Source organism: Sander vitreus, chromosome 1, assembly GCF_031162955.1.
Source record: "Sander vitreus isolate 19-12246 chromosome 1, sanVit1, whole genome shotgun sequence".
Lineage (NCBI taxonomy): Eukaryota > Metazoa > Chordata > Actinopteri > Perciformes > Percidae > Sander > Sander vitreus.
This window is the reverse complement of record NC_135855.1, coordinates 13114787-13691502: the sequence shown is the minus strand read 5'-3', so window position 1 is coordinate 13691502 and position 576716 is coordinate 13114787. Positions and strand designations below refer to the sequence as shown.

At 39.9% G+C, this 576716-nt stretch overlaps 11 protein-coding genes across 24 annotated transcripts in view; 8 read left to right on the top strand and 3 right to left on the bottom strand.

The window, feature by feature from the left end:
• Positions 1-60662, top strand: part of adamts7 (a disintegrin-like and metallopeptidase (reprolysin type) with thrombospondin type 1 motif, 7) — a 77260-nt gene extending 16598 nt beyond the window's left edge. The window contains exons 5-24 of the mRNA XM_078271998.1: positions 2476-2559; positions 4301-4425; positions 5721-5870; positions 8423-8566; positions 17868-18012; positions 25397-25489; positions 26452-26597; positions 28089-28258; positions 28376-28509; positions 30164-30284; positions 30501-30745; positions 32606-32747; positions 36145-36271; positions 38323-38536; positions 39473-40963; positions 41416-41568; positions 42983-43156; positions 43994-44140; positions 45013-45175; positions 56855-60662. Of these exons, the coding sequence (XP_078128124.1) occupies positions 2476-2559; positions 4301-4425; positions 5721-5870; positions 8423-8566; positions 17868-18012; positions 25397-25489; positions 26452-26597; positions 28089-28258; positions 28376-28509; positions 30164-30284; positions 30501-30745; positions 32606-32747; positions 36145-36271; positions 38323-38536; positions 39473-40963; positions 41416-41568; positions 42983-43156; positions 43994-44140; positions 45013-45175; positions 56855-57000 (4314 nt within the window). The 3' untranslated portion in view covers positions 57001-60662. The remainder of the gene's footprint in view (positions 1-2475; positions 2560-4300; positions 4426-5720; positions 5871-8422; positions 8567-17867; positions 18013-25396; positions 25490-26451; positions 26598-28088; positions 28259-28375; positions 28510-30163; positions 30285-30500; positions 30746-32605; positions 32748-36144; positions 36272-38322; positions 38537-39472; positions 40964-41415; positions 41569-42982; positions 43157-43993; positions 44141-45012; positions 45176-56854) is intronic.
• A 109-nt stretch (positions 60663-60771) lies between these two features.
• calml4a (calmodulin-like 4a) lies at positions 60772-66281 on the bottom strand. Its single transcript, XM_078272441.1, has 5 exons — positions 66191-66281; positions 66049-66079; positions 65556-65696; positions 64169-64357; positions 60772-61351 (listed from the first exon to the last, which is right to left on the bottom strand). The coding sequence occupies exons 1-5, from the start codon at positions 66191-66193 to the stop codon at positions 61254-61256; spliced, it is 462 nt and encodes a 153-aa protein (XP_078128567.1). The 5' UTR covers positions 66194-66281; the 3' UTR covers positions 60772-61253.
• Positions 66198-78821, bottom strand: LOC144531866 (ceroid-lipofuscinosis neuronal protein 6-like). Of its 2 annotated transcripts, none has more exons than XM_078272330.1 (8): positions 78644-78821; positions 77210-77318; positions 76983-77081; positions 75159-75347; positions 73044-73099; positions 70041-70163; positions 68625-68910; positions 66198-66283 (listed from the first exon to the last, which is right to left on the bottom strand). In XM_078272330.1, exons 1-7 carry the CDS (start codon positions 78694-78696, stop codon positions 68640-68642), a joined length of 900 nt encoding a protein of 299 aa, XP_078128456.1. In that variant the 5' UTR covers positions 78697-78821; the 3' UTR covers positions 66198-66283; positions 68625-68639. The 2 variants fall into 2 exon arrangements, with proteins under 2 accessions (XP_078128456.1, XP_078128374.1); XM_078272248.1 differs by lacking the exon at positions 66198-66283 and adding an exon at positions 66552-68519.
• Positions 78822-85950: 7129 nt separating this feature from the next.
• On the top strand, positions 85951-111801 carry LOC144522086 (neuronal acetylcholine receptor subunit alpha-7-like). Its single transcript, XM_078256894.1, has 10 exons — positions 85951-86005; positions 93251-93390; positions 93750-93794; positions 99657-99766; positions 102238-102317; positions 105595-105762; positions 105888-106082; positions 109192-109278; positions 109662-109771; positions 111127-111801. Exons 1-10 carry the CDS (start codon positions 85951-85953, stop codon positions 111667-111669), a joined length of 1533 nt encoding a protein of 510 aa, XP_078113020.1. The 3' UTR covers positions 111670-111801.
• Positions 111802-113999: 2198 nt separating this feature from the next.
• trip4 (thyroid hormone receptor interactor 4) lies at positions 114000-199554 on the top strand. Its single transcript, XM_078271891.1, has 13 exons — positions 114000-114227; positions 116048-116229; positions 117516-117646; positions 117785-118003; positions 118089-118167; positions 118271-118376; positions 118504-118719; positions 118821-118947; positions 121030-121223; positions 121409-121533; positions 121703-121794; positions 152450-152552; positions 199195-199554. Exons 1-13 carry the CDS (start codon positions 114148-114150, stop codon positions 199257-199259), a joined length of 1719 nt encoding a protein of 572 aa, XP_078128017.1. The 5' UTR covers positions 114000-114147; the 3' UTR covers positions 199260-199554.
• Positions 199555-207744: 8190 nt separating this feature from the next.
• znf609b (zinc finger protein 609b) lies at positions 207745-287582 on the top strand. The gene is given in 9 exon segments (XM_078271324.1): positions 207745-208186; positions 233065-233951; positions 263103-263325; positions 274508-274595; positions 276912-278094; positions 278096-279382; positions 279504-279873; positions 282053-282427; positions 285330-287582. Coding segments are annotated over 8 exon segments (4329 nt in total). The 5' UTR covers positions 207745-208186; positions 233065-233192; the 3' UTR covers positions 285374-287582.
• Positions 287583-290287: 2705 nt separating this feature from the next.
• On the top strand, positions 290288-327218 carry gramd2aa (GRAM domain containing 2Aa). 5 transcript variants are annotated; one of them, XM_078271445.1, is made up of 13 exons: positions 290288-290830; positions 301553-301657; positions 310096-310153; positions 310344-310376; positions 311583-311895; positions 316098-316201; positions 316856-316954; positions 319643-319714; positions 319831-319887; positions 320722-320899; positions 323257-323350; positions 325003-325107; positions 325532-327218. In XM_078271445.1, exons 1-13 carry the CDS (start codon positions 290691-290693, stop codon positions 325533-325535), a joined length of 1362 nt encoding a protein of 453 aa, XP_078127571.1. In that variant the 5' UTR covers positions 290288-290690; the 3' UTR covers positions 325536-327218. The 5 variants fall into 5 exon arrangements, with proteins under 5 accessions (XP_078127571.1, XP_078127651.1, XP_078127819.1 ...); XM_078271693.1 differs by having other exon boundaries at positions 290289-290830; positions 311823-311895; positions 325532-327216; XM_078271612.1 differs by lacking the exon at positions 290288-290830 and adding an exon at positions 293610-293875 and having other exon boundaries at positions 325532-327213.
• A 9541-nt stretch (positions 327219-336759) lies between these two features.
• Positions 336760-340108, bottom strand: senp8 (SUMO peptidase family member, NEDD8 specific). Of its 2 annotated transcripts, none has more exons than XM_078271204.1 (2): positions 340022-340108; positions 336760-338137 (listed from the first exon to the last, which is right to left on the bottom strand). In XM_078271204.1, exon 2 carries the CDS (start codon positions 338110-338112, stop codon positions 337447-337449), a length of 666 nt encoding a protein of 221 aa, XP_078127330.1. In that variant the 5' UTR covers positions 338113-338137; positions 340022-340108; the 3' UTR covers positions 336760-337446. The 2 variants fall into 2 exon arrangements, with proteins under 2 accessions (XP_078127330.1, XP_078127247.1); XM_078271121.1 differs by lacking the exon at positions 340022-340108 and adding an exon at positions 339656-339966.
• Positions 340109-340622: 514 nt separating this feature from the next.
• On the top strand, positions 340623-470074 carry myo9aa (myosin IXAa). Of its 5 annotated transcripts, none has more exons than XM_078270749.1 (43): positions 340623-340979; positions 371113-372075; positions 411221-411315; positions 411399-411461; positions 413599-413698; positions 415664-415717; positions 418937-419034; positions 419670-419796; positions 420309-420398; positions 424720-424836; positions 425038-425172; positions 431342-431463; positions 434672-434813; positions 435958-436153; positions 437601-437720; positions 439779-439854; positions 446199-446339; positions 447330-447369; positions 447462-447584; positions 449072-449152; positions 449345-449455; positions 453028-453150; positions 454153-454302; positions 454871-455181; positions 455959-457695; positions 458520-458619; positions 458857-459072; positions 459807-459904; positions 460547-460674; positions 460840-461060; positions 461286-461402; positions 461599-461787; positions 462130-462180; positions 462414-462525; positions 464880-464941; positions 465255-465447; positions 465558-465686; positions 465807-465912; positions 466013-466144; positions 466560-466683; positions 467830-468038; positions 468249-468391; positions 468506-470074. In XM_078270749.1, the coding sequence occupies exons 2-43, from the start codon at positions 371200-371202 to the stop codon at positions 469009-469011; spliced, it is 8064 nt and encodes a 2687-aa protein (XP_078126875.1). In that variant the 5' UTR covers positions 340623-340979; positions 371113-371199; the 3' UTR covers positions 469012-470074. The 5 variants fall into 5 exon arrangements, with proteins under 5 accessions (XP_078126875.1, XP_078126781.1, XP_078126958.1 ...); XM_078270655.1 differs by having other exon boundaries at positions 460837-461060; XM_078270832.1 differs by lacking the exon at positions 415664-415717 and having other exon boundaries at positions 460837-461060.
• A 3003-nt stretch (positions 470075-473077) lies between these two features.
• On the top strand, positions 473078-486208 carry scamp2l (secretory carrier membrane protein 2, like). 3 transcript variants are annotated; one of them, XM_078270559.1, is made up of 9 exons: positions 473078-473250; positions 474017-474094; positions 474200-474286; positions 475477-475606; positions 476453-476581; positions 477714-477873; positions 480520-480621; positions 481163-481280; positions 484330-486208. In XM_078270559.1, the coding sequence occupies exons 1-9, from the start codon at positions 473194-473196 to the stop codon at positions 484459-484461; spliced, it is 993 nt and encodes a 330-aa protein (XP_078126685.1). In that variant the 5' UTR covers positions 473078-473193; the 3' UTR covers positions 484462-486208. The 3 variants fall into 3 exon arrangements, with proteins under 3 accessions (XP_078126685.1, XP_078126530.1, XP_078126603.1); XM_078270404.1 differs by having other exon boundaries at positions 475459-475606; XM_078270477.1 differs by having other exon boundaries at positions 473079-473250; positions 475474-475606.
• A 99-nt stretch (positions 486209-486307) lies between these two features.
• On the top strand, positions 486308-507559 carry bbs4 (Bardet-Biedl syndrome 4). Of its 2 annotated transcripts, XM_078270204.1 has the most exons (16): positions 486308-486970; positions 488304-488346; positions 495573-495652; positions 497190-497253; positions 497495-497606; positions 498738-498810; positions 499949-500002; positions 500092-500219; positions 501454-501508; positions 501650-501718; positions 501928-502080; positions 503473-503644; positions 503920-503989; positions 504106-504250; positions 504340-504544; positions 506312-507559. In XM_078270204.1, the coding sequence occupies exons 1-16, from the start codon at positions 486911-486913 to the stop codon at positions 506464-506466; spliced, it is 1638 nt and encodes a 545-aa protein (XP_078126330.1). In that variant the 5' UTR covers positions 486308-486910; the 3' UTR covers positions 506467-507559. The 2 variants fall into 2 exon arrangements, with proteins under 2 accessions (XP_078126330.1, XP_078126405.1); XM_078270279.1 differs by lacking the exon at positions 486308-486970 and having other exon boundaries at positions 488323-488346; positions 495573-495647.
• The last annotated feature ends 69157 nt before the right edge of the window (positions 507560-576716 follow it).

Here is a 576716-nt window from a genome sequence, read left to right as displayed (position 1 = left end):
CTGAACTATTTTGCAGGACATGTTGTGTGAACACGTCTTTACATTTATCTGTTACTTATCTGTGTAGTTGTTTGCTTCAGCTCCCACTTTCAGCTTTGTTTTGAGTTACTGTGTGCGTCCTAACTTTGTTAAACAGGGTTAGGGTCAGAGGCTCTTACTGTCGGTCTTAGTACAACAATGTGTTGTGAACAAATGCTGTTGTAGTTGAATATAATCCAACATACTAAATATGTGCTCTGGAATCAAAGCAATATAGTGCTGATATCTGCAACAGCAAGTGTGATGCATGCTACCAGTACCTTATTTCCTGCAGAATATAATGAGACCGATAAGGTTTGGTGTTGCTCTATGAAGAAGCCTTTGTTGAGCCAGTTGATAATGATGCTCACGGTCTTGCATCGCATCAGTATTAGTTCCTTTCACCTCAGACCTGTGTTTTACATTTCTTACTCCTTGTTTCTTAATACATTGACCTTGAGCCACCTGTTCTCCAGTAATAAACCCCATGCTGCCTCCGGACTTTTTTAAAGCAGCGCTCCGAATTGTCACAAGTCACCTCGACTCAAGACCCCGAGTCACTGTCACAGGCTTATTTAAATGCTATCAACTTTTACACTCCATTTATAGTTTTTCCAATGACAAAACCGTCCAAGCAAACCATCTCGTTTTAAAATAAGGAATTAGGGGTGCCTAGATAGTTCAGTTGGTAGAGTGGGTGCACATATATAGAGGTTTAATCCTTGACGCAGCGGGCCTGGGTTCGACTCTGACCTGCGGCCCTTTGCTGCATGTAATCCCCCCCCCCTCCACTTTCATGTCTCCAGCTGTTCTGTCAAAGACCTAAAAATGCCCAAAAAAATCATCTTAAAATAAGGAATTAGTTTAGGGTGCCAGTTTTTACACCTTTTAATGTTAGTTGAGCACAAAGAAACTCGAAACTGCAGTGACTCGCACTAAACTGACTGAAAGGTTAATTGCCTAATGTGTTGACATTTTTGTAGTGTACTACAACATAAATGGCCATGGTTTTAAAGTGGTATAATTACAAGCTATATTTTTAGAATGTTAGCGTTACGTCTCAGAGAATTTGAGGACCCAAAAGCAGGGAGCAGGCGAGAGTGGTTTGAGCTGAAGGATTTATTACACAAAAAAACAAAGTACACACCAACAAAAGGAGTCCTGAGAGGGCAGGCAAAAATTTAATCCCAGAGAAAAGCAACAGAAGAGCAGGATAACAAAAAACGCAGGAATCCAGAAACAGAAACTACTGACCAAAAACTCGGACGAGAAGACAGGACTGAGCACGGTTGAGAAACTGACACGCTGACACAGTACAGCAACAAGCACGAACACAAACAGACAGGGCAAAAACACAAAACGATCTGACAAGAGACAAAGGGAAGACAAAGACTAAATACACAGGGTAACAAGGCAACGAGAGGCAGGTGACATAAGGGCTGGGAAACAGGTGAGAAACATCAGGCAATCACAAGGGTGGGAAAACACAGGAAGTAATACTAGACAAGACAGCACAGAAATCCAGACTATCACAATAAAACAGGAAACAGAACATAATACAAAACAAGACCATAAATTACACAATCTCAAAGAGACAAGACCCACAGTACAGAAACACAAACAACTACAACAGAAATATACACAATAGAACTATACACAACAAAATATACACAACAAGGAACAGAAATATACACAACAAAATATACCCAACCACAACAGTTAGTCCTTAATTGGTCTAGGCTTTTGGACATTTAATAATTAGTAAAAACATTTGGAATAAATGGTTTTTAAAACTTGGATGTTAAGAGGTTGGATTGTTGTTAAAAGGCCAGATGCACTGTGTCAAACCTCTGTTTGCTGTTTACATCCCCCAATAAAGGATTCCTCTGAATGACTCAGGTCTACTTGTACATTGATGCATGAAAGGAAGGAATCAAAATATCCAAGCACAGGACAAGATATTAATGAAAATGAAACATTTTCTTTCAATTTTCTTTTTGATCACATTTTTAGATGCTGTTTTTATGCATTAGCCTTGACAACAAAAGTCTTATTATTCCCAAGTCAAATAACCAGAGTTAAAGTTCTGACATGAGCTGTAATAGGACATGCTTTCATTTAAAACATAAAAAAACATTATTTCAAGATCAGATAAGTGTTTTCTTTTCATAACAGAGTTCAGTGTATCTTATTTATTTGATTCTTTTTGTGGATTTATTTTCTGATATTACAAAGTTTCGACCACATAACACTCATGGCAGCAGCCTGCTAGCCTTGGTTTATAAAGAGGCTAATTATAGCCTACAATAATAATAATAATTATTGTTATAATCAGCATATATCAACAGCCTATATATTGTATAAATTGTCTTATTAGTATTGTTTGGATCTACCCAGTGCCATGGTAGGTAGGACTCATGTGACGTCCAAATGTTTAATGCAGTGTTTTCTTTTCAGGTGGCGGGTCTGTTCCGAGATGCCAGTATTGGAAACGCAATAAACATTGTGGTTGTTCGACTCATCCTACTGGAGCGAGATGAGGTAAAAACATGTTTGTTTATGATGATGAAATGTGATTAATTTTAAAAGAAAAAAAGGCAGGAAAAAAGCTTAACTTCTCAAAGGCATAACTGAACACAATGTGCACGTGTGCAGTTAATAATTTGACGCATTAGCTGTCACTTTAAAAAAAGAAATGAAGCTCAAAACAATTATTTCAAACTACAGTAACAGGTAACTTGTTTGAATTAGTTCCAACACAACACACTAAGCCTAAACTACTGTATGGAGTAACATTGCAATTGTTTTGTTTATTTGCATTGCCTCCGCTGCTGAAAAGACTAACGTTACTTTAAGACAGAGTAAAAACAACAATTTGCAATGTTAAGGGTGATGTGTCAATGCTAAGTAACCTCCTGGAGTGTTGTCGTCGTAATCGGAGATTACAAGACCAAACCAGAACGTGTTATTGATCAAATAAACATTATATAACATGTTAATTAATGAGCTTTAGGAAGTGCTAGCATGTGGATTTCGATACATTTGGACAAAGCCAGGCTAGCTATTACCCCTTGTTTCCAGTCTTTGTGCTAAGCTAAGCTAAGCTAACCGGCTGCGGGCTGTTGCGTCATACTGTATTCACTGTACAGATGAGTGGTATTGATCTTCTCATCTAACTGTAGGCAAGAAAGCAGATTAGTGTGTTTTCCAAAATGTTGAACTATTCCTTTAACGTTTTCCTATGACAGTATAGTAGTTTGATTTTAATAGGCTACAGCACAGACACGCTTACAAGTTTGCCATTTTATACTTTTTATAAATGTATTCTTTATTAGAGACACTAAATATGACCAATAAAATACATAAACAGCTAATTTCATACTGTCTCTTTGTATTACAATACTGTTTTGTCCATTATACCTAGTGCATTATATCTGGTCCACTAGTGGCTTATCCATTAGCTGAGTTGGCAGTTTACTTATTTTGGAAAACGTAACTTAAAAAAAAAAGTAAGTCAATTGCAATTATTTTAATTTTATTTTTTATCTCAGCATTTTCATTACTTTTTGATGTTTCGGATATGGAAGTCTGTGCCATACTCATTTTAGGGTTTTATGGTGTAATTTAAAACATTGTAGATGAACATTTTCTTTGTAGATAAAAAATAATTGTCTGTGAAACTACTTCTGAAAGTCAAAGGAACCTGAATGTTAGTTCTCTATCCAGCAGGTATTTTATGAATGAAACATGTATATGTCCAGCTTTCTGCTTGCATAATAACATTCATAAGGACTCAAAGGCTACTAAGGTTACTCTAGTTCAATATATATTTCTGCTTCTACATCTTTGGCAGGAACCAATAATCAACAGAATGGTCTCCTATAGATGTGAATGAAGCAAATAAACCGAACTAAAGTGTAGCAAATGAGTAAATTGATAATACTGCAACAAATCAGGCTAAAAATAGATATGTTTATGTGCATCACTACTTATCCTGATCATCATGTGTACAAATGGAAAACACAGTAACATAAAGTATGATGCTGTTTCCTTACTTTTGTCTCAATGACTGTTATCAGGGCCCACTAAAAGGCTGCATCAAATGCTGAAAGGTGCAATTTCCCTGCACCTAAAGCAATTATTTTATAGCATTTTCTGTCAAATAGTCTGTACTTTTGTCTTTGTTGTGCACTGGTAACGATCCATCATATAAACATATGGTACTCTAGCTGCTAACTTTATGTTCTCTTCCCTTCATCGCAACGTGACATGTGGATAACAGGATGACTTAAAGATTACACACCATGCTGACAACAGCTTGAACAGCTTCTGTAAGTGGCAGAAGAAACTCAATATGAAAGGAGAGGAAGACCCGCTGCACCATGATGTAGCAGTTCTGCTCACCAGGTAAATAAAATGTCTTTCTTTCTCAACCGCACACAATCGCATCTCCCAAGAGAGTCAATTCGTAATCGTTTTATATGATTTCATCCCAAAGCAGTTATTGATTTACTAATCAAGTGGACAGAGAGAAGAATCAAAGCTGCATGCGACTGTAACACAATCATATATTGTAATCTTTTTCATTTGATATTTAACAGTCGTCACATCCCCAGCTGTAGTTACACTGCCGTTATTAAAAGTCAACAGAATAATAATTAGATCCGAAGTGCCTCAATAGATGAACTGCAATAAAAAGAAAAAAGAAATAAATTGGTACAGGTGATTAACAACAATAGTCCCAATCCACCTCTTACTGACTTACTTACTGACCTCTTAAGGATTTCTTTCTCATGCGTTCACTAAAAAAGCTGCCAGTTTGAAGGTCTCGTTTTCAAACAACCATCATTTGTACATTATCCAGCAACCCACTTGTACTCTTCAAATCATAAAAAAAAACTATCACAATGTTCCAAAGGACAAAATCTGATTTACTTCTTCCAAAGCAGCTCACCATCCTGTTTCAGTATGAGGCGGCAGCTCTAATCTGGGCACAAATAGACCTTTTTTTTCTCTGAAAAATTATAAAAAACATAATTTTCAGTAAAAAGATCACTTCTAATTTCACCTGTTTTACCTCGTTAAACACTCTTTTTTTCCCTTAAAGATACAATATCACTCTTCCCTAGCTTAAAACAACTATCTTCAAACCCATATTTACAACCCAAATCATGCAACTTTCTTAACTCGACCCCATTTGGTTGTTTATTCCATTTAAATGTTATTTTAGCATGTAAATTATTGCCCATATTGATTATCCTATTCCAAAGCCTGCCAATACAGATATTTTACTGAACCTCACAGCTCTCACCTCAGATCTCCTGTTATTGCTAAAGTTGAAACGTATCTATCAACTCAAAGGAAATATCGTTATTGATCGTAACTCCCTGATACATGATAGGGCTATTACTGTTAATTTGAAATCTGAACTACTGTTTGACTGTAGAGAAAAATGTTATAAAGCATGTATCATAAATGTTCTTTCCATAAGCGCAACAGACTGAAGCAGTTAGTATTTAAGTAAAAAAAAAAAAGTCTGCTGTTTAGATTAAATAAACCACATCTCTCCTGTAGTTTTTCACCTCCTGTTGTTTTTATCTGTTCTCCATCAAATTATAATTCAGATCTCCAATGTGTGATCTTTCATGTTGCCTTCTGAATCAACCGACATTTTACCAACACTCCACACAAACCTTTCACAGGAAGGACATCTGTGCAGCCATCAACATGCCATGCGAGACGCTGGGTCTGTCCCATGTGGCAGGGATGTGCCAGCCGCATCGCAGTTGCAGCATCAGTGAGGACACAGGCCTCCCATTGGCCTTCACTGTAGCTCACGAGCTGGGACACAAGTAAGCTTTCACTGTACACACATACAGTAAACCCACACATTATAACATTCTGCTTCATGTTCACATTGTCAAATAATCAGCAGGAAAATGTAAAAAACGTAATTTAAACATTATTATGAGTATCTAATCTTTCAATCAGATTAGTTAACCTAAATGCAATTGACTGTTTGCGCTCAAGCTTTCCATTCTTACATGCCACATATGCAGTTTACAGATAAGCCACTTGAAATTCGTAGCAAATATTTGATCAATAGCTCCTTGATTTTTAGATAGAAGTGGACAAAAGCAGGCCTCTCCTATCTAGCTGACCTTTTTCTTCTGGCTGAATTGATTGTTGCTTGTTACTAATAACTACTATAACAACTAATTAGGCTGCACTATGTGGCTCATTACTGCTATTTTTATGCAATTCTTTTAGCCTCTTAATTACCACTTTTGAATATTTTTCCTCCCTCAAATGATTCCACAACAGACTTGGTTTAATTAAAGGAAATATATAAATGGCATTTAAACAAAGAAAAACCCACAAGCTTTCTCAGAAAGGAATGAAAAACAATGCATTAAACAAAAGCAATGTTCCAGTGGTGATCTTCAAAACGGCTAGAGCAAATGTTTCAAACCTTCCCTAAGGAAATACATTTTAAATAACCTAACCTACCGATTATTTTTTTTAATTAATTTTGAAAGCATATTACGTGCACTAGTAAGGTACCATTTCTGCATGGGTTGAACCCATGGAAACCCATTATTAATATTCCATTCCATTCCAGCAACCAGTTAGCTGAGAACACTTGCAGCTACCATTTATGCAGCTATAAATGATGGTTTATGTGGGAGAACTTTGAGAAAATAGAAGAATGAAAGAGAGGCAGTTGCTGTTTTTATCTACTGTCACTGGTTGTTTGCTTGTCAAGAGGAGTAAAGGACTGAAAGAAAAGCTCAGCAGTTGAAACACTTCTTATCTGAGACAGTGGGATAACAAGTGTGGGAATATACATTCTGTCACAGTCATTAGTACAGTCAGATTACAATTTTCTTTGAGAAAAATGTTCCCCCTCATTGTTTGTTTGGATTAACAACAGATGCATATCCTGCACAGAGACTAGATGTCTTATTTAAATTGGTCACGTTTTACCACATTGTTTTGTGCCTTTGACTATTCTCAAAGCTGAAACCATGGCGACAACTGATTGCATTGTAATGTGGGGAATACCACAGCTAGGCACATACACAGGTCAAACAGACAAACCATTGACCGAGGAAATGTGCTGGGACAATTGTCTTACATCAGGCTCTGCACATAGTGCCTCCTATACTCCATCAATCAATTCACCAATTCTACATGCAGTTTGCAATTATAATCCTATTCTCTTCAAACTAATTCAGCTTGAATACCACCAATGAAAATAATGTGTTCATAGCTTCATTGTATTTGTTCATCTTGAATTTTGTGTTCCAGCTGAGCCTGAAGTACCTTTTAAAATCACTTACTTTATTCTCCACCTTATGTGTGAATGGCTGGCAGCTAGTCCTGGCTATATGGTCGGGGTGTTTTGTGTTGAATGCACAAACAAGTCCTGGATTGACAGGAGTCCATTGTGAATACCAAGCAGTCCTTGGTGAATTCACTGAAGCTCCAACAGTGGACTTATTTTTTAGCTTTCAAAAGTACAATAGTACAGATAAAGTATACATAGCTTTGTTACATTCTCATAATTAGACCCAATTCCTGATTTATGAAACACAATCTAGTATCATATAGACGCAGAAGCCAGCTAACCAGCTGCTAACAGAGCTTCAGAGAGTAAAGCAGTGTTTTTATTAGTCTGGGAAACAACCTTTTAACCGAAAAACACAACTGCAAGTTTCATATCACCAGACAAAAGCTAAGTTTCATGTTGTGGTTTTGGAATACTTTTAATTCACTATGCCTTCAGCTGATAATGTGCTAACAACCTTTGTCATTTTAGCTAACATTTCATCAAGCTAGAGTTAAGAGGTCTGATTATGTTACACTCTTCTTTGTTAAAATGCAATGTTTAGTTGCTATTTAGCCAAATGTTGACTGAAATCCATGTGAACATAATCTTAATTTTAACATTTAATTATTTTTTATTAAGAAAATTAAAATCAGACGTTCTGTGAAAATAGTGCAATAGTCATTTTTTTAAATCGGCAGTGAGACGCATTAAAGGACTGAATTTATTTTTCAACCAGTATCAAGCGGCCATTAGTACAGATGCATTTGAAGGCACCAAATCAGCTACTTAAATCTCACTGCAGATGTCATTGTTATTGCTGGGCTTCCTACCTTGGAAGAGCATCAACAGTTTTCTTTTGTCACTGCTGTGCACATACTTTTGTTGTAGTAATGCCTCTGTGGCTCCCCACTGTTGCACCCACAGGAAAATAGATACTTGTTGTAATCTAAGCATGTACAGTACATATGGGCAGACATGTATTTATTGTAGCTTATCCTTGAAGTACATGTTACGTGTTCTACCCACTCACTTTCATTTTCCCTCTCTGTGGGATGTGCTTCTATGTCACAGCTTTGGGATTCAACATGATGGCAACGGTAATGACTGTGAACCCATTGGGAAACGACCTTTCGTCATGTCTCCACAGCTCCTGTACGGCACCTCCCTGCCCAGGTGGTCACGCTGCAGTCGCCAATATATCACCCGCTTCTTAGAGTGAGTGCCACACATGTTTTATATGACTACACTGCTGTCTGACTTATGACTTTGTGTGTGTGTGTGTGTGTGTGTGTGTGTGTGTGTGTGTGTGTGTGTGTGTGTGTGTGTGTGTGTGTGTGTGTGTGTGTTAACATGCATAGTTATCTTTGCCCACAACTTTTTTTAAACTTTCATGCAAAGGTCTCAAAAGCCATTGGTAACAAATAAAAAGAAAAAATAACCCTGAGGTTCTATGAATTTGAGATGACCTCCAGATTCCTCTATCACTTTTAAATAATGGCAGCTTTCACACTGAAGTATACACACTGGCTGACTTTGTTCATACAGTATAATGACTTGTCATGCTCATGCACAAGAGGGACATAGGCCAAGGAAAATAGCTGACATAGTGTAGTATGTCCCATGCTGCACTGCTCCAAGCAGAAATCCAATACCATCTGTGTAACACTACTCACTAAGTGGAACTAATTGGGATCACTCATTGTGTTAGTGAATGTGCACTCTACTTTTCTGTGCTTATTATAATGTTGTGTACACACATTTTGAACAGTGTTTTTATTTTTTATTTTAAGGGTTCTATTCAACATCTGGTCATGGACTCTAACTCTGGCTCATTTACAGTTATTTGTTTCAGTTGATCAATGATAATTTCCCCAGTTAAATAAATAAATATATATATATATATATATATATATATATATATATATATATATATATATATATATATATATATATATACTATATATATATATATATATAGTAACATGAAGCTGTAACTTTACACTTTAAGTAGTGATGTTTATATGTGCCTCCTTTTTCTCACAAATCAAAACTGCCCTGCTGAACTATAGTGCTCCTTCATAGTTAAGGATTGTCAGTAAGAAGTTGTAGTGAAATTGAGCTTCTTTAAACATGTTATAAAAGCTATTTTGTTTATGCAGTGTTTCGAACAACTGGCCATGGAGTTTAAGTGCTACATTTGGTGATCATCCAGACTTCATAGAGCAGCAGCTTCATATGTTTTAACTCTTATTTTGTGGTATAATAGTAGCATGGTAACACAGAGCTAATTGTTGAGGTTATTCCTAATGTTGGTAATTGGAAGGTTTGTTCACTTTACAGGAGCTGGCAGTCTAAATGCCGTGTGTGCGTCCGTGCGTGCGTGCGTGTGTGCGTGTGTGAGAGAGAGAGAGAGATACAGTCAGCTGCTACTGTCAAAGACTTGCACTGTGAGTCTGGCTTCAACAGGACATGTGTTGAATGTCTGAGATATTTCACCATAGTTGCCCCAGTTTCTCAACTCCAAGCATCTGGAATTCATCTAGTGGGTGTTCAGCTACTTGACAGCATTGTAGCTTCTTGACTCCACTGGGGGAAAAAGGGCCACAGGGCAATATTTACACTTGTGGGAGGTTGCTACACAAAGGCCGCCACTGCTTTTGTGTGTTTGTGTGTGTACGTCTGGCCGATGGTAATTAAAAAGGAGACAACAGAGAGTTGTCTAAGCACTTAGAAGCACAATTTCCCACACATTTAAGTTAAACGTTTGTATCAAAAAGAATTGGCCTGACTATATTATACATCCTGATGACTTTGGTGAGTCCCTTAACTTCTCTTCTGCCCCACATGGAGGTTTACATTTGTGGTTTTAAGTAGAATATGTTGACAACTATTGGATGGATTGCCATAACATTTGGTGCAGTTACTCATGTTCTCCACAGGTGATCCCCAGACTTTACATCTAGCGCCATCATCATGTCAAAATTGTATTTATTCCAACTTACTTTGGTTTATGACTGTCACGACCTGGCTCAAAGGTATGACAAAATGTGGTGAACACACATGTTTGTTAAATTAAATTAATTTAAATAAACAAAGTTAAACGTGCTATCAGTTTATCAGTAATGTGTGTAGTGTATGGATGTGTGAAGGTGTAGCAATGTAAGAAAGCAAAAAGTAACTCAACCAAAGTCCAAACAAACCAAGAGGGAGGGAGAGAAAGAGAGATTATTATTTATAGACAGGTGAACAATCAACTCACCCAGCGGTCAAATTAGTCCTCATTAGCCAATCCCCAGATCCCAACAACCAAAGGGACTTGAAATAGGCCTTGAGGCCTAGGAGCCGTCACAATGACCAAATGGCTGAAAAGCTCTTACCTCTTAGCTGTACTGTGTCTTATAGAGCTAATTAGCAAATGTTATCATGCTAATATGCTAAACTAAAATAGTGAACGTGGTCAATATTATGCATGCTTAGTATTTTCTTTTTCAGCCTAGTAGAGCACATCCTCAGTCAGAGTCCCTAGCCTGGCTGTAGATTGTCATGATTATAAATAATAAAAGGACTAACCCAATTACTGACCGAGGGAAGATGGACATTGAAAGAAGAAGAGATTAAGCCTTCTTCCCACCCACCCACCTCCCAAGTGGCGTGACACCCGAAACCACATAATCTGCACTGATCATTTTCTTCACCCGAGGCTTGACGGCTGATATTTGTCTTCCCATCTCATTCCTCTAAATGCCAGCGTTTCTCCCCATTTTGTCTGTTTTATCTCTTTCACTGACTGCAGGACAAGGCTTCTATTGTAAATGCCTCCGTTGCCCCACAGGCCTTCACTGCTCTGCGCTGATCAGAGGTTTGGTCCGTAGGTGTTATTTTATGTGGAATGTGGACGGTCACATTGAGCTCAGTGGTTTAGATATTAGATATTATCACATAGATTAGCTACTCATAAACAGAGACACCCTTTAATGTCCAGAAGAGAATTCCTGAAAGGTCACAGAGGCCAAGTTGCAAAAAAACCTAACAACTTATTTCAAGTTCATTTAATTGCTGCATAGAGGAATGACAGAAATAAGATATCTCACACATAAGCACACAGCATATTTCATCGCAGCTCATATATTGATTGTTAATTATTTTTAACTAATTGTCATAAACATTTCCAGGAAAGATGGCTTTGACAAAGGCTGCAGTAGAACCTAATTTGCCCTGTGTGTTGCGTTTCAGTCCGGAGGCACTCATGGAGAACATTTTAATTGCTGCTGTTTTATAGTCAGTGTGAGGTCATCTCAAATTAATGATTTTGTTATTAAGCATTCAACAATCAGCCTCCATATGTTTAAATCTGATGTGCTTATCTTTTTAATAATTTGGGTAAACTCATGAGTGCAAAACATTTTCTAAAGACGTGACAGACAAAAATGTTATTTTTTATTAAGAAATGTGAAAATGTAATGACATTCATACTCTTTAATTCCTTGGACAAAATTTGAGCAAATTCTGTCATTGGTGAGACTTTGTTCACCATTTTATAGAATGTATTATTTATGCAATTCTTGCTATTTAAAGCTGCTCTTACCATATTTTCATATTAGCAATTGAATAAATTAAATTATCCCCAGACTTTTAAGTTCCACTCAGTTCTACAAAGCGTTTTAGCATCTTTCAGCTCATTGTTTTGGTTTAACAGCCCACAACCTCTTTTGGTTCACTCTCACTACTCACATCAGCGTTGTTTTCAGATGCAGCATCCAGTTATATAAATAAAAAAGCTCTAAAAACCAACTGTACACTACCTGCTCAGCACCAAACAACAAAAAGACACAGTTAGAGACTATCTATAATGGAGCATTTAGCAGTTAAAGAGACATATATTTCCATCTGGAGTTAATGATCAAACAGGGCTTACAGAGGAATGAATATTGGATTTGCTCTCATCAGGTGTCCAGAAACACAACTCCAAATCAATGCTAATGTTGCTAATGTGCCTGATGTGTAAATAGGCCATATCAACGATACAAGATGATAATATGTTAAGTCTACAGCTTATTGTGTTGCCTCCAAATGGCAAAAAAAAAAAAAAAATTACTTCAGGTTTAAGTAGTTCTTTAATGTTTTGATATCTTCCATGTGGCTTAGTTAAAATGGACAGAATCACAGTCTTCACAATATGGTGTTTTTGTGTTAAATTCCACAGATGAAAGACAATTTATTCCACTTTGATGGATCAATGAAAAATATGAGAAGGTACAGTTTACTTACATCCAATATAACACTTTTTTCGCCACCGCATATGCCCATAATGAGGTAAAACATCCTGTGCAAGTTAATTGTGTCTTGTTAGCAACCGCATAGCCCACTGATTTGATTGTAGCTTCTCACAGAAGGCGGTCAGTCATTACTTTGTAAAGTAATGCAGCAAGTTTATTCAAGAGTTACACCATCACTTAGCCAGACTTTAGATGTATAGGGGCTCTCTTGATTTTTTTTTTTTTTTTATTTTTTTTAATAAAGGTCTAACGATTATGAACATCTGTACAATCAAGTTCGTCCCTGGTATGCTTCTCTTGCACTAATTATTTCTCACAGGTGTGCAGGGCAGAAGGCCATACGTTAATGTTGGCTCTTCCAGAACATGTCAGCTTTATTCAGACTCATTCCTTCCATCATGTATTACCCTTTTCATTGTGACATTGCAGATCAGCACAGAAAGCTTGAATTGAATTGACTAAAGCAAATAAACTACAACTTGGGCATCTTCCCTTGGCAGATTTGGCAATGCCGCTTTATATCAGTTTGGCCATATAAGGTTATGAACGTAATTGAAATTCATATTCATATATTACTACAGGGTCATTACACTCAAATTAGAGCTTTCATTATGGAGATTTGAGTACTAGCTAATTTTGTAGTGACAGCCTGAAAGAATCAAATGACTCATCTTTATACATAAGAACTTGTTCTTTGTTCAAGATTTCACATTGTGAAGCATTATGTAACAAAATAATATACACATAATTGGTGCTTCAAAAGTGTATTTTTGTTTGTATTGAATCTTTATGTTATGCAGTTCCTTTTTTGTCATTCCCAGACTAGTAGATTGTAAGTATGCTATTATGTAAAGACCTGATTATCGGCCGTCTTTGCATCTTTACCTGTATAAAGTGTCCACACAGCTGTTTAGGAGGAAAATATTAGATAACAACTTACTTTTGTTATTTTTTTTTCAGTTTTGTAAAACATGCACTCTGCAAGTTATAGACAATTAATCATTAAATCATCTGGAGACTAGTCTGTACTCTGTACTCTCTGTACAATGTTTACATGCTATTTAAATCTTTGTCTTCTTAATTATGTGATCCTACGTTAAATGCATATGCAATCAGGAGAAAGGCTCATCTTGCACACACAAACGGCGACTCCAGACTACGTGTTTTCTATAGCATGCTAAGAGTGACTGTCTCTAGTTATTAACAGGAAATCTACAAGAAAGAGTTAGATCATCCATTTCAGGGCAGTTGTACACTTTATATTTCTTAAGATGATAATAGTTAATAATTAACAATCTATTATAGGGATCACAGCCATGAAAATGTAAAAACGCACTTATCCAGAGCTGACCGACCTATCAATCTAACGCTGTGATACTGGTAATTGATTTTCCTGGAAGAGTTCATTATAATTTAACATGTTCAGAATAAAGTATTCACAAAAAGCTGATTTACACTTAGGTATTTACAACATGAAACATACTGCCTCTGTGAGTATAAGGCATTAATAAAATAGTATTAAAACACAGGTATCTATTGGCTGCTGTATAATTAAAAAAATAAAATAAAAGTGCTATATAATTATATATAAATTATGACTTCCCAAAGTTTGAGATGTTGATCTATAATTAGAGTGCCAGTGTCAAGCCAGTGTAATTTATGTCAGAGCACTGTGCCAAAATACATGATTCCTGTCATGTTTGAGTTCAAATTAATTACCTCTAGTTATAGACCTGCCACTTCAATCAGTTGAATTTGTGTGGATATCTGTATGAGCTTCTTGTCAGCTGGCCTTAGAGTGTATGAGTTGTTTTGATTGCTTTGGTTCATAATTGTTTTACGTTTTTCTTAAATGTGCCTTAGGGTTTTCTTGTAAACAAAGTTTTGCTGCAAAAAATGCAAAAAAAATGCATTGTATGGATACCTAAGATCTAACAAACATTTTGAAAGCATTTCCTTCTACAGAAAACATTTGAAACCTGCATTGGTTACACTTAGAGTATGTTCACTAGCAGTCTCCTTTTTCTTTCCAAATGCTGGCACACTGGCATTTACCGCCAACTGTACATAAGTGGAATAGTGTGAAACCATTGGCAGCAGTGAGAATTGCATCGTCCATGCACTCATGCGTGTGCATACCTGTATGTATCCTCATGCAAACAGGGACACACTTGTAAAAACACTGCTCGACAGCGCTGCTAGTGGTCAAAAACCTTAACCTTTGGGAACCTTAAAGGGGTGATAGAATGCAAAACCGATTTTACCTTGTCATAGTTGAATAACGACAGTTTGGTGGGTAAATAGGACATACATAGAAGCTCAAAATCCCATTGATACCCCTATCCTCTGCAAATCTCACATTTCGAAACTGCCGCTGAAAACGGGCGAATCTCAACAAAGCTGGAAGCTGACATCAGCATCCCAACTCCTAGTCTTTGTCACGCCCCAACATTTGCATAGGCTACACCACTGACCTGAGGTGAGCTTAGTCTTCTGAATCTAGCTAGGTCATGCAGATCTCCAGAGGTCCGCTATTTAATTACTCAATTCACTTCTGAGACTTTTTTATGCGAGAAATCAACTATGTAGAGGTCAAATATGGGCCGTTTTACGAAAATTGATGGCTAATTGCAAATTTTGTCCGACTTTGTGTCGCAGTTCAGCAGGAGCTCAGCAGGCTACGTGACAGCGTCGGTGCTGCCTTGCCGCCCGGCGTGTCCTGCTTCATAGACTCCGGCTCGCTCGTCACCGGTTTTGGGTTACTGGACTACAAAATGCAGAGGCCCTGATAGAGCTCCAGGGCCTGCAGCTAGCTGCGATTCATAGGATTGAAAGGACAGTAGCAGCTAATGAAATCCCTAATGTTCACAAAAATGCATTAAATTGAAATCAAACACCATAGTTAGCTTTATAAGACCTTGGGGTAGATGTTATATAAGTGGCGTGACAAAATTCAAACTGTAAATATACTTTAATTATGCCGAAAGTGAAGCTAACTAGCCGCGATCTGTAAACATAGGCTTGAAAGGACAGTAGCAGCTAACGAAATCCCCAATGTTCACAACAATGCATTAAATTGAAATCGGACACCATAGTTAGCTTTATAAGACCTTGGGGTAGATGTTATTTAAGTGGCGTGACGAAATTCAAACTGTAAATATACTTTAATTATGCCGAAAGTGAAGCTAACTAGCCGCAAATCTGTACACATAGGATTGAAGGGACAGTAGCAGCTAACAAAATCCCTAATGTTTACAAAAATGCATTAAATTGAAATCGGACACCATTGTTAGCTTTATAAGACCTTGGGGTATATGTTCTATAAGTGGCGTGACGAAATTCAAACTAAATATACTCTAGTATGCCGGCAGCTGGCAGCCAGCCAGCTCCGCGGAGCCCCGAGTCCCAGTAGTCCAGTAGCCGAGAAACAGTGACTTTCACTGGGTATGGAGGTTGCCGTTTTCTCGTCAGACTGTGTGGAGCTCCTAAAGTCCGACACGTATTTGAGCTTTATATAGTTGATTTCTCGCATAATAAAGTGAATTTAATAACTTTGCAGTGTCTGAAATATGAGACCTGCTGTCTCGTCTTCGTTTCTGTGGGGTTCGCTCAAACCAATCAGCGCGCAGCTCATCTAAATATTCATGAGCATACCATATTTGGAAGAAAAGCTCTTGTTCCAAATAGAGCCATATTCACAGGGTAGTTAAGGGCCTAATACAATTTTCAGCCCAACCAATGTTACATACCCTATTAGGATACCTTAAGGAACAGTGTGAAATACCCTATATAATCATTCTATCACCAATTTAAAGCTCATCGCCTTTCCTGTATTTTTGTCTTAAAGGTGCAATATGTAATACTGACAGCTAGTGTTTAAAATAGTTACTGCATTACAAATTCAAAATACTTGAGAGAGTCGTTTACCCCGCCCCCTCCTCCCCAGACTCGAAGTTCACGGTGTTTGCCAGGCTGAGACCGCAGGATCCACAACAATGTTGCTAGATGCTTGTCTCACATAGGCAGACATTACTCCACAGCAGAGCGGAGTAGCTAACGTTAGATGTTGGCTATATTGACAGTCATAAAAGCCTGTGCTCACATGGAGCTCTGTAACCGACTGACAGACCAGTCGGGATCACTTTACTGGCTGTGTCTCAATTTGTTTTTGCGAGTAACCAACTCAGGTACGCTTTATAATTCAATGTGAGTACACGAATGTTGAAATGACATAAAATGGCCGTCCCTTGTTGCCATGATAAATTAGCCTGAAGATAATGCTTACCTGTTCAGGAGGAAATTGGCCAACTTGCCGTCCTTTTGGCCTCTAAGCTGTCTCCATCTTTCAAATACATCTCCAATATTTACCCGGGTTTTTTTACGTATCTGGTCATGCAACTGTCTTTTTTTTAGGTCGGGTAGAATCTATCTCCATTGATCCTGTTCGTTTGTTTGCTGCTTTCATGGCTGTACTAACGTTACAGCTGTAGCGTGCTGGGTTTATGTTTTTACAGGTATATCTGGCAACACGGCCTGGCTGTCAAACTGGGCAGTTGATAACAACAAACAGGCCAAAACACAAACGGAACGGAAATTTCAAAAGGACAAAATACTGGCATTAGCATTGTTGTCAGAAAAGATAGAATTTCAATTTAGCATGTTTCCTTAAAATATGATGACGCATTGGGGTCATTTTTGGATTTATTACGGTAAATATATTACATATTGGACCTTTAAGATCTGAGTTGATTTTTAATAATTTTGAATTAGTAAATATGCAGTACTAGAGCTAATCTTAGGGATATTTAGTTTAAGGATTACTGCACTAATTTCGTGTTCAAATCGTAGGAAAACATATGCACACCAATTTGTATGATATCCTACGAAATTAGCCGACTGCCAGCTGGTTCGAGCCGGGTACAGGGCACTGTTGGTCCTTCCAAAGGCCAAGGCAGTTGACTTTAGCCGACAAAAAGTGAGCATCATGCAGCGACGACAGTTCAGTTTATGTGGTGACTAGTGTTTTGGCTTAAAATACTCCTGGGGAAAAGTCTTGTGTTTTCCCCGGGATGCGATCTCCGCTCCCCCGAATGAAAGCCCTGTGTTTTATGAAAGTCATGCATAGTTGAAAGCCAATTGCAGAAAGAGTAGAAACATATTTTTGATACAAATGTTGTACAATTGTACTGTGTGTGTGTATATAACAAAGAGACCTTTATACACTCCTGCTACTCCCACAGTCGCGGCTGGGGCTGGTGCCTTGACAATGCCCCGGTGAAGGATAAGCTGTCCCTGACGTCGGTGCTTCCTGGGGTTCTGTACAGCGCTGCTCATCAGTGTCGGATGCAGTATGGATCTGGGTCCCTCCTCTGTGATGACATGGATGTAAGACTCTATAACAACAAATACATCACAATAAATCCATACAAAGCCATGTACAGTTGTGTGGAAAGCATGCTGGTCTCCTGTATTCTCCTTCTCATTTTCTTCTATTCTCTTGTGTACTGCACACTTTTGTCCTTGCATGCTATTTTCTATTATTTTCTTTTATATAAATTTACTATTTTATATGTCTTTTCCTACTACGTATTGCAACAACGTCTGTTTGCCTTTGATTTGACGTGACCTACTTTTGAAGCTCTCATAACAACATGTTTCTTTTTATGCACACAACCTCCTCCCCCCCTCCCCCCATCCCATTATGTCTTTAGCACAGTGTGTGCCGTTCCTTAGCATCTAATAATTGTACCAGATTATTCACAACACCAATGCTTCCTCTAGACCTCTGTATAATAATGAATGCACTAAACCTACTTGAAATCCTTTTTAGTTTCGGATAGATATTGTATTTGAATCAAGCAATATTAACCAAGAGACTTCATCACTGTCGTGCCAATAATGACGTTGAATTATACAACAACGGTTACAAACTAAATAATAGTTATAATCAAACTGGATTTATATTGTGTGGCAATTCTCAGTCATTCAGTCTTGTCCTGTTTTGTCAGTTAGCCAACTTAAGCTAAGTGTTAGCTTTTTAGAGATGGTGGATTTCCCAAAATGAATAAATATGGCACATATAAATGCAACACTGCTTTGCTAGCTCAATCTGGTTGTAACTAAGATATCTGTTATCTTTTTTTTTTTATCGACAGATAATCTTTACTACAAAGAGCCCCGTGCTTTACTGTCTTTAACTGATTAGTCTAGTCTAACATCCTTTTAGGAGCAGGTACTCTTTTTAGATTAGATTAGATTAGATTCAACTTTATTGTCATTGCACATGTCACAAGTAAAGAGCAACACAATTTTCAGGGTGCATACAGCCTCAATAACTTCAGCATATACAGTATGACCTTAGACGTGAGTATATCACCATTTTTATCAGTTCGATTCAGTTCTTCTCTCTTATGGATTATGATGGCAGGACAGTAAGCTGACAATGTTAAAAGAAAATCAACGTGAAACAATAAAAGTGAGGGGCAGGAAAAAAATAATTTGAAAACCCCATTCTCCAGTGGAAATTACATCCTTACAACAATTAACTCAACAATATACTCCTTAGTAAGTATACATGTATACTCTGTGCTATTCTGCAATTAGCAACTTATAGGAATGTTAATTCAGATGAATCTTTGGGATTCTGAACCAAAAAAGTTGATAACACAATGGCTTGAGTTGCTCGTGACCTGTACAGGGTCACACCGTTGCTTGTCACCGTAACAGCTGAGTATGTCCTGAATGTCAGATCTATCAGTAATGCTCTCATCTCACAGTCTCACCATTGAGATGTAACTTATACTGTTTTTATCATCCCTGACTAGACATAGAGGAATGGTACATAGCATTGACTTTTAGAGACAATTGTAACACTGTTTTAGGCCATATTTAGATGAGAATCATACTTAAATAATATTGTTTTAAAAGACCCCTGTGGATGCATTTTTACAGGTACCAGAAATGGAAAATGAATACCATTCAGAAAGTCCAGTTTCAGTAGGACATCACTGAGGTTATAGGCTTATCAGACATTTGACATTTGTTAGAACAGGATAATTATAAATGCTAAAATGCAGTGTAACAGTCAACACGACATCAGACTTTTTTCTTTGGCTATTCTTGGCAAATCAAAATGCATATTATAACATATTGTGTACAGCCCCATAAAGGGAACAGGTGATAGTCAGTATAATTTAAGTATGTTCTTCTGTCTTTCTAACTCAATTATTAAAAAAAGAGCACCCTTTGACAGCTAGAATTTAAAAACATTACTGAATGAAGATTACAGATTAGATTACTTTGAAATTGAGTCATCATGCGAAAAACCCTACATTTGTTCTGAAATAACTGGTTATGCTAAAAACTATTACAAGAAGATGAGATAGACTTTATTAATCCCACACTGGGTGAATTCCTGTGCTACAGCAGCTCAAAAAAAAAATAATGGACACACATCATCAGAATAACACATTCAACCCAAATACACATTAAATAGACATAGGAGAAAAAAATATACAGAAAGTATTATAAGAAATAGAAAAAATTGAATTAGTTCTAATAATAATAGTAATAATACAAACACATTTACACAATAAACACCCTTAAATAAACAGACAGTATATAAACACAGATATACAGATGAGTACAGGTGCGGATGAATAGAAATGACATATTGCACAGTTGGAGGTGACATAGAGTAATAAATAAATAAATAAGCATAGTGCAGGATATTGTCCAGTGATGGCTCATGTTGCAGAAACAGCTAGCAGTGCTACATTATGATGCTGCTGCTGCTGGAATGAAAGACCTGCGGTAGCACTGAGGGTGCAGCAGTCTGCTGCTGAAGGAGCTGCTCAGGGAACTCCCAGTCTCATGTAGGGGGTGAGAGGAGGTGTTGCCCATGATTGATGCCAGCCTGGCTAACATCCTCCTCTCCCCCACCTCCTCTATGGTGTCCAGAGGGCAGACCAAAACAGAGCTAGCCCTCTTCACCAGTCTGTTTAGCCTTTTCCTGTCCCTCTCTGTGCTCCCAGCTCCCCAGCAGGCTACTGCATAAAAGATTGCAGACATTCATTGTGTTTCACTCAGTTGTTCACATGAAAAGTGACAGAAATTGTTGCGTCCGGAATGAAAAAAGAAAGCTTAAGGAAGAAGTGGGTGTGAATGTCGCATTTGTTGGTTTCAGAGAGCAAGAAGAAATGGTCGGACACAGCCTCCCTAATCTGACGTCAGGGCTGTTGAGGGAGGGGGTTTCAGAGGCTATTAAACCATTTGACATGCAGGTCTGATGGAGCGTACAAGGGCCCCATATGTTTTTTTTAACAGCCAACTGGTTTTATTTTCTGTACTGTAACTGTAAGCACCTCGGCATGGTCTAGAAGAACTGCTATCTCTTTTTAGCACAGGAAACTCCCCTCTCTGCATTCATCAATCCTAGAATTATGACATGAGCTGGATTTAAACTCACTGCATCAGCAAAACGCTCATCTTACTGTGTAAGTAGTCGCAGTAGCATGGGTCATGCATTGCATGAGGCATTATACTGGTTGACTGGTTTGAAATTTTGGGAAGATTAACAAGCCGATGATTAACCAGGCTTGAAGCAGTCTCAGTATTCAAGCTTACTGCTGAAGAATCTCATACACTTGGTGTGTTTGAAGTATAGAAACGATACACACAGGTTTTGACACAGGATTTGCATAGATAGATTGACTCCTTTGGGGGAGTTGTTCCTGTGTGTTTGAGTAAATGTATTGCGAATTTGATTAAATCCTCTCTGCTTTCAAAGCTTTCTGCCTGTTTGGAAGACTGCTGTGTATTATGGCTGGGAACAGATCTCAATAATGTATGTACAGTATATCTGACAAGAGCAACAGGAGTGGTGAAAGATTGGAGAGATGGAGACCACACACGTGCATTTTTCCACCGGCAATGTAATTCCTCAGAGTAACAACATAGTGTCTCTATAAATATAACTTCTGTGCAATTTTTTACAAGCACCCCCCAGGATAGAAAAACAACTTTGGGATGTATACAGATTTACCACACCATTCAAGCAAATCCAGTCCAGTCACAAATGAATTCCCAGTCACCTAGCTTCTTGAGCTAAAATGTTAAGTAGTGCTTTTTTTTTTTTTTTTATAGCATGGTTACCAACCCTGAAGTTTAAATGGGACATGGTGGAGTTTTCTTGTAAACAAACATAGTTGTGTTATCATTTAGTGTGTGTTGCAATGGTGTGTACGGCCTAAGTGATGTGCTGAATGTGCCATTTATTTATTTATTTATTAGCTAGCAGTCCTCTATCTTCATTAAACCGAATCATTAAGTCATTTGATAGACACCACCTCTTTTTTACCTTCATATTTCCTGCAGTCAGCAGGAATGTGTGTCTCGTCGACCGTATGCTCCTGCACATACATACAGTAAATGTGAGTCCTCATGTGCATGCTAGTAGTGCATGAAATACAAAATGGAGACCGCCATTCGTTTTCTTTTCTCTTTGATGGCACCACGGGACATTATTAATCACATTATCACAGACATCATTGATCTGATGAGCAGATTGTTAAATAAATAGGACATCTTTAAGGTGGAAAGAATTTTCAATTGAAACAAATGTCATTACATTTAGGGTGCAGAGTATTTTACTCTGTCTACCTCACTTCATTCTAAAGTCATTAATTTGTTGTGTAAATGTTGCTTTTACACCTACTTTTATTCAATTGACGGTTGTTTTTTTTCCCAGTTTAAATCTAAAAAATAATTTGTAGCGGAATACATAGATACCAAGCTTGACTAACATCTGTTACTGATTTGATGATTGGATGATTATGTCCTGTTAATAGCTTAACGGCTCAGTCGCACAGTGCTGCTCTTCAGCCTCTGCTGCCCCAATTCCGCTGTTTCTGCTGCAGCTTGATTAAAGGTGCTCTAAGCGATGTTGGGTGACATTACTTCTTGCTGACGTTCATTCGTATTTTCAAACAAAACGGAGACTAGCTCGCTCCTCCCTCCTCCTCATCCCGTTCCCTCCCTTCTGTGCTTCAGCGCACTATCCCACCCCAACCCCCCAAATCCTTCTTGTCCGTTATTGGCTGAACGCCGGAACACGGTTTGTGTATGTTTGCATGGTCCAGGTTGGCACAGTTTGTTTTTGTTGGCGTGTGTGGAGCCTGGGCTGTCTACAGAGGCCGCATTTTTTTTACAGTGTGTTTAGGGGACCGGCATCCCGCAGATAGTGAGGAGATGTTTGCTGTATGTGACAAAAAATGTTGTAGCCTAAAAAACGCGTGACCTCACTTAGAGTACCTTTTAAATAAATGTGACTGGTTTGATGCTTTCATTGGTTCATCATAAAAGTGGCCCTAAATATTCAACAAAGGAAAAGTAGAAAGGCACATGAATGCAGAAGAAAACACCTTTGCCTTTTTAAAGAATTGTTTTATTTGTGTGCTTTCTGAACAAATAAAATGTTTACTTTTGCATTGAATTGTATTCCACTTCAACTTTGTTGCAAAAACTTGTTGACTCGTTGATTTTGTAGAGTTTGTAATTTCTTATCTCAAAAATGTTGTCTGCTTTGCTTACTCTTGAGTTTGAAATTGTAGTGCAACCATAGGGATGCAGTTACTTCTGTGGATACTGAACAGAAATGACATAGAATAACATGTGTCTCTCTATTCAGACAGCACGCACCAATTTACTGTCCAATGTCAGAGACTGTTGGTAATTCTGACCTATCGAGTACTGCTATTGTGCCATGTTTCACATAGTGCTTGAACATGAAGGGTACATTGACAATAGCCTTCTGAATGAGTAGCCATGAGTCATTGGTACATCTGGTTGTTTTGTCAAAGGGGGTTATTGAATTTGTTAATTGATTTGTTCGTTTTTGTTTGAGACGCAACCAGAGGAGGACGTCAGGATGTCCTAATAAAACCCCTCTGACATGGGTTGCTCATCTAGGCATCTGGAAGGCCAGTGAGAATCAGAACCAGGTTGTGAGCTCTACAGATCTGTTTTCTAAGAAGCTTTCAGAATTCCCGTGGAGTGTAATGACCAGTCACTGAGACCTTTCCATTTCTTTTTGGAAGTTTATTCTCTACATTGAGAATCAATACTGTATGCCTTGCCCAGCTTTTATCTTTGTTTTCAGTCACAGACATTAGTTTAAGGAGATTATTAATTGGAAAGGAAGCTAAATATTTCTCACAGATCACTGTTGATTATTGCATTCTGAACGTTCAAATGCTTAAATCTCAAAAATCATCCTAATCTGCAGTATGATGATTAAGGCCACATGCAAACACATTCATCATAAATGTCGAGCAACAGAAACTCCGGCAATTGCAGTGATCAGCCAAGGAACTCCTTTATAAACATTACATTTGACCTTTTGTTTTTAACCACTTTTGGAAAAAGCTTTTTATTGGTCTTTTGATTCATTATTGTTGCAAATAAAAGCCAGACTGTTGGCTGAAAAGGTTCCTTTTACATTCTCAATGAGCTGATGTTGCTTTTCACGGTGGCACTGAGAACTTGATGCACTGCAACCAAAGAAAGCACATGCAAACAGACAAAACACAATCTAATGAGGAAAACATCACCAATTAGACAGCCAATACATCCTCATACCTAAACAACATTATATAGGTCCATTTCCAAAGATTCCTTTGATACATACGACCGTTCTATTTACTGCTGCACGGTAGCGGTTTAGTCGTGTGACCGTAATCATGTGACCGTTCTATTTAACGTAGTGAAATATGGTTATTCACTTTCGGAACAAGCGTTAGATGAGAAGATTGATACCACTCTCATATCTGTACTGTATTGTAAATAGGAAGCTGTATGAGTTCGGAGCAAGGAGACGGTTAGCTTAGCTTAGCATAAAAACTGAACGCAGGGGGAAACAGCGAGCCTGACTCTTGAAAGATACCAAAAGGCAGACATTTTTTTTAACCTTTGGACAGAGCTGGGCTAGCTGTTCCCCCCTGTTTCTAGTCTAAACTAAAGTAATTGGCTTCTGGCTGTAGTTTCATATTTACGTATGTACAGATATGAGAGTGGTATTGATCTTCTCATGTAACTCTCAGTTTCTCTAAATGTTTAACTGCTGCTGTAAAGTGTAAATTTGAGTGTGCATTTTACACAGAAACGTTTTTAAAAATCATTACTGTTGTACTGTAGAACATGATGCACAACACTAAGAGCTACTGGATACCAGGATGAATGCTAAGAATTCTGTGCATACTGTCTAAAGCTATTATTTCACAAAGAACATCATACAGACAGCGATGGTTTTCTGGGAGATGGGCCTGTCAACAGTCTTGCTGCATAGCTCCTGTCTCTAATCTTTATCTGATCTACTGTATTTGAAGAGATGACACGTCTTATCACACAGGACAAGAACAAACAGGCTTATCAAGTGAGGGTATGCTTCATCCATCAATATTAAATACATCTTGTTGTACCTGAACTCCAGTGGAACTGCTGAATGCAGGCAATTTAGTCAGACAAATACTGTAAGTAAACCATTGGGCAAAAGCCTGTATTGACAGACAAGAAAATGAGACAAACCTGTATAGTGCAGATCTAAACTACATTTAATAAATGCCCATTTATATTCAAATGGTAAAAGGGCATTGCTTGCTTTCATACTGGATATCTGCTTGTGTCCAATAAAATAAATGAATAGTAAACAGCAGCATGTTTAAAATGCAACACGTTGTGGTAGTAAGTCAGTAATCGCGCTCTGCTTTCCTAGAATGTGTGCAGCACTCTATGGTGCACTGTGGGAACAACCTGCCACTCAAAGCTGGATGGGGCTGTAGATGGGACCAGTTGTGGAGAGGACAAGGTGAGTCTTTCATTTCATGAGCATGAAAGGAATGAGAAATGGGCATTATGATGAGAATGCTGATTTTGTTGTTGACAACCGTCAAGTGTTTGATTTCTAAAGGGATGGGCTTTAGTTCATGAGTCTTTCCTGTTTGCAGTATTTATTGTTGACTATGTAAATGGGCGTTGTTGGAGGCATTTACCGGTATTTTTGTGCATCTGGCAGTAAAGAACTTGAACTTGAATTAGATGCTTCGTGGCAGCAGTTAGGCAGAATGAAATATGCAACTACCGAAACACCATAAACTAAATTGACATTCATTTAAGCTAAGTAATGTTGCTTTAAAGCTATTCTGGATTTCCCGTAGGAAATTGTTTATTAGAGGTTCTACAGTATGTCACCCGTATCCTGACCTTACGTCTCGTGATTCATTTTATCAATGACAAAACAAAAGTTACACTCATTAAATAGTTGCCATTTGTTGTGTGTAGCAGCAACCTCCCCTCATTTTCCTAGAATTAATGTTTCATTTCATACTGTATTAAGTCATTTTTATGATGTTAACAGAGATGGATTTTGTTTCAAGTGAGATGGCCCACCTCCACTACAGAACACTGCAGGAAACCCAGCTGGTTTTAAAATGTACTGACTACATTAGTGCGATTAAAATTGCTTTTTGTTCAAAAAAGAAAGACAATAAAATGAACCTTATAAAACCTAAACAATATCTTCTCAGCTCGCATAAAAAGTGCAAAGACAAAATAAACATGTAGTGATATTTAGAGAGATGTAATGTGTCAGAATAGAGTAAAAACGGTTCTGTCTGTATAGCAGACAGCATGTTGCATGCAAACCTTAAAGTGGATGGGTCTCAGCTATAACGACAATGCTACATTCATAGGAACAAGTAAGAACAGGATGCTTACATTATGTGTTCATTTATCTAATGATGTAAACTTTGCTGGTTTTGTTTTTACAAGTGGTGTCTCAGTGGAGAGTGTGTGGCAGCTGGATTCCAGCCAGACAGTGTAAATGGTGGCTGGGCATCGTGGAGCGAGTGGTCAGGCTGTTCGAGGACGTGTGGGGCTGGAGTCCAGAGCGCCCAAAGAGACTGTGATAACCCAGTGTAAGTTTTACTTTTCAGCCAAAAATACTTTAAAATGTTATTTTTTGTTGTTTTACAATTAAATTAATATTGTAATCCTTTGTCTGGGAAAAATAAGGCTTAATTATGAGTTAATAAAATCCCTTTAATATCCACTAAACATAACATGACATCTCAGTTGTAGAGCCATGGGTAAAAGGCTTTTTAACTTTACTTAGAAGGTACATTTTCCGTCTGTAATGTGTAATGTAGTCTCTTTGTATGAACATGGAGAGATAAGCCATTTTGGGCAATACATGGACAGATAATGATTGGCATTTGGATAATGCAAGGCAATGCGCCTTTCATTAACTTAATTTATACATTTGAAATGTATTTGTCTGGTGAGAGACAGTAGCTATTATGTAATCTGCAGGGTGCACCTGTTTCAATGTTATTACTCCATAGAATAGGTGTTATTAGAGGTTATCCGTCTCATAGATATGGGTTGAAAGGGGACTGCTACACCTACTAGTAGGTTCAGAAGGCAGCTATCATCTATTTACATGGTAATGGTCACTCGTCAGGACCCACAGCGGAACTTTTGAACTCTCTGGGAGTCTCTTGACTCGAACAAAAGTAATGTTACTTGGTTAGTTTTAGGGAACGATTGTGGTTTGGGTTAAAACACTTTAAGACCCCTTCTGGCAGAAACCCCTGAAGGCTAACTTCTCCCATGTGCTCCCTACCATTGTTGCTCTTCATACTAGTCATCTTACAGCGCTGCGGTCAAGCTTTTGCTCTGACTGTTTAATATTGATGCAGATACAGTAGGTGAAAAAGCTTACCAATAGATGTTAATGGCCTACTGAGCCAACTCGGAGGTACAGTTGGGCCTTACTATGGTAGTGATAAACAACTGATAATGCATTTAATCGGCTGATAACATTCAAAGCAGGTGGTACTCACAAACAATAAGCAAAATGATATAAGTGAGAAAAAAAGAAAAGAAAAGTGAGAAAAAGTAGTTTTTGTGCTCCACACACTTAGAACATTTTACAACACACTTAAGACTTAACACACGTGTACCTATACAGTAGGTCAATTTAAAACCATGATTGCAAACTGTTTTTAACTGTGTTCTGTTGTTGTCCTGTTGTTTGTTTTCTTGTTAATTTGTGTGTGTGTGTGTGTGTGTGTGTGTGTGTGTGTGTGTGTGTGTGAGACAGTGTGCGTGCATGCGTATTTGGTTATTTTACTCTCTACATCATTAAAAATGATTCCTTAAGGTTTAAATAAAGGTTGAATTAATTAGCAAATACATCACATATCACAGAATCAGCGCATGTGTTTGCAAAACAAATGACAAGTTTTTATTTGTTGAACCAAAGGTTTTTATGCACAAAATTAAAATACATATCTAAAGCTTCTAAAGGGTCTCCTCTTTACTCCACCTTTTTCCACCGTATCACAAAGTTTTGAACATTGAAGTCCAAAAGTGGCACTGAAATAACATCTTTGATTATCTCACAGTCCTAAGCACAGAGGGAAGTACTGTTTGGGAGAGAGACGGAGGTACAAGATCTGCAACACCACACCGTGTCTTCATGACCTGCCCACCTTCAGAGACACCCAGTGTAGTCAATTCAACAACAAACCATACAAGGGAAAGTTCTACAAGTGGGAAGCAGTCGTCAACAGAGGTCAGCAGATTAAACTTAGTTCAGGCTGTGATGGTGTTTAGGCAAACTCAAACGAGAAGCACCTTTGGTTGTTACAGTATTCATCATAACTTTGTGTCTTTCCTAAACCTCTTTCAGTCAGCCCTTGTGAACTGCACTGCCGTCCACTGAATGAACATTTTTCTGATAAGATGCAGGACGCCGTCACTGATGGGACACCATGTTATGAAGGCAACAAAAGCAGAGATATGTGTGTCAATGGCATCTGTAAGGTATCAACACTGTACCTACTATGCCACATATCCTCTAACAAATATGTTTTATTGTCTCTTCTTCAGTGTTTAATCTGTTTCCTCTCTCGATTTCAAAACAACATTCATTAATAATTCCATTATTGTATTTCTCATTCATTTCCATGCTTGCTGCTCTGTTAGTTTGTTAGTGTTAGTTAGATGTCATGCAGTATATTTAGTTGACCCTTACTTTGTTTTCTCTGCAGGCCACTGTTGTACATTTGACATTTTCCGTGAAAATGAGCTTGTTGATAGAAAAAACGCTGTGGCTGTTATCTCTCTGCTCTTGCTTTTCACCCTGGGCCAAAATGCCAGTCACTGATACAGACATTGTTTGGATACTGAGTGGACAGCAATCAAAGACTCTGTGGCTCTGATTTTGTGACATTTTGTGACATTTTTGTCAGGAAGCCACATGTTTTCCCATTTACCTGGAAACCATTTTCTGTTTTGAAGGGCTGTCGTAACATTAAAGGCCAAATCAGTGTTTCTCAATAGAATGTTGCAGGGATGATGCAGGGAAGTTCCCCCTAGTTCCCTTAACAAAAAGCCAATGAAATTATTTAATTTGCTATTGGATTATTGCAGAAAATAAGCAAAAAACGTTTATGATACTTACACTTTTCTTCAGCAAGACAATCTTCGCAAACGAACACCACTTTTATGTTTTTGAAGCGTAAATGCAATCACCGAAGTAAAAAGCTAACTGTAGGCTATAAAAAAACTGAACCACGATCGCATGACTCCGTCACCACTATTAGCTTCCACTGGCTTCCAACTGGTTTTGTGTGTCCAGCATGATGATGTTTGTAGTCTCATTTAGCCACTTATTAGCAACAAAGTCTTTTTGAATACAATTACAAGCTTAGAAATTTACATGTGGGGTGTGACCGATGATTTTATGTTGTAGAATTTGAAAATCTCTTAAGCTTGTGTTAACTGCAAACGTTATTTCAGGCATCTAACCAAAAACCCCATTCAAAAAACCTATTAACTTAGAGACAAAGGAACCGGAAGTGCAAAAATGCTTACTCAATTCAGGGTTTTAGGACTCAGCATGCTATTAATCGTCCTAAAAAAATATAGGCCTACTTAAAAAAATGTTTAAGAAAACAAAAATAATGTGGTTTTAGTTGTTGTCTCGTCCTAGTTCTGTCAATCATTTTGAGAGTGCCGCATGTTCCCATCCTATGTGTCGAATTATGGTCTTGTGGGACTAGCCTTTTGTTTATTTGGATTACATATTGTGCCTTTAACTGCACAAGGTGTGAGCAGCAGCAGCACAGTGTGGGTTGACATTAATAATAAAACAGCACAGAACAATATTAAGGATTACTGGGATCTTCATCACTTGCCTTATCTGAACAAATCAAGGGCACATGAGGTGCAGTAAGCTAAGGCAGGGTTGTGTTCTGTGCTGTTTTTGTGGCTTTATAAAGTGATGTACGCATGAACAGATCTTGCTTATCAAGTCTCTATGTGGATGATGGATCAGAACATTTGGATTTGATCTAAAGAGATATTGAGTCCCTAAATTGCAGCATAATGCCTGTTGTGTAGTTTTGCTTTTGTTGTGTAATCACTGTATATCATATTCTAGAATGCATTGTGAAGTTTGTTTTGTGTGTCGCAGAATTTAGGCTGTGACTATGTGATTGACTCCACTGCTGTAGAGGATCGCTGTGGGGTTTGTCATGGCAACGGCTCCACCTGTACAACTGTGAGGAGAACCTTTGAGGAGACTGAAGGACTTGGTATGTTTCTTAAAAATTGTGGTTTAGCAATAGATCTCTTTGTGGAAGATATTTTGACATTGATGACAATTTAAAACAAACTTACTCACTCCCCTTTTCCTTTTTGTAAAAGCCTAAAGCTCTCCAAGGTTGTCTCCTCTGTCTTCTCTACTATTTGTTAGCTGTACATCAGGATATTTAAATTTCACTTACTAAAAAAAATGTAATATCCTTTAGGCTATGTAGACATTGGACTGATCCCAGAGAGAGCCTGGAACATCCGTATTGAGGAAATGGCGGAAGCCGGGAATTTCTTGGCGCTGCGAAGTGACAACCCCAACAAGTATTTTCTGAATGGTGGCTGGACGATCCAGTGGAATGGAGAGTACAAGGCAGCCGGGACAGTATTCACCTACGAGAGGACAGGACACCTGGAGAACCTGACGTCTCCTGGGCCCACCATGGAACCACTGTGGATTCAGGTCGGATTACTGTAACAGCTTAACTAATGTTTTGAGTGTATCTTGTCCCTCAGTCAATACTGAAAACTGCCTTCAAGAAATCAAGGTGAATTTCTGTCAGCATAGCACATGTGGTGGCAACACAGTTCAGAAAAGTGAACTTAAGTATTCAGTAAATTAACATAAAGTATCTCAAACTGTGACATAATTGTGACATAAATGCATTTATTCACATGAACATTAAATGGAGAAACAACAGGACAAAACCTTATGTATGTTGATGTTTACTGTGTTGCTGACATGACCGCAAGATTGCTTGAACTTTTCCAGGAATGCAGGAACTGCTTCGCGATGTTAACTTGCATTTCAATCACAAAAACGTAAAAAGTATTTTCTGATATCCCTGGAGCTGTCCGGGTGGGGTTTGCAGTGCTGAACATTGCTTACTTGTCAAACACAAGCCTCAAGACTGCATTGATTCTGACTGTAGCATGAGTAGTTACTATTAAGTAGCTCATGAAGTAGTATTAAGAGGCGGTAGTAGCTCAGTCCGTGTGGACTTGGCTTGGGAACTGGAGGGCTGCCGCTCCTAATTGCTTGGGGACGTCGGCCCTCGACAACACACATTCATTTATGTGTATTGTTCATGCTATGTATGTGCGTGTATTTTGTAACCTGACTCCGCCAGATGGATTTGCTCGGCATATCCATCTGGGAACTTTCCGTTGGAGAACTTTTGGGAAGGGGCGAAAATACTGGTTAGCTGATTGGATAAACCATCTGTCTATCACCACCTATGTTGGTGATAGACGGGCCAAATCAACCAATCAGATCAACGATATATCAAACCCTTGCCGAAACCAGTCGGGAGAAGAGCAAAAACATCTTTTCCTCCGAGAAAAGCCTCCAGTGCCGTTTTTTGCTCTTCTTTCAATAAAGGAATACTTTCTAATTTGAAAAATGTCACTGCCTAGTAAGACAGAAAAACAGGGGGCTACTGGAAGGCTACAGGAGACTCTACCTTTCTACATCAGCATGTCACCTTCCCAACATCCTTTCAAGAATTGCAGGACTATGTGTTGTTGTCCTGTTGCATGCAAGTCAAGGTCTTAAAGAGCCCCTATTATGCTCCTTTTCAGTGTCATTGTTGTACTCTTGGGATTTTCTAGAACAGGTTTACATGCTTTGATGTTCAAAAAACATCTCATACTGCCCTTCACTGCAGCGTCTCCACCTGAAACACTGTGTGAGCTCTTCCCTGAAAAGCCAAGTCTGCTCTGATTTCTGATTCTGCTGTGATTGGTCAACCAAATTCAAACAAGCTACTGGGCGGACACATTTGAAAAACTGGGCTGGCATTCTCAATCAATGACATCATTAATTCGAAATTCGGAATTCGGAATGTGGCGAACTGTTTTCAAGCAGTCAAGAGGAACAGAAAGCTCTATTAGGAATGACATTTCGGTACTTAATACATACATACAAAAAAAACTATATAACACACTAAAATACGAGGAAAATCCAAAAAAAAGCATTATAGGGGCTTTATTGACAGGACAACTGAAGAAATGAAAGGGGAGAGAAAGAGGGAATGACAAGCAACAAAGGGCTGCAGATCGGATTCGAACCCGGGCCCGGTGCGTCAAGGAGTGTACCTCTATGTATGGGTGCCCGCTCTACTAACTGAGCTATTCGGGCGCCCAGCTTTTACTTTTTAATCTTCTCTTCATGGTCTTTCAGATGTGGTGAAAACACAAAGACGAAATACGCAAAAGAGATAATTAGTTTTTAATTTAGTGAAGAAAGGCTGGAAGTTTTCTGTATATGGTCCAAAATTGTTTTTGGTATTTTGTTTATTTGATATTGTCTTGTGTGTTACAGCTTCTCTTTCAGGAGACCAATCCAGGAGTGCGGTACGAGTACACAATTAGTCGAAATGTCTCAGAGGACAACGACATGCCTGTGTCAGTTTTCTTCTGGAAATATGGTTCATGGACTGAATGCAGTGTTACTTGTGGGACAGGTAAGAGAAACAACCTAAGGTTTTGTCATTGATATTTTGGTAGGTAGACTAACCTATAGTTTGTTTGCTTTGGTCCGAATCAGTTGATGAGTTTGTAAACTTGGAGCGATTTCCCCTTGGTTCGGTTTCGTTTCACACCTGAAAAAATCCAAGCGTACCAAAATGCGTCATTGCAAATCATGCAAGAACATTCACTCCGCAATTGGTCGGATGTGTCTGGGGCCGGAACAAGAAAGCAAATACAGGAAGAATGTCATATGTGGACATGTGCATATTTCTCTCATCTCCATGGTCAAACCAGCTCATTTAATTGAAATAATCGGACATTGTTTCACAAGCGACGTTACTACGTCTGCTGTGTTCACCGAGACTTCACTCTGCTCTGCAGGCGTCTGTCTCCAACTTTAGTGTCGGCTGGTTTGACCACGGAGATGCGAGTGTTGGACGGCTAGCTTGACTGCTGTCTATTTCTGGGAGTGAAACATTGCAAGCTGCTACAGTTTGCATGTTCTGCCGCATCGCAGATTGCGAAGCACACCTGACTACAGGAGCCATTTAGCTCAAACTTGTGGAGTATATAGTTGGTGCTGTTCGAGGTCGGATCATGTTCTCACCACAAATGAACCGCTCCAGAGTTCGATCGAAAAAGCGTACCGAGACCACCTCAATAAGGAGGTCTTGGTACACTTGTTTGGTGCGCACCCGAGTGTGATTGCTGCATTCACACCTGCCCAAACGAACCGCACCAAGGAGGAAAACCAACTCTAGTGCGATTCAACCGAACTAAACAAGGCAGGTGTGAACGCGCCCTAAGAGAGAGAGAGAGAAGCTGGTAAATCTTTTGCTCCTAGTTTTGAATGCATGTCCCAGAGTCCTCAGAAACAGACTTAAATAACAGACTTTGACTGTATTCCAAGTGTGTCCTGAGTTTATATATTGATAAATAAACTTTGTTTAAACACATGGCCTTTTTTATGGCAATTGAAATATAAACACAAGCAGTAAGTGTGCCTTGACATTCATTTGGCTTACGAGCAGCTCACATGAGGGGTGCAACAAGAAAGGACTTTAATCAAAATGAGATTACTGAACATCTGATGATTAGTTTTCTATGTTAAAAAGTGATTATTACGAACCCCACACATGTCCTGTATGACTACTTTAAGCTGCTGCCAGCAGGAATGTGTTTTAGATCATCTGTATGTCAAACAATTAGAAGTTAGTTGGGTTTTATTCCAAAAGCCTTTAGACTTGTGAATAGCCACAGTACAAGAAATGGTCAGCTTACCTTCCAATAAGAAGGCACAAACCTCCCCAGTCGCCTTTCCATCAGCTCTGCCAAATTTACACTGAATTGTCTATTTTACAAATATTAGTTGTGCTTTATATGATTGACGTTGGCCGGTGATGGCATGTGGTTATGAGTCCCTTATCAGGATCTGGAAATCAGCTTGCCAGTCCCGTGCCGACTCTGCTAGCTTCCTGCTGACTCTGCTAGCCTGGGCTCGCTAGCCTTCTGGCTCAAGTTTTAAAATGTTAACATCAGAGTAGTCTCGCATTGCCAGACCTTCCTCCACAGTACTGCGGAGGAGGGTCTGGCTAATCCGCACAGCAATCTGGGATGGGAGAAAAACGTGATCTGGTTTATTGGCATTTCTTTAAACCAATCACAATCATCTTGGGCGGTGCTAAGCACCCAGCGGAGCCATGGTGGCGCTGCAAAATAGCTTCAGGAAGGAACTTGTTTTGGTGGAACGTACGTTCAAAGGTTGTTCTAGTCGTGCAACAGAAAACTCAAATTGGACAGATAGTCTAGCTTGCTGTCTGGATTTACCCTGCAGAGATCTGAGGAGCAGTTAACCATAGTCCTCATAAATCGACCGGAGATTAAAATGCCAACACATAAAGCAGAAGGTAACGGACATCCGGCCGAAAAGAGCAACATCCGGTGGAATTTCCGGCAGCACCAGCGCAATCCTAGAAGTGGAACGTCATGGATATAGACTTCCATCAAAGTGGAACACAAGGGAAAGGTGGAGAAGATGAGCTCAAGCTAGCAAGACCATCTCTGCGGCCATCTCATGACTATGAGTCGCTTATCAGGATGGGGAAATCAACTAACCAATCTCCTGACTCTTCTAACCTGACCGGTCAAAGTTTTTAAATGTAAACATCAGAGTTAACACAAAGGAAAATGGGAAGATGGCTGTTGGCCAAGACCTATGGCTATGATCCAGACTATGTGGACACAAGCAAGCATCTATCTTCATCTCTAGAGAAAGAGATGGAGATAGACATCAGAATATCTACCACAGTGTGAGATCACAGAATATTATTTGTTCAAGTGGCTGTTGAATTTAGACAAATGGGCCACTCCTCAACATGGCTTAGAGTGTTTCCCTTCCTTATTTCTTTTGTTTTCTTTCTTTCTCCATCTGGCTTTCTGGCTTCCTTTTAAGAGACACCTTTAAAGGTGTAAAATTAGGTGTGAGCAGAGGTGAGAGGTGCCTCCTGCTCTGACGGGGTGGAAATACTAAGATCAGAGGTGTCAAGTAACGAAGTACAAATACTTCGTTACCTTACTTAAGTAAAAAATGTGGGTATCTATACTTTACTGGAGTACTTATTTAACAGCAGACTTTTTACTTCTACTCCTTACATTTTCACGCAATTATCTGTACTTTCATTTTAAAAATAGCCTTGTTACTCCTATTTCAATTTGGCTTGTTCATTCCGGCTTGTCATCGTTCAAAAAAACACCAAAAAAAAACCAAACCTAGCCAGCTAAATCGCGCCCTCCGGATAGAGTGAATTTGATTGTGGTTAGATGAGAAGTATAAACATATACCATTCCGACACCCTATTGGTTTGTACGCGATCCATCGCACCTGCACATGCCACACATCACGTCACACTCCAGCAAGGAAATAGCAGACGTTTGTAGCCTAGTACTTTGATTACTAGATTAATACTTGATTAATTGAAAATTAAACCAAGTAAACCTGTTCTGGTACAACCTCAAAATACAATTATGAACCTAAAATGAGCATAATATGGGCACTTTAAATATGTGCATTAAAGTCATACTAAGTAGTAGCATCAGTAGTAGTGCATTAAATGGACTACTTCATTTTACCACTGGCAGTGTTCTTTTTAGTGCTGGTTTCATATTTATGTGTTCCAGTTGTGTGGGTCATGGGTTTTACAAAATAAAAAAATGCTATGTTCTGCATTCAGTAGTGTTATTTCTGTTTGGCTCCTACAGCATTTTGATCACTTACTGGTGGACGGCCAGGTGCCCACTATGCACAACGCTATTATTATTCTGACAAGTATGATGCTGGAAGTCATCTATGTTTTTGTATGTGTGGGCTCTCTCCTCTCACTGGTATCCCAGGTGTTCAAAGGCAGATTGTTCACTGTGTGGAAAAGACAACTGGGATAGTGGAGGAGCACTTCTGTGACCCTTTAACCCGGCCTGACGATAACCAAACCAGCTGTCACAAGGATCCCTGTCCAGCTATGTGAGTTTACCCTCCAGACGTTATTTACAAGCAGTATTTACTGACACAAACTCAGAGATAGACACTTGTTTTTCAACCCTTGCAGGAGCAAACACTTATTATCCTTGTAGTGTGCATGGAAGCATATACTGTAATCCACGCTACCAAACCCACAGTTGCTGCTGGAATCACAGCTTAGTGTTTGTGTGTGAATGATGGTTGCATTCTTAAAAATGGAAAAAAAGTGTCCACGTTATAGCTGTTTTAATAAGAAAGATTACATACTTTGCTGTTTCTTTCACTTTGTGCTTCACATGAACAGTTTAACAACTCACCGGGCACCACCTTAATTGCTTCAAATGTCAGATACATGTACCTGTACAAGCAAGGCCAGGTGCCATATCTTAAGACAGCCTTTCAAAATGTAAAAGTTTAATCTCCGAAAGGGGTTTGCTATTGCAGATTGCAGAACAAATTTAAAATTCTACAGCTGCACCTAAAAATTAGTTAACGAGGTGTTTAGTATTCAGTGATGTTTAGCAGCCTCTGTCTGGAAAGTGCAACATAAATGTACTGTGGTGAGATTTTTAAAATGCTAAATAAAATGCAGATATCCGCCAGAAGCATGCAAATAACTATAATAATACGATTCAATAGGATTAGATGATTGTAGTCTCTTAAATTGCACATTGCTCAGTGAATATTTTTGCGCTAAAACATGAAATAGCTGTTATGTTTCCAGCTGAACCTAAACCTGCTCCAAAACTTTTTGCATCCTCGAGTCATGTCTTGTTGTCTGAAAGTGTTTTTTTTTTATAACCTGCTACTGGGAGCATTTTGTACTGAACATCAATAAGAAGCGCCTGAGGACAAGGGATAATAAACAAATTATGGTAATTATGTGTAATGACATAAGGGAAGACAGAAGAGGTGACATAGCTGGCTACAAACAGCTGCAGGTTGCTTTGCTGAGAAACACTACTCTTCACACAGTTTTCATCGCACATATTTTATTGCTCCAAACCGTGGCTCGTTAACTTGTGGTACTATTAGTAGTAAAACAGTTTTTGTTCAAATGGATCGGCAACCACTTCCTTTGCTACAGATGCTGTAGGTCCACCAAAATGCACCAACCTTGAGCCATTGTTCACTCTTTCTGTGGATATTACAATTAATGGTGAAAGGACAATATTTGTGTTGTTGAAAGTTCTTTGCATGATGCCAGGCATCAACATTAATCAGTGACAAAAAGTTATTTTAAGAATGATCAATCTTTATGTTCACAGCTTCTAAATGACGTGGAAAGGGGAACTAATTCCCCTGCAGTCTGTTTTTTCCTGTGACTATTACGCTTAAGATTTTTATGTAATCTGCCAACACCACACAGAATTTGAAACAATGCATGCACACATTGCTTTGTGCCTGTCATAAGAGAACAGCGGCAGTAATCCGATGCATTCCTGCTGTTAGAAATCAGCAATTTCATGGGTAATTATTTGCTTGTTTGCCTAATATAACTGTGTGTAGAGGCACAGTTTTGCATTAAAACCAAGAACTTTATAGCTAATTATCATTCGCTACTACACTTTCAAACCAGCCGGCAGTGTTTTCCTTAAAAATAAATTTAAATATAACTTTTGATGCTAACATTAAAAATGTTTAACTTAAAAACTTTGAGCTTAGAAAACGCCAACATACACAACCTGCATTTTCACAAAGTAAGCATAGTACTTATGGTTGTTTTTTGGGCTTTTTGCTTCTAACAATGTAGTTGAAGTAGCTAAAATTGTGAGTTGGGGACGGAAAGTTTTGAGAGGCAGAAATCTTACTATTAAAATCTAGCAAAACTTGAGACATTGCTATTGACGAGCAACCCTATTTACACATTGAAGACACTATGTGGACATTGTGTGCTTGGGGTCTATAATATTGATCACACTGTACCTTTATAACACTGCCATCTGAATCTGGGAGTCATCAACATTTAAACTGCTGTAAAATATTGTCATTTTCTTTCACAAGTGTACCATTAAAACATGAAACATTTGCATGTTGTGTGTCTCTGGGTGTAGATGGTGGTTCGGGGAGTGGCAGAAATGCTCAGCAAGCTGTGGGAGCTCGGGTCTGACTAAAAGGTCAGTGCTCTGCATCCAGGCAATAAGTGCTGAGGAGCAGAAAGCCCTGCAGCCCAGTGAATGTGAACACATACCCAAACCTGAGTCACTATCCTCCTGCAATGCACACATCCCCTGCCCATCAGACTGGACCACAGGCAGCTGGTCAAAGGTGAGTCTGCGTTTGAGTATGAGGTTCTGGTTTGTCTGCAATTGTTCTGTTTGAAACGGAAATCAAAATGCAAATTGTTCTTCATTTCGCCAGAAATTCTTATAACTACTTTCACATTTTCTGAAAAGGTCTTTCTGAGAAATATGTTGAATTATGTATTAACTAATCATGGCGAAAATCATTCATGCTATTATCTTCTAGCTAAAGGTAAAGATTCGACTTTCCAATGCAGACAGACCCACATTAGTGATTGCTCAGAGCCTGCATATTGTAGCGCCTCAGATCTTCAGGTTTATGACCAGGGCCTACTACACAGAGATCACCTTCTTTGTATTTTTTGTCATATTAACAACATTCTGTTTCTTTCTTTCTTTCTTTCTTTCTTTCTTTCTTTCTTTCTTTCTTTCTTTCATTTAAAACAAAAAATGACAATAACATAAAATATAAAAACATACAATAAGTGCGTTGCAACACACCAAAAGGAAGAAAAAAAAATCTATAAAGTGTTACAAACAATATATTATGTCCGAAAAAGGAGTGGAACAAAGCCAAAACTTATTTTTCCCACCGCTCGTTCTAATTATATCATTTAATTAGTGTTAAATGTGAACATGGTAATATGCTGAGCTAAGATGATGAACTTGGTCAACATTATAACATGTTAGCATTGTCATTGTGTGCATGTTAGCATGCTGACGTTAGCGTTCGCTGTACAGCATCTACTGCTACTGTTGTTTCAGTGCTGGTTATATGACTTTGCTTGTGACCCCCAGGAGTCCCATAGTCTAGGTTAACTAAAGATGATCAGCCTTTTTCCTTCACAGCTGTTAGGATTTAGATTGACACGCTCAAGACAAACCTTTTGTATACAGTACATTTTAAAAGTATAAATTTGGCCTAATCATGATCTGAAGTTGTATCTTTTCCTCCGTGCAGTGTTCGCTGACTTGTGGAAGCGGAGTACGTCAGCGTAATGTAACCTGCTCCAGAAACACAGGCAGTGACTGTGAGCCTCAGAAGAAGCCCCTTGCTGTCACTACCTGCTACATCCAGGACTGTCCGCAAGTGGTGGATAATTTCGGGGGTGTTGACTGGTCTGGAAGTGGCTGGTCGAGCAAAGAAGTGCTCAATGAAATTAACTCCATATCTGAAGTCAAACCTCCTCCCAAATACAGCACCACCAGAGCCCAGCCAAGAAGTAATAATAATAACCGTAACAACATTGTCGAGGGAGATTTTCACTACCACAATAACATTGAAAATATTGATCAGTCTTCGGAAAACAGTGTTCAAGTTGATGATTTTTACTACGACTATAATTTTATCAACTTCCATGAAGACTTGTCGGATGAGTTTGAGAGTGATGGAAAAGATTCAGGGGACAGTCACGTATCCAATGCTTCACAGGAGGCCAAGCCAACCGGCAGTGTGAAAGAAAATGCTGACATGGAAACTACCAGAGCTCCTTCAGCTACTTTAATCATTTCTACAATCTCAAAGGCCACTGCCTACACTTTAAAAACAGAAGAGCAACAGAATATAAATGCTGCAACGAAGGAGTCCACACAAACAAATTCTGAAAACTTTGATGACTTCCTTTCTGAGGATTTTCTTCTGCCTGTGTCTACCACTCGCTCACCGCCATTGTCTACAACTCAGCATTCACAAACACTTAAAGAGGGACACGATGAGGATGTGTGGGGGCCTGAAACCACGCCAGAAACTATAACTCAGGTTAAGACTGAAGTCCAACTGGACAAAAGTGCTTCAGTAATATCTCAAACAACCAGTCAATCAACAATATTTCCAACTGCCTTCACATTGAAGGATCAGACTAATTTTTATACAGTATATGCCACTAGCAATTCATGGGATACAGACAATGACCTTAGTACAACCTCACTTCCTGCCTCTGAGACACCCACTCCATTCCCCATTCCCTTTCTGCTAATCTCAGGTAACCAAGAGGCCTCAGATGACTCCACATCATTACCTGGAACAGAAAACATACCTCCTACAAACCTGGAGGGAGCCGCTCAGCCTTCCTCAGCTGATTCCCTGCCAGCCACAGTGAAACAGATACCGACAAAACCCGCCTTCACTGAAAAAACTGGAACGGAGTCCAAATCCCGGGTCCCATCGTCTGATTCAGTTGATTTTGACTACAATGAAATAGTCGTTCCCCCGATGGTGAGAAGCAACAGTAACACTGATCCTGGCCCTTCATACCAGCTTCCAACAAACTCAACAACCACTCAACATCGCACAACACCAGTTCAGCACATGGAATCGCCAAAACCTGTTGTGCCCATTTTGCCGACACATCCACCTATTCTTTGGCCACTTCCAGTGCCGACATCTACCCCAACTTCAGCCTCCACACAGGAAAATACCGCTACCCACTGGGTCACTGGCAACTGGAGCGCTGTGAGTTCCACACAATCTGGTGTTGTACTTAAACTGTGGGACGAAGCACAGCTGTGTGTCATTAATATTTTTTTATATTATTTTTTTTATCTCTGTCTGCTTTTATTATGCAGACACAGCGTCTAGTTTTGGTCCCTGCCCACATTTTGTTTCTTTGGAGACACTATTTGACCTCAAGTTAATGCAGCTAATGTCAATTGACGTAATTAATTTTTATGGCATATTTGACGTTTGCTTCTGCTTCCTGCTGTGCTGTACATAACATTTAAAGAATTTGCATTCATTTGCATTTTAGGAAAATTCTAAAAAGCCTGACCTGCAAAAATCTCAGAATACCAGATTTGCATTGCTATCAGTGAGGTTTCTTGTGCATGCTGGAGCTGTTTGTGCATCCAACCCTGAAATCATAAAGTGTAGGTAGTGTTCTCATGTGTTACTACTTCTGTGGGCAGTGCTCCACCAGCTGTGGTCTGGGTGCCATCTGGAGGACTTTGGCCTGCAGTACTGGCTCTGACTCAGACTGCGATCCGGCCAAGAGGCCTGCGCCAGCTCAGCGATGTTATCTGCGCCCCTGCGCCGCATGGAAAGTTGAGGAATGGAGTAAGGTGAGACTTCTTGTTATATTACTGTACCAATGTATGATATGGTCATTGTTTTACTGGTGTATTTGAAATATTTCTACTAGAGATGGTCCGATACCATTTTTTGCTTCCCGATACCAATTCCAATACCTGAACTTGCCGATACCGAGTACCGATCCGATACCAGTGTGTCATATATTTTAGTATGTTTTAAGAACTGTATACTATCCCTGTATGGATGTGATATGATTTCTATCTTTGTTGTCGGTCTGGCTCAGGTTAAACTCTTTGTGAAACATGAATGCCACAGAACGTTCTTTTATTATCCAGTTTGTCAGTTATAACGGAAAAAGAACATAAATAAACTACTTTAATGTATTTTTTCTTTAGGGCTTTATTACGTGGTATCGGATCGGTGCACCGATACCAGCCTTTTAGGCAGTATCGGAGCCGATACTGGTATCGGTATCGGAACATCTCTAATTTCTACACTGAATATTTTGTGTATATGAAATGCAAAAGTTATTTTTAAAGTCCTAACATGACATTGATTTTTGAATTTATTTGCTAGCGCCGTGGTGAAAGTTTGGTTGGTCCAGACTGAAATATCTCAACAACTGTCAATGAATTGCTATTAAATTTGGCACACAAGTGTGGTCCATAGAGGATAAATCCTAGTGACTTTAGTAATCCCACTTTAGTGAAGTTTATCTAGTGCCACCATGAGGTTGACATTTGAAGTTTTGAGTAATTTGGAATCAACATTAATGTTTCCTCAGGATGAATTGTAATAACTTTAAATAAATCTTTGAAATGAAAAAAAACTTTGAATAGCGTAGTATTTCCTCTAGTGCCACTCATAGACTGTACAAAATGGGGTGCCACCATCAGGTCAGAATTCACTTTGTCCAATACCTGCAAGGATGTGTTTAGTGCTAATGAGCACATTTTAGCATGCTAGCAGGCTAAACTAAGATTGTGAACAAAGTAAACATACCTGGTAAACATTAGCATGCTAGAGTTATTATCTGATGTTAATTTAGCTCAAAGTACTGCTGAGCCTATGTGCAGCCTCACAGAAGCCCTAGCATGGGTGTAGACTCTTAGTAAATATTCAAAATAACTGAAAATGATGAGCCATAAATAAGATAAAAAGTGCTTTGAGTATAAAAGTTGTCCTGAAAGGATTTTCTAGTTATAAAGTAAGAGTTATTAGGCATTCAGGTAAGAGATTATCTTATGTAGTAAGTCAAAGGACAAAGTTTGGTCTTGAAGATATCCATCCATCACTTCAGCTGCGTTCAAATCAGTGAAGCTTTTTGGATACGTGATGAAAGCCATTAAAGCCAGTTGCCTTTTAAACTCATTACTACTGGATACTTACAAGCTCCAGCTGCCCATGCTATTTGAATAACAATCACGCCATGTCTTCTACCAGTGCTCCAAGAATTGTGAAGGCGGAATTAAATTACGAGAGGTCCAGTGTTTTGACTTGCGGGATAAAAGGCCCCTGCGACCTTTCCACTGCCGCGCCATGTTCTCCAGGCCACATACCCAAATGACCTGTAACCCTCAGTCATGTCTCGACTGGTACATCTCCTCCTGGGGACAGGTGAGTAAGATGAAGCGAATAATGAGAGGCATTGTGAGAAAGAAGAAAATGCAGGTTTTTGTTAGACTCAATTCCACTCAAAACTCTGTGTATTTTCAAGTTAAATGGGGGCAGGAGTGATAACCTTCAGAACATTTCATTTTCAGTTTATTGCCGTTATATTACTGCACAAAGCAAAGCATATGATACCGTTCAGTGCATTTCAATAGATTTCTAAATGCATTTCTTCCTTTTTTCTTCTATTCATTTGAGTGCAGAATACAAATCTACTTGCAAAGATGTGAAGGTTGTTTGAGGTGGTTAACAAGTCACTTTAAGCATTTTTTTTTTTTTTTTATTGTAATTGTTGATTATTAATAGTGTGGGTTGATACCTTCAGGGTGGGCGGGTGGGAGGTTCTGAGATTTAAGCGTGAGCAACTGAGCAGCATTACATTCACAAGCTATGTTGTTGGAAAAGTAAACCCAGACAGTCAACTGTTAAACATACTGTAGTTGTCATGAAAAGTGTAATATGAATTTGGTGATGTATTGCAGATGCTGTTAAGCAGTCTTTGATTTCGTAGCTTCTCACAAGTACTTTGACTCACCAACAAGCGGGTTTTTAACCACGCAATAATTACATAACAAAAAGGACTAAATGGTAACAATTGATGGATTATCTATTTGAAACAAGCGTCAAGTCTCTGCAACTTGTTTTTATGTTGTACTGAAATAAACAAAACAACAATGGCTTCTGTGGAAGTTCAGAAAATGCAGCAATGCTCAGCAATCAACTGAGTCAAGGCTAAGCAGCTAAATGTGTGTGTGTACGTGTGCGTGTGCGTGTGCTATTCAGTGCTCTGAGGTGTGTGGGGGAGGGGAGCAGCAGCGTATTGTCACCTGTCCAGAGGAGGATCGATGCAATGAGGATCTTCAGCCCAGCAACATCCAGTCATGCAATAGCCAGCCTTGTGCTCAGTGGCTTACTGGATCATGGGGAGAGGTACACACACACACACACACACACACACACACACACGTATGTATGACTAAATGATATCATACATCACAATAATGTCAATATATATTCATATAATGTTCATATAATATTTTTACATTTTCTAAACATCTTCTTCATTATTATTTGAAGATAGAATGTGACCTCTAAGGTCCTGGTAACTGAATGTGGGTGGGGAAAAAGAAAAAAAACGAGGAAGAGAAAAGAAGCAGGAGGAATTTCGTGGCACACTGAAAAACAATGATACAGCATCATGATGAACTTAATACTGTAGGTCACATCCTTGACATTTGACGGGGAGGCTGCTGATGACGAAGGAGATGAACAAAGACTGGTCAAAGGATTCAGGAGTGATCAAAGAAATTTTATTTGATGGGTCTAGAAGAGCCACAGATATGTGGCATAGCTGATTGGATAAAAGACAATAAAAAAAACTGTGAAGTAGACTTAGATATGCGTTAATTGATGACTCTCTAACCTGTCCACTTGTCAAAAGAGTAGCCTTGAGAAGAGTAGAGTTTTTACTGTTTTTACTAAAACTACATGTTATGGTAAATCATGACACAACAGTTATTTTTGCAGCAAGAACCAGTCCATTAAAATATGTTGTCTGGTGGCCGGGTTCGCTCAGTGGGTAGAGCAGGCGCACATATACTGAGAGGTTTATGCCTCGACACAGAGGTCGAGGGGTTGAATCCGACCTGTCACGATTTCCTGCATGTCTTCCCCCTCTCTCTCCCCTTTCTCACCTAGCTGTCCTGTCAAATTAAAGGCAGATAAAGCCCAAAAAATAATCCTAAAAAAAAGAATATGTTGTCTGTAAAACATTTTAACATTTTCCTAAACTTTCTCTGTAGTGCTCGGCTTCTTGCGGTGGCGGAGTGCAGCATCGACTCATCAAATGTGTGAACACAAAGTCTGACACACACAAAGAAGTGGATCAAGCTCAATGTGACCATGTGCTGCACCCTGAAAGCACCCAGAAATGTAACTTACAGGAATGTGAGCGCGCCCCCTCTGGTGAGTAAATCAACATGTGGAACATGGTAAACTTTATACCTGCTCAACATTAGCATGCTAGCATTGTCATTGTGAGCATGATTGTAAACTGACGTTAATATTTAGCTCAAAGCACCGCTGTGCCTATGTTCAGCCTCACAGAGCTGCCAGCATGGCTGTAGACTCTCTAATTATTTGTGGATTGTTATGGTATATTTTGACTCCCCATGCAGCCATCCATTGTATACAGGACCAGTTATATCATGTTGTGTCAAACTAGACTTTTTACTTTATTGTCCCCAAGGGGAACGTCTTTGTCACAAACAGAAGGCTATGTTATGGACATAGCACGCATACAGAGAAACAAACAAAAAGTACAAACCTATCAGAATGACATGCAGATGAATAATACAGACGGGTAACACGGACATGATGGCAGTGATTTATCTCAGTCTTTTGTTTAGGGTTAGGGTTACATAGAGTCCTTTGAGTTTACGGATTGCTGACAGTCTTTAATGGCTCCTTTTTTGAATGTCTCTTGTGTGCTGGTCGAAAGTGAGTTTGTTGTCTAGTGTGAGTCCAAGGTATTTGAAGCTGTCAACCATTTAAACTGTTTCATTGTTGATGATGATGGGCTGCTGGGGGGGAACCTGAATGTGTACAGTATGTGCATAAATGGGGATCATCTGTGGGTGGTTCATCAATAGTTTGTTTTTACATGCTGAAGAGGGGCTCTGCCCAAAACGTCTGCGCTTTGAATTACATAGACTTTATTGTACCTTGTAGTGTGCAGATCTTTCATTTCATTGTTTGTTATTACCAAACCACAGGAAATCATCTGAGAGGCAATCTTCCTCTCCTTCTTCTCTTCCATGTTCCCCTGAGACCGGCACTGAATGTTTTCTCCCCGATATCGATCATCAAAACACAACAACTCCTCGTCCTCTTTTTTCCCCCATCCATCCATCACACGGGGCATACGATTTTTTGATGCAGTCACACACTGCTTTCCCGGAGCCAGGGTTGCAGACATTCTGATTAAACTTGTAGAACGGATACCATCACTCCCGACCTCCATCAAACGTATTGTAGTCCATTGTGGAGTTAATGATACCCACTTTCATGAAAGTAAACTTACAAAACGGGATTTTAACCTTCTTATTGATGCGTTGAAGAGCACTGGAAAGTGTGTTTTTATTTCTGGTCCACTTCCGTCTGTTGGTCGCGGAGCAGGACGTTTTAGCTGACTCCTCAGCCTTAGCACTTGGCTTCAGTCTGCCTGCAGGCTCCACAACATAGGTTTTATTGACAATTTTCATTTGTTTTGGGAAAGCCGTTCTCTTTTTAGCAGAGATGGAATTCACCTCAATAAACGGGGCAGCCAAATGCTCTGCGGTAATCTTCAGCACGGGCTCCAGACTCACTCACACTTGTGACTGTTTACATCTTGCGCACACGTGCACAAGCACATGCCCCAGTCACACCCCTCTTCCTCTACAGCAGTAGAAGCATACGTTACCCTTGAGAGCTCCCCCTGCAGGCCCCCCTTGTCAGTTACGACCTACTCTCCCTTGTCACCTTCTATAAACACTCACCCCATGAGCTGCTCCGATCATCACGGAGCTTGTCTAATAGTTAGAGCATGAATAACTTAAGAACAAACCCTACATAAGTCAGGGAACTGGTCCTCAGTCCAACAGGGCAATACCTTTTTATACCCCCACCTCCATTATCATTCCCACAAGAATTACAAACATCCGAAGACCTCATCACTCCCCTGGCCGCAGAAGATGAGGAGTCAACTACGGTAATCTCCGTTGCCTTGACTGTTCTAATGATCAAATATCATGTGTATACAATCCCTATCAAATTCGCATTGTTGAATGTGCAATCACTTTCGAACAAAACATTTGTTTTAAATGACTTCTTTCTGTCACTTGATCTAGACTTTTTATTTGTCACGGAAACATGGCTGCATGTTGGTGAAACTTGGCTGCAATGCAATGTGATTGTGACTTTTTTAGTTATTAGTTAGTTTAATCTACTGGCAGGGGTGGGGGTTTATCAACAATCTATCTAGCTGCTTACCAAAAAAATCACTATGAATGCTGTCAATTGCCAGTTGATAAGTACAAGTTTGAGGTGCGAGCATTTAAGGTTGATTTGTCCTGCCCACTGATTTGTGCGCTGGTGTATAGACCAATAAGGACTTTATCAGTGAATTTTTTTAGTTTCTATCCTTGATTGTGCCCAACTCGGATAAGATTTTAATATCCATGTCTGTTGTCCATCAAAGCCTTTAGTTAGCCAGTTTCTACAACTTGTGGACTCATTCAATCTGACTCAGTCTGTAACTGGTCCCACACACAAACATGGTCATACACTGGATCTTGTTTTATCATTAGATTTTCCTGTTTTAAATATTGAGCTGGATGTTGCTAGTCTATCAGACCATAAACCTGTGATTTTAATGCATCACTTTCTAATCCATTACCTAAACCTTGCTTGCCAGATGGCTACATCCGAGCACTGAACCCGTCCACTGCCAGGCAATTTTCTGATGCTTTCATAGCTTGTCCTTTTGCTAGCCCTACAGAGATAACCTCCGCCTCTCACTTTCACAGATGTTCTTGGTATTGTTGCCCCTTTTAAACTGACCCAAAGTCAAAGCCCAACCTTGGCTTAACAAGTGAGACTTGTGCCATTAGAGGCAAATTTAAATTTTGAGAAAATGTATCAAGAAGATACCCCTAATGGTTTATGTATACAAGACATTTATTTCATTGGTATTCTATATTAAACCGTCTGGCCCCAGCCCTTTTGACCATGCATACATACATACATATAAAGCAGTGCGCTTTGCCATTCATCAACAGCAACACTGATATCACTGGGAAACCACCAGCTCTTCCTCTATTGATGCCACATCACAAGACCAGTGGAAAGGGTGACTACAGTAGCATCAAAGGTCTTCTTTGTTTACCAGGCAGTGTAAAAGGAAAAAAAAGAGAGAACAGATTTCCAACTGAAATAGAGTAGAAGACATTTGCAATTAAAGCAACTATTCACAACAGAAACATCATAGGCTGCGAGTCTTCTTTTGCTTGAAACACATCACTCATGTCTTGACATTCCTATCTTTTGCTTTTCTGTCACACTGTACCCCAATACGTTTTACCAAAGTTGATATCTGACTTTAATGTGCATGTGTCTTAAAGAGCATGTGTCTTTAAAGAAGATGACTTGAAACGGCTCCCATTTTTACACTAGAGGGGTATTCTTTGCTCCATCAGAGGTTATTTGAAGGCACATGCATGTCTGCAGAGAAGAAGCGGGTTACAGCGGCTTCTTTTGTTCAGTTTTTTCAGCAGAAATGGTCCTCACAGCTTCACCTGTTGAACATGAAACTCTTAAATGACAATAATCTCCAAAGAATATTGATTATTTTTGCAGCTCCTTTAATATTTGGCCTTCTACATCATTTGCAACTTTTTCATTCAATTTTCCAATGTCGGTCACAGCAGTTCAATGGTATTTCTGTTTCATATCGGACATGAAATGAATTTGAGGTGTATGATAACATGGCAACCAACAGCTGGCCTATTAGCACTGTGTGTGACCCTCCATCTCAGTTAATAACTGTGTTTTGCTCCAACAAGGCACTCAGTTCTTGAGTTCATGTTCTTTTTTCCCTCCCTGTTGTCAAGGACATCCTGGGAAGTTCATGTTTTTTTCATTTGAAATAGTATATTCCACATGTTAAATGTCTGACATCACATGCGTGTTCATGTACAAATTCATGTGTGCTTTAACTGGTAATAGTTTTCCACGAATCCCATTCATTAAGAAGACAAAGAAACCAACAGACTGAATCCAATGGGCTGAATTTAGTTAAACAATGACGTACATCAGAATCATAAAATTATATCTACCTGACATTGAAAGGAAAATAAAATGGATTTCAGAGAATGTAAGGTTGACTAGTGCCTCCTCGTCAGGGTTTTTGCTGCAGATCAGGTGAAAAAAAAAAAAGATATTCCCTGTTGCTTGAGACTAAAGCTTTTAACCCCTCTAGATGAAGACATATTCAGCAATCAGCAGATTGCTAAATATGAAATGGTATTTGTGCCATAGAACATCAGAATATAATAAGAGAACCTTGAATGTCTCACCTCCAACATTACAGTTTTTTACGATCGCTATGGCACTTTTTCAATACTTTTAACAACTTTCCTAAACTCTTAACACAGTTAGCACATCTACCTGTGTAGGCTATACATTTAACATATTTATTGTTGCTTTGACACAAAATGCATACAGTTAACACACATTTTAAATGCTTGAACTTCTTTTACACACAAGCTCCACCAAGACCAAAACAATGGCTTTTTACTGACCAATTTGCAAATGCTTTCACACTCTATGTCAGAACAGATAACAACATGTTCTTAACCTAACTTAAAGGCTAAAGTCAAAGTGAACAGCTGTTCATATTGTAAATTGAAACACAAATATATCCCCTGCATTTTATACATGCATTTATTGAGAAACAGCTGATTGAAGTTATGCAAATAGATCAATCACAGCTGATTCCCTTCTAGGAAACACACCACTCAGGTGTTGAGGTTCTTTCAATCGCATGATCATATGGTAGTACAGTAAAAGAGGACCTATTTTAACAATATACTGTAGATGAACACAGAAAATAAGAAAAATGCCTTCACGAGGGAGAGGAAGAGGAGTACCAGGACAATTCTGTCTCTGTCTCCTTTTTTATAGAACTGCACATTCTATAAAACTACTCTGAGATGGGTCATGTCATTCATTTTTTGAATTGAATCTCTGCAGCAAAAGAAACAAAATGGTGGCCGGGTCTGCTCAGTGGGTAGAGCAGGCGCACATATACTTTTATTATTCTTCTTCTTTGAGGTTTATGCCTCGACGCAGAGGTCCAGAGTTCAAATCCGACTTGTGACGATTTCCTCCATGTGTACCCTCTCTCTCTCTCCCCTTTCTCAACTAGCTGTCCTGTCAAATAAAGGCAGAAAAGCCCCCCCCAAAAAATGTAGAGAGGCTTCAAGAGAAACTGCAGTGTAAAACACAATCTATGATCAATACAATATACTATTGTCTAGTATTACTGTATAAGGGCAGACCTGACATATCAAATAATGTAGTTTCTGTAATTCCATCTGATGTTAGTGTTTTGTATGACATTGTTCTATGATTGACTAAATGTTCCTGTTGGGAGAGAACATGTTTTAGTGTTTTGGAAGAATTATTCGATTTTGAGACATGTTTATTGTTTTGGTGGACATAGTGTATTGTGTTAGTGAATTATTGTATTTTGAAAATCAGTGTTGGAGTTTAGTTTACAATGTGTGATTTTGAGCATGAAATTAACTGTTTTGCCAATTGTGTGTTGTAGGTGTGTTGGTGCGTTAAGAGTTTAGGAAAGTTGTTAAAAGTATTGAAAAAATTGTCATAGCGATCGTAAAAAACTGTAAGAGAGGTAAAACCTCTTCTCACAGAGGTGGTAAAGGTTTAGTTGACATGACAATTCTCAATTATCAGCTGGCTTACAATTTCTTGCATTCCCAGTTATTTAATATGATTGATTTGTTGAGTTTTGGTCAGAAAAGAGACCACATTACTGGTAAAGTAACTACTGTTACACTCATTATTCTCAAAGGAAAAGTTACTACACAACATATACTGTATGTGTTGTAGAGTCCATGATTTACTTTGCTCACTACAGTTCTGCACATTTAATCACTTTTAAATATAAAATTGAGGCATTATGTGAGTTAAATTGAATAATTTATAGAAATAAGCCATGGAAGCAATACACAATGGCATTCATTAAATTGGCAAATATAGAAAATGTCAAATAAATAAGGAATGTATTTACAAAAATGTATTCGGCTACAGAAAATACAATATTTACACTATCCAAAGTATAACGAAATTATTTATTTTGCTGCAATGTGACCCATCCTTCATCAGGATACATTACTGCCTTAAGTAAGGAATTATACCACAGTTAGCTCTGACCTTGCATTGTGTACCTCTTCCGAGAGTACTTGCTCCCTTATATGATCCTTCTCTAGTACGTTCTCAAAAACACAAAAAAGTCATTTTCAAAGGCACCTATATGTTACTTTATGCACCTGCAAGCCTTTTGGCACTTGTGAGCGTTGTTTCTGGAGGACTTCTCCTTGATATACTGTGGCTTGGATTGGACCTCACTTTGGACAAAAGTGTCTGCCAAATGAATGCATGTGTTTGGCACACATTTAAATGAGGGGCTCTTTCTTCTGATACAGCAGCATTTCTGTCGAATCTCTTTAAGTCACTCCAGATCAGAGCTTAAAAAATTCAGAGCCATTCTGATGCTGCATTGGACCAAGAGCGATCACGACTGTAATTAGACACAGATCAGAAACATCTCTGCGGAGTTACTCAGTCAGAGACGCGACATGATGGAAATATGAAGTGATGGGGCAGAAGGTCATTTTATCCATCACATATAGACCATACTTATGTGTTAACTAAACTACAATGACAATGATCAGGAAGGAAGACTTGGGCAACATTCATCCGACATTAATAAAAGCCTGGCCACGATGTGTCAATATACTGTGCACTGCTGTGATATATATTGACCAACACAATATGTTGATTCAATGGCCAAGAATATAACTGCTCAATGTCGTGTACTCATGCCTTTGTCAGAGCCTGTATGGCAAAAGCTGCTCCAAGTAGCCTCGCATCGTGGACTGTAAGCTGCACACAGAAGCTGTGACTCTCATCAGTTTAATGTGAAACCAGTGCAGTAACATGATTCATGTGTAAGGCCACGTGTGCAGCTGTGTGAGCCCAAGACAGATTTCCATTTTTCTGTGCCTGTCTGACAAAACATCTAGGCTGCAGGTCATTAATATCCCACTAGGAAGCAGTAGTTGATTTTCTTAGCAGTAGGGGATAATATGAAGTCAATGTGAGTCCATACTTCACAAGAACTGTACATTCGCTTTTGGAGCATTGGATAGGCCTATATTTACTAGAAGAAAAGAAAACAAATGACATATTGAGCCATTAGTGACATTTTCTCCATATATATGTATCAAAGTGAAGCTCTTTTCAGTGCTCACTCTGCCATACTGTACTGTACGTCCCCCTATAACCTAAACTGCAGCGTATAGTCACTAAACTCTCTGATCATGAGCTCTGACCACTGAAGAAATGTACATGTGTTCAAATGAGTTCTTTTCAGTGCGTATGTGCACCTTTTGGCCTCTGACTAGATATGTGCCCTTATATTTTTTTCTATTGCTTTTTCTAATTCTATGTTTAACACATGGCATCAATTCTCAATTAAAAGCGTGTTGCAATGCCCGACAACTACATTTGAGTTCTGCGAGGCCGCACGAGCCCCTGCCCCTCTCTCTTCCACTTCCCTTGTTACAGCCAGCACAATTAATGCAGGCAAATCGAGCCTCCGCTTCGCCCTGACCTGCATGGGCATAATTTATTGTAGGGACGGTGGGGATATGTCCCTACCACTTTTCTGATACCTAAAATTGTCCCATGACACATGCATGTCATTGCATGTGTGCCTCCAGTTATTTTTAGTCACCCTAAGGTGTTAGTCACTGCATGTGACCGCACATTCGCTTAACCTGCCTCATCCGGAGTCCCACACAGGGTTCTGTATCCGTCAAACAGTCTGAATGAGATACTACCATATCAGCAGAGCAACAACAAGATGTACAGCAGACTATAGGACAGGTTGATTTTTTTTCTTAAAATATTGTGACTTTATTCTTTTAATACTACAACTTTTTCGAAAAAAATATTACGACCTTATTCTCAACTTCTTAAAGAACACAAATATGTGGGATATGTTTTAAATGTGCACAACGTTTTGGACATAAGCAGAAAACTGAAACACATCTGAGCTATTACAGTCCAGGGGTTTATAAATTAATAAAATGAATGAATGTGTCATTAGTGTGAACAGATGCTACATGCACATTTAAAGAGGTCACTTCCCAAAACAAAAGACACAAAAGAGGACGGAAGAGTAAATCATTCCTACATGTGTGTTGACTCAGCAGGGACAACATAAATATTTGAAAAGCAATACAGAATGCCTGAGAGCTATAGCATTATATTCCATTATGTTTTTATATTTTGAAGATGGGACTGGGTGCTGGTTAGTTCTTAGTTTAGACTTGGTCTTGACAGAGGTCTTTGTCTTGACCCATACCCCCCCACTGAGTTCTGTCTCATGTTGGACTAGACAAATGTTCTGGACTACAGCTCTGCCTTGTCCTTAACATTGAGGTCTTCTTAATGTGATCTCAATGTGTTGCATTATGCACACATATCAGAGACTCACAAATGATGTCCTTGCAGCAAAGCGATTTTAAACCACTAGCTCTACTAGAAAATGTAAATGTGTATGAGCCTTTTCTTCTGTTTAAAAAACAGATTGGCAACATTGTGGCATAAGTGATCTATGATTCATGGCGCCTCTCAATCTTTGTATGCAAGCTAAGAGTAATGTTTAACATACAGTCTATGAGCTGGTGCGTGGAAAAAGCCTAAGGGAGAGTAGAAGAAGGTCAAGTGGATGAATGACCTGCATTCAGTCTGAAGATCTCCCTGCAGACACAGATTCCCACAGCATTGAGTTAATGTTGGGAGCTAATGAGCTTCATTGGGTTTTTATAGAGGTAAATCATCATTGAGCTTATGGATTTGTTTTAGAATTCATATCAAAAATCTCTGAAGACATCTCAAAAATGATTAAGTCTGTGTGTAATGTTTCTAAGCTTTTAAATCTTAGCTGGGGGCTATTTTCTTTAAAACACTGAAGAAAATACATGTCCATACTGTATATGGCAAAAAACACCAGGCCTTAATTTGGGCATATTAAAAGAAAAACGAAGTTAATGTAAACTATCCAGGTAGCGTATTTATACATTTATAATTGAATTTAGCTCTCTGGTGAGACGTGGCTTTACGGAGCTTATAGTGAGTTACAGCTCATTGTTTGGTTGCCAGGCAACTTTACTATTTTGATTTACTCTCACCACTCTCATAGCTTTGTTTTCGGCCGCAGCAGGCAGCTGCTTTGAATGAGAACGTTCTAAAAACCCACTGTACACTACTTGCTCAGGAATTGGTAGAGACCAAAAACAGAGCTAAAAGAGAACGAATATTAGACTTACAGAAACACAAATCCAAATGAATGATTGCTCTGTAGCTGCTGGATGTGTAATAAATGAACTGTTTGCCAAGAACTTTCCCATATCAACTTACAGTATATGGGTCAATGTTGTGTTCACAACTTGTTATATTATTATAAATTTATATTCATCAGTAAGTGGCAGAACACTAAGTTTATGATTGACAGTTCAGCAGCACTACTGTTGTTGTGCAGTGACGGTTCAATAAACACCTCTACCTCTATCTTTTGTACCTAAAATTGAAGATGAAGACATAAAGGTGACGCTTTTTGTATACACTGCTTAACATAGAGATGGTGTCTTTTGTGCTTATGCGGTGTTCAATGTTCTTTGTACTGAAGATCATTCAACAGCCCTTCACTATGTTCTTTATTCAGCTTATTTGTTCCCTGGCTCACTCTTTCATTATGATGTAATTAACTCCTTCATGACCCTTGGACCATAAGATGTTTTGTTGTAGAAAACAAATGCAAAGCCACATCTACTGATGATACTGATGCATAGGGTGAGGGGCTGAAGAGGGGTTCCCCGTGTACAGGATTTCCTTCTCACCCAAATCCAAAATATGTATTGTATTCCAAAATAAGGAAAGTAAAGCATATGAGTGCGGAAGTTCCACTGCTGCCTTTTGTTGCTTGCTGCTCTATATAGGGCATGTTGGTGAGTGGGTCAAAGATCGCAAATGGGGGTGTATAGAAAACAGGAAATGCTGTGTATTAAGTTGCAGCTGTGGCCTTCGTACCCCATTGATGTCATGGAGTTTCTCTGATCTGGGTGACATTGGAAATTCTGCACTCTGGAGTTTTGAGAATTGCTTTACATAAAATGGTTCAGTAGTGCAGTAGTACAGTGTGCATAAGCCATGTTGGAGGGTGCAACCATGGGTGCAAGCTTGTTGCGGAGCATGGCAATCCAGAGTGCTTCCCCCCAAAATCTCAATGTAGATCCAGGTCTAACCTTTTTTGGTTTAACTCCATTAAACCAAAGTTTTTGGTCCAAAATTCATATTTTTGGATTGAAATTATGATGCATTGTCTTGGTATGATTTCTAATCGTTTTGAGGATACCCTGACTTTGCTTCTAGTGCCACCATGACACTTCACTTTTCCATTTGTCCAACACTTTGGTTCTTGAAAAGATAGTTAGTTAGATTTTCATGAAATATGTGAATGATCATGGGGCTCAGAGGATGAATCCTAATGCTTTTGATGACCCTCAGTCAGTCGGTACACAAGACTGATATCTCAAAGTGATATTGGACGAATGAAGATTTCAATTTAGGTGACAGCTCGTCACATACAGTATAATCTAATATTTAATACCAAGACTGTTGCGTTGAACATTTTCCTAGACACAGAAAAATCTGTAGGTCACTACTACTAGTGTCAGTCTTTTTACGGTCTTTGTTCTATCAGTATTTCTGCTGTATTATAAAACAAAATATTGCAAAAGTGAGAGAAGGATGATGTGCAACAGATATTCTTAACTGCCAAGAAGTGCCAGTACTTCTTAATTTATTTATTGGTTTACCACATCTTAAAAGGTGCATTGCTTTTCTGTCAGATGTGTGAACAAGATAGTCATTTTAAAGTTGATTTAGTCATATCAGAACAATTGTCGAACTTAAAACATGGTTAAAGCTAAGGAAAGCATATTTACAATGGGATCTACTGTAGATGATACTGATTTGTTTTTTGCCCACTTACATAACACTTTTCTTATTAGTATATCTTCTTAAACAGCCATCTGCTCTCCGCAGTCACCCACAGCTTTGGTATTGCTATACCAAGAACATCGGAATCTGAAACAGTGAGTGTCTGATAAAGTGTGATCAGTAACAGCCCACGCTCAAATATCTATCTGGACTGGTTTTTCAATTTCCACCTTCTGCTGTAACTGCTGTGTGCTCTGGTTGACGGATACAAACCTGTGTACACAAACGTACACTTTTGTTGGCAATCATAGTGCAGTAGGTTGCCCTCTGCTCTGACAAAGCAAACGTTTTGATGAGTTGTCTTGTTTTATGGTCCATTGGATGTACTGTATTTGTGGGAAAGCTGAGCCTTTTCAAATGATATTAGACACTGTAAGCTCTTTCTTTGTAATTGTTTCACATGCAGTGTCCTGTTTCAAGGTGTCAGGTTTTATTTTCATCCACTTGTGTTGTCAGTCTTGCACAAAACAGCAATAAAAGAACAGACACTTGTTCTACTAGGAATATTTGTTAATTTGTCACACATCTTTAAGCTCTGATCAGAAGGAAATCCTCTAAACCTGAGCATAAGCAGAATGTGTGGGACTACTCACACCTGTCACTCTTCAACTTAAAGAGCATGTCGTATGATGTTAAGACGCTTACAGACATTGTGCCAGTGAAGTCTGTATCGAACCTCTCTCTTTCTCTTTCTCTCTCTCTCTCTCTCTCTCTCTCTCACCCACACAGGAGCTGTTTGCCTTCGCGATCGGGTAACATTTCGTTTCTGTCAGACTCTCCGCTGGCTCGGACGCTGCCACTTGCCCAACGTACGAGCGCAGTGCTGCAAAACCTGCAGCCAGCGTTCCCGCTCCAGCAGCACGTCTCGCCGCTGAGCCGCAACAAAGTAACCACTCATCAACGGGAACACTGGTGAACTATAAATCATCATTTACAGTCAATAATCTGAGCCCTTTCCTGAGTTCTTCATCACTACAGACTAATTATGAATGAATTAATCCAAAACTCTGCATGTTTGTGCTGGTGCCATTATTATACAGGTCTAAAATGAATTGGAAATATAACAAAGCATTGCCTCTTTCATAGCAAATCAATGAGAATGTAAATATTTGTTTGCACATTTTATATTCTACAGTTTGACCAGAATGACAATTTATGAATCAGGATTTCTTTTTAACAGATGTTGGCCTACATTAGGGCTCTGCTATCAATGTAGCCAGCTTAATAGTGCATTATTACACATGTCGATTTGTAATGTACACATTAACCTTTATGTTTGGTACAATGCTTTCATTTTATTGACAGCAGCAGAAACTAACAGTTAAATTAAAACAGACAGGTATACAATTCACAATGTGGTTTTTACGTATAATGTGGTACAAATGTTATGGCGCAAAAATCTAAGTGGTGCATAAATGCTTCATGTGACATTTAAAGACTGTTTGCTAAGCCCCACCCCCCTAAGTAACCCACCTTAGTTACTGTTGCTACACCTTTTCAATCTCGCAGATTTACCATTAAATGCGGAGTCATTTTTGAAACTATGGGTCCTTGATTTCAGACAGAAGTAAACAAAAGCAGCCTCTCATTTCTAGTACAGTGGCCTTTGGTTTTGCCAACTGTTGCTGGCAAATTTTAGCAGCTGTAGGTAGCCAACTAAGCTAATGTTAGCTCGACGAGTTGTTTAAAAACGTACTCAGCCGACTCGTTTTAAAATGAGAACCCCACTAAGGAGGTCTTAAAAATGCACTTGACGGCTACGTACAAGATATTGTGCTAAAAGACTGAGGCTAAAGCTGCATGTCCCAGACAAAAGGTCAGCATCCTCACAAGCTGATGATTCATGTAAAAAAGAAACAGTTGGCAACTGTTGAGCTAGTTAGCCCTAGTATTATACGTATGATAAAACACAAACAAACATGAGAATAGGCTTTAGGGATGTTGACTAACCGACTAACACTAACCGTGTTTAGCAAACGTAACGCTCAGATAATATCTCAGGTAATGACTTTAGCTGTGAGTAGTCTCGCTTTGCCAGACCTTGCTCCACAGCGCTGCGGAGGAGGGTCTGACTAGTCCACAAAAAACATGCTCTGGTTTATTGGCATTTCTTTAAACCAATCACCATCGTCTTGGGCAGCGCTGCAAAATTGTTTCTGGAAGGAACTTGATTTGGTGGAATGTGTACGTTTAAAAGTTGTTGTAGTCATGCAACAGAAAACTCAGAGTGGACAGATAGTCTAGCTAGCTGTCTGGATTTACCCTGCAGAGATCTGAGGAGCAGTTAACAATAGTCCTCATAAACCCACCGGAGTTTAAAATTCCAACACAAAGAAAGCAGAAGGTAACGGACATCCGGACGAAAAGACATGCATCCAGCGGAATTTCCTGCGGCACCGGAGCAATCCCGTAAATGGAACATCAAGGATATAGACTAAGCTGTGAGTAACCTCACACAATATAGTTAGCTAATGATGTGCTAACTTTCAGCCTTGGCAGTAACGCAGAGTTACTGTATATAGCTTTAGTTATCCCAACATGCTAACATTTGCAGCTTACATTATTTACAAATTTAATTTGTTCCTTACACTCTGTTTTTGATTTGATGAGGATAAAAAGACACCACTCTACAATATTTGACATACTGAGTATCACTCTCACTACAGCACCATTCACATCGCTTCAACGTGTGGAGAGAGATCCAAAGCTTGACAGGCCTGTCTGCAGTGGCTAGTTACTGTTGCTAAGCTGTGATTGGACAATCATTGTTCGGGGGAGGGATTTAGGAAACGGTCATGTTTAATGTCTGTAGCAGCTTGTAAAAAGCATTTTTTTTTTTTTTTTTAAAAAGGGGCTGTACTCGACATTCAGAATAACATAATATAGGAGCAAACAAATATTTTGTCCTGAGCAGAGAATGAAGTCACACTCTCTCTGTGTGTGTTGTAATCCGAGCTTCTCTGTTCTGAGAGCCGGTCTGGCTGCGCATGCAAGTTAATGCATGTGGCCTTGAAAAAAACGTTGCTATTTCACGTATTGGCGAACGGTCTGTCAGAGCTGTGCAAAGGCAATCCCAAACTACTGTTCTTCTCTAGTATTTCGAGCACAGCCCCTTTTAAGTAGTTGTATCAGTTACAGCTGTGTAACTGTAACTGACACAGCTTCACTACACTTTTTAAGTCACGAGTTCAAGTAAAAATGAAATGTGAACAGTGGAGCTGCAGGAAATACTTGGTGCTAGAGGCCACACAGGCTCCAAACATTTTGGGTCAGGTATTGGCCGGCCCAGTGCCTTATCTACTTGAAATATTGTTTTAATTAACCACTTGACTGAAATATAAGTTAAATTCAGCATATCAGAATACATGCTTTTTTTTTATGATTGTGAAATTATTCAAAAAGTAAGGGACTCACTAAGTCAGTGTCATATCACATTAGTTTTAGCACGATGTATTAAGGAATTAGCTTTATACATTTTATACTTTGGCAACTGTGTTTTTTAGTTTAGGAACTAAAGTCTTGATGACACTTCACTCTTTCGTCTTTTGTTGTTAGCACTGACATGTACAGTATGTAGGCTGCAATTCTTCTTCTTTTCAGCAGTAATTATAAAAGCAGCTTATCAATGTAGTCCAGCCCAGGCAGTGCCATCGTATCCTCCTGTATTTCATTTCGTTATGTAAAAAGAAAAGGGCATATCTGTCAAGATAGTCAACAGAAAATCAATAAAAAAAAAAAAAAATGAATATTGTGAAATAGCCTACTGTAAGGATCAGGTGCCTATTTAGAGGTTCTCATTATGTCCTTTGGAATAATTTAATGTAGCCGATTTTTAACACTACTATAGTCTTAGTTGCATGAAAGAACAACACAAAAGAAATGTATTAGATATTAGACACATTTGCAGAATCTAAAAAGTATTGTTTTGTTAGATTATGAACTATTTTTTTATATAGATTTTAAAATTAAAATATTATTCGTTGAAGTCTGCCTCTTGTAACAAAATAAATAAAAATAAGTACATGATAACTTACATGAATTACATTTGCTAAACTGATTAGACAATCGGGAGGGCTGTAACAAAGGGCCAATCATATTTGCAATGGATTCACATTCCATTTATAAACGTATCCCCCATATTGAAACACAGTTGATGTTTGACTGCAGGGATTATGCAAGCCTTTACCTTTTTCTTTTGGTTAATTTAGTTTGTTGGACTGATTGTTTGATCTGTACTTTTTCTGTTTTAAAAGATCCATATTTGTACATTTAATGACTATGTTGGTTTCCAAGCACAAAATCAAGACTCTAGCCAAGTGGCTAATATAGCTACTAAACACATTTTTCAAAACAATCAGTTGGCTAACTACAGTACAATCTCTTAACAAAATCGTACTGTAAACATTTAAATGAACTGTTAAGAGGCAATACAACAAGTACATGTTTTGGAGAAAATGTTATTCATGTATTAATCACTGATGTGTTATTATATATGGATATTTATATACTGTGATTTATACTACGAAATAAAAGTTGTGGGGGGAAAAAAAAGTAATTGTAAGCCGCTTATGTAAATGCAATACAAATGAAAAACAAATGTCAAATGCATGACAATTATGCATGCAGGGCTTGAGACGACAAACAGCTGAAACAGAACGATATGGATGAGGGTTTAAAATACATTTCAAACACAGCTTTTATCACACAAGTGTAGGAAATGAATGCAATGTAATAATGATGTGTGGAAAGTTGACAGTGCCACATGAAGAGAAACTACTTCAAGAAACAAAAGATTTAATATATCGCATGCAGAAATACATACACAAAATGTCAAACTGGACATTACATTTGTTTTGGGTGGAGGGTCAGGCTTGACGAAAAAATTTCTTGCTTTTCAAATGCGATCCCATTAAAGAATAACGTGCAAAATCATATAGTGCTCATTACAATACGGTATAATGACAGAGCTTCACAATGTGCAGTCATAGAGGAAGGCTATGGGAACAGGTTCTGCATTTAATTAAAAAAAAATCAGAGAATAGTCTGCCAACATCATGTAGATTTAATACGGTTTGTGATTTCTGAAGTTCAGTGTATGTAAAGCCAATACCCCATCATGGTTGAAAAATCAATAATCCACAGGTGGCAGCGTCACCATCTGGGTGAACTCTTCGTAGTTGATAGCCCCGTCTGACTTGACATTTGCCTCTTTGAAGAGATCATCCACTAGACAAAGAAGACGGACAAAACAGCTTTGTAAGTGGAATTGATAAGAAAGAGCGCTGCCTGAAAACTCATTTGTCTGCTACCATTATTCGGAACTCCTCAGGGTTGGAAACTTTGCCTGTGGGAGTTTTTGACTGTCTGACAACTCCTTCAAAAGATGTAGAGCTGCCAACAAGCATGCTGAGCCAGACTGTGAGTGGGTTTTGTTATTCCTGTTATTCCTGAGTTATCATCAGCAAAGCTGAAATGTTTCACCTCAATATTGGCGATCTCTAGTCAATATAAAAGCTCCTTAATGTTTCTAATGTAGTGAATTAAATAATGTGTTCACATGAAAAACTTTTTTCCATTCAAGTGATGGTTCGGAGTAATTTCACCCTAGGCTGCTTTGCACCTTGACCTCGAGCCATACAACCCCCCATAAGCTTTTTTCCCTTGTTATAACGTTGGTCAAGTTAGCGTTATCAACTGGTTAGCTTAGTGCAGGCGCTAATGGATCCACGTTTGTATCTCGTAAATTACCCCGCTAATAATGCCCGGAATGATACCAAACTTCTACAGTAGTACAACTAGTTTCTGTACTTATAAAACGAGGCATTAGGAAGTTTGTAACTACACCAGAAGTATGTAGTAGTAGTATGTAAGTACTGCGCGATAGCGCAGTAGCAGCCGAGAAGAGTATCCATCAGGCAACACAGGGGTTAATACAGCACCTTAGTGCTTTTTTGTACAGCATATTGGTCAGCTTAAACTGTGTTTAAATGTGCTCTAGAAATAAACGTTACTTACTTACTTACAAGAGACAGGGTTTAGAGAGCAATTCTCAACAAAGTAAACTGAAGTACATAACCCTTGTGTTGTCCTCCGGGTCACTGGGACCCGAAAGACAACACAAGTTAAATATACTTCTGGTGTAGTTACAAACTTTCTAATGCCTCAGAAACTATTTGTACTAATGTAGAAGTTTGGTATCATTCCGGGCATTATTAGTGGGGTAATTTACGAGATACAAACGTGGATCCTTTAGCGCCTGCACTAAGCTAACCAGTTGATAACGCTAACTTGACCAACGTTATAACAAGGGAAAAAAGCTTATGGGGGGTTGTATGGCTCGAGGTCAATGTGCAAAGCAGCCTAGGGTGAAATTACTCCGAAACCATCACTTTAAGTACATTTTGCTGTTGGTCATTTTGTGCTTTTTGAGAGTCAGCTTAAACCTCCCTTACATTGAAAGTATGATATATCCTATAAATGTATTTCCCATCTCATTTCAATTAATTTTGATTGCAATTCATCACTGCTGGCATCTAGTGGCATCACTATACTATTAATAGTTTGGGTAGCCAACAACTTCGTGAAAGTCTCCCTGCTGTGCTTTACGCGCACAGCACCCATCCAGAGGCAGTACACTGACAGTACCTGACAGTAAACTGCTTTAAAGCCAGAAACCGTATGAATGACAGAGCTTGGGCTTTTAAAATAACAAATGGCTTTAAAATCAACCACAGACACTTAACTGGATATCCGCATCGCTGCAGGAGTCAAACTCTCTGCTTCAAAAACGTTGGACAAAAATGTTGCTTTAGCTCTACATTCATCATTTTACATATGAAATGAAACGTCAATGGTGACATGTCGGAGAAGTACAGAGTCCACTGGGTCCTGAAGTTACAGTGAAATTCAAAAACGTGGGGGGGGGGGGGACTGAGTGAATAAAAACACTAAACAAAGATTGACTGCTGTTCTTGAATTATCATATCACATAAATACATTTCTCCAAATAATAACAATGTGCTTTAACTTTAGTTGTAGAATTACAAATTTAGAGCATATTTACTACAGCCTGGCAGCATTTTTAGTGAGTATTCAAGAGGATACACCTGAAGATACAATCAGCTACACAGCAGAAAAAGAAGAAAGTAATGTTAGTTTTATAGGAAATGGAGGAAATATCCGGAGGAAAGCTGTATTACACAGACAGGTCTTAGGACAGCTATGCATAGGGCAAATTGTAGTGAATTTAAGGAAGCAGCTTGCAATTCCCAGGGAGATACTGAGCTGAAGTCTAAAGCCAGACCTGCTGTAGTCAGTTACAGAGGATTGTTGTCTTTGTGGGGCATACAGTACAGTATGAAAGGAAGATGTAGTAAATGTGAGACATGAAAGGAAAAGACTTTGTCAGATGAGCAGGGGGAGAGTGGGAGAGGCAGGCCAAGCTATAAGCCATTCTTTTAACTGAAATATGTATTTTGATGATTTTTGTCATCTCATGGGTACACACATAAGTTACAGTCTTCACTAATACAAATTCCAGTCCCAACCCCTCTTTACAAATCCCAGTTTTTAGCCCTGGAAGTTTGACATTCACTGCAGTCATAAAGTATCTGTAAAGTAATGTAAAGTAACTGATTTTGAATAAAACAATGACTCTGACATTCAAAGTTTAAGGGTATTTTCGGATGTTCACATTCGTATTGGAGAACAGTGTAGCTCTCTTAGCACTTTGTACTTAGGGAAATGTATAAGAAATGCTACAAAATCAACATGGTTCATTGGTTGTTGGGGTTAATACCTTCAAATTGAACCTCATAGTTTGATTTAAAGTCCAGTGTGTTATAATACAGAGCCAAATAAACTGTCCAAACATTTAAAGACTGCACTCTGTGTTCACAAGTTACTTGTTAACTTGTTAAAGTACTTGTAAAGTAGCCTTTACAAGTGTTTGCTATTGCTCCGTGTAAACATAGCAACTTAGCAGCTTCCTCTAGTCTTTCAATCTTGAGGTTGCTCATCTATCAGAATCAGTGTTCATTTTACCTTCTTTGTTTGTTAGTTTCTCTCCCAACATGGTGAGCTTGGCCCGGAGCTCAGATGCCTGGATGTATCCTTTCTTCTGTTTGTCCGTCATCCTCAAGGCCTCCAGGATTTCCGTCTTGGGGTCTTCCTGTTGCATCTGTCTGTGCATCATCATCAGAAACGTAGAGAAGTCCAGCTCACCTGTCTTTTCTAAAAGTGAATGTAGTACAAGTATTAGGTCTGTGTCAAATTATATTGAAAGATTAAGAACGAGTTGGCAAGTTTGGACAGGCATTATATTTAAATGTGCATTACAATTGACTGTAAGGGTGACTTGGGGATAGAAATATTGGAACTAATGATTGGAAAACAATGTTTTTTCCCTTTTTTAACCATATTTATTTCATGTATCTAGGAATAAAGGGTGTCTTTCTGTATGTTGTACACATTGTGAGCTAAATAGGTGAAACTGTTTTTTCTCAGAATTTGTTTTAATTGATAATTGCCTTATAAAAGCCTTGAACCCAAGATTTTACAATGACCCAATAATGTGTATATAATAATGTATATCATGAAAGAAATAGCCGTTAGAGTTCTCTATAGGCACCTCCTAAAAGTGACCATACTCATAGACATAGAATAAACACAGTTCAAAACAAACTCCACCTTAAAGTTTTAGTGTAAGACTCTGTTTTGACTTCTTTAACCACTGTCCCCCTGATCAAGTGTTCGCAACCTTGACTGGCCCCTCAAACCAGGGCTGTAGTACTCGAGTCCAGTCTTGGACTTGAGTCCGGACTCAAGACGGTTTTTCTATTGTCTCGGACTCACTGGTATTTGGACTTGTATTTGTCTCGGTCTCTGCCACTGGTCTTGCCAAATATGGCTTTTGGTCTCGACCGAGTCCAGGTGTCTTTATTATGTTTATAATAATATTGGAGGGGAAAGTGAAACATTGGCCACCTGATAACCAATCACACAATACTGGTCACTTCTTTTCTACACTACATCTGGATTGAAGCTATATTGTCATTTAGTTGCGCAAATGCTCAGTACTAGTACCTAGCAGCGGTAATAGTAGTGGGTTGGTGTTTGTATCAGTTCTAACACTGCTATTATGAGGTATCACCATATGTCAGTCTGTTTTCTTTAGATAAGATTATATAATATCAAGGGGAATGGCTATACTTACAAATCCTGGGTGACACTGTTTTTGCCTTTAGATCAACAAATAATAACCCAAATGACTGTCTTGATACTGTCATGCATAAGACTTTTTTTTCTGTCCTGGACTCGGTCTTGACTCGGACTCAAACCTTTTTGGACTCGGTCTTGTCTTGGTCTTGGACTTGGTCTTGACTACAGCCCTGCCTCAAACGAATTAGATTAACTGTATGTTGTACTTTACCGATTTTGTGAACTTGTAGATGTCTTTCGATTTCACCAAACGTGGGGCTTGTACCCAGGCAGCGCATAACTGTGATCAGGTCTTTGGCAACAATCTTGCCCTTTTGCTTCTTGTCATACAAGGAGAAGCACTCCTTCAACTCTGCGAGGGAAATAAAAAAAAAAAAGTATTGGATTACATCAGCATAGAACATTTCATTGTATTATTTAGTAAGGGACATTTTTAGCATAGGTTATCCATCATAAAACAGCAGGTTAGATAACAAATACATTGGCATTACTCAACAGGAACTAATAAGACTGAACAAATTCGGCCTTAGTTCCTTATGTGCGCTCTTACATGCAACCTAACATGTATTGTTTATAAAAAAAAAAAGATAAATGTGCAGTACTTATGGACAAGACAGACTGGCAAATAGTACATTACAAACATAAATCCTTTAAATAATGGTTATAGGTGGAAAACAACATGTGGTGCTGCGGAATACTCTTACCATTGATTTGAACTGGTGTGAAGAATTTAGCCTGCAAGGTGACAATAGCAGGGTGTCACTTGGCAGGTAAGTACACACAAAACACTGGTACATTAGAATATACATAAAAAAAGGCTTAATGGAAAGAATGTCTTGCTCTTACCATTTTTGCAGTTGCTTGGTTTCTTTCCAGGAAGAAGAGAGTTCCCCGTGGTCTGCGTCACCTGTCCCTCCACCTCTGTTTAAAGTCCACCACCTGTAAGCCTCTACGTAATTTAATATGGGTTGCTGTGGAAACCAGATACCAGATCCAGTGCTGCATTGTCCTTTCCCTTTCCACCCCACCACTCCCAATAAAAAAAAAGACCAATTATTACCAGTCACCAATACTACAGTGTAACAGAATAAAGTTTGTAACCACATAAATAGTAAGATTTAAATCTTTTTAGCTTGATTTAAAGCACATTCAGGGTCAAAATAGGTGAGTTAAGAGAAACATGAGAGTAATAACCAGCAAGTAAAAGTCCATTTCAACATTTTAATTAAGATAAACATACGTAAAATCAAACAAGTGAGGAACCAGTAACTGAACAGTAGTAGTTTTACCAGCAACAAATTGATCTTAAACAAAGGAGCAATGCTGTATAAAACAGTAACAATTACACATTTTCATTTAGAACAATAACTCGATATATAAAAAAACAAATCAGCAAAGTAACAAAAACAAAAGTTTTCATTTGTATCTTAAAAGTAACCTGCTCATGTTTTCTTGACCTTTTGAATAATGTAAAATCATCTGTACAATAGACATCTTTTCATTGTGAACACTGTAATGTTGTACATTCCTTACACACATGTCAAAAACAATGCAATGAAGAACAGTATGTTGTCATTGAGTGCATGTTGGCAGTCAGGCTGGGTTCTAATAGTACTAGGACCACATATGGAATGTACAGCTCTCACTGCATCTAATTTAATGACAAACATTTCACCTAAACATGTCAAAGTCTGAAACATTTAATACCTGAAAGAATGTATATTTTCTTTTATAAAAGTTATAGCTTTAACTTAGCTCTTCTATTTAGTATTCTGCTATTGAATCTTGGTTTTTTTTAGACACTTGCCTTTCTGACTAACCAACAGACCCTGTTGTTTACAGACTAGCAGTAATACTGCAGTCTTGTCACCATCAGACGTGGGTACATTTTTTTTAACATTCTCTTTTATTATTTTTTTTTGGGGTATCTAAATTGTTGTTTTTACTACTCTCAAGCTGTTGTTCTTCAGATGTTCTTCAAACCCTCTTCTATATCTTTTAATTGAAGTTTGTGCTTGTGTCGCTTGACAAGTAGTTTGTTACTTAAATTTATTTATTCATATTTTTTTCTTCTTCTTTTCTTTCTTGAAAACCAGAGCGGAGCACTTGTAACTGGCAGTACATGTATTGAACAACCTGACACTTCTTTCTTCTGAGTTGTTTAAGATCAACTTCACAGTATTGAGTCATCAATTGACTGAATTCTTAGATGAGCTTAAGCAAGGTAAAACTTTCTTTCAAATCTTTCAGTGAATGTACCGTACTTATATTCACCTTGAGTTTGTTCATAAAAGGTCAACTTTGTCATTCACTTGGCTGGTTAAGAGACAGTTGGTGTAACTGATTGTCTGAGTGTTAAATGTAATGGAAAAAAACGCCATATATATCTATATTTGACGTTCCACTTCAGTTGCTGACGGAAATTCTGCCTGATTTTACTCATTTAGCCCAGATATCCGTTGCTTTCTTTTGTGTTGGCATTTTAAACTGTTCGATTTATGAGGACTGTGGTTAACTGCTCCTCAGATCTCTGCAGGGTAAATCCAGACAGCTAGCTAGACTATCTGTCCAATCTGAGTTTTCTGTTGGACGACTAAAACAACTTTTAAATGTCCACATGTTCCACCAAAACAAGTTCCTTCCAAAGCCTACTTTGCAGCGGCACCGCAGCTTTTCCCGGTGCCTAGCACCGCCCAAGACGATTGTGATTGTTTTGAAAGAAATGCCAATAAACCAGAGCACGTTTTCCTCCCATCCCAGAATGCTGTGTGGAGTAGCCAGACCCTAATCCGCAGCGCCGCGGTGGAGGAAGGTCTGGCAAAGCGAGACTATCTGAGTGTAGATTACTTTGTGGTAATTTTATCAAAGGTATAGTAAGCGATGTTAATCCAATACACTTTTTGTCAAATTCGGTGAATATGTTCACCTAGCTCTCTATTTTCCCTGTGCACTAAACAAAAAGGGGGACCCCACTTTTGCTTTTTGCGGGGTAATCCCTGTCCTGGTTTTATCTGATTGCATGTGCAAATACTGTATCAATATAGAAATAGATTAGGAGACAAATCCCCTTATGAATACATATGGCTGAAGCCAACAGTGAGGTCGGTGCACATCAACAACCTTCATCGATTGCCGTTGTTGTCCGAGTGCAGCCACTACCTCTGTCTCAGCAAATCTGATGAAGAAAAACAGAAAATGCATTTTCCAGTCAGTTCATACAAACTGAAGTGGCTTCTGATTCAAAAAAAAAAAAATCTTCAAAACACAGAGGTATACAGACCTGGACAGATGTAATTCAGTGGTTCTTCTTGATATGTAAGGTGTAGTAGGACCAGGGTTCTGGCACATAAATGAGTCCGGGGTACTTGGTGCGTAGCACTGGGTCGTTCCACAGATAGACCACCCACAGTGCCACCAGGAGCACAGTAACACTGAAACTACAGAACAGGAACAGGCCATTGCTGTCTGGGCTGAGGCCTTTACGCTGTTGATCTATCACCATGACAACCATGGCAAGGAAGGTGAGGAGGAAAAGTTCAGTGATTTGTCCTTCAGTGACCAAGTACCTGGATAAAATGAAGCAAGACATCTCATGAATTCAGAGAGAAATGCTAACTTTAAATTGCAATTGAAACTGTTGCAATAAACACACAATGCTGCCGCTTATTGTTTTAGAAAACAGCTGTTGTACACTGAAAATGTCCACTTCACTTATTACATTAGCAGTTCAATTTCAATTTGAAAAAGGTTTTTTAAGGAGAGCAGCGTCGATTAGAATTTCTGCACTGAGTGAAGATGGAAATAACAGCGCTTGTTTCCATCCCTACAAAAGAAGCCACATGGTGGTATTCATTTTGTTGCATATAAGCTAGTTTCCAAAAAACACTAAAATTGTTCCAGTCAGTAAACATGGCAAAATTGGTTTTATGAAACTTTCTTTTTTGTCATTTTGTAAAGGCACCTTTTGTGAACAACGTATTTGTGAACATTACACATGCTCTGTCTAAATTCCCCATATTTATTGTATTTTTTTCATGCCAAAGATATCCTGAATTTACTCTTTTCTTCATCCCACTGGTGAAGTGTGTGTTGCTACTGTTGCTTGGAGGACAGAGTATGAATGGAGGTCAAGATGCACCTTACCTCCATTAACTAGCTTTGATTAAGAAACTAAAATGAAATCCTTACAAAGAGTATAAAGCATTTCTTAGGTCAGGGTCAAGGTTTGCTGTTAATAGAGATGTTCCGATACCAGTATCGCCATCGGCTCCGATACTGCCTAAAACGCTGGTATCGGTATCGGGAAGTACTGGAGTTTATGCACCGATCCGATACCACGTAATAAAGCCCTAAAGAAAAAATACATTAAAGTAGTTTATTTATGTTCTTTTTCCGTTATAACTGACTGTCAAACTGGATAATAAAAGAACGTTCTGTGGCATTCATGTTTCACAAAGAGTTTAACCTGAGCCAGACCGACAACAAAGACAGAAATCATATCACATCCATACAGGGATAGTAGTACAGTTCTTAAAACATAATAAAATATATGACACACTGGTATCGGATCGGTACTCGGTATCGGCCGATACGCAAGTTCAGGTATCAGAATCGGACCATCTCTAGCTGTTAAGAAATGTTTTATTCATGGCCAACATGCACAGAAGGTTTTCAAATACGGAAGAGGGCGACTGACCAATAATAGACTGCGCTGGGTCCCAGCAACAGCCAACCAGAGATGGGAATCTTGTTCTGTTCTTTGGCCTTGGTGAAGCAGCCGGTGAAATAGATGTACAGAATGATGAAGAAAGGAATATACCTAGAATCCAAGAAACAAAAGCAGAAACTGTACAGTGGACTGATCACAATTAGATTTACGTTTTTTTTTGTAAGGATGATGCAAACCTGGCTAGGCAACAGCTGAGCCAAAACATTTAACAAACGCTCAGGGCTACTGAGAAAAAGAACATTTCCTTTTCAAAGACAACTTAAAGAGGCGCTATGCAGTTTTGGCCATTTCTTCGCTGTTTTCTGGCTTTTTGTTCGCAGGTAACTTCATCGCTAATGAAAATTGAACATTTGGAAGAATAATTAATAAATATCTTACCATGGCCTTAGAAAATTGACTTTCAGGTTTCAGTTCAAATCCTCATATCAGGACACGTCAAGCACAGTTTCACTAAACTTCTGTTTAAAATCAGTATATCAAACTGGAAGAGTACTTAAACCGACCTTTATTACAAGTTGTATTGTAAAACAAAATAGACCAACTAGAGCTAAAATGATTAGTCAATTAATCAGTCTAGACTATTTTGATAATCAAATTATTGTTTCGGTCATTTTTCAAGTAAAAATTGTCAAACCCTGTCAAATGGCATTTGAAGATGTCACCTTCGGCCCTGCGAGGTTGTAATGGGCTTTTATTTAAACTATTATTTGACATGTCAAAGACTAAACGGTTAATCAATTAATTAATTAATTAATTAAATGAAAAACAAACATTATTGGCAGATTAATCAATCTTAATTAAATGAAAATGACAAATTAAACAGACTATCATTTAATTATATCTTTGGTAGGTGGATGTGGTATAAGAACAATAATACTGATAATGAAAATAATGCACTCTTCAGAGACTAGCCACAGCTGCAGAAACTGCAGATCACTCTGGTGCTGAAAACACTGCAACATGAGAGATGGTTTCATTTTCCATTATGTTCTCCATTAACTGTGTTATTCATGGAAATTTGTTAAACTAATTCTGTCAGTAAACCAATCAACCCAGCGAATGAAAGGTGACTCAAACTTAGCCCTGGCGGGGCTGAAGCCTGATGCACACAGCATTGCTTAATTTATACCAGTATCCTTTAGAACACCTTCCTAGATCTTTTAGAACAGGTCTGATTACTATAAAATACCAATACCTATCTTGGTCACAATTCAAAAAACACATTCAAAGGGATCCTTATCAATTTATGTGTTCATATATATATATATATATATATATATAAAAAGAATATCGGGGGAGCGCTCCCAGGTTCACATTCGACCGGGGGCCTTTGTTGTAGGGGTGGGAAAAATAATCGATTCTTAGATGCATCGCAATTCTCTCTAGAAAGATTCGATGCTTGATTCAGATAAGTTAATAATCGAAAAAATTAACGTCTCCAGACAAGTACAAATCAGAAAACAGAGTGACTGAAAGAGGATGGGATAAGGGACAACAACTTAGAGTTTAGGGAAGAGTGCAGAAAAAAAACAACACACAAATGGCCAAAAGGGAGAAAAAAAATTAAGTTTTGTATATATACACACCTGATCTAATAAGACGTACATAAAATAATTAGGCAAAACACATATAGGCTGTTCATCTACTTCATCACATTACATCCGACCACCTCATGTTTCATGTTCTAAGAAGCCAATCCTCCACCTTTAAACATGACTGAGCCTCTGACATGGAAGACTACTGGGAGAGAAGGTGAACTTCACAAGCACGTTTAAGGCTTAATCATGGAGTGACTACAAAACATGTCATTAAAACTTGAGTGTGACAAATGTCACAATCTAAGCTTTGTCTACCTGCTTTGTCTAGGAAGTGATTAGCAAACTCTGAGTAGCAAACTCAGATGTATATGTATATTTTTTTTAAATCACGCATGGAAATGTACACAAAACAATTGTTGCATCGAGATGCATCGATAATCGGTTTAGAATCGAAACGTTGGCCTCTGAATCAAATCGAATCGTGAGGTGCCAAGAGATTCCCACCCCTACTTTGTTGCATGTCGTTCCTCATCTCTTTCACTCCCTTCATTTCCTATTATTGCTCAACTGTCGCCAACCAATAAAGGCAATTAAGGCCTTAGTAAAATGTGCAATTCTAATTCAAAAGATTATTTTGGGAGCATTTTTGCCTTTGTTGAATAGTTGATAGTTGAGACAGAGGAAACGAAGGCATATGACATGCAACAAAGGTCCCTGCACATTAAACCGGAAACATTGTGGTTACGTTTAAACACTCCCTTTAAACAACCACTTCCTAGTGCTCTTTTAATTGATTTCATCAGAATTAAATTTGAAGCGGTACCTCAACGCACCGTATCATCTTAGATTTCTGAGAGCACCAATGTGTGAGGGGATAAAAGGAAAACCATTGGATCTTGTTCACACAACACACTTAACATAGCAGTACCATCCAATGCAAACTGAAATTCTTTAAGTGCTAGACTGAAAACAATGCCACGGTGTTATCAGCTGACTGAGCCATAAAACTTAAGGGCCGTGCAAGTAAAAGAGAGGGAGATCTACCGCTTCCTCTTACTGCTCATACTGAAACCCCATTTCATCAAATCTTTCAAATTGTTCTTTTTCCAATTTAAATCCAGTTTTTTTTAGATAACATTTCTCAGATTCTGCCCCTCTTTCCCTGCATGTTGTGGGATTCATTTTCCAGTCTGCAGTACTCTCAGCTCCACATAGCCAGTGTAAACTGTCACTACGGCCTGCTCAATCTGCTCATCCTAAAATGTGATTTGTATTTATGGATGGAAAATAGCCAGACTTCCAGCACACTGATAGCTGGCTGCAGATCGTATGGTCTCCGCTGTGTTCAAATTCTTCATTATTCTGCAACATTCCTGTCATTTCCCAGCACAACATATATACAACACTTTTAATCATAAAGATAAAGACATACCACATTAGGTGTCCCAGTTGTTCATCATAATAATACAGCAGCTCAAAGGAGTCAATCTGTAAAGGAAGGACAAAAAGAAATGAAATGTTACTAGAAACTCATTAACAGGTATGTTTTAATGGAACAATATACTGTATGTTATGCTGCGTTTGTGGGAAAAGGACTGTGGTCCTCCCCACTACCTTATGCAACAGTGTCCCCTACTGTTCTGGTACCATTTACACTTTATTATGGCTATTAAGTAGAAATCACATCTACAGACAGGTGGAAAAATCCAAATAAATAGGCACAGAAACATAACAAATGCAGATGCTTCCATACAGGACATGAAGGGGTCCTGTATTGTTTAAGTATGAATATGATGTGAATCATCTAATACTGCCTTCACAGTCAACCTATCTCAACCCAGTTAAACAGTTGAGCACCTTGTTAGACAGCGCCCTTCACAACAAACATCACCCTTCTACAGTTAACAGCACATCCGTTTCACCCAGGTAGAATGCATCCATCTACTCCTACAATATTGGTCCATCTCAACTCAAGAATAATTTCTTTGTCATCATGTATTTTTGTTTTGTTTTGTCTGGTTGTTTTTGTCATTGTATATGTTACCATTATGTGTACCTTTTAATGTATCGTGAATGACTGCTATATGACTGCTGGCTGTCTCTATGTTACCTGCCTAGGGACTGCAGATGAAAAGTAGTTATTTTGACTAATTCTGGCATAGTGTTGGCGCATGGTCCCTATCAAATAAACCAATAAAAAAAAAACATGCTCCTGTTTATATAGGGTTTTATTTTAAAAGTATTCATTTATAAACAAAAATATGTGTCAAGTCTGTACAGTATTTGTCATTGTAAAAAGCTATGTGTGTGATAATATAAACACTTGTATTGCTTCCCCTGAGGTAAATCCTCAATAAATGGTAAATGTGCTAATCAATTCATTCCATCACTTTACATTTGAATCAATGGCCCTCAGGACCTCTTCATGCCGTTTTATTATTTAATACACAAAATACAAAGTCTGAATAATACTCACCTTGGACTAAAATAAGTCTACACACATCAGTTTTCACAGTAGGACCCATGTACACACAAAAACTCTCACTGCAGTACCTGTACTCTCGCTGAGCTGCCAGTCAAAATGCTCCGAACAGAAACAAAACAATGAAAATGTCTTCCAACTTCAGCATAACTTGTCCCTAAACAGGTTTCTTATACAACACTCACTTTTAATACACTTAAAATAAATGTCTTGGTCCAAATGTATTGGAGTAGGGAATCCGATTCTTGAAAAAACTACTTGTAAATGTTGGCTTTAGAGTAATCATTGCAGTACATCTAAATATGTTTTATAATTTCTGTGTTTAACCTGATTACTCACATTAACCAGAGTGACTATTGGCTGTTCCACTGGCAAGGAGGCAGTAGAGAGAGATACAACAAGACATCAACCTTCAGAGCTTTGAGTCAAATCACACCAGTGCCATTCTTAACATGAAACAAACATACATTAGTTAACCTATATACTGTTATAGTCATGCCTCCTTCTATCCTGCCCCGCTGTCATACAATAAACATATACTATATTGTTGACAACCACACTATTTCAAAAGTATGATGCTCCGCGTTTAGTACGGAAATCAGGATGACAACAAAAAAAAGTTTGATAGCAATGACAGAGCAGAGAGAAAAATAGACTACACACTCCTACACAGAGATACATTCTGCTGGATCAAACAAGTGTAACACTACTGATGTTTTGAGTGTCTTGTTGTCAGTTTGTGTCCTAGTCAGACAAGAAAAGCGCTTATTCTCTATTTATTTTAAGTAACTGAACTGTCTCTGGAGAGTCACGGCAAGCAACACAAACAGGTTGTTTTAGTTTGACATTATGACAGGTGATAATAAACAAAATGGATTGATAGATTCTATAAAACTTGTAAAGTGACCTGTAGTTTTATCACCCACTAGCCAGACATAGCCAGCAGAAGAAAAAAAATATGTAAAAGGAAATCTGACATTGTTCTCATGGTATTCCAGTATTACCAGTACACCCATCATGTTATAGAACTTTAACTTACTCTACTTAAACAAAATAGATACTCACCAGTGAGGCAGGTTTGAGGTCTTTGATGATGGGGTTCTCTCTGACTGACAGGTGGAGCTGGTAGCCACTCAGGAGGAGGCGATGGTTAATGGAGTCGCCCACTAGGTGGATGCTGGCTCCCATGACAAACGTGATGATGCAGAGGTAGACTGCTGAGCGAGACAGCGCCCTGGGACTGCGCTCAATCAGCTGAATGGAGCAGCAACACACATATTCTGTATGACACCAACTTTATCCTAAAACAAATAATCCATTACTTGCTTTTTCATGATTTTGGTTACATCTTTAGGAATTAGTCTCAACTGCAAGGACATAATACATAGCAAGTAGCATGTTTGGGTTTAATAACATACATCCCTTAACAAAAGCAGGTAACTTGCTTTATTTCAGTTTTCTGCTCGTTCCTCTATGCTCTGCAGCTCTTGTCAGTGGTGTGATGTGGCAGACATTAGGGAATCACTCCTCAGGTCTTTGTGGTTGTGTGCAAGAACCTCACCAATGTGCCTTGAAAAGCAGGTATGTCACCCTAACCCTTATTACTTGTGTCAAGATGCTCAAAATCTTTACTGAGGCGATTTTAGTTCCTGATGAGAACTGAGGCAGACCAAAAGGGGCCTGGGCCACCTTGACCAGTACCAGTACTAGTAGGCTTTACTCTTCACTTCACATGTTATGTAGGCTTCATTCACAGCTTACAAAACATTAACATGTTGGATAACCAGCTAGCTTAACCCTGGGTTCGTCCAGAAAGCTACATAATGATTATATTCACATGGAAGAGACAGTGTTTGCAACACTGACAGAACAAGAGACTAAATTGTTGAGCGTCGTGGGGAACATAGTTCACTGCAGAATCAAGAAGTAATATTTCAGCAAAATAGAACAATATACGTAAACACAACATCATTTTGATTTATATGGGTAATAGAGAATGATACAATCCTAAAAGTGCTATAGGCTAGGTTTGGAAATTAATCACAATCATTAATCTAATCAGAATCTACAACAAATGAAGTGATCTAGAATGGGACTGAGAAGGAAATGTATTTATTACTGAGATTTGGTTCTTTTGCGTTTCAAAATGAACATTAAAACTAAAAGTAAGCGACATAACACCACATATTAGCCTGATGTAACTGTATATAAAAAGGCTTGAATAGAGGAAAGGTTGTTTAAAACTAATAAGGTCTGTGTGCCCAAAGTGTTGCATGTTATACAAAGGCTTCAGCAGGCTAAAAGTGTAGGCTAAGTAAAATAGGTCTTATTCACAGCCATGTCAGTTTTCCCTGCAGTGATGAAATACGAGTGTTAAGGTACCCCATAGTGAGCCAATCACACTCCATTTAGAAATGTAAGACGTTCAGCATAATTAATATTCAACTGAAAATGTCATTCATGATTGGCATTTTTGAACTAGCTTCCTGCTGAATGTGGGAAGCAACTGGTGGTGCTCCAAATACTTTCTATATTGCTCATGAATATTATGGAGAGAAAAGTCATTCTACAGTTATAAAAAAATCTTTTTGGGCTCTTTGTCAAGACAAGCAGCATTTTTGTCTGTTGATTGGTTAGTAGGTGGGCTGTTTACATGTTTTGTTCTGGTGGTTACCATGGTGAGCCTGCTTTCAAAATGGAAACACCATTTTATCAGACAAGTAAGTGTTCAATCACGTTATGGCTTAATCAGACGGATATAGAGAAGAAAAGTAAAACAAGTTAAAATTGACATTTTTTGGGATATACTGTAATAATGGGGTATACTTAATATTATTTGCATTAGTCTCTTTCACAATCACCGAAGTACTTTGTCGTGTCAACACTTACCTTGAGCATTAGGAATGGTGTTATGACATTGTAGGCCATGTGGAAATAGTCTCCAGCACTGGGCTTGTTCAGGGGAAACCAATCCAGAGGAAGGATAATCTAATATGTGTGATACCGAGAAAGTATTTGGTGTTCATTTCTTTATGAGATGTGGTGCAACCATCCATTTTATCATTGTTTGCACTATTAAAACGGCATGAGGGAAATTAACCGTGCATCTTTCTTACCATGACAATAGGCCTTCCAAAGTCCAGTATCCAGTTCTGCAGAGTCAGGCAGAACCACAGGTCAAAGTGAAAGTACTGTGGCACATGTTCCTTCAAACCACCAAGAGTGCTGTCAACATAGATTTAAAGTGACTGTAAGTCGCTGTAATAAAGCAACATTACAAAAGCAAAGGACACAGAGGTTGCGCATTTAATAGACATGTTGGGAATACTGTAGTAAAGTAACGTTTACTATGGTGTTAACTAATGCAGTAAATTCAGGTTTCAAACACATGGTTGCCTTTGCTGCTTTTTACTGATTAGTCCACATCAGTCCCCATCCTTCCTTAAAGGTAACAGGGCATTTTGCTTAGCAATGGTCCGGTGTATATTCAAATATGGTATGTACATAGCTAATGAAAAATAAAATAAAAAACATACAGACAAAATATGTGCATTTTTTTTTTCCTGCACTCTGAAATCACAGTCGGATGATGTTTGTACTAGCGGCTGTGGATTTGTTGACCTATTCAACTTGAAGTGCGTTTTGTGCAGCTGTGCTATTTCCTGTTGACCGCTGAACACACTCACTATGTTCAGCATATGTCCTGGGACTACAAGATGAGTGCAGCTGAATTGGCTTTGGGTCCTTATTCAGCCCCGCCTGTCAGCTCACGCAAAAGCAACAGAACAGCAACCAGGAAAATAGATAAGGATTACTAATGGAGTTGTCAACCTCCATGTCTGCCAGGGAAACCCTCACTCCTGTCAACCAAATATCCAGACAGCATTTAACAGAAACATGGGTCATGAAATTGAGTAGCTGTTTTGTGATTTAGTAGACCTTAATAGAATTACTAATTTGACAGTAAGCTTCTATACATATTGTTGTGCGTGTTGGGTTGTGTGTCCTGTGGGCCTAATAACTATTTTTGGAATTGTGTTTCGCTTACTGCATACCCATACCCAAAAGACCCTTCATTTCCAACCCAGGAAGAGACTGCAGCTATTTACAGCTCTCATTGACCCACAACTCAAAAGGCACCAGCATAACTTTCCCACTTAATTGTCAAAACAATAAAAATGCAGTGAGGTGCCTTTCAACATCAGCTGCAAGAGAGGCATCCAGCTCATGGATGTGTTATATGACCGAGCCAGCAGCATTGCTGGTTCAGCGTTGTGACAGTAGGACCAGCAGCGAAAAAAGGCAAAAGACTGATTGCAGACAAGAGGGAGGTAACCATCACCTCAAGCAGTCCCTGTTTAATAACCACAAACAGCTATACGACTTGACAACAACTAACGTTAACATACCGTGAACATTAGCCTAGCTAGAAGTTAAGACTTCAAGTTGCTGTAGTTTCTAAAACGGCTCTGCTTTCGCTGACAACAAACGGCTAAAAGGTCAGGTCAACAATTGCGTTATTATTTGTAATGTTAGCTAAGCGTACACACCTAGTTTGGTTTGTGTGTAAATCGTTGCCTCGACGTTTTCGTACAGACTGCATGTTCGGTTCCGTTTTAGCTATCGTGTTTCAAGCTAACGGTACTCCCGGAAAGTTAACGGTATAAAACTACAGTAAACATCGGGTTCTGTTTCAACATCAGCATATCTTCCTAGTTGCCGCTTTATCCCGCCCTCCGCCTCATCCACCAATCAAACTGCAGCAGAGGAGTTCCTCTTCTTCTTCTTCTGGCTTTCCAGCAGACTAGAAGCCTTGCGGCAAATTGCTGCCTCTCACAGGACAGTTTCAGTAACATTCAAAAGTATTGTCAAATTCAATGGAGTAGTCCTGTTGATGAGATATAATCAATCCATGACGGCTTCCACTATCTCAAATTGATATTCAGGGGGATTTAGTAAGTCTCTCAATGTCATGTTCTCTATGTGACATAGCGCAGTGAACAACTGTTCTCTTACATTTTTGTATTGAAGGCAATCAAAAAGTACATGTTGAACAGTTTGTTGCTGTTTGCAGGTTCCACAAAGTTCATCCTCTTGCTTGACCATCTTTGCTAGATCCCATGCAAGTCCACAATGCCCGAGTCTCTTCTTTCTTTGCCCAAATAGCACTGCTCTGCTTGTACCCTATTTTGAATTGAAAAATAATGACGACCCCTCTTTTCCTTTTCCCACTTCCTTTGCCACACTGCTGTAACATTTTTTCTTAATGACAGACCAGCATTCAGATATCCCAACACATACCCTTAAATCAATGTCTCTTTTCAGTGCCATTTTAGCTGCCTTATCTGCTATCTCATTACCATATACCCCAACATGGGCAGGCACCCAAAAGAAATCCCACCAATCCTCCAGCCTTCTCGACCTTATACAACAGAACCATCACTTCCATAATAAGGTCTGACTGGGCTACCCAATTGCTTCCTATCAGAGTTTTTAAAACTGAGGCCGAATCTGGACATATGACCGCTCTCCTTGGCACCACTTCCTCCACCCACTGTAGTGCCCAAATTATAGCTATTAGCTCTGTTGTATAAACCCCCATAGACAGTCGTTTGAGATGTACAATTTCAAGTTGAGGAATATAAAAAGCAAAGCCCGACTTCCCAGTTTGTGGATCTTGAGATCCATCTGTGTAAATCTGAAGATATGTCTCCCAGTGATTTCCCAGCCTTTGTTTCACCAAACATATGATATGATATGATATGATATACACTACTTTTAAGATGTTTTATATTTTCCAATATAGTGAGGTCTATATCTGGGGTGGGCAGCATCCATGGAGGTATAACTGCCCAGTACCTTTGCGGGGCCACACCTGCTTCTCCTAGTCCCAGTTTCTCCACCTTTATGCTGATGTTAAACAAAAAAACACTCTTTCTTCCTTTTCCCTGATGCCCACTCCCAAGCATTATTCAGAACTGCTTTTGCTGGGTGGTCTTCTTCATATCCCCACTATTTAACAACATACTGCATCGCCAGTTTCTCTCGTCAAATTGACAATGGCATCTCCCCCATCTCAACCAGTAAAGCTGGGTCAATTTAACCCAGAGTAACGATTTGTAGGCAAGTTCACCAACTTCAACCCACATTATAAGAAAACTTAAATTAAAAACACTGCAGCATGCCATTAATCTAAACTATATTTGTTTTGTTTACTACACCGGGGCAAATGATTAGAATTGACTGTGATATATCTATATTTTATATAAAATATTTTCCTAAACATATTTTCCTGAACATCATGCCATGCCATATATATATATATATATATGTATATATATATATATGTATATATGTATATATGTATATATATATATGTATATATATATATATATGTATATATATATATGTATATATATATATATATATGTATATATATGTGTATAAATCCTAAACCTAAACTAAATTACAACTCGTTTGAAAGCCTTGTTCTTAATCTTCAACATCCAACATGGAAAACAGTACAGCCAATTATATTTGTTGTTGTTTACCAAGCACCGGTCCGTATTCTGAATTTTTATCTGAATTCTCTGAGTTTTTTTTTTTTTATCAGACAAAGTACTTATTGTAGGTGATTTTAATATCCATGTGGACGTTGACAGCAATAGCCTTAGTATTGCTTTCAACTCACTACTAGATTCAATTGGTTTCAGTCAGAGTGTGCATAAGGCCATGCACTGTTTTAACCACACCCTCGACCTTGTGCTAGAATATGGCATCAAAATTGACCATTTAATAGTATTTCCCCAGAATCCTTTATTATCAGACCATTTTTTAATAACTTTCAAATTCCTACTACCAGACTATACGAAATTAAATAAAAGTTTCTACACTAGATGCCTATCTGACAGTGCTGTAGCTAAATTTAAGGAAGACATTCCGACAGCACTTAACTCAATGTCATGCCTTAATATAACAGAGGACCCTTATGTTAACTTTAGTCCCTCCCAAATTGATAACTTTGTAGACAGTGCTACGGCCTGCCTACGGACTACTTTAGACTCGGTTGCTCCTATCAAAAAGAAGATGGCGATGCAAAGGAAACTAGCACCTTGGTATAACTCCCAAACTCGCAAATTAAAACAAATCTCACGAAAACTTGAAAGTAAATGGCGCTCCACCAAACTGGAAGAATCTCATGTAGATTGGCAAGATAGTCTGAAAAATTATAGGAGGGCCCTCAGAAATGCCAGATCAGACTATTACTCAACACTAATAGAACAAAATGGGGGCTGGAGAGAACAACAGGACCCGATACATACTTAGACTGCTTTTTTCCTATAGACCTTCAACAATTAATGTTAAAGGTCTCTTCAGCTAAGCCAACTACCTATCTCCTAGACCCCATTCCAACGAGGCTACTTAAAGAAGTACTACCCATGGTAAACACCACATTATTAGATACGATCAATATGTCTATATTAACAGGTTATGTACCGCAGTCATTTAAAGTAGCTGTGATATAACCTATTCTGAAAAAACCCACCCTCGATCCAGAGGTCTTAGCCAACTATAGACCTATATCTAACCTTCCCTTTCTCTCCAAGATCCTTGAGAAAGTATTCGCTAATCAGTTATGTGACTTTCTACATAGAAATAGTCTATTTGAAGACTTTCAGTCAGGATTTAGAAAGCATCATAGCACAGAGACGGCACTGGTGAAAATCACTAACGACCTTCTAACTGCTGCTGACAAAGGACTTGTTTCCATACTTGTCTTATTGGACCTTAGTGCTGCATTCGACACTATTGACCATACCATCCTGGTACAGAGACTGGAACATTTAGTTGGCATTAAAGGAATCGCACTAAACTGGTTTAAGTCCTATTTCTCTGAGCGATCCCAATTTGTTAATATCAACGATAAATCCTCCAAGTACGCTAAAGTTAGCCATGGCGTTCCTCAAGGCTCGGTGCTTGGACCAATTCTATTCTCCTTATATATGCTTCCTCTAGGCAATATCATTAGGAAACACTCAATTAACTTTCACTGCTACGCAGTATATCTGTCAATTAAGCCAGACGAAAGCGGTCAGTTAGCTAAACTTCAAGCGTGCATTAAACATATAAAATCCTGGATGACCTACAATTTTCTGATGTTAAACTCCAACAAAACTGAAGTTATTGTCCTGGGACCCAAGCACCTCCGGACTTCATTATCTAAACATATAGCTACCTTAGATGGCATTGCCCTGGCCTACACCACTACTGTCAGAAATCTAGGAGTTATTTTTGATCAGGACTTATCCTTTGACGCCCACTTAAAACAAACCTCAAGAACAGCCTTTTTCCATCTTCGTAACATTGCCAAAATCAGGAACATCCTATCTAAAAACGATGCTGAAAAACTAGTCCATGCATTCGTTACTTCCAGGCTGGACTACTGTAACTCCTTATTATCAGGATGCTCAAATAAGTCCCTTAGGACTCTCCAGCTGATCCAGAATGCTGCAGCACGTGTTCTGACAAGAACTAAGAAAAGAGACCATATTTCCCCTGCACTAGCTTCTCTGCATTGGCTTCCTGTAAAATCCAGGATTGAATTTAAAATCCTTCTCCTGACCTACAAAGCTCTAAATGGTCAAGCACCATCATATTTAGAAGAGCTCTTAGTACCTTATTGTCCCATTAGAGCACTGCTCCCAGAACTCAGAGCTACTAGTGGTTCCTAGAGTCTCTAAAAGTAGAACGCCGACTGACCAGCCATCGTCACAGAAGAGAATTGCTACCGCGCGGCGAAAGCTTCTGAGGGATGCAGTAGTCAGACGGTCCGGTGGCCAACACTGCCTGGATCGGCCAAACGACAACGTTCCTCAAAAACAATCTCCCCAACCGAACGCTTATAGTTAGGGAGTGAGGAGTTGCAGCGTATGCCTAGACCGGCGGGGCAGGGTGTATAGCTACAGACACAGCACCCCAGCTTCCATCTGCTTCTCCTCATAGTCATCAGATCTATCTATCATATAATCAATAATATAGTGAGAGTAGAGGGAGGCAGGAAGTGCAGCCCGTTCCGGCAGGGGAGAGTTCAAGCCCGACCCGGCACCTCTCTTTAGCCTGCCTCTCTTAGTTATGCTATTATAATTCTAGACTGCTGGGGAAGTTCCTTCCTCCCTATGACACAATAAGCTGCTCCTTCATCTCTCTTTTCATTTGTTCCTTTTATGTGCATCCTTCTCACAGAAATGCTTGTTACTAACCTAGCTCTGGGGAGTTTACTCCCCGGAGTCCTTATGTTTCTTCTTCACCCAGAATATCGCCTTGGATTAGGGTGGCACCAAGACCTGGGTCTTGGGTGCAGCTGTCGCTAGGGACCTGCTACACCCTGCTACGCTCTGCGATTCCCTGCAGTGTCCGGCTGCGTCCTACCGCGTCCACCCATGCCATTGTAGTCACTGTTCCATTATCTTTATTGTGACTATTACTACCACTGTTCATCACACCCCCAACCGGCACCGTCAGACACCGCCTACCAAGAGTCTGGGTCTGTCCGAGGTTTCTTCCCGAAAGGGAGTTTTTCCTCGCCACTGTCGCAATAGCTACCGCTAATGCTTGATCTTGAGGGAATTATTGTAATGGTTGGGGCTTTGTAAATTATAGAGTGTGGTCTAGTCCTACTCTAGCTGTAAAGTGTCTCGAGATAACTCTTGTTATGATTTGATACTATAAATAAAACTGAATTGAATATTCCTGACAGACTAGTCACCTCCAATCACATAAATATTAATACTATTGTCACACATACATGCTTACACCCTGATACTGTCACGAATCCACTAGTGGGCAGGTGACAAGCTGGGCTTCCCTGGAGTCTTCTCTCTCTCTTTTCCTCTCCCTCTCCTCTGCTCGCTCTTTTTCTCCTCTCTCACAGTGCATTTTGTGTGACTGGCCGCTCCCGGGATTATTCGCAGCTGCAGGCAATCTCTAATCAACCACCTGTTTTCCCTGGCTCATCAGCGCAGCTTCTTAAACTGTGGCTGCTCTCTGTTCGGCGCTAGATAGTTAAGTCTAGTCACGTAGGCGAACGTCCAGTTTGAATCTGTCGTGGTACTTTTTTGTAACCTGGCGTTTGTGCCTGCAAACCTGAATGCTGTTCTTTGTGTTTTGAAGGAGAACCACTCTGCTCCACCGTCTCTCCACCTGCCGTCACCAGTCCTGCAATGCTTCGTCTCCCTGCCTGTGTCCACAACCTGCTCTGTCGCCTGAGAGGTGTATCCCACCAGTCCATTCTGCTTACTTGTCTGATTCATTAATAAACTGTGTAAAACTTCGAACTGTCTTATCAGTCTGCTTCTGGGTTCAAGTCACAAAATCCTGACAGATACCTATCATGTGTGTAGCTCACAATGGAAAATGACCAAAGATTGTTCGACGTCTAATAGCATTTTGGATTGTGTGTACATTTAATTAGACCAAGCTCTCTGCCAGACTTATAAAAGCGTGATGAAATGGGTTCGGTAGTGTAATTATCCCGTGACCAGTACATCTTGGTCACAGGCTGCTAAAGCATGTCATTTGACATGCAGTGCACCTGTGCACACATACCTTTCAATCAACTATTCACAACCTGTTTGGAGCAGTATAATGTATAGTGCCATTAAATTATCCGCCGTATTCCAAAGCAAACACATTAGAGAGCAAATAACATTTATGTTTACCTTCAGTTACAGCTTGTTTAGGCAGATATCAGCTCATACACGTGTAATGGAGGGTAAATATCTAAACACAGTTCACCACCTTTTCAGGACACCTATATAAGATAAACTCATAAGATGCATCAAATGAATGTACTTTTAGTTGTCTAAAAATATATATTTGCCATTGTGTACATAGGATCAGTGTAATTCACAGTCAAAGAAAGCGCCAAGCAGATCAGACTGCACTGACGATATGATACCCAAATCTGTTTGTTTTTTCTGTGATATTCTTAGGTTATGTTGATGCTTTATTGTGTCATAAAAGTAACATTTTACAGTATTACCACAAATTAAAACTACCATATATCCCGATTTCTTATTGGACATCACTATTTAAATCTAACAGACAATAGAGACCTGTTTTTGACATTTTATTTTTTATTCATTAGTTTTTATGCTTTTTTGGGGTTGATCAAAAATAAGATCCAAAAACCATAAAACAGTCTGACGTACTGAGTGTCTCTGACTTAGATTGTGCCAAACACATTTCTCTGTATCATCAACATCCAAAAATATGTGTAGTTCTTACAAAATCACATTTCAAAATACAGTTGTAATTCTGTTCAGTGACCAGCAGATGTCACCTTGTTATCCAAAAATGTATGGCAGCACAGTCTGAAACTGTCCAACCTTTTTTAGCACCATCCCTGTGCATCACATTTCTGAAAACTCATTAAAACCATTTTGAAAAGAAAGGAAAAGGATGCAGTGGAAAAGCAAGTGTTGGGGCTCTTATGACAAAAAAAAAAATGCACTTGTAGCAAGTTGGCCTATATCGAGATGGAATCGACATTGTACGCTTTAAAAACAAAAACTACTCTGTAAGAGTGTTATCCTCTGTCAGTAGGTTGTCAATCAGTGAGACAAACTACTGGGGGCAGAGCTTTGATGCTACAACAAATCTCATTGCTGCCGCTATTCATTAGGAATAGCTATTTCACACACACACACACACACACACACACACACACACACACACACACACACACACACACACACACAAACACAAACACACATACACAATCATCATCATCCCCGCTCCCTGGCAGGTTCAGATGGACTGAGGAATCTCTCTGCTCTCACTCCTCGCTTGGTTCAACATGGACTCACTGAATGTGCTGCTCTTTCTCGCAGTCACCTTCTTCACAGTGAAAGGTAGGCTGTCAACGTTAATTAACTCCCAAAACCTGAATAATTGTTATTATGAGGTTGGGGGTCGCCTTTTTCTTGCGGTTTTGCGTTTCATGTGTGTAATTAGCCTGTTCCGCTCTGGATTGATCTGCAAGCCTCCTAAAGTGGAATTACTTACCTGTTGTGCCAAGCACGCAGTTTTGGCAACATTATTGTTATTTACTGTAATGCTGTTTTTAATCACTATAAGGCTATAAAGACCTCGCTAGGTGCTATATCTTCACTATATTTAAAAATTAACTGTAATTTAATTTATAGCCTAATATTAGGGGCAGTTAGGCTGCCCTGCTGGACTCGGGTTTATCTTTATTTACACATATTATGAGTTCAAGCTAAATCGACAGGTGTTTATATCAGTATGTAATGTATAGGCTACTAATATAACTACCCAACGTGTTAAACAATATAGAAGGCTGCGGGCAAACTGTATAAGTAAATGACAAGACTTGCATTTCCATTTGATGTAATGATGCAGCCATTGGTTTGTGTGTGTGTGTGTGTGTGTGTGTGTGTGTGTGTGTGTGTGTGTGTGTGTTAGCACTGTACTTCAGTTGTCTGATTGCCTGTCGATTGCTCACGTGACAAAACATTTGTGTCAATTCAACTTAAACTGTGCACGCCCTGTTATTTGCATAGACAGTTAAAGAAATGGACCAACAGATCCCGTTGCTCTGGACGGAGACCAGTGAAGTATATTAGAAGCACTTTTCTGGTGAGGGCTGAGCGTTACTGCGCAGCTGCAAACTGAGCTTGACGACGTAGATGTGACGTGAGCAACCTGTCTGAAAGTTGTAAGTCTTCTGGTAGCTGTGCCAAGAGAAATCTCAATCATTCAATCTTGCAGAGACGGAGAGCGTAGGTATATGTAAGGAGATAACACAGGCTAATTATTGCTAACTAAAATGCTAGTTAACATTAGTAATTAAACTTAAACAGCTAATGTAAGTCGAAACTGCCTGCGAGCTTCTCCTGTAGCCTACTGCACGATAATTCCTCTACTATGCGACAGAAAGTCGTGTGGTTATGACACAAACGTTAGCCTATTTTTACAAAAACGTCTGCTACGGAGCCATAACGTGAGGTACAAGGTAATGGAGCATTTTATACATTGTCGTGTTTCTTTAGAAATAAACAATGGACAAATAAAGTCTTTAAACACTTGTAAAGTACACAGATGTACTGTTATTCTCTGTCAAAGTGATGTCAAAATGAATGGCAGTCAATGGAATGCTAACGGCGGGTGAGTACTTGTTAGCATCAAAATGGCGCCATAGGAGGTATGCTGTGTGGAAGTTGGCTTACCCCCTTGGTCATTTGACTGTGTTGTTATGAATATCCTGCTGATGTGTCGTTTGTGCATCTCGTCCTGATGTGTCGTTTGACTGTGTTGTTGTGCATGTCGTCCTGAAGTGTCATCTGTGCATGTCGTGCTGATGTGTTGTTTTTCCAAACCAGTTTAGATGAAACCATGGCCATTACCGAATGACAAAAGCCTCGAACCAGCGTTATTATGAATACCATTTGGTTTCTTGAAGACCCGCCCTGCGTAGATTGGTTGAAGTTATGCATTGACTTTGAGTAGTTAAGGTCAGGATAGCCCATGTTCAGGGGATAGGACCTGAACAAATCGGGTTTTGGTACTTTGTGCAAGCTTGTACGCCTGGCCAATCATAGCACTTGAATGATATGTAGGGCGGGTCTTGCCAAGAAAGCGAGTGGGATTCATAAGAACGCTGCATCAAGCCTTTTGTTCGTAACTGGGTTGGAAAAACGATAGACGGCAGTCAAATGACACATCAGGACAATATTCATAATATTACAGTCAAATGACACATCAGGACAAGAGTCAGAATATTACAGTCAAATTACATATCAGAACAAAATGACAGAAGTACAGTTTGAAGTTGAATTGACACTAGTCTATATCGACGTTTCATTAATGGGATTGTTCCCATGCTGCCGGAGGTTTAGCCAGATGTCCCTCATTTTCGGCCGGATGTCCCTCACCTTCCGCTTTCTTTGTGTTGGCATTGTAAACTCCGGTCAATTCGGAAAAATATCCTCAGAGCTAGAACCGGCAATCAAATTATATTTATCTTTTTTTGAGTAAAATTCTCACTTGACAGCCATTTTAAGTCCAGAGCTCACCTCCCTACGTGCACATTCCACCAAAAGAGGTTCCTTCCCAAGGCTATTTTGCAGAGCCGCTGTACATCCGTCCGGCGCTTAGTGCCACCCAAGACGATTGTGATTGGTTTATAGAAATACCAATAAACCAGAGCACGTTTTTCTCCTATCCCGTAGTGTTGTGTGGACTAGCCAGACCTTCCTCCGCAGCGCTGTGGAGTTAGGTCTGGCAATGCCAGACTAAATTGACACAGACAAATGTTTCTTTAAATGTTCAGTCGACAGTGCACATGTGACATACTTTTGGCAGAAATGGATCCCCGTAGCCTGTGAGGTTTTTCATAATTAACTTCAAGGAACTTGCAGGCAGTTTTGTAGATAGAGATGAGTGAAGTTACATGGCGTTACGATTGAATGGCATGATATTGGCACAAACTGACTGAGAGACAGCTTAACGATACCGGAAAATGTCACAATTTCATCATTCAAAAACCTTCCTTGTAATAGTTGACTAAACAGAAGTTTCTATTTTTTTAAACCAGTAACACTGTTTTGGATGCAACACGTTTCCATTGCTGTGCATGAACCTAGCCTACAAACCCTGCTGCTGCCTGTGCTCCTTCTAAAAGGACACACATGGCAAATTGACTGCATTCATATTTATAGGCGCCTTTCTACCTCACCAGACAAAGTGCATTACAATTTCTAAACACGCATTCATTCATCGATGGTAGCGGAGCTGCCATGCAAGGCGCTGGCCTGCCCATCAGGAGCAACTTGAGGTTCAGTGTCTTGCTCTAGTACACTTCAGCATGCAGACAAGCGGAGCGTGGGATAAACTGATTATTTAAGGGCGACCCGCTCTACCTCCTGAGCCACAGCCACCCCATTAGTCACCCCAAGTAAATTTGAAAACCTGATAATAATAAAAATGGTAATGACTTAATGGCCCCTTCAAGACATGCTGTGTCTAATCAGTTTTACTCCGATCTGCTCTGAATTTTGAACATTTTGATTGAGGCAGTTCATTTAAAAGTAATCACTCAGACTCTTTAGTCCAAACTTTACAGGCACTAGTTCATTGAGGCTGCCCCAAGAGTGAAGTATAAAGAGGCAGATGGAGAGAAGCTGTGTAAGTGTGTGCACATACACGCACAATTTAAATGTCTGTGCACATGTTGGGGGTACTTAAATCCTTTGTCCATCTCTCTGACTTATTAAGGCTGTTCATTTTGATTCAGAGGTAGAAAGCCTTTGCTTCTCCCTTTTATGACTCCCAGCTTACGTTCAGCAACATATTGGCAATATCCAGCAATGTCCTTTGTGTGGTCTCATAGCTAGTAATGTACTGGGATGTATTACAGAAAAATCTTAGGACAATAACACACATTGATGTCATCTTGCTGATCGTCATAGTGAAATTTGATCATGGTAAGCTTTGGAGGGTGCAGATCTACAGGGGATTCAGCCATGGACAAAGACAAGCTTTTAGCAAATCTTTCAGCAAGTCTTTTTGGCTTGATGCTGGACTGTGCGACCAGCCCTACAACCTCAAAACTCTGTCCCTCTGTTGCTCTGCCACCATTGGTCGGAGTGAGTGTAATGACTTGTGTTGGTGTTTCCCCATTGGCCTCTGCCCTTTCCATCTGGATCTTTTACATCTGCTATTGCCAAAATCAATCAACTAATTAACGGTTGTTGTTGTTGCTGCTGCGGCCACCAACCGTTTCAATTGTTTAATGCACAGGCAGAGTAGGCTACATGCAGTCTGTGTGTGTGTGTGTGTGTGTGTGTGTGTGTGTGTGTGTGTGTGTGTGTCTACCTGCTCCTCACTGTCGCTATTTCTTCAGACACAAATGAATGTGTGAAACTCAAGGGGGTAAGCCTCTCTTCAGAACTCGAACCTCCTATGGTGCCATTTTGATGCTACCAAACGCTCACCCGCCATTTGCATTCCATTGACTGCCATTCATTTTGACGTCAGCGAAAAACTTTACATCTGAAGCGTTTAAAGACTTTATTTGTCTATTGTTTATTTCTAAAGAAACACGACAATGTATAAAAGGCTCCATTACCTTGTATCTCACGTTATGGCTCCGTAGCAGACGTTTTTATAAAAATAGGCTAACAATTGTGTCATAACCACGTGACTTAATGTCGCATAGTAGAGGAATTACCGTACAGTACAGGAGAAGCTCGCAGGCAGTTTCGATTAGCTGTTTAAGTTTAATTACTAATGTTAACTAGCATTTTAGTTAGCAATAATTAGCCTGTGCCTATGTTATCTCCTTACATATACCTACGCTCTCCGTCTCTGCAAGATTGGGAATGATTGAGATTTCTCTTGGCACAGCTACCAGAAGACTTACAACTTTCAGACAGGTTGCTCACGTCACATCTACGTCGTGTCTCTCAGTTGGAGGCTGCGCAGTAACGCTCAGCCCTCACCGGAAAAGTGCTTCTAATATCCTTCACTGGTCTCCGTCCAGAGCAACGGGATCTGTTGGTCAAGTTTATATACTGTCTATGGTGAAACTAGTGGGCCTATGTAATAAAAAAAAAAAAAAAATCACAAACAGCAGTGACACTCAGCTATTTCCAAATAAATAAAGTGTATGGGCAGGTTTTGATATTATATCATGTAAAAATCTCCACTTCCAGAGAACAGCAGGAAGAGGGACAGGAAAATCAAAATGGTTGGCAAGCAGGAGATTTCTATTTGATAATTTTTTTAGCATCAAATTATTTATATCATATAGTTATTCTATATTGTTTAAAATAGGTTATCGATGTGTTTCCTCGCAAGATTCGCTTGCGGAAAAAAAATAGACGATAGCTGCAACAGCACGATTGGCGACGGCGCGCTTAAAGAAAGCGGGTGGCGCTTTGGCGGCCTGGTGAAAGATTAACTACACAAATAACAAAAAGGAGTAGGCCTACACATTATGAACAAAGGAGAAATCATCTTTAAATTAGAACCATCTTAAAGTAGCACTAGGAAGCGATGCCAGTGGAACTTTAGTTTCACTTTCAGTTTCCAGCGGAAACTAAATGTTTAAAGAGCAGCAACAGTAATGTTTACAGCAAAGTCACTATATAAAGTTTAGAAAGACATCCTGTCGTCTGTCCTCCCCCCTGTTCTGATGTCCGATGACATCATTTACATGCATAATATTTAGCCATGTGGATTTACCACTGAAAGAGGTTCGTCTCAGCCCAGCAGCTTAGTTTACAAGAATTTGCCAAATTTTAAGATACGTGGAAAACTAAGATAAACAGTAAGACTTCATACAACCAGCCTTTGTTTAAGCTTGTCACAATTTGCTATTAGCTGAGCTAGCGCGCTGTGCTCATGTAAAACATAACGGCAGTGGATGAGAGACTGTGATAGCAGATTAAAATTTGCTTTCTACATGGTTTTGCATGTTTATGAAGGGTTGCTGCATTTCAGTCTTTTGCGATGTGTTCATCACGCATGTTCATATCGCGATGACAATAACAATACAATTTATCAGACAGCAGCTCTACTAAAGATGAACATTTTACATCTATACTCACATTATAGACACTACCGCTGACTATCCCTATAACAATTTGGCCACATACAAATTGACCATACACTGTCCAGCCATATAAAAGGTTTTGACCTAGTCTTGTTTTGAAAGAGCAGGATGCAACACAGCACAGGAATAGGGAGATGCCCACAGGCAACAAGATCTCTGCCAAATCATCGAGATAATGTGCTTCTCATAGATGGTTTAGGATAATTGGTCTGTGGCCATAAGTGAAGTGAATAAACGCTGCCAAAAACTCTCTATAACTCAAGAGTGGATACGAGTGTGTGAAAATGAGGGGCAGTTCTGATCTGAGATTGCAGTGAGATGAACCCAGGCCAGGTAATGTATTTGGATGATTGCCTTGTCTGGGCTGCATGTGTTTCACCACCCTTTGTTTAAAATATTCCACTCTGAAATTGACTTTTTTTATACCATATATCATTTGATTTAACTGAAACATTAAATTAAATGCAAAATTATTCAAGAGTGAGAGGTCTGCTGGCACAGACTCTTGAGTCTCTTGGTGAAAGATGGAGCTGGAGTGGTGATAGGTACCTGCAAGATGAAGCAAGATTATAAATGGAAAGAGGTGTGATAATCAGCCAGAAATTCAGGTATGGATTGGATGACGTAGAAATAGGGTGAATGTAGCTTTGGGTCACGCTAGCATCGTGGTGGCTCTATGAAGGGCAACGTTGGTCTGTCGTATTACTTTGATCCAGACCGGAATACCTCAACAACTATTGAATATATTTCCCCACAATTTTGTACAGAGGTAGGCAAGGATGTCTCAATTTTGTTAAATTCTTGTTGCCTCGACTTCTCTCCCCTTGTGTCTGAGTGGGCGGGACTAAGACGCAAGGAGAGGAGGCAAGGAAAGGTATCAGGGATGTACAAACCCGAGCCACATTAACCAGCTCCGACTGGGGGATCCCGAAGCGTTCCCAGGCCAGGTTGGAGATATAATCCCTCCACCTAGTCCTGGGTCTTCCCCGAGGTCTCCTCCCACCTGGACGTGCCTGGAACACCTCCATAGGGAGGCGCCCAGGGGGCATCCTTACCAGATGCCCAAACCGTACCTCAACTGGCTCCTTTTGACGGAAAGGAGCAGCGGCTCTACTCCGAGCTCCTCACGGATGACTGAGCTTCTCACCCTATCTCACCCTCCTGAGGAAACCCATTTCGGCTGTTTGTACCCTGGATCTTGTTCTTTCGGTCATGACCCAGCCTTCATGACCATAGGTGAGGGTAGGAACAAAAACTGACCAGTAGATCGAGAGCTTTGCCTTCTGGCTCAGCTCTCTTTACGTCACAACGGTGCAATAAAGTGAATGTAATACCGCCCCCGCCGATTCTCCGACCAATCTCCCGCTTCATTGTCCCCTCACTCGCGAACAAGACCCCAAGGTACTTGAACTCCTTCACTTGGGGTAAGGACTCATTCCCTACCTGGCATTCTTGCTCAGTTTGTCCTGAAGTCATTATGAAAGTATATTTACTGTCCAGGTTTCTCTGTCTTCTGTAGTTTCTCTTCAAGGGCCAGATCAGCGCAAACTGTACAACGACCTGATGACTGGCTACAACCCACTGGTGAGACCAGTCTCCAATGACTCTCAGACTCTCACTGTTCAATTCGGCCTCACCCTCATGCAGATCATGGATGTGGTACGTAAATAATGATTCTCCACACATTACTTTAGCACAGGCACTGCACAAGGCGGTGTTATGATAACTCATTCTTGTTTAGGTGAAATTTTGTTATCATCTGTCAATATAAAAATTGTCACTATCTTCTCAGTTCACAGCTAAAATCAATTCCCATGTAAAAAATATTGACTTTTCAAATATGGGTAAAGGGTAACAGTCAATTGTTTCTCCACTGAGAGGTGAAGCTACTGTGGATGTTGATGTTTTTTGAGTAGCATGACTCTTTCTTTATGAAACTTAAACTGAGAAAAACAATAAATACCTACACCAAAATACCTGCCTGTTAATGAATATCACTCATCATCATTTTCTATCAGGATGAGAAGAACCAGGTTTTGACAACCAACATCTGGCTGCAACTGGTAAGGTTTCTTTCTTTACAATGTATGTAAAGTCACAAAAGTTAAACCGCACCTGGCTACACTTAGCCACATACTACATTTTATTACTAATATTATATATGTTATATATTACTTATATGCAATTTGTTCATCTAATCACAATAAATGTTTAGTTATTGTCTGACAGTTTTGTTTATCACATACTGGAACCCAGAAGGAAATAAAGCAAATATGTACTCTCATATTCTCAATAAACCATCAATTTGTTGTAACTACTTATCCTGTTTGTGGTCCCAAGATCCTGGAGTCTATCTGAGTATGCACTGGGAGAGAGATTGGTTACACCTTTGTGGCAAAGAGGTTATATTAATAAGAGGCGACCCTCCATTGGGTCGCCAATACAACATCTGCGTGCAGTCGCAGAGTCGCCGCCATTTTGGACTGAACTGAAGTGTTTGCATTTATGACGGAAATACGTAAAATATGCCATTCCTACTTACAAGAAGGGATTAATATGTTTAAAACTGCTAGTAAACATCAACCATGGCAGTCATCTAATTTAAACGCCTTCCCTTTTCTTCTTTTTACCTGTTTGTAGTCATAATAGTGATAGGTAGTCTTAACGAAAAGCTGAAATTGAAGCCAGACTGAACTTGTCAAACTGGCTTGGCAAAATTGCTAACATGCTAGCTAATGCTACACTTTTTCTATAAAAACTCAGTTTTAGCATAGACCTCTATTCCAGAAAAAGCCACGCTAATGTCTGATTGCCTCGAAGAGACCCTTTCCATGATAAATATTATTAGAAATTGTTGTAACTTCAGTGTACGTTGTCGTATCTGCCCGAAATTTCTCACAATTGACAAGGGTCCAGGTCTGAGGACATCTACAGGCCAATATTTACTTTTGGTCATAGCGCCCCCCGCTGGCAACAGGAAATGCGCCTTATATGACAAACATCATCCGATTTACATGAAACTTATAATGTGTGGTCGACATGGGATACTGAGCCGCCCCCTATACTTTTACCACGCCCACTTACTCAGGCCACACCCCCTTTCATAACATTTGAACAGTTTAAAGTAGAGTCTTGTGTGAGGTGTCATTGAACTCAGCAGAGAGTTCCTTCTTCATTGGTGATGGTTTGGCCTGCCCCCTATGTTTAAGCCACGCCCCTTTCATAACATTTGAATCGTTTAAGGTAGACCCTTGTGTGAGGTATCATTGAATTCAGCAGAGACTTCCTTCTTCATTGGTGATGGTTTGGCCCGCCCCCTATGTTTAAGCCACGCCCCTTTCATAAATGCTGACCCATCTAAGGTAGAGTCTTGTGTGAGGTATAATTGAACTCAGAAGAGAGTTCCTTTTTAATTGGTGATGGTTTGACCCGCCCCCTATAATTTAGCCACGCCCCTTTTCACAGCTAATGAACTGTATGACGTAGAGTCTTGTGTGAGGTATCGTTGAACTCAGCAGGAAGTTCCCTTTTCATTGGTGACGATTTGCAGTGTCTGAGTGCCGCGCAAATGCACGGTCGCAAGGAGCGGCGTCCGCCAGTAACCCCGACGCGCAGAGGCGCGAGGGCCCGTCCATCGCTGCTTGCAGCTTTAATTCAGATTATTATTCATTTCAAAATACACAAATCAGGCTCAAGTTCCATTTATTTTCATTTTTGCACAACGAAATGCAGTTGTAGTAGTATTTGGGGAGATATGGCTAGCATTTTAATATAAAAAATTTGACATCAAAATATTTTCCATCAACTTGAATTTGAGCACCAAGCATTGCTGATGTAACGTTAAATAATGTAAAGAGTCCGCCTCCCCTTATCCCACCGGAGTCCTATGTTCTGTCGGTGTGGACTGAGTCCACCCGTCAATTGCAGCAGCCCGATCCAGGAGCCAGGTCTCTGCCAAGTAGGCACCGCACAACAGTCTACGATCTCCCTTCGCTGGGTCACACCGCCTTCTGTGGTGTTCTGTGGTGTGTTGACTTAATCCAGTCCTCAGGCTTCCTTCTTCAATGTTTATGAGTTTATCTCTGCCATATGCCATACGTGCTTCGATAATAAACTTGAAAGGACAACAAAATTAAATGAAAACGTAGCAAAGTTTATGGGAGCTGCATGGCATGGTATAACTAAGCATGATTAATTTTACAAGGTATTGTTGCATTAATTGCAAAACATTTAAGCAAGATCACTGCACTCGGCAGCAAAATAAGCTACAATGTAAATTGTTGGGCAAGTGCTTGTTTTGCCACTGACAGGCTCAGATTATTATTATTATTATGTCTGACAACATTATGAAAAGGATTCCCACAGAGGGCGGCCGTTCTGTTAAAGAGTAAGATCTTTTTTAAACATAAAAACATCCGCGAAATCGCTATTGCTAAACCCACCAGACAAAACTAAGTGGTCATATGACAAACCTACGGCTAACTGAGACTTTCTTCGGTTGAAAAATTATCTTTTAAATTGAAGAACATCATATTTGTAATCCATGGCTCAATTCAAATGGGATCAAAAAATAATTTGCCTCTCCCCGTTCACTACCGTTCATATTTTTTTCCAAATTAAAGGTGCACTATGAGTTCCTGCATGGTTTCAGCACAATTTCATTTTTGTCTCAAATCGTAGGCATCTCTCCTTGATCCGCTAGCTGCCTGCCCCCTGAATACACTGTGAAAAAGCCCGGTCTCGGGAGACAACACAGGGGTCGTAAACGTCAAACAAACACTAGAGGCACAGCGTGTGCACCAAAATACAACAAACCACTCCAGCCAATCACCGACAAAATGGTTGGGGGAGGGGGTGGAGGTTAGTGACAGTTACAAACTCACAGTGCACCTTTAAGGTCCCATGAGGTCCACCAGAAGGGGAGGGACTTTGCCTCTCTATTGATCTTCCCATCTAATTTTTGCAAGAAAGTGAATAAACATTTTATTCTCAATGTTGAACTTTACCTTAAACTTTAGCCTTTAACCTGGTATATGGTTTGTTCATCTAATCACAATAAACGTTTAGTTATTGTCTGACAGTCTTGTTTATCACATCATCTGGAACCCAGTCTTTTCCCTTTCACCTTCCACAGGGGCAATACGCCCATTTCTCCTCCATGCAGTAAGATGTTTTATAGCAGCCTGTCCATTGTATGACACTAGTGCTGCTGCAACGTCAGCAATCTGTATCAAGGCTGTTTGGTCTGTTTTAAATCACCCCGTGGAATCGCAGCAGCAGTCTCACTCAATCTCTCTCACTCCACACCCTGCACAATCAACTTAGGCTCTCAAACACAAGATAGCGCAGACAGAATTTACAGTTTTTATCATTTGTTAACGCTGATCTGTTGGCTACCTGTGGTGACCTAAAGATGATCATCTCCAAAAGTCACTTTGAGACATTAAAGATGGTTCTTCAAGATTACACACTCATCATGCTTACCAGAGAGTAGTAAATATATGATTTCAGGATAGTGTTGGAATGAAAAAATAATATATACACTGAATTGCAGCATTTTTAGAGCAGATCATGTTATTGCTTTGTTAAAGACAACTGAGTGGTTATAGTATTTTTTTTTTTGCCCATAAGCCTACTTTTTCTTTTTACCATGGTGCCTTCTGCTGGGCCATCATTAAAAGTAGCTTATTGGAATAGTTTCATTTTGGGAAATACGCTTTCTTGCCAAGAGTAAGCCAAGAATACCAAGATACGAGATACCACTCTCATATTTGTCTGGTAGATATGAAGCTACAGCTTAGTTTAAAGACTGGAAACAGGGAAACAGCTCGCCTATTTTTATCTGAAGGTAAATCCGCCAAGCAGCACCTCTAAATCACGTTATTTGACACATTATTTCTTGCTTGTTTAAGATTGTTATGGAAAACGGTGCCAGGCTAGCTGTTTCCGCTTGTTTCCAGCCTGTATGCTAAGCTAAGCTAACCGCAAGAAAGCAGGTCATGTTTTCATGTTTATTTGAATAGGGACAGATGCTTACACGTAGCCATGTGTGCAACAAATCTCCAATGTACAGCATCACAACATTTATAGCAATTTCTAATTTCCAATGCTTAAATATTTCTGTAGTATTTCTGGTAAAAAAGAGCAACATGTTGGTGAGGATGACATGACTGTGGAAAGACACTTTATAATGAATTTACCATGAGCTATGCAGGTGATTCAAACCTCAATTAATGTGTTTTACTCAGCCTTTATTAGTGACTGACCTATTACATTTCTTCATTCTGCCCACAGCCATTATTTGAATACCATGGCGGATTGAACTGATTAAAAAATGTATTATGGATCTGAGTATACATATCCATAAAAAATCTTTCATTAATATGTAAAAAAAAAAAAAACATATCTGCCAGCTGTAGCATTTAGCTATATTAAGCTGGAAATCAGCCAAAGTCATCATGTGCACACATCTGCTATGGGCCTGGATGGGTTTTCTGCTTGTTTTTTCCAAAGAGTCAGATATGGTAAAAGATACAGCCTTCTACTTGTGATTTTATTTACACAAATTGTGCAGTTGCACTTTAAATAATAAGTATAATCAGTTAAACATGTCAGTCAAAAAATGGTACTCTGTGATACTGGAGTAATTGTCCAGATTGAAATATCTTATAGGCATTAGAGCTGTCAGTCTTCCTCTATAATAGTACCATTCAATTTCATTTGTTATTTTTTGTATATTCGAATAATGTTTGAATATTTAATGCTCAAATGCAGCCTGTTATTAATATGTATTACACTACTCAGGCTTATGCATTGTCAATGCCACTATAAGCATGTGGTTGTTGTTACACGTTTTGTCCACTAGAGGGACTTTAGCCTGGCCTTGAAGGGGACCTAAGTCACGGCGTATTGCATTTCCAACACGCCGCTTTCTGTTTACTATCATTTTCCACCACTAGCACACAGCGACAAACACAAATCAACAGAGAACTCCGTAATGAAACATTATCTAACAAGTGTATTGAAGCTAACTATTGATAACATAAGCATTTTGGCTCGGTGGATGTCGATTTAAAAGTAATGTTAAAACCCGTCCTTCCGATTTCCAGCCTAACGTTACTCGGTACATAACGTTAGCTCACAATGCCTTGTGTTTCTCACTCCTGAAACTTATTATTCATCAGACGTGACATGAGAAAAGGGAGATTAGCTAACGTTAGCCAAACTATTTATTAAAAAATTGAATAGTAATTTCAGCTTTCCAATAGTAGCCTATTGATTTCTTTACTATTTAAATTATATTCAGCCCTAATAGGCATAGGCCTACTTTTTCTTTTTAATTTTAGTACATACTGCAGCTTCCCTTACAAAGTACGTGTTGCATGCAGTATGCACACAATTGGGACATAATTTGTCACATTGCACCTGCAATTTTGACCCTATTACTCATAAATACGCTACGCATGACTGTGGGTCAGAATAGCCAACGCTGTCGTGCATATATTGCGAAATGCGACCGGATGCAGTAAAACATTCTGACATTTTTGGAAATCTACAACCTGTAGCTGATTTATATATTTGATTTGAGACTCTAACATTGTACAGCAATACAATGCTGTCATCTTAGTACTGTTGGAATAGCAAAAGAAACAGTGTCCCTTGGAAATCTAAAAATCATATTCCTCCACAGATGTCACTGAAATCTGGCACAGAGATGGAACTCAATTCTTGTAGCATGTCACTGCATAATGTTACCCACAGCTGCTGTCACATACATTTATTTGACCCATTACAGTAACTGCCAGTGTCACTAATAAATACATTAGTGTTACAGTAAATTCCAGGTTGAGCATTTAAACAAGGCTTACCAAACACAGGTTTAAAAGGTATGTTTAACATGTACATTATGTTTCTGCATCCCACAGCAGTGGGATGATCACTACCTGCGGTGGAATACATCAGAGTATGGAGGTGTGACCAATGTTAGATTTCCTGACCATCTCATTTGGAAGCCAGACATCCTGCTGTATAACAGGTAGGCATTGTAAGGACAGATCTGCACTGTAATTGGTTATGCATGGTGTCAGACTCGGCATGCATGCTTTGCACAATAAAATGGAGGTGGATGTCAGGAGGGATAATGTATTTTGGGGTTTTTGTGTTCCAGAGCTAAAAACAAGATTGTCACAATGGCACCTACAGTGATACATTAAACACAGCAGAAATGATTTTCTGAGAAATAGAAAAATATGCAAAAACCACATTGCTACTAATAGAATCATCCATAAGTGTGATTTAGGCATTCACAATTTGTATTATATTGTATAAACAAACGTTACGAGTAGTCATGCACAGATACCTGTAAAATAAATAAATACAACTATTTTCTTTAATAATTAAATGCATTGTGGATTCATTTGTATTTTAAATATGTAACTGAATTCGATCAAAATAAGAAAAATTTAATAATTAAAAAAACTTTCCCCTTGAGCAGCTCAAATGTAAGGTCCGCTTTGCTTGAAATGGTTTAGGCCTCTAACTTCATTTCTATTTTGGGTCCCCTAATTCTACTACTACTGACACAGCCGAGTGTTTCCATCTGCTGATTTCTGACAGGAGGACTTGAAGCTCTGTGTGTTGTTCTTTTTGCTCTTAGGGGACATGTGTGAGTGAAACTCCACAAATGGAGCCGAACAGGAAGCCTTAGATTTAGCAAATGATCAAATCTCACGAACGTGCACCTCTTCATGAGCAGGTGGCAATCATCAAGTTAAAATGAGCAATTCATGACAAGTTTGTGCTGTTAAGAGTTTTTTTTTTTTAACTGAATATGACTTGGAACACTTGTATGATTTAACGTCAGGGTACAAAGTAAGAGAGGCTTAGGATAAGAAAATGAAAATGTTCTTGCATCAGACCTATTGCATCAATTTTAAGGTCCAACTTTAATTTATATATAAATTATAAATTATTAATGGCCCAACTAACACACAAGTAATTATTACTTTAAATTATTAGCCTAATTTAAGTTTAAAACCCTTTTTACATCTCACCTACAAATAGGCCAAATTTCCTTTAGGAACAAGAAACTTGGATAGCTCTCATTTTCAAAACTAAGCATTTATGTCTGGTACCAGCTTGGAAGATCAATATGTAGTGAATATACTTCTTTCCTTTTAAAGGTTAATCAGAAATGGTACTATAAATGTGCTGATGACAGGTAAGCTGGTTTTCAGACAGCACCGATACACTTCAAGGTTAGTGGAGCTCTGCAGTTTAAAGGTCCTATGACATGCTGCTTTTTGGATGCTTTTCTATAGGCCTTAGTGGTCCCTAATACTGTATCTGAAGTCTCTTTCCCGAAATTCAGCCTTGGTGCAGAATTACAGCCACTAGAGCCAGTCCCACAATGAGCTTTCTTTAGGATGTGCCATTTCTGTGTCTGTAGCTTTAAATGCTATTGAGGAGGAGAGAGGGGGGGCAAGGTGCCAAACTGCCATGCTTCGCTTGTTTGCAGGCCATTATGTCTCTCGCTTTCTCATGGGCGGGCCAAATTCTCTGGGCGGGCAAAGCAGAGAAAGGGGAGGTAACCTTCCTCCTTATGACATCATAAAGGGAAGATTCCAGATCGACCCATCTGAGCTTTCATTTTCTCAAAGGCAGAGCAGGATACCCAGGGCTCGGTTTACATCTATCACCATTTCTAGCCACTGGGGGACCATAGGCAGGCTGGGGGAACTCATATTAATGTTAAAAAACCTCAGAAAGTGAAATTTTCATTCCATGGTACCTTTAAGTAGCAGTAGTTCAGTACTGTCTAGACGAGAGCTTCGGAGCAATACATTATTTAGACAAATTAATAAACATGTATAAAAAATATGGGGGAAAAAGCAATTTGTTATATGTCCCTAATGGAAGAGGCTATACAGATTACCAATTATTATACACCATTATCAATCTTTAAAAGAAAGATCTGAACTAATCACATTAGAGGCACTCAGTCTCCCATTGACTAATGAGGGGATAAAGCATTGTACTTCATTTGTCATTGTCCCTCTGAGTAAAGCCTTGATTTGAGACTCTTTGAATTAGACACTGCTGCAAGTCAAGTTCTTTTTTGCCTTTCAACTCAAAGATCAACCATGCCTCAAGCTCTGGGGAGTTCATTTAGAGGGAGTGAATTGTGGGTAGCAGGGGAGAATGAGGGTAACCACTTAATAACCATCTCCAGGGAAATGTTGCATCAGTTGTGACTCCTGGTGTGCTGTGTACCTGCTGCAGTATGAATTAGTTAGAGAAATATTTGTATTTTTTCACCGGATCTTTTTTTCCGCTCGCTGTTTGTGGCTCCTTAAAAATGTATGTTGCATCCTCATAATTAATAGCGGTTCTTGCAAAGGTTATATCAGTGTATGAATTTGTTCAAATGTTTTCCTCTGAAGCTGAACTTTACTTACAGATAACACTGCAGTGACAAACACTGATGTAGCTCCATGTTGTCCACAGTGCTGATGAAAGATTTGATGCTACTTTCCACACCAACATTTTGGTTGACTCCTCGGGCACCTGTACCTACTTACCTCCAGGTAAGAGTTATAATCTCAGTCAACCCTCACATGTCAGAATCAGACAAAAACACATGTTTACTCATTGGAAATATTAGATGCTCCATCATTGCTCCCTCCCTCTGCTATTTAAAAAAAAATTATACACATAAACACATTTCAAAATAGTCACAGATGCTAGTCTCAGGAAACACCTGATATTCACAGCCAAACTTACATAAGCAGCAATGTAAAGTAATATAAAATAATAATAATAATAATAATATTAATAAAAACTAAGTAAAAATGATAATAACTTCAGTTGCATATAATAATAATAAAAAATAAAAAAAATAAGTGAGAGAAAAACAAACAAAGCAAAAATATGATGTCGCCCCCAAGCTGGATTTCAAGATAATTGAACATATGAACTAAATAAAGAAATGAATACGTATTGTATATATATGCCTAGCAGTGTGGTAAAGCATGATGTAAGCCACATCTGGAACCTGTCTATTAGAGACAGGTATTAGCTGAGCGCAGGCAATTTAAACATCCACACTGCAGCATTAGTTGCTGCACAATATTAAAGCTGTGGTAGGCACTTTATTTTTAGCGTCACTGGGCAATAATTCCATAATAATCTTTCAGGATATTATAATTCAAGTGGTCTGAAAGAAAAATACACTACTGCACCTCCTCTTGGCTTTGTATATACACTTTAGATAATCTAGTTTGTGAAGGGAGACTTTGGCCAATAACAGGTCATTTCAGAGAGAGAGAGCGTTCCTATTGGCTGTCCTGTGCATGCATTGCGACACAGAGGGGAGAGGGAGAGGTCATTCTGGCGTTGGTTTGCTTTCTTCCACTGCAGCTTTAAGGGTGTTAACTAAATTGTGTGCTCCAGATATTGTCTCATTGTACTCTCAGTTGTGGTACAATTGTTTTTAGTTTGGAGTTGGATAGATTGTCTAACTGGTATGCTATAATCACTTTTAAATGGTCTTATCCCAGTAACAGTAATTTAATGTCATATGCTCCAAATGATTCATCACTATCGAGTGCTCATCAAGCCCCTTCTGATCCACTACTGCCAGACTGTGTGGTCTTAAAAGACACACACACACACACACACACACACACACACACACACACACACACACACACACACACACACACACACACATGCATGGGAATACATTGAAACAGAAGGCCTTCCTGTCACAGCTGGTGATTACTGCTCTCCCCGGCAGGCTCTTCTTCCCCCCTTTTTTTTCTCTGACCACGCAAAAGGGCTGGACTGCCTTGCCTCAGCATCTTAATCGATACCACCGTAAATATCATTGAATTTCTTCTGGATTGATTGCCTCTGTTACAAGCAAATTGCATCTCAACTTAGTTCCAAATGAACACTCATTGAATGCAATATTGGCCCAAAACAGTCACTCGGCACTTTAGCTCAAAACAACTGCATTAAATGATTACCGGATTGCAGATATGAAGGTAAATATACACAAACCTATAAGCTTATCATTTAAGAGAAACATTGGTGATAGTCCCTGGCTTGCAGATTGGTATTTCTGGCAGTGGGGCCCCAGAACTACTAGAGGAAGGGTCCCTGTGCATGGGAGAAACAGATGTTTAACAACTTGGGTTTCATTAGTTTGGCACGCGTGAACTGACCAGCGCATGTCCAGAGGATGATGTCAATCACATGTAGTGTCTTTGTCTCAAGAATCTCACTATCCAGAAGTCTCTGTCTGTCCGTCTGTCTGTCTGTCACACGAAGGGGCGATGACCGCATGAAAGGGTGCAAGTTAAAAAGTGAAAATGTTCCCTTTAATCAGAGCACTCGCACAACAACTTAGCAGAGGCTATTTTTGGGGGATTTATTAACCACAAAAGCAAGAAACCTTTTTTAAATCTTGAGATCTCCGCTCCGTTTCAGTACCGCACACACAACACATGCAGCCCCTGGCACACACACAACAAACAGCACTATCTGAGAATATTAACTAGGCCTGATAAATTAATGTTAATGCATAATGTTGGGGAGATTTTTGGGGTATTGCATATGTAATTATGTACAATGAAGCTTTGATTACTGATCTGCAATACGTTCAATATTAATAAACTTTGAATCACAGCGAGGGCAATGATTCAGGGCTCTGTGGACCGACTCCAGCACGTCTTCACCTTGCTGTCAGCAGTTTTATGTAGCTGTGGTAGAGGGAATTAAGAAAAATAAAAAATAAACTGATGTAGTATCAGCATAAAATATACTAAAAGTAAAAGTACTCTTGCAGAATGAATGAACTTATAAGTAGTGATGCATTCATGTGGTAATCATCATTAATGTGGCTGGTAAAGGTGGGGCTTTATTATTTTATATACTGCTGAGTAGCTTCATCTATAATAATACATAATGTATTATTTGATTATATTTTGTAATAGTAATCTAAATCTGCAAAGTAATTACAGCTGTCAAATAAAGTGGAGCAAAAATTACAATATTTGCCTCTGAACTGCACTGGAGTTTAAGAATAAAGTAGCATAAAATAGTAATAATACAAAATTATAAATAAAGAAGTGTACATGCACCTTAAAGTTGTACGGTGCAGTATTTGAGAAAATGTACTTATGAAACATTTGTGAAAGTACAGTACAATACAGGATGCCAAGCAATCGGCCCATTCCGTACAGGCATGTTTTCAACGGGAACTGTACTAGTAGCCTACTATATTTGTATATTTGTTTGTATTCTATACAATGTACTGTAAATTCCTTGACTTTTTGTGCTTATATCAATGTGTTTTGAGTCATTTCAAGCAATTTACATTCCAAATTGTTTCCTGATAACTTGTCTTTGTCACTGGGTTCATTGTATTTCCTGCTCCCCATCTTTATTCTGTCCCTGCTGAGGTTTATCATCTTCTTGGCACTGAGAGAGAGGCGAGAGACCTTGTTTACTGCTGACGTCTCATATCTTTCTTAAGTATGGATGTACATTTTTTCCGTGCCTGCCTCTCCTGAAGGCTTACCGGCCTCTTTCATCTCATTGTAATATTGAACATTTTGTACTCTCCTTAGGATGGATGGCACTTGGTCTCCATATCTCTCTTGCTGCCTATATAGCTGTTGGGCGCTGTCATTTTTTTTTAAAACCTCCCTCTGCTTTCTTCATTCTGAGTTCTTGATTCTCTATCAGAGCTCGAAATGTCACCCCATCCGTTTCTGTCACTCTCTTCAGTAGCCTTCTACAGGTGAAGTATAAATATACATATCAAAGCAAGTATTTTCATGTTTATCACCATAACAGGGATCTTCAAGAGCACCTGCTACATCGATGTGCGCTGGTTCCCCTTTGACGTCCAGAGATGTGACCTGAAGTTTGGCTCCTGGACATACGGGGGCTGGTCTCTGGACTTAAAGATGTTGGAGGCGGATATCACCGGCTACATCGCCAACGGAGAGTGGGATCTTGTTGGTAGGAGGGGGCCGGGGGCTTGTGAAGTGCAGAGGATTGATATTCAAAATTCAAAATGATGATTTCCCAATAACTTGTCACTCCATTCCTGCCAGCCAGAGTAGACTGTGTTGTTTTTGTTCCAGAGGTTCCAGGACGGAAGAACGAGCGTTTCTATGCCTGCTGCGAGGAGCCGTACCCTGACGTCACCTTCACCTTGGTGATGCGGAGACGGACCCTCTACTACGGCCTCAACCTGCTCATTCCGTGCGTGCTGATCTCCACTTTGGCCCTGCTCGTCTTCCTTCTGCCTGCTGACTCTGGGGAGAAGATCTCACTGGGTTGGGAATACACACACAACACACACAATAGGGCAGTATTTATAATATATGAATATGTTATAATATTTGAGCATATTTTAATATTTGGGGGGGGAAACATCCCCGCCAATATGCAATTTTGTCATTGGAGTACATGCACCAGTTAATGACAAAATTCAGAATTGTACCGCATGTACAGTATTTTCTTAGCTGCATTAGTTCCTAATCATTGCAATCAAATTTGTAGTCCATATGAATCAGAAAGATGCCTCGATACATTTTTACTGGCCTTATAAGAAGATTTGACTGAGTGCCTTTCTCTCACTCAACTTCCAATCATTACCAACTTACACCTAAATCACATACAGATACTGTACTATCCGATACTATATTGGCATTGGTAATATAATTTGTAGGTGTTCAGCCTATTTGATATATTTGACCAGCTCTGCTCTAAACACAGAGTTGCTCAGATTGTGACTTAACATAGACTTAACATAAAAGTTTTTTTTCCCACATCTGACCTATGAAATAGTTTCTGGATGTTGACTATTCTTGTTGATGAGTGACAAAGTGAGGTGCCAGATTTTCTTGTAATGCATTTACTTATTTATTTTGACCTGACACATTTTACTGCAAAGATAACACAACTCTTGAAACCCTGAATACTGCTATATTTTAGAATTTCACAATAAAATGTTTACGGACTGCATTGCTTCCTGCTGTGTTGACATGACTTGTGTTTCATTGCAGGTCAAAGAACATAACTGAAAACAAATTAGATCATAATCAAATTAAATATTTTACAACCCAAGTGGTTTTGACGCAGAGCCAACCTTTGTATTATTCTCCAAATGTTTATATCCTAGCCCATTTGTCTCCCGGGTAATCAGCCATTCTGTGAAAAACTATGGTTTTTCATTAATCCACTTCCTCTGTGGCCTTGTGAAGTGATCTGATAATCAGCACTGAGTGACTGACTTTACCGTCAGTGGGCCGAGAAACTTATCTTAATCTTATCTCAATTGTTACAGTTGACTTGAATATATGAGCCAATTTCATGCATAAATTTCAAATGCCTGGAGGCAGTGTGTGTGTGTGTGTGTGTGTGTGTGTGTGTGTGTGTGTGTGTGTGTGTGTGTGTGTGTGTGTGTGTGTGTACTGTATGTGGGGGTGTTAATTTATGCAGTTTGTGCCTTCTTCAAACCATAAGGGTCCTGCATTACAGCTTGATCTGCATTACACTGGTAACTGGTCGTTACCAGTGCTTTAGAGCCAGATGTGTGTGTGTTTTTGTACAAGTGTGCATGGCTTCTGATCTTTTTTAGCTCACAGACAGATATAGGAAATAAGAATTGATCATGCCAAGTATAATATGCTGTTATGTAGATCTTAATGCTCCTTAAATGTGTTTGAAAGGGTTTTTTATACTGTAGTTCACATCACACATCAGGCATACGTCATGAGTTATATTGCCTACGTAAACTCTGTGTGTGTGTGTGTGTGTGTGTGTGTGTGTGTGTGTGTGTGTGTGTGTGTGTGTGTATGTGTGTGTGTGTGTGTGTGTGTGTGTGTGTGTGTGTGTGAGTTGGCTCATGTGCTAACAGATCTACTGTATATGAAGTCTGTATATCAACCCAGCTACGCGTTGACATTATTATTTTTATTATTTGAGAATGAATGAACACTAATTGAGAAATGTGTATTCATGGCAGCATTCATTCCCAGATTCAATTTCAATAAAATTGGACTGTCGTGAGAATTATGTTTGCAAAATGCACAAATGGTTCACATGTAGTATATTGGAATATTATTGTGTGTGAATCTTTACTCCCATAGTCTGCATTTTTATGTTGTAAAGGGTTGTTTATATTAGAAGATCCATCATACTGTGTTTTCATAGAATTCTATTCATTTGTTTAAGTTGTCGGTTCATCCAAATCACAAAGCAAAAACATATTTCCCCGTGTGGTATCTAGCTTTGCATATAGTAAAAACTTTATTTGCAGACGTTATGACATTTTCACTGTACAATGCAGGTAAACCGAATTAAGTGTGTGTCGCTCACTGCATTTCAAATAACATTCAAAAAACTGATCAGCAACATTTTCTAAAAACAGTTTTTAATATTTTCTACTTCTGGTTGAAAGTGGTTCCTAATTATCCAGATTTAGATTATCAGGAGTAATGGAAGCATTATTTCTGTTTGATGCGTTTGAGTTATTCGGATGTAATTCTTAAATACTTTGAGCGTAAAGCTCAACACCAATAAAATGAAATTATCATGGCAACAGACAACTAAGGAAAAGTAGAAATATACCGTATGATTTTCAGAATTTAGGTTAACTAAGGCTTAAATATTAATTTCTTTAAAATGCAGTATTCGATATGATAAACCACTCATTTGAAAGGATTCACATGCCCATCCTAGGGCCACAGATATAAGAATATATAAGAAAACATAAAGGCAGCCGTTACCTGTTTTTCAGAGGTGTCAAATGTATATCAGCATGCCTGCAGTTAATTATATGACTCTTATAAATCCTGCTAAGAAGCTCAGTCTAGTAAGACAGCCAAAGAGCCAGTGGCTTAGCGTTGTCAGCCCATTAGTGAAAACTCTGCTCTGGTATTTTGAAGAAACCTGTTAGTCTTTCTGTGCTTGTACTTCTCAGGTAATGTAGTCTGTGACTGTGATACATTATAAGCTTCAACAGCTCTGCAATTCTAATTTTGGGGAATTCTCCTTCACATTCGACTACATTACAGTACCCCATTGTGGAAGAGTAGCACATACATTTAAAACAAAGCTGAATTAGCATAATAATATAACCATTACAAATGCATTGAATGTATTTGAGGACAATAGGAACAATTTGAACAACAGAAAATAGCTGCGTATAATGCAACTGGAAACACTAGCACAACTAGAGCACTTAATCTTTTGCATATTTTACAAACCCTTTTTAAGGATGGAAGTGTTATGACTGCTTTATAACACCCAACTTGTGCATACTTGTAGCATATTTCAACATCAAAGAATTATGGGGTCCTGTCTGTGTGATTTGGGTGTTTTTCATTCCCCTAATAGTTTTGTTGTGAAGTTCTTACTGAGATTTGGTCTCCTTCCCAGGCATTACAGTCCTGCTCTCCCTGACTGTCTTTATGCTGCTGGTTGCAGAGATTATGCCCGCCACATCGGACTCTGTGCCTTTAATAGGTAAGCCAGGCTAAAATTGAAAAGAAGTCGCTATGGGTGTCAATTGCTATCACTGGGAAGACGCGGGAGAAAATGTGTGTAGTCATTTTTCATCAGGGGTTCTCTCATATCAAAATGTAACTAAGTTTAAGCAGTTTTTTATATAGAGATCCGAGTCACTGTATTTGAAACCAAAATGAAAAAGTATATTTGCATTTCTCTGACACATAAAGTAAGCAGAGTGCTCAAGCCAAGAAGGGAATTTTGCTCTCTTGGACTGTGAACCCTTTTCCTTACACTGAAACATATTATTTTATCCTCATGTTGTCTCCTTGTAATGTTACCTGCATGACACAACTTTTTGCATCCATTCTTACTGTTTCCTCTATTTCTTCTTCACCCAGCTCAATACTTTGCCACTACCATGGTCATTGTTGGTCTCTCAGTAATTGCCACAGTTCTCGTCTTACAATATCACCACCATGACCCTGATGGAAGCAAGATGCCGAAGTGGGTGAGTGTTGTTTCATGTTACAACATTTAGCGTGACTTATACAATGATCCCATTAACACCACTTTAGTCACTTGACTCTCGTCACACCCCAAAACTGTGGAGCACATTATGAAAAACTGTGGACAACTGCATTGATTATGCTGCTTTTGTTTTTTTATTGGGTTATAGTAAATTTTGCTTCACTTACTGGGATTTATTAAGATTAATATGTATTTGCTCGTGTAAGACCGTGTGTCCACTAGGTATCTTGAACAGGCAGGAATGTGCTAAGAGGTCTTCAGGTGTTCACATATGCTAAAGTTACTTAGCCAGTTGTGAAAATATAAAAACATACATGCAGAAATTCCCCAGGAGGATTCAGTCTGGCTAATGTGTTTCTACAAATGTCTTTCTTTCTTGCACAATGAGGTCTCCGGATATCTAAACATCATGAAAAGGTTTAGAGTCAAATAATGCTACAACACAAAGCAGGGTGGTTAACTGCAGTTCAGTATACCCTCTGCAGTGCAATGATTATACTTTTTGTACTTAAACTGTTGACCAGAAATGTGAAGGTGTGTATCCTGACACCAATCACCAACTGGTGTTTTATGGGGCCATGATATAATCAGCTTTTCATTGTGATTGGACAGTTAAGGAAAAGTGCAATGACGAGTGGAGCATCTCTCTGAAATGTTAAAGTGCTCATATTATACTTTATTGTGTTATATATCTTTTTTGTGCACATTATAGGTTTACAAAGTGAAAAAGCCCAAAGTCCAGCCCAAAGGGACTTACCATCTCCAACAGAAAACACTGTTCTCAAACTGCTCCAAACAGCTCTATTGTAGTCCAGCCTTTACTTCCGTGACGAACGTGCGTCACTTTGTAACACATGTTATAATGCTCGCCATTGTGCTAGCATGGCACGCCCTCATATTCTGCTTCTAACTGGCTAGTAGTCCTTACCTAGCTACTGCGCCTGTGCGACTCCCAACAAAGATGGAACAGAAGTGAGATGTCTCACTCTGTAGCTAAAACTGAGAGCTCAACACACAGGGTGAAAAGAGGAGCTGCAGCAATGTGCAGTACGACAAAGAAATATGGTGTTTTTTGCAAATTAAACCATGTAAAACTATTCTGATATAACCTCTAAATACAATTATGAACCTGAAAATGAGCATAATATGAGCACTTTAAGCAGATTTGGCTTCTGCGAAAGTGGACATTATTGTGGTAAACCAAACAAATTAGACATAAAGGATGAAAGCTGAAGACAGGCTGTATGTTCTTTGGTGGATGTATTCTGCATTTATTGAAAGTTAATAACACCCTTATTTCATTCATTTCTTATTCATTACTGTTTGATCTCAAAGACCCGTGTGATCCTGCTGAACTGGTGCGCCTGGTTCCTGCGCATGAAGCGCCCAGGTGAGGAGCGAGTGCGTTCAGCCTGTCACAACAAGGCTCCACGGAACAGCCTGACCAGCGTGGAGCTCAATGCAAGCACTTCAGCCTCCCAATCCACCAACGGCAACATGCTTTATGTTGGCTTGCGTGGCCTGGAGAGCATCCACTACTCCACAGCTGTCACCTCTTGTGACTCCGGGGTCCTCTGTGGACGGCTGGTTGGACGAGCAGGTGAGGATGAGATGCTCCTCCCCGCAGGTCACAGCTCCTCAGCTTGCAGAGTGGAACCAGAGCTTGCCAAGATCCTGGACGAGGTGCACTTTATTGCCAAGCGCTTCCGTGACCAAGACGAGGACGAGTTAGTGTGCAACGAGTGGAAATTTGCTGCGTCTGTCATTGACAGGCTTTGTCTCATGGCTTTCTCCCTCTTCACTATCCTGTGCACTATTGGGATCCTCATGTCAGCACCCAACTTTGTAGAGGCCATTTCAAAAGACTTCTTCACTTAAAGGGGAACACCACCCAATTAAAGAATTCAAGGCCTAGGAAAGTTCAATCAATGTTTGTGTACATGAGCTACTCCCTCTCAAAGCCAGAAACCAGAGAAGTAAGTCTCAAACTTGTGATCATCGAGTATGAAGTCTAGAACTGCTCCATAGATAATGAATGACAGAATGATTTTGTTTTCTTTTTTTATACCCAAATGAGCTTTATTCTATTGTAGTACTCAGCTCTGAGACAGAAAATGTACCCATATATTCCGAAGATTTCCCTGGGTGCTGTTAGCGTCATCTTTAACATCTTTCCTATTTCATTGTCTATGGAGCACTTCTGGACTTTATACTTGATAACATCACAGATTTGCGTTTTAGCACTTATGTTTTTATATTTGGGAGAGAGTTGTTCATGTTTGCTAATATTTGTGGACTGTCTTAGACTATAGGAATTACATGTATGAATTCTATATAAGGTGCGGAGTTCCCCATTTAAGGGTTTTATCTTTATTTATTTTTATCTGGAAACAAAAATAAAAGCCCATACCAATCTCTCTTATCACAGAGTAACCTCATGGGGCGGTAATTTGGATACAGTTAAGTATACTAGCATGGGACTTGTATATCACCAAATATTTAACCATACTTAACGCAAAGTTAAATTGAGGACTTCAGGCAAAATGTAATGTATAAAAAGTTGAATTCATTCCTACATTATGGTGGTGTAAAATGACCACCCTTTGACTTTATATTACACAGCCTAATGGCATATTAAAGAAAAACATCTAATTTTGATCTCTTGTATTGTTTGAAAATGATTTTAAAAAAAATACTGGTACTAGCTATATGCTATAATAACATTGTTTAAGTGGTATAATTTGCTAACAATACATGCAGCTGTGGTTTTTTTTATGTGATGTTACCTGTGCATTATTGTTCATTGCAATGCATCTATTCTCAAATATACTCCATATAAAACACAACAGTTACAGTATCTTGTATTGAAATGTATTTGTGGTATCACATTAATAAGCATATATCCAAAACAGTTATGTGATGTTGTAAGTTGCTTTTCCTATACAAATTATTGTCATACGCATAACGATGTTCTTCCTTGGTCTTACTTATTGACTGTTGCTTATTTTTATTTTATTAATTAAAGAAAACTGTAAGGTCAAAATAATTTTGTATGATGTGTTTGTTGTACTTTGACATTTCACAAAGAAATGTATTTTTTCTATTTGAAAATGGGGACAGCATATAAAAATGTTCTTTTGCTATACAGAACTATGTTTTGTATACCAGTATAAGTATACTGCTGCTCCATCCACATACAAATGATAACATTGACATTTGCACTGTCAAATTTAATTAGACAATATGTAAAGCACATTGTCATTTCATTGTATGAAATGTGCTATATAAATAAAGTCTTGACAATAAAAGCAGACTGATTAAAAACTACTCTGGGTAAATAAAACACAAAAATGCTGCAGTACAGCTCCTGTATATTTGTGTGATGAGTCATCAGAATGCCTACATCTAATTTTGTAAAAATTGCACTGAAAAAGGAAATTGTTCCAACCAGTTACAGAAAATATAGCCTCGAGACAAGAAATCAATATTTAAGCAATTACAGCGCACATCACTTGACCCATTCCACAAATGTCAAAAGCAAATTCCAGATATTATTTAAACAAATAGGACTGTACAACTACAGTATGTATGTTATTGTAAAAAGAAAAATTCTACCAGAAAGAGGTGCACCTGTACAATGTACATGTTGAAATGAAGATGTAGCACATTGTTTCCCCTTAATGTAAATAAAAGAATTAAAAAAAGTCAATCAGTTCTTGCTGTTGCATTTGTAATCGATGCTACTATATTTAGCCTATGCATTTTATTTTAGGCTGGACTTTAAAATGGGCAAATGCTAACTAGCATTATCCATTTCGACGTCCACCTTATTATGTAAGAAGTACTTTGGTACTTAATTGAACATTATTGTAAAGTACTAGCTGAAGGCGACTGTATTTCACTGCGTTACAAAACTGCCACCTAGTGACGGAAATTAACAGTTACACCCAATTACGCACCTACACTGATCAAAATGGTTTATAGTTTCATGAACAGTTGAGACTAACTGGATATAGACATTTATAATGTATCTTCGATCCCTGACAACATAACGGCTCGCTTCTGTTTGAAGTCGTACTAACCTATTTGGCAGGAACCCTACTCCACAGCACTGGTTGTTTCCGGATGGGATTCTCCGATGCCACGCAGTTGTTAGTTTTCTACCACGTAACTATGCGCATGCGCAGAACGGATTTTACAGGCGGTACGGATCGGGTACTTGTGTGTGTGTGTGTGTGTGTGTGCCTGTGTTATGTCGCCGACTGGAAACGCATTCATGATTCAGGTTTGGTTTGACACGCCACAACCGATACCTTTGGTTTGAGCTTTGAGTGTAAAGTATATTTAGTTGGTAAAATGTCAGAGGATTTGTTGAAGTGGTGTGTGGACCAGCTACACCACAAGTTTGGGTTGGAGGCATGTGAAGACATCGTTCAGTAAGTACTTTTAACGCTAGTTAGCATAAATCTGACAGTTTTAGTGCTGACCATACTGTCTGCCAACAAGCTAACATCTGATAGCTTGGTTGTGCTGTGCTGTGATGTAACGTCAACCAGTTTTCCAGTGTGATTAAATTGTGTGTGTGTGTGTGTGTGTGTGTGTGTGTGTGTGTGTGTGTGTGTGTGTGTGTGTGTGTGTGTGTGTGTGTGTGTGTGTGTCCTTAACATATTACAGTAGCAGGTAACGTTAGACCGTTTGATAGGTGTCTTATATGCTAGCTATGTATTAACGTTAGCTCACGGATAATCATTGTTTTCATTCCCTAACTGATTCCCTAATCGCATTTTTCGAGGTGACACATCCTGGGTGATGTAACTTTGTATCCATTTTTTAATTATTATTATTATTATTATTATTATTTAAAACAAAAAAAATGTTTTTATATATATTAAATATACAAAAATAAAAATAAACGTAGCCATTAATGTATTGATAAAATGTGACATAAATTAATATTTGTTTTTATTTGCTTGTTTTCTCCTTTGTATTTAATCCCTTATTTATTTACTTTCCTATTTACTTTCCTATTTCATTTTCAGTTATTTATCAATTTTTGCTTTTATTTTTTTCAAATCTATTTTAATTTTATATTCATTAATTTGTTTATGTATAATTTTTATTCATGTGAATGATCAGATTAAGTTTTGTAAGTGACTTTTGTAATGATTTAAAAGGCTAGGAAACATTATTCAAAATGTTGAATAAAGGAAAACATTTTAAATAAATGGCCTGGTTCAAACGTCATGTCATTTCTCAGAGGCACAACAACACCTTGTGTTATTTGCAGGTGCTGGTTAGTTATTATAGGTTATAAATATAAAGACAACAAAATATAGCGCCACACACACACTGCTGGTTTGTTCCGGGTTCTTTATTTTTATTTTTTCTATGTAGACATTATTGACATTGTTTAAACCAGATGTTTTTCAAGTAAAGGTGAAAGTGTGAGCAAACCTGTATAGATGTAGAGCTGGGCAATATATCAATATTATATCGATATCGTGATATGAGACTAGATATCGTCTTAGATTTTGGATATCGTAATATCCTAATAATGCTAATAATAATAATATGTTTTGTCTTTTACTGGTTTTAAAGGCTGCATTACAGTAAAGTGATGTCATTTTCTGAACTTACCAGACTGTGGTAACTGTTCTATTATTTGCCTTTACTCACTTGGTCATTATATCACCATTACTGATGATTATTTATCAAAAGTCTCATTGTGTTAATATTTTGTGAAAGCACCGACAGTCAACGCTACAATATCGTTGCGGTATCGATATTGAGTTATTTGGTCAAAAATATTGTGATATTTGATTTTCTCCATATCGCCCAGCCCTAATGGTTTGTGATGAGAAGACATATATTTATTTCCTAATTAGATAAGTAAAATTATGGGCAATATATTCATAAATGGTGTTCTTTTGTACAAATGTCTACACATTTAAAGCAAACATGCAAAAACTCTTAAGGAACTTCTTTATCAAAAAGAAAGAGAGAGAAAAAGTACAGTTCATATCAGGCCTTGAAGTACCCTAAATTGTCAAAAAATCATAAACGGTAAAGTACGCTTAGCAAAACCAATTCTTGAATATTAATGAAGTAATGAACTAGCTGAACGCTACACAGTGCTGGAGGCCACACATGTACATAAAGAAGCAGTGTGTAGGTATTTCTTCTTTTGGTCTTTAATGTTTAACATGACAATAAATGTTATTAAATGAAATGGTAATTGTGTCAACCTGCTGTCTAGATACATTCTATCCATCGGAAATGCTGACGAGATTGAGGAGTATGTGGGAGACCTCCTACAGGGCACAGATGGGAGAAAAGGACAGTTTATAAATGAGTTCCTCAGCAGATGGAAGAAGACTCAAAGACAGGCCACAGATACCTCAAGTCTTATCCTTCACAAGGAATCCTTTTCTTCACCAGGTAGGCCAATACATGTCTGATGGCTGCCCATTGAATGTATTTTGATTTAGATTGGACATACAATTCCTCCCAGCCAACTTGATATAAAGCTACAGTGCAAGGCATGTGGGCATGACTAAACATTGAAAAATGGTTGGGGATAAGCACTTTTTATTTTACTATATCTCTTTACATAAATATTTTTTTCTTATTTTATTCTACTACTATAGGCTAACAGTTAACATAGAAACGATCAGACATACATTTAAACAACTTGACCTACTTTCACTTAACTACGGTGCAGTAAAGTCAATCACACACAGTACAGTGGGACGTTTTCCTTCAACGGAGCGACAGTAATAACCTAATATACCATCATTACTGAGATTAAACTACATTCTCGGTTATGTTTGCACTGAATAACGCACGGAAACATAACTCTCGCAGCGCACATGAACAGATGCGCAATATTAGCTCACACATAAAATAGCACCCTCGTGAATTAGCCTGCTGTTGCTAATGCACATTCATAAATCCTGCATAACATCTTCCCGTACCTACAGGACATCAGACTTACTTATTGATGCACGCACACAGTAGTGTCGACAAACTTAGTCCAGTGAGGGGAGAAAGGAGAGTGTGATAGCGTTCCACGGTAACACGTTTTTCTCTCTCGCTCGAGACCGCTTTGTCCAACGTTACTAGCAGGTAGAGCGAGCTACAACTGACAGGGAGAGAGAGAGAGAATGTATCACTGCAGCCAATCCAGTCTGCTCAAAGCCATGGTCTTTTTCACAAATAGGTTGCACGTAAGGGGGGGGGGATGAGTAGCTTCCACTTATGGGGCCCTATCTTGCACCCTGCGCAGCACAGCGCAAAGCCCGACGCAAGTGGCTTTGCTAGTTTAAGACCGACGCACTTGTCAATTTCCCGTCCCGCGACTAGGATTAGCGTGTGTCTGACAGGGTGGGGGGCGTGACATCACAATGGTGGCTCTCCATCGTGATGTCGGCCAGCCGTCACGATGGACGATGATTTCGTCCATCGGCACAACCCTAGTTTATGACATAACGCTTCTTTTTAGTAAGTGTCATTCGGTTTTTGTCATGACAAGTTAGGGTTAGGGTTAGAGTTAGGGTTCATGTGTTCATGACTGTGTCATGTGTTCATGACAGTGTCATGTCACTCTTATGTAGATACCTTCAAGTAAAGTGTTACCAAATTTTTTATATATATGAAATATCAAAGTTTCTCTCAAATGCGCTATCCACATTCTCTCTTGAAGGTAATTTGCTCTACTTGTCTAGATTCACAAGACATGTCCAAAGATACCCAGAAGAAGTCTAAACGCAAGGGCCGTAACAAACAGGAGGTGATGACTGTGAGCCAAACAGAACCTGGGCCAGAGGCAGTCAAAACACCCATTGATCTGATGAGGGTGAGTACACATTGGCCCAAACATTTGTTCAGTGACATGAAGTTCATATGTAGATGGTCCATTTCATTTTTGTTGCAGTGCTAATCTGTTTCCTTCCTCCCTCGTCTTGTTTCATCTCTTCATTTCCTACTTCCTCAGGCCCACGAAAACAGTAGTACTTCTTCAACAAAGAAGAAAAGTAAGTTTGTCAGTCTCTATGCTAAAGAGGGACAAGACAAGCTGTCTATCTTACTCCCAGGGCGGCACGCCTGTGAGTGCCTTGCCCAAAAGCACAAACTTATCAACAACTGCATCAGCTGTGGTCGTATTGTGTGTGAGCAAGAGGGCTCAGGACCCTGCCTCTTCTGTGGACGTCTGGTATGTAAGAGTTTTTACTCGTGGTGCTGACAATCCTTGCTCTCTATTTTAGAATTCTTTACTCACATGTTTTCATCTGATTCAGGTCTGCACAAGAGAGGAGCAGGAGATCCTGCAACGAGACTCCAACAAAAGCCAGAAACTAAGAAAGAAGCTTATGGGAGGTGCGAGTCAAAACTAGTCCGAATTTTGAAATACTAAAATCTATGAAATAATGACGTGGATCAATGCTATGAATATGTTTTTATTTTTTTATTTTGGTGACAGACGGTGGAGAAAGAGATTATCTCCCACACCAAGAGGCACAGATGAAGGCTGGCTTGGAGAAGGCTGTCCAGCACAAAGACAAACTGCTGGAATATGACAAGAATAGGTATCATAAAACACGCTTGGTGTGCAGTGTCAACACTTTAACCGGACATTTTTGACTACTGCAGAAGATAATCCTGAAACTTATTGACAACGCTACCTTTTTTATATGCTGTCCCCTTAAACTCCAGTGTCAGGAGAACGCAGGTTCTGGATGATGAGTCGGATTACTTTGCCACTGAATCCAATCAGTGGTTGTCACCCAATGAGCGAGAGAAGCTGAGGAAAAAGGAAGAGGAGCTGAGAGAACTTCGCCATGCCTCTCGCAAGGACCGAAAGATCACGTTGGACTTTGCTGGCAGACAAGTGGTTGATGAGGGAAACAACCTTAATGAGTACTACAACAAGTAAGACCTTCTGACAACACTTGAAACCAGGCTGCAAGGGCAGATTTGTGTTGTGTAGTCATGCTAAACCCCTTCTCTTTTTTGAAATGTTTGCAAATTAGGTTGGATGAGACCCTCATGGCTATGAACAACTCTACGTCAAAATCGCCAGTGTACTCTGAAAGACAAGGTGGAAGGCAGACCCTCGGAGAGCTGGTCAACCCCAACATAATGCAGTCTGCACCAGAAGTAGGTCATTTCTTTATACTGGGAGGAACAATGGTGTCACCCTCTGGTACATTTTCAAAACTGCATATACTTCTTCTTTAGACTACTCCTTTGTATCTAGGGCTGAAACGATTCCTCGAGTAACTCGAATAATTCGATTACTAAAAAACCTCGATGCAAAATGATTTGCCTCGAAGCTTCGTTTAATCGATGTTACCAACGTTGTATCGCTCACGGTGTTTCCGCACGGACGATTATTACTGTCGCACACCGGGCTGACGCTGCTGGGGACACATGCCATGAAGACTGACGGCGCAGATTACAAAATGAAGAAAGAGAGCGTAAATAGTGAGGGGCTAAGAGAAGAGACAGGCTGGAGAAAACCACAGAAAGTGTCCAAAGTTTGGAATCAGTTCAAACGTAGTTAAAACGAAAACTCTGTGCAGTGTGTCTACTGCAAAATCGTAACTAGCTTATCACAATAATAGCACGACGTCAGTGCTTCAACATCTCAACAGCAAACATTGAGTCTAACTTAATCATCCATTCCACGAAGCGCACCCGACAAAAGTAAATCGCCGAGTCGTATGGACGAAGAAACTACCCCAAACACAACAACTAGCAAAAACAAAGGCAAGAAAATACGTAGAGGTGACCACAATTTGATCTAAAGAGCCGACTTGTTGACTATCCCTTCGGAAAAACAGCAGACTGTTGCGCACCATTTTCTCTCCCTCTCTCTCTTCACGGAGAAACAGCTGATCAGCGATCTACTAGCATAAGCGTGACAGAGCTGTGTGACGTTGTAATCAAATATATAAATGAAAATAGGGTGAGTATAACTAATATTTACATATAGGCCTATATACAGATCAGTCTCAGGTTGAAACTTGTAGTTCTGAAAGTTAAGTTGCACAACTTAAGGTCATGTTTATGTATGTTTAATGTATGCCTTAGTTTGAGGTGGGGCTTTGACTTTTGCCCCAAAATCATATTCGAAGTTCGTTTGTTTATTAATATTAATATTCAAATATATTTGAATATTTATTAATAATATTTTGACCGTTAAATGCCTTCAGTAAGACCTATATTGGTATAAGTTGTATATGTTCTGTCCACCAGAGGGCAGTGTATCAGTCAATGTCAATAGGCAGGCAATTATGTTTTCAGAAGAAAAACACATTGCCGCAACTGTTTTTTTTTTTTTTTATGAAAAGTCAGACCCTGGATTAAACACAAACCGTGTGTGGGGAGTGTGTGTTGTGAGAGTGACGGTGATTACCGGTAGCTTCAGAGCGAGTAGCGACTCTAGAGACATAGTGAGAGAAACAAATCGTCTCCCCTGTGTTTTCTGACCACGGTGGGAAATCTGGAGCGGGAAAAGTTAACCCTCTCCTTGATTTTACGTTGTTTATGGAGAAAGAGAACCAGGAAATGAGTCGGGGGAAATGCGCTACCAAGCCGCGGCCGAGCGACGTGCGTCGCCGCGACGTGTAGTTACATTTTGAAATGCGTGAAAAAGCCTCGGAATCTGAATTGAAAACAAGGTTTACAAGCAAACACATTTACGAAAAATAATGCCCATAACAGGTTCGAAATTCGAATATTAAGGGCTGCCTAATATTCATTCAAATATCATTCTTTTTTTTTAAATATTCAAATTATATTTGAATAACGAAGTTCGGAGTTAAAGCCCTAGTTTGAGGTTGTTACTGCATTTCAGAAAATGCACTTAATATGTTTAGTTTTTTGAGAGATGATATTGTAAGCAATGTAGGCAATAAAAATTTATCTTTTTCCAAAAATTAAACCAAACTATTGTATAGTATTGCTCTTCAAATAACAAAAGTATTTCTTATCCGATTAATCGATGGAATAATCGGTAGAACACTCGATTTCTAAAATAATCGATAGCTGCAGCCCTATTTGTATCATTATTACATTTAATTGGAACATCAGTAAAAGGGCTTGAAATTGACAGCTGTTTCCCCTACATGTATCCTGAGTTTGCATTGTACTTTGATTCCATCATGAAAGCTGTGCACATAGTATTCACACTGAATCTGCTAATGAAACTGATATGACAATGAATGCACTTTCCAGTGGGTGGATGTTGGAGGCAGTGGAAGCCACAAGAGAAATCTAAAGCAGGGAAAGAGCTCTGCAGAGGACAAGGGAGGAGAAGAACGTTGCAAGTTGCGGCTCCAAGACAAAGACCTTCAGGAGATGTCTGACGGGGGCTGGTGCCTTAGCATGCACCAACCGTGGGCCACGCTGCTGGTCAAAGGCATCAAGAGGTAAGGGGCAAACAAAAATTAGCTTTGAACCAATTGCAGTACTAACCTAAAAATCCACAGTTTATAACTTATATGACAACTTGTTTTCCATCAGGCCAATGAAAGCAGAGATAACATTGGTGTGTGTGTGTGTGTGTGTGTGTGTGTGTGTGTGTTTGTGTGTGTGTGTGTGTGTGTGTGTGTAGAGTTGAGGGGCGAACTTGGTACACATCCCATCGGGGTCGTCTTTGGATTGCTGCTGCAGCCAAGCAGCCGACTCCTCAGGAGATTGCTGAGGTTGAAGCCATCTACCGCCATGTCTACAAGAAAGGTACACACACTGTACACAGCAAATCAGGATATATACAGTAAGAATATGAATACTGGAAGTGATGAGCTTCTAGATGTCTTGCATACAGCACTTCATTTGAAGTGCACACATCTTGCCACAAAGGTTGAGCATGTTAATGGATCTTTGATTCCCCTTATTTTCTGTGCAGAGCCCAGGTTCCCCAAAGACTACCCCACTGGCTGTCTGTTGGGCTGCGTCAACGTGATCGACTGCCTGTCTCAGGAGCAGTTCAGAGAACAGGTCAGTGAAACATTTCACCATACCAGAATTAAGAGTATAATACCAAAACTAAATTTATTTTAAAACTTCATACTTAATATAACTTAAAGGTCCCATGGCATGAAAATTTCACTTTCTGAGGTTTTTTAACATTAATATGAGTTCCCCCAGCCTGCCTATGGTCCCCCGGTGGCTAGAAATGGTGATGGATGTAAACCGAGCCCTGGGTATCCTGCTCTGCCTTTGAGAAAATGAAAGCTCAGATGGGCCGATCTGGAATCTTCCCTTTATGATGTCATAAGGAGGAAGGTTACCTCCCCTTTCTCTGCTTTGCCCGCCCAGAGAATTTGGCCCACCCATGAGAGAGAGAGAGACATCATGGCTTTCAAACGTGCAAAGTGGCAGGTGGTCAAGGCCACACACCCCCCCCCTCCCCTCCTCCTCCTCAATAGCTACAGACCCAGAAATGGCACATACTAATGAAATCTCATTGTGGGACTGGCTCTAGTGGCTGTAATTTTGCACCAAGGCTGAATTTCGGGAAAGAGACTTCAGATAGAGTATTAGGGGACCACTAAGGCCTATAGAAAAGCATCCAAAGAGCACCATGTCATGGGACCTTTAATTTGAATTGCCGAAGAAATCTGAGATCTGGGTGGTAGTTCAGTTCCGAAACCAGGCTATCTCTCATATAATCCTAAGTAGGCATAAGGGGAAGTGATGGACAGAAAGATAAGTGTGAAATGATGCCACACAAACCGCTGTGACGCTTTGCGAAGTTATTTTTGTTACATGTGACGTGGAGGATTTTATTTTCCTCAAGTTGAGTGTCAGTGTTGGTTGATTCGCGATCCAAGTACAGGTAGTTGCAAAAACACAGGCAAAAATGTGTGATTCGCGTTTGGCTGGCTTGGAGGACAGTTTGACACTGTTTTTGTTGTTATTATGTGTTGACTGCTAGAACTCTTAGAATTCCCATTGTCCTCCTCCTCTTGGCTTTTCCACTCCCTATGCCCTTGGAGGCTATGCTAAATACCAAATTCTGTCTCATCATGTAATAGTATTGGCATAGTGCATTGTGATTTTATAGACATCCAGAAGCTTATCTTATCCAAGACCACACAGTATGGGACAAAAACACACAGTCAAACAATGATTTTAACAACTTAATTGTCCTCCAGAAAGGAACACACTTGTGAGTTTAAATCATTGTGAATTACTAATTTATGGTTGCATAGAGACAATCTGGGCAGTTTTATGTGTTAGAAGGATGGCCATAATTCCCTTCCTGAGATATTGTATTTGACTGAGTTGACCATGCGTTTTGTGCCTTGTGTGTAAAGATTGCTGCAATATCCCCTCTTACCAGCAGAGGTCAGACTGCACCTTTTTACCAGAATCTCTCTGCCAGTTTACAGTATTTCTCACTAGAGGTAGTATACACCACAGGAAAAACCACTGAAACACAAATACAAGCCCTCATACTACCTCCCACAAAAATGGTATATATATATATATATATATATATATATATATATATACACACACATTGGCATTAGTCTATTGTGTTTATGCAGCATACATTTATAGCCAAAAAGGGGTATTTTGTCTTACATCTACAGAAGACATGATGAGCAAACGGCACCCTCTCATTACTAATAAAACAATGGGGCGTACTGGAATCAATGTCAATGGAACACATTTAAACTTAATTACATTGCCGTCCTCGCCTTGCCTGTTTTGCCTTTGGCTTCGGGAGAGACTTCTCCGTTTGAGGTCCACAGGTCTCATCCTTTTACAGTATAGTACAATACATTATATGTTTGTCATAATAGCACCAATTCATTAAGTGATTATTCATTTAGTCGATCGCCAGAAAATTAATTTCCAACTATTAATGATGATCAATTAATGGTTTAAATAATTTAAGCAAAAGTGAATAAAATCTCTAAACAAATACACACCCTCATTTGATAAGACTACTTCTCTTTTTTTATGTTGGGTATAAACATCTACATGCCTTATTCTCTATGCTATAGTTGTCCTATCACACAAAACACACACACACACACACATACACACAAACCTTTAATTGATACACAGACAATACATTTCATTTAACCATCATGTTTTGAAATTGCACATCTTCTGTTAAAAAAAAAAAGCATCTCTGCACTCATTTTATATGTGTTCTTCCGGCATAAAGACAGTTGTCTTATTTGTCTGTGTTTGGGTAAAAGGAAAAAGCTTTAAAATGTGTGCTGCTACATGGTTTGCATTCTGACTGCTGGGACCTGTAAATCTAAGGGCTTACCCCTTTTGTACTCTGTCCTTATTCTCTCTCCCACCACTCATTCCACCCAGGGCTGTAAAATCATGTTTGCAGGCAGTGTGACTGCCCTTTCATCCTGTGAAAGGGTGTGTGTGTGTGTGTGTGTGTGTGTGTGTGTCCACTTGCACAGAGCAGCCATAAATAACACCCCCACCCAACACAAGGCCCCTCAGAAGCAACCGGAGAAGAACAACAGTACCAAAGGCTTAATGATGGTGCTGAACAGTTGGTTAGTGTTATTCTAGTCACCATTTTGGAGAGAAAAAAAAAAAAAAGCAGAGACTATTAGCTGTTTAGCATTTTAAGCTTGCTTCATTTAATGTAAGCAGAAGAGTGCATGTTGTGTGAGTGCATAGTAGCACACAGCTGAGCTTCTGGGCAGGGTGAGGTGTAGGATTTACTGTCCTGGTCTGGCTGGTTGTGGGTGGTTAAAAGGGGGTTGGTGAAGGACAGACAGCCATTATTCTTCAGGCCCTTCTAAATCTGCCCCTAGTGATGTATGAAATATTTAGAGAAAGTGGAATGTGGATGGATCAGCAGAGCATGAGAGAAACACTTTTAACGCAATAAATGCAGCAAATGTTGTAAATATCTGAATATCACTGATCCAGTGCGATAGCAGTCATTCCCCTGTTGGGGTGCTGTTGTACAAAGCAGCACCAAAAAGCTGATACCCTGCTGAAAGACCACCCCCCAGGCTGAGCAGGATTTCCATCTGCTTGACTTGGACCAATTCTGTCCCTCATTAGAAACGGACTGGTGTATTGATCCATTCTTCCCATAATCTCTCACTCCTCCCAACTCCCCAACCCCCTGTACTGCTGATAATTGGCCTGCCATTATGATCCGTGCTCTGTCTCTCCAACCCTCGACCCCCCCCATTGCTCACTCAGCAATGAGCGGAGATGTATGCCTGACCTGCCGACTGCAGAAGGCAAAGGGGGTGGAGAAAAGATAGGTATGTTAAAGATTGAAAATTGGAATGTGTTTGCTGGAAGAGGCAGAGTGAGATAATTAAAAAGGGTGAGCAGAGAGCTCCATCCAAGCTAAGCAGATTTATGGGTGGTGGATATGCTGCAGATGGTTTACTTCACACATACAAATGACACTCTACTGCCCAATATTTCAAAATTGTGCATAAAATGGAGCAAAACAACACTTACCTAGACATGCACAGAATTATTATTAGTTATCCAAATGGTTCACAGCCCAGGCAAAGGCACATCACACCCCATACAGAGCTCAAATCATCTTACTCCTCCTGTGGTGAAAAGATTGATTGGATCAATCCACACCCTTAATAAGGGTCTGATTTATTTCTCTGTTGCAAAGACCATATCACCAGCTGAGGAGCTACCTGTCTTTGTGAATACAAGCCAGAGAGGTCTAGTGTTTTGGACAAGCAGAGAAAAACCACTGACTGTTCAGTGCTTTATTGATTCATTCACCATGAGGGCAAGAAAACCAAGGCTTTGTGTGTGTAAGTGTGTGTATTTGATCTGTACATACGTTATCTAATCAAATGACCCTATGAGTTTCCTCTGGAAGTTTCAATATTCATAGTTTTTTTTAAAAAGTAATGCATCCTAATTTTTCACAGATAAGCATGTGTTCAGGAGTCTCATTTATAAACGTGGCGTACGCACAAAACAGGGCTGAAAATGTGCGTACGCTACTTCCCACGCAAAGGTTGTGATTTATAAAAAAAACAAACTTGTCGGCAGAATGTGCGGTCCTCCACGTAAGCTCTGACCCATGCGTACGCACATTTTGGAGACAATGGGATTTGGCGACGCAGATGGTGAGGTGGTGAACTGATGTCAGACTGCAGAAAGTATATGTGGGAATAACGATTACTCGTAATATGTTCAAGTATTGATATGCCTCACGCACATTTTTTCACTCTATATCATCCACGTTATCATGAAGATTAAATCCAGCAGTGTTATTTGCGCTTGTACAGAGTTAGAATTGTTCCATAAACACCTTGTAAAATACAACTCAAATCTTTAATAAAAATTTGTTCTTAATGTTTAATCGGCGCTGTCTCACCGTCACATTGTCCACTACGGAGCGCAGGAGGAGGAGATGGCCCGACTCTATGGAATACAGGATAGCATCAAATACCCTAGCATTAGATAATGGCAGAACACAGTGTAAATAACTAAATATCTGTCTTTAATACTGTGCATATATCATCAAATGCCAAAGTCTGGATATACAGCCGTTAAGCTCTCGTGCAATCGTTAAACTTACAGCCCTCGTTATCGGTCCGAACTTTAATGCTGTTCGTGACAAAACCTGCATGAAGAAAAGTGTGTTTTCCTATTACACTTTCGTCTTCAAATTGTATCTCGGGGTGGGGAATACCACTAGTTGATGCTGTGATTTTGGCAAGGTGTTAACAATCACAAATTGACCCCTGTGCGTAATGCTGCATGATGGCACTGCTGGCACCGCAGGAGGACTACGCCAATGGAAGAAACAGGAGAGAAAGAGGCTTCGGGGACCATGACTGGCTAATATGCCGATTTAGATTCCCTAAAGCTGTGCTCTTGGATCTATGTACTGAATTGGGTCCAGTAGAGAGGGCAATGTGCCGGAACCGTGCCATCCTGGCCCAAATACAGGTCCTCGCCACTCTGGGGGCCACCGGCTGTTTCCAGAGGGAAATGGCAGACAGCTAAATGTTTTTTTTTTTTTTTTTATATTATATATATATAATCTTCACCTTTTACCACTAAGGCTTGTTTGGATATTATACTGTATATAGTTCTGTTAAATCTAGGTCTGGTAGATTGAAGCTGTCCCCGAGTGCTGAAATGCCTGCCGTTTTGGATAGTATTATTAATATAGGTAGTCTATAGATCAGGTTTCCCTACACTGTGTGAGAACAGGCTGAAATTATAATTTAATTTGCAGCAATTCCCGAGCGTCTGAGAAGTTTTTTTGCTTTTTCCCTGCCAGTCGTCATGACTTATGAGAACAACTGCCAGGGTCATTAACATAGTCATCAGCATTCATGAGGTGCTTTGCATTGACTATTTATGGTTAAAAATGGGTGTGTACAAGGTGAGATAAGAGGCTGATTCACGTACGCACACTTGTGGGTAATCTGTGATTTATAAAGGGAATATTGCTTACAGGTGTGCGTACGCACAGTTTTATAAATCTGAATGTTTTTTGGCGTATGCCATTTTTGGCTTTTGGGCATATGTACACTTTTAGTAAGGAGCCTACGCACAGTTTTATTAATAAGACCTCTGGGCTGTTGAAGGCTGATATAGCAGGTCTCCTGGTACTTCTGTATATCAGATAAACACATATTGACATGGCTTGTGTTATATGGTTTATAGCTGAGGTCCCCTACTGGTAGATTCAGGATTCACTTCCTCATCATTTCCTTGATCAATAACTTCCGATCCACTCATAGGCTATATTAACACCAATTCAGTTTTATTTAACAAAATGAGAAATGTGCATAAGGCCCTTTTTCACTGAAGACATTCAGAGATTTCTCAGTAGAAGTACAGGTGTAAATAATGAAATTAACAATGGCTAAATTTCATTTAGCTATATCAGTTTTAGGGTCCTGGTATTGTGCTTGCTGGTTCACTGTCACACAGTCATGGCTTACTGTGTCACTTGGGTAAAGCAGTTAATGTTTGTGTAACACCTGTGCTATTTCCTACATATATTTTGTGAGTCATTAAGGCTTAAAAAGCACTGACATTAACAGCACTGCACACTGCAATAGTGGTTAGAACTAATTCAGGCAAAACCTTTTTTTAACAACACAAGTTAATAGGACTCATAACATCAGTGCAATACTATAGTTTATTTGGTAAGAAGAAGAAAGAGAAGAAAAGATAATATTTCTCATGCAGGATGTCCCTACACTCATTTTTTAAATACTTAAGATTATTGCATGCATGGGATTCCGACACATAGAGGTCTTGTTTACAATGAAGGCCAAATACTTTTATATTTTTTCTTCCTTTAGTGTCTTCTACAAGTTTGTCTGTATATATATATATATATATATATATATATATATATATATATATATATATATATATATATATATATAAACAATATCATCTTATACAGTATATGTATATAGTAGGGCTGTCAATCGATTAAAAAATGTAATCTAATTAATTACATACTCTGTGATTAATTAATCAAAATTAATCGCATACATAATTAACAGTGCCTGAACCGATACTTTTTAAGAAAGTAAAAAAAGAAAAGAAAAAAAAAGGGTACTAAACAACAGTTGGTGACATTAAAGAACGGCTTGTTTATTGCTAAGGCCATATGGTCAAAATTAAATGTTTAATAATAATGTATTACAATTACAATAACTTATTTCACTAGTAAATTGCTGTTGAATGACAAAAACAACCACCAGATGGTAAGGGACATTTACAATAACTTCAAATGCACCACGAGGCTGTAGTTTACCAGTTTCATTGAACACACCGTCTGTGTTGTTTTTCCGACGGCAGCTACAGATTGTCGTTCCAGTTAATGATCCAGGCAGCACATTCTCGTCTCCCTCCTTCATTTTACAGTCCAATGGTGGCTAGAACAGTCCGGGTCAAACGTCAATATGGAATGGATTAATCTGCGTTATTTTTTCTCAGATTAATCGAAATTAACGCGTTATTTTGACAGCCCTAGTATATAGCATTATCATCTGCATACATAATATGTATGTAACAGTATCTGCATAAAGTATCATCTCAATACAGTATATGTATGTAGCAGTATCATCTGCATACATTTTAGTGCGTGCATTCGAATATTCAATGGTAATTAACATCACTAATAGAACAGCTGAAGATAAAATTTGGCCTTTGGAGAGTTGAGTTCATATAAATCATAAGTCAGTGTTGCTCTGAATTTGCTGTTTCTATTATCCCAGTCTCTGTGTCATTGCACCAGTGCTCATAGGCCTACATATTACTTTTTAACATCCAGTAAATAAAACCCTCCTTTATTTTGTTCTTCGTTGTAGCTTCCATCTTCTAGATGAGTTTAGATTCCCTCTGACTTCCCGCTGTAGTAGACGTTGAATTCCCCCGACACGCTGTATTAACATTTTACCGCTCAAAACCAAAATAAAAGAACGTACTAATGTTCCCTCCAAAGTTATTATAGTTTAGCATTTTTCATTAGTTTTTATTTTTATTTCGTTTTGACTTTTTGTTTTCAAATTCAGTTTAGTTTTAATTAGGGCTGTCAATCGATTAAAAAATGTTATCTATTACATACTCTGATTAATCTGTATCGCATCTAATCGCATACATAATTAACGGTGCCTGGACCGATAAGTAAAAAACAACAAGAAAGGTACTAAACAACAGTCGGCGACATTAAAGAAGACTTGTTTATTGCTAGGCCATATGGTCAAAATGAAATGATTTAATAATAATGTATAACAATAACAATAACTTATTTCACTAATAAATTGCTGTTGAACGACAAAAACAACCACCAGATGGGGAAAAGGACGTTTAACAATAACTTCGAATTCACCACGAGGCTGTAGTTTACCAGTTTCATTGAACGCACCGTCTGTGTTTTTCCGACAACGGCAGTTGCAGATTGTTACATGTGTTGGATTCCTCTACAGTAAAACACAGTCAAACTTTACACCGTTTAGCGTTAGCTGTCAGCATTTTAACCGTTTTTAATCCAGCTACTAGCTAGCGGTAGGCTAACGTTAGCTGCTGTCGAGTATAGTGTTAACTAGCATCACGTGCAGCGGTGAATGTGTTGCCTGTATTGTCTGTTTCAGAGCATCCGAGAGAAGCGCAGACATATCAGTGGCACCAGATTTCGGTAGCCAACCCTATTCAGGAAGATTTTTTACAAGTAAATGTTCCAATCAATGATCCAGGCAGCACATTCTCGTCTCCCTTCTTCATTTTACAGTGGAATGGTGGCTAGAACGGCTCCGGGTCAAACGTCAATATGGAATGGACGCGTTATTTTGACAGCCCTAGTTTTAATTAGTTTCTAGCGGGTTTGCTAGTTTAGTTTTTATTTTTTGAAAATGCTTAGTTTTAGTTTAGTTTTTATTAGTTTGTCTTTTTTGTAATATGGGTTATTTGTCGGGGGATTCAAAAAGGTCAGAAAAAGTATTGTATAATAATAACTCAACAAAAACATACAATTTTAGAAATATGTATTCACAATGTATTCAACAATAACACCAGTACAAACAATGTACATATGATGATGAGCACAGATATGTCAACAGTCTACACAAGACGCCACAGTAAGTGCAAAATGTGTAAGTGACGTGTTCCAGGAAAGAAAACCTAAATAGCCAACAGACTAAAGAAGACATGAACAGTTTTTTCTGACACAGTCATAATCAAATGGGACTCTGCCGCTTTCTTCCGACTTTCGGTACTGCCATGATGCCAGGCGAGGGGCACGGACATGTTGTGTTCAGTTTGACGTGGAATGTCGGAATTTCTGGGTTCCCAGTCGGAAACTATACATGCCTACGGGAAATGTCATGGTCGGAAAGATATAACGTTATTTGCTCTATGAAAAACATCGAAAAAGACGAAAACTAAGGACATTTGCTCAATAATTTAATTTTATTTTAGTTAGTTTTGCAAACAGACATTACAGTTTTAGTTAGTTATCGTTTTTTTGTAATGCCTCGTTTTTATTTCAGCGCTGCTGAAATTAATTTTTGTGTGGAAACACTGTATGCACACCAGCACATGTCACAACCTTAGGCGTACAGCACACCACATATCTGTTAAAAGAAGTGCTGGTTTCTATGGAATTCCATTTGTGCAAGCTCTCCCTCTGACCTCCAGAGTGGAGCTCCTGTGCTTGTTAGGCCAACTGGAAGCTCGGGCTGATGCCTGTGTTTCCTTGTGTGGTAATGTGATATTTATATGCTGAAAGCCTTCCTGCCAGCATGCCACACACACACACACACACACACACACACACACACAAGGATATATTGGATGCATTCCAAAGGACGGTAAGTCAGGCATTGCTATTTTTTCTTCCCCCTCTTTCTCTGTAACATTGCGTGAATGCAGCTGTGGCTGCTTCCCTCTCTTCCTGCTCCCCTCCCCCTCCCATCATTCCATCTTCATATTTTCCGCCACTTTCTCTCGAACAGTATGTTTTACAGGTCAGGGCTGTGAAAGGGTATGTGTTCGTGGAGAAGTCAGATTATGCTCAGTGAACAGACGTGCACACTTATATGCAACTATGCATCGTTCTCTCTTACTTTCTCTCTGCTATCTCTTTCTGCACAACCCTCAGTCACACACACCCACATTCCTCCCCTTCCTCCCTTTTCCTTGCTGGGCAGTTTGCCATGACAGAGAGGTCAGACATCATGTGATTCTGCAGTGGTGTGTAGAATGCATTCAGCCCAGAGTCCCCAGGCACTGGATGACAAGCAATCAAACCTCAGTCACAGGTTTTCAACAGCATGAAAAATACATAGAACCATCTGCCAGACTTGAAATGGCCTGCTACACTGTTTTTTTTTTACACTGAATTTCACTCCTGTCCTTAGATTACTTCATTGAATGTTATACAGTTTCTTGTGTTGGGGGAACTTTTATTAAAGCCCCCTCTATTATCTCTCCTTCATTTTGTTCTGATAATGTAACAGGACTTGTTCCTACTGCTGTATGCTGATCACAGGAACGTGGAACAAAGATAAAGGCAGCATGTGAATTTTCTTCCTTTGATGGTCTGAAAGACAGCAGTGTTGATGAAAATAAGTCAGAATCAAAGTGAGGTAACTGAATGTTGACTGTTTATTGAGTTTGATTGATAAGGCAATCTAATGTAAAAAAAGATATTCTTTTGTATTCTTACTAGGAAAACTTATGGTTTTTATTCAAGATTCAGGGTAGCAATTACCAACTATTACATGTTATTTAGCTAAAATTGCAATACAATTGTTACTGGTAATAATGTACTTTGCAATACTCGTATTAGTATTTAGATGGCTGAACTCTCTTAGCAAGCTGTATCACTTCCCTGCTAACACATTTTAAGCAATGGTGAATATAGCATATATAAAAGAAATAAAGTATACCTTCCAAATACTACTAAATATACAGAGGGAGTGTAGTAAAAAGAATGAATTAGGTCAAAGGACTATAACCAGTACAGGCCAGAGTTTAAAAGCCTGTGATTTTGTGGTTAAAGTATGTTTAGCTGTTGCTGTTTTTGAATAGGTATGTTAGCAATTCATTTATGTCCCAGCAGATGTTACTGGAACAGCCTTTTTGTCGTCTGCTTCTCAGTTTGTGCTCTCTTTGAAATAATGGCCCCGACTGTGTTAAACAATGTTTGCATAAAACAGGAAAAAACCGAGACCTCTGTAGATTTTAATGGTGTGATCTGTTTAGTGCCTTGCCACAGGCAAACTCCAACCCCCCACAATAAGCCTTAATGAAGCATAGAATCAATATGTTTGACATTTATCTCCCATCTCCACATCTGGTGTTTGTTGTTGATGCCCCAAAATGGCTCCTCGTGAGGCGTGTGTCTGTGCCAGTTTTCTGTTTTGGATTAAGGAATTGTTTGAAGGTTGTGTGGCACAGTCAGTAAGTACTTTGCGCAAAGTCAGTGGGGGACCGTGTTTCCCTGCTATGGTGTTATCGAGAATTGGAAGAGCTCTCAATTTAATCATTATTCTTTACGCCCGTTTCCATCCAAATATGAGGACAGGCATTACTTCACTTATTACGTCTAGCTGATTTTGAGTGTTCTTGTGTTCCAGCATTCCCCAGGCATGCCTAAGCAATTGCTTTATGTCACACAGGCCTGTGTGTGTTCATATAAGAAGAGATCTTTATCCAGCCAAGCCCCGACCTAGCAGCACTATAACCACAAGTATCTCTCCTAGAGAGGGAGAACCAGAGAGACAGAGAGCGAGAGACTCTGCCACTGCAGGGTCAGAGATTACAAACTCAATTGTACTCTGCTGGATGACATGTCTGCTCAGCAACTTCCTGCTAGCGACATCAGAGGGGAGGAAAGTACGGAGAAAGAGGGGGAGGCGAGAGAGACCGCCCACGCTTCCAGTGCCATTAATCTTTCTTTGTTCTGCAGCAAACTTAAAACAATTTACCTATCAAGACAGTGAGTCTGACTTATTCCCAGGATATACTCACTAAAAAATGATATACTGAAATATAAATAATATAATGTAATATAAATATACAGAAAATGAATAAAACCTGTGAATGAATTTGAGATTAGTATGTTTAATCTTTATTTCTCTTTAATCTGTACAATTTGAATGTATATTTCCATATATAATATTTTTTTGTACTCTACTTAATAGAGATGGTCTAATCATTCTTATTAGGGTCAATATTGATCATTGATATTTAATTCCATTTGTACGATCCCCTACCATTCACCATTTACCATTTGTTTCCTTGTTTGAAACACCTTTACAGAATGCCCCCACATAACAGAATCTGTAACATCTTTGCCAAATGTCTGTTAGACAGGTTATTGTCACTTATCTTAGAAAAAATTATTACATCTTGGTATGTACTGTTAAAAAAATATATATATTTACATAGAGAAGTTTTTCTGTATATGTAAGTAGAAATGCATGAGACTGGCAACAAGTTTGTCCCATCATCTGTTTTGTCAACACATTAATGGGATCTTTTCAGAGGTAATGCTGTGTGCCAGCTAGGTGCTGCCAGCTGTTGTAGTGGGCATTAAGTGTTTGTTTTCTGAAGATTGCCAGTGCCTTTTTATGAATGGTCTGACTAGGAAATCACTAACAAACATGGGCAAAAAAGTACCAGATTGAATCAAATTTGAAATGTAAATGGCAGGAGTGTGATCATTATTGTCAATGAGGCTCTGGTGATATGTGCTGAGGGAAGCAGAGAATTCACAGGCTGCCCTATACAGTATACACCAGGTACCTGCTTGTGATCAAGTGAATTAACATCAAATACGATGTGCTTTCCCTTTGTGTAGTGATGTCTCGCTGAAATGTCTTTACCTTCAACTCTTCTGGGCCAGCTTTCAACTTCAGAGCTGAAGGGTGTGCATGGTGAAATCACAGAAAGACTATTCTGTATTCACAGACACACTATTAGCTTAGAATGGATTATTTAAAAAGCGGCTCACTCTTTAATAAGAGTAAAATCCAAATGAAATGCACATGCAGTTCCCTTAAATGTCACAATGAAGCTCTCAAGCTTAATCCAGGATTGTTTTGCTGCACTTACACACCATCAGTCACATGACATAACAAATAAAAATGTAGAATTATTCCACATGGCTCCGTTCTAATAGGTAGACAAAATCACAGCTGAAAAAAAGACTGACATGCATTCATGTGTGATTTCCTGTATTAGACACAACAATGGTTGAGATTGTGAGAGATTTGTTGGTATCATCTGGTAAAAATCTGAATTAGAATCAGAAAGGGGGTTATTGCCACAATAAGTTACGTTTTGCCTTGGTGATTGGTGCATACATAAACAAACAAACATATTAAACATTAATATGAAATAAACAATATTAACAGAAACAAATTATACAAAATAGCTGTTTTGTATAAAGAAAGGAGGCTGAATGGGTTGAGTGCAGAATGTGCAAAAAATATATAGGATGTGTAAAGGACAGGTGTATAGTCCAGGATGAAGGTTAATGCAAACGTGAACACAGGAAAAAAAGAAGTTGAGTGACATGTTTTCTATTTTTTCCAGATTAATTAACAGCTATAAATACATTGTATTAGCAAACAGTTTCCAAAACAGGCAGCAACACATATCATAGTTCACCTTTATCTACCTCATGAGGCTTATAATAGTGTTTTCTTGGCTGGAAAGATTTTAGCACAGTCAGTATGCTATTGTGAATTCTCCATATGCTTTATAAGCATATATTTAAATTTAACATAATATGCTATTGAGTCATTGTAAAATATTGGCATCATTAAAAATAGCTATTGAGAATCAATAAGGAATTTACAGTCTTACTCCCTTCGCTGCCAGCTTCCACTATTTCTTTCCTTTGCCATATTTAGTAAAATTTCTTGAAGCACATGCTCTTCTGCCATGGTCCACTGGGCAATTTGCCATCAAATGCGTTGGCAGGCTCTGTGTGGGAAGTAGAGTATTGATTGATTTACATGCAACATCATTTTCTCTCCCTTTCAAATGTCTGGTGGTCAGTGTAGCGAGAATAAGATTCAGCATAATTACTTTTAATAATGCTGGCACTTCACATATCTTTAAACTGTTCGTTGCCTGTGCTGGGTGTTTAAAAAACATAGGCATGTTATCACCAATGAACTGTATCCTTGGTCATGCCGTGGAAGAATTTTTCCATTTAAATTAAAAGCTTGAGCGGTTTCATCAGTCACTTTGAGTCCAGACGTCACTGTAATAATATTAGAATTGCCAAAAAGTAACTGAGTCATCCTCTCCACTGAACTCAAGTTCAAATAGACAGTGTGAGAAGCTATTTAAGCTTTAAAGGACAGCTGGATAAGACAATAAAATAATATTTAAGCACATATTATTTCTCTTTCATCTCTAGCAAATTGGTACTTAAGCATTTATGTAGAAAGGTATCGTGTTATGTAAGATTAAGATCTAAGAAGTTGTTATACAGAAATAACGTCTTTTAATCTAGTTGCAACACAACCACAATCCAAACATGGGCAAAAAGTATTTATACAATGAATTTTACTGGTCTTGCTAGAGAAAGAATGTTTGTTGGTGTTTTTTTGTATAAAGTGTAACCAGAATTGGTGGCCATTTCCAACGTGATATCATGACTTCGCGTAAACATATCGCGTAAACATATCATATCTGTACGCATTTTGAGCTATCCGCGTGTATGTCTACGCTGTATACAGCGGACGTCAGTCTGCAACGTCACATCATGACTTCGCGTAAACATACACGCCACAAGTGGCGTGTCATCTGTACGCATTTTGAGCGCCGTATACAGCAGACGGGTTGGGTTTAGTAAAAGAACAAAGCGACGGTTGAGTTTAGGAAACGTGACACACGGGACACAAAGGAAACATCACACGCGGGACACGATCCCCGGTCTCCTGGGTGAAAGTCCTGTGTTTGACCCATCCACCACCGCGACCAATCTCCCTATACGGATCTCGCCCTTTCATACTACTCCCCAAAGCGTAAATTCACACGCAGTCGCAAGGTAATGTAAGTCAATGGAGGCCAAACGGCGTTGATAAACGCGCTAAAAAGCGAGTATGCGTCTTGATAACATGCCAAATTTCATAAAAAATACAAATTGGCGCGTCATACATACGCCACTTAATGAGATCAGTCTGCCATTTCTCATTCATATGTTGGCAATCATAACTAGGGCTTGTCGAGCTTTGGATTTTTCCACATGTTAAAGCGGTGTGAATAAGGCTGTAGGTATATTTTTTTGTAAGGAATGGGTTAGATAGTTTATCCACTCCAACATAAGCTGTCAGCTTCCTATCTTACTACCAGTAGTAACAGAGTGTTACTTCCAATGCCAAGGAAGACATCATTAAGGAACTACATTAGTTTGTGGCGTTACTCGTTGCGTGAAAAACCTGTTCACAACTATCACATGCAGTTCTGGATGAATGCAAGAACAATGTTTCTTTATTTCTTCTACATGGATCAGCCTACAGCGTTTTCAACCAACTCACGGAGCTAACTACAGCTGATCAAATTTATAATTTTGGGGTCTAGAAATGAGAAGCTGCCTCTGTTTGAAATGAGGGACCCATTGGTTCAAAAATTACATTGAATTTCAAGTAGTAAATCTGCCACCGTATCATTGTAAAGTGCATATCTGTCACGCAAGGATGGAAACAGATGGGTATAGCAGTGGTAACTAAGGAATAGTTGTCTTATTTTATTTAATTAAAGCCTTCATTGTTGAGATTAGTCAGGGCTGTATTAGTGCAAGTAAATTCAAGTATCCATCTAATTTCCAAGTTGCATCTAACCTAAAAAAAATGTTTAGCTCACTTGGAAAAACTGTAAACATACATTGAAAACTACTTGTAAATAGCTCCTATGCAACACCTTCTGTTTAACAGTTCACTGTGTTCTCCCTCGGAACGTATCAGTCGGATCATTTTATCTATTGTAAGCTGTAGCACTAACCCATGGGCTTAGAGAAACCTAAAACTTGCCTTTGATAGGAATCAAGGGACTGCCTTCTGTGCTCCTTACTCAAACCGTGCTTATTGCCAGCCTCGAGAGAAGGAGGGAAGAGACAGTTGTTTCCCACAGAGGCTGAGTGAACACAGATGGGAGGGCTGTACCCCAGTGTCAGAATATCAAAGCAAATATTCACCTTAAGAGGCAGACATGTTCATAAACTCCCGGTCCTTCTCAATTTCCACATTATGAAATCAAATGCCCACTGTGAAGTGGTTTGTTACCTTACTTAAAATACAAGCCTTTTTGCTGACGGCACCTGTGTTAAGGAGAGCCGGATTTGTGGCACCGATAAAAGGAGATTGTGGTGGAAAATAAGAAGTTTTAATGCCTAAGATTCCCTGGAATTTTTCTTTGAAGTCAAGGTTTGAAAGCAGACATGGTAATTGTCTCCAGGGGTTCTTGCTCTGTGTGTGTGTGTGTGTGTGTTCGTTCTACTAGTAGAAGGGTTTGACTGTGGGACATTCTGTTAATACAGATATCCACTTATTTTTTTCATGTTTGGGATCTGTAACTTCTGAAACACTTTATTAAAGGGGACATATTATGCTTTTCCTTGTTTTCTGTCATATGTACAGTGTTATAATGTTGGCTTTTCATGTTAAACGTGGCCAAAACAATAAATAACGAGGTGTACATATTTTAGACAAATCCCTGTGAGCTAAAACATTCAGATTTCCAACTATTCTGAACACTGGTTCCAACAGTTTTTTCTACTCTCGGCTAAGTCTTGCACAACTCTAAGCCAATCTTCTATGATTGGTCATCTGCTCCAAGTAGGCAGGACTGGAGTGTTTTTTTTTTTTTAAGCCACTGCGGTGTTAACATTGCGGCATGTAACTACATGGCTAACGGCAGTAAACAATGTTATCTGAGCTGCCAATGTTGTTAAATTCTCCCCAATTTTGGATCGCATTACTGCTGAACATGTCCGACTGGGTAGTGTTTGGTTCAGAAGCCTTTATCTGTGATTTTTGACATTAGAAAGTGCTGCTGTTAATGAATCTATTAAGTAGCTACATGCTAACGTGACATAGCTGTAATCTCAGCCGATGCTGGTCATTTCGCCCCAAATTCCAGTCACTTTACTGCTGGGACATGTCCGGTTGTGTAATATTTGGGTTAGAAGCCTTTATTGGTGATTTTTCACAGTACAAAGTCCTTCTACAGTATATACTCCGTTGCAGTAGCTCCAGCTTCAACTAGCTAGCTAACGAAACACGGAGCGGAGGCTCCGGAGTTTCTATAGACAGTTAAATAAGTGGACAAAGTACTGGAAGTAGTGGAAGCACTTTTCCGGTGAGGGCTGAGCGTTACTGCACAGCCTTCAACTGAACTTGCCGACGTAGATGTGACGTGAGCAACCTGTCTGAAAGTCTGAAGTCTTCTGGTAGCTGTGCCAAGAGAAATCTCAATCATTCCCAATCTTGCAGAGACGGAGAGCGTAGGTATATGTAAGGAGATAACATAGGCACAGGCTAATTATTGCTAACTAAAATGCTAGTTAACATTAGTAATTAAACTTAAACAGCTTAATGTAAGTCGAAACTGCCTGCAAGCTTCTCCTGTACTGTACGGTAATTTGTCTACTATGCGACAGTAAGTCGCGTAGTTATAACACAATCGTTAGCCTATTTTTACAAAAACGGCTGCTACGGAGCCATAACGTGAGATACCAGGTAATGGAGCCTTTTATACATTGTCGTGTTTCTTTAGAAATAAACAATGGACAAATAAAGTCTTTAAACGCTTCAGATGTAAAGTTATTCGTTGTCAAAGTGGCGCCAAAATGAATGGCAGTCAATGGGATGCTAACGGCGGGTGATGGCTTGATAGCAACAAAATGGCTCCGTACAGGGTTCGTACACCTTTTCCAAGGTCAAATTCAAGCACTTTTCAAGCACTTTTCAAGGTACATTTTAAAGTTTTTTCCAGCACCTTACACCACCGTAAATGACATACCAATACATAGTCAAAATTATTATTTAGTGTTTTTATCACATTAAAAGAGATAATGCTATAAACAGCCACAATTGTGTTTCGTAATAGCAGAAGGATCAAATATTTAAGCAAAACACAAGTTTTATTTTTCAAAATGTAGACTTTGCTTGTTATCTAACCTGCCTGAGTCAATGTAAAAACAATTACCCCAAACAAAATCACTCGACAGGTTCACTTCACTAACCCTGAATTATCACCTTTTTAAAATGTTTAATCTCTTTATGGTTCATACCATAACATACAGTAAGACAGCTATGGAGAGGAACACGGAGTGGGAGGATTTGAGCCAAATAACATGCAGCTGGATCATTCTGTGTCAAATCAGGCTAAATCCAGGAAAACAGTTGCTGCACCCTCTGAGATTTTGCTCAAAGTTTATGCTACCCTTTTCACACTTTTTTCCAAATCTAGGGCATGCCATACAAACTTGTAATGGTTCAGTCATATTGACACGTTTGTCTTCCACCTATCAAAGTTTGGGCTGCCTATGATTAATACTTTTCATTATATTAATGTCCAAATATTGCTTCCCAGATAATGTGATTTTCAGGCTGTAAAACTGAAGTAATTTCAAGGGCTGAAAATATGAAGACATAGGATTTGAACAGAAATATTTTACAGGCCTTGGTTTTGGGACACATTCTTGATATAGACATGGTTTGAACAAAATCTGAGACAGTGCAACAACAACAACAACCTGTAATTCCATTTTAACCCAAAAGACTGACAGTGCACAGGCACTGTAAATATTGCAAAAGGCCATCCTCAACCTTACAGTAGGCTACTTGTATCGTTGTATGACACTCCATCTGACACGATTTCTGTTCAGCAATCAACGATCGTTGTTATGCACTGGGCTAACGTTTGCAGGTTTTAAATTGTGGGTAGTTAACGTTACAGTTACTGTGATGTAACTTTGGCTATGTTCACTGCATATTCCACAAATGAACGTGCCATAACGGACATGCAATACTAATGTAAGGTATTTTATTGTGTAACCTCTCAGTTGAGGCTTAAGAGGAAGTTACAGTAAACAGAGCTTTTATTGTGACGGGAAAAACGGAAGTGGATAAAGTGTTGTATTTTCTGACGTTTGACTGTGTCGGGGTTGAATAAAGTGAGACGTGCAGTGCCGTCTTGGTTCCAGCATTAGAAGCCTGTGTCTTTATTTTACAGCCGAATCTGAGTCTAGACAGTATAAGAAACCCTCGGTTACACTAACATTACATTATCACACCAAGTACTCTCAGTCACTTAGCCTGCGACTTCCTAGCTAGCAGTTACTAGCTTAAACAAATTGGCGCTAACGTGTACAGTAGGCCACTTCAGTTGGCTAACTTGAAAAGTCTAAGCCTTACCCTTCATGTGACTCGAGAGCGCAGACTCGCCCATTATGAAAAGCTGCATGTCTTTTTTGCAGACTTTACAAGAGGCAACTCGTGGGGTTTGTCCCCGTTTGTATTTATCATCTTCCAGCCAACGTTCATTGAAACGACAACCTGCCGCCGATATTACGAATCCCACTACGGCCACGCCAAGACCCGCCCTACGAAGCAGCTCGATTGGTTGGGGTTAGGCATTTTACCTTGAGTGGTTAAGGTTAGGATGGCCGATTGGTCAGGGGATAGGACCTGAACAGGGGGCGGAGTCACATATGGAAACAGACTGGCAGATCGCAGTCACACGTGCACAAGCGAGCAGGTTCCATTTCAAGCTCGCCAACATTTTATTTCTCCATTTAATAAACAAACTATTCAGTCAGATAGGTATTTGTCGTAAAAGAAATACAGTTAAAATGTCAAGCATTTTTAAGCATTTTATCCAAAATGTAAGCACTTTTCGAACCTTGAAAACACAACATCAAAATTCAAGCATTTTCAAGGATTTCAAGCACCCGAATCCTGTCCGTAAGAGCTTTGTGGACGCTCGCTTACCCCCTTGGGAGTTTCTAGGAAGCGGGCTGGCCAATCAGAGCAGACTGGGCTTTTTCGGGAGGAGGGATTAAAGAGACAAGCGCTCCTACAGAGGGTGAATACAGGTGCAGCAGCCATAGGCAGTATGAGAAAAATAAAGTGTTTTTTTTTTAACATTAAAGCATGTAAACATGTTCTAGTACAAACACAAAATGCAAATATAATCGGGAAAATGCTATATAATAGTTGCCCTCTATTTTCTCACTATTTCAGTGTTCTACAATCCATCGGTTTTTTTCAAAATGCTATTTTCCGGCTCACATTAGAAATCTTTTTGTTTTTTCAGGTTCGAAAGAGTCCTGTATTTGTCAAACAGAAGCTTAACTGTGAGAACTGTGACTACAAGAGAGAACCCTCGTCCTTGGAAAGTTTCAAAAAAAGTCTAAAAAGAAATGTGTGTGACAGTCTTGTTTTCTTCTTGCCTGAGGGCCACTGCAGGAGGTGAAGTTATTGTCATAGCAATTGTTATGCTCATGAAGCAGTGGAGTAGCAAAATACATTTAATACGTCTTGCTCCTCAGACTTTCAGGGAATTTTAATAGTGTGATGGTGGGCTGGTGACAGCTTGAAGTCATTCACATCAAGACAATAATGAGCCTTAATTGCTGACATACACAGTTGGTTCTTGAACTAAACACCACAGTACAAATACACCAAGACATCACAGTTAATATCAGTAATTCCTGCCGAGATTACTCTCTTGATAGTTCGATGCACGTGTCACATTGCAGTGATGGTTTGATTAAGAAAAACTTGCATATGTTGTTTGTACTCTTAGATACAACATATATAACGGCATACCTAGGTTTGTACTTTTAGATGAATTACAAACGTATGTTGTAACTCGGGATTTTACATTTTTTCAGTGCAAAATGTGTGAACTGACCTTTTTAGTTGTACTGAAACAGGGAGCTTTTTTAAGGCAAAGGAAATGTGTTTTTTGCAGTTGAGCAGACTGACTCGGTGGCAGTAATTGGAAAATCGTGGCACTGGTGCCGAGCTTCTAATAATGAGACATGTCTCTCGTTGTGTTGAGGGTATTAATAATGTAAAAATTCAGGAGCCAGTTTTGGACACTCTTAGATAATTAATGTTCACTCTCCAAACTTGACACCAGTTGATTCTGTAGGTGAAGGAGTATGTTACATTTTTAATCATCACCGTGCAACTCAGTGTGCCTGAGATCCAATAAAAAGGGACAAAGTGAGCTGCACTAGCTGCCTGTTTGGAAGGATAAGGTTCGCATTGCTTTGGGTTAATGTCAAATGGCACCAGTGTAATTCAAAGACGGTGTCCGTACTGGCTGAGGGTACATATGTTTGCACCTACGTTTCCAGTTTTTTAAGGGGTTGTAAAAGGTGTCTGAAAATGCATTGGGCATGTGGTGGTCCCTGTAGCTAAATGTAAAGATAAGTTAGCAGTGAGGTTATTTTAGATTGCAACTAATAAATGAGTGCTTAAAGCTTTAGTGCGTAACTTTTTTGATATTAATGAATGTCTGTTACATTCATGTGGACAGTTTTTGTTGTCATTACTTAGAATTCTTCATGGGGGCAGCAGCAACTACGCACTATAGCTTTAATACAAATTTGGACCGTGCAATAAGTCAGGCCAACTTGGTTCTTTCGGGGAATGATTGGAAAGATTAACAAGGAATATGTTTACGGCATTTACTGTCTAACTGGGACGTTTCTGAACCGATTTGCGAGGATTGGATGAAGTACACACGGCGATACACTGGTAAGAGCAAATTGCGTTTAACCATATATCCAGCTAATTGAAATAGTTCACGTTGCTGTATTGTGTGAACAACTTATTTATTAATGTATGTTCCACCATAACAAGTTCAGTTGCAGAACCACCGTCGCTGCAAACAACCCAGAGTGTTTTTTTCCCCCTCCTATCCACGAATGTATCTGTGGTGTAGCCAGACCTCACTCCACAGTGCTGTGGAGATAGGTCTGGCAATGTGTGACTAAGTGACTAATGATTTCAGCTCTAGTCAGGGTTGAATAATTAATTTGTCAGGTTCAGATTGTATGCTCTGTACAACAGGAATTTTAGGCATGAGCATAGCAGTTATTTTTTAAAAAGAAGTCCCTGCATTTCAATGGCCCTTTATACAAAGATTACAACATTTCTAATAATGCAAAAAGATGCCAGTTGATAAAAAAAATAATTTAAATAGAGATTATGATAAATGCATATGAGATGATCTGGCCTTGTTTTTCAGGAAAGGGATTATGTGGCTGAGAAACGAAACACAATGTTCAACTGAATTCTAAAAGGAAAATGGAATCAATTATGCTTCTGGCTACATGCATGGTGTAATTTGGCTGTTTACCATACTCCAGTAGAGATCCTGTCTGTGTTAAGCTGTTTACATGATCTGTTGATACGTTTCAGTTGAGTCTCTTTGTTACCATGAATAAACCAGTTAACAAAATATTTCAATCCACCTGAGCTGTTCTTTAAATATCTATTGAGTTACCACAGATAGTTTTGACTTAGCAATGGCAGGTCACCTCTAATACACTGACAAACAATAATGAGTACAATGGTATTACTAATTATTGTACCGATACCAAAAGATGCTTTTTAGTCCTGTTTTAACTAAGTTACATTTAATTCATAAATAATAAAAGCCAGTACTGAAATGATCAAATAAGTAAAGACCAGGGGAAGAGAAGTAAAATACAACATGAGTGATACGTGTACTGTAATGGCCGGCGTGATCATTTCTGCCCGATTTCCCTTTTTACACCATGACTGTCATCAGCACAACACAGTCAGGCGATATGCTCTTACTGCTGTTGCTCTTTTTCTCGTTGACTCAGAAAACGCTGTTCTCACTCACTGTTTCATTCATCCTGATCAACTCTACTTTGCCGCCTTTCATGATGTTAAGCTGCTCTTAATGAAACTCAACACTTCCTGCAGATGTTTCACAGTAAATGTGACGTGAAAAGATTATTTCTCCTGAAACCGCTGGAAGGCCTTTTAATGTGAAACAGATGGAGGAATGAGTTTGCATTAACAGCAAACAACAGATGAAGGAAATCCGAAAACAGGGAGGATTCTTACTAAAGTCGTTCAAAAACCTATATAAACCAGGCAATAAGAAATAAAGGCCCGTCTGTCATAATAGCCTGTCTAAAATAAATGCCTGCTTCTCACTTCAGTTAAGGTGAATGAAAGCCTTGTACCCTATTTGATCATTTACGGTGTAACATAAGTTGCAACATGAATATATAATGGTAAAGACACATTAACACAAGCCTATGAGACAAATTTACAAAATAATGATTTAAACTAGTAACTTTAGTGGAATAAGTAAATAAGACAGTTTGTTTTGAGGATGTCATCTGCAGTTAATTTTGTAGACAGTGTTGACTGGTGACACATTATACCGTACATACATGAACAGTACACATGTTTGCATGTCTGTGTGTGCTCTCATCCTGTGCTGTGCAGTGATGGAAAAACAAATAATACACTTAGTGCGTGCAAAAAGCTGAAAGGCAGTTACAGTACAGTTTCCTGAGGGCAGCTGCATTTGTTTGAGGGTTAATGAATGCCAGAAACAGGCTTGTGTTGTTTGGTGAACACGATAGATTAAAGAACGATTGGCGAACGATTGCTGTTGCATACAGTTCCCAACAACAGCCCTTTTCACCTCCCACATGTAACCCATAGCTCAGAGACAACCCATCTGTTTCTCCATTCCCAGGGTGAAACCAGCCCTCACAGACCTGGCTAAGCAGTATTTCAAAAGTGTCCTTTCTGGGAAGACACAGTTGGCTTTGTGTAGTTCCCTATCTATCAAAATCTCTGCCTCTGTGTTTTCTCTCTCACCTTATACTCTTATTATCCGTCTTTCTTACAGAATCATATTCCTCATTTTTACTCTCTGGTTCTCCCCTTCTCATTCTCTGCCTCCCTCCCCCCGTATTCCACCCTCCTCATTTTTAAAAGCCACATGCTCCCAGCCCGTCTGGCTCAGTTGCACCCTGCCAATGAAGGGCTTTTTATTGGGCTGAGATTGAGTGCAGCCAAGCAGGGCCTGGCTAGTGCTGAGCCCAGCCTCGCAGTCCCCCCCACCCCCTCCCACTCCACATGCCTGTTCTGGTCTGGCCCTGTCGCCCAGAAGGAGATTACTTGTCTCTGCTGCCCTTAATTGCCGACAGCAGCTGAAAAGAGCCAGAGAGAGAGACATTGTAGAGAGAGGAGAGGGAACAGTGTTGGCTTGTTGAGCTGTTACTTGACAAGCTTGGACTCAAAGGTTTGTGTTCCTGCTGTCAAACCCTGGCTCTGTATTAGTTGGTATTATTAAGATGGATGTTGTTTTCATCAAATGTTGGTAGGAACTCATGGTATATTGGACTGTACTAAAAATGAACAGTACAGTGTATAGAAGCCATATGATGTGTTTAGGAAGGGAAGCTGATAAAAGACTCGCAATGTCTAAACCGCAGTGCATGCTACTTTATTATAAGGATGTGAGCAATAGGACCACTGTGGCCTCTCATTGCACTTTAAGCCACTGTTATTTTTCATAGCCAAAGGCTTGCCCTCCATCCCTTTTTTCCTTTTTCCAATGAACTTGTTAATTTCATCTTATTACAGTTGGTTTTATGTTGAATCCCCTCTGGTTTGATCCCAGCCAAAGTCGGCCATTACCAATTTGGTGCCCTAGGCAAGATTTTAGCTGGTGCCCCTTGCATTGCAGCCAATTCCATCACCCGTCATTGTGTTACTACACTCACACAGTAGCTGCATAGCTTTGTCTTTGAGGTCATTTTTATTTAAGAAACATACACACAGGGTTCAAAATTTAATTTCTAGTGAATGTTCAAATTTTAATGTACCAGCCACTCAATAGATTACCATTGTTTTTTTTGGCTGGTGAATGAGGCAAATCTACCAGCCACTTACATATTTTACCAGCATTTGGCTGGTGTATGGTGCTAGTTTTGAACCCTGCATACACACATACAACACAACTCTTGACGAAGGTCCAGAGGGACCAAATCATTAGTAATATCATTAAATAATGATGCTGTGTGTTCTTTTCTCACACACAAAAACAGTATTAAATTAACAAGTGACATCAAACGAATTATAAATACAATATAAATGAGATGTTGTGCAAAATACAACATTAAAGAAACCAGGGCAAACTTAAAAAAGGTATTAATATTAGGGCTCTCAGCATTAACGCGTTAATCGCGATGCGATTAAGGGCCGAGCATAATGCGTTCATTTTTTGTAATCGTATTAATCGCACGCCGCCATTTATTAATTTATTTTCATTTCACTCGGCTTTGCGTCGTGCCTAACAGGCTACTATTTTGCCGTATTTCCTCGTAACACATCCTGCTGCTGCAGGAATAGCAACGTGGATTTCGGCGCCTCATTTCGGTGCCACTGATATGTTTACGCTTCTCTCTGATGCTCTGAAACAGACGTTACAGGCAACAGAAACCCCGCTGCACGTGACGCTAGTTAACATTATACTCAACAGCAGCTAATGTTAGCCTACCGCTAGCTAGTAGCTGGATTAAACACGGTTACAATGCTGACAGCTAACGCTAAACGGTGTAAAGTGAGACTGTATTTCACTGTAGAGATTCAACACCGGGATGCAGCTGCCGTTGTCGGAAAAACACAGACGGTGCGTTCAATGAAACTGGTAATTTACAGCCTCATGGTGCATTCAAAGTTGTTGTTAAATGCCCTTTTCCCATCTGGTGGTTGTTTTTGTCATTCAACAGCTATTTACTAGTGAAATAAGTTGTTATTATATTATAGTGATTACATTATTATTAAACATTTAATTTTGACGATATGGCCTTAGCAATAAACAAGCCATTCTTTAATGCCGCCAACTGTTTAGTACCCTTCTTTTTTTTAACTTTCTTAAAAAGTATCGGTTCAGGCACCGTTAAGGCACCGGTACAGTTTTAAAAGGTATACAAACCAAACAATACCCAACCCTAATATTGACTCTAGATTCAAATGTGTGACTAGATTAAATATATAATAAACAAATACAAATCTTAAAATCAAGTTCATAAAGTCACTTTCTTTGCATTCATTTGATTCCCAATCAAGATACACTGGTAAGAAATGCTGTCCATTGTTAATATGTACTTAAAAACAGTTCTGAAATACGAAATAATAGAAATTTAATCATGTGATAAAATATGCAATTAATTATTAATTACTATAGTTATAGTTATTGTAAGGATTAAAAAAAGCATATTTATATTATATACGTAAGGGATAATGTAGAGCGAGGCGGTTGTTATAGCGAATACAACTCAGACAGGGTGATCAGGACCCCGACGCGAAGCGAAGCGGTCTTGAATCAGCCTGAAGGGGTTGTATTCGCTATAACAACCGCCTCACTCTACATTATCCCACTTATTACATGGCTACTTACCAAATAAATCAATAATTTGACACAAAATATTGATTTAAAAAGGAGTTTATTGATTTAAATTCGATTGTGTTGTTTCCGCTAAAGAAAATAGTCCGTTCCGTCTCTACGGTTGGAATCCTGCGTCCATAGCAACGTAAACTCTGTAGCTGTTTAATGCAACCCTTCGTCTATTACGCAACACCACCTTACGGGCTGTGGTAGTAGCCGTCTATTTTATGGGGTGCTGCCGTGGTAGACAAATTACCCAGCTGCTGTTTTAATCACTGCAGGAATTGATACAACATTAGCTGACGCGTTGTAGTGAGCTAGCGGGCTAGCTCCTGCTCTAATTCACATTAAACTGAACATTCCCGTTGATGGTGAAGTGAGACACGGTAATTGGCTTCTTTTGGTATATTTATGTTGACGTTTATGTCCTCATTCATCTCGTTTCCTTTTTGCACAGCTGCTGCATGTTGACACACCTGTAACGTAAACATGTTGCAATGTAAGCTAACTAATTAGCGCTGGCACTGCCCGATGTGAGTCGAATGCAGATGTGAGTCACGCATGCGTCACTTTGCGACAGGTAGCCTACAAGATGCTAACAACAGACTTCTGTAATGTCAATACAGTAAAAATGGACCTACAACGAAGTTCGTTCACTGCTGGCTACAAGTCAGCAATCAAACACAACAAAGGCTGTCACTTCAATGGCGTTTTGAGCTAACGTTAGCAATCAAACAATCATAGATGGCTAAAACGTTTTTGAAATGATTTCCATCTTCTGTTATTGTATGTAAAGAGAAAAGTTTATTATTTTATGGATTTCATAAATTTCAGTATGACACGTTATGCCGTAAACCGTTTCAATCTGAGCATGCGCGACTCACATCTGCACTCGACTCACATCGGGCAGGGACAGCGCTGTTGTCCCTATGGCTGACGTTACTGCGTAGCGATCATAGACCGTATATAAAGACGTAGCGCTAGACGCTCACCAGATCTGCTGTCATTGCTTGAATTGGAGGACAGAAGTTGCCCCACGTTTCCTCACTTTTTGCCCCAGCTGATAAATTATCCGGACTTCTTTCAGCGGATTGATTGATAGCTGTCCTCCAGAGTGAACAGAACTGCGTCCATGGCAACCCTCTGCTATGCATGGCAACGGTGTGTTATATTTATCAACAATCTGTTATCAAGAAAATAACAGACCGCATTCTACATTAGAATTCAACCAAGCCATGTAATGAATATACATATTTATATAGCATGTTTATTAGCATGCTTTAGAGGTGCTAGATCTCGCTGTGTCCCCCTGTTTCCGGTCTTTTTGCTAAGCCAAACTAATTGGCTTCTGGCGGTAGCTTCAAACTCTTAGCAAGAAAGCATATTTGCCAAAATGTTGACCTATTCCTTTAGGTGAGCCAACTACGTGAATCACATACAATCTGATCAGGGTTTAAAACTAAAGCGAAAATGCACTTTTGTTGAAAACACATGACTGAGGACTAGATTCATCATGAGTTGCCATGCTGGCAAGGTCAAGGTCTATTTGTATCTTTTTCCTGAAACCTGTTTGGATGCCGGCCATGCAGTAGATGCATGAGCCAATTGTGAGTCATGTTTATTAGCTGGTAGAAGCTGCAGAGTCCATTGTCTCACAATTGTCAGACTTCTAACTCCAAGTAAATTGGCCTGAAGCAACCAACCTGTCATACTCAATTCACACTGAAGCTTTTTAATGCACCTGTCACACTATACATACACCCTCAGATCTCTCCCATGTCAAACACATTGGTCCTCTACCCAGAATGCCCTTGGGCTGTGACCCAGACCTTCCATGCTGAGAAATCGGCACACTTCCGACACAGATCACCTTCGACTAAATTCAGCGCGATTGTCATTGTCACCCGTAGCGTTTTCACCTAATTCCACTTAACCATTTCTTACTTCCCTACCTGTGTTTCTCAACAAGCTCAACTTAAATTGCATTTGTAAGCAGGTCCACTCTGACTACATTAGATCCTTCCTGATGAATATGGAGGGCTTTAGCAAACCTGCTTGTCACACAACCACAATGTTTCATGCCCTTTTGATTAACATGGAATGGAAACAATTAGGTGGGGGAGGTAGTGAAGCAAAGCAGCACATTCAACAGCTTTAAATGCTAATTAGCTAATGGAGGATGAAAGAGGAAGGCAACTGGCGGCGTTTCACATGAACACACTCAAACTCTGGCTGCAGCTATGCTCGTTTCATCTGAATTTAGCAAGACCACCACCATTTTGTCTTTTTGAGTACCTCAGACAATACAGCCATCTTGTGCAACGTCAGATGTTTTTGTAATTATGTCAAATGAGGCTCAACTTATCTTTTCAAGAAGTGCCTCATGTTACTTTCCTCATTTTGCATCATCTCTCGTTCACACTTTTAATCACTGCTTCTGTCTTCTCTTCTTAGATATGATTGATTTTCTTTTCCCAGCACTTTTTATATGATTGCTCTATAGAAATATTCACTGGTCTTAAACGGTTCACGGGATCGATCTTTACATTGTAGGTTGAAATGCATGTCCCCTCTGGCTAGTTGATAAAAGGTATTCCTTCTTTATAATCTGATGAGTAAGTTGCTAAAGTGGGACACTAGTTCCTCAGTTGTTATCTCAGTATGTATTGGAGTAGACAGAGATTGTCCAAAGTTATTCTACGTTTTTCTTACTGTCAACAAAATGATAAGACCAACACACAAGTTCCAAGGTCACATCTACAAATTGCTTGTTTTGTCTGACCTACAGTCTAAAACACAAACATATAATACATTTACAATGATCAAATTGCAAATCCTCACATTTCTGTGGACTATTTGATTAGTTGACTAATTGTTTTAGGTTTAAGTTAGCTACACAGTCAATAGTAAGACAGTAAGATTAAAGGTGCTCTAAGCGATGTTGGGTGACATCACATGTTGTTGACATTCGAAGTATTGTCAAACAAAACGGAGGCTAGCTCGCTCCTCCCTCCTCCTCATCCCATCCCCTCCCCCTCCCTTCCACGCACTAACCCCCCAACCACCACCCCCAAATCCTTCTTGTTGGTTATTGGCTGGAACACTGTTTGTTATGTTTGGTGGTGCAGGCTGGCGCAGTTTGTTTTTGTTGGCGTTTGTGGAGCCTGGGCTGTCTACAGAGACCGCGTTTTTTTTACAGTGTGTTCAGGGGACAGGCAGCTCGCGGATAGTGAAAATTGCTCATGTTTGCCTTATGTAACAAAAAATCTTGTAGCCTAAAAAACCTGTGACATCGCTTAGAGCACCTTTAAATCATTGTTGGTTTTAAAGGTATCTGTGGAGCTTTTGACCACTATTAGTGCTATACGGAGCAATTATTTTCAGTGTTTCTGTTTTGGTTGTTCTCCTGCATGTGCCCAAGAATGCACACGCACAAGCATGTGGCAGACGCGATGCACGTTCCTGCCAATGGTTACGCACAAACCGCAATGGCCAGCCTAATCCCATAACACTACATTTCTGGACTCACAACCTTCATCTTGTTTAAACTCATACTAAATCATAGCTAGAAGGGCTGTTAGGGGAATTGTCTATCTTGGAGACAGCATACTTGACTGGGAGACGTAATTTAATTGGAATCACTGTGCCGTTTGGAAGGAGGAATCAAGGGGCTCTTTTAGGTTCCCCAACAATGTCTTTTTACATATTTTATCACTCACCGGCCGAAATGGACTGTAATCTGAAATAAACATCTCTATCATCTCTCCCCAGTTTGTCAGGGACCATACAGATGGATTGCAGACTCTGTTGATTTCCCTTTAAAGCCCCAAATTTGTCACAACCTTCAGTGCTCCTTTGAGAACGATAGAGAGACCATGTGAATAAGTGAGGGGCGAGAAGCATGCTGTCATGAAAAGAGCCGCTTCCTGGCTGGCTAGATGCAATCATGAGCACTATCTGATAGCGCCGGAGGAAATTGGATGAGCTGAGAGCCGTTGGCTGCCAGTGATGGGAAAGATGACTCCTTTGTCACTGTGTCAGTCAATTCCATACTCTCACCTGAGAGACCGATCAATAACACAGGGGGGGAGGTTTTCTCTTGTCCCTAGGCCTCTGTATGCTGTGGGCTGCTGTCAATTGTGTGCTGTAAAACATCCTCTCCGTTAGAGGGATGAGGTATGGCATATTATATGGTATGCATAAATATGTCATGGATGTGGTTAAATGTGATGTATTTCTGTAGATTTGGAACTAAGGTTTTAAAAAATGCTGACGTGTTGGAAGTTAACGATTCTATGTGTAATTACTAGACGAACACACAAATATTGTGTACCCATGGTCTTAACTATTGTATTTGTGTGACTCTCGACTTTTTGACAGGGTGTATATGTCTTCGATTCTGGTGCTGTTTAATCTTTGCTGCTCACAAGTGGTGCGACTGCTCTCATTAGGAACTGCATCATTAGTTGTGCAATTATAGTGCATAAAACCCAGAGAGACTCATACTGTAACTATCAGTTGCTGTCTGGGCATGCAGTGTTACATCAGGCATGGACGACATATCGCTTGATGAAGGTGTATAAACAGGGAGACACTCACTGAAAGATTGATTACCATGATAGCGGGCATCATGAGATTTAACATGCAAGTGTGTAAGATGATGCTAAACTGTTCTTTTCTATCTTCGTCCTCCCCACCCCTGCAGTTCCCTGATACCTGTGAAGAGTCTTCCTCCCCATTCGTCTTCATCTGCACTAACCCCCAGGAGCTGCTGGTGAAATTCCCCATGAAAGGGAAGCACAAGATCTGTAAGTCCTACTTCTTTCATCTAAGGGGAAGTGGAGTGGATGAAATTAGCCTGAGCCGACCTAAGGATTTTTTTTTTTTTATTGAATAAATGATCAGCTTTTTCCCCTGCCATTGTGTGCACACACACTGTGAAAGAGTGATAATGCTTGACACAGGGTCTGATTACTACACATTCATTAATAAAACAAAATTACACACACAAACACACAAAGCGTTCTCCCACATACATATGTACAGATCCTCTCTGAGAGCCATCTGTAAAGACGGGATTTTGCTGTCAGGTTGCCTGGGGGACAAGCCAGCCCTGGATGTGCAATGTTGTTGCTGTATTATGTGATTTATAGTAGGACTCAAACACATTTTCTCTCTGCTGCCATAGCTGCTTCTGCAAAATGATGTACCTGCAAGCTCTTTTGTTATTATTTCAAAACCCTCTAAAGACTTGAGAGGATTGGTTATGCAGCTGTGCCTCTTTCAGATCTTTTCAGATCGATAGAGAAGGCTTTTTGAGCGGCTCATGATAAAATGTAGCAGGAAGTGTGTCTTACTAAAATGAAATATAATGACCTTGTCTCCATTTTTGTGAAAATGCGAGTACATTTAGCACAGTCCTGACCAGTGAAGAGTAAAATAAAGTGCTTGTTGTATAGGATTCTAGCACGTCTTGAAAAATGTGTTGAATTTGATTTCTGTTATAGAAGGTTTCAGAAGTCTGTGAATACTTTGTCTCTGTTTTTAGAGGTGGTCAATATGTTGCACTTTCCTGCTACACTAGGTTTGGATGGAAAAATCAGGCTACTGATGCAAGCCTGTACTTTTATTTTAAAGTCTGAAATTGTTTATACATTTCATTCTAACTAGCATAAGCATGGTCTTGAATAAAAGGCTGAACCTGATGAAACATGCTGACACATTGTTGCAGGCTTGCTGTCGTAGGCACAGTGCGCTGTAGGGAAATCTGTACCTACATTATTTAAACCTACAGTAGCTTGTGGTTTTATGAGTCAACAGCTTACTTTCTATCGGTGGGGAAATAAATATGGCTTTGTCGAACTTGCCTGTGGTAAATTATTAACCATTAATAGGTTTTATAATTCACTTTTACAGTACATTTTCCAGTTCAGTTGTGATAACTCAAAATGTCTCAAAAAGAGACAAATGCAGAACTTTGGAAACAGAAAACAGATTTGTTTCTAAGAAAAATGATTAAATGCAAAATGCTGTCTCAGACAAAGGAGCATTTATACCTTCCATAAAGAAATCATACTGGCGGTATCTTCAAGTAGGCATTTTGCACGTCATTGCTTGCTAAGAGATTTATTGGTACAATACAGTCTCCCAGTTTTGTTCCAGCTCTGGCTCTCACATGTGTGATTTGATATATTTATTTTCAGCCAAACATACACACACACACACACACACACACCATCGCACAACTTAGTAGTGCAGCTACCATTGGTGACTGCTGTTCTTATTTTACTTAAATGTACAGTTAAAGCCTGAGATTAGCAAAACAAAATAATAATATAAAATCATTGATATGATACAGGCACCAATTATGATAATTCTGTACATACACTACATACTTGTAATTTAAGAACCTGTGAAACATTTTTTGTTTGTTATTGGGGTCCCATTACATAAATGAAATCAAATAAAAAAAGTATGTCAGAATATCACAAATATGCAAAATAATGTATTTGTTATGCACCAAAATAGGCTATTTGTTTATAATACACAGCATACCTCCCATGCCATCCCATTGCATTATGGCTTCATTCTGTGCATGTGTACAGCTTTTTATACATTGCATTCTTTTGTCATGTAGTGTGCATTGATCACAACAAGCTCCCTGCTGTACACATTAGCATGGTATTTTGATCGGTTATCCTGACCCACTGGACCTACACAGTCCAGCCCGTCTTGTTCTTCTGTCACCAGCTAGCCTTTCACCATCTCACTCTCTTGCTCTCTTGCCCCATCTTCCACCTAAATTCCCAGTGCGTCTCACAGGTCAAGGCATTGCTGCTCATCTTACTCAGGGGGGCTTAGCACAAGTATTTTTTGCTCCCCCAGCAGCTTACATCGACAAGATCCGTTTGTCACTGGCATTGCCAACCATCTCATGCCTCATCAGAATGAGCAAGAGAAGGATACAGTTCCCTGCTTTTTTCATTCCTTTTAGCAGACTATGTGCTTTATTACATAATATGCCCAATTGTTTTTGTGTGTGTGTGTGTTACATTAATGTGGTAGATAGTGTTTTAGGTATGTGTATGTGTGAAAAATGCATTGTGTGGCTGCTGAGATTGATCTTTTATTAAGCAAATGCTGCAATCATGTTGTGGACAATGAGTGGGAACTATTTTCATTTGCCACTTTTTTTTACTTTGGCTCGTGCTTGGTAATTTGCAGCTTCTTATGTTTTTATATTATTGGGAATTGTTTAGATTTGTCTGACTGGCAAGTTAAACAAATGAGCTGAGAGCTGCATAATGCTGCAGTCTAGCGTGTTGCTGTTTTTTTTTTTGTAGGATCAGCAGTTCTGGCAGACGCTTGGCTTTACTGGCAGTGTAGTAATATTGCATATTACAGCATGCAAGCTTGAAAGGAAGGGAAAGTGAACACACCCACATATGGATGAACATTATTGGATGCATTTTGCATTTATCAAATAATGTGATGCTCCCTCTCTCTCCAGACAGTTTTACAGTTGGCTTTGTAGATCATATGCTAGGCTATGCTCGATGCAGGTTGATCAGTCATTACCCTGTGGAGGAGTCTGTGACATTTAAAATACAGCCAAGGCTCACTCCCTGTAATAAGGGATGTGCATTATAGTGAATGGTCACCTCCTGTGTGTGTGTGTGTGTGTGTGTGTGTGTGTGTGTGTGTGTGCGCGTGTGTGCGCGTCAGTCTGGGTGTTGAAAGCTATTTGGCTCTCTGACATGAACCCGCGTTTCCCTTTTCTCTTCCTTAAAGCTATCCTTCACTTGCCACATGTTTGTAATAGCCTGAAATCTTCTGTATGTACACACAGCTATTGTGTACATAGCCACATAGTAAAAGTGAAACACAAATCATATACAACTATACTTGCTAGCTTAAATACAAAATACCAAACCTGCTCTTCAACCTGTAATAAAAAATATTTTTAAAGGATAGTTCTACCTTATAAGCCCTATTTCTCGTAAAAGTGCCAAAATCACTGGACCTTGTTGAAAACAAATAGGGCTGAAACGATTCCTCGAGTAACTCGAATAATTCGATTACTAAAAAACCTCGATGCAAAATGATTTGCCTCGAAGCTTCGTTTAATCGATGTTACCAACGTTGTATCGCTCACGGTGTTTCCGCACGGACGATTATTACTGTCGCACACCGGGCTGACGCTGCTGGGGACACATGCCATGAAGACTGACGGCGCAGATTACAAAATGAAGAAAGAGAGCGTAAATAGTGAGGGGCTAAGAGAAGAGACAGGCTGGAGAAAACCACAGAAAGTGTCCAAAGTTTGGAATCAGTTCAAACGTAGTTAAAACGAAAACTCTGTGCAGTGTGTCTACTGCAAAATCGTAACTAGCTTATCACAATAATAGCACGACGTCAGTGCTTCAGCATCTCAACAGATCAGTCTCAGGTTGAAACTTGTAGTTCTGAAAGTTAAGTTGCACAACTTAAGGTCATGTTTATGTATGTTTAATGTATGCCTTAGTTTGAGGCTGTTGTTGCGTTTCAGAAAATGTTTTCTTTCAAAACAATGTAATATGGCACGTAAATGCACTTAATATGTTTAGTTTTTTGAGAGATGATATTGTAAGCAATGTAGGCAATACAAATGTAGCTTTTTTCCGAAAATTAAACCAAACTATTGTATAGTATTGCTCTTCAATAAAACAAATTAATCGATGGAATAATCGGTAGAACACTCGATTACTAAAATAATCGATAGCTGCAGCCCTAAAAACAAATAACTATAATTCTAAAGATGCAAACGCATTTAATGATATAAAAGATAATCATAACCCTCATCAGACCATAACAACAGATTTTTAACATTATGGAGAGGTTGGTTTTTCTTGGTCAGTGGACCAGTTCATTATCTTGTAGCATGCAGGGTTTGCATTCAATTTCTTTGCCCCATACTGAACCTCAAACCAGTTGGAGGCATCACGATTAGCCACCAAACATTTTTAATTTTAGGACTGGAATCTGAACAAGATCCTGTAGTCTGGAGGAGATTTGAGCTACTGTTATCAATTCAATGTGTGATGGCGACTCTTTTCACAGTCAGATAGGTAGTTTGTTCCTAACATAAGCCATTCCACTGTGTCATCTTTAACTGAATTTATTTTGGCAGTTCTTCCAAGTATTTGTAGAATCGCTGTCCAGCTCAACTTAAATTGGTAGACGTCATGCTGGGACTATTGTCGCGGGACGAGCCTGTAGCTGCTACTTGCTGTTCTAAAAAACAAAGCATTAGGTAACCTGAGAATTATGTTTGACCTTCCTATAATGATGCTCCGAAGAATTAAAATCCTATTGCTTCCAAGCATGAAGGGTGGATACCCAGAGTAATGTTCCATTAAATAGCTTTAAGCCTTGTTTAAAGAGTGCTCGACCAGCAAGATTAAGAAACATGGTAATCTCTTGTACAAGCACTTTTATATTCAACTGACTAAAGCACTGAATTAGTCGAAGGAGAGCAGAACAGTTCAAGTATTCAAAATGTGGTTGATACGCTCAAGGCATCTAATGCCTTTTATAACATTTTGGGATAATTTGGCAAGCTTCTAAATAATGCTAGCAGATATGGCTGGAAATATCACAATAAATAATTCTGCTCTATAGCGTGCATTTGTTTGATAAAAAAATCATCCATTATAGAAACAAAACAATGTCTTTTAACAGCTTTTAAAGCAATACAGGTCATTCCCAGCTCTTCACTCATTTTGATGCTGAACGTATAACTTGTGATATTACATATGAATTCAGTGAGTGCTTTGTGAGTACTGGCTTATCTTTTTCTATAAAGATTAGTCACTCTGATGGCTCTCCAGCAGATATGAAAGAGCTCTCTTTTGCTGATTTTTGGATCCAACTACAGGGAAGAAAGTCATGGATATAATTGTTAAGATGAGAAATTCCGCTCCAGGTCATGATTAGATCTTTTTATTTCTACTAGCGTAAGTCGTTGACATATACTATAATCTCAAAATCACTGGAGACTGGAGTCATTTCAAAGGACCTCAAGGTTGACAAAGCAGTTCTCCTGTCTGCCCAAAGCGCCAACATAATTTTCTTCCACTTCTTTAGATTATCTATTGTCATGTACAGCAGAATTCAGCTATGTTTTAACAGCCATTCAAGCAGTTATCAACAGCAAACACTTTTTGGAACATGCCTACACTTTACCATTTTTTTGCAACCTGTATAATAATGTTTTATTATGTAAACGATTTAGCTTTTCCAGTATCACATTTTTGGAAACTGTATTACCATGCATTGTTGTAGATTGCTGAGCATGGATGGAAATATGTACTCTTGTTATGTTATATTGTGTTAGATATCATGAGGAATTGAGTTTTTCTTTACCATTACTGATGGACAGCCTTAACAGCCAAGTCAATTGCTTAAACATACATGCTGTTAGTTGTAAATTGTAAAGCTCAAAGAAAACAATCTGCTGGGTAATCATAGACCAATCGCACCAAGTGAATGTTAGTGGATGACACTGGAGCTGCAATTTACAGTATTTGTAAGGCAAGGCAAGTTTATTAATATAGTGCAGTTCAGACACAAAGGCAATTCAAAGTGTTTGCATAGGCATACAAAACATGAAACAGAAAATAAGACAATTCATTAAAGAGAAAATATGATAGATATAAAAGATTTAAGAGGCGTAGATGTATAAGAATGTAACAACTTTAAATGTCTTTGGGAGACAACTTTGTTTTAAGTCTTAAGCCTTGATTTAAAAGAACAAAGAGTTGGGACAGATCTCAAGTTTTCTAGAAGTTTATTTCAGATCTTCATTGCGTAGAAACTGAAAGCTGCTTCTGCGTGTTTGGTTCTGTAATACTAATCCACACAAGTACGAGCAGCGACGCATAGTAACTTACGGTTTTCACCAGTAGCTACTGTATGCTTGTCTCATGACTTGTTTCCATGTGCTCTGTTAAAAAATGCAGGCCACTGAAATCCAGTACAATTCACATTAAGCACCCTTATGGGAATTGCTTGAAGAAAAATAATCTATATTTACTTGTTCCTGTGTAGTTGCCAAGGGACTAGTGAGTATATATCACTTATAAATGATTTTGTTTGTTATGCATTCAGCATCTGTACGCACTTCAAGCTCTCTTTTCAATATCATTTGCATTTTCCACACATACGTTATTAAGCTGTTGCAATATGTATGTAGGTTTTTATCCCTTGGGTTGCGCCACATATGGAAATAACGCAATATATTCAGAGTGAAAATTTTTGCTCCACTAACCATCGGCTGCACTGTTACCTTGTGATTACCTCTTTGTTTTATGTGTGAAATCGCAGCGCCATGGGATTGCAAATAGAGAAAGCCAATTACCTAACAAATGTCCACCTTCTCTCCTGGGGTGGTCATGATTTTTTTTTCTCCTCTATTTCTCCCCTGCGCTCTTCCTCTGTCATCCACTGCTGGGAGACAGAAAGAGGTTAGAACGACGGAAGTCCTTTTTTAGTTATTTATTCATGGATTTTCCATTTAATATTCATGCTTTTTTCAGGACTATCTGGGTGCAGAGGAGAATTTGCTGCCTCGGAGGCGGCCAGGGCCAAAAATCAGGTTTCAGCTCCAATGAGCCCAGCGGATGAAGGGAAGAGAGAGAGAGAGAGATAGAGAGGGAACCAGAGAGCGGGGTTTCATGTGTTCTCTAGTAATTTAGAGGCATGCCTTGAAGGTGACAGGCTGTGTTTATTACTGATCTGTCAGCCGGTTAATGGGGAGAGGAGAAGAGAAGAGAGAGGAGAGAGCTGAGCTGTCGAGCAGAGACCAGAGCACACAGGCATGGGAGTAAGAGGGAGCCCCAAGCAATAAACTTTGCCATACTAGATGTGCTTGTCCATACAGATTTACAGACAACACACAACACTCCTGAATGCTGAATTGCATTCACTGGAAACCAAAGTAATCTGTAACAAATATAGTATTTTGCTGTATCGTTATGAAATTTGTATTTTTGGATGAATAAACATTAACTGAAATGACGTTCTCTAACCTATATTTGACATACTGTAGTTTCTTAAGCAAATTATACTTTCTGCATCCACGGGGCTGCATACATTTCATCACCTGCCCATGTCTGCGAGAGTCTGCGCAGCCCCAAATTTATCACTTTGCATACTGTACACAAATATTGTGTGAGCACATCCGTGTATGCAGGTAGACAGGCTGAAACCTGCTTCTCCGGGCTGCATGCAGGAGAACGTGAAAATACAGTTCTGTGGTTCAGTTCATACTTGCATAATAGAAAATAATGTGCAGTCCTACATGGAAGTAAATCTGATCTGTTGATTCAACAAAGAGGTGTGCCCCAGGGCTCAACATTGGGACTACTTCTTTTCTCTATGTAAATAATTTATCATCAATTTTCAATAACTATTGTGTTCAACTTTATGCTTATCACACTGTCATATATACATCCAAACCTGATCTACCACAAATTCAAGCTTTTCTTCAGTCTGACTTCAATAGCTTACAAGATTTGCATTTACATAATAAATGATTGCCTAACAAAACAAAGTCCTATACTATTATCTTTCATACCAGACAGAAACTCAAATCCAAACCTGGTTCCTGTGTTATAACCTGTTATGATGGCACTCCTCTGCATAACGTTGATAAGATTAAATATCTTGGTGTATGGCTTGATTCTGAACTGTCATTCAAATTACACATTGAGCAAATGTTACGTAAAGTGAACTTTGGAATCAATGTTTTACATTGATCTCGAAATTGCTTCAACTTATACTTATGATTCTTGACTATGGTGATGTTTATCAAAATGCATTTAAATCAGACCTTGTTCCACTTAACACAGCATATAATAGACTCTGAAGATTTGTCCTCGGATGTCCTTTTTTCACTCATCACTTTACAATATATGATGCACTTAAATGGCTATCTCTAAGTGTTAGAAGCAGAGATGGGGACTCGAGTCTTAGACTCGGACTCGAGTCGCACTTAAGTCACACAAACAGCTGACTTCAGACTTGACTTGCGACTCGACCCAAAAGACTTCAGACTTGACTCGGACTTGAGCTTCGAGACTCGTCAACAACCTGTTTTCATGCAGTCATTGCTTTTTAAATCTAAATTTATTCATGTATTTCTATTTTCTTTTATTAGTGCATATGCGTTGGGGAAACGTAAGACGAGCTGCATGTCCCCTGCCCTTTGTCATAATGTGCAACGTAATGCATACGCTATGCCTTATGTGCGCGCACTCACATATACAAAAATGCATTGAAGAAGGCGACACCAAGTCCTCCCGGAGTTGTGTCTTTTGTCATTAGTTTTGCTACCAATAACTTTGTAAACAGTGGCAATAAGCGAACAGCTACAGTACATGCAAGGTGTGTGGCACCAAAGATAAATGATGCCGGATCAACAATGTCGAACTTCATCAGGCATCTCAAAACGCACCCAGATAGGTCAGTCACTTGCTAATGTGAAAGAGATGTTACATTTAGCATATATCGTCACAGGTAACAAGCTAACCATCACAAAGTGTTGTGTTAATGCTGGGAACAGGCAGATTGTATCTTTATAGTTAGTAGTTGCTGAGGCTCAGACATCCATAGCGCACAGGAGGTGGGACGCACAGATCCATCTCCCCAGGAACAAACGCTGTGTCGGGTGGGCAAACTCATGTGATGCGTAATTGATCCTGTGGATGAGTTGTAGGCTATTAATAGCCTTGACAAGCCAGACCCACATCAAGATGTTGGGTCTGGGAACTCACCATTAACGGAGCTCAATCCGAGGGGCGGGATAAACTGTTGTCTTTCAAATTCCCTCTGCACGCAATAGGATAGCGCTACAATCAGGCAGAGCAACGAAGAAGGTAGCGGAGCTAGTTGATAGATTAAACTTTTGCCGAATGATTTCAGTGCCGTTCTTTTCTCAAAGAAAAGCTTAACTCCAAGTCTTCCAGAAGACCGCTGTTCCCAGCAGCAGCAGTCATAAGCCCGCCTACCGACTCTATACACGATGTGATTGGCCTGACCAGAGTTTGGTTTTTCCAGCTCGCAAGCCAACGGAGAGTGCCTAGACCCCCCTGGCTGCAAAATAAATTTGCTGCCACTAGGCTGCGTCTAGATTTCTAGGCTAGGCTATTAAGTGAACAAGGTGTACCTGGTCCACCAAACACTGGGCCGTCTTGACTGTCTTAATTCTGCACATATTTCTGTTACTGTAGTCCTATTTACGATTTCATTATTTCATGTCACCTGCCATGGAGACGCTGGCCTCACTAACCTCTCCTCCTTTGAGTCGGATTGAGATGCATGTTGTTCTGTAACTGGTGTGGCACTGCCACTATTCTCTTGATTTCCACTTCGACATTAGACATTTTTTTTGAGTGAAAGAGACATTACATTTAGCATATATCGTCACAGGTAACAAGCTAACCATCGCAAAGTAACAGGCAAATTGTATCTTTATAGTTGTATCCATATGATGTGACAGACTTAGGTTAATATTTCACCAGGTCCGAGGTCTAGAGGGATATGTTAAGTAGCCTAGACCCCATAAAGTTATCCTACAACTGGTTTTGATACTGTACTGTATGGATGGTAGCTACAGGACATGCTTTGAATTCATTAGATTTAACAATACAGTGTTAGGGACAGATCAGATGGCCAGAGACTTGAGACTTGACTTGAACTTGCCCCTCAAAGACTTGAGACTTGACTTGGACTCAAGCTCAAAGACTTGAGACTCGACTTGGACCTCCAAAAAATGACTTGAGAACATCTCTGGTTAAAAGACACATTCACTGGCTTCAATTTATATTAAAATGTATTTATTTTAATTATCCTCATCTTAACAGTATCTTGTACCTTTTAGCTCAAATTACGAATTTCGGCACTCTGCTGGACTCTATTTCTCTGTCCCTGTGTAAGGAAAACAATTGGCAAAAGATCTTTTAATTTTAAAGCTCCAGCAGATTGGAATACTTTACCTGTTGAAATAGGATCAATTTCAATAATTGGTACGTTTAAGCATGCCCTGTCTTCTCACTTTAAGATGGACTGCCATTGTTATCAATTATGTCGTCATTCGTTATACCTACTGTTAATATCTAATGTTAAACCCGATTGTAGTTGGTGATCCACTCACACTCTACTGTTTATTTACTATTTGCCATTTTGGCCACCTAGTAGTTGTAATGTTTTGATGAATTTATGCATGTGTTTTGTTTTTTTTGCCTGTTGTATGTACGTTGCCGTATTGATAATTGTATTTATTTATTTATTTATTTATTTTGTCGTTAATGATTGTGTTATATGTTGGGACTCCCTCGAAAACGAGATGATAGTACATCTCAATGGGTTTATCCTCATATACAAATTTGAACGCATTAAACACCGTTCTATGTGTAGATTCACAGAGGAGTTTACCTAAATCTTCAGAAATGCATCACAAAACTCAGTCATGTCCACGTCCATTTTGGACTAAATCTCATTGACATATCAAACAAATAGTCCCCCACTGACACCTTAACTACGGATTTAGTAGAAAGCAATTTACACTTGGTTACGTTTCCATTATATACAGATAAAGCACATAAATTGAGATTATGAGGGAATTAATTGTTACCTTTGCCATGGAGGTGATGGTGTTATCAGGATATCTTATCAGCATAACAGATTCCAATACAATTTGGTGAAAGAGCAAGTGATTAGTTTTTGGAGCAGATAAAGATCCAGGGCGTATCTAGGATTTTGTTCAGTGATGTATTAACATTTCAAAATACACCAGATTGAACATGTTCTATCCTCATGTAAATCTTACTGCACTTGGTTCAGTAAGAAAGATCTGGCATAAGTTCTGTATCCCATGATTATCATTGTGTATTTTGATTTAGATCTAGATCAGATGCAGATTTAGATATATTTTAACCATTCAAATTATGTTGGTTTTTTTTAGTACTGTGTAGAGACATGCTCTGCCTAAGAGCTTTGAGTAGTATTTGATTGCACTTGAGCCCAGAGGTCTTATCAGCTGCCCTGGTAATGAAACCTCTTGGTTTTTCGTCTCAGTAAAGGGTGAAAAGCCTGTGTGAAGAAATTGCTCTGTTGTAGCAATAGATTTGTCTTTCCTTATCTCAACTAAGCATTGTTGCCTTTATCAGTCACCATTACAAAATCCGTATCAGTCAGCATTTGACGTATAAGCGTTTTCTTTATTGTCACATTTACTGCATCAATAGCATGCCTTCTGCGAATTCTATTAAGTTGTTATTTAATGTAATGCAATTATCGTCTGTTACAGAGCTTCTTATGTGTCTACATGCTGATCTGGTCTAAACCGATATCCGTCTTTGTGTTATGAACGCATTTAGATATGCTGTAGATGTGTGAGAAGCTTACTGTGTACTTTAATATAGATGTTACTGTATTGTTACACAACCCAGTTTTTCTGATGATGCCGGAGAGGGTTATACTCCTGAGGTTAAAATTGATTTAGTCTTTAGGAATATACCATGGATGAAAGTGTAGCAAGGAGAGTAATGCCTGTTTCATGCACTCAGCCCAGTGGATTTTTAAAACATCAACTTTGGAATCAAATTATTTCTGTGGCACAAGTGATCTTGCTTTTTTATTTTTTACCTCAGGCTTATAAAGTGCACAGATAATCATTAATTCCCAGAGTATCCTGATCCAGGGTTTGAACGTCTATTATAAATATGTAGCTCTTTAACACATACACACATATGTGCAAAGACAAAAATAGATTTTAACACATCTGGCTCTGTCTCTTTTGTGACCGGACCCTTATGTTGTGTGCCCTCAGCTTTCTGTTTTTATTCACACATTTCCTTTAGTTTTCTCTATTTTGTCCATCCCTCCTTCTCTCCCTCTGTTTGTGTCTCCACCCTAAGTCTGTCAGAGTAATCAATCTGGGTTGGCACTGAGAAGGGGGATGCAGACAGATGTGCTTTGCGATGTGATCGATGTCCTTGATTAGTGAGAGATTACTCCTGTCTCTGTGTGTGTGTGTGTGTGTGTGTGTGTGTGTGTGTGTGTGTGTGTGTGTGTTCGACTGATTGGGAGAGGTCTGCTAGCTACACGGCCTCCTTGATTTTGTTAATTTGTCAATCAAGGATCAATAGGTAGATTATTTGCACAGTTCAAGAAGCTGACAGAGGTGAAGATGTTAAACTACACGCGGCCGATGAGTCACATTATGTGGTTAAAAAGTATCTTTGGATGTTTTTCCACCCAACTGCAAAAGGAATTTTACACCAAAGTCTGAAATGTAACAAAAAGTCAGTACCTTGTGTAGCTTGGCTGATACTGTAATTTTTAAGCCAATGTATGAGGCTGTAGTTCCTTGTTTTTATTCATTTTTTTTTAGTTCGACAAACTCCATCAGGTTCTTTTTTTTATATCTGTCGTTCAAGAATTTATTTGTATGCTATTGTTGACCATATTTCCGAATGAAAACAACAGAAATACACTTACTTAGGAAATAGTAAGTGATATGGACTAAGATTGTGATAATTATCTCAGCATTTTCTTGATATCAGTATTTCATTTATGCAATATTTATTAAACTATTTGAAATAAAATAATGGAAAGTTAAACTTCTGTTTGTGCTATTTAGTCAAAAGCTGCTCTTATAAATAGATACATAAATAAAAATGGATATAAACAATCAGTTGCCAGTTAATAATATTTCTAACCAATAAACTTTATGTTTTTAAAGATTTCACATGCAATACACATATAACATATTTACATTTTAGTTGAAAATGATGTTTGCGTTGGATACACTTAAGAAAAATATGACATTACCTAATAATGTAAAGAGTGACCTGTGAAAAGTATAAACATTGACACACTGCTACCACAGAGCCATCAACATTTCTTTCAAAACGTGTCTTAACCAATGTAATCACCTTACTGGCCTTGTGAGAAACATCAACGGTGGTAATTCCCTTCAGAGGAGGCTGTCAGCTTTCCATCAGATGTCAGTGTTTTCATGTTTGCCTGTTTTCAAAGGAGCATTTGATTCTTGTAGTTTTCCTCTCCCTCTGAAAAGAAGCAGACAGATGTAATAGCCATTAGCCTCGGGGAGAGACAGCACAGATGTGTCAACAAGGCTTGACTTTTACAGTCCAAGTGAAGTCTGAGCAAACAGTGGCTGTGTAGAGGCCTGTGGGGTTGAGCAGTGATCCAGGGACTCATTACAAGAGTGGGTCAGACCACCCCAATACAGAAAATAAATAATGCAGGGGAAAACCTGAGTGGTGTCACCTCACTGACAACATCCACACAACCTTGTCCTTCATGAATAAGTGGTTCAACATTTTATATACTCCCGCTGTGAGCTGTATTTCCTATACTCCTTGGTGGTTTTGAGAAATCATGTGTCAGACAATTGTTTTAATTATTGATTAATTTGCTGATTTATTTTTCAATTATGATTTGTTGGTCTATATATATATATATATATATATATAGTAAAAATACTCATCACATTTTCCTGAAGCCCCAGTTGACGTTCTCAAATTGCCCCCCAGGGACAAATTAAAGTGGTTTAATATTGAATCAAATTGCTTATTTTGTCAGACTAACCCCAACATTTACAGTTTACTTTCACATATGACGAAGAAAAGCAGCAAATCCTCACAATTTATAAACTGGAACCAGTGACTTTTTGGCATTTATGCTAGAAAAAAGAAATTCACAAACGGTTAATCTATCAAAATTGTTGCAAATTCATTGTTTACGTTCCTCCATCTCCATGCCTGTCATTTAACAAATCTAAGTATCTATCTCATCTGATATAAATCCACTAATGTTCCCCCCATCTTACATTCTCAAGGCCTTCAAAAAACAAAACAACTGGAAAAATCCAATTCTTTATCTTAATTTGATCTCAATTTCCTGTAGCAGCCACAATGTAAAGTCCAAGATGAAAGAGTTTAAATCCTAATTAAGCTGTAATGGCAGCAGCAAGTTGATATTTTTCCTCCCTGTACATTTCTCCCTAGTCAGCCCTCTCCCCTCCCTGTATGTCTATCTTGATCTCTTCAAATGTATTTCCTACTTTGTAACCAGAGGCAAGAGCCCTTGACTTGCTGCCCCCACAGCCGCAGCCAAGGCAGCCATTTAAGTTGTGATTAAAAATTAATGGTTGAGTAAGAGGCAGCAGAGAGGGAACAGGGGAGGGCAGTGGAAGAAAGAGACAATGCTTGAGCAAGAGGATAGGCTGTGGAGAGCAAGCCCAAGCAGCAGCTGCTCCCTGATAGAGGGTTGGAAGGTCTTCTCAACAACTCTGCTGTGTTTAACTGCCCTGCTCACACCCCACCATGAATATTGCATTACTGCACTGTAGGGCTCCTTGTGTTACCCCCACTTAGTGTTGAGCAGATCTGCAGCCACAGTGCCGAAGCATCCAAGTCGAGCATGTCCCCTCCAGGGGCGATTCCAGCATTTTTAAAGTGGTGTGTCACAGGGGGGGGGGACCAATAATCAGTCAGGGGGGGGCGCCCAGGGGATTTTATCAGAATACAGTATAGAAAATCTGCTTAGAAATATAGTACATTTTGGATAGGATAGAACAACACAATGCAATTTTGCTAAATAAAACACATCACATTCATTATTAATTTAACTTGTTTTTTTTCCCCAACAAATTGTATATCACATAAATACAATACACTTTCTCTGGGCTCTTAAGGCAAATAATTTGGATATGTGGAAACATGAATTGGTCATGTGACGAGGGCTGGGAAGGTTTTTTGTCACAGAACCATATAAAAATAATGTGCATTACACTTACAATAAACTTAACAGAAATAAAGTGCAATACACAATTTATTTCTTACAGCAACGAGTGCTCTACAGTGAGTTCAATATGTTTCTACTTTTAAACTGGCCACAAAAACAAAGTACGCAGTTGCCATACAATGTGTGTTTAAAGTATGTATCCATTTACCAAATGGAAAGGCAGAGATTGGCAGAACAGGCAGCAAAGTGACAGTACTCTGATCCAATGGAAATCAAATTTGTCAGATTGACAGCACTCTAGCCCAATGGATTGGGGGGGGGGGGCACCAGGGGTGGGGCAATCATATTTCAGGGGAGGGGGGGCGGGTCCCCCTCTAGACCCGCCCCTGCCTCCGTCAGCAAACACACCACACAAACCAGACCAACTTACACACCACATAATTACCAGACTGATTCAGAGAGGACCCCTGTCTCATTGCATGTCACAAGCAATTAAGTTCAGCCACACAAAGAATGGAACAATATTTGCTGGCATTTAAAACCATAGTAACCATTTTATAATTTGGCTTGTGATCTCTGATGAAGCTGTTTTAAAGGACATTGTTATAAAACGGTTTCCAGTTACTGAGCAACAAAAGGACATGCATGGTTTTCATTAATACACACATGCATGGCTATAGTTGTTAATGGTTGTGTTTTAATACGCTCTCTGTGAACTCAAAGCTTTCTGAAGAAGGTCAGTGGAATAAAGGGCAATCAGTTTGAGTATTGCGTATCCAACTCGGTGCAACATCAGTCTGACTCTCTGGCCATCTCTTTAAAAGTGGAGCAGAAATACCAGGAGACCACACAAGGTCTTGACCTTGACTTTACCAGATGATGAGTTGTGGCACTTACATCAAGGCCTGCTCTTTTCTTCCTTCTGGCCTCTTTCTCTATACGGTTTCATTACAGCATTTCTCAGAGTCCATTACCCACTGATACGTGCACTCATTCAGTTCTGCCAACATTGTTTCCCTGTAGTATAGGTCATTCGGGATTGCTTCTCATATTGCTTTGATTGGAGAAAAAAAAAAAACGATTTAAAAACATAAAATGGGACGAATGGAAAGTCATTATTTGTTTGTTTTTATTTACAAACGTATGTTGTTTTTTTTGTAGTTTGGCCATCATTCTTATCAGTTATGGTAATAATGTAGTCGCCAATTTAAAAGCTTAGATTGAGGGGTATATGAATGATATATAAAGGTAATTTGGACAGCATTCCAATTCATACTTTTTACTACCACAGAGCTGTTTGTATATGCCAGTTGCCCACTTAAGCAAGCAACACAAGTGCAAGCAACATGATATGATAGGTTAGGTTGTTAACAAATGGCCATTTGAACCCAAAAATCTTAAGGATAGTTTGACATTTTGAAAAATCGCTATCACTCGCTATCTAATCGAGAGTTAGATGAAAAAAATCACTACCACTGTCAGATCTGTACGCTAACTATTGAGCTAGCACCAGGATTCAATTAGCTTAGCTTAGCATAACGACTGGAAGCAGCCATAAAAAAAAAACCAGATCTCTACAAAATCAGTTTCAAAGCTCACTAATTAATGCATTGTATCTCGTTTATTGAATCTGTGCATAAAACAAAATATAAAAACCACCTGGCTAGTTTTCCTTTGCTTCCAGTCTTTATGCTAAGCTAAGCAAGTCGACTCCAAGGTCTATGTCCATAGTTAATGCACAGAAATAAGAGTGATAACGATCTTCTCCTCTAACTATCTGCAAAAACTATTCTTTTAATAACTTTTTAGAGGTAAAACTGAAAGTGAACACTGGAAAGTCAGTTGTGTTTTCTTGTTGCGCCGTAACACTGTGTGCAGTAAGGCGGGACAGTTTGGGTTCACCTTCATTTTCACACACATCTTTTGCCTGTTCATTGCAAAGCTCTCTGAGTAACCGAGTTTACTATGATTAAAAGCATGTAGCTGAAAATAAGTCTGAAGGGAGAAGTTTACTGTAGTTAATATAAACAAAATTCTGCGTTAGTAGTGAAGCTGAACAACACTGTGGAGAGCTTTTAAGATTTTAAGATGGACTGCAGAAAAGGAATGACATGACTGCCCACCGGAAGGTTTAGTCTTCAGTGAAAAGCTTTCAAAACACTAAATTGTCAGAAATTCGGCTTGATATGAGAACTGGTAATTCATCAAAAGATTTGCGGTCTTATTGTTGCTCACCAAAGAAGCTTGACCGCCATAATTTAGCCTTTAGAGGAAAGCTATTGTAAGGAAGGAAAACAAATTATTGTACTGTATGTTGTTAAAAATAACAACAAGCTTGTTGTTTATAACTTACACAGCAATAATATGACTGTAGCATATAGAATCATGGTTACTTAATTGTAAGGTCACATTTTTGGCTATGAAAATGTGTTTACACTGTTAAATGATGTTGACAATTATGTAGAAACTGTGTCAGTCTCAGGGTCCAGCTAGATTAAGTTCTATACAATGCCTGGGAGAGTTGTTGTTGTTGGTCCTTGACAACATCTGACACAATAGGATAGAAAACTCTGTAAACACTGGATTGTCAGAAAGAGAGCACTGTACATAAATTGTGTGTACTCTCCTGAAGAGTAATGTATGGCACCAGTAGAAATGGAAGTCATATACAAATGTCAAGTTTAAATCAGATTTGTAATATGCACTTGACACCTCCGCCTCATCATCATTCACTTTCTTGTTGCTACATTCTGTTCCTTCCGTTCTTTCCACGCTTCTTACATAATTTGTTAATTCTGTCCTATTTCCTCTGCGGCTGCTGCCATCACTGTTCTTGCTTTGGGTCTTATTTGCAATGCTAATGAGGCGAGGCAGCAAGTAATGGTTTAAAGGGGGGAAAGAGGCTGCCTGGAAAGATGGTGATATGTTAATATGTCTTCCTGTGACATACGGACAATTCTCTTGGAGAGTGGCTACATCATTGCCTACTCAGGGTCATTGTGGAAATGTTACTAGATCTCATGAGCAAAAAAATAAATCACCTAAACTAGAACCATGTGGAATCTGTTTAAAGTAGTCACAGTTTTAAAATTCTTACAATACTGAAGTGTTACTAAGGGAATCATCAGCAGTATTCCTTTTCTCTCAGAGAAAGGCAACAGAATTTCTTCTCCACTTTTGGTCTAAAAGTAATAGTCAATAAAGCTATTGTCGAATGCACCATTAATCATGAATCTTAATTATAGACATTGGTGACGATTTCTTCCTCAAAATCCAAATTGGCTGATCATTTATTCAGAAGAAAGATATTGCCTATTCCTAATGAAAAGAAACCTGTACTGCCGCCTTGTTTCTACTCAAAATTATTTAAGTTACACTATGCAAGGTTTGATCAGTCCATAATCCAGTTCAGTAAAGGAGCTTTGTATTTCCATTTGACATTTCTAGGAAGAAATGTAAAGTGCGAGCTGTTAACTTCAAGCTTGCCCTCACATTTTCCTTTTCCCATCACTGTAGTGGACTAGATGATTCTTGATTAACGCAACAAGTAAGCAATCATTACTCGATTTCAACCCATGTCACCATCAGGTAGCTCTCAGTACGCAGCTCGCCACTTATCACCCTACTGCCCATGTGATTGAAATTACAGTCACGCCAATAGCAAAGGCGAGTAAATGGATTATTGAGCAACTGTAAGCGGCTCGCTCTACAGGCTCTCTGGCTGTGTGTGCTCGCTGGCCAGACACAAAAAAAGCTCTCAGATGAGTACAAGGGGTGTTTATTTTATTGTTTCATAGATGTATTTTTTTAATGGGAAGGATTTCAAACCACTCTGTTTACAGTTGGTTTTATGCCAGCCTAGTTTCTTTGAAAGGTAAATACATGCATAGATATAGGATCATAAAATAGGATTTTAAAAGGCTTTCACCAAGCTGCTGTAGTTTAGTTAACAAATGCCATAATTGTGATTGGTGTCTAATCTTCTCTCACAATCTTCTCCAATGTGCCAAGCTTTATTTCCCAAACATTTTTGGTTATCTTGACTTCATCAATCCTTCAAATAGTCATATGTATTGACTTTACGACCCCCCATGGATCTGACCTGGGGATAGATACGTGAAATGGGCTGAAAGCAACATCAAAATCCCCTTTCACACAGACTGTTGCCTTTAATCCGCCTCGCCGTCTGTGTGAAAGTTACGAAGACAGAATGGGGGGACAGAGTTGTTGCGCCTTTAAGCCGGCATATCTGTTCGCAAACATATAATATTACATCATCGGTATACTCTGCAGGCTTTTGATGTGTGTTATTGATTATAATTCCCTGCATTTTCTCCTATATGCCATACATTCTGCATAAAGAGCAAAAATCTGTGACAAAGAGCACCCCTGACCAGTGGACCTTTCCAAAATAATTTAAAATCTGGCAGAATGGGCTGAGTATGTTCTTTTGATGCTTTGATTTTAGAATAAAGGAATCAAGTCTTCAGACGCAGATTCCTGCATATAGATGTTACTAGATCTACTGAGCAAAATAGATAGATGTGTGTAATTTACCTTGCTTTAGAACATAATTATTCCATATGATATACATAACATGCTATTTTTGCCCTTTTTTGTTAAAACGATAATCATCACTTCTCTAAAGTGGAAAAGCTGTTTTCTCAAGTGTCCAATTAAAGGAAGTGAAGAGTATCATATCATCTCTGAAGACCTTATTGCACTCAGCTAGGAGACCACCATCCCTGGTGTTTAGTTAATTTTATTCAGAGCAATGTCTTTGTTACTTTCAAATGTCTATTTTGATTTTTGACAGTTGATTTTCATCAATTAGTGGAGAAACAGTCTCACACTAAGTATGGGCTCCCTCTTGGCAGCCTGAAAAGTCTTCTTCTTTCTGTTAATCTGAGCAAACAGTTTGTCTCATCCCACTTTTCCTTTGTTTGTAGTCCAGGGCTTAAAGGGAACGATGGAGTGAATGGGTTGTTTGTGTTGGCTGAATTAGGACATCAATGGAGGGGAGGGGGAAGTCAGAAGGAAAAAAAGGGGTAGAGAGGGTACGAGTGTATGTTTGTTTTAGCGGTAGCCAGTGGATTGTGTTTAGATGTAAATGAATTGTGTGTATGAGAGGGAATATGCTTATCCTTTTGTTAAAGAAACACAATATAAAAATATATTGGTTCAATTGGGATATGGTTATACTTGGCTTTAAGCCTCTTTTGGACTCGCTGAGCTCAATCTACATCAGTTTTGCTTCAATGTGCACCACTGAAGACTTCAAGTTTCCTGTGGTTTCTCTACAGCATATCCATATTTTGTCCTCTATGTAGTAAAGCAGTTTATCTTTAACTGTCAGACACATTTTTTTTGTCACATGTTGAAATAAGGATAACAAATTATATGTTTAAGTGATTGGAACGTGCACAAATACATTAAGAGCTAAATATACAGTGGGGCAAAAAAGTATTTAGTCAGCCACCAATTTTGCAAGTTCTCCCATTTCAAAAGATGAGAGAGGCCTGTAATTTTCATCACAGGTACACTTCAACTGTGAGAGACAAAATGAGAAAAAATCCAGAAAATCACATTGTAGGATTTTTAATGAATTGATTTGCAAATTATGGTGGAAAATAAGTATTTGGTCAATAACAAAAGTTCATCTCAATACTTTGTTATATACCTTTTGTTGGCAATGACAGAGGTCAAACGTTTTCTGTAAGTCTTCACAAGGTTTTCACACACTGTTGCTGGTATTTTGGCCCATTCCTCCATGCAGATCTCCTCTAGAGTAGTGATGTTTTGGGGCTGTCGCTGGGCAACACGGACTTTCAACTCCCTCCAAAGATTTTCTATGGGGTTGAGATCTGGAGACTGGCTAGGCCACTCCAGGACCTTGAAATGCTTCTTACGAAGCCACTCCTTCGTTGCCCGGGCGGTGTGTTTGGGATCATTGTCATGCTGAAAGACACAGCCACGTTTCATCTTCAATGCCCTTGCTGATGGAAGGAGGTTTTCACTCAAAATCTCACGATACATGGCCCCATTCATTCTTTCCTTTACACGGATCAGTCGTCCTGGTCCCTTTGCAGAAAAACAGCCCCAAAGCATGATGTTTCCACCCCCATGCTTCACAGTAGGTATGGTGTTCTTTGGATGCAACTCAGCATTCTTTCCCCTCCAAACACGACGAGTTGAGTTTTTACCAAAAAGTTCTATTTTGGTTTCATCTGACCATATGACATTCTCCCAATCCTCTTCTGGATCATCCAAATGCTCTCTAGCAAACTCCAGACGGGCCTGGACATGTACTGGCTTAAGCAGGGGGACACGTCTGGCACTGCAGGATTTGAGTCCCTGGCGGCGTAGTGTGTTACTGATGGTAGCCTTTGTTACTTTGGTCCCAGCTCTCTGCAGGTCATTCACTAGGTCCTCCTGTGTGGTTCTGGGATTTTTGCTCACAGAGGACAGAGGAGCCTCTTAAAGAAGAAGTTACAGGTCTGTGAGAGCCAGAAATCTTGCTTGTTTGTAGATGACCAAATACTTATTTTCCCGAGGAATTTGCAAATAAATTCATTAAAAATCCTACAATGTGATTTTCTGGATTTATTTTTCTCATTTTCTCTCATAGTTGAAGTGTACCTGTGATGAAAATTACAGGCCTCTCTCATCTTTTTAAGTGGGAGAACTTGCACAATTGGTGGCTGACTAAATACTTTTTTGCCCCACTGTACATATGATGTAGTGTTTCAGAAGAGATGGTGCCTGTGGCTGTCACCGTTGTGCACCAGGGGTGTTCATGAAGGCTGCAAGCTGTAAGTGCTGAGGGTACCCTTGTGTGCCATATGCACTGTCTGAGTAAACAACACTCAAACCTGTCAGATGTGAAATGTAGATTACGAAAGTATGCTTTACTGTGTGGTTGCTAGATAAGCGACAAAGAATCCACAACACTGTGTGTAGAGAATATTTATTTTTCATGGTCTAAGACATTATTATTCTTGGATGATGCTCAAGAATAGTAAGAGGGATGAAAAACAGCTCTAAGAATTGTAGAAGGAAGCAAATTGCAAAGGGACAAGAAACGTCTCCAAAGAAAATCACTTAATGTCCTATGAACTCAACATGTTTTACATCCATGAATTTTGAATTGGCTCGCAACAGCTGGGAATACATTTATTTACTGAGAAAATGATTTGACTATTTTTCAGTCGTTTGTGGCACAAGTGTGTGATTTTGCCCTTAATTTAGTATTTGTTGCTTTTGGTATTATTTTTATATCTTCCTTCTTTTTTTTTACGGTGGCTGACAGGGGCAAACGCCCTGCAACTTAAGAAAACACACGCAAATAGACAAAACACAAGCAAATTAAGAAAACAACTTCATTAATTTGACAACACGCACTGCAAATGCACACAACACAACCAAATAAAAAACGCACTGCAAATACACACAACACAACCAAATACATAAACGCGCTGCAAATATGAAACAATGCAAAAAGAAAAGCACACAAACCCCGAAAACAAATGCAACAAAAAAACGCTGCATCCAGATTACACAACGGAAGTTCTCCAGGCTTCTAGAGGGAGCAGCTAGTGGAACAGCTTGATTTTCGACCCCACGGGGAGAGAGTATTAAATTCATATTGTTATTAATAACATAACATATTAATAATATACAGTCTATGCTCCCGTCTCATGCCATCCCGGCTGGTGCCGTCCCCGAGCTTCGGCTTTTCAAAATAAAAGCTGGCGTCTGGTCCGCTATGTGTTTGTACTTTGGTGTATTGGATGTTTGTGAACTAAACAGTACGACAATCATGGTAATGAATAACTTTTTCAGCAGATGTCTTACTTACAACACGTTGGAGTTAGCTAACCCTAACCTCGAAATTAAACCCTCTCATGTAATACGGCTTAAACAAACGTCAACGTTAAACACTGATGCAGTTTTAAATGTTTTATCACCACAAGTTTACAGACGTCTCTGCTGATTGAGTATCACCTGTGACCTGAGCCGAGACACACCCACCAAACAAGAGAAAACATATCTCAAACATAGTATAATAATAAGTGACAAAATAACGCCAACATTTTCCTATTTACATGTTGTGATTTGTATAGTCACAGCGTGTACAAATAACAAGGTCACATGAGACACAGCCATCTTCTAACCGTATACATACTGGGAACTATATTCTCAGAAGGTGAAGCACTGCTACTTCTGAGAATATGGTTGTATGTATACGGTTAGAAGATGGCTGTGTCTCATGTGACCTTGTTATTTGTACACGCTGTGACTATACAAATCACAACATGTAAATATGAAAATGTTGGTGTTATTTTGTCACTTATTGGGAGCAGTAGACTAGATGGAGCCGGTTACCTCCAGGATCTGTGCTAAGCTAGGCTAGCAGTGGTTGCGGAGATGATGAGATGAGAAGGGTATATATGGACTTATCTAACTCTGGGGGATACGGTGAATAAGCTAAAGTCTCAATAAGTCGCCGTATTCCTTTAAACTTGAGTTTGGCATTTATTGATCTTTGTGAAAATAAATTACAGGCATCTCTATGTTTTCTTAACCAAGTACACATATTCTCAGAATTTTCTAATGAGAAATAATTTTTTTTACAGCAGTTTAAAATTCTGCATTTTCATGCAAGCCTGCTCCTTGTCTACTAGGCGTTGCGATGCCACATCACCCAGATAATAGCTCCCTGAGATTAGAAGCTGCCTACGGCGTCTATGGTTCTGAGTTCGAGCCCATGGTGTTGCAAGATGATCATACATAAATCTTATAAGGCATTGTGCTGTGGACAACTGCCCTGCATATTTTAAATGTGTGAAAGTCATGTTATTAAGTCAACCCAGGATGACTCGATAAAATATATATTCCCAATAGCTAGAAGTGTCATCACCTGGGCAGTAGCTCACTGAGATCAGCTCATGCCTTTGGACCCGAAGCTTGCGAGTTCAAGGCCCAATGGTTACAAGGTCACATGTTATACATAATCAGCCACTGTGATTTGAACACCTTACCTGAGTGTTTAAAATGCTCGGCCTGACCATCGCTGCGGTGCAGCTATAATTATTTATTTTCTACAATTCTTTCTTTCAGTCTCATTTCAGGATGTCATTTTAATTCTTCAAGACTGTTTTGTAATGTGTACTAAAAGAAAATGTGGTGAATAATTTTGCCTTCAGCATTATATTTAAAGCAGGTTAAAACATATTCTATTCTTTTTCTTTCTTCTTGTATTAATGTTGTGTTTTCCAGTAGCATGACAACACAGTCGTATTCATAACACTGCCAATAGCACATTAGACAATTGGTGCAAAGGTCAAAGATAGTTTGGCTTGGCGTGAACCATAACTGGTCCAAAACAGCTGATCAGACTACAAAAATCTGTCTGACCCTCAGGTCAGGTTTATTAAGCAGGCTTACAGAGTTAGCCAGCTGTCAAACATATTCTCAATTCTAAAACGCCAAGCACCAAGACAGAAACGTACAACACTAGAACTGATCATATAAGCATTATAAAGACTGCCATTTTTACTGCATTCATCGAGCTCTTGCTAGCAACCACTGACCACTTAATATAAATCCCATTTTCCAGCACAGATTTGATTGCAAAATCAGTGTGTCTGAGTAGCACACCACTTGAAAAGGCTTTTCACATGAGATTGCCTGCCCCCCATGGGGTTGGGTACTCAGCAAACAGACACAGAAATGAGAAAATTAAAAGACAGATTACTGTTCCGATGTTTCCAATATGATGAAAGACCTTACACACACATACAAATTGAGATAATCAAATGTAGTATTACCAGCCATTATTTGCTTTTAATAATTGTTAGCTTCTAATTAATTTTATACACTTGGACTGCAATTTACTATTACTTCTGTTACCGATTAATCTGCAGACTATTTCTTTTGATTAATTGTTGGTATATAAACCATTACAATATATTGAAAAATATCCTAGAGCCCAAGGTGACTTCATCAAATGTCTTGTTTTTGTCCAACCAACAATCCAAAACACAACATTATTCCATTTTCGGTAATGTCTAAAAAATTTGGCGATCGATCAACTGATCGATTCATCAACCAATGGTTGCAGCTTTATTACACACGTGCCAAGTGGAATCTGTAGTGCGGTATCAGTAGCAAAGCAATAATCTATATATTGCTTGAGGATAGTGCAGGCACATAAGCCTCCCAGGAAACCGGAAAGATGGAGTATGTGATACTTGAATTAGCTCTCAGCACAAACAGAGCCAGTGTGGTCTCGTAAGCACATATGAGGCAGGATGGCAGTAAGTGTGACTTCTTTCTCTCACTTCAGCTCGCTCTGCAGCTATTCTCTGTATGAGCTATTATGTCTTTTTCTCACTCTTTCTCTCCCTCTGCCTCACATAGCCCTCTTTACACTTTGCCTGAGAGCACCTGAGCTTCCAGGAAAGGGCACATATATATATACACAAACACACACACACACACACACACACACACACACACACACACACACACACACAAAAGACAGACACAAGAGACACATATCAACTCCAGCTGAGCACCCCTGCTTACAGTGGTGTTAGGACTGCATCTTTCTCCCTCAGCTGTGGAAATAGCCAGATCACTGATGGCTGGGAACGGATATACCCCAACACCAGGAGATTTTCAGCAACAAAAACAATCTGTTCATGTCAACTAGACTTATGTATTATTTTTCTTTCTGACAGTGACTCTATATGGGTCAGAGAAAGCATTGTATTTCACGTATATTTTTTGCTTTAGGGTTGGACAGGTTATCACTAAAACTCCCATGACAACAGTCTTAATATTGGTTTTTGTTTCCTCTTTATCAATGTTTCATTTGGCCACTAGCATCTATCCAACCCTGAAATAAACTCTAATTATCATCATTAATCTTAATTAAAGTCTTTGATCTTGTAAACCAAAAAGTATGTCCTCTACTGTTGACCGTAAGCCACAAAAATGAGGGGAAATCCAGCCATATAGATGAAGGAATAGACCTCCGTTTAGAGAATAAAAGAAACATGAAAAAGATTGCCTCTCAAACCATTTTCCTTCTCTACTGCTCTGACTGCACTCACATCAAACAGCCTTGCTGTCTGAAAAGGTCAAACTCAGCTAGAATCACTTTGCTTCTGTGAAATCTTCCACCTTCATCTCATGGCCTAATTATTTCAAAACAAATGTGAAACAATAGCCTACCACATTCTCCACACGGTATGCAGCTACAGTGGAAGAAAAAGAGTCCACAGGGAAATATTGGAAATGTGAGTTTTAAAATTCTAGATAGATGAGGCTAAGAAGTGAACCGTCACAGAAGGACATTACATTTTATTGATGTCTGAAGGGACATTAGGTTTGTGCAAGGAGCGAAATGAATACAGTCTAGCAGAGAAGTATACAATAGAATATTGCCACACAAATACAATCCATATTCCATAATCCATAGCTTTGAAACAATGTAAGCAAGGGATACATGTATTGTAAAGACAGCTAAACTGAAATTGTCTGATTTTAAAATACCTCTAGTTGAATCTTGCTAGTCCGTTCGCCTCAAACCCCACATTCTCTCATCTGTACTCCACCTCTTCTTGCAACCCCCCTCTCCCTCAAACATGCCTTCCTTTTCTTGCTAATTATCAAGTGTGCTGCCTTATTCCTCCAGCAGATTGTTAAGCTCTCCAGGAGCATAGTTGACCCACTTTACAAGCAGATTTGTAGGCCAGGACCCTGCTCATAGCTCCTTTCTCTCTTTTCATTGAGCCCCACAACACTATATACTGTATATTATGGACATTTAACCTGCATGACAGATAGAGCCACATACTGTATAAAAACACAGTGACTGATATCTAAAAGAACATGCTTAATAAAGTGATGCTGCCATATTGTTTGCAACAGAGAGCAGATCCACTTGTGAATAAACAACATGTAGAACAGTAACAAGGGGTTTCATCTTTTGTAAATCATCAAATAGTGAAGTCGTTGATCTGGGTTGAGAGTCAATTAAAACATGATGGCCTGCATATTTTTTTTTTATATTTCTTTGTACAAAATATTCAACAAATTCTGCCCACATGTTACAAAATATTCCACAACAAATGTACAAATTTATTTTTGTCAAATCGAGCTTAAACATCTGTACTGTCATACATTACAGCAAGTCTTGCTTCAGTTTGCATTTTCGCTTGTGTTGTAATTGACAGAAAGGGGGGGAAGGGGTGTCCTGGTGTGCTGCAACTACAGCAAGTGTCAGCTGTTGGCTAAACACACAAGGACGCCATTGTTCAAGCCGATGCCATTTTATTCATTCATTCATCAGCAGATATTGTAAGTATGTTATTAAATATAATTTGCTTGTAATATGCTGCAGCTCGGGTGTAGTACTGCCTGTGTTTGCAAAGAAAGTCAAAGTAATTACACTCTTTCACTTGTTGGTTTTACCAGGATATAAGATTTAAGGATTTAAATAATAGCAATGATGGATGGATTAATGGTTACCATAATAACATGGTAACGCTGTTATGAAAGTGTGCTACTGTATGTTAACATTCATATCAGAGTATAAGTGATGGGAACTTGTTCACTAGTTGTGGAGGCGTAAACTTTGTGAAAACGTTGACCATTTGGTGGTGCTAAATGAAGTCAGTGGATCACCAAACCCAGTAGCATTCATCATGTTAGGAGCATGAATGTCTGTACCAAAGTTCATACCAGTTCAACCAATAGATGTCCAATAATTGTTTGTTATACAAATATTGGATTAGAGTCACAATGCTAATGTGATCAAATCAGTTTGTGGTTTTCAGTCTGCCAGAATGTATGTGTGACAGACATGAACTTGAATTGTATTTACATAGGCCTTAAAATGAACTAAATCCCTAATGTGACATTTTTTTAATTGCAGCCACACCTCTTAACCAAAACACATTTGCGGCTGCATTGACGTCTGTTGAGGCGGTGCTAAAATATCAAATTACATCTCTTTGTATATGTTTTAGTCTGTCATTAGTAGTTGTTAGAGCTTTTTGTTTTTATTTTGTGTCTACCAATTCACATGTATCAAACTTAGTATTTTTTCTGAATAAAATAAATATCAGGACATTTCAAAAGAAAAGAAAATACTGTTTTGTTAAACCACATGCAGCCCCCTGAATTTGGGCTAATCTCTTTTATCCCTGTCTCCTGTCACCAACTACATCAATATTTACACATTAAAGCAGACAGAGACAACAGTGCATCCTATTAGCACTGTGAAGTAAATAGCAGTGCTCCCATCATGCTCAGCTTCGACACAGACACGATTGGAATATGCTGCTCCAATTATCAGCCTGCTTTTATATCCAACTCATCACCGCTGATGTTGCCTGAAGGCTTGTTTCAATGCCTCTTCGTTTCTGAAGGTTACACCGTGTCCAACTCGTCACACTGAAGCCACCATTAACACAGCTCCCTGTAAAAGCATGGAGTCATTGTGAAAATTTCCATCATTAGCCGTACCTCCTCTGTGCCTCCCCACCCCCACTCTACAACACACAAAAAAAATCAATAGCATCTGCTGCCGCACAGCTAAGCCTGCTTCATTGCTGATGGAGACAAACAGTGGGTGAGCTAAATTGATTAAGTATCCAGCTATTTTTAGAGATGATGATTTCTAAGTTTGTCCACATTGATGAAACAGTAAAATAGGAGCAGAGCATTGAATGCTTTCATGTTCTGATGATCTATACAAAGAAACAAAGAAATCATCTGCTATAAATTTTGTGAAAAAATAAACATGAACATGTAACCCATGCCTGCCACAGCTTTTGAAATAATGATGAAAGGGCTTCAGCACACTCTGTGTCTGTGCAGCGAGCATTTCTCAAATGCCTACAGTAGTTGTGGGTAATTAACGTGTGTCACAGAACACTCCTGAGCATGCATATAAGAGAGCTAATTGCACGTTGTGGCATATTTGCAGTAATTATCAACCCCACCCACCTCCACAGTCACCCATGCACTATTGAAATGTTAGCCTCTTTAAGTATTCTTATAACACACGTGACAGAAAACTGTTAAAAGGGAAAGGAAAGGGCTTTACTTCCTTCACCCTATGTCCCCTTCCCCCAGCTGCCTCTGTTTATTTGCTCTGCATCTGTTTAAAGTGTTTCTTTGCCTTAACAACAGAGGGTTGTACTGGTAGCGGAAGTGTTTGTATATGCACATTTATGTTCAAATAACCACCATAGGTTTCCTTGAATTGTATGGAAGTTGCCATAATATGAATAAATCATATATATATATATATATATATATATGTATATGCACAAGCTTTTTTGTCATGCTGCACACCTTATTCATGCACACCCATGTGTGGGTACATTTATTTTTGGATGGATTCTTCTGTGTGCCAATTGTCTGCCTGCGCACATGAGAATAACATGGCCAAAATTTCCATTTTTATGAACAATCCAGTTACCTCTGTCAGTGAGACTGATGGAGAGAGATCTTCTGGATCAATGTCATTGTGCCTCTGGCATGCCAAGGAGCTTGTTCACTGCATTACTGCTTCCTTTCCTTCCACTCAACCCCCCCTCCCCAACATACTCTCACACACTAAACAGTAACAAGCACAGGTACTGTACGTAGACCTACACTTTGTCACACATGCACCGTTTCTCACAGATTCACATTCTTTCCTCGTTATTTCTCACCCATCAGTAGACGGGATATATTCTGACATCTGACAGGCCCATCAGCATTTTTCCTCCTCTCACTCTACAGACAGCTGGCCTGCAGAGACCCAAACACAACCTTCAGCTAACTTAACCTTGAGCTAAATTAGCTACTTAACCAGCCCCAAGAGGTTCCTCTGATATTTGCTGGTCATAATGTTAGCCATGGGCACTCAAGCACCTTAGCAAGAACCTAAAAAAATGAGAACAAACTTGGCGCTAAGGCATTTGTTAGAAGAATATGACAAACAAGGTTGGTCACGTTCAAAGCCACAGCTGTTATTGTTTTGTCAGAACTGCTTCTCTCTCCAACACAGGCACACGCACGCACATGCACACACACACACACACACACACACACACACACACACACACACACACACACACCATTTGGTGGATGCTTTTATCCAAAGTAGTAAGAATGATGTGCAGTGGGGGTTGAAACAGTAACCCTGGCAGTGTTTGTGCTCCTCTCTCCCCATTGAGCTGTACAGCACCTCATGGAGCACACAGATAGATAAATCCTCGAGCAGTGTAAGATAAATCAGAAATGATGGGGGCTATTAGACAATGTCAGGCAAATAAAATGTGTTCCCTAGATTCTTGTGGATGTCAGTGTAAGAACACAACTTGCCAAATTAAACCCCCGTTTTGGGCTTTTATGATAAACAGCATGAGGATAGTCTGGCAAAGTGTAACGTCTTTGAATTTGACCGTCAAAAAGGAGAACTCATCCTCATCACGTGCCTTGCTTAAAACATGTGAGGCAGAGGTTTTGTTCTACTCACCCACTGAGGATCTTAAATATTTGAAAGACATGAAGCACACTGCAAAGACCCCATGCAAGCTTTGTGTATATGTCATATATTATATATGATACCCTATATAATACAAAAGGACCCTGCAGAAAGAAACCATATTGACTATACTCAAATCTATTCATTCTAAGTGCTGTACATTTCAGCATATTCCATAAAAAACTATTCCAGTATCAATGTTTACTAAATTATTCAGCGAGGTACATTAACATAGCTGTTGTTTCTCTGAGGGAGCTGCACAATCAATAATGAGAGTCTGCCTGTGTTGTTATCTCCGTTTTTTGCAGTTGTTCTCTGTTTCTGCAATTAGTCAGATAAATTATCAGTCAGAAAAAGAAATCGGGGATCCATAAATGAAGCCAGACATTGTTGGATTCACAGTGTTCCGCCGTTATTGTACACTGTTAACAGAGAAACTCTGAATGCCAAGTTTCCACCTATGACTTAACTATAGTATGTTATTTCCACGGAGTGCAGAACTCCAAAAATGCAGGACCAACTAGAGAACTAACATTTTAATCAGTGAGCTTTAGTGGCACTGGTAGACAGATTTAGACCCTTTGAGCTATGCTAGCCATTTCCCCCCAAATTACACTCTTTATTTTACGGTATTCTAAGCTAACTGGCTGCTGGCTTTAGTGATCATCTTACTCTTATCAAAAGGGCAAAGAAGCGTATTTTCCAAAATGTTGACATGTCAAGACTAATTGTGGTGACCTAATTACTATGTACTGCTTCAACAAAGGGTTGAGCCCCAAATATGTAGCTTTATTCAACATTTGAATAACCATTAACCGCGTTTGTTGTTAGTTTTTTTTAATTAGGAATATCCCCATTGTGTATTGCTGCACGTGCATTTCTAAATTAGATTTGAGGTATCCTATTTACACCGTATATACAAAGTTACAGTCGATTCTTGGTTTTCCTCAGAGGCTTGTTGTTTTGCCACTTATTTTCACATATTTCTCTGAAGGAAAAAAAAATGTGGTTGGATTTGCACTAATTTTGTTTTAGTAGGTTTACCTCCCATCAATAAAACAAACTGGCTTATTGCCCAGTGTTTGAAGTGCAATTCTGCGTGCAGCTGCTGAGTCCAAAAGCAGTGTTGTACATTATTTATGAATCAAGCTACTACATCTACTAAGGTACAAATTTTGTGTAAATGTAGTAGTGCATATACACATACACATATGAATAGTTATGTCTCTGAGTAGCAGCAAAGAATGGCCTCATGGGTCCTTTTCTCAGACGTGAGTCTTGAGCTGACTGTTAAACAACAAGCACTACTGTACATCACTATGCAGGAAGAAATCAATGCACAACACTTTCCATCTTCTGACCTCAAGACCAGTGTGTGTGTGTGTGTGTGTGTGTGTGTGTGTGTGTGTGTGTGTGCGTGCGAGTGATTTTTGTGAGTGTGTTCCTTCCACAGTATTATGGTGTATGTGGGGAGAGAGTGCCTGCAGGGGTGTCAGTGGAGGTTTAAGATATTCAGCTTGCTGTCAGCACCGACACATTTCTCCCTCTGCACCGCTGCACAGATATGCAAATCCAGCCTCCTCAGAATGCAGAGCACCAGATCAGCTTCAATTTATTCCATTCTGCTCTCTCCCTCTTTCTGCACTCACCCTCCCTCTCTGTTCTTCTCTGTTTTTCTCTCCCTCTCCTTCCCTCTCTGCTGTCTCGATTCTGTCTTTGGTTTTCTGTTTGGTCTTAGCTGCTCTGTTCATGGCATATGCCCCCAATGAGGAATTGTATGGAGGTGAGAGGATTCCTATTGAGTCTAGGTTTAGTGAAAAGAAGCGCTCCGTTCTTTCAATCTTCTACAAGGTACAAGAGGTACAAAATTGCCTGAGTGCGTGTGCATTTGAGCACATATGCTCTTGCATGTGTGTGTGTTTTATTCTTGGCGTTTGTTGAGGATTGTTTGTATTGTTCTGCACACGCAACAATGTACTTCTCCCTTCCCTCTTGTTAATTACCAGCGATAGAACAGCGATGGCCTACATTGCTGGTGGTGAAACACAATTAGTCCGTTGCCAAGCTGCTCTCAAAAAGGCTATCTCACCAACACACAGTGTCATCAGTAATCTAGTCTCAGCATAATCTAAATGCCAATGTCTATCCTCTGTGATCCATCCCCAGCCCACACTACATTTACATTCTAATTAGATGTGGCCAAGGCTGCTTTATAAGGACCCTTTTTAATAACACGGCTGTATTCACCTTTTCAGAGTCCCAATGCGGCTGTAAAAAAAGTGGGCTACACTTTAAATTTTGTCCCTTTGACATTGTGTCTACTGAGGATTTAAGTAGCTTTTTAAAGCCCTCTGCACCCGAGTGTGTGTAGCCTGACAAGAGGTTTTCTTGTCTCTCGAGGATGAATTGTAAATGGAATTGTAAGAAATGGAGATGTAGTGTCAAAGGAGGGAAAAACCCTCCTATAAAACCCCTACTATACACATCACAAGCAACGTCTATAATTAGGAATAAGCATAAAGGACGTGTAAGTGTAGTCCATAGGTTGTTTTTTTTAAACATTCTTTTGAATAAGGACTTAATTGCTTGGTATTTTATGTTATAGCTGTGGTCCTAAACAGTGATAATACTAACAATATTATGTTTGAATTGCGATTAGAGCTGCAACTAACGATCATTTTCATTAACGCTTAATGTGCTGATTGTGTTCTGTCGCTCGACCAATCAATTATTCAACTAATTGTTTCCGCTTCAATTGTAATGCACTTTTTATGAAAAGAAAAATCTGGGTGTAATTAGCAGTTGTTATTTTATTTTTATTTATTTTTTTTTACAATTTTGTCATAGGAAAACTCTCCTTTTCTAATTTGCTGAGATTGAACAGCTGTTTAAACATCGTGCAGTCAGAGAGCGTTTGCAGTAGCTGGGACTTTGCTTCTGACACGTTTTAACGAGAAGATATTATAGAAGCTGATGAGAAAGGAATGAAACTTCTGGGTGACTGCCCTCATTTTCACTCTTGTGAATGCTTCCTCGAGGGTGGTGAGAGGTCTGATTGGGATACTAGATTTTCTTATTACCAGCATTTTCCTTGCAAACTGACAATAGTTGATTTTACCAGCTGAGAAGATTAAAGAGAAGAGAAGACTTGCGGTTTTCTCACAAAGTGTTTAGCTATCAACAAACATCATCATTCAATATTTAAGTTTTTTTTTGTACTTCTGCGCTTTAGATCTTGAAACAAGCATTTTACACAAAGCACTTTTCCACGTTTCAAGTCCTCTAAATTAAACGTCAAAGTAAAGGTGTGTTTTGTTATGATGCGTTCTCCAAAAGTGTTACAAATCACTGTTAAAGAAAGCCATTTCCTGATTTGACACGTTTGTTTAGGTTTAGGCACAAAACAACTTGGTTAAGGTTCGAGAACCGTCGTTGGCTGTAGTTGACAACAATCATTGACCAATACTGACCGTGTGTAGGGCACAGGACACAAACAGCAGTACAACAACATCACTAATTCCTCCTTTACTCCCAACAGACAAGAATCATAATTCCCACAGGCGCTACAAGGCTTTGTCTCTTAAACATAAACATATATTGTATTTGTTATTAGGACTGTCAAATGTCTCTAGTATCTTATGAAATGTAAATTATACAGTATTTTAAGATATTTTGATGCTTAGCATTCATCTGAAATTGCAGTGTAATTAAGGCTGAGCGATTTAAAATATCTGTCCTATATATTTTTCTATAACATTTCTATCGCAATGTGAAAAGACCAGCGGTCACACTGCGTTACGGCAGTATTAAGTCATTTTGACGAATTGCGTTCTGATCCTTGCACATTATGTTAGTTTTGCACTAAAGTTGTTAATAAAATGAGAAAATATTCAGTACTTTTTGTTTGTCAAGTATTTAATTCACACGGGAATATACAAAAATAGGCTTTACCATGTGGTTATTTCACATAGACTATTTATTGAGTTACCAGAACACATGATATATATTGTTATCGAGATATGAAATGACTTACTGTATATTGGGACAGAGGATTTTGGCCATATATAGTTGAATAAGAAATATAAATTTGCATTCTAGGTGGTTCTCTTTAATCAGTACCTGCATTAGTTCTTTCTTACATTACCAAATGTCTCGTGTAACATGGCCTCGGAATTCTTCTGTGTGATAGTGAACTTCGAGCCCTCATGGATAATACGTGACCGACTGTAGTAATATAGGGCAAACGGAAATCCAAAACTGCATCTTCACTGCATCTCTGAGTTTATTTTTACACAGGGCCACTTAAAAAAATGACCTCTTTTAGTCAATGGTGCACTGCATTCTTGGTTAAACTCACTTTACCACAGACATATAGAGAAATGTACATTTAAAAAATATATATAGTTATTATAGACTTCAGAAATGTTGCTTCCTGCAGTCTGTGTATCAGAAGGCTTTCGAATCTAAAGTGCCTTAAGCTTTGTCTGTATTACACTGACACTACACTAACTGTGTCTATCTCCAGTAGAGCGTAACGCCAGAATAGTGGATTGTGAGAATAGTCTGTAGTTGGAACCAGTAAGTGAATTAGAAATTGAATTTGTTTAAGCAACATCCCAGTCTTTATATTCTCTGGGATCGTAGTCGGGGGGGAATGCTCAGACAGTTCTGTTAGGAAATGCTAAATAGATCGAAAAAACACAGTTCCTGCCAATGATCTTAAAGTATATCCATACTTTAAACAAGAAGTGGTACAGTGCACAGAATTGATTTGATTTTCATCTGTAGCGCTCATGTTGTCTCCAGCTGACTCTTTTTTTCCCCCCCCGTTTCAGGTTGTGAATGAAAATCAGAAGCCAGTGGCCATGACAATACAATCTATTAAATAATAAAAACATGCGCTTTATTTCATATAGCCTCAATACAATTCATTCCAAAAGGCGACATGAGCTGAATTAAATTGCTTTGGAATCTATTGTTGTATCCAGTTTTATTTGCACAATATCTGTAGATCATGAGAAGAAATATGTGGTTATGTAAAATGTTTCCCATGATGCTTTATCAACACTGCTGAGCTCCAGTCCTCTCAATAACAAACTGTTCTGCAGCACCAGCTTATTGTCAGAGCATCTAAGAGAAGGGATTGATGCGCTGCGGGGCTCTGGTCCTATTTTCAAGAATCGCTCGTGGCTGCAGGGGGAACCGGCTTTCTCTGTTAGAGAACATCAGCACAGGCAACTGGCAGTAACTGATGGACCTTCTAACTCAGTCATTACAGATTTCCAAGTAATCGCGCCTGAACAATCAGAGCCCGTGTTTCTTTTAAATTGGTGATGTTTAACTAAAGCACTTTTCAAAAGAGAGGGTCAGGCATCAATGGTGCAATGACAGAGTAGGACATGTAACACATAGCTTCCAGAAGGAAGATCCATCTGCTCATTCATTGGTATTCAACAGGAGCTGGTATGTGAGCAAACTTTAAAAACAAATCTGGGAATCTTCTCTATTGCTACATTATTTGTGTATACATTTAGTAATTTAGTATGTCCCTTATCTTCCCTCAAAAGCGGCTTGAGTGAAAAATAAACATGATCTTCAATAATCAGCTGCAATAACAAATGTTAAAATTTGATTCTGCAAGACTCCTTTGCAGTTACTTTTACTTGTTACACACTTTACATATAAAAAAAAAAAAACACCCAATTATGTAACTATTTGGCAATTATGGGATAATGGTAAATGCTTAAATGTAGTCCTAAAACAGTGTAACAAGGTCATAAAGTGGGCAAACGGATAGCTATATTTTAATGGTAGTTTACATATACCGGTTTTCCACCAAAATTAGTGTATATGTGGGTTTTTCTCGCACGTTCGTCCCGCGTTAGTAAACCGTAGAACTCAGCATGGAGGCCAGTGACCGTTTTTTATATCTGTTACTTATTCAAACCTCTCTTTCAAACTTTTTGACTGAGACGGACGGAATTTGTGGCCAAGACGGAAGCAACACGCATCTTAGCATTGCGCTAAGAAAATAGGCGGAAATTAGCATGTTCACCCAGGTGTCCTGTTTCCATCACTGCTGATCGGAGTTAAAATACCTTTGACTACTCATCAGAGTCATTGGTCCCGGGAATGAATGCCAATTGTAACTTTTCCCACTGCAGACAAAAGCCAGATGTTACTGGGTGTTAGTGAGTTTTTTTAGGCCAGTGGGAAAGGGGTGTAACATTAGCCACCCAAAGTGACTGATCCTACCAGACCAAGTTAGGCTGTAACCCCTGAGTAAGCTGAATGATGTATGTGTATGTTGTGTGTTATGTCTTTAAGCTACTGGGACCTTGAATTTCCCCTTGAGGATCAATAAAGTATCTATCTATCTATCTATCTATCTATCTAATTGAACAAAGATGCGTTTTATTGCTTGTTACTTTTCATTTGCAAGAGAATAAAAGTGCCATTTCATCTTTCAAAAGTTACATAGTCTTGCCAACAACCCACATGCAGTCTGTGAGCAAAATTGTTTATTAGAAGAAGCTTAATTTTGTCTACGTGTACAGAGCTTTAAACATTTGTATTTTTACTGCTCTAGTATCACGTTTCGGGGGAGGTTAGGGCAGAAACGGCAGTGAAATCTTATGAGGAGCCCATGAACGTAAAAACAAACTATGATGAATATTTTCTTAAACTGACAGAACTGAGGTCCAAGCTGTTTTTGCAACATTCATTCAATATTTCCAGAGGACAGAATAAGAGCAATAAACCTTCAGTCTGCACTTGCCAGGATATCTGATTGGCTGTTGACAGTCAACGACTCCTAAGGGTTTAAGTCATGTCCAACATTCTTTGCCTGACAAACTTTAAACTGTTCACACATCAGCTGAACTTTCCTTGCTGTTCAGCTGTACAGGAAATTCAATTTTGGGAAGTTGTTTATCATGTATGTTTGCAATGTGGATGTCGGGTAAAAGAGGAGGGAAAGACAATTGGTAGGGCCAAGTGATTGCAGATGGGATCCATGACATCAGGTCTGAGGTTCATTACGTTCAGCATTGAATTTGTGTTGTGGCCTGTAAATATAACACAACTATAACTTGACGCAATGTTTAAGCCAGGCAGATCTTAAATGAAAACAATGTCGTCAGAAGGCTAAGAAATGATGATCATCGACCAAGTTTTAGAACCCTAGACCCATTTAATGTAGGCTGATGTATTCATTTTTACACCCAGAAAAGCCTCCAGCATGTAATCAATATGTATACTGTGTGACACCATTGTATAACTCTCAGCTCAACGTCAAACAATTGGATTGATTGCCGCCAACAGGCTTCTTTCCCACAAAATTACCATAGTATTGTTTAGGTCTGTGGTGTAGGAACTCATCCATTATATACAAAACATTTATACACTAAAACATTTTATGCTCAGGCTCCATTTCTCTCTGCAGCAATTTGCATTTTAGTTTGGCTCAAACCTTTCTGAGACATATGGGAGTTGACCAGGACAACTAAAGTCTTTAACTGTCAAGGAGCAGTTAAAGTTTGTACCTCAACTAGAAGCCCTTAAACACTGAAGTTGTAAAGGATCAACCCACTCTGATTTTAACTGCTTGTCAGCGTGTTTGAAACACTAACCCTCCAAATATCACTCCGTAACCTGTAAGACCAATATATATATACACCACACACAAAGTGCTGTTTCAACAGTCTGAAGGCAGTGAAACACTGCTTTTGTCAGCTCAAGGTGGGCTTCATCACTCAATTTTGTAACTTTCTCAAACCGACAATCTGCCAGGCTCGCTTTCTGCAGCAGCTAGTCAAGTGTGTTGGAAAAGAAAATGGGCAGAGCTCCAAACACTTGACAGATTTATTTATTTTACTCAAAATTCCTCACACAGCTACTTGTGCTTCTGCGCTGGTAGTGATCGTGTCATTGTGCTTTGAGATAAGAGGCAGGAGAAGGGAGACTGAAATTGGAATCAAATTCCGAACAAACCATGGTAATGGCAAGTCCCTTTGGGGTGGACTTTGGGCTTTTTCCCTTTGTAAACCCATAACGTGCACAAAAATATATGTAACACAATAAAGGAAAGGGAAAAGCCAAAAAGCATAATATGAGCACTTTAAAGTGTTGCCAATAAACCTAACAGTCAATCATAGCTTTTTAACTGGAACAGAATATGTTAAATTAGTTCATCCTCGAGCATAGGTGTGGGTGGACTGTAGTGCAGCATCTAGTGAGTAGCACAGATAAAAGTGCATTTCACAAATTGAAGGAAATTAAAATTGCTATTTATCATCAAAAATGGAATTAATCCAAGAGCACATGCTTGTTCCAACTATTTGCTTATACATATTCCTCGAACATATTGTATCATACAAAGCCGAACAAACCACAAAATGCATCAAAAAAGTCAAACTAATGAACTGTCAGCAGGTACAATCTATGATCTAGTTTGCGTGGAAGCCTTTTGGGAGCACTGATATAATCCAGCTATCACCATGTCCTCCCTGCTTCACATCTATCCACCCACCAACCAGCACCACCTTTGCTGTCCCCGACTTGTCAGACACTGGTTCTCTAGCGAGTTGTGACGAACTGTCATGTGCGTGACTAAACCGGCTCAGCACTGCGCTGTTGGTTGGAGAAATCGCTCAGCCAATATAGCCCCCTCGGTGTCTGTATAAACCGCTTCAGGCAGGGAAGTTTGGACCAAGAGATGAAGTGAGACTGTTTTCTCTGCAGTGGGAAGCATGGTTCATGCTTCTCCCTAACCCCTTGCAAACAGCATGCCAACGCAAGTCTCAAACAGCGCCTTCTCTATCCACTTGTAAATTCACTAGCTCGGCAGTGCAGGAAGGGAATGTAAATTAGGTGTGACTAACAGCAAGATGGGAATCCAGGCAATTTTTCCCTTCCTCTCTCGCAGTTCTTCCCTGGCTACCGAGGGGTTTTGTACACATCCACTTTCCTGCAGTGCTCAGTTTCACGTACAGAATGACTTCAGCTGGAGGTCTACTAAGCTGAGGCCAGATAAGGAAAAGAAGATAGAATGGTTGTGTTGCTGAGCTGAAGTCAGAATGAAGCCTCTTTAAATTCATGTTTACTGAAATATGGGAAATACAACTGCCACATGTGATTTCACAGAAACATTTTAGCTGTATTGACACTTTGTAAACCTAAGTGCACTCAATTCTTTTTACGTGTTTAAGGATCAGGCTGGTGATATTTCAGTTATTATTAACAAATCCCATGAAAAGACCAAAATGAACAATACATTGATCCTAACAGCGGCTACAGCCTGTGTAGCCAAAGCCTGATACAGATTATTCCTGTGTGCCATAAAGCTTCCTTGTAGTCCAAAACTATTAAATACACATCAAAGAGCCACACATTGTGTTCATTATAATGAACACAAACACTGTTGTTTATTCAGAATCGGTATCAAAAGAAGAATAGGATTTGTTGCCAAGTAAGTAAGCAACACAAGGAATTTGCCTTGGTGGTTGGTGTGTACATGAACACATTAAAAGGAAATAAACATTGAATGTTAAAAGACACACTAACCTAAAAAAATAAGCACAACATAACTGTTTAACAAGACAAACGAATAAGAAAAGAAGGCTGCGCGGTTTAGTGCCGGATGTGCAAAAAAATGTTAAGGGAATGGGGAAAAAGTTCAGGATATGTAGTCCAGGATGTACGTAATTGTAATGTGTTATGTCCAGGGGTGAGGGAGTGGGGGGGTTAAGAGTCTGTGTCAGTGGGGGTCCCAGGCCTTGTTAATGAGGCCCACTGCAGTTGGGAAGTTGTTTTTGTGGCATGAGGTTTTGGTCCTGATGGACTGCAGCCCCCTGTAATTTTGTACAGACATTCACGGTGCCCAGAGGATATATCCTAATGACTTTGGTGATTGCCTGACATTTGCTTTTAGCGCCACCAGCAGGTCAAAGTTTGTACTTAGCCACTAAAATAACTTAACATCCACTGAAAGTATTGGCACAACATTACAGACATTCATGATTCCCAGACGATGGATCCTACTGACTTTTCCCCTGAAAGACATTCCCATCAGCTTCGGCTTTATGTTAAAGGAGCCGTAGGTAGGATTGCGAAGATCCAGGACTTAGCCAAAACATTTGAACATCGACAACTTCTCAGTCCCTCCCCCCCTTTCCACTAGAGCCCAAAACGGTCTTTTAAGCCCCTCCCCCCACAAGGGAGAATGAATGCGTGTGCATGAGCAGTGATTGACACGCAGTTAGACACCCAGATTATTTTTTTTCAAATAACCTGCTTCATGTAGTTCTACTGGAACATAGGGTCAGTTTCAGCAAATATGACAGAAAGTTAGTTTTATAAGGATTACCTACTGCACCTTTAACTGCTAATTAGCGATTATTAGCATACTAAAATGCTAAACTAAGATACTAAGCATAGTAAACATAATGGACATGGACAGTGTAGGGAAGTTGGAAAGTGTAGAGAGACAAACAACACATTGTTAGTTTTGGTTGATTTGTTGACAAAAAAAATTAGTAACACCGGCTTTATCTACCAGACCCCCAAAATAAATGTGTGAACTGGAGATTGATCAGTTCATATGATCTTTTCTATAAACTGCAGATGTTTAAAATGCATTGGAGGAATATATGCCTTCCCAGCTGTTCCTTGCCACCATGTTTAAATTTAAACCATTAAATCCTGCCATTTAGATTCAGATTGTTAAAGATTTTTCACTGTAAACTTCTTTTTACTCTCCAGGCAGTACACTTGTGATAGACTCTGAATTGGTTATTGTGGGAGCCCAGTGGGAATCAATGTAACAGATATTGATGAAGGTGTTAACATTCAATCACAGAGCTGGTAGTGCTCCACTTTTAACTTTCCCCTTTCTGTGTCATTATTTGTAGGCAAGTCATTTTCTCATGTCAGTGTGTCATCAAAGGGTGTATCAACATGTGGTTAAAGTGTATATACATAGCTGTTCTAGGTTTATTATCTAGGTGCATTGGGACCGCTGTATAATAAAAAGATAGAATATAAAATTCAGCCTTTTTATTCCTTAGTGCGTAGGCAGTTACTCTCACAGAAAGAGAAACAGCAACCAGACAATTATTCTTGTGATTATTACGGCAAGAAAGCTGATGGACCTGCATCTTATTGATGTCAGCCAAGATGTCAATGGACCTCTATTTCACTCTAATAAATACTCTTTGCACTACTGCCCCTGGCTTTTCAAGGGATTATGTAAGTGCACTTTCCATCAGCGATGAGCTGTATTCTCCCATTATGTGTAATGGGAATAGTATGCATGCAGTCATATTTGTGAATGTGTAAGCAGAGTAACCAAGTGTAGTGTATGTATGAGCGTCTGTGTGGCTGAGTGTATTTTACGGTCTTGATGATGGAGCGCCAGCCCTGTGCAGACAACCTGTGCTTATTTAATGGCCTCCTCCCCAGCTGCAGCATGTAGGCAATAAACCTTTCTCCAGCAATCTCCAAACAGTGCAGCAATCAATGGGAAATTATCTCAGCCAATCGATGGGCCGGCCTTTCTATTTCTCCTTCTCTCTACCTCTCCCTCTGTCCTATCTGTATCCCTTTCTCCCACCACCCCTCCCTCTTCTCATCCCTTCCTTCTGTCTCATTTTTGCTGTCTCTGTTTTTTCCACCCACTCCTTCACTCGCCCCCCCCCCCCCCCCCCCCTTTTTTTTTTCTAACTTGTGTTCCCTCCAGCTCTCTCGGCTCGGCAGCACCTACTCTGAAATGCGACAGCTCAGCAGCTCCAGAGCCATTAACAGGAGTTGCCTTCACCCAAGGAATATGTAACATTGCTGGATTGACTTTCCTGGCAAATATAATGAGTCTGACTTGTTCATACAACGAGAGAATACTCCCTCTGATAGACGTGACAACAAGGCCCATTTACTGTACTCCATGTTGTTGCTGTTGTCCTTTGTCGTTCGTTGCCAGTTGCACATAACCGAGTTATTTCTCCATGTTTCACTTGAGGATGTATTTTTAATGAATTGAGGAAATTGCAAGGACACTTCTCAGATAAAAATACTGAGTGATTTCCAACATTCAGTCCTTTTAAGCAGCGTTAATTATCTAAAGTTGCTATTCACACACACACACACACACACACACACACACACAAACACTGAGGAAGCAGATAATTCCAGTGATTACCCTAACCCCCTTTTTTTAAATAGATATCAGAATCAGCTTCATTGGCCAAGTATGTGTACTAGATCTGGGCAATATATTAATATTATATTGATATCATGATATATGATTAGATATTGTCTTAGATTTCGTCTTAGATTTTCGATATCGTAATATTATATGGTAAATGTTGAATTTTTCCTGGTTTTAAGAGCTGCATTACAGTAAAGTGATGTCATTTTCTGAACTTACCAGACTGTTCTAGCTGTTCTATTGTTTGCCTTTAACCACATAGTCATTATATCCACATTGTTGATGATTATTTATCTAAAAATATAATATTTTGTTAAAGCACCAATTGTCAACCCTACAAAATCGTCGCTATATCAACATTGAGGTATTTGGTCAATTATTTCGTGATATCTGATTTTCTCCATATCGCCCAGCCCTAATGTGTACACATACAAGGATTTTTTTTGTTGCTCTCAATGTACATACACAGAAATAGACAAAACATAAGATAAGACAAGGACAACAAAGCTGGGCAAGATAAACATTTAACTACTTTGTACTGATGATATATATATATGTGTATATATATATATATATACTTATACTATATATATATATATATACTTATATATATATATATATATAAGTACTCACGTGACTACTTTTATGTACAACAAACCCACAGAGAATTATCACCTGACTGCAGTTACCCTTAGCTCTACCGAGTTTTATAACGTTTTTCTGACTGTAAGCCACCTGCCCAGCACTTAACAGCAAACAGACACAGTTAGCTGGTAAAACATAGTGGAGCACTTAGCAGCTAAATAGCCAAATAGTTCCCTCAGGAGTTGGAGACAAAAACAAGAGTGAATGTTGAACTTTCCGCCATCACCAGCCATCTACCATCTGCCAGGTGGCGATGACTTTGAATAATTGCTAATGTTGCTCCATGTCTGCTGGTAGTGTAAATAGGCAACTCTTTAACAACTTTATAAGGGGAAAATATGTCAGTGTTGTTTTTACAGCTTGTTGCGTTGCTTCCAGGTGGCCCAAAAATGAATACATGGATCTTTCTTTAGTAGAGCACTTGAGGTCATTTCTGTGTCATGTAAGAAAATCAGCATTTTCTTAATAAAAATTGCAGATTTTTTAACATAATGTGGTATGAGATGCTCATTGCTACTGATATCAATGCGACTCTTCCAGCCAGCGGGTGGCTTGAATAAGGTTGTAGCGCCAAATCAATACATGCTAATACGTTCAGGATTTTGTCCTTTGTTGTGAATGGTTAAAACATGTTCACATAGTGTTGTGGCTTAACGTTGGTTTTTGCTCCTGATCATATTGTGACTGGGAGATCACTTATTACAGGACTTGTATTGTATGTCAAAAATCTGAATTATCACTTTAATGTGCTTTATACACCCGGCAAAATGTGTTTTTAGAAAATATTTACTTTGTGCACGGTGCATTTTGATTTCAGCATCCTGAAGTGTCCTTGAAGCACATTGCTATGATGCACATTGGGCTAACTGTGTTGACATTTGCCAAATGAGTAACTAACACACTACAACTGCTAAAAGCTCATTCCGTGAGTGCTTGTTTTGATTTATATAATCCGTTTGCGTTCATATATGCTCATAGACAACATTTCATAGAAATGCCATGACAAGGAAAACTGCCAGGGGCAATTTTCCACAGCATTGACTCAACCTCTCACTCGCACAAACAAACTAGAATTAAGAATCAAGAATTACTCATTTCTGTTGTGGTGGATATATCATTGAAGCAATTTTGGATAACTGTTTGGCAATGTTCACTCAGAAATTCCAGAGGTGTTTCCACGCCTAAGCAGCACTCACTCCTGGCAGAACAGACAGACACTGACAGCCATTCACACAGGCTTGGAAATGGTGAGCAAACAGCACTTCTCCTAAATACCTTGTTTATGCTGCTACTACCCACAGAGTTCAGCCATAACGTGACAACATGAAAAGAAAGCACAAGTGACAAACACCAACCCTGCCTGTCACACTTGTATAATTTTTTCCCCTGCCTCAGCCATGGGGAAAAGAGCCAGCTAATGCTTTGGGTTGACAAGCAGGAGGCTTGTGTTAGGCAGAGAGACACATGGTTATTATTTGCCTTGCAGTTAATGATGGGGGTCAACTCAGGTTATCAAAACCCAGCTAAGGTTGTTCTCTGCACAGAGAATGACAACGCAGCAGACCACAGTTTCTGAGACTGAGCCCTTATGGAGGAATTTGATATTGTGATTGATATTGTGAATGCTGAGAGAGAAAGCTGTCATTCACAGTGTGTTAAAAGGTCAGCTTGGTCAGTGGCTACAGGAGTTTTGTTTACACACCATAGCGACAAGCATTTATATAAATAGCAACTTGATCAAATCCCTCTTTAAGATTCTCAGCTGTTTTCATCTTTGTAAACATTCTCATCTGAGCTTCACATGAATCTGTGAGCAATAAATTATAACCATGGAGATTCTCACAACAATGAAGGCTACTGTTTTATGGCTTGGGAATGGCAGTCTGCTAATCAGCAAGTTTGTGCAGGTGCTGTCAGCTCGCTCAGCTACACAATCAAAACAAAGAGATTATTGAAAGAATCCTTGACTGTTACTATCTTGGCAGGCCCAGAAACATACAAAGACATTAACATTCCTTGGATGCAGCAATGGAGAACGCTAAGAAACGATTGTTGTGGCATGTTTATTAGTTACTACTGAAAGCGCTTTCACATTTCCTTTGGTTTTGATTATTCCGTTACAACTGTTACAAATCATGTCTTTCTGCTAGAGGGCCGTAGTTGCAGATGGTTTCAAATCAAGATGGTTGATAAAGGTGTCCCACAAGGATCATTATTAGGCCCTCTACTATTTACTGTATACATAAATAATATTTATTTTCCAAATGAACATGGAATGTCCATTCATATGCTGGTGATACCATTTTGTAGCCATTGTCTCGTCCACAAATCAGCAGCCTGTTGCACCAGCTATGAGTAAGTTCAAATGTAGCCTAGTTATAACGATAATTATTGCGCTGGTATCAGACCCAAACAGAATCTGTGGATTTTTTTTTTAAAGTTTTTTAGAGTTTACAGATTTTGCAGATTCTGTGTGGCCCTGGTTGTTATTATAAGTTGTGATTCATGCTTTACTAAAATTAAAGGTGGTTGCCCCGCCAAAAAGTCTGATGGTCATCAGCATACCTGTGTTTTCATTCATACAGCCATGCTATCTCCTGTAAGTTGCTGAGATACTTAACATCCTTAGTTCAGTTCAAAGTGAACAACCATGACACCAGATCACAGAATACTATGCATTTTACTGGAATAAACTGCAAAGCAACCTGAAGTATGAGACACTCATTCCTCTGAGCAATTTTAAAGATCTACATATTGATATTTTTTAAATAACATTTGTGATGGTTTTAATTAGTGTATGTGTAAGTGTCATGACAGCCTGTACGGCTGAAGTGTCATTATAATGTTGTATGCATGTCATTTGTATTAGACTTAACAACATTACAAGGTGCATTTACTTGCATTTTTTTGTATGTGGCATTCCGTTAGATTATAATGAATGTACATCTATATTACTGAATTAAAAGACACCTTATTTTGCTGCCAACAAAGGTTGTGGTCCAATCCCTCTTTGCAGTGGAATAAAAGGTCTGTTTGGCCTTTTCCCTCATCGTCTCTCTCGCTCTCTCTCTCTCTCTCTCTCTCTCTCTCTCTCTCTCTACTGTCTATCCGAGGCCGCCTCTAATCAGCTGGCCTTGAGCTCTCAGAAAGGTCAGTGTCCCTTTGATGGTGTTTTGATTTATCCCTTCCTCTTTTCTCCCCTCCCACTCGTCCCTTCCCCCTTCTTCTCTTGCAGGGAAGCTGGAGACTCACTACCACCAGGGTGCCAAGAAGGGGCTGGTCCCATCAGCTGCAGACTGACGTCAGATGAGAAGCTGAGGAGGAAAAACAGTCTGGTCTCACGGGAACATGGCAAATTATGTTTTCCAAAAAGAATTGCTTCATTCTACACTGGGTTGTCCTGACATTTTATCAGGAGTTATCAAAACTGACAGCTGCAGCTCTGTCCGTGTTGTTAATTGGTGGCATTTGCATTTCACATAATTAAAATTGCTTAAAAGTATGCAGTACATAGACATATAATAATGTTGACGCATTTCTACATTCTGCTTTGTGTCTATTTTGATTGTTTGCAGAAATAAAAACTTTAATTATGTGCTTCTCCTATTCCAATTAATTTGATTTGAAAATAAAAAAAAAAAGCTTGTATTTTGTTAAATATGGATGGCATCTTTTAGAAAATGTTCTGCCATCATCTACCTGTCATCTCAAAGCACAAGAAGTAAACTAGAAATTACTTGTTTTATTTCGCACATCAGGTTTTTATGAGGCAACGGAGACAAAAATAAATCCGCTTTATTTTTGTATTCAATAACCTAAAACCCAAAAGAGAAAGGCTGTTCCTCTCTCCTCCTCATCAGAGGCAGGCACGTCGTTACCCTTCTCACACCTAAGACCATTTAGACCAACAATAGCGCTGCGTTCAAAAACACAACCTTTTCATTCATTTCAATTAGACCATTTCATTGGAACAGCAGGGGAGGGGGGTGACGCAGAGGGCTCCAGCAAAAACAATGCAGGGCCATCAAGCAAAAAATGTTGATCCTGGCTGATCAGCTTAATGCAACTTCACTCAGCAACACACTGTTTAGACTAATCAAATGTGCACATTCCATAACTTGTAGCATGCTAATTATATTGTTTGCCTCACAAGCATTAAGCTGGAGGAGAAATGTATTGCTGCCACAATACATTTTCCGAGTTGTAAAACCTGCCTCAAAGGAGTATAAACCACAGTCTGATAAGCCCTCAGACTCGTAGATTTATTATTCGACCTGGACTTCTTGGCTGACGTTTAACGCTCCTGTACCTGCAGCATCACACCCACGCTGAGGAAAAACCCCTTGGGTTCTTTGGACGCAAGGATATTTCCAGTCCAAACTGTCTTCTTTCTTTTGAATTTCTTGTGCATGTCATTTGAATCCAGCACGGGAATGGCAGACTCCGCCACGGACAATGCAAACTAATTCATAGGGAGGTAACTAATGAGTGCAAATACATTTGATAGCTGTAACAGAATTAATGGGTTTAATATGGTGAAAATCTTAAAGGATTATAACTTGAAATGGATTTTGATAAATGAACCGCACTTGTTGCTGTGTGGTTGGCAATGCAAATTCTTCATTTCAACTTTCTGCCCCTTTAGCCATTAATCCCGCTCTTAAATTACAGAGATACTTCAACATGATTGTACATCACAAGTGTTGTATTAACTTAAGTTACCGTATTAAGATGAGAAATTCTTTAGGATTACTCCGGATTTTTCGCACTGTTGAATCCTCAGAATAAAAGCATTCCAGTGCTCACTTGAAAACGGAACAATCAGGCTTTCACAGAACTACACTCAGGTCTTGAATAAATTATTTACTCCTGAATAATAATTTGGTGTGGCTTATAAGCCATGCGTTGGCGTGCTTCTTAAAGGGTTATCAGATTTATGCCAGTATTGTCACTTCCTTTTAAAAACAAACCAAATCTTGAGTAAGACATCAATCTATTAAACAACATGCACAGACTTCAACCTCCGAAATCATGTATTTAGCTTTCTTAAAGGTATTGTGCTTATAGTGCACAAAGATTCATAGCACCTTTTATTATAAAGTATTTACTCTGGTTCAAGTGTTGTTGTGACAGGCTCTAAATTGATTCTCCGCCTGTGTAATGTCATATTGTATTTCAACATTTAACAATGAACACATTGCATTGCTATGTGTTTATTTCCTTCCAAATGTGTTGAGTGGCTCTTTGACTAAGCTGTTTTTTGCCCGAGGGCGTATTTCACCATGGTTTGAGAAGCATAGCATGAATCACCAGCACACACACACACACACACCCATCCTAAGTTATGTTTTTGCCTGTGCCTGGCATTGTAATTCGCTGTTGATGATCTTAGATTTACTCTTGTTTGAGTTGCAGATTAGCTACAACTCTGCTCCACTCCATTCAGCATGAGAACGCATAATTGCACCAGCCCTCCCAGTAATCTCCCACCCAGAGAATGTAAGAGGTCTCTTTTGTAGAGTTTCTCCATAGATGGTGGGTTTTTTTCTTCAGAGAGGCTGCTTAAGAATTTACTAAATTCAGCCCACAGTGAATCAACGATGACAGCTACTTGCCCTGTGGGTGGCCTTTTTTTTCTCTCTTCCAGATCAGGGGCATTTCTCCGGATGAGAACAGACATCCCAAGTTCACATAAACAAAGGCTCTGTGCTGTCATGCTGAACAATTAAGCACATGCAGTTTTTACTAAGCCTCTTTAGATAAACCATAAGATCATGTGCTGTTGGTTTTTCGTGCACAAAAGATGTGCTGTAATTATGTGGAAGAAATGGTGTAGGCAGGTGACCCATTTAAATGTGAAAACAGCCATGTTGTCTGAGCTACAGTGAGCTGCAACAGATGAAATGTTAATCCTGTTTTTAAAGGAATAGGCAGTGTTAGATGAGAAGACCTCCGTTAATTATGAAGCTACAGCCAGGAGCCCAGTTAGCTTATCTTAGCAGACTGAAAACGGGGAAACAACTAGCCTGGTTCTGTGCAAAGGTAACAAAATCCACCTACCTGTTACCTGACTGTTAACTTGTCCAGGCACAATAACTTCCCTATGTCTCTGTTTGTTAATTGCTCGGAGCCGAGAAATGGAGTGGTACATAACCCCCCCGAACTCTTTTCTTTAAATCACTCCAACTTGCTCTCAGTGGTGTTTTTATGCTTGATCAGTGTGCCCGGGGCTTTTTCTGCTATGTCACAAACCATCCACCCTGCTGTTAATGATGCTGGTTGAGAGGGGAGAGAGACAAATCAGAGTGAAGGAATGTAACAAGCAGGGCGTCCTCTAATTTCGAGCACTAGTAAGAACTCCAGCTAAAATCCCTGTCACCATCCAACATTCAGCCAGTTAGCCACGGTTGAAAATTAAATTAAACATAAAAAATGTAAGGTATTCATCATTTGGGCAAAATAAGATGCCCAGCTGAATCTCCTGATTGAAATTAAATGCAATTGACTCCGGTCCAGCATTATGCCCTCCTTACTATCAAGCCAAGTTTCCAGTTGTAGAAGCAGCAGGACCTTTGTGTGCTTGCTGAGAGACTGATTGGACTGTGTGTGCAGGATCCCATCCCCCCCCATCCCCACAGGCCTGGAAGAGGAATTAGGCTTTGGAGCACTTTAGAAGAGGTGGCGGCAGGCTGGGGAACAATACAACCTGGGAACAGCTTGTGGCTCATCCATCTCATAATGTGTCATGGAGCTCTGCCTGTCGAGCCAGGGTGGATGTACAAAGGAACTATATATATATATATATATATATATATATATATATATATATATATATATATATAAGGGATATTGTCAGTATTGGCTCATTAAGAATAATTTGACAGCAGAATGTGATGCATTGAAATCATCACAACAGTCGCTCATCACCTCAACAGCTCAACAACATCTCAGGACTTCACACATACAGTACCTTGCAGTTTTCACCGAGCCATCAGGAACTAATATCAGCATTTTGTTGAAATGTAGATCAATTGAAGAAATAGTTTTGGAAAACATTGCAGAAAGTTAGATGAGGAAATTGATACCACTCTCATGTTTGTAAGGTAATTATGTAGCTGGAGCCAGCAGCCAGTTGATTCAGCTTAACACAAAGACAGGAAACCTTGCAACAGCTAGCCTGGCTCTGTCAGGTTTTTTTTTACACTTTGGTTTTGTACGGATTTGGTGGTAGGCAGATTTTGTTACCTAAGTTACACAGAGCCAGGCTAGCTGTGTTCAGCTAAGCGAGGCTAACCGGCTGTAGCTTCCAATTTGGGGTCAGCCCTATGTTCCCACAGACCAACAGTCCCACAGCCCTATGTTCCCACATTTCTAGGACATTTTCAAAATAAGGGCTTGTGTTCATACAGAGTAAAACCCTAAACCCTAACCCTAACATAGGGCTGTGGGAACATAGGGCCTAATTTTCAGTGAAAAATCAGTGAAAAATTCTTAAAAATGTGGGAACATAGGCACACTCCCTCAAATTTAGCACACAGACATGGGAGTGGTGTCGATCTTTTCATCTAACTCTCAGCAAGAACGCAAATAAGCGGATTTCCCAAAATCTGTCATACAGCCGGTTTACACTTCTGTGTGATCAACCAACGATACCTTTATGTAGGAACTTGGCTTTATAGAGTAGCTGAGGAGAGCAGAATGCCTTTGTACCGTCTCCAGAGTGTCATGGCTCGTCCCCTGTGCTTAGTCCGGAGGTACGAGGTGGGACCCATCTGAGTAGGGGAAGCACGGGAACTTTTGAAAGCTTTCATTCCTCAAGGGGACGTGAATGTCTGTATATGTTCTTCATGAAGCGCTACGACCTGTTTTCCCTTGAGGGGTGGGCAACAGTAGGCTACATGTTAGTGTCTGTACTTTAAATGACCTTTTCCACAAATGACTGTGATCAAAGGAAATCTTTGTTGTGCAATTATCCTTTAAAAGCTGCACAGTGACCAAGACCAAACTGACTTTACAAAAGGCTTCTGGCTTGACAAGAAACTGATTGTGGGTCCTCAAAAGGAGAGCAGATGCATGAATTCAATTAAAAATGGATTTCCCATTCCAAATGGCTTTCACTCGCTGCCATTTCTGAAGATCCGCTGATAAGTGATCAATTTACTCCATGGCCTTTAGACCTTGCTGAATGAGACAGTACCTGTAACAACACAAATGTAGCAGGGACTATTTAAAAGTATGGCCACATAACATAATCTCCAAACTAAAGAGAGCCCTGTGTGTTCATGTTAGGGTATAATGCCTGTCCACAGAACCCCCACCAGGACGTCTTCTCAGAGCTTTTTAACACACATGATGCCACACAGAAGACAGTTCATATGATAGTCTGTCTTCAAGGCCTCTCCTGTCACGAGGGGTAAATCTCTGAGCATAGTGATTTGTCAAGCTTTAGTCTCTTGAATATGTAAAATAGTCCCTTCCAGGCTTCTGTTTTCTTAAGAGCAGGCACTGTAACATATACATAACATGATTACTCTGGATTAACTATTAGCATATTGCTATATGATAAACAATAAATACAGACCCGGTTTTGCCACAGGCTTACAAAATGCATACTTATTATTGTGGCTGTTCAAATGTAATATTATGACAGAGATTTGGAGAGACGGCAAAAGAAAAATGCCTTACAGTCACCATACCGACAATACATCTTTCTTTCTAGATCCGTTCCCATTCAAAGATGCAATGACTGTGGTATGATTTCTGTTTGACTAATTGGGTCAAAACGTAAGTTGTCCCAAATAAGATGGAGAACAAATGTTATTACTTTCATACTTGATCTCTTTTGTCAGAGGAGGGACCCAAGACACATTTTTAATAATCTGTGAATCTCCAGTATTGTTTCTGCTTCCTTTGATTAAGCCTTTTAATGCGATATTGAAGTCACATATTTGGCCCGAGAGTTGTAACCAGATCTATCTCATGACTTTGCTTTAAAATAATCTCCTCAGCAAAATGTATCCAGCATTACTTTATTGACGCTAATGTTCACTGTTGATTCATTATTGGCTCTTGGCTGATCTCAGGTTCATGAAAAAATGATTTCTGCTAAGCTTAATGCATGTTGTTGTGTGCATGACTCCCATCCATTAAGCACTAATGGTAGACAACCTTCCCTGGTGTTTGCATGGCTATAACCAGACAATCAAACCACAGGGGAAAGAAACAATACATACGACTCCTCTCTCCCTCTCCATCTGAAAATCCTATAACAAGACTATGGCTGGTCTTCATTTACTCCCTATATAATAGTGTACTCAATAGTGAGTGTCCATGCCATGGATTACTTCTTCTTTGTTGTATTTCACACACTCACATAATTGGGACACTCAAATAACATGTTGGAAGGTAAATGCTAACATCAGTTTGCTAACATGCTAATGTTTATTCGGTATAATGTTTACCATGTTCACCATCTTGATTTAGCACTTTAGTATGCTAACATTTCCTAATTCGCCCGAAATACAAAGTGCAAATGAAGCGGATGGGAATGTCATTCGTTTTGAAGGTATTCTATCATAAATCTATGTATTGGACAAATTAAAAATGTGGACCTGATGATGGTGTAAGACAAGTTAAGGGATCACCAACATGATTACAATTTAAGCCGAGGGCGACATGAAAGTTTGAACCAAATTTAATGGCAAACAAATTTCAGTCAAAACGACTAATCAAACAAACACGTCAAACTGCTGATGGCGCTAAAGGAAAAGTCAGGGGATCACCAAAGTCACTAGGATTCATCCTCTGGGGACCATGAATGTCTGTACAAAATGTCATTGTAAGCCATCCAATAATGAGACATTTCAGTCTGGACCAAAGTGGTTGACCAACCAACAGACTGACCAATGGACTGATGGACTGGCATCCCTAAAGACATGCCTCTAGCATGGCTAAAATGGGAAAACAAGTAGATGAACTGCAGAAGTAAATACTAAGGCTTTGTTGTGCTATATCAGTCAAGACTAGAGGATGCAAATGAATTGGGTCATGGTAAAAACTATTTGTTGAATTGTTTAAATCTATCAATAATGCTACAATACTGTATCCTATTCTATTGTTTGTCCCTATATTAGTAATGTTGTTATTTAGTGTCATTCATGAATGTGCTTACAGTGCTGTCAGTTGACACAGATCTTTAATTTAAACATGTTCTAAAGACCAAGTCTCTTTCAGATGGGTTTCAAGGCTTTACAGTTTCTTTTATAGAGTAATGGAAAGATGATCACACAAATCAAGCTAGCCCCTCTGTGATTCCAAATTGGCTGGCTTATTAGCCCTTTTTTTCTCTGATGGAAAACATATGGCATCCACACAGCTTGTTCATTTCAGGTTTTTAGTTGGTGCAACGCTCAGCAGCGATAGCTCTTTGGTTTTGGAGTCTCAGCCTTGAAGGGCAGTCGTCATCATCATCATCAGAAATCTGTCCCCACCAGTCCCCACTTGCCACTGACTGTAATTTAGCTTTCCAATGGAGGCTGGCTGTTCCCCTGGGAAGGCAGGAGTGTGCCTGCCAGCAGGAATGCATTGGAGGCAATAGAGGAAGATGGAGGATGGATGGAGGATGGTGAGCTTCTGCTGCTTTTCCCCCCTCTGTGTGAAAATGAGTCCATAAATTCAGCCCCCCCCCCCTGCCTCCCCCCCCCCCCAACTCCAGCCCTCCTTGTGCCTGTTGTCTCTGTTTGTTAGCGAGATGATTCCTTCTGTCATGTCAAAGGCAACATTATCATATTCCTGTTGCCTGGGAAACCAGCGCTGAGAGAGACAACGACTTAAAGCCTTCATGGTCTTTGAAGCTAAACATGAAAGGTTAGCCGTGGAGCTGTGAGAGTTGGAATCCTAACATATATGAAAGGGTCTTATAGTTGGAAGCTTTTTATTTTCCGGCTTACTGTTTACAGAGATATCCCCCTCTTCTTTGTTTGTTAATAGATTCAGTTCAGTGAAATTAGAACATGGCTTAGATAGTTGCAAAGGTAACACGTCCAATTTGCCCTGAAGCGTAAAGATCAAGTTTTAATCTGAGTATTTCTAAAAATCCTGGCTACGGCCCTGCCCCTGACCACCAGCTACCTTGCTGTAAGTTAACACATTTTGATGCCAGTTGGACAGTACTCAAGTACTGTACTTAAGTACAATATTGACATACTTGTACTTTGCTTACTTTACTTTCTACTCCTCTACATTCAGAGGGAAATATTGTACTTTTTACTCCACTACATTTATTTGACACGTATAGTTTTTACATAAATTATCTGTTATATGATATGACGCCCTAGGCTCCTATACTAAACTACCCAGTACATATCTAAATATCTAAAACTGGCTTATTTTTTTTTAACATTGAAATGCTATTTGTTAGTGATATAAACAGAATAATATAATATTCCATAATAACATAACTCTGTGAAGGAGCCATATTCTACATAATGAGTAGGCTATTTTTGATGACTTTAAGTAGCCTATACATTTTGCTGATTGTGCTATGAATAATGCTTTGAATTCAGGACTTTTACTTGTAATGGCAATGGCATTTCTACTTTTACTTAAGTAAAAAGATTTGAGTTGGCAACTTCTTCCACCACTACAGTTGGCCTAGCTCTCTAAAAACAAACAAATGAAATCACAGTCCATTCGGTGTGATTATTCCAGTTCCATGTCTTAAACCCGGTGCTCCGTGGAGTGTGACAGTTCAATCCGACTGGAGCTCCTCCTCCTGGATTTCCTCCCCGCTGCTGCTGGTTGGCTACATTGTATCAGTTCCCACACGAAGAACTACCACGGCACTCATCCAGAAACGGCGAATACGGAGGAATTAACCTGGATGGAAAGCTATTCGCTGTGGGATTAATTGCCAGAAGGTCGCGGGAGAGGACTGGACTTGTGTCGGGCTTGAGACGGCACCGATAAAAATGCCCTCAGGACTCGGGTTGTTTTCGATGAGGACGGTATCTCGAAGTGTGATGGCAGAAGTCCAGTGAATCGCTGGCCTCCCCTCCTCTCTTGTGTTGGGTGTCTTGGGGAGTGCGCTGCCACTGCTTTCTGGTGCTTCAGATTTTTTTTGTAGAGGTTTTGTTATACTTCACACTTAACTGTGATTTGTTCTTTTTATGGAGTTCGAACCACCATGGACAGACCCGGGTTTGGAATAGGAGTGGCTAGCTAAGTCAGTAAGTTCCTACATTTATCTCTATTTTTTTTTTTCCTCTTTCATTGTTGATAGTGCTACGACTCGTTAGCCATCTAACGTTAGCCTTGCGTGCAAAGCAAGCTGGCTAGCTTTACACCATATAGCCAACACAGCATGCAGCAGCAGGCAAGCTAGCCAAGCCTGACTGCACTCTGAGCTCATTGTTTAACTCTGCCAGCAAGCGTAGTAGGCAGATTAGCTCAGTACACCAAGCTAAGTTAGCTCTGTTAGCTTCTGAAAGTGTAACTAACGTGTAAAACTGGTAGCTAAGTAACGCTATAGCACCTCAATAAAATCGCTAACTAATACTATTTAACTTGCATGCATAGTAACGGCCAGCTCGAGGAGAGCAACGACTATTAATTGTTTAAAAAAAACAAAAAAAAAAACACGTGCCTGACCACATTTATAATTTCCCTTTAGAGTTAATGTTAGGCAACAAAATGTTTTAAGTAAACATTAGTTTGACAGAGTTAAAGCTACAGATTCCACCAGTGTTGTGTCTACAGTTTCCCAAGCTGGGCACCAGGGACCCCAGGGCATCCGTGAGGAGGTTTTGATCTCAAGATAAACAGAAACTGAAATGTTTTGTTTTTTTTGTTGTTTTTTTTGCTCTTGAGGTTTCAACCTGAATGTGAGAATATGTGTGAGACTGACTATTTAGCTTTCACTTCCGCTACTGGTGCCACTGTAACAACAGTTTGTTACGCTTCTGAAACAAGGTCTATCTAGAACAAAGTCTTCTCCAAGGGGACGAGATCTCATTAAAATGGTGGATTGTGGTCTTAATACATTTGGAACCCTTCTCTCCAGATTACTCGGATAATTTTTGTTGGCTCATGTTCTTGGAGCTGTCCTATCATCCTGAAGTGATTAATTTAATGAAAGCACAATTACTATTTTATATAAGACCATTGGAGCAGCATGGACCCTGTAGTCCATGCTGCTCCATAGAGTAGGACTGTGCCACATTAAAGACTGGCCAAGTATCTCTCTATGGTTAGTTAAAAAGCTAAAACATGAAGAAGTTTCTTCAAAACTGTTGCTAACTATACAACCCTTTTGTTGCCTTTTAAACATGGTGGTATTATAAAGTTCAATTAGCCATATTTGCATAGGCAAAATGACGAATGATGATGGATGGATTTAATTGCAAAATAAATTAGTCGTTCCAAATGCACCACTGCCAACAGTTAATCAAATATGATTGGTTGTTCATGCATGTTATTTATGTTTCTGTTTTTAGCACTGTTTAGTGCTTACAATGCAACTCTTAAAGTCCTCCATCTGGCGTGACTAAATGAATGGGTATGTAGTTTTAGGCTACATCCACGCTAATACGTTTTCGTTTTAAAAACGCACAACTTTTGCTGCGTTTTTGCCTTGTGTCCTTCAGCGTTTTAGAACCCCCTAAAACGGAGACACTGGAAACACAGCTGACACCCTTTTTAGTTTGAAAACTCCAGGGTTGCATTTTAGTCTGGATGGGCGGAAAAGCAGACTTTGAAAATGATAACGCCCACATTCGCTTCCTGATGGTCTCTTCAAACCCGACATGTCCTTCCTGGATTCCTCATGCCCCTATCACGTGACCATTATCCAGAATGGTTAATTCAACATGGATAATGAATTACAGCCCTTTCTGACCTTGTTGTCGGTTCTAGCAGCTGTTAGTAATGCTACTACTGCCTACATGCGGCATGCGCAAGAAGCAAACTATTAGCAATTTGCAACAATTCCCCTGTCCAACGGCGTTATCAGCCTTACACCGGCATGCGCATGGCCAGTGTACGGGAAATGGTCTGTGATATGTGTTTTGAGGTGTGTTGGTATTGATGGAGATTAGTTCTGAAGCGGTGCTAAAACGTTTGTAAAGATAGATTGTTTTCGTTTGAAAATGAAAACATAGTGGTGTGGATGTAGCCTTAGCATTACCTCGCAGGGACATATTTGAGTGAGGGTCAATAATGTCTGTAAAAAACACCAACTCTATCTTGGTCACAATTCTCTCAAAAACTAAACTAAGGGATCCAAGTCTGTTTATGTGTTTATGTCAAAAAACAACAACATACTAGTACGATATATTGTTAATGGATTTTATAAAAGCAAAATTTGATACCAGTATGAGCCTCACAAATCCAGTATTAGTCGGGTATACTACCCACCCAAGGATTGGCTAATTTTGTCCACTTATTAAGGTTTGAGCTGCCATACCATGCGTTTTCAATGTATTCAGTTGGAATGGGTGGTTTGTTTGTTCATTGAAGTTGGTTGCTGAAATGAATCGCCTTCTGTCAATGCTGTTTGTACAGATAAATGCACCAATCACCAAAGAGAGAGAATGGACACTTTAAATATTTGGCAGACAAACATTTAACTTGTTCTGAGAAAGCCTTAAACATTAATGCTGCAGTTCATGTTAAATGTCAGTTTGGCAGCTCCATGTGGCGATACATCTGTGCTGGTAATACTGATAAAGGAAAACCTTAACATAAATGCAAGATAGTAATCCTCCTACACACATTTGTAGTAATCACTGGACTGTTAATCCACTTTGTTCCAGTGTCTCATGCCATAAACATTGCTGATTTACACCGTGCATTAATTCAGTTGTTTCGGAAGTCCTTAGTTTACCAACCAGTTAGCTAGCAGCAGACTTGTGGTTTTGTAGTACTTAATGCTTTGTCGCAGAGGTCAGAAGGTGCGGTTAGGTGCAAATGACGTTATATGCTCATTTGCATATTAGTGTCGCCATCACGCAATTATTTGCATAAAGCTTAGTGGTTGTCGGTTGCAGCGAGGGAGAGATTACTAAATCAAAACTTGGAGGAGCAGCTTGTCACTTAAAATGAGAATAGCTGGTCCACCTTAAAGCCAGCCTGCCTTAAGTTAGAGAGTCTTTGCTAAAGTTGTTGCTAGCTCCGTGGCTAAACCCTTGACTTTCTTTGGTGTATAAAAATAATAACGGTCGGCCTGTTGTCCAGATGCTCTCCACATTGTTGTATACGCTTAGGCGGAGTGCAAAAAACGTAGGCGCTGCGCCTAAGCTGTATATAATGGCAGGGAAAACCCTGACTTTGCACGGCAGCTGGATTCTCGCGATGGCACGAGATCACGCACGACTCGCGGGATCACATATCGCACGAAAATCCATCTGGTCAGGCTTCAAGTAATGCGTACGTGTCCGGACTGCAGCAAACCAAACTAATCAGCGTCCGGCGAGGAGTTACTGGCAGCTTCGGGTGTGGTTTAGGTGTGTGTGACGGCCGCGACTGATCGTTCCAAACAACACAAGCGAGTTCACACGATAGACGGATGGTTTGTCCAATCACCTGCCAGGTAAACGGCCTGCCCTTTTCCAAACTGTTTCCAAAAGGCTTTGGTACAGGGCGCGTGAGAAGATCAACTTTACTAGAGCTACTGTAATTTGTCAGCTTTGCCTATAAATGATTCAAGCCTATTTCTTAGCCTGTAAAATAGTTTGGTCAGTATTGATTCCTTACTGACTCTTTTTGGATTGATTTTTACACATTTTAAGGGTGTTTTACATTGAGACCGGTTATTACTTATTCTTCTAATGTTGTACTCGTCCTAATGAAATCAATACAAGAGATAGTAATATAACACTATCAAGCCAAAAGGGTTTCACATTGCCAAGGATTCTTTCCCCCCTAAATTGAAATGATGTAGCTGGCAAAATAATAGTTGGCGCACTGGTGTTCCTGTTAATAATTGTAGTACTTCTACAAAACAAACGTTTATTTGTTCTTTTCTATAATTTCTTACAAATAAACTTCAGTACTAGCTCACTGTGAGAGAAAAAGCTGGTGCTGCTTCCTTACCAGCCGACTACCTTTTCAAAGGCAGTTCCCCTCAAATATGATTACATTATTCATTTTTTTGTAGTAATTTGTTTTAATCGTCGTAAGAGTGTTAGGAGCCTAATTGCAGCTTGTCAGGCACATTTTATGCAATCTGACAGAGCCATCAGTTGTAAAGTGGAAGGGAAATTTAGGACTCCAAGCTCCACACAATAACATGACATTTTATAGTTTCAGAGATGTGTAAAGCCTGAGGTGAACACAAGAGCGATGCCCATTGAGGAAACAACTATTACCTTATTCACCGTTTGATTTTTGTGATAACTGAGCTGCTGGAACGTGTCCTTTTTTCAGTGGGGGAACATGGAAACAACTGAGGGTAGTTTAGGCTTTCACTCAAAAGCTCAAATGGGTTTCTGTTGGCTAGAAGAAAATATTAAGTCTCAAGGATCTGCAAAAACAGTGACCGTTTTGTGTTAATTTTGAACAGCCTTTCACAGTTTTTAAAAGCCGTTCTACATCAGACTGGATATCAAAGAAACAGTGTAGAAGAAGAGAAGTTAACCATGTTTGTTTAGAGGACCAGGGCATCAGATTAGTCCAGGAGAAGGGGATTATGTTGGCTTTGTAAGGCTCCTGTCATCTCATGGCCTTACACCAGCTGATGGCATCCTAAGAAAGGATTTAGCCCATATCCTTAAAGGTAGCTGGTAATTTAAAGGCTTTCAGGCACCTTTTAAAAGCACCTGAATGAAGGCATTTACTTTAAGTGAATGTACACCCCCATATGCACTTATATCCTGGGTTTTGACTTATAAAGCATGCTAAATGAGAAGTGTATGCACTCCTTAATTCCCTTAGTGCAGTGGTCAGTCCATATTAAGCCTCATAATGTAGTTAGTGTCATTAGACAGGTCGAGATGTGGATGGAGTAACCTTTGTAGTTTTTGAATTTCCCCTCTGGGGATCAATACAAGTGTATCTTATCTTAAAACATTATACAGCATTTCCCCAAGTTTGAGATTTATTCAAAATGATCCCCCCCAACCCCCTAAGTGATAGGGCTTTGGGCTTGTTTAAGTGCTGGTTGGAAGCTCCAACATCCAAGACTTGAGAGTCTGCAGAAAAGCATCATTACATGACCTGACTTCCAGATGGTAGTCAGTAATTGTAGATTAAATCAGTCCAACTGCACACAGCACTTTTACTGCATTTAACAGGAAGAATTAATGCATAAACGCATAAAAAAATCTGTTTGGGTAGTCTCAGGATTTAACAGTTTTTTTTGTTTTAGCCCTTTAGATGTCTGTCAATACACAGTAGAGTTACATCAATCCAAATAGGAATAGTGGGCAACTATTATATCATATTTTATTTATATATCATATTATTTATTATATCGGCTGATTAATGGATTCTGAAGATGGTCCTTAGTTGCAGCCTTAATACAGAATCCAGTGCAATCTTTTTATTTTCTGTTTTATCTACAGCTGCATATTGCACACTTTGCCCAAAGTAGGCTCCCAGTAGAATGTGTTTAGTAGTAGGCTATAGATGCATATTTGAACAGTTGAATAGTTCTGCATGAGAAGGTAGCCTGCATCACAACTTTCACTGTGATGGGTTCAGTGTTTTGTATTGTGCTCTCTGGTGTTTTGGTATAATAACCGTTGTGAGAGGCGTGCCATCTGGAGCTGTTGTGAGTGCAAGGTTTGAACAGCATTTGGATCATCTCTTCATCTCCAACAGGAACAAAAATGCGGAGGTTCAAATGCAGCTTTCAGCCAATAAGAGGCACCTGAGAAATATTGAAATGTTGCAGAAATGGTAGCAATGGAAACGGCTCACTACACTCGCAGACCTGCACCGTCTTTGAAAATGTCATTAATTAAAACGGCTTGTTGCTCTTTTTCAAATGTCAAAGCACCATGAGGTGTGTATTTATTTATTTTATTTTTTTTACATATTTTGTTTAATTTTTTTTTTTTACTTTTTTTCCTGGAGCTATTTGTAATGTTGACTAGATGGGACATTTGTCATTTGAACTGTGAAGTCGTATCATGGGTCAAAGAATAAGCAGGTGCAGAGAGCACCCTTTTGAATGCTTGTTGCTGATTTGCCAGAGACTGGTGATCCATCTTTTCCTGGGATGCAAGCCCAGGTTACACTCAATTCTTTCCCCCCACACAAGCTATATAGATATTGTCAGCTTTTGTGGCGCAGCGCAGTCTTGAGTGCTGCAACGTTGCTGTGTCATTTGCCTACGGTTTGAAGTACCGTCCTCCTGTGTTCTTAGAAAGAAATTATCAGTCAATTCAAGCTGATTTTGATAGGTTTGATTTTATTGTTGTCTTGTAACAACAAAGCCCTGTCAAATTGCACTAGTATGTTGAACGCACAGTTGCTTTCAGTACTGTCTTCATTCATCCACTCATAAGCAACATGACCTCATTAATCACTCTCGCTTCACTTGTCCCTGACACTGGTGATCTTTTCACTGCAAGTGACACACGACGACTTTCCACCTACAAATGGCTGATTAATATACCAGACAGTGTACAGAAAATTCAGACTGATCTCACAAAGTGGCGTGCGTATGACACGCCAATTCGTATGCCATTATTGGCTTGGTTATCAAGACGCATAAACCCAACCGTAGCCTCGCGATAACACGCCACGTGGCTTTAGAAAGTGGCGTGTATGTTTACGCTGTGACGTCGCAGACTGCCGTCCGCTGTATACAGCGTAGACGTACACGGGGATAGCTCAAAATGCGTACAGATAACACGCCACTTGGCTTTAGGAAAGTGGGCGTGTATGTTTACGCGATAGTCATGATATCACGTTGGAAAATTACATGAAATTGTTTAGCTGTTCTACACTTCAATGCTTTTGTCGAGAGAAAGCAGTTAAATCTAGTGCCCTCCCAGATGCTGTAAGCTTGATTTTTTTTCTTTCTTTTATAAAGATACATTTTTGAGTTGATATTATCGTAGAGCAAGAAAGGTCTTGTGATGTGTGGGAATTCCTCAGAGCTACATCAATACTTGCTGCCAGGTGGCAGTGGGTGGTTCTGAGACACTGTCTCCATTGCCCCAATTATACTGCAGAACCCACTATTGGCTGTAGAATCAAAGAGAAAGCATTGTCTCTGTCGCATGACGCAGGCATCACTTGTGATATTGACGGGTAATTGAGAGAACATCCACAAAGGGCAAAATTGCTGTACTCTCAAGTGGAAACAGATGATGAAGTGGAACTTCAATTCAAATGTCAATATTATATGGAAAAAGTAGTAATTGTTGTCCTTTGTCTTAAGTATTACTAACCGAGTTGCTGCTATGCTGAGCACACATGGTAACCAACATTTTACATCCATCTTACCCTTGTGTTGACTTTGGGTCACATTGACCCGTTTTCAATTTTTGTTTTATATCAGAAAATATGGGACGTAGAAATAAGCGCTGAAAATGTGTAGAAGAAAAATTTTACAATTTAAAATGTTGGAAAAAGCAAAAACAAACTGTGAAAAAAAGGCGTCAAAAAGGTCTGGGGAAAAAAAAAGAAGTGTTTTTTTGTTTTTCCAAAGGTTGACGGGAAGACAACACAAGGGAGCAGCTTTGTTTTATAGACCACTGAAGAGTTGTAATTTCAGGCTCAGAGTGATCATGTCCAGTTCCTTTTACTGAGCATGGATTTAAAAAAAAGACTGGTATTACAGGCTTTAGTTGCTTGATTCTCCATAACATATTTAAATATCATGGGGATAGTTTATTAGGCTTGATGTGTTTTCAGTTGTTCAACAGTGAAAACATGACTAAAGAAACTAGTACTGGATATTTTTTCTGCTTTACACTTGTATAGGTTGATTTCAAAACTGGTTCACATCTGTGTTATCAGTGGCAAGAAATCCCCATTAAGTCTACCAATTTTTGGTAAATTAGTAGTAAAGCAAATTAGTCCGTTTTGGCGTGCAGTTACAGGCAATTGTATGAGGGCCCTTACGGTTTGACAGTTATGGTAGGCCAGTTGCCCTCGGCAACCACATTTGGACCTGTGACAACCATTTTGTGAAGTCTGGTTGCTGTTATTGGTAACCAACACACTTGTTTCTCTGTCCTTGGCATTAAATATTGCACCTTTGCAAAAAGATCGCTACTTTTGTGTTTTGTTGAAAATGTCCAAATATCTGCACGGGATTAGCTCTACCTGGGGGACCTCTGCAGTAAATAAAATACAAGCAAATAACACTTGCAGTAATCGGACACTTCATTCACATATTATAGAAAGAGGAAAAAAAAAAAAAACATGAATGACACAGGACACATCACACTGTATCTGCAGGCAGTGTACATTGTTTTCTTCTGGCTTCAGTGCCATAATGCTTACTGCACATGATGATAAAAATGTTTGCAGTATGGACATTTGTCTAAACAGTCAGAGAAGCAATCTTGTGGATTGGACTGTCCCAACTGGTTTGGAAAAATATGGGTGGGTAATGTTTCACTCAGCGGCTTTAGGCAGATATATGCCTCTATTGAGATGTTGTGGTTTCTACATGCGGGGCAACGGGCTACATAGAGACCACAACAACTGTTATCGCTGTGTTTTCTCCTACCTTTTTCCATTGCCGGTAGAATTTATGGATAGGTGAGACAACATGAAGCGGGTTGTAAAAAAAAAAAAAAAAAATGCTTTGATTACCCTCCTTTTCAGTAATGTTAGACAAATTGTGTATTTTGTGATCTTGCAAAGCCATTTCCTCTGAAGTCCTTCTAACCACAATGAGCTCGGTCCACAACAAAGGGAATAAATGAAGGCAAACCTCAATCACTTTGGGTGTGTAATAAATGCACGACACGGCCTGATAACGCACAACACATCCATCTGTTGAGGTAGTGGTGCCATGACAATCAACGGGTTAAATCCTACGCTGTACTATAAATCAGTTCCCACGCCGTAGGCATCTACTGCAGGAGCAGTGAAACAACTCGACAGAGAAGCATAAATTCAGCTTTAGTGTTATTAGTAGTAAAGTGAATTATTGAGATCCTCCAAGCTGTGAATATGTCAGACTAAATATGAATATGTGGCATGGCACTGCTGAAATGGAGCACTTGTGCCATCGTGAATGGTTGTCTTTGGTTTTACTTGTACCATACTGTACTCTGCCAAAGGAAATAGATTACGTGGTGACATAAAAGGGGGAATATCATGTCTGACAGTCTTACCTGTTTGCTTTGCATTTTAATTTGGCAGGCGCCATAAAAGAAGACTGATGATGTTGGAGAGAAGGAAAGCAGACAGCCATGTAGAATAGGAGAGGTCGATGGATAACTGAAGGAAGCTGACATTATTTACAATCGGAGGAAAAAGCAAGCAAACCTGTGCTCTTTTAGTTTTCAGGTTGACTGAGCATTTGAGGTCTGACCTAGCTGACTTGCATTTTTCAAGGTGGATGCACATGTGACCTTGTCATTTCCTGTAATGGATGACCCATGAGTGGACCATGGTGGTAGCAGATATGTAAACAAGGCTGTCGGACATCTGAATAAGGCAAACACATTTAACATTAGGTGCCGTTTTTGATGTTTCAGCATGATTGCGTTGTAAAATATAACAAGGAAAACTAGTCTGACTCTTCCCATACCCGCATATTGCTATTTTGCAGCATGGAAACTATGGATGTTCGCAGCAGTGTAGTACCAGGACTTTAAGACCAGTGTGCGCAGTGTCTAAAAAATGGTTGGCTAATGGGAGTTGAAAAGTGGGAGTGAACATTGGTGAAAAGGTTAAGCAACCATGCTGCACCAATAACCATCAATCCAGTATTGGAGTAAAATACGAAAGCATTGCATTACAGTAAGTCTGTTTTTTTTGTTGTTTTTTTTTTTTTTTGTTTTTTTCTTCCCTCCATTCTGGGTATAGCTTACTATCTGTGAAATGTAACCTGTCACTCCTCCACTGCCTTACATACATTTTCCAGCATTTCAAATGCCAGCATTGATTGATTGAGTGTGTGCATTAGTGTCGGCACTCACTGTCAGATGTTACTGCCTGCTTTTGCGGTTTTAGGAGCTAGATGTCAGTTGCAAGATGAAGTTACATAAGGTGGAATGAAGAAGGCGAATTTAATGGGATGTGAAATAGAAATAGTAGAAAGAATTGCCAGTAATTGATTCTACACTGTCAAAGGCTTGCAGTAATACTGATCAATTATAAATTGGGTCTAAATCGGTGCTTACTCCTGATACTCATCAATGTTTGAATGTGACACTTGTGCCTCTCAGGAACAGATCACTGTTGCATTGATTTTGGAAAGCTACCATGTAAGAGTGACGCTATTTGAAGCCTTTCTTATTGACTTGGCCTCTGAATGGGCATGTTCAGACCAAATAAAAAATTGTGGGGGTTGTGCGGCAGTGGGAGAGTCACTTCAATTGCCCGTCTGTGAGACGTCCTGTTGTGTTTTTGTTTTTTTTAACCCCCCAATGTAGCACAAGTAGACTTGTTTTCCGTCAGATCGTTATGGATCTCAACATTTCCGACTGCACTTAAAGGCAGCTTCATTTCACCGAAAAAGAAATGAGACAGGGGGACTGTGCTTTGTGCTGGAGCTTGTTGCAGGAAACAGTCAGCTGTTACACAGAGTTTGTTTTTTACCCTCATAGTTTTGTTTTTTTTAAACTTTCTTGTGGCAGCGATAGAGGCAGTGAGGTTTACTGAACGGAGCCCTCACACCACCTCAAAACGGATTGCCAAGTCGGATTGCCCGTTACATGACTGGCCATCGCAGGGTGACGTCGCGTTGCGTTTCTCCACAAGTTAAATCTGTCTCAACTTTTAGCCCCAGGCCGCTTCGTTTTTTGTTTTTTTTTCCCGTGCTCTTCCGCAGCTTAAATGTACTACCCCAATTCAAAATGAATGGGAAGACCTGGGTTTTCGCCGAACCATCTGACGGACGCCTGAGTGTGAACGCAGCCTCAAGCAGCTACCGGGAAGTAGGCAGGCAGTTATGTTCAGTTAATGGTTGTCCATGCCCTCTAGCTAGCTAGACATTCACGTGGCAACACCTCAACTGTTCACAAACAGTGCAGTAAAATAGTCGCTCAGCAGCGGCCTGTTGTCTTCTCATAGTTAGGCCAGTGTTCTCTGTGGTGCTGTTGTTGCTGTAATACAGGTTTCTGCTGATCAGTCAGTAGGTTAAGTAGAAGATTCAATATGGATTAAACTAGTTTAATGGTTTGAAATTTCCAGAGAAGTTATAAATACATATGGTGGAATGCCTTGTGTGCAGATGGTCATTTCAGCAGGAATTTGCTGGAATCCGGCCTGGCAGGCTGCCTGTGCAGGAATGCATGTAATAAACAATACACAAAAGACTGAAGCGAAGAAATGGTGTCTTTATCTTATTCTATTATATATAAACGCACACACTCCCACAAAGACCCATAAAGACACGCATACCGAGCAGTGTTAGACAAGGGACTGTCTGCTCTTTAGCCTCAGGCCTTGTCCTTTCACAGCTCTTCCTACTCCCTCATTTGTCAGTCAGTATTTAAGTAGAAAAACAAACTTCCTTTTCCCAACACATTTATTTAACTCCTCTTCTGTTTACATTCCGGATTGAGGAGAAAAACCTCAATATAACTTTGATTGATTGAGTGGGGAAAATATTCCGCATGGACACTCATCTCTCTTTAGAATTGGTTTTTGCCATGTGGCGTTCTACGTCTTGAAGCCTGTTGATTTTCTCCTTGTTCTGTGTAGACCTAGTTTTAGCGTCTCAGGAATAAAATGTGGAACATTGGGCTGCTTCTCATGTTACCTGTGAAGGGGTATCTTTGGGGGGGGGGGGTGTATCTTTGCAAGCTCCCCTTTGTAGTTAATTAGTTTCAAGTGCAAATAAGCATGTAAGTGCCTTTTTAATAATGTCAAAAATGGACCCTTGAACAGCGAGTCTGTGGTAGCTGTGGCAACATCTGGCACATAGTGACTTTCTGCTTAATCGGAAAAGGATAAAAGGAAACGTGCATCGTGGTTAAGCTTAGCGGTGTATTCACATTAGTTAATAATCTTGATTTGAAGCCTGGTTTCAGTCGAGTTAAGTGGAGGCAGTCAGGCGCGACTGTCACGCTGATTATCCTCTAATGAGAGAGAGCTTGAGCTCGTCGAGCTGACTGACTACCCCAACCCCCCCAACATCACCACTGACTCTTGAGTCTGATAAAATCAGATGTCCTTAACACTGTAAGCTGACCCAAAGTCTGTGTTGTTTATTTGAAACCGTTCAGTGACTGAAGTTTGAGATCGTCCCAGGAAAAAAAGCCAATGAGATGCTGTTGAGGAAATTCCCATTTAACAAAAATGATCTTATCCTATCATCTTAGTGTATTGAGTACTAGTGACAATGAGAGAGCAATTATGTCAGTGACATAAGCCCCGTTAAGAAATCATTGTAATATTTCTGCAGTAATGTTTTCAACTTAATTCATGTGTTCCTGGAGTGGTTAGGTATAAAGTCAATGACCTTCCCTCTAGCGATGTCCCGATTTGCTTTTTGGACTCCCGATCCCGATCTTTTAAATATTGAATATCTGCCGATACAGAGTCCTGATCCGATACTTGTAGCTGCTCAGATAATAGAGCTGCTTACCGTTTTTTACAAAAATATCTAAGTAAACAAAGTAAAATATGTCTTAAGCTTAATACATTTAACTTACTGCTGCAAATGAGTCTTCTCTCAACACCAAAATAGTTCTCTTCCAGTCCACCCCCAACCAAAAAATAAAGTCTCAGACCCCTTTGGACAATGAAAACTAAACTTAGTGATGCCTCTTTTGCTTAATAGTCAATCTTTGATAAAAACGAAAGTTAGTGACACGTCTTGCGCTTAATAGTCAATCTTTACCGATGTCGGCTCCAGAGAATAACGGCCTGAAAGCATGGTTTCCTGGTGGAATCACGGAAGAAGTGCGGAGAATTAGAGTAATCCGCTTCTGTAAAATAAAAGGGTGACTAAGAAAGACAGACTTTTTTACCTGTTGCCAAGGGCTAGCAAGCCAAGAGACACTCCCTGGACAGACACTGGTGAGTGGCCGCGGTCATCTTGGTTTGAAAATGCCAGCATCCAGGCAGTCTGGTGGTGAGTTTGTGGCACAGGGCGTGTATGGATAAAAGGTGGTGATCACTACAAGCTGATGTACATGATTTGGGTAAGGTAAACGGCGTGAATGCTGATCCCCCGATGCCAAAATCGTCTGATCCGATAATGTGATCGGGACATCCCTACTTCCCTTTATATTTATCATTGCTATACTTATTTGACAATACTAAACCTTTTATCAAAAACGCAAGATGCAACAGTGTCTGATTAACACTGATTAGCACACGTCAACATCCCTTGCTGTTTACAACCTCCCAGGAAATATAAGAGATAGATAATCTTTTGAAAGAGACTTGCGTCTCTCCTACAGCTGCAGGAATTTAAGGATTTTTTTTGCATGTGAATATACTGTGCCTAACTTGCATGTAATACAAACGGTTGTACTTGAAAGCTAGCGTAACCAGAGCAAACAATCAACAAATCAGAAATGAATTGGACTGTGTAGTAGACGGGTGTAGTAGTCAACACAAAGCACTTCAAGTGTTCCCTCATCTCCACTGGTACTTTTCCTGCTTCTGAATAATTCAGTTTCTTGGTTAATGCCAAAATTCCCTTGGTTTTTTTCTCTAGTACCACTGTAGACTTTTAAACGTTAAACCCTGAAAACCCTTTTCATCCAAGTTAGGATGTTATGTCCAAATTGATAGAGCTTTACTAGTTGGTATTTTCAGCATATCTGATATCTGCAAACCATTGTATATATTGCACGTCTTTTGATTCAGGGTTTTCTTAGTCTATTCTTAATTATGTTAGATATCAGATCATGAAGCAGTTACTGTATATTTTGCAAAGCTCTCACATTAAGGGGATCATTCTCTGTCACTATAGATACTTCTTTATAATTTATAATATCTGACATTTTCGCAGAAGTCATTACTTGGTCCCACCTGTTCTCAGTATCTATACAATTCAGAAGCTAAATATGTCTTTGCATTCTTATGCAGATGACACCGGCTTTTACTTGAAGAGCTTCATCAAGAGTGCATGTCCTAAAACCTTCTGCAGCTAAATGAAAGCATGCCAGCCTAAAGAATCTTACTTATAACCAAGGCAGTCTTTCCATTAATAATAAAATCACTATACAACCCTTTGCTCAGCTTTGCAGAAACCGCAGTGTAGCATTAATCTTTCTGGCTTAATGATCTGCTGCAGCTACTACTAAAGCTAACTACTTCTCCATCTTAAATTTAATGTTGGTCATTTGAAGATATAGCAAAAAAAAAAAAACATAAGTTAACTTATGGAAATACAAAACTGTTTAATCATTTTTGATTAATTGCACTGCTCAAATTTTACTTTATAGGACTGTTTCAGTTGCATCTTATTCCACATGAGTTTAAATACTAAATGTGCCATATTAGTGTTTAATCACACTCCACCATATAGATGGATATACTAATGATGTATTCATTAAAATACAACCTGAAGTCCCTCCTCTGTGACATTATGCATGCACTCAGTGAGCCTACTTTACAATTGATCACAAACAGTTTGTGCCACAGTAGACGCTGCTGCTGCAACTATATCGACTTGCATCGAGACAGAGTGTTTCAATTATAGAATGAAGTGAGCAGAGATAATGAGAAGTGTTTTGATAATCTTACTGACTGGCTTTTGTAATTCAGAAATCATGGTAGAGTGCCATGGCTAAGGATGTTAATGGAGCTTATCTTGTTTCTGCCAGAGTCCTCTTTGAGAACAGGAAAAATCAATCTGGCACCTTGTCAAGGTTTTAAGATCGGGGTTTCCTTACACTCTGGCCAATGTGTGAGTGTTCTTTTCATCCTCTGCATCAGCTGTTTCCCCAGACAGGCCACGATTTGATTATTTATTTGTACTCATGGGTGGGTCTAATTCTCAGTTTGGACTTAGTCTCGGAATTGTCATTTATTTGTCCATGTTTTCCTTCCTACAAATATTGGGGAGTGATGTTTAGACTGCGCTGGAAATGAAGTTATGTGTGTGTATAATAGTATTTCACAGAGAACGAGCACTTGTGTGGCTGTACTTCATAGCTTGCATGAATGAAAATAAGGTCATTTACTGAGGCGAGCATTTTCACTGACAAATGACAGTAAATGCACCTAATTACGCTTTGAGTCATCTGAACCAAATGTTTGTTTACTTTAAAAACGGTGGTATTTAGCTCAATTTAAATCGGTTCACACAGAACTGACTTCATCTATCAGCTGGTAAAACCTTGAGAGCAAGTCTTTGTTCTGTCATTTAATCTATGGATATCACTATCAAAGTGAGTGTAAGCTGTCTAGCTAGAAACATCGCGAGATTCAAGATCAGTGTTGATTTGAAGGAAGTTTACTTCACAAATAAAAGATGTAGTTAATCATTAGTCAGCCAACTAATCTGTATTTGCCCCCATAACATTCTCATATTTTATTCTGCTGGCTTTTCTAGTGCTGAGTGATGATCTGAAAAATTTGATTAGGTTTACAACATTATTACAGTGCAAGTAGCTCTTCATTTATGTGTATAGCCTTCAGTTGAATTTATTGCAGTCCTCCATTTATCTCCATTTCCCCACTATTGGAAATTCCACGTCAAGATGTCAACTAGTGCCAGCACACACATTTTGCTAATTAATGCACGTATCTGTCTGCATTTTTTATTTATTTATTTATTTATTTTTTTAAATTGCCATAGTAAGATTTGTTTTTAATTTGTCTCTTCAAACTCTGCGTCTGATTAACTGCCTCCAGTGCTTTTGGCCTGCTTTGGATATTGTTTTTTTTGGCGCTCACTTACTTGATGATTTGAAATTTAATTGTTTCTCTTTTAGAACCGACACATTGATCACAGTGACAGTGTCTATATACTGAAACAAATATGCTGCTTCTTTGCTCTGGACCATTGTTTATGAGAAGGTGAATTATTTGACATGCATTTAATCTGAATGGATAGTTGAGGATTGAGCCAAAGGACGTAACCATAAATAGTCTGTGACCGTCTGTAATGTTTTAGGGTTGTAATGTGTAACTGGTTTATTTACATTTGGCCCTAGCACACGGATGTTTTGGCTAGCTTTGGTTCTGGCACAACTCTGTCATTAGGTTTTCATAATGATCAGCCAGTGTGCCATTTAGATTTATTTGGGTCTAATCTGCACTCAAATCAAGTCAAGATGAGACTCTTTGTAATGTTGTTAAATTCACGATGCTTTCCACTTCATCTGCACCTGACATTTGATCCTACTGGCTGTTCGCACAAGAACTATGTAGACAATGTTGTTGATTGAGGCACTGATGCCGCGCAACTATGTAGAGGCACCCAATGTGGAACCGGAGTTAACAAGCGTGAGTTTCGCTTGGAAACGTTTAGCTTTTGTCGTTAGCACAAAAAGCAACATAGAGAGAGTTGTGTATGAGACGAAGACAGTGTGTAGGCGTTGCTCCACTGTTGTATGGTCTGTGAATGGAAACGCATTCAACATGCACATTTGTCGGCATCACCCAGATGTGCCGATCACCGGGATTATTAAATGTTTGGGCGCTTTGAATGTTTATATATGTTTATGATCTAGCCAAGGTGGAACTAAACTACTAAACATTGCTCCTAATACGCAAGTTTTATTTTTCATTCTATAAAACCCTAACCTTTTATAGCCTATTGTGACATGTTGCCTTTTGGGAAAGTGTTTGTACAGTGTAATACAGAAGTGTTTGAAATGTTCCTTATTTTTATAATGCAAAAACGTTTACCAAAGTTTCCGGTTGACTCAGTGCTGCATCAGTCCCTAGCAAGAGGACTTTGTCTTTGACACTTGCACTACTGTCTGTTTAAATGAAATAAACCATAAACCAAACCATACCATTACACCCCTAGGCAAACATTATTCTTTTACTTTTATAAAATCCAATTGGTGACATACAGGATACATTGGTAGGACTTATAGTCGGCAGGGATTTTAACCAGATCTTTTCTTTTTCCATCTGTTTTGCACTCTAGTCCTCAGTGAGACATTGTTTTTCACACCAAAAACAGAACTCTATAGTTTAAGTATAAAACTGCTGGTGTTGGATTTTGTAAATTAATGTAATATGCCTGCTCAGACTTGGTGAGAAGCTACATGGCAGTCATGTCAAGAAACCCGTTTTCGCTCATTACGTGCATTTAATGTCAGATGACATTGCAAATTCATTCAACAGTTTGTGAAGCAACACAGGACATAGTCTTTGTCTGGTTAACCTGTAGAATTTATGAACTGTGACCAAAACAAATGACCTGAAAACACAAGTAGTTTTAACATGTAAACTCTAGCTCCCCTTTTCACACAGAGATTCCGCAGTAGCGCGGCAATGAAGGTCCGTTGTTACGGCGGCTTTGTTTATTCACTCAGAAGAACCAAGCAAAGGCGGCATAGCATGCTGGCATTCCGGGAGTAAAAGAAGCATGTCGTGTAACACAACAGTGTCTGCGCCTAGATTGTATGAGCCGATCCGCACCCAACCAACAACCAAATGTTTGCTTTTTACGACCACAATTGTCAATAGAGAGACAGAGATAGCTGCAGCGCCCATATGTGTGTGCATGTTTTAAAGAAAGGAAGAGAGCAAGTGGAAGAGAAGGTTGACTTTTGCAAGCAATGTTTCTGTAAGTTATTAATAATTTCGGCTGTACTTGGGACGCTGCTTTGTCACTTTTGACCTGCCTGTGGGTCGACTTGGATACTGTATTTAGTCCCGCCATGCCGGCTGTCCCTATCACACAGACAATGGTTTGTCTCTTGTTACGTGGATCTGTGACTACCTCCGCTGCCGGCTTAAAGGCACAACAACTCTGTCCCCCCCATTCCGTCTTCGTAACTTTCACACACACGGCGGGCGGCATAAAGGCCCATTAGTCCCGTCTAGAACATTCTGCGTGAAAGGGGCTCCTGTTAGTGCGGATGTAGTCTTGGTGTGAGAGTGAACAAAGCAATGCAGCATACCGAGAACCGGTTCTGGGGATATGTCACCTTTTCTTTATCAAAAGACAAAGAGACCGATCGCTCTATTTCTGTTCCACTTAAGCCTCTTTACTGGAAAGCTACCATGGTGAGTGACACAGTTTGAGGCAGTGTGGTGTGAGCTTTGTTTTTTGCTGCATCACACAAGAGCCTGGACATTGAAACCTAATCAGCCAGAGAGCAATCTGCATATTTCACACTTCTTTGGTTGCTGTCGATTTTGAGTCATGCAGTTGCCAGCCAAGAGATGCAGAAAGCTGCTGCAGTCAGGAAAAAAGAAAACAAAACTCTTTGGCTACCAGCTGACCCACAGACTCCTGAATTCTATCACCTGGATTGGCTCGGTACATTTCTATTTTTGTAATCAGCTAAAGCACACAATCCAATTACATGGAGGTTACCGTGGGGCTCTCTGGACGTGGACCTGCCTGTAATTGATCTGCAGAGCGAAGGATGCACGTTGCCAGACTCTGTACAATTTAAGTTAGTTTTTTCCTGCGTACGTCAGTGCAGCACTTGCTTTTTATCTGCAACTGACACTTGCTTGCATTCTGTCCAAGTGACTTGTAAACAGAAGGCACATCAGAAGCACTGACTGACACTGACGAGTATGTATAGATCTTATTATTGTACACATTGTTGGCATCCAACTGATAATGGGCAGCTATGTGGCACTAAATGGGGGATTTAAAGTAGAGATGGCCCGATACCATTTTTTGCTTCCCAATACCGATTCTCATACCCTGAACTTGCGTATCGGCCGATACCGATCCGATACCAGTGTGTCATATATTTTATTATGTTTCAACAACTGTGTACTACTATCCCTGTATGGATGTGATATGATTTCTATCTTTGTTGTCGGTCTGGCTCAGGTTAAACTCTTTGTGAAACATGAATGCCACAGAACGTTCTTTTATTATCCAGTTTGACAGTCAGTTATAACGGAAAAAGAACATAAATGAACTACTTTAACGTAGATTTTATTTAGGGCTTTATTACGTGGTATCGGATCGGTGCATTAACTCCAGTACTTCCCGATACCAGCGTTTTAGGCAGTATCGGAGCCGATACCGATACTGGTATCGGACTCGACTCCTCTCTAATTTAAAGTATATTTTTGTTTTTTACTACCATGGATAACTTTAAAGTGATGGTTGAATTTTGTGGAAGACTTTGTACAGCCAAGAAAAACAAAAAAAATCCTATCCTGTTCAAAAGGGCCATCTTGACTGGTAAATTATCAGAAAGTGGACAGAGTTCTGAGTTGTTTGGGTCTCGGTAGGATCCATCTAAACCGTTTCAATTAAATAACAATATATTGGTTTTCTTTTAGTAATCAGTTATTTACTCCTATAGAAAAACAATATTCCAAACACGAGTTACAGTCAACAAACCCAAACATTCTAGATTTTAAAAGGATGTAAAACAAAAACAAAATAAACCCGGCATCTCTTTGCTTTTACCATTTGGTTTATTGTTTAAGTTATGCATGGGGTGTTGGCCCAACCCTGATGCTCCTTCATGTCCCTCGCAGTTCAACCAGTTAGTACATGTTTGATACACAGAGCCACAGCTATGCAGGGCATGTGGTTGTTTTGGAGTTGTTAAAATCTCCTGTCTTCTCCCCTACTTCTCTGCAAGACACATTAAAGCAACTTTGGAGAAGCATCTTTCAGCCCTTAATGAAAATTTAGAGTATTGGGAGCAGAGATGAGAAAATTATCATCATGAGCGCATATGTACGATAAAAAATCATTGCGAGCATAGTGTATTATGATTGTAATTATACCAGGAACAACAACGAAGATTGGCATGGCCCCAGTAGCACGTCAGTACACCTTTATTGTGACGAAAGCATTGCTCATATCTGTATGGCCTTAAAGAATGTTTTAAACTAGAATAAAACAGTGGTTTCTGTCATTATAGTAGCTATGTTTTAGTGCTGATTTACATCTTCAGTAATTATTGTGATAATATCATGCACTGAGACTGTTCTGGCTTAGATAATCACACCGTGAAATTTTCATGTCGACACATGCCTAATTTGAGAGCGTATCTCATTTATGCCTGAACGGAGAAGCTGTTGTTTTTTTTTGGTTTGTTTTTTATAATATATCCCCTGCAAGTATAATTACCTGTTCTGCTTTCTGACATACGGGTCTTGAAACATATGTTATCCATCACATGCTGTTATTTTTGGCGTAGAAAACATTGAATTAGTGAATTCCATGTTTTTTGGCTTTTAGAATTGGCTACATTTGTGACACAGTAAGAGTCACTTTGTAAGATTTCCCCTTGGGCCTGTTGTTCATTTCCACCTTTCCTTTGCAACCCCTCTGGATCCACACCCCTGCCACTTACAAACAGTCAGCAAAATGGCTAGATGAGTGCTGTTGTTGTGCTCTGTGCCCTGAACAGAAGCAGTGCCCGAAAATCCTCAAGTTTCTGTTTTATGCAGAGATGGCGTTCCTACCAGTCACATGCAGAAATCTACATTACACCAGGTCTGAATCCACTTTTCCCCTGTCATTTGCTACACTTTCATTGCAGCTTATGTGGCCTCTGTGATAGATTGCTGAATGAAACTGGATATGTGAAAAAAGGACAAGCACTCTGGGAGTTGCACAGGCTGCATGCCTTTCGCTCAACAGGGCACCCACTGGGACATTTCCTCAGTGGGGGCTTTTTCGAAAGGGCTTGCGCTGCAGTTCCAGCTAAGGGCAGTACAGTAGGTCAACTGCCGATAGAGTTACAACCTCTCTGTTGTGGAGGTGTTGGACAAATTACACCTCACAACTGTTTACCCAGTCAAACGGGGACAGCTGCATCTCTCCACCTTTCAAAACCTGCCACCGACTGTTGTTCCTTTAGGGAGGCCATCTGTGAGGAACAAGTAGGCGCGGTGATCAAATGATTGTTCAACAGTTTTACCTCTGTCACTGCTGAGGGGGATATGAATGGCTTGAACTGAATCATCATGAGCCCTGTGCATTATGTGATCCAGCTGCCATTTTGGACTGTTGTAATGAGAGCTGAGTAATGGTGCAAAATGACTGCTTTGCTGGGAACAACCCAGCTTTAAAGACTAGAGCAGCAGTATCTGAAATGTAACAGTTAGATGCAGTTGTTGTATTTTACATCTCTTTATTTCCTGAGGAAGATAAAGCCTTGTTGGTCTGGTGTGCGGTGTCATAACTGGACAAGTGGGTATAGGCCTATAGAATATTTCTTCGAGCTCTTCCATTATAGAGAGATTAATTTAATTGTACTCCCACCAGTTATGAAGCAGAAAATATGCTGATATCCCCATACAATCTTTTTGGATGCTTTCATAGTTATCAGAGAAGCTTCAGGATTTGATTTGATAAGCCTATCAGGATGAGCCGTATTTACACAAGGGCTAATAGTCTGGGGATGTAGAGTGAATTTATAAGTATACAAGTGTAATAAATGAAGCAGAAGTTAGAGATTCAACACATTTTAAGCAAACGAGCTTGATATCCCAAACAATTAGGACGTTGTTGTTGTTTCTAGTGGTTTTATCAATTCTTCAGTTCATTTGTTTGTCTGTACAGTAGGGGTATTTTAAAACTAATTAGTAGTCATTATGTGGGAATTAAGGTTTTTCTTTGCTGAAACATTGTGTTAATTAGCTTGTGATGCATTTTGAACTAAACCATTTTTACTAGAGAGCTAAAAGGTCCCATGGCATGAAAATGTCACTTTCTGAGGTTTTTTAACATTAATATGAGGTCCCCCAGTGGCTAGAAATGGCAATAGGTGTAAACCGAGCCCTGGGTATCCTGCTCTGCCTTTGAGAAAATGAAAGCTCAGATGGGCCGATCTGGAATCTTCCCTCTATGATGTCATAAGGAGGAAGGTTACCTCCCCTTTCTCTGCTTTGCCCGCCCAGAGAATTTGGCCCACCCATGAGAGAGAGACATCATGGCTTTCAAACGAGCGAAGTTGGTCAAGGCCACACCCCCACTCTCCACTTTGCCCCCCCCCCCTCTCTCCTCCTCAATAGCATTTAAAGCTACAGACACAGAAATGGCACATCCTAAGTAAAGCTCATTGTGGGACTGGCTCTAGTGGCTGTAATTCTGCACCAAGGCTGAATTTCGGGAAAGAGACTTCAGAAACAGTATTAGGGGACCACTGTGGCCTATATAAAAGCATCCACAAAGCAGCATGTCATAGGACCTTTTAAAGGTAATGCATTGCAAGCCTAGGAAGAAAATATTTCATATACCCACTCGGAAATTTAGGATTCATTACTTAAGTTGCAAAACACAAAGCAAAGACACCATGGCTACTAATCAGAAATAGAGATGCTTATTTAGAGTTTTTTTTCTGTCAGATAGCCGGCCCCTCGTAACTGATTATAAACCGTTTAACCGACATGCAGCCAACGGAGTCCCACTTCACCTGTTCAGGACGCTCAGACATACTTTGTGCGATTCGCGATGTTCCCGTGCATTGTCGTGTCGCGTAGCTCTCCGCTGTGAGCGCCATCCAGCAGAGCCACGAACTTATCAGGAAAAAAAAGAGAGCTTAAAATACAACTTCCTAGTGAAGTAAAGTAGCAGTTAAAAAATAGATTGCATAGCCTATATTTCTTTTACAATGCAAAAAAACCTTTTGAAATTACTTTATTTTTGTTAGACAGATAGTATTAATCGGTCAGAATTCTTATTGTCTGTTAATGGTTAAACGGTTAATCATTAAGATCCCTAATCAGAAATAAGAACCTATGTACATAATTTTGTTAGGATCTTTACAGGGCTCCACTCTGAACTGTTTGGCTGTATTTTGTATAAAGCACAAAGACAATCATCAGCATCCATGCCTGTTTGAGGCAGGTATTGATTTCATCCCCCTTAGCACCACTCCAGACTCTTTTGTGCTCAGGCTTCCTCATCCTTCATGGTCTTTATCGCGCGGGGGGGGGGGGAAAGAACTACAGATGTGAGTGTTAATTATTTACCAACTAGGGGTGGTACGGTTCACAAAACCCACGGTTCGGTTCGTATCACGGTTTTAGGGTCACGGTTTTCGGTTCTGTACGGTTCTTATTTTTTATTTTAATCTTTAACACTCCAGAAATATACTTCAGCATATGACATATAGCTACAATTAGCATATTGAATGCATGTTGCACAATACATGCACACAGTGGCAGTTCTATCTATTGTTTTATTTCCGCTGTCATCATAGGTAACATGGAATCCAAGACCTATACACACCAGACTATATACGACGCTGGTGCATCCTCCAACTCCGGGCAGCCTTCCTCATCTCTCCCACTTAGCGTTTCTGCATGTGACGTGACCTGCAGCAGCAGCACTGCACACTCCACCTGAGGAGCGATCGGTCACACACACACACACACACACACACACACACACACACACACACACACACACGCTCCGAACCGAGACATGCGAACCGAGCGGTTCGGATGTTTTTTCATGAACCGTACCACCCCTATTACCAACATACAGTGTGCTCAAGATTTTTTGAAAATTGACTCTTTCTGGTACCAGTTCAACACCATCAACACCATTGTATTCACAGCTTCTGTGGGGGTGGGGGGTTACACTACAAGATGGAATGATATCTCCCCCCCCCCCCCTTAGAACAGATAGGAGTATTAAGTACCTCATGTCGTTTGTTTTACCGCAAGCAGCAGTGGCGATTACATGTAATCAACACTGATACATGTTCATGTATGAATATATATCGGTGTCCTTAATGTTTATTTGTACAGGAAGGAAGATTGTATCACTTTTGGCGCACAATAAGCTATGGCTTGACAATAATATAAAGAATCCTCACAGAAGACTTTTACCATTCCAAAATAGCATTGTTTGTAGTATTTCAAATGGACAAACTAATTGGCTGGTGCTGAAGGCGACTACTAAAGAGCAGTAATGGTACTGATGTACCTGCCAAGGCCAACTGTATAAAACATTTACAAGGTTAAATGTTATTTACAAGGGAAACTCAGTGTGGTTAACATTATTATTCCTCTGCATAATTTCAATGTAGCGTATAGCTAAAACACATATAAGAGGTGTTAAAGAGATTTCTTTTCACAGCCACTTACTCACGACGGACACACAAACAACAAAGTTTCACATCTTTCCTCTTAGTCTTTGTGAATCAAAGAAAGCTTTTCAAATACAAGAATAAAACAACAAAAGGACCTTCAGTCTTCTAACCCTTCTAAACCCTAATCTCAGAACATATTTGATCTGAATTGTGAAAATTGAGTAAGTAACTTTTCCATTTCCATTTTGAAGACAAGATATATCCTTGATCTGCAGTGTGTCCAAAATGATGATCTGTCCTGGAATTCATTTGCTGAAAGATATGAAACATGGTGACCTGTTGGCTATATTGTGTAAGCAAATACAACAAACCGATGTTCTCCCGAGCCATACACTGGTTCATTCAGGTTTTTAAGCTCCTCTGCTAATGCAAGATTACCATTGTGCGCTTGAGTTGAAAAGGCACGGCTCCATAAACCATGTGGGGGTGTGTGAGGCCAGCTACTCCTTTATTTATCAGCAGTGACACTATCAGCAGTGCCTTGTGAAAAGAGAGCCAGTCATTCAGAACAGTGGGGCCACCTTGGCTGTCAAAGCAGGATTTAAGCTACATTTCCCGTGGTTGCCATGGCGACTGTGGGAAGTGAGTTAAGGAGAGGGTTTCGGAGCAGTGGTGTCACACCAGTGGGTATTACCATAGTGGTTTGCGCAGTGATCATCAGAGAATTACTGGCTCGTGATCAAACGATTTTTTTTTTACCCAATGAAATGGCCTTTTCTGTGATGCCAGAGTTGTTATTTTTATGTCCGAATTATTAGATTAATATATCTCTCTTTTTCTATTCTTTCTAGGGCACAATGTGGTTAAATGGAACAGGAACGAGTAGACCGTGAGGATTCTCTAACCCTTGCCCCTGAGTCCCAACCGTCTGAGAGGGTGTCGGACCTCACTGAGGCAATCCTGGGCCGTTGGCTCTAAAATGTCCCTAAGTGGTGGCACTGCAGGCGGGAAAGGTGTGGACTCTAATGCGGTGGACACTTACGATAGCGGGGATGAGTGGGATATCGGTGTTGGAAATCTGATTATCGACCTAGACGCGGACTTAGAGAAGGACAAACTTGAGATGTCTGGCACCAAGGACGGCATGGCGGCACCACCCAGTGCAGTGGCAGCATTGCCGGACAACATCAGGTTTGTTAGTCCAGTGTCTGGCTCTCAAGGCAAGGAAAGCAAATCCAAATACAAGCGCAGCAAGAACTCTAAAGACAATAGTAGCAAAGCTTCAGCTGGAGATGGGGGCAAGAAAGAAGCTACAGGACGGACTCAAGCGGAGCCAACGGGCACGGCAGCGAGTGCAGGAGCTGCTGGCAACAATTCCACCTCTGGGAAGAACGTTGAAAAAGGGGGCAAAGCCTCCAGAGGTGTTCTGAGTGGTAAAAAAGAGAAAGAAGGGGCTAGTGGGAAAGGTAAGAAGGACAAAGCAGACGGAGCCCCAGTCGTGGCAATCGCTGCTGCGGAGAAGGATGTTGTGTCTCAAGCCCAGGTTGCTTTGGGGAATAGCCGTAACGCGTCCTTTGAGAACACGCAGTCAACAGACTTGGCAGAAGCCAATCAAATGGGGAATATTGCACTTGAACCTGTAGGGATAGTACCAGCATTGACCGCAAAAACTGAACCAGAGGAGGTGGAAAATGGTAGTAGTGAATGCAAGACGTTAAAGAAGGTGAAAAATGAAAAGGTAAGTTTTTCTTTCTTTCTTTCTTTCGATGCTGCATAGATTTGTTTGGTGCTGCGTTATATTTGTCTGTTATTAAATCCAGGTTTTATAGGGACAATTGTAAAGCAACTAATTGTGACATAGTTCATATAAAGTTGATAAAAGCAATATGCATCTTGAAATACGTTGTAGTTATTTAGGGAAGTCGTCTTTTATAACAAATATACCCAGATATAAACTATTTACAAACATACTATACTATTATTTGTGGAACTTGAACTCTAAATAAACGAAAATATGCTAGCTAGCTTGCTTGCATCATTTTTTTTGAGGTAGCTGCAAAAGTGATCTTGTGCCCTGAACTCAATTGTTGAAATGTGTTGTAAACGTAACACAATACTGGCTTTCATCAGTTTTATTATCGGGGTATGAATTAATATGTTAGGACATACCTGCCAACACTCCCGTTTTTCCCAGATTTCTCCCGTTTTTTCTCCCGTTTTTTAGCCCTATCTGCCGGACCTCTCCCGGTTTGTTATTTCTCGCGGGAAACTCCCGTAATTTGCATGGCCAAAACTCCTTTATAAATAATCGGACCAATATGTTTGTCTAATGTTGACCAGTTGCCAGATCTTGTATAAAACGCATCCTATTCACACAATCCACACACCATATACAATTTTCAACCTGTTTGTCACCTCAACCTGGCAACCTATAACCCAGTTGATCTCTGCGCAAGCTTCGCGGAAAATTCAGAGTCTGAGCCGAAAGCGAGCCGATTAAAAATGGCAGGTGAAGGCACTGTTCCCGCAACGAAATCGAAATATAGCTGTAAATTTCAACAGTGTTGGGCGCAAGAATTTACATGCATCTTACCTAGTCGTATCGACAGTCTCCACGCTTTTTGTAAAGTGTGTCGCGTTGCTTTTAATGTAGCGCACGGTGGGAAATATGACATTACCCAGCACATTAAAACACAGCGGCACTATTGCGCAGAAGAGGCACATAAGGGCACACAGGCGATTTCATTCTTCATCACGAAAGGACAGACAGAAGCAGAAAACGTGACGCAAGCTGAACTCACTTAACACTTACAGTACACTTACAACAGTAACAGGAAATGGTTGTTTTTTTTGTTCCTTTCTTGACCGCAGAGGCTTGATTCATTATAAAAGGAAGTACCTTTGTGTTTTTAAAAAAAAATGCCGTATGTCATGTTAAAAATGAATACCAGCCACCATCATTTGCTATTAACCATGAAAGTGTTATGTGCTGTTCACGGGCCAGTAAAACCAAGTACTAATGTCAGACAAGATTTGAATAGACATTGTCAGCCATATACCTCACATTACGCCTGTGAAGAGGAGTAAGTGTCTCATCGTGTTCCACTTTTATTTTCTTCACACAATTTCTACACTGACATCTTAACAGAACAATATAAAGATCTGTGTAGCTATTCACCGCCACTTATCTTGTTCACTCATAGAGTGGATCTATCGCTGTGTCTATTATGTGCCTCATCGCGGCCTTTTCATGCTCTGGCAGTATAAAAGACAGCAGAGCAGGGAGGTGCTGAGGACTGTTTTGGTCTGTCATCGTGTTCCATTCTTAATCCCACAAGCCCCAGCAATGCCTGGTGGAGCACTGTGTGGGGGAGGGAGCTGGTGCAAAGCACGCCTTCGTCGTTTTTCCTGCTGCTGCTCTGAAAGTGGCGTGGGGGATGGGCTGCGAGGAAGCCTGTTTGATTCCTTAAATCCAGGACACCCAGTCATGAACACAGGCTGTAGCGTCTCCTTGGGCTGACTGCTGTGAAAGGACATTTCTGGAAAGTCTTTGTAAGCGTAATGTATTTAGAATGCAAAGTCTTCAGAGGGAGAACCACATGAATTGGGTTTCAACACTGAATAAAGGAGAGAGGTCACAACCGCTTTCAAATATCGAGCTGGTGAAAGGTATCCTTGAAAATGTGATGGGAGAAAGAGTAATTATATTTCCGGACACATCAATTTTGCCTTGAAGAGCAGATTTCTAGTTTGGCCAACCCAGTTAATGGCTATGAGTTAATGCGTTTTGATGAATAGAGAACTAGTAGTAAAATAACTGGATACCATGTTTTAAGAAGATGCCCATTCATTCTATTTGAAGGGTTCTCACGGTGCATACCCCAACAAAGGCTAATACTGATAGACTGGGGGCTTGGGAGAACCCATTTGACAGGAGGCTTGGTATGAGTGACAACTGTTGGTTAAAATAACAAAATTGACATTACAATTAGCTAGCATACGTAATGTATATTGCATGCCCTTCAGACTAATACCGCGCTGGCTCTGTAATAGATATTCCCTGTGGCAGCAGTTAAAGCAAAAGCTACTGCAAATGACAGAAGTAAGTTTCACAGCCATGCGGACTGACAGAACAGCACCGATCCCATCCTGACCTCCACCATAACATCCAGCCAGAAACATAATCTCCATGCCTAAAAGGAGCATTTCACACGACTGTGTTTTGGCACATATGTTGCAGCAGAATCCTATTTCTTCATCGCCCACTAGCCACAGCAGCTAGCGTTCAGTGTCCTCAGGCAAGACTTTCTTTTTGGCAGCCTGCACAAACTGTAAAATTGACATCTGATGAAAAAGGAATGTTTGAAAATGACTACTGGCCTGACTCACAACTTTGCTACATATGTAGTCCTTGTGGCTTGTAAAATGTAAATTCCGAAAAATAATTCATCATGCATGGTGATTTGACAGCATTATATCATGTAATATGAAACTTTTATCGATCCCCTACCTGTTCTAAATGTTTGATTTGCTGTAGATATTATGAGTAGTTAAATTAAATAATAAAACGCAGCATTATTTAAGAAGACAGTTTCTTGTTAGGAAGTAGATTTGGAAATGTGTCAGCCTCATTGCAACTTGACTGTTGATTTAAAAGAACTAGCTGTCCCACGCCCAGTATAATCAAAGCACCAGTATGTGTTTAAGTACGTGTCTCACTAGCAGTCTTGTTCTCCATGGTAGAGGTGCAATAGCGAAGCTACATTGTGTCCTAAGTTAAAGCTCCCCAAAGCATGGGCTCTCAGATGCTGAATAAATCATCTTTACTTCCTTCGTACAAGTGCTAACCACCTCTGAGTGTGTCCCACTCTTCCACCTCTCATTATACAAATCTAGAGGAGTAAGGCATTCGTTAGCTGCCTCGATGTGCCATTGGCCTTGATGAATGGAGCAGCTCTCATGGAAAATTACATTGGCGGTGTTACTTTGAAAAGTGGGGAGAAAGGAAAGGCAGCACTTGAATAAAAGAACACAGCCACCGCTCTGCATTGCTGCCGATGTCCAGCTCGGGTAGTGGAGGGATCTCATGAGAGCTAGCTTTAGTTTTTTTTTTTTTTTTTCTCTTTGCCTCTCTGTGCCTGGCTGACTGTTGCTATTGTGTTACAGCTCATTCCTTTTAAGTAGTGCCAGCCAGGGCTTTTAAAGGCTCTGGAAGAGAAGAGAGACTGACTTATTTTAAGAAAGGGAGTAAATTACATCAAGAAGCTCGCTACAGAATGAGGCTGTTAGCTTACCTGTTGGTGTTCTAGTGAAGCAGATAAGCAGAGTTGTTTCTTTATTAACAGGCTGACAGTACTGAAGTACTCGATCAAATATGGTAGATCTCCTTTACATCCTGCACAAACATGTATCGTGAGCATTTAGATTTACAATATTTGCAGACCTTAGTGATGTATTAAGCTGCCAGTTTACTCTGTCAGAACTGCTTGTTGGACGGTCAAATAGCTCAGGAAATCTGCTCCCCACACATCTTTCCAACGTCAGATTAGGAGAGGCTTTGTCCGATCATTTCAAGTCAGGGTTTGAACTTCTGTCTCTAGCTCTATGAATTACTCAATTTGTTAGTTTTTAATCACAGCCTTGCTCGAATCATACATTTGCGCAACAGAGTTTTGGACAAATAACAAAACGTATTCATCTGATCACTGTTCAATTCCACAGGATGTTGATCAATGATAGGATTGAATTATCTGCCAGCAGTTACATTTCTGTTGTGATTTCCGTGTTGTTGCCTCTTCCTGTTTGAAACATTCTCCCTCGGGGAGTACTACTACAGGAAGAAAACATTTGACACTAATTGTTTTCCACCTCTGCCATTAGCAGCTGCCTTCACAATAATGTGAAATGGTTTGAGCTTGTAGGCAAAACAAAACACTAGACTACTGTACATAACGTAGGAAAATGAAATCAAGGACATTAATAACAGACATGTTGAAGATTTTGTTCTTTTAAATTACTGAACAGCTGCTGGAATAGATATAAAAACAAAGTTGGGCTGACGGTGAGCGTCTGTGTGTCACGCACCATCGCTACTCGTGGACCCTAGTCGGCTGTAGTCTTTGCGGTGTGTTTAAGTTCAACTTTTTGGCAACATGAAGACACGTGTTGTAACGCCACCGTCGTCCTTCGTCTCCACTAGTTCCTTGCCGTCTGGCTGGTGTGTCGGGGCCTTAAGACGCATACCATGGATACCACATTTTCGCAGTTTACAGTGTCCTATCCCTTACTGACATGCCATTGCAAATCAAAACGGCCAGTAGAATCACTATTTCAAAATGGCTTGTGTAATCACATGATGGTGTGTCAGTTTCATTGAGCATTCAATATTTGAACCTTCAAACCTTTCATAAATTATGAAACCCTAGAAATCCATATCAGAAAATCATTGTAGCCTAAACCAGATCCCCCACAGCCCCACACAGCAGGCCACCGATACAGATATTGAATGAGCCAATAGAAGAAGAAGTGCCCAAAAAGTTTATAGATGTGTTGCTCAGGAAATCCTTGTCGAGGAAAAACCACAGGCTTTTTGTTTGGAAATATTTAATACTGGAACCAGGTCTTTCCAGTCATAAACACTGCTGCCTGTAGTCACCTTGACCTCAGTGGATGTTTAGCTTGATTTGTTTCCCATCTCACCGCTTCCTGAAGGCTTTTGGGATTTGTTGTCACTTTTGATTTTGAGTGTAAAGTAAGCTTGCTTTTATCACAAGTGCAATCTGGAATAATGAAAACTTTGACAAAAACGTTGGTTGGAATGAGTGCAACTGGTCTTAGTAGTGAAAGGATCAGATTCTGCAGTGACAGACAGTCTTAAACGAATACTGTTTTTATATCATGCATGACAACTTTCCCCAAAGCTAATCAAGCTGCATATAAACCTTAAAGGACAATTCCGGCGCAAAAATGTTATGTTATATATAATGTCTATGTTAATAACCTATATGTACCGAGTCGACCGTTCTCTGGGATATGTTTTCATGCTAATCGAATGCGTCTCTAGCTTGAAACAAGCTAGCGCAATTCGCGGATTAGCTTATAATGCTAGTCTTCGGGGCAGAGGGTAAAGTAAAAAGAAAGCTATGTCTATACCACTAACAAGGCTCAAAATAGCACCACACTTCCACGGTAGCATAATGAGGGTCCCTACATGTAAACCGAAGCATTGACAACTTTGTAAGTGTACTGCAAAGTTCTCAATGCTTCAGCTTGTTTCAAGCTAGAGACACATTCGATTAGCATGGAAACATATCCCAGAGAACGGTCGACTCGGTACACACGTTATTAACCCCTAGGTTCATTTTACGCAGGAATTGTCCTTGAAGACTCTGTGTTGGGAGTGTTTTTATTAGGATAGCTTGATTATTCAATGGGTAATAGCACTCTGTGACTCCCTCTTTCAAGTGTTTTGCTTTCATTAGGTTCTCTTATTCATAATCAGTAAACTAGCTCTTTTTAGATTTCTTTCATCACTATAATTGTATTAGTGTGTTTTGTGTTTTTATAGATTTTGATCTCTGAGAAGTAATTTTTTAATGGTTCTGTTTTATCAGTTTTAAACATCGTTTGTGAAGTGTATGAGCTCAGAAGCCTTTGCCTTGAAACGTACTGTAACACAAATAGAGACCCTAGATTTAATTTTTGTGAATGCATTTCTTTCCAATTAATCAAAAGTATGTAAATATGAGATCTCCAGAATATATTGGGGGGGGGGGGGCTCATGTCTGCAGTGTGTAGAAGTGTCTGGCGTTTAGCCCCTTGAAACTTGGTAATAGTTTTATTTTAACATCGGTATCATTTTAGAAACTTAATTTTACCTTTTTCTTTTAATGAAAAAAAGGTAATGTATTGCAGAACTCCATTAAGAATTGACGTGATGGTTTTTCTACAGGGACACAGAACGATGTTGGTCTACTTTTGCGAAAAGCAATCACAGATCTGTCAGACAAAGCCCCTGTCATGCTTTGTCTTTCTCTCTCCTAAGCTTTCCACGAGGTGTGTTGCTGTGTCTGGATCGGCTTGCTATGAGGGGAGGCATGTGTGGGGGGAAGGGAGAGCAAAGGCTTGTACCACTAATTCAGCTCATGAAAGACTTATGCAGCAAGAGCAGCTGTCTTCCATTGTCAGGCTGCAAATTTCCAGTGTGCCTCATTTCGCCTCTCAATGCGTGAGTAGCAATAGAGCCAGGGAGGAAACAAACCAGAATAAGAAGGGGAAAACAAGCGAGAGCCAAATATCAAGACTTTCGATGTAGGCCTTGTTATGTTTTTTTTCTATTTAAACCCATAGTGGGTGTGCGGTTGGACCATAGTCTAATAATAAACCATGAGCCTATTCAGACCCAGTGTGCAGTATGCAGATAGATTAAAAAAAAAAAAATGCTGTGGTGAGAAGGGAGAGAGAGAGGGCATATGAGGGGTAAGAGGAGGAGGAGGTGGTGGTGAGGGTAAAGAACTGCCTGGGATTAGCAGTGGAGGGAGGGAGGGAGGGTTGAACAGTGTTATGAATGGATAGAGTCTTTAACCCCCCCCCAACACACTGAATAGTTTGTCACAGGCTGCTGCGGCTGTATGTGGAATGAGAGGAGCTGGCTGAGAGCTCTTGGATTCCTGAATCCTTGAGGCATGTGGTCTGATTAGCAGAACAAAACCCACACAGTGGGGAGGAGCAGACGTGGCTTTTCCCCCTCTCAACTGGAATTTTCTACCAGCGAGGGAAGAGGGGGCTGAAAGTTTGTACTGTCTTGCTACGGTTGTAAAAGAGTTAACGGACTATGTTTGGGGATTCCTCATTTGTTTTCTGAAGGCTTTGTTTCGGCACTAGTGTTTTGGCCACATTCTTTGGTGGTTAAATCTGAACGTTTTCTGGTGCATGTGTTGTAAATAATTATCAATATAAATCGACACAGGTTTGACCATGAAACACTGGATGAGAAAACATTTGCAGCCCAAGAGCTTAACAGCTTGTGAAAGGTTTTTAGTTCAACAAAGAGGAAGTTAACAGCAAGGCAGTGTTTGAGCAAGAGTGATTAAAGAGAGGATTACGTTTCTTGCCCTCCCCCCCCTAATACTTTTCTAAGGGGATTGTTTGCAGCCAGTTTGTTGTCAAATGGAACAAGTTCGGAAAATCCCCATTGCTTGTTATCAAAGAGTATTAATTTCCTCTGAAGTATAATGTTCCTAAAATTTGTCCTGTTCACCCCTCTTTTTTGGTTGTCCTGCATCAAGTTCAAAGATTGAATGCTATATGGAATTTGCATTTTGAAACCTCACGTTTTATCGCCAACTTTCCTCCAAAAGGTCAACATCCTGCAGTTCCCCGAACTTGACAGTCTCTGGAACCAGTCCTGGAATGTTCTAGCTTGATGAAGCTGCGACATCTTGGGACTGTCTCTAGTCAATGAAATGTCACCGGTACATAGCCGCCACCTGAGCGTTGCTTAGTTCTATCAGCCGCATTTTAAAATGTAATATGTAAAAGCAATGACAAGAGACAAAGAAATACGTGTTTTTTTGTTGTTTTTTTAAGTTGCTTGCCCATTCTCTCGTTATGCATAATGGTCCGTCATGCTTTTTTTTAATAGCTTTAAATAAAATATTGGCTGCAATTATTTTCATTATCGATTAATCTGCCAATTATTTTCAGTTTTAAGTTATTGATTCATTGCTTGGTCTATAAAGCATCAGCAAACGGTGAAAAATGCCCATTACATTTTCCTATAGCACAAGTTGATATCATTACAAATATCTTGTTTTGTCTGACCAACAGTCCAAAACCCTAAAATATTCAACTTACCAATGTAAGACCAATGTAAGATATTCAAGAACCTGAAACCATCAAATGTTTGGCATTTTTGCTTGATGAATTTAATCAACCATTAAAGCTAGTGTGTAGTTTCTGTCGCCCCAATGAGGAATTCTAAGTAATGACAATAAAACTGTCTGCGCATCCACATGACACAAGCCCTCCGTGATCGCGTACCCCCCACCCCTCCTCCCTGCAGGTGCTAGTAGCTAAGGAGGACACGGAGGATTAAAAAAACATGATGAACTCTTCAGAAGAGGTAATTATCTTCACTCGATTTTCTGCACGAGAAAGTCGCCGGACGATCTTCTGAACACAGCCATACTGAGAAATACAGAGAGTTGTGTTGAGCTTTGTAGCAACTCATTTGGCAATGGCTTGAATGTAACAGACGTTCATTAATATCAACAAGTTACTCACTAAAGCTGTAAAGTAGTTTCTGGTTAATTATCTTAAACTAAACGATTAATCAACTAATCTAAATAAAAATACCAACTCTGCAGTGGTTTAAGTTAGGTAGCAATGGACAAATGCTTACTTTACTTGTGTTTGGGTGGGGTGGGAAATAAATAATGAGATTACGTCTGATCCACAACATACCTTTTTGAATTTGTGTTTTCTGCAAACAAACGGCATCTTTTAATATGCTCATATGCACGCATGTTTGCACACACTACCTTAAGCTAACATCAAGTCTAGATGGGACGATATACTCAGTCCAGGAAGTAATTTCTTTGCATACCAAAAGACATAAGCATACCAAGCTTGTCTTTATGGACTAGTCAGATTCTTAACTCCGTTCTGTGTACCAGCTCCCACTGTGTGATTATCTATAATTGGCCTAAAAATACCACTTGACTGGTTGTATAGCCTTTTGGGAAAACAAGTACACACATGTGTGTGGCTTGTTTGGCTGTTTCAGTTTTGGGTACTTGTGATGTAGTTTCATTAGAGCGTCTCTTTTGAGATACTGGATACTGTTTTCTGAATAAAGTAAGGAGTGAATGATAAGTTTATTTTTTGGACTTTGGTATGATAAAACCATATGTTATACACGTTTATCCCCTTGGTATAAGACATGTTTATGTTATTACAGTCACTGTCTCTTTTTAGTGTCAGTTCCTGTTACACACAGCTAGGCTTCTAGTCATTTTACCCTCAGTTAAACCCCCACAGAGGTAGACAACTGAGCAAACAGACATAATGTCTAATCCATTTTCTTATCTGTCAGATGGGGTTGTTTGTTGGGGGGGGGGGTTGTTTGTCATTTTCTGGTTGAAAAGGTTCTCTGGATCCCTCTTGTTGCATGTATCATGGTTGTTGAAAGGGCTTGTATGCCGAAAATAGAGCAGCGGTCCACATTTCAGCATTAGAAATTGGAGAAGCAAGTCAGGTCATGTGCGTGCCCTCCTCTGTGCTCTGTGTGAGAGGTCAGCCTCGAGAGCAAAGCTTTCATACGAGCGTTTCTCTAATCTAGTGAATACCGTGCCCATTTTGAGCATAATTGAATATCATCAATTTAAACATAAATAGCTGCTTTTATTGTATCGTTTGATAAGTATGCATTTGAGTTTTGGTGTGTTGTGTCTGTGCATGCATGCTTCCCAGCTTGGAAGTACAGCTCTGAGATGAAAGGATTTTCTTTCCTATTCTAATCCGCACAGACAGCTAGGCCCTTGTGACTATTCCCGCCCCCTTCTCTCCACTCATCTCTTTGAATGCAGGGCCTTTCTAATTCACCCTAAAAAGGGTTTCAAAAGGGGATTATACCACTGATAGAAATTAAAGGGAGAACACGTCCGTCCTTTGGGACCAATGTCAAACATTCATGAGTCGATAGATGATTGCATCGTGCACAACATAGGACTGAATTCGGAGCACCACGAAATGCAGACACCAAGGTTTAAGCAAGATATTACCAATACTTTATTAATGGGAGGGAAAGACTATAGAAACAGTCCTTTATTCAAGGCTTATTCCTTTTGTTCAGCAGTATTTGCCTTAGATCAGGGGTCTTAAACATTTTTTAGGCCAAGGACCCCTCAGCTGAAAAAGAGACAGAGCAGGGACCCCTTACTTAACTGTATCTGTGGATGGCTACCTTATCTATAGGCCAGTAAGCCTATCATCAGTGTTGTGTAAATCAAAAAATGTATCTTTGCAAATATTATGTAGGATTCATGTCGATGTATATGTTCAGACATATTTTATTATATATATACCCTCTAGGGGTCCCGGAACCCCTGTTGAAGATCTCTGCCTTAGACTGACCTAGGCTTCAGTCCAACCACTTAACGCTTCATCACCACTGAATCCCTTAAATCCTCACCCCCAATCTAATACTCTGAGAAATAGATAAATAAATAAACGATGAATGCATTAAAGTGTTGGATTGTACCGTTTTGATGCCCTAAATGAAGTTTTGCTTTGCGTCCAAGTCCTTTCAAACTCGATGAAATGGAGCTATTTGACTTAGTCATCAAGGAGTAGGGCTGCACAATTCTTGATCAAATGATTTTTCTAAGAATTGAGATTCAATTCTCTCACGACCCTCAGGGAAAGCATTTATTTTCTTCTGTAACCAAAACAAATGATTGCTATTTGCAGTGATTGCCTTTCTTGCCTGTAAGTGTCCTACAAAGAAACAAAGCAAGCATTTAGACTTACGTTTATTACAAATAACATTTATTAAAAATACAAATACGGTCAACAACCTACAGCCACATAAAACAAACAGTTGATACACCCATTTATCCATCCACATCCCCATCAGCTCACAGCAGTACAAATGGTTTCTGGGAGTTGGAGAGTTGGAGGAAATAAGGTCAAAAAGGTTGCGCGTCTGCGTGACCAAAACCAATCAGATAAGATGTGATGGAAGTAGCCTCCCACAACTGTTTTAGTTTCCACACACAGCAGTAGAGTTGAGAAGATGGATTGTTTCATACTAAATGTAAGTGTGATAACACTTGCTATCAAGTTAGGACAGTTTTAAATAATTTGCGCCAAAGTTTGAATAACAAAGGGAAATTGACACCATACAAAATGGAACCTTATGCATTAATGTGTTCCTTTTGCTAATACATTTGTTAATTCATTGACTACACAATAAGCAATCTGATATTGTGTTTTTACAGCCTACATTAGGCAACACACATCGACATACATGCCCTGCATGCCCGTTTGCTAAAATGTTGGCGACGGTCAAGTTTAGCCGTCGACTCCATCTCTTTTTGTTAACATAATAACAGAACGAAGCCTGGGCTACTTAGTTTAGTGAGGTTGTCCCCACAAACATAGCCAGACTGTGTGAGATGAGTGGAGCCAAAGTCATTCAACGTATAATAATATCATTGGTTGAACCAACATACATTTACAGTAACGTTGTAGTAATAAGTAGTAACGTTGTGCTTGGTGCACGTTAGAAAAAGCTACAGGCTAAGCTTGTGTCCGGCTCCCACGTTACCACAACAAAAGATTGGACACGATTTGTGGTGACCCAGCCTGACCTCACAGATAGCTTTGTGACTAATTTGATTGGTTGAGTGTTAGTAAAGTGGTAGGTCCAGGAACAGTCCGTCAGCCTTGAAGTGCATTTGTGCGTTCTGCAACAGAGACAAATTATGATTGCTCATTCTAAATATGCAACTCAATATCAATTCTAAATATGCAACTCAAATATGGCAGAATTGGTGTCCCTGAGAAATTAGATTGCGTACATGCCTGAATCGAAATCACAATCTTTTAACGATTAATTGTGCAGCCCTATCAAGCAGTCGCTCACTGTTTACATGCCCATTTTAAATGTATGCAGATGGCAGAGGCCAAACCTGGCCCATTAAGGGGTGAGAGTATTAAAACAACTATATAAAGAGTTATGATGTAGTTATTGTGAGCAGAACGACCATATAAACCAGACCTGCACTGCTCTGCAGATGACTCTGCCAAACATTAACTTCAAAGTCCATGTTGAGTTTAGAAAATATTTAGTGCCACACAAAACCTTCATCATCATAATAGACTTTGTCCCCTATCCAGTCTACACTGTGTGTGAAGCTATTTATGGACTAAATGTTAAAAAATTGGAATTGACATTTTGGACCTGCTCTGCAACTTTACCCTTTTATTCCTCCTCTTTGTGCAGCAAATCAAGTCTTCTTAATACTGCATACTTTGGATCCCTGTGTCTTATAGATTATCTGTACTGGCATGATTTACTACATTAAAAGCCTTAAATGCCATCAGTGATAAATGTAAGTTGTCCTCTGCTTATACCGCTCCTAAAAAATTGGTTGTGTGCCAACGACTTTCATAGTCTCCAGTGCATGTGCAGCTTTGATTTTCTCGTGCCGTTTCTTTTCCTTAAACAAGAGTACCACATGCATCAAAGTCACCCCTGCCACAGCAGAGTCCTCTTGTGAATGCTGATGTGCTCAATGGAGACTGCATCAGTGTCCTTGAATACAGAAGCATTGCATTATCTGTTGTAGGCAGAGAAAAGACTCCTGTCTAAACATAGTTCATCCTATTAAATGCATTTCTTTTCTCCACTTCCTCTTCCAGACCCTTTGGTCAGCAGTCTTTGTCAGTTGGTTTTTAGTTACTGCAGTTACAGGTAAGGTTGTAATTAGTGTAGTACTGCTGGAAATAATTAAGAGAAGAAAACCCATTAAGAATCCAGGCAGATATTACTCTTTATCAGAATCCCCATTGGCCGACACCTTAGCAAGTATTAATATTCCTGGGGTCAACACTTACATTCATACTGAAAGGCATTTTATTTCCCCCCAGTACACCCAAAATGGATGTCTTTTGTATGAGGAGAAAACCAGTCATGCAACCATCCTGGCCATCTCTTAGCAATGGTTGAGTTGGAGGATGAAGTGATTGTTGTGTGATCATTTTAAAGAGTCGTGGAAATCCTGCTTTATAGTATTAACCTTCTTGTGCAGTGTTGGCATCTGCTAAGCCTTCAAACTCTTGGCTGCATCACTCGAACTGGCTTTCCAGATCCATGTCGTGCAAAGTGATCACTGTTCATCTATAGAGTTTCTACAGTGTTCAATAAAAAAACCAAGATAAATATAAAGATGTTCCTGTTTCAAATTACTGCTCTTATAATGCATATAATTTATACTTTCTGTATCTGCGTGGCCTTGAAGGTACATGAGACGTAAATGCTGGATGGTACACACTGAAAACCATGTTTGTACGCATCTGTGTATGCAAACACACAATGTGTAGTATAAGCAGAACTGTGGAGCAGATGCAGGCAGTTTTGGACTGTGTCTGCACCTTTGGATGCCCTTGTTGCAGCTGTGAAATAATTTTTTGAAATGTAAACAAATTAAGTACAAGGGTTACTGTGTTCGTCTTAGTACTTCACCGGTGCACAGATGGGCTGAGGGGTTGATGGTCTGGCATGTTAAGAATGATTTCCCTCTAACTTGATATGCAGGTCAAGCTTCCAGAACTAGTGATCCATGTACTGTAGTTGTTTTCCTACCGATATTACTTTTCAGCCTTCATCCAAATATTGGACAATTACCAAACTATGCACTGTTTTCCTATTATAGGTAAAATAGTCCTGCATGTGTTTCTTTCCATACACCTTACTATTTCCAAATATCCCAAACGGACTTCAGGGAGTTTGTGTAGCAAGAAGAGGAGGAGGATGTGTTGGGGGGGATCAATAAAGGTGAAGTTATTATGGAAATGAGCTCCTGTTTGTAGTGGAGGCTGGGGAGTTGTTTAGTCCTTGGCGATGAGCTGAGCTCGCACATTCAATTATGTTTCGTAAGTGGGGCTGTGCGGTCCATCTGGACAACTAAATTATATTTAATCATATCCATTAGGTTTATGTATCCCTTGAAGAGTGAGACATTTTGCTGTTAAATCCAGTCGCTTAAGTCATAGGTCACAATTATTGTGGTCTTTTAAATTAATAATATAGCTGAGGATATTACTCCTTAGGTCCAGGCGATTTAGTTATTGCTAAATAATGTGACTTTGAATTTATATACCTTAAAAAATATATGACGATCTGTTCCTGTGCTGCATGACCTTCAGACTATTTTCCCCTTTATTATCATCTGGGGTTTTGTCCTGATCTAGTTAAGATGAATGTCAAACTTGTTACCTCAATGTGTCCACTTGCTTTTTGCATGCCACATTCATACACTAGTACATTGTGTTAGATGTGCAGTTGTCAGCTGCAGGGCTTGATTGTTCCCTAGTGGAAGTCAAGTAAATTCCTCATGAGTCGTCAACTGAGCCTTTTGTAGATTTTCTATTATATACTCTGAGTTTAATTATTTATTACTGTCTCATTTCAAAATGTTGGGTATGAATTATTAAGACCCAAAGAAGCAAGGTGTTGGGAGTACATCTACTTGGAAAAACCTTAAAATAAAAGCCAAAATATAGCATGAAAAATATTGTTTGGCCTGGTGTTCTGTGGCCTAACTAATATTGAAAATAAGTCCTAGACTAGACAAACATTTTACATCTTAAAAATGATAACTAAATATATAAATATTTGAAAATACACAAGTCATGCTACCTTAAAAGGCAGGCATGTATCTTTCACTAACAATACATAACTCTGACTGGCTCTTAAGTGGTCATGGATAGCAGCAGGGAGGGGAGGAGAGGTGGGCTACAATGACTGCACTGACTGTTTATTTTTTATCAGGGCATTAGCAGATTAGGCACTCAAACTAACAAGGTCATCAAACTCTGTCAGCTGAGAGCTGCAGACCTCTGCAGAGAGAGAGAGAGAGAGAGAGAGTATTGATGTGATATAGTGGGTTTCACTTTACTGCCTCGACATCACCTCAGCCTGACTTATTAGTGCTTTTAATGATCTGAAGGGCACCGAGATATAGTTTCTTTAGAGATTCCCTACGAGCAGCTGCAGTTTGGCGGCTTACTGTATTGTGCTGATACGTCGCCACGTCCTTTTGCTTGAGCAAGTGTCTTTGGAACATTTCAATCTGCTTTTGTTGTAATGCCAAAGTGCATCTACTAAGTAGTTTCAAGCAGCTTTTAGATTGATTTGATACTTGCTGAAGTAGATTTATTTCCAGGTCAGCCTGTTTTGGCATGTTGGGCGCTTCTCACATAACTCCCTGGATTATACTCAAGTCAGCTCCAGACTATAATTAGCAAAACAAGTCATAGACGTGCCGTGTGGATCAGAAAATAAACTGCGGTGTAACTTACCCTGCTACGCTCTTTAGCTTCCCCTCTCACCAGTGAGAGTGTTGAAATGTCATGAGGTGCGAGCTGCAGCATTCATTGCCCCAAGGTGTTTTAAGGTGTAAAAGTCTATAGGGCTTTGAGGATGCAGTGCAGGAACTGCCAGCACTCTGTAATGGTGCACATCAGTGTCCATTAGGGTAGACATGGCTCAATAGGAGCTCTGTGAGACAGCCAGCAGTTGAGGTCGATCAGAGTAGCAACCCCTAGTTAAAGTAGCAGCATGAGGGACAGCGCAGTGAGTGCAGCTCAAGCAGTTATCTGTGGAAGAGAGCACAGTGACGACCTCCACATGTACAGATGCATATTTGTACTCCTACAGCCCTGGCCTTAACCTCTGAACCTTTATCACCTGCTTATCTGAACAGCTGAAACCTCTGCTGCATTCTTTCTAAGTTGACAAGCCTGGAATGGATTTTGGAAGCTAATCAAGGGATTCCAACTGACTGTTTGTTTAAATATAGGTACATTTAGCATTGTATTAGTGTCTAATTGTTTACAGTTGGCCATATTGCCAAATTCAACTTTATATATCATCCAATACTGTAATTTTCATGTTGCACAAGTTCCCGCGGTCTGGCACCCACATCAAAAGTGACAAGTCTATGTGGTGCTAAGTATAATATTCATTGTTTTCTGTTTGTTTGTGTCAGCCAAAGTAACACAAAACAATAGAAAGTAACTTGGCATAAAGTGTGGTTATTGATGTGTGGTTTTTGGATTGTCTTTCTAATGTTTGGAGAAGGCACCACCCACAGAAAGAGCGTCAACACAAGGGAAACAGACTAACGGAGAACATCTATTTATAGTTTGAGGTTAGGTGCTCTGGGGAAATCTCACAGCCTGAATAACAACTTGTTTTCCTTGAATAGTATGTCTTTTGTTTCTTAGCCGATAAGGTTCCTGGATAGTATTTCTAGGAGCATTTATTTTTGCTCGACTGCTTTAGGCTTTTTGAATTCAGGAAGGTAGGTACCTGGAACTGGATTTTTGGTCACAGCTGTCAACATTATGGTGAACTGTAAGCATGAAGTATGCCTCACAGGGAGCTCGGTTTTTTTCCAACATGATCTCAAAGCCTTCAGACATGGAAGACGTCAGAGAGTGAATCATTGGTATTTGGGTGGGAATCTAGGTGGCTAAGCTGTTGACGACAGCCTCTCAGTTTGTTGTTAGTTTTCCCTTTGCTGTGAGATAAGGTTTATGACTATGGAGAGGGCTGGCGAGAGAGAAATCCTTGTAGGCTCAGCTGAGTTTATCTGGATTTCTTGCCCGGCACAGCCTCTCTCTCTCCCCGTCGGACGCAAGCGGGTGACCTTGACAAGAATGTGGCTTACTGTTGTAATAGATACTGTTGTCAACTGACCTATGGTCAGGGTGGGAGGATGAGAAATGGGAGAAAGGGAAAAGGCAAGAGAATCGCCAATAGAGCTCAGCAGAATCAGGATCTAGACAAGATTAAGTTCACTACCCACTAACGGTGAAACCAACGATTAGTCCATCAACAGAAAATGAATCGGCAACTATTTTGATAATCACAGAATTTTTTTTTTGGTCATTTTATGAGAAAAAATGACAAAGAAATTCTGGTTCCAGCTGCTGAAATGTGAGATTTTGCTTTTGCTTGCTCATAACATGGTAGTAATTTACATATCTTTGGGTTTATGTCAGTTAGTCGGACAAAACAAGACATTTCAAGATGTCACCTTGGGCTGTGCGAAATGATGACAAAACAGACAAAACAATTAATAGCTTAATTTAAGTAACAGTAACAGGCAGATCAATCGATAAGGAAAATAATTGTTAGTTGCAGCCCTTCTTGCCAGTATTCAATATTGCAATTAACTTAAGTTGTGTGTGCGTGTGTGTGCGTGTGCACATTGTGTTGCCAAGAACATTCAGCCACTAACCACTAACTGTCAAACCACAGACCATCGTCTAAACCAACCGGGCGTAAAGAATAGTTTTCAGAATCAGAGGTTTTATTGCCACAATAAGTACACTTATGTGGAATTTGCCTCTGTGAAAGGTGCATACATAAACAAACATTAAACATGAATATGAAATCCACAATAAATACAGAAAAATAAATGTATACTTGCAAAATAACTGTTATCAAGTAATCCAGTACAGATACAGTACATGCAGACACTTCCTCAGGAAGGCTTTCAACCTGTTTTATTAGCAGTAAACACAAGGGATGTTCAGGTTGCCCTGCTGCTATGTGGAGATCTTTCAGTCCGTATGTAACCCCCACCCCAGCGCACTTCTAACCCAACCCCCCGCCCTGTCATCAAACAAACAATACCAGGCGTAGGCTGAAGGCAGCCGGCTGAGCCCGGGAGAGGGGAAAGGAAGGAATTAGGTTGACAAGGTCAAGCTGAACCAAGACAAGAGAAAAGTGTACCAAACCACCTGCTGTGTGTTCGCCAGTCAACCAACCAGGCACCCGGCTTGCCTGCCAGATTCTCGTGAGATAAGCAGGTGCAAATGATGTCAGCTTTTCTTAGGAAGGAATTTAGGTAACGTTTCTGATTTCTCATTTGTTATAAGAACTGCCATTGCCATAATGACGAAAGGAAAGGTTTAGTTAGGCCCACACGATGTACTGAGGAGTTAAGTTTTTTGTTGTTGTTATCTCTTCAACTGTGTCAATAAACAAGCAAGAGTGTTCAATAGGTTGGTTAGTTTCATAAGCTTATGGTTGAATAGAATAACAGTTGGCAACATTGGAGCGCCTTATAGCCGAATAGTTACAGCAAATGCCAATTATTCGGCCTTCTCAGGGTGAACAAGCATTTAGCTCACCGTCACAGCGTTGCTAGCGTGGCCGTCGACTCTTAGACCTAATTCAATATGTGAAGGGGGAGCTCTCAGGCTAAAACGGGGTGATAAGTTGCTCTTTAATTTATAATCATTTTTATAATACACTGGAAAAAGCATTTAAAGCAAATTCTGGTTTTAGTTTGATTGCTTAAATCTGGAGATGCAGCACTGCAGTGACATTCAGACAGCCAGAAAGGTTGTAAACTGACCTCACGGGTCTTCCCAAATGTTTGTCTAGTTAAACTTTTGCACTTCCATTGTGGTAGGAAAAGGAGAGTTTTTCTTCTGTGGGACTTTGCTTTACCGACAAATTAGGCCACTGCTTCCTAAATGAGCAAATCGGTAAGCTCCACTTATCTTGGCTCAGTCCTCCACCCTGCAGTCCCTTGTGCCTTCTGTCTTTTTATATCACTTTGACTTCCCGTCTTGTTGCTGGTAGCTGCAGGAGCAGTCTCTTGACTAATGTATGTTGTCCTTTCGTGAGGGAGTACATGCTGTATGTCTCCACAGGTAAAGCCTCTCATGCTGTCTGAAGAGGTTTTTCTTTGACAAAGCTTTGTGTACTTTTTTTTTGCCGTCGGTATAATCAAAGGCCTTGGTTAAACAGTAGCTCTGATGAATGTGTCACACCAAGATGATGTTAAATTTGATTGCCACTGAAATTTACAGCAAACGGGAAGCATTAGCCATCTTTCTAACAGTTAAGCTGTTATTCACAGCTGTTGCTAAAGGCTGCGAGATGAAGGTTTACTCAGTGCGGCGTGTGAAGCTCTTAAAGATGGTTTTTTATGTTTATGTCTCAACTTTCACTGCTCTATTTCCGAACGTGGAGTTTGTGTTGCATCATAAAAATGAGCTGTAATGTTGAGTGCCAAAATGGGTCAGAATTTCCTGGAGGCATTTAGAAAATGACATGTTGTGCAAAGGTTAAAATAGTTTTAGGCTTTTAAGTTAAAATACAAAATGTGTTTTACATTAATTCAAACTTCATTCTAACTCCCCAAGTCTATTTTATATATATATATATATATATATATATATATATATATATATATATAAATAAAAGTGGCATTTACATGCATCATACAGGCATCGGCCTGTAATGTTAAAGGAACACGGCGACTTATTGGGACTTTAGCTTATTCACCGTATCCCCCAGAGTTAGATAAGTCCATACATACCCTTCTCATCTCCGTGCGTGTTGACGCCAACATTTTCCTATTTACATGTTGTGATTTGTATAGTCACAGCGTGTACAAATAACAAGGTCACATGAGACACAGCCATCTTCTAACCGTATACATACTGGGAACTATATTCTCAGAAGGCGAAGCACTGCTACTTGGGCGGAGTGATTAGCGCAACACCTGAAAAGCACCGTTGTGTTATTTTGTCACTTATTGGGAGCAGTAGGCTAGATGGAGCCGGTTACCTCCAGGATCTGTGCTAAGCTAGGCTAGCGGTGGGTGCGTCAGACAGAGTTACGACACGCACGGAGATGAGAAGGGTATGTATGGACTTGTCTAACTCTGGGGGATACGGTGAATAAGCTAAAGTCCCAATAAGTCGGTGTGTTCCTTAATTAAAGAGTCATATGGCAATCAGCTTCTACTTTTTTTTTCTTTTTAAAGACAATAACCGTGAGATCCTGGCTCACTTATTATGGCTCCAGAGAGATTGTAGGTTATGGGTGACCAACTTCATCACAGCTTAGTTTTCTATCTGTATTATTTATGTGTGGTTATGCTTTCCTGAAAGCACAATTAGCTAAGCATGAGAAGAGTTGCCTAGAAACTGAGTGCTTTTTGCCAGCTGGTGGTCTACAATAGATGTCAGGTGTTCCTGTTTTCTCTTTCAGTTTCTGTGATTACTCTGAGTTTCAAAGAGAATGCCAGTGTAGTAAAGGGAATTAGGCCAGTGTGCAGTGTTTGAAAACAATCGGGTAGGCTTTCACTACTTGAATCCAGCCACTTTATGTCTCCTTTTTTTCTGTCTCCTGGCTGATTTAAGTAGTTAAATTAAACCAGGCTCGTGCATTTGCTTTCAATTGTAGCTTAATGCTAATAACCATGTTACTTCAAAAAGATGGCTCACTTTAAAAGCTGATTGTATGCTGATAATCAGACTCTGCATTGCTGTTGTCTGGATTGGTTAGAACTAGGGCTGTCAAAATAACGCGTTCATTTTGCTTAATTAATCTGAGAAAAAATAACGCGTTAAAAGAAATAACGCAGATTAATCCATTCCATATTGAACTTTGACCCGGAGCCGTTCTAGCCACCATTCGACTGTAAAATGAAGGAGGGAGACGAGAATGCGCTGCCTGGATCATTGATTGAAACATTTACTTATAAAAATCTTCTTCCTAAATAGGGTTGGGTACCGAAATCCGGTGCTAATACGGCACTGGTGCCTTAACGACCTGTATCTACCGGACCGAATACCAACGCGGATTTCGGCGCCTCATTTCGGTGCCACTGATATGTCTACGCTTCTCTCTGATGCTCTGAAACAGACGTTACGGGCAACAGAAACATCGCTGCACGTGACGCTAGTTAACACTATACACAACAGCTCGGCAGCTAACGTTAGCCTGCTGCTAGCTAGTAGCTGGATTAAACACGGTTAAAATGCTGACAGATAACGCTAAACGGTGTAAAGTTTGACTGTGTTTCACTGTAGAGAATTCAACACCGGGATGTAACAATCTGCAGCTGCCGTTGTCGGAAAAACACAGACGATGCGTTCAATGAAACTGGTAACCTACAGCCTCGTGGTGCATTCAAAATTATTGTGAAATGCCCTTTTCCCATCTGGTGGTTGTTTTTGTCGTTCAACAGCAATTTACTAGTGAAATAAGGCACCGTTAAGGCACCGGCACCGTTTTAAAAGTACCGCTTTAGCACCGGTATCGGAAGAAAAAAAAACGATAACCAACCCTATTCCTGAAGCAATTTTGAATTCATTTCCTCAGCATATTATGTCATATTGTTGATTGTTATGGCCATTATTATACAACAGTGAAAATAATAATAAAAAGAGTTTTTTAACTTTAATGTCACTAATGCTGATTATTCATTGATTCATTTAAATTGAAATATTTAAAATACTTTCACAGCAAAAATTATGTATCCAATTAATTTAGATTTAATTTAATCTCAGAGTATGTAATTAATTAGATTACATTTTTTAATCAGAATCATTTAGAACTTAAATTCATTATGTGGATTCAACAACGTAGTACAGATTACAAGTCCCCACATTGTTTCTATGACAGCCACATAAAGGAGCCCTTTTTTCTTCGTTTCTTCACTGGGTGTCATGCGGTGCTGAAAGAGGCACCTACCAAAGTCAGCAAGAAGTGTAATCTCCACCGACCTTTGACCTCAGTAACTCACCAAAGATGTTCACAGGGTTTGCCCCCAGTGTCAAAACGAATTACATAATTGAAGCGGGAACACTCAACTCAGCCAACTAATGGCACTTCAGCAAGGACTCCTTTTTAGTTAATAATGGCCCGTATGTCAGGGAGAATTACATTTTCTCTTTTCAAGACAGATGTTTCTCACTTTTGATGTTGGAAACGGTGTTAAATTTCCCAGGCTTTATCAGACTTGAAAATCTATGCTGTTCAGTGGTTAAACAATCAACAAGGGCCAATTTAGATCAACTATAGTCTCTTCAGACTGGGGTTGGGGAAACTTTAAATACGTCAGAATATTATTATTGATTAGATTTCCATTCAGGTTGTTACAATTCGATTGAAACCCTATTTCCATAACCCATTTTCAGACTTTTTTTTCAGTTTGACAGCATTCAGAATAGCATAAAAATCCATATGTCAATCATGACAACAAGTCAGATGAATGGGCACCACTTTACTTTGAGTCCAATATTTAGAATTCATAAGCAGTATATAAACATTGAATTAATGGTTTACAGCACACCATAATGTACTTAGGGCAGATATAAGTGTTTATTGTATTTGTCAACACATTTAACTCCTCCTGTGGGCACCCATACGTGGAGGCTGGTGTATAAATAGATAACGAATGACAATATAGTATAACACTATTGTAATAATATACGATATGTCTTCATAGGCGATGTTATAACTGTTGATAAATACTGTACATTAATAAACACTTGAAAATGTCCTTTATAGCTATGTACAACTATATAATGGTGTTTTAAACCATTTATCAAATGTAGAGCTGCAAAGATGAATCGATTAATCGATTAGTTGTCAACTATTAAATTAATCGCCAACTGTTTTGATAATCGATTAATCAGTTTGAGTAATTTTTTATAAAAAAAAAAAAAAGAGTAAGATTTCTCTGATTCCAGGTTGTTAAATGTGAATATTTTCTAGTTTCTTCTCTCCTCTGTGACAGTAAACTGAATATCTTTGAGTTGTGGACATAACAAGACATTTGAGGACGTCATCTTGGGCTTTGGGAAACACTGATCCACATTTTTCATCATGATTTTAAATTTTATAGATCAAACAACTAATCGATTAATCGAGAAAATAATCAACGGATTAAAGCGACTATGAAAATAATCGTTAGTTGCAGCCCTAATCAAATGTTTATTCTGCATATAAATAAACGATTATTTTCATTGTCGATTAATCTGTCAATTTATTTTCTTGATTAATCAATTAGTTGTTTGGTCTATAAAATGTCAGTTTTTATCCACAACTCAAAGATATTATGTTTACTGTCATAGAGGAGTGAAGAAACTAGAAAATATTCACATTTAAGAAGCTGGAATCAGAGAACGTATTACTTTTTATTATAAAAAAAAACCTGACTCAAACGATTAATCGATTATCCAAATAGTTGGCGATTAATTTAATAGTTGACTAATAACTAATCGATTAATTGTTGCAGCTCTACTTTTAAATTCTAAGTAGCGGCACTAAAAGTGTAACATAAATTGTCATTTGTCGCTTCCTAATACAGTAATACAGTAACAGGCAATTTAAATAAACCACATGCTCCATTGCCCTCCAGGTGGATTAACGTAACCTAATGTTATTTTTCTCTGCTATTGAATACTGTAGCCGCTCTTTTGTACAATGCATGCTCTTCAATAGAAATAAATTACCCATAAAGCACTATTTTAAAGATAAAGAGAGACTGAGAAGATAAATCCACGTCTGCGGTTAATCCAAATGACTCAGTGTGCGTTATTTGATCAGACCTCAGGACCTACTCCCAACCCGGGTGAAATGCAGGTCTCGACTTTGGTAGGAAAGGGTTAGACAGACTCAAATCAGGCATGGGTATCTCTCTTAATGTTACTGCCATTTAAGCTGCATTTTGATCGAGAAATAAAGCACGGGTGGGCACACAACATCGGCTTGTGAGAAAGGGCAATTGCTTATGGTGCTTATTTTATAGCTACTAATGCAGAAAAAGCACCAGGAGGAAATGTGATTATATGGTTTAGCAGTGATGTGTATTGAACTACTGTTGCAGACATGATTCTCTGTGACCTGTAAAAGCAGTCTCATATGAAAGGGTAAACCATGACCACGAACAGGCCTTCATTATCCTGTGTCAAACATGAGGCTTGTGTCCGACAGATCTGTTGTTAATATTGAATGTTGGAAACAATAATATCCGTATTAAACATCACACAGTCACATGATTTTGAATCCAGTGCATATATATACTTTTAACTGGTTAAACACCACAATGGATTTACCACTATGTTATGATCCATGATAATTAGGCGTTTGACTCCCTTAGATTTCCTTTTTGTTTTCATCTTTTTTTACTAGTGTTTTTTTTACCAGTGTTTGTGATGCATGATCTTACAAGATTTTTTTTATTTCCAGATCATTGTTTGTGATATTAATGGTCATTTTCCAAGTCTTCATTTTGTCAAGTGTAATAGTACTAAGAGTAGTGGAGTAAAAAAGTAGGAGAAAAACAAAATAGCTGTTGAAACATTTCATTGGTTCTCAGAGTCAAGTTACGGCACTTGTATTGATGACTTCAGTATGGTGCACAATAAAGCTGTCAATCTTTTTTATTTTTTGGAATTATATTCAAATATTTAATGCTCAAATTCAGCCAATTATTACTACCAGGCTTATGCATTGCCAATGGCACTATCAACCTGTGGTTGTTGTTATACGTTCTGTCCACTAGAGGGACTTCAAACATTAGCCTACGTCACGGCGCATTGCATCTCTTGCACACCGCTTTGTTTACATTCATTTTCCACCAAGAGCACACAGCGACAAATACAAACCACCAGAGTACCTTGTAATGAAACATTATCAAAGTGTAGTAAAGTGGCTCTGTTGTAAAAGCTAATGTGTTCGGTTAGCACAATGCCAACATGTTAGAAAGCACAGCCAAAACATTATACCATAAACGGAGTAACAATTCATGTTAAAACAGTATTTGCCATCCTCCTTTTGATTTCTAGCCACAGCCTGTCACTCCCTCTCTGCTACTCCGTCTTTACTGTAGCCCCGTGCCCTAAGATCTCACAGTGCCTTATGTTGCTAACTTATTGTTAATTAGATGTGACGTGACAAAAGCATTTTTTTTTACATGCGGTTTGACCAAGGCGAGAAGAGCAAGATTACACATTTGTAAAAAAAAAAAAAATTAAAAAAAATACTCATTCCAAGGCGAATTCAGCATTAATTCAGCATTAGATTATAATTGATTTTTCTTTTTACTATTCAAATTATATACGACTTACAACAGCCCTAGTGCACAATGCATAATTTGGTCAACTATATTCTAGCTCCTCACCGCCCACACGAGTACAGCCAAGACAGGTGTCTCCGTATGACACTGCAGTGTAATCCTTTCGTAATCCTTGCCCAAGCTCAGTGCTCCGCTTCTTAATCCCAACTCTAATAAACAAGTTGAAGCTGAAGTTAATGTGTCCAGTAAAAAAGTGCAGCAATCGTCTTGTCTGCCACGGGTGAGTTATTGTGTGATCACTGGAAATCCAGGCAGAGTTCCCCCTCTGTCAACACTGTGAGGTATGCTCACAGATTGATAGGGTTTTTGTCTGTCAGTTAAACATTATTCTTGCCATGGTGGCTTTTCTCAAGGACTCAGCATGGGGTTTCAGTTTAAGAAAAGGTTTGCGTGACATTCACCAGTGTGGTTTGGGGGTCAATTTCAAAATCCATTTGTATAGTCTTGCAAGGAGGGAAGAAATCATGGTATTTGGCAATGGTTGAGCATAGAGTAGAGCCTTGTGTAATCTGACAAGTTGTGTAGTTCAGTCGCATGTGGTTTTTTCGATAAACCCTGGACAAGACGTCAGGCATTTCACTGTGTGGGTTTACATTCTGCAGCCCCAGAGTGAAAGTCCTTTTGTTCACTCATCCATTGATAGAACTTGGAAATAGAGCTCCACTGTTCATGCACATTGTAAACTGGTCCCATTTCTGTTGTGATCCTATTTTAATTAATTTGTACCCTTACATAGTGAATGTTTCTTTTAGTGTGCAGTGGCATTAGACTGGCTTATCACTTAATAATAATTATCCTGTCTTAATTGGTAACAGGATTTAAGTGGGAAAAAAAATAAAGTCAAAGCTAATCCAGGAAAGGTTAGATTGAGCTGTAAAATTCATTAAGATTTGATTCATAAAAATGATTAAACTCGGGTATAATAAAAATTGGATGGAATTCTTCTGGGAATCCCCAGCATTCAGTGTTTTTAAAACAAAATAATTGGAGAGCTGAAAGGCTTCTCATACGATGGCTTTACTTGGAAACCAGGGGAGTCCTTGAACTGAACTCTGCCATGACACTTGCATCACTGCATCCAAGTGTTATAAGCCTCCCGTCATTTTAAATTGGGGTTTATAAGTCATCAGTAATAACCTGGTTATCACAAATGCACTTGTTTGTGGAAATTGGGTCTTTGTTAGTGTCTAGGCTAGAGTTGCAACAGTTATTCGATTAATCGAATAATCGATCGCCAAAATTAACCTGCAACTATTTTAAGTGATAAGTGATCAATTATTTCAGTCTTTTTTTTTTAAGCAAAAATGCCAAAAAAATGTATTTAGCTTCTCTCTAATGTGAGTATTTGCCAGTTTTCTCTATTTTGTCATTGTAAACTACATATATTGGAGTACTGGACTGTTGGTTGGACAAAACAAGACATTAGCCATTTTTCACTGTTTTCTTACATTTTATAGACCAAACCATTAATCAAAGAAAAAAAAATGAAAATTATAGTTAGTTGCAGTCCTATTCGAGGCTACGGCCACTCTTTCTTTGTAAAGTGTGCACATGCCGTAAAAGAAAATAGTAATGGCTAAAGAAAAGAAATGTATTGCTGGCTGAAAGGGGTTGTTTGGGCCTTACCTTGAGTCTGCATCAGTGGCTAGGTCAAGCACATGAGACGCCAGCCCAAATAGTGTTAGTCAAAGACGTCCTTGTGCAAGTTTTGTTGTTTGTGGTGGAAAACTGGAGGTCGTCGGCATAACAATTTTCAGCAAAAGTCAAGTAGGAAAACAGATGTATGCTCTCTCTCATCAGATCAACAAAGTCAACAACCCTTAACATGAGCATTTAATACACCTAGGCCTCGGAGTTTATTAATAAGTAAGGCACACTATCAGCTCCAGGAAATTGATAATGTGAATCTAATAATATGAGCCTGCTACTCAACCTAACAATTTCATTAAGGAAAGGTTATTTCCAGGCCATTATTAAGTCCCTTAACCTTGGTCACAAATCCCCAAAATGTAAATCCCAAAATGTCGACACAATCAGTTTGAGGAGTTGATTCAATTTAGAAGAGGCTCTGCATGAACCTGTTTGCATCTTTCACTGTTGGCTGTCACTCTGGAGGAGGGTTCATTGTGTGGTCTTGTCTGCGGCTCTACGTGTCTCCATACGGCCCAGGAACAGTGTGTGGTGACAGCTCGGGTGATTACCTGTCCTGTCTCGTTCACTCAACCGGTCTGCAGCTTGGCCACATCATGCATCAGAAACTGACACACGGTGATTACGGTGTCGTTAGGCCTCACTCTCCGTCGCTCTCTGCACATGCATTAAATTGCTCTTCCTCTGGGCACCGGGAGAAATGGGCTCATTTCTGTAACCCATGAAATATGAGGCTTCTGTGATGACGAGTCTTGAGCAAATATTACATTTCATCAGGGACTAATGTTTGGTTTTCAAAGCACTCGGTTCATCACAAATTCAGATTCCTCATTCAGTGATTGATATGAAATGTCTCACGCAGCATAATTCATGCTGTTATTGCTTTCAAATTGTTCGTTTTTGAACTCCTCATCAATCACGGCATTTTTTTTGTATTAATCTCAAAACAAATTAATTAAAATTCGATCAAAACATATTATTCACCTCGAGCGAAATGTATTCAGAATCATATATTCTAAAAGTACGTATTATCTTGGAGTCACAACAGTAAAAAATAAAAATAAAATAAGATTTAAATGCTCCATCATCCTAGCACAGTTTATGCTTTTATCTGGTAGGTTATTATAGCAAGCCTTTGCTATACTTGGAAAGTGTGACTCAGTCTTGCAAGATTGCAATCATTATGAACCCCCCAACCACTGGATGAATGCCTCGCAAAAAGAGGAAAAACTATACCTCAAAGCATAGTCTAAATGTAGCAGTAATAGAGCATCCTGGTGATTTTTGTACATCACCCTAAATAGCTCTAGATACAGCTTTATACTAAGTACAGCTGAGGCTAAATGTCATTAGTTTTGCAGGTATTTGGTCAAAATCCAAATACTAGACAAAACCAAGAATGTAGTCCATCTACTAGATGCTGAGATATTTCTCAGGATAAGTACTGGTAGAGGTAAAGGGAAAGGTCAGGGGAATCAGCAAAGTCATGCTTTGGGCAACATGGGCAATTTCATCCCTACATGGATCAGAATTAAGCAGTAACTTCGATATATGCTGTGATAAGTAGTGTTAGTTCTCCACATCATACTCTGTTTGGAACAGTAAGTAGATTAAAACAATTATTTAAAGGGTGTGCAGGCTTATAATCCAATGTTGTTATTTTGTCTTCTACGTCTAATTGGATCCAGCATTGGCAGCGTTTTCCCGAGCGCTGAGTGGTTTATGCCCAATTAATAAATGTGTGGTGTTGGCTGCAGCGTGGCATTCCTCCTGCAGTTCAGTGCTAATAATTTGGAGCGCTTTAATGTCGACTGCCTTGAATAAGGAGCACTAAGCCTGGTGTCACTGTGGCCTTTAAATCACCATTAGTCTTCCTCTCTCTGGCTCTTTTCCGCCTACACACTTATCTCCCTCCAGTTGTCTCTTGTGCGCTTCCCCTCAGTTGCTCTCTCACCGTTTCTGTCCTTTTTCATTTTCGTTTTCCACGTAGGCCCCCTGTCTCTTCATTGCTGTCACAGGGTGTCAGAACAGGTGGAATCAATTACTGACCCTCAGCAGCCTGCTCCCTTACCACAACTAGCTATTTAATTGAGGCAATTAATGAGTGATCAGCCTGTGAGATGATTTGGTGTCACGGATCTCGCCCGGCGGTGTGCGAAGGAGGAAAGCTGGAGGAGGGATTGTTTGACCAGTCCTGCATAACTAATTCTGTCCTTCCACAATGGCAGCCAAAGCAGTTCAGTTCTAATCACCTTTAAGGTTGAGGAAAGCCAGATACAGTATATTACAACAGTAATATATTAATATACTGCATCATTCTTTTACTGATTAAGATTGCTTTCAATGGCCACTGGCATACCAGGATGACTTCCATGCGCTCAGATCTTTGATAACATGCCCTTATTGTTGCATCCATTGGCTGTATCTTCACATCTGCTCTGTATGTGTTTGTACAGTGGTTCTGAAGTGTCTCATGTGTTTCTCTCTCGCCCCCCCCCTCTCTCTCTCTCTCTCTCTCTCTCTCTCTCAAACCCCCACTTCTTTCTTCACAGATGGAATCTCCTGTCTCCACGCCAGCTCCCCCCCTCCACCTCCTGGCCACAGTAGGCAACAGTGAGATTTCCTCGCCGTGTGAGCAGATAATGGTGCGCACGCGCTCAGTGGCCGTGAACACATCTGATGTGGCCCTGGCTACCGAACCTGAGTGCTTGGGGCCCTGCGAGCCCGGTACAAGTGTCAACCTCGAAGGCATTGTGTGGCAAGAAACTGAAGACGGTAAGTGGAGTGGTGTAACGTGATGTTTAGTAGTGATGAGGATCTTTGGGAAGCTCTCTGGTCTTGATGATCACTGTGTGACCAAGCGCATAGGAGAGAGAAAAGTGTGTGGATTGTAATTAATGGATTTTTGGAATCCTTAATCGTAGAGGATAAGAATCTCAATTCTTACGTGAATCCATTTCCCCTACCCCCCTACTATTTTAAAAGAAAATAAGCTACAAATACTGTATATGGGATAGTTTATGTGCTTTTATATACTGTACATAGCCAGTGTGGTTGCATGAAGACATCAAAGAGGTATTGTTTTTAAGTGAAGCCTCTGTGGTTTAAAAAGTAATCATCTTGCTGTCATTATCATATACAGTATTTTGCCTGCTACATAATAATATTGCTACATAGTAATTGGATTGCCCTGATTGCCTCAGGAGCTGGTGGTGGTACTAATGTGTGCTTTAACAGCCCACATGCTGCATAGTATTGCCAACAAGAATAGTAGTTGGCTGGCAGTTGATTTCTTTTTTGCTCCGGAGAATGCAGACTGGAGTTTGTTGCACAGAGATATCTGCTCTCAACAACAGCTTGCCTCATAACATAAAGCACTTTTTTTTGCGAGGCTGCCCTTTGGGAATAGAGTTGGCTTCTCTCCTGCGGTGCTGTCCGAGTGAAATCTTAGACTCGCTCTCAATTTTCCTCCCTTTGATCAAAACCACATTCAGCTTATTTAATTTAAAGATGTATCACAAGCGCTATCAGGTTCTGCTGGGTCTGAAAAACTGCCCTCTTTTTCTGTCGTGCGTGTGAAATACTGCAAACACCTAATCTTCAAAGCAGCTCGCGCTCAGTCGCTCTACGGGCATGCTGAGTACAAATCGCCCACACATCCCCAGTGCTGCTTGTTGGTTCACTTGGAGGAACTGAACAGAAAAAAGGTCCCTGCCTCATCAACATTCCCAAAGCACAGTCCCTGCTATTGAGTGCACCCCCCCCCCTCTCTCTCTCTCTCTTTCCCTGTTTTTGATTTTTGCTCCAGCCCTGGGCTGTGTCAGATTCACCCCTGTTCTCCTCTCTATTGCAACCCTTTTTTTCTGTTACCAAGCATCCAGCCAGTCACCCCTTGACTCTGTTTCCAAGCAAACTGGGAGAGAGTGAGTGCAAGGCAGGGTGTTGGGGCAGGGGGGAGGAGAGAGATAGACAAGGCTACTTCTGTTAGTGACACAAACATGGCTCAGGGCCAACACCAGTACTATGTTTGTGCTCCCTCATTTTCTGCCTCCCACAGAGTGATTGACCCTCCCCCTCGCCCTGCCCCCTTTCCTTTCCCCGTCCAAGTCTGTCCTTTGCCTGCACTCACTCTCTCAAAGCTCTGCTATTTTGGCTGAAAGAGGTAGTGGTTTGGCCTGATGGGGCTGTGTTTTCTTCTTTCTACTCTATCTGGCTCAGTGGGGTGGAGGCTGGTAGGAGCTTTTGAGTGGTTTTAAAGGTGGTATGGTGGAGGAAGGGGGGTTATAGTGTTGAAGGGAGGAGGGTGTGTGTGTGTGTGTGTGTGGGGGGGGGGGGGGGTCACTCTGCACTTTGCAGGTGTAGCACACAGTTTGTTATGGCCATCAGAGCTGTTGAGACGAGTAGGGTTTCCAGAAGCTAACCCACTTCCCTTTCTTTGAAGCCTGTTTTCCCGTTTTTCACATTCATGTTAGAAAATCATGTGATAGAAGATGAAGAGATATATTTTGAGAACGACCCCTATGAAGTGGCCCTCAGTTGTCTGTACACACTATGTTCCCATGTGGTTTTGAGTTTGAGACACCACAGCTTGTTCGTCGACATAAATTAGCTACAGTTTTGTGTGTTCACAGAAATCTGTTGCAGCTAAAATATGTGCTGTTAAGAAATTAGATGGATAGGAAATTGTCAGTTTTAGCTGTCATAAACAGACATCAGTGTAGTCAGTGCTCTTAAAATGTAATCTGCACTAAACCTTTCTAAGGAGGCATTTCTCTATAGCCTCCATTGTATTACATTTTGCACACTACATTAAACAACACAAAGATGTGTGTTCATTGTACATCATTTTAATGGTACGAGCCCCTAGCAACCCACTGGCTAGTTTTTTTTTAAATGAAAGAGACCCAGATGCTGCTTACTTCAAACTGCACTGCCATTCTGCCGTTTTTCCCTAAGAGACCTATGAAAGCAGACTTCTGTCATTGTCTTGCAACTGAGCAAATGAGAACCAAATGAGGAAATCAAGCAAATCCAGGCAGAGTACCAGGGAAGAGCAACAAACAGAGGCCCCAAAGACATAGCAGAGGCATCCTGATTAGCAGTGAAGTTGAGCAGTTCCCCACTTCTCTGCATGACAAGTCTCATACAGAGCTGTTTAGGCATGCACTGTGTGTGTGCGTGTTTCATTTAGCATGCCAACCAACAGCTGCTTCATCACCTCCGCCTTTCGGCCTTGTGGGAGTAAATGAACAATAGGCTCCCAGTAATTGTCAGTGCCTCACCCGGCTCACTGAGTGCCAGAGAAAGAAACAGATGAAGAGGAAGCAAGCGACACCTAACAAAACTGCGATCACATAAGCTGCACCTTTTGGTCAGAGCGGACGAGTATCTTGTCTGACCAGTGACGCCGAATACATTTCTCATCCTGTGTAATTTGAGGCTAGATGTAGCAGCCCTTTCAGCCAAATGTGGATACTGGCTAGATTGAATTTGTATGTGGATTGCTGATGAATGAAAAAAAAATAACTTTCATAAACAGTTAATTTGATGTGTTTAGTCCTGTGTAGGAGAATAAATTGATAATATGAGGGGAGTGAAAGTGAGTCGGTTTCATTCAGTCAGTCTGGGGTCGAGTGAAGCGTAGACAGGGGGTGGGGGTGGGTGGCAGAACCGTGGTATTTTAAGGCCCAACAAATCCCCTCAGCGCAGACAAGGCAGTGGCAGCTCCCAGGGTCGTGTCAGCAGAGAGATGGGCCAACCCCTCCCAGGCTTAGCATGCTGATACCTCCAAATGTCATCTCTAAAATGCTGGAGAAGTTTATTGCTCTTGAAACGCAGCCCAGAACGCCTTGGCTCCTGCTCCAGGGCAGAGGGAACACAGAGGGGGCCCCTTTGGCCAAACACTGCATCCATGCCAGTGCACCCCCATCTCACAAAGCCCTGACCCACCAGTACACAGCAGGCTATTCCCCAAGCAGGTCCCACAGCTTCTTAAGCTCCCTAATAGATAAATAATACAGACTGTTTGTGGTAAATGTTTATGTCATGGATTATTATTTATGCAACACACATTACATCATTGTTACATTGCAAGCATTGGCTTGGCAGTGTGAAACGGATATTCCTGTATAAACATTTTTTTTTCTTCCTTTGCTCTATTTTTTCAACCCTGTCAGAGAGTTGAGAAGGGGAATACAGTATTAAAGGAGCACTTGGCTGTGTAGCTCACTTGCCAGCTACGCTTCCTTGCTCTTTTGAAGACCACCTGTCAGTGGCCTCATTGAAATGTTTTTACAAAGGCGAGCGGTGGCTGCTCTCTGTGAACTCGCTATAGAAACTGTCCTTGAAATAAGAGTGAACATTCTCAGGAAGCCTGTAGCCCTCTGCCGGGCCAATGAGCAAGAAGAAGATATAGTGGGAAATCAATCACAAACTGTTAACAGTAGAGGATATGCTGAAAAGGAAAGAACAAAAGTGACACGCCTCTTTCTTTCTCTGGCCCACTCTGTAGGTTTTCATTTGCCAGTTGCTTAGCCATGTTTACTTTCCAACCTACCAAGCCAATCTTTACCCTCATAAGTGTTCACTATGCAAGAGTGGAAGTAGCCAATTTCCATGGAGGAAAAATGAACACTCCCATGTTGTAAAGAATTCACCAGTGTTCCTAAATATGTGGTTGGAATAATACTCTGTGTAGGAACTCAAGCTATCTATGTCTCACATTATTTGAGGGAGGAGACTTGTTAGTCAAAAATGTGGTCCCCGAGTGGAGTTACCAAGATGGCGCCTGAGTGAACTCAAATCTCTTAAGAAAGACTTGGTTCCAGTTCATATTGGCTCAAAACTGCAAGCACTTAAATGGTCTTGAAACATAAATCATATGCCTGGAGGAACCGTAGGCTTTGCCAGTGGTTGTCATAAGATATCATGTTTGCTATATACACGTCAACAAGAGCTTGAGTAATGTGCCTTTGGCAGAGCTGTCTCTTAATCGGAGCAACATCTCCTATAAGGAAAAACACCAGAGGGTTTGTTTTGACAGAGAGATTATGGATTTACTCAGATGACATTTAAGGAAACTGCTCTTTGCCTCACTACAAATTATTTACAGTAATAAATGCATGTGACGTTGGTAGAGATGTGACGTGGCTGCGGTGTTGTGGTCTACTCCCACTGTAAGAGTAAACGTACCGATTTTATTTTTTGTGGAGGGAGAAACTGCTGCATGCGGTTGATAATTCTGCGACGATGTGGACAGCATACCAATGCTCCCTTCCTTTTGCCTCTCAGTGGTATGAGAGAATTGACCTTCTCACAGGCTGTTATTCTTGTCAGTGAGAGTGACTTTGCACTTTTACCTCTTATGAACCGGAATGCAGCCTGAACTTTTCAGACAGTGCTCCCTTTAATGCTCTAAGATTCAAAAGAAAACCCATCAACCATACTGTAGTTCCATTTCCTTGTCACTGGTAAACCTTTACTTTATTACCAAGATGTGGACTTTTTATGGTATGTTCATCAGTGTTTTATTTCTTGGCTTTTTCTTTGTAATACTTTTTGCAAAAGTGCCCTAAGGTGTAGTTATTTTTACAATTAACTCTTGAAACGATAAAAACACTTGCAAATGACAAGGTAGTACAAAATGTAAACCATATTTTGGTGTTTAATTTTTACCTCTGTACTTAAAATGTCCTTAAACATTTTCTTTTTGACAAAATGAACCAAAACACTGACCATGTGACTGGGTGATCTTACAGTAGGTAGATAATAATGAGAATAAATATGGAACAACATTTAAATAATACCCTCTAAACTAAAAAAAAAACAAAACCAGGTTTGAATTGAAATCGAACACTATTACTAAGCAATAGGGGTGATTCAAGCTCTACCGATTCAAAATCGATTCATAGAATTCCAAAAATCGAATATTTTTTTTAATTGTATGTCTACTGTAATCACATGGGAAAAGTAACTACATGTAAATCGTTTTTTGGAATCGAGAATCGTTTCCGAATCGAATCTTGAGCCTGAAAATCGATATTGAATCGTGACATTTTCTGAATCGTGCACCCCTACTAAGCAACTAACAAAATATATATTGTATTACCTATTCATCTACCAATTCTATTCTAGATTAAGTTTTAATTTATCGTTTGTCAGAAAATGTCAGAAAATTGTTTGTTTTTTTAAAAAGCAATCGCAAGTTCTCCTTTCTGCCCTCACTGCACACAGATTAAAGGTTGAAGACGACAGTTGGCGTTTGAAAGTCAACTGAAAGCAGTTGTGAAACCAAACCAAACTTCTTACAGAAATGAACAGTAATGAGGAAACTTGATTTACAAAAGTGTCTACAAACTGTTACATTGGTCCTCATGCAACATTACGTCACCTTAAGGAGTACAACTCAGGAATGAATCTAGTAAGCATATACATGGAGTTCACAAGAGTTCAAATGAGTTATTAGCGAATATAGCGAATTACATGACCGTAATAATTAACAGTAATTAACAATCACTTAGAATGTTGAATTAGCAACATGATAGCCACAGACATGCTTGGCTTAGCATTTAACTGATGCATAGAACAACTAAACTAACAAATACATATAAACAATTTACAAAACCGCTGTAACAGTAGATTACCTACAGATAATGGGATAAGAGCATTTGGGGAGTAGAGAAATGATTCCTGTCAATATTTGCTTTGTCACAGATCTGATAAAGTAGTGGATGATGTAACGGTAGCCGTTAAATTGCGATGGAACTTTAGCCAGTAGTAGTTGCTATAGCAACATAATGTTCAACTGAAACCAACTGCTGGTGTAAAACCATTTGTTTTGTACAACCAACAGTCGAAAACCCCCAATATATTTAGTTAAATATCAAATGAGACAAAACAGAAAATCCATTTGAGAAACCGGAACTGGCAGAATTTTAAATCAAAGTAGTTGCTGATTAATCTTGTGTCGATCAACTAATTAGCTAATGGACAAATCATTCTATCTCTACAGTGTGACTTTCACTTGCAAATGAACATAATACTAAAATACTACAAGCACTACATTTCGCTATATCACCAGCATCTCCATTGCTGAAAGTGACTCGTAGCATTTTGTCCTAAATTCCTGTCTGCCCAGGATTTAGGATAAGGTCAGGTTTAGGACTTTGTATTCTGACACTGACATAACCGGACAAGCTTGGCTTCATTTTAGGCACCACGAGTGCAGAAACACTCTTAAAATGGACTGTTGGGAACATGCTCAGACAGTTGAATGCTCAAACGCTTCATTTATCAATGTTATAGTTATTGCTCATGGCAGCACCCGGCTATCTTTTGTCTTCTCTCCGTAATGAATGCTGACACTACTTTTCTCATTGTTCTCACTTTCTCGTCTACATACAACCTTGATATGAGTGGTGCTTTAGTGCAGATAAAATGGGGATATGAAAAGAGCCGTTTTCTAGCAGCATACAAAGTAACACCTGTCAATAATACTTAAGTGTCTGAAGGTGTACAAGAGGTGTTAATTGCAAGTGCTGGCAATTGAGTATTTTCTTTAATCATGACTTGCCTTGTTTTAATCAGACACATTTACAAGACACATAGAAACCGTTACTGTGATATTTGCGAGAACCGTCAAACCCAGGCATTACACAGAAGTGATCTTCCATTTTCAAAGATAACAAAGGCATTTTGACAAGGTCAGTCAGTGAAAATGCCATTAACCCCACTGAATTCCTGTTGAGTTGAAGCAGAGCAGAGGTCAGCCAATGAACTCCTGGCCCTCACCAGCAGCAGAGGACCTGATATTCTGGCCCCGCTGCAACCTAATGAAATGTGTTAAGGGGGGGGGGGTAGTAGTCACCCATGCAGCAGACAAACCTACTCCTGACTTAATTTGTCCCCTCTTGTTCAAGTAATTCTATACGAGTGCGCGGTGGAGTTTGGTGCATAAGGCGGTCTGCCATTTGTTGTTCGACAGCATTGAAAGGAAATGACTGGTAAAATTACAGGCCAAATCCTCTCAGTAACGTGGGCTTCACTCAGCTGTCATGAGTGACCCTAATAAGGCTGACACAAAGGGGGTGGTTGAGGGGGAACTGGGATTGCTCTAAATCCGTCCGTTTCTTCCCCAGAAACAAATGTAATGAGTAAAGAGGGAGATCGTGGCTCACACAAACACTGAAATGCAACTTCCTTGTGTGTGTGTAAACAAATAATCATGCATGGAAAGTCTTCTCAGTTTCTTGTGTAATTTGCTTTCTGCCACAGCGAAATTTGTTTGAGTTGTTTTGTCAAGGGCTTTCCATGTTTAGACAAGGCGTTGACATCTTTGCCCCGACAGCTTGAAAATGATTCCAATGATGAAAGTGTGCGGATAAATTTAAATGGCTTTCAGCATTGAAACTTAATCTTTTTTGCATACCCTTGAGCATAGTTCTTTGATATTGCCAAGACATTCCATGAATTAACACACACACACACCCCCCCCAAGTCAAGGGACTTTATTAAGTAGTCCAGTGAAAACAATGTGTTGTAAATTATGTGAAATACCACAGTGTGAGTCTAAAGTAGATTCCGCATAGAAGCAGCCTAATGGATGTGCAATCAACATATCAGTTCATTGTTTAATAAGTCAGTATCGTCACAATGATTCTGAAGTTGCTTTATGACGAACAAGCTACAATTTTGATAAGAAAATATGTCTACTTTTGTACGTAGGAGGGTAGAACTGATTGTTGGACTTCACTTTGCTCAGAAAGAATTATCTCCAGTAAATAATCAGTACCATATGAAGAGTCAAGTAGAATTGACAGTATTGCAACAATGATGTAAAAATAGTTTTCTGCCAATAATCCAGGTTTTTTTTTTCACACTTTTTAAAAATGAAACTGTGTGGTTTGGAAATGTAATGCCAGCAAGTGAAAACCCCTTTCCCTTAAGCCAGAGATGAGGAATATGATATGATAACTTGGTTCGTCGTTTCCAGTTTCTGTAAACTATACAGCATATAAACTCTGAAAGCCTTGAACAGCATGCATTTAGCTTGCCTTCCTAAAACAAATTAATTAAACACGAAGTGCTGCGACATTTTGAGTCAGAAACTATTTCTTGTTTGTTTTTTAGCGCCATTCCCGTTTGAGTTAAGAAGCATACCCATTCCTTTGAATATCCTTGACATGTCCCACATAACGTTGAAGGGACTACTTTATTAGCATTCACAGAAAGTATTGCAGAGGCAGAGATCTGAGGTGACCCAGAAGCCAAGAACCACTCTGACTGGATTATAGAGCTCTTTGGTTTCAACATGGGAGGGGGGCCAGCAGGACACCACACAAAAAAACATGTGCATAGAGTCTAGAAAAAGGCATGTCAACGAATAAAGAAGTAAAGAAATTAATGAAGTGAAAATGGAGCTATTGGCCTATAATGTTTTCTGTAGCCTATTTGTCAGTGATGATGGATGTGTATTTCCATTGCTGCCCTATCCATGTGCTGGTACATTTCCAGCATGGTTTATCCAAATATACAGTAGTAGTTAGGCTACATTTTATACGGTGCTTAATGATTTAAGGTGTTTACTCACCTTTTGCCACTGATAACACAAATTATTTCTGGCCATTCATTCAACAGCTTATTTGGAGTGTAAATGCTAAATAAGATTTATGGCCATTTAATCACTGCACATGTTCTCATCACGTTCACATTTTACGAAGCAAAATGTTTGCAACCCAGCAGTGGGGGGCTGCTTTTCACCAGCAGACACGTGAGAGTTGTAGTTGAGGGGAAATACAGGGAACTTCCTAAGGAAAACCCGATACAAAGATTTATGTTCCAACAGGACAGTGATCTGTATCAAACAGCCAAATGGTATGACGAGGTAAATATTCTCAGCTGAAAAGCAAATAAGGCTATTTCTCAAAATGTTGAAGTATTTCTTTAAGAAACTGTGATTAGTACTGGTACCATAAACACTAAAATTCCATCCATGCCTATTTGTTGTCACAGCTACTGAAAGCGAGGAGTCTAATTTAAAATCATTAAGACTTTTAACAACTCACGGTATAATTTCTAAACCCCCTCGCAAGAGAAAGCAGGGAAGACCCCTGCACATCATGAAAGACGACTCATTCATTTGCCCTGCCTTGATTTACGTCCTGCCACAACCAGCTGCCAGAGCCATTTTGTGTTTGGAGAGCTAAAGGGGGCGGGCTGTTGAAGGCGTTTAAGAAAAGGTCTGTGTTCTTTTAATGTGACAGAACTCTGAACTCGAGAACCTCTCCTCAACGACATTTGCAGTTGACTCTAGCCTTGACCGAGTACTCATGTTTTCAGGCCATAGAGTGAAGGAAGAGACTTGTGGCCAAGTGTCAGCAGGTTCCTGTAAACATATATAAATGCTTTATACACTCGCTGCTTTATGTCGGAGGCAGCAAGAGAAAAATGAGGTCTGAGCTGTGACTTGTGTGTGGGAGGGAAAAATATTGTAAGCTGGGGATGGTTATACCATTGAAAAGAGGAAACGAGTGTGAGGGTGACGGAGAGAGGGAAAACAGGGTGAGCAAGAGCAGTTTCCTAAGCTAATAAAATGTTCGGAGGGACGGAAGCTGCCCGCCAGCATTCCTGTGCCATTAGATAAGTTGGCTCACTGCAGCCTCCAGTTTCTCTGCAGTGCTGAAGTGGCAAGCTGAGGTCACCACCAGGGAGTGAGGGGGATGGTGGGGGCAATAAATTCAGAATGTTTTTGTGCACGGTCGTTGCTCCTAATCCTCTGAAGCTGTTTGGTTGATGATTTACTTTTGAATCTACGTGCATGAATTGCAAATTATTATTTGTCTGCCTCTACCATGCTGTCCACTCCGTGCTATGATTTTTGCACTAACATGAGTTTACTGCAGTTAAATGTGTTAAAAAGGGTTTTAGATTTGATTATTGCTATATTGCTGTTCTATACCACTTGTACTGCACTTTTGTATGGCCAAGATTTGAACTGCTTGTTGTTCAGAATTGTCTTTTTATTGGCAAAAATCAATAAAATGTGTTAAACAGAAAAAAGGGTTTTAGTATAGTGATCTTGTACAAATATGCATACATACATACATACATGCATACATTCTAATGACAAGCTGTTGCCAGACGAACAGTATTTGGTTTCTTAAGGAGAACCCTACATAGTCATGTGATCGTCTGGAACAAATTTTAGATTTTAATTGGGAGGTCAGGTATCGCACTGCAGGTCGGATTGTGTAGCTCATGCCGAGTGGTACCAAATTCACACGAGCCAAATGGCAACGCAGACGCGTCTAAGTGTGACAGATTGCAGCAATACCAGAGAAGTCAAGGAGCTTCTCTTGTACGCTCAGTTACAGTCTGTCAAACTGAACCATTCATGTTGAATTGGTTTAACCCATGAGCTTGTTTGTTTTTAAGAAGCTGTAGTAGTAGATCCATATTCTCCCCAAAGTAGTACATTTCTGGGCTGCAAAGTGAGATAGAAAAAAAGGAGTTGCCTCCAAATGAATCTCCTTCAGGGAAATCTTCTGCGCTGTGAGATGGCTTATTCAAATGAAAAAGGCTGTTCAGCGAGTATTCCCCGATAACCCCCGTGTGATCATACTTAGTGAGACCTTCCGCCAGTATCTCATACAGGTTCTACAACACTGACTGCAGTCAAGTCTGTTCGAGTCAATTTGAAGATATCAGTCAGTCTTGGCCCTACAGCTTTACCGTGTGAAGATTAAAAAAGCTTCTTTGACTTGTATAACTGTCTTGCATGCGACACCCTTCAGCAAAGACACATTGATGTAGCAGCAACGATGCACTTTTTGCTCACATAGTACAGGCAGTATATAATATATTAATCTCCCTGTAAAACATACTCATATTTTGTTCTGTGTAATTTGCATTATTGTCATAGTTGACACAAAATAATGGCCTCTGTTTTCTTATCCCACAGGCATGCTGGTGGTTAATGTTACTTGGAGAAACAAGACATACGTGGGCACCTTGTTGGACTGTACACGGCATGACTGGGCTCCCCCCAGGTAGGAAGCGCTTCCCCGTTTGGTTTTTATTTGAACTGGAGAAAGCGTATAGTGATATTTAAATATGCATCATCTAATCTGCACTTGTTCTATTAATGTTACATCATTGTCTGGTGTTGTTTAAACTAAAGCTACACGCACTGATTTTGCATTGTGTCTGCACTTAAGAATTTACTGTCACACATGGTAGTTGTAAACGTCAAGGTAGAAAAAAAAAAGCTCCCGGTTCCATCAGTCGTTGATGCAGTCCCTCTATCCAAGCTGCACTTGGTTTCTTAACCTTTTCATATTCTGTGTGATATGAATCTGCTGTAGTAGCATCAGCTCAAGGATATACGGCATCGTGCACTAACATGCTTGTGCAGCTGGACCTTCCAAGTACGCTTTAGCCTTTATCCGGAGTCTGAGGGAAAAGGATTCATTGTCAAATGGCTGATGTCCTAGGAGGAAGAAGTGGAAATAGAAAGCTACTCTAACAAGCCAGCTTGCAGAATCTAATCATTGGACTAATAGCTTTTCCTCAACACTGTATAACATACTCTATCACAAAGGCTGCAATTTCTTAGATCATAATATGTGGGCGGTAGCTTAAGGTGTTTGTAATTTCTGGGTATTTGCCTTTGTTATGCAAAATACGCAGGTTGTGTAAAGTGCATTGTCATGCACTTGCTTTGATTTAGAGCACCTGCACCAAATCTAAATGTTAATATAAATCTATATTTGTAATGCATGGTCAAGTGCCATAGAAAAAAAAAAACAACAAGATTAAAGCAGCGCTAATAAAAAAACAAGGAGGGGCTGTATAACACTAATGTATCACAATGTTCACTAAGTGCAGTTTGCACAGTAAGTGAGGTTTGCTGAGTTGTATTTGCACCAAAATAGTCTTACAGTTTGCTGCACGACTACATTAGGGACACACCATGAATAATTCAGAAAGCTTTCAACGGACTGAATATAAACTTGGGCTTGTAATGAGTCTAAATTCCTCTACCACTGCCAGACTACGGATGTATTCACATCCCCTGCTGGGGTTGAAATTGTTTGGAGAGGCTTGTAGAGGAAGCTGTGAGTCATACCAGCCCGGTGTCTCTCTTTGTCACAGATTGCTAACCTTCAGTGCTGTGCAGAAAAATAATTACATTACTGTTATGGAGAGATAAAGCCAAACTGCTATTTTAAGTATTTGAATGACTATCGTAGAATTAAAATGGACTCTATGTTTTGATTACAAAGCAGCTAGAATGTTCACTGCTTTCTTTTCAAATGATGTATACATGCTTTTGAGTTGTCATGTGGCTTTGGTTACACCTCTTTCACACCAATGACCAGGGTCGGGGACCAGGTTTATCTGACCCGTGTTTAACCCTTCTTTGTCAATTCAAACCAAGCCAGTCAGCACAGGTTGATCCCTGTTGATGACAATTTAGATAAGACCAGGGTCACAACCCAGGAGCAATGCATACCAATTAGCTCAGGTGTTGGAAATGGGCCGGGGTTACACGTCATATTCAGTGGACAGCGAAGTTGTCACATACTCCAGTCCAGCTGTACTAGTGTTTTGACGGCTACTTGAATTCCTCATTGTACAGTATATATTAGAATATCACAATAAACAGTTAATTTCAACATAAAAAAAAATACTGAACTGGTTTGGCTTGTAATATGATTACTTCATTTCAAACATAACCTTTCAAAATCAAAACACAACCCTAGACTTGATAGTTTCGGAGGGTTTACTTCTGCAGCAGCAATGTATGGTATGCAAACACAAACAAATGTGTCAGTGTTGTCACATGTAACATTATAGACCTATTCAGTGGCTTTCTTATCCAGTTTTTAAGCACAGAGAAGAATGCAATATATTTGTACTGCTGGACTGTGGTTGTAGCATTCAGACAGCAGCATAAGTATCAGCAATAATGTCTTCAAACGCTTAGCTATGAAGGCATTTCAAGAGCATTAGAGTTGCCAAAAAGGGACCTTTTCTTCTTTTTACCTCGACAATCAAATGTTTTTCTTTTGTGTGGTTATCGAGCAGATAATGATAGGTAACTGCTATTTACACAGTAGCTGTGATACACATCTGGACCTTCCAGATACAAGTGTATTTAATAAAAGATCACTTGTCACATCTTAATACATAAGTGTACTCTCCATTACACTTTAAACAGTTTAGTGCACCAATGATGATGTAGAGTAAAGAAAATACAAATTTTACTTTTATCTTTGTAGCATTAAGATCAAGTTTACACACAACTTGTTTTGAAATCAACCATCACTAATTTTTAAACATGATTTTTGCCACTACTGCAGGTTTTGTGAATCCCCTACAAGCGATCTAGAGATGAGAAATGGCCGTGGTCGAGGCAAGCGAATGAGACCGAATAGCAACACCCCTATCACCGAGAACAGTAACTCCTCAGACAACAAGGGCACCAACAACAACAAGACGCGTGCTGCCTCTAACAGCAAGGGCAGAAGGGGCAGCCAGACGCCATCAGAGCGCCGTACCCCGCCTAACAACACCACAGAGGATATCAAGGCCAGTCCCTCCTCAGCTGGAAAACGCAAGACCAAACCAGCCTCGGACATGGAACCCAATTCCAGCTCCGAGGACACCAAAGGCAACAAACGTATGCGTACAAATTCCAACAGTGGAGGGGTGGGACCAACAGGTCTCCCTATTCCTTCTATTAAGACTGAGCCACTTCCACCTCCCCTCGATCGCAGCTGCCCCTCTCCAGTTCTCATTGACTGCCCGCACCCTAACTGCAACAAAAAGTACAAGCACATCAATGGTCTCAAGTACCACCAAGCCCGCGCTCACAATGATGATGACATTAAGTTGGAAATAGATGGAGAGAGTGAATATGGAGAGGACTCAACTCTCCACCCTGAACCAGGGAACTGTAATGGAGCCTCTATCTCTCAGAAAGGATGTTTGTCTCCAGCACGTTCAGTTACTCCAAAAGGCAGGAACTTTGATGCACAAAGTCCTTCACCATCTCCTGGCAAGTTTGGTTCAAAGCAGAGTAAAAAGAAAATTGCTGAGGCAGATCCAGAGGTGGGAGGTACTCCGACAGACGGGTGTGAAGATGGGCCATGCCTTACTGATGAGGCCAGTAATGATGGCATAGATGATAAGAGAGGATCAGACAAGTCTAAAAAGGCTGGCACAAAGGCTGATAAAATGCCCCAGAAAAACATGAAGTCACCACGGTCCGTTGGCCCTGGCTCGACAGCGTCCCAGCAGATGTACCCTTTTCCTCCTGGAAACCCAAATTGTTCCCCGGGGCTTACCCCAATGATACAAGGGATTCCCAAGAGTCCCCAAATGAAGGGCGGCACACAGCCTAAACCCCCTGTCATCGGAGATTCTGCCTCAAGTAGCTCCAAAGACAAGAAAAAGAAAGACAAGAAGAAAAAAGATGGTGGGAAGGAGGCTGACAGCCCCAAGCCTCCGGGAAAGGGAGGGAAACAGGAGGACGGAAAGCTGATCATACTCTGAACCTTCTGATCAAGGCAATAAGGGGGAAGGACTCCTCAATGGTTCCTCGGATCCTCATCAGAGTCGTTTGGCCAGTATCAAGGCTGAGGCTGACAAAATTTACAGCTTTTCTGACAATGCCCCTAGCCCATCCATTGGTGTAGCCAGTCGGATAGACGGCAGTGGGATGCCACAGCCTCTCACGCCACTTCACGTAGTGAACCAGAATGGTGCGGACAACTCTTCAGTCAAAACCAATAGCCCAGCGTATTCAGACATTTCAGATGCTGGTGAGGATGGTGAAGGAAAAATAGAAGGCGTGAAAGTCAGGACAGAGGACCAAGGCATCAGGGAAAGTGTCAAAAAAGCACTCTTTCCAAACCCAACACCCAACAAAGATTCCCCGTACTATCCTGGCTATGAGACGTATTACTCGCCCAATTACGTAAACCCCAGTCCTGGTGGGCCCAATCCAGGAACGCCAGTGGCTGAAGGTCAGGTTAAGATCAAAAGGGAAGAGGACCAGGACCAAGTTGAGGAAAAAGTCAAGGTTGAGGTTCATGAAGACCGCAAACCTGACATCATTGCTCCTGGCCAGCAGCAGCAGCAGCAGCAGCAGCAGCAGCAGCAGCAGCAGCAGCAGCAGCAGCAGCAGCAGCAGCAGCAGCAGCAGCAGCAACAGCAGCAGCAGCAGCAGCAACAACAGCAGCAGCAGCAGCAGCAACAGCAGCAGCAACAACAACAACAACAGCAGCAACAACAACAACAGCAGCAGCAACCCTCAGTTATCCAACAGCGATCCAACATGTACATGCAACCTCTTTACTACAACCAGTATGCTTATGTGCCCCCATATGCATACCATCCCGATCAAGCCTACCATAACCACTTAATGAACACCAACCCAGCCTACCGGCAACAGTACGAGGAGCGGCAGCGACAGATGGCTGAACAGCACCGTGCTGAGAAGAAGTCCGACATAGCCCTAAAAGAACGAGAAGCCTCCATGAAGGAGGAGTGGAAACAAAAGAGCCCGATGCCGCCAAGCCTCTCCAAAGCACCAAGTCAGTCAGACCTTGGAAAGACGCCGCAGCCCCCAAGCAAATCCAGGGACTCACCCTCTGAGCCCTCCTCCAAATCACTTGGAAGCCTAAAGGGGGAGGACCCAAAGTCCCAGCAAGCTGAGGGGCTAAAGATGAAGCTGACTGAAGGGGGCCACCATGGAAAGGAAGACTCCAAGCAAGCACTGGAGTCCAGAGGTCAAGCAGGGATGGAGCAGGCCATGTGGTACAGACAGGTAAACACCAATCTAGAACAACAGTGTTAGAATGTATGCTTGTGAATCTATTGTGAGAATGTTTTAGAGTTCTGTCAACATGTAGATGCTGATTTGTGCTGACCTTCTCTCCCGTGTTCAGCAGTACCCCGAGAGCCAGAAACCCCAAGCAGAAGACGAACACCAGCAACAACCACCTCGATGGAAAGATGAAAGGGACAGAGAACGGGAACGGGATCGTAAATTAAAGGATGACAGGCCCAGGCCCAAGGACAGTCAAAGTGGGCCCAAGGAGGACGGCAAAGATGGTAGTGATCCCAGAATCACTTCTGAGGACCACCGGGCCATGAGCAAAGACTCTCGTTCTAATCCACACATGCAGTTCTCATCACCACTAGCACAGCACCAAGGCTACATGCCCTACATGCATGGTTACCCCTATGGACAAGGCTATGACCCCAACCACCCTGGATACAGGGGCATGCCCGCAGTCATGATGCCGAATTACCCAGGTATGACATTTCATTAACTCCAAATATGTGTAAATATTAATCATTCATTTGATTTGGTGACGTTTGTAAGCTAAAGTCAGCCAGTTTGTAATCTTCTTTTGGCTAGTGAGTTTAATCATTAATTTGGTACAAGTCATCAGTAGTTCCTGTGGTTTCTTTGGGTCAAACACATGCCAGACTAAAATCAGCACTGATTTAGAATGGTGTTTTAAGCTGTTGACCCTACCTGTGTACTATGGCTTTTAAATTAGATGGGAAGGCAACATAGTCAATGTGGCTTTAATGATTTGTTTTGAAAACACAATGGCTCTAAGGATTTGTAAGTACAGCCTTAGATTGTCTGTTGTACCAGTACCAGTCTCCGTAGGATCTCAGAGTGCGTTTGTGATAATTTCATTCACAACTGACTACCTTTCTGCACAAAAACTCAGTTTGCAGCTTGTATTGTATTGTTTCACTAGAAATTATTGTAATCGTTTGATGGAGCATGGGGGCAAAACGCAGCATGGGAGTAATCTAGTTAGAGAGATCAAATCAATCAAGGACTGATTTTCTGGTTCTGTGTGGTTCTAAATATGATTAGAGGAAAAGTATACATAACATACACTAGAAAATCCTTCCATTCTTAAGTTTTGTTGCAGAAATACTGAAGGAGTTGGGAAAATCCACAAATTCCTGAAATGGTCTGATACAGTATGTAGCCCAGGGAATATATTATATGTGTTAGAGCTCTCAGTCTTCCTCTATAATACCATTTGAATTGCATAGTCTGTTATTAATATGTACTACACTACTCAGGCTTATGCATTGTCACTGCCACTATAAGCATATGGTTGTTGTTACACGTTCTGTCCACTAGAGGGACTTCCAACATCAGCCTGGCCTTGAAGGGGATCTACGTCATGGCGCATTGCATTCCTGGCACACCGCTCTCTGTTTACTATCATTTTCCACCACTAGCACACAGCATCAAACACAAATCAACAGAGAACTCTAATGAAACATTATCTAACAAGTGTATTGAAGCAGCTCTGTTGTAATGGCTAGCGTTTCTCGGTTAGCACAATGACATCATGTTAGAAAGCACAGCCGAAACGATGTGTCATAAACTAAGTAACAAAAGTGTTAGCCTCGATGCTAACGGCATCGATAACTAAGCCAAACGGTGCTGCCAGTACTATTTGAGTGATTTATTAGCAACCTGTTTCTTGCAGATTGTCACATTACTGAGAATACAGCTATTAGAAGGTAATATATGAAGTCAAAGTTAACTCTGACAGCTGTAGGGCGCCGCTAACATTAACTTTAGCTGTCTCCATGAAGCTCCCAGCTAAGCTAACGTTACTATAACTCACGACGCAGTTAGGAAACAAGAACAAGCTAGCTAACTATTGATAACAAGCATTTTGGCTCGGTGGATGTCAATTTTAAAGTCATGTTAAAACTATTTCCCTGCCGCAGCCTGTCACTCCCCCCTGTACTAACGTTACTCGGTACATAACGTTAGCTCACAATGCCTTGTGTTTCTCACTCCCGTAAGTTATTGTTCATCAGACATGAGAAGAGGAAGATTAGCTAATGTTAACCAACCTATTTATAAAAAAAAAAAAATCACATTCGAATAGTAATTACAGCATTCGAATAGTATTGATTTTTTTTTTACTATTCGAATTATATTCGACTTTCGGAATTCGCTCCAACAGCCCTAATATGTGTATACTAAATGTGAGAGAAATAAATGCTTATGTTTTTATCACACCACCATGGCTTGTGATTCACCACCAGATGAAGAGGCAACCATACTATTGATAGCTCACACAGAGAAAAATGCTGGTCTTAAGCCAACTTCTGTAAATCAAATAAAAACACCCCATTGGGCTCAATGTGGTCAACCACATTGCAATATTTACAGTGTGATCAGAAATGATCCCATGTAGAGCAAATATGCGGGTACTGTTCCGTTAAACTGTCAGTACCTGGATACAACTTCATTTAGTAGATGCTGTGACATTTTGTCCAGAAGTCAAAATGGACTGGTTGGTGACCAGAAATCAATTGTGTTGACTATTCAGCTTGATTGATGTAAGCATTAATGAAGAGTAGTCAATCATCAATTGTCACATTTTTTTATTCCACATAAACCCAATTTTGAACCATCAATATTCTTCATCACTCTTAGGTTCGTACCTTCCTGGAGGCTATCCGTTTTCTCCATATGGCAATAAAATGGCCGGAGCCGAGGAAGGCGGTGACAAATCTCGCGCTAGCCCTACTGTCACCAAAACGGCAGCGGACTCCAAAGCCCTGGATATCCTGCATCAGCACGCCAGCCAATACAAGAGCAAATCCCCCACAGTGGGTGACAAGCCACCTCATGAGAGGGAAAGGGAGCAGGACAGAGGAGCTGGTGGAGACAGAGATCGGGAAAGGGAGAGGGAAAGAGAAAGAGACATGGACCGACCACGCTCCTCACCCTCCCAGCGCATCATGCCCTCGCACCACCACCTGGGATACCCCCTGCTCTCAGGGCAATACGACCTGTCCTACGCCACAGGTCAGTCAGTCGTTCTATCTCGCTGTTTGATAATAGATTCACCGCACTAAATGTTATTTACATACTTAAGAAGGTACTATACATGCAAAGTATATTAATGCCTGTTACCTAAATTTTAAAAAAAAGGCCCACAATTCAGAATATTTACTGTAAGTAGATGCAGACTGTTACATTTTGGCAGATGACCAATCAGCAATCTAAATTCAGAACCTAAATAGGAAATATCACTGATAGCCATACATTTTACAACTCACCATAGGTCTCTCCTCATCAGCTATTGTTGCCAGCCAACAAGCAGCAACCCCCTCCCTCTACCCGCCACCACGGAGGTGAGAACGATAAGACCCCCCCCCCCTTAGTTGGAGAGACACTCGAAAGACTGACAATAAAACAAAACACAACCCTACAGATACACAAACTGATAGCAGTGTTTGCGAACCTGACAAATGCAGGTGGCAGACTTGCTTCACATGCAACTCTAGTTAGCTAGTATACTTAGGTTATGAGTACTGGCACAGATGATAACAGTTGGTTTCATTGTCCTGGTTTATTTCATTTGAAGTGGAAACCCCCCCCTGCTCTCTACTCTTTCCTCACAACATTTATGTTGCAGACTCAGAGGCGGCAACCTGTAAAAAAAAAAAACCCGATCCTGGCCAAACAAAGCCCTCAGTACTCTGCTGCAATCTAGTACAATATGCAGTGCAGCATTTAGCCCCTCAGCTCATCCATCCTAAGTAGGTCCTCTGAGGACAAATGGATCATAGTGTTGATAATAGAGATGTGGAATCAGCCCTCCAAGACACTGAGCCGGAGCAGCCTGCACTGCCCTCTGGTGGCAGCTCTTTGAAATGAGAACTGAGTCATTTGATAAATAAATGCATGGCGTTGATTCAACTTTGTGGTCAATTTTGGAGGATGGCGTTTGTGGTGCTTTTAAACTGTATTGCAATCAACAGAGAGTTGGATTCTATCATTTAGCCTACCTTCATTGATATGAATGGGGGAGGACAAAATAATAGAAACACATCTAGATTTCCCACCGTGGTCAGAAAACACAAAGCAGTTTCTCTCACTATGACTCTAGAGTCGGTACTCGCTCTGAAGCTAGTCGCCGTCACTCTCTCACTTCTCCCCCCACACACACACACACACACACACACACACACACGTGCCGGCTCGACGCATACACCAGCGCACAAGTATAAACACCAGGCCACTTACGTAGGCTACGGCGAAAGCTGTAAAACGGCCTTTAATTTCAGTTAGGTGTACCTAATAAACTGGCAACTGAGTGTAGGCTGCAGGTCTAACACATTAAAATGAACAGCCCCCAGTGGTGAAAGTATTCATACTTTTACTTAGAAATACCACCAAAAATACTGCATTACAAGTAAACGTCCTCTACTCTTACTTAAGTAAAGGTACAGTAGTATTATCAGCAGTGTTGGGCAAGTTACTTTTAAAAAGTAATAGAGTTACAGTTACTAGTTACTTCTTCCAAAAAGTAACTAAATTAGTTATTCAGTTACAAATTACGAAAGTAACTAGTTACTTCAGAAAGTAACCATTGCGTTACTTTCAAGTACATTTTTAAATGCTCAAATGTGACCCCACCTCCACCTACCCCTCTTTAATGGAACTTAAAATGCATGTGCACGTTCAATTAATTATGATAAATCTGAATATTATAATGAAATGGACACTTAATACAATGCATTATTAACAGAAACAATGTACACACATCTAAACTTTTTTGCTGTGGGACAAAGTGAGACTAGCCTCCAATCAAATGCCATGTATGTAGATATTATGTTTATATAGTGAATCGATACAAATAACACAGCACCTCAACAGGCCACAACTGGGGAAAATAAAATTATGCTTGTTAAGCAGTATACCAAAAATAAATAACAAATATACACTATTTGTAGTGCAAATAACGTAAGTGGCCTGATGTTTATACTTGTGCGCTGGTGTGTGCGTCGAGCCGGCGTGTGTGTGTGTGGGGAGTAGGTGATAGAGCGAGGGAGAAGTGAGAGAGTGACGGCGATTAGCTTTCGAGCGAGTAGCGACTCTAGAGTCATAGTGAGAGAAACAAAGTGTCTCCCCTGTGTTTTCTGACCACGGTGGGAAATCTGGAGCGGGACAAGTTAACCCTCTCCTTGATTTCATAACGCCATACCTGTCTCTCTCTCGTTGACTGACTCGCTTGTGTTGTTCGTTGTGTGTCTGACTATGCGTGCTTTCGAACACCGGCCCAACTCTACCTCTGATTGGCTAACCATGACATTTTACTCAACCTCAGCCAATCGTCAGCATTTATGCGCTTGTGTCGTGCACATCTAGTTGGTCTGATGAAAAAAAAACTGCTTCAAATATAGTAACGCCGTTATTTATAACGCTGTTATTCCCATCACTGATTATCAGTAAAATGTACTTTAAGTATCAACAGTAAAAGTACTAATTATGCATAATGGCCCCTCCCACAGTGCTACATTACTGTATATATTATAGTATTACTATTATTATGTATGCATTAATGTGTAAACAGCGTTTTATGTTGTGGTTGGTCAGAGTGTTTACATACAGTTGTGTGTGTATAGGTAAGCATCGTCTTTTTTTAAAGATGATTGTATTGTAAAATCATAATCTATATACATTTATTAGTAAATATGGTTCTCAAATAAATGCAATGAAGTTATAAGTACAATTATTCCCCCTGAAATGTAGTGAAGCAGAGGAATGAAGTAGCCTAAAAGTACAAATACTTCAGTCACTACACCACCTGCCTCATAGAGAAGAGTCGCACTCTTTTAAACAGCACCCTGTTCTTTTTGTTTCTGTATATAATAAAGTCATCTGGTAATAAACAAGTCTTTCCTTTTGTTTTCTCTCGCAGGGAAACCTGACCGTCACACCTCAACCCTGCAAAGATTCATGTGACTGGCTCACATGAGAAGAAAGTCTCCCGGGTGTTACCTTTTTTAGACATCAGTTGAATGGTGTTTCAATCTATATTTTTAGTTCGTCTGCCATGAGGCTAGGCAGATTGCCGTTTTGTTTTTGTTTTTTGTCCTCCCCTCGTAAACGAACCCCAAATTTGTCCAAACCTTGGACTGTAACAGAACTGATAATAACCCAGGTTCAAAGCCATCACTCTGCCTCACCATGCAGAGAAAAACACCAACCCCGCTGATTATCTAGTCTTTGCACTGTCAACAAATACAATGCAAAAAGAGACTATTGGACTGCCAGAACAGCTTTTTATTTTTATTTTTTTCTTTTCTTTCTTTGACTGCATTGTTGTTTTTTTTGTCACACGCAGAAAGAAATTGGCAGGGGATTTTTTTTTTTTTTTTGAGGAGTTGGGTGGCTGATGGGAAAGGGGAGTCAAACTAAATTAAAGACTGAAAAGAAAAAGTGAATCATATTGAAATGATTTCAACTCTATGTCTTTGGCTTATTGTATGCCGTGAAACAACAGTACATCCTTAACTTGACACATGTTTTGGCTATATTTTGTGGGGGAGAGGGAATATGGCAACAGCTGCTTTCTTCAGAGACTTGAGAGCCCGAGACTGAAGTTTTTTTTTTGTTTTCCATCATCATTGTCAATATCCATCCTCCTTTGAACCCTCAGTTCTTGTTTCAGGGATGATGATGTCGTCATGTTTTTTTGCGAAGGGACCGCACACACCTCAATGGAGAATAAACACTATTCATGTTTTCTTTTTCTCAGTAATACTTAACACTTGTACTCCATATCATTGTGTTCATCCTTGAATGTGTCTGATGCTGGTATGAGTCCTGTTTTCCTCACAATGAAAGCGTCACATCTGTCGTTGCACTCAAACGGTGAAGCCACATTAGCAAGCGGTTCATTCGCGGGGAGTTGCCATCGCTGCATTTTGGCCACTTGTTGTTTTTTTTCTTTAGGTTTTTACTGTAAGCTTGTGCTTCATCCAGCTCGTCGCATTTGATCGTTTTCCGTTTCTGTAAACAATGTGAAATTTCACTCAACTTGTGTATTTCTTCTGCTGTAATATAGACTTTTTGCCTACTTTTATGTGCATAAATGTTTATATTTATCCCCCGCACGCAACTGTTTTAAAAACTGTCACTGTTAAATAGCTTTCAGCCTTCACAGCGTTTAACATCATGTGCTCGGATCATTGATTCTCTAGACATCTTGCTGTACTGCTTGTTTTCCCCTGCTTTGGTTGTCTTGCTGCACTTTTTTTTTTTTTTTTTATCATCAAGCTAGGTTCACATTAATCCCAACATGCAGTGTGCAATTAGACTGGACCCAGACCTCCGAATCACTGTCCACATCTCAGATCTTTTTCAGTGATTCGATGGCAACTCTAACTGACAGATTAAAGGTCCCATGACATGGTGCTCTTTGGATGCTTTTCTATAGGCCTTAGTGGTCCCTAATACTGTTTCTGAAGTCTCTTTCCCGAAATTCAGCCTTGGTGCAGAATTACAGCCACTAGAGCCAGTCCCACAATGAGCTTTCCATAGGATGTGCCATTTCTGTGTCTGTAGCTTTAAATGCTATTGAGGAGGAGAGGTGGGTGGGGGTGGTGGCCTTGACCAACTGCCATGCTTCGCTCTTTGCAAGCCATGATGTCTCTCTCTTTCTTGTGAGCGGGCCAAATTCTCTGGGCGGGCAAAGCAGAGAAAGGGGAGGTAACCTTTCCCCTTATGACATCATAAAGGGAAGATTCCAGATCGGCCCATCTGAGCTTTCATTTTCTCAAAGGCAGAGCAGGATACCCAGGGCTCGGTTTAGACCTATCGCCATTTCTAGCCACTGGGGGGGCCATAGGCAGCCTGGGGGAACTCATATTAATGTTAAAAAAAAACTCAAAGTGAAATTTTCATGCCATGGGACCTTTAAGTGAAAACTAAACGGTAAAACAGACTGATTTTTCAGGCTATTGTTCATTGTCAAAAGGGCAGAAATGTCTCTGGTGCTTTGCTTGCTTGTGTGGCTTCACCATAACACACATTCACCTCGGGACAGTTAGCATGGTTTTCTAACCAGCGCGGCTAGCTTTGGATTTAACTGGGCCAATTAGTCTGATACCTCAGACGCCAGCTTTCTCTGTTCAGTTGCTGCCTGTGCAGTTAGGTGATGACCCAAAAACTTTCAGCTGTTAACAGAACAGACATGAGCCAATCAGATGCAGACAATGAACTGAAATAAAAACAAAAACAAGGGAGAGCCCTTGAAAGACTTGGAGCAAAAGCTAACATGGTTAAAACAAGTGAAATGGCACCTTGATCACGCACATATGACAGAAGTAAGGAGGCTCAAAGTTCAGCTGAGAAGAAGCATGTTACTCTAGGCTTGCCTTTGGATCTCAAACTGGTGGTATCACTCTGTAAATTCACTTTAAATCTCCAGAAAGAAAGCGACATGGTTCTGTTCTAGCAGAGGACCATCGTGGCTTTAAATTACAGTTCTCTTGTGCCTCAGGGGTTGTAAGTGAAATTCTATCCAGATGCTCTTTGCATCGATTTTGAGAGGGCTTCTGTTTATGGGTGTGGGGGAGAGAAAAAGCACATTCTCTGCTCTGAGCTGGGTGTTCTGTTGTAGTGGTTTCATTCATAAATGACAAATTGGCTCAGGATAGGGACTTGTTAAAGGATTTACGCCACACCATGCTGTTGCGGGTTGTGAACGGTCTTTACGTTCCTCTGATGCATTCTAATCAGAGTAGAATATTGACCATGTCATTCAGTTTGTATTGATTCTGGTTTTTACACTTTTAATGTTCCCATTGTTGTTGTTTTTTGTTCTCATTAAATACTGTATGTGCTCAAGTTCACCAGTTAATCTCACATCTAATACCCTCTGAAGTTGGATGTTAGCTGTTTGTTGAGACACTGCTCGTGATTGTGAAACTGCAGCAATTCATTTTGAGGTTCACGGACATTCCCAGTAAATAAGTTGCCAGTTTCTTGTCCCACGGAAGTTTGCAAGATGGGTTTGTCTTTTGACTTTTTGCGCATTTTGAAGAAGAATGGCTGACATGAAAAAGCTGAATGTGGTGGTGTTTGACTTGTACTTAATCTGTAAGGGTAATCTAGGCAGCTGTGATGTTGTCATTAAAGTCAGTGGGTTTTAGTACCAGCAGACTGCATACAGTACATATAGTTTTATCAGACAATGGTTGTGACAAGTGCATTTGTTCTCTCTCTGAGAGTAGTAATGTTATCTCAGTAGTAAGCAAAGCCCAGTGAAAAATCCTATATACTGAAATGTATGAAAAGCCAGAAAAGTAATGTTTGCTATCAACATATTGGAAAGTGCTTGGCTCTTGTATTTTGCAAGACTGTATTTGTTTCATGGTGAAGAGTATATTTATTGGCCAGCAGTTGTCTCAATTGGTGCCTAGTTGAACATTCTTCTGTGAAAACACAGAGACACTTGCTCGTTCTGTCCTTTTACCGACCCACCTGCTGTCACACCCCCCCCCTCCTCCTCCTCCTCCCTCCTCCCCCTCCCCCCAGAGTACCAGTTCTGGTGCTTGCAAGGATGTTTACAATGTCTTCATTTTCTTTGTGTGAGAAATTCAGAACGCTTCACCCCTCACCTCCTTTCTCCCTCCCTTCAGGAGTTTGTGTAAAGTGTACATTGCCATGGTTCTTTTTTATACAATACTCTGTAACTTGCCTTTGTAAATTTGGGCTGGAAAAAAATAAATCTTTTTATGAGACAATCTGTCCTGGGAACTGTTCAATGGCTTCTGCTCTGTGGATGCTGTGGAATCGAGATAATGCTGTTAAACGATGCCAATTGCAACTTCTTTGTGCAGGTGTTACCTTCAAAGTAATACTTCACTTTACAGAAGGTTTTACTTTACATATAAATTAAGAGTTTGAATTAAGAATTAACAGTTTGCCACACAGGTTCATCTGTTAGTGAGACGTGGACATTCAACCAGTGGTGGCGGTGATGGGGCAGTGGATATGACACGTGCCTTTGGTGTGGGAGATCTGGGTTCGATTCCCACTGCGATACATCAACCAATGTGTCCCTGAGCAAGACACTTAACCCCCTAGTTGCTCCAGAGCCGTACAACCTCTGACATGTATAGCAACTGTAAGTCACTTTGGATAAAAGCGTCATCTAAATGACATGTAATGTAAACTGATTTAAATGTTTTTATAGTCAGAAGGCAGGAAGTAAGTGTCCAACATTGCTTTTTAATTAATATTTAAAAGTGACTATGATGGTGCTAGAAATGCACATTAGAATATGGAAATTGCACTGTGGCATTTGGCCACAGGAGAGCAGTGTCTCTAAAGTGGCCACAGTCGGTCTCAGCTGAATGTTTTAGGGAGTTTTACGGCTGACTAAATTCCTGTACCTGAGCCGGTTTGGTTTAACACAATATAGGCCATTTGATTTAATACATATGCTGTTCAGGAAACACTTCACTGCACCTTTGTACGATTTCTCAGATGTTTTAACGTTTCAGTTTTGATTCAGTACGTAATCCTGAAACAAAATCCGGCATTGTTTACATCCTTGTTTACTAGCTTGCAGTCTGCTCCTTTGCTGCTGCAGCATAGTGTATATCTTGGCATGGGGTACCCTTAAATCAGAGTTTAACTGTGTGTGTGTGGAGGGGGGAAAGTATTTTTATGTCTTCAAACATTTCTGGGGGGGATCTTTCAGTGAATATATCTCTGCTCTATATATCATTTTAAATGGAATATCTTTGGATAGATAGAAACATTAAAAAAATTAGTAGTTGCAAACCTAGTTGTATTTAACTAGGTGTCAAACAGTCCACACTCATTCAGTACATCATTTTAACATACACACTGTAGAAACTGTATCTGCATCTGCTGCGGCATTCACTCCTATCAGTCAGTTAGGGTATTTTTAACTGCCCCTAATGCTCCTGCACTGACAGTGCGCTGTGTGCATTAGCATAATGCAACATCAGTGACAGGGAGCGATTACGCTAGGGATGATTTTGTTGAGTGTAAATGGGAAATCTGATTATCCCTGATGCTCTCAGCTCGGCAGAGGGAGGAGGGCCAGAGAGAGAGAGAACGAGGCTGCCTGGAGGAGAGATTCAGAGGGAAGGAGGGGTTAAGATAGCAATGTGCTGAGCCAATGGCTTTTGCGCAGAGCAGCTGGCTGGCATCAGGACAGGCCGCTCGGAGGAAGGATACCTCGAGAACGGCTCCTCTTTGCTTGCTGTAGGACACTGAGGGTGACTTCCAGGAGGTGTTCATGGGATGCACTATCTACGCTGCCAGCCCTAAGGCCCTGCCCGCCGACGAGGCCCCAGGCCAGGACAGATACTACCAGCTCTCCCACCTCCGCCACCCTCATGGTAACTGCGGTCAGAGGATAGCAGCCGGCAGAGCCAGGTCAGTCAACACCACACAGGAAGTACACTGAATGTTTGGCATGCTTGTCATGAGTTACACTGTTGAGGTGAATCCAGGTAAAAGCAATTGATGCTTAGTTAATGGCTCTTCTTCCATCTCAACCAATCACAGAGGAGAATATGGGGAGAATGAGAGGGATTTTTGAACTGGGCTACATGGGATGTGAATGGAAAAGTAACTATCATTATGGAAATGTCCCTCATGATATGTTTTTTTTTTTTTTTTTACATTCAGTGTATATCTCTGCAGAAAAACACTTAAAATTTAAAAAAATAAGAAATAAATGAAAATATATATTAATTACAATATATATAAGAATGAAATATACAAGTAGATATTTCACTGTGAAGACAGCTAAACGAATGTGATGTAATGTTACTCTGAAGTGATATTTTCTTATGTTTGTTTTTTACATTAGCAGTTTGCATTTTGAGGGTTTTTGCTTCTGGGTATCAAATGGGTACATGCATTCGGGATGAATGACAAATGAAAAAGTGAAGGGATTAAATCATTGCAACGGTTGGTCATTTTGGGGCGAGCATGCCAGCTAGCTGCATTTGCATCTTTTCTTCTTTGTCAGCAGTTCAGGATATTTGAACATGATTTTCCAGACTTCTTCTCTTTTACATATTATAAATATTTTTGCAGTTTGTTACACCTGCAGTTTGGACGTGATCCACCCATGAACATAAACATACAATAAAACATTAACATTTGACTACTATGTACCGTTATAAATATACATTTAAAAAAGTTATATATATATATAAATAAAACAACAACACAAGGAAATTTCAAATTTGTAAACAGTAGGACAATAGTGCAGAGTGCAAAGGGTGCTGGAATAAACATGGAACGGTTAATGTAACAGGTTGGTAAGTACATATACTCGAGGTGGTACAGTATACAGCGTATTTAGATTTTTATGTGACAGTGACAATATTTACATGTTAACTGTGTCTAAGTGTCTAAACTATAAAGTACAGTATATAATTTACAGGTATGTAACATTTTGGATTGAAATTAAGTCGCATAACGGCTTATACTCTTTAAGGGGGTGGGGGTGGGGTCAGAATATTTTTCCAGCAGCATGTACATAAACTCGTCCTGAGTATAACCGCCTTCTTGAAAAGTGCCTCTGTTGTTTAACCCGAGAGCCGGAACCCCTCTTTAAAATGACTGGTTGGAAAGTGGCTCCACTGATTCATGAATGCGTGAATGTTTGTAGCTGTGTACTGAGAGGGGACGGACTCATAGTACTCATACTGTTGAGAGAGGACTGCAGCTAGATTTCCAAACGTTAGGTAGGTCAAGTTTTCACATGTTAAAGTGCCCATATTATGAAAAAATCTTTTTTTCTGGGATTTTGGGGTGTTATTTTGTGTCTCTGGTGCTTCCACACGCATACAAACTTGGGGGGAAAAAACATGGTAATAATAATAATATGGCCACTTTAAACATATGATCAGTAAATATATGATGCATTCTTATAAATTAAACCACATAACAGTTTAAAATGTTTACATAAATTTGAGACTTTAAGGTAATTTTGTTGACTTTGTTTGTCATCTAATTGTGCGTCACCAACATTCATCAGTCGAAAACTCATATGGATAAATTGACCATTAACACCATAACAGATACTGACACATACCATAATAACTCAAACGTACTTATTGAACTTTCTGCCGCTAGGTGCCTCTCAAACAAAACAACATTTGGGATAGTGTTAGTACACAACTCAAAAAATATATATAACGTAGGTATGGTCGTTTTTAGAGATTTTAATGAAGAAATGTTACATATTGTACCTTTTAAGTTCTTATTTGTATACACTTTTAGAGATAAATAATTCACAAATTCCCAGACTAGAAGTGTATATGACCTGTATGACCACCAGTGGTTGAATGTAACATGTTTACTCATGTAGGCTACTTAAGTGCAGTTTTGAGGCCTACTTGAGTATTTCCATTTTCTGCAACTTTACTTGTCCTTCTCCTACTACTTTTAACGTCACTAAATTTTAATTACAGTTTACACTTTAGTTACTAGGTACTTTGCAGACTCAGATTAATAATACTAATTAATCAACAAAGTATTATTAGTTAAGATAAAATAAGACTTTATTGAACCCTGCGGGGGAATTCACAAGCTACCCAGCAGTATAGAAAGTAATTGAAAGTAGCCCCACCCTTATACATTAATGCATCAATAATTATAAACCAATAATAATATGATATAAATGATTCTGAAATGAGTACTTTTGCTCAGTAGTCGAATGTGATTAAGTAAATTTACTCAACTACTATAGTTAAGTTTTTGACATACTTTGAGTATTTCCATCTTATGCTACTTTTTACTTCTACTCCTCCACATTTCAGAGTAAAATTTACTTTTTACTCCACTACATTTATTTGATACTTAGTTGTTTTTTTTACATTAAACCACACCAAACCACTACGCAAACACTATAGCACTAACGTTACAGGTATAAGAGGAAAAATTGATTCTGGGTTAACTGTCCCTTTAAGTAACAGATCTAAGTACTTCTTCCATCACTGTTAATACTTTTGTAAAACAAGTCCTAATGGGAGAATAGTTTCCCTTAGGACTTCACTAAAAAACGAATCAAACTACAGACGCCCTTGCAGCCATTTTTCTGTTAGTCTCGCAGATGTATTTAATGAGAAGTCGTTAAATTATTCTAGGCGTCTGTGGGAAGAAAATAGCCGCCGTTTAATCCCCTGGCAGAGATACCAGTCCACACTGGCTGTAGGTAAGCTCAACCCACCTCACACAGGACACGATTCTGAGAGGTCACAGCTCCGCGACTCAACGCGACACAACTCTCGGCTTTATCTTTCAAGGTTTTTTTTGTGCCCAAATTGGAGTTCTTACGTCATCTTTATGGATAAAGAACATTACATAATTTGACCGAGAAATGGAGAACGGACCGGAGGAGTTTCGTGGAGCTACAAGGCAACAACACGTCGAAAAAGGTCGCAGTGGCTTGTGAAGCTACAGGTAGGAACCGTTAAGCGACGTTAAGCTAACGAGCGGAAGAGTAGGTCTTCCGGTCAATATTTCAAAAATAAAAGCACAGGTTACCAATCGCTGGATGATAGGCGATGTTAGCATGATTTGGGTTGATACTGAAATAAACTGTCATAAACGCAGTGAATGCTGTATAGTAGGATATTTGCCAGTTGTTCATTTTACTTTCCAGAAGTGTGCAATTTCTCCTGTTAACCATTTCATTATGATTTCGTGATTATGATTCAACACTACTTACATTAGTCATCATATATTAGTATATGCCCTGTAGACTATTTATTCCATAAATTGACCATTTCCCGCTTTTATTCTGAAAAGTTGCTTCTGTTCCGTATTTTAACCTGGCTTCTCTTGACAAGTGGACAAGCGTTTCTGCTTTTGATAATAAAAGGCACTTTATTCAAAAAGCAAAATGCTATAGTGCATATACATTTCAGAAATAAAATGTGTATGAGTCATAGGCTTTTTAAAGTTGTCATTTAACGTAGAAAATGTAAGTTAAATGTGATGAATTTAGTCCAGTATTGCTTTTTGACAGTAAGTTTAAACTAGGCCTATATCAGTCTGTAATTACTTAACCTAAAAGTGTTATAGGTTACTTTTTGTTACTTTTGTTACTAATTACTTTTAGTTTGATCTCTTAATGAGACAACATAAACACTTAAAATTGGCTTTTTACTAAACTAATCCTCCATTAAATTCCCTTCACGCTAAACAGTTATTATGTGGGCCTACTCCATACAGTCTTAAGTAAAAAGAACATTTGGAGCCTTATATCATCTTAAAAACACACTTCTGTCATCAAAGGCTGTATTGAGGGGCTTGCACAATGGGGAGGTTATTTCAGGAGGTCTCAAGCAGTGCAGAGTCCAAAGGCTCTGCTTCTGTTGCAGTTTCATAGACTGTGTCCAGAACAAATTAAGCTAATGTACTACACTAAGTTAAAAAAAAAAAAAAGTCCAGGGACAACTGGCAATCATAATGATGCCACGTGATGTGATAGCTCTGGTAAAAAGTCTTAAACATAGTCATCTTTTCCGTATTTGCATTTATTTTGTATCTCCTTATTTTTTATGCACGCTGTATGTAAGTCTTAAGGGCCGTCCACACCAAGAACGATAACTATAACTATAATGTGAAGTGAAATTAAGCAAATCTACCTGCCACTTCCATATTTAACCAGCAAAAGTTCCTGGTTGGCTGGTGGATGGTGCTAATTTTGTACCCTGGTTGCAACGTAAGATTACAGGAATGCCTGTAGTAATATCCTACATAGGTTACATGTACCAAAAATGATATGGTTATTGTCTACTGGCAGCCTCTGCTACCACGCCATTTTGTTTATCAAAAATAAGTGACAGGGAAGGATCCCCCGGATCTTATCTCCTGTGACAGAGGTCCTTGCTAAGCCCCAAATGTCCTCAAATCCTAGAAACACCCCTGCAGTACTTGGAAAATCTTGGAAAAGCCATTGGCTGACAACAACTTATTGGCACAGGGCTACAGGGAAATGGGCGACCAGAGGCAGAGAGAGTGTAGTGATTCTTAAGCAACAATCCCAGTGGCTAGCAACCCTAACAAGATTAAAGTTTATTGGATTGGAGGATGCCTTGTGACAGCACTAAAAAAAGGACATGGAGGATAGGCAGAGAGGCGGAGAGAGGTGAAGGCCTTTCAATTAACATTCATGTTAAAAAGATCCAGCAAAAGAGCAGGAGGGAGGTTTGAAGGGCCATTAGGACAGTTCATTTGTATTTTAACACATACTGACCTCCATGTTCTAATGTAAAGTTATTGTTTACTTGTTTGTTGTGTAAAACAATGACAGTGCCTATATGGTGTGTCATAAATACATGTGCGTATTGCCTTGGAGAAAAGGCAGTGTTTCTATTTTTATAATATAAAACCTGCGTCCGAAGCATGTTAGGAATGTTTAGATGAGCTGGTCCTGCTGCTGAAAAACAGATAAAGTAACATTCCTGTTTATTTAGAGTAAGTCTGTACGTTTTTTCCTCACCACTCCACTGCTACAGTGGCTCCCTGTATCAGCTGGCCATCCTACAAGCCCCAGGGCTCTCAAAAACTCCAGGTTAATTTTGTGGCAATTGGTTTGTGTTCATTTGATTAATTGTCTAAAGTGTCTAGGAATATGGGGATATGCACCACTAAGCACAACATTAACTGACATAATAGGAGCCTTTAAAACCTTGTGTTTAGATCCTGGCTTTAAGGTGGATCATGTGTCAAAATCTCTAACTCTAACAATCTCTAACCTTCATATGTGAGTGATGGAATTACCACACAGCAAACTTGTAGCCATGCAGCCTACTATCCCAAAAACAAGGTAAAAAGGCAACAGATACTGAGGAATCTGGGTTTACCACTGGCCCAGCAGCTCATTTTAACCTTTGCTTTTTCAGATTACACTTAGACACCCTATGCTAGCAATTACTGATGCCTCATTTTCTAAAATCAAATAAACACCAACAAATATTGCTTTGGACAAAAGTGTCTGCCAAATGAATGTATTGCAGTATAATGTAGATCCCATCATAGGGTAAAATAAAGGATTCTTTTCACCCTAGTTTTCTAAATGATTGGAATGGATTATGTGTAGCTAACTTGCCATTCTCTATTTTATTAGGATTGTCTAACTAGCAAGACTTTGAAAAACATTGGCACTGAATGTAATCCAGGGTTTTGCTAAATCATCCAATACTGATGTTTAGGTCTGGCCATAGGGTTGGATCTGGTCTCTACCCTCAGAGAACCACGGTTACATTTGTAACATTCAGATCAAATTCAACAATTCGCTAAGTTAACTGATTCTGTATCAAATAGGGTCGACCTGCAAATGACGTTGTTTGTCCAGTAATACTGTGAGGAAGGTCATCAGGCTACTGCCTGTTTTTTTTTTTTTTTTTGCAGATGCATTGCATTAACAAGCAGTTTACTGCTTATTTACCTGGTCCGTCTGGTATATTCTGACTTGCTCTCCTGACCAGCAATGAAACTCAAATGACAAGCAGACACTAATATTGACAGAGGAAATCACACGTTATGGTGAAGCCGCGACAACATTTATTCTTTATTTTAGATTTCCCAGAAACCTGCACAGACAAATAAGACCAAAGACTGAAACAAAAATTGAAACAATTTGTGTCAATAACTGTGTGTCCAGTGCTGATATGTGTTTCATAAGGTTTTTTAGACTGCAAGCAAACATTTTGTAAATGGGGACACTAAATAGCCATCCAAAGTCTGTTTGCTGTGCCGTCAGACACAGTGGGTGGTGTCAAAACATTCTCAGCTGTCATAAAGTCATAAGGTCTTTTTTCTCTCCACCTAAACTTAATATAAGGTGACTAACTACTAACTAACTGTCCAAGTTTCACATGTCTGCACGCTGGCTTTCATATGAAAATTAATTAATAGCTGTCTGGGAGGCAGGAAATTCATCTCAAAATGGGCAGCAGTTATGTAAAAATACAGTATGTGACTTGCAGTTATATATCTATGCTCTGAAACATGCAATGCTAGTGACAGTTCCCATGTGTAACAAGGACTTGAGTAAAAAGGTGTTGAGGCTTCAGATTTCACTTCAGAAATTGTTGATTTAATACTCAAGAATAAAAGTAAATCCAACCCACTTAGTTCACCAACATTTCCTGTTGTTAAGGATGTTTTAATTTGAAACAGTTGACCAGCTTTACAGAATTATTTTGTTAAAATATGTAAGAATGCCTCTTAATGATTTTGTGCAAATTGCATCTTCTTAGAAAAGTCTTTGCCTAAATATTCTCAATGCCCTCAGCTACTGATTTGGGGAACCTTACTAAAAGACCATTTCTTTGTAAAGAATAGCTGAGCCCAACAAGTAGTAACAAGTAGTACAAGCATCCCCTTTGAACATTGTTTCTAAGTGAACTGAAACAACACCACACGGCTCCATTTTGCCCTTAAGGCCCACATCTGGGATCAGATACCCCTCCTGAATACCTTAACCTCAGGCTTAAGTTGAATAGACCACACAAACCCTTTCCTTATCTCTTACAACGGGCCCTTCACCTCTCATTCAACCATCACAGATTACCAGTCAGATGTAAAACCTAGGACCAGGAAGCCCTTGTTGTTTGAACAGGTCAGTGGCTGACGTTAAACTTCTGGCCAATTAGAGATAATGCACTGGAAACTGCATGCAGGAGCCTATTTCCATCAGCACCTTTAATTATACAAAGGCAGGTGCTAACGACTCCCCCTCTCCCAGAGGAAAATATGGCACAGGCGGGGCCAGCCGAGTGTTGATGTGCAGATGAGAGGAAGAAAAATAATAGATTGTTTAAAGGTTTTGTGCTGTTTTATGACAAAACTGCAGAGCATTTGAAGGATAATACCAGCTTTTATCTTCTTAGTTATCATCTAGATCAGTGATTCCCAACCATGGGTGCGTACATACCCCAAAGGGTACTACTGTAGTTTCTAGGGGGTACCTGGAAGATTGCATTACTAAAAATAAATTAGGATTTGATTAAAAAAAATACCTACATATTTGTGTTCAGGAAGACAATAAATAGCAACATGGGATTACACATTGGTATGATGCTGATTCTGGTGTATTTACAATAACTAGTAAGCTACCAGACTACAGAGTAGGCTACATACATCAATATGAGACAGTTCTTAAACATAAACACCATGTTTTGCAACGAGAGCATGTGAAAAATAGTCATCAAGTGAACAGAGTAGTTAGCTAAAAGTAATGAATAGTGAACATTAATAGATAAAAATAATGAAAATTTTTTCCTCCATCTCTCTAATAGTTTAGCCTTCTGCTAACCATAGCCAAAGGCTCACGGCTGTGGTGAAAGCTCATTGCTGCGGTTAGCAGAAGGCTAAACTATTAGCAACAGTTTCTTTTCCGGTATTGACACCTGTTTTATTCATAAACATGAACTTGAATCACAGTATGTCATCTCAAACGGCTTTACAGGCACACAAGTTTGCAATGAAAACTGCTATATTGCCAACTCTTTTCCAATGAAAGTAGCACTAGCTCCAGAAGTTTATTTTCAAATCCTGGCGTTTGTTTGCCTTTTCCAGAAAACAACCTGCCCCAGCTTTAGTGGAACACATGATGGGTGGTGTTACGGGGTACTTGAGCTCCACCCATGGGACTGTGGGGGTACGTCAGATAAAAAAAGGTTATTTAGTCTAGTCGAGTGATCCAAATTTCCATTGCTTTTGTGGTCTCATTGCAGATGGAGACTACAAGGCTTGTTTTCACTCAAGCCATTTGCTGCTGTCCATTTCAACGTATGCAAAACAACTTAAGCCCTATAAATAACCTGAGCATCATAAATCCATCACAGTAAACATGAAGCTGTGATTTGGTTCCCTCAAAGTGTCAGTTGAATTGTACCTTATACCTGTTACAGCCCAGGGTTATCTGACTCATGCTCAACCCTTCTTTTGTCAACTCAAACCAAGCCAGTCAACAAGGGTTGATCCCTGGTCATGACGATTCAGATACGACCTGGGTCACAACCTGGGAGCAATACCAATTAGGGCTGTTGGAACCAATTCCCGAAAGTCGAATATAATTTGAATAGTAAAAAAATCAATACTATTCGAATGCCGAAATTACTATTAGAATGTGATTTTTTTTTTTTTTTTATAAATATGTTGGCTAACATTAGCTAATCTCCCTCTTCTCACCTTGGCCTATCCGCATGTGAAAACGAAATGCGTTTGTCATGTCACGTCTGATGAACAATACGTTAGCGGGAGTGAGAAACACAAGGCATTGTGAGGTCTTAACATCACAGCGCACATAACATTAGTGACAGGCTGCGGCTGGAAATCGGAAGAAGGATGGAAATAGTTTTAACATGACTTTAAAATCATCATGTTATCATTAGTTAGCTCGTTCTTGTTTCCTAACTGCGTCGCGAGTTATAGGAGCTTAGGAGCTTCATGGAGACAGCTAGCTAAAGTTAATGTTAGCTGCCCTACAGCTGTCAGAGTTAGCTTCGACAGTAAACCTTCTAATATCTGTATTCTCAGTAACGTTACAATCTGCAAGAAACAGGTTGCTTAAACATCACTGAAATAGTAGTGGCAGCACCGTTTGGCTTAGTTATCAATGCCGTTAGCATCGTGGCTAACACTTTTGTTACTTAGTTTATGACATATTGTTTCGGCTGTGCTTTCTCACATGATGTCATTGTGCTAACCGAGCACCGTTAGCCTTTACAACAGACTACACTTGTTAGATAATGTTTCATTACAGAGTTCTCTGTTGATTTGTGTTTGTCGCTGTGTGCTAGTGGTGGAAAATTATAGTAAACAGAGAGCGGCGTGTTGGAAATGCAATGCGCTGTGACGTAGGTCCCCTTCAAGGCCAGGCTAAAGTCCTTCAAGTGGACAGAACGTGTAACAACAACCACATGCTTATAGTGGCATTGACAATGCATAAGCCTGAGTAGTGTAGTACATATTAATAACAGGCTGCATTTGAGCATTAAATATTTGAATATTATTAAATATATTTAAAAAAAACTAACATGAAAGACGAAGATTGACAGCTCTAATACCAAGTACCTCAGGTGCTGGTTTACACTCAAATGCAGAAGAGTTCAGTTTGCAGAAGAGTGCTGCTCTTTTGTCACATTCGGATAGTGTTGTGTTTACAAGGTTCTGGGCTGATCATGGTGAAGCAGCAGGTGGTCAGTTGGACTGATTGTGTTATTCACCCATTTATTTATTTGTTACGGACTTTTATTGCGTGGCACCTCCTTGATATTTCGCATCGTATTCAGTTGATCTCCTTTAGTTTTAACCAGGAAGGACTCTGTGAATGTGTCATGTTGCCTACCTGAAAAAAGTATTATTTGTGGATCTCTTTGGTGTTGGTGGGAATTTACTTCTCCAGTTGCTTTTATAAGTTTGTATAGAAGGAAGAGAAGGTTAAAAGGTGCTTTGTCTTATCTTTTAAACACAAAATCAACCCTGGTTGAGCCCTCAGCTTGAAAAGGGGTATTAGTGTTTTCATGTTAGTGTGTGTTTCATACTTTGTTCTACTTATTGTTAATCACTACCCATAGAAAGAAATGTTAATCTTTGTTTAAAGACATCTCACCTTAACACAATTTATGGCCAAATCCATAGTTTCTTCTTCTTCTTCTGTTGGCTTCAGTAATAGTTCATTTCAAGAGACATTCATTGCTAAAAAGTTTCAAAGTGTATTTGAAAAAAATGTTTGAGTCAGCTCGCAGCAGCACATCAGGTCAGCCATCTGCACAACCTCTGAGGTGCTCTTTTGTTTGTAGACATCTGGGTGAGAGCAGACACTGGCCCCATTTACACAATCCCAAGAACACAGCTTTATTTAGCTGAGTCGAGATTATTAATTGAGTGTAAACCAGCAGAATCTGACTTTGAAAATTGCATCACAGCTCTGTTGAGTTTGAAGACAGAGTCCACTTGTTTGCCCCATAAACTTTTTTGGGTAAGAGAGCTCTCTTTGAAGCCAAACTTGGAGGTAAAAACAAACATCATTTTTTTTTTTTTTTTTTTTTACAAGTGTACATGAGGTTCCAGCGGAGAGGTGCCTGCTGTTAACACAGAGCTGTGTGTTTGTGTACTTAGGGCCAGGAGCATGACTGATCAGCCGGAGCAGAGCGAAGAAACGGGCCTGCTCTCAACACAGGACCTGGACCACTCCAAGGACGACGACACACACGGCCACTTCAGGCAAAACACACACACACACACACACACACACAGCTCTGCAACACTTGGTGTATTTTTCCCCACACACACCATCTGTATCCTGTGCATGGTCATGGGTTACATCCCCAGGAGATTTATTTTCACAGCACTAATTTTGTGCTTTTATTTCAGCTGTATTTGATGTCAAACAATGGTCAAACATGCACATACATGTACACAAAGAGACTGCACATGGAGATTTACAAAGGAAATTTTTTTCTTTTTCCCCTCCAAAGGCCTGGAGAGAAGATATATGTGTTTAGATAATGTAAATTGCTGTAGTTATACTAAATGTTTTAATCAATTTAAACATATATTTTGTGCAAGTATTCATATGCACAATGTCAATGGTGTGTGCGCAGACAGAATGTGTGTGTTATATAAGAAGGATTCGAGGCAGGAGCAGTGTAATCATGGGGAATCTGTTCTGGGATGAGATTTAGCTCTGAAGCATGGTGTGTGTTAGTAGACTCAGTGAATGGGATGGACTTTATGCACTTGTCAGTCTTAAATTTGCAGCACTCAGAAAGCAGTGTGTGAATCTTTTATCCACTCCCAGCGCCTAACTCACCTCAACGCTCCTCTGTTGCCACATGCATTATTACAGATTGTAAATATTTGTTTACATAAATGTTTAAAGCTGCATTAATTGATCAAAACAAGCTGACAACCACCACATATCACTGGCTTATAACGTTGTTATGGCTGATGAGTTAGCTAACAATATTATTACAACTATTTAGACATCCAGGACACACAAAGCAATATTAATATTCATTTTGTATCATGTCCCACTTTGGCAAACTGATCTCATATTCACTCACCTTTCAGTTCTGTTTTGGTCTCCACCAACTTACATTTAGCAGTTAGCTCTTTGACTGTCTGTGTCTATGTTCACCAGCTTGCCACTTGGTCCTGGGCAGGTAGCATACAGTGGGTTTATTAGAAACGGCTTCCTATGGATGTTATTGTGAGTAGCTTAGACTCAAGCATAAATATATACATAAATGTGTTGTAAAACCAATACTATGAGCTAGAAGAGGCTAAAAAGCTAGCGATAGCTGATAGTTTACTAGTTTACTGTGGGTCTGTCACATCAAGTAACCCCTTTCACATTTGATTCATCATTCATATAAACATTCTTATTGGATGCACTTTTAAAGACTAACATAAACAATACGTGATTCACACAGGATATCAATACAATATTGTTGAATTTGAAACTATTCTCTATGATTTTAGAATATTATAAATACTCAAGTATAGTATGAGTATTTGTAAATCATTGCTATTAAATACCCAGGGTAATGTTTTTAAGGAGATTTTTCTTAAACATATCTTTCTAAAGTTCAAAAGAATCCAAATTATTGCACAGTTAAGGTTTCTTCAGTGATTTTATATGAAATTTTAAAATAAAATAAAAAAACACACAGTGTCCTCGGACATGTGGCCTTTTCTTGTTCCATTTCCTAAAAATGGAAAATCTTTAAAATATCCATCAAGATCCTCCAAACACCTCATGCAACATAACCTAAGTGTGCACTAGAATTTATCGTAATTTCCTCACTAACAATGTTTGGGTTGCACTTACTGTTTATGAGTCACCAATTAGGAAATTATCAGAATTATCAGTATTATGAAACACTTGTCTTGGATAATGCTTTGATAAAAGATAAGATAACATAAACATTGTATGGTTTCCTTAGAGATTAAGCTACAGGCGCTCACTCAGTGTGTGTCGGTTTGCTGTGCGAACAAAATATCAGCTGACATTGATGTGGTAATTGACTGACTTCATTTTCCCATCTGTATGAACTGCTTTAAAGAAAAGTCTTGTTTCAAATGAGCACTCTGATCTATGAATCAGATACTTTGATTTTAAACTCAGGAGACTATTTGAAAGTTCCATTACTTCTCAGATTATTCCTATCTTTTCTCGTAGATGCTTTTGAAGTCTCGTAGTGAGTCACTTCTCTCAGTTCCAATTTCTTCTCCTCAAGCTACATTATTGACTGGGAGTCCACTCCTACACCGGCCACCGATGGGAGGTGTTCGCTTTCTAATTTAGGATTCAATTTAGGATTCTTTGAGCTTGTAATTAGTTTCACTATTCAGTCTCACAGCCGAGGGCAATGAGATACACTGACATGGGCGCATGCATGCGTACACACACACACACACACACACACACACACACGCACGCACACGCAAACACACTTGCAACGTTTTGCTTTGCTCGCACGGGTATAAGCTGATAGACAAGTTTAGTTTCATTTCCAACTACAGCTTCTGAAATGATGGTTGAGATCAATTTATGGGTCATTATTCCTTATAGCTTATGTGCAGGACTCAGACAGGTTTACTTCATGTACACAATGTGATCCACTGTCCACTGAGCCTCCTGGCACCTGGAAAACCATCTTATTTTGCTGCTGCTGTGATTTTCATGTTTTTACTTCAGCTGGAAAAGTCGATGGTTCCTCCTGGGCCTGTGAATTCATTTCAAACCCTCTGAATAATGTCCAAAATATATAACTATAATCGTATCTATATATCTTGTATCTATAGCATAAACTGTAAAAATAAGATGTATGGACAACTGTCCATCATTTCACAACTTCATCCCAGCATGACCTTGTTTATACCCTTTAAAGCTTTACCTCGACACACCACATTCACAGCTCTCCTACATAACACTGTGATGGGAATTGCCTGTAGCAATATTCTTCTTACACTCACCTATAGCATCTAGATGTACTAGCAGTATTGATTAAGACCTGGATCCTGTGTCAAAGCTAGAGACAGATGGAGAGGGAGGACTGTAGAGCCGGTTAGTCCCCACAGAGCTGGCCGTGTTTTTTTTATAATCACTCTCTTCTCTCCACCTGGGAGTGCAGAGCCGCTGTGGAGCCTATATTTAGGCAGCAACCAGCAGGCAGGAAGAGCAGCACACATGCACTATTGTATGTAACCTGGTCACAAGATAATGTCTCGTCTAGGAGGGTGGTTTTAATGAGGTAAAAGTTGAATTTCCACAGCTAGGACAAGCTGCATACAATAATTAAATGTTAGAAAGGTGGGAATGACCTGCTGTAATGTAGTTTGGTTATATGCTTATAAGATATCCTGTTTTCTAAAGTCATGGTAACTCCATTGAAATTATTTTGGAATTGTGTCATTTAAAGGTATACATCTCATGTATGGACAATACTTAATGCACAGCACATGTACATTCTGTAAGCACATACCTCACAATATTCTAGTGGAAAAACAAAATATATTAAACGTGAAACAGTTAAAGTAACATAAAAAATAATTTAACTTTTCACAAGAGACTATTTTACCATTTTTGGGGTCTTGGATTGGTGCGTGGTAGATTTTGTCACTGCTGTTTTGAAGCTCAATCAATCTATTTTCTTTTGTCACATGCAATCATACCAATAAAATATAATGTAAAGTGAGTGATGCATCACTTTAAGTTTCTGTAAGGTGTCCAGTAGATCCAGCCTGAGAGGAGGCAGCGCCGTTACAGCTGTACTGCTCGCTGTAAACAACAGCCTTAATCCTGATCTTACACAAGCACACGCACGCACACACGCACACACACACACACACACACACACACACACACAGGTTTGTGGCACTATCTTTGTGGGGACCCGTCATTGACATAATGCATTCCCTATCCCCTAACCATAACCTAATTCTATCCATAATCCTACAACCAAGTCTTAACCCTCAAACAGCCCTTTAAACTTGTGGGGTCCAACATTTTGGCCCCACAAAGCTGTCGGGACCCCACAAGTATACTGGACACACACACACACACACACACACACACACACACACACACACACACACACACACACACACATACAGCAGGAGCAGGCAGCTATAGCATCTGTCTACTCCGTCTGCTCTCTGACACTTTAACCCTGCTTTGGTCTTTGTCCAGCATGTGTTGTGGATCTCTGTCTCTAATTTATCCTCTGAGTCTCTATATGAAGGAGAAATGATAGTAGAGTAATAATAGAGACATAACAATGAATGACCTAATGCTTGAAGACAAATAGAGTCATATTACACCTAAACACAATGAAGCCTCCAGTATTTCATTGTACTGTGTGCACACACAGTGGGTGGACACAATAACAAAACATGTCTGTGCAATAGGTAAACCAGCTGTATGTGGCACAATCGCAATTTAAGGTCCACATGCTAGCTTGTTCAGGGGGTTTCAGGTTTCAACCCTATTTCACAGTTTTCATCAGGGGATTGGAGTTTGCTCAGTTGTCATTGAGTTGAATTTGTTGAGATGAAAGCTCAGTAGCTGTTTTCATTTGGAGCCCCTTTGAGGACTCCTCATCCTTAACTTTTGGCTAAAACAGACAAGAAGTCCTAAAGGTTATAGGGATTAAATCACAACGACGACTGAGCTTGCATGACAACAGATTCATCACCATGACAACTGATGACTAATACAATTTGTGATGATGATGACAATGATTTTCCACTCTTGCTAAGTAGTTAGTAAAATAGTTAATGTGTTGATTTTTTTTTTTTTTTTACATCTCAGATTTGAGTTTGCATTGGTCATTTTGCTGTGCACTCAGACATGGAAATTAGCATTTCCATGACATCATTATCTCAGTGTCATCATGGCAGAGTTAACCTCTCTCATCTCCACTGTGCTTCACCATGAGAGGCACAGTCAGCGACATGGAAAGAGGCAGCAGAGTCAGAGAGGGTTGTTTGGGGACAGAGGTTACGCTATCTTCTTACCCAGAGGAGAGTCTCTCATCAGAGCAGGGACAAGGACAGTCCTGCTGCTATTAAGGCAACAGTAAGGGGTATTTTAGCATAATGGCACATTGCTGTATACAGTTAAGGACACTATTCAAGGAGAACACAAATGTGGTGCTGTTATGGTATGATATGGTATGGTATCATAGTGCAGCCATGTTGAGAGATATGAAACATTATTCTGGAGGAACAAGTGAGGTCAAAATGAAGCCTAAGTGTTGATGCCTGTGCAGTACGCTCGTGTCGACACGTGTACCGGGTGCGATCATAGGAATAAAATGGTTTATTTCTACGGGTGTTTATATGTGTGTTTTGTACTGGGATGTAACGTTACTCAAACAAGCAACAGATCTTACTCAATCTTTCGCTTCTCGGCTAATACAACTTTTCATGATCAAACACATATGGTAGATAACGTTAAATGTGTTGTGGAACATAGCTAAGCTAGCTAGCTAGCGAGCAAGCCAAGCATCATAGTGATGGGATAACAGACTCTTTTACGCAAGTCGGTTCAACCGGATGGTCGTTGGTTGGCCTACCGAGTTAATAGATTCGGTCACCGGTTCGCGTGCCCTCGGCGGCGAGGGAGGGGGGATGATCGCTCATTTACTTCCCCCGCCAGGAACCGAGACACCACTTGATTACATTAGACTCGAGCGGTTGCGGTTACGGTTACATTCGGTCTCGACATACTATTTACACACTCATACTGACCGACACTAGACTCACACACACTGGCCACGGTTACATTCGGTAGCCTGGTGCGCGGTCTCCTCGTGACAGTCTAACTACCATGTAGCAACATTCACTTCTAACATTTAACTTAACATAACTACCAAGAACATTACGTGTATTTGTATGTGATATAATACTTTCCCCTTGGTAATGTAGCCTATGAATTTCCATGAACACAATTCTAAAATGCACGAGACATAAAGGCTTCTGGGATCGGTTGATAAGTCAAACTTGCCGACAACCTAGACACCCATTTGATTACATAGACTCATGCATTAGGCACAGTTACGGTCCTTACGGTCTCGTTCAGTAGCCTGGTGCGCGGTCTTCTTGTGACAGCCTACCTACCATGTAGCAACATTCACTTCTCTAACATTTAAGTAACTTAACTTAACTACCAAGATAACATGACGTGTATTTGTATGTGATGTACTTCACGTACTATGACAAACCTATGACAAACTTTGACTTTCTTCATTTGAATAATTATCTTTTAAATTGACAAACATATGTGTAATTCATAGCTCAATTCAAACAGGATCAAAAAATGATTTGTCTCTTCCCGTTCACTACCATGAATATTTTTTACGAAATAAGGTCCCATGGGGTCCACCGGAAGGGGAGGGACTTCGCCTTTATCACCTTACTTCCTGCTTTGCTCCCATTATAAATACAGGAGGCAACTGAGGGCAACGCCTCTATAAACGTAAATATGAGTTGTAATTGCTGCTTGGACAAACAACTAAAGGGGCGTTTTTCGTGTGAAGACAGCCTCTGCAGTCCATCTGTGATTATAAGTATGATAAAAAAAAAAAGATGTATCTGGCCTTTATTTATTAATTAACATAACCTTCGGCTGCTTACATTGTTGTTCGTATTTTCAAAGTGTATAAGAGAAAAGGCTTAAGGATGAGGAGTAATCAATGTGTTTGGCAAATGTAACGGTCTTCCTGTGTCCTTCCCCTTGTTCCCGTTGGACTCTGGAGGGTTGAAGATATCAAGGCTCACTTTCCTCCCTTCATTTTAAGCCTTTCTCTGTGGTACTGTATGAAAATGGCTTCCACAGAGTGAGATAATCCTTCACAGTAAACATGAAGCTGCAATTTGGTTTGGCCAGAGCTTCAGTTTTATCAGTATCTCCTTGAGCAGAGTGTTTTCATATCAGCATTGCGTTAACGTCGTGCTCTGCTCCCTGTCAATCACCTAGCACTCACAGAAAGATAGAGGAAGAAAGGGAAGTCTCCTTCGGCAAAGTAATCCCTCAAAAACAGCAGGCCTTTCAGAATTTATTGTTGCATCCATGTCTTCTTTAAAGCGTCTTAACTTGGACAGCAGTTTATTTCAATGGCATTTTCCTAAAAGGACTGATTATACTATATTTTATCTGCTGGGTGGTTCTGTCTGCATTAGCAAGAGATATGACGAGTATCATGCTGTGACATCTGCTGCATTGCTACTACTCCTGAGGAGAGCTTAATGCCAGTGGAGGGGGGGGAGGGTTGTTTGTGTGTGTGTGTGTGTGTGTGTGTGTGTGTGTGTGTGTGTGTGTGTGTGTGTGTGTGTGTGTGTGTGTGTGTGGGTGTGTGTGTTAATGTATTCTGACTATAAAATAGATAATCTCCTGGCATGGTGACTATTTGTGATCAAACAACTCAATATTTATCTTTGATTCAATGTTTTGTGACAGCCTTCGTCTCCCTGCAGTTATGCACACACTGATGATTAACTCGTCATGTGGTAGCTTTGACCCAGCTGGGATTTTCATGCAATGTACACATACACAAATACATACAGTGTACACACACACACACACACACACACGCACACGCACGCACACACACGCACGCACGGGCCAGATGTAGCATTAATATGCCTTCAAATGTGCTATATTTAGTATATATTTTTATCCATTGCAGTACATTGAAAATACATGGTTTATTTTGTGTACAGTAGAGTTATCATAATTGAGAGGTAAACATGCATATTCAATTCAATTCAATTCAGTTTTATTTATAGTATGAAAACACAACAAGCGTTATCTCGAGACACTTTACAGATAGAGTAGGTCTGGACCACACTCTATAATTTACAAAGCCCCAACAATTCTAGTAATTCCCCCAAGAGCAAGCATTTAGTGCGACAATGGCGATGAAAAACTTCCTTTTAGGAAGAAACCTCGGCAGACCCAGACTCTTGGTAGGCGGTGTCTGACGGTGCCGGTTGGAGATGTGCTGAACAGTGGCAATAATAGTCACAATGAAAGATAATGGAACAGTGACTACAAATGGTAGTCATAGTAGTTCATGTCATAGCAGGGCACTGCAGGGCGTTACAGGATGTAGAGTGGCACAGCAGAGCATAGCTGGACGTAGCAGGGTTCAGCAGGATGCAGCAGGACACTGCAGGGCACCGCAGAGCGCAGCAGGATGTAGCAGGGAGTGCAGCAGGACCACGGCGACAGCTGCAACCAAGATCTTGTTGCCATCCTAATCCAAGGAAATATGCTGGGCGAAAAAAAAAAAACATAAGGACTCCGGGGAGTAAACTCCTCAGAGCTAGGTTAGTAACAAGCATTTATGGGACAAGGATGCACACAAATGGAAACAAATGGAAAGAGAGAGGAGAGAGCAGCTCAGTGTGTCAAAGGAAGGAAGGAAGTCCCCCGGCAGTCTAGAACTATAACAGCATAACTAAGAGAGACAGATTAAGGAGAGGAACTCTCCCCAACCGGATCGGGCTGTACTGGCCTGCCTCCCTCTACTTTTATTATATTATTGATTATATGGTAGATGAATCTGACGACTATGAAGAGAAGCAGGTGGGCCGGGCCAGGCGGATGAAGTGTCACTTTATTTCTAAGTGTATTTTTCCTTTCCTAACAGGTTTCAGCTGATTGAAGACCTGTCCTATGAAGATGTGAAGAAATGTTACCGGGGCTCGGTGAGTCTTGTCTCTCTTAGAATCCTAATTGTTACTGTGTCTTTGATTGGAACAAGTCCAACCAGTTGTATTCATTTTAACCTAAATGTTTAACCTATAATAAAAGCAGCACCCCCTGTTCTTCCCTCTGAGGAGATTGTTTATTTTGATTCCTTGACTCAAAGGCATTTCTCTCACTTTTGTACTGCAGTCAGATCTGTGTCATGACGATTGGATGCAGAAGGTGACAAAAGGCTTCCATCCATATAACAAAATCTAATCTGATGCATATTGTATTCATTTATTTATCTTTTCTGAGTCATATATGATGATGACATGCTAACATGCTAAAAAAAAATAACATGCTGCCATTATAAATTTGTGAGAAATGATCCTATTTTCCCTGCTTACCCCCCAACTAATGTGCTATTTCTCAGGCTCAATTATTATTAAAAGATTTTCGACTCAAAATATAAAACTGAACAGAGAACAAATGATATGTTCGTTGACAAGCTCAGCAGTGCTATATAATCAAATTACTATCACTTAGACTTTCTGCAATCCTGGCCAATGTCCTCCAGACAGTTCACCTATGAATGCAGTCAGCAAATGATTATACTGCACATTAACAGTAACATTAACCCTAGGCTTTCCCCCAGTGGCGATGGAGCCGTCTGCATTACTGTAACCTACTGTAAATGCCATATTCCTGAGGACAGGAGCTGCTCTAGCATGAGCTATTAATAGAAAGACAAAAACAGGGGCAGCAGACAACAGCAAACGGAGCTGATGCGAGTGGAAGGAAAGATAGACGAGATACAGGACGGGACAGAAAACTAGGGAAAGATAATCTGGTGGCAGAGATATCTAGAGCTGAAGGTGAGTTTGAGCGTGAGGAAGGAGAACAGGGAATGAATGAGACCTCTTGTGTGTTCAGATGGAAGGGAAATGTATGATTTTCTCTGAAAAGAGAGGACTTCAAGGTGTCACAGACTGTCACTACAGAAGAACTGACCAATAGAGGGAAGGAAAGGCAGAGGCAGAGAAAGAAAGTGAGAGGGGGGAGGAGTACCTGTGTGTGTTGTTTTTTTTTCCTGATCAGAATAAGGTAGGGCAGAGCATGTGTATGCGTGTGAAGGAGGCAGAAGGAGGGTGTCAGCTAGGTGCTGCAAAGTGTAGAGTCACTGGAGGTGTATTTGAAACAGAGAAAGAGAGCCTTGTAGTTTCTGAGAAAGAGCTCAGTGGCTGTAAACTGAGGCGTTGCTGCTGTACTACTCTGTAGTAGTATGTGTGTGTGTGTGTGTGTGTGTGTGTGTGTGTGTGTGTGTGTGTGTGTGTTTGTAGGTGTAGGTGTACACATTAGAGCCTGATATGTGTTTGTAGGTATAAGTAGACTAGAGGTAGACAGTCCTCCATCTCGTCCCACTACTGACTGGCACCAGGGGAACAGTGTGTGTCTTGCAGCGGCTTGCTCCAGGCCTTGGATGTGCGCGAGTGTGTGTGTTTGTACGGTGCCAACGTGCTGAGCCTGGTGCAGAGCTCGCGCCCTTTGAGGGAGAGGGTGGTGTCTGCGGCGAGTGGAGCCAGAGTGGCCGGTGGTGGCGGAGTGGCGGGTTGCGCCGGTGGTGCTGTGCAGGCAGGCCGGTCTGCTAAGGAGATGCTCATGACTCTGCCCTGTCCCTCTGCACAGACTGTCAGCAAGTACAACTCGCAGTACCACAAACTGTTCCAGTGTGTGCCCAAGGATGAGATCCTCATGAAAGGTACTTCTTTTGTACTGCAAAATCTGTTTTATTAATCAACTTGTTAATATTCTTTGACATGTCATGCTGCAGCTTCACTATAATTTGCCTGTTTTGCATTTGTTTTTTATATTTATAATCCTTTCTCGCCTTTTATTAAGTATACGTGATCTAGTGGTCAATTATTGATTAATCGACTAACCATTTCAACTCAATATACACACTAAAGGATTATTAGGAACACCCTACTAATACCGTGTTTGACCCCCTTTCGCCTTCAGAACTGCTTTAATTCTTCGTGGCATTGATTCAACAAGGTGCTGGAAGCATTCTTTAGAAATGTTGGCCCATATTGATAGGATAGCATCTTGCAGTTGATGGAGATTTGTGGCATGCACATCCAGGGCACGAAGCTCCCATTCCACCACATCCCAAAGATGTTCTATTGGGTTGGGTTCTGGTGACTGTGGTGGCCATTTTAGTACAGTGAACGCATTGTCATGTTCAAGAAACCAATTTGAAATGATTCAAGCTTTTTGACATGGTGCATTATCCTGCTGGAAGTAGCCATCAGAGGATGGCTACATGGTGGTCATAAAAGGATGGTCAGAAACAATGCTCAGGTAGGCTGTGGCATTTAAACAATGCCCAATTGGTACTAAGGGGCCTAAAGTGTGCCAAGAAAACATTCCCCACACCATTACACACCACCACCAGCCTGCACAGTGGTAACTAGGCATGACGGATCCATGTTCTCATTCTGTTTACGCCAAATTCTGACTCTACCTCTGAATGTCTCAACAGAAATCGAGACTCATCAGACCAGTCTTCAACTGTCCAATTTTGGTGAGCTTGTGCAAATTGTAGCCTCATTTTCCTATTTTTAGTCTCCACTAAAATAGGAAAATGAGGCTACAATTTGCACAAGCTTACCAAATGAGTGGAACCCGGTGGGGTCTTCTGCTGGTGTAGCGCATCCGCCTCAAGGTTGTGTGTGTTGTGGCTTCACAAATGCTTTGCTACATACCTCGGTTGTAACGAGTGGTTATTTGAGTCAAAGTTGATCTTCTATCAGCTGGAATCAGTCGGCCCATTCTCCTCTGACCTCTAGCATCAACAAGGCATTTTCGCCCAGAGGACTGCAGCATACTGGATGTTTTTCCTTTTTCAGACAATTCTTTGTAAACCCCAGAAATGGTTGTGCGTGAAAATCCAAGTAACTGAGCAGATTGTGAAATACTCAGACCAGCCCGTCTGGCACCAACAACCATGCCACGCTCAAAGTTGCTTAGATCACCTTTTGTTCCCATTCTGACATTCAGTTTGGAGTTCAGGAGATTGTCTAGACCTTGACGACACCCCTAAATGCATTGATACAGCTGCCATGTGATTGGTTGATTAGATAATTGCATTAACGAGAAATCTTACTGGTGTTCCTAATAATCCTTTAGGTGAGTGTATAAGTCCAGAGACAGAAATGATTGGTTTTGGACCAATTTCAAGGATGGGTCTAGAAAAACAATAGGCTTTTTAACAATTATCTGACACTGTAAAGGTTAAACGATTACATTTTTGTCTGAACAATTGATCAAATTGGAGTCATTAATTGCGGCACAAATGTGATCCAAAGTTTAAATGATGAAAGCTGCATAAAAGACAAAGTTTGTCAAGTCTACACTTTAATTTCAATGTCCTTGCACACTTTATTTGGTTCATTTATTAAGGTCGGTCTGAACTTGGAAAAAGTGCTTTTAACTTTAGTACACCTGACTCCTGGAACAAATTACAACACTTCCTTAAAGGTGGCGTAGGTATGATTGAGAAGATCCAGGACTTAGCCAAAAAATTTGAACATCGACAACTTTTCAGTCCCTCCCCCCTTTCCGCTAAAGCCCAAAACAGTCTCCTAAGACGAAGAAGAGAGAATGAATGCGTGTGCATTAGCAGTGATTGACAAGCAGTTAGACACCCCCCCCCCGATCCTGATTGGTGCATCTGAACAGGGAGCGGTGGATTTTTGCAAATCACACTACAGGCTGTAGGTGGTGCCAGAGGAGCCTGATTTTTTTGTAAATAACCTGCTTCATGTAGTTCTACTGGAACATAGGGTCAGTTTCAGCAAATATGACAGAAAGTTGTATATGTCTTACCTACTGCACTTTTAAAATCAACTCACTTGTGCCTTTTGGACGATTTGGAAATCTGGTTTTAAAGCTGCAAACTTCTACTTGTACTTGCTTTACATAATTGTACTTTCTTTGCATCCTTATTATCCTAATTACTAGGGCTGGGATGATGTGCTTTTGTCCCGATTCGATTATTTCACGATACATGGGTGCCGATTGGATTTGTTTTGCAATTTTCATTTATTGCATTCTTCGCAAGTATTCGATAGTATTGAGTATTGCGATTTTGTTTTCCTTCTTTAACAAAAACAAAAGTTGAATAATACACTTCTAGAGACAATATATCATGAGATATTTATAAAAACTAATTGTTTTCTGAGAAGAATGCACATCACATGTCAGTCTATTAGTCTGACATTTATTTAATTTGTAAAAAAGATGTAATTGAATTGAATGAACATGTAATTTCTGCTTTCGGTCTGTTTCGCTGGAAACGGATATGATGTAGTCACCATCAGCGGTACAGTATAAACAGAAAATATTTAGGTGAATCATTGGTAAAATAAATCAAAAAAATAAAAAATATTGATTCTAGGGAATAGAATCTATTTTAAAAATCTTCGCCAAAAAAATCACATTACATACGATTTTCGTTTTTTTTTTTTCACCCCTACTTATTTATGTATCAAATCATTTTTCCAATTCATTAAGTTCACATAATTTTTGTTATGATGGTGTCGGTTTTCTGTGTTGTTTTGTTGATGTCTTTGTAATTACACTCGATGACATTCTGTTAATGAGGGTCATCCCTTCGATCTCTCGAGTATAAATAAAGGTTGAATGAAAAATTTATTCATATTGTTCAGCAATATCTTTAGTATCTTTAGCAGTAATCTTACTATTCACTAAGATTAATCAAAAAGTAATCTTACTATTAATTTCTAGTATGCTAGAGTTTTCCTTAACATGAAGGCGGATGAAGGAGTCATGTTACAGAATATTTATTTTTATTTTTTAAAGGACCTTTTGGGGCATTTCAGCCTTTAATGGAAAGAACAGATAGATATGAAAGGGGAGAGAGAGAGGGATAACATGCAGGAAATCGTCTCAGTTCAGAGTCGAACCCTGGACCTCTGCGTCGAGGTATACACTTCTATATATGTGCGCCTGCTCTACCAACTGAGCTAACCCGGCCACATGTTATGGAATATTTAAAAAAAAAACTGCATTAAATGTCCTGTGATGGTCTAAATTCTGTGAATTAGCCTCTTACACCCAGACTATAAAAACATTGTGGTGGAAAATATGCAAGATTGTGCATTAAAATATCTAATAAAGTGATCAGCAGCTTTATTGTGCTAGTAATGCATATTCAACAATAGCATCTATACTTTTATACAAGAAGCCCTATATAACAAACACGCAAAAAATTGCACTGAATAGTCGCTAATTCTTTTCTGCTTTTTATTTACTTGAAGTACTTGTCTTGGCACTGTGTCCCGCTTTAATTCTTCTTGCTTCAGTTCTGACATCGGGTTAACCTCAGAAACATTTTCAGGATGTCTCCGGCACAGTACGAACTCTTCTGTACAACCTGGTTAACCATAAACGTTGATGTTAAATGCAACCTATTATAATATAACCAATGTTTTGAACCACGACAGATTTGATGAGGCTTCAGTGTAATGGTGCTGAAACACCAAGCAGATGAGAACTGGTGGCGACGAAGGCCAACTGAGGCGTCGCCTTATGTCTCCTCACCTCGCTTGTGTCTTAGCCAAAAAGTTACAATTGAACACATCGTGACCGCCAGGTACGTTCTGCGTCTGTGTGAGAGGAAATAACTCCATGTTAGCAGGCGGAGGTCATCTATTCGTCATTCAGAAAGGGAAACAGGATATACAAATTGTTGGTTATTGAAAAACTTTGCTGTAATTTTTGCAGTGTGTTCAAGTGCAACTTTCAAGTGCAAGACCTTGAGGAGACCTGAGGCGACACCAGAGTCGGGCTTTCTTAGCCACTAGTTCTTTGCTGTCTGCCTGCATGGTATGTCAGGGCCTTAAGATAAAAAAGTGTTTCTGTCTCTTCTGTTCTCAGTGTACTCCTGTGCTCTTCTCAGAGATATTCTTCTACAAGGCCGGCTATATATTTCCAGAAACTGGCTGTGTTTCTATGCCAACCTTTTTGGCAAGGACATTAAGGTACGAAAAGACTGACAGACAGCTTAATAAACCCAAACTGACTGAGAAACATGAACCAAGTGTCTCCCCGTCACAATCTGACAAGCAGATTGGACAACTTGACAAAATATTTGACTGAAATTCATTCAGGATTATGGGCTGATTTTCAGTGTGGCAGTCTTAATTCTCCCATATAGAACATGTCTCTCTCTCTCTCTCTCTCTCTCTCTCTCTCTCTCTCTCTCTCTCTCTCTCTCTCTCTCTCTCTCTTTCTTTATGTCTACACTGTGAAAACATGTACCAAGAACATGTAGACTTACTGAACCTTTAACCTTCACCAGTTATGTGATTTTCTCTTTGATGTTGTGCATTGTCCTGTCCCTCATTTCCTTGAAACCAAACCTCTCCTGACATCTGAGTGACAATAAGCTACTTATTCAGACTGCATTCTTCACATTCTGACTGAAATAAGACACGTTTCATGCCCCCTCCTGATTTTCTCCAGGGCCTTTTCCTGAGTGTATTTCAGTGTCTGCCTTCCCTGCCACCATTTACTCAAATCACTCTCACAATCAATCAATCTTACTTATAATTTTCTCATCATTTTGCTTTTAGGTTTTCCTCCTCAAATCAAAGGAGTGTCCCCTTATAAATGTTATTTTCCATCTTCTTTAGGTGGCTATCCCTGTTGTTTCCGTGAGGTTAGTGAAGAAGCACAAAACAGCGGGCCTTGTTCCCAATGGCTTGGCTATAACCACGGACACCGGCCAGAAGGTAACACTTCCATAAAAGTCGCTGTGATTCAAAAGTCTTATGCTGATTAGCGCAGCATGGCTGTATTTTCCAGGAGAGGTGTGATGGGAAAACAACACCATGCTATAGATAGAAGCAGAGTGGAGCCTCAGCCTGGTAGCACAAGAGATTGAAGGGTTTATCCGCCATTACGGCAACACTCAGAAAGGCTTCTTAACTGTCTATCACATCAGAGCCAGCCTTTAAAAGTGGTGTTTTCAAAGGCATAATGTACTTTTCAGCTTCTGTTCAGGCTCCCACTGCCCTTGAATAATGATAGCCAGCAAGCTAACTTTAGCATGCATTAGGTGTGCACTAGATAAGACTAATTTGATCAGATAAATGAAAAATGTCTCAGCAGACGTCTTTAGATGATGTCTATATCCACGACGTTTCATTTACGTGATTGTTCCGGTGCCAACGAAGGTTCCGCCCGGATGTCCCTAATTTTCGGCTGGATGTCCCTCCCCTCCCGCTTTCTTTGTGTTGGCATTCTAAACTCCGGTCGATTCAGGAATTATCCTCCGACAATCAAATTATATTTATCTTTTTTTTTGAGTAAAATTCTCATCACACACTCGACAGCCATTTTAATTCCAGAGCTCGCCTCCCCACGTGCACATTCCACCAAAACAAGTTCCTTCCTAGGTTATTTTGCAGAGGCACCGTGCCTGTGTCCGGCGCTTAGCGCCGCCCAAGACGATTGTGATTGGTTTAAAGAAATGCCAACAAACCAGAGCACGTTTTTCTCCTATGCCGGAATGCTGTGTGGACTAGCCAGACCCTCCTCCGCAGCGCTGTGGAGGAAGGTCTGGCAATGGGAGACTAGATGATGTCTGTCTTCAGCTTCCCCTCTCGTTCTCTATTTAAAGTCACATGTAAGCTGGTCTCAACACAACCCACCAGTATAAAATAGTTGTTTACATTTTCATTTGTGCAATACACTATTATTAAATTAGTCTGAGGTTACTAAAAAAATAGCAAATAGATTCCCTCAGAAGTGAAATATTACACAAATATAGGCTACATTTACACCACTACGCTTTGGTTTAAAAACAAATATCTTCTGCTATGTTTACACCTCGCGTCCGCACTACTTTGCCGTTTCCGAGCCCCTAAAATGGAGACATTTGGAAACACTTCTGCCCCTGTTTTGGTTTGAAAACTTCGGGGTTGCATTGTAGTCTGGACAGGCACAAACAGAGACCTTTGGAAACGACGACGCACGTCAGTCAGTGTTATTGGTTAGGTAGGCTTAAATACCTTTCAGTAACAGTTTCACCTCGTTGTCGGTGCAAGCAAATTAATCCATGGTATTACTTTCCGCCATTGTTGTTCTTTCTCCAAAGTATTTTCTGTATTTTCAACTTTTACATCCATGATTTTCAACCACAGAGTAACGTCAGACAATCTGCCTCCTGCACACGCATGCACAGTGTATGCGAATTGTCATGTGGTATGCGTTGTCAGGCGTGTTAATATGGACGGAGATCATTTTTGCAACTGGAGCTAAAACTATACTGTTGACAGAGATAGTTTTTGTCTCAAAACACCGCACAAAAATTAAAACGAAGTAGTGTAGATGTAGTCATAGTCTAACCCAAAATGCAGAGTCTGATCCACACAGCAGCTCAGATTAAAGCAACAACCTTTCTCAAAGCATGTCAGATATTTAGCATATGGATAGTATGTCTCATACTGTCCAAGGGCAAATATCATATATGTCTGCGTGAGTGTGTAGTATGCATGACATATCCATGGGCACATACATGGCTCTGTACAGTACCACTATACTGCTAAAGATGACTGAGGTTGGTTCTTGTGTTTATGAGGTAGAAAGCTCACAGCTCGTGCCTGTAACAACAAAGTTCATGTTTTATTAACAAAAAAACTGACAAAGTGCACACACAATAACAGTGTTCCAAATGCTCATTAATAAATTCAAATTTATTTTTTAGATAGCAGTGATATGTATCCAGGTCAGATGGATATTTGGCTAAGCTGTCACTGACCTTTTCATTCATAGTTTTTCATGACAGAATAAACCGGAACAAAAATGTGATTACAAAAGTATCCTCTTTGTGCCTAGATTAAAGCTTTTGAGCTTTTGTGACTCAAGGCAAATTTGTACTCAGTAATGTTAATGTAATATTAAATGCTTTGTATGGCTGCAAATACAAATATTTAAACACCTCCTTAAATGCCTGAATGCACTGATTGTATGGTACCAACATAAGTGAAGAATTATAATATATAATGCAAGTTTGATTTTGGGAAGCATCTTAAGTGCTGATATTTCAGATAAAGTGACCACGGTTCAGATGTACACGTCTATGATGTTTGCAAAGGCAGGCTGGGACTTTTTGATCTATTTCTTTATTCAGTTTCCCCAACAGGGCTCGTCAAAGTTTATATCATCTCTCATCTATCCTAATGTCAGTGAGAAATGAAAAGCTGACTATATAGCTTATCCATGTTGCCTAAACCTCTTCAACAACTGTATGAATATAAATTGGAGAGACTCACTTTGTTTAAATGAGCGTAAATGTACCTTTACAAATTCAGAATAGTTTCAAGGGACATTTTTATTTTGAACAAGAATTATACAATATAAACCGGATTTTTAGGTGACTGTTTTTCTTTCTTTTTTTTCTTTTTTTACTTCCTTAGTATGTATTTGTATCTCTGCTGTCAAGAGACAGTGTATATGACGTCCTCCGTAGGATCTGCACTCACCTACAGGTCAGAGGACACACACACACACACACACACACACACACGCACACGCACGCATACTGTTCATTACATACTGTGGTGTACATGTCAGTTAAAGAGGTGATTTCCTTTTTCCTCTCCAGGTCAATGGGAAGAGTCTGAGCTTGAAGCAGTTCATGGAGAAGCCGACCTTATCGCTGGTCAGTGACAGCATGTCTTTGATAATCATACAATTGTAAAGATCAAAGTGGGTGAACCTTCAACATATGGTAATCTACAGGCATTAAGATTACTTTAATGTTTCCTAGTTGTGTTTCATGTGGGTCAAAAAGCCTCTGGAAACTCTCACTTTCAACTACCTCTGACCTGAAGCCTGACGTATTCTCTTACACAGACAGTATCAATAGATGATTCTGTTGCAGCTGCAGTCATGCACTGAATTATCCCCCGGGTTGGCAAGATGCTATCAAAGAGTGCTCTGAAGTCACCTCGTCTGTGTGCGTGTGCGACAGAACATCTTTTGTATTAAGTAATAATTAAGTTCTGTTAACATTGTCGTACTTGATCACGCTCTGATCTAGACTGAAGGTATTCAAAGAAAAAAGGCTGTTTGTTCATGTTGCCAGCATATTCAATATTCAATTAAAATTTTTCTGACCTCTAAGTCATAAAAGAAATAATAATTAAAAAAAAAAGATTTAAAAATTACATTTTTGGTTGAACGGCTTACAACTCCGCAATAAGGCAGTTCATATGTAGACATTACTTTATTTTCAGGGGTCACAAGCAAAACAGTTTGGGAGCCACTGACATAGCTAAAGGTTTAAAATCGTTGATTTCACCAAGCAAGACCTTACAATCCATGTAAAAAAACAAAACACTGAATTAGAAGTGTAGGTGATCTCAGGTTTAGATGAATGAACCACTAGTGTGCTGGCAGCTGAGATGTTCAGACTCCTTTAGTTTAGATCACTATCTCTTGCAGTCGGATGACCATCTTTCTAATACAGTCTCCTCTTTCCTCTGTGCCACAGGACGAGTTCCCAGTTCCAGACGAGTTCCCAGTGGTTGACGAATTCCCATCAGTGTTAAAGTGGAGAAGGAAACCCTCAGTGGTGTCTGTGTCGTCCTCCCTTCCTGACCTCCTGGGGAGCTCCCCCAGCAGCCTGAGCGCCGTAGACACACCCTTCAAATCAGAACAGCCGCTGGAAGGTGATAAAACTATCCATACGATGATGATTTGCTTGTGGTTAGTCTCGCTTTGCCAGACCCTCCTCCGCAGCGCTGCGGAGGAGGGTCTGGCTAGTCCACACAGTGTTCCGGGATGGGAGAAAAATGTGCTCTGGTTTATTGGAATTTCTTTAAAACAATCACAATTGTCATGGGCGGCGCTAAGCGGCAGACAAAGCCACGGTGCTGCTGCTAAATAGCCTCAGGAAGGAACTTGTTTTGGTGGAACGTGTGTACGTTCAAAAGTTGTTTTAGTCGTGCAACAGAAAACTCAGATTGGACAGATAGTCTAGCTAGCTGTCTGGATTTACCCTGCAGAGATCTGAGGAGCAGTTAACCATAGTCCTCATAAACCCACTGCAGTTAAAAATTCCAATACAAAGAAAGCAGAAGGTAACGGACATCCGGCCGAAAAGAGTGAAGTCCGGCGGAATTTCCAGCGGCAACGGAGCAATCCCGGAAGTAGAACGTCATGGATACAGACTAGCTTGTGGTTAACACTGTTCTGAAATCTGTGGCATCGTGATAGTACAACTACAGATATAATCCACAAAAACCCTACGTTGTGTGATAAACAAAACTTCACTGTGAAATATTTTAGCATTAAATCAGTTGTTATTTGTTGATACCTTCATGTTTTCACCTCTGGATGTCCTGCAGGACTTTAATCAATAGCCAATTTGAAGAGTAATTAGCCTGTGCCTGTGGTCACTTTAGTTCTTGTCTACCAAAATGTAGTAAGTAAAATCACACAGTGTCTCAATAGACTAAAACAGTGCACTACATACATTTTTTATTTCTTATTTACAAGTTAAGGCTAAAAATATAAGCAACAAAACCAGAACACAATTTTTTCTTTGAAATTAAATAATCTCAATATGTTTTCCTCTCTGATTGGTCAAGGTAAAGTATTCCACATGGAGCATGATGAGAAAATGCTCGCTGCTTATTAATCTTAGGAACACTGTGAGCCTGCAATATGTACAAACTAAAAGTGTACGTGGGGGAATACGCAGTTCTGCCAACTAATGATGTGTGAATCCATAAGAGTTTTATAGGTAACATCTCTCTTACGTAACGACACATTAAGCTCCAAATGGAGATTAAATCCTGTGGGGGTTTGATTTAAAAAGCTTTGGGCGGATGCAGATTAAGTAGAGATTATCACAAAACAATGTCGGCTGTCAAAATTTTCTGAGGACAGTCTAATGGTTGTATGCTGACAGGTTATTTCCGCTAACTTACATTAATGTTCTCTATTTGATATTTGATCAGCGTGAGCTTTTGTGTACATTGTCCTTACAGCTCACATGTGGAGTGGAAAGATGGGAAATAACGTAATTAAAAGATGTATGTCTACTAGATAACATAACCTGGGTTAACACATGTATTAGCGTAGCACAAAACACACACAAATATACAGTAGAAACAGTGCAAAAAGAAGCAATGCATACATACTATATCAGCTAAATTGTAAAGAAGTTGGGGTATAATAGTCAGCTCATGGTTTTATATGATTCAGACAATATAGTGTTCACTGTTTTTTCTGGGTTTTCAGATTTTACCATTTCTTAATTTTTTAAGTTTTAGTACAAAATGCGAATAATCTAATAGAAATTACAAATTACATACAAATGAATCACTTTTCACAGGTTTTAATTTTTAGAGATCTCTGACAGCTCAGTGTAAATTGATATAATTTAATTGCACCCTCTGACAATTCATATGTATGAACAAAAATGTAGCCTACCCAAAGGTCCCATGTTGTAAAAAGTGAGATGTCATGTCTTTCATTAATTAAAAAAAAAAAAAGTCAGATTGAGGTACTAACTACTAAACTGTGCCTTTCAAAGATCTGTCAGGACTTCCATATAGTTGTGATGTCAAAACTATACTAAATATAGGTAGAAAGTATACTGTTACAGTCATTCCCCAGTTGCAATGATGGTGCAGGGACTCTGAGAGTGCAAATGTGAAAGACCCGGAAACCCTGACCAATCAGAGCAGACTGGGATTTTTCGGGAGGGGGGCTTAAAGGGACAGCCACTAAAACAGAGCGTTTTTAATCAGAGTGTGAATACAGGTATATTCGGAAAGACAGTTTGAGAAAAATAATGTGTTTTTCTTTACATTAAAGCATGTAAACATGTTCTAGTAGCACTCCAAAATACAAGTATGAACATGAAAATGAGAATATGGGACCTTTAATCATTTTCAAACTCCAAAGTGCATATTGTCCCACCATTACACTAACAGGTGGGCCAGCACTATTAAAAGTGAAACAGGCAGTACAGTCAAGCCAAGTACCGTTAATGGTTTTATGTTATTGTGTGTTACAGAGCGAGCTCTGCAAACAGACAGAGGTCTTTTATCAGAGCCACTGGCAGAGCTGGGCCAGATGGAGTACCAGCTGCTCAAGTTCTTCACCCTGCTGTGAGTATACAGAGGGACACATAGACATCAATAACATCACCTTCAACTCCTCCAACAACTGACTCATAGCTACACACACACACACACACACACACACACACACACACACACACACACACACACACACACACTGTGAGCGTTAGCATGGAGATAAATAGTGGGCAATTCACTCAGTCAAACTGAACACACAGGATCAGAGCTGTTAAAACACATTTTTAGTTTGTAGTTTTCCCACAGAGAAGTTGCCTCCTGAGACTTAAAGGAACACACCGACTTACCCTACCATACCCTTCTCATCTCCGTGCGTGTCGTAACTCTGTCTGACGCACCCACCGCTAGCCTAGCTTAGCACAGATCCTGGAGGTAACCGGCTCCATCTAGCCTACTGCTCCCAATAAGTGACAAAATAACACAACGGTGCTTTTCAGGTGTTGCGCTAATCACTCCGCCCAAGTAGCAGTGCTTCGCCTTCTGAGAATATAGTTCCCAGTATGTATACGGTTAGAAGATGGCTGTGTCTCATGTGACCTTGTTATTTGTACACGCTGTGACTATACAAATCACAACATGTAAAAAGGAAAATGTTGGCGTTATTTTGTCACTTATTGGGAGCAGTAGGCTAGATGGAGCCGGTTACCTCCAGGATCTGTGCTAAGCTAGGCTAGCGGTGGGTGTGTCAGACAGAGTTACGACACGCACAGAGATGAGAAGGGTATGTATGGACTTATCTAACTCTGGGGGATACGGTGAATAAGCTTAAGTCCCAATAAGTCGGCGAGTTCCTTTAACTTAATTATTAAGATTCATTACAATGCATCAAATAATTTGTCTTAGTGAGCATCATGCTCAACCTTACTCCACCTGACCTCCAGCATAGCAGAGGGTTACAGTGATAAGGGAGACTGTCCTTCACCCAGTGGACGTTAAGCCGCTCTGCTTTAGTGTCCTTGCGAGAGCAATAAATCCCTATCTGCTCCCGAAGATTTGTCATATTGCTGACGATGACCTCTGACGCAAGAGTCGAGCAAGAGTTCTCACTGGTATATCTCAGATTATAATCTATATAAATTACAAGGAAAACTCTGTGTAAATTAATGCTCAAAACAGAATACACAATGCATGTAATCAAGCCACACATGTATATTTAGTAACTCTTGAGTGAATTAAAAGATAAATAAATGTTACACCTGCATGTGGTGATACAATGCAGGTTTATTTTCGATAATCTGCACGTCAACTGTATAACCATGCAATGGTAATTAAAAATGAAAAATACTATTAGCTTAGTTTGTTTAGCGTATTGATTTTTACAGAACAGAAATGACTGGAAATCAGTGGCTGCTTGGAAAGTAGACACATTCAAAACTTTGAAACGCTACATCATTACTTGTTTGTTACATGTACATTGTTACATGTGCAACATATCAAACACTACTTTAGTCCTGTAAGGCAGATTTAAACTGTGTTGTACAAGGACAGTGAAGCGCTGATATGTTGACAGAAAGTCAAACGTTGCCTCCCAGTGTTCATCAAAAGGCATTACAGCTCTCTTCCTCCACATCAACAGAGGATTCCAGAGTCTAATGCCATAACCATCCTGAAACCTTTTTTTGTAATTCAATTGATCTGTGTGTCTCCTCATTTGTCATCAGAATCATTCTCCTCATCCTGTCATCGTGCTACTTGGCCTTTCGTGTGTGCAGTCTGGAGCAGCAGCTGTCCTTCCTCAGTAACCCAAATCTGCCCCTGAGAGAGAGGTAACACTGCATCAACCACATCATCACTACTTCTAGGAAAAAACACATTAAAATACCAAACATTAAGAACATTCCATGTCCATGTAAGTTGAAATTTAGAAAAAATACAATTATCTTTTATGTAAGAAAAAGAGTCATATTTATTATATTGTATTGTTTTATGATAGATTGTATTTCATGACATTGTTATTTAACAGGAACAATACTGGTTAATAGTGTTACATCAAAATAAATAAATGTATCAGCTGTAATACATAAAGCTTTTAGTTGAAGGTAATTGGCAGCTCCTTTGCCTGGTATGTGTGAGTGTGCGTGCGTGCTGGAATCAGTGTCAAGGGTGGAGAAAAAAGGAGGTTTATGCTGTTAATTTGCCCTCCATTTAATCCAGAGAGTCCACTAACCTGGCTGCTTTCTTCTCGTCCAGGTAACCACTGCTCTCAGCTGTGACCCATTGGATTAGCGGCTGTTTTCTCTTCTCATGCTTTGAGCTGATGATGCCCTCCTGCACATATCCAGGACCAGCTTTAGAGCCCAGAAAAGACAAACCCCTGCACCCGCCGCGAAACATGAAGGAGCAACAGAAACCCGAGTCCAAGCATCTTACAGACCTTCCCCTCCGCGGAATGACTTCTGATTTAGTGATCACTTCCAGACTATGCAAACAGACTGTCTATTTATTTGTGAATTTAAAGTAGGTTTTTACTGTAGATTATGATTGTCTACCATTGCCTATCCCTCTCACAGACATTTCATCTTTCCCTACACGAAAGCGTAAACCTCTATACCCTAAAATAGTGAGCCGATTGCAGTTGAAGCTGCTGTTTGTGACACTGATGAAGTGTAAGGAGTGGTGATGGAGACTAGAGGTGAAGTTGGAGTTGGAGGATGGAAAGGTAAGAGATAATTTAACACATTAATTACTTGAAAAGACAGATAGTAAAGATATTTCAGGTGTGTTAATATCCAACATATTCTGACTGACAAGTGGACTAAACCAAATGTTGTTTTTTTTCTTCTGGTGAGATCTTGGCATAGTCCCATAGACTGTCATTGTTATTTTTTTACAGTCTATGCATAGCCCTCAGTCAGATGGCTAAAACAAGCTACGACAATGCACTTTTTTTAAAAATATGTCCACATTATTTCAAATGTATGTAACAGTTTTAAGAGTTTAGATCTAGTTTTTGTGCTAGGTAATAGGTACCCGATTGTCATTTTTGAGGGTATTTATGGAAGAAAGTCCTGCTGTGACCACAGACCCTTGACTGAATGGAGTTATCTGTCATTTAACTGTAATATACTGGAGCGTTAACGCCACCTGTGGGTGTTAACTATAATGTGAACAAGATGGTTAGGTGACATGCATACCTTTTGTTTTTAGTTGTACTGATCAGCTGTGTAAATTAAGTTTTTCTTACATTATACATTTCAAAAGAAGTCACCAAAAACTTAGAAATGATACGTTAGGGTGATTATATCTTGGTCTGAAGATATTTTATGAACTTTGCAGAGATGGGTGAAATGTTGTCCCAGACTAGTTTGTGAAATTGAATGAATTAAATTGGCAACAAAATGTAGATACACAAAAAGTGTTTGCGGCTTTTTATTTATTTTTCGGCCATTTTGAGTTCCAAGACTTTACTATCCAGCCTTCCATCCTGTCACATTGGCATTACACACAGTACCACCATGGAAACGCCTCGACTCCGACAGCACAGCAAATTTTAGTAACCTCTACAACTTGCCCTAAATTATAAAACTGGAACATGATGTTGGCAGAGGCACTTTATGCTTAATACATTCAGTATGGAGCGTTGGCTGTACACCAGTAGCATTGGTTTCCTTCGTTCCTGTTTACATTTAATAATTTCATGGGTTAAATATGTGTATTTTTTTTAAATGTGAGCTGTTCAGAAACTACAAAAACCAACTTTGACTTTAGTCAATAAATACATGAATACAAAAACTAAATGTTTGACATTATCTGACTGATGGGGTTTGAAAAGGGCATTTTAAAAACTCAAGAAGCTGCAGAGTTTTCTAAACCAACAGAGAGACAATGTGTAAACTGATACAAAAGAAGATGGAGTTACAAGCAACAGTGACAGTCAGTTATATGTCATACTGTAAGTGTATGACGTGCACTGCTTTTACTAATAAACTAAGCAAATACAGTAAGATTTTGATCGTTGTTGACATTTGACCCTGAGGTTGGACACGGCCCCATTAAAGAAAATATTCAGTACAGTACTCACTTTCTTGACAAATGCAATCTGAATTTAAAAAGACATCTGCAGCCCAGATTGATGAAATGATGATAAACAGAGTTAGTTCACACTGTTTCCTACAGCAACTAAAACATAATCATAATGCAGTGCTTTTGAACAAAGCAACACTACAACAAGCAAATACAATAAAGAGGCGTAGCTGTGAACAATTTTATTTACCCTGAACTAGCTTTAAGCTTAAAAAGAATGTATCTTGCTCCACAGTGACAGAATAGTTGGTTACACTTTACTTGAAGGTATCTACATAAGGCAAGGCAAGGCAGCTTTATTTGTATAGCACATTTCAGCAACAGGGCAATTCAAAGTGCTTTACATGAAAACAGATTAAAAAATAAAAAACAGATAAAATACGAGAAAAAAAAAAAAAAAAGTTACAGTGCAGTATAAGAAATTAAACATTGAAGAGCAGTTAAAACAGTTAAATATATAAAAGCAGATAAAATAACTTTCATTGACTCAGTGATCCAGTTTTTGGAAAGCCAAAGCTTTTTGACCAATATGACAGATATCTCAAGCAGTCCGGTCCATATTTTCTAACCATCTCACCCACTATGGGTCCAGATGCTTCGCACGGCTTTGAGGTTTCATTCCCCATAGTTACAGAAGCTTTTCCTTTAGTATACTCTTATCATTTTCGATGTGGTCGTCACCACAAAGCTTACATAAGAGTGACATGACACTGAGTGACATGACACTGTCATGAACGTGTAATAAACATTATAAACAAGTCATAAACGTTTATGACATAACACTACTTTTAGTAAGTGTCATTCGGTTTTTGTCATGACAAGTTAGGGTTAGAGTTAGGGTTCATGTGTCATGTGTTCATGTGTTCATGACAATGTCATGTCACTCTTATGTAGATACCATCAAGTAAAGTGTTACCGAATAGTTTACTCTGGATCAGCTCTTTATTGAAACTGTGATATTTACTTTGAGTAAATATTCAAACCCAAGACTCGTTTTTATTAAGGCTGTGCCACTTCATCAATGAAAGATATAGATCTCTTCTGCATCAGTTTATACAGATGTCCCATAAGTCTGTATAACTATTAATTAGTTCTGGTTAAATGAAAATAATGTTGCGTTGAACAGTCCTATGTAAGTACTGTGGAGTTTCCTTTTATATTCTTGTATACTCCATTGTACAATTTATATTCTTCATTTCATTAGTCGCCAATGCTAGAAAACAAACCCTTTGCAACTTCAAAGGCTGGACCACCTGGTTACCCTGACAACCTGAATGATTGACAGGTGGCATAGTTCCTGCAATGAAAAGGGGGCGGGGGCAGAGAGGAAGACACCTGGTTCAGAGGGTCACTGTCTGAGGAATATGCCAGGATTCCGGCACAACTGATCCTGAACCAACCTGCTGACCTGACGAAACCTGAAATCAGACTTCAATTAGACTCTCTTTCTCTGTTTTACATCTTTAAAGGGGAACTATGCAGTTTTTTTTTTAGCTTAATTTACTTTAACTGAACAGCTTCAGAGTCATTGGAATGGTTATATGACTTTTTTCCGAGTTGAATGGTGATCGTCTCGCTCCCCCCTAGCGCCTGTGAGCTGAAAAACCACCCTTGTAACTTCCGGCCGGCGAGCCGCCGGCATCAGTATCAGGAAGTATCGCGTGATATCAGGTCTCGTGATGTAACCAATTGCATCACGGCACTGCACACATAAGCCCATTCAGGAACCGGCTAACAAGGTAGCGGTGGAGTTTTTCACACTATCGTCATGGCTGAGCCGGCAAAAAAGAAGCAGAAAGCTAGGAAAGCATTGTCGGAGGAACAGAGAAAGAGAAAACGGCAGACTGACCGAGCGAGGAGTCAGACACAAGTAAACATAGGAGCTGCCAAATATCTATTCCGAAGCTGTAGCGGGGAGCTCTATAGAGAAACCTGCGAGCAAAAAGCCAGAAAACAGCGAAGAAATGGCCAAAACTGCATTTGCGGTTTGGCATTTTTACAGAATGTGATTTAGTTCATGTTCAGCATTGTGAGTGAATCTGAAACCCTCTGAAAATGTCACATCACTGACATTTCAACCATTGTTGAATATTTACTGTTGAATATACTTGGTTTCCTTTTAAAAAAATTTAACAAGACACTATGAGTTTAAGTTTAATTTCAGTAAAATACATGTAAGGTAAGAATAAAATGAAGTCTGTTACAAAGACTGCAAGCCTCACTGTGAGGATGCATGACAATTTGTAAACCAAGAAATCCCCAGACCAGTGTTTGAAGTGGCATATTTAAATGTGAACCTGTCTTTTTTTGGACTGACAACATATGAGAGTAGCTAACCATGTAGCTCCACTTCAAGATAAACATGGATAGAAGAAGCAACTTAGCTTACCATCTAGCATTGACATCATATATCGCAATCAACTCTCTCCACCACGCAGTTCAAAGTACGCATTACAGCTACAGTAGCCTTCACGCTTCAAAAAGCCAGTCTCTTGCTCTTTTCAATATCCTTTTTCTTTTTCTGGGCGAAAAGAAGAAGACTCCTGTTCCTGAAATTTGGATTTTGAATACGTGTGGTCCAAGTTTGTGAACGGGCAACACAGATTTTGATAATAAACAACTAAACACGTTACACACTGGACCTTTAAGGAATGAAAAGTGGAATGAAGTGGATATGAAAGTGTTAAAGATTTGGTCCATTACATTACAGTATTCTCCCGTCATCCAAAACCTCCACCTTAATTGTGATGAAAGATTGTGAATATTTGCTCACTTTAACACTAAAGAAACAACAAAGTCCCCCATAAGTGCTCCATGTTTCCGACATGGAAACATTTATCACTGGAGGATGTTTTTAAGAATCAGACTTGTTATGAGAAAGACTCAATTTAAAACCCTTTAGACAAAAAAAGATTGTTGAAATCTGTACTATGTATGCGACTGTTGATACGTCATAGCTGTTAGCTCTTATACACAGAATTGTCTAATCCTAAATTGGCATAAAAAAACTCTTTTCACCATTTGGTCAAATCCCAAAACTTTGGAACAATTTACCTGAACAAATTAGTATTAGTTTATCAGTTTTTTTTATCAGTTTATCAGCCATTGTGGAATGTAACGAATACATTTACAAGTAACACGTAGTACTGTACTTAAGTACAATACTGAGGTACTTGTAATGCCACTTAAAAGCAACCTCAATACCTTTTTATTCATTTCAGTACAGGTACTATACAGGTACGTATGAGTATTTTAGTTACTGTAGAATGAGTATTTTGGTTTGAGTATTTAAGTAGTTTAGTTAGTTATGCTACTTCATACTTCTACTTCACTACACTTCAGAGGGAAATATGGCAGCTTTTACTCCACAACATGTAGTTACTTTGCAGATTTATATTAGATACATTAGCTTATAAAATAGGATGCATTGTTTTATATTAAACCACCCAACTACAATTCTGCTGCATGATGAGTACTTTTAATTTAAAACTATATATATATATAAATATTACCTCATGCAGCACCAAGTTTATCGCTCTCAGTTCAACAGCAAGCCTAGTGGAAACCTTAAAGATCCCATGGCATGAAAATTTCACTTTATGAGATTTTTTAACATTAATATGAGTTCCCCCAGCCTGCCTATGGTCCCCCAGTGGCTAGAAATGGCAATAGGTGTAAACCGAGCCCTGGGTATCCTGCTCTGCCTTTGAGAAAATGAAAGCTCAGATGGGCCGATCTGGAATCTTCCCTCTATGATGTCATAAGGAGGAAGGTTACCTCCCCTTTCTCTGCTTTGCCCGCCCAGAGAATTTGGCCCGCCCATGAGAGAGAGAGAGAGACATCATGTCTTGAAAACAAGCGAAGCATGGCAGTTGGTCAAGGCCACACCCCCACCCTCCACCTTGCCCCCCCTCTATCCTCCTCAATAGCATTTAAAGCTACAGACACAGAAATGGCACATCCTAAGGAAAGCTCATTGTGGGACTGGCTCTAGTGGCTGTAATTCTGCAGCAAGGCTGAATTTCGGGAAATAGACTTCAGATACAGTATTAGGGACCACTGAGGCCTATATAAAAGCATCCAAAAAGCAGCATGTCATGGGACTTTTAAGAAGCACAAAGGGCAGGGGCCAAATACTGTAACTCCTTTTGTGTGTGAGTCAGTTTAAGCTGTAGAGTAATGGGGGCAGGTCAAACCAGATGGCCAGACAAGCTGCAGCCTCATCCATACCTCCAGGGAGCCATATTGTCTGTCCTGGAATGCTCTCCGATTGACCTTTGACTTCTCTTGTGTGAAGGAGAATTCCGACTGTAACTTTGCGGTAATTGTCTATCACACACAGTAAAATCATCACGCGCAGGCCGCATTACTGGAGCTTTTCCAGGAACGCATTACCTCAGCGGTGCATTAAATATGTCCACGTCTGCTGAGAGCACGATCCAAGTGCATTACAGTTAATCAATTTATGAAGTGAGAGGGGCCGCGTTTTACTGCAGCACACTGTGCACATTTTTCTTTCTATCCAAGTGGGTTTATATTTAGAGAGAAGACAATTACAAAAGCTGTACTTCTTATGGCAATATTCTACACTGAGGCAATCAAATGATAGCTTTCTTTTTTTTTTTACATTTTTCTCTAAAAAAAAAGTTAGGTAAGTGCATGTTTTTGAAATAACACTAAAAACACAAAAAGATTAAATGAAAAAAGGCTAATAGGATGTACATGCATTCAGCTATAGTTTCACCTGGCAAGGCCTAAAATGGTTTAACAGAACAATTTAATTTAATATTACATTACTAGAATTAGGTATTATGTGAAAATGCGTAAGATGAGCCGGTTTTGATTTAACAAACCTCTATTGGCCAGTACAGGTGGATCTACAGTTCAGTTTGAAAGCAAAAATGGATCCTAACTCTGAAAAAAAAGAAAGTTAAAAGGAGTGTATTTGTATTATCTCCATGGAAAACCAGGCAACAAGAAGGCATGACATCATTATAGGCGGCTACAACTGAGTTTGATTGTACAAACATATGGTCCGCTACGTCAAAGTTGCAATGGTAAAACTTTTCATTTATCCGCTGCCAGTAGACCTCAAAGGATCAGAATGCAATGCATGTTAAACTGTGTTTTGATTATCATATGTTGGCCGTGACCACAGACACACCCCAGTGTTCACAAAACAAGTTGGATAGCTTCACTATGTTTACTCATCCACGTGCTCACCATTGACTGAGAGCGTCAAGTTCACACCCATTCTCTGGAGAGCTGTTGAAAGTCATTCTGGGAAGTATGGGAAACCAGAGTACAATATATTACATTAACATTCCAGCACAAAATAACTCCTGGGATAAGATGAACATAAAATATATATGTAGTTATACTATATAAGGGCATAATCATTGTTAAAGGACAAATATCCCTTTCTTTAGTTCAAGTTTCACGATATGATTCATCGGTTCATAGATTGAACAACAGCTCCTGGTGTGGAGGAAAAAGGTCAGAATATTCACAATTGGATTAACATTACCATGGAATTAAATTTTCATTTTCCTCTCTTTTTCTCTGTGTGTTATCATCTGCACTTCATCAGCTCTTTGGATTTTATTTGTACTTTTCCTTCCAGCAATAACTAATTCAACCAAGATCTGCGGTCCGTCATCCTGACTCGGTGTTTGTACACTTTCCACGTAATCAATGGCTTTGGTTACAACTGACACGTGTGGTGAAGCTAAGAAAAATCAGTTTCCATATTTACAGTTTTTAGTTTGAGCCATTAATGTATATAAGCTGGCAACTTTTGTTTCTAAAGCATGGCCAAAAAGACAAGAAGGTTTATTTGTTTAATTTATGATGCTATTTTGGTATCTGGTCCCTTGCTATAAGTAGTGGTGTCTTGTAAACCTGTTTGGGCTGGGCATACTTTTTGTGTGCATGACACAATAAAATGATTCAGTCACAATGCAGGCTGCATGGAGTGCTCCTCGGGTGTGTAGAAAGTAAAAAAAGAAATAAAATTATTCATTCATATTTATATTAGCTATTAGCTAATTTACACAGTAGCCTACTTCAGAAGTGCTATTAATCCCATTCCCTGGTTGCCACTAAAGGCTGATAAAAGTCAAGCATTACTTACACCTTATTAACTGGTCACAGAGTTACCCAAATGTGTTTTTAATAGTCTTGTTGTGCCGTTTCATCAGATTTTAGGATTGGTCAAATATTTTACATTGAAGTCTTTGTTGGATTTTAGATTTGTAAATTCCCAACTGTTTTCTGCAGGGACAGAATATTGACAAAGAGAGCGCTCATACAATGACTGACCTACATAACAACTTCAGTTTACCACCTGATCCAATGATATTGGACAAGCCTGGCACTTCTGCACCGACACTGTTTGTGAGCATGGAGCACAATGCGAAAGCCTTATCGCAGGGGAATCATGGTGCACAGAATCTAATTCTTGCCTTCTCTTTTCTTTCCTGATTTAATGTTGTGATATGAACTTGACCTACTTTTTCCTGAACAAGAGTTTTACCATGCGGTGCACACCTGGAAACGCTGCCGTCCAGGATGTGACTTTTGTCGGTTTGGGCCTCTCGTTAGGATGTTGCTTGTTTTAATCAAACTGCTTCTCACGCATGCTGCTGTAAATGAAGCCAACATGGTTCCAAGTTGTTGTAGTTGGTTGCAGATGTGTTGTGACAAGACATGATGTAATGTAGAACCAACACTCCCAAAACAGATGTTTCTATTTATGTCAGAGGTCAGAGACAGTTCTGGGCTCAATGTATGGTTTGTGTGTGCATTGGTGTTTGTATATGTACCTGCTTTATGCCCGCGGGGTTCTATCTGACGAGTAAATATGAACCAGCTGGAGATTCGGGAACCTTGGCTGCTGCTCCTGAAATCAATATCACACGACACTGATGAAGAACAGCGGTGAGTGAGCTCACTAATGGAGCATTTGTTTATGGCTATAAATGATGAAGTTTATGTCTGGTCATAAATCAAAACCTAATACATATCTAAATAGTGTCAGCTATACAGTATGTGTGCATGTTTTGTTAATGCAGGTAGAGCTCAAAACTGTTGTAGCAAACCAAACTAAACATGTTTTTAAGTCTTTTGTGCCATGTCAGGTCCTCACAGGCAAACTAACTGCAGGTCAAGATGCAAGTCCTTCATGGTCTGTGAATCTGGATGATTTGGTGTAACAGCATTTAAACATGTTTAACAATGTGAGTTTAAAGGTTTAATCAAATGATGAAGTACTGGACAAAAACCCTATACTGTTTTTATTTAAACGTTAAGTCAAGTTTTAAGGGAGTAAGGTTTCAAGTTAAGCCAATTCCAAAAAGCTCCATAGCTGTTCAGTTGGTTTGCGAGCTGACTCTGAAGATCAAAGCATATGATTCACAAAATGTTCATACTAATACTAATATTCATGGAATGAGGGACAATACTGGTTTGACAGCTACATTTTTTTGTGCTACTAATTCATTTTTATAGTACCTTTGGTCTAAAACGGTTGTTTATGGAATCTCATTGTTTTCTGATTTGTAATCATTGTCCAGTACAGACTTAAAGGCCAACTGCTGTGTTCAACCTTCAAAGCTGTGTATGATTTGCCAGAACCAGTGCACCAGTCTGTAATATTCCTTCAAATTACGACACATGCACTACCGTAGGTTGTTTAGAGTACTAAGACCTGATATGACGATAGACAGAAAGTTAAGTTTGATTTCCTTTGTAGACACTCACGGAGTGGACTTGGTTAATTGGCCATTTAGAATCAAATCTGTCTACATTAATGTGCCTTTCCCTGGGCTCCTTGTCTCACTAATGCAGTGGACTGCCAGGGTGGTGAATGGCCCAGCTTTGTGGCATTTTATTAGTAAACCCTGATGGCTCGTCTGACTGGTTACTCTGGGTGAGATATGCCTGAGAAAGGAGAGCAGAGTGTGGAGACAGTCCAAGCAGTGTGAATTTAAGAGCAGGGCAGCCAGTCAGATCAGGAGGTTGTGCCCTTATTTATTTATTTTTTTTCTGCAACAGAATTACTGCTGAGTATTCCTGATTATACTGTTTATGGTCAATTCACATTATTTAGTCAATTTCTTTTAAACAACCCTTTTTTTAAATGGCATTTCAGATTTTTAAATCCCTTCTTAATCGTATCTGATTCTTCAACAAAGTAAAACAATAAAATGAATATTTATCTAAATTGTGATTCATCTTGACTTTTCACCACAATAGCGTTTTGCTTTCTAGGTCCGCAGTTCCATAACACAAGACAAGGCAGTGATCTTTTATCCATTCACACTCTGCTCCTCCTGAAATCACCTGTGGGATTTCTGTGAACCATCTTTGTTCATCCCACTCCACGTCGAGATGTGGTCAGCTTTACTTTGCTGCATGTCTATCCATGTTGAAACCCTAAATCCTTTTTCAGCTTCTAGAGTAATGCTTGCTTATAAATATGTCACAGGCCACAGTCTGACTGAGAATAGTAAGGTCGTAAATAAAGAATACTTTGGCCTTCCTGTGTGCTTTCTAAAGCAACAATGCTGGATGACAGCTTACCCACAATCTACTTTGGGACACGTATGGAAATTATATTCGTAGATATGTTGATGCTTTTCTAAAAATGAAAGCTGTTGCCTTTGTTTGCCAAAATAAGATTATTTTTAAAACTTGTGGGACTAGTGAATGTCTCTGTTTCAGTTGTCTGAATAATAACTGGCTGCTGCTATAGATTTCTTGCAATCACAACACAATGAAGTTGACACTTTGCCCCTAATGTGTTTCAGTTTTTAGCTGTGATCCATCATGCTGTTCCATTCTTGAACGTTTTATGTTCCTTTCTTTCAGACAACAACAATAAGACATGTTTCAATGATAAGCTACTGCAAGGTAGGCTTGGGCATCAAACTTCAACACATTTTGAGCACTGACTTAACTAATTGTAGCACGGAGAATCAAAATGGTCAAGTACTGAAAGTTTGCTTTGAATGTTTTATCAGATTCTCAGACTTGTTACTTCTTTAATCTGTAGGTCTGGGTGGATTTTTTTTACATTTTCTTTTATTTTAGGCAGTTTTTGTGTAATTATTTATACTAATGAATAAATTAAATCACCAGAGTACATTTCAAACATATCGATACCCCCCAAAATATGATATCCATACAAATTGTACACTTAAATTACATTTCGGCATCAAATATTTACAGTAATAAATTTTTTTTTCAGTGAGGTAATTGTGTATTCAAAATAACATCATAATACCTTTGCTGATGCAAAATGTATTAAAATTATCAAAATATTTTCAGAAATGAGACTTGAACTTGATGACAAGACAGCTGGAACCACAAATAAAAAAACCACAAAGGAAATGTACCGTTTTTTCAACAAAAATGTGACAGTAAAATTTATTAGATCAGCATACAATGACTTTGATACTTTTTGTGAGAACATATCATACCACTCAACATTGGCCTTTGTCCCATACAGTCAGAATGCATGTCTTACCCTCACACAGCAATTTTCTTTAAAACGTTTGTAGTTGTAGACGTACTGCATGTTGTCAAACTAAGAGACAGAAGGAATACATGATATGAAGTAGGAGATAAAGTTAAGATTCACATTCTTATCGTCAATTCTAGTTCATTTAAAATGACCCTGAGCAATAATCTGTGTAAACATTTCTACATTTGCCCCGGACTAATACAATGGAGAAATGAAAAGTCTGTGCCTCCTCTTTGACATGACATTCTCCATCCCTACTAAATATGTACATAAGTCAATTTCTTTGTAGGCATGCTGGTGTTCAGGTTTACATATTGTATGCTGCTGTGCATAAACATGACATAACATAAACCAAGTTTTCAATGAATCGTTAAAGATCCGTAACATTGCGTTATCTTTTTAAACCCTTTTCTATTATGGAGTATGATAGAGACTTTAATAGAAATATTCTTCATATGTCGTTATATACTGTATTCAAGGAGTGCATTCAGATGCTCCAGCAGTAGATATGTAGAGGTTGACAGCTGTTCTGCATATATGAGGGGCAAACAACATGCTAAGGAAAAGACGGAGAGCAGCAGAGCTCATTCTGAGCTAGACTCTGGATCAGTCTGCACCATTCAGCCCTCTTCTGAGTGATGTAGGCTGGAGTGATGACTTGCACAGGAAGGCGCGGTGAGCCTTCCACCCTGGCCATCTCACACAAGGCCTCTGCGATACAAATAACATACATGCCGCAGTCATAGCTGTTCTGCTGTGACGGGCAGGGCTCGTCCACAAACGGCGCTTTTCTCCCGGCACCCAAGAAAGGCTCTAGCTTGCTGGCGATGCGCCGCGCGTGCAGCGAATTGCTGCCGTTTTGAGAGTCATAGTGTGCAAAGTAGTTGGAGTTGTGATGGTAGACCAAAAGGCTCCAGTGGGATCCCCCGGCGCTCTGGTTGGAGTTATCGTTAACAGCTAGAAAGACCCAGTGGCGAGAAGCAAGATCCAGCGGCTCCAGAAATAGGGCCAACTCATCAGGGCAGGAAGCACACTTGATGAACTGGGTGACCTCCGGGCTGATGAGGGTGATGGTCTCCCCCAGGACTCTGAAGCGCTCAGCAGCAAAGTACTCAAAAGCGAAACCAATGACTTGGTCATTGAGCCAGTAAGGTCCTTCCAGTAAGGACACATCGGAGCGCCGCAGCAGGCTGTCCTGGTAGCTCAGCACTACAGGGTCCATCCTCCAACACAGTCAGAGAGTGAGTCTAACAAAAAAAAATACAGAAGATTTTAGTGCTGAATATTTAGCCGATCTGCAGAAAATGAATCAACAACTATTTTGATCAATTGATATTTTTTTTTTTTTACTTATCGAGTACAAATACCAAACATGTCCCTTCTAAATTGTGAGAGCTGTCTGCTTTTCTTTATGCGATTGTAAACTAAATATGTTGGTTTTAGACAGTTGTAACGCTGCAACTAACGATTATTGTCATTGTTGATTATTTTCTCGATTAATCAAATAGATGGTATGGTCTAAAATGTCAGAAAATTGGGCAAACATGTTGATCAGTGTTTCCCAAAAGCCCAAGATTACACCCTCAAATGTCTTGTTTTGTCCCCAACTCAAAGAAATGTAGTTTAATGTCACAGAGGAGTGAAGAAACTAGAAAATATTCACATTTTAAAAACTGGATTTGCAGAATTTTTTTTTTTCCCCCATCAGTGACTCAAACCGATTGATCGATTATCAAAACAGTTGGCGATTAATTTAATAGTCGACTAACTACTTGATTAATATTTGCAGCTTTAGACTGTTTGGTCATACAAAACAATCACTTTTAAGATGTCACCTTGGGCTTAAGTAAAATTGTGATGTGGATTTTTTAATCATATCAAGAAAGTAATTGGCAGATTAATCAATACTAAAAATAATAGTTATTTGCAGTTCTACTGTAGTACTGTAATGAGCAACGTTAGTTGATGATCGTCGGAAAAGTAATCAAATTGGACTGTTGGTCAGACAAAACAAGTAGTTTTCAAAATGTTATTATGTTATGTTAAAATGTAGTGTGTCACAAAACGTATCCCGAACATAATGATGCAAACCTAATTATCGTATCTTCATTGGACGGACAACTACTAACGTTACTGCAAAGGGATGAAGCTGTGTTAAAGTCGTAACGCTACCATGTAAAGTCAACGTAAACAAACAGTTCAACTTTACTGGCGAACACACAGAAGGTTTTCAGTTAACGTTAGTATGGTTCCATCTTGGTTCGTTGGTGTGGACCATCATAGACATATGTGGACCATGGTGTGGACCGTTGTTACTCACTGAGACCTGAACACCAACACAGGTGTTTTCGGTTAATCTGATTGATTAGACCAGGACTGTGTGGGCGTGTATAGACTGTGATTGACAACCTTAACTGAAAACACCTGTGTGGGTGTTCAGAGCCTTAGCTAATATAAATGTAACGTTAGCTACAATATGTTTGGTCGGGCATAACAGACAAACTACAGTCTTGTTGCCGGTGTCCGGTGATGCCCCTACCGAGTATAACATTACTGCAGTGCGTTTAGTTCATCGTTTTTGCCAGCAGGCAGCTCACCGGTCTTACGTTAGCATGAGCTAGCTAGCTAGCTAGCCAACTGCAACTTTCACCATCAGACGAATCTAGCTAGCTAGCTAAACAACTCAGCTAAACCGTAATGTAAGGCTGTAGAACATACAGTGTACTGCCAAATTAAAATGCATGCTCTTGATTCAATGTCCATACCTGTAAAAGACACACTCTAGTAAAAAGTAGCACAAAAACTGCAATCTTGTCCCTCATTACAGTGACTAACGTAAACCACTGCTGCTGGAAGACTTTAAATGTTTTTGCGACAGTGTACCTGCGCGGTAGCTACATTTACTGAAAGGCTACCAGTCTGTTTCATTACCCACAGGGGTTGAAACAAATTAGGGCTTCTACACTTCAGTCTTATAATCAGAAAGACAGTCACGTGCTCAAAAACCAACACATCTCCCGTCATGGCAATCCAATATCAATTCAAAATGCACGCTCAGATTTGTTTTTTCCATCATCTAAAAACGCGTGGTGTGATGTGTGTACGTAGCTGCCGTGTTATTTAGTGCATACTTCCTGTTGTTTCGCTCCGTCCATTATTTTCCTAGGATGGCGAAGGCATAGTCCGCCCTACTCTACCTCTGATTGACCAGTAGTCGTCGCCTTCGTTCTTCTTCTTCTTTAGTTTATTGGCGGGCTACAAACCAACGTTTAAAGGTGCATGCCGCAACCTACTTCGTTGGTTGGGTTGGTTAGATTTAGGTAAGAGGAGTGGGATTGGTTAGGGTAATGGTAAGAATGTTAGGGTAAGCCAATCGGAGGCAGTAAGGCAGAGTAAGGCGGGACATACCTTTGTCATCCTAGGAAAAAAAATACTCGCCAACCATTCGCTAAAAGGTGCATACTTTCGCGTTTTGTGGCCCATAAAGCATGCACGCTAGAGTCTTTCTCCAGCCGAGCCGGTTGAGAGTTCAGAAAAATGTATTAATAATTTTACAGCCTCTCCTTTTGCGATGATTGTGTATGTGAATACATGCTTTTTGTGTCGTTATGATGTACGCGGAAGTTTCATACGGATACATAAATCACAGACTCAGCTCCGGTCCCGCCCGGGGGCTTGGCTGAGGCTCCGTCCTTCTTCTCTAGTTTCTCCCCGCCCATTAGCCGCGTGAACGCGCACTGACGCGCGTCCCCAGAGCGGCCGCACTGATTAGCTAGGCAAAGTGGAGAGTTTCTAGCGACCGTCAACGAGCTGCGAAGGACTGCTTTTTAATTACATTCACTACAGCGAACACGCACGGATAAAAAAAAAGCGCAAGTATTCAGCGCGGAGTTGTATTTCGAGGAGTTGTTCGGAGGCAAACGGCGGGAGAGAGAAGAAAACAAATTAATTCAGTGGGAATGTAGGGAATTAAATAGAGACTTAGGCATTTTGAGTGGCTACAAGTGTGTGTGGCTCTGCAACCCATCCTGAGAGCAGACGGAAAACTTGAGTCCCACTTACAACCGACTTCAGCGTTCACTTCTGGAGGTAAGAGTGTGATGTTTAGTAGTTAGACACGGTGGTGTGTGGTGGGCTGCCCCGCAGTGGGAAGAGTGGCTTAAGGGGCTGCAAGCAACCAATGAATCAAGAAACTTGTCCTTTTAATCTTCACTCATTTGCAAGATGGTTGTCCATGCTTTTAAGGTGTGGATGGGCTCAGTCGATGCTTTTGTTCAATGAATTCAATGAATCAGAGGCATGCATATAATGTGTATAATTTGTATAATGTGTATACTGTGTAAGCTTGTGAAAAGTTTGAGTTGCAGCTCAGTGTCATGCCATCTGAGTGCTTGATCTACACCTAAAGCCACTTAAGTTGATCTCATAATACTGCATGTGACACCCTGTAAAATGATGACTCCTGGTTTATTTTTACCAATATGATGTAAATGTGTCAGATTTCGCCAAAAGGATCATTTTCATCTGTAGTCCCTGGGCAGGTTGATGATGGTAGCCTATGCATTAAAAGAAACATCATCATCAATCAGTGCGTGTAAACATATGTAGGATGATATAGCATAAATGAAAGGAAACTTCACAGGACAGACCCAAGGACATATTACAATCATAACCACAGTTATTTCAAATAATAAACTTGCATCTGGTATTTTGTATTCATGTTCATAACAGGATGAAGTTGCATGCTGTGCTCGGCTGCAGTAGGGTGGGGTAAATGTTTACATGTATTATTTAGTGGAGGTAGGACAGTACAGCTTCTAATGCAGTGGAGGCAATAAAGACTGCAAAGCAGCTGTAGTTGTACAGGGAGGTGTAATGGGGTGAAGAAGCTGCTGAATCATGGATGCATGTCTCGGTGTGTTCAATGGACGAGAGTGGACTTCAGACGCTTTATGGCTGCAAACTCACAACGCCAGATATGAATCTGTGCAAGACGCCTTTTAATGTTCCTTTTTTAAGATTTTTTTTTTTTTATCACTTTAGTCTTCATTTAGAGGCTTTGGCCTACTTTGTCTGTGCTGCTCAATGCTGAGTTTAAAGTAACAGTACCTTGTCAGAGGATCTTTTTTAGACATTTAGGCCTTTTATTATAGAGTTGTCAGTAGAGTGATGACAGGAAAATGAGGGGAGTAACATGCAACAAACGTCCCCAGCTGGACTCAGACTGGGGAAGTTGCAATTTATGATGAGTAACCCCCCCCCCATATCATCTTCTATCACTGTGTTTGTGTGAGAATTATATAATACACTTATTAGATTTAAAACGGAAGTTCTGTGACTATTTGGGTTTGAGCATCTTATGTTTTCGTATCTACAAAAAGCTAAAGAAAATGACTTGAATTCAAGTAGCTGTGAGGTCAGATCAGCACAGGTGATGAGGGTGAAGTGGGTCTGTCCTGCAGGAATGTGAGGTCTGAGAAGACACAGCTGCTGTAAGCATGAGAGGCGGCCCAGGCCGAGACTCCAGCAACTGGTCCCTGTCGACATCTGACACCTCACAGGCCCCCTCTGTCTGCTATTTCTAAAAGACGGGCCTCAGTTTCTATCACATCGGGCTGTGTCTATGTCGGGCGATATCACAGACACCACCTTTTTAAAAAAAAAAAAAAAAAAAAAAAAGCCTGAAGTTGTGGTTTGAAAGGTTGAATGCTCAGTTTGAAGCTAGGCAGGAGCTAATCTGCATAGTAGAATATTTTGTGGTTATATGAACCCATTGCAGCATTGGAATTAAGACAATCTGCCCTTCTAATTCTACTAAGACTAGTTTGATGAAGGTGCACACACCTTTACTTGACAAAAAAATGCATTACTTCATGCAAAGTTTCATTTTGACAGCAACGTAATCTTGGATTCAGTAAGTGTTCTAAGAGAAACAATAACTCAAGGTGTTGTCACCTTGTACATCATGTCCTGTCTCGGGGTGTGGCCTCACCTTTGGCCTGTTCCTTAAAGTTCAATTAAAAATTATACAAATGATGTCTGTCAACGTCTCTCCGTCAATAATGTCTGAAAACTGTGGCCATTGGCTGAACTTCCCGTTCAATCAGTCACCAGTAGAGCTGGTGGCCATAATGCAAATATGACTGGACATATTGTAAGATTCCTTGATGAAATTTTAGGTTTTACAACCTTTTTGTGTTTCAAAACCTAAAGGCCGTTTTATGGTTGTGCGTCGAATCGATGGCGTACCCCCGCAGACCCCTCTGCGTTTACGCCGGACCCTATACGCCGTAGCCTGACGTGCACCTCTCGAAAAATGTAACTACACGTCACGGCGACGCACGTTGCTCGGCCGTGGCTTGGTAGCGTTGCATTTCCCCCGACTCATGTCCTGGTTGTTCTTCTCCATAAACAACATGAAATCAAGGAGAGGGTTAACTTGTCCCGCTACAGATTTCCCACCGTGGTCAGAAAACACAGTGGAGACACTTTGTTTCTCTCACTATGTCTCTAGAGTCGGTACTCGCTCCGAAGATAATCGCCGTCACTCTCTCACTGATCCCTCGCTCTACCACACACTCCCCACAAGACAAGACCCTGTAGCCTGGTGGTGGGGGAGTGCGCCCTTTCAAACTCCTCCCTGTGTGTCCAGGCCTCTTGGACACCACCTGAGAGAGTTTCCTCCTGTGCAGGACATGCCATAAGTCAGGAGAGGTGTAGTATCTCGCCAGAGAAGGCTAATATGGTCATTGTTCTGCAAAAGAACTGCTAAAGTTTGAAGCTGGTTGGCATACCAACTCAACATTTATTTTGTTGTTGTTAATAGTGTAACTATTATTTGTTAAATTATTGTAGTTATGTGTTAGGTGACTTAGGTTTACTTATTATATATTTAAGTACTTTAAAACGCTAATATATTGTTCAATTTAAGTCATTTTCAATTTTAAAAAAAAACTCCATAAAAAAGCCTTTCTTTTATGTCATTTTTCAGTTTTTCAAGAATCTGTTTAGGAATCGTTTTAAAAGTACCGTTTCGGAATCGTAAAAATCCAAACGGTACCCAACCCTACGCACCATACCTGCAAACTATGCATATCCATCTGGGAACTTTCCATTGGAGAACTTTTGGGAAGGGGCGAAAATACTGGTTAGCTGATTGGATAAACCATCTGTCTATCACCACCTATGTTGGTGATAGACGGGCCAAATCAACCAATCAGATCAACGACATATCAAACTCTTGCCGAAACCAGTCGGGAGAAGAGCAAAAACATTCTCTCTCTCTGCTCTTCTTTCAATGAAGGAATACTTTCTAATTTGGATAAAACTTGCGCGATAGCTACGCTCATCTCATCCGTGGAAGCCGCCATGTTGTTTAGCGACTTTAACAGTCGCTTCTCGTTGCGTCACACCTAAACCCGCCTCAAAACCAACGCTGATTGGTTGGTCGTTTGGCGAACGGCTCCAAATTTTCTCGGTCTCAAGATGCCAGACTGATCTGCGAGCGGAAAACTGGAGCTCGCGAGATCAGGAACTCCTCTGTGTTCGAGTGCGTCGTAAATGCACTGCAGCACATTTTAGATGCAGACCAGCTGAGGAATCATGATGGCAGAAAGAGTAAACCACCACTCTGCAGTTTTAAACCCTCCTGTCATAAGATATTTATCAGCAGTAAAATACCTCTGTCTCTATATATAAGCTCATTCTTTTGACAGCGAAGTATGTTTGTGGTTTTAGAAAAGAACTCCGTAGCGCATTGCGAAGCCATCGAAATTAGAATGAGGTAAAGAGAGTTATTGCTGCGGGGGGACTGCAGCAGAACATTTCTAATTTAAATAATCAGAATGGACCTTTTTCACAGCAGACATTTTGACTTGTCATAGTAGGAAAAGCACAGCTGAAGCTGATAACCTTCACGATGGCTCAGTTCCATAAAGTGTCCCAGTAAGCTATTTCAGTGAGTCAGCATGCACAACACCAGGGCCTCTCCTAAGTGGAATGCAGCCATCATTAATGGTTTTGAATACACCTGTGCTTTTCCTACTATGACATGTCAACATGTCTGCCGTGAAAAAGGTCCATACCAGCTTTCACTTCATTTCATCACTACATTTCACATTTGTTTGGAAATGAACCACCATGCTGGGATTTCTGCTGCTATTTCTACATTTTTAACTGACCAAACTAATTAAACACTTTATTTTATAATACATTATTATATTATTATGTATTTATTTTGCCATGTAAGCGGGGGGAGGAAATTAGATTTTACATTTTTGCCTCATTTCCTGTTTTGAAGTTCACCCCACTGTAACCCTACGCAGAGTGACTGTAACTTAAAGAGGTCTTCGTACAATATGTTACGCTTTCATAGTTGCAGTTTCTGTAAAATTGCAGCCTTGTGAAAAAAGCTACAGCAGTTACCAGGGCCTATATCCCCAAATCCATGTATTTGTTCTTTAAAAACATAAATACAGTGTTTGAAAAGTGCAGTGGCGGCTCTTCAAACATGCCGTTTTTGTTCTCTTTATATTGAGGTAACAACCCCTCTCTCTGTGCTGTGACTTCGTTGCACATCCGTGGCAGCTCCTGTTAGCTCCTGTGAGCATAGAGTCTCTACCCAATCTGGAAATGGGAATGACCCCCATCATCAGCCCCTGAGGTCTTACCTGGCTGCTCTACTGAATCCTAGCTTGTTTTTGGGAGAACAGGAGTCACGTGCCGCAGGCTCACATGATCGGGATAGTCCCGAAAAGTGGTGTGGCCTCATGATGGGATTGTGTGGCGTAAGTGATTGGCATGCACATGAAGTCATTAAAGAGGAACCTGCTTGTGTTGCACGGAACAAAGCTCCCCTTTCTTTAGTAGGCCATTATATGAGGGAGGCTTTGGCCTCAAAGGCTCAGCTTCCGCGCGTTTTGCATTTCCCCTCATTAGCTCACTGGTGCTAACAATAGCTGGAGTGAGACGGAGAGAAGAAAGTGCATTGTGTTGTTCTTTGCAATTTTGCTTATGTGGAATGAGCTCAACTCGTTCTTTTTTAATTAATCCCTTAAAATGGGAAGTGGAGTCAACAAACAATAGTGATCTGTTTGGAAGCTCAGTCCGTGTTCCCTTAAATTAAATTCCATCCTCCCAAGGTTTATGTTTTGGACAGAGAGAAGCAAGCTTTCAAAGCCTTTTTATTGAGAAACCCCAAAGGTAATTTAGTCAAAGCTTAGAAAAGCACACACAAATTGAATGCAATGCTAAGAAAGCAGTTTTCTGAGCTTAAATACCTAGTTTCAATAATTATGTGATTTATTTATTTTTTTAAGATTCTTTTTTTGGGCTTTTCCGCCTTTATTTGATAGGACAGCTAGGTGAGAAAGGGGGGAGAGAGAGAGAGTGAGAGAGAGGGGGAAGACATGCAGGAAATCGTCACAGGTCGGACTCGACCCCTGGACCTCTGCGTCGAGGCATAAACCTCTCAGTATATGTGCGCCTGCTCTACCCACTGAGCCAACCCGGCCACAATAATTATGTGATTTTAAGTTAGATGTGAATATAGATGCTCATTTGCATGGATGTGGATAGTGACGTCGATGGCCATGTAGAAACGGATAATCATTGGAGGACGAATGTTGCAGATATTTAGCTTAATTTAGCAATACCACAAATTAAATGTACTCATAAAATACCTGAGGTACAGAGGTTTTATCAGGTTAAATGACCGAAGCCTCCAGAGGCCACATTACTGCAGACTTTTTGGCAGCGGAGCAGTGACTGACGCAAATAAAGTTGTGATTTTGTGTGTGTGTGTGTGTGTGCGCTCCCTGCAGCCTTATGGTACAGACAGGTCAGGGCCTATGGTTAATCCCCCAGGCATGTGCTGTTGTGTAATGGTACACAATACTGTCCATTTGCAGAGCAGTGCTGCCATGAAACCACTTTAATTATCAGTGAAAAGTGTGATCATCTTGTTGAAGCCTTCAAATGGCAGCATTAGCCTTATGTATTATAATGTTGTCATAGCATCAGGAAATATTAAAGCATTCATTTGGATATTTTACCAGCAAGTGTTTGAGGTTTGTGTTTCTTTATACCCACACAGTGCTTTATATGATATTAAAACCTTAATCATGTCATGTATTTATTTTTACTCCTGGGTTACAAGCTAGTCAAGAGGACAGACAAAGTTTTATTTCTATCAAATTAACTTTTAGCAATTTTGCTTTATGTGCAAACAAAAAGGAACATGTGTCACGCATATAGCAGACCCAAATTAAATGGAAAAACTAAAAAAAAAAAAAAATGATTGGACGTCTTCAACAAGTCTGTGCTCCTTAAAGGTCTTATTGCATTGTTGCTTTCATAAAGTTCAAAGATGAACAGCTCTCTTTAGTTATTCTGAGGAATCTTGTTTTTTGAATGGAAAAACTCAATAATCAAAAGTTCAGCACCTTTATCATTGAGAGAGTACAGAGCATGCATTAAAAAGTTGGCTAAACCAAATATGTTAGTTTCCAACGATCATCTAAGTCATCTTAATTTCAGTAAATGTGCAGGAGAAGAATAAGTGGTCTGCCTGCAAAAAGACCAACCAACCAATATTAGGAGCGCAGTTGAAATTGCTTTTAGAATAGTTTTTTTTTATTGCAGTTAAAATTATATTTCAAACTAAAGTTTTCAAAAGAGAGAACATTGCAGACCAGATATAGTTCTTCATCCAGGAAGAAAGTTCAGTCTCTACAGTACGCTGCCGCTCTTATCTGTGAGGAATTCTGTCCGTTTACAGTAGTCTGCGCTCTGTCAGAATGAGGCAAGAGGGGAGGAAGAGTGGAGATAGTTGTGGCTGCCTGACAACAAACAGGCGGTGATAAGCTGGATTTCAAATGCAGCCCGAGACATGCTCACTAATAGCTGGAATGCTTCTCCTGTCTAATCTGTAGTACTGTAGTTATCAGTGTAGTAAATGAGCAGATAATAAGGGCTACTTTGAGATTATTCTTAAATCCAACCACTAACTCTAGAAGTGTAGCCTCTTGTGGAAGTGTCGTGGAATATATTTCGGTTTTATTCAAGAAAATGTCAGAAAATGCATCCTCTGTCTGTCACAGTAACCCTGTGTCCATCGTTGGTGAATTACTTGAACTATCTATCTAATGTACAGAACTCTCCCAAATTAGCATTAACATCTGAAAATTGGTTTTACATCATACTGTGAATGTTTTTAATGCCATGAAATGACTTCTGTATCAGATTTCTTTCTTTTTTTAAATCAGATTTGTAACCAGATTTCATTGAAATGTAATATATAGTTAAGCTCCGGGCCAAAAGAACAAGTGATGCACGTTTGACGATCTGGATCTGGGTACACGTCCTGGTATTTTGTAAAGAATTTACTAACATTGAGAGGTAGGGCAATTACAACATTTTTGCAATATTCTCATAACTTACTGTACATTTCACTTGGGTTTTTAGAAAACCTTTAAACGCATGCCCCCCATGACTGCCAGTATGAAGATCTTGTGTATTAAAATGACCAGTAGAGGATTGTACAGCCTTGGCGGAGGTATGTGCTCTCTGAGTATTTTCTTTTTTTTTCTCTTCTTTGTAATAAGAGACAACAGTTAACAAGAAATCCACTGTCTGTTTGAAGGAATAGGGGTTTGTTTTGTTATTGGATGTTTTGAGTGTAACTTGACCATCTAGCAAACTTCAACAAGAAGACACTGCATGATGTGATGATTAAAGTATTTCTCTCGCAAAAATCGAACGATCTAATTACTTAAGGGAATCACTGTATGCTCATTAAAACATCCGATCACAACATTTATCATGACAGAATGATATATGCACCCTCCACTGAACTCTGCTGAGTCATGTTGTCCCACAATGTTCACTTTAATGCCCCTGTCCTTTTACTTTGGCACCCGCCTGCATTCATTCTGATTGCCCACTGATGCATTTCAGAGCGGGCCTTCACTGCAGTGACTTTGTAGTCTGGTTGAACAATTATGGTCATACACCCTGGAGATGATTTAGAGGGTCCCTATGGTCTCCACAAAGTCAGAGTCCTCCGCTCAGCCTGAAAAGAGTCCACTTAACAGTGGAGCTGTCTCAGCTTAGCAAATCTTTTTGCTCTACATGTCACGCTGGCTGAACTGCACTACAGAGCAGGTTAAGCTATGTGTGGATACTCAAATGCCAAATGTAATGAGTTTTTTCCTCAAGAAGTAGTTTTGGGGAGTCTGAGCCAGTATGAGCTTAATAAGGGTTCAGATAGAGGGTTGGACTGTTCTGACCTTCTCAACTGGGAGAAAGTATTGTTCTGGGAGAGCGGACTTGGTAGTTTTGTTCTTGGTGCAAATTCTCTGTGGATACTACGTGGTCTCTTTTGGTGAAATAGGTGTAATTTTAAATGTGTTTACATTTTTATTGCGAGGTTCAGAGTGTTGAGAGAAATGTATGTACTTGATAATCAAACAGTTACTGCATTAATAACAAAATAAGTCAACAATATTTTATCTTTTAAAGTCCACTGTTTCCTCACAGAATAACACATGAGGATCACATATTAATGATACAAAGTGAAAAGAGTATCTGAGGATGGAAGTTTCCTGTAACCAAGAAAGTGTAGTTTCTTTTTTCGACCACAGTTCCCAAATGCAGCTCCACATCACGAGCGTTTTGGATGTGCAGTAAACCATGAGGTCATAACATTATATGAAGCCTCTCCACAGATTCTTGCCAACATCTTCCATCATCTCCTCGAAGCCTGAAAACATAACTTGTGTTATCATCACGCCGCGGCTCTTACTGTCTCCCTGTCGACTGCCGGCTCGGACTGCACGGCTCAGATTTCACAAAGCCTGCGGTCGGCTGAAGGCAGAAAGACAGCAGTCGTCCCCCATCCTCAGCGAGAGCCACTGTAACGCTGCCCTGTAATTACAGGTCATGTTTTTTTCCTAATACGCTAAACAGATGTGCTTAAAATTATGCTTAACATTCAGACCCTGAGTTAGACATGATGACATGTCATTACTATCAGCCGGTGGAGGCGCACACTGTTACTGTCGCCTAAATGATTTTGGATTTGAGATTCTGTGTTACTTTTATTCTCTAATTGAAACATCAATGGATTTAATGGACAGAAAAAGTCACAAATTAAACCTAAAATGAACAAAAAATTAAGATATAAAAATATATTTTAAGTATAATGACATGCCAAATGACATTTTGATGAAACTTGGTGGAAGGACCAAGGAAGGAACCTGTTACATTTCAGAGCACATCCTGGACGGAGAAACAAATTATTTTTCACTTTTGTTAACATTGCGAGATAGGGCATTCGTGCTGCGCTTGTGTGGTGTCGGAACACAAATTTCATGGCTCACCTGATCTGTTTTTACTTTGCTCTTCGTTGTCACGCAAATACTGAAAACAGTGTGTTGTCTAAACACTCTGAGCTACAGTGGGGAGAACAAGTATTTGATACACTGCCGATTTTGCAGGTTTTCCCACTTACAAAGCATGTAGAAGTCTGTAATTTTTATCATAGGTACTCTTCAACTGTGAGTGATGGAATCCAAAAACAAAAATCCAGAAAATCACATTATATGATTTTTAAGTAATTAATTATCATTTTATTGCATGACATTATTTGATACATCAAAAAAGCAGAACTTAATATTTGGTACAGAAACCTTTGTTTGCAATTACAGAGATCATACGTTTCCTGTAGTTCTTGACCAGGTTTGCACACACTGCAGCAGAGATTTTGGCCCACTCCTCCATACAGGCCTTCTCCAGATCCTTCAGGTTCTGGGGCTGTCACTGGACAATACGGACTTTCAGCTCCCTCCAAAGATTTTCTATTGGGTTCAGGTCTGGAGACTGGCTAGGCCACTCCAGGACCTTGAGATGCTTCTTACGGAGCCACTCCTTAGTTGCTCTGGCTGTGTGTTTCGGGTCGTTGTCATGCTGGAAGACCCAGCCACGACCCATCTGAGGGAAGGAGGTTGTTGGCCAAGATCTTGCGATACATGGCCCCATCCATCTTCCCCTCAATACGGTGCAGTTGTCCTGTCACCTTTGCAGAAGAGCATCCCCAAAGAATGATGTTTCCACTTCTATGCTTCACGGTTGGGATGGTGTTCTTGGGGTTGTACTCATCCTCCTTCTTCCTCCAAACACAGTGAGTGGAGTTTAGACCAAAAAGCTCTATTTTTGTCTCATCAGACCACATGACCGTCTCCCATTCCTCCTCTGGATCATCCAGATGGTCATTGGCAAACTTCAGACGGGCCTGGACATGCGCTGGCTTGAGCAGGGGGACCTTGCGTGCGCTGCAGGATTTTAATCCATGACGGCGTAGTGTGTTACTAATGGTTTACTTTGAGACTGTGGTCCCAGCTCTCTTCAGGTCATTGACCAGGTCCTGCCGTGTAGTTCTGGGCTGATCCCTCACCTTCCTCATGATCATGGATGCCCCACGAGGTGAGATCTTGCATGGAGACCCAGACCGAGGGAGATTGACCGTCATCTTGAACTTCTTCCATTTTCTAATAATTGCGCCAACAGTTGTTGCCTTCTCACTAAGATGCTTGCCTATTGTCCTGTAGCCCATCCCAGCCTTGTGCAGGTCTACAATTTTATCCCTGATGTCCTTACACAGCTCTCTGGTCTTGGCCATTGTGGAGAGGTTGGAGTCTGTTTGAATGTGTGGACAAGTGTCTTTTATACAGGTAACTAGTTCAAACAGGTGCAGTTAATACAGGTAATGAGTGGAGAACAGGAGGGCTTCTTAAAGAAAAACTAACAGGTCTGTGAGAGCCGGAATTCTTACTGGTGGGTAGGTGATCAAATACTTATCTCATGCAATAAAATGCAAATTCATTATTTAAAAATCATACAATGTGATTTTTCTGGATTTTTGTTTTAGATTCCGTCTCTCACATTTGAAGTGTACCTATGATAAAAATTACAGACCTCTACATGCTTTGTAAGTAGGACAACCTGCAAAATCAGCAGTGTATCAAATACTTGTTCTCCCCACTGTATAATATACGACACATCTTCTTTGTAGCATCCATGTTTTTTCCACATTACGACTAAAAGCTCATGAACCTACCGAAGTCAGAAGAACTACTTCCCAACTCGGGAAAGGGGACCATCCAGAGAGCAGGTGAATGCACCATTGGCCTTGGCGGAGGTCTGTGCTCTCCGAGTGCCATTCTAGTTTCAACGTATCATTGAATAGAAACAAATGACCTGGAAACAAAAGTGCACTCATAATGCGCTATATTTATTAATTAGATTTGTTCCCATGGACATTTTCTTTCAGTGCCTTTTTTTTAATATTCTGTTGATCATGATTTACATTTAAAAAGAGGCCTTGAACTAGACACGATTAGTCAGCTGACTGCACTGCATCAGGATGTCAGATTTTGTGTGGTGGGTTTGTTTGACTTTGTGAGTTGAAAACGGATAATACACACTGACTTGCAAACATGTCCACAAGTGTACTTTTGCATTGCCGAAATGTTACACATGGCATTATAACATTTCCCTTTGATCACTGGTGCCCACTCATGTGTTCCATGATTCATAGTGATGTCTTTGAAATTGCTCTTGATGTAGGTGTCAAATGGCCTGAAGGAAGAAATTTTCCCTCTGTATCGTTACGCAACGCTTCACAAAAGAAACCTTTGGCAGCTATTTTGATCAAATTCACTGCAGCTAATTGACCATGAAGATGACGAGTCCATGTACCCTAAGGTTGAAACGGAGCTCCTTTTTATGTCTTTTGTCCGTATGTATGCTTGACCTAGTCACAGGTATTCAAAATAAGAAACAGTGTTGCTCTCTCGGTGCACATTAGAGGACGTGTGTTCATCACTGTGAGGTTGGAAGCATCTTGGCACTGTGCTGTGTGAGCAGCTACAGTCATTACTGCACATCTCCACTCAGCCATAAAAATCGAGATGAGTCCTTTTGGCACTTGCAGCCTCTCGTAGGGCTGGGCGATAGGGAGAAAATCAGATATCACAATATTCTTGACCAAATACCGCAATATCGATATTGCGGCGATATTCTAGGGTTGAAAATTGGTGCTTTAACAAAATATCTTCACAATTATTAGATAAATGATCATCTGTAATGTGGATATAATGACTAAGTGGGTAAAGGCAAATAATAGAACAGCTAGAACAGTGTGGTAAGTTCAGAAAAGTACATCACTTTACTGTAATGCAGCCTTTAAAACCAGGAAAAGACACCACTTATGTCATATGACGATATTACGATATCCAAAATCTAAGACGATATCTAGTCTCATATCATAATATCGATATAATATCGATATATTGCCCTGCCCTAGCCTCTTGTAGTTTGAGTGTTTGCAGACAATCTCCCAATCCCTGTTACCTATCCCATTGTGTGTATATATTAGGGCTGTTCCCAATAGTTCAGTTTTATTCAAATTTTAAGTCAACATTCGAATGCTGCGCAGGTTTTTATTTTGCATGTCTATTCATTTTGTTTAAACCCGGTATTTCTGCACAGTTGCAGATAAACATTAGGCTACACTAATATTATGAGTATTATACTATTTATAGAATTAGATTCCAGTGGTGGCTGCATAAGATTGTTTCCGGCTAGTGTGATGCATGCAAACATTTCCAAAAACTCCAGAGTGTTGTTTCTGTCGTAGCATAATGTTGCTATAAGCCTAAGGGCACGGTTATTATTTCATCAATAATTTATGCCCTAATTGGATTACCCTGCTGCCTATATATGTATTTATGTTGACGAAACTGACGAGTTATATTCATTAAAGAAAGTTGAATTAATGAAAAAAGACTCATTTAATCCGACAAATTACTTTATTCAAATTGAGAATTTTGTATTTGTATTTTTTTTCTTTTTAGGGTGATGATGTCAAAATGTGATGACAAAGCTTCATTCGAAAAACCTCAATAGATGCTGCTAACGTTATTAAAATGACATTTGGTTCAGCCCTAGTATACAGCTGAAGATCTTTGCCCGAAATTAAGACCGGTTCGGTCTTAATTTCTATCATTTTACACAGGCTCGGGCTTGCGCTCCGGGTTGTGCAGTAAATGAGCGGTCAGGTGATGCATTTCGATTAGCGCTAAAATGCATGCCGAAGAGGTGAAACGGAGGCGGGCCTCTGGCGATTATATTTTGGTTGCACCGGCAAAGTCTGATGTGTGGAAAACTTTTGACTCTTCCAAGTGGCCTATAGCCTATGTTAGACATGAATAAATGATGTTAAAACATGTATAAATGACTCATTCTTGACAAAAGGCAAAAGAGCCTTCGAAACGAGGCTAACGAGGGCTAACCGTTAGCATGCTAGGGCTAGCATGCTAGCTCGTTCTCAATGGCAAAACACTGCTACAACACACACAAATTCACCCTAATCTACAAAATAAATTGTATAGAACTACTTACATGTCCCTGTTCTGCAGGTTTCCACACAAAGTTGGAAGGGCGACCTCATTTAGAAGAAGTCTCCCGGCTAATCCTGCCTTGTATAGGACGAAGTTGGAGAAACAGCTAGCTAGCTCATGTAATCCTTAGCTAGCTACTGCGCATGTGCGACTAACAAAGATGTTACAGAAGTTGAGAGGTCTCGCTCTGTAGCTAAAACAGAGACCTGAACACAGGGTGAAAAGAGGAGCTGCAGCAATGTCCAGTACAACAAAAATATGGTGGTGTTTTGAAAATTAAACCATGTAAACCTATTCTGGTACAACCTCAAATTACAATTATGAACCTGAAAATGAGCATAATATGGCCACTTTAAGGCCCGATTACAGCTCTACCCTAGTTATGTATACTGTACATCTACATTACTTTATATACATTTGTGTTTAGGTCTTACATTTACATTGTGGTACGCTCAGCTTCCCTGCTGGTTGATCTTTTACATGTTGAATGTTTCTGGAGGAATCATGTTGGTGTCCTGGCTGCTCCTCAGCGCTATCTTCCCCCAGGCCAGGGGCGGCTGAATGGGTCCGTTAGGCCCAGCAGACTCCCTTTCTGAGGGGGAAATGGAGTGTGCATAATCCGGGTCAGTGATACCTCCTAGTCCCTCACTGTTGTCGTCATCGTCTTCTTCTTCTTCCTCTTCTTCTCCCCTTTGTGACGCTGCTGTTTCATAACCCCTCGCCAACTGCTGCCTACATTTTGACCAATTTGGTTAATTGTTACTAAACGCTTTAGTATATGGACTGCATTTATATAGCGCTCGACCACTCAAAGCACTTAACACACTACAGGCACCATTCACCCCATTCACAGACCCTTTATTGTAACTGCCTGAACACAGAAATGGTGAAAAACAGTTTAACTCCACAATTCAGTACTACTCAGTTTACTCACTTTTCACATGTTTTTCAACAAGTATTTTTTTAACATGTACGGTGGGGAGAACAAGTATTTGATACACTGCAGATTTTGCAGGTTTTCCCACTTGCAAAGCATGTAGAAGTCTGTAATTTGTATCATAGGTACTCTTCAACTGTGAGTGACGGAATCTAAAACAAAAATCCAGAAAATCACATTATGTGATTTTTAAGTAATTCATTTGCATTTTATTGCATGACATAAGTATTTGATACATCAGAAATGCAGAACTTAATATTTGGTACAGAAACCTTTGTTTGCAATTACAGAGATTATACGTTTCCTGTAGTTCTTGACCAGGTTTGCACACACTGCAGCAGGGATTTTGGCCCACTTCTCCATATAGACCTTCTCCAGATCCTTCATGTTTCGGGGCTGTCGCTGGGCAATACGGACTTTCAGCTCCCTTCAGGTTCAGGTCTGGAGACTGGCTAGGCCACTCCAGGACCTTGAGATGCTTCTTACGGAGCCACTCCTTAGTTGCCCTGGCTGTGTGTTTCGGGTCGTTGTCATGCTGGAAGACCCAGCTACGACCCATCTTCAATGCTCTTACTGAGGGAAGGAGGTTGTTGGCAAAGATCTTGCGATACATGGCCCCATCCATCCTCCCCTCAATACGGTGCAGTCGTCCTGTCACCTTTGCATAAAAGCATCCCCAAAGAATGATGTTTCCACCTCCATGCTTCACGGTTGGGATGGTGTTCTTGGGGTTGTACTCATCCTTCTTTCTCCAAACACAGCAAGTGGAGTTTAGACCAAAAAGCTCTATTTTTGTCTCATCAGACCACATGACCTGCTCCCATTCCTCCTCTGGATCATCCAGATGGTCATTGGCAAACTTCAGACGGGCCTGGACATGCGTTGGCTTGAGCAGGGGGACCTTGCGTGCGCTGCAGGATTTTAATCCATGACGGCGTAGTGTGTAAATTTCTTTGAGACTGTGGTCCCAGCTCTCTTCAGGCCATTGACCAGGTCCTGCCGTGTAGTTCTGGGCTGATCCCTCACCTTCCTCATGATCATGGATGCTCCACGAGGTGAGATCTTGCATGGAGCCCCAGACCGAGGGTGATTGACCGTTCTCTTGAACTTCTTCCATTTTCTAATAATTGCGCCAACAGTTGTTGCCTTCTCACTAAGATGCTTGCCCATTGTCCTGTAGCCCATCCCAGCCTTGTGCAGGTCTACAATTTTATCCCTGATGTCCTTACACAGCTCTCTGGTCTTGGCCATTGTGGAGAGGTTGGAGTCTGTTTGTTTGAGTGTGTGGACAAGTGTCTTTTATACAGGTAACGAGTTCAAACAGGTGCAGTTAATACAGGTAATGAGTGGAGAACAGGAGGGCTTCTTAAAGAAAAACTAACAGGTCTGTGAGAGCCGGAATTCTTACTGGTGGGTAGGTGATCAAATACTTATGTCATGCAATAAAATGCAAATTAATTATTTAAAAATCATACAATGTGATTTTCTAGATTTTTGTTTTAGATTCCGTCTCTCACAGTTGAAGTGTACCTATGATCAAAATTACAGACCTCTACATGCTTTGTAAGTAGGACAACCTGCAAAATCGGCAGTGTATCAAATACTTGTTCTCCCCACTGTATATGTTTTAGAAAGAAATCACTGATTTTGCTTTACCCAGACTTTTAATGCCTTTTAAAACAACAGCTGTTGATGATGTGCCTTTCATTTGCTGGCCTTTTTCTTTTTTTTTATTGCGGGGTGGTGTACTTTTCCTATTCCACCGGCCAAATGTAGACTGTGCAGCGTCATATTGATATTTCCAGAGTCTGAAAGGAAAAACACATTTTTCCACTCTCTAAAACAATAAAATGTAAATGTGAGGTCAGTCCAAGAGCAAGGGCCTTGTTTCCGACTCAACAGTTAACTCCAACGTTCAGCAGTCATACAGCACATGGTATACCAATTTCTCCACCTACAGTTACAGCTTAATTAGACCACAATAAAGCATTATAAGTATACATTATTATTGTTGAGTGAAGAGGTACACAGGAAGCTTCTTAGTTAAACAAAAATAGGCACGTTGAGAAACTGCACACACAATGCCCCATGAAATACCCTTTTAAAAACATTAAAACTGTGTGGAGTATGTAGGAAAACAAAGGGTTTTTGCTTTAATGCTCATCGGATTTAATAGGAAAACACTTTGATTTCTGTAATTATTAGGTTACATATGTGGTAGTTTTTATTATGTACTTAGGCCTTTCTTTACTATCACAAGCCGCTTCCCTAAGGACACGACGACTGGATCCTGATAACCGTGAACCATTAAAGCATTGGCTCACACTAGTTTTATGGCTTTGACTTTACACTGGCCCGCTCTCTAGTTCACTCACATTATCAGGCTGGTTGAAGGAGAAATAGCAGAGTAACCACAACAAGACAGAAGAGACCAGCAGCAGAGACACATTTTGGACACGGGCAACAGATTTCGAAGCAGGTGTTTCAGGATCAGCAAACATGGCTGTCTGATCTGCCACGTCCGGACCATAGAAACAGGAAAAACTGCCGTGTCCCAAAAAATGTCGTCCAACCTGAAGATCAAATTGCAGCCGGAAACCTATACTGTTTTTATTGGATGTTTGTGGATTTTGTGTACTAATTGCAGGTATTCATTCTAACAAAGAACATGAGTGGTAAAAACAAGGTGTTGTGCACACTATGGAGTCTATGCTAAAAGGCCACATGTCTAGTTGTGTTGCATTGCTGAAAACCCACTTTTTACGCTCTCACCCCCCACTCCCTCTCCCCCTGCACTACATTGTGTAAAACTGGCTTTGTCACCTTTTCACCGCAGCCCATATTGTTTCTGTCATTTGGGTTTTGGTTCCTTAATGTTTACGTTCAGAAGTGAGCGTGCCACGATGAAACGCATACACATTTGTATGTGGCGCCGCAGTCAGCTGTTTCAATTGTGGCTCAAGTTTGACTCCATTGTTTGCCTCCAACGTTGGCTGCATGTGAAATCTTGAATGCCAATTTTTCTTTTGTCATGGTTTGTGTATCCGACTGCGAGTTTATAAATCATGCTAGTAATATTGTTTTTTCGTCAAGAAAAAAACCCAAACATCTGACCCCTTCTTCAAAAGAGACTTCAAAGATCCATATGACATTAGAAGCATCTTATGCAGAAGGTGAGATATAAATGTATTAACAACGCCATGATGGTCTTGTTATGGTGTTATGTTGAAGCCCCCTGAGCTACACTTCCTGTCTCACCCAAAGCTGCTGTCATTGTCCTGGGAGTGGACACAGGAAGTGAAATTCTCCATGGCGACAACAGAGGAGTGGTGCTGTTTACTCCCACACTTTCTAGTGCTCTTTTTCATAGGGGTGTGCCGTTCCCATTTCTTTCAGCCTCTTTCCCTTTTTTTTTAGTGGGTCTATTAGTCTATTTTTTTTGGCCTGAAGTTACATTTAAGCTTTGACTGAAACTGGTTGGATTAATATTTGCTACAATATTCTTTTTCCCATGAAAGCTTATAACGTTAAAATACTGAGTCAGTGAATATAGCTAAAAAAGGAACAAAAAGTTCTAGATACAGAAGTAACGGAGACTGTAGATATCAGAGCACACAGTAGCATGCAATATGTTCTTTTTTTTTTTTTTTTTTTTTAATATACAATGTTGTCCTTGGAACTGTTGCTGTACTCTGTATTCATTTCCTTCCTCTGCTTTCTCCCTCCACTCTCCTACAATCAATAACAATAATAGGTTCTCAGCTAACTTGGGCTTTTAATTTAGCACATACACACAGCACTTCCTCCACTGTCATATTTTCGTGTCACCTGTTGGTGTTCAGCCAGTGGAATGTGGAGGGAGTTAGTGTAGGCCCAGCGCTTCATTCAGAATGGCCGGCCACAGTTATCCTCTGCTGTGTGCACAAGCAGGCCTAAGAGGCCTTCAGTCATTTTTAATTACGGTTTGGACAGTGATTCCAGCATGGACTTGTTCCAGCCAGCCTCTGGCCTCACTGACAGGTGTCTTGGTAACACTTCCTGAAACCTAAAATGCCAGCAGCAGAAAGGCGAACACGTCCTAGTTTATTAATTGATTTTCATGACAGACTGAGGAAACCTTTCTGATTCTCTGGCTTCTTTTCTCTTTCACCTGGCGAGCAGCGATTTAATGAGCTGTGAAGCTATCCACATCATTATTCAGTCCCATGAATGACTTGCGTATGTCTAAAATGTCACAGTAACCCTATTATTTAAGGCTTAAATAACAAATAAAAATTAAATTGAATAACTGTCACTGAAATGATGGAATAAACAATACAGCGTTCGCTTCAGACATAATACACAGTGATGTCTCTGCATGCTGAAACCAGGTTGGCTCTTAGTATTTCTCACTTTCCCACAGCTCAGATTTCAGGAAACAAACATTCACTTCTCTTTTTGTCTGTCTGTCTGTCTTCTTCAGTGTATCATTCAGACTTTCAGTCTCGGCCTCTTTTCTCACTCTTTGCTGGTTCTCTGAATATTTCGGTCAGAGCTCATGTTCCACAACCCGGCCACCACTTCCTACTCATTAGTAGTTACAGAGAGACTTGAGAGCCGTGTGAGTGAGTTCAAAACACAGAGGTAGTAAAATGTATGTAAGGCTGCGTTTCACTGCAGGCCCTAAAACCATGTTACTGTCAGTGCATGAGAAAAACTAAAAGTCTTCCTTCTGGACAAGAAAATTCAGGAAGGATACTGTTCACATCCACTTCCTCATCTTGACATTGACTTATTCCTCTTTAATGGGAGTGGTAAATCTAACTAAACTAGATATTAAGGGCTTATTGATACATTCATTTTTTTTAGGTAATACTGCTTTAATTGTTTTAGGCTTGTCCTAAGAAGAAGCCCAGGCACATTATTAGGGTCAATCTGAAAACCTCCACATGCATCAGATATTTGTGACCCCCCCCTCATCACAGGTTCTGGCTTTAGTGTGGATGTGAGTTGTGTATGTTTTAAACAGAGAGTGAGTCATGCTTTTCAGATTGTTAAATTTGAAAAACTGTTAAAGGGCTTGAAGAAGTGAAAGTATCTAGTATTTTACAAGACAAATAAGCACTAATAAGCTGCTCTGAGAAATAGTTCCTGTGTTGGCAAAGCTACTGGTACTGAAAGAAAGTCAAGGTTCTGGAGCATTGAGCGCAGTCTACACATCTGAGCTTTGAGGAAGCATTTGCATGTATTAACTGCAATTTTGACAAAACCCTCAAACCGAAATGTTAAAGACGCTGACTACAGCGTTGGCATCCTGCGCTCCTCGTTTTCCATTGACCCAAATTAGCGTCAAACATGGTCATTCACCAGTCAGTTAAATACAGGGAAAAGTTACATTTGGCTGCTGTGCCATACCCTCATGTTACAGTCAATTTACCACACAGTGTAGAAAAAAAGTACACGTAGGTACGTGGAGATAAGGACCCTACACCTGACCCTAGGCTGTAGCCTGCCGTGCACCTCTCAAAAAAATGTAACCACACGACACGGCGATGCAGACGGCAACAACTGATTGGTCCGCTTGGCTGTGCTTTGGTCACATTTCCCCCTACTTATTTCCGGGTTCTCCTTCTCTGCAAACAACATGAAATCAAGAAGAGGGTTAACTTTTCCTGCTACAGCTTTCCAACCACGGTCAGAAAGCACAGGGGAGATACTTTGTCTCTCCCACTATGCCTCTAAAGTCTGTACTCTCTTCCAAACCCATCACCGTTACTCTCTCACTCGCTCGACCACACACTCCCCACGTGCACACACACACACACATGCCGGCCCTGCTATTCTCTTTAAAGAGATACGCTACGACGACACAGACACAAGCGCGCAAGTATAAACCTCAGGTCACTTAACGTAGGTTCCGGCGAAAGCTCTGCGTAAGCACAAAGCTCCCGCAGAAGCATAAATTCGCCTTAACTCCACACAGGTCCAAACAAGCTGTAGAATTGAAGCTCTTTGCTTGACAAGGTCAAGGCTGCTCTCTGTGAGCTACAGCGTCGCCTCCAGGCTGAAGGTGAACTATTTCTGTGGGACACTGCAGAGGCAGAGTTATGCTACACATTGATACATTTAGGTGCAGGCAATGGTGACCTGTAGTTACGTGTGTGTGTGTGTGTGTGTGTGTGTGTGTGTGTGTGTTTGTTTGTTGGACACGTTGGTGCTCGTATGGCACGTCCACTGCCACTCATCAATCAGTTGACCCCTATATTCCTTTCATACTACAGCTGGGGCTTCTTCTTCTGCACTCTAAAGTAATGCCCACACTATATAGTGGATGAATCTGAAAATTCTGTTAACGTGAAAATAACCTGCATCTACGCTAGATTTTCAGGTAGTGTTTGAATAGTAGTAGTAGTAGTAGTAGTAGTAGTAGTAGTAGTAGTAGTATGTTCCTGAATCAAAATCCCCATTTGATGCTTTTTAAGTTGAATGACAACACAGACATAAATACAGGTCAATGACCACATCTGTATTTTGATATTGGCTTATTATTGCAGACATGGTAGCAGCTATTGCGAATTAGCACTTGATTAATAATCTTGTACGTTGTGTTAACTCACCCTACATGTGGTAATCGGCCAGAACCTGCTACTTTTATGCTCACACTGTACAGATCAGTTGACCGGGTGCTCACACCGAACATAAGCATGGAACCCCCGGCCGGTTTTGTGAAGTGACAATTTCAGTTAAGTTCATTTAAACTAGACGGTCGTGTCCTCACCCAGTGTTATTAGTGTTAAATAGAAAAAGTCAGCGTTACTTTGTGGAAATCTACTATGAATGGAAAGCAAGAAGAAAACAAGAAAAATATGGAGCCGCAGATGGCTGAAACGTAGACGATACAGGGTCTGTTTTGCAATGATGTTCAGATTTATATCTCTGCTTAGTCTCAGTTAAGACTACAGTTTGAGCCACAACATGTAAAATATGACTCCAGTAATATTAAAACAAACCCACACCAGTTTATTATGGATATTTTGAAAGCTTTCAGTAGGTAAATCAGACGACTGAACTGCTCAGACTGCAGACAGCCAACCAAAATTTCTGACATGTCAAAAATCCAGCCAATCGTTCAAATCTGTACGGTCCTTTTTCAGGCAACTAATCTTTGGGCTAAGGCTTTTACTGTGTATTATGTTGAAAGTTTCAAATTTATTAAATCAATAGCAATCAGTCAGGCGTTACTCGTCAAAGGACGCGTCAAACAACAACCGAATCTGGCAGAAATTCAACCCAAGTCTTAAATTTGCCCAGGCAAAAATTGGGCTCAATCAGTACGGTGTCTGGCCGGCTTTAAATGCCTGCTCTCAACACATCTTCTTAGGCTCCGTACACAACACAGTATTACACTACAGTATGTGGAAGTTCTTTACGTTGATGCTGCAAGCGTAGTTTTTTTTCCTTCTTCTTTGTAACACTTTCAGTATATCTTTATTATGTCAATCAAAGTACATTCTTATTCTTAGCAGCTCATGCCTATCCCTTTTTTCTTTCAGTTGGATTTATGACTGCTCGTACTTTGTGTTCTATGTCTGAAGTGCAATTTCCTCTGTAACAGTGAGGGGGGGGGTTGGGCCTGTTTTTGAAGGCAGTGTAGACCTATTAAAAGCAGAGAAATGAGTTTCTGTGTGGTATGTATACTGCACAACGGCTCTCTGTGCCTTATCGGTGTCTTATTTGGGCTGTAATGCACTGCCCTAATTAGCATCTTCTTTGACACATGTGAGACAGGTTGACACCAATAAACTAAGCACACCCTTTTATTACAGAGTATTACAACAAAGTACGTTCAAAATAAAAAAAGGTATGCCCATCCCTATTGTGATTAATTGCGAGTTAACTATGACATTAATGTGATTAATCATGATTAAATATTTTAATCGTTTGACAGCACAAACGATTGTTTTTTTTGACGACATAGTTAAGGCGGCAGCCTTAGCTGCAAAGTGCTGCGGGAAACCCTGAAATTATTGTCAGTATCTGCTTTCACAAGAGGTTTGACTGTCTTTGTTTCCTAGTAATAAAACAAAATGGTATCAAATATTGGACAAATATGGACTTTGGCTTAAATAGCCAACATTACTAAAAGGGCCAGTCACTTGGGAATTTCACATAATTTTAAGCTGTGTGCAGATAGTATCAGTATAAGAAGGTCATTGTTATCAGCCTTTACCCTGGCCCCAATGAGGTCAAAGATCTTGGCTATAGCCTATAGCAACACTTGATTGCAAACTCATTTCTATAACTGATGGAAACCAAATGTACAACAGTAAGAAACTATCGATGCGATCCTGTGACATGAAGCTAATAAACATAGCATTTGGCACCACAGAGCTGTCAGTTTCCAATGAACCCATAAAAAAACGTGTAGACGAGATATGAAAGTTCACAATCTAGTGCCAACTTACACGCCTTGGTGTAATGTGCATACAGATTCCCAGTGGCTAAAGGTACAGTAAAGAGCCACCACAACATTAACCCTGAATGGACAAGCTTAGCCCTGATGACACACACACACACACACACACACACACACACACACACACACACCTTTTCGTAAGGATGACTTCTCATCGTAGAAAGCTGACCAAACTTGATCCTTTACTCCTCTGCAACAATGGCAGCCATTGAAGAGTCTGACTCACATGGTGACACTACTTGGTTTCCTGTCGGACGGAACCTCCAAACAGAACAATGTTCAGAATACAGAAAGCGTGTAAACTAGGGATAGACTGATTCATCTTTTTCTTTTTTTTTGGCAGTTTGCAGATTATCTGTATCAGCGTTTTATTTGCCTGATAACCGATAAAGTGAATTTATTAAAAAGTGCGCTGCTTTGGCTCTGCGTCTGTCCCTCTGCTTCGCTTTCACTCACCGCTGAGTCTGACTTAATGTCCCACAACACCATCTGACTATCTTTTTACTGTGTATTATGTTGAAAGATTCTAATTTATTAAATAATTGCTTAAAGCATTTAAACAAGCTTTTGTGTTGGAGTTTGTAACATTCCAAAATCTTAATTTTGACTTAAAGCTTTTCATTCTCACTGTAAGTGCATATCGGTTCCAAATACCGGTTATCGGTTTCATTAACTACTACTAATCAGTATCCGTATCGGCCTTGAAAAACCAGTATCGGTCGATCCCTAGTGTAAACTTCTTCTAATTGGTCACATTTTCAGACCAAAAAAGATAGATAAATATGCAGTTGTTGGTTTAAAAAAAACAACAATAGGGCTCCACCCAGATGTGTTGATGTAATACAGTTTGAAAATCTGTCCACCTGTTGAATGCATGTTGCTTTGTTAAATCCACCGCATTTGAGAAGTGAGCTGGACTCCAATACAACACACCACTGTTTCCATGTTTCACTCATGCTCCAGGTTGTTTTAAGCCGCCCATCCAAGTACAGATAAGTTAAACTAACTATAACATAACTCTTGACTTTAGTGAACTCTGATAACATCTGACCTAAGTTTAACTCAAAGCAAGAACACGTGTGGTTTGTTGTTTTACATGTTCAGAATTAGTTTTGTGTGATTTCCAGCTTTTCTGTTTGTCGAATTCTTAGTTGAGATTGAGTCTGTTCTAGTCGGCTGGTTCTTGGGGGGGGGAGGAAGTCCCCTGAAACCGATTCCAGGTCAGATTACTTGACCTGGAACTGATTCCTGATCTCTGGGCATTCAGGTGATGTAGCCAGATCTGTTTCTGGTTTGTGTTCTTTAAAGGGGGACCGAGACGAAGAAGAGGGCATGCAGTGGGCAGGTTTCCTCCAGCTGTCCCCTGTCTGCTTTGTCACTTCCTCCAGGGCACAAACCTATCTACAACAAGAGTTTTTTTAATTTTATGTCACTGTGCAGACACACATGCACAGCGCTCAGGTGAAGTGACATCATGCCGCAAACATTTCTCTTCTTTGCTTACTCTGTGGTTGCATGTTTGCTACTTTGAGGTCGTCGCTGCACTCACACTGTGTGTGTGTGTGTGTGTGTGTGTGTGTGTGTGTGTTGTGTGAGCGCTGCTGCTGCCAAAGAATAGACCCACTTTCATGTGCACACACATACTTTAGTTTAAAACTGCAACAATTGTGATTACTAAATTTAAAAAGTTTTTAGTATCACAGTTGTCCTTTCACATGCATTTTTTTTTTTTTTTTAGAGAACAATAATGGGCTGGTGTAGGCCTGAAGAATTAATATTTATCTAAAAATATATTTTATTCTTGGACACATAAATAACATTCACAAAGACATTTTTGTGCATCCCTTGGACAACAACTGAGTTTGTGCGGGTGGTTTCAGTCCCAAAAATCTTGTATCATATTTATGTGAACAGCATACTTATATATAAACAGCAGAAACCCTTTTTTATCATTACATACCCAGGAAAAAGGTTGCCAACGACCTATACAACACATGAAAATGTTTACTTTTTACAATTCCATACAATGTTTACATTTTTTAACCCAGACACCAGTATTTGGTTTATCACTTTTTCCAAATTCAGACCAATAAGGAGCTTGTAATCTGTAAATGTGAACTCTTTTGCTTTCAAATTTAAGATCCAGAGTGTGTAAGTGAAATAAAAACCCCTGTAGTTTCCTAAAGGAATCCGTCTCACCTCTCTCCTGTCATTACAGCTACCTCACCACTACTACTATGGCCACCGCTATATCTGTTTCCAAAACTCACCACAGTCTTGTTCAAATGAATTAAAAATACAATAAAAACATCTGCATTTTTTATTTAACTTGTGCTGTCTTTCCTGATTAGAATTAAGTAAACACCTGTTACCTTCCTTGTAATATTATCCCTTTCAAAACTCAGCCGCCAACTATTTATCAAAAAGGATTAAATATAAACCGGTAAAACTGGTCTGATTGTCTGTCTGTCAGAAGACCAGAGCAGCCCTTTTTTTATTACTATCAGGTAATCTGGATTTGTAGGTTACAGCAGATGTTGTTGATATTAGGCTGAGGCTTTTAGTGCCCTGAATGTTTAGTCTCATCTCATTTATCTCTTTGAAAGAAGCCTGTAATTTGTGCAGAATTATTATGTTTAATCTTTTAAATGTTGTCTGGAGAATTTGCTGAATAATAACAGGCTGATTGAGCAAGAGCCGCGTTAATCCTTTTCAAATTGACTTTTATTATTCAAATAATTTGCTTGTTTATTTTAAATGATTGAGTCGTTATTGATCATTAATGTGTCTGACAATAAACGCTTCAGATGTAAAGTTATTCATTGTCAAAGTGGCGCCGCAGGTCAGAGTCGAATCCGTGCCCGCTGTGTCAAGGAGTGTGTGTGTGTGTATATATATATATATATATATATATATATATATATATATATATATATATATATATATATATATATATATGTATATATATAAATATGGGCGCCTGCTCTACCAACTGAGCTATCCGGGCGCCCATCCCCTCTCTTTCTCTCCCCCTTTCCTGTCTATCCACTGTCATTATCGAATAAAGGGAAAACCCCCCCAAAAATTATTTATATATATATATATATATATATATTTTTTTTTTAATCGATCAAAAGCAAGACAGCAATGGCAATAGTTGTTATTGGGAGATGTTCTGTGATTGGCAAGTTTTGCCAGTGTTTTCCCGGAAGAGCTGTCCGTGAGTTGGTTGTTCTTGTGTGATGGTAAACAGAGAAGCAGCCAGCATGGCCCTGTGCTGTCCAGCACTGCCACAACCCTAAATCCCCCCCCCCCCACCTCCCTATCCTTTAAGCAGCGAGCTGACCATCTGTTCCAGGCACTGGGCCCTAACTCGGTGCACAAAACACACACTCATACCTACTGCCATCACAGTCAAGTTAATACCTGTCAGTGGCTGTGTGTGTATGGATTTTGGCCTAATACAGTTGAATTGAATGCTTTGTTTGAGGTTAAAAAGGTGATGTGTGTGTGTGTGTGTGTGTGTGTTGTCTCATTTGGGCGTGTGTATTTGTATGGAAAGAGGAGAGGTACTGTGTGCATGTGTTTGTGCGCCTCATGGTCATATCATAGTTGCTGAGGCAACACATGGCATCAGAGGTTGTATATGGGGCGACAGGAGCCCTGTGTACTCCACTCTGCACACCAACTGTACGTGTCCATGTTCCATTGCCTGTTTTTACTTTTTGTTGTTGCTGTGGTCATGCTGCTCATACAGTTTGAAAGTAGGTGAGGACTATCATCCTTTTTGTTCTTCATGCATTCTGATATTGGAGATGAGAATGATGGCTGTAAAGACAAAGGGTTGTTACATATTATTTTATTTATACAAATGCATATAATGTACAAGCTGCAATATGCTATTAGCAGTCACTGCTCACTCAAATATGAACTGTTTGCCAAATAAAATCCGCTTATGTTTCATTAATATAAAGATGTGTAGATTAAGGACACAGAGACGGATAAAATAAGACTTTTAAAGGCCTAAGACAGGTAAAAGGTGAACTAGAAAGTGAAACTGCTAAACAATTTGCTGGTTCCATTCTTAAATGTGGGCATTTGATCCTTTTCTTTGTCATACCACATGCTCGTAAACTGAATATCTCTGGGTTTTGGACTGTTGGCTGGACAAATCAGTACTTTTGAAGACACTACCTTGGGCTGTGGGAAATTTAACCGGCATTTTTCATCCTTTTTTTGGATACTCAGCAGGAAAAATCCATTTTAGAAGATACAAATATACTAGCAATGTATGCACAAATTCTAGCTCTTTATAGACCAAGGGGCCTGTTGCACAAAAGTAGAATGAAGAAATCCAGGATAACTGAAAAAACGCAGCTTGACTTAGTGTGATCCGCTCATCGCGGCTTAATCGGTTGCATGTTTGCCGAGCGAGGATGAGAAGGTGAAGCTATGTCAAGCCAGGTGTAGATAGCTGGGATAAGTGCACGTTCACAGCTTTCTTAAATAGACCACGGTATCGATCACAGATTTACTGATGCAGAAATGGAGAAGACGCGTGCGGCATATGTTTCACCCGCTGAGCCGCAGCTTCTAATGGAAAATTACGAGGAGGTGAAGCATATAATATGCAAAAAGGGAAATACGGCTGTTATCAGACGGAGAGAAAAAGCCCGACAGACAATAGCGGACCAACTGAATGCGTAAGGATTTAAAAAGATCTACTTAGGGCCTACTAGTCACTCCACATTTTGTACAAGTTGTACACTCTGTTTTAATTGCTTTTAATATGCTTGTTTTAAGTGTTGGTTTTATTGCTGTATCTGTTTTTATGTGCTAAATGTGCTGGTTTTACTGTAAAGTGTCTTTGAGTAGCCTGTAAAGCACTATATAAATAAAATGTATTATTATTTAGCCTACTATTCCTCAAAAGTGAGAAGAGGGAATTCATGTTCCTTGTGAAATTTACCCTAAGGACTAGGCTTAATTTCAAACCCTTATTCATAATGCGAGAATATGTTTTACAACCACATGCACCAATCTCTATAAGCTATGACTAATTCTAAATATCTTTCTACAAATAATGTTCATACAGAACAAACATGACTGGACAAAAACTAAGTGACTTCAATACACACTGTAAGCATATCTGTAAAACAATGTAGCCTATTATTCATGTTTTTTTTTCTCACTCCCAAGCTCCAAGATGCGTGACAGCACCAAAATAAAAAGATTAAGAAGCTTTGTGGCATTATAACACATTCCCACTCCCATCTCGTAAAATACGGACGTTTGGTCAGGTGCCATTGTCGTCGTTATTGACGCTAAAAGTCTCCTTTAGGGTCCGCTGCACGGTGTGGGAGGATCCCCCTGCCTCCCCCCGCCTCTCCATGTTGCACGGGGCAAATTTCACGGGGAGAGCAGCGGAGGAAAAGCCCCTTTCCTCTGCATTGTCCCACTCCGGTGCCAGTGCAACCATTTCTTACCATCTAAACAACTGCAATAGTGGGATTTAAATCAAGCTTGTGACAGCAATAGTGACAAGTAATGCATGTTAATAAAAATAAAGCAGAACACATTCAGAAGACAACAGAATAACTGTTAAACACGTTTTTATTTTGGATCAGAGCGGCAGCTGATTTAACACATAAGACTCAGGATTAATCTTAGCCTAGCTGCAAAGAATAAATCTCCATGGTTACTTGGCTGGGTTTAATTCAACCTGCTTTTGTGCAACCAAGTCAAAGCTAAATTCACCCAGGATAACTTGAATATCCCGGCTTAATCCCTTATCCTGGTTTTGTGCAACAGGCCCCTGGAATGCAATGCAGCCACAACACGGTACTCACTGATTTAATAGGGGCAACTTCACACAAGTAACTCAGTACGTCGTCATTCTTTTTTCTACCTATACGAAAAAGCCACAACTGATAGCAACAAGTTGAAGCTCATCCCTCTGCTTTGAAAATCAGCATCTAAAGTAGAAGTCACTGAGACGAGTGGAAAGAAAGCGGGTACAACATAAAGACAAATTACAGTGCGTCACATAACTCCTGGAATGCATTTAACATTTCAGACTGATACTCAAGATTGTAATGCCATAAGGGTAAGGAGGAATACATCGGCTATTGCAGTGTAGGCTTCATCTGTGGTTAAACTGACTTTTTGGCTGAAATAAACACCAAAAATGCCTTTTTATTTCTGCTTTATCAGCATTAAACACATCAAATGTGAATGTAAAGCAACATGGGGCTTTACTTGCGGATGACCAGAGCTTGCTATGTGTTCTCCATAGTACACATTCAAACAACTCACTTGCAGTACTTCACTGTGGCTTTTTTAGAGACATCACATGATTGCATGTTTGGTTTGAAGGCTAATTATTTCCAGTTATGCACACGCAGTGCACATAGGGTACATGAAACTTGTACAGCCCACTAACCTCCACCTCCATCCAATGCTGAATATATTGGTTATCATTGTTTTTTTTTGGCATTTCAGCCTTTATTTTTGACATGACAGCTGAAGACACGAAAGGGGAGAGAGGGGGGAATGACACGCAGCAAAGGGCTGCGGGTCAGAGTCGAACCCGGGCCTGCTACGTCGAGGAGTAAAAATCTATACATGGGCACCTGCTCTACCAACTGAGCTATCCGGGCGCCCGGTTATCATTGCTTTAACAACATTTTGCCTGTGCATGCTTGCATGTATTGCATGAATATTCCTCAAAACTAAATTTAGGTTCATTGACAAATGTTTGTGCTACAGAACTGTCCAAAATCCTGATGATGGGGAAGAAATCGCAGAGAAAACAGAGAGTTTTTGTCAGCAGCTCAGTCACTCGTCTCTTTCTCTCTCTCTGTGGCCTCCTCTCACCCCATGATGTCCCTCTGCTGTGTATTAAAGAGGGAACTTGTGAATGGCGAGATTGTGTCTTCAGTAAAGAGGATGGCAGCTGCTGGTGTCGGCGTTGGCGAGAGCTTATGTGTGTGCTTGGGAGTGTGTATGTGTGTTAATGGTAATCCCGTAGATCCTGATTACTTATCCTTTATCCTTTATGAGTTTGCGTGTGGGGGGCTCCAGCAAAATAATTTGTCCCTTGAGTAGATTACATAATGAGCACATAAAGTCTTTGTGACATAATCTGACAAATTTCGTAATCTGCAGAGGGCTGTGGTCTGGTTTTAGATCAATGCAACAGCTGGTAGAAGTCTGCTTTTATTGCAGTGTCATACCATGTCATTCCTGCTAATGCTTTGCTGTTTTATTTCATTAGTTGTGTAAGCTTAAAAAAAACAAGTGACATTTTTAGTTTTAGACCAATCCTAAATCTTCAGGGCATTAATCAATCTTTTGTCTTCTGCTTCACAGTGGTAATGTCTTGAATCGGTGGCCTCTCCAGCCCAGTAAAGGACGTGCCAGTGCCGGGCTGCCGCTAATGGGAACTCCTGCTCTGCCATGAGTGCTCGTGATGGCGTTGGTGGCATGGGCACCCTGGGCCGGCGGCCGCGCTTCGAGAACTCGGAGTTCACCGTGCGCATCTACCCAGGCGCCCTGGCCGAGGGCACCATCTACTGCCCGATCAGTGCCCGCAAGACCACCACAGCCGCTGAGGCCATCGAACGTGTAATTGAGCGCCTGCAGCTCGACCGCACCAGGTGTTATGTTCTGGCTGAGGTGAAGGAGTTCGGTGGGGAAGAATGGATTCTGAACACCTGCGACTGTCCCGTGCAGAGGATGATGCTCTGGCCCCGGGTAGCACTAGAGCACCGCCCACTGTCTGGCGGCGAGGACTACCGTTTCCTCCTAAGGCAGAAGAACCTAGACGGCTCGATTCACTATGGCGGCAGCCTCCAGATGTGGCTGCAGGTCACAGAGGAGCGCAGGCGCATGGTGGAACGTGGACTGCTGCCACAGCCTGAGGCTCAGGGTGACCAGGCAGATCTATGCCGCCTGCCGGAGCTCAACGAGCGCTCGCTGCTGGACAACCTGCGCTCGCGCTTCCGCCAGGAAAGGATCTACACGTATGTTGGAAGCATCCTCATCGTCATTAACCCCTTTAAGTTCCTGCCCATCTACAACCCCAAGTATGTGAAGATGTATGATAATCATACACTGGGTGATTTGGAGCCACATATTTACGCCGTGGCTGATGTGGCGTACCACGCCATGCTGCAGAGAGAGAGAAATCAGTGCATCGTTATATCTGGGGAGAGTGGCTCTGGGAAGACGCAAAGCACAAACTTTCTCATTCATCATCTGACCGCTCTCAGCCAGAAGGGTTTTGCCAGTGGAGTGGAGCAGATCATCTTGGGGGCCGGGCCAGTACTAGAGGTAAGCCAAAACACGAGCATTCTGGGTTTCAATAGAAATGTTTTTGTTGCTTGCGAATGTGCTCTGCTGATAACAAAGCTGTGCATTTGAGACAAGAGACTTGGCCTCGAGTCAGGCCTAAGTTACAAAAATGACAACTTGAGAATTGACTTCTGCGAGACTTTGTTGATTTGAGACTTGACTCCCAAAAGACAAGACGTGACTTAAAAAAGCAAAACAAATTGTCTCAACTTCTGTATCTGTAAAATCCCAGACCAATAAAAACTAAATTAGACTATGGAAGTGAGGTATTTTATAACTATGAACATGAATGATGTCATCACCTTGGTAGTGTCACATTACCGCCCGGTATTGGGGTGATGCGGTTATCGTCACAGCCCTAAACGTAAAAGACTTTCACTTCACATATCACAAAAACTGTTGTATGCTGTACAGATTGCAAAGCCAATCGAGGTAAACTTGTGATATTGAGCTATATAAAATTGGCTCTGGGCTTGGGACTTGATCTGGGGGGGATGAAGTCAGGATAATTGATTTCTTTAGAAGACAAGCTTTATGTTGAAGTGTTAGTTGCTGTCCCTTATTAAAAAGCTCTTATTATATAAATGAAATGTCTGCTCCCGACCTCATAACCTAGATCCTGTCTCGGATATCTTTCGTTTCAAGTTGGCAGATGCATGGAGATTCTTGAATTGAGACTTGTCTGAAATGACTTGAAAAAACAATCTGTAGATATTCAGGTTATTAAATACCAATATGTGTGGGCTGACGTTTGCCTGTATAAATGAATTGATTCCTGCCACCATACTTAACATAACTCGCTGTGAATGTGAGTTTCTGTGTGGATTTCAACATCCATTACACAACACTGCTTAGCCACTACTGTCTCTATGGCTGTCCCCGAGTTGTGTCTGCCCCAATACAGATGTTTATTGCACTTTCAGTCCAGCTGTGTGGGGATTATGTAGCACACAGAGGATCTCTCTATCTGCAAGCAGCCAGTGGCCTATCAGTGGTTACAGTTGTAGATTCTCGTTTTTTGTGATCGTCTCAAGGTAGACCTTGTAGAGGCCCAGCCAAAGGCTGTGAAGGAAACTGTTTGTTTTCATATCACTCAAGACATTCCACTCATATTCTTTTTCTACTTCAGGGACCTGTCGCTTTAAGGCATGCCAGTCAAGAGTCCTTAACGTTAACAACCGCACATTGTTTTCTTATTTGTCTTCAACATCAACTGAATTCCTGATGGTTGCATAACACCATTTAACTGTATGCACAATGCTGCCGGTCAAGAAGGCAAATAATGGTTGCTTATTGTCAAGAGGGTTGTTGTGTTTTATAAGGAGGTTGTATCACTCCCTGTCACGTCACCCGACCACCTGCTGTTTGCATTTGATTGACAAAGAACAGTGCAGTGCACTGCTCACAGAAATGCATACATGTCTTCTGGTATTTCTTCATCTGGGTATAGTCAGCCATGATTGTACAACTGTGTTCATAATCTAACAGCCAAATATTTATGCTATCTTGACTTTATATCCACTCTACTGGAGGTGATGTCTGTTTTAAATTGTTAATATCTCAGTCCAAAAGCTAATTGTTAATGTATTTCAGATCTCCCCTATGTAATACAATACAGATTCTGCCAGTGTTCCCAGCATCAATGTCAAGTTGAAACTGGCAGCTTAGAAGCCAAGTTCAAAGGTAACCAGCCATACCACAATCTTTGCAACAAGTAGCTATACGCTGCGTTTTATTGCCTTCGGTTTAGCAAACACTGTTCTCAGGAATGCCATTGTTTGTGTGTGTGTGTGTGTGTGTGTGTGTGTGTGTGGCTAATGTGTAAGCATATTGGGTTAATCCACACTCAGCAACACGAGTGAGTAGTTTTGAGTGCAGAGGAGCAGCCTTTAATTGTTTGCACAGTAAGATTACGTATCTGCCCGCTGGTGATTGATACCAAGGATGGAGCTGCGGTGCTACTGCAGAGAGAGATCGGGAAAAGGAGGGGAGGAACGGTAGCCAACATTACCTCATAGGAATACTTTGTCTTCATTTCCATGTAGCTCTTCATTCAGGAAAGTAGACAAGTAACACAGGAGGGATGATACATGCCTCATCACAGGTTTTGTCAATGACATGAAGACCGTAAAATGTACTGACCTCTACTGGAGTTAATGTTCTCACATCTTAATGTAAAGAGCATTGAGTTTATCCTTCACTTCTGACCGTTTGTTTTCAAGAGCTGTGCCTCAGTTGTCTTAAGGGGAACTCCGATTTTCCACATTAAAGTCTGTTCGCAGGTATTTGGGAGTACTGGTAGTATGTGAAAAATAATAGTTTAAAGCCATTTGCGGCTACAGAAAGAGTCCAATAAATGTACAAGTTTGAGGATAATTCGGGCTTATTGTTTACCAGTGTCCACACCTGGGTACACACCTGGTGAAAGTGGGTGTATTATCATTAACTTGAAGTTTAATTTAGTGTAAGAGAGGTACAGTATATTACCTTTCCTTCCTATTTCTGGGCATTAATAACTAGACCAGTTGAACGGACTGATATCACAGACCAGGACAGTGTGGATCTATCAAGTTAACCATCCTGTAGCAAAGCAGACAGATGTTTTCCTGCTGACTGTCAGTCGCAGGGCAAGTTCACCCCGAGGCCTAAAAAACAGAGAGAGAGAGAGGTTTCTTTTAACTCCTGATAGAGGGTATCGCTTACAAGAGTTTTTTTTTTTTTTTTTTTGTGTCTTTTTTGGAAACCAGCCAACAGTTGCAATTACGTGTTAAGATCCTGACAAGCCCTGTCACTCAAGTGCTTCAATTAATGAAACCCGGCTTGATGAAAACATAAACCATGTTGTGCTGGTTGAATAAACACAGCGAGTTATGGTATTATGGTTGAACATGGTTATTATTCTACATTACAGCAGTTACAGATGTGACGAGCTTCAATTGTGGGTTAGAGTTTAAAGGGGAGTAGACTAATTTTAGTGATCCTACTTTCAACACCTCTGTACTTCAATTGACCCTGCAGAATGAAGACTAAAACAAGCATATGTGACATACAACAAATACTTGACCTGATGTCGGTTTAGTGCTTATCTGCTGTCTGTCATTCCTGAAGTTGTTTTCCTTCTCGCGTCAGATATGACAGAAATTTAAATTAAGCTTTACATTCCTGTGACTACATACTTGCACACTGGAATTTAATGTTTGACATAGTTTGGGTATTCTTTATCTTTTGTCTCCATGCCAACATGGAACATGGTATGTAGTAACTATGGCTATGTTCACACTTGGCGTCTTTTTTTTAAACTGCCAGCGTCTGTTTTACATTATAATCCTATTGAGTAAGCCATGTTTTCAAAAAAAGTCACGAGCGCTTTTTTTTGAACGCCACCGCCGACTTTTTTTCTGCAGCTCAGGGCATCTTTTTGAAGTTGAAAACACTTCTGACAAAAACGCCCTACGTCAAGCTCTTTTTTGATAGCCGACCAATGACAAGCGGAGTAGCCAGACCTGTCGTTTAATAACAAGAAAAAACTGTGTCGGAGCACAGAGAGTTATGAGATGTTTTATGTAACGTTAGCAGGTCCTCTCTCTCTCTCTCTCTCTCTCTCTCTCTCTCTCTCTCTCTTTGTTCTTTCTCTAGCTCGCTCTACCGCTTAGTTTTATCTAACGTTAGCACCGCTCCACATGCAGAGCACGAGCTCTAGCTAGGATACTGTAGCAGTAGCTGTTATAGCAACAAAAGACGCTCTCTTTTCACTACAAAAGCGTACTACAAAAACTTTTTCTTGTCAAAAAATGGCGCCAAGTGTAAACATAAGCCCATAGCCTAATTTAACAACAATATATAATAGAATCTTTAAAGATTTGCTCGATCTACGTAAACGAGCATACTAACGGGGAAGACTGGCGTAAGCTGTATAGCTGTAGATGACAGATGGCTATGAAGGAAAGCTGTTAGTGCAGCGTTACTATTAAAGACCATTTGCGTGTGTTTCTCTGCTTGATCTCCATTTGTTCAACAGTGCTCATCAGTAATGACAGGTTAGTGCAGATGTCTTGTCTTTGCTGAGTTTGTTACATAATAGGTTACCTTTTCTCTCTTTTTAGCTCTTTGTGACATCTCTACAAAGACCAAACAAGTGTTGGATTAAAGATTGATAGATGCAAATGTATCTTGGATAGTTTGGAGATGGATTCTTGGTGTTCTTATTTATATATTGATTTGTGTTTTTTTTCTTGTACTAGCTAGTCATCATCTAGCGTTTAACTATCACCCAGGCTTTAAATCCAGATGTCCGCCTGTCAGGTCTTTGGGTTTTCAGGTGTCTCCCTGACTTTTTAAGAATGATTTAAAGCACAGTCGAGGAATGAATGTCCTATGTAGGTATGATAATGCAAGATATGTTTAAGATGCTACAGGATGGGGTGTCCTGTATATATACCAAAAAATGGTATCGGACCATCTCTAATTATAATGCTTTGCTATTTAATAAGGAACTGGTTCCGGTTCAACGTTGTTGACACACAGGAAGCACGGTTATTTGTTTTTACATGTGAGCCAAGCGACAGCTTAATATGAGCTCAGCTGTCTTCTCTTCTCCCCCTGGGTCAAGAGGGAGAGTATAGGGTTACCTCACGCCGCTCACTCTGAGTGCATCATCAGGATCTGCTTTCCAAGACAAGGGAGGAGGTGTCACAGGGCATTAGAGCAGGAGAGTGTGCGTGTGTGTGTGTGTTGTGAGGGGGGGGCGCTGCTGCTGCTGCTGCTGCCAAAGGATAGACCCACTTTCATGTGCGCACACACAAATTCAAAGTCATGCACAGAGACACAAATGCTCACAATCAATGTTTTATGGCAACGTCAATACAGACATACTGAACATCGACTTTTAGGAATACTAACAGCCTCCACTGTACTGTGACAGTTAAACCTGCAGTAATCCAGTATCTTTGTTACTAACATCGAAAAGCCACTCCAAGTAATGCAAAAAAAAAAAAATCAATCTTCATGCTGAATCACATAAAATGAACACACCCTTAGTCTTGTCGGTAAACTCTCCTTACTACGTGACTCCTGCTACTCTGTGCTGCTGCTGCTGTACAGAGCAGACACTTTCAGTTTATATTTGTACAGTTCGTCATTCGACTTTGATAGCATGCTTTGGTGGGCACTGATATGCGAAAAGGTAGTACATCTTTTTTGTTTCTATAAAACAAAACAACAGTGATGCAAGTAATGTAATCAGGGAATGCCCGACCACCGTATAACACCGGAAACACAGATTACTGCAGCATGCCTAATAGCTAGTAACGAAGTGGATGCCAGTTTATTTTTTATTTTTTTACCTACAAATATTCATATTTTGTGCATGTAAAAGCACCTGCAGGCCTTGTTGGCCCCTGTGAGCGCTGGAGCTTCTGTTGTGCTCCTCCGTCATTCCCGGCCAGCAGAAACACTCCCCGTGTGAGTAAACACAGGTCAGCAGTTTCACCTCTCAGCATCTACTTCACTGCTACCTCAATACACTCAGACACAGAAATGCACACACACACATTTGTACATTTAGAAACCATCTCCCCAGAGCACCCACTAACACTGAGTAAGATTAGTGTGTATTACTGGGCTCTCCCCCAACTGGGCGGGGTCGAGAGAGACTTACTGTGCCCTGAAAGTGTTGTTTTCCTCGGGCCGGGGTGGAAAAATAGATGAGATGAGAGAGAGGCGGGGAATGATCAAGCACTGTTTGTGTGCAGGCCTTTCAGTTGAGTATAACGTTACAGTGCTTTGTGGTTTTATTAAGGTGAAACCAGGGCAAAGAGTGAAATACTACATAGGGTGAATGCTTACACAATGGGCTCGGCCTATGGGCTGCATTCCCCGGTTGGGTATCATATAAGGTGCAAGACTCAAGTGCCTGGTTATCTGTGCTGCGCTGGTAAAAAAAACACACTGCAGCAAAGTTACACAAGCAATTTACCACAGAATTGTTTGTGTAGCAACTTGAGGTTAGCGGTGTTAGTTTTTGAGCAACTACTCTCCTCACCATGTTATGGGGATTACATAACATCAAGCCAAACGTTTGGAGTTGTTTGCTCTGGGTAGTCCCAGACGATCAAGGGAAGGCTGATCTGTGACACACACAGGAGTGGTAGAATCACGTTCAGAGATATCTTAAGTTAACTGTTATCTCGGTTACACTTGATGGTATCTACGTAAGAGTGACACGACACTGTCATGAACGTGTCATAAAGATTATAAACAAGTCATAAACGTTTATGACATAATGCTTCTTTTAGTAAGTGGCATTTGGTTTTTGTCATGACAAGTTATGGTTAGAGTTAGGGTTAGAGTTCATGTGTCATGACAGTGTCATGTCACTCTTATGTAGATACCTTCAAGTAAAGTGTTACCGTTATCTCTTTTATTGTCTGTCAATTATCTTCCACTTGTTAGCACCTAAGTTAACTCCAAAGCCAGTCGGGAGCGGTAGTCTTCACCTCACATCCAGGCTAGCCTCGGTTCCTCGAGCTTCTTTCAATGCAATCTCTCATTCAGCATTTGATTGAAAAAAATAAGCGTGTTCCTCAGGTTTACTACCATATTCATGCAAGAAAAAGTGGCACCCCCTTCATCACTAATTATTAGGCATGCTGCAGTAGTCTGTGTTTCCGGTGTTATACGGTGGTCGGGCATTCAATGATTACATTACTTGCATCACTGTTGTTTTGTTTTATAGAAACAAAAAAGATGTACTACCTTTTCGCATATCAGTGCCCACCAAAACATGCTATCAAAGTCGAATGACGAACTGTACAAATATAAACTGAAAGTGTCTGCTCTGTACAGCAGCAGCAGCACAGAGTAGCAGGAGTCACGTAGTAAGGAGAGTTTACCGACAAGACTAAGGGTGTGTTCATTTTATGTGATTCAGCATGAAGATTGATTTTTTTTTTTTGCATTACTTGGAGTGGCTTTTCGATGTTAGTAACAAAGATACTGGATTACTGCAGGTTTAACTGTCACAGTACAGTGGAGGCTGTTAGTATTCCTAAAAGTCGATGTTCAGTATGTCTGTATTGACGTTGCCATAAAACATTGATTGTGAGCATTTGTGTCTCTGTGCATGACTTTGAATTTGTGTGTGCGCACATGAAAGTGGGTCTATCCTTTGGCAGCAGCAGCAGCGTTTCCCCCCCCCACACAACACACACACACACACACACACACTCCTTTTCGCGTAGCAGTGCCCACTAAAGCATGCTATCAAAGTCGGATTACGAACTAAACTGCAGCTACCTGGTTTACGGTGCAGCTGCGCCCGGCTCTGCAGCGGAAGCTCAACCGGAGTAAGCGCTCTGCAGATATTGAGCATTATCGACGAATATCTTTTCTTGTAAAATGTCCGGTATAATCGATAGTGCTGGGTATCCTTAAAAAAATATTCTATACCGGTACCAATATCAATACCGTGACTTCGATACCGGTTCCGGAACGATACTTTTTTCAATACCAATTTGATAAAATCCATTTTTTCCAATCTAGAATCGTAGAGTTTTTCCTGCATGTCTCTACGACATGTAACGTTAGACAGCCAATCACTAGCATTATTAGATCTTGGTAGAAGCATGCTGATTGGCTCACGGACGCTGATGAGATTTACTCCTTTAGGTATTGAAACTGGGTATTGAATGATGAGGCATTTTTTCGATACTCGATACTTTAGAGGCAATTCGGTCGGTGCCTAATACGTATTGACTTCGGTACCCAGCCCTAATAATCGAGTTTATTGTCACGAGATTATTTATTGGTGGGACAATTTCCTCACCGTGGCATGGATTTTATTTGCATTATTAATTTAATTATTATAATTGTCATTATTCAGACTCATAAAAAATTAAGAACTTCAAATATTTGGCATCTTCACTTGAAATTTTTTATAAATAAACAATTAATCAATGATAAAAACTAATCATTTTCACATATCTGCATAGGAAAAGTACAAATCGTCTTAAATGGAACCATGTGGGAGGACATTGCAGCGAAAAATAAGATTGGAGTGTTTTGAATGACACTGAAAATGTTGACAAAACTTGATACATTTAGTCCAGAATCCAGATAAAGTCCCAAAACATCGCTGGGTTACTGTCAAATTAAAACAGTGACTTTTATTTTTAAAAGCAGGTGTTACTCTTTTGGTTAATGTTAATAAAATCTTCCTTCAGATCTGGTCAAATTTTTAAGAAACCAACAAGCAACAACTGTATACTTCCTAACACCAGCGTTACAACTGATGGCATTTTGCTCAGCTCAAGGATAAAGAATGGCAATTACTCCAGCTGTTACATTTCACCGTTTGTTTATCTCTCCAACCTGGTGCCAAGCTCTTATTTTCCTCTGAAACTGTATACATGAAGACTGGTACCACTGAAGGAGTACACACTGTTCCTGCGTTGTCAACTATTGAGGGGCCGTGTTGATACAGCCTCTCGCTCTGACTGTAGCATCTTGAGATCAGAGGTTACACGGAGATTCGGTGGAGACTCATCAGCCTCAAAGGGGTCAGAGGGATTGGTTTGACTTCTAAACCGAGTGTAGTTTGTGTTGTGCAGCAGATAAAAACAAAGGATGATTGAACTTTCCTCCATTCTCCAGTTGGATTTAAAAAAAAAAATTGTATTACTGTTTTCTGATGTTTCATTCACTAAACGATGAATTGATTATTTGGTAATGGAAATACACTGAACAAAATTATAAACGCAACACTTTTGTTTTTGCCCCCATTTTTCATAAGCTGAACTCAAAAGATCTAAGACTTTCTCTATGTACACAAAAAGCCTCAAATATTGTTCACAAATCTGTCTAAATCTGTGTTGGTGAGCACTTCTCCTTTGCCGAAAAGCTCCATCCACCTCACAGGTGTGGCATATCAAGATGCTGATGAGACAGCATGATTATTGCACAGGTGTGCCTTAGACTGGCCACAATAAAAGGCCACTATAAAATGTGCAGTTTTACTGTATTGGAGGGGGCGGGGGGCTCTGAAAACCAGTCAGTATCTGGTGTTATGGTTGAAAATGGGGGCAAAAACAAATGTTTATAATTTTGTTAGGGCTGTCAATCGATTAAAAAATGTAATCTAATTAATTACATACTCTGTGATTAATTAATCAAAATGAATTGCATACATAATTAATGGTGCCTGAACCAATACTTTTTAAGAAAGTAAAAAAAGAAAAAAAAAAAGGGTCCTAAACAACAGTTGGTGACATTACAGAACGTCTTGTTTATTGCTAAGGCCATATGGTCAAAATGAAATCTTTAATAATAATGTATAACAATAACTAATTTCAGTAGTAAATTGCTGTTGAACCATCAGATGGGAAAAGGACATTTACAATAACTTCAAATGCACCACGAGGCTGTAGTTTACCAGTTTCATTGAACGCACCGTCTGTGTTGTTTCTCCGACGGCAGCTGCAGATTGTTACATCCCGGTGTTGAATCCTCTACAGTAAAACACTTTACACCGTTTAGCGTTAGCTGTCAGCATTTTAACCGTGTTTAATCCAGCTACTAGCTAGCGGTAGGCTAACATTAGCTTCTGTTGAGTATAGTGTTAACTAGCGTCACGTGCAGCGGTGTTTGTGTTTCAGAGCATCAGAGAGAAGCGCAGACATATCAGTGGCACCAGATTTCAGTTGCCAGGGTTGGCAGGAAGAAGATTTTTTTACAAGTAAATGTTCCAATTAATGATCCAGGCAGAACATTCTCGTCTCCGTCCTTCATTTTACAGTCCAATGGTGGCTAGAACGGCTCCGGGTCAAACGTCAATATGGAATGGATTAATCTGCGTTATTTTTTTTAACGCGTTATTTGTTCTCAGATTAATTAATCGAAATTAACGCGTTATTTTGTTTATTTTGCCCTAAATTTTGTTCAGTATAGTTACTTGGTTGCTGGCCTCCATCTGTGCATATTAACACAGATTAAATCAGCAGAATTGTATGGCCAATAAAGTACCATTTCTTACAGGATGTGTGGGCTTGTCTGTTATGTCTCCATTTCCACTTTTTGAGCCAAATAGTCGGTCGTCCGCAACAGATGCTGGCTGCAGCCCGACAATGTGCCTGTTTGTGTCCCCACACAGGCTCTTTTATTTATGCTGGGGTACGCCAGATTTTGCAGGTGCTTCGTCAGCATCGCACGCATGCACGCACAGACTCTCACACACGCATCACAGTACTTCCTGTCGGACTCGAGCAGCTGCCCTACTGCCCTGAGTACACCTGCACCAGTGTGTCACATAGAAATGAGATGGACAGAAAAGGCTTTATTCTGTCTGATGTGAGAGTCCCATCACAGTGGTCCTGCTCTTTTCTTTGTAGTCTTTAAACTAAATTACTCCGGGGCACATCTGTGTTGTCAATGCCTTCAATTATTAGAGTTTATGTTTTCTAATGAAAATTCTGACTAGTTTGTATTCAGTAATGTAGAGCTTGAACCTCAAGATTGACATGAACCTCAAGCTTCTTAAATATGAAATATTTCCTGGTTTTCTTTGTCACAATGGACATTTATCACTATTTTTATTTTTTTTAACATTTTATATACCAAATGATTAATCGAATAATTGAAAAAAATAACCGCACATAAATTGATAATGAAAATAATCGTTAGTTGACGACAGTCATCACAGTCATTCAGGAAAAAATGAACACCTGAAGTAGCACAACAAGTTGTTTTGTTTCTCTTACTGTAGATGACAAACACTCTCTGTCCTCCCTTCTGTTGCTGTGACTTTTGTTCATCTGCAGCTGGCCAGATGTTGCCTTCCCCCCCGTCCTCTGATTTTGTGAAGGAGCGGATGTTCAGGACTTGTTTTAAAAGCCCTCCTCTCTGTAGGAATGGCAACAACAGAAAAGGAGAGAACTGTCCCCGACGCTTTTGCTGATGCTGTTTTACACTGTGCTGTCTCCAATTCACACATTTAAAACTCAGTAGAATATCTGAAGGAGTAATAAAGATGTAGGAGAAGTAAAGTTTTTGATTATTTATACATTATATGTATTCTAAAACCCTAAAGGTAATTATTAAAACCTTTTTAGACTAACATCTGAAACCACCTCTTGCCCTCGTTCTGTTCCCCCAGCAGATTTTCCATCCTTGTGATTTTGAGTATCAATAAAGTCTGTTACACAATTGCTGAAAGCACGCACACCCTCCACTCCCCACTGGAGTTACATAAGTCCTTGCGGGTGACCCCTCTCTGCTGCGAGGTTCTCATTTGGTGCGTTTGTGTGGTATGTGGTCATCTTGTGCTTCTCGAATGTCCAGATGTGCTTTAATAAAACCCATTGTTAAAAACGGCACACATCTGGAAGGGAGCAGAAAACATGAGGGACGTCACCCCCGGAGCAAGAAGTTGCTCATGGAAAGATCATCCTAGCCGGCCACTTGCTGCTCTGTATATTTTCCGGTAGTTCGTCTTGGAATCGTCGGTGCCAAGTTGCAGAAACTGCAGACTCATTAACTGTCCACAACAAAGGCTCTGAAGAGGCGTAGCAGTGCATTTTAGTAAGTGTGGAGTAAGGTGATTACCTTCTATCATAAAGCATAACAGCCAGCGACATCCAGACATCTCCGCTTCTGCTTAATAAAAACTGACCTCAGGCTTAAATCATTAAAGGGACATGACCGGATTATGTTCTCCATACAGCGGCATTTACCTTTTGATGTAGTACACTCAGTCCTTATTGCTCTTTTTTTTTTAAATGATGCAAATAATTCTTAACTTTCTCAGATTGTTTTGGGGAAGTTAACTTTGCTTTTTCTTTGAGGTTGTTAGTCAAGCCAGTCAATTTTATTTATATAGCCCATTATCACAAATTTCTCTTTACAATGTCTTCAGCATATGACACCCTCTGTCCTTAGAGCCTAGATTCAGATAAGGAAAAACTCCCGTCCGCGCCCACACCCCCCGAAAAATCTTTAGAGGGATCCCTCTCCCTGGACGGACAGACATGCAATAGATGTCATGTTTACAGAATAAACCAAAACAATAATAATTACAGTATAGTCAATCAGAATGACAAAATTATAGATTACAATTAGTTAGACATTAGAGCAGCCAGCAGAGCACATATTTAGGCAGTGATCAAACATTAGCTCCACATAATGTAAATCAAGTCAGAGGTCTGGTACCAAGTCCATAAATGTGCCAAAAAGTGGTACTGACCCAAGTGTTTACCTTTCTTTGCAAAGGAAAATCTAGCTGTGTTTATATCAAAAACATCCACGGCACGGACTCACAGTGACAACTTGTTGTCATGGCCACAACGTCACGCCTCTTGTGACTGGACAGGAGTGAACACACACACACACAGAAACTAATGAATGGTAGCATGCATACACACACAGGTGGCTTGCAGTCAAGGAAATGTGTGTGTGTGTGTGTGTGTATATATATATATATATATATATATATATATATATATATATATATATGTATACACACTCCTGGATTATTTTATCCTGTAGTTTGTTCTGGATCCAGATCTTGGTTCAGACGATCAGGGATCTCTTCAATCGTCAAGGTGATTTGACGTTTCCTTGTTTCTGTTATTGATCTGTCAATAACCGAGATCATGAACACATTTACATCTTAAAGGTACACTGTGGAGTTATTAAACATGAGTGCAGTTATGGGTCACTTCTTCCAAGGTTTGGGTCCCCATTTTGTTTCTATCTCTTGTTCCTTGACCATGTAAACGGCACACATCCAGTGACTGCAGCGGGCACTAATCTAAATGTGGATGGGTTGGTAGTGGCATGAAATCCCTCTGATTCACACTATTCCACTGATTGCAAGACTGCCAGCTAGGGCTGGGCAATATATCAATATTATATTGATATCGTGATATGAGACTAGATATCGTCTTAGATTTTGGATATCGTAATATCCTAATATGGCTTAAGTTTAGTCTTTTCCTAGTTTTAAGAGCTACATTACAGTTAAGTGATGTCATTTTCTGAATTTACCTGTTTTAACCTGACTGTTTTAGCTGTTCTATTTTTTTGGGCTTTAACCACTTAGTCATTATATCCACATTATTGATGATTATCTATCTAATTGTAAAGACATTTTATTAAAACACCAATTACCATCGAGGTATATGGTCAAGAATATCGTGATATCTGATTTTCTCTATATTGCCCAGCCCTACTGCCAGCCGATATAAACAAGACAGGCTTAAAAATATTCAAAAAATGTATGTGCGACTGTTAATTAAGAAGGAAATGAATTCAACATGTTAAGGCTCAGGGATACACACACATAATGTAAACATGACTGTGTTAGTTTACAAGAACACACCACAGGGTATCTTTTAGAGTGCCACTCTGTGATGAGTGCGCTGAGGTCATTTGCTAGAAGCTGGATTAGGTAATTTACCACTTATTTCCAGCCAATGTATAACAGAATTTACCTATTCGTCTCATTTAGGTTTTCTGACTCTTAAAAGATGGAAAAAAATGCATTTCTGTGTGTGACTTGGCCAGTTTAACACGTGTGTAACGTACAAAAAAGGAACTGAAGGAGATGCAGGATATTCTAGGATTGGCATGTGATTGGACAGAGTGCCAATGTTTGTGTCTCTCAGATCTAACTAATTGGTTTGACCTCCTTCCTGCTCTGACCATGTGGCTTAGCTTTAGTGTATTGATTGTGCTAAGTCACTCCCTTCATCTGGCTGCATTGTCTTGCCTCAGTGTTAGCCTAGCGCTGGCCTGCTAATGCTTGACATGTGGCCTACATATGGGCGTGTTGCTGATGAGACCACCGGTTCTGGGTTAGGGTTACTTTTCGAACATGGCTAACTGTGTGGATGTAGCTTTACTAACATGACCTGAGTGTTGGCTAATGACAGAGAGGTCACAGCACACACACACACACACACACACACACACACACACACACACACACACACACACACCCCACACTGTCAGCTGAAGTTAGAGGTTAACTAGACTTTATATCTCTCTGGGTGCATGTACAGTATTTGTCATTACAAGAGAGAGCTTTTTACATTATTACCAAAGCTGTAAGCTATTACACAGGTAACATTTATGAGCAGCGGTGAAAGTGTAGTTCTTCAAAGGTGTTTAGTAGGTAAATACTTGCGAATACTAGGGTATGTAAACCTGTGTGTGAAGTACAGAAGGATAAAATGACTCGTTAAACAACAAAATAGGGTGGGAAAGGGAAAAAATATATTACAAACCATCACTGTTTAGTAATACATGTACTTACAAATTTATTGAGTTTTTTTTATTTATTTTTTTTATGTTTCTGATAAACTGAAGATTAAATGCCAAAACCATAACAGTGCGTGTGGCCGTGTTGGATGAGAGGTTTATGCCTCGACGCAGAGGTTCAGGGTTCGAATCCGACCTGTGGCAATTTCCCCTCTCTCTCACCTAGCTGTCCTATCGAATAAAGATGGAAAAGCCCAAAAAAATAATCTTAACAAAACATAAGTGTATCAAATGAAAATATGAAAGTTTGCTCGTAGTGATGAATTTACAGAGAATTATCACGTGAATCTGCAGCTCCCTTCGGAGCTTTCAGCTTCATTGTTTAGCTGCCCGGACCACAACTTTACTGTTTTGATTGACTCTTAATCGCTCTCAGAGCATCATCAGAGCTTTTTTTCTTTTTTTTTTTTTTTTTTGTGTGGAAAAGCTGTAAAAAACCGTACATTGCCTGCTCAGCACCAAACAGCAAACAGACACAGCGACCAACTAGTTATGCTCTTTCTGAAACCACCCTCCTCATTTACAGCACCCGGGGGGGGATACATAGTGGTGGGAGGAAACCCAAGCAAACCCGGGGAGAACATGCAAACTCGACACAGACAGGGACCTTCTTGCTGTGAGGCCACAGTGCTGACCACTAAGCCACCGTGCCGCCCAACAACTCCAAAATGAATGATTATGTTGCAACTGCGGGACGTGTAAATAAGCAAAGTTGATTGCTCACAACTTGGACATATCAATTTAAGGTGACGATATGTTAATGTTCAAAACTGGTTTCCGCTGCACTCAGGTGGCAAAAAAAAAAAAAAATCCGTTATTGGTATATAGGTTTAAGTCGGGAGAAAATGAACATTTTGGAGATTCAACAAAATACAACCCCAATGAGGCAAACACGGTTTTGATTAAAAGTTTTTTTGAAAAAGATGAATTGATGATCTCCATTACCGAGTGCACAGGCGGCTTAAACTCAAACAGCTCGGATTTATTGGTAGAAAGTTCCTAGATGTAGTGATACTCGACAGCAAGCCAAGCTCTCAAAGTTCAGGCAAATATTTGCAAACCCATATAGACAAGTTTGATAGTAGCTGTCAACATCAAATAAATATATTTTAATATGCAGTAAGATCACATGGAAGATAAAAGATTAGGAATGCTACAGGACTAGATTCCTTCATCAAGTCTGCCTGTGATTGACTTGTTATTGCTCTAACCTTTCAGCTGTGTGAAATATATTTTTACAAGAACAGGATCATATATGCATTTAAATATCCCAGACCTGTTTAAGTAGCTACAGTATTTAATTATAAATTTCCTACAAAACTTCCGCAGAACCTGTTCTACTATACTAATGTGTAATGGAGCCTTCTTGTGTTTTGCTTGTGCTGTGATCATCGCGTGTGCATTCAGCACACTGTCATAACTTGAGAAACTGGGAAAGCTGAGGCCAAGCCCAGCGTGACTGATCTGTAATAACAATTAGCAACAGCTTTAGACTGTAAGTGTGAGAGGGACTGTTGAGATTATAAATACTTGAAGAGAGCAAGGTTTATATTTCTGTGGCTGAGTAATCCTCTCTATCCTGCAGTGTAATGCCTGTAGCCATTTTATCGTCAGCACGCAGCTTTTACCGTGTAACTTTCTGCATTTTGTCAGTTTCTCCAGTGTTCAATATTGAGTTTCATCATTCAGAAAAGACAATAGGGTTATGTTGTGTTACAGTCCGTAACAGCAATGCATTGTGAGAAAGTACAACAACTCTGTATGTTTACCCTTTTATGGCCCATTTCAAGAATTAAGGTAGGGCTGTAACAAACAATTCATTTTATCTTGATAAATTGATTTATCATTTAGTGATTAAAACAGTGGGAAATGCCACACATGACGTCGAGGTTGTGCGCTAGTTTTCATTGTAGTTCCGAAATGGCGGCAGAGAAAGATGCGAACGAAGCCATTCGGTCCGTTGTGGCTGCCGAATATCCAGAAGTTAAAGCCCGAGCAAGAACAATCTTTGCTGAGTTTTGTTGGTGGCCATGATGTTGTGGTCCTCCTCCCCACGGGGTTCGGGAAAAGTTAGATTTTCCAGCTCACTCCGTTAGTGGTGAAGGAGTTGGCTAAGGCGAACACTAGCAATGCTAAGCCAACGTCACGACCAATCGTTAGCGATTGGTTATGGCAGATCCAGAGTGGCTCTGGGCAGATCCAATAGTTTTAAACTTCAACAGAGTACCAGCCTTCAAGGAAGTTAACACTTGTCAATGGAGAGTGGCCAGACTCTCTGTACAAATGAAATGTACCAGAGTCTGGTAGGACCAGGCTAAATCAAAACTTACAAATTTTAAGTTTGGAGCTAAATGGATTAGTTGATTAATCAGTTAATTAAACGGCAACTATCTTGATAATGGATTCTTCCTTTAAGCAAAAATACCAAACATTCCGCAGTTTAAGCTTCTCAGTTGTTATGTTTGCTCCTTTGCTTTGTCTAATGTGATAATAAATTGAATGTTTTGGGGTTCTATAATGTTCATTGTACAAAACAAGACATGAAGTCGTCACTTTTGACTGGTTTTCAGTATTTGACTATTTGATATATTAAAGATTTATCGAGAAAAATAAATCGATAATGAAAATAATCTTTAGTTGCAGTGCTAATTTAAGTTTAGTGTCAAATTTAAGGTTTGGTTACATTACACACATTCCACTTGAGAAATTATGATTATCGATGGCTGTTCTTTTGTTGATTTGACTAATTGTATCATCACCACACTGTGCTCATTCCCTCTTAGAGTACGGAAGTCATACAACTGTAATTTGCTGTGTGAGAACTCTATATTAAAGTTACAGTTACAACACTTTTTCTAGTTCTTGTTTCTTTCCTCCTGACTTTCCTTTTGTGCGACACAAAGGGAATTGGGACGTGACTCCATGTTTCCACCCCTCACTCCCCCTCACTATAACATTCCAGTTCACTGTATGGTGGCCAGATTTGGGAAGCTTTCTTCTGCGCCTCCCGCATTTCCTCTCATTCTGCTGATGTATGGGCTGTTTTTGCTCCTCTCGCTTTACAGTGAGCGTCTCTAGTATTTTTAGAGGAGTGATGCGAGGAACTCAGATTCTCTGTGGCTGCATGGTATTGCAGCTAAGACAACAATCTTGCACGTATAATACTATTTCAGCATTTCCTGAGTGTTTTATGTATGGTTTCTTAGTCTGCACACAGGCGTTGATGCTCAGAGACTGACAATACATTCCACTCTCCCTTTGCATTGTATTGAGCTGCTTTAAATGTGGATGTTCTTGTATTTATTTGCACAATTCTTGATTGTATTTGTGCTCAAACGGGCATTTCACTTGTCCTGCTTTGGAAACATAAGAACAATCTTCATATGTTTTTTCACAAACTTGGTTGACATGGGGAGCATCATGTCAGAAACCGTTTCTAGTAGAAAAGAGTACAGACATAATAGACAGACAACAGTCTTGAAAAGGGCATCATTTTTTATTGAAGTTAACATGTGTTAATGTAAACATATGTTCATCTCTTACTTTTGGCTGCAAGTAATCGGGAAAGGATAGAAAGGAACTAAGCACATTTACTGAAGTACCACAACTAACAATTATTTTCATTGTCGATTAATCTGTAGATTAGTTGGTTGGTCTATAAAATGTCAGAAAATGGTTAAAAATGTCGCTCAGTGTTTCCCAAAGCCCAAGATGATATCCTCAAATATCTTGTTTTGTCCACAACTCAAACCTGTTCAGCTTGCTGTCATAGAGGAGTGAAGGAACTAGAAAATATGCAAAAAGCTTGGATCAGATAATTTTGTCTAACTTTTTTTTTTTTTCTTAAAAGAAATTACTCAAAATGATTAATCAATTATCACAATAGTGGGCAATTAATTAAATAGTTGAAAACTTATTTTTGCAGCTCTACTGTACTGAAGTACAATGCTGGGGCACTTATGATTTACTTGACTTGCGTGTTTCCATTCATTTATCTTGTGACCCTTTGAAAGGGCCCGACCCCTAGTTTGGGAACCACTGGACTGAAATACCAAACTGCATAGAAAGTAGAGCTGCAACGATTAATCGATTAGTTTAAACTCTTAAATTAATCGCCAACTATTTTGATAATCGATTAGTCGGTTTGAGTAATTTTTTAAGACAAAAGTAAAAATTCTTTGATTCCAGCCTCTTAAATGTGAATATTTTCTAGTTTCTTCTCTCCTCTGTTACAGTAAACTGAATATCTTTTGAGTTGTGGACATAACAAGACATTTGAGGACGTCATCTTGGGCTTTTGGGAAACACTGAGCCACATTTTTCACCATTTTCTGACATTGTAGAGACCAAAAAACTAATCGATTTAATCGAGAAAAAAATCAACAGATTATCGACTATGAAAATAGTCGTTAGTTGCAGCCCTAATAGAAAGTGGTTAAAACTAGCCTCACCTTGACCAGCTACATCAGGAAAATGCTGCTAACACATTGATGCATCAGTACTAACAATCTAATAAAGCCATTATATTTAATTTTTTGACTATAGAACAAGTACTTTTACATTGGATACTATATTTTTAGCTCATCATACTTCAGCACTTTTACTTCAGTAGGATTTTGATGCAGGACTTGCAGGACTTTTACTTGTAATGGAGTATTTGTCATTGTTGTATGGTACATTTTCTTAAGTAAAGTGATCGCAGTACTTCTTCCACCACTAATATTAAAAAAAGTAAGAGGGAGAGATTCCCTCTAAAGTGGCAGCAGGTTATCCAAGCGACTCGCTGGCACTGAGAAATTGCATATTGACACAGTCTTCTGGAGTGAGTGGGATTAGTGTTTGCTCTTAAAGATAGGCCTGTTTTCCTAATGGCTGAGCACATTTACTCAGCGCTTGTCAAACACATCCTACACAGGTAGGCAAATTGACTTGGGTCACACCGTCAAAGCACAGCGTGGACTGCAATGCCACCAAATCTGCTCCATCACTGACAACTTTAGTTTCTCTGGTTTAAGTACAGTACATTTGGTTTAGTGTAATTCAGTGCATGTTTGAAGCATTAGCATTTGAGTATTTCTTTTCGTGATATTTCACATGTTGATTTAACTCAATTTCGTTTGAGTTCTTTTGTTTACTCCACAACTGTAGTTAATAGTTACTTGGGAAATAAGGTTTTAAGTGCAAAACATGTACAGTAATATTCTCAGACAATTCAATGTTGGAATTTAAACTAGCCGGAAGTATATAGAGTAGAGCTACAACAACGGATCAATAATATCACATGCTGAAATTTCTAGAATGAGTCCTACTTTTGATATTTTAGTTCATTTTCATGTATGCAATACTTGACTACAGTTTTAACTGCAGTTATTTTATCTTTGAGTTTTTGTTTTCAGTATGTTCTTGCCTTTTTTACTTGAGTAAAGGACTATTTTCATCACTGATGTGCAGGCTTGTTTGCCTTAATGTCTTTCTCTATGGACTGAAACTAATAATGATTTTAATAATTATGATTGTTTTAGAGATTAATTAATTAATTGTGCAGTATGTAAATTGTCAGTAAGTAGTGGAAGATTATCGTCACAAGTTCCCAGTGTCTATATAATATCCTTGACCTCAAGTAAAAGTGGAACCATTTGGACTGGTCATTAAGATGTCTTAAAAGTTATAAGACCAGTTTGACGACAATGAATGCAGTACCGAGGTGATTTATTGAGTTTTTGACTTGTTGCTAACTATAGTTAGCTGCCGTTAGCTTGGTTAGCTGTAACGTTACAGCTGTCCATTTAGCTAGCTGACTCAGCCCTGGGCTGCAAAGAGCTAAACCCAGAAAGAAAACCATCTCGGTAACGTTAGTGCATTCCCTGTCATAAACTGGCCTCCTCCGCAAGTCTCGGAGGCTGTTTTTAGTCCCGGTCTGGCGACACCGACTCAGCTAGCTAAAGCCCTAGCATGGCAGAAGTAATTGAATTCGATTGAAACGCTCCGAAACTGCCTGGCAGAAACCCAGTTTAACGCACACTCAGTCACTGAGATCGCTTTAAGACATCTTAATGACAAGTCCAAATGGTTCCACTTTACTTGAGGTCAAGGATATTATTCATGACACCGTCATATAATCATTTAATGATGAAATCAAACTTCATGACAGGTTCAAATGGTTCCACTTTACTTGAGGTCAAGGACAAATATTCATGACACAATTATAATGCTCTCATGACAGCCAATGTAAAAACCAACCTCTTAATGACATTTTAATGTAATGTTAACACATAAAGCTAAATAGTTTATTAGACTTTGATAATTGGTCCTGTCATGACATATTTATGTTATGTATTTATGACAAGTTGTGTTGTGTTAATGTGAAGTTGTCATAACACAGAGATTGTTGTCTTCGCTAAAGTCAAGTTGTCACGACAAAGACATCTCACACAATGCTAACTTTGCATTAAAAGTGTCATAATTTACCGTTGTCATGTCCTAATAATGTCATGTCAGTCTTATGAACACCCCTTCAAATAAAGTGTTACCTTACATTTTTAATAAATCATTTAATTTTGACCATATGGCCTTAGCAATAAACAAGCCATTCTTAAATGTCGCTGATTGTTGTTTTGGGCTCCTTTTTTATTTTTATATATATATTTTAAATCTTTTGAAAAGTATTGGTTCAGGCACTGTTTTAGCACAGGTATCGGAAAAAATCCAAACAATACCCAACCCTAGGGGAGTTCATATATATATATATATATATATATATATATATATATATATATATATATATATATATATATGCGTGTTTACTTTGTCTGTTGCGTGGCACTGAGAATGATCAACCAGTGCCCAAGTGGTTTTGGCCCGGAGACAAAATGACCGGTCCGAGCTCAGCCATGAACATGGCCGAATAACACCTCTTATACCTCTGTACCACTGTGTACATTAGGATCTGAATCCTATTTCCCAGGTTTGCATCTCATCTAGAAATCAAACATGTTGACCAGTAAAGAGCGCTAGTGTATGACTGACTAACTCTGATGTAATTCATCCCCCTTTCTGAAGTATGCAGCCACATTTGAACCTGAAGTGATCCCCACCCAGCCATTAAAATAAACATTTTGAGTGAAATAGGACATGCATGTGAGAAAGTGGCATTTAAAGGGATTACAACATCAGAGTGTGGAAGCTTGTATAGTTTGGTGCTAGCCAATACAATCTCTTTAAATACCAGCTAGTCACCATGTTATTCAAAAGTGACATGAAAATTCTCCCCTCCCTTGTTTTTTACTGTGCTGAGTGAAATATCCACACACGCATCATATTTAACATGAAAGCACAAGCATGTTCTTCAATTTTGATAATTGCTTATGTTATTTGCAAAAATGCAAAGAATTATCTGCTTCAAGCTTCTCGAATGTGCCCTTTTCTAAAGAGCTGTGTGTGTTATGAATGACGGACAGCTGTTTCCCTCACATGCTTCTTCAGCTGCCTCTATGTGATCAGTATTAACACTTGTGTTTCTAATTGAATTGATGTAGTAGTTGGACCACATATGTGAATATTTCCCAATTAGAAATCAGTCAAACATTGCGGTTAATGTGGACACATTTTTCAGTGTCTCTACATAAGCGCCACATTATAAGGTATTGATGAAAAGGCCTTTTTATTGGTAAGGCCACACCCATGACTGCAGTGCTGCATTCTGCTGGCAGAAATTCAAGCTGATGGTCTCTCTCTCTCTCTCTCTCTCTCTCTCTCTCTCTCTCTCTCTCTCTCTCTCTCTCTCTCTCTCTCTCTCTCTCTCTCTCTCTCTCTGTGTGTGTGTGTGTATCAATACGAGTGACTCTGGCCTGGAGGTCCAGTCTGCCCAGTTGACCTCGGTTTGCCAGCTCAGGTTAGCTTCTGGTTTGTTTCTCACGGTTGTGTTGATGCCAGCTGAAGAAGATAAGCACACTGAACACGTTTGTCAGAGAAATTGTTTACTGTATATATTATATTATATATATATATATATTATACTGTGTATATATATTTGGATCAGATTCACTTATGGGTGTGTTGTGATTCAATCAGGTGTTGAAGCAGCACAAGGACAGAAAGATAAACCGAGAAAAAAGTCTAAGATATAAAAAGTGCAAAATAATTGCGGGCGGTGCCATAGTGATAATTATTATCTAAAGGATTTAAATCGCGCTACTAGTTTACTCCTGGTCTAAAATGCACCCCAACAATTCTTCTCTTCTTTTCATTATTTATTAATCTGCAGACAATTTTCTCGAGTAATGGATTGTGTTGTAAATAAAATATTAGAAAATTGTATAAAATGATAAAACGATTCAGCGACTATCAAAAAGTTTTAGTCAATCAACTTATCGTTGTAGCTCTAGTTGTGCTTTCTTTTGCAAATGTGTCTCATCTCCCCTTGGACCGTTTATGTGGCTCATTACTGTTGTGGGTGCGGTGGTCAGTTTGATATTTGACTCAACAATCAGGTCTTGTGTCTCTACATGTCGGTGGAGTGACTCACAGCACTGAGCTGAGCCTGTGGGCCGAGTGGAAGGAGTGACAGCAGTTCATGACTATCAAACATCATCGCCTGCTGCTGTTATGGTAAAACCCCCCAAAAAACTGCAGACAGCAGCCTGATGAAGACTGACAGTGAAGACATTTTGTATGTACTCAGTCAATCTTGTTAACCCTTCTGACCCTAATAAGACTGGACAGGTTGTGTTCTTTAATATAGGATGGATATAATTCAATTCAATTTTATTGATCAGTATCAAATCATAACAAGAGTTATCTCAAGACACTTTACAGATAGAGTAGGTCTAGACCACACACTATAATTCACAAAGACCCAACAATCTACCACGAGCAAGCATTTGGTGCAACAGTGGTGAGGAAAAATGTCCTTTTAGGCAGAAACCTCGGACAGATCCAGGGTCTTTGTGGGCGCCATCTGTCACTGCCGGTTTGGCCACAGACACTGATACAGATATACAGATATAGAGAAATATGATTCATAATAATTATAGCAGTTGGAATGGTGAACAGTTGCAGTTTTAGTAACAATAAAAATAGTGGAAATATGACTAGAAATAATAGTTGTAGCAGTTCAGGGCGTAGCAGGGCGATGCGGGGCATATACTGCGGTTATCACTGAATATGATGGGAGGATTAAGGCCCCTCTGTTGAACTATCACCAGACGTGAGTTATAAATGAGTAAATACATTAAACAAATAGCTGAGCTTGAGCTGTATTTTATTTGTTTTGGACATTCATTTTTGGTTTATTTGAGGCCACGTCCACACGTACCAAAACAATCTTTTTTCCCCCTCGGCCAAAATTATGCAAAACGTGGGTTTTATACCAAAAAGTGTTTCCGTGTGCATGGTCCTTTAATCAGTCTTCACGTTTTATTGAAGGTGAAGAATCCTATCAAAACAGTCACTGATACTGGAGGACTTAACAGAATTATGTTAATACATTATCACAAAGAAGAAAGAAATTGCAGATCCATGCTATGTTTGTGATATTAATGCCAGAAAGGGCCTGTATTTGTTTAACAAATGCTCGCACTTTCCCTCATTTGGCAGCTCTCCTGCTTTTTTGTTGTTGCCACTGATTCAGAGGGAAAACACTTGTCCACAGTTCTTCGTGGATTCTTGACTACATAATCACATCCAGAGATCCAGAAATGTGAAGCTCAAGTACAGATAACTGCATGCTGTGTTCTTTGGACACCAGGAAATAACCTGCAGTATGATAAGGCCGCGATGATTATCAAACCTTTCACAGGCGGATGAAGTGAATGATCTTTACTGCGTCCATAGAAAAATGTCTTCCTCTCACTTTTACCATTTTACCATTTCTCATACCCATTCTCTGCGGTGGAAAAAGCAACGAAATACCACAAGTGAACTGAAAAGTTCCGTCTGATCTACATTTCTTTACATCGCTCTCTCTTTTTTCCCTTTCTCTCCGTGCAACTCTTTCTGCCTCCCTCCCTCATATTTTCATCCCTCTCTGTGTTTACCTCATCCCATACCACGAGGAAACACTGCACTATTGTTTTGTCCCAGTAAAGTTAATGCCGAAACAAGAAGCGCCCCGGTCCTATTTGTTCTGCCACTCCTTTTAGGTTTTTAGGAAATTTTGGATTTTACGTCTTTGGACAACATGAACTTCTTTCGCAGAAAAACCGAGCTCTCTTATGTAACACTGGGTCAAAAGTTCAGCTGGGGAAAAGTTTGGTTTCTTTGAAATTGACGCATGGCAGAAAGAGCAGGAACAACGAGGTGAATGACTGAAGAACAGAGCAGACTCTGTGTGCCAGTGTGAGAAATGACATTGCGTCAAAGGCATCTTGACAATGTATGAAATAAATCCTGTAAGGCAGCTGTGCTTCACAGAAAAGGAAGAGGCCTGGGCTACAAATAGTCACCCCACACAGCAAAGGACTGTATGTCTATTTACACTGAAGAAGAATGTAGTTTAACTTCTTTTTGGAAGAATGCAGAAATACAGACCTGCCTTCATAATGTTATGATTTTGGGATTTATTTTAAAGTGCTCATATTATGCTCATTTTCAGGTTCATAATTGTATTTAGAGGTTATATCAGAATAGTTTTACATGGTTTAATTTTCAAAAAACACCATATTTTTGTTGTACTGCACATTGCTGCAGCTCCTCTTTTCACCCTGTGTGTTGAGCTCTCAGTTTTAGCTACAGAGTGAGACATCTCACTTCTGTTACATCTTTGTTGGGAGTCGCACATGCGCAGTAGCTAGGTAAGGACTACTAGCCAGTCAGAAGCAGAGTATGAGGGCGTGCCACACTAGCAGCTAGGCGAGCATTATAACGTGTGTCACAAAGTGACGCACGGTCGTCACAGAAGTAAAGGCTGGACTACAGTAGAGCTGTTTGGAGCAGTTTGAGAACAGTGTTTTCTATTGGAGATGGTAAGTCCCTTTGGGGTGGACTTTGGGCTTTTTCACTTTTTAAACCTATAATGTGCACACAAAAAGATATATAACACAATAAAGGAAAAGGAAAAAGCCAAAAAGCATAATATGAGCACTTTAATGTAATGGCCCAAAATAGACAAGTTACAGGTGCAGTAACAGCCGTCTGACCTGGCCTGACCTGAACTGCTTTGACCCTAATCTTTGAGTCTTATTATTAAAAGGTTTTGCCAGTATAATTTGGGACTGCCCAAAACTCAACAAAATATGCAAATGTGGTGTTGTCCTGTGTGCAACAACACAGAGTAGGGCAGCACATAATGATCATTTTCAGTATTGATTAACTGGTTGACTGTTTTCTCTATAAATCGACTCACTGTGTAGTCAGACATTTTCTCTAAATTGCCTGTTTTGTTTGACCAATGTTGGGTTTTTATCTTTTGTTTTGTGTTTAAGCAACATATTGCCCTTTGGGGACAAATAAAGTGATCGATGAAAATAGTCTAAAACCCAAAGATATTGAATTTACTTTAATAGAGATCTACGAAAACCAGCAAATCTCCACATTAAAGAGGTCAGAACAAGGGAACATTTTCAATTATCAGAATACAGTGGTGTGAAAAAGTGTTTGCCCCCTTCCTCATTTCCTGTTCCTTTGCATGTTTGTCACACTTAAGTGTTTCGAACATCAAACCAATTTAAACAAAAGTCAAGGACAACACAAGTAAACACAAAATGCAATTTGTAAATGAAGGTGTTTATTATTAAAGGAGAAAAAAAATCCAAACCATCATGGCCCTGTGTGAAAAAAAGTGATTGCCCCCCTTGTTAAAACATACTATAACTGTGGTTGTCCACACCTGAGTTCAATTTCTCTAGCCACACCCAGGCCTGATTATTGCCACACCTGTTCACAATCAAGGCATCACTTAAATAGGAGCTGCTTGACACAGTAAGGTCCACCAGAAGATCCTTAAAAGCTACACATCATGCCGAGACCCAAAGAAATTCAGGAACAATTGAGAAAGAAAGTAATTGAGATCTATCAGTCTGGAAAGGGTTATAAAGCCATTTCCAAAGCTTTGGGAATCCAGCGAACCACAGTGAGAGCCATTATCCACAAATGGCGAAGACATGGAACAGTGGTGAACCTTCCCAGGAGTGGCCGGCCGCCCAAAAATTACCCCCAAGAGCGCAGCGACGACTCATCCAAGAGGTCACAAAAGACCCCACAACAACGTCCAAAGAACTGCAGGCCTCACTTGCCTCAGTTAAGGTCAGCGCTCATGCCTCCACCATCAGGAAAAGACTGGGCAAAAATGGCCTGCATGGCAGAGTTCCAAGGAGAAAACCACTGCTGAGCAAAAAGAACATCAAAGCTTGTCTCAATTTCTCCAGAACACATCTTGATGATCCCCAAGACTTTTGGGACAACATTCTGTGGACCGATGAGACAAAAGTGGAACTCTTTGGAAGGTGTGTGTCCAAGTATATCTGGCGTAGAAGGAACACTGCATTTCATAAAAAAGAACATTATACCAACTGTAAAATATGGTGGTGGTAGTGTGATGGTCTGGGGGCTGTTTTGCTGCTTCAGGACCTGGAAGACTTGCCGTGATAAAAGGAACTATGAATTCTGCTGTCTACCAAGAGATCCTGAAGGAGAATGTCCGACCATCTGTTCGTGGTACTCAAGCTGAAACGAACTTGGGTTCTGCAGCAGGACAATGATCCTAAACACACCAGCAAGTCCACCACCGAATGGCTGAAGAAAAAACTAAATGAAGACTTTGGAGTGGCCTAGCCAAAGTCCTGACCTGAATCCTATTGAGATGTTGTGGTATGACCTTAAAAAAGGCCGTTCATGCTCGAAAACCCTCTAATGTAACTGAATTAGGACAATTCTGCAAAGATGAGTGGGCCAAAATTCCTCCAGGACGCTGTAAAAGCCTCATTGCACGTTATCGCAAACGCTTGGTTGCAGTTGTTGCTGCTAAGGGTGGCCCAACCAGTTATTAGGTTTAGGGGGGCAATCACTTTTTTCACACAGGGCCATGATGGTTTGGATTTTTTTTTCACCTTTAATAATTAACACCTTCATTTACAAATTGCATTTTGTGTTTACTTGTGTTGTCCTTGACTATTGTTTAAATTGGTTTGATGTTCCGAAACACTTAAGTGTGACAAACATGCAAAGGAACAGGAAATGAGGAAGGGGGCAAACACTTTTTCACACCACTGTAGTTGAGGATTCAGTTTCTAAGTTATTGTTTCCACCTCGAAATCCTCTAATCCCGTATCTGTCTAATTTGCTCAGCTCCATAGGGTGGAAACACAAACATGAATGTATTAACTTTTATTTCCTGAGTTTGGTTCCTTGGGACCCTGAGCTCCTGGGAAAGGCCCAGTGTGAGTCTTAATTTCCCATTTCAGTTTCCAGCAGTTGTGTTGAAATGTCACCTCCCTGCTTGTGGCCACACGTACAGCTGAGCCCAGCCATCCACAGCTCTAATTTTAGCTCTTTTACAAAGCGCACACACACACACACACACACGCTTACTTTATTCTCAGTATGTACATACATGCATTACATGAGTAAATCTGTGTCTGTGTGCTGCTCTCTGATGTTGTCAAGAACTGTGTGTGTGTGTGTGTGTGTGTGTGCGTGTGTGTGTGCGTGTGCGCTTACTGTCGTGGGGGAATTCATTGCCGATGGGAACTTAAAAAACAAAGAGGACTAACCTTTAATTTAGCTGAGCGTCATATCTCTACACTCCAGCTGCATACTCATAATCCAGACTGAGTTACACTGGAAAGCTGCAATAAGAGAGTATGTGAATGTCTCTTAAATAAATCTGTATCACTGTTCTTATGATTTCCTCTCTAGAGTTACAGTAGTTGCTCTTATTGGCTTTCTTTATGTATCTGATCAGAAAAGATTTTTAGTAGCTGCCATGTGCCCATAGCCCTTTGCAAGACTGACTTAGTGCAGTGAGGAATGAAACCTTTACCTTCCCATGCAATCCAGTTTAATTCTTCAAACTGAAGATGGATTTTAAGAGTGATACTAATATTTCTATAATCTAATTTTGGATGGCATAGTTTAGTTCAGTGATATTTGCCAAAACTGTGCATTCATTTTTATTTGCACAATTGCATAAAACTATCAACAAATCAACATCAATAGTTACTAAATCCAAAGCAATTCAATTTATTTATGTGTGGATGCATCGATATGTTTGAAAGCGGAGTAAAACTTAGAAGTGCTGTTATTGTTTTGAATAAGTTGTTTGTCTGCTCTCTGTCTCAGACCCGGTTTAGTTTTTGGTGCAGCAGACCTTTTGTTTATGTTTTTGTTCTGCTTTTTCAGTTCTCTTTTTCTGTCGAACACTCCACCATAGATGTGTGTGTTTTCACCCTCTGACCACAGGTATTATAAGTTGGGGTTACTGATATATAGATGTTTTCAGTTCCAGTACCAGTAATATCTGCTGGTGTTTGTGTTTCCGCTGGTATCTGTGATGTCTGAGAGAGAATGTGAGGAAGAGAGAGTGAAATCAGAAGAAACACAAATAAAGCAGGGATCAGATGTCTGAGGGAGGCAGTCAGAGGAAGTTGACCACACACACACACACACACACACACACACACACACACACACACACACACACACCTTTATTACAGATAAAGAATGACAAGCCAGCTTGCTGCGCTGACTCACTACTTAGAAAATAAGCCCACATGCTGCCACCCACAAATGATCGCAGGGAACCAAATCACAAGGTTTCGATTCAATATGGATTCGATTAGGGATATTTCAGTTAAAGTTGTGTTCCCAACTTTTTGGATATACTGATTTTTCTCTTAACACTACAGGTACTTGACATCATGCTGCAACTAACCCCAAGTCATTATTGCTAATGTAACCATCTTCTCTTTAGGCTAACTTAGAATAAGATTATCTCAGCTCAAGTCTGTCTATACCTTTCAGATGATTATCAGTAAACATGTGAAATGGATTCATTCAGAAATGGACATGAGCCACCCTATTTCCTTGCTTATACTGTATAGTCTCACTTTTTCAAACACAGTACAATGATGGAGAACTTCTCACACAGCCTGAGGATTCCTACATAGGTCTGCAATTTGTGGAATAGCATGGGAAATGAATTTGCTAATTTCTATGTCTTTGAAAGTTTGCTTCTGTCTGAGGGGCCTTTGTAACTTAGGAATGTTGCTTTTTCCCCCCACTCATCTTCTCTAACTCGGAGAGGTTTATGTTATATGAGAGATGTCTCCGATAGCTGAGGAGCCCTGGGGATCTGGGATTATTTTTCTATTATGCCTGGCTTTCATCTCCATCCCTGTGACTTATGTTCACTTCCTTCTTACTAACTCAGGAGGACTTTCTGATTGAGCCAAATACTTTAGTTAGCCACTGGACTGATCAAAAGGTCACTGCTTTTTCTCATTAAGTTTTTCTTCTTTTCTTCCTAATTGTTCTCCATCGTTCTCTCTGTCACACACATAGTTGTTGTGAGCTGAAGTCCAGTGATTCACCAACCTTTTTAAGGAATCATTTGCTTTTCGGTGGAGAGTTGGATGAGAAGATGGAAACCATTCTCATATCGGTCCGTTAAAAATAAGGCTACAGCCAGTAGCTGCTTAGCTTAGCATAAACATTGTAAACAGGGGGACACGGCTAGCCTGCATCTGTTCTAAGGGTTCCAAATCTGCCTCGTTTTAAAGAAATCCTTTTCACATAAGTAGATATTTTATGTGGTATTATGTTTAAGACACTTCTTGTTATAACAAAATATCACTTTATCTTGTTATATCACAACGCTTTCCTTTTGTTACACAAACCTAACATATCATTTTTCTTTTCTTTCTTTCTTTTTTCTTCTTTTTTTTTTGGGGCTTTTTCGCCTGTAATGGACAGTGTAAGGTTTAGCCCCATGGTGGAAGGAGGAGACATGGACTCAGTTCTTCACCTGGTGCTTTGATTTATTTCTTCCCCATTCACAGGGAAAGTGCAGTGGTGCAAGGATGAATTATTACAAAAATATATCAAAAATAACAACAACCAAACAAGGAAACTAAGTACAAACTATTCAAATTATCATACCAAACAAATATTAAACAATACAAAAGCCTAAATCAGGCCCTGACTATTGGGCTCTAGCACCTGCACCCTTCCAGGCCAAAACTGTTCTTCCCCAGGAGCCTCTGCCTCCTTCCTTTATACCTGAAGCCCCTCCTACAAGACAAACCCAAGTTAATTGAAAATCAATCAAACCCCATCATGTTACCTCAACATTCCAAAACATTTCTGGCTACATTAATACACAATATACCAACTATAAAACCAGAAATTAAATGTTACATGCTGAACAAGTTTCTCAAAACAGAAAGCTTTAGGCACTCCAGTACGCCCCTCTGTACTGGCTTACACTTGGACCGTTCCAGGTCTCCCCCCCCCCCTATAAATTACACCAAACTCTGTCACTTCCTGTTTGCCACTTCGACCCAGATCCCTGCTTGAAGATGAGAACAGGTGAATGAGACATGCAAACATTTGGATGACCTTGGGTAAATCCAATAACCTAAAATAAATAACTTGAAATTAACTGTGTATGTGTCGTATTTATCAAATCATGATTTCTACTCTTTCGACTAGTACTTAAATACACTGAAAGGAAATAACATGAATTGACAAGCCATGTGTCCACTGATGCTAGCCCACATGCTAATGGTAATGCCAATGCTAACAGTCCTATGCTAATGCTCACGCTAGGGTTAGCTTAGCATGCTAGGACCAATGCTATCACTGGCTTAATTGAAGGCATGGGGTAACCCCATGACAGACGGGACAGGTGAGAAAGGGGAGAGAGAGGGGGAAGACATGCAGGAAATCCTCACAGGTTGGAGTCGAACCCTGGACCTCGGCGTCGAGGCATAAACCTCTAAATATATGTGTGCCTGCTCTACCCACTGAGCCAACCCGGCCACAAACCTAACATATCTTGTTAAAACAACAAAACGTTTATTGTAACAACATACAGACTTTTATGTTGTAACATGATGATTTGGTAAAGAAACTTCCATATGTTATAATGAAAAAAAATAATATCCATGCAGCGTTGTAGTTTCCATCAGCTAGAAAAATGGCTACTTTACGTGGTTTGATTTCATGAGATACTGTATATGGGAATGTGATTCCAGAAGTTTTAGCCTGTTCATTTATTTCCCATCAGGCCGTTAATGTTTCTACATTAGTGTGTGTGCACACACATAATTAAGCAGTATTAACAGATGTGACTACAGTTTTGTTAAAACTTGAAGCTAAAATTTTCTTGGACACAACCGTTATCAAAAACCCCAAACACACAAGTGCTGAGGTTTATGGCAGTTCATTCAAGCGTGATGCCTCTTCTTGCCAGGGTTGCACAACCTGTCAAGCTAGACGTCTATGTTGCTAATTTCACTGGACCATCAGATCTGCTCCCAGGGGTGTTTGAGGCAGAGTCATGATGAGCTTACTCAGAATTAAGGAAGACCACCTTTCTGACGGTATGATCTAGTGCTGTGTTACAAAAACCCTAGTCTATATCCTTGACGTTCCACTTCCGGGATTGCTCTGGTGCCGCAGGAAATACCGCCGGATGCATGTATGTCCGTTTCCTTCCGCTTTCTTTGTGTTGGAATTTTAAACTCGTGGCTAGAAATGGTGATAGATGTAAACCGAGCCCTGGGTATCCTGCTCTGCCTTTTGAGAAAATGAAAGCTCAGATGGGCCGATCTGGAATCTTGCTCCTTATGATGTCATAAGGGGAAAGGTTACCTCCCTTTTCTCTGCTTTGCCCGCCCAGAGAATTTGGCCCACCCATGAAAGAGAGACATCATGGCTTTCAAACGAGCAAAGTGGCAGTTGGTCAAGGGCACACCCTCACTCTCCACCTTGCCGCCCCCCCCCCCTTTCTCTCCTTCTCAATAGCTACAGACACAGAAATGGCACATACTAAGTAAAGCTCATTGTGGGACTGGCTCTAGTGGCTGTAATTCTGCACCAAGGCTGAATTTTGGGAAAGAGACTTCAGATACAGTATTAGGGACCACTGAGGCCTATAGAAAAGCATCCAAGGAGCACCATGTCATGGGACCTTTAAACCAAGCTTGCAACCAAACATTGGTACCATTTTTTTTTTTTTTTCTTTTTTTATAAATGGCTGAATCACAACAATCACAAAAAAAGCTCCCATATGTTCATTCCTCCTCGTGCACAGAGGAGAAAAGCCTCTTAAATGTTTCACGCTGACTGTTAAACCTGCACACATCCTACCTCGAACACTGTTTTGACAGAAGCAGCCACTGCCAGAACCCACATCCCACCGGGCTTTCACTCAGCTGGGAACCATGACGGCCCTGTGCTGTGATTCAACAACCACAGTGACCACAGTCCACTCTGGTCAGCAGGACCTTAGGTGTGAGATTTAACGGAGCATGGTTACGAATTAGCCTCTGGAGAACGTTATCTGCCCACACACGCTGTGACATAACCATGATACATGTTGGGCCGAGTCACTTGCCCTTTCACTCTGTTGTTGACATCCTGTCCGCACACTGTGGTGGATGGTAATGGGCTCGGGAAAGGATATGAATTGACGGAGGTGAAATGAGCAATGCCTTGGAGTAACCACTGACTCACACAGATGCTGCGTAGATACCGTCAGGGAAGGAATGCTAAAATATTTTTTGACAATTTCCTAAATCAATTTGCAGTCAGAAGAATGCTGTATTTTATCTCATGGCTCATTTCACTTAAGTGACTTTGAAATTCAGACAAAGCATTTCTCTGTGTTGTTTGGGACCGTGCTGTCACATGGCCTCTAAACACAACCCGGCATGGAAATTCATTTGTAACCCCCAAGCAATTGATGACTAACTGAAAGATAATCCCTTTGAGTTGAATCAAGAAGCTTTTTGTCTGCAATTTCTATCTGAGCGCCTAGCGTGACCCCTCCATCCGTCTGAAACACTCCCAACTCCCTGCAGACTCGACCCAGGACAAGAGTGTGTTTTCACTCGGATCTCTTCTCCGCAAGAAGCTGCTAATGAAGTCATCCTCATATGATTAGAAGCCATGTGTCACTTGCCTCACAGCAGACAGAGCATTAATAGAATCTGAACTGATTGCCTGCGCTGGGAGTCTAATTGATTTCCCAGAAAAGAAACAATTTTTTTATTACAATTTTCCTTTTTTTTTGTTATCAAATGTTTTTTTATTTTCTTAAAGAGAGCAAGAAAAACACACATCCAGTACACAGAAAGTGCATAGGATACACAACAGTTGTGCTTCACTCTTCCCACAAACCCTCTCTGGTGGCGACCCCCCCAACCCCCAAAATCTCAGGATAAGTTAGAGCAATACAGCATCATACGTTACTTGCATCAAGCATAGAGAGAAAACAAACATCCTCATTTCACTAGCTCCTTTACCTTAGCATACGCACCAGCCCATTGTAAAATAGTTCTCTCACTCGCGCCATGCATTCTAGCCACTGGAAGCTCTATGGTGACAACGTCAAGAAAATTGTTTAGTCATTGTATATTTGTAAGGAAGTTGCCAGCGGAGAGCCAGTATCTTTTTGTCTGCGGTTAGGCCTGCTAACCCTGCACGTTTAGTGGGATATGATAATTGGAAGTCATTCAAGAGCATAGCTGATGGTGAACATGGTACTATAGTGCCCAACACATTTGACAGCGTAGAGCATTGCATTCCCAAAACATATGCATGAAAGAGCCTATCTTCCCATCAGCGCAGAGGTCACATATTGGGGAGGGACTAATTCTCATTATGTGGCGTTCCCTTGGAGTAAGGTAAGTCCTATGGATAAAGTTCAAGTGGATCTGCTGATGATCAGGGTTCTTCGAGGATTCTACCACAGTGGACCATACTCTGTTCCATAATATCGATTAATTATCAACAGGAAGACCAAGATCCCTAGACCACACCTGTTGTACACGTAGGGTCTTGTAAGCACAAAAACAGGGAGTACAATACAGATACCAAACTCTTGGTTTGACCCTCCTAATTTAAACAATTTTCCTGTTCGAGATCTATGACCCTGTACATCATATATTCCTAATGCAAACATAATTATTTTTTTTTAGCAAAACTAGTGATATAGAGATAGATTTAATGAGGCATACCAGTCCTGTTCAATGGATCAGGTCCCAATGATGTTTCTTATTCTATGTCGTCACAAAAAAGCACAATTTTATAAGCCTTCTTTACAGGCCCGCCGTCAGGGGGGTCAAAGGGTACAGATAACCCCTGACCATTGATCAAGGCCCAGGGGGGCCCCATGTAAAGGTCTATGGTGCTGGAGTGTGTAGATGAGGGGCCCAATTTGAAAAGATTTCTCCCAAGATCACGGGATAATTGCGGGATCACATATCATACTAAAATCCATCTTGTCAGGCTTCAAGTAGTTGTGTTGGAATTTTAAACTGAGTTTTCTGTTGCACGACTAAAACAACTTTTGAACTAAGGCATGGATACCCGACCCAAGCCCGACGGGCCGGGCCGGGTTCGGACAGATATTTAGAAATTATGGTCGGGTTTGGGTCAGCGCAATAAGGCATTTGTTGTAAAATGGTGCTGCGGCTCCTTTTAAGAGAGCTCATTTAGTGTGTAAAGTGGGCAGAAGAGAGAGAGAGGAAGCAGACGTCTAGATGTGACCGGAGCAGAGTTGGTGGAATAAGTTTAAGTTTTGTACACAGTGTGTGCGGTGTCCGAGATAAACCCCAGACTGAAAGCCAAGTTCATTCATCTGCTCACCAGAAACGGGATTTTAACCCCGACGTTATACAACGTCGGCCCTGGAGGTAACGAGTCTCCCCTGGTTTTCTGATCACGGTCGGAATCGAAGCAAGCAGGAAAGGTTAACGCAACATTTTAAACAGCTTATTAACGTGCACTTGTTCCCCCGTGTGCGCTGATGCGCTCATCTGTTGACATTTCCGAATGCCTTCCTATAGTTGCTTAATAAAAGCTTTCCACACAAACAAACGTACATGTGTCATTAGTATGAGAAAAAAAAAAGAGATTTTAACTGTGTCGGGCTCGGACATAAATATCTTAATGCCTGTCGGGCTCGGGCAGGGCTCGGGCCGGGTTCGGACGGAAAAATTCGGCCAGATCAGACCTCTATTTGGAAGGTACACATATTCCTTCCCGAGGCTATTTTGCAGCGGCACCGTGGCTCTGTCGGGCGTTTTGTGATTGGTTTAAAGAAATGCCAATAAACCAGAGCACATTTTTCTCCCATCCTGGAATGCTGTGTGGACTAGCCAAACCCTCCTCCGCAGTGCTGTGGAGGAAGGTCTGGCAAAGCGAGACTAGGCTTCAAGTAATGCTTTTGTGTCTGAACTCCCATTTAACGGAACCAATTAGCATCCAGCGAGGAGCTACTGGCAGCTACAGGCGTGGTTTAGGAGTGTGTGACGGCTGAGACTGTTCGTTCAAAACAACAACAATGGTGGACGTGATACACAGATGGTTCATCCAATCACCTGCCGGGTATTTTTTTAAGTGCCTGTCTTTTTTCCAAACAGTTTCCAGTGACGACTTCTCAGATGGTTCTCTTTAAAGCTTTAGTGCGTAACTTTTTGATATTAATGAACATTACATTCAAGCCATTGCCAAATGAGTTGCTACAAAGCTAATTAAGACTATCAGCTCCACACAACTCTCTCTGTATTTCTCAGTATGGCTATGTTCAGAAGATTGTGTCGTCCAGGTGACTTTCCCGCGCAGAAACTCAAGTGAAGATAATTACCTCTTCTGAAGAGTCCATCATGTTTTTTTAATCCTCCGTGTCCTCCTTAGCTACTAGCAACTGCATCGAGTAGGGGTGGGGGCGTGTGTGCGATCACGTAAGGCTTGTATCATGTGGACGCGCCGACAGTGTTGTTGTCATTACTTAGAATTCCTCATTGGGGCGACAGAAACTACGCACTATAGCTTTAACAAACCATGTGGCACGTCAGGTTATCAAAGTGCTTTTTTTTATGACGACATCACATCTGCCTTGTGGCATCCTCTCTGTCTGTGCCTCCTCTGAGCGACTTTGTCCAAGCCTTTAGACGAGATACGGTACACCCAGAACACGCTGGCACCATCTCAAGTCTGTCATTGGTCTGGCTCGGTCTGTGGTCTGAAGCCAAGAATAATGTTGTTGACCTGCTAGAGTGACTGTAGTGGTGCGAATCATGTCTGTACAAACAGTTTTAGCTCTGGTGTCCCTTTCAGTCTTTGTTATCATTCACAGGGGGAAAAGAAATCCACCCTTCGATACTCTTCCACTGTTATATGTTAGAAATTGTCTTCCCACTTTGCCTCAGCCTGCCCTTTCTACTTAAGCTCCAGTTAGTGACTTAGATCTCCCAGAATACCTTTTGACAACTCTTGTAGGAGAAGGTGCAAGATCAAATTTGTATTGCTGTGGTTTGGTTGGGTATGTGGAAAGAGCAAGAGTGCAGTAAAATGCACTGCAATGCAAAGTTGTCTTTCTGTAATGACAACTTGTCTTGTGGCTGCTTTGTATTCTGGTCTATTTGCTTTGGGTGAAATATGTCGCCTGCTGTAACAGATTTGTTACTGATTGATGTTTCTGTCTGCTGACATGTTGCAGTAAGGGAGTGTCTGATGTTGTGAGGACAGTGTTACAGATGTCACTGCTAATATCTTTTTTTATTCTTAGAAATTGAAATGATGGAATTATCTTAGTGATCATGACAGTCACTAACTAGTTCAGTGACCTAATGACAGCTAGTGTATTATTTCCAGTTATTTTGCAAGCATTTATGATTTTCTTGCATGTTGGTAAGAAACTCCATCCCCTCCAGAGGTCAGTCAGGACATATCGACCCTCCTGTTGTGTTTTATTGCCGTGGATATGGAGCTCGCCAAGTTTAGAAAGTATACAAACTGTCGGCTGTAAAAATTTCTTCTTTAACTGTACATCTTTTTTACACAGACCAGGTGGACAAATACACGGTGCCTAAACAGCTTTCAGTATTTTAATTTTACCACATCCTGCTTCCTGCTGGCCCAACACAAAATGTTGAATGCCAAGCAAACACTGAAAGGTCCAATATCTGACTTGCCTGACCCGAGTTCCTCAACATGTCTGCGAGCAAGTTGTTGTTATAAGTGCTTGCTTTTTATTGGCTGTCCATTCAGGAAGTTCTCAGGGACGCTGACTGATGGTAGTCTGTCCTCATCTGACCTGTAGTTGAACTGAACCTGGCCGGTTAGACAGTTCATAGACGCATGGAGTGGGGACCAGAATACCAGCTCACCTCTCTGGGAATGTCGAATGCATCAGGCATCACATTTTAAAACCCACATTTCTGGATGTGAAATGATATCGTCACTGTTCTTCAGTTTGACCTTGTGTGCTCTTTCTTTGTCCAGACAGCAGAGTTAAATATATTTTTTCCACAGCGTCTGCCCATTTTAATGAATTGTTCAGCTTGGTGAGTCATAAGTGAAGAGTGAGTTCATTGCTGTGATCCAGTTTTTAGCCAGGCTCTGCTGGTAGTAAAGAGGCCAAAGTGTCCTGGGTCCTGATTCCCAAAAGCATCCTAATAGTATGATTATCTTTGCCCATAGACTTATAATGGGACAGAGGTCATTTATTTCCCTATAGAGCTGCATTATTAACACGTAGGTCTTTTAACTTTTTCAAAAGACTATCCCACATGGCTTGTACGTACCCTGTGTACGGTGTGACTGAAGCGCATTGCAAAATGTTGTATTTTGAATAGGAAAAAAACCCACTTTGGACTTGACTTGTTGTTTGCAGCTGGAAAAGAGAGTTGTGTCCTAATTTTGTATGTGTATGTATATATATATATATATATATATATATATATATATATATATATATATATATATATATATATATATATATATATATATATATTGCTTCTTTCCATATCCCATTTTTATTGATTGCAGACTGAAATACATTTAAAAAAAATCACGGCCCGCCCTGAAAAAAAAACGCCATGATGTTTTTAAAGTTCAAGGGGAATGTAGCGATGATAAAACTCCTTGCAGTTTCAGCTGCAAATTTGAGCTAATTAGCTTGGACTTGGCCTTCTTCTAGCATGCTTGTATGTTAGCGAGTGGCGTTGGTGAAGGGCAGGGTCAGAAAGGGGTGTTTTCCTATTCCACAGACGCAGGTCTAGGGACAGCTCTAAGTGATTCACTGAGGAATTTGTTTACTTGTGGCAGAGCTACGAATAACTGCAGGGTTTATATAGGGCGAAAAACGACTTCCCCTCCGGCTAGCCATACAACGTAAACAGAGCTGTGAGGGAAAATACTGGACCGTCTTATTAAAGCACAACCACTACACATGTTCCACACGGCCACATGGATCCCATTAATCACAGAGGAGCTTTTTTCCCCCCCCATCAGGCTTGCTGGCCCCAGCTCCTTCATCCCCACTCTGGCAATTTGTCTGACTCTGACTTGAATAGATCCTAAAACCATGTTATTAATCTGTCTTGGACTGATGCTATTTGAAACTATGTAAGAGGAAAAGCTCGCTCCGCGCCGTCCAGGCTGACAGTGTTTGAAGACAATGTTTGGCACGAGGCCAAAGTCTCTGTGCGCTTGACCCACAAACAAATTATCCACACCTAAGGTCGACACAGAACTGGACCACAAACGTCTGTCGCTAACCTGTGTGTATTATATGTGATATGTGGACTCTTCCTATATATTTTGTTTTCATCTCACCACGTCTTGCTCTCTTTCCATTCCCCTTCAGGCATTTGGGAACGCAAAGACAGCCCACAATAACAACTCGAGTCGCTTTGGCAAGTTCATTCAGGTGAACTACCAGGAGAGTGGCACTGTGAGAGGGTAAGGAACCAGAGACGAAGGCTTTTCATTTTCCAGAAAAAAAAAAAGAAAGTTAACCATTTTCTTGTATTATCTTTTTTCAGAGCATATGTGGAGAAATACCTGCTGGAGAAGTCAAGGCTGGTCTATCAGGAGCACAATGAGCGGTGAGCTTTTTTCAGAAAAGCAGATCATAATCATAATCTTAGAAATCCAAAAATAAAGTTCATGTTTTTTTAAAAAGCAGGAAGTGACTGCTTCATATCTGAGCAATGAAATAAAAAAAGTACTGTTGTGTAGTGCAGTTCAACAACACGCATGTTATAAAATGCGTACAATGGAAATACTCAACCAACGTCCAAGTACCTCAAAATTGTACTTCCAGTAGTTACATGCCACCACTGCAATAAACTATACTTGGGGTTTATTATTTCAACACTGACAATAAATGTGGATGATGTTTAAGATCCCAAATATGGACAATATGTCAACAAACTAGGTTGTGTCAAACTTGTTGAATCAATCTTACGTGACATTTGAACTGCACTTTGCTTCAAACTGTTGCTAGCAGCATGCATAAAATAAATGGAGTTTGAATTTTGGCTAAACCAAATGTTCGTCTAAGTGAATTTAACTCTGAAAGCCAGTTGTTTAAGTTTGCCAAAGTGTGATTCCTGAAGATAACTGTGCTCTTAAGTGGAGCTGACACTAATGTGTTGGACTGGCTGGACGGTGTGGCGAGGGTTAACCTCACCATGGGGGGCTCGCAGTGGGCCCCCTGCGTCAGCCACCTCTTATTGAGATAGATTGCTGACTCCAGGACCATAAAAGCTTTTGTTTGTTTGTGTGTGTGTGTGTGTGTGCTCCAAGAGGACCCTGGTCACACAGCTGCTGCACACGTTTGACATTTAACCTTCATGCTGCAGCTAGATGCTGTCAGAGAAAAAGTGCACACACACATACATGCACACTCGTACACACACAAACAAAATGAGATACCGGACCTGCATGATTATTTTTCTAGTTTTTGCTTTTGTTTTTCCCTGTCAGCTTTGTTTCCATCGTCAGTTAACACTTGTGGATAACAAGCCAACAAGCTAAATATTTATCCTAAAATTGTAGCCAAATGCATTGTGCATTGTAAAGTTACTAGCCAATTTGGCCGGTGATGAATGAAGCAAATGACACTGTGTCAGTTTGAATCGGCCGGCTGCAGAAATGTTGCCAGATCGGTCTGTTTTTGGCATAGACTGTATATTAATGGGCAGAGCATGTGCGACGTCACCCATTGGTTTGTGGAGATCTGCTATGAGTCATCGAGTTTGCCGTTACAGGCGCAGCCATCCTGGTTGCGGATGTGACAATTTGACACGTGAGGGAGGAGCCCTTACACTCTACATTACGTTACACACTTTCACTGGCAATCACATCATAGCCACGCCCTAAAACACCCCCTGCTTTATCGGCGATTTTAAAATCAACAAGACCATAATTCAAAACTAGATTAGACTAAACTCATGAAAATATTTACTGAGGTAGTAAATGGGTCACTTTCTCATAGACTTCTACAGAAACTGAACTCCTTTTGCAACCGCACGTGTCTCCGCCTGCTGGAATTCAGATAGAATGCAGGTTTAGGGGACTTACGCATTTGCAGTACTTAGCCGAAGCGGATGCGTTGTCCATTAATATACAGTCTATGGTTTTTGGCCAAGACATTTGGGCGGTTTTGCAACACTGTTTGTAGTACTAATCCTACATTTCCCATGAACACTTATCTGGTGACGTGTCGTACAACCGCTGGCTACGTGCCCAGTGTGCATGGTATCGATTACGAGCTACAGTGAAATGGAGAAGACCAAGGGAACGGCGCCAAAGAAACCAGAGGAACTGAAATTAAGACGTAAAGTTAGTTAGGAAAAAACAAACAAACAAATGTGGCTAGTGGAGAATCTGATTGGCTGGTAACTTTCTAAATCTACTAGCCATGTTGGCAGGTGATCCAAAAAGTGAATTTAAAGCCCCGATTGTAGCATTGATTTGCTAACTGTGAGCTCGTTCACTTGCTGACATTATTAAATTAACATGCTAATTAAATGCTGAAATGACCGTTGGACAAAGAATAAGCCCTTTTTATTTAGGCAACACTATTATTAGTAGTAGTAGTAGTTATGAAGTTGTCTTGTCTCTGTATTTTCATATAAAAACAAAGGTTGATGAGTTAACAATAAAGCTTGCATTTCTTATGAGTTTGAAATGTAGCTAACCATAAGTGGAAATGTTCTTTCGTTTGTTTTCTTTTAGAAACTACCATGTGTTTTACTACCTGCTGGCAGGAGCGAGCGAAGAAGAGAGGAAAGCCTTTCACCTCATGAAGCCTGAAGAATACCATTACCTCAGTCAGGTGGGACCTTCACAATAAACTGTTTATTTGTAGAAATATGAGATCAAGAGATCTTGATCTTGATTTCTGACATTTGTATGTCTATCAGTTTTGCGTTGTGTCATGTGTTTGCCATAGTGTCCATTAATTTGTAGAGTTGTGTTTGTCTGTATTGGTGTCATCTACCAGTTGTTAGGCCCCAGCAAACCGAGCACAGTTACCTCCATGTCTCTGCAATCAGGAAAGAGAGAAATTAGGACACAAAGGAAACACATTCCTCTGTTTGTGGTTTTCAACACCTATGTACTCCCTCTCTCTGTCTCTCTCTCACACACACACACACACACACACACACACACACACACACACACACACACACACACACACAAACTGTCTAATTTCTTCACTTGTTTCAGAGAGACATGTTTTATTTTAAAGATCTGTGTGTGTTTGTGTTAATTTGATTGTGTATTAAATTGAGTTTTGTGGGTGGGTTTTGCATATACTTTAGTCCTTATTAACCTTTGACACATGCACTCATTCTCATTCATACACCACCACAAACACAGAGACAAAGACAAAAATAGTATCTGTCCCTTGTCACTGTTGCTTGTGTTGCCCACAACAAAAACAGGTTTCACATAACCATAAAACAAAGCCACAATAAACACATACACACACATTACATGTCATTATGGAATGTGGATGTTGTATAAAACTTGTTGCGTTTCTTCCTTTCGAGCTTTGACAGTCAAGCCATGGCAACCAGGGACCCGCTCCCTTCCTCCTAAATCCTTTACGCCTACGCAGAAGAGAGCAGGGAATTCCTTCCATTCCTCCCGGCCACTGACGTGCACATGCAAACACACTAACACACATGCATACATAAACACACGCATACAGTCTCGCACTCTGTTCTTATTCTACCCTTCCCTTGTATCTGTCTTTCTTTCCTCCCGTTCTGTGTATTCTGTGGAGTTCACATAAAGAAAACCACACTCTTGCACCCGCTATAGTTCTTGCATGGATTTCACAACCGCTCCTGTCCACACAATCATAACGACATGTTTACAAGCTACGTAAACATGTGGCAGTTATGGCCTCTTTTTTCCCCCCAGGTATTCATTTTTCACACCTTGGTCCTTTTTAATTATAACAAATTTTGCTTTGAGAGCCACTTAACCACAAATGTACTTCTTAACAGGCCAATGTCCGAAGCATGCAGGTTTTTAGGTTGAATTACTCATTTTGTAGCAACCATCGGATCTAGGTCATTTAAATTCTGAATAAAAACTATTTTGCAGAGATTAACACCTTTCTTTAGGCTTGAAATATGAAATCAATCAGTTACAGTATTACAATTAATTGCATTTTTGGTTCCAAAGTCACATTAATATTGTGTGATGGTGCAGTTATAAGTTGTAAAAAAAAAAAAAAATCTTGAAGATAGGACACCCTGACTGAATCATTCTGGCTGGTTGCATTGACAAGCTATGATGCTGAAAAAGATCCAGAAAGTTATAGACGAGCAGACATCTACTGTAGCTAATACACGACTACGGATAAGAACTTACACACTTCAAAAAATCTGAACTATCCCTTTTAATGTTCATGTGTGTTAACAAATCTGCAGCTATCACTCCACCTTCTCATCCTGCTCAATGACTTGATGTGTTCAATCATGACATGTGCTTATTGTTTAGTGTCTGCGATTGCTTTTTGTATGCATACATCTCTCTCATCAGTGTCTATTTGCTTTTGAATGTTTAACGTATGTCTGACTGTGTTTATTTGATATTTGTCTGTCCGTCTGTAATGAACAGAGCTGCAAAGTTCAGCCATTGCTTGTGTCTTAACAGCACGTCCTTACATTGCTCTTAGTTGCACATAAATCTGTGTTTAAGTGTACAGTATATGTCTTCATTTTAGTGCTGCTATCTAACCGTAACCTCTTTCCCACTGTAAACTCTGCCTTAACATTTCCAGATGACAAAGTCAACCCACCAACCGCACTGGGACAGTTACTGTGAGAGTGAACCGGTCAGTATCTGTGTATGTACTGTCCGTGTGTCATTACGTGTCGGAGAAACCTCAACAAGTAGATTTTCTGTCACCTGAGCACTTGCAGCTTAAGCCACACTTTCCCTGCACCAACCCCAGCTCATTTTGTTGCGTTTTGGACTTTGATTTTGATAGTGTTTATTTCATCCTTGTTAGTTTTTTTTGCTGTTCCCCTATTGTGCTGCTTCTGTGAGCTATGTTGGTATGTCTAGTCATATCCTGGCCACTGTAGCTGCCTGTGTTGCTGTAACCTGTGTGTGACTTTTTTGATCACTGACGGTGCAGTGTTTTCTAGTTCCTCACTTGAGTTGCAGAATTGTTTTCTAGCGTCAAGTCTTTGACATTTACCAAGAATATAAAAATTAAAATCGCAATGCTGCTCAGTGTTAATGGCTAAGACTACACCTTAGGTTCCAGTTAACCCTCTGAGGACGAAAGACGCACCGGCGAGTCCAAGCCAGGTTTTACAAAACTACTCAAAAAGAATTTCATTTCAAACATTTATTTACTATTTTATTCATATATTACTCTACTTTTGTGAACCCAAGACTTTTGTAAACAATTTTTTTTCTAGATATTTGAGAAATATTTCTGCTTTAGCACCAAATTATCTCTTTACACATTGCTCTGGGACAATTTTGGGCGTCCGTATACAGAAAGCTGAGTTTGTTCTAAACATTTTGATCTGAAACACACGGGGATCAGTTATATGCAAATACCCTAAAAAGGAGAATTCAAGAAGATATCTAAAAATGCCCTTAAACTCAGAGGGTTAATGGAGACACTTTGCATCAATCAAAACATCTCAGTTAATTCTAAGAGGTACAACAGAGTGATCGTGTGTGTGTGTGTGTGTGTGTGTGTGTGTGTGTGTGTGTGTGTGTGTGTGTGTGTGTGTTAAACGAAAAAACCTCAAACAAAGATATTTCCATTTAAAGCCATTCAGCCAGTCATTCTTTCCTTTCTGTACAGTAGAATACCTTTTCTGTAGAAAATGCAAGTGTTAAGTTGTAGTTGCTATAGATTTCAACACATAGTAGGAAAAATGACTCATCATAACCATTGGCAAAACAGCGAGCTGGTAGTTTCCCTAAGGTCAAAAAGAATTATCAGGCTTCCAAGTATAGTATCTCTAATATAAGTTGCGTGATATAACACAATGTATTGCAGCCATAAGACATGTGAGTGTTCTAGCAATGGGCTGAGTCCCAGTCACAGGCGTGCCCCATTGTTCAATAGCTAGTTTGTGGCCAAGCTTCTGTATATTTACATGCTCATACCTCTGGGTTACCACCACAGGTAATTTGCTCAAAGACGCACCCTCACCTCACTGGATCTGATTCCAATCACACTCTGCAGTAGAACTACTTCGATTGAATGATGTCAATGATCAAAAAAGTCTTTGTGATTTGTGTTGGGTTTTTGTGGTGGGGTTTGTGGTGGGCATTAATGTTTCTGTTTATTAACACATGTATGTAACAGTGCTCTTTGATTCTGCAGTTATGTGATTCATTTTCCAGTCTTTTTTACCTCAGTGAATTAACTGTATTTTTAAATATTGATGACACTGTGAGATGCATAATGTAGTTTATGTTAACTCTGACATTAGTGAATAGAAAATACTATAAATATGCCGTGACGAGCAGCAATGTAATTTTGTTTAATTCCTAAAATTTACAACATATGGAATCCTCGACCACCTGCTTACTACATTGATAGATTGTTTTCTTGAAAGAAGTCGAGTTAGAGCTTAGTTTATTTTTGTAATAAATGAAGACTTTCCTGCTATAGACGCACTAATAGGTCAGTGTGAGTTTCTGCAATGAAAGCAGAGAGTAAGGGAGGCAAGAAGGAGGAACGTTGGTGTAAGTGTGAGTCTCGTGTTTGGAGTGTTTGTCTTTCTGAGGCCTCGGTATGTGATAATTATGGCAGCCATAGTGGAATGGGCCCATAAAGCAAAGGGCAGAGCTCACATTACGGTTTGTGTATGTAGTGAAAGACTACAGTATGTAGTTACATCAAAGCATGTGCTCCCAGTCTGGGAAAAGCTCTTCCTCTTGTCAAAAACAACTGATCCAGATTTATCCACAGTTTACTCCTTCTCATGTGCATTTGGTTCCTAATAATATTTCTGCTGTTTAGGCTACATTTACATTGCTACGTTTTGGCATTTACAATGCTCTGGTGTTTCAGAGCCCCTAAACCGGAGAAATTTCAAAACACTTTAGACCCCGTTCTGGTTCGGAATCTGCGGGGTTGTGTTGCAGTCTCAACGGCCGCAAACGGAGACCTTTGGCAATTCCAACACTGACGCCAACGTTTCGTTGCCTGATTGGGTCTTATCGGTCATGACGTCCCGTTCTCTGAGACTAAGCTACTAACGTTACCATGGCAACTACAAGCAACAGGCGGAGTATACATGCTGCCTTCTGTTTACCCCGGCACGCGCATGCCCAGTATACGAGAATGTTCATGAGATGTGTGGTTTGGGCGTGTTAGTTTAAACGGAGATTACTACTGGAGGTAAAAACACGACGTGAAGATCGCTTTTGGCTTAAAACTTAAAGCTTAAAAACCAAAACGTAGCAATGTAAATGTAGCCTGATACACAAGATCTGCACTTCCCGTGTATTACATGTACTTTGTTAGATTTCTCGTGCTCATAGGCGGCTGTTATTGCGTCAATACAGACTCCCCCTGGGTCTCCTGCTAGTTTAGTGTGTCGTCCATCACTCAAACAAAGGCAAACACACACACTGCTGCTCTGCTAAGCTCTTTTACCAGCTCGCAAAATGTCAGTGGATTGGATTAAAAGGGAGAAGCCGGGCCAGATTTTCCACTACATGAGCTGCACACACTGCTGTTCACCAGACGCCTCTGCCCATCAGACTGGAGTGTTTGACCCCTGGGCTTCTTAATGATAACTTATTTTAGTATGAGTCAGTTCATTCTGTCTGCTTCAGGGCACTCTTCTGTTTTTTTTGTTCCGGCTGCAAAGTAAACTAAAAAACTATTTTAGGCCTCTTTGCTGGACACTCTGTAAACATTAAAAATATTTGGGCACTGTGCATGTCAACAGTCTTTAGAGAGTCCTTCATAGTGACTTGTCATTAGCTCTTTTGGCTTCCAGGCCGCTCTGTCGTAACCGCTGCTATAAACCTGGTGACACCCGCTCCCTGCTTTTTCCCTTTTTTTCAGGACTGCTTCACAGTCGAAGGAGAAGACCTGAAGCATGACTTTGAGAGGCTTCAGCTGGCTATGGAGATGGTGGGCTTTCTTCCTTCCACGCGCAAACAGTAAGTGTGACACACACACACACACAGGTTTGTGGCACTATCTTTGTGGGGGTCTGTCATTGACATAATGCATTCCCTAGCACCTTAACCTAACCTTAACCATCACAACTAAATGCCTAACCTTAACCCTTACCCTCACCCTAACCATAACCTAATTCTAACCCTAATCCTACAACAAAAGTCTTAACCCTCAAACAGCCCTTTAAAGTTGTGGGGTCCAACATTTTGGCCCCACAAAGCTGTCGGGACCCCACAAGTATACTGGACTCCCGGTTTTTGGGCCCCATGAATATAGTTAAACAAGCGCACGCACGCACGCACGCACGCACGCACGCACGCACAGCACTGAGTGTGTGCTAAGATAAGATTGACTTCACTGTAATAGTCCCTAGTGGCAGCTTTGTTGTGCATAGAAGAACGTACAGTACAAATACCTCAGCCTTGTTGGTCACCCCATACATCATCAACACCTCCGCCACCAGTACCATCATGTGAATTTCAATTTCATCATGATTTCAATCAAATCTGCACTAATAAAATCAAAGGATTCCCCAGATTTGAGAGTAACTGCAGCTACAGACTATTCTAGTATAGTCCCAACAGTATTTTAACCAGTTTCCTGAACTGTTGTTTAGGATCTTCTGCCTGCTGTCGGCCATCCTTCACCTGGGCAACATCCGCTACAAGAGGAAAACCTACAGGGACGACTCGATTGACATCTGTAACCTAGAGGTGCTGCCTGTCGTCTCAGAACTGCTGGAGGTACTGCAGAATATTGCAACTGGGAGTTTTTATTCCTGCATAATTTCTAAATTTCCAGTGGAGCCTCAAGTACTTGATAAATACAAACAGTATTGGGCCCTAATGGTATTTGGTATTTTGGTATTATCTCAGTAATGTGGTTTAAGAATTGTATTAGATAATTGTTTGTGGCCAATTCAGTGACTACTAGGATCTCCTGAGTATTCACATCCTTATTGCCCGTCTCACATTTAACTTGTGTAGACATATGAGGATACCGTTATGTTGCTGCTGCAGACTTTCAAAAGCACTTCTTCAAGCTGTCACCCTGCACACAGGTACTTAAACACTGGCAAAGATGAAAAGCAACTTCAATGGAAAGTGTCGGATTTCCTTTGAACAAGTCCAAACTTTATGATGAGCCAGGATTCCGTTGCTATTACTTTGTAAAATGATAATGGGAACGACGGGTTTCTCGTCTTCTCTTTCATTTGACTCATTTCCCTTTTGTCTCTCGCTGTCATGATCCTCAGGTCAAAGAAGAGATGCTGTTTGAAGCTCTGACAACGCGGAAGACCGTTACTGTCGGGGAGAAGCTGATTGTCCCTTACAAACTGTCCGAGGTGAGACGGTTCTCCTAGTAGTAGTAGTCCAGTATATACTATCAGACTAGTGTGCAATATTAATCATGGTGAATTTAATGCAGATGCAGAACAGCCCAAACATTTAAATTAAAGTCCCAGGTGGTGAAATTCTTTACAGGTGATGGAAAAACAAGTCTGCTACTTTCCTGCTCTCAAGTAGCAGTAGACCAGGAAAACCCGTCCATGTTACTTTCTGTAGAAATAGTTTGGCAGGTTAAAAGAAAGAAGGACTTGAAGGGTGAAAAATGAAAGTGCCGCTCCAGACTCCTGCACACGCTGAACTACAGTAGATTAACTCACTGGTTTTCCAAGTGTGCAGCATTCTGTAACTGGGCTACTATTCAGTATTATACACTCTAATTGGTTGTGAGACCTTGTTGAAAATCTTCCATCCTTTCATCGTCTCTATGCTAACTAACACGCCTCAGTCAGCTCTTTAGAAATGGGCGATTCGAAGGTCAAATCAGAGAATGCTGTATTTGCATTCTGTCAATAGTGATGCTGCATTATTGCCCATTTTATTGTGATGCACCATCACTTACACAGAGTGTAAATAACTGAAAATGTTGTTGCTGAGTAAACACTACTGATGTATTGGGTTCGACCGTAGTCTAATGTCAGGCAAGTTTGAATTTGTTGTTGGCATACTACCACTCGGCTCAAAATAAAGAGTACACTCAAAACAGCCAGTATGTCTACTAAGATACAAGTTTATATTTGTGTTCCCTATAGTTTCCACTATCGTCCCAAAATGCTCGGTGGTATTTTAAGCCCCCAACGTCGACTTGCCTGGAAGACAACGTTGGGGGCTTAAAACACCAAACATCTCCCAAAATGCATTGCACAGCGGTAATGGAGGCGCTGCTTACAGCTGGAGAGAAAAATACGTTTTTTTGCTGTCTGTTCAAGTTAAACTTAAAAGTTGCTTAAGTTTAATTGGCATTTCTTTTTGAACGTCACAGTATTGACATCCAATGGTTTAAGTATTGTATCACTTTGTTTATATAAAACCATTAAATATGTTCTGACAGTAAAAAATGGTACACTATAAAGGTTAATGCGTATACTGTAGTATGGAATTTGAGTCAGACCTAAAGACATTCTTGTATGACTGAGCATTTTCTAAAGTTTAAATAAAGATCATTCCCAGTAGAGCTACTGAAGGCATTTTGCCAACTCAATAACGCCGTTGCGGCCTCGCCTCTTCAATCTGACCCGGCCATGTTTACAGGAAAGCCTGCACCAGGACCGGATATTCTCTCTCTCGCTCTCGCTCTCGCTCTCGCTCTCTCTCTCTCTCTCTCTCTCTCTCTCTCTCTCTCTCTCCCTCTCCCCCCCTCCCCAGCTCTTTCAGTCTGTGGCCCCACATGTACACACCAACACACTTACAAACACACATGCAGTGAGTCCTTAGAGAGCAGGGCACTCATTTCAAGTCCCCCTACACTTTTAATTGAAAACAAACACGGTCTGTGGATGAGAGCCATCTGAAAGAGAAGAGGTAACAACATGGATACAGTTTGAATATGGCTGTTATTTACACATTCAGATACTGTGATGCACACAGATTATGTTAACTTCTAAACTTCTCATAATACCTAAACTTTTCATTTCATTCCAATGATGTCAAATCAATGTTAAATATTTTCTTGCACACATACAGTGAGTTAGGTTGAATGATCATCTTATTTTCCAGTGCAAATCACTCACATTATTCACCCAAGGAAACTATCTCAGCAGTATTTTACCACAGACTCTCCCAAAAGATGTTGGCGTTTTACAGATTCCCATCAGAAACAACCTCATAATGACCTGCTGGATATTTAGGAGCCATTTCATGTGGACAAACAGTGATTGTTTTGCTAGCTCACTGGGTGGTCTCTGTGTAAATATTGCTCTTACAGTCACAAGAATCTCATTGCCTGTAAACTGAAATCATACACTTTAAAACCTTAAAGGAATCGAAGTGTTTCTGTAATTTGTTTTCTCCATTTGGTCAGTTATGACGCTGTTTCCGCTGAATGTTTTAAGTCCAACTTCCTCTAAATAATGAAAATCTTATGGGTCATTAGACCACAGTATGTATGGGGTACAAAGTAATATCTTTCCTGACTCATGGAAGGCATATTTGGTCTGTGGTTGCTAAAAATACCCTCGTTAATTATTTAGAAACAAAGCCATTTTAACTTTGAGTAGCCACTTCATGGTTTGTTTAGTTTTTGAAGACCACGGCTCACCTTTGCTGCTGCAGGGTCAAATCTTTCCAGCGGATACGGGATTTGGAATAGTTTTTTCTTTAATTTGACAAAGAAGTTTTTGTCAAATAATCTCCCAGCTTATAAAATGAGCACACAACATTGATCCAGCACACTATTCTTTCTATATCTTCTTCTGTATCTTCCAAATATTTAATGTTTGTCATCTGAATACCATGCTGGTCTTCCCAGCAGCAGAGCCTTTAGTATATACAGTCTATGTTTAGCCTATTAAAGCTAATACTTCCATTAGGCCATGACTGAAAATGTAACATTCTGCAGCATGGTCATCAGATCTTGGCAGATTATACTGTCTGTGCCACCGTCGATCGGTTTGACAGATTTCATGACTCAACCTGATGTGGTAATGCCATTTAAAATGGCCTCAGGGACGTCCTGCTGTGACACAGTGCAGTCTGCCAGCATGTCTGTGCCTTCTGTGGCAAAGCTTCAGTAGAGAAGATAAATGCTTAATATGTGTTTGGGTAGTAGAGTTGTCTGGTTCCTCCTATTAATCTGATTTTGAACTTTTAGAATAACCCATTATACATTTTCCAGTAAGAGTTCTGAGTGAAAAGACGATGCTGACCGTACAGAATGTGATTTACACTCAAAACTATAAATGTTTGGTTATAAAGGACAAATGCAACTGTCTGCCACATCTTGACTTCTTTTTAAATAACCTTTTGCAAACTGGGCCAGTGTTGTTTGAGATGTCATGTCTGAGTTTCAGATGTTGACCTTAATATAAATCCTTTTTATTTTCTGTCTCCATTCACTGTGGGGGTTTTTTGTGCTGGACCTGTACAAAAGTGCAGTGTTACAAGGCCAAGCTAATGTGCAATACAGATGTGTGGAGGGTTGAGCTTCAGTCGATGACTCAGAAATGATGTCTGAAGTTGTAATGGATGACTCTTCCAACCTCTGGCTCTGCACAAATAAGCGTCATAAACTAAAAGGAATGGTTGGACATTTGGGGAATATGTTTTCTTGCTGAGAGTTAGATGAGAAGATCGATATCACTCTCATGTCTGTACGAATAATATGAAGCAAAATCCGGCAGACGATTAGCTGAGCTGAGCTGAGCTTAGCTTTGGATGAAGACCGAAAGCAGGCAGGAACAGCTAGCCTGACTCTGCAAAAGGAAACCAGCCCTCCAGCACCTCTAAAGCTTATTAATTAACATGTTGAATTGTGTCTGTTTTAATCCTTACAAAAAAACAACAATTCACCACTTTATGGCTGCACTATTTTTTGACTAGGATGGACATAACCCCCTATATATATATATATATATATATATATAATGTGTGTATATATGTGTGTGTGTGTGTGTATATATATATATATATATATATATATATGTGTATATGTGTGTGTGTATATGTATGTGTGTGTGTATATATATATATGTATATGTATGTGTGTGTGTATATATATATATATATATGTGTGTGTGTATATATATATATATATGTGTGTGTGTGTGTGTGTGTGTGTATATATGTATGTATATGTGTTTTTTATTCTTTTTTTCGGGTATCCATCCTCTAGTATCAATCTTCTCATCTATGCAACTCGCGGCAAGAAAGCCAATGGGCAAAAATGTACTTTACAAAAACTAGGGTAAAATGAATCCAGTGATCATAGATAACAAAGAAGCACATTTAAATGGAAATGAGACAAAGGACAAATCAACACATACAGTAAAAGGACATCACACAATAAATGTGTTTCTCTCCTATAATACTGTTCATTGAAACAGTTGTGTCCCTCATACTTCTACCTTCTTAATCAAATGTTGTAAACTGAGAAATTACCTCTAGGGCTGGGTATCGTTAAAATAATGCCGGTACCGATACCAATACAGTGATGAGATTTACTCCTTAGGTATTGAAATTAGGTATTGAATGACGAAGGAATTTTTCAGAACTCGATACTTAAGAGGGAATACGGTCGATGCCTAAAAAGTATTGAATTCGATACCCAGCCCTAATTTCCAGTGGGAGTAACACTAAAGAGATTGTGTATGTGTCTACCTGCAGGCTGGTACGGTGCGGGACTCCATGGCGAAGTCCCTGTACAGTGCTCTGTTTGACTGGATTGTCTTCAGGATCAACCATGCTCTTCTCAACATCAAGGACCTGGAAGAGACCACCAAGGTGGGGCGACACATTGAGACGTGCAAAAGAGTTCAACCGCCTTAATAAGACACAATATGAAGTTCAAGTCTGAGAGAGTCTCACGCATGGACAATTGCATAACAATAAGTGTCGCCAGTCATCTTTTAGTTGCACCAGTTTCTAGGATTTTGAAATACTGATGAATTTCTATTTTTTTCTTTTTTTGTTTGTCGTCCTCAGATCCTGTCCATTGGAGTGCTCGACATTTTTGGGTTTGAGGATTATGAGAACAACAGCTTCGAACAATTCTGCATCAACTTTGCCAACGAGCGTCTCCAGCACTACTTCAACCAGCACATCTTCAAGCTTGAACAAGTAAGACCTCTCTTAAAAGTTCTTCTTCCTCACGGTTAACAATTGTTAAGAACTGGCGTCCTGTTTAAGGCTTTGCCTGGCAGCTGAACTTCTGAGCTACTGTATGATTGCAACAGTTATTTTAACATATTGTAGATCTACCCGCTTAAGTTCTTTGGCTTTGACCATGTCCAAGGAAATCCCTCATGCTTCTCACTCGGAGCAGTGCACGTACATTACAATGACACTGAAACAATGGTGGAATTCTTCATCACATTATGCAACAGGGTTGCTGACAGCCATATGACTTAACTCACCCTCCTTGTGTCCACCCCAACTGAGGATGTATGTTCTCTTAAGTGAGCTGAATAACCTCAAAAGAGCTTTTTAAAGTCATGACCTGTAAGATTTGCCTGTAAGTTAAACATTGTGTTTACCTTGAGATTGACTGAATCGGCAGACCTGTCCTGACATGTTTGCGGGCTTCCATGCCGTTCAGACCAAGACATGAAGTCCTCAGTCTTTCCGGTTTTGTACAAAGGCAGTTGTTCAGAAACCCTGTCTTACCCCCATGTCATAAATATGCCAAGACTTACACTGTAGATGTGTCATGACAACAGACTTCAAAGACTTCGTTTTTGGAGGTTCAGGAAAGGGAAATGCAGAATGCTGTACATTCAGGACTTGTCGTGTTAAGATGTTTGTTCTTCATATGATCTGATGGTTTTTGTAGTAATGTTATGACCCAAGAATCACAGTTTAAGAGCTTAATAACGCAAACAAGTTGTCAATGCATGTTTTAATGCAACATCTGCAGGGAACAAATGTGAACATCACATTTATGTTTGCACACATTATCCATATGTGCCGTTTTTTTTAAATTTGAATACCAAAAGGGTAACACTTTACTTGAAGGTATCGACATTACCGTGACATGACACTGTCATAACTATGACATGACACTGTCAAGAACGTGTCATAAACGTTATCAACAAGTCATAAATGTTGATGACTTCTGTCATTAAGTGTCATTCGTTTTTTGTCATGACAAGTATACATTGTTTGGGTTGTCTTGATTATGACAAGTTGACATTACCAGAAGTTGTCTTGGTCATGACAAGTTGACATTACATTTGTTTGGGATGTCTTTGTAATGACAACTTGACATTAACCAGGATGACATTACCAGAGGATGTCTTTGTCATGACAACTTGACATAATGTCATCCTGTTTAATGTCAAGTTGTCTTAATGCAGGACACGCATTAAGACAAGACAACAAAGAAATTGAATGAACGTTTATACCTTCAAGTAAAGTGTTACCGAAAAAAGTTTAAGCACCCAGTCAGTCAGTGCTTTGTCCCCCCCAAACATTTGCTCTAACAGTCTTGTCATTCTTGCAAAACCTTTCTTCCTTGTAGAATGCTTCTTGCTTGTAAAACATCTTTGAGATCAGACTAAATATTATAGGGCCAGGAAAAGCCTTTACAAAAGTCTTTAGTATGTTTAAATAGTTCATGGTTGATATTTAAGCTGTTAGCGATCATAATCTTGTAATAGCTCACTTCTTTACACTAACTCTGAGACTTCAGTTGCCAGTATTTGTTAATACTTCTTAGAATCCCACAGTACTTCCTGTCCAGCAACACAGGTCATAATAGATCCAGCCTCGAGCAAAACAGTTTTCCACCAAAAACTATTATTTCTTTTCTTTTGATGCATGACTATTTCCCTCATGGTCCTAGTTGGATTTCCTTGGTCATCCCAGATTTTATGTTGAAGTCATCCATTCCCCATTACTTCTATTCATTAAAGAGTAACTTGACACCCTATTTAGCTAACACACACCCTTGGGCGTGCGTGCGTGCGTGCGTGCGTGCGTGCACACAGCTGATGTACTGTCATTGAGTGTTTTGTCAGATGGTTGAAACACTGAAGTAAACAACCATTCAGTCAGATAATGACAGAGTTGATGTCCACCCACTTCCTGATCTCCAATATATTGATCCCCACAACACCCAGTTACTCTGCATGTGAACAGTAAATGTGTTCTCCTATTGATTTCTAATGTTTTCCATGGATCAAACCGCCTCGACAGTCACGTTTTCTATCAGGCACCCTGGATCCTTTCAGGCCAATGAGAGAATAAAATCAACATTTTTGCTTAACGTCTCTGTAAACAAAATGAACATGTTTTTTTTATAGTAAACGAGTTGATTAAAACCCCACCAAAGATTTGATCTGAGGAAACTGGTCCTATAAAGTCCTAATTTCCTACTGTAGATTCAGTATAGCATTAGTTGTGTGTGGAAAAATCGATGTACACCACTGAGGCAGCCTGAAAGCCTCTGAAAATGATTCAACCAGGAGAAGTTGGAAAGAGTTGGCATGCTTCATATTTCCGCTGAAACCAGCTTCACACCCTCGTCTACAGTTACAGTATATTTCCATTTATCCGCCGACCAGTGAGTCACTCTGTCGGGAGCAGTTAGGGGCTAAGTGGTTTGCTTAAGGGCAAATTGATGGTCATTTTAAGGGGGAATAGTACTTATTTTCTTCTTTTGCTCTGTTTTCCGACTTTTTCAAACAACCTGTCTGCCAGAAATCACATTGTTTAAAGACATGAAATGGATGAAGAGAATGTTAGTATAATAATATTTATACTATAATAATACAGTATAATCATGAGTCAATTAGCTGTTTGGCACTGATCTTAACTGAAGATACAAATCAGCAATTGATCTAAGCCGGTACAACAGTCAGCCGCTGTTACCTAACTTTTAAATCTGTTACCACGATGATGAGACGTACAATTTCCATGCTAGAATGAATTATGGATTTATTCTGGATTAAATTAGCTCCCCCCTTCAGCAGCTGCAACACTAGTGATGCTTACACATTAATGTATCAATAATTATAATCCAGTGATATTATATATATTATTCTGAAATAGTCCATTCTGCATTCTGTAATGGGTACAGTACTTTTACTTTTAGTACTTGAGATATATGTATTTTGATGCTAATACTTAATACTATATACTTAATACTACTTAAGTAAGATTTTTAATTGTAAATACTTGAGTGAGTATTTTTACACCGTGTTATTTCTAGAAGTGAGTACTTCTTCCACCACTAATTAATTCAATCTTTATCTCTTCTTCACAAAGAAAATAAAATCTGTTTAATAATCTACGAATCAATGAAAGGAATGATTTTAAGTTAGATTCTGTTAGTTAGCGACGAGGCAGAAGAGGTTAAAAAAAAACAACTTCATACAATAGTAAGAATTTGACCAACAGTCTCTCCCTATAGTTTTGATTTTCCTTCATACCAACTGTATGGACAAATAAATCCAGCAAAATTCTTTACATGCATGTACAGCATGTGAGCAAAACCGTCCTGTCATCCGATGCATGTTCACTGTCGGACATTAGAAAATAGGCAGCAAGGGCACCTATCGTGTAGTTTTAGCTCACCGCTGCTCTCTCCCTGTCTTTTGTCTCAGTAAAACAGACCATCACTTTAACAGATGGATGAAGCCAGCAAGTTTACTTATTCAAGTATTAAAGCATGTAAAGCAGCAGGAGGACAGAATGGGCTATCATTTATAATATAATGTTTGGGCTTAATGAATAAAACACTATTTGCACCAACTGTAGACAAATTATGAAGACAATGTGTAGAGCAGGCGTGTCGAAGCTGATTCTGCACTTTTTGGAGACCTGTTACGGTTGGTTGAGTCAAAATAAGAGTGACTCACAGTAGTTGATGGAAGATGATTTAAAGGCATGTTGAGGGGGGGGTGGATACCGTTTCCTATGCAATATAATGCAATCTAATACAGTACAACACCCCCTCAAACCACAGCTTAGTGATTACCAAAGACTTGAGTTGGCACCCATCTGACACCCAAATTGCATGTTATAAGCTTCACAAATGTTTAATCCAGGTCTGTGGTATTGGATTATATTGTACAGGTGTGCCTTTTATAGTTTTTTAGCCCGCGTGTTCCTCAAGTGTTACTAAACGACACAAGAGTAAAAACCTGTCATTAGTAAGTTACTCATCAAAAACAACTATCACGTCATGTTGTACAGCTTTAACTTTATTGTTATCAAGGAGGAAATTTGGTTTGCAGCCAGACATTAAACTAAAAGGTCACAGAAGTGCACAGATGACACTGAACAACATTAGGCAATATCAGTTTAAAACGTAATTCATACCATGTTTTTAGTTCCTTCTTCAACATTTGTCTAAAAAGACAACAAAAAAAACATCTTCAACATTTTTAGGAAAGATTTTTGGTCACTTTCAGCTGTGGAAGAAGTTTTAGATCCTTTTTACAAAAAAAACGTTAAAAGTAGTAATACCACTGTCTAAAAGTACTTCATTACAAGTAAAAGTCCTGAAATCAACATGTTACTGTAGTAAAGGTACAAAAGTATTATCAGCAAAATGTACTTTAAGTATAAAAAGTAAAAGTACTCATTAGCCTTTAAAAGTGTTATATTGTTAAGTACCTATATTGATAAGTACCTCAAATGTGTACTTGAGTAAATATACGGTTACACTCCACTTGAAGGTATTACTGAGTCAGTTGACTGCTGACTTTATGGCTGTTGTCTTCTTGTTGCACTACGAGTTAGCATTCACAATCATCCCATAAATGACTGCTTTAAATGTTCGGTTACACTTTACTTGAAGGTATCTACATAAGAGTGACATGACACTGTCATGAACGTGTCAAACATTTATAAACAAGTCATAAACGTTTATGACATAACACTTCTTTTAGTACGTGTCATTATGACCAATCAGCAGCACTTTTCAATGGGGGAGTAACAGCCGGTGTTGAAGGATATAGTTAGTTAAAAAAAAAAATCAGTTGGATTGCTCGTAGAGCCGGCACAAACTACAAATCACTGCAAAAGAAGGAAGAATGTTTTGCAGAATGATTCTCTCAAACTGTTGCAAACATTTTTCTACAAGAATGGCCAACAGTTTTCCCCTATCAGCACTCAACTATTTTTTTTATTTGACCAAATAGTGAAGAAGAAGGTCATCTTCTCTGTCCGCTTTATTCTCCAGTTGTGGAGTAAGCAACAGTAATCAACTTTTTTTTTTAGGGTAACAAAAGAAGAAACCAGAGAAAAGGAGATTCCAGTGATTTTGATGAAACCTCATAGATTAAGGTCTTTATTGGTTAAATCTCTTTCCCAGGAACACAGGAAAATAACATGTATGGGGATGAATTAATGATAAAAGCTCTGAATGCTTCTCTCATTATTAAACCACCAAGAGGCCTGCCAAGATCTGAAGAGTGTTTTATAGCACAGGGAAACAATATGAAGAAGGCATGTAAACAACATTGTTGCTTTGATTGAAACATGTAAATCAGGCTCACCCACATCGGACTGGTCGTCTGTGTTTGACGGAACGTTAATAAGTAATATTGTTTGTATGGGTGCCTAGAGTCTTTGATACCACATGTACTGTACGCCTTATGGCCTAAAACGGAATTTGACGCAGACTTTGAGGCTCTTCTTCTAAAACAGGGCGGTCAAACATACGGCCCGTGGGCCAGAACCGGCCCACCAAATGGTCCAATCAGGCTCACTGGATGACTTTGCATAGTGTGAAAATTGCAGAGAAGTAATTGATTCCAATTCCAAATTTACCACTTTAATCTCAGAGAATATTTTCCGTTAATTTAATAATTCTCTCATAATATTACCCCTCTCTACCGGGTCCGAAACATTATTTTTTTCCTATAGTGGCCTTAGAACGCTGTCCTAGCAGAAGCAACTTGCGTTTGCCAACATCAAGCTGACAAGAAACTTTGTGTCAAATAAAGCTTCTGATCTTTCTGGAGTGGTTTACTGGTCTGGCCCACTTGACATCAAATTAGGAGTATGTGGCCCATGAACTAAAATGAGTTTGACACCCCTGATCTAAAATGTAAAAGTACAATACAGATGTGATTTTTTTTTATTTTGTATTTGCTACATAATGTGATGAAATAAGGCACAGTGTTCTTATTCAGTAGGAGCTACTGACATGAGAAATGCAACCAAAGAAAAAGTCTACAGTTTTAACATCACCAATTACAATGCTTGGAAGCAAAGTTTTATTATTATTGAAGGTATCACCGACACTGAGCCCTTCTGTTTGTATGGTTTGTCCCTGCAGGAGGAATACAGAGCAGAGGGCATCAGCTGGCACAACATCGACTACATCGACAACACAGGCTGCATCAACCTGATCAGCAAGAAGCCCACAGCGCTGTTTCACCTACTGGATGAAGAGTGCAAGTGAGTCTTTCCGCCCGTCTGGCTTCCTGTTGGACTAGTTTGTTTCTTTTGGAAACTAGTTATTCCTGTGAGGTAAACCGTCAATTGCTTCAGGCAGGTTAAAGCTAAATTGACAGGCAGCCTGATGGTTGAATGGTTGAGATGCACGCCATATAACTGGCATAACCCCAATATGATTCCAGCGGTGCCTTTGTTACATGTCACACCCCTCCCTCCCTCTCTCTCCTTGACTCCTGTCTGTCTTTATACTGACAGCTGAAAATACATACAAAAAACTCCAAATGGGCATCCATAAGCTGTAGAGCACTTTTTACATCATGTACCACTTCAGAAAATATTAGGCTCTTTAAGTAGCACCGTTATGGCCCACGTTAAAATAAAGTAGCATAGGCCTACCCTATTCAGCTACGGACAATTCACGCAGAAGGCAGGTTTATTCCTAAAAACATTATTTGTTGAGAGCCACAGACATGCTGTACTTCCTCCGTCCCTCCAGCTCTTAACTAATTATGGATGTATGCACACTCCGTTCATGAACGTGACTGCGTAGCAGGCTGATATCGAAACACAAGTAAACACATGTAAGGAAACACTTATTTTAATTGAATTAATAATAGGTCATTTTAATTTAACTGATCATAGTTTAAGTATTATGATTCAAAATGTTGTAGTATTTCTATAGTATTATGTTTTTTAATATATTTATTTCATTTTTTTTTAAATATATCAGAGAGTCCATCCACGTACCACTAGAGGGAGCTTGTGTACCACCCGTTGGTACTTTTACCACAGTTTGAGAACCAGTGCTGTAGAGCATCAATGTTTGCTCGCCACTGTAGAGTGCTGCATGTTTATATATTTAAAACGAATAAAACATCTCCATATAATGTGAAAGGGTCCTGCAGAGCTTTTTAGCCTCTTTTAGCTCCTTGTTTTTGTATTATGGCACAGCACCTAATGGCAGACAGACTAAGTGACTAGCTGGTAAAGAAAGATGAATATTTAGCATCTAAAAACCAACATAAACAGAGATAAAAGGAGATGGCATAGGGATTAAAGAATTGACCATTTCATGTTAACTGTATTAAAGGACAATTCCGGCTCAAAATGAACCTAGGGGTTAATAACATATGTGTTCCGAGTCGACCGTTCTCTGGGATTTGTTTTCATGCTAATCAAATGTGTCTCTAGCTTGAAACAAGCTAGCGCAAACCGGTGATTAGCTTATAACGCTAGCCTTCGGGGCAGAGGGTAAATCACTATTTCTACACCACTAACAAGGCTCAAAATAGCACCACACTTCCACGGTAGCATAATGAGGGTCCCTACATGTAAACCGAAGCATTGAGAACTTTGTAAGTGTACAGGCAGTTTATTAAAAAGATAGTTTATAAAGACCGTTCACTATACAGGCAGGCGCCATCTTGGGAAAACAGTCATGACCAGTCGAATGAACTGTTGAAGTGTGATGCTATTTTGAGCCTTGTTAGTGGTGTAGAAATAACGATTTACCCTCTGCCCTGAAGGCTAGCGTTGTAAACTAATCACCGGTTTGCGCTAGCTTGTTTCAAGCCAGAGACACATATGATTAGCATGAAAAAACAGTCGGAATTGTCCTTTAACCTCATAAGGTATAGACAGTATGTCAGGCATGTTCTGTCAGCTTGTTTTGGAGTTCTTATGCCCCCTAGTGGCCATAATACAATGAAAGCAGCTGCACACGTTGGCATAGACAACATGGACAAATCAGGTCGCAATCACGGTTGTGCAGTGATTAACACTGTCGTCGCCTCACAGCGAGATGGTTTCGGGTTCGAAACCGCTATGTGTGTTTGCATGTTCCTCTGCTTCCTCCCACAGTCTGAAGACATGCATTACAGTAGGTTAATTGTTGACTCTAATGGGAATGAGAGTGTGAATGTTTCTGTTTCTACTCTGTGTCAGCCCTGTGATTGGCTGGTGACACGGTGTACCCCGCCTCTGGGAACGACTTCAGCCCTGAATAGGACAGGCAGTTATATATAATAAATGGATGGGACACGGACAAATCAACTTAACCCACTGCTCACTCTAGAAGGCAACAAATAATCACTATAATGTAAGATGGAGTAGCCTCGAATGTAAACCCTCTAAACTGCAGAGTAAATTTAATTCTTTCAGGTTCATGACTGTAATGCAACAGTATTTCCTCTATTTCCCCCTCTTCTCCATTTGGACACTGAATCATATTCCTCCCACTTGGAAAAGCTGGAAAGCACTGAGTCTTTGGCTGTGTTGTTTTCATAGGTCAGGTTTCACCCCGTTCCAAAAACCCCTAGTGTCTCTTTCTCCTCCTCTTCCCTTCCTGTAAGCTGTTGATTTTCTGCAGGATTGCTGGCTCTTGATATTAAAGGACTGGAGGGAAATCTGAGCCGAGATCAGCTCAAAGTGATAATCCTCAACCTGTGGCGTCAGAGGATGAAATGTCGAAGCTGGTTACAGATCAGATAACTCGCTACGTTTCCAGTGGATGTACTGTTGTAATAACTGTTGTTCTGACTGGAGTAGAGACCGGTGGAAAAAGTAACGTCTTTAATTCATCATGCTCTTTTTGGAGGATTAGATGAGGAATCTGTCAAACATTTTCAGTGTGATTTACTATACTGCAGCATTCATGACGTAGTTGAGAGTTTTAAACAAGTGCATCAACAATGTGATTTCCTGGCTCCTTTCTTGAGCTGCTTTCACATTAACCCTCCTGTTGTCTTCTGATCAAATTTGACCCATATAAAAAAATAAGTCTATATAAGAAATTTGGGTTTCCATCAGCCAAATTGTCAAAAGAAATAACGTGGATGGTTCCCTACAACGCTCTTCACAAGTAAAGTAAATGATCAGTTCACTACTTTCATAGAATTTGGGTGTTTTGTTCAATTTTATAGCATTTTTAAAAAAAAAATATAATATATAAACATTGAAAAAAGTGAGAAAAATGTCAGAAAAAGCTTAAAAAAACGCAGGGGGGGAACCAGAAAAAAATCAACCAAAACATCGGGAAAAACAACAAAAGTTTCGAAAAGACAACCAAAAAAGGTTGAAAAAAGTTTTAATTTTAAATTGTGACCCAGAAAAAAAAAAAGAAATAGTTGGATGGTCGACGGGAAGACAACACAACAAATGTAAAAAGCCATTGTTCTTCAAATCAAACTCTTCTGTGCTTTTATTCCAGTTTCCCTCAAGCCACCAACCAGACCTTGTTGGATAAGTTCAAGAGGCAGCATGAGGGGAACAGCTACATCGAGTTCCCTGCTGTCATGGAGCCCGCCTTCATTATCCGACACTATGCGGGCAAGGTCAAGTACGGGGTCAAGGTCAGTGTAACCCTCACTTCCACACCGACTCATTGATCAGACAGAATGGGAAGAGCAAGGGCAGCCATTCTCTGCTTTGTTTTTGTAGTGGTTTTGTGAGCTTTTGTTGTGGGAGGAAAAGTGTTTGTTTTTCTCACACATTCACACCCACATCATCATCGTCAACCTTGTTAAAGCTAATAATGTAAAAAGATATTCTTCTTCTTCTTCATTGTTCATACCATACTAGTATTATTGATATGCGTAACAGACTATTAGTTACAGCCAGATTACATTCAAGTCATACATTTGAAGCTACACCTTACTGTTTTTTTTGGCTCTATTGGAGTGCTCTGGTCAAACAAATACATATCCCACTATATATGTGGCTAAATAACAATTAGTTATCCCAAGACTAAACTCTAAAGAATATACCAGAGATCTTCAACAGGGGATCCATGACCCTTACGGGGTCGTTAGAGTTACTGCAGGTGGGTCCCAAGTTAGTGTTGAATCATTTAAAAAAATATGTCATCATATGACATAAACACGAGTCCAACATATTATTAGCAAAGATAAATCAGCCTATTTGTTTTTAAATTGACATAACATTGATGACAGGCTACTGGCCTGTAGGTATAGTAGCCACTAAGGTAGCCATCCACAGATACAGTTAAGCTTCAAGTATTCACTGCTACATGTATGTAAACATGATGTATAAATATATGAATATGTCAAGAATTATTATTGTAATACCTTAGTATTGTAAGCAAGCACCATAAAAAGGTATTTATAAAGGCTTTAGGCCGCCCTACACGTTATTGTAGGCCCAGTTAAATATGCAACTTAATTTTATATAATATGTTGTGGGGGGGTCCCTGCTCCGTCTCTCTTTCAGCTATGGGTCCGTGGCCTAAAAAACATGGAAGACCCCTGGAATATACAGTTATGTACAGGGCTTCTGTGGACAGGTACCAGTTATCCGCCATCAGTATTAGATAGGGGCGTCAGAAGTTGGATTCTAAATCGGAAATTGATCGAAATGAGCTTCATCGAAATCAAAAGCAGGATCGGTGATTCTCCCAGTATTTTTTAAGCTAATGGGTATCCAAAACAATAAACAAATAATATCATGTATTACCCTTTTTTTTTCTTTGTCACACAGGATTTCAGAGAGAAGAACACAGACCACATGCGTCCGGACATCGTAGCTTTACTGAAGAGCAGCAAGAACGCCTTCATCTGCGGGCTGATGGGCATCGACCCGTCAGCCACTTTCCGCTGGGCGGTACTCCGAGCCTACTTCAGGGCCCTGGTGGCTTTCCGAGAGGCTGGGAAGAGACACACGCAGAAGAAGACTGGTGAGCTCTCACACTAACAGAAACTCCACTAATATGCACATTATAGCGGTGAGGCAGAGTGCGTTCTGATGTAGGAGATAGACGGAGAAATCTTATCTGAGCATCGAAAGCCAAAGACCACATGTCATCAACAAATGTCATATACAGTATATCATTTATTTCTATTAAGGCATCTACTGATGTTCATTCATTTGTGCCTGTGTTATTAATTTACAGCATTTTACAGCTGCAGGATTTATTTTAGAATAAATATTCAAAATGATGAAAATCTGTGCTTGCTGTGTCAAAACAGCACCAAAGAATCCATAGAGAGGGAAAGGCTATTGACTTTACTGAATGGCATGCGAGCATTACAGGTGCTTTTTAGTAAAGCAGGAATAGTGGTGAACTAGCAAACTAATAAATCCAGAGGAGCGAATAATGGTTATAATAATGATTATTCAATTATTTGCCTCCTCTTGCTTTGTTTTTGAAACTTACCGTTTATTGGCCATAAGTGTCTGCCACCACTTAAGCAGCTCGGGTAAAGACTCCTTGTGATCTTGAAAAAACAAATGAGCTCCGTTCAGCCAATAAACTGCATGAAATTACAAACATGAATTTTTCAGTTTTCCCGCCACGCACAGTACTGTATTCTCACATGCCATACAGTTACGATTTAGTCCTCTTTTGTTATTATAGTTCGCTTTATCTCCGCCATAGTTTGTGTTGCAGTAGTCTCTGTTCTGTAGTATGTGTGCATAGTGCCGCCATGTATTTACAGTAGCTCCTTCTCTTTGTCCCTTTTGGCTTTTTACAAATGCCTTCTTTTCCCTCAGATAGAGTTGATATGTAACCGTCAGATGTTCTTTCAGCACTGCCGTCGTATGAATCCGACTTGCGCTCTGCACCCTCTGGATCCTCCCTACACATTAAGTTTTACACCTAGATATTGTAATGTGAAAATAGAAGTCTTGTATTCTTTGCTTATCCTTAGATATCTTTTAGAAATCCTTCCAACTGAACTCTAACGATATCAGTGTCACCCAAGGGAACCTGTTACATGTCTTCTAAAACATTTCTGCAAAATGACTTAAAGGTTGTAAAAAAAAAGTTTTTGATTATTAAGTTGTGAGTTAAATTACCTTGTAAATACTCCCTCCTTGTTGTAAGAGGAGTGTAGAATTGGGTGACAGAAAAACTTCTAGAAGACATTGTATGGAAGTGCCTTTGGGGGGCAAACACCTACTCACAGAACTACAATGACAACCATCCTACTGCTGCCACCAACTGCAGTTTTGAATGTCAATCATCTTCTCTCCAGAGGTCTTGCACAGGTATCTCTCCAGTAGACGACTGCATCTCTTCTTCTTCGCTGTCTAATCTGTCATTTCTCTCTCTCTTCCCCCCCTTTCTCTTTCCTTGTGTTTTTTTCTCTCTTGTTTTTCTTTTGTTTTGCTTCTCCAAGGGCATGATGACGCTGCTCCCTGTGCAGTTTTGAAAAGTGTGGATAGTTTTAGCTTTCTGCAGCACCCTGTGCATCAGAGAAGCTTAGAGATCCTGCAGAGATGCAAAGAGGAGAAGTACAGTAAGGCTGCCAATACAACGATAACTCCTCCTTACTTTCATGTTAGACCATGACTTGGGAAACTGTAGGGGCGAGGCTGACCAACATCTTCAACTTTACTGCACTGTATTGCAGCCAAAGTCACGCCAAAAGAGATCAAAATCATAAGAATATTCAAACTTAAAGAGAGAAGTTTTTATTTTCTGCTTTGTGATTTGATTTACAACTCTTATTTTCTATCATTAGACTAGATGCTTGTTGGTCTCCGCTCCCTCTGTCTCCCTCTTCCTTCTTTCTTATGCACCTGCATGCGTTTGTTCTTAGTCTTGTCTTGCATGTTGTACTTGTCGAGCATGCTTCAGCCATTCTGTCACTCACACTGTGCTAAAAAGGGCAGCAGAGAAATGCACGGTTGTGCTGCTCTATCAGCTAATTTTGGTCCGGGGAAACAACGGCCTAACACATCTAGGTGTCCATCACTTTCTGTATTGTCCCACAGTCACGCTGTCATGTCCAGTCCTGTCTGTTGGGCAGTGGGTGTAGTTGCTTGTCCACCACAACACGTCATCTAAAATCAACAAACTTCACCTGTCACTAATACCACATACGCTGGTGATGGTGATAGAAAGACTGAGAAGGGTATACGACATCACTAACTTTCTCACAGGTGGCTTTTACATGTGGTGCAGGACACACAGCCGACCTCACACACTTCTCTCACGGGTCACCTTTCCTCTCCAAACATTTCCGTACGCTCAGATGTGTTTGTGTCTTTTTGTTTTGTGCCACCCTGCAGCTCCTGATCAGAATGAAAATGTTGTACAAAGTGATGAAACTGAAAACGGTATACTTCTAAATTGCCTGATAAAATGATCTCCCAGATTGCTTTTTTATTTATTTTTTTAAAGAAGGCTAACACATACTGTAAATGCAAATGTAGGCTTGCCACTGCCATCACATTGTAGTAATGCAACAGCAGCCTTGTAGCACCCCAACAATGCAGTAACGCCTAAAAAAGTAATACAATTTTACCTTAACTTTACTGAAAATGTATTCAAACCCAATAACGTATTAACTTGACCAATATTGAAATAAAATGTCCTAACTGATATTGTAATAACATTTTTGCCGATAATGTTTCAGCTGGGACCATTTTGTTTTTTCAAAACTGATGATGTGTGTAAAAGTATTGCGTGTGTAACTATACAACATTCATAATACTTTTAGTGTCACGTTAGCTGACATTTGACATGGATTTTTGGAAATGCAAACCTCAAGTCTTTATGTAGAATTAGAAATTTACAACGGATGGCCAGTGGTATGTTGTTATCAGGCAAAGATGCATCAAACTAAAATCCCTATCAATGGGAAATGAACCAGCCCATACTCGTGCTTGATTGGTTGTCGCGCAAGGATCGTCTACTCTCTCTCGGCTAACGTTACACAAGCGGGCGATGAAGCTAAAACTGTTGATTTAATATTCATGAAATGTTCTTTTCTCATCGGAGTCAACAGTGATTTTTAATATCAGTCAGGACATGTTATTACATTGTTGGTCAAGTTACTACATTACAGTTTTATTACATTTTTGATCAGGTTAAGTTCACATTGAATAACATTTTCAGGAAATGAATACATTGTTGGGTGCCAGTTAAACCCAGTCTGCTCACAGTTTTCCTTTTTGTAGTTCCACCTAAATGGCGTCTGCCTGCTTTACTTCATTAGATAATTGATTATGGGACAAAATGTATTTTTAAAAAAACGAAGTAAGGTTTTACGCAAACCTACAGTCCAGACTAAACAAACTCCTGAGTATCATCTTCCATAATTTGACACCAACAAGAGCAAGTCACTATTAACCTCAGAGATCTTTGTTTTAATATTAAATCATCTGCAGTCGTTTATACTTTCAATAAAAAGGCACATAACACTCAATGCAATAACACTGGAGTGTCGCATCATGGTTTTTTTTGCTTGGGAAGGGTGTGAAGGATTTGAGTGTTGTCTTCATGTCTGGGTTGTGTGAGAGTGTGCGTTTTTTGCCTTTCACACGATGCCTACCTGTCTGTTGGTGATCAGGTGTGACCGGTAGGAGTCCACGTACGCCGCTGTCAGACCTTCAGGGAAGCAACACCATCAACGAGAAATCCCCATGGTAAGAGCCTGTACGGTTTTGAGATCCATTGTAATTGGGTTTCAAGCTCTTTGTAAAGCTTCCCATCACTTGTCAGATCAAGTCGGAGTTTTCAGGAAATGAATACATCTGAAGGAATAAATGACTGCTATTATCGTTACTTATATGTGTAAACAGATGCACCATTCAAAGTAGGGGTGCAAGATTCAGAAAATGTCACGATTCAATATCGATTTTAAGGCTCAAGAGTCGATTCAAAAACGATTCTCGATTTAAAAATAAAAAAAATAAATAATGATTCACGGGCGCCCGGATAGCTCAGTTGGTAGAGCAGGCGCCCATATATAGAGGTTTACTCCTTGACACAGCAGGCCCGGGTTCGACTCCGACCTGCGGCCCTTTTCCCATGTGATTGCAGTAGACATACAATAAAAAAAAAAATTATATATATGAATAGATTTTGAATCAGTAGAGCTTGAATCACGATACGTATGTGAATCGATTCTTTTTTGCACACCCCTAATTCAAAGCCAGGTCCTTCTAATGACTACATTCATAAACAAAACACTGTGGTAGTTCACCTGACAGTGTAAATCAATCTAACACAACACACTACAGGCCCAAATATTACCATACAGTCAAACCATTACCACTCTCAACCAAAATGTAACATTATAAGCATAATGAAGGTTGGATTATTATGCATATTTGTTAGCATTATTTTGTCTATTAATACATGCTAATAGTGTTTCAGATCCAAGCTGAATATAATGAATATGTTTATATTCATAAACCTAATTTAAAATAAGTATGGATTCCTTACATATTTATCTCCATAGTATTTGTTTATACGTTTTATTTTCTGTTTCACTTTTACTTCTTTGTATTATTTACTTTTCATATTGCTACAAAAAAAGACAAGAGAAATAGATGATATAGGACAAAAATACAATGTACATACAGTCAGGTCCATAAATATTGGGACATCGACACAATTCTAATCTTTTTGGCTCTATACACCACCACAATGGAGTTGAAATGAAACGAACAAGATGTGCTTTAACTGCAGACTTTCAGCTTTAATTTGAGGGTATTTACATCCAAATCAGGTGAACGGTGTAGGAATTACAACAGTTTGTATATGTGCCTCCCACTTTTTAAGGGACCAAAAGTAATGGGACAGATTAACAATCATAAATCAAACTTTCACTTTTTAATACTTGGTTGCAAATCCTTTGCATTCAATTACAGCCTGAAGTCTGGAACGCATAGACATCACCAGACGCTGGGTTTCATCCCTGGTGATGCTCTGCCAGGCCTCTACTGCAACTGTCTTCAGTTCCTGCTTGTTCTTGGGGCATTTTCCCTTCAGTTTTGTCTTCAGCAAGTGAAATGCATGCTCAATCGGATTCATGTCAGGTGATTGACTTGGCCATTGCATAACATTCCACTTCTTTCCCTTAAAAGACTCTTTGGTTGCTTTCGCAGTATGCTTCGGGTCATTGTCCATCTGCACTGTGAAGCGCCGTCCAATGAGTTCTGAAGCATTTGGCTGAATATGAGCAGATAATATTGCCTGAAACACTTCAGAATTCATCCTGCTGCTTTTGTCAGCAGTCACATCATCAATAAATACAAGAGAACCAGTTCCATTGGCAGCCATACATGCCCACGCCATGACACTACCACCACCATACTTCACTGATGAGGTGGTATGCTTTGGATCATGAGCAGTTCCTTTCCTTCTCCATACTCTTCTCTTCCCATCACTCTGGTACAAGTTGATCTTTGTCTCATCTGTCCATAGGATGTTGTTCCAGAAATGTGAAGGCTTTTTTTAGATGTTGTTTGGCAAACTCTAATCTGGCCTTCCTGTTTTTTGAGGCTCACCAATGGTTTACATCTTGTAGTGAACCCTCTGTATTCACTCTGGTGAAGTCTTCTCTTGATTGTTGACTTTGACACACATACACCTACCTCCTGGAGAGTGTTCTTGATCTGCCCAACTGTTGTGAAGGGTGTTTTCTTCACCAGGGAAAGTATTCTTCGGTCATCCACCACAGTTGTTTTCCGTGGTCTTCCGGGTCTTTTGGTGTTGCTGAGCTCACCGGTGCGTTCTTTCTTTTTTAAGAATGTTCCAAACAGTTGATTTGGCCACACCTAATGTTTTTGCTATCTCTCTGATGGGTTTGTTTAGATTTTTTCAGCCTAATGATGGCTTGCTTCACTGATAGTGACAGCTCTTTGGATCTCATATTGAGAGTTGACAGCAACAGATTCCAAATGTAAATAGCACACTTGAAATGAACTCTGGACCTTTTATCTGCTCCTTGTAAATGGAATAATGATGGAATAACACACACCTGGCCATGGAACAGCTGAGCAGCCAGTTGTCCCATTACTTTTGGTCCCTTAAAAAGTGGGAGGCACATATACAAACTGTTGTAATTCCTACACCGTTCACCTGATTTGGATGTAAATACCCTCAAATTAAAGCTGAAAGTCTGCAGTTAAAGCACATCTTGTTCGTTTCATTTCAACTCCATTGTGGTGGTGTATAGAGCCAAAAAGATTAGAATTGTGTCGATGTCCCAATATTTATGGACCTGACTGTATATATATATATTATTTTTTTAATTTTAATTTTTTTTCTTCTTTTTTTTTTTACATTTTCCGAAACAAAAAGGACACAAAAAGAAAAAACAATAAAGACAGTAACAACAACATAAATCACAATATACCTTAAAGACATTATAATAACATACACATTGTACATATACTCATATTCATGAAACAAACACTACACAGTGAAGTTGTTGCTCTATTGTTCATATATTCTCTAATACTGTTATACTTTATTAGTAATATTTTTAATCATTCATGCAATAACCTCTGGGCTTTGAAACAGTGGCATGCCTTTTAAAAAAGAAAAACGGAGGGACTGTGCTGTGACCCTGAGCGTAGCTCTCATACCGGCCCACTGAGACGTCGGTCCACCACCTCCTCTAATTAGCTGTGGACAGTGAGATTAGCAGCCCACGACAGCGACTGGTGGTGGCACCGAGCGGCTCGTACAACACGGCTTTTGTTAAACAGGAGCTCAGTCTGGGGCTGTTAAAATCCCCCCCTTAATGTGATTTGCAACCTCTGCCCTCCCTCTCTGTCTCTTTCTCTCACTCGTACGCTCATACACACTCATTCTCTGCATACAAGAAGAGCACTAAACCCTGTGCAGCTGCTTCCGCCGTGATGTAAAGTCAGAGCTATGCATTGGAGAGGAGGGCCCGGAGAGTGATAAATATTAAGTCCCTGCAGGGTGCTTGTCGGCAAGACGGAGCAGCCAATGGTAAAGTGCTTCATGGGCCCACGGAGTCACTATAAGGAGCATATTGTACCATCACCATTTACTGAGATCGATGATCAACTGGGGAGAAATTCTGTCTCATCTTCTTTATATGGTAGGCCGGATGCAAACTGAAGATTTGTGCTTATTCTTTAGTCCACATTATTTTCTGATTTGGTCATACACACAACAAACCCCTTAAACACTTGTCCTGAGATCGTATAAAGACAGAGTATAGATCTAGAAGGAAATATAAATCATAAGACTTATACTTGATTTACACTTACATACTGGAGCTTTGTGGATCTACTGCCGTAATTTATACTATTGTATATAATGCAGGCTAGTAGTAAAATGTATGTGTACCTGTATAACTCTTCTGGGACTGAGATGTACCTCAGACTGTGATAAACATAGTGGAGCAGTGCACTAGCTGTATTAGAGAAGCATCCTCTGGGTCTCTTCCGTTGCCTCTGTATAGAGAAACACTAATGAAAAAGCCAGTCACACCTCTGTCGTGTATTTTTACACCTGGTTTCTATTTGCAGCTTGCATCCGTGAAGTTTTATATTACTTATTATTTGGAATCAGAATCAGCTCTACTCGCCAAATATGTTTAGGCATACAAGGAGATTGACTTGTTTTCCAGTGGCTCTCTATGTACTTGAGCTAAATGTTAATGTCCTCATGATGATAATATTTACCATGACACTGCTAGCATACTGATGTTAGCAGGTATACTGTTTAACCATCTAAGTTCAGCTAACTAATATTTGCTAATTAGCACAAAAACACAAAGTACAGCTGAGGCGGATGAGAATAATCATTAGTTTTGAAAGTATTTGGTCATAAACCAAATAATTTGACAAATTACAATTTTGACGCTTTGGCAGGTGAGTCAGCAATGTCGGTAGGATCTTTGGACCATGCATGTCTGTACCAAATTCCATGGCAACCCATCCTGTAGTTGTGGAGATATTTCAGTCTGGACCAACGTGGTGGAGTGACCAACATTGCCATCCCTAGAGGCAAAAAAAAAAAATTCCAAGAGCAAATGTACTCTTGGCATTTTTAAATGTGTAAAAAGTGTTTAGATTTTGAAAAAAAAACAACAAAAGTGCTTCTTATACACAGAATAAGCTGAACACAATGAGCACAAAGAGGGATGTCGTTATTTTTAATGCCAACACTGAAGTGGAACGGGCATAAGCTAGGTTTTTAAAAGCATATTTACTGTATGTATTTCAGCCTTGAACCCAAACAGCTGTCTCTGCACCCAAAAGCTCAACCTTCCCATCTGCTGTTCTGTATTTATATTGACTTTCATTAGCCTTTAAAAACCTCTCCACAGGCTTGTGTCCCACCTTGTTTTCTCTCTAGGAATGATTCAACCCCCTGCTAATAACAGAGTGTGAGTCACCAAACCCATCTCCCTACATCTGTCAGAGTGTGTGGCTTGTAACTCAGGAGAGATTCTTGTAAAACTGTAAATTGTAATACTGGAAACACAATAAAGTGCTCCAGTGGACCCCGAAGAGCTGAATTAATGATTGCTACTGCTACAGCTTTACTCTGATTCTGAACAATGCTGTTGGAGATTGTCGGTACCCCAGTTGCCTTGTCTCCTCTCATCCTCTCCTCTGGACTAAAATAGTTCAGACTGGTTAATGGTTTTATAACCATGACCTGACCGTCTGTTTTTGTTTGTGTTCTGGGCAGGTGGTTAGGTTTCACCTTGAGGCCTGAGGTTTAAAGAAGAAGAATGCCTTTATTTATCCTGCAAGGGGAAATTCACAATTTTCACTCTGTTAGTACGGGGCTGCTCCTTGGAGGAGCACCCCGAGCAGTTGGGGGTTCGGAGCCTTGCTCAAGAGATCCTTGGCAGTGCCCAGGAGGTGAACTGGCACCTCTTCAGCTACCAGTCCACACTCCGTACTTCGGCCCGTACAGGGACTTGAACCAGCGACCCTCCGGTTCCTAACCCAAACTTCTTTAGGCTTTAGTAAACTGTGTAAAAAAAATTGGAAACTTAGTGCCCCTGCTGGTGACATTCCTCCTGAGAAAAAAAAATCCCCTTTACGAATATACAAATAAACACGGCATTTTGATGCCATTTAAAATTATGCATAAGTTACACTGTACGTGAGCAGCCTGTTGTGCCTCCGAGTGCTGAGCTTTTGGTGTACTGTCAGTTATTTTTTAAAGTGCCCATATTATGAAAAAAATCACTTTTTCTGGGATTTGGGGTGTTATTTTGTGTCTCTGGTGCTTCCACACACATACAAACTTGGAAACCATTCATGCTGTTTACGGTTTCTGAATGTCTTCTGCCTTCAGTCTCCGGGTGAGCTGGTCAAAATCGGCAGGGCTTTTTACGTCACTAGCCGAAACGAGGTGGTCAACCGTAGCATGCTAGCTCATTCTGAATGGCCACACACTAGTTCAGCATAATCTACAAAAGAACTACTTGCATGGCCCTATTCTGCAGGTATTCCACGCAAAGTTGGAAGTGTGCCCTCGTTTAGTCTCCCAGCTAATCCTGCCTTGTACTAACTGAAGTTGTAGAAACAAACAGCTAGCTAGATGATGTGACCTTAGCTAGCTACTGCGCATGTGCCACTGCCAACAAAGATGTTACAGCAGTGAGAGGTCTCACTCTGTAGCTAAAACAGAGACCTGAACACAGGGTGAAAAGAGGAGCTGCAGCAATGTGCAGTACAACAAAAATATGGTGTTTTTTGAAAATTAAACCATGTAAACCTATTCTGGTACAACCTCTAAATACAATTATGAACCTGAAAATGAGAATAATATGAGCACTTTAATGTATCTGAGGAAGTTCACAAACTCTCGCAATCGCATCTTTGTTAATTACTTTCTCATTACTGCAGAAAACAATGTCTGTTAACAATGTCTTACCCCTACCATGGTCAATACCTCATACCTCTGGTTGAACAAATCAATAAAGTTTGGATTTAGTAAATAAATCACTTGAATTGTTTTGTGTGTGTTTTATCTAAAGGAGTTCTCCGGGCCTGGGCTGGAATGGGCGCGTGGGTCGACTGAGCCGCTTGTCATCCAGCAGCTGCACCACAGAAGAAGACGGCATCTTTATCAACTCTGCCAGCAGTAAACTCCTTGAGAGAGCCCACGACATCCTCATGTCAGTAACAAGACGCTTCCATAGTCATCATAATGCTTTAAACTCCCCTTAAACACTAGTCTCGCTTTACCAGACCCTCCTCCACGGCGCTCTGGAGGAGGGTCTGGCTAGTCCACACACCTTTCCAGAATGGGAGGAAAACATGCTCTGGTGTATTGGCATTTCTTTAAGCCAATCATAATCGTCTTGGCCGGTGCCGCTGCAAAATAGCCTCGGGAAGGAACTTGCTTTGGTGGAACGTGTACGTTCAAAAGTTGTTTTAGTCGTGCAACAGAAAACTCAGATTGGACAGATAGTCTAGCTAGCTGTCTGGATTTACCCTGCAGAGATCTGAGGAGCAGTTAACCATAGTCCTCATGAATCCACCGGAGTATAAAATGCCAACACAAAGAAAGCCCGAGGCAATGGATATCCGGCCTAAATGAGTGAAATTCGACGGAATTTCTGTCGGCAACGGAGCATTCCCAGAAGTGGAACATCAAGGATATAGACTACCTAAAAACTAATTCAAAGATTATTCAGTACTCTTCTTATTGACGTGTTTTTAAAAAGAAGAAGAAAAAAGACACTATTCAATGGGTGCTTCTCGTTCTGATTGTTGTGTTGATGTTCAGCATCATTTAATTCTACCGTTATTTCGTTGTTACCGTTGTTCAGCAGTGTGACACATCCTTAAAACTGGAAGACCAGAGTTCAAACTCAGTGTCCGCAAACATTCCTACCAGCTCCAAGGGTGCTGACCCTGGCCTCTGACCCCCCCCACACACACACACACTTCTGGAAGGGGAGCAAGTGAACAGAGAGTTTCCCCACAGGGATGATTCAAGTTCAACTTTAATGACAGGAATTTGACCCACTTGGGACGAATTTGTAGAATTAAATTCAGTGCTGTGTTGACCTTTTACTTTATAAAAAATAAAAGGTATTCTCACCTGCTCTAATGTGAAAAACCGATTTGAATGCTGGACTAAGCTTTCTGTTTTTTAACAGGAGGAACAAAAACTACAAATCTAAGCCAGTTCTTCCAAAGGTACAGTCCAGGATATCTTTAATTTGTCTTAATAGTAAGCAACAGATTCTAATGTTTTACATTATCGACTGACTCTCGCGTCACACCTGCAGCATTTACTGAACGTCAAGTCACTGAAGTATCTCAGCAAACTGACGCTTCACGACCGCATCACCAAGTCACTGCTTCACCTCCACAAAAAGAAGAAACCACCCAGTATCAGCGCACAGTTCCAGGTCAGACACACACACACACACACACACACACACACACACAGTCATATGTCATTGACATAATGCATTCCCTAGCCCCTTACCCTAACCTTAACCATCACAACTAAATGCCTAACCTTAACCCTTACCCTCACCCTCACCCTAACCTAATTCTAACCCTAATCCTAAAACCAAGTCTTAACCCTCAAACAGCCCTTTAAAGTTGTGGGGTCCAGCACACACACACAGCCAGTAGCGTACTGCAGGGCTCACTGATATGCCATTCAATGCTCTCACCATAAAAAAATAACATGATTAGCCTGAGCTGCATTGAGGAATCTCCCTAGAGCTGTGAATATGATGAAAACAAGGTGTGTCCTTTTACAACTGGCTGCGGGTAGAAACCTTCCTTCATTTCTCTGCCTGCCCCACAGCCTTTACTGTCCACTGTCTCATCCCTGTATTTGTCCATAGTGTGTGTGTGTGTGTGTGTGTGTGTGTGTGTGTGATGTCTATTACGTAGTTCTCACACACACCCAAAAGTCTTGAATGTATGACATCGTGTCTGGGAATTTAAGACAAAAAATTCAATAAATGTCTCATTAAAAAAAAGCACAGAGTTGGTGAGAAAGTCGAAAGTTTTGATATTCACTTAATAGGAGATGCCACCCAAGAATGAGCTCATTCCTACCATTTAAACTGCTGTAAACAAAGAGGACACCTGTTTTATTGCTCTGCTCTATGTTTTGTCATTTTACAGCAGAGGATTTTCTTCTAAAAGACTTTCCCAAACGTGAGATAAATGAGATGGACAAGTACATTGACGTTCTAATTTTGGTTATCTTAAGCTCAAAAATGTCTCTCATTTGCAGACAGTACTGTAACACACGCCAGCGCAGAAAAACTCTCAAGAACCAAAAAGAACATGCCTATTGTTTTATCTGATTTCTTTGAACGTGAACTCTGTGCTCTGGCTGTTGGAGGTAGAGACGGGTGCCGTGGCCCCTCTGGCAGGCAGCCCTGGCCCCACTGTGTGGATGACTTCACTTCCCACATCCTGTGCTGTGCTGATTGCTTAAACTCCCATGGAGGAGGAGCTGGGGCCTGAATTCCTCCTGCCACTGAATTATGACACACATGCTGACACACGTGTGCATTTGTTTACACACACACACACACACACACACACACACACACACATAATTGCACATGGAAATACTACACACATGGTTTCTTTTTTTTTCTTCTAAAGAACCACATGCTTATGTGGACATATTGCTTGTATTTATGATCCCAGGCGGTGACTTTAATCTTGCAGCAAAGAGTTTTACTCACAGATGGACCAACAGTTATTCACAGCCGACAGAGCCATCTGACTTTAACTTCTGCCTGTCAAACAACTGTGGAGCAACACAAGCAGTGTGTCTCTGTATGCACCATATATTCTGTGCTTTGTGCTAAAACTGGCTCTTTGTTGTTGTTGTTGTTGTTTTTTTTGTCTCTTTCTGCAGGCCTCCCTCAATAAGCTAATGGAGACTCTGGGTCAGTCTGAGCCTTATTTTGTCAAGTGCATCCGTTCCAATGCTGAGAAGGTACAGTGTGCTCCCTCCAGACTGCGGCCACTTGACTGCTTTGGTTTAGTTTTCAAAGCGTTTTTCATTTCCTTTTGAAGTTTGAACTTTTCTAAAGCTGTTTATCATTTTCTCCTCTGCCGCCTGCCGCTTTTCCTTTTTCTGTAATTTTCTCCTCTCCTCTCATCGATGATCTTTTGTCCTCTTTCTCAGCTGCCCTTAAGGTTTAATGATAACCTGGTGCTTAGGCAGCTGCGTTACACAGGTATGCTGGAGACTGTGCGCATCCGGCAGTCGGGCTACAACATAAAGTACAGCTTCAAGGTAACATATGCACATCTACACCTTGTAGATACTCTTTCATCATCATCGTCATCATCATTATAATCGTTTTCTCGTTGTCACTTGTAAATTTGAAAGAAACAAGCTATTGGAGCAATTGGAAATAAGTAAATACAGTGCACATGTAAAGTTTATTTCACAAGAAGTGGTAGAATGTAACACTACTTTAGTATAATTTTGGGATACGTTGCTTGCAGTGAGCTCATACTTCACTACATTTCAAAAGGAAATATTGCAGTGTTTACTCAATTACATTTATTTGAAAGCTCTAGTCACTAGATACATTTGCAGATTAAGATTTTACGAAAGAAATGTGATCTGAAAATATGATGCATTGTTAAAGATTAACTTCCCAACAGTATCTAAAGTAATTAAAATGACATCTTGCTCTTGAACAGCTAAGTTACCTTTTTGGCTTGGGCGGCTGTGACTCAGGAGGTGGAGTGGGTCGTCTTTTAATCACACTGTTGGCGGTTCGATCCCCTGCTCCTCCTGTCCGCATGTGTACTAGAGCAAGACACTGATCTTGCCACCATCAGTGTGTGTGTGTGTGTGTGTGTGTGTGTGTGTGTGAATAGGTGAATTAAGACAAATTGTATTTTTAAAATTGCGGTTTTGCTACTTTTACTTCCACCACTAAAAATGAAGAAAGTATTGATACATTATAACTAAAGTATAATTCATAATTAATTACCGGTATGTAATATGATTTAAAAAATATATATATATATTCTCCACTTACTATAGTATAATAATATACTTCGAACCTCCACGTCTGGTAAATGCCCACATTTCACGCTCCACAGCCCCAGTTTGCGATGCAGAATTTTGCAAATAAAATAAATAGTTATCTCTGAGAATGATTTAATCAGACACGACAGAGCTCTTCCAGAGCCACAGAAGACATTATACAACCGTTTTCATTTGCTGAGTATTACTAAACATGACTAGTGAACTGAACTTTGTGTATAATTGATGCAGTTCCCCTTTAAATGATTTTAGTTTTAGAGTTATAACAGATCCACTTCATCCTCTATTCTTTGTCCAGAAATCCTAAGTATCATGTTATCCAGGAAGCAAACACTTGATAAGCCAAATGGTACAAAGAGTTCAGCAGCAGATCACATTTAACATGTTCCCTCTGTGCAGGCGCGTGCAGGCCAGAACACTGATGCACTATCAATCTCACGTCCCAAAATGTAAACTCCACGAGTTTAGGTGCCAGCGATGAATTCATCTCCAGGAAACATGTCGCTGATGTTGTTTGAGCCGTGATTCATTGTGTCTTGTGTCAAGGGGGAATTATGATGGATGTGAGGTGGCAGCCATCTTAACCACACTGGCTTTCGTAAGAATGATGTCAACGCTTGGAGAAATACTGTATGACTAATAAAGCAGATCATGTTTTTAATGCTGATTGGAAGTGAGCCTTTGGACAGAAAACGTTTGGGAGTGGCTCACTCTAGTTTTCTCTTACATTAGTTTCCATTTAGTGGTCTTGAATGTTCATTTGTGCCAGTCATGTCACGTCAAACTTTTAGGCAAAGATGAAGTCGCTGTGCTAGGTTCTTAAGCAGTCACTTCACCAAACCACACCGTACTTCTCCCATGTAACTATAGTGCTATCTACTGTAGACATGCAGGTAGTTTAGAGTTTATTTGCTTTGCTGTGACTCCTCGTGCCTCCTAAATACAATCAAGAGTAATGGGATTTCATTTATGGCACTCCAAGCATAGCAAATAAGTCATTTCAGCAGCATTCATTCTGTCCAGAAACTGTCCCAGTGACTCAGGGTAGTACACAGACCTTGCTATGGACAGTTTCACTATTTTTCAACTTAACTAGATGTCAGTGTATAATTTTGAGGTATTTTTACTTTACTTACTGTACGATATGAGGAAAATATCTAATTGCCATTATTTTGACTGATATTGCGATCGCGATATGATTCACGATGTTGGAGGGAATGATAACTTTTGTATAATTTTTCTCATTTTCATTGAAAAATATTCAAATTAAGATTAAATCGATTTTTGCGAGGATTTAGTCTGTTGCATAAGATTTGTAGGCCGAGACGTCTCTGCAGCACCACAATACTTAATTCCGAAAGGTTTGACACATATTTTGCCTTTAACAAATATTGATAAAATTATGATTAATTGTGCAGCCCTACTGTAGGGTGGTGCTGTTGTTAGCTTGGGCCCTTGTGTGTGGAGTTTACATGTTCTCCCCGTGTTAGTGTGGGTTTTCATCAGGTTCTCCTGCTTCCTCTCACAGTCTAAAGACATGCAGGTTAGGTTAATTGTTGACTCTAAACTGCCTGTAGGTGTGAATGGGAGCGTGCATGGTTGTTTTTCACAATGGGTCAGCGACCGGTCCGGGGTGTACCCCGCCGCTCGCCCTATGTCAGCTGGGGTCGGCTGAAAAAATGAAAATAAAGATTGAAGTGTAAAAAATGTATGAGTTTTAGTAGCGGAACGTTTTTTCTTCTTTCCTCTCCCATTAATCATCTCACCACCCCTTCCGATTTATCTTGTGACCTTTTCAAGGAGCCCAACCCCTAGATTGAGAACCACTGGACTAAAATACTTAAAAATCAGTTAAAACTAGCTCCACCTGGACCAGCTACAACAGTAAATGCACTACTAACACATTGTTGCATCAGCAGCATTAACAATATAATAACGTAATAAATAATACATCAGCCACGGAAGCCATTTTTGGTATTATTTGGAGTATTTTACTCTGGGTACTTTTACTGAAGTTCGATTTTGAATGCAGGACTTGTTGTACTGGTACTTCTTCCACCACTGGAAAAAAAAAATGAAATCAAAAAAACTAATATAAAAATGACACGATATATTTACTGACCTTAACATTTACTGAGTGCAAAACTCATAAAAATGTAACTATTTTGATGAGCTCACTCAGATGATTTGAGCATCAGACATCTCCCCCCCCCAAACACATTTTGTGCTGCGGTCAGCACTAATGAGAAATATTCTTGAGCATGGTATCACTGTGGAGGACTGCGCTGTTTCCCGACTCTTCAGAACAGAGCCTTTCCATTGTCCTCGGGTCTCTGAAACACTCCCCATGATTGTAATTGTATAAACACAGCATCTGTTTCCCTATCCACCCCCTGCAGACCAGAGTGTATTGAATTCAGACAAAGAGCCTCAGTTCGAAGAGTGGGAGTTCAGCATATTTATGCCATGATGTCTGAACCCCCTGCAAATATGGACAGCATGGACTTTTACCTGAAACCACATGTGCCTTCTTTTTTTTTTTCGCTCAAGAGATGCTGCAGGAGGTTGCTTATGTGTCTGCTGCTGGTCAAGAGTTTGTTTCATATTCAGGGCCACAGAGTTGTACAATCCCAACCAATTAATCCTGTGTTCAGTCCAGATGGCTTTAGCAGAAAGTAAACCTTTTGTTAAACACATTACTGGACAGAAACCGTGTGACCATGACACAAATGTAAAATCCAGAACAGATACTGTAGGGTACTAAAGGTATTTCTCATTAACACCTTTCCTTGTTTTCTTGATAGGATTTTGTCCATCACTTCTGTGTGCTGCTCCCAGAGGGCACCAGTGCCACCAGAGAGGGCATCCAGCAGAGTCTGGACCAGCTGGACCTCGAACCAGATGGCTACCAAGTGGGAAAGACAATGGTATTTACCCTGCCCTCTCCTTTCTCCTTTCCTCTTTGCAGTTCTTTTTTTAATTAAACATGTTGTGACATCTGTTTTTGATATATAGCACGTTATCCCTGTCTGAATAAGACTCCTTTACCGTACAAAAAAAACATGTACAAAATGTGTTTGTCATTACAAATGAATGAGCGTTGTTCAGCTATCTGAAGTTATGTTTAGGTTTTATTGGTGGTCCCAAAGTTTCCTACAACAGCAGAGTGACAGCTCATTGTATATTACTTATATTATATCTGATAATAGTAAATGTGATGAATTTGTGCAGCCATGTCATTTTTTGGATTGTACGTTTTGGAACTTATAAGGAAATATAAGACATGGTGTGGAGAAAGAAATGAGAGCAAAACTGTGTTTTTTCTTTTGTTAAGTCATTGTTTGGTGACATTGGCGAAAAGAAAAATGATTAGGCTTATTACTATATGTTATGGGTTTTACTATCTGTTGCTGCATGTTGAGGCATTTAGCAATCTGGAAAATGGGAGTCCAAAACCCCAAACGGATTGATAATGATAATGTGGGGGGGTTTGAAATGACTCAAACTCAGTTAGTTTATTAAACCGTTGAATTTCACAAACTATAAATAGAGTCATAGACAAAGGGAAAGGGTAGTGTTGGGAATAACCTCATATTAACAAAAATGCATCCTCCCCTCTGGAAAAAAAAGGATGTAATGAAGACAGTGCCCCATATTTGGTATGGGTATGAATGAGTCATGATGGAGGGGTCCATGCCTTAGGGATGCTGTCTATATAATTAGAGGATCATACCTGACATACTTGTGGCCATGTATCTAGCCAGGGATCTCTGAGGTTTGTGTGTGAGCTGAGCTTTTTAAAAGAGTGTGTGTGTGTGTGTGTGTGTGTGTGTGTGTGTATTTCTTTGTGTGTGTCCAGATAACCCCCTTCTTCTTTGAGTGTGTGTGTGTTACCCTGTGCTGACTCCCACCATGGTCCCTCCTCTCAGGTGTTTCTGCGGGAGGCTGAGCGTCAGCGTCTGCAGGCCGTACTCCACGCTGAAGTTCTCCGACGCATCGTCACGCTGCAGCGGCAATTCAGAGTCCGGCTGGAGAGGAAGCAGTTTATCAGAATGAGAGAAGCGGCGATCTGCATCCAGGTACAGTACAGTGCTTTTCGTTATCAGTGCTCTCATCTCTATCGGCTTCATTTCAGGCTTTTCCTTTAGTTTGATATAAATCACCTTTTTTCTTGTTTTTTGTTATATACTTTATATAAATGCTCCTGAGAGTTGTTGAGCGTTGATTCGGTATTATTGCTTATCAACTTTCAGTGGAATTACAATTAATAATATGATCACATCATGTTATAGACATACAAAATTCAGTTGTGCAAATGAATGAATCCAGGCAGATTTTTGTTTCACTGAGGTGAAACGGTTTGTATGTTGAACGAAACAGTTCATATTATATATGATTTTGCTTAAATCTGTGAAATCTGTGTGAAAGTCCAACTCAAATACAGTTCAATTCAACTTGTCACTCACAGTCCACTAGCTCTGTGAATTCATTTGTTTTTGAGATTAACTTTTGAGTAAAGACGCGTGTTCTTCTAATGGAGTTGCTGTACTGAGTGAACATGAACATAGATTGTGACTAAAATGAAGAAGAAAAAAAACCTATGTAGTCTCATGAAAACAATATATCATTATCATCATCTCTTCACAGAAATGGTGGCGTTTGTACCAGTCCATAGAAGAGGAAGAGGATGATTATGACCCTAACGTCCAGGAGAGGGCAGCTCTGTGTCTGCAGACACACTGGCGAGGTTCCAGGGAGCGTCAGAAGTTCAGGCTGTGGAGGGAGGCTGCTCTGGTGCTACAGAGGGCATGGAGGTTATGGCTCTACCGGCGCTGCACAGCAGCTCTGCTCATTCAGACGGCCTGGCGCTGTCATCAAGCCAGAGAAGCCTACTTGCGTCTGTATCATGCTGTGGTACAACTCCAGGCAATAAGCAGAGGATTCCTCGCCAAGCAGAGGTAAGCCATTCTGTCAAACACCTTATCCTGAGCTAGGGCTGCACAATAAATTGTTTTGTTTTTTTTAATCGTCATCGCAATATCAACTTGCGCAACACATCACAAAAGGCTGCAACAGTCTTGTTTAAAGAAAATATCAGTAGAAAACTGCACTTTATAATGTATCTGTCATTCTGTTTTTAGCGGTGCCTTTTATATGCAATTCCATTTTCAATTTGTTCAATAAAAGAATGTTGGAAATTCAACAAGCAATTTGTTGTATTTTAGCAGAATACTGAAAGCAGCAGAACTGAGTACACTTTAATATCTGTTTATTTAGCGCAAGTAATAGCATTATCGCAATATTCAATCACGTTATTGCATATTCTCCTCATATCATGCAGCCCTATCCTGAGCAGTAGCACCAGTTTGTTTTCTGCTGTTAGTATAGATGAGTTTAGTTTAACAAAAGCAAATATTTTAGGATTTTTTTTATAAAGACTGCATAATTTTTGCTCAAGCTGGTGAAAAACCAGATTAATCTTTGCACACAGCTCCTGTAGTGTATTTGGTCATTGTTCAGTGTGCTTATAGAGCGGGCTTGGTAAGAGCATGCCATTACGCAAGTAGTCCAACCAAAAGCAGCTCTGTAATCAGCTGAGCTGCCGAGAGCAAGACTTGTTTAACTTTGGTGAATACTTGAGGTGGTTTTGTTCAGTTTAAAATGTATCTTGATCAAATGAGTAGGAAGTGGTTTGACACGAGCTGAATTTGTAACGATGCCTTCTTGATTGACAGCTTCAAGAAACTGCGAGAACAGACGCTGAGGGACAAGAAGGAGCAGCAGGAGAAGCTGCTTCAACTGCAGAATGGCCAGGTGAATCTCTCACCAGAGGAAGAGGAGGATTCGCCAGAGAGGATCATGGGGTTGGACCTCAGCACGTGGGAGGATCGCTCCTACGAGCAGCGGGAGAGGAGCCTCCAAACCCTCAGCAGCCACGAGGGCGCAGCTCAAGAGGAAGGAGAAGACAGAGAGCATGCTTGTACCAGAGAGAGTCCCTCTAAAGTGCAAACTGAAGCACCGGACTCGATCCAGACCTCCACTGTGGTGGTGCGAGAGAGGTCCAGAACTACAGACGAACCCAGCCAGAAAACCACTCGGGCCAAGAGAGAGAGCCGGCGGATGAGAGAGTTGGAGCAGGCCAAGTTCAGCCTGGAGCTCCTCAAGGTGCGGGCGACCGGCGGCGGACCTTCATCCCCGTCTGAGGAACGCCGCTGGTCTTTGGAGCTGGTGCCCCCTGCAACACCACCTCTCCCTTCGCCCCAGGGCACGCCCGACAGCCAGAGCTCCAAAGGCAGCTTTGAGCTTCTCAGTATGGATGACGAGCCACCCAAGGCTGTAGAAGAGGTGACAGACAGCGAGGACCTCTGCTCCCCTGTTCCTTCGGTAGCTCCGGAACCTGAGCCTAATGTGGAGGTTGTTTCAACAAGCCCGAAGCCAGTTGAACCACATAGGACAGTGGTTTCTGATACTGGCAGCCAGTGCCAGACCAAAATGGATCTGGCAGCCCCCTCTGCCCCCGCACATCCGCCCAAAATCGAGAACTACCTCCCTACCTTTTACGTCCCTGCTAGCGAGGGCAGCACAGTCGTCTCCCGTCGTCCCGCCGAAGAGCCCAAACAAACCACAGAGGCAGCCGTCTCTACAACCACCACTGTTACCAAGACTCTCAAAGAAAGGCGGGAGTCGTCACGTCGCCCAGTGGTGGTGGTCATCAGCATGCAGAAAGAAACGCCACTAAGCCAAGAGCTGAGTGATCTTGTCCGTCCTCCTGTAGAGGTTCGAGATTGGGCATCCCGGACAGGGGAGAAGCCAGACCCAGCTCCCGTCCCCGCTCCTACCGCTGTCCCTCAGGCTGACCAGGCTGTCATAGAGAAGCTGGTGCGACTGAACGAGGAGAAAGAGGTGAGGCAGCGTAATCAGCGGCAGCAGAACGAAAAGGAGATGATGGAGCAGATCAGACAACAGAAAGAAGTGCTGGAGCGCCAGCGTCTTTTCTTCGCTCAGTACGAGAGAGACATGTTTGAGAAACAAAGAGGAGAAGCTCTGCACAGAATACAGCAGAGTCGGCAGGGTGGACAAGATGTTGGCGGAGCCGCAACCTCCGGAAAGCCCCTTAGACCCAGTTCCCTGCTAATTGAGAGAACAGCGGGGCAAGTTCCTCATGCCAGAACACAGTCAGTCTCCACCGCCCAGTCGGTGCACTCTCCGCCAGGTGTAGATCTCCAGGGCAGCGCCCCTCACCCCCAGCTGCCTCCTCCACCTGCTTCTGTTCCCAGAGAAAGACGCAAGGAGAGAAGGCCTGTTGCTGACGGCTGGGCACCCAAACTCACGCTGGAGTCTAAAGATGGAGGAGGAGGAACCAGAGCCAGAACAGCAACCAAGAAGCCACCAAGTACTGAAGACGGCACAGTTGGTACGACGGACAAGCCAAACATCTTCTTCTTTCCAAACGACAAAGTCACATTTACAAAGTGAGTTGTGTTTTTGTTATCTAGTTTTTTTTTCTTTTTTTTTTCCTATCAAAATCAGGTTTATTGCTAAGTAGGTTTTTACATATGCATGGAATTAGCAACAATAAACATAGTAAGAGAAAATAAAGAATAAACAAAACCGGTACCGCAAAAGTCAAGAATCATAATTTTTTTGTATGATAGGTTTTATTCTTAGTTCCTGATGTGAAGCACTTTGGATACCTGCTGGTTGCTGTAAAGTGCTATATAAATAAATGTTGATTGATTGATAGATAATACAATGGAAATACAATAGGAATATGAACACCCAAGAGAATAAATCCCAAAGACAAGCAGGGCTACGGTAAACAAACACATACATGAATTAATAAAAGGAAGCATAACTAAGTTTACACTCAAAGGAAGAATAAATCAAGTGTCCATGTCAAATAAAATAAATAACTAAAATGATTATTGGTAACATTAATTGTTTACGTAGTAAAATCTGGAGTAGGAAGTGAAGAATTTGAACATTTCTGACTTTGATGGCCCTCAGTGGCAGTATCACAATATGCAAACGCCGCCCCACTATATGGATTTGAAGCAGGGACACAGATTAATGAGCTAAATGTGACACATACTGTAGATGCCACCAGTTTTCATCTGGATTGGCTCATCTTTCTGGAAACAAAAAAATTATACTATCAGACACATTTGAAAGATGCAATAACCACATACACATTCTTCACATAGTGGCTTTAGTGTCATTTTCAATGACATTTTTAGTAGACCAACTTAACTTTTCATTTATTAACATTTTGTTGGCTCCTCTTTTTGTCCACCAGGTTTGACAGTGATGCTGTCACTAAAGAAACACCTGCACCCATTCCCAGAGAAGGACCATCACCAGTCTCCAAGCCCTCTAAAGGGGCAAAGGTGCGGGATGTAAGTAATCGCTCCTGTTTCTTTTTTCTTTTTTTTTGAAAATAGACATAGCATGTGTTTGCAAGTTTGCAGGAGTGTCTTTTTATGTTGTGAGTAAATTAATGAATCTTGGCAGCTCCCAGTCTTGCACTAAAAACAACACAGCTGACCTACATGAAATGAAATGCACTAAAGCTCTTCTGCAGATAATAAAGGCACCTTTTAAACATGCTGTTATCACTTTTGATAAAACTCCAGGTTGGCAGAGCGGGCCAAAAAAAGAAAGCCAGAATGGCACGGACCCGCTCCGACTTCCTCACCCGCGCCCCCTCCCTCTCAGTTGGGGGCGATTCAGACGAGGATGACTATGATGGCGACAGCCCGGTCAACCCCCGTCATTACACTCTACCCCTCTCCAAACAGAACTCCACGGACGCGGGCTTAAGAAAGTCCTGTTTCAGTGACTCAGACATGGTAACAGGCGCCATCCAAGCCAACAGTGGCCCTCTATACGGTTTTAAAGCGTGGCTTCTCTTTGACATTTTCTAACCCCCTCAGCAGAGAGAGCATAGATCTGCACTCAAGTTGAACTTTCTAAAACTGTACACTAACTTTCCGTAGGAGTGGTACACATTTTAAATGTAAACCTTTAACATAGTTGCTTTTCTAACATGATATGGCTTCTTTGTCTCTCACAGCAGTAACACAGACTTTTCTTCCTTGATTTATTCTTCCTGGTTATTAACACTATTTGCATGTCACTTGGTTACATTTCCTCTCTCAGCACTTAGCACTAGTCATGAGTCAAACCTTGGGAATTCTTGAAAAAGGTCATCATTCACTCTTGACTTTCTTCATCACTTAACAGACTCCTCGTGCCTGTTAACGGTTCTTTTTCCTGGGAAAACTGATTTGTTCCTTCTGTCATATGCTGTTGTGCCATATATTTCAAAGGAATTGTTTGTTGTGTTATTGCGTTGTACTATCATGATAACTATAAACAGTGGTAACACTTTTACTGATGATACCTAGAAGCTCTGGTGCAGCTACTGCAGCACCAGTTATGTGATGCTGCCATCTACTGGTTGGTTTGAACTTGTCCTTAGATCATAATCTACTCATGTGCTGCGTGTGAATTCACACAAAGAGAGGCTTTTCTTGGGTTTTGGTCCATCTTTAACTTCTAATCCATCTTAATGTTGTTCCAGCCTGCAAGCTCTGAGGAGCAAAAGAAGATTCACAAAGCCATGTCGTCAGGAGATTTGGTCAAAGTGGACTCCATGCGCAAGAACACACAAGATGGAAGGTTTGTTCTGCAACTTTGTCTTTATGTCTTGGCCTTAATATTAATAGTTAAGTTAAAAGTTAAACCTACATTGTGTAATTTTTTAAGTTAATTCTTAGCAAAAAAAAAAAAAAAACCTTCGTTCTTTCACAAATATGTGCTCATTCATGTGTAATTACTTCCACCAACTAATCAAAGTATTCTCGTAAGCGTAGAATCTGACATTCAGAATCATTCAGAATACATAAGAGCGACTCGCTCGAATGACGGCAGCCATGTAGCGCCTCCATCTTTAAAATATATTATCCAAAGAGGGACATGCCTCTGCATTTCGCCCTCTTACACTCAGTGGCACCGTGACGAATGCCAGGGGGAGATTACTCGTCAGGGAAGCGAAAAAGACAATTAAAACGACAACGCGACAGGCTAAGCAACAAGACCAAAGTTAATATTGGAGTGGCTAGAACAGCTGCGTGTAAACGATGGAGAGAGCTAATTTCGGGTTCGGCCACCGTAGGAGGAGGGGCTAGAAAGTAATAATCAGTTGGTTGTCATATGCAAATTCACCGCTAGATGGGAGAAATTCTTACACAATGTAGCTTTAAAGTTAAAGCTGTTTTAATGTTGATAAATGTTTATCAATTTTGTTTTAATTGTGTGCAGGGTCCGTAAGATGCGTTTCTGGGGCAAGACAAAGTATGGGGATAAGAAGACGTCCAGAGAAAAGTTGATCTGTGGGGCTGATTCCTTGGATGGAGACTATGGAGACACTGGGCCATTGCTGGGAGACGGTGCGTCATCCAAAAGCAAATACATAGGACTCTCACGTTGGGTCCTTTTTTTTTTAAATCTTTGAAAGCCTGGAGTTAATTTGACTCACTTGCATAAAATCCTTTGTTTTTATCTGGTATCATTCCTCCTGAAGTGTCACTGACTGGAACCCTCTTTCACAGCAGGTCAGGAGAACATGTCGCCCCCCTGCAGTCCTGACCCGATGTTGGATCGGGGGTTCCGAGACTTGAAGGAGAACAAGGAGCCGTCTCCCAAGGTGAAGCGACGGCGCAGCGTTAAGATCAGCAACGTGGCTCTGGAACCTGCTCAGTGGCAGAACGACTCGCTGCAGATCCTCACCTGCACCAACGACTACAGGAGCATGAACGACTTCCTCATGAAGAAGGTACAGACAAACATGTCCGCTCTTATTCTCTTGATACATATGGGTAAAGAGGATTGTACGGCATTCACATGTACTTCAACATCTAAAATCCCCCGAAGAACACAACGCAGTTTTGAGCCTGAGTGTGGAGTTTTCATTATTTATTGATGTCTTCACACTCTTACCAATCTTTTTAGAGCTACAGGCAGTCCACGTTCATGCTAAGATTGTGGTGTCATATTTTAGATCAACGACTTGGACACGGAGGACAGTAAGAAGGACACCATGGTGGACGTCGTGTTTAAAAAGGCTTTGAAGGAATTCCGTCTGAACATCTTCAACTCTTACTCCACAGCACTTGCGGTAAGTGCTGTCAACACTGTTTACATGATCATTTAAAATGATTTTATACTTCTCAAACAAAAATTGTAATCAAATCACAGTTTTTTTTTTGTTTACATGAGGGCAGATAAAGGACTAGATCCTTTACACTGGAACATTATTTCCAAAGTAGATAAATACTGTGCTCTTCCTGTGACCCCGATGTCTTCCTCCGCAGATGGACGACGGTAAGAGTATCCGCTACAAAGACCTCTACGCTCTGTTTGAGCAAATCTTGGAGAAGACCATGCGACAGGAGCAGAGGGACTGGAGAGAGTCTCCTGTCACAGTGTGGGTCAACACCTTTAAAGTTTTCCTGGATGAGTTCATGACTGAGTACAAACCTCTGGACAGCACACCCAGCAAGGTAAAGACACGCAACAGCCTCCCGGAAAATAGGATTTTGGAAGATGTCTGAAGACATTTTATGCTCCTTTGAATGTATTCTGTTTTGGGGTTTTGTTGAAATATATGTGTGTTAATTGCTGTGGGTCCAATAAGAAAGTTTGATGTGTAAGGACATTTTTTTTTTTTTTAAGTATCTTTATTTTGTATAATAGTGTATAAAAGCCTTCTGGGTTGTTAGTTTCTAGGGATTTTATCTATGGTGTACATTGTGTTAATATTTGTTAGTTATGCTTGCATATACAGTGACATAACTTATTAAATACTAAAACTGTTGTACTTGTTTTGTCTTTTTGTACTACAGCAGGCACCTAAACCTGAACGCAAAAAACGGAGGAAAAAGGACACAGACATTGTAAGTCGCTCTGATTCTCATCATTACTACATGATCTTGATCATAACCAAAAGAACACGTTGCTCTAACAGCCAGCCCTTTACACCCCCATGTGCTCTTTGGAATAACAATATATAAATACACCATCGACCAGAATAGAAAGACTATAAAAAAAAAAAAATCTCCACACATGCATGTGAAGGATAATATGCAAGTGAACTCCAAATGAACCTGTGCTCTGCTGCTCTCTGCAGGTGGAGGAGCATAACGGCCACATCTTCAAGTCCACCCAGTACAGCATCCCCACATACTGTGAATACTGCTCATCACTCATATGGATGATGGACCGCGCCTGCGTGTGCAAATGTGAGTGTGCATGCAAAATATCACATCAGGGACTCGGGACACCTTGAGAATCCATGAATTTCATACAATATATTTGAGAACAAAAATGAATTTCATACAATATATTTGAGAAAAAAAATATCTGGAAAAGGTTATACACTTTTCTTGTTGTTTTTTTTTTATTTAAACTGTTTTGGAGACCATGGCTGGCTTGGAAGAGGTATATTTTCTGTGAAAAGTGTTTTGTGTGAATGTACCCGAGTCAAACGTTCGTTTAAAAGCATATTTAGGACGGAATCGCCACTTTTAAGATTTACCGTATTCTTGTGTTTTCGGTCAAATGCCCTTTTGAATGGGAGTGCTAGGGGCACTTTTATGCTAGCCTCAAAATAGCTATTTTCAAAACACTAAGAAGGCTCGACACAACATGAAACTTTGCTCTAAGTATCGCCAGGGGCTCTACTACCTTAACTACACCGGTGCACAAGGGATATACTAAATCTGTGGCTACTTGTTTTGATATCGACTCGTTTTGACTGCCGAGGTGGTAGCAGCCGGAAACAACAAGAGCTACGGTGAGTTGTTCAAAACCTCTCTTTTTAGTAAACTCTGGGTACACAAGCAATGTTCTCAATACTGGAGTTCATGTGTAGAGAGAAAAATGTAAAAAAAAGAAAATTAAAATTGGCAGCAAATTAATCACCACCGCCATTTAAAAGGTTCCATATTGTATACGTGAGATTTCCATGTCTGTTTTTATTATAAAGCAGATCGAGGTGCTATATAAATACTGTGAAAGTTTCAAAACGCTCAGTCCACGGAGAAATGCACACAGCCTGTATTCAGACCGTAACTCTGACCAATCAGAGCACACTGGGCGTTTTTTCGTGAGGGGGGCTTAAAGAGACAGGTGCTAAAACAAATGTTTTAGTGAATACAGGTATATTCATGCTATGTTTACACGTGGCCGGCTATTTTCATAAACGGACATTTAAACCTCTCCATTTTCAAAAATAACATCGTGCACAGCTGTCAGTTTTCAGAAAAGTGTTTGTTTACGTGTACCCGTGTATATACTGTATGCCGTCAATGCCGTCAAAAGCATGCCAAACCTGTAGGTGGCAGTGTAACGAGAAGCTCAAGCCCACGTTAGCCAATCAGAATCCCGAAAATAGCAACAACAGCAATGAATCACTTCCTCTTTCTCTCTCTCCGCTGCCTAAACCTCCGTTTGTCTCAGTTTACATGCAAACGTGCAAACGAAGTTTTCCAAAATCTCCACTCTGGCCGGAGGTTTTAGAAAGAATCGTTTTCAGAGGCAAATTCTCCGTTTGCGTGTAAACGAAGAGCACAAACGAAGGGAAATATCTGTTTTTCAAAATAACCATGTACGTGTAAACGGGGTATAAGACAGACAGTATGAGAAAAAGAATGTGTTTTTTGTACACATTAAAGCATGTAAACATGTTTTAGTAGAAATCCAAAAATACAAGTATGAACCTGAAAATGAGCATACTATGGGACTTTTATGAAAGTTATTGTTTTAGTCATTTATCAAGGAAAGAAATCCAATATTTGCTGGTTGAAGTTTCTTCAATGTGAAGATTTGCTGCTTTTCTCCGATTTATGTAACTGAATATAATAAATTGAATATCTATTGGTGTTACTGTTACCTTGGGCTCTGGGAACCCATGATGGCCTTTTTTTGTAAACTTTTTTTCTGACGGTTTATTGACAAAATAAAAAAAGTAAAATAAAACACATTAAATGATAATAACAATCATTGTTAGTTGCAGTAGTAAAATATATGTGATGTTGAAATTGCAATATGTGTTTATGTGTTTGCACATGCATCAACATGTCACATACAGAGGGGAAAACCCTGTGACGGGATTTACTGTACGATTTCTCGACTTGACATTAACATAACATAACAAGGTCTTGTTGGTGGAAAGTTCAAATAATTGACATGTCCTTAAAATGTAAGTCAGTGAGTGCTGGAACCCTGCCCCCACCCACACACACACACACACACACACACACACACACACACACACACCATGTCTGTGGCAGAGCTGTGTCGAGGTTAGCCTCAGAGAGAGAACCCCGCCCTCTCTCCCTGTTCAGCCCTAATCAGATTGTTTTCAACTGGACTCATGGGGTCTTGGCTGTGTCCCTCCAGAGATTTCCCCACACAGTTTGTCCTTTATTCCCGCAGGATGTTTTCCTGACGCCAGCCAATGCTGCTTTGGTTCCTGAAGCGATAACAGTTTTTGTTTTCTTTTGTCCTAACTTGAGCTGAATAATGAGGAGGCACTGCCTTTCCGTGGACAGTGGAAATGACCTGTTTGATTTCTCTGGTTGTGTTTATCCAGTGTGCCGATACGCCTGCCACAGAAAGTGTTGCCAGAAGATGACCACCAAATGCAGCAAGAAGGTCAGTCGGCCATATTGTGCGCACCCGCACATCAATGTCCCATGACACAAATTTTTGTTTGGCTGTTGGTTTATTTACAGCAGCTAGTTTTATTTCTGCCACCTAATACACTGGCAGTGATAGTTCTTCAAAAACTATACCTAACGGGCTGAGAATATATATATATATATATATATATATATGTATTTTTTGGAACATTAGCAATTCCTGTAAGCATTTTGAAATATTAGCATTTGTGGCTGTGTGCATGTGTATATATACACAACATGTCTATGTGTTTAACAGAGTATTTTGTGTTTGTGTCTGTGAACAGTTTGATCCAGAGCTTTCCTCCAGACAGTTCGGAGTGGAAGTTTCTCGTCTGACTAATGACGAGAGGACGGTGCCTCTGGTAGTGGAGAAGCTTATCAACTACATTGAGATGCACGGCCTCTACACCGAAGGAATATACAGAAAATCTGGCTCAACCAACAAAATTAAGGAACTCAAGCAGGGACTCGACACAGGTGAACGATGCCAGCTGTCTTTTAAGGCTGTGAAACCTGGGTGGGATAGGAATACATGTGATTACTAAGTGTTGGTTTGGTTTGTCTGCATTATCCTTGTTGACACACAGATGCGGACAGCATGAATCTGGACGACTACAACATCCACGTCATCGCTAGTGTTTTCAAGCAGTGGCTTAGAGACCTACCTAATCCTCTGATGACATTTGAGCTGTATGAAGAGTTTATACGACACATGGGTAAGTGATCGACATCAAGTATTCCGTCCACAATAACAATGTATTATTGTGTAGAGGAGAAGAGACGTTTGTTTGCTGTAACAGTAAATGGTCCTTTGTTTTGTGGAAATGTCTCCTCAGCTTTGCAGGATAAAAAGGATGCGATCAGAGGAGTGTATTCCGTTATTGACCAGCTGAGCAGAACTCACCTTAACACTCTGGAGCGTCTCGTATTTCATCTTGTCAGGTACAAATCTGTTCCTATGGTAATCTTAGAGTAGGATTAATACATGAACTGCTTTATATCCTCCCTGATGGACTGTTCTAATACTGATTTCATGCTTTAGGGTCGCCTTGCAAGAGGATACAAACCGTATGTCAGCCAACGCCTTGGCTATAGTTTTTGCTCCCTGTATCCTGCGCTGTCCTGACACCATTGATCCAATGCAGAGTGTCCAGGACATCGGCAAAACGACAGCGTAAGAATACACTTCATGTCTGAATAAATGCTCCGCTTTTGCTAAAGGCAGTGGTTCACAAAGGTTGGGGTGGGAGTGGATCTTAAATTGTGTTAGAAATGGAAACAATTGACAAAGCTCTTTTCAGAGCTGATTTTGTGTCTCAGCCCTGACCATGATACTATTATTTCAATAAAAGTATGGTTAATTTGGCTTGCTTTGCTGCAGATTTCCTCAAAAGAGGTTGAGAAAGATTATGGGATTTGTTTTCCGTTTCCAAAAATGTGAGAACCACTGGCCTAAGGGAACATGTGACACTCATACTGTACGGTATAAATAAGACTGTAAAGAAAAGGGTTTGTTTGTTTACTAACTCGTCATTTTGCTGTGCAATGTATTTCCAGTCCTTCTGAAATGGTTTTGTGTACCTCCATAGGTGTGTAGAACTTATCATTTGTGAACAGATGAATAAGTACAAAGTTCGACTAAAGGACATCAGTAGCCTGGAGTTTGCTGAGAATAAGGCCAAGTGCAGACTGACCCTCATTCGACGGTCGATGGTAAGATCGGATAATATGACGAATACACCTAACCCCACTGTTATCAGATGAATCACGTGTTTGCAGTGACTCATTGCTACATCTACCTGACTGAGCCACCCTAAAAACTCAGTGCTGTACCTTCCCTGATTTCCTCCTTTTGTGAGCTGTTTTTTCTCCTCTCCAGATACTCCTCCCTAACCTGTCCTTTCCTTTACCCAGAAACCCGTACTAATAGCTGTTAGATTTATGAGCATAGCGCGCACTATGGTATGTATACACACACCGTAGATTACATGCCCAAATTATCATCCAGTAGTGATGTTGTGGTACCGATCACTGCATAGTATCATCTCTTTAAATATCAACATTTGTCTTCTCCATCCCTAAAGCATGACTCATCACTTCACTGTCTCTGCTTCTGTGTTCTGTAACTGTCTCTTGAGGATGAAAGTCAGGATATACTGCAATCATGCATTTGCTTCTAATTAGATTTACTGTACATTATGCTATGTGGAGTATGGAGCATACCAAATGAACATTTTCAGCTTATTCTATGACTTAAATCTATGTTTTGCAAATACTGCCTGAAGAGCTTACATCAGTGTCACACTCTCATACGAAATCTAAAATTAGAAATTGGAAATAGCGCTTATTCCATCTTGTGAACAGCTCATTGCATAAGTGGAATATGGTCTCAAAAGTCTTCTTTAAAAACAATTCTAGAGTTTGTGCACAATTAAATGGCCTTTACTTCACATGGCAATATTTAAAATGACCAACACGTTGCCACTCGGCTAGAAAGGCAGCAAATAAGTTGCTAGAATTGACAGACCTTGATACTGCACATTATAACTGACCTTTATGACATTTTGGCATTACTGATCCCTCTTCTCTTTTGTTTCTCACTGTCGCTCTAAGCAGACAAATGCAGCTAAAAAGGTAAAGTTTGTGTATCGTGGTGTATCTACCTTTTAGTGCTGCTGTGCTGTTTTCAAACTTGGCTAGTCATTTCGTGTGTGTGAGTGAGTAGCTGCTTGCTAAAAGTGGTGAAATGTACTGTATATGGCAGCATCATTTAGTGCTCGTCAGCTGCTTTTTTAATGTAGCACAAATGTAATATTCACATTAGTGAGAAGACAACATCTGCCCTTTTGTGTTTCACAGGGAAAAGGCCATGTACAGCGACTAAGCTACCACACACCCTCGCCTCCAGTAAGTCCCCGGCTAGCATCTGTGGCTCACCCCATGATAGAAGAGAGTGGTGGTGAAGAGGGAGAGGACTCGTTTGCTCAAGTCTCAGAGCATCAGCAGGCAGCCATGCAGCAGGAGGAGAGAGTGCTGACAGAGCAAATTGAAAGCCTGCAGAAAGAGAAGTAAACACTGTCACTGTACTTAAAATGTTCTAAAAAATGTTGTGTAAATAACTCCAGATTATAAAACCATACACCAGTGTATCCAAACAATAATTGGTAACTGAATTTACAAAAGTAACATGTCCCATTTGCATTTATTATAACTGTTAGCTGTGTCTTACCATGTGTGTTCAGCTCATTTGGTAATCTAAATAATGTTTGCCTCTGCAGAGAGGAGTTGACTTTTGAAATACTGGCTCTGGAACCACGAGCATCAGATGATGAAACCCTGGAGTCGGAGGCCTCTATCGGTACAGCTGACAGCTCTGAAAACCTTAATGTGGACATTGAGGGAACTGTTTCTGACGTCTCTGGTATGTCAGGGAAATGCAGGAAACCACAACTCATCTTTTAGTTTGCTATTTTTTATGTATAATCGGAGAGAAAAGATTAAAATAAACTTGCCTTGTCTTTGCCTTTCATTGCAGAGAGAGGTCCAGTCGTGACTTCCCAGTGGCCTCGGAGATCTGACATGACGAGCCCCCGACGGCACGCTCTCCGCCGGCAGCCTGACTCCCTGGACTCTGTGGACTCTTGCTCCAGTGTTTCCTCCTACTCTTCCTCATCACACTTCCAGCCATCATCCTCTTTCTCCTCTGCCACCACCCGGCGCTTTCGTTTCCACTCCAAGTCTCCCACCATGGGCTCAGGTCCAGCCCAGGCACAAGCCCAGGCCCAGGCTCTTAATGCATCTCAAGCCTCCCGTTCAGACAGCATAGACAGTAGCCCTACAGGAGATCAGGAAGGCGCGTATGACGAAAGGCCCCAGTTTACCAGCCGAGGCACCTTCAATCCGGAGAAGGGCAAACAGAAACTTAAAGGGGCCAAGCATTCGACTCTGAGGCACTCCAGAGAAGGCAGTCGCCAAGGCAGGGACCCTACAGACATACCACAGCAGCTGGTATTGTATGGCAGTAATGAATTCATGGTATGAAGAACACTGCACCACCAAATCACTCCCTATCTAACTCCCTAGCAGGTGTATATGTTCTAAATGGGAGGTAATGCAATGGCGACTGATCTCCACTCCTCAAAGTACTCTTGCTTTGCCTTTCTTTCTTGAAGTCTGCAAAGAAGTGTCCCAAAGTGCCATGTATAGTGTTTCCACCTCCAGAGGGGGGAGATGTTCGGCAGAGGGACAGAAATTGGTGGAAAGTCTCCTTTTCTGTGGACTAAACTGCCACCCATGCTCTCACAATGCCTTGGGCACTGAGCAGAGGACAGAGAAAAGGGAATGTTGGAATGTGCAAAAGACCACGCAGCATCAGGGAATGTTATGGAGCTGGAAAGCTGAAGCAGTGTACGACAGTAAACGAGAAGAAATCAAGCAACGTCAAGCGTCACGGATGTTACAGTGAACTTAAAGCTCACAATTATTAGCTGCTTTATGAGTTTACAGTTCATAACAATCAGTGTAAGCAGTGGTTACTACAAATTTATTTTTTTCCCTTATTTAATAAGTTTTAATGTCACAGAAATTCTTTATAGCATTTAATATACAGGTATAAATACTGTACAAAGCCGGAACCCCAGCCTCTGCTGGGTAGTTGAAGTCATATTTATCTATTATTATTATTATTTTTTTTTTTTTTTTTGAGTATCTTGGACAAAGATGTACGGATTGGGGCTGTGTGTGTGTGTGTGTGTGTGTGTGTGTGTGTGTGTGTGTGTGAGTGAGAGAGAAAGAGAAGTTTGTGCTGCTTTTTCCCCCCTTACAAGGGAAATACCGCCATCAAAGGGACCAAGTCAGCTGGCGTGTATTCGAGCCAAAGGGGATCCCAGCTCTGTAAAGAGTGACGGAATTTGTATGAAATCCCTGCATTCACTGCTTAACAGCCATACAACAATTGTAATTGTACAGTGCAGTTCATATGTACAGTATAGTGGACAAATGCCATTTGATTCTTGAAACCTATTGTTACCCCCCCGACTCCCAAACCCATCCCCACCTCCTGTCTGTGTTTGCTCAGTAGCAACCAAGAAAGAACATAAAATCAGTATGTCTTCTGTCTTTATTATTGACAGTGTTTGTTTTTGTCACAAAATTCCACAAATTGTCCTCTGTGAGTACACACTGTATTGAAAATAGGCTTTTTTTTTCACAACAGACATTTTGACTTATGTATGTGTGTATGTATATATATGTATGTATATATATATATATATATATATATATATATATATATGTATGTATATGTGTATATATATATATATATATATATATATGTATATATGTGTATATATATATATATATATATATATATATGTATATATGTATATATGTATATATGTATATATATATATATATATATATATGTATGTATATATATATACATGTATGTATATATATATATATATGTGTGTGTGTGTGTGTGTATATATATATATATATATATATATATATATGTATAGTATGTGTAGTGTATATGTATATGTATATATATATATATGTGTGTGTATGTGTATATATATATAGTATATATATATGTGATATATATATATATAGTAGTGCTATATAGTATATATATGTGTGTGTGTGTATGTATATATATATATATATATATATATATATATATATATATATATATATATATATATATATATATATATATATAAAACATAACCACAGATGTTACTAATGACATTAATGTTGGCTTCATTTTATTCCCAGTAAACCATGACAGTGAGCCAGCATGCACAAAACCAGGACCCTGAAACTGCAGCAGCTAAATGGAATTCAGCCATCATTCATTTTATTATTTACACCTGTGCTTCTCCTACTGTGACATGTCAACATGTCTTCTGTTAAAAAGACACAGAAACACTAATTAATCATCAATAATATCTGATCCAAAGGAAGGATTTTAATAATAATTGAATAGGTTAGTTACAATGATCCATGGGCAATGATACCACAAACCAATATGATACATACCAGTACAATTAGCAAGGGTGTAGGTGTGGGGACAGACAGGGAAATCTGCCCTTTTTAAATTTTTAAGTGAGGCTACATGTAACACCTTATTTCTCTTACAGATGAAAGGTTGAGTTCATGATTCAGTGCACTACAGTCTTACTTGGTCCAGTAGACCAGTAGCTTACAGTGGCTAATGTTAGCAAACCAGAAATAGTTGTGTACTTTTCTGACTTCTGACTCTTCTCTACGTGTACTACTGTTACACTACATTTCAGCATTTACCATTATCCTGCAATTGTCACCACAGAGGCCATTGATAAGTAAAAGTTACATTGGCTCACTTTAAGGAAGAGGCCGAAGTGTCTTCTGAATCTTTTCTGCCTCAGAGATAAATATGCATACATATCATAGATACATATCATTTGCTGTATTTTAGTAGCAAATATTACAGAGTCAATGGCCATGTTTTGATTTGTCTCACTGCATTTCATAATCTTTGACAACCATGGGTTTCATGTTATTGTTACTGCCGTGTCATTGCTTTAGGGATCTGTTGTCTCCTTCAGTGAAATGAAATGCTTCTGCTGCTTCTTCCCCTAAGTCATTTAACTGTTGAATTTAGAAGAGCAGAAGTTAATCAACCCAGTGGTCATGTCTTGTGCCTTTTTTATTGTCACAGAAATGACCATCTATGGTTGGTGACCCATTTTCCACCTCTGGTATAAACAGATATTGGCTTTGCAATTATAAACCTTATGAACTTCTCCTACAGCTATTGAAACTCACCATACCTCGTGTGTAGCCTAAAGAGAGCAGACATTCTTCGTTTTGTTTTCATTTCACATTTTGCAAAGTCCATTTGTATAAATATCACAGAATCAAAGTCAAAAGTGTGCAACAGCTAAAAGGGGCACAATCATGAAATGTAATGAGACAAGGTGTAATAACAACTTGCCAACCTTAGAGGGGATCAAAAAAAACATCTGTTTGAATTCTCCACCTGTAATGAAAGTGGAAAAAAATAGATTTATTTTAGAGGACTTATAACCAAACCAAATGTAGTCTCTGTGCTGCACTGCCCTAATGAAGATAAGATGTGGTTAAGTCAAAATATGTCTTATTGTAAATAGCCTTAAATGTAATGCAATCTTCTGCATTGTTATTACCCTTATGTACCAAGTTTTTATGTCATGTTTGCTATCTAAACATGCATCAGCAGGCAGCTTGGTTAGTAAAAACAATAGTATATTTTTTCAAGCAAGAGGCACAACGTACTTTACAGAGATACAAGGCTAAAAGCAGTGGTGGAATGTTAACAAAGTACATTACCTCAAGTACGGTATTTAAGTACAATTTTGAGGTACTTGAGTATTTCCATTTTATGGTACTTTATACATCTAGTCCACCACATTTCAGAGGGGAATATTGTACTTTTTACTCCACTACATTTATTTTAAAGCTTTAGTTACTTTGCAGATTTAGATCGGTAATATAAACTAATAAATTAGTATCATAGTTAAGCTACCCAGCAGTATATAAAGTAATTAAAAATAAGCCTCACCTTTACCAGCTTCAACATTAAAGTGAGGTACACAATAATTTTCCTTTTGCAGGATATTTTTACACTGTGGTATTGCTACTTTTAGTTAAGTAGAAGATCTAAGTACTTTTTCCACCTCTGGCTAAAAGTCAACCACAGGACATAGCTGCATGGCATTAAAGTGGAAAACAATACAAAATTGAATTTGCATCAAATAAATAAAACAACCTATAATATGATATGTCAAGCCTATGAAATTAGCATTTTCCTAGGTAGCCTGCCTCCGATCCAGGTTTGTTTTGTCGTTTACGTAACCCGTAATTCCCACAGCACAATAAAGTTTTAAAAGCTCTCTTATATGTTTAACCCAACAGACTGACTCTTATTTCAAGATAGACGTGAGTGGACTGAATTCAGACAGTCACAAGAAACCAATTGACATAATTTCCAAAAAAATAAATAAATAAAAAAAATAGATTCATTGATCAGAAATTACTTCCGGACAGCCTCCTGGTGACGTGGGCTACCTATCGAGCGACGCATGCGCAGAGGCCCAGATTCACTAGCAGCAGCACCATCAGCAGGAGTAGCAGCCGCCGCCGGGGAGACGGGAGCTTGTCGGTGTTGTTTATTTCACACAAGGTAAAGTTTTCTCTACAATGTCGGAATTTGACAGCAACCCCTTCGTGGACCCATTGGACATAAATCCCTTCCAGGTGAGACTGTTGTTTTCCTTTTTGTGTGCGAAGTTTTCAAGAAGCTGTTTTCGTGCAAAGTGAAGACTGAAAGATATGCTGTAACAAAAACCAGTTTGGTTGGTTGCTGGGTTTGGCCTCAGCGTTTCCTGACAGTAATCGTCACTATTATGAAGTATGACACATTGTAGTCCAGTCGTAGGCTATTTATAAAGATTGGCTATAAAACGGTGTATTTACGCTGTACGTGGGTTGTTAACTCACCTGCGCAGGTAAGCAGACCCACGAACAGGTGCCTGCTGCTGCTGATATTTAGCCATCTACTGTGACTCCTCTTCAGCACGCCATTGATGGTTGATTTTTTTTAAACCAGATCCTTAATGAGAAATGTGGGATTTAATGGCGCACTTTGTAGGTTTATATATAGCATCTTCATTAGGTGTATTTTCTTTAGTCTATATGAGCTCACATCCCAGTTTTTTTGTTTTCAGATCTAATGGCTCTAGGACGTATATGGTTATAGATTAACATTTGTGTTTGTGACGTATTTACTTAAAGAACAAACACCATTGTTTTTCTTCAAACTGAGAAAGATGTGGTCCAAGGGTCCAAGGCCTGTAGAGTCTATTAATAGTTAATGTGGTGTGAGACTATTAAGTGCCACTCCTGGACTGGTTGGGACACTGTCTGTGGGACACTGCTTGCTTCACACATGGCACCAGATAAAAACTGAAGGGTCATGGATTCTCAGCAATAAATCATAACACCAAGTACTGCTCTTTTTCAGGATGCCTCAATCACTCAAGCCACCAGCGGAGCCCCTAAAAACGTTGGGGAGTTCAACCCATTCTCTGCAACTGAAATGGTTTGCTCCTTATTATTTAATATAACTACTGTATAGTTGATTCATAATTCAGAGGGGATTTTTTTTGTTTTGTTATTAAGCAATATTGCGTCACTCGTTTCACAGGGAACCCACTCTGGCACGACCATCCCCATCTCTGCTGCCACCTCTCAACCCGCCATCCTACCGACTTCTGTGGAGCAGAGTGCACAAGTAAGTCCGAAACACACATTTACAAATAAAGGAAATTAAATAAGCTGGTGTGAAATCCCATTTCAGCCATTTTATAGGTCAGCTGAGGTGAACTAACCGGGTGGCTTTGAATGTCTAAAACAATAGATAAGGTCAATAATAATACACTAATACTAATAATTAATTCATTCATAATTTAGTTAATTAGTGAATTGTGGGGTAGAGCCTTGATTTATAATGCATTTCTGAGGCTGATATTGATAATTGAGAGTTTATCAAAACCGAGAACACACCGGCTGTTATAGGTTTCTTTTCCACATAAACGCATAATGTCAATTTAAGTGGGGGAAGAAGTACTCGGATCCTTTTACTTATGTAAAAATAGTAATACCATAGTCTAAAATACTCCAGTTAAAAGTCCTGAATTCAAAATGTGAAAGTACAGAAGTGTTATTAGTTAAATTAACTTAAAGTATCAAAAGTAAAAGTACTCATTATGCAGATTGGCTCTTTTCACAGTGTTACATTATAATAGAATATTATTATAGACTACTATATTCTATTTATATCACTAATGAATACATTTAAGAGCATTTTAATGTATTTTGTACGTGGAGCCAATTTTAGATATTTTGTATACTTACTGGGTAAATTAAAAGTATAGTACGCCATTGTATCATATAAGCATATCATAGGTTTTATGTAAAAAATACATGTGTTAAATATATATATAGTGAATTAAAAATAAAATGGAAATACTCAAGTAAAGTACAAGTATGTCAAAATGTAAGTACAGTACTTGAGTAAATGTACTTAGTTGCATTTCTCCACTATATAAATTAGATTTTGAATTAGGATGATTGTGACAGAAGAATTGTGACCAATTATGTATATTTTACACATTTTACAGTTCAAAAACCAACTTGCCAGTTTGATTTTGATGGAGCATCTTGTCACTTCTCTGCTGCCATATTTGCCAATACAAATCTGTTAAGCTAAAAATGGGTGATTGTATCGCCTGACTTTAGTATTGATAGTCGGGCTATAGTTGTGCTTTGGCCTCAGGAGCTGGTGTCTTACACAGCTAAATTAGCTGTGGGGTGGTTGTACTGTTGCCAGTAGTGTGAAAAAGTTGCCAAAAGTGTGTAAAATTGCAGCAGGGAGTGATAATAGTGATGCAGTGACAATAGTAGTATTGTATCACCCAGCAGGCAAATGTAGCAGCTGGCCAGGCTAACCTGCTCAAACAGCAGGAGGAGCTGGAGAAGAAAGCAGCAGAGCTGGAGCGAAAGGAGCAGGAACTCCAGAACAGGACTGGAGGCAGAGTGCTCAACACTGGCGGTAAGTAGTTGATTTAGAAGCTGCGTGTAAACTTGTGTTGTACATACGGACAAGAAAAATTGACACCACTCACAATGTTAAAGGAACACACCGACTTATTGGGACCTTAGCGTATCCCCCAGAGTTAGATAAGTCCATACATACCCTTCTCATCTCCGTGCGTGTCGTAACTCTGTCTGCTACTTCTGCTACTTGGGCGGAGTGATTTGCTCGCAGCACCTGAGAAGCCCCGTGGTGAGGAGCAGAGAGTTACAACGGTGCCTTTCAGGTGTTGGGCTAATCACTCCGCCCAAGTAGCAGTGCTTCGCCTTCTGAGAATATAGTTCCCAGTATGTATACGGTTAGAAGATGGCTGTGTCTGGTGCGGCTTCTAGCTCACCCAGTGAGAGCGTTCGCCCCATGTTGGCTGAGTCCTGCAGCGGGGCGGGTTCGAATCCGACCTGCTACCCTTTGCTGCGTGTCATCCCCCATCTCTCTCCCCCTTTTATGTCTAGCCACTGTCACTTCATAATGAAGGGAAAAGCCCCAAAAAATTATCTTAAAAGAAGATGGCTGTGTCTCATGTGACCTTATTATTTGTACACGCTGTGACTATACAAATCACAACATGTAAATAGGAAAATGTTGGCGTTATTTTGTCACTTATTGGGAGCAGTAGGCTAGATGGAGCCGGTTACCTCCAGGATCTGTGCTAGGCTAGGCTAGCGGTGGGTGCGAAGATGAGAAGGGTATGTATGGACTTATCTAACTCTGGGGGATACGGCGAATAAGCTAAAGTACCAATAGGTTGGCGTGTTCCTTTAATCCAGCTGTGATTTTTTATTTTTTATTTTTTTGGTCTATCAGATAAAGAGAACAACTGGCCACCTCTTCCCAAATTCTTCCCTGTGAGGCCGTGCTTCTATCAGGACTTTGAGGAGGACATCCCTGAGGAGTACCGCAGGATCTGCAAGAGAATGTACTACCTCTGGATGTGTATGTACCCCTGCATACAGTATTTGCTTCATACCTGTTGTTTTTGAATATATAAGAGCCATTGATCCATAACATAGTATGGTTCACATCTGTCTGTTTGGTTTGTTAACAAGTCAGTCTCATTTTTTAAAACTAATGTGTGTAGTAACTCAGATCTACCTGCAGACTGAAGGGCTGGCAAATGTCAGCATCTTGACATGATGATTTAAAACATAATAATCCTAGTTTTATATACGATATTAATAAATTAAGAGGCCATCTGAGAACCCTGGGTTTGTTGAATTACGTAAAATAGTTAATAATGTATCACAAATACATGAATCATTCTTAGCGTTGTAAGCTAATCAGCGGTTCGCGCTAGCATCTTTCAAGCTCCAAACTCATTCGATTAGCATGAAAAAAAGTCCCAGAGAGCGACAGAGTGAGTACACATCTGTTAATAACTCCTAGGTTCCTTTTGCACCGGAATTGTCCTTTTAACTAAACATTTGAAAGCAGAACTTGCACTTTGCCGTCAAAGGCGGTTTTATATGGCATAAGTAAAGCGAACGGCCGGAGAAATGTGCGCAACAAAACAACGTGCTGGAGATGCCCAACCTGTAAACGCATGCTGCTCAATCAGTCGCGCTCGGCTGCGGCTCATCTAGAGATTCAGCACGTCCCCTATTTCATCATTTGCATGTAGGGTAGACAGCAATGAGTTTTTGGCAAGAACCGCAATGTAGGGATTCAGCAACTCTCGCCCCCTCTGCTGTACATATGTGGGGACACGCAGAGATATTCCGATTTATAGATAGATAGATATGATGACATTTTTAACACTTTCGGATTGGGGTTTTCTCAGAATATGCCTCAGAGCTTTTTGTGGAACATACATTGATTCACTTCGGTGGCACTCCTTTTAAAATCCAGTAGTCAGAGTGCAGTCAACTATCAACTTGATTAAGGTTTTACTGAAAACATCACTCACACCTATTAAATCTTCCTATAGGGGAACCAAAGGTTAACTAGAAAAATACACACAACTCTTATTTTTAGCTATTTAAATGCAGAGTGGTGCTTGTGTGTCTTTAGGTTGATGTCTTTGATAAGAACCAGTCCAGCTCATTAGTTTCCTGTGTGTCTCCTCCAGTCCACAGTGCTACTCTCTTCCTCAACGTGCTGGCCTGCCTGGCTTACTTCACTGCAGACTCTCAGTACGGCGTTGACTTCGGTCTGTCCATCCTCTGGTTCATCCTCTTCACCCCAGTGTCCTTCATCTGCTGGTACAGGCCCGTCTACAAGGCCTTCAGGTACGCCGTTTTACTCGCCTTGTGCTGACAATGTTCTTTGATTTGCATGACTTGTATGCAGGGTTTCTGCGGGGTCTTAAAAAGTCTAGTCTAAAATTTCTAAATCAAAATGTTAGGCCTTAAAATGTCTTAAATTCACTCAAGTATTGTGTTCTAGGTCTTACATAATATTTAATATTATTATATTAATTATATTTAGTCCAAATATAATTTGCTGTATTACGACTACAAATTAGACCAACATGCAACTTATATTGCAGTCTAGTCTGCAATCTAGACACCAGTCCTATTATGCCAATGAGGAAATCTGGGAGTTGTTTCAGACAATGTTTCCGGACTCTGACATCTGACTTTGTTTTTGATGTTGTGATACATAGGTCTTACATTACAGAAACACATGCAGATGAACTAGTTAGCCGGGTTTTCTTTTTTTACTTTTACAAAACGTGAACACCCTCGTCCTCCAACTCAGCCAGAAGGGTAAGAGCAATTGGAGACACCATGTACTCCATTATCAATATTAGAAAATGCTAATATCAGATTTTTTCTTGCTTACAGTTCAGTTCCTTAATTTTTTTTAAGATTTTTTATTCACCGAAAAAAAAAAAATGTTTTCCCCAAGACTTGTATTTTCTGCAGAGGAGCAGCATCTGAAACAGCATTTACACCTTTTAAAGGTGCTCTAAGCGATGTTGGGTGACGTCACTTCTTGTTGACGTTCGTCAGTATTGTCAAACAAAACGGAGGCTAGCTCGCCCCTCCCTCCTCCTCATCCCGTCCCCTCCCCCTCCCTTCAGTGCTTCTGCGCACTAACACTCCCCAACCCCCACATCCTTCTTGTCGGTTATTGGCTGGAACGCTGGAAGACTGTTTGGTGGTGCAGGTTGGCACAGTTTGTTTTTGTTGGCGTTTGTGGAGCCTGGGCTGTCTACAGAGACCGCGTTTTTTTTACAGTGTGTTCAGGGGACAGGCAGCTAGCGGATAGTGAGGAGATGTTTGCTGTATGTGACAAAAAAACATTATAGCCTAAAGACCACGTGAACCTGTACCGTGTACGGGACACCTTGTGGCTGAGGCGTCACTATAACCTCCACTCATAAACGTTTTTAGAACTTTAAAGCATTAAATCTTTGAAATATACAGCCATGCGACACACCAATTGAAAGCTTAGACTCTCAGGATTCCATTAAGCCTGCACACAAAGCATAAGATGATTTATAGCAGTTATACAACTGCTACAAAGTTATAGAAAATAAAACAATACAGCGTAAACAGCGCAGCTGGTGTCTAGTGCATCCATACCTTTTTCCTTGTCCCTTTAGCCACTGCAGGGGATTTTTTGCCCAAAACTTTTTTTTGTTAAATCCCCAAGAGTCCAAGGAAATGGAATATCCAAGCCATTATATCCAAAACGAGCTGTTCGCCTCACAATGTTGACGTTTCTGGCCGAATCTCAACGTAAAATCGCTAAACTGTTTTTCATTTCCGGACTTCTAACGCGGCTCGCTTCTCTCCTGAGGCTCCTAGCAACTCGATGTGGGCGTCACTGTATTCTCTGAGATCAGAGGTTTTAACAAACACCTGGTATAAGCCAGTCGGTAAAGGTTTGCCTGTGATACACCAATAGAAAGCTGAAGACTCCTCTGACGCGATGTGAGCCCACGTGTACTCGAGCGACATTTGCTCGGACCAGTTCGATGTAAATGCTATAAGACCCGTCTACATTTTTAGCCAATGAGCAGACAAGTCGATAGATACCAAATGTGCCACTGAAATTTTAACCCTGTAATGGCTGGAGCTGTGTCAAAGCAAAAACAGGGCCTCCTATAAGCATATGACACCCTGTGCAATATATAATGACTTATTTCTATATATTTATGTATATAGTTATTTCAAGTATGTGTATGATTGATGTGGGTGTGTTTGTGTATTTGAGAAGTGTTTTATTTTGTACTTTATTGGCTTTTTTCTTTGCACTTTTCAAATGGAAATCAGAAAAACGCACAGACATATATGTAGAAAACAATTCATATAAAATCCATTTTTGAGTCTTTTGGTTTCTGGATTATTTCATGAGACATGTGGCTATGACATTGTGTTGTCTGTATCTCACTAGATGTGTTTACAGCAGTGTATTTTAATAATTTTACAGATGTATGACTTGGACGGAAATAAAAACCCTCCATTCTAGCCTCTGTAACTCTGTGTCAGTAAGGCCTAGAATCACCCTGACTCTTGGAACAAAAACTTGAGTGTTTCCTTTCCAATGATACCAGGCACATCCCTGAGTGTCAAAGTATATGGGAGCTGTACCACTTTTAATTTGGGTATGACGTTTAGACCAAAAAGCTTGAAAATGCAGCCGTTCCTAATTGGAGTAATATCTGCAAAAAAAAGTTTTTAAGTATTTAAAATTATAGTATTTAAATGTTTTACAGACTTATTATTATTATTATTATTATTATTATATGTATTGAAACAAGTCTTTAATGGAGGCTACAAATGACTGTGAATGTGACTTGTACACTTGAATGTCTTTTCATTTGTGTTACCTCTATATCTATAATCTGGCAGCAAACAAACCTCTTGAATACTAAATATCATTAATAACATGTCCTTTATGTTGTCTCCCCCCCCCCTCTCCAGGTCTGACAGCTCCTTCAGCTTCTTTTTCTTCTTTTTTGTCTTTTTCTTCCAAGTGGCAGTGTACATCATCCAGACTGTAGGGATTCCCAAGTGGGGAAACAGGTTAGTGGGTACATTATTTTTAAACTGAACAATCATCTGCATGTTGGGTGAAGGTGTGGTGTAAATGACGGTTGTTCATCGCTAACAACAGGGGTCTATTTTCATTAGTAATAGTGATTCTGTGCACTCTGCTTTGGTTAGATTCATAGTAAATGTGGGTACGCATGGGTCCATTTATTTCTTCATTCACGCATATGTATTTGTATGTGTGTATTCTTGCCCTGTATCTCCTCTCTCGCATCTCTTTGGCAGATTCCTGCTGCCCTAACTTGTCTGGGTTGCTGCTTTGTAAGTGTGTGGAACTTTTCTCTTTGGGTTTCTTTTCTATATCCTGTAATATATTTTAGGCTTTTCAGTTTTCTATCATACATTTTTTCAAACTTCATGCTTTACCATTGGTCACTGAGGAAGGATGTTTGTTCATTTCTCTTTAATTCAGAATGCCAGAAAATTCTGTTGTATACTGTACAGTACACACTCATTGTAGAGAAAATGTGAAATGACACATGGCTATTTGTTTGTATGTCTCTGTTGTCGACAGTGGATGGATCGCATCCATCAGCATGATCCGCACAAACTTGGCTGTGGCTGTGGTTATGATGGTGGTGGCCGGTTTTTTCACTGTAAACGCTGTCCTGGCTGTCATCCTACTGAAAATGGTACGCTATTGTAAAAGTTTTACAACTTCTCTTATTGTAAAAGAAACTTCTTTTCACAAAGAGGGAGCCATGTTACAGTTCGTACTTTTACATGTTACTATTTGAATATTAACCAAGTTTAATATATTTGCAGTCTGCATAAATAAAGTCCACACATACTGTATGTTTGCAGTAAAATTAAAGATGGCACCTAAAGTAATTCTGCAGGGACTAACCTGTTATTTTATTACTGGGCTGCTAACATTGATAAAATTTGGGCTTGGTGCAGCCTCTAAACCGGATTGGTGTGTCATGGAAGATAATTCTTCTCGTCCGTCTTCACTGACCGCTCTTGTTTATGCCCCTTTGGCCTCCTGTTACTCTCCACTGTAAACATTTTGAAACAATTCAGGCAGCATTTCAAGCTACTTGCCCCCTCTCCACGCAGCCCTATTTGTAATGATCACCTGTTTCTCCCTCCTAAGTTGGATGAAACTTTCGCTCTGTGGAGAGAGAGGGATTTGATTTGTTTTTCAAATCTGGATCTTGATGGTACATTTGCTACCTTTTAATGATCTCTGTGCCAAGTACAATTTGCCCCAGTCGCACCTGTTCCGTTTTTTTCAAGTCCAAGAATATGCACGCAAATACTTTGGTTCCTTTCCCCTTCTCCTAACGGATTCATGGGTTGATGTGGTGCTCTCGATGACTAAGAAACGTGGTTCGATCTCAGCTTTATACAAATCTATATCGCCGGGGAATCCGGTCTCTCTTACGGAGGTCAGGGGCAAGTGGGATGGCGGAGCTTAAGTTTAATTTGACCGACGAATGGTGGGAAAGGGCTCTAATTAGAATAAATTCCTCATCTTCTTGTGCACATCTAAGCTTTATTCAATTTAAGGTCCTACATAAAATTTATTTATTTATTTATTTTTTATTTTACAAAAGCTAGGCTAAGCGTTATTCATTCATTATATCATTATCAGGTACTGATAATATCTGTGACCGATGCCAGTGCAAAATTGGTAGAGTTTGGGTCCTCTTTTTTTCCAACATATTAAAGGTCCCATGGCATGAAAATTTCACTTTATGAGGTTTTTTAACATTAATATGCGTTCCCCCAGCCTGCCTATGGTCCCCCAGTGGCTAGAAATGGCGATAGGTCTAAACCGAGCCCTGGGTATCCTGCTCTGCCTTTGAGAAAATGAAAGCTCAGATGGGCCGATCTGGAATCTTCTCTTTATGATGTCATAAGGGGAAAGGTTACCTCCCCTTTCTCTGCTTTGCCCGCCCAGAGAATTTGGCCCACCAATAAGAGAGAGACATCATGGCTTTCAAACGAGCAACGTGGCAGTTGGTCAAGGTCACACCCCCACCTTCCACCTTGCCCCCCCCCCCCCTCTCCTCCTCAATAGCATTTAAAGCTACAGACACAGAAATGGCACATCCTAAGTAAAGCTCATTGTGGGACTGGCTCTAGTGGCTGTAATTCTGCACCAAGGCTGAATTTCGGGAAAGAGACTTCAGATACAGTATTAGGGACCACTGAGGCCTATATAAAAGCATCCAAAGAGCACCATGTCATGGGACATTAAGTAAAGCCCTAAACATCACACTTGACTACAGCCCTTTGACAGCTATCTTTGGGGTACCTCCTGCACCGGTCAGTCTCTCCAATAAACACTTAGTTATTTCTTTTGCTTCACTCATTGCCTGTAGACGTATTTTATTACACTGGAAAATCCCCAACCCTCCCCCTGCCACATCCTGGCTGTCTGATTTGATGTCTTTTCTGGCATTAGAAAAGGTGAAATATAACCTGAGAGGCTCATCTGCCCAATTCCACACAAGATGGCAGCCTGTCGGGGCGACCTCTAGCTCACCCAGTAAGAGCGTTCGCTCCATGTTGGCTTAGTCCTGCAGCGGCGCAGGGTTAGAATCCAACCTGCTGCCCTTTGCTGCGTGTCATCCCCAATCTCTCTCCCCCTTTCATGTCTATCCACTTTCAAATAAAGGGAAAAGTCCCAAAAAAATAATCTTAAAAAAAAAAAACGATGGCAGCTTGTCATTGCCTATGTTAACACTCCTACCTCTCTGGACCCCATCTGATTGTTATTGCATGTAAGTTATTATTTTTCTTTTTGAAACAGGTGTCCTGGCCATCCTCTCTCCTTATGGTGTCCGTTTCAACTTTTTTTTATTTTTTTTATTTATATTGGTGCATCTCTGGTTTTCAATAAAAATACATATAAAAAAAAATTAAAGATGGCAGTGCCTTATAAGCAATTGAACTTGCCCAAAATAGAAAATCAAACATGGTGCGGCATACATATATAAATATGGGTATTCCCACTGTTGCTTCATTTTGTTTATTTTCGCTCCAACACAGTGATGTGATGCAAATCAAAGAGAGAAGCATAACAAGAGAAACTAAAAATGGTGGTGACGACAACTTGCAATGCAGCTGCAATAAAAGGGCAACGAAGGCATCAAAAGGAATATGAAGATTTAGAAACTGTTGAAGGGTTCTTCATTCTGTACCTCCACCAGAATTGCACAAGCCTGGAGCGCGTTGGTAATAACCAGGGGGTTACAGTGCTGCCATTTAACCGCAACATCCTGGGTTTGATTCCAGCCTTGGGACCTTTTGTTGCATGTCATAACTCTCTGTCTCTGTCTCTGTCTCTGTCTCTGTCTCTCTCTCTCTCTCTCTCTCTCTCTCTCTCTCAAAATTGTTTATTTTATTTTAATCGTAAAGATGTTTAGACATTTTGGATCTGCATCTTGACCTAACTTTGCTCTGGAATACACACAGTGATAGACAATCATGACATTTGTTTTCAGTATAATAGTTCATGAGGAAATGGCAAAAAAAATAAAACTGCCCATAATGACCTGTGTTGCAATGTTATTAAATTCTTGGGGAAAAAAACCTGAACCACCAAAGTTCATTGCGATTTATTTAGATTTGAGATATTATCCTAACTAATAGACAAAAAGGACTGAAACCATGAGCTCCTTTATAAACCTGTCCCTCCCCTAATCTGTACTCCTTTCCCTATATCCCCAGGTCCACTCTAAGTACAGAAGGACAGGTGCCAGCTTCACCAAGGCCCAGCAGGAGTTCTCCACGGGAGTCCTGACCAACCGAACTGTCCAGACTGCTGCAGCCAGTGCTGCCCAGGGAGCCTTTGGCAATTAGAATGTTTCCCACATCCTTCGTGCTTCAGGCTAGTCTCTTCTCTGACCAACATAGCCATGTCCCAACATACTTCAATGTGTTTAGGGGCTGGGGGTTTGATTATTTATTGAAAAGGGCCAAAAAACAAGTAACTTATGAGGAGGCAAATTATTCTCACTACGTCAGCCGAGTGAAGTGTCTACATTCTCCACTTATAAACTTTTCAAGAGACTGTTGTATAATACAGCAGACAAGCTAGAGGTCTTATACAACCACGCAATGTTATTGAATCTTTACCATCCTCATCAGTATACAGCTAAATATATGCCATCAACAGTTATTCTGGGACATATAGGAAGGAGTAAGAAAACTGAAGTTGAATAAAACAAGGCCAAGAAGTGGGTGGGTATGACAAAAATGAATTGGCAACACCTCATCCCAATATAACTAACTGGAATACATTTAACATAGTCAACTGAAGTAAGTATGTGCGGCGCACCACCGAACAGGGCTGGGGTTTAGTGATAAAGTACATTTATTTAAATCCCATCACTCTTAAATACGCTGGCGGAAAGTATTAGGATTTCTCTATCTCACAGTTCATGTAGAAATAACATACTGGGGCCTCGAAAATAAACACTGCGAAGAGTTGGGATTATATAAAAAGCATACTTGACATGAGAATGTTTAACCATCATTCAATGATGGTTCCAGATAATGTGTGTATACATATTTTTGTCATTCAGCAGCACGTAGAGCGTTACAGGGTTACCATTCTATAATTCTGCTAATACTAATTCTAATACATGCACTACTGGACGCCCTGTAAGAATCATCCATCCTACACTACTGATGAACACCGTTGCTGTTCGAATTTCGCTCAAAATTTGTTTTCATGTGCATATAACACTGTATAGGATGAAGGTGACGGGATGGTGGAAGGTTTTTCTTTCTACTGGTTTTATCAGTTTACTGATTTAGATGAAGTGAGACAAAAAGCTCTTCTTCGGGCAATTGAAGACGTAGTTTGTGTGATGGCACATTTTAATTTATGTTTAGTTATGTTTTCAGGTATAGTATGGAGCCTTGCTGTGATTAAAATGAAATGCAGGGTGCAGGTTTACTATTGTAAAGTTACTGACATAGTATAGAATGTAGACTTATTTACTTAGAAGTGTATTAATGAGCAGAAAGAACACAATATTTATCTGTCGATTATCCAGTCTTGACTTTATATTCATGGTAATTATACTGCAGACCAAAGTCATGTGTTACTGAATAGTCGCAGATAGTTTGTATTGCTAAAAAGCTGCTTTCTACCTACTTGTTTGGTATTAGCATTTTTTTTTCACATATTTACTTGTGAATATATGTATGCTGTCCAATTCTGATCTTTTGTTAATGTAACACACTGAATCACTTTGTTTAGGTGTAACCTCACTCAGTGCCTTTCAGCAGATGTAACCCACCGATTTTTGCGTGGGGATTTAAGCACAAGGCTGTTGGTTATTAGTGTTTAGTCTGATTTTGTTTGTCTTAATAGAGAAGCGTGTTTTATGGTGATGTTTCCCTTCCATGATCAGAATGTATTAAGGTGTGTTGTACATATTGGTGACTTATTTAAAACTTCATTTACTGGGGGGGAGGGGTTATTTGTTAGAAATTGGTTCTCAGTTTTAACATAAATAAACTGTCATTTTTTTCATCTTTTGAAAATGTAATCATGTAAAGGATTGCCTGCTAAGTAAAGACATATATTCATACTGTACATACCAAATGTCTTAGCTACATGATGTAAAATACACGTAGACATATGATGGATCTGTGTAAATGTGTAGATAACAAGGTTATGTTCCCTGTGAGTCAGCTACCCTCGTTCTGTTGTTGAAGCAAAGTTTTCATTATTCTCAATCGTGTTCCTAATGGACAAATCTGTTCACTGTGCAGAGGTACAAAACAGTTGACTCCATAATCAGTATGAAGAAATTGGGGACTTAATTGCTGTACGTTTTAAAAATTTAAGCAGGAAGTATCAAATGCAGCTGTGTGGTGTACAGGTGTGTGAATGTAAGCTGGGAAGATCTGGAGAGGAGCAACAGTTTCTGATGATATTGCATGATATATTACAGTAGTTGTGGATTAAAAAAAAATCTACTGTATGTCCTGATATAAATGGCAGGCAATATATGGAATAGGAAACTGTCTTTCAATCTAAATATATATTTAATATATATAGATTTTTCTTATTTTACTTTTAAAGTACATTTTACTGATTATACTTGCATATGTTTTACCTAATTAAGTAACGTTTTCAATGCAAGTATTTGCAGTGTACTAGTAGTACTGAATACTTCCTCCGCAACTGATAACTGGCCCTTATTTTGCCCTTGCCATTTTATTGGTGGAGGTTGTAAAGTAGTAAAATCAGTCGACATTCATAAATCCAACCAGCTACTCCACTGGTGTATCCATGGCAACAGCTTCTAGTGTTGCTCATCCCAAGATGGCGGACGAGGAGAAAGCCACGGCGGTGAGTGCAAAACCAAAGCTAGTTATCGTTTTCTTGGGTAAACACAAACGTTTCGCTGTTTTGAGTGATAGTGTGACACTCCCTGAGTAAACGCAACGTTATGTTTTTGAGTATATCCTTTACATTAACGCTCGTTATTTGAATGTTAGCTAGCTAGCTAGCTGCCTGGCTTAGCGATTCTTAGTCGGAGCTAAATTGATTAACTGTAACGTTAACTTGCCTCGCGTTCCGTCTTTAGCTTTAATCTCACTCATCCAGGGGCAAGCTAGCTACAACCTGAGAGCTAACAGCTAATATAGCTGCAGTAAGGTGACAACAACAGCAATGCGTAGGTAACATTACAGTGCAAATCTACATTGTTGACCATCGTTAGCCCACGCTTTATACTGTAACTTAGGTTTAGGTAAAATAACTGAGGCTGACTTTACCACAAATAGAATAATCGTTGTGTTATGGCTATACCGTCTAGCGTTTAGGATGTGATGACATAAAAGGTAATGTTAATACTCAAAACGTCAGTGGCGAAGCAATCCACAAGTGAGTCAAATATAGAGGGAAAAATGATGTGAAGCAAAACACTGGGATTGAGCATGCGTGCATCTAACGTTACCTGCACTCACGGAAGCTGCATGTAATGTCAACTAGTTAATGGTTCTCTTAATACATCCATGATGGTTCTGTTAATGTAATAACCGGTAGTCGGTAGTCACCAGTGGTGGAATAAGTACATTCACTTGAATACAATTTTGACATACTTGTACTTTACTTGAGTATTCCCATTCTGTTATTTTCTACTTTTACTTTTCTACATTTCAGAGTGAAATGTACTTTTTACTCCACTACATTATTTATTTGAAACTTGGTCAGTTGTTACTTTTTACATTTAAAAACACACAGTACTTATATGAAATGATGCCGTATTATACTACTACCACCTACTACTATCTACCCCAGTAGTATTCAAAGTATCTGAAATGTGCTCAACATTGGCCAACTACAACATAAAAATGCTTTTCTGTGTATTTATTAGTGATAAAAACAGAAAACTATAATCTATTAGTATGCAACTGTAATTAAAATTTTGCTCAACATATGGCGGTATATTCACAGTTTCATAACATCCAATTAAGAAAGTCATTTTTTTCCTATTCTGTACAATTGAATATGAAAACACCTTTTCAGGACAGTTTTGACCTGTATTTCCACACAGCAAGAACACAGAGAAAAAATATAAAAAAAACTTGATAGATGATGTCCAGTGTATTTTTTTCTATGTAATGTATGGATCATATGCTGTTACTTGTTTGTTTTTGTTGTATTTCATATATTTCAGCTCCCAGTTGCTACTGAAGCTAAGAAACGTCGGGCACCTAAAGGTACTGCAAGACATTTGACACTTGCAAGTCATCTTGCAAAATGATTTTCAAACAACACAACTTTTCCGACACCCATTGTTTTGATTTCTGACAATGTGTCTGTAACTGGTAAAGGGTAATAATCGAATGAGTTTGGAACCAGTCATCCTGCAGAGGTCACCCTCACCCTTCTATCTACCGTCCCTAAAAGGAACAAGCTGTTTATACAGTATGCTGTTAAGCCATGTTCCAGACATTTCTCTGTGTGGAAAATGTTTGTTGTTCATATATTATATGAGGATATTTCGTCATCGTAATTATGGCTTAATGTCCCGTTAAGCGAGTTAAGCTGTTGTTCATGATTAAGCTTTTTTGTTTTGTTTTACAATGTTTTTAATTATCAGCGGCACTGCCGAGAATGCAAGTCCTATGGGTGCAATTAAGTACATGCCATGGTATCGTTTTGTGTGGTATGGTATTGTATTTCCATGCAGTGATCTTTTACATAGCATGCAAGCCCTTGTGTCAAAACCCTAAGTGCATTAATGTAAGGTAAGATGACTTGAGTAATCAGGTAATACAGAAAGTAAAGATTGGATTTTAATTGGTTAATGTAACATTTCACATTTACAGCAACAGGGCAATTCAAAGTGCTTTACATGAAAACAGATTAAAAACAGATAAAATACAAGAAAAAAAGTTACAGTGCAGTATAAGAAATTAAACATTCAAGAGCAGTTAAAACAGTTAAATATATAAAAGCAGATAAAATAGGAATTTCTCTTTATATGCTTATATAGATTGTTATACAGTGTCAACAATGCAGCTTCAGTATAAGAAATGAACAGTTATTTAAAGAAAGGCAACATCAAAAAGATAGGTCTTCAGCCTTGATTTAAAAGAACTGAGAGTTGCAGCAGACCTGTAGTTTTCTGGGAGTTTGTTCCAGATATGTGGAGCATAAAAACTAAACTCTGCTTCCCCCTGTTTAGTTCTGACTCTGGGGACAATAAGCAGACTTGTCCCAGATGACCTGAGAGGTCTGGGTGGTTCATAGTGTAGTAGCAGATCAGAAATGTATTTTGGCCCTAAACCGTTTAGTGATTTATAAACCAGCAAAAGTATTTTGAAATCAATTCTTTGAGGCACTGGAAGCCAGTGTAGAGACTTCAGAACTGGAGTGACGTGATCCACTCTCTTGGTCTTAGTGAGGACTCGAGCAGCAGCGTTCTGAATCAGCTGCAGCTGTCTGATTGATTTTTTTAGGGAGACCTGTAAAGACACCGTTACAGTAGTCAAGTCTACTGAAGATAAAAGCATGGACAAGTTTTTCCAAATCCTGCTGAGACATAAGTCCTTTAACCCTTGATATATTTTTAAGGTGGTAATAGGCTGACTTTGTAATTGTCTTAATGTGGCTGTTAAAATTCGTGGTATCGGATCGGTGCATAAACTCCAGTACTTCCCGATACCGATACCAGCGTTTTAGGCAGTATCGGAACATCTCTAGTCGAAAACCCGACTGGAAGTCATCAAAACTGTCGTTTAGTGACAAGAAGAGGTTGAGTTGTTGAGAAAAAGTTTTTTCAATGATTTTACTTAAAAATGGAAGGTTTGATATCGGCCTATAGTTGCTCATTAGTGACGTGTCTAGATTGTTCTTTTTTAAGAGTGGCTTAATGACTGCAGTTTTCAGGGCCTGTGGGAAAATACCTGAGAGAAGAGACGTGTTTACAATCTGTAGAAGATCTGTAGCCAAACAATACGAAACTTTTTTGAAAAGGCCCGTTGGTAGAATATCAAGGCAGCAGGAGGAGGTTTTCAGATGTTGTATAATGTCCTCCAGGTTTTTACGGTTAATCATATGAAATTGGGTCATATTGGAATTTGTTTTGCCTGGACACTGTGACAACACATACCCTGTACTCGATATGGAAGCACTGATTTTGTCTAATTTTCTGAATTTTGTCTTTAAAGAAGGTGGCAAAATCATTGCAGACCTTGGTGGATAAAAGTTCAGATGCTACTGGTACTGGAGGGTTTGTTAACCTATAGACAGTAGCAAACAAAGCACGTGAGTTATTATTGTTTTTGGCAATAATGTCTGAGAAGAAGGACCACCTTGCATTCCTCAGTTCCAAATTATAAATGTGAAGTCTCTCTTTATAGGTGTTGTAGTGGACCTGGAGATTAGTTTTTCACCACCTGCGTTCTGCTTTTCGACACTTTTTTCTGTTCTTACCAGTATAACATTTCTCCATGGAGATCTTTTCTTACCAGAGACAGCTTTGACCTTAGTGGGAGCAATGGCATCAATAACATTTGTAATTTTACAATTGAAATTGTCTACAAGCTCAGTGACTGAGACCCCTGAGGGGGTGAGTGTGGATGAGAAAAGCTGAATTAATGTTTCACTGGTGTTGTCAGTGATATACCGTTTTCTTATTAACTTTGTTTGGACACTTTTGTGCACAGAGATAGTGCCATTAAAGAAAACACAGGAATGATCAGAGAGAGCAGCATCAGTCACCACAACCTTGGAAATGTTCAAACCCTTCGAGATAATCAAGTCCAGAGTGTGCCCCCTGTTGTGTGTGGGCTCCGTCACATGCTGAGTCAGTCCATAGTTCTCAAAAATACAACACAGTTCTTTGGTCCCTCTATCCTGGGGGTTGTCAACATGAACGTTGAAATCACCAGCAATAACTACACAGTCAAAGTCAATACAGATTATAGACAGCAGTTCACTAAAGTCGTCAAAGAAGGATGCACAGTATTTAGGTGGCCTGTAGATAATTAGAAATATAGGTCGAGACGGGGACCTTAGCTGAAGAGCCGCATATTCAAAAGAAGCAAAGTTTCCATAAGATATTTGAGTACATTGGAACGAGTCATTAAACAAAATGGCGACTCCACCTCCTTTCTTATTCGCTCTATTCTCACTCATAAAATTGAAGTTAGGGGGAGCTGACTCTATAAGAACAGCATCACTGTTATTATGGTCTAACCAGGTTTCAGTTAAACACATAAGGTCAAGATTGTGCTTAATAATAAAATCATTGATTAAAAATGATTTACCCGCCAAAGACCTGACGTTTAGTAAGGCTAATGTTAGTGTGTTAAAATAATTATCTGTCTCGTTTTTTTTGGGACAGGCTGTGGCTGACGAGGAATGGATGCTAAATTTGCTAAGTTGGCAGTTAAGTGCTTCTTTTTTCTTACTTAGCGGATTCACCATTCTTTTTCTATTACCTATCACAACATTGATTGGCGAAGAATTGAATACACAGGGCCCAGGCTTGTCCTGGAAAGAGTCATGAGTGCCACTAGGCATGCAGCCTGGGCCCAGCACATATCAGTTAAAGCTTGTTTCATTTTGTACACAAGCATACTTATCAGTCTGGTGAGAAGGAGTTCGCTGCTGTCCTTGAGGGGGCAGAGGTGCCTGGCGTTTTACTTTCAGCGGTCCAGTCAAAACAGGGTCAGTTTGATGCTGGGGGCGAATGATGGGAGAAGGTAGTGGGGCAAACTTGATTCCAGCATCTACCAGCTGCTCCATCCGGTCAGTGAATCCCAACATGTGGCAGGGGGAAACAGGGGAAAAGGCGGATGGGGAGAGCGATGGATCCTCAAAGGCGTCGGTGTTGGTAAGGGGGTTTGAGGAGTGTTGGATGGGTGAAAAGGGGGGTTGAGATTTCTCGTCTCCATTCTGTGGTCCTCCACGGTCAAATCTTTGCTCAGGTGGGGGCTGTGGTGGATCACTGCCACACTTTGTTGTGTTTTCCTCTTGTTTTGTTTGTGTTGATTCATCTTGTCTCGTGTCCTTGGCCGAGGTAGTAGATGTGTAGTGTAGAAAGTAAAGTAGGCTAGAGGTGAACAGCTTTACTCCTGGCTTGTTAAGAAAAAGTCCATCTGCTTTAAAAAGATGTCTGCGGTCCCAGAAAATGTTGAGAGTGGACGGTACATGCAGTTGAAAGCCGTCACTGTTCAGTGCCAACAGTCTGCTGAATCTCTCAGCTCCTCTTCTGACTGGCGGTAGAGGGCCACTGATAAACATCTCTGAGTTTAGGGAGCTAACTGTGTTCAGCAGATTCATAAAGTCACGATTCAGCACTTCAGACTCTTGCTTTACAACATCATGTGACCCTATATGCAGTATAATGTTCTTCACAGTTGGGTGTGCTGCCACGATTCCGGGATTCTTTGGGCCAAGTCAGACACCATGTCTTTGGGAAAACAGAGTATTTTGGTGTTTTTACTGCTTTTTATGTCTTTTACAGCAGAGTCACCCACAATCAGAGTTTGGTGCCCAGTCGTTGGCTTTCCCTGTAGCTTTTTACTTTTTGAATTGCTCTCAGTCCTTACCCTGCTGTGTGACGATGAGACGCAATCCAGGTCATGTCCAGGGTCCTGCAGCAGAGGAGCAAATCTGTTCTCCACCTGCACACTCAGTTGTTGGGGAGGCATTTTGTTGCTAATTCTCCCTTTTGCAGCTGTCCACAGCTGTGTCCTACTGAGTACAGGGGTTGAAGAGGCGCTCTGCCTGGATGATAATGCAGGCCAGCCGGTCATATCACAAATCTCAGGGCGCTGTGCCGTGCCCGTTAGTCGTCCTCCCATTTCCCAGGAAAATGATTTACTCTTAGGCTTTGCACCAAAAGAGTTCCAGGGAGGACTACCACTTGTTGATTTATTACCCATTGGTGCTAGTTAGCCGCGTGTTGGCATGCTTTTGTCCATTGTTTTGGGTCAATTGTAAAGTGGTGTCATTTCCACATGATCCGTTCACTTCCATGTTTACTTCTAACTGGTACATTTTGGTTTCCAGAACTGCAATCTTCTGAAGGAGTTTGTAGTAGTCCTCCATAGACAAGGGAGGCATCTTGCTGCTAATTAGCTTTAGCTACAGTCACTTTAGGACAGGCTTGAGCTATTGGTAGGCCACGCTCACGCAGGAAAATCTTGAAATATGGCAATAGCCTACTATGTCTACAAAAAATGTATAGCCCAGTGATTTATAAGTATCCAAGAGCCGCTGCTCATAGTTTCTCACAGAGGAAAAGCAAGATTATCAGCAGAAATATGCAAGCAGAGGCACTGTAAGAAGCAGGAAGAAGTTCTAAGTCAAAAACAGTAAAAGTTTTAATTCTGCTTATAGCTATAATACTTTATTATAAAAATGAAATATAAAGCTGTAAAAACATATGCCAAACATGCACATCTAAGGACAGAGGGTGTGGTATGCTGTGCAGATTGTAAAGCCCCTTGAGGCAAATTTGTGATTTGTGATATTGGGCTATAGAAATAAAATTGCTAATAATAGAAAAAAAATAAAAAGCCAATATATCTCAGTTTAAGTGTCTCCATAAGCTACTGATTTCATACACTTCTTCTGTAATTACCATCATGAAATGCAATCAGGGTTATATAATGACAATAACAACAAATACATTATATTCTTTTATTACATTTTGTGCAATGCAGTTACTACATTGTTAGCTGGTAAGACTGAGGAGGTGTTGCAAAAATATGAGCATGCCCACTAGTAAGTCCTAAGATCAGTTTCTTTTAAATCGCTAAATAAATTGCCAATGGCATAAGGTCATTTCACCTGTTCCAGTTTTGTAGAATCAAGCGTTAGTGAAGCAATCTATTTGTCTTTTCTCTCCCTCGGAAGAATTAGTGTTGGCAGCTGAATATGAGACTAAATTACTTTTTGAAGTTTTAGTGGTGAAACTTCCCCAGAAAATATTCATCATATTTTTCATTACATTCTCCCCATGTGTCTTTTGATCTCAGCATGCCTCTCCTCTGCTCTTATCCCCTTTTAACAGATGGTTGAAGCACATGGAAGCCAAATCTGTCTTAGCATTAGCCAGATCAAATTTAACAATGAGAAAATTCCTCTGTTTGGGAAGACGTTTTTCACAGGACTATATTTAGGAGACCTCATGCTGTGCTCTTCTTCTTAGCTCCTTTCGACCCTTCTTTCATACCGTAGTTACAGGAATACATGTCACACATGTATCCCATTTCTCCTCCACCAAATGTGCCCCGCTTTGTGTATGTGGACACTGTAGTGCCACAGGGCCCCATCTGAAACCCAGAGACAAGAATATTATTGCTGTCTCAGCAGGAAGAAAGCGGATTAGGTTGCTACAAATAGGGCCATTTCCGAATCTTGACGGGGCAAAAGTGTGAAACCCATGCAGTTTCACCCTCAGCGATGAAGAGGATTCCTCTGAAGTTGTTGGAAGAGGCTCCAGTTCGAGCGGCAAATCAACAGAGCACTGCTTGAAGCGCTGACAGATAAAAACAGAAGGGCGCTTTAGTGTAATTCACACTGTATTCCTGCACAGGCAGTTCATTAATGATATCCCCCGATGTCAGTGGCAGACTCAAAGCCAAGCAATTCATTCCACATTGCCTTGAATCCTTTTTTTAGCCTCAGAGGAAGGTAGTTGGTAAAAGATAACAGGATTACCAGAATCAAACTCGCTCAAATTGGAATTATGTTCTCCTTGTGAAATGAAATCTTGTACTCCACTGGGAAGAAGACTTGGAGCATTGTGGTTGGGTTCTTGAGGTTACCTAACCCCCCTCTAAAGCTGGCTTTTGTATCGTGCTGCTCACTCCTCCAGCTTCCCTCTTTCAGTCTGTCTCTATACCCTCTCTGTTCTGTCACAAGCACCTGGCTTGCGAGATACATTGTTGCCCTGGCAACGGGCAGAATATCTCAACCTGCCAACACACTAAGAGAGAGACAAAAAAAAAGCAGTGTTTGTAACGTAAAAAACTTGCGTACAAGGTGACATTTACAGCGTGGCTGGTGAATTGATTATAGTTTAGCCCAGGGATTTTGGTTGAAGTGTTAACATCTATGTTACTGTCAGATCAAAGACTTGCAAGTGACTGCAGAGGGAGGGAGCTTTCAAGATTATGTGTTTAATTTATACGGCCTTTTTTTAATTTGGCAGTTGAAAATAGTCGAAATAGATAAAACTCGCTTGTTTGTAAATAAAATGATTTACAGTGTGTTTGGTGAATTGACTTAAATGTAGCCTGTGGATTTAGGTTGAAGTGTTACATCTCTGTTAACTGTCAGATCAGCGACTAATGACTGCAAAAGGAGGGAGCCAACCGAATTAACCATTCAGCTATCAACTAAATAAGACATTATCGAAACTGTAATGAGCTTAAAAGCTTCCCTGATTTTTCTTCTCATTTGATTATATTCTTATTTCCAGCTCCAGAGCTTCCCATTGTGGAGAGGAGAAACTGGCTAATCCACCAGCACTATATCCGTAAAGACTATGATACATGTAAGGTAAAGTACATTTCTATGGTTTAGTCTGTTATTGACCCATGTCTGTGTTCGGTGTTGGTCTGATTGACCTTTTAAAGTAATGATGAGGATAATGAATGCCTGGCATGTACAGGGTTCTGTACTTTATTATAGGCTAATTCACTGCATTGACCTGTGTATTCCCACATGAAACCGGTAGGTACTTAGCAAAGTCTCTGAATAGATACCTGTACTACCTCCTTCTCACTTTCTCCTAATAACAGAAACACTCCTCACTCTCGGGGCCTTATTTTAATTGCGCCAGCGCAGTGACGAGCCATAGTTGTAGGTTTTGGGCACACAGACTGTGTGGCCGTCACTAAGCACACCTGCTATTTTGGTCCATGTATGTGCAGCAGCACAAAGTGTAAAGCTGGGTGAGGTTGAATATACAGTAGATCAGAGGGTGTGGTGATTAGTAAATTTGCTCTCAGCCAGTCACATCACTGGTCTCATTGCTGTGAAACAGCTGAGCCAAGCACATAAAAGCACAATCACTACAATAGCTCAACAAATGGGAAATCATGTTGTACACAGCACCACAAATCTCCAGCCAGAGGCAGTTGGTGTGTTGGCTCTTTTTTTCAAGTCAATTAGTAAAATTATGATAGAGACTAATAATAATAATAAAAAATGTGGTGAAGTAGTTTATATGATTGCATCAATTCAAAACTATTTCAGTTTAAATTCTACTGTATTTTATGTTGCAAGTTTTTACATCAGATCTTAAAATGTGACAGAACAGCATTTTGCTTCGTACACAACACTTTCCTTTTAAAGTTGGAAAGGAGGCTGTGATGCACAGGATTAATGAGCCTCGATAATCCAATGCCACACTATTTAATTATACTGGACCTGTCTGATGTTTGTGGAGGTGTATGGGGTTACTTTGTAGCAGTTTGGTGTCATTTGCACGTTATTTAATGAAGGTAAACGCGGTGGACAGTCGTGTGTAATGGCACCTCTGGCGAGGCACTTTTCTTATCAGATGCCGCAAATGTATCAACATATCTGTCCTGCTGCAGAGATTAAAAGAACTGAAGGAGGTTTACATACCATGTAAAGCAACTGCATGTAGACAACAGATACTGTAAGAATCACTCATAATTTATAGATAAACGTAGACTGATTTACTAGCATTCCTGCTTTCACCACATTGATGCCGATTTAAACACATCTACTTGCTGTTTAATGTTGACTTAAAATATAATATTTACATTTACGCCTCTCCTCCCACCTGTGCACTGGGCACCACAATACCACACAGCTGGGCAAAGCAAATTTCAAGGTCAGGAAAATACCAAGCTGTCATTGCGAAACATGCAGATACAAATGTACAAAGTTAGTCTGGTTTGGGATTTGCAAGTTTAGAAACTGAATCACTTTGGGGTTCGTTTTCAGCAGGGCCAGAAACATTTGTTGTTTCAAGCATAGTAGCAATTGTTTTAGCAGTATCCCTACTCACGCAATAACGTCCACCTCAGTTGTAGAAATTGTCTCCCGTTCTGTGTCCATGTAGGCGATCATCAAAGAACAACTGCAGGAGACTAATGGGATGTGTGAATATGCCATATATGTTCAAGGTGAGCTGTATTTTTAATAGTAACTCTTCCCTCTCACAAATGAAACATGTACGATGTTAATTAAGAGCTGCATCCAATGAAGGCTCTTTGGTTGTCAACGGGAAAAAGCTCCCCAGTACATTATTTAGTTCCCCAAAATCAGGTCTTTAGACTCCATGCTGTGCCTTTTGATTTTTAATGTGTTTTTACTTCCTCATGTAGATGAATATGCTCTCTCTTTGTGTTCTATTTTTTGCCACAGCACTTATCATGCGTCTTGAGGGCAAGATTCAACAGTCCCTGGAGCTGTTTCAGAGCTGTGCCATCCTTAATCCCAGCAGCGCTGACAATCTCAAGCAAGTGGCCAGATCACTGTGAGTCTCCTGCCCTCAAGCCTGGGGTGCATCTAAGGCTGAAACGATTGCTCGAGTAATTCGATTACTAAAAATCCTCGATGCAAAATGATTTGCCTCGAAGCTTAGTTTAATTAATGTTACCAACGTTGTATCCAGTGTTGGCAACTCTTTTCCAATGAAAGTAGCTAGCACCAGCTCCAAAAGTCGCTAGATGATGTCATACGCTCATTTGCATATTTGTGATGTCATTACGCACTCATTTGCATAAAGCTTAGTGGTTGTGTCAGTAAGGTAGGTAGATAAAAAGAAATAGAACTCTTTAGCCAAATAATCACAAATTCAATACAGCAATTTAAGTATTGCTTAGGTACCCTATCTTTGAAGTAAATAAAATAAATTCTAGAAAGGGAGGGAAAAAGACTAGAAAAGTCGCCAGATTTGTCGCTAGTCGCAACGATCTACTAGCATAAGTGTAACAGAGCTGTGTAGCATTGTAATCAAATATATAAATGAAAATAGGGTGAGCATAACTAATATTTACATATCGGCCTACATACAGATCAGTCTCAGGTTGAAACTTGTAGTTCTGAAAGTTAAGTTGCACAACTTAAGGTCATGTTTATGTATGTTTAATGTATGCCTTAGTTTGAGGCTGTTGTTGCATTTCAGAAAATGTTTTCTTTAAAAACAATGTAATATGGCACTTAAATGCACTTAATATGTTTAGTTTTTGAGAGATGATATTGTAAGCAATGTAGGCAATAACAATTTAGCTTTTTCCGAAAATTAAACCAAACTATTGTATAGTATTGCTCTTCAATAAAACAAAAGTATTTCTTATCTGATTAATTGATGGAATAATCGGTAGAACACTTGATTACTAAAATAATCAATAGCTGCAGCCCTAGGTGCATCAACACCCCTTCATTAGCTAAAAACACTGACATAGTAGAGAAATATACATCAACACCAGCCCAACTGCTATCCACTTATGGCCAGAACATTTATTAATACTGTAGGGAAAAGTTAATCCACCCCCAGTGACTATTCTTCACTGTTGCAGCATTCATTGTAAGTATAGCTATTCAGCATGCAGTGATTAAGATTGATACATTTCACATATGGATTATTGTTTTGTTTTTTCTGTAGGTTTCTCCTGGGAAAGCATAAAGCAGCTATTGAATTCTATAATGAAGCTGCAAGGCTCAATGAGAAAGACTGGGTAAAGGAAAAGAACCACTTTAGTACTCTGTTTCTGTTTTGTCTTAAAGGAACACGGCGACTTATTGAGACTTTAGCTTATTCACCGTATCCCCCAGAGTTAGATAAGTCCGTACATACCCTTCTCGTCTCCGTGCGTGTCGTAACTCTGTCTGACGCACCCACCGCTAGCCTAGCTTAGCACAGATCCTGGAGGTAACCGGCTCCATCTAGCCTACTGCTCCCAATAAGTGACAAAATAACGCCAACATTTTCCTATTTACATGTTGTGATTTGTATAGTCACAGTGTGTACAAATAACAAGGTCACATGAGACACAGACATCTTCTAACCGTATACATACTGGGAACTATATTCTCAGAAGGCGAAGCACTGCTACTTCTGCTACTTGGGCGGAGTGATTTGCTCGCAGCACCTGAGAAGCCCCGTGGTGAGGAGCAGAGAGTTACAACGGTGCCTTTCAGGTGTTGGGCTAATATAAAGTATACAGTAAATCTTATAAGCTAAGATTTACTGTGCCTTCCACATGTATGTTTGATGTTAAAACATGATATATGAATATGTAAATGCTTAGTATTGTAGGGCACCATAAAAAGGTATGTATAAAGGCTTTAGGCCACCTTACATGTTAGGCCCAGTTTATTATGCAACTTAATTTTATACAATATATGTAGTAGGGGGTCCCTGTTCGTCTCTCTTTCAGGTTAGGGGTCCTTGGCCTACAAAACGTTGAAGACCCCTGATTTAGAATGTTAAAATGCCCAGACTGGGAAAAAACGTGGTTGTACCTCCAAACTGTTGCAGGGCTGTTTCACTATGAATCCCTTAAACATTGTATTAAACTGGCCAGGCAGGGCCATTAACCACTCACACTAGTATGTTTTGGAAACGGTGCCCTCTAGTACTACTTTGAGTAATACAGAATTTGTATTCCACAGCGCTGTTGCCTTAAATAACTTTTATTTATTTTTTTACTTTTCATTTATTTGGAAATTTCAATTCGCTCAGCCTTTTTTTTTTTCAAGATTTCTCACATATACATGCAAGTGTATAGTGAAATGTTGTTGTCTTTATCCAGCTCTGTTGAATTAAGCATGCACCAACGCCCCATGTATAATTTTCTAATTTACTCACCCCAGGAGATCAGTCATAATCTGGGGTTGTGCTATTTCTTCATCAAAGACTTCAAAAATGTGAGTATGCTGATTTTACCGACACTGTAAAGGACAAATTGTTCTCAATCCCTGGCGATTTGATCATCTTGATTTTCTGTCTCTGTCAGGCTGAAGAGCATCTAAACATAGCTCTCCAGATAAATAAACACGACAAGACTTTCATGATGCTTGGAAAGGTTCATTTGCTGGCTGGAGACACTGACACGGCCATCGAAGTGTATAAGAGGGCAGTGGAGTAAGTAAACTTCAAATGTGGACAATGTTTAAAAGCACTGAGAAGACATTTAAAGGTACAGTAGGTAAGACTTATAAAAGTAACTTTCTGTCATATTTGCTGAAACTGACCCTATGTTCCAGTAGAACTACATGAAGCAGGTCATTAAAAAAAAATCTGGCTCCTCTGGTACCACCTACAGCCTGTAGTGTGATTTCAAAAACCCACCGCTCCCTGTTCAGATGCACCAATCAGGATCAGGGGGGGGGTGTCTAACTGCGTGTCAATCACTGCTCATGCACACACATTCATTCTCCCTTGTGAGGGGAGGGGCGCAGGAGACCTTTTTGGGCTTTAGCAGAAAGGGGGGACGGACTGAGAAGTTGTCGATGTTCAAATTTTTTGGCTAAGTCCTGGATCTTTGCAATCCTACCCTACAGCACCTTTAAAATAATCATTCTAGGTATATGGTATTAAGGACTGCCACTATGGTTCTGTATCTGTTTTTAAATATTCTAGACATACATATACAGCACTCCATTCTAAGTGTTACATTTCAGGAATTGTTTACCTAGACAAAGTTCTTTTATCCAACCGAGATACTTTACACAGCCTCAGCATGACAGTTTTCTTCATAACATTGTCTCAAGACACTAAAAGACGTAAGAGCCATAAAACATGTTGTTTAATAAGAAGTTGGTTACTTCCAAGGGAGTTCCCTCTTTATTTAAGTCTTTTGGAGCTCATTTCTATACGTGGGCCTCCTTCAATCTTACACAAAGCTCCAGTTTTGACACAATTTTAACCCCAGGCCCTTTTCAGTTCAGTATAAATTCTGTTCATTTCCACTTCTATTCACATGTTGAATATTCAAACATTAGGCTGTGGCATAAATAAGGAAATGACATCAGTGTCTATAATAGAGCTCATTATGGCTATCTCCTGTTGGGGATAAATGAATTAATCAAGTGCCCCGATACTGCAGTTGCTTTTAATAAGACGTACCGCTGTGAATCTTTTTTTTTTTTTAATGCAGATCTGTCTCTTCTCTACCATTTTTATTTTTTTCTTCAAACCATATCCCCCACAGGTCATAATTAACACTCCACAATTATGCAGAATCAAACCCTGATTGAATCAGCAGATTCGCTGAATATCAACTATGTTTGCTTTAGAATAAGTGCGGGCATTAAATGTAATTTCAGACATCGATAAAGTGACATTTTTTATTCTACTTGTCTCCTTCTCAATTCAGATTCTCTCCAGAGAATACTGAACTCCTGACTACTCTTGGCCTGCTGTTTTTACAGGTAGGAAGATTTTGTTTTAAAAATCTTTTCTGTGTAATTATGTGTAAACAAGCAACAAGCACTACAAGAGTGACATTTACTGTAGGTGTCAAACATTTAAAAAAGAGATGTATGCTTTTTTTTTGTGTGTGTTTTTGCCAGCTTGGGAAATACCAAAAAGCATTTGAGCACCTTGGAAATGCCCTCACTTTTGACCCCAACAACTATAAGGTATGTGGGTATTTGAACACACATTATGCTTTAGTATAAACATAGTTTGCGACTGAGTTACCTGAGGACAGTGCTTTAAACTTCTTTTAAAGCACAAAAAAAAAAGAAAGTCATTCTCTGTCACATAGTACGGTCCATCTTTCATTATGTGCAATTTCAAAGGGTACTTCTTTCTCTACTATCTCGTCAATCACTGTTTTTATTCCCAGGCCATCCTGGCTGCAGGCAGCATGATGCAGACCCATGGTGACTTTGATGTGGCCATGAACAAGTACCGAGTTGCAGCATGTGCTGTGCCTGAGAGCCCCCCTCTCTGGAACAACATCGGCATGTGTTTCTTTGGAAAAAAGAAATATGTAGCTGTAAGTAAATACTGTTAATTGGTTCATTTGTCCAGTTTTGAAATCGATGTATTACTCCAAACAAAAGAAGCAAGAAACTGTCTAAAATTTCTTTTCTTTTTTTTTTTCTTTTTTTATTTCATTATTATTATTTTGTGTCTGTAGGACATTCACCATTAGTTTCACATTTTGAAAGTAAATACCATCAGTAATGGAGAGTAGTTCAGCATATTTATTGTTTTACCCCACTACATTTCAGAGGGAAATATTGTACTTTTTTTGCACTACATTTATTTGACAGCTGCAGTTACTATTCAGATTAAGTTTTACATAAAAAAACATAAAATACATCGTATTGTTATATATTAAAACACAATTTTTTGGCTTGTGACATCTTGTAAAAAATCGCTCATGTTTTGTTATTGTTTCTTCTTTCCTCTCACATTAACCATCTAGATACTCCTCAAATTTATCTTGTGACACTTTAGCACTGGACTTAACTACCTAACTGTAGATAAAATAGTAAAGAACTAGCTTCACATAGTCCTCATAAATCGACCAGAGTTTAAAATGCCAACACAAAGGAAGCCCAAGGCAACGGATAACCGGCCTAAATGAGTGAAATCCGGTAGATTTTCCGTTGGCAACGGAGCAATCCCGGCAGAGGAACGTCAAGGATATAGACTATTTTTACACCAACCACAGACTGGGCCTTTTTGTGATAGCATTTTACACTGCATTGTTGTTAATTGGCTTTAAATGTATTCTTGCTAAAAAAAAATCTATGTCTGCTATGCCGGAAACAGCTTGCATTGAGTTCAATTGCTCACATCAACTAACAGACCACTTACCCTTAAATTACTGTATTTAGTTTTTTCTCAATTTGGGAGCCAACAAGATGAGATCATATTAATAAATGTATACATTGCTACTCCATAAGTTCCTGAACTATTATAAATCCACCGTTGTACAGAATCTATAATTTCGTAGGTTCTTCTTGCATCATATTTTATTAAACATATTATAGATTAACACACGTTATAATGCTCGCCTAGCTACTAGCGTCGCAGGCACTCATACTCTGCTTCTGACTGGCTAGTAGTCCTTACCTAGCTACTGCGCATGTGTGACTCCCAACAAAGATGGAACAGAAGTGCGATGCCTCACTCTGTAGCTAAAACAGAGAGCTCAACACACAGGGTGAAAAGAGGAGCTGCAGCAATGTGCAGTACAACAAAAATATGGTGTTTTCTGAAAATTAAACCACATACACCTCTAATATAACCTCTAAATACAATTATGAACCTGAAAATGAGCATAATATGAGCACTTTAAGATACCAATTTTTGTTTTGTTTGTTAACAGTTCTGTCAGCTGTTTGACTTCTCTCTCCTAACTTCATCCCTCCCCCAGGCCATCAGCTGCCTGAAACGGGCCCACTACATGTCTCCCTTTGACTGGAAAGTGTTGTACAACCTGGGTCTGGTACACCTGACCATGCAGCAGTATGCCTCTGCCTTCCACTTCCTCAGCGCAGCCATCAACCTGAAACCACGTATGGGGGAACTCTACATGTTGCTGGCAGGTACTGTGCTGAGACAGAGAAATAATTTATAATCCTGATCGTGTCTTTAGAGAGAGAGTAAATTGATGATTTGTGGCAAAAAAAAATAATTGCAACAATTACTGGGTATTTAGCAGATTACTGTACTGCATTTATTTAATAATTTACCAAAGGAAATATACTATACCCTTCTAGACAACAAACTGAACATGCTGAATTTGCCTTGCTGAACAGTCATCTGCTCCTGCGTTTGACAGTATTTCAGTTCAAGTTTAAACCTGTCTCATTCTTAACAGTGGCTCTGACCAACTTGGAGGATGTAGAGAATGCCACCAGAGCGTATGAACAAGCTGTGACAATTGACGAGTGAGTCTGTCTTACGCCTTCTACCTTGACCTAAATGTACTGTGCGTCTGAATTTGAGTCTGTAGTTGAATCCTTTTAATATTTATTTTTCCTCCTTGGTGATCAATTATCTACAGTTCCAACCCTCTGGTCAACCTGAACTTTGCCATCTTCCTCTATAATCATGGTGATAAGAAGGCAACTCTGGATCAGTATCAGGAGATGGAGAGGAAAGTCAACCTACTTCGAGACAGCGGTAGCAACGTTGAATTTGATCCAGAGGTACTTTAGATCCTGTTGATTTCTCAAAGTCAGCTGTAGAAGCCATTTCTTACAGTATTTGTAATTGTTTGCCTACTCGTCACTAACAGCTAATGGACATGGCTCAAAAGATGGGAGCTGCCCTGCAGGTGACAGAGGGTCTGGTGTGGACTAAACCAGTCAAGGACTCCAAATCAAAACCAAACTCTGCAGCAGCCACCAAAGCCCCCGGTGCTCCCCTTGGTACTAACCAAGCTCTGGGCCAAGCCATGTCTTCTGCTGCGAGCTACAATAAGAACCTCCAGCTACAAACAGGTAAAAGTGACCGGTGTGGGTTGTAGAAAGTGTCAGTTAATATTCTGTCACCTCGGTGTAGCTTCTGGTTGGACGTCTCGATATGTGAAAGAGCCACTCTTGTTGAGTGTCAGAGTCGCGGTAAAGCTTGAAATGAGGTCCAGCTTTGAGACAGGAGACCACACAAGGCTGAGTATCTATCTTAAGTTTGTTCTGAGCACAAACTGAAAATGGGGTGAGCACATACAAAATATTTTTCATTAGAAAAGTCCAGTGTTACACCCTCAGTGCAGGTGATGACATATTTCACAGCCTCTCTCTCTCTCTCTCTCTCTCTCTCTCCCCCATTAAACCAAAGCGCAATTTTTCATTTTAAAAATATCTCTTCCCTCTGAGATTCTTGCCTGCACTACTGTAGCAGATTGGATATATGGGAAAAATAGAAGCTAACCTCTAGCCAGTATATATTCTTGGCAACAAAAGAGAGACAGCCGTGTGGAAATTCAAGTCTACTCTGAAATGATTGTCGCAGCTTACAGCTCTCATATGTAAGTGGACTCAGAGAGCTTTTCTTCCACGAGAGCCTGTGTTTTCTCTCACTTTTCCTTTTAGCTGTTAACAAATAACATCAGAACAATGTGTCCATGTTCAGTGACATTTTACATATAATTACACAGCTCTGACAATCTATTTGCTTTCTAACGCTCAACACTATACAACTAGTTAATATAATTTAAAGTGGAAGGTTGTATAACTGTTTTTGCTGATGTCAGTATCTTTATTGCTGTTCTGTAACAGCTAGTCCGTAAATTAATTTAGCTGTAGGTCAGGCAGGGACCTACTGTATCTTGGTGGTTATTAAGATTTACAACTTTACAACTTACCCCTGAACTTGGTTTGGGTTTGTGAAGATATCTGTCACAAAGTGCATTGTGGGTTAAAGGTATTTGTGCAGATGAAAACAACATAAATCTTTCAAAAGGTAAGCCTCCCTACGTCTCACCCATGTGTGTTACAGAGAGGGGGGGGGGGAGTATTATGTAATCGTTTAGTCATTGGGCGAATTTTGTTGGTGCTGTTAGAGCATCAGACTGGTAGTCCGTAATGATTCACCACCTTTTACATGTGAGGGAATTGCACCATTTAAAGAAGCCAATCTAAATTGAAGTCTGTGGGATGTCACAACTGCAAAATCTAATTATATGCAGCATCTAACTTTTCAAAAAGTACAGTCACATACAACCTCTGCACAACAAAATGACCCTGCACTCAGCCTCAAAACATGAGGGTGGTGGTGTCATGGTTTCGATGTGGGTAATAAATAAATATTCGACAGAGAGCATTGTGACGCTACGGTTTGTAGTCTATAAGTGCAGTATGACCAAATATTAATTCATTATTACATTACATGTCATTTAGCTGACACTTTTATCCGAAGCGACTTACAGTTAATACAGTTATTACAGTAATAAATTATATACAGTATATATCAGAGGTAGCACGCCTCTGGAGCAACTAGGGGGTTAAGTGTCTTGCTCAGGGACACATTGGTTGATGTATCGCAGTGGGAATCGAACCCAGAACCCCCACATGTGTCATATCCACTCCGCGCCATCACCACCCCAGCATCAGTAACCAGAATCAGGTTCTGTACTGCTGGATTTGATATAGAAACGTCCATGGAAGTCGTGGGGAAAGCAATACCACAAGCTAATCACGTTTAAAGTTCCTGAATAATGCTGCAGATATTAATGTTAATGGATCAACTCTTATTTTTGTTATTTTCAGGAGTTTCCAAGGGCCCCTCCATGCCCCTTGAGCCAGAAGCTGATGTGGAGAATGCCCCCAGCCCGCCCACTGACCCTCCAGGCTCCCCAGAACCGGTTGAGTCAGAAACCCCCAAACCCAGAACCTCCAAGAGGAAATCTAAGGTGGAGGAATGAGTTAGTTTAATAGTTACAATCTTACGTGACATCTTTGTCATTAGGTCACTCTCATGTTATGGAGGCAAATTAAGGTTCTCAAACATCAGCTAAGCTATTTGTGGTTTTCTAGCTTATTGTAGTTAGACATGAAGCCTTGAGTTATAGGCTTCTCGTTTAGTCACATGCTGCACAAACATTTTATGTGCTGCACAAAAATTAGTTTTTCACTGAAAAAGGACAACGGCAATGTGCACTTTTGTCATGCCATTTATTTCAGGAATATTAAATGTCACTGCATCACGTATCACTTTTTAAACCAAAGTTTATTGTAAAGCTGTGTAGATGTGGCAGCTTTGGTGCACATCAAAACCCATTCCAATGGATGTTGCAGTTTAAGAAAGTCTCTATTTGACAACATGGTAATATGGGCATTTTGGCAGTTACAAGTGTTAATATTTGGATGAGCTCAGCAATAAGGTTAAATAAGAATTGTCCTTGTATTGACATTTCCAGGCAAGGTGTCAGCCCTAAAATATAAACATGAAGGAATTGCTGCGACAATCACTGCTAAAATCTGAGGACAGAAAAAGATGTTTATGAATAGTTACAGGATATTGCTTGTTTGTATGATAGGGCTCTTTTTGAGGGTTAGGTGTAAATAGTGATACAGACTTTTATATGTGGATAAATGTTATGTTTATAGAGAGTAATGTATTTAATATTAAATAAGAGACTTTAAAGAAAATAGCCGTCTCGCTGCCTTTATAAAGTCCAGTTTGTACGTTATTCTATGCTGTGTTTCCTAATGTTAAGGTCATTTAGTTCAGCAGACACCACCAACAGGGGACAGTATTGTTTAAGAGCTTTCAAAGTCAATGGATTATCGAACACACAATGCATGTTCTGAACATAAGAACAATAACTTACACACAGACACATTAATCTGTCCACCTAAACTGATGTTGAAACTGTCAACATCTTGGACGAGGGCTTCCAGTGGAATAACTGCTTCTTAAATGTAATATAGTTATGTATTGATATTGTTTGTGTGTGGCGTCCCATATATGTGGATTGTAGAAATGAGGTACTCATTAAACCCAATATTCTTTCAGTCCTGGTAATCATCCATTAATGGTTGTGGGGGAAAAAAATGTATGAACAAGGAATAAAGTGTTCTGGTTTAAGATAGTACCTCATACATTATCTGTACTGGAGGTCACATACAAACTACAATTATTTATGTGTATCAATTACAATAGGGATGGGGCAATTTGTACATATTAACCAAAATATTTATGAAAAATGTCCCCTGACATCTCAGATGAGTCTCTGAGTCTCAATACACAGGAATATGTTTATTTTTGTGTTTTTAATATTTGGGGGACAAACCACTGTTGTTTTGGTTTAGATAGTTTAGAGACATTTAGCCCATTTAGGGCAACTAAAAGACAAAGAAAGACAAAAGAAATAGCTTGTGCACATTTCAAAAAGTAAAGCTTTATACCCAAGCACTGTCCTTATGGTTAGAATTACCAATAGAGCCTCTAAATCATAGATACAAAACAGCTCCAAATCGCCTCCCGACTCACCGTTGATGTTTCCAAACTGAATTGTTATGATCAATAACTGTAAGTTGTGAGTATTTTGCAATATAATTGAAATGATTATAACTCAAGTTGGTTCCAGAGATAAAAATTGGTTCTTGGCAGTTTTGTCTTAATTCCTGAGCTAATCAAAATGACAGATGCTTGATTGAGGAACTATTTAAGATAATAGTGGAACAAAAACTATTCACGTTGCTATGTAATAGGCCTATAATGGCAAACATAGTGTTGAAAGACTCTACAAAGTTGACTGCAGTTTGGATATAATGGTGTTTAAAGCGTAACTCTCGTCAAAATGCAACCTAGGGTCTTTTTGTGAATGTACCCGAGTCAAACTTTCGTTTAAAAGCATAATTAGGACGGTAGCGCCACTTTTAAGATTTACCGTATTCTCGTTTTCGGTCAAATGGCCTTTTGAATGGGAGTGCTAGGGGCACTACTATGATCACATCAAAATCACTATTTTTAAAACACTAAGAAGGCTCGACACAACATGAAACTTCAAGTATCACCAGGGGCTCTACACATGAACTCGAGCATTGAGAACATTGTTTGTGTACCCAGAACAACTCACTGTAGCTGTTGGTTTTCCGGTCGCTGCCATCTTGCCAGTCAAAAAGTGTCGATCTCTGAATGCAACGTAACAGGGAGGAGAGTAAAGATGGAAAGCTCCTAAAGCTTAGTTCCATATACAGTGGGGAGAACAAGTATTTGATACACTGCCGATTTTGCAGGTTTTCCCACTTACAAAGCATGTAGAAGTCTGTAATTTGTATCATAGGTACTCTTCAACTGTGAGTGACGGAATCTAAAACAAAAATCTAGAAAATCACTTTTTTTTTTAAGTAATTAATTTGCATTTTATTGCATGACATAAGTATTTGATACATCAGAAAAGCAGAACTTAATATTTGGTACAGAAACCTTTGTTTGCAATTACAGAGATCTACGTTTCCTGTAGCACATTTCAGCAACAGTGCAATTCAAAGTGCTTTACATGAATACAGATTAAAAAATTAAAAACAGATAAAATACGAGAAAAAAAGTTACAGTGCAGTATAAGAAATTAAACATTGAAGAGCACTTAAAACAGTTAAATATATAAAAGCAGATAAAATAACTTTCCTGGATTCAGTGATCCATTTTGTGGTCGTCACCGCAAAGCTTAGTTCTTTTCTTCGGCAAACCTTATAAAACCCGGTACAGCCCTGCAGACAAAAATCTTTTAATAGCCAAGAATGTATTCTTAAACTATTTTATTTCTTCTGCAGTCTGTCTCTAAATAGTCAAGAACTCGCTCAGTGTTGATAGACAATTTTTTTTTTTTTCTCTTTTTAGGCCTTCTGCCTAAATTAGTTAGTTACTTCGACTAACTTTTTGACCAGCCCAACGTCTGTCTCTTCTGTCACTCTATTGCCATGCCTGCATCAGAGAAATAATCAGAGATATGTCCGTTTCTGCAAGAGAATGTCACTCGTAATCATAAATTCAATCTTAACTTTCCTGGACTCAGTGATCCATTTTGTGGAAAGCCAGATCTTTTTGACCAATATGGCAGACATCTCATGCAATCCGGTCCATATTTTCTAACCATCTCACCCACTATGGGTCCAGATGCTTCGCATGGCTTTGAGGTTTCATTCCCCATAGTTACAGAAGCTTTTTCTTTAGTATACTCTTATCATTTTTGATGTGGTCGTCACCGCAAAGCTTAGTTCTTGAGGTTGGCCAAGATCTCACGATACATGGCCCCATCCATCTTCCCCTCAATACGGTGCAGTCGTCCTGTCCCCTTTGCAGAAAAGCATCCCCAAAGAATGATGTTTCCACTTCTATGCTTCACGGTTGGGATGGTGTTCTTGGGGTTGTACTCATCCTTCTTCTTCCTCCAAACACGGCGAGTGGAGTTTAGACCAAAAAGCTCTATTTGTCTCATCAGACCACATGACCTTCTTCCATTCCTCCTCTGGATCATCCAGATGGTCATTGGCAAACTTCAGACGGGCCTGGACATGCGCTGGCTTGAGCAGGGGGACCTTGCGTGCGCTGCAGGATTTTAATCCATGACGGCGTAGTGTGTTACTAATGATTTTCTTTGAGACTGTGGTCCCAGCTCTTTTCAGGTCATTGACCAGGTCCAGCTGTGTAGTTCTGGGCTGATCCCTCACCTTCCTCATGATCATTGATGCCCCACGAGGTGAGATCTTGCATGGAGCCCCAGACCGAGGGAGATTGACCGTTCATCAGCATTCGGAGGTTGACTATTTTTGACTGGCAAGATGGCGGCGACCGGAAAAACCAACAGCTAAAGTGAGTCGTTCAAACACTTCTTTTTAGTAAACTCTGGGTACACAAACAATGTTCTCAATGCTGGAGTTCATGTGTAGAGCCCCTGGTGATACTTGAAGCAAAGTTTCATGTTGTGTCGATACTTCTTAGTGTTTTAAAAAAATAGTGATTATTATGCGATCATAGTAGTGCCCCTAGCACTCCCATTCAAAAGGCCATTTGACCGAAAACGAAAATACGGTAAATCTTAAAAGTGGCGCTACCGTCCTAATTATGCTTTAAAACGAAAGTTAGACTCGGGTACATTCACAAAAAGTGAAAGTTACGCTTTAAGAAGTTTAAACAGACTCTTCCTGGGACGTTGGCTTCCGTCTGAAGGGCTTCGTAGCCTGGCATGTTTGAAGACCCGTAAGTATGATGTTTGACTATATTTATATTTATTTATTTATCCCTCACGGATCTCACAGATGCCTCTGGCGATTGGATGTGATGTGGATTTTTTGAGGACAGAGCTTTGGTTGTATTTGTTGACAGAAGAAGTTGTAGCTTCACTAAAATTGGTACAAAGAGCTGCAGGACAGAACATTTCCATGTTGGATAAGAAGGAGAAATGCTGAGTTGTTATGACAGTTTTTTCCCTTCCCAGTGGTGAGGGTAAATATTTATTCATTATCTGGCACAGGACAGAGTGAATGCTGCTACGGACCAAGTGTCTACAGTTTGTCAGTCTCTCCCTTGTGCTATAGCATGTGTTGCGGTTGTTTGTCCCCGTAATAATACGTCATGTGAGCGTAAAGAAATGCTTGTGCTGGAGGCTAAATCTCTGGTTTAAAAAAGCCTGGTTATTGTGTATTATTTGATTTTGAATCTTTGAGTTTGATAACATGAGTCCGATGTATACGGTACACCTCTGGGTCAAGAGGTTGTTCTGTATGTGGCCGGGTTGGATCAGTGGGTAGAGCAGGCGCACATATACTGAGAGGTTTATGCCTCGACGCAGAGGTCCAGGGGTCGAGTCCGACCTGTGAAGATTTCCTGCATGTCTTCCCCCTCTCTCTCTCTCTCTCTCCCCTTTCTCACCTAGCTGTCCTATCAAATATAGGTGGAAAAGCCCCCAAAAATAAATAAAAGACTATGTTCTGTATAATAGAAGAGCTGATTAGACCCTCTACAAACTATTCTGCTTTAGTAACATTCACATAATCAGTTGTTTTAGGTATTTGGTCTGGCCTAGGACCTTTTCTTCTTTTTGCCATTGTATAGAAAGAGGTATCAAATATCATCTTGTTATACTATTATTGTATCGAAGTTTAAAATCCTGGTATCGTGACAACCTTACAGTGGAATATGACCGTAAAAAACACATCATGAATGAAAAAAACAAATGTAAATTCAAAATCTATTTTTCTTGCTGAATCATGTTTATGGTTTAGATATGACATTTAGAATTAAGTTTATTCATTTTTTATTTTGTGCCCAAATGTTTTTTTATTCAACAAACAACATAACCAGCAGCATGTTACAGATAACAAAACATACATGTAACAAAAAAAACCAATAATAAATAAAATATACGCAAAGCGGTATCACCCCACCCTCCCCAGGACGCTGTGAGCGTGCAACTATAGTCACAGTCGGCCTTTTAATGTCTCTGCCATTAAAAGCCACATATCCACATTCACCTGTCTAGCTCCATTGATGCAGGCTGTTGAAAGTCCATATAAACTATGTCAAGAAAGGTCAGAAGCCACTGCTTAATGGTCAAAGTGTGTGGGGGATTCTAGCGCACTGCCGCCATTTTCTTTGCAGCTGTAAGCCCAGCAAGGTCTATCCTTTTCTGACATTTAGAAATCTGAAGTGAAGAAGTGTCATTCAGAAGCAGAACTGGTATTGTCGCGGGAACTGTCCCAGAAACGGATGTCGTCAGTTCTGAGGCAACATTTTGCCAGAACCGTGCAACAGGGGGACACTCCCAAAACATATGAAGAAACGTGCGCATGGTGTGCATGAAGCATCGGCAATAATTGTCATTAGGCACAGCCTACGAGGGGTCAAAGTCCTATGGACAAAATTATAGTGGATTTGCTGGTGGTCGGGATTTCTAGAAGCCAGTTTAACATTATTCCAAACATTGCTCCAGTCAAAATCCAGCTCTAGCCCTGGGAAGTCCCTCTTCCATACTCTGTATTATTCATTTTTTATATGTTTTTCATGTTTAGATTCCGCTGAGCTTAGAGATAGAATATGCTGTGAGTATCACTAATGGTTTATAAGCACACTGTTCAAAGTCGGCCCCTCCTCCCCTGCTCAGGGCCCGAGAGAGAGCAGCGGTGGTCGAGCGAGCTAGAGAGTGAAAGTAGAGAGGGAGCGCTGTACACAACCGTGAATCAGAGGAATAAAATGATCTTTTCGGATTGTTGCTTGGCATTTTTTTTCTAAAGCACAAATAAACACAGCCACACCTTCGTGGAAAAGGTACCACATTGTGGGATTATGAATAAATGCAGAGCTTCGTCCTGTCTGTTTCTCTGTGTCTCTGTCAGTTAGACTTGTGCGTCCATTTGAGACGTGGTGGGGGGGAGGCAAAGCGGCGGTTTGAAATGAGAACGGTCTGCAGACCCTGCACGCTTTTATTGGCTGGGGGTTAGACACCCACTTGGGGCCCACTGCGCTTTGTTGACGCCCACAAACGTCCCGCACTCAGAAAATACAGGCAGAGGGCAGGGTCTCTGCAGATACAGACACACACACACACACACACACACACACAGGGTCATAAGTGATAATTGAAAGGGACTACTTTCTAGTCTAGAATATTGTTTTTTGAGGAAAGCACTGCATACTATACCTTTTAATTTGATGCCATGCACCTATTTTACATAGAGATGGTCCGATACCATTTTTTGCTTCCCGATACCGATTCTGATACCTGAACTTGCGTATCGGCCGATACCGAGTACCGATCCGATACCAGTGTGTCATATATTTTATTATGTTTTAACAACTGTGTACTACTATCCCTGTATGGATGTGATATGATTTCTATCTTTGTTGTCTGGTTCAGGTTAAACTCTTTGTGAAACATGAATGCCACAGAACGTTCTTTTATTATCCAGTTTGACAGTCAGTTATAACGGCAAGAACATAAATAAACTACTTTAACGTAGATTTTCTTTAGGGCTTTATTACGTGGTATCGGATCGGTGCATTAACTCCAGTACTTACCGATACCAGCGTTTTAGGCAGTATTGGAGGCCGATATCGGTATCGGAACATCTCTAATTTTACATACAGAATTGTATTTGAAGCTAAAAAGTATTGTCCTAACCATTTAATGTAGATAGATGAAGATAATACTGCCATTGTTCTCTTTTGACATGTTCACTTAGCTGCATTTCTTATCCAAAACAACCATCTTCTTGGAGACAGTCAGTCAGATACTGATCAAATCTTCCTCACATGGCACTGCTACATTTAGTCATTGAAAATTAAATCCAACCAGACCATCATTTGACCCTGAAGGTGCACACAGCAGTGGTCATTGATCCGTCAGGGATACCTTTCTTGTCTTTCTTTCTTTTTATTCGTTCATGATGAAGAATAGCGTCTACATGTGTTACTACTGTCGCCAAAAGACTTGTTTTTTCATTAGGTCCTTGTTAAACTGTGCATGCCTGAATTGCCTGTGGTCATAACCTTTACTGGCCTGTAATTTACTGCTCCTACTGCAGTTATTTTTCAGTGCACCTGTGGAGGATCGTTTTTTCATTTTCCGTCTTTCTACAATTCAAATCGCCTGTGGAAGCGTCTCGGTACCTTACGTTTCATTTAAAGTTCTCTGGCTCCAGGGAATGGTAAGTTGTGCTATTTTTTTCATTTATGTTTTTTTTTTAATTTTATATACAGTTGTAACTTATGATAGGCCTAAATAAATACATTATTTTATATTGTTGAATTCCCTTCTAGAGTTTTTTTTAATAACTTTTATAAAGTTTTGGCAGGCTGTATTTTAGTTTTGTTCGTTCGCTGGCAGAGGCCTTACTTAAACATTTTATTTCCTTTGTCCACCGAGTCTTTCTTATTTTAATTATAGTGACATGCGGTGGTTTGATATTTGAGGATTATGTCTGGATCTCAGATGAGCCCATTTTCCTATACTTTGCAGTTTTACTGCATATCCTTACAGCTTTTAACTTGTATATCACATAAAACTGTAATTCTGTCCGCACCTCTTCATGCAGTGTCTGCTCCTTGTCTGGCTCTTTTAAATAGTTCCCCAGATGATAATAATAAGGTCTCGAGTATCAAGCTCAGGGCTGACACACTTCTCATCCTCAGTTACACGTCTTTTATGTCCAGTTTCTTCTGAACTCGCCACAGTCTCTCCTGCCTGACACACAAACTTTGTCCCAGTTCCATCCTACTTATTTATTGTACACGGTATGTACTAATCTTTATAGTATACTGTTTTTCCTTCAGTTACTATACAAGAAATACACATACTTTAATGTTTTATACAGCCATGTAATAACTCAATATGCGCACTGTGCAAATACAGTCAATCAACTTCAGAATGCCATTGCCAATTAAACTTGACATGGACACAAATAAATGTTTTTCCAAAATCTGATAGTTATTTTTGTGTTTTCTGAGGTGCTATTGGAGCTGGTTCACCAACATCCTCGATTAGATTTTTTTCCAGCCGTGAGCAGCTCTTTCATTTCCTTTGTGCATTGCTTCGTGGGAGAATAGTGTCTATCAACAGTACACTCACAAATCTAGTGCTTTTTAGTATGAATCCTGTCTATTTAGCCATGCTGGCTGGCGCCGCTGTGTTGGTCGGTCAGTCCACCACTTTGATACAGACTGAAATATCCCAACAAACAGATTTTCATCTGCTGACCTTGGTGATTCCCTGACGTTTTCCTCTATCCCCACCATGAGGTTTACATTTGTATTTTTTTAGTGAAGTGTCTCAACAATTATTGGAAATTTGCCCCTCTTGGGTTATCTTGCACGGCAGCTGGAATCTGACGAGATCACGCTCGAAACGTGTGATCACAAATAACATGATAATCCATATGTCATACTTCAAGTAATGCTTTTGTGTCTGAACTCCCATCTAACCGAACCAATCAGCATCCGGTGAGGAGCTACTGGCAGCTACGGGTGTGGTTTAGGAGCGTATGACAGCCGCGACTGTTTGTTCAAAACAACCAGGGGTGTCAGACTGGGAGTGGAAAGGGCCTGAGTACCCAGGGCCCTCATGTGAGGAGGACCCAAAAAGATGCTTGAATGAATAGCTGTGGATGTGGTGAGGGGCCCATAGAATATGCCTTTCTACAGGGCCCAGAATGATATGCTACGCCCCTGAAAACAACAATGGTGGACGTGATAGACACATGGTTCATCGAATCACCTGCCAGGTATTTTTTTAAAAGTGCCTGCCAGAGCTGAGCCCTGATGGGAATGCAATTAATTGGGAGACAGTTTGGGACAACATCTTCCACTGTTCCAAGAACCCAAATCACCAGTATATCCATTTCAACATATGCCATAGGACATATTGGACTCCTCAGAAGAGATAAGTCTCTAAAGTCGTTCCCACTCCCTATTGCACGTTCTGTCAACCTGAACAAACTGGAACTTTCCTGAATATGGTCTAGGAGTGTGAACAGGTGCATGAGTTCTGGAATAAAATCAATAATATCTGATGTGATAGGATGTCGAATTCCTACTGACCCGATTGTTTTGTTACTTAACGACAACTCTAAATTACACCTGCTTGGGAGACAGAGAAAAATTTGGCTAGCCGGCTCAATTGTAACCAAGAAAATGATAGCTCAGCGCTGCCGCCCCCCTCATTCACTTTGTATAAAACGGTGGTTGGCGTATTTTCTGGACATAGTTGTGCTTGAGCTCTCTACAGCAAGGATTAACAAAGCCAAATCAGCGACTATCAACCTATGGAAAAATGCAGCAGCACAAGTATCAGACCTGATGACCTCAGCATCACAAGAACTAGAGGAGAGTGACTAGGCAAGGTGTGATTGTTTTGTTTTCCTCGAGACCGCAGAGGGTGGGGGGTGGGAGAGGGTTTTTATTCCTGTTCAATTTGTGTTTCTTTGTATGTTTAAAGTTAAAACAATTATAAAAAATTGATCTTTAAAAAAAGGGTTTCCAATGACGGCTTTTCAGATCATTCTGTGTTACCAAACCATCTGGCGTGTCAGTTGACCTCTCAGGACCATGAGGTAAAATTTTCTTTTTTCCAAAACTTATGATCATCTACTGCAAAACTAATTACATTTCTGTCAATCTGTTGTCCTATCCATGCAAAACAGTTAGTCAGTACAGAGCAATTTTAAGCTCTTGTGTAGTGCCACTTTTCATGTAATACCACCTGTATTAGGGCACAGGGCACTGTACAAGAGCCTGACAATCGTGCCTAATATGTTTTGCTATGCCAATTTCCAACGCTGTATTTATTGCTGATGTAAGTTTCTGATTTCCCATTTTCTGAATACTGTGCAAATCTTTGTATGTAGCTCTTGAAAAGCAAATCACAGTAACCATCTGTCACAAGGTCTGCCTCAGTCCTGCTTTTCCCCACTCTATTCCTTTCAGCCACCTTCTCACTTTCGCAGCCCCCTGCAGTGCCATTGTCCATCCAGCCACCAGACGCCTTAAGACTTTTCCACATGTCCCAGTCAACTGACCCTCTCATTCACCTGCTCACCTGGTTCCACTTTCTCTCATCATCCCTGCAGTGTATTACCGGCACATTTCATTTTCCCTGCCAGTTTGTCAGTGTTTCTACATGGCTTGTTTTCCAGCAACCTGAACCTGAACCCTAAACCCTGGAATCTGGAACCTGTACCTGCCTGCCTGTAAGCTTATCTCCACTTCTTCATTAAATCCCTGAACTCTCCCTGTCTGCACCCACTCGCCCAGTGGTAGAATGTAACTAAGTACGTTTACTCAAGTACTGTACTTAAGTGCATATTTAAGGTACTTGTACTTTATTTAATTTTTTTCTTTTCATGCCACATTCTACTTCTACTCCACTACATTTCAGAGAGAAATATTGTACTTTTTACTCCACTACATTAATCTGACAGCTTTAGTTACTTACTAGTTACTTTACAAATATAGATTTTTGCACACAAAACACATGTCGTTTATAACATCTGGTGTTTTATTATAAATTAAACTACCCAACAATATAACGGCCTATAAGTCCAGCTGAAATAATTAGACACAACTGTGTTCAGTGATTTTTCTGCATTGAGTACTTTGACTTGTAATACTTAAAGTCCATTTTCCTGATGATACTGACATATTTTTACTTAAGTAACATTTTCAATGCAGGACTTTTACTTGTAACAAAGTATTTTTACAGTGTGGTATTAGTAATTTTACTTAAGTAAAGGATCTGAATACTTCTTCCACCACTGCACTCGCCTGACATCATAACCACAACGCTAGATCAGATAGCATCTAAATTAAACAGATTACAATTATTGGAAGCAAAAAAGTTGATGCTGCCTGCGTCAGAAGAAGGCCCTTTGCATTAATTAAAGGGCTTTGCATTAACCTAATGTTGATCCATCCTGATTATGTTACCATCCAACAGAGTCAATGCTGGGGAGAATAACAGCGGGCTGCAGTGCCAGAGGTGAGCAAGGTGACAGCAGTGAAGCAGACGGTCACGTTGCTGCTACTCCATCGTAAGCATCTCTGACAGCTTTAAAGTCACTCTTTAAGTGATTCTATCCGCCTGCTAGACTGAACGCCAAAATGATGTATCAACATCTCAGGAGGAGTATTCAGCCTTTAATTGTATGCACCGATTTCATGTTCTGAAAGCTGATATGATCTGCAGAAATTACCGTGACCCTCATTTATAGAAATTGGACACTCTAATCAGTGGTGTAGTCAGATGTATTGTAGTGGGTATACTGTACTGTATATATATTGGCCATAATCTGCCTTTGGGGGGAGGGGGAGACCATACCATAGTCGGGGGTCTGGCTGTCCTCCCTATGCGAAGAAGAAAAACACAGATGACAATTCAAAATATATCAAAAATATAATGGAAAGTATGTTGTTGCGTGTCATTGGGCATTTTTAAGTTGGTATATGGAAATACTAGAGCTTTCTTAGTGGCTACAGTGCGTATACCTGCGTATCACGCAGACTACACCACTGAATCTAATGAATCTTAAGATAATTTTTCAGTTTGTACATGAGTTGGATTTATGAAACTTATCTGAATGAAGCTGAGTCTGCTCCAGGGGCGATTCTAGGATCAGACCTTTAGGGGGGCTCAGTCCATAATGAGAATGTGACACGGATATAGTGCATGCAAAAGTGTTAACCCCCCCCCCCCCCTGCTAAATCAGTCATTTCAAAATGGCTTGAGCCCCCCCTAAAAAGGGTCTAAAATTGCCCATGGTCTGCCCGTTTGGAAAACATGTTTTGCACCTGTCTAATATAAACCACCTTGGGGATTGTGATAAATCAATCTTTTCTCGCAAATCAATTTTCAAATTTTTATCCAGCACCATCGGCATCTTAATGTAAGAAACTGAGTTCAGTCATGAGCCCCATCAATTCTATTGAAAGATTGAACTTATTTTGAGTAATACTACTGCCGTTAAAATATGTTTGTATCAACATACTTATGCAGCCTGCATGCAGCTCCCCGCGGGGATTCACATGTGGTTCTTAAGCCTGAAGAATCCTCAGCACAGCATGTAAGTAATGTGCTATGTCAGATATAAACCTTGTTTAGAATTAATACATGTCAACTTGATGTTTTACAGAGTTTTTGTTTCCTGCACACATGGTGAAATCAAATATAATGCTGCGGCTTTTCTACGAATAGAGCCCTTAAATTGACACATTTCAGCTCTCATAGGCATTATTTATTTAAACAAGTTGTTAAAAAAGCGTAGTTCGTATGTCGTATTGTCTGATCTTGTCAGAAATCAAATGTTTTTAGTTGTTCCGAAGGAGTGAAAAACTGTCCCACATAGAATGGGGGAAGGCGCAATATGGACAGTGATAACGGCGCACGTTTTCAAACTCCCTCCCTCCTCTCGAGAGCTACATGGAGAAGTTAGAATCTTCAAACCTTTCTCACCTCCACACAGCTGGCCAATCACGGCATGTAATGGGTGTGAGATTGTTATTTTCGGAAAATTATCTATATTGTTGGTTGCAGCCATCACTAATCCAACTTCGGAAAGGTGTGGAGGGAGGGGTTTTCCGAAGTTAATCGAGCATCTGGTAAGCCGTTCTGATAAAGCACATAGGCTACTTTAGTCTGTTGATATTTTATATTTTTCTAATTGTAAACGGATCCAAACCAACCACTGAACTGATCTTGCAAACAAGTGTTGTCTGTGCAGCCTCTGTGCCATAGAGCTCTATTGTTGTCCCAAAACTGTTAAAAACATTAGTGAGCCCCACTGTTGCACTGGAAGATGCCATGAACATGGTCACTGTTGTTTATTTTGAGTCAAATCCTACTGTTAATACTAACGCACCAAATGTGTATCAATCCACTGAAAGTAATCCTCAACAAATGCAGGATTTACTCCTGTTTGAGTAACATTTTTAGCCTTTTTTTCTAATGAAAGTGTATATGACCTGTTTTTTGTTCAGTTGGAACAAATCAGTTTGGACACAGTAACATAGACAGGCAAGTTGGAAAGTGATAAGAGAGGAACTAATGCATTAAATATTTATATTATCACTACTTTAAGCTTACAATCCATCTAATTCCTTCCAGTTGGTTTTGCTCTATTTGTGGGATTTATTTACAGCAACGAAAATATATAGAATAAAGCCAGCATTATCCTATAAGCTACCATGTGCAATGCATCCTGGGAAAAAAAGGAAAAAATCCAATGACAAACCTATCAACATTGGTGGTGACTGAAAAGGGGAAATTTAGTCCACAGCAAATCCTATGTTTGCTTGTTTTGTGCTGTTGGTTACCTCAGCATGTACCATATTTTGGCATTTCTATATATGAGATTACCACATATAAAATTGACTTGATTTGGCAGGTGAAAAGCTACAGATCAGATGATACGACAAACCTTCAAACCCTCTGCAGAGTGCAGGCAGTAACCAAAGATGAGATGTATCTTTTTATCATCTGTAAATTACTTTCCTTACCTCTAGCTGAGGCTTCCTTGAGCAGGAATTTAACCTTTAATCAGCACAGTGCCCTGACCAGAGGCTGAAATTAACATTTTTCTTATGAGCGATTAATAAGTCAGGGCTTTAAAGGTGCTGTAGGGAGGATTGTGAAGATCCAGGACTTAGCCAAAACATGTGAACATCGACAACTTCTCAGTCCCTCCCCCCCTTTCTGCTAAAGCCCAAAACGGTCTCCTAAGCCCCTCCCCCCACAAGGGAGAATGAATGCGTCTGCATGAGCAGTGATTGACACACAGTTAGACAAGTTCAATATGCGTTTGTAAGTCTTGTCAACCCTACCTAAAGGAAAACCTGGGACTGGGAATAAAAGAGAAATAGCACTCTCTTTTTCTCCTTTTATGGCTGTGCTAATCAATATGCAGTGGGTTGAATTACTAAGTGTAATGTGAAAGGGGATGCTTGTAGTGATAAACCTGAAGCGGGATGGAGAGCACTCTCAGCTCTATGGAGTATTTTAGCATCTTTCTGCTTGTTGTTTTGGTTTTTAATGCCCCAAACTTTACTGTTTTGGTTCATTTTCATCACCGTCATTTCAAGCTGTAGCAGGCAGCTGTTTTCAGCGAAAAAGCTCTGATAAACCCATTGAATGATACCTGTGGATTTCTGTTACCAAGTGGCAAAAGAAATGCATGCAGCTTTAAATTTTGTATAGACTTCACTACATATGGCAGCATATTTCTAAGAGGACTACTTTGACTGAGAAGAGCTATCACCTGTATTCTGTCTTTCTGCTTCCCTGCCTACTGACCATGTCAAGGTCCAGAATCTAAACTCTTTAGTATCTCTGAGGCGGTACGATTCATTCATGATCGCTCGCTGTAACCTTCAGTCCTGTTTCACAGTAACTAGGGCTTGCGTTGTGCCTGATTGGAGACTATAAAAAGCAGCAGGGGACATACATCTGTTTTTATTAAGGAGGCATATAAAGCCTTTGGTTGTTATCAACACCTATTAGCACAGCAAATCAAGACTTTATTTGTTACACCCCACTTCATCTCTGCAAATTCATGATCAATAGATGATTAAACCCACTGAATCAAGCATGTTTGGGTTTTTGGACTTCATGAAAAACACTTCCTGATTGGTGGCCAAATTTAGGTGGCTGTTATTCCTTCCAGTAAGACATGTTTATGGTTGCTGAATTGCTTTGCCTCCTCTGGATGCATGCATCACGTCTGTGATCAGGGACGACAAACAGTTGCAATAAGAAGAAGAAAAAAAATTCCCAGTGGAGTGCTTCTTCTTCTCTCGGCTGTGCTGGTGGCGATCTGGCAGGCTGTAAAGAACCGGGAAGAGTCTGAGCCAACAAGTGAAATGAGACATCAGTGCTGAGACTTTAAAAACAATATATTGTTTGTAGTCATGCAGTATAGCAGATGTGGCAGAATATTTCTATCTCAGTGATATACTGTGTTGTACTTGTACTTGTGTGAGCGGAGCCTGGAGATCTGACCTGATTTTACTGTTATAACGGCTTCAAAGGAAAGGATCAGCCCAAATAGTAAATAGGCCTCATACTGCATTTATAGACATTTTAAAGATCATGATGAAGGAGACGATACCACTCTCATTAGTGCACTGGAGTCATGTTGTCACTGAGAGGTTGCCAGGAAACAACCGCAGACTCAACTCCACATACATGATAATAGAGGTGTCTCAAGCAAAAGCAGTTTTCTACCATAATGCGAATACACCTTTAGAGGTGCTTGTTGGCAGATTTTCCTACCTTTGAACAGAGCCAGGCTAGCTGTTTCCCCCTGTTTCAACTCTTTGTGCTAAGCTACGCTAACAGGCCACTGGCTGTGGCCCTCGAACCCATAAAACCGCATAGGTCATTTGTTCCTACGCTCTACTACGACCCACGTAGCGTAACGTAGTTACGTACGAAACTGAACTTGCAAGTTAACTAAGGTACGTAAGATCAAATAAGTCAACGCTGACTTTTGGTTTCACACTGGACACGAACAGCATTCTCCTCGGTCAAAGTCCTGTTTGTTTGACCCATCTCTATGTGGACTTCACACTCTTTCCACTATGTCACCTAACAGTTAGTGTAAGTTGCTGCCAAAATAAATGTAAATATTGCTGGTATTAAGCAATCTACAATCTATTTGGCCATTTTTGGGGGAGGACACTCTGCTGTAGCCTTATATTTACTGTACAGACATGAAAGTGGCGTTGATCTTCTCATCTAGCCCTCGGCAAGAAAGCGGATGTGTATTTCCCAAAATGTTCCTTTGGAAAATCAATGAAAGTGTAGTGAAGTGTACAGTAAATGGCCTCAAGGACAATTAAACGTCTACTTGTCTGGTCACCAGTGTAATATTTAACTTAAGGTTGATTGTGTCCCTGAAATGGTGAATTAGGGTGTAAAGTGTAGGATGCTTTACCTTATTTACTTTTTTAAGATTTCAAAATGACTCTCAAAATCATTTGACTTGACATTGTCTCGCTACTTTCACTCCAGTGGTTGCCCTTTTATAATGCCACTTGATTTAACACAAACCAGTGGGATTTAGAGCAGCAATAGATGGATTAGAACATAGAGAGAGAGAGAGAGAGAGAGAGACGCGCCTCAAATCCAGTGTGTCTTTGAGGTGCTCTTTCATGTAATTAATCTGCCTAGCTTCACTACACTCAACCCATATTGCACGATGACACTAATAATGCCTAATTATATGATGTTGTATGTTTAAACATGTAATTTAGGTAAAGTAATGGTGCATATAACGTATTTTACTTTTAATCACTGGGCTTTTCGTGAGGAACTGAAGGAGTGAGGCTTTGCATTTTAATAAAGCCACTTGATTAGGGAGTATGGTTGTTGTTGTTTTTCAGCAGATACTGTTTACTCTGAGCTCTGGCTCCCAAAATTCTCCCTCCACCCTTCTCCTGGAGACAACTCAAAGACCCCCTGCTGGCAGCTCAGCGGAGCAGTTTTATCTGGGTTCTCCGCTCCCGTCTTTTCCACAAGCCTTGTCTCATTGTGTCACCCCAATGTGTCAGCCACAGGCTGCAAGTCACAGTCACAAACTGCATCTCAGGGATGAGACAGCCATTCATTAGAGCATCAACACCAGCCCTCTCAACAAAGGTTCACTGTTTCATTTCCCATCACTCCATATGCATGTAAATCCATACGAATACAGAAGCAGCAAAGAGGATGTTCTGTTGCTGGTTAAGGGAATTTATGTGCAGAGCAACCGAGATAATTCTCAAAGTTATCTCTTCAAAGGGATACTTTGAAAAATGTTGTGTGCATGCACATCTAAGAGTAACATTTTTCCCCATAGCTGCGTAAAATATGTACAATATGTACAGTATGCATGAAGCTCAAACCAGTGAATCACATCAACTTGTGTTTTCAAAGTCACCTTAGCTTTACATTTTCAGATGAATGCCTGTTTAGGTCTTTGTTTCCAACATGAATACAAAATCCAGCTGTTTGTTCCCGTTGGTGTGTTTTAGAGGGTGCGTGGATGTTTGTCTTTGATGCGAGTTTAGGGATAACTAAGATTACAATGCTATAACAAAGGCTGCTGAGTCCAGGGAACCTGACCACAAGCATAGTTGGTGGGTAGCCAAATGAAAAGTTAACTTTAATGAGGCTGTCGGCTTGACTTTGCTTGACTTTGACTTTCTTCAAGGGTTTTACACAGTAATTATAAATGCATGAATGCGGCCTATCTTTACATTTCATAAGAAATGCTCTATTTAAACATAGGCTTCCTTTCCCGATTAGCAACCTCAAACTACAATTTATAACTTATCATGTGTTTGGCTACTTAGACAGAACTCTTTAGCTCTCTACTTATACAATAAACTGGTACTGCATTGACTCAAAGTGGGATTTCAAAGTATTTCTGATACTTTGGGAGGCAGCAAATTTTGCTTCAACTGTCGATTTTTCTTCTTGCTGGAGCACTGGGCCAAAACAAACCATCTTGACCGTTCAAAAAACTATTTTGTTTTTAATCGGGAAAGGAATGGCGAGGGGTTTATCATATTTCAGTTATTCATTTATTTACTAAGGCGCCATTGTTATTGTGTGTGTCTTATAAAGAAATATGTGAAATTTGAGCAAAGGCCCTGGTCAGTTTTTCCACATTAAAATAGACTCTAATGTGATTTTACCACTCGGAACAAGCTGAACCAGACTCCCATTACAAAAGTAGACATTTAAGCTTTGTGTTAAATTATGAGCACACTGGATGAACTCGACCATCTGAATTATTTTTTACTGCCTAAGGAAGAAACCGTTTCCTCTCATAAGATGGTTGCAGAATAAAATACTGTCCTTTTACTGAGTGAAACTGGTTTGCTGAGTCATATAAAAGGAGTTGAACATAAATCACCAGGTCACCCCTTCCTTCTTCCATACCATTTCTGTCAGTGTATTTCCCTAGATTTTTATGATATGCGATATCCCCCTGCAACAGCCCACTCACACACTCATACTTTATTGTTTTCACATCTCTCTCCCCAGCAGCCTGGAAGAATTAATTTTACTCATGTAAGCAAAATACTGTCACGCCAGTTACCCAGTAAGAAATTTATATGATATATTTTATTTCACTCTTCTCTGGTAGTATTGATCTGTGGAGCTATCTGAGCCCTGTGGTGAGATTGTATTCCATGCAGAGTCCACACAGGCAGGTAGGCAGGACTACTGCAGCGCAAACCAACATTTCAAGCCATCCTGTCATCCAATAAACCCCACTTCTCTGTGAACACATTCAGAATAGATTTAAACACAACACGGTTGTTTTACTGCTGTATTTGATAATTGGGTTAAAGATTTTAAACACTGAACTCTCGTTTTCTGACCGTGATAGATTGTTAGACACCACATTACAGTGTTGGCTGATTCATTGTGAGGGCATGGAAGGGTTCCATTGGTAGGGCAGGACAGTGACAGTGTTTAACAAACGGTCATACTGTTGATCAGGCACTAGGCAAAGGATAGGATTTGGTGAACAGAAGTGCAAAAATCATCTTCTGGCTACGTTAAAACGGGTTTGCGTTGGACTGCATTTATATAGCGCTTTTCTAATCTTGACGACTACTCAAAGCGCTTTTACATAGTACAGGCACCATTCACCATTCACACGCTGGTGGCCGAGGCTTCCATACAAGGTGCCACCGGCTCATCAGATAAACATTCCTCACGCATTTACATGTCGATGGCGCAGCATCATTCGGGTTGTCTATCACATGGCGGATGTCAGGCTTTACCCTGGAAATGTACTTCCGTTGATCCAGACTACGTAGTAATCTACCAGGAATGTGCTCTTGCATGTCTGTGATTGGCCAACGCTGCGGCTTTGACTGGTGTTTAAAAGGCGTTTAAAAATAGCCCTGCAGGGCAGCTGCTCTGTCCGCAGCTGTAGGCACAACGGTGCTTAAAGCTAAATGCTAACATACTAATGTTTAGTAGGTAGTCGACCATGTTCAACATCTTAGCTTATTATATTAGCATGCTAACATTTGCTACAATGTTAAGAATTGTTGAAACAATTCTGTCTGTATTTCAAAAATAAAATAAGTAAAAATAAGTAATATTCCATTTCTTAATTACAGTTGAGCAGAATGCTGCAAATACTTTAATACTGATTAAAGTGAGTTCTATAAAGTTGGCTAACTGAAGTTGGAGTGATGGATCAAAGTAGCAGCTCTTCAAAGGTTGACCACATGTCATCTTAGAAAAGTATGAAATGTGAATCAGGAATCAGAGACCTCAAAATGTCCTCGACAGCAAGAGCAGTGAGACTTGAACTTGGAGTAAAAGTAAAATCAAAGACTGAAGTGGCTTCTACTGAGATTTCAGACCCGCTCACTCAGAATTTTAAAATGAAGACACACAAAACCCAGCAGTTAAGTTAAAATGACCTGCAATAACCGCATGGTTGCAGCTTAACACAACAGGAGATAACATCTGATAGAGTAAAGCAGCATTAGGTTTGGAGAGAGGCGGATAGCACATCAAAACAATCTTCTGTGACTTATAGATTGCATGGATGATTTTCAACCTGAGTACATCAAAATCTTACAGCAGCAGGGTTACATAAAAAATGTTTTTTGAACACAAGCACCTACATGGCCACCAGTCTTGGTAAAGCTGATAAATAGAGCTTGTAATCAGTAGTTGCAGTTGGATCTGTTCACCTCTCCACAGCTCGGTTTCAGTTGAAAGGGAAAACTCCCGAAAAAAAAGAGGACGTCAAGTCATATAGACAGAAACCTTTTGAAACAGCAAGATATGAAGCATCAGGGGCGACATGTTTTCCTTGGTGATATGGATGCAGAAGAGTGATGTCTGCACAGTTGAATGATTATATTACAGTGAAAAATGCATTTATTTATTTTTTAAAAAGCAGTCATGATGAGTAATAAAAATGCTGCAGTAGCTAGTCTGCAGCAGTGATATCACTCTTTATTTTAGTACTCAAGCATGTGCTGTGTGTGAATCATTGATATTATCAATGATTTTGTTGCATAAATCTTGCATGCAGAATGCCACTTATAATGTACTCAGAAGTACACTACATGGCCAGAAGTAGTTGGACACCCAAACTTTATGAGCATCTCATTACAAAAGCATGTGCGTTAATCTGCTGCTGCAACAGCCTCCACTCCTCTGGTTTCAGGCTTTCCGCAAGACTTCGGAACCTGGCTGTAGGGATTTGCTCTTATCCAGCCGTAAGAGCATCAGTGAGGTCGAGCACTGATGTTGGGCAATAAGACCTGGCTCGCTGTCGGTGATCCAGTTCATCCTAAAGGTGTTGGATGGGGTTTAGGTCGGAGCTCTGTGCAGGCCAGTCAAGTTCTTCCACACCAATCTCTAAAAATCATTATTAAACTTTATGGAGCTGGCTTTGTGCACGGGAGCATTGTCATGTTGTAACAAGAAAGGGTCTTCACAAACTGTTATCTAAAACATCATTGTATGTTGTAGCATTAAGATGATGATGATGATAATACTACTTATCTCAGAGAGAAACAGAAACAACAATGCCAATCAGATGGTGTGAATACTTTTTTTTATAGAATTTTTATTTTTACCACTGTTATAGTAAATCCTTTCCATTCTGTAAGATATGATCACAAAATGTGTTGGTGTGAGGCGAGACCAGAAGCAGTGCATAATCTAAACTCATCTACCTTGATCAGGACTGAGAGCGAGAGGCTCCTGACGCCTGCTGCTCAGGAGAGAGCCACCGGTAAGGTTTCACACTTCGTGAAGTGAATTCTGATGAAGTGTGGAGGTGGATCACATCGAGCCTTTCTTCATGTTTTTTTTATTCATGAATACAGGGAGTGAGAAGGTATTTAGACTGCAACAATAGAAAGAGTTGAACAGCCTCAGGGCAAAGGTGAGGGCCAGTGAATAATTGAAAAAGTCCTGCCATCCTGGGTAAGGCTGTTTTCTTCTGCTGGGATCAATTGCTGGCTGTTTTCATGTTCAGGTGACATGACACAGGCGCATGCATGTGGCAGGTGTGTTAAATGTGTGATGGTTGCTTAGAGTTAAGGGATATGTTTTCAAGTCTCTCTTTCAAACAATATTCACATGCCTGTTTGTGCATGGCAACAGTTTTTGTTCCCTGTAATAATGTATTACACGTACTCTGGGTCTGATGCTGACAAAAGCTCTCACCTTCTCCGGCATACAAAGCTTTTATATTTTACCAAACTATCTGCCAGCTATTAAAATTGAAGCTTTACAACCTTTAAACTGTATTGAGAACTCACCCGAGTTCTGTGTGACAAAGTTTTGCTTGCTTTTAGAAGTCCGCGAGTGGTGACTGACTAACAGATTTCCCTTTCGGGGCTTACCGTAGCTGTATGCGCTCGCTGCTGAGACCGTTGAGTACAAACCTGTATACTTGAATTGACGCAACTGCTGCTGATACCAGCTGTTATACAGTCCTTACTCACTGCCCTGGACAACTCCTGGCTTCCTTGGCTCCTTAGCCAGATTGGTTCATTGGTCCATTTCCAAAAGGGCGTCACCAATGGACGCCGCTCAAATGCCTCTGGGCGCAATTGGATAGACCTAAAACCAATCAGAGCGTTGAAGGAGATGACGCTTGAACGTCGCTGCGCTGTCGTCATCGTGTAAAGCCCGCCTCAGCGGTTGTGATTGGTGCCTCGATTTGGAAAAATTGGAAATGGGCTTGAATGGGCTCTTGGCCAGACGGACTTGCAGAGCAAATCTCAAATTTTCCAGAAGTTCGTCAGGGTTTTCCCAGGCTAGTTAATACTTGTTTTGCATATTGATTTGAAATACTTATCTCCTGTTGCTGTCATGTTAAAACATACATACAAGTTGCTGTATTTTTTATTAGTTATCAGCTTTATTTAGCCCATGGCTAAATACTTAAGAATAATTATGCATAATGTGCTTTACTTCCACTTCGTACCCACACAACCTGTCAGCATGTCTTGCACTCTTGTAGACTGAAAGGTTCGCCTCGCCTCATACTCGAAATACAGAAAAAACTCTAAAGTGTTTTAAAGTCTTCCTTTTTCTTATTGTCCCTGCACCACAGCTCAGCAAGGAAACACTGTTCAAGGGAAGCACAAAGAAGGAATTTGGTACTAAAAACATTTTAACTTTGGAAGAAGACCCACTTGATTAGACTAATTTACAGTGCTGAAGCCTTTTATTAGCTTCAGCTGAATTTACATGAACAACGACTGTGGATCCCCCATCTCTTACATTTACTAGAATGGATCATCTTAATGGTGGGTACGGACAGGAGGAACAATTACAGCGACCATAAAGTCTTTCAGTGTTTATATAGGCACGTGAGTGTTGTGTTAAGATAGACTTAGAATATAATATGAACCTATCCTTTAACAATGAATGCCTCCAGCAGCAAGTGTTTACGAGCAACTCTCCTATAGGATTAAACGGCCTTGGTAAACACAATGTAAAAGTGAAAATGACAACAATAATCTCTCTGTATTGGTGCGTGCATGTGCTTGTAGACATACAAATATGCACCAACAACTGAGTTTGTCATGTCATTCAAATGGGTCATAAGTCAGCCCTGACCTGAGTTTAACTGCCCCCTGAGCAGCCGTTTCATTTTTTTAAATGCCTCTCCACCATGGCATGGCAGCACAATAACTTCTTGCTGCGAGGTATTTTAAGACAACCCAGTAACAAATGCCGCTGGTGGTGCTGGAATTGCTTTCTTGAGAGAAGCAGAACAACCAAGCATAGCGTTATGCTTCTTCACGGAATCGATCCCTTGGAAAGGATGCTAGTTGAATTAGGCCTTTTGCTGGGAGACTGTTTCTAAGCACTAAAATGGGCCAATGTTTATTCATCGGCCTGGGCTGTTTTATCTTGGGGATAGGAATCAATGGATGAAAGAGAACGGGTCCATTTGAAAGAATACTCTAATTTTCTTAATTTGCTTTTCTAGTCAAGCAAATTCAAAGAAATCAAAGAATCCTTTAAACTATTATTTCATCCCCACACCTCATTTACTCCTTATTGGACCCCAGTAAATATTGGCTCACAAAACCCCCAGCTAATTCTCTAAACATCGCCAAAATTGAAATGGACCAGGATCATTTATTTTCAATTGTTATTATATTTAGTTCTAGAATCTTATACAGTGAAATACCATTTTACATCTGAACATGTTTATTTTTCCTTTTCCAGTCTCCAGCTACCTTTTATATAAATTATAATTTCAGTTGTATATACATTAAAAAAATAATAACATTAAGTGACACAGACAACATAAATTTGAGGTTTGAGGTGAATTTGTACATGTGTAAGAAAATAAGGAAAGCAGGAGCCGAAATGTCAGCAAAATGTTCACTCACACTCACACAGTGTTCATTTATTTTCCTACAATATTTGCTCTTGCATTACAATATCAGCTGGCAGCAACTAAAGCACGATTCAACTTTATCATGGTTATGCTCGGTTAAAGTTACAATCTCAAAGATCTCGGTTTCGTTTTCTTTGGCAGCAGCTATTGGTTTTGGATCTGGAAGTCAGTTGGCAGTTCAACCCGTTCTCACTCCGAACTCGTGAAAATACGGACGTATACGCCCTTCAGCATGTTTGTAGAACGCACCAGGGAGAGCAGCAGCTACACGGGGGTTGTATGGGCGTAAATCTGATCTAACAGTAGGGGGGGACAATAAACATAAAATTTCTGAAGAGCAATTTTTGAAGGGGACACAAATAATACAGCCACAATAACGGACAGATGAAAGCCTTAATACTATCATTAGTGTAGCATGGAGACTGTACCATTATCCTTCTTTTCAGTGTTTCTCTCGATTCAATGAAAAAGCTGACTAAATTGACCAAAATATTCTTCTTTAAAACCATGTATTTATTTTTAAGTTGTTTACAATCAAGCCACAAAAATACCTTAAAACTTATTTTGAACAAATGTCCCCATATAAAAGAAATACAATGCTTTTACACACTTGTTAAATTAGCTGATCATAATGTAAATTAGTGAGCCACTAGTAAAGCTCATCTGATAACCCTGACAGACACACACCTCCAAAAATATGAACTAAGCTCAACACACTTACCTGAGACTCTACACCTGACTGTCCCTGGTCTCCCTGTTCCTCAGTTCTTTCTGTCTCCTTTGCCTGTGACATAGTGACGTTAGTATTTCCATAAGCACCCATTCTTATAAAGATGTTACCAAATTGTCTTGATATGAGGACTTATTGTACTTACTTGGGGTTTTGGTGTACTGAAAAAGGATCTTATGTCTGTTTTTCTTTTCTCTGTCATTTTATCTGGGCAACAACAACACAAATCTTCAACGTCAGATGTCTAAATATGAGTTAGTTTCATAGGTTCACCACGTGGTCATATTATAATTATAAAATGATCTTGCGTCCTCCACATAAATATTAGGTTTCGTCTGGGACAGAGGATATATATTTAACTGATCAGCCACTTAACTTCATATTCAGTAAAACACAACTGTAGATCTTCAATATTAACCCTAATATCAGTTCACACACATAACGTTAGGCTTATCGCCGTGGTAACATTAGTTGTAGTGGGTGCATTTCTATCCAACAAGCTATTAAATAAGCTAGGTAACATTACATTATATTACACTAACATAGCAAACTTTTTTGTCATGACTAATTCATTAATTACTCAGCATCATTTCTATTTGAGAAAAGAACAACTTCATCCGATGTTTAATGTGAATAAAACAGACTTGAACCGCCTACTTACTACATTCCTGTCACTACCCGATGTGACTGTGAGTCGAGTGCAGATCCTGAGTACAGCAGGCAGTGGACCAAACCACTGTGAGGCAAGAGAGGGGGGACTCAAAATGTTTCTAAACTTAAAAAGCATTTTTTGGGGTTTGTATTGTTACTACTTACACAGATATTTTAAGTATACATCATTGTGTTATTTACAATACACAGCATTGTTTTAATGATATTTCTAGGGGGGGGGACAACCATTAGATGGGGGGGTCCTGACCCCCCTGAAATTTACGCCCTTGGGGGTTTGAAGATGACGAAAGATAGTGACCTAACAGACATTTATTTGAATGAAAATCTTCAAGATAATTACTTTAAGGTTAGGGAAAGATGATGTGGTCTTGGTGAAATACTGAAAAAGTCAACAGGGACTACAACGTGATTACAGTACTTTATTAACATTTCAATTAAACCACAATCTTTCCCGAACATTCTCATCGAAACATAATCCTGCAAGACATTCCCTTAAAACGTAACTGGCAAAACAAATAAGTAATATATAAGCTTCATTTATAAGACACAAGGCTGCTCAAATGTTGATAATGTCATTGTTGTGTTCACAACTTGTTTGTTTTTTTTTCATCCCCAAGTGCCCAGATAATAGCTGATGCTAGTTTAAAATGTTACTTTTCTTCATAGCGCTTCACAGCTTAACATCATCAGAGTCTTGTAATTAATAGTCAAACGAAAACGGGCACATATATTTTCTTTACTGATGTTCCGGCAGAGATCAAGCATGTGAGAGCAGCCAAAAATGAACTCAGTACTGAGGTCGGATATTTCAGTGGAAGTGCTGCAGCAACTTTCTAAAGCCAGACCCCCCGGTGTGTATTTTCTCTCTGCCAGCCTCCAGCAGCTAGCAGAGATGAGCTGTCTGGGAAGAGAGGCCAACGCAGCGCTTCTCGTCTCATCTCCTCCTAATCCGGCAGACCCCCTTCCACCCCACCCACCCTCCACCACCACCAGCCCCACTGCCTCCGCACCCCACTCAGTGACACTTAGCACTGGGCAGTCCTTCCAACATATTCCACATCCCATTTCAACTATGACTAATTGGAAACCTAGAATCTCTCTGGGTTTTTTTTCTGTCATGATTTCCTTTTTTTTTTACATTTCCTTTGTTCTTCCTCTCCCCCTCAGTGTCTGCTGTCTCCTTTTTCTCTATCATCTCAATATGAGAGACAGACAGTAAACTAACTCCTCAGTTGTCTGTGTAGCAGAGAAAAGAGAGCATAACCTGTGAAACCAAGTGAGCCCTTTATATTGGTTCATCTGCATGCAAGAGGGCGGCCGAGAGACGGCAGGTTTCATTGGAACAGATGACCTCGGGTTTAGGTTGCATACATCATTATCACAAAGCCAATTTCACTCTGCCTTTTAAATGCATGGGTCTGCAGGCACAGACACACGCACACACATGCGCGCACACACGCGCACACACACACACACACACACACACACACACACACACACATATACTGTATACAGACACACTTTATCTCAATCTTCATTTCTTTCTCCCCTCGTCTCTCTCACATACACATATTTAACCCTGCCTTTTAAATGCATGGGTCTACAGGCACACACACACACACACACACACACACACACACACACACACACACACATATATACTGTATACAGACACACTTTATCTCAATCTTCATTTCTTTCTCCCCTCATCTCTCTCACATACACACACACACACAGAATGGAGGAAGGACAATGTGCTCTAAGGGGTTTAGTCTGGGGACTGGTGGTAGTGCACTTAGACTAACAGCAATTACCTGATGTGCAGTAGAGACCATGTGGAGAGTCCTGGGGAAATGCATCAAAATGCAGTAAACCCAGTGGGCCTGTAATGAACTGGTGCTCGCCCAGCTCCTGTGCTGTGCTGCACATCACATCAGTGTCTGGATCCATGTATTAGACATGACAAATGAAGGCCAAAGCCAGGCTTGTGTGTGAATATTTAAGAACAGGTTGTGCAGAACGTGCATACAGATCTGGTAGAGGTTTCTCTTTTACACTGAAGTTAGTCTTGGTCCATTGCTTCTCTGAATTAATGTCAAAGAACCACCTACGGTTTGTAAAGATTTCAGTTGACTTATAATAATACAATATTTAACCATCAGCACAGTTATTTTGGGCTTTTCCGCCTTTATTTGACAGAACAGCTAGGTGAGAGAGAGGGGGAAGACATGCAGGAAATCTTCACAGGTCAGATTTGAACCCTGGACCTCTGCGTCGAGGCATAAACCTCCAAGTATATGTGCGCCTGCTCTACCTACTGAGCCAACCCGGCCGCAACAGCACAGTTATTTGTTAATAGCGTATGCCTTGCACTTAAATTCTTTTTATATGAGTCTTTCATGAAAAATCTGCTTTTATATTAAATGATCTCAAAACAGTCGGATTATCGAAGAAAGTTAGATTTGTCACGGTTGCTATTTTAACTTTGTATTATTGTTTAGTTTATCCCTATATTAACTTTTTAATATTGTATGAGGTACTTGGGAATGGTAACCAATTCAAGTAGTTATGGGCCATCTGCCCTGAAGTTCAGGAAATGTAAATATTAACTATTGCTAATAATTATGTCACTATTATTCACACATTTGTTAATATAGGTATCTTTATGTATCTGATTTTGTTGAATTGTCAGATTTTCATTCATATTGTACCTGTAAGGACTTTTATTTATCTTCCTGTCCTGCTTTTTGTTATTATTAAAAAAATATAGATATATATAGTCCATCTCTTTGGAACTGCTTGAGTCCAAATATAAAACCATCAACTTGGTTACATATCTTCAGTTGAAAATCATTTCAATCATTTAATTGATCCTCATACCTAAACTACAAAATAGGGCATTTGTATCCCCCTGCATATATCTATTTCATGTTATTATTATGTGTCTTTACCATGATGTTGTAATTGTGTGAACAAATAGACAAACAATAAATCAGCAGTATCTGCTTCGAGGTTGGATCTTCCATTTGACTGTCCATTGTAATTTTTGTGGGTTGAACAGACAAGAAAAGAAATCGACAAGCAGCGTTGTAAAAAAAAAAAACAGCTCCGCGTGAAAGCTCACAGTTGTGTTTGTTCACGTGTGTTAGTGTTGTGCGTTGTGTTGCATGTCACCTCTAAATCCCAGTCGCCCTTTTGACAGTCAGTATTGGTTCAGCAGGAAGTTTTTTTGCGGATTCATTTTCGCTTCATGACATCTCATTTTAGGATTACCTGGGGGGGGGGGGGCATTGTGTTGCCATGGACAAGTAACCTCCTTTACTAATCTGTCACCAGGCTTTAATGGATTTCTATTTGGGATATAATTATCTGTTTAAGCTGTCTGTCACAATCTTGTCAGACTTTGGGAAGCCCTTAAGGTAAGAAAACTCAATATTCTCTTCGGGAAACAGCGAAGAATCACAAATGAAGCCGAGCTCGTAGGAAGCTCGTTGATGTGATATTTCAGATGCTGCTGAAAGAAAAAGCTTGAAAAACTGAGCTGTAGCTCAAACATTTTCATGTAAATGGGGTCAGTTGTTGAAGCTGAAAATGTGTGTTTTAAATGCAAAAATTTGCAATTAAGTAGAAAAAAATAAGCCCATCATGAGATGGTGCTTAACTTCTAACATCATCAACATGCTGGAAATGTAAAACAATTTATATTATATTATGTTAAATTGTATTTAAAATAACTTTTGTGTGGGATATGAATGATACGATGACAATCAGTCAGAGTAGAAAGGGCCATGTGCTGACACAGAAAGGAAAGAAGATTCAAGCCATTAAAACATTAATAAACCTCTGTCTTTACACTATCTCCACTGTGTCTTTCCGTATGTGTTGCTTTAAAATGTTTTTTTAATGACCCAGGATCATTTATACATTGTAATGTCTGAGTTGCATATTCCACTTTTTTATTGTTTGATATAGTTTCTTCTATTATTTATATTTATTCTTCATTTATAATGGCTGAACATGCACCCAGATTAAAAAGGGATAATACATCCTCTAACACAGAGGTTTTTAAAGTCTGACCGTTTACAAGTATGTCAAATTAGATATTAGCAGTTCCTGTTTGCAATTTCAATTCAATTCAATTTTATTTATAGTGTCAAATCACTATATAGTGTCAATCAAACAGGAATTATCTCAGGACACTTTACAGATACAGTCGCTCTAGACCACACTGTATAATTTACAAGGATTTTCTGGAATCACTGGAAGGAACAATTCCAGTGATTCCCCCAAGAGCATGCATGAATGCGTAAGTGCGACAGTGGCAAGGAAAAACTCCCTTTTAGGAAGAAACCTCAGACAGACCCAGGCTCTTGGTAGGCGGTGTCTGACGGTGCCGGTTGGGGGTGTGATGAACAATGGCAATAATAGTCACAATAAAGATATTGTAATAGTTATAATAGTTCATGGTGTCGTGGAGCACAGCAGGGCGTAACAGGGCGTGGCAGGGCGTTGGCCGGACATAGCAAGTCGAAGCCGGGCATTGCAGTGCGTAGCAGGGCGTAATAGGGCACAGCAGGGCGTAGGGCAGGACCACGGCGACAGCTGCCACCATGATGTAGGTACCATCATGATCCAAGATGACAATGCTGGGCGGAAAAAGAACATAAGGACTACAGGGAATAAGCTCCCCGGAGCTATGTTAGTAACAAGCATTTCTGTGACACAAATACACACAGATGGAAAGAGAGAGGAGAGAGAAGCTCAGTGTGTCCAAGGAGGTACCCCGGTAGTCTAGAACTATAACCGCATAACTAAGAGCTGCAGGGAAGGGGAGATAGGGAGGCTGTGTTCCGTGATTGTGGCTACACACCTTCCCCCGCCGGTCTAGGCTAACACTGCGACTCATTACTCCCTAAGTATATGTAAGCTTTCTATGGGGAGAAGCAGAGATAGGGTGGGGGTGCGCCACGACTGTGGCTACACACCCATCCCCGCCGGTCTAGGCGAACGCTGCAACTCCTCATACCCTAAATATAGTAAGCTTTCTATGAAGAGAAGCCGAGATAGGGAGGCGGTGCATCATGACTGTGGCGACACACCTTCCCTCGCTCACTAACTCCTCACTCCCTAACTATAAGCTTTATCGAAGAGGAGAGTTTTAAGTTTACTCTTAAAGGTGGTGACGGTGTCTGCCTCCCGAACCCAGACTGGCAGCTGATTCCACAGGAGAGGAGCCCGGTAGCTAAATGCTATGGCTCCCATTCTACTTTTAGAGACTCTAGGAACCACAAGTAACTCTGCATTCTGGGAGCGCAGTGCTCTAGTGGGACAATAAGGTACTATGAGCTCTTCAAGATATGATGGTGCTTGACCATTTAGAGCTTTGTAGGTCAGGAGAAGGATTTTAAATTCAATCCTGGATTTTACAGGAAGCCAATGCAGAGAAGCCAACACAGGAGAAATATGATCTCCCCTCTTAGTTCTTGTCAGAACATGCGCTGCAGCATTCTGGATCAGCTGGAGAGTCCTAAGAGTTTTATTTGGGCATCTTGATAATAGGGAATTACAATAGTCCAGCCTGGAAGTAACAAATGCATGGACTAGTTTTTCAGCATCGTTTTGAGACAGGATGTTCCTAATTTTGGCAATGTTACTAAGGTGAAAAAAGGCTGTTCTAGAGGTTTGTTTTAAGTGGGCGTTAAAGGATATATCCTGATCAAAAATAACCCCTTAGATTTCTGTACAGTAGTGCTGGAGGCCATGGCAATGCCATCTAGAGTAATTATATCTTGGGATAAAGATGTTCGGAGGTGTTTAGGGCCCAGCACAATAACTTCAGTTTTGTTTGAGTTTAACATCAGGAAATTGTAGGTCATCCATGATTTGATATCTCTAATGCATACTTGAAATTTGGCTAACTGACTGGTTTCGTCTGGCTTGATTGATAAGTATAATTGGGCGTCATCCGCATAACAGTGCAATGTATGTTCAATCAGCTGGCACTGGATTACTTTCATACTGAAGAACAAAAAAATTATGATTTCATGGCAAATTCTAAAGATGTAAAAGCTTCTTTTTTTTATATGATTCCTAAGTGGATTTATTGACATCGGAAATAATGAAAACCTCACAAAGTGTCAGTCACACTGAATGTAACAAATATGCATATCATATATGTTTAGATTTGACTGAGTTATGACTCCGAGAAGGGGCACAATTTCTGATTTTGAATTAGTCACAAATGCACCGGCTCATCACCCCTTCTTTGCTCTCTTTCCTACTGCATGTCACAGATTGGCCTAATTGGCATCTTCTGGGCACATGCTGATGGAGGTTGGCTAGGTGCAAAAAGTATTTATAATTGCCTTATTAGCATACCAAATTTTCTTTAGTTAGATTCTACAGCTGTGCTACTGCATCCTGCAGGCACCCAAGAATGAGACAATCCCATTGTTTAAAGCTTGTTCCTTTGACTTTCTCTGTTTACAGCTGTGCTATATGTTTGAGGTTGATGCTCTCTGATTACAGAGAGCATTATGGATATGTGGCCCGCAATCTAACTTAGAAGGAAAAATGTATGACATCCATTTACTGAACTAGACTAAGAGTCTACAGCCAAGCTCTCTAACATGCTCCCTGTGATAACATGCTGATGTTTTAACCCTCATCTTGTCTTTGAGGTCAAATTTGACCCGTTTTCAAAAGTTTCTATATCAAAAATATGGGATTCTTTCAACCACATTGCCCAAAAATAACATGGATAGTTCCATACACGAAACAGTCTGCGATTATCCCTCAACAAACATTCATTGGCTCTTAACTATTAGTTTTTTTAATTAGGTATATTTTCATTTAAATGAGGTGTATAGACCATGAATTCCAAAAAGTCTAAAACTATAGTGGTGATAAGTTGGAATGAAGTTGGCTAAGAAGATGTAATACAGAATCTGGTGATCATTTATTTGATGCTTTATAAACAGGCAAAACAGACCACAATAAGTGCATAGTCGACGGGAAGACAACACAAGGGTTAAGTGTAATCTTCACCATGTTCACTATCTTAGTAGTAGTGTGTCAGCATGTTGACATTTGATTATTATTCAGCACTATACACAAAGTTCAGATGACGTATGGGAATGTTGTTAGTTTTAGCAGGTCTTTGGTCATTAACCAAAGTATTGGACAAATTAAATGAAAATGTTGACCTGATGAAGGTGCTAGAGGTAAAGTCAGGAGATCAGCAAAATCCATATGAGCCATCCGCTGGGGACCATGAATGTCCGTCCTAAATTTCATGCCAATCCATCCAATAGCGGTAGAGATATTTCAGTCTCGACCAAAGTGGTGCGCCGATCGACAGACCAACATTGTTATCCACAGAGCCATGGCTGCCTGGCTAAAAAATATATGGCCTCCTTTTACTGAAAAACCTATTCCTAGTCGAATAAAATGTGAATCTAACAGGAATTTAGATAATAAACTTAATCCCACATTTCTGTGAAAGGCAATGAAAAAGAAAACGCCTTCATAAACGCCATGCACATCAAACCAAAATGAGGAGTCAAATGTAACAGCGTTCCGTTAATTTCATAATTTCTCCCTCCGAGTGATTTTAATTCACACTTTGAAACTAGCATTCGATTTGAGAAGTATAATTTAAATTTCATCCAGCCATAATGATCAGCAGCATGAAGGCTGAATTGCTGCTGGCCAAAGCGAGGCTACGAAGCATGATAATTCATTGTTAAATGGACACATGGCCAAAACCACATGTGTCCAGGATCCGCGGGTACCTGCGGGGTATTAGTGCTGAACGGGGGGAGGGGCTGCGCAGGATGCTGGATAGAAAGGTGATGCCACTTGGCTGCAGTAAGCAGGGAATCAAAGGCTGTTGCTGCTGCTGTTGCACACACACATACATAAATATACATACAGTATGCACACACACACACACACTTGAGCCAGGCTTTTTAAGGGGTGGGTCGTGGAGGGGGAAGGCAGATGGGGGGGGCCTGACCGGTGTCTACAGAGACAGCTGCAGCCGTCTCCCCTCCTCACCGCCTCACACCTGTTACACATCATGTCCGCTACAGCACACACAGCATCTTTGGTGAACCTCAGCACGCCGCCACGTGCACCCACTGAGAATTAACATACACAACCACACACACTTTTGTCCAAGTAAAAAATTATATTCTTAAATAGAGGAGACATCCAATGATTCTTCATTATTCCCATTTGTTACTCTAAAAATGAAATGCATTGCTGCAGCTTCAAATATATTTCCTGCATGACATTTATTTGGCACTGAGTTTTTATAATGATTACTGGAACAGTATCAGGACATTAATTTAAAAAAAACAAATTACTACGAATGCCCTGAATTGAGAAATTCAGTTTCATTGACTGAGCGACATCCAGAAAGCCTTTATCTCTGTGTGAATTCACCACTGACTTCTTATTATTTTAGCTCTGTCCAATATTCGTTATCTCCTTGTCTTCAAATTAATTCATGAAAGAAAAATGGAAATGTCAGTCATGTTTGGTCTTGTTATAGATCCCACCCATATTGCTATGGGTGTAGTGTGCAACACAGAAGTCTCAGTGGATTATTCTCCAACTGAACCTAAATTGCATGTTCATTTTTCTGCATAAATATCTGCTCTTTAAAAAAAAAAAAAAAAAAACAGGTACTATACTGTGTTCTTCTTTGATAAAAAAAACTAAACAGAAACCAAAATGGAGAAATCTACATTTTATACAGTATTTCTATGAATTATGTTTATATTTTGGTTTCATGATGGAGCCCCATATCTTTGCATTCATTTGGCGGAATACCATCAGTTCTCCATCTACTTAGAATCAGAACCAGGTTTATTGTCGAGTAGGTTTTCACATACAAGGGCTTTGCCTTGATGTTTTGGTGCATAGCAATAAACATAGTAAAAGGTGAAAAAGCAAGGACTGCAAAGGTCAAGCAACAAATACAAAACTGACAATGAAAGAATGAGAACTTGTTTTCATGCAGCCAATGCAATTGCTCGTTTTTAAACCTTATTTGTATGAAGCTGTTATGCAGATTTTGTTACTGTTGGACAGAGTAATCATCACAATTTTAAAGGTACAATATGTAACTTTTCTGCATTAAAATGTCTAAAAACGACCATACCTATGTTATTTATTTTTTTGAGTTGTGTAGTTACACTATCCCAAACGTTTCCATCAAATGGCAAACCCAGAGAAATCTGTTATTTTATTTTCAGAAACGTCACGTTTCATTTAGTCGCCCATCAGTGACGTCATATAACCTTTCACCATCTACTCGTAACTTCCGTCAAAACATGGGCACCCAGATGATACGTTCGAGAGTAATTGTAAATCTTACAATGTCACAGAAAAAATACTTGTATCACTGCTTTTTTAGCCAAAATGCATAATTTTGTGATTTACATGCCACTTTGCAACACAGTAATACAGCAGAAACCTTATTTATTGATACATATCAATATTATTCCATCTTAATGTTACTACAATGTATGTGCTGTTTGACAAGTAGCTAACATTAATGCTAGCTAATGCTTGGTGGATAACATTATAGGGTTACAAGATCGTTCATCGCGCTCATAAAGTTATTAGTAGTATGATTGTTTTGACCATGGATAAAAGCAGCACTGCGCTAACCCACGAATAAGTTCACTAGTAACGTTAACGTTAGCTGTATAGATAGACGATTAAGCTAATGCTAACTTTGCCAGCTAGCACACCCCGGTCTGCCTGCCTCACTCCCCCGGCACAAAGAGACTTAATTCGGGATGATAGCTGACAACACAGCCGGGACATGTAGCAATAGCTAGTTACTGTTAGCCCCAGCCGGTGCCGTGTGCTTACGACGCTAACGGCAGTTTAATGAAGCGTTGGGAAAGAGAGAATAGCAGACCCAGGCATCCTAGTCACAACATCAGCGATCCATAATGTTAGCTAGCTACGTCTCCGTTAGCGTTACCGGTGTTTGTACCGTAAATCTCCTCCCTGCCGAATTTCTCCCCCCTTTGCGTTTAGCTGTCTTTATAGTTAGCTAGCTAGCTAAATTAACCCAACAAAAGGTGGGTTAAGCAACAAAATAGTATATAATAGAATAGTTAAGATTATAGAAAAGTGAAGGGGGAGATCGGGCAGCTGGGACCCACATCCGTCTCTCAGCCTCGTTCAGTAGCTAGCTAGCTAGCGTCACAACAAACCCCGTCCGCCCGGTAAAATCCAAAAGGTGACATTGGCATGTGAAATATACTGTGATAGTGTGGTTTTAGCTGCTGGCTAATCATTAGCCAGCAGCTAAAACCTGCTAACGTTAGCCACTAATGTTAGCTTGCTGGTTCACTAGCTAACTGGTCAGCTAGCTACCAATACAGATTGAATCAAGAAAAACGCAATTATGATGGGGAAACTGCAGCTATTTTAGCATGACATGAATAAACGTTACTAAACGTAACGTGAATAAACTTGAATGGGTAAACTCACAGTTGTAATCGACGATAGCGTTTAGCAATAAAAACTCCCATAATTCCACGCAACTTCCCTACGTCATCAAACGTCTGTGTTTACATCCATTGTTTTGGTTGAGAGACCCATAGCGGCAGAATACATATTGTACGTTTAATAGGAACTGTAACTTAATTACATATTTTATATTATATTTCTCAGTACATTCATCCATATTAATAATAACGGATTTCACTTACATTTATTTTGTAATATTATTACGTAACGCCGGTGATTGTCACCCAACACTGTTTACCATACAGGTAGAAAGTGGTATCGATCTTCTCATGTAACTCGTGGCAAGTAAGCGAATAATCATGTTTCCGAAAAAGTGGAACTATTACGCTAAAATGTTGAACATCATCTTAGTTTATTTTCTCAAGATGTTATTTATTTTGTAAGTACATTTGTGCTGTTACTCAACAATTTCCTTTACTTGACAATTTCTCGGAAGGACAAACTGTCAGCGGGGGTCATGGTGTTCAGCTCTCAAATGTTCTTCGAGTTAAATCTCAATCTGTTCTGTATTGATGGAGGAAAAGCAGTTTGCCCTCGAAAAGCTGCCTTTCATTAGAGTGTACAGGAGACTGGTGTAAACATAAGTCAGGAAGCTAAGCGCTGAAAGCTAGAGGGCAACGAGCGGTCGGGTCAGAGAGAAGAGAGACGTCAAGTCAGAGAAGGAGGAGTCATGGCTTCTTCCAATGTCCTTTGTTTCATCTTAGATACTCTGTAGTGCACACTATGAAAGCCTTTACCTTCATTTAAAGTTGAGAAGCCTAAACGATTAAAGTAGCTCAGTGTATCATCAAACAGGCAAAGACATGATACAAAGACCAAAATCGATGACCTGGCTGACTTTGTATAGCTCACATCTCTTTGCTTCTGTTTTCACTTCAACAGCTGTAGTCACAAACAAAGGATTTCTCTACCAAAGTCCCTGGCTTGGAGCTCCAGGCCCAACAGATGACCGTGTAGGCCTTGTTTGCTGTAATGGTGTCAGTAGTTGTAACCATGTTTCCATTAACTTACATAGCACCGCAGAGGAAGTCCAATTTCTCCTCTGATCTCCAGGGCACAGCCGGTAAGTCCCAAGGAGCCCGTAGAGAGTTGTAAATTATATATTTGAGAAGTTATTTTCATAAAACATAACGCCTATGGCAAAATCCTTTCGAAATTTTGGTCCTGGGCGCTTGAAATATGTACAGCCTTGTGAATAGTATTTTTTATGTAAGGGAAGAGAGCTTCTGTATTTATACATACAAGAATAGATGTTATAATTAAAATGTAAAAATATTAGGAGCACATACAGACATGTTGACATGTCGCAGAGGAAAAGCTCAGGTGTAAATAATAAAATCAATGATGGCTGAATTTGTTATAGTGCATGCTGGCTCACTGTCACACTGTCACAGCTTATAGGGACAGTTGAATTGGAACAAACCCATCATTAGGTGCAGATGTTTTCATTTTTAGTGTATGTTAAAGTGCTCATATTATGCTTTTTGGCGTTTTTCCTTTCCTTTATTGTGTTATATATCTGTTTTGTGCATGTAATAGGCTTCCAAAGTGAAACAGCCCAAAGTCCACCCCAAAGGGACTTACCATCTCCAACAGAAAACACTGTTCACAAACTGCTCCAAATAGCTCTATTGTAGTCCAGCCTTCCACTTCTGTGACAAACGTGCGTCACTTTGTAACACACGTTATAATGCTCGCCTAGCTGCTAGCGTGGCATGCCCTCATACTCTGCTTCTGACTGGCTAGTAGTCCTTACCTAGCTACTGCACATGTACGACTCCCAACAAAGATGAAACAGAAGTGCGATGCCTCACTCTGTAGCTAAAACAGAGAGCTCAACACACAGGGTGAAAAGAGGAGCTGCAGCAATGTGCAGTACAACAAAAATATGGTGTTTGTTTTTTTAATTAAACCATGTAAATCAATTCTGATATAGCCTCTAAATACAATTATGAATCTGAAAATGAGCATAATAGGAGCACTTTAAATGAAGTCTGTCTATATGTTTCTTGCTGTCAGGAAATCCAATAAAAAGACCAAAACCAAATATGAATTGATCTCACTAACAGGTGTTGTGTCTGTATCTAAAGCCTAATATGTCTTATTGCTCTGTTCTATAGAGGTCTATTGTTGTACAAACACTATGAAAAACACCAAAAAAAGAGAGATTGTACTTGTGCTTATCTCTGTGATCATCTTCTTCAGGGCATGTACAAAGAAAAGTGACAGCTCACAGTACCTGTAAGGCTGCAAGGCAATCAGGAAGATTTGAGTCAAAATGCGTAGGCACTTAGCCAATTTATATAGAGGCTTTTTATTATAGACTTTTTTAAGGAAATGTTATACCAGCATTAGTGAAGTAGCACTCCTTAGCCAATCCATTGACATTTGCTATTTGCTCTACTATTAAAACATATTGCCATTTTCCTTCATTACCATGAACATGGGCACTGTAGTTTATTTTGAGTCAATCTAACATACTGTGCATCATCCTAGTGCCATAAATACTCATTAGAGCACCAAATCTGTATTTGTCCAAAGCTGAAAATAGTTCCCAACAAACTTTTTGAGAAATGTTTGCTAAAACTACAGTGCCCAGTTGTTTTGGATTATTAGTTAACCTTCTTCTGAAAATAAAAGTAAATATTCACAAGCATTTTTTAAAGATTTACTGTACGTCTTTAGTATGATCGAAATGGGGCTGAGAGCCACAGAGAAGCTGGGGATGTGGGATGAGAGATATACTAGCAAATGTGTGCTTGGGCTTTTTGCGGGATTTGTTTACAATAACAAAAATATGAAATATCGCCTGTTATCCTTTAAGCGAGCCCATGTTTTGTTTTTTTTTCACGATCATTGAATAGTTTTGTTTTCTTATCTTGACATTAACCTAAACAGATTTGGCAACATTTGGTCTTTTTTGTCTGGTAACACATTATAGACTCAGAAATCATAGATAATTGTGTCTAATGTGTCACTATATATGAATGTTTTTTGTACCTTTGCCACAGTGTCAAACTGATTCCCCAGCAGACTCCAGCAGGCTGCAGCTCCTCCAGTTAACGTTGCCAGCTGCCCTGAGGCGAGTTTAACCTGAGAGGAGAGATGCACCTGTACAACATTAAGCTGGGATTGTGGCGCTCAAGCTCACTAAATCTCTGTCCACTCAACAGGTATTAAACCCCAAGCAGTGAAGCGCCACACAGGGAGCTGCAAACGTCTCCTCCTCCCCGCTGATGAGCCTTTGCTCAACTGCCAGTGTTGTCAGTAGTCGAGTAAAGAAAACTGGTGGCACAGCCAGCCTGCAAATTACTGCCAGGGCAGTTGGTGTCAGTGAAGGGAACAAGTTGTCAACGCTGCACGTCTCTCAACATCTCAGTTTCTTCAGCATAAATCAACTGAACATGTTTTTAAATCCCCTTCCTCCTCACTTGTAAACATGACTTTGTTTGGATGAACGGAGCATACGTGTTTAGGTGAACCAGGCATGGCGTGATTGTGAATGACCGAGCTAAATCTATCCACCAGAGAATAACGTATGCCCGTGCGTGCTGAATGGTTTTGATTATGGAACAATCTGTTACTCGCGTTGCATGGTTCATGGCAAAACCCTGCAAACATCCTGCCATATATCAAACAACCGTCTGAATCTGCTCGCTCTTTCATCCTGTTTATCTAGAAATGTATCTCTGATTTACTCTGGTGACTCAATTATAGGCACATATGTTTACATCCACAAGCTGTGATTGATTATTTTGATAAGAGTTTTGTCCCTGAGGTAGTTTTAGGAGTATAATGTTGTGCTGCAGCGCAATGAAATGCCATTATATTATGTCTTTATTCTGAAACCTTTTACGTTTAAATATACTGATGTCTCAACACAAGATTGATCAAAAAAGACTACATTACACTGTAAAAAATTACACTGCACAATGTAAAACCACACATTTCTTCTCTATATTATTTGTGTCCCTGCTGGTTTCTCTCTTCTCTTTTTGCTGTGCACCTTTCATCAGTAGAGAAACAGTGTTTAGCCATCAGGATGCCGGTATAGTGATTGATGATGTGTTTTGATCACGATGAAAGGAGGTCAAAGCTACAAGGGTCACATTCTTCTCTTTTTTGTCTGTGGCTCTTTATCTCTGATCACCTTTCCTCCCATATGCAGATGCACACACACATATGCACATAGCCTTGTGGCCCTGACAGTTACCATATTCACACATCAACAAGGCAAGAAATGGAAGTGGTGTCTGTTTTCGATGAAGTCATCTATTGACAGTAAATACAGTTTGTAGACAGTGCCTAAAATAATGATGTGGATACATTTTCTAGATTAGAAAGGAGATAGCATGACTTAGATGACGACCTAAAAGATAAAAGAAAGAAAAAGATAAAAAGAGAGATTCATTTAAGAACATAGTGTGTTGCCAGAGAAAGCCTCACTCGCTACAAGCCAGCTTTGTTTTATTTAAGAGTCCAAACATCTTTACAAACATATTTTTTCCCACACATTTGAGCACACAGAACGCCACACAGATGAAATGGGAACCGAGCAAAATGTCCATTCCCATGAGCTTCACGTTTGTTTTTACTGTTGCTGCTCTCACTGCAGCTCATTACAGCCCATGGTGGAGTGAAAAGCAACACTACCTTCCATGCAGCTTTCCTGAGGGGCATTTCTCTTACCATGGCTTTGTAATCTGAGCTCGGCAGGTACGTTGATGGAGCTGTGTGTGTGTGTGTGTACGTTGATGGAGCTGTGTGTGTGTGTGTGTGTGTGTGTGTGTGTGTGTGTGTGTGTGTGTGTGTGTGTGTGTGTGTGTGTGTGTGAGTGTGTGAGTGAGTGAGTGAGTGAGTGAGTGAGTGAGTGAGTGAGTCAGTGTGTGCGCGCGCGTGCGTGCGTGCGTGTGTGTGCGTGTGTACACACTGGGGTAAAGGAATGGGAGGTCAAAACAAAGAAAAAGGGAGGGCAGAGCTGGATTTTATGAATGCTATTGCACATGCATTAATGCATGTAGTCAGTATTAGATTTTCATGATGCTGACATGTTGAGCTGCTGAGAACATGCTCACACACAGCAACATCTGGCATGTGAAAAATCTCCAACACTTCAAATTCTCACCTCGGAGACTAAAGTTAGAACAGATAAGATAGAGCAGTAACACTTCACCACGTTTGTACTGTATACAAACACCTTAAGCACATAGGGTTATAAACCATTTATTATAGTTTATATACTGTACTGCTTATAAATGTTAAATGTCGGGGTTAAAATAAAGAGTCACAGATAAAGCTGTATTTATCCCTAGGAGCAAAAGAGACGGAAAAAAATATTGTTAACGAATAAATAAAAGTGCATAATACAGTTATCAATATTTTCTGATAAAGTAACATAGTAGATGCAGTATATGGATATGTAGTATGTATATATAATGAGTAAATCAAGCATTATGTAAAACAGCAACATGTAATATACAACATTTATATTAAAGGTGTTCTAAGCGTTACGGTGACGTTACTTCTTGTTGACGTTCAAAGTATTGTCAAACAAAACGGAGGCTAGCTCGCCCCTCCTTCCTCTTCATCCCGTCCCCTCCCCCTCCCTTCCGTGCTTCCTGAAACTGTCATGAACGCGCATTGTGGAAGTAGCCTCATGCTAAAGCTGCTGCGGTGATGGCTCAACCAACTCCTTCTTGTCGGTTATTGGCTGGAACACTGTTGATTATGTTTTGTGGTGCAGAGGCCTGTACTACGAAGCAAGATTTGGCGTTAACGAGGTAACTTCAGGTTCAACCCAGGGTTTTGTGTATCACGACGGTGGATCACTTGTTTCCGGGTTAAATCGCCGTGGTAACTTATGCTGAACACCTAACCTGATCGGGAGCAGGTTATGTTGGAGATTAGACATCAACGGGTGTAAAAGCACCGCCTACTGACCAATCAATACTCGGTTGATAACGGCGTCACTGTTCTTAGAAAATCCGGAGCTCGTTGCACGGAGAGAGAGGGGTGCGCTGATAAAAGTTACAACGTTTAGAGACTTACAATCCGGTGAACATTCCTTGATGGGTATTTTTATGAAAGATATAGATTTTAAGCGGAGGGAATTACGTATAGGCTATTTGTCGGCTTCTTAAGCCGTGTGTTGCCAATGCACACACGGTTTGAATTATGTTTTTATATTTTTTATTTGCTCTCACGATCGCTTACCACTGCCAGGGTTGCAACTGAAATAAAAGGCTAAAGCAACGACAAGTGTAATTATGGTCAGATCTTGTGCCTGACTGATGGGGAAGTGATATTGATAAGCGTTGTGATTTACGCATAACAGCGTCAGTTATTTTTTCGTTAGTTAGTTTTCCTTCCTGTTTTAGGAAGCAGCGACTATATTGCGTTTTGCCTGTAAAACCGTGTCTGTGTTCTTCATATTTATGTAGAATTATAGTTTGCTCTTCTTATGTAAAATATGCGGCTCTGGTAGATGTTTGCGATTGGTCACGATGTGCAAACACCGCCTCTTTTATACACGCGCGTCGCTGGATTGGTAAATCCTTTATTAAGAATGATATACATGTTACATAACGTATGTCAATATGATAACAGAATGCGGTAGCATACTAGAAAGAAATTGTGACAGAGAATATGGTTGGTTATTGTGCATCTTTATTGATTATACAGACATAAAGACAAAAAAAGTAATTTTTGACACCATCAGCAGGTGATCTTTTAATAAACAATTGTAGCAGCATGAATAAAAACAGTGAAGATGTATAGCTGTTTGAGTAGTAATTAGCTGATGAGCGATGACAGAGCTAATAGAATCACAGAGGGGTGTTGATACAGTGTAGTGCTCACTGCTGTTAACGCGAGAGGGCCAAATGCCTGATATCTTACATTAGAGTAGAAAGACATCCATCTTTTAGAACCAGCCACCTGTTTACCGTCAAACTCAAAGAGAGAGGCTGCGCTGTTGCAAGCAGCCGTGGGGAGTCCCTCAGGGCTCTCTTCTTGGACCTTTTCATTTCTGTCAGCTTCTTGAGATGTTGCAGGCTGAAAAAGATAGACGTTTTTTGGGAGACTTTCCTGTGCTGCATTTAGCCTGCTCATTAATCATTTTCCGCCTATCACACAGAAGACTCCACCAGTGCCAGCGAGCAAGTCGTCAGAAACGTATCTGCAGCTTGCACTGCTCCACAGGTTGCTGTCATTGTGGCAGCAGGGAGGCGTAAGGGCAGAAAGAAAAGCAGGAGATAGAGGGGAAGAGAATCCAAAAATAACCTGCCAGAAATTAGGTGATATGAAGCTGTTCACATGGATGATGGATGGAGTTATAATGCACTTATAATGGCCAGCTTTTATGAGCCAGTGAAGGTTTTGTTTGAACTCAAATAGGTTGAATTGGATGAACAGAATCAGAAAAGTGCCATTCAGATCAGAGCGGATCCTCATTTTATCCTTGACTCTTTCACATGAGAAAGCAAAAGAAAAGCACACTTTAATGTGCTCGACTGTGAAACTCTTTTATCAGTTTAAAGCAGACGCCCGGCGCCGCTTATGGGAACTGTATTTCTGATGTGGATGTGTCAATCGTATCATTGATTAAGAGCCAAGTAATCCTTCTGACGTGGAGATTATTGGATCAGTGCAGCACCCGCTCCAGGCTGATTCCCAAATATAAAATGGCTGTGTTAATCCGTATAGGTGGAGGCAGTCCTTCAGGCTGAAGCAAGGACAGGGAGCACTGCGGCCAGGAGAAAGGCTGCTTGAGATATTGAGAGGCTGTCTGAGCTGAAGCTGCTTCCTCTTCGCTCATATTGGTGTTTTTATAGAATGGGGGTTGTGTGGCTTTCAGTCAGTCATACACAGTAATTTAAGCCAGAGTTAGGTGAGAATAGAGGTCTCGGGAGAAGTACAGGTCAGTAATGTAGGCCTGGGAAAGGAAGTCATTTTGACACATTCACCATAGATGTGGTAACTTTTGAAATATAACAGCTTTCCCAGCCCTCAGTATGTTGCTTTTACTATTTTGGAGCAACATAATGAAAATTGCACCCTGCTATAACTAGTTTATGATACAAAGTAATCATGAGGGACAGTGGTTTAGTGTTTTTTTTTTACCACTTACAATAGCTCGAATAAACACCAGCGTCCATTAGTACACAGCCATTATTTCAGCTGTCATTTCATGAGATTCAGAGTCAAATCTCTCAGGTTACGCTGCTACTGTCAAATGTCATGTTTTACAACCACTGAGTTTTATTATGGGCCCTTTGGCTTCTACACAATGGGCCTCACTGTGGAATGCGCTATAACACCCTCGCCGCTTCATATATGCGTGCACTCACATACAGCCACAGTGACACATTGTGTAATGGAGACAGTTATATCAGGGGCAATGGTCTTTGGCAGCGCAGACATGCCACTATGAGTGTATGTTGTTATTGGAAAAAGCAGAAAGCTGAGCGGGGTCATGGCTGCTGCGAAGCACCTCATCAGTCAGCCCAACGGCCCAGAGGAGGAACTGTTTAAATTTGGCTCTGTGCCTCGTCTTGAGTTATGTCCAGATGGTCGATGAGAAGTTGAGAGACGGGTTCTTGCTTGGTTGAGCGTTTGGCCAGTCCTGGCTTCAATTTTTGAAACATATTTCATATGACATCCTATAAGCTTGTCCTTAAGAACAAGTAAAAAAAAAAAGATGCTGCTGATACTCATAAACTCACAGTATTTTTTTAAGTTCACTGCACAAGGTCACAAAAATGGGCTCTGGCTTATTTCATCAAAACTGTGTTGTGTCTTGGTCCAGATGGCTTTCTACACCACATGGGAAGTGGTTTCACCTGCTCGGCAATCAGACATTGGCTCCGTAAGTACAAAGTCATTAAAAACAATCTGACATGTTGCTGGTCAAGCGTTATATCACTAAACAGCCACAGAATGTTTCCGTATGCTTTTTGTTTGGGTTTTCCATTTGGTGCTCACAAATTATGTGCTCATCTGTTGAGTTTAGTCAGGCCAAGGCAATTTTATTAATATAGCCCAATATTACAACCTGTACAGCATACAACACCCTCTGTCTTTAGCCCCTCGATTCAGAAAAGGAAACCCCTCCAACAGAAACGTTTCAAGAGAAAAAGAATTGAAGAAAGCTCTGGAAGAGTGCTGAGGAAGGATCTTCCTCACAGCACAGACAGACATGTAATAGAGCAACCTCAAGGTGCCACAACACAGCTCTGGCACACAACCTCCTCTCCACGACGGAGAACTGGAAAGAACACAGACTACACAATCACACGAGGCAAAGCTGAAGCACACAGATAGGAGAAAAGGAACAAACACACATTTGGAGAGAGAGTCAAAGACATTATGGACACAAAAGAGAAAGAGAGAGACAATAGGAAAGACTGAATCTCCTGAAAGACGAAGATCCAGATCCATACATTTGGAATGAGGCACCAACAATGAGGTGTGAGAGAGAGAGAGAGTCAGAGAGAGAGAGAAGGAGTGAGAGAGAGAGAGAGAGTGAAGAGAGGAGAAGGAGGAGAACATAGAGAGAAAGACAAAGAGAGAGGTAGGCACACAGCTTGGATGGTCATATGCTTGTGGGACACAAACAAACAGAGGGTACGAGCAGGCCTTTCCCCTGCTGACATGAGACTTCCATCCCACCTTGTCCTCGCAGACACCGCCTCGACATGCACCAGTGCCCCTTGCTCCGGTGGCCTCCTGTCACCAAGCTGAAAAGAGAGTTAATATTAGACTCACGTTCTTATCTTACAGTGTGAACAGGCAATTATTTGCTAGCATGTTTGCATGTGCATTTATTAGATAGCTATAGTGGAGAGATGACAAGAAGCGAGTCAGAAGGAAATGCAACAAAGGTCCCCTAGCCAGATTGAAACCGAGAACGTTGTAGTTAATGACCAGCATCTTAACCCTTAATGTATGGGGGCGACACGCTGATCAACTTAATAAGGCGATAATGTGTGGAATGTGTGTGTACAGCCCTAAAGTGTAGAAATAATGCAGCTGTAAGAAATACTGTAAAACCAAGTCAGTATAAGTGACTGTGTTGCATTATTGTGATTTACCAGGACAATTGCAGAGATGATTTTGCTGATATGACACAGGAAATTAAAACTTGAGTGTATTTATAGTTTGTTCTCTTTTTTATAATTGGATGCAAATCTAAGTTTTATTTTTGGTGTAGTTATTGTAGGTGTTTTCTTGCACTCTATTTGAAATAATAAGCATGAGATGACAGACATGATTAACTGCAGCTGTGCTTTAGTAGAAGGCCTCTCTCTCCCCCCCTGGACAAAGAGCCACGCAGAGGGACAGACTGAGCTGTCCGCCCATCTGACGCACTGGAGAGTTGTGCACAGATATATGGGCTCAAGGAGCCTCCAGGATGCCGCAGGTGGGAAGGGAGTCTGGGGAACCAGATGACAATGATAATGATGTTGATGATGATAATGGTGTAGATGAGGATGGAGGTAGGAGTGTGTGACCTGGAAGAGGAGGTGGGAGAGTCCTGTGCAAAAAGAAATAGGAGAGGCAGAATGAGAAGAGAGAAGAATTTAGAGAACTTGAACAAGAGAAAGCAGACCTCAAGGGAAATAATAAGAGCGGCAGTCTTGAGACAAGAAAAACCTGAAACAGAGCTGATGGCTGAGGGGAAATGAAGCAGGCTGAGGGGAAATGAAGCAAGTTGAGAGAAGTGTGAAAGACATTGGGACGACTGTGTTCAGAACCTCTATGATACTTCATAAGTGATTATGTTTGTGTCATGTGGGAGTTGCTGTAATTATAACATTGTCCAACTTGCAAATATGGTTCAAGTCAACATACAAGTCAATTATGACTAGGAAAAAAGGACTAGGATTTTTCCGAAAGCTTTGGTAGATACTATATATATATATGACAAAATGACATGGAGGTGCCGGAAACGCCTCCCATGAATACTGTTTGGATAATTAACGCTAATTGAATGGATGCAGTGCTTTATTGACAATGCACAGTATTCTTAACCCTCTCACGACCAATTTTGCAGCCATGGAATCAACAGCCAAGTCGTAAACATGGGAATCTTTGTCATCACTTCCTCCCATCCCACAGGACATACATGTGGTATACATGAAACTGAGTGGTGTGTCAGTCTTGGTTTGATGGGCAAGTGACTGTACAGGGAGGTATTCTTCTGCCCCCCACCTAATAAGTTAAAAATGTAATTCCAGAGTACATAGTGGTTCTAAGCAGGTTTCAAGTATCATCAGCACAGTTGAAGAGCACATAATACACAAATGAAATACCAAATTAAAAGCGAGAGTTAGTATAGATACTAAAACAAAAACACTTGAAATTTGAGTGTGCTGTTTATGAACATTATTGTTCCACAAGAGAAAAGCTAAAGGATGTTCATTATCCTTATGAGATTACATGTACAAGGGCATTCCAAGTGGCATTTTGATCCATGTCCTGTTGGTACAAAACATTAAGATACAGTATTATCTTGTATAATAACGGCACAAACTGTATGATATAACAATAAGCATTCAAATACGTACTGTATGTGGTATTAAAATGGGGCCACAGCATGTTTATGTCTCCACATGATGTGACTCTGAGCAGATATGAGTGCCTAAAAACAATGAAGGAATGAGGCTGACATGTTCAGACATTGACTGTACAACTTCACAAACGATGCTGCATTATTATAATACCACATCATTTTCTAAACCCCATGGCCCATAATCATTAACTCATCTGCAGACTCCTATCATATGAGAATAGCACACTAACTGCACACCCTCCATTCACACAGTGACAAGATATTTGACTGGTCTCATAGAGTCCCATTCATCATCATGGCTGTCTTTGGTGGAGAGGAGAACATTTCCCCTTCCACTTCTGTCTGTAAGATGAACAGCTCCACTGGCTCAGTGTCGACTCTCTCATTTTTATCTCCCTCTGTGCTCTCAGGCACCACTGATGGCTCTACAACTTCAAGCTGTTAGGTTTAAGCTTGAAGCGCATGCATTGTTGCAGTGGGATTAATGCTGATGGCCAGTATGATGTCCATACATAGATTAAAGAAGCATCGCCACTCTTCTATTTTTAAAAGAAGCCCTTTTAATCCACCAAAGTGAACAACATTCTTTGACTTGTCAACTTCTCTCCACACATATGATCATCACACCACATATTTCATGCTAATGAAGACGGCACACAAGTGTCCAAGACACTTTTTTTTTTTCCTGAAAAATGTGTATCTCAAAAAGATTTTATAACCCATGTGTTAATTGCTTCTCCACAATGTAATACGGCCTCAGTGGAAGAAAACAGCGGTAAGCAGAGTAAATACAGATAAGCCAGTGTTGTCTTGGTTGGTTGAATATTGCTGCCTCCCATTGTCATGGCTGAATCCGAATAACAGTGTTCAAGGTTAAACTGTATCCGAAAGAAAAAGAAAAGGTATACAAAGAAAATCTATTCAAATCATATACTACATGTCGTAAAGTGTACCTTTCAATACACTTTGTATGTAAAAAATGATTCCATATTGAATGGCAGTTTATAATCTTATAATATAAATGTAATATATTTATCATACTGTACATGTCATACATTTCATGTACATGTCCTTGCTTTTGGATGACTCTAAATCGGAAATCATTATGATTACCCCTCCTGGTCTCAGTACTTGCATGAGTCTGTCATCTAGTCTGGGTGCCTTGTCTAATACTGTCAAACAAGAAGCTCATAATCTAGACATAATATTTGTTTCGTGCGGTCTTGTTTCATTCAACTTAGACATTTAACCCAAAATTAGGTAATTTCTCTAACTAAAAAGTATTTTTAGTTTATTTTCTATTATTATTATTATTAGTAGTAGTAGTAGTATCATTGTTATTAGTATTATTATATACAAAACAAAGAGCAAACATATAGTCTGGTAGGAAATTTGTGACCGTGCCACTTTGCAAAATAATCAAAGCAAAGTAGGGCATGATCAAACATTTTCTAATAAATAAATTACTATGGCAACAAAACCATTGGTGCAGAGATGATGTGTCAACAGGGGGCACCATACCGCTGTCATGCACTGGACTTTTGACAGTAGCTTTAATTAGCATATGATTGGATCAGTGGGTACGAATCCCTCTTAAATAAATCAATTTGCCGTCGTACTTAAAAAAAATGATTGAGGTTGACAGATTTGTGATCACTAAATGGCTCGGGTTCTTGATTGATGGCCGCTGAAGATGTCAGAACAGGGCGAAGCTTCTGCAACTTCATTTTGCTCCGAGCTTGACCTTTCTATTTCCTCTCAATACTTATAATGATTCATCATCCTGAAGCATGCTGATGAGTGCTGAGCTGACAGTAATGCTGACTGATTGATGAATGAGAGTCATGGCAGGATGCTTGTCTGAGTCATATCATAGTCTGAGCTGCAAAGTGCTTGATTATGCTGAGTCTTTAAGTTAGGAAATGATTAATTATGATGACTGAGCGCTCATTTAACACAAAATTGACCAGATGAAAAAAAAATGTTGTATCCTGCATGATGATGAGAAGATGACTCTACCGTCTCTTTCCCTTTAAAATCTCCTATCTCTGTTTTCACAGTGTGTGTGTGTGTGTGTGTGTGTGTGTGTGTGTGTGTGTGTGTTTCATAGGAACCAGCTGTCTGTACTGTGAACACCATTGTCACAGAAGGCTTGGTTCCAGTGATCACTGCTGGTTTGTGTGTTGCCTGTGTGTCTGTTGTGTGATTGTTTCTTAGACAGTTGTGTCCTGCAATAGGACAGACACACACCGCTGCCTCTCTGAGGGCCCAGGGCCTCTCCCCCGCCCTCTCCCCCGCCACCGCCCCATCCCACCTGGCATCGCTGTCAGAGACATGGCTCTGTGCCTTGGCATGCAACACGCCATTTCCCTGGCACTTCGTCTGGTTGTGGGACTGAGGGATGTGGCTTTGCCAACTGGGGCTCCTCCGATCATTGTGGTTGTCCACTCTTTGGATGCCCAGAAGGGTGCTTTTCCACCTGTTCAATGGGAACCTGAAGTGCACCTCCAGTGGCATCCATATGTCACCCAGATTCACATTCACTGCACTGTGACAGGTGAGTCTTTATTAGCAGCATCTTAGACAAAGTCACGCTAAAATCATGGCACTAAAATAAAGAACGCAATTGAAATATCATTTTGATCTTAATATTGAGCTGTTTGCTACAGCAAACAAGTTCATTGTGGCCAGTTTTCTTATTCATACACTAGGGCGTTATTTCTACTGGGGACAGGGGGGACCCCCGACTTTTCAAAATTGCGTTTGTGTCCCCCCCCCCCACCACCCCCTTTCAAATTTGTTCGATATTATTTTTTAAGTCTCGGTGATCGGCCCCTATTTTAAACAATAAAGAAAGTAAGACATGCAGAAATGCAGGAATTGGGATTCAAATAAAAAACATGTTTTTGGCAGGGGACACCCAGACCCCCTGTTTTGTGTCCCCCCCCCCCCCTCCACTTCTCAAATCAAATTTACACACTTGTACATACACAACACAATAAAGTGATACTGCCAGGCCTTTTTCACAGCAGACATTTTGTTAATATTATTAGTATAAGTATTTTCCTTCTATGAAAAGTCTTTGTTCTATTCGAGTGTCCCAGCAAGCAGCTAAATGGAATTCAGCCATCATTCATTTTATTATTAACACCTGTGCTTTTCCTACTGTGATGTGTGAAAATGTCTTCTGTGAAAAAGATTCTATAGTGTAGTCAGGCTGTTTTCTAAAGGGGCATTCTATTACTTTTCATACATTCAACCTAAAACAAAGGTTATCATGCAGCTTAACGTCATTGTTGCTGGTTTGTAGTAAAATTGCTTCAACTGACCAGGTTGCATGAACCCAAATACTGGTGTCACACAAACCTTAAAGTGCTCATGTATTTTTCCCTTTCCTTTATTGTGTTATATATCTTTTTTGTGCATGTAATAGGTTTACAAAGTGAAAAAGTCCACCCCAAAGGGACTTACCATCTTCCAGCGAAAACACTGTTAACAAACCGCTCCAACCAGCTCTATTGTAGTCCAGCCTTTACTTCCGTGACAAACACGTGTCATTTTGCGTCCCTTTGTAACATGATATAATGCTCGCATAGCTGCTAGCATGGCATGCCCTCATACTCTGCTTCTTAATGGCTAGTAGTCCTTACCTAGCTAGTGCACATGTGGACTCCCAACAAAGGAATAGAATCGAATGGAATAGAAGTGAGACGTCTCACTCTGTAGCTAAAACAGAGAGCTCAACACACAGGGTGAAAAGAGGAGCTGCAGCAATGTGCAGTACGACAAAAATATGGTGTTTGTTTTTTTTAAAATTAAACCATGTAAACCTATTCTGGTACAACCTCTAAATACAATAATGAACCTGAAAATGAGCATAATATGAGGTCTTTAATGAATTGATATTTCAATGGTAGTTGAGAGTATCTCCAGCCACAATCAATGCATCATATTTAAATTCACCATACTCTGCCATACAGATGGAGATAGTAGCTGTATATTAAGTTAAAAAACATTTAATCTTGAAATGATTCACCTAATAATCCTGTTTACATGAAGAAATGTTGGTGAAGATTTGCTTTTTTGAATTGGCTCCCATGCCAGAATTTGTAACATAATTTAATGGCATTTTATTGTAAAATAGCAGGTTCTGAAATTAAAGTTCTGCAGCTCTGACCTTTGTTTCTATCAAGTAAGTAATAATATTAATAAAGTTAAAATCAAAAACATACCATTTTAAAAATAGATACAATAGGATTTATTCAAAAGTATTTAACTTTTAAGTAACTCTTTTACTTTGGTAGTTGCAAATTGCAACACTGTACCCTTTTTGTCAATTTGGTTCGTATTTGGCACAAATGGTAATGAGTTTTCAGTTTCCCCTTGACATATTAAATAATTTGCAGCTTTCAAGCGGTGCACCAGCAATTTTGGCTTAGATGATTTTGACTCTTAAGGGCTCTGTTAACTCTCTCATGTTGCTTTAAAAGCTCAAATAGCCAAACACTGATTGCCAGAACTCATTTATAGCTCAAATGCAAAAAAACATACGATTAACACAGTAATGACATTCATTACATTCACGTTCATACTTTGGCTGCAAAAATGAAGTTTAAGAAATGTTAATTATGTAATATGCCATTTAGGTGATTTTGAAGTCTGGGCTGCATGTTGTATATTTACAGTATATAATTATCTTATATACTATATATAACAAAAATGAATGGCAAACTTCAAATGCAAGAACTAAGTTGTCACTTTCCCTCCATCCATCCCAGCTTTGAGGATGCCGTATGGTAGTGGTTGTCAGTACTTTGACACCATTGACAGATTCAACACCATCATACATTTTGGAAACAGTAGTCCCCGACATTTTAAAAGATCAGACTGGCACGCTGAAATATTCTCTTTGTGCTTTGCATTAATGTCTAGGCTGAACTGCTATCTTCTCTGTCATGGTGGTTATGACTCTCACTGAAAGTCACTTTAATAATTGAACATTTCCAGAGCATGAATTAGCAAAACTGATCTTAAAAATACATATGCTTTTGAGAACAGCTTTCCTTAAACTGGTTGAGTGAGTTTTGCATTCAAAAAGAAGGATCTTCGGTTCTGATCACATTAATACAAAACAGAAGGAATAGTAATGTTCCTAATAGACCTCAATACATCTGAGAAAAGCGTTTTCCAACAAGTGACTACAGCGTCCAGCTTTAACTGCAGTCTTGGGGTTATGAATGGCTTAATTGGCAGTAGCGCCGCAAGTGTCACACAAAATGTCAGTAGTGAAAGAAGAGGCTACTGGAACAAACTCCCCAGTGTAGTCACAGTGTCAAGAGAGAAAGTTTCTGTAAGGCGCTCTCTGCTCTGAGTTCAGTGAACAGTCCGGGTTGATTTCCCGTCATCGCAGGCACATAATTACTTCCAACTCATGTCATTGTGGAAAAGGAGAAGAGCAGGAAAAACGCAGTGAAAAATACTCCAGCACAAGTAAAAGGCTTGCAAAAAGTACTTCAGTATCATACAAATACTGAATTTTGTTGACAAAATAATCTCATCACAAGGTCCATTTAGTGGCTGTTAATTTCATTTCTCAGAGCTCAGGAAAAAACGGAAATCTATTCAATCTGGTGAGAAAGATGTGATATGATAGGAAGTCCCATAAAAGCAACTAAATTGACTTCATGGTTAGATTATTTTTGTCAACTTTTAAACTCAAAGTTACTTATCATTATTGGGGAGTGATGACCCACTATCTATATACCTTGGGGGCTCTATTACAACAAATTGGGAGAGGAGCAGTTTACACCCTGGACTGGTTACCAGTCTATCACAGGGTTGACACAAATAGACAGCCATTCACACCTATATTTACACCTACAAGAGTCTATAATTACCCTAACATGCATGTCTTTGAACTGGAGGAGGAACATGGAGCACCTGGAAAAAACCCACTCAGACTTCTTAATGTATGATCAACAGTTAACGATGCATTTGGTCAGGGGGGAAAGTTTGTTTTTAAAAACAGACAGAAGCCATTCTAAAAATGAATAAACCAACACTAGTTTGATTGATATTCCCTTGAGTGCACAATTAAAAAAAACACATCAAATCATATCAAACCAACCTAACACCAATTCGGTTGATGTTTCCTGGATTGAACACACAACATGCTTTAGTAAAATAAAAATAAAATGGCTTTTGCAAATGAACCCTTGGGTAGTTAAATCTTTAACAATGCATTATATTTTATAGAATGATATGTTAATTGACATGTCAAAATAGAAAGAAAATGTTGCACAAAGTATTATTACCTCCAAACTGTACTCGAGTGCATGTACATTATAATGTGTTTCTTTCCACTACTGTTTTGGCTTTTTACTGGTGTAAAGTCTCCCTGATTTTGAGAGGTTATTGTAGTTGAATTACTGTAGTTCTGCAAAAGATTAAACAGAATCACACACGCACATGCAGTAAATTCCAGCATCAAACCATTCACAAATCAGGACAGCCAGCCAAATACCTACAGCCACACTGCTCAGTGTTACAGGTGCCATTCAAACAACAAAAATACCTCTCCAGAGAAATCTCCCCGCCTGATTCTGTTCCTTATAACATGATAGACAACCATTTAATCTTTGTTTTTCTAGCTTAAAAGACAATTCCGGCGCAAAATGAACCTAGGGGTTAATAACATGTGTACCGAGTCGACCGTTCTCTGGGATATGTTTTCTTGCTAATCGAATGTGACCAGTTTTAGCGCAAACCGCTAATTAGCTTATAACGCCAGTCGTCAGGGGCACGGGTAAAGTAAAAAGAAATCACTATTTCTATACCACTAACAACAGGACAGGATATCGAGGCGTAGTTGGGGTGGAGAGGGGTTGCAGTTCGGTGGGCTGGGGATCTCATCGCTGCTTTTTGCAGATGATGTGGTCCTGATGGCATCATCGGCCTGTGACCTTCAGCACTCACTGGATCGGTTCGCAGCCGAGTGTGAAGCGGCTGGGATGAGGATCAGCACCTCTAAATCGGAGGCCATGGTTCTCAGCAGGAAACCGATGGAGTGCCTTCTCCAGGTAGGGAATGAGTCCTTACCCCAAGTGAAGGAGTTCAAGTACCTTTGGGAGTCTTGTTCGCGAGTGAGGGACAATGGAGCGGGAGATTGGTCGGAGAATCGGCACAGCAGGTGCGGTATTACATTCAATTTATCGCACTGCTAGATGAAAAGAGAGCTGAGCCAGAAGGCAAAGCTCTCAATCTACCGGTCAGTTTTTGTTCCTACCCTCAACTATGGTCATGAAGGCTGGGTCATGACCGAAAGAACAAGATCCAGGGTACAAGCGGCCCAAATGGGTTTCCTCAGGAGGGTAGCTGGCGTCTCCCTTAGAGATAGGGTGAGAAGCTCAGTTATCCGTGAGGAGCTCGGAGTAGAGCCGCTGCTCCTTTGCGTCGAAAGGAGCCAGTTGAGGTGGTTCGGGCATCTGGTAAGGATGCCCCCTGGGCGCCTCCCTAGGGAGGTGTTCCAGGCACGTCCAGCTGGGAGGAGGCCTCGGGGGAGACCCAGGACTAGGTGGAGGGATTATATCTCTAACCTGGCCTGGGAACGCCTCGGGATCCCCCAGTCTGAGCTGGTTAATGTGGCCCGGGAAAGGGAAGTTTGGGGTCTCCTGCTGGAGCTGCTACCCCCGCGACCCGACCCCGGATAAGCGGATGAAGATGGATGAAGATGGATATAACACTAACAAGGCTCACGGCTCATTCGACTGGTCGTGACTGTTTTCCCAAGATGGCGCCCGCATGTATACATGAACGGTACTGTCTTTCTAAACTATCTTTTTAATAAACTGTCTGTACACTTACAAAGTTGTCAATGCTTCGGTTTACATGTAGGGACCCTCATTATGCTACCGTGGAAGTGTGATGCTATTTTGAGCCTTGTTGGTGGTATAGAAATAGTGATTTCTTTTTACTTTACCCGTGCCCCAACGACTAGCGTTATAAACTAATTAGCGGTTTGTGCTAAAACTGGTCACATTCGATTAGCATGAAAACAAATCCCAGAGAACGGTCGACTCAGTAAATGTGTTATTAACTCCTAGGTTCATTTTGCGCCAGATTTGTCCTTTAAGCCGACCAACTTTATTTTCTTGTCTGATCCTGTCCTCTTTTTGCTCATTCTTACCCAGGAGCTGCCCACTGCTTAGTTTGGTAGAACCATCTGTCAGCTGTTATTGAGCAACTCAACAGAATTTGTAGAAAAAGCAGAAACAAGTTTACTCACTCAGTTTCTATGCTCACATTGCACAATGCGTGCATTTGCTGGCCTTGTTTTGGGGATTCATGTTACCCTAACTGAATTTACAAGCTGATGTGATTTCATTTAGAATTCCTATACCGTCCAATTGTACCACTGACTTAATATTCTCTTAACACGACTTCAAGTGAGAAAATATTTCTGCTATATTTCACCTTCAAAGCCAGCAACCGCTCAATCTCCTGGGAGCGTTTGCCACACCACACTGCACAAACTCCCCTATTTATACAGCAGCTGGTGCAGTAAATGTGCTGTAATTGCACAGTCACACATGGATTCGGGTGTGTTCATAGTATCACACCAAATCTTTTCATCTGCAGTCCATGTGATAATGATGCTTGCTTTAGCGCCACACCACCTCCTCCTATTTCTGCATGTTATTTAAGGGTATTGTTAGTATGCCTGCACATAAGCATCTGTCGCCTCGGTGCATTGCTCGTTGATTGCAGGAAATACTTTTGTGCTATGATCTGATTGGGCATCAGCAGTGATTTCGGCAGTAATGACCCGTGCTGGGAGGTGTTACAGGAGCAGATTTGGAGGCGCTATCCTGTTAACAAGGACCCTGCTGAGACAAGCTGCGAGCAACACCGCTCGAAATGTGTGATTTCAAGCAAGGCCTGCCCGTGCCAGACAGTTGGTGATATGCGTACCACTTACTTTTTTTTATTATTATTATTGAATATGTTAGTAAAGGAAAACTAGATTGCTTTAGCTGAGAGCAAATACATGAAAAACGAAAAGTGGACGTTCACTGTTTCAGTTTCTGAGTCTGTGGGATGACTCTGAAGCTAGATTTGGGCCTTTGTGCAGATTTTTATTTGTTTTGAATGTCAGACATTAGGCAAAACTATCAAAGTTTGAAAATAGGAGTGAATTGTTAGCTTTTAAGACAGTATATTTCAGGGGTGGTGTAACTAAGTACATTTGCTCAAGTACTGTACTTAAGTACACATTTGTAGTACTTGTACTTTACGTGAGTCTTTTCCTTTCATGCCACTTTCTACTTCTACTCCGCTACATTTCAAAGGAAAATATTGTACTTTTTACTCCACTATATTAATCTGATACCTTTAGTTACTAGTTACTTTACAAATTAAGATTTTTGCACACAAAACACATGTAGCTTATAAAATAAAAGTCCAGCTGAAATTACAAGCGCATTAAACACAGAACTGTTTGGATCGTTTCCACTTTCTAAAATGTGAGGATTTTTCTGCCTTGAGTACTTACTTTTAATACTTTAAGTACATTTTCCTGATGATACTTACACACTTTTACTTAAGTAACATGTTCAGTGCAGGAATTTTACTCGTAACAGAGTATTTTACAGTGTGGTATTAGTACTTTTACTTAAGTAAAGGATCTGAATACATATTCTACCACTGATATTTTTTGATTTATGTGCTATCTTCTATCTTACTTTTGTCATGGTCGAAAGACCATACACCAACTAACACAGGCTGACTCATCCATTATCCTTATTGATTATTGATCCTTCATATGATTTGACCCTTTTCTTCTCATAATCCCTGAGCATAATCTACAGAAGTACAGTTGGACTAACAGTTGTGTTATTTAGCCCTGTTAAAGCTTTAGTGCGTAACTTTTTTGATATTAATGAACGTCCGTTACATTCAAGCCATCAGCTCCACACAACTCTCTCTGTATTTCTCAGTATGTCTATGTTCAGAAGATCGTCCGGCGACTTTTGCGCAGAAACTCGAGTGAAGATAATTACCTCTTCTGAAGAGTCCATCATGTTTTTTTAATCCTCCGTGTCCTCCTTGGCTACTAGCAACTGTGTGAAGGAGGGGTGGGGGCGGTTCGGGATCACCGAAGGCAACAGTGTTTTTGTTATTACTTAGAATTCCTCATGGGGGAGACAGAAACTATGTACTAATAGCTTTAAATTTAAGACCCCTGATTTTTGTTTAGAGACATGACCCCAGGATAAAAATCATGCTCTGTGTTGAATGAATTTAAAGACAAAATCCTCAGTCATCCTGGACCATGAATGGCTGACAGCACATTCCTCTAATTTATATAAGGCTAAACTGTTACGGTGTTCAAATGCTGTAAGGTTGTATAGCAAATTTAGCAACTGTTTAGTGACTAAGTCAGAGTTCAGATGTTAGGCATTGACTTGAGCTTATCTGAATCTGCCTTGAGCCGCATGGCTCCATGGATGGCTCGTCGGTTCACCACTTTTTCCAGACTGAATTATCTCATCCACCATTGGATGGATGTCTCTTTTGTACAGACATTCAGGGTCCCTGAGGGATGACTGTGACTGATTTAAGAGATTACCTCACTTTTTCTCTTGTGTATGAGACATTTTAGTTTTTTAGTAAAATGTCTCAGGTTGAATGTCTAATATTGGATGAATTGCCATGAAATTTGGGACACACTTTCATGTCCCCCCTCAGGAGGATGATTTGCAATAACTTTGGTGACATCTTAACTTTTCATCTACCACAATCATCAGATCAAAATTATAATCTGTTTTTATATGTTATTATATTATATTTGTGACAAAATGTCTGCAAAACTAATGATGTTTCGATCAGCCACAGCCTCAGCTTTGTGTTTGGTGCTAATTAGCAAATATTAGCATGCTAGCATGCTAAACTAAGATAGTGGCAATGGTAAAAAGGTTAAAACTGCTAAACATGAGCATTTTAGCATGGTCATTGTGAGCATGTTAGCATCGTGACGTAAGAATTTTGCTCAAAGCCCCTCAGCCTGACCGAGCTGGCTGTAGACTCTTAGCCTTGTTGAAAAACACAAGTTTGAAAGTTAAATGATGACCTGATTAAACATAATTACACATCTATGTATAGTTGCACCCTTTAAAACAACAGTATGTGTAATACAGTCTTATATATTTCTGTTAAGCGACTGGTTTCATTTTAATATCCATTCCATATGCAAATATGGAGTACAATACTGCAAACTCACATCATCACCTTTGATACGACAGACATGCTGTGAGTCACGTAGGGCTCTACAAGAATAGAAAAGTACACACACTATGTCAAGGCAACAGTGTAACATTTCGTGAGAAATTTGACTGTTATTTCAGTTACATACTATGTAAACCTAACCATTGTCTACTGTTTCATACATACGAATGGCCATGCCTTAGTTCTATGACTGATAGCTAAATGGAAAAAAGCAAACGTTGTTTCCTTAGGAGAACAAAAGAAGAACTATCCATCATTGCTGAAAACAACCCTGGCTACCCCTGTGCTCTGTAGGCTACATGCAGAGTAAATCTCGGGGGGATGTATTCCAGACATAATGAGAAAGAAACATCGGGGTAAACAAATCGACTTTTTTTTTGCAGGCTGGCCTAATTACAGGGCAGGAAGAAATAACTATTGGGAGAGGAGACAGGCACGCTAGTGCAATGCATTGTAATGGGCCATGGGGAGTTAATGCGTCATTTTTCTGCCTGACATGTTGCTGTGGCATGTTCGGTTCACTCTGATCATACAGATGTTTAGACCTTTAATTCAGTTTTTACTTGTTTACTGTATATCATAAATGTGTCAAAGATATACTGCCAGGTTTATTTTGGTCACTTATTAAATCATAGTGAATTGATTGATTGCTTCAACTATAAGGGCAGAAAACCGAGTGTATTCAGGTTTGACGTTTTTTAGTGTTTAAATGGAATGTATGACTGACTTATGGGAAGGATTATCTTAACTGTAAGAAAAGTATGCCCTTGAAATTATACAGAGATGCCTCGCTACAGATGGATCTGCTTCAAAAATACCATGGCAGAGCAAAATGGCTGGGAACACCTGGGGCTTTCTGGCCCAAGTGCCACATTGATAAGCACTGGAAACGTTGAAAATATTTTCACTTTTATGCATTTTGGGGGGGGGGGAAGCCAGGAAAGCATGTCATATGCATCCCAGGCGCATCATATCATCATTGGTTTTTCACGTCCAGTGAGTTTCTTTTTTTAGTGTACCCACCTAACCTCAAACCACCTCTTCTACTTCTGCTTTAACTTAATATTTCCCAGAGTGCCTTTCAACATCCAGTGTGTGGACGTACACTCAAAGGCCAACATGTGTACATATATTATTGCAGCTACACTAATACGCAAAACACAACATGTCATGTGATAATTATTTTCTTTAAAATTTTTCTAGCTTGATGCTTTAAGTGATCAAAGGTCGGACATATTAAGAGAGAGCTGACTGAATGTAGGAAGAGTTGCATTATGGTTTAATGACTAGTTTTTCTGCCAATGTTTTTTTTATATATATATATATATATATATAGGCTTTTTTTTCACAGCCCAAAGACACCAAAAACTGAAACTAAACATCCCTCCCTTTAAAATAATCCATAACAAGCATGGTCCTCGTAGGTAGGTGCCCTCGTAGTTCACCTGGTTGAGCGCACGCCCCATGGACAAAGGCTCAGTCCTTACCGCAGCGGCCGCTGGTTCTATTCCAACCTGTGGACTGTTGCTACATGTCATTTCCCCTCTATCTCTCCTCTTTCCTGTCTTCAGCTGTCCTGTCAATTAAAGGCCTAAAATGCCCAAAAGATAATCTTAAAAAAGAAAAGTATATCAATAACCTTAAACACACTCTCAAAAACTAGGACAAATTATGATATAAAAAACAAAAATAGTAATTTAATACCGTTTTCAATACACCTCCCTTTAATACCCCTAACAACTGGATCAGGATTTCCATTTAAATCTTAAAGGGGACCCAAACTTAGGAAGAAAATTCATTCAGGGTTTTTACTTAAATTATGCATGATGTTAAATATTGAGATAGACTTAGTCAACATTTGGTCAAGATATCCTATATCATTCAGACCTTCAAACAGGTCTGTCCTAAGGGGTTTATTATAGTTTCTGACTTTGGAAAACGTACTGTATCTTTAAACTCTTTAACTAAATCACACACATTTAATCTATTCTATGTGAGTCTATCTATCGTCTTTTGATAACTAATTTAGCTATTTTTTCACGTCCATTCACTGAGCCTCCCCTGTGAAGCCCCCCTGGGGAGGCCTGCCTCCCACTTTGAAATTTGCTGCTTGTGGTGCTCGGTGATTGTTGCTGTAAAGGCTGTTTACTCTTTAATTCTTAGTAGATAACAAAAACAGCTGATACCCATAATTGCTTCATTAGAAAAAAAAGATTCTCCTGAGAAATTCTATTGTAGTTCTACTGCATGGGACATATCTTGAAGTGTCATCAAATGTTCATTCTTGACCTCAGAAACAACAGTTTAAAGAAATTATATATAAAAAGCTTTCAACCCGCATCTCCTGGACTTCCTCAGTGGGTGGAGCTGTTTTGTTGTCATGGAGATGGTTTGTTGTCACGTGACAACAGGTGATCACGTTGATCGTTTTTCATTTTTTTTATTTTTAAAGGTTATTTTTTGGGCATTTCCGCCTTTAATGGATAGGACAGCTAGATATGAAAGGGGAGAGAGAGGGGGAAGACACGCAGGAAATTGTCACAGGTCGGACTCGAACCCTGGACCTTCTGCGTCGAAGAATAAACCTCTAATTGTGTGCGCCTGCTCTACCAAGTGAGCTCACCCGGCCACATCTTATCTTTGTGTAATCAGTTTTCTGATGACATTAGAAAAAAATCAATAACAACAATATTAAAACCCGATTTTAGAAGTACTCTCTAATAACTGTTGTCTATCTGAATCTTTTTCTTCTAAGTGCTTCTCTTATCATCAGTCTTTGCCTTCTTCACACATGTGATTTATAAATCCAAGACTGATCCAAGATGCTACAAACATCAAGGCATGATTTGGCAGTGTCTCTTTCTCTCACTCTGGTCAGAGCATTCATGCACTTCATGACAGATGAGGTGGAGTGGAGGGGGAAAAAATCCCTAAACTGAATATTCCCCTCACTGTAATCGTTTCAATCTGTTCTGCCAGAACAGATTGCGGTATTTTGCTTCCCTGTTGGAGTGCTGTTTATATCTCCTCCCTCTCTTATTTTCCCTCTCCCCTTTTTCCATTATTGCAATATGGCACTCTCCACTTCATTGTCAGTCTGGGCAGCGCTGCTGTAGCATAGACTCGTTACATTGTGCCTAAATCTCACTGACCACCTCCCTGAAGGCGTATGATCATCCATCATGGATAAAACATTACACTACACCTATGAGGCCACCAGTTCCTGCTTAGGCTGGAAATGGGGGGATAAGCAGAGAAAATATGCTAGTAAAATTGGCCACCTACTATCAAAATGAAACACTTAAGGAAACCGCTACCCTATTTGTCAGGTCAAATTGAATGCATTTTTCTGGACTGAGAGAGCATGGAGCATGAATGCAAGATTAGGTGCTGCTTCTTGTTTTGTATTTCCCGGTGATCCCCGAGCCCCATTTAAGGAGTTGCAGTCCCTGTTGATTGAGAGAGCCCCTCTAAGTGGCCATGGCAATTCCAACAACAACAGTCAACCTCCTCTGGCAGGAAGAAGGCCCTTAACCACAAGAGTTGGGTCTGGAGGGGGGTGGAGGTGGGGAGGTGGGAGGTGAGCCAGGAGGAAGGCAGCTTGCGGTCGTACATCTTGGAAATGCTGCATGTGTTGCCCAGACAGCCCCTTAAGTGACTTCACCTCATCTCAATGGTGCTCATTACGAGCAATAGAAAGCTATCCATTCAGGACAGAAGTATAAAACAAACCAACTCCATCTGGTATGAAGACAAGAGGGTGTTAACATGGGGTTGCAAAATTGATTGGGTTTTGTACAATACTGTGAATGGTAGAGGGTTGTACATCTCATAATTTTTACACACTTCACTCCTTGGTGCCACAATTACTGCAGCATATTTAGAATTTGAATGTATCAACAGGGTTCCCACAAACTCTCTAAATATTTACTTATAAAATAGGAAAAAATATTCAAGTGCCTTCACAGTTGCCCTCTTTAAACATTATTCAATGGCTATAACTCAAAGGGGGGCACCATGGCAAAATCCAGACAGCATCAAGTATTCACTTTGAAGCCCATGTTTACACTGCTCGGCTTGGTAGCCTAGCGTCTCCAAGCAGCAAGCTCCTGCTGAGATTTTAAGGAAGGCTCTGCCTTCACATGATGGAGTCTAACAGAGAGGGAGGGAAGATGGACAGAGAACTCTTGAAACTGCATTATCTTCCACTGTCAAATTCATTTAAAAATGCCAGTTTTGACTAATTGCACCTTCCTTCAACCGAATAACTTCCTGTAAATGCCTTTTCTCTTTCAAGTCTCGAATGTACTTGTATGATTTGGAGTGCAGGAACTGTCCATATTCAGCAAATGAAACGGAGATAAAATCCCTGACGCCTGCCTGTGTGAAATAAGTCCGAAGATAGAATTGTGCCTGTGAACTGTAGCAGAGTGAACAGATTTAGCCAACCAAGAGCTGTTGGGTGTAATGGCTTTGATTTGAATTTCTATTCCTTTCATTAGAAACCATTGACATTTGAAGCACACCTGTACGCTATTGTCACTGACAAAGCTTTAAAAAGAAGAGTGATGTGTCTTTCCTGAGGAGACCAAAGCCCAGAATTAAATACTGTCACACTGACACAGTCTTTCTCTTTAGTCTGTTCTCACTCTCAATAAAACTGACTAAACCAACTAGTGGGAACATTGTCCAATGGCAATGCACAGTAATTAAAGGGTTTGTTGTGCCTGTAGACAAAGCATTAGGGCTGGGTATTGTTCAAAAATGTTCGATACCAGAACTGATAGCGTTACTTCGCTACCGGTTCCTGAACAATACTTTTTTCGATACCAGTTTTATCAAACAAAAATAAATTACAACATTACACATCGCAGCACAAATCTTTTTATTTATGTTTCAGCTCCTACTACGTGAGCAGGTCTCTCTGTGTATCGTAGAGTTTTTCCTGCGTGACTTTAGACAGCCAATCACAAACATTATTAGAGCTTGGTAGAAGCAAGCTGCTTGCTGATTGGCTCACTGATGCTGATGAGACTTATTCCTTTAGGTATTGAAATTTGGCATTGAATGACGAGGCATTTTTCGATACTCGATACTTTAGAGGCAATTGGGTCGGTGCCTAAAAAGTATTGAATTCGGTACCCAGCCCTACAAAGCATACATTAAGGTATGTTGGATGCTTCAAAGCAGTATCATTCCATCAACCGTACCTATTATACAACATAAGAGTTTATATAGAGTACATATACTGCGTAATAAATGTGGCTCTTATGTTCCCAAAAGACCTGCAGGGAGATAAGCTCCTCATGAGAAACAGCTTTAACTTTGATGTAACTAAATCAACATTGCAAACGGGGGTGGGCCATATTTGGTTTGATGCTATTTAGTAATGTAGTGGTAGTATGTTTCACTTCCCTGTCTGTTTGGCATATGCTGTCAATATTTTCCTTACTGTTCCTCTAATCTCCATAGCATTCTTAGACTATATAGCCTATGTTTGTGGGTAAAATAGACCCTTGTGAAAGCTGACTGTTCCCCTTGACATGTGAAATAATTTTGTAGTTTTTCAGAGATGCACCTTCAGTTTGAGAAGTTGGCCTCCTTTGAGCTGATGTTGCTTTAAAAACTCATATATCAAAGTGAAGTCACTGCCAGACCTCTAACATAGCTGCACTTAACTTAATATGACCCACCTTTATTGTTTCTACTTGTAATTAAGTTATTTAAGTGTTTATTTACTTTCCCCCTTATTTGTCTCTCCCCCATATGGTGAACACATTTTAAATAGCAACATGTTTAACTATGTACCTATGACATCTGATAAAAAAAAGTATGCACCCTATCAATCTTTATTAGGGTTAAGTTTCATTTTAGCGGGAAAAAGGAAATCTTTATTAGGGTTAAGTTTCAGTTTAGCAGGAAAAAGGTAATGCTCACACACCCACACACTGCCAATTATTTTATTTCATGTATATTGGCACATGTTAACCACAAAGGACATTTATCTGTGTTTGCACACTTGCCAGGATATGCAAAAAAATGTTATGGCTATATGTAGACATCCCTGGTTAGAATTATACAACTAAATCAGTAGTGATTTAAGCTCTGTTTCTCATATTTCATCATTTACAATAACCACATTCACATTCTGACCCACATTTCCATGTCCCATTTTGATCAATATTTCCTATGCCATGTTCCATATTCACTTGTGTTTTTACCTAGATTCTGTTACTTACTGCCTTGTACATACTTTTGCTTTTTGATCTTTGTGTTATCTTATTTCGCCTTTTATTATTTCCTTTGTTTTGTTTATGTGTTTTGCTTTCCTTTTTTTGTTGACTTCCGCTATACACAGTCCATGGAAACGACAACTAAACACTGCACACATTGTGTATGCGATGAATACATCTTTGCATCTTGAAAAAAAATCTGGGTTTAGGACAAGAGAAGATGTTTAACTAGAAAACCTGTGTGTAACCTCCAAGCAGATTTTGATCCAATTAGCTCCTTCTCCTGCTTAATTTATAGGCTATCATTGAAAACTGGAGTCCAATACTTTTCAAAAGAAGTTGACATTTTAGATTTGGCTCCTTTATGAGCAAACCTCCAATCAATACTGATTTTTAAGTAATCTAACAAAATCCACACTATTACCCAATCTAATAAGACCTCAGACTGTCATAGATCTCAGTTTCTGTGGTCACCCTCTCCATCCTCGTGCTCTCTATGACTTCTGACGTCAATCGAGCCACTGGTATCAGCGGGCTGTGCACTGCGATATTTCAGCAACACACTGAGAGGTAATTAGAACCATGATTACCAGTATCCAGGAAAAGAGTGAAGACAGGGAAAGAAAGTGCTGACACATGTGAGGTGAGCTGTGCCAGGCTCTGAAAATGTGTCCAGGCAAGCACATGTATGACGGGGGTGTGTGAGTGCACACCGGCTGCTTCCTGCTGAAGCAAGTTATGTGCTGTGCGGTAGCAGGTGGGAATGCTCCATGAGGCCATGTGCCCCTGCCATCTTTAGCCCGGGGTTTGGGCCAGGTACATAGCAGCTGTTTGTCTCCCGTAGACAAATAACCAAACACACACCCATGCATATCAGTCAAATGTGTCAGATAAGAAGACATATCACAGCTGACTCAGGATTGAAATGTTATCTTCTTTGGGGCTACCATGATGTAAACGTAGTTTTAAATGTAAACACAGCCACAGACAATGAATCACACACACATGTAGAAACACACATTAAGTCACCACAGTCACCGCCACTGCATTGGCCATAACTGTCCTATCTTTTCAATTAATGGTCACATAATTGAACTTGCATTGTAATTTAGCATTATAGCTGCACTTTTGAGTTCAATGGATGGGGTGATATTTAATTCAGAGTGTAAATAATCCTCGGGATGCACCAAATGCCACGCTAAAGACTGTTCATCTGGCTCTCCTGTGAGCTGAGCCTCATACCACTTAATCTGGTTCTAAATAAGCTCAGGATCAGGATCATGCTGGGATCACATTCAACTCAATGCTCTTATTGGTAATCCACACCAATCATTTGAACAGAATAGCTGATTTGGTGATAATATTGAATATTGTTAGAGTGGTAATATCAAATAGAAGGATGTGTATGATTAAATAATATGGCCTCTGATTATTTAAATGTAAGGGTGATCAAATAGATTCATTGTGTGTGTAAATTCCCTTTAATCTGTACTGGCTGCACTTTTTTTCCCCACCAAACTAATGACGACACCAGTCTTTATACATCTTTGCAATCCTCTGAAAACACACACACACACACACACACACACGCACACACACACACACACACACACACACATCCATGTTACTCTTAATGATGCCTGGTTGCTGCTTTTAAAAGAGTTCAAATTATTTAAATACGTTTGAAAAATTACACTCAACAGCTGCTTCAAGTGCAAGTTAATCCACCGTCCTTTCCATGCAGTAATCTAATGGCCATTTCCTCGACTGCATGGTTGCCATTACTTGATTCATGATGTGAATTTCTCTTTAATGTTGGAGATTTGAGATTTGGTATGACCTTTTTCTTTAATCTGAAAGAAATATGTTCCCAGAACACAGAGCAACAGGCTGTGGGAAAAAACACACACTGTTAAAGAATTAGAAGTGAGTTTGAGCACAGCTGTGTGCATGTGCATTATACAATTGGCCTGTGAACTGACTTTAACAGGCAGGTCTGCTGTGGAATATATTGCTTTATTATAAAGAGCAGAGCATATTGTAAAATCGAATGTGCCATTATCTGAATATTATACATTTATGCAACATATAGAGAGAATATTTCACTTCTCTTGAGCAATATTGCTGTATAATTAATTGTCAACATTTGCAGCAAAAAAAAAATGATATTACTTGCTTTTACTGTAGTTCGAAAACAAACTTTATTTTCAAAAATGATTTGCTGGTACAAAGGTACAACAAATTATTTGTTAGTGTTAACATTATGAGTTACCCCAGAATTTTTGCTACAAAATATCAATATTTTGGTAAAACATTTTTCATGATGAATTTTAGGATCTTATTCAAGAGGGATTCAAATCCTTGATATGTAAATCTCATATGTAAAAACGCATCTTATTTATTTTAACAGATATAGTATGATATGACATAAAATATATGACAATACCTTGTAAATTATCGACTTATTGGTCAACAACATTAAACTCAATCTGACCAGATCCTCAAAACTCCCATTTAATTCTCAGGTTAAAAGGTACATTAGTGTATCATCATAGGTACATGTTTCTTAAATATTACTGAAAAGATAAACCCCTGTCTAAACCAGTTATGTAATATGTTACCCAGTATTTATTTTGTGGATCCAAAATATTACTCACATGCTAGTCTATATCCACGACGTTCCACTTCCGGGATTGTTCAGGTGCCGCCGGAAATTCCGCCGAAGCCTACCTTATGTTTTTTTTATGTTGGCATTTTAAACTCCAGTGGATTTGGATTTATGAGAACTATGGTTAACTGCTCCTCAGATCTCTGTAGGGTAAATCCAGACAGCTAGCTAGACTATCTGTCCAATCTGAGTTTTCTGTTGCACGACTAAAAACAACTTTTCAACGTACACGTTCCACCAAAACAAGTTCCTTCCTGAGGTTATTTTGCAAAGGCGCTGCTGCTCCGTGCGCCACCCAAGACGATTGTGATTGGTTTAAAGAAAAGCCAATATACCAGAGCACATTTTTCTCCCATCCCGAGTGCTGTGTGGACTCGCCAGACCCTCCTCCGCACCACTTTGGAGGAAGGCCTGGCAATGCCAGACTATTAATATGCATGCAGTAAATACTAATTTGTTTATAAGTACTTTGATTTATGTTGTATTTATTCATTCGCTCAGACATAGTTAGCATGTCTGCCCCCTATTGCCCATTAGGAAGCATGGCAGTATTTACAGATGACACATTGAATCATTCGTGTGTTCTCCTCCGCAGTCCTGCTGAACTGTGAAGTGCTGTGTGTCCTAGTTTCCTTGAGATGCATTCAGGGCTCAATAACTAGGATATCCGTTTGTATGAACAGGGTTGAAGGAATTTCTCAGACCTCTAGTCCTTGATAGCAGCTAAAGAGTTATAATAATCACAATTCACTGGAAGAATTTAGTTTACCCAATGGATAAGACTTTGTAACATAATGAAAAGAGCTGAGAATAATATGACGAAGGTATAAAGAAGAAAAATGGTTGGCCCAAGAGGTGAGCCTTGAGGCACACCATGCAATCAGTGAACCTGAAAGACAGTATCATTAATTGAGAGTGAAAATGTATTGTTTGACAGTTCAAATGAGAACAGGTCCAGGGCAGCCACAGATATACCAAACAAAAAAAAAGGCTCTGTCATGCCCATGGGGGGAAATGTTCATGATTAATATGCCATGGGTTACTCAAACCAGTGGGGGGAGCTGTTAAATTTTTCTGAGTGAAAGACTGTTTTATTGGGCAATACAGCAGTGTTGGCATATAACTTGTTTCCAAACAGACAACCATTCCCTTCCCCCTACTCCCTAAAGACTAGTCACATACTGAAGGAGAATACAGCACTTGTTTGCTTAGCTTTCATGATTCTGCTCCATTTAACTATAATGTCACACAATCATACTAACAAACACAGAAGCTTTATTTTTTTTATATTTTTTGTTTAAAAGGGGAGTGATGCAGATGGGAGATCTTTTAAATTGGTCGAATACTCTTCCATTCCGATACCCTTAAAAAAAACAAGGATATTTACTTTATCCCCTCATTCATCCCCTGTCCTATAACAAGACACACCACCCCCAGGATTATTTTAAGCAACTGAAAATCTGAAACTGAAAGGACTTAATCTTATCTTCTGATTTCCAGCCACCATGTGACATTATCTTTTGGAGTCATGTTACAGATGTTGACCATCTGTTTGGATTTCTGTGAATATGAATCTAAACAGGAACACATTTTCCTATTATTTGGACTATGTATAAACTACTTGTGAGGACAACTGCAATGGGCATGGATGTATTACTGCATCACTACTTGCACTGTATGAGTGCTGTATCACAGGATTAGGCTATAAGAGACTGTGGTTCACTAGATTCACTACTATTGAACTTACGACTACTTGGATAAAGAGGATTGTTGCATGATCATGTTTTTTTTTTCAGCTGAATCTCAGTCTATGTCCCCTTGAGGACCTAAATGTAGTTCATCCACATTTTTATTTGCTAAACATAGCCTGTCATCAGCTTGTATGGCTCAGATTTACAACATACACTATGGGCTACAGTAATATTCAAAGATAAAAAAGAAATAAAAAGATGTGCCAGTAAGTAAGTGATAATACAACAGTTCAGAAGTAAAGTGTAGCTATCGTTTATGGTTTTTGTGAAATTTTAATTCAGCTTTTATATTGACAGAACATTTTTGGTCGGCCAACCACGCCATTATTATTGTAGACATAGGACAGATTAGTGTAAGGTAAGTTTGTGGGTAAAAGCCAATAGTTTCTTTAATGCAAAAAAGAGTAAGCTGTTTGGCAGAAAAACTCTACAGCAATGAGCCTTTAGCATTAGCTTGTCAAGTTTGTTAACCTGCAAACAGCTGTCCTCTTACAGATTTAATAGAAATAGCAGCATAAGCAAACACACACTGCAGTCTAATTTGTCATTACAATTTAACAGGCAAGACAAATATTTCTTCACAGTTCAATATTTTGCTGGGCAACATTTATAGGTCCATGATATTAAACAGTGTAGGCTACGTGATGAGTAAAAAAAGACCAACTAGTCCCGTAGACTATGTAAACTAGCACAAGCTGCGACTAGTTGGTCTTTTTTCACTTTGGTGTTCTTGGGTTTGGGCCATAGATGTATTATTATAAAACTGGGTTAATTAGTAACGAACCAAGAGTTAAACAAATGTATTGAGCTTTTAATGAG

Excerpts from the sequence above, each read along its gene's own strand:
- LOC144522086 (XM_078256894.1), top strand. The coding sequence starts at position 85,951 with ATGGACTCACTGAATGTGCTGCTCTTTCTCGCAGTCACCTTCTTCACA. Across the intron at positions 102,318-105,594 it reads CTGTACCTACTTACCTCCAG|GGATCTTCAAGAGCACCTGC; the intron begins GTAAGAGTTATA and ends TCACCATAACAG. Across the intron at positions 109,772-111,126 it reads GAAGCAAGATGCCGAAGTGG|ACCCGTGTGATCCTGCTGAA; the intron begins GTGAGTGTTGTT and ends TTGATCTCAAAG.
- trip4 (XM_078271891.1), top strand. The coding sequence starts at position 114,148 with ATGTCAGAGGATTTGTTGAAGTGGTGTGTGGACCAGCTACACCACAAG. Across the intron at positions 117,647-117,784 it reads CACCCATTGATCTGATGAGG|GCCCACGAAAACAGTAGTAC; the intron begins GTGAGTACACAT and ends CTACTTCCTCAG. Across the intron at positions 118,004-118,088 it reads GCCTCTTCTGTGGACGTCTG|GTCTGCACAAGAGAGGAGCA; the intron begins GTATGTAAGAGT and ends CATCTGATTCAG.
- LOC144531866 (XM_078272330.1), bottom strand. The coding sequence starts at position 78,696 with ATGCAGTCTGTACGAAAACGTCGAGGCAACGATTTACACACAAACCAA. Across the intron at positions 77,319-78,643 it reads TTACACACAAACCAAACTAG|CACTCTTGGTGGTTTGAAGG; the intron begins GTGTGTACGCTT and ends CTATGTTGACAG. Across the intron at positions 77,082-77,209 it reads TTGGAAGGCCTATTGTCATG|ATTATCCTTCCTCTGGATTG; the intron begins GTAAGAAAGATG and ends CACACATATTAG.
- calml4a (XM_078272441.1), bottom strand. Across the intron at positions 65,697-66,048 it reads CACACCAGTTCAAATCAATG|AGTTGAAGGAGTGCTTCTCC; the intron begins GTAAGAGTATTC and ends TTTCCCTCGCAG. Across the intron at positions 61,352-64,168 it reads GAAACTAACAAACAAAGAAG|TGGATGATCTCTTCAAAGAG; the intron begins GTAAAATGAACA and ends TTCTTTGTCTAG.
- myo9aa (XM_078270655.1), top strand. The coding sequence starts at position 371,200 with ATGAGTGCTCGTGATGGCGTTGGTGGCATGGGCACCCTGGGCCGGCGG. Across the intron at positions 413,699-415,663 it reads AATACCATTACCTCAGTCAG|ATGACAAAGTCAACCCACCA; the intron begins GTGGGACCTTCA and ends TAACATTTCCAG. Across the intron at positions 437,721-439,778 it reads ATGCAAAGAGGAGAAGTACA|GTGTGACCGGTAGGAGTCCA; the intron begins GTAAGGCTGCCA and ends GTTGGTGATCAG.
- scamp2l (XM_078270404.1), top strand. The coding sequence starts at position 473,194 with ATGTCGGAATTTGACAGCAACCCCTTCGTGGACCCATTGGACATAAAT. Across the intron at positions 476,582-477,713 it reads AATGTACTACCTCTGGATGT|TCCACAGTGCTACTCTCTTC; the intron begins GTATGTACCCCT and ends TGTCTCCTCCAG. Across the intron at positions 480,622-481,162 it reads ATTCCCAAGTGGGGAAACAG|TGGATGGATCGCATCCATCA; the intron begins GTTAGTGGGTAC and ends TGTTGTCGACAG.
- gramd2aa (XM_078271445.1), top strand. The coding sequence starts at position 290,691 with ATGGGATGCACTATCTACGCTGCCAGCCCTAAGGCCCTGCCCGCCGAC. Across the intron at positions 290,831-301,552 it reads ATAGCAGCCGGCAGAGCCAG|GGCCAGGAGCATGACTGATC; the intron begins GTCAGTCAACAC and ends TTGTGTACTTAG. Across the intron at positions 316,202-316,855 it reads TTTTTGGCAAGGACATTAAG|GTGGCTATCCCTGTTGTTTC; the intron begins GTACGAAAAGAC and ends CATCTTCTTTAG.
- senp8 (XM_078271204.1), bottom strand. The coding sequence starts at position 338,112 with ATGGACCCTGTAGTGCTGAGCTACCAGGACAGCCTGCTGCGGCGCTCC.
- bbs4 (XM_078270204.1), top strand. The coding sequence starts at position 486,911 with ATGGCAACAGCTTCTAGTGTTGCTCATCCCAAGATGGCGGACGAGGAG. Across the intron at positions 486,971-488,303 it reads ACGAGGAGAAAGCCACGGCG|CTCCCAGTTGCTACTGAAGC; the intron begins GTGAGTGCAAAA and ends CATATATTTCAG. Across the intron at positions 504,251-504,339 it reads ACGTTGAATTTGATCCAGAG|CTAATGGACATGGCTCAAAA; the intron begins GTACTTTAGATC and ends CGTCACTAACAG.